This window comes from Drosophila montana, unplaced genomic scaffold, assembly GCF_035044405.1.
Source record: "Drosophila montana isolate Dmon_TW-CO22-7 unplaced genomic scaffold, ASM3504440v1 contig_402_1, whole genome shotgun sequence".
Taxonomy (NCBI): domain Eukaryota; kingdom Metazoa; phylum Arthropoda; class Insecta; order Diptera; family Drosophilidae; genus Drosophila; species Drosophila montana.
The window spans coordinates 6,581,592-7,025,584 of record NW_026998739.1 but is presented as its reverse complement, the minus strand read 5'-3'; the positions used below and the strand labels follow the sequence as shown (position 1 = coordinate 7,025,584).

The 443,993-nt window shown below is 36.4% G+C and overlaps 21 protein-coding genes and 6 long non-coding RNA genes across 42 annotated transcripts; 8 read left to right on the top strand and 19 right to left on the bottom strand.

Moving 5' to 3' along the window:
• Window positions 1-15,379: 15,379 nt before the first annotated feature.
• BicC (protein bicaudal C) lies at window positions 15,380-25,068 on the bottom strand. Its single transcript, XM_064697396.1, has 9 exons — window positions 24,774-25,068; window positions 24,668-24,717; window positions 22,888-22,957; window positions 22,738-22,817; window positions 22,331-22,657; window positions 21,975-22,100; window positions 21,539-21,920; window positions 19,053-20,357; window positions 15,380-15,920 (listed from the first exon to the last, which is right to left on the bottom strand). The coding sequence occupies exons 1-9, from the start codon at window positions 25,066-25,068 to the stop codon at window positions 15,676-15,678; spliced, it is 2,880 nt and encodes a 959-aa protein (XP_064553466.1). The 3' UTR covers window positions 15,380-15,675.
• On the bottom strand, window positions 25,008-26,135 carry LOC135438864 (uncharacterized). Its single transcript, XM_064697397.1, has 2 exons — window positions 25,849-26,135; window positions 25,008-25,358 (listed from the first exon to the last, which is right to left on the bottom strand). The coding sequence occupies exon 1, from the start codon at window positions 25,999-26,001 to the stop codon at window positions 25,867-25,869; it is 135 nt and encodes a 44-aa protein (XP_064553467.1). The 5' UTR covers window positions 26,002-26,135; the 3' UTR covers window positions 25,008-25,358; window positions 25,849-25,866.
• LOC135438865 (uncharacterized) lies at window positions 25,960-26,669 on the top strand. The gene is made up of 2 exons (XR_010437945.1): window positions 25,960-26,102; window positions 26,205-26,669. It is a non-coding gene; the product is annotated as an uncharacterized LOC135438865 (long non-coding RNA).
• Window positions 26,670-30,804: 4,135 nt separating this feature from the next.
• Window positions 30,805-97,152, bottom strand: beat-Ic (beaten path Ic). Of its 3 annotated transcripts, none has more exons than XM_064697882.1 (8): window positions 96,324-97,152; window positions 72,095-72,522; window positions 41,542-41,753; window positions 38,908-39,043; window positions 38,474-38,607; window positions 34,328-34,450; window positions 33,893-34,094; window positions 30,805-31,651 (listed from the first exon to the last, which is right to left on the bottom strand). In XM_064697882.1, exons 2-8 carry the CDS (start codon window positions 72,276-72,278, stop codon window positions 30,966-30,968), a joined length of 1,677 nt encoding a protein of 558 aa, XP_064553952.1. In that variant the 5' UTR covers window positions 72,279-72,522; window positions 96,324-97,152; the 3' UTR covers window positions 30,805-30,965. The 3 variants fall into 3 exon arrangements, with proteins under 3 accessions (XP_064553952.1, XP_064553953.1, XP_064553954.1); XM_064697884.1 differs by lacking the exon at window positions 30,805-31,651 and adding an exon at window positions 33,699-33,832; XM_064697883.1 differs by lacking the exons at window positions 41,542-41,753; window positions 72,095-72,522; window positions 96,324-97,152 and adding an exon at window positions 40,178-40,521.
• LOC135439108 (male-specific sperm protein Mst84Dc) lies at window positions 86,280-86,808 on the top strand. Of its 2 annotated transcripts, none has more exons than XM_064697734.1 (2): window positions 86,280-86,436; window positions 86,504-86,806. In XM_064697734.1, exon 2 carries the CDS (start codon window positions 86,520-86,522, stop codon window positions 86,703-86,705), a length of 186 nt encoding a protein of 61 aa, XP_064553804.1. In that variant the 5' UTR covers window positions 86,280-86,436; window positions 86,504-86,519; the 3' UTR covers window positions 86,706-86,806. The 2 variants fall into 2 exon arrangements, with proteins under 2 accessions (XP_064553804.1, XP_064553805.1); XM_064697735.1 differs by having other exon boundaries at window positions 86,283-86,436; window positions 86,500-86,808.
• Window positions 88,639-89,286, bottom strand: LOC135439407 (uncharacterized). Its single transcript, XM_064698132.1, has 2 exons — window positions 89,145-89,286; window positions 88,639-89,083 (listed from the first exon to the last, which is right to left on the bottom strand). Exon 2 carries the CDS (start codon window positions 89,059-89,061, stop codon window positions 88,732-88,734), a length of 330 nt encoding a protein of 109 aa, XP_064554202.1. The 5' UTR covers window positions 89,062-89,083; window positions 89,145-89,286; the 3' UTR covers window positions 88,639-88,731.
• Window positions 89,145-89,764, bottom strand: LOC135439408 (uncharacterized). Its single transcript, XM_064698133.1, has 2 exons — window positions 89,352-89,764; window positions 89,145-89,286 (listed from the first exon to the last, which is right to left on the bottom strand). The coding sequence occupies exon 1, from the start codon at window positions 89,543-89,545 to the stop codon at window positions 89,384-89,386; it is 162 nt and encodes a 53-aa protein (XP_064554203.1). The 5' UTR covers window positions 89,546-89,764; the 3' UTR covers window positions 89,145-89,286; window positions 89,352-89,383.
• Window positions 97,153-117,002: 19,850 nt separating the features above from the next.
• On the top strand, window positions 117,003-247,053 carry beat-Ib (beaten path Ib). 2 transcript variants are annotated; one of them, XM_064697885.1, is made up of 9 exons: window positions 117,003-117,023; window positions 161,766-162,489; window positions 196,153-196,950; window positions 241,217-241,428; window positions 243,567-243,702; window positions 243,774-243,907; window positions 244,600-244,722; window positions 244,786-244,957; window positions 246,417-247,053. In XM_064697885.1, exons 3-9 carry the CDS (start codon window positions 196,881-196,883, stop codon window positions 246,599-246,601), a joined length of 1,032 nt encoding a protein of 343 aa, XP_064553955.1. In that variant the 5' UTR covers window positions 117,003-117,023; window positions 161,766-162,489; window positions 196,153-196,880; the 3' UTR covers window positions 246,602-247,053. The 2 variants fall into 2 exon arrangements, with proteins under 2 accessions (XP_064553955.1, XP_064553956.1); XM_064697886.1 differs by lacking the exon at window positions 117,003-117,023 and adding an exon at window positions 157,773-157,937.
• On the bottom strand, window positions 132,750-133,444 carry LOC135439095 (dynein axonemal light chain 1). Its single transcript, XM_064697720.1, has one exon. The coding sequence runs from the start codon at window positions 133,353-133,355 to the stop codon at window positions 132,807-132,809; it is 549 nt and encodes a 182-aa protein (XP_064553790.1). The 5' UTR covers window positions 133,356-133,444; the 3' UTR covers window positions 132,750-132,806.
• On the bottom strand, window positions 165,582-166,189 carry LOC135439424 (uncharacterized). The gene is made up of 3 exons (XR_010438053.1): window positions 165,874-166,189; window positions 165,772-165,810; window positions 165,582-165,719 (listed from the first exon to the last, which is right to left on the bottom strand). It is a non-coding gene; the product is annotated as an uncharacterized LOC135439424 (long non-coding RNA).
• Window positions 168,247-169,572, bottom strand: LOC135439069 (uncharacterized). Its single transcript, XM_064697695.1, has 3 exons — window positions 169,151-169,572; window positions 168,664-168,968; window positions 168,247-168,575 (listed from the first exon to the last, which is right to left on the bottom strand). The coding sequence occupies exons 1-3, from the start codon at window positions 169,555-169,557 to the stop codon at window positions 168,328-168,330; spliced, it is 960 nt and encodes a 319-aa protein (XP_064553765.1). The 5' UTR covers window positions 169,558-169,572; the 3' UTR covers window positions 168,247-168,327.
• Window positions 170,608-171,438, bottom strand: LOC135439096 (uncharacterized). The gene is made up of 2 exons (XR_010437989.1): window positions 171,052-171,438; window positions 170,608-170,997 (listed from the first exon to the last, which is right to left on the bottom strand). It is a non-coding gene; the product is annotated as an uncharacterized LOC135439096 (long non-coding RNA).
• Window positions 174,571-175,001, bottom strand: LOC135439303 (uncharacterized). Its single transcript, XR_010438026.1, has 2 exons — window positions 174,767-175,001; window positions 174,571-174,710 (listed from the first exon to the last, which is right to left on the bottom strand). It is a non-coding gene; the product is annotated as an uncharacterized LOC135439303 (long non-coding RNA).
• LOC135439129 (phenoloxidase-activating factor 2-like) lies at window positions 230,140-231,519 on the top strand. Its single transcript, XM_064697759.1, has 2 exons — window positions 230,140-230,510; window positions 230,570-231,519. The coding sequence occupies exons 1-2, from the start codon at window positions 230,253-230,255 to the stop codon at window positions 231,371-231,373; spliced, it is 1,062 nt and encodes a 353-aa protein (XP_064553829.1). The 5' UTR covers window positions 230,140-230,252; the 3' UTR covers window positions 231,374-231,519.
• A 5,225-nt stretch (window positions 247,054-252,278) lies between the features above and the next one.
• Window positions 252,279-254,142, bottom strand: LOC135439049 (retinoid-inducible serine carboxypeptidase-like). Its single transcript, XM_064697660.1, has 3 exons — window positions 254,020-254,142; window positions 253,048-253,956; window positions 252,279-252,630 (listed from the first exon to the last, which is right to left on the bottom strand). The coding sequence occupies exons 1-3, from the start codon at window positions 254,078-254,080 to the stop codon at window positions 252,335-252,337; spliced, it is 1,266 nt and encodes a 421-aa protein (XP_064553730.1). The 5' UTR covers window positions 254,081-254,142; the 3' UTR covers window positions 252,279-252,334.
• A 5,667-nt stretch (window positions 254,143-259,809) lies between these two features.
• Window positions 259,810-262,356, top strand: LOC135439014 (uncharacterized). 2 transcript variants are annotated; one of them, XM_064697597.1, is made up of 5 exons: window positions 259,810-259,966; window positions 260,022-260,084; window positions 260,927-261,325; window positions 261,393-261,700; window positions 261,908-262,356. In XM_064697597.1, the coding sequence occupies exons 1-5, from the start codon at window positions 259,821-259,823 to the stop codon at window positions 262,159-262,161; spliced, it is 1,170 nt and encodes a 389-aa protein (XP_064553667.1). In that variant the 5' UTR covers window positions 259,810-259,820; the 3' UTR covers window positions 262,162-262,356. The 2 variants fall into 2 exon arrangements, with proteins under 2 accessions (XP_064553667.1, XP_064553668.1); XM_064697598.1 differs by having other exon boundaries at window positions 259,827-259,966; window positions 260,027-260,084.
• Window positions 262,357-263,864: 1,508 nt separating this feature from the next.
• On the bottom strand, window positions 263,865-267,279 carry LOC135439143 (inactive CLIP domain-containing serine protease A8-like). 2 transcript variants are annotated; one of them, XM_064697776.1, is made up of 3 exons: window positions 267,209-267,279; window positions 266,448-267,142; window positions 263,865-264,629 (listed from the first exon to the last, which is right to left on the bottom strand). In XM_064697776.1, the coding sequence occupies exons 2-3, from the start codon at window positions 267,108-267,110 to the stop codon at window positions 263,883-263,885; spliced, it is 1,410 nt and encodes a 469-aa protein (XP_064553846.1). In that variant the 5' UTR covers window positions 267,111-267,142; window positions 267,209-267,279; the 3' UTR covers window positions 263,865-263,882. The 2 variants fall into 2 exon arrangements, with proteins under 2 accessions (XP_064553846.1, XP_064553847.1); XM_064697777.1 differs by having other exon boundaries at window positions 266,448-267,260.
• A 160-nt stretch (window positions 267,280-267,439) lies between these two features.
• Window positions 267,440-269,737, bottom strand: LOC135439142 (phenoloxidase-activating factor 2-like). 2 transcript variants are annotated; one of them, XM_064697774.1, is made up of 3 exons: window positions 269,534-269,737; window positions 268,827-269,479; window positions 267,440-268,760 (listed from the first exon to the last, which is right to left on the bottom strand). In XM_064697774.1, the coding sequence occupies exons 1-3, from the start codon at window positions 269,622-269,624 to the stop codon at window positions 267,909-267,911; spliced, it is 1,596 nt and encodes a 531-aa protein (XP_064553844.1). In that variant the 5' UTR covers window positions 269,625-269,737; the 3' UTR covers window positions 267,440-267,908. The 2 variants fall into 2 exon arrangements, with proteins under 2 accessions (XP_064553844.1, XP_064553845.1); XM_064697775.1 differs by having other exon boundaries at window positions 268,827-269,470.
• Window positions 269,738-270,614: 877 nt separating this feature from the next.
• LOC135438969 (phenoloxidase-activating factor 2-like) lies at window positions 270,615-271,885 on the top strand. Its single transcript, XM_064697536.1, has 2 exons — window positions 270,615-270,957; window positions 271,022-271,885. Exons 1-2 carry the CDS (start codon window positions 270,679-270,681, stop codon window positions 271,883-271,885), a joined length of 1,143 nt encoding a protein of 380 aa, XP_064553606.1. The 5' UTR covers window positions 270,615-270,678.
• A 16,745-nt stretch (window positions 271,886-288,630) lies between these two features.
• Window positions 288,631-334,580, top strand: LOC135439306 (uncharacterized). Of its 3 annotated transcripts, none has more exons than XR_010438032.1 (3): window positions 288,631-288,707; window positions 307,164-307,294; window positions 334,557-334,580. It is a non-coding gene; the product is annotated as an uncharacterized LOC135439306 (long non-coding RNA). The 3 variants fall into 3 exon arrangements; XR_010438031.1 differs by lacking the exon at window positions 288,631-288,707 and adding an exon at window positions 299,789-300,061; XR_010438030.1 differs by lacking the exon at window positions 288,631-288,707 and adding an exon at window positions 299,789-300,071.
• Tektin-A (Tektin A) lies at window positions 316,399-318,534 on the bottom strand. The gene is made up of 3 exons (XM_064697903.1): window positions 318,062-318,534; window positions 317,726-318,000; window positions 316,399-317,658 (listed from the first exon to the last, which is right to left on the bottom strand). Exons 1-3 carry the CDS (start codon window positions 318,422-318,424, stop codon window positions 316,536-316,538), a joined length of 1,761 nt encoding a protein of 586 aa, XP_064553973.1. The 5' UTR covers window positions 318,425-318,534; the 3' UTR covers window positions 316,399-316,535.
• On the bottom strand, window positions 319,054-320,558 carry LOC135439379 (uncharacterized). The gene is made up of 2 exons (XM_064698101.1): window positions 320,372-320,558; window positions 319,054-320,311 (listed from the first exon to the last, which is right to left on the bottom strand). Exons 1-2 carry the CDS (start codon window positions 320,373-320,375, stop codon window positions 319,128-319,130), a joined length of 1,188 nt encoding a protein of 395 aa, XP_064554171.1. The 5' UTR covers window positions 320,376-320,558; the 3' UTR covers window positions 319,054-319,127.
• LOC135438979 (phenoloxidase-activating factor 2-like) lies at window positions 322,050-323,470 on the bottom strand. The gene is made up of 2 exons (XM_064697551.1): window positions 323,147-323,470; window positions 322,050-323,082 (listed from the first exon to the last, which is right to left on the bottom strand). The coding sequence occupies exons 1-2, from the start codon at window positions 323,294-323,296 to the stop codon at window positions 322,231-322,233; spliced, it is 1,002 nt and encodes a 333-aa protein (XP_064553621.1). The 5' UTR covers window positions 323,297-323,470; the 3' UTR covers window positions 322,050-322,230.
• An 18-nt stretch (window positions 334,581-334,598) lies between the features above and the next one.
• Window positions 334,599-345,883, top strand: LOC135439304 (phenoloxidase-activating factor 2-like). Of its 7 annotated transcripts, none has more exons than XM_064698010.1 (3): window positions 334,637-334,723; window positions 336,674-336,834; window positions 336,906-337,900. In XM_064698010.1, exons 1-3 carry the CDS (start codon window positions 334,702-334,704, stop codon window positions 337,824-337,826), a joined length of 1,104 nt encoding a protein of 367 aa, XP_064554080.1. In that variant the 5' UTR covers window positions 334,637-334,701; the 3' UTR covers window positions 337,827-337,900. The 7 variants fall into 7 exon arrangements, 5 of the variants coding, with proteins under 5 accessions (XP_064554080.1, XP_064554082.1, XP_064554081.1 ...); XR_010438028.1 differs by lacking the exons at window positions 334,637-334,723; window positions 336,906-337,900 and adding exons at window positions 335,837-335,981; window positions 345,618-345,883 and having other exon boundaries at window positions 336,671-336,834; XM_064698012.1 differs by lacking the exon at window positions 334,637-334,723 and adding an exon at window positions 335,837-335,981.
• Window positions 345,884-354,066: 8,183 nt separating this feature from the next.
• On the bottom strand, window positions 354,067-355,546 carry LOC135439018 (uncharacterized). The gene is made up of 2 exons (XM_064697602.1): window positions 355,367-355,546; window positions 354,067-355,303 (listed from the first exon to the last, which is right to left on the bottom strand). The coding sequence occupies exon 2, from the start codon at window positions 355,288-355,290 to the stop codon at window positions 354,184-354,186; it is 1,107 nt and encodes a 368-aa protein (XP_064553672.1). The 5' UTR covers window positions 355,291-355,303; window positions 355,367-355,546; the 3' UTR covers window positions 354,067-354,183.
• A 64-nt stretch (window positions 355,547-355,610) lies between these two features.
• Window positions 355,611-361,131, bottom strand: LOC135438968 (uncharacterized). The gene is made up of 3 exons (XM_064697535.1): window positions 360,766-361,131; window positions 358,882-358,939; window positions 355,611-356,000 (listed from the first exon to the last, which is right to left on the bottom strand). The coding sequence occupies exons 1-3, from the start codon at window positions 360,897-360,899 to the stop codon at window positions 355,611-355,613; spliced, it is 582 nt and encodes a 193-aa protein (XP_064553605.1). The 5' UTR covers window positions 360,900-361,131.
• A 4,627-nt stretch (window positions 361,132-365,758) lies between these two features.
• Window positions 365,759-381,971, bottom strand: LOC135439224 (uncharacterized). Its single transcript, XR_010438006.1, has 2 exons — window positions 381,934-381,971; window positions 365,759-366,022 (listed from the first exon to the last, which is right to left on the bottom strand). It is a non-coding gene; the product is annotated as an uncharacterized LOC135439224 (long non-coding RNA).
• Window positions 381,972-443,993: the final 62,022 nt, after the last annotated feature.

Genomic DNA, 443,993 nt, shown 5'->3' with positions numbered 1-443,993 from the left:
AGTAGAAACTTCTGCACTTTGGCAATTTTGGGTAAGAATTATTATCTCTTATTGAAAGTAAACGCTTTGGACTTTACATTCGATATTTGGAGCAGGCAAGACGAACATTGCACAAAAGGAATGTACTTAAAATATATAATTAACATAATGGAAAGGCCGCCAAAATCAACACGGCATATACTTTATTTATTTATAATTATATTCATTTAGTTTTGTGATACATTTATTAAAAAATGTGTATTTTCATACCCTGAACCAATGGAAAATGGGTAAAAAGTTCATAATGTATTTGTGCAGATGTAGAAGAAAGCATGTCGACCCCATATAGTATACATATTCTTGATCAATAGCCGAGTTGATCTAGCCATGTCCGTCCGTTTGTCCGTACGTATGTATAAGAGCTACAGACTTTAAATTTCCGATCGTCAATAACTTGTCCCGTTTCGAAACAATCGATATCGAAATCCTGTTTTGTAAGCAAATCTCTTATGTTTTAAGAGCAATGACTCACCAAAGTTGACACATACCTTCTAGAATAGTATATACATATTGATATATATCAGGTATCTTTTAGTTTATTGCTATCGCATAGAAGAGGGTTTCCCCTAGTCAGGAAGTCTCGACTTTTATTAATTATTAAAATACATTTAGCATAATTTAGATGCCTAAGGCATATGGCAACAGAGACTTTCAAAGCCGTTAAATAATTAAATTAATAAAAAGAAAACAATTTTAATTTTCATGAACAAAAAAGTGTATCTAACTAGAGAAATGTGTGAAGAGGGGGAATTTCTTTTAATCATTTTGAGATTTTTACGCTTTCTTCAATATCGTGGCAACTATTATCGAAATGCCGTGAAATAGTTAAGCCTTTAGTTAATGTAACCAACAACTTTTTATGTCTTGTGTACTCTACAACTTTTTGTGCACTTTGGATTCCATCAACTGTCCTCATAAAAATTGCAGCTTTTGCAGTTGCGCTTGAGCTCACATCACTTTATCAGCATTAAATTTCATTTTAATTAAATGCAAATTAATTACGAAACTTTATCAAGCCAAGAAAAAGAGTGAAAAAATATATAAAATAACAGACTGTATGAAGCAATATTATTACGAAAAGGCTTCGCAATATTTCTGCAAAAATTCCCACAATGACGCACCTTAAGCTAATTAACGCAGCTGCCAGGTGAACTGGGCGAGTTTTTTTGCTGGAAAATTTTTGAAAAATCTTGCGCATAAACCACAGCAGAGCGCAGAAAAAAAAATGAGAGAAGAAAATGCTGGCGTCGAGAGAAATGCCTTCAGCCAGCAGAGAAAAGGTAGAAGAAGAATGCGTTGTCCTTGCAGGTGGCAGTAAAAAATTGTTTAAATTCCTGGACTGGACCGGCAGGCGCCTTTTCGCAGCTCACAGCTCATTAAACGCTTGTCACCAGTTGCCCCCTTTGGATGTTTGTTGTTGTTCTTGTTGTTGTTGTTGCCGTTGTTGTTGTTGTGGCTCCTGCTGATGGAGTTTTTGGGTGCCAGGATAATCCGGTACAACTTAATGCGCCCCTTGGCCGTGCTAAATAGCTTTCATTATTTACTTTATTTTTCGCATAAAGCGCACGAAAAAAACTTTTGGCATTTTTATGGCCAAAAGCACAAAATGCAGCGCAAGCGAGAGAGACAGGCAAAGAGAGAGAGTGAGCAGGAGAGTGTGCGAGTGAGTAGGCAAGAGCAAATAAATGTTATTTCACAACGTTGCGCCTGGTTAAACTCTATGTGAAATATTTTTATTTTAGTTTTTATGCTCGGTATCCATTTAAAAGAAATGGTATAATATTTTTGGGGCACAAGAAGAGACAGCGGAAACAGATCTAGCTGCTTACAGGGCATCTTTCAGTCGCGCATACCCGACCAGCTTGCTGTTACTAGCTACAGTTTAAGGGTTTAAAGCCGCCCCAAAGGTCCCTGGCCTTAGCCTGGCTATAATAAATCATGACGCATATCAATCAGTCAATCAAACATGCCCCAGAAACTTGTCTACATATTGATTGTGCGCTAAAAAAAAAACAACAACAACAACAGCAACAATTTATGCCTGACTCAGCATATTTGGCCAAAAAAAAAAGCTCAGCTTTGCATTTGACATTTTCGTCAATGATATCAGCAGAAAAAAGAATGGCAAAGAAATAAGGAACACAGCAAGACATGTGAAAGGACACACGACAAATGCTAAAGCTAAAAAAAAACCAAAATACATTGTTGCATGGCACAGAGAGTCCTGTGCGCCCAGTCCTCATGTTCTCAATTCTCAACTCATGAGCACAACTTTTGTGCATTTGACAAGTTTTGTTTGCCGAGCCATACGAGCGGACAGTCCATGACACGCCCACACATGTGGAAATTGAAATTGGCCACGGAATCGCCTAAATGGCCTGATTGAAATGTATTTAGCGATAAGCACAATCGAGTATGCAGGAAACTATCGAGAAACGCATACATTTTCGAATTCAATAATAGTTCAGTTTTGGGCAAAAGTTGTCGAATTGTAAAAGGATTATTTCAAGAGAAATTGTTTAACTCGAAGCATAAATACAAAATAGTTAAGGCAAAAAGAATAAAAGAAGCTGGTAGAACATTCAATTTTTGAGAAGATCTACCAAAAATAAGAATATGCCTATTTTAATATCTGGGAATTAACTTCCCGGTAAAATTGGTTGAAGTTTTACAGGTCTCCTCCAAATATTATAGGCCTGTTCAAATTGAATTTAATAAAAGCAAAAAAATAATTGTACATAAAAAATTTGGGAAGATTATTCTAGTAAAATATTCTAGTAAATACTTAGTATGATGAGCTCTTATAAGAAAGAATTCTTAAATAAAATGTTTATAAATAAAAAAAAAAGATGTATTAAGTACGAATCAAAATCTTATTTCGGGCTTATAAGACAGTTCAAAAAAAGTTAATAATAATAATAATTTAATAATAATTATAGCAAAACAAATCAAAAAATAATTGTAATTAAAATTTTGAGAAAAGTATTCTAGTAAATGAGTATTTATGAGGAGCTGCGTCAAAAAATTTGTAATAAATATTTAAAAGTAAAGAAATAAATGGTCATCAAAACTTTATGTTAGGTTTATAGAACTGCTCATCTAAAATTAAATAACAGCAAAAAAAAGTCTAACAATTATTGTATTTCAAGAATTTGAGGATAATAAAAAACTTAACACTGAGAGTTTTTTTAAAAATTTTAATAAATAAAGAATTTTATTATAAACTAACGGGTATAACCCGGCCCTGCCCGTGGCACTTGTAAAGTAAATGTTCTCAAAAAGCTTTGAAAATGATTTTGAAACTGATCGGAAAGTCAACAAACAACTTTCATACAAACAATTGTCGCCAATTTACCACTGTTGCGGGTGGAATTTCCCAAATCGCTGAAACACGTATACATTAAATTCTTATGTAGAGCTTTGAAAATAAGTTTGAAGTAAATCGGACAAAACTTAAAACTTCATCAAAAAATCTTTGAATCGCACTTTCCACCGAGGAAGCTTTGATTTTGGAAATGAATTTGAGGGCGAAACGTCATCCACCAAATTTTTGACCCCCATTTCCACCAAGGAGGGATGGATTTTCCAAAAAGTGCGAAACACCCCTCAAATGAATTTGAACAAAGATCTTTGAAAATGAGTTTAAGGCCGATCGAATGGTAAACAAAAAAGTTACATACAAACGTTTTTCGCGATTTTTCCACACTTGCGGGTGGAATTTCCCGAAACCCCGTCTTAACGTGCACCTACATCACATAAGGTAGCTACAGTGAAAATTTCAGCTTCCTAGCTCTTACGACTTGGACTGTGCGTTGATCACCAATCAGTCAGTCAGTCAGGACTGACAGTTTTATGTATAGAGATCAGTCGTTGGAAAATTAAGCGTGTTGGCCATTATGGTTGTTCAAAAAATTATTGTTAAGAAAAAAACAAACAAATATACATTGTAATGCAAATTAAATGCAAATTTTTTATATGGGGCAACATTTTTTTAACGGAAAATCTGCCAAAAAAATCAAGTCAGAATAGTAAGTGTTAAGAATTGTGAGCTAGAAAATCTTCTATATTTTATATTTTCAGAATTCTTTGCTTACCTTTAGAAAGTCCAAATAAATGCAATTTTCAATATGTTTAAGTTAAGTTTTGTGTAAATTTGATTACGTTTTGTAGATTTGCTTAACAAAACTTCAAACGGTTTCACACATTTTGCAGCACTTTAAAACCTTGTTGTTCATTTTTGTGCATTTCTTCTTTACGTCTGCTTTCGCACAGTTTGGCAAACAAATTTAATGCAATTTGCAGTTGTTTTCATTTAGATTCGTTAGAGCGAACCACAGCATGCGAGTGCAAGCGTATAAGAAAGAGTGTGAAAGAGAGGGGGGCAGAGTATTATAACGGTATTGGTATTACTTGCGGGTTTTTTGTTTTAGCGTCGTTTGTCGTTGCTTGTGACTTTTATTCGTTGTTTCTTATCTTATTTCGCGTATCACGGAACTCGTTAAAATCACCTTAGAACACGTGACTGCACGTCATGCACAAGCACACACACACACACACGCACACATGCAGTTGTGAAGCAACAGCGCCGCGAACACACACACACACACAAACGTGGAACACTGCAAATGCTGGCAGCAAAAACAAAATGTGCTGTTAGGTCGATCGCCGGTCCGTTGTTTCTTGGTTCAGCTGTTGGTGCTGGTGTTGCTGCTGCTGCTTGATGCTTCGCCTTCTGCTCCTTCGCCCGCTTCTTTTAGCTGCTCAGGTGCAATGTCAAAAACACAAAAATCTGCACACGACTCGCTGCGGGAAATTGCAAATATGCGCACACACAAACACACGCACATACACACTAATATACTGCGTAGCAACGTGAGTTACAATTCGCGTAATTTTTGGCTGCAGTTTGTTGCTTCGCTTTTGCTGCTTTCATCTGTACGCGCGACAAAAAAACTGCGACGGAGCTGAAACGCAAAACAATCCTCACGCGAGGGCAACGCAATGAAAACTGAGCTAAGAACTCGCGAGCCGTTTTTCGAGTCGTGTCGCTTCGTGTCCTTTGCACAGAATTTGCACAACGATAACGGCGGCCGAGGCGTCGCAGATACTTCGGCCGGCAGCACGAAACACTGTACGAAGCTGCATTCGGCTTGTTGCCTAACAAACGCATCCAACGAGAGCAGCCTGTTGGCGGAAGAGTGGGAGAGCGAGAGAGAGCGCCCTTTTGATTTGGAGCGCTTGGTCGGTTAAGTGTGTCAACAGGGGCAACAAGTGAGGGGGCGTGTTTATGGCTAGTGGTGAGCAAGCAGTAGAACTGCTTGGCGTTAAGCAAGGGGTGCAGTAATTGATGCCTTCGCTACAATTTATCTTATTGGAAATTTATAGCCAATAAGCTAATATTATTATTAAGCTAAAAATGACTTTCAATATTTTAGTTATAAAGCACATAGATAATTACAAAAAAAAAACAAACATACGTATGAATACTTATGTTCATGTATATGTATGTACATTTATAAAAAATGAGTTTCATAGAATGCGGTTTAGTTAACGGTTTTGCTTATTTTGAAAGTTTATAATTATACAAATGATAATCTTAACTATATTTATTATTATGCACGAGTTCCCCTATTCTGCAACTATTTTGAATTCCTTAGGCCACCAATTCCTGTTTTATTAACACAATATCGAACTGCTTGATATATAAAGAGGTTTCAGAACTGCTTGCATTTCCACCACCCTTCTCCTAAGACAAGTAAAGTCACCTCACCATTCCCCTTCTAAATAGCTAATTGTGCACGCTTAATTTTCCCCTACGTATGTACTGCTTCTATCCCTGAATTCTGCTTGATGTTCCATTCAAAGTAACTGCTTGCCCCATGCATATATGTATGCAAGTAACTCGATTATTTATATAAAAATAGTTATAACAATATATAACAATATAACAATATACAACAAAAAATAATAAATAATAAAATTTTAGTAAAATACATAGAATATTAAATCAATTTTTTAAGTATGAAACTATTGTTATATAGAAGCCGAAAAGCTAAGAAAATAATTGTTAAAAAATTAAATTCGTTAAGGTAAATCGATAAATCTAGAGGAAAATGTAATGTTAAATAAGTAAGCCAAGAAAAAAAAACCGAATGGTTTTTAAGAATTAAAAAAAAAACTAATAAATACTAAAAAATGTTATGAAATTTTATTATTAAGTTATAATAAATATATAATTAAATTGAATACAAAAATAAATAAGAATAAATATAAACCCAAATTAATAATAATATTCGAAATTAATAGAATAAAAATGAATTAACAACAAATATTAAATTAAAAAAAAAATAACAAAAATAAAATGATATAATAAATATATAAAATGAGATTAATCAATACAATAAATTATAATAAAATATATATAAATATATTTTTTTTTGCAAACAAATATGCACTAAAAACTTTCCATTATCAAATTATTAAAAAATTAAATGATAAAATAAATAATATAAATATATAAATTAAACTGAAATAAAAACTTACCCTTAATCCTTATATATTTGTATTTATAGCCTAAATAAATAAAAATATGATTTATATAAAGCTCAAAGCAATTTAAATTTAAGTTAAGTTACTTTACATTTTTGTGTGCATCTGGTTCCGGTTCCGGTTAATCTTGATGATCTCATAATTCGTATTTGCGGGCCACATTTTGTGGCATCATGTTTTGTAGTGTTGTAAAGTTTATCGAGTCGCTGAACTCGCCCCGTTCGAGCTGTTATCCTTGGGCTGGCCGTTATCCTAGTTGGCCGATGAGGATGCTAATGACTTTATTGTCTCCAGTTGTCTGCATAATTTGTATTATTTCTAGCACAGACTCCGCGACAAGGCTTGCCAACTGGCAGACACGAACGAGTTGTGAGTTGTGCGTGTGTGTTGGGCGTGGTGGGCGTGGCAGGCTAATGAACTGGAAATGTGTTGTTCCAGTTGCTGCGCACACACACACACACACACACATCAGCATAATCAGCATAATTCCAATTTTTATGATTATGACATTTTGCGCTTCACGTGTTTTGGCCAATGGCAACCAATTTCCGTGTCCACGTTTTTGTTGAGCCAGTTGCTCCTTTTGGCCGTGAATGGCAACTGGTTATGCTGCTGCTTCTTCTTTTTCTTCCTTTTCCTATTTGATTTACAATTATGCAGTTGAGCCTCTTGGCGCAGACAGAAAGTCGCCTGGCAGGACATTTTGGCAGTGCATCAAACTGGGAACTCCCAACAAGGCAGTTCAAATAGCTGCCTAAGTGGAAATATTTATGCACTGATTTATTATTTATATGTGCTACATGTGCTTGAGATGATATATGTTTGTCAATGTAAGAAGAGTTGGGCTCTGAGTTAAGTAGGTTTTGTCTCTAAATATGTTTAAACATTTATCAAATATTTTAGGTTTTTGAAAATAGTTTTAATATATTATCGTTTCAAATTAATAATAACAAGAAATAAATAATAATAAACAAATATCGGACTGAGGAATCAGCTTTTGATGGTGATCAACATATGTATTAATGTTTACTCTGAGCACAGAGAGGCTTACTTTTACCTATTTTTCATCATTTTCATAAAAATGAAGTGTAAATTTTGAAAACTAATCCTTAGGTTACCAACAAAATAAAAATAAATATGATTTTAAGATATAGTAATACTATCGCATTCACGTCTTTAAGTCAACGTCAAGTGCCATCACTAAATAACAGTCTCATAAAATAGGTAACTGTTTAATCTGATTTAATCTTCGAACTCCTATTACTTGCACTTCGTGCACACGGAGAGCGCGAGCTTGAGACGACTTTTGCCCTCACAGCAAAGCTACACACACGTGCACACAGCATAACACAATGCTAACGGCAGTTTATTACTCAATGGGCTCAACTATTGGAACAGCGCTTAATACAGCTTCCACTGCTACGCACTCAACTCTGCCATCAGCCACGATCCAACACACATAACACTCACCTTCATACACACACACACGCTCTTACATAGTGTATTTCCATTGAGTAATGGTGTATTTCTCTGCTCTGAGTGCAAAACTCAATGGTGTATTTCTTTGCTCTGAGTGCAAAAGTTCACTTTATGCCGCTGTTTGCCTTTTCGCGCGTAGGAGGAGAGAAAACAAATACAAAACACAAGGCGTAAACAACAGCTTGGATATTTATTACTCAATGGATCGCAGCTGAGAGCTCAGCTGAGCGCGTAGTTGTGGAAGCTGTACTGAGCGCGGTTCTAATTATTTTGCTGAGAGCAGAATCGAATGCTTATCAGCGTTTGCATTCTTTTCTACTGCATGCACGTGTGTTTCAAAATGCACCTCTCTCAAGTTTACGCTCTCTGTGTGCCTCTGCACATTCTTAGTTGAAGTGATGGGAATTCGAAGATTAAAACAGCAGCTGCTTATTATGTGCGCCTGGTTTTTAGGGATGACACTTTACATTGACTTAAAATCGTGGCGGCGTAGACATCGCCATGAACATGCTCGCACACTCACGCTTAACATTTGTGCTATATAAATTAATTAATTATTTATATATTATTATTTAGATGTAATAATATATTTTTTAATAATATAAGCGCTGTCATAAAAAATTATAAAACAAAATTGAATAAATTAAATTGAACATAATTAAAGCAAAATATAAAATATTAAACAATATTAGTAACCAATATGTTATATAATATAATATAAAAAAAAAATATTAAAAATATAATAATTAAATTAAACATAGAAAATAAAACTATTACAATAACAAATGAACAATTCGTTTATGAATATTAAAACTAAATAGGAACCAAAATTAATATTTACATATATTAAAATAGTTTTTAATAAAAACATTTTATTTAACATAAATTAAAATGATATAATATGATTTGTTATATATTTACATATTGAGGCTGTTTTATAAAATTATAAAAATATGTATGTATATACCCGATTTTCGGATGCTGTGTAATTCCTTTATACATCAAGTTTGCCCACATTTTGAACTAAAGTTTATAAGAAATGCACAAATTATTGTTATTAAATGAAATAAGTGTTTATATGGGTAGCTAACATATATTTTAATTAACAAAATGCCGTTGGTGCCTTTCGCAAACATATGCAGCTGGGCTTTTCTGGTTTTTAGGTAAATACAATAATTCCTGGAAATAACGCGTTACCTTGAAACTCAGGAGCAGCTATCTACAGCCTGCAAAGGACGACCTCTTCTTAATCCGCCAGTTGCCTGTCTGACCGTTAATTGTGCAGATCAGCTGAAGGTCTATTTGTACCTGAGCTAGCCCTATAAAAGGGCTGCTTCAGCTTTGATCTTCAGTTCATTTCAATCTAAACGTTGTCGCGTCGTGACGTGTTGCCAATTCGCGGTGTCGACTCAGCTTTGCTGCTAGTATATTTAAGTTAATTGTATAGAAAGTGTTTCCGAGAAAGTGCCTTTTAAATTTATAACAAAATAGTTCAAAAGTGTAAACAAATTGTTAAAAAAATAGTAGTAAAATATAGCAAAATGCTGAGTCGACTTAGTTCCGCCCGTCCGCAGTAACTTCGGCTGGCCGAAGAAATTTCAAATATTTATTTTTTGCTCTTGCATGTTATTTTTATGATTATTCAATTTGTAAACATACAGCGAGCTTTACTTTGCAATGCAATTTATGAATTACAGTGGTTCAAAATTGTGTTGTTGTGAATATGTCACTATATACATACATATTATTTTCTGAAGCTAGAAAGTTTTTATCATGAGTTTTTTTTTGCATTTTTGATAATCGAGCTTTTATGTAGGGGATTAACTTTTCCTTCGTTTAAGAACTATTTCGATTTGTAAAATGAATATTATTTCTCGTATTATTCTCTTCTGATTTATTCTAAATTCAAATATTATTCTTCTCTATTATATTCTTCTGTTATTAATTACATCAAACAGATAAGACCCAAGTTTTCAGTTCTGTAGCAATGTTTTGAGGAGATGCTAGTTTGCATCGCACTTCGGCCCCTTTTATGTTTTATAAATTTTAATAAAAATCAAAAGAGCCCTTAGACTGCTTGTAATGCGCGATTTACTTCTCGAACTTCCAACAATAACTATCGATAAATTTTTTTTTGTTTTGGTAATATTCCACAGCTGCCTCTGTAGGAACTGCAATGTTTAAACTAAGACTATAATGTTGAGCGCCTACCGCTCTCTGCTTCATTATTTGATAGCGTCCTCCTTTTATTCTAGCTAGAGACTCCTCTTTCATCGTGTTGTACTTCTTGGGTAAGAAGAACACGTGATGTGGGAGCTTTGCATTCCTTGCAATTTGTATGTTAGCTCCTCCCAAATTAACAAAGAATAACAAACATCAAACATAACAAAAAATTTCCTTATTTAAAAAGTGTTCACACAAGTAGTGTATCTGGCCGTCGTTATCCAACCGCCAATGTAACTCCGGAATCAGAACAAGAAAAGTGATATTCACCACACTTACACTAATACATTGTAACATATATTCTGAAAATATAGATAGACGAAAAAATAACCTACTAGTGAACAAACGTGATTTTCTTCGACTTGGAAAAATTTCAAAAATTCTGTAGGAACTGCAATGTTTAAACTAAGACTATAATGTTGAGCGCCTACAGCTCTCTGCTTCATTATTTGATAGCGTCCTCCTTTTATTCTAGCTAGAGACTCCTCTTTCATCGTGTTGTACTTCTTGGGTAAGAAGAACACGTGATGTGGGAGTTAGGGCAATCGTCTCTCGGTTAGATATTTATTTGCATTCCTTGCAATTTGTATGTTAGCTCCTCCCAACTTAACAAAGAATAACAATCATCAAACATATCAAAAAATTTCCTAAATTAAAAAAAAAAACAATTACCAAAGTGTTCACACAAGTAGTGTATCTGGCCGTCGTTATCCAACCGCCAATGTAACTCCGGAATCAGAACAAGAAAAGTGATATTCACCACACTTACACTAATACATTGTAACATATATTCTGAAAATATAGATAGACGAAAAAATAACCTACTAGTGAACAAACGTGATTTTCTTCGACTTGGAAAAATTTCAAAAATTCTGTAGGAACTGCAATGTTTAAACTAAGACTATAATGTTGAGCGCCTACAGCTCTCTGCTTCATTATTTGATAGCGTCCTCCTTTTATTCTAGCTAGAGACTCCTCTTTCATCGTGTTGTACTTCTTGGGTAAGAAGAACACGTGATGTGGGAGTTAGGGCAATCGTCTCTCGGTTAGATATTTATTTGCATTCCTTGCAATTTGTATGTTAGCTCCTCCCAACTTAACAAAGAATAACAATCATCAAACATATCAAAAAATTTCCTAAATTAAAAAAAAATACAATTAACAAAGTGTTCACACAAGTAGTGTATTTGGCCGTCGTTATCCAACCGCCAATGTAACTCCGGAATCAGAACAATAATTTGTAACATATATTCTGAAAATACAGATAGACGAAAAAATAACCTACTAGTGAACAAACGTGTTTTTCTTCGACTTGGAAAAAATTCAGTTTTTCAGAGCAGAATCGCTCCCTCAATTACCAGAAATTCGCCCGCTTTTACCTGGAAGCCCTGCGGACGCCCTACTACAACATTTGGTCCTTCGAGCCGGATTATTTTAACATCTATCATATCCAGTTCGCTTCAGCAAGCATCGGCTGAGGGTTCTCAAGATCATAAGCTCACTCTCTTTTTAGCAATACTCGCATTATTTATTCTCTTAATGAGTTTTCAAGAATATTCTAAGAGCCTGAATAACGATTGTGGCGGATGTTTATATCTAGTGGTCTTTGATTTTATGATCGGTCCCACGCCAGAATTGTTATTGTCACCAAGAATCTATGATTTTGGGCTTCTAAGGTTTATTGTTACAAATTTCGTTGCTAGGGCTTATGTATAAGGGGTCTCTTATTTTAGGTCTGCTGTCGATGCATTATCGACAAACATATCAAAAAATTTCCTAAATTAAAAATTTCTTGGTTTTTACACAATTAACAATGCCAAATTAACAAAATAAAAACCTTTTTCAATTAATTGCATTCCTTGCAATTTGTATGTTAGCTCCTCCCAAATTAACAAAGAATAACAAACATCAAACATGACAAAAAATTTCCTAAATTAATTCATTATGTATAGTAATATTGAGCGTCTACCGCTCTCTGTTTCATTATTTGATAACGCCCTCCGTTTATTCTAGCTAGAGACTCCTCTTTCATCGTGTTGTACTTCTTTGGTAAGAAGAACACGTGATGTTGGAGTTCCAGGGCAATCGTCTCTTGGTTAGATATTTATTTGCATTCCTTGCAATTTGTATGTTAGCTCCTCCCAAATCAACAAAGAATAACAATCATCAAACATATCAAAAAATTTCCTAAATTAAAAAAAAATACAATTACCAAAGTGTTCACACAAGTAGTGTATCTGGCCGTCGTTATCCAACCGCCAATGTAACTCCGGAATCAGAACAAGAAAAGTGATATTCACCACACTTACACTAATACATTGTAACATATCTTCTGAAAATATAGATAGACGAAAAAAAAAACATACTAGTGAACAAACGTGATTTTCTTCGACTTGGAAAAAATTCAAAAATTCTGTAGGAACTGCAATGTTTAAACTAAGACTATAATGTTGAGCGCCTACCGCTCTCTGCTTCATTATTTGATAGCGTCCTCCTTTTATTCTAGCTAGAGACTCCTCTTTCATCGTGTTGTACTTCTTGGGTAAGAAGAACACGTGATGTGGGAGTTAGGGCAATCGTCTCTCGGTTAGATATTTATTTGCATTCCTTGCAATTTGTATGTTAGCTCCTCCCAAATTAACAAAGAATAACAAACATCAAACATAACAAAAAATTTCCAAAATTAATTCATTATGTATAGTAATGTTGAGCGTCTACCGCTCTCTGTTTTATGATTTGGTAACGCCCTCCTTTTATTCTAGCTAGAGACTCCTCTTTCATCGTGTTGTACTTCTTGGGTAAGAAGAACACGTGATGTGGGAGTTCCAACGCGATTGTCTCTCCATATTTGGTTGTGGTTCGTTCAGATATTTATTTAACTCATCTATCTGCCTATCGAACTCATCTAGCCTCTTATCCATTAAATCAGATTTTGTCCTAACTTCTTTTTGGCTATCTGACAGCTTTTCTTTTATTTTTCCCATTACATTCATTATCACATCGTATTTACTTGAATTGAAGTAATTACGATCGACTACTCCAATTTTGCACAATACGCTGCGATTTTCCTGGAACTGCCTTTGCAGTTCTCCTCCTTCTTGTGTTTTTCTTTTTTCAATAAAAATTGTCTACCTTCTACTACATATATACTACATTTTTCTAATTTATAGGATTAAAGCGAACACGACGTGTTTTTTTCTTTCAAAACAAATTGTATCGTTTAAATTGATCGATTTTGGAATGGATTGAATGTAATATCGTGCATTCATTCAGTTCATTGCAATTTTAAAATATAAAACAAAAACATTCAATTAAATGATTCGACTTATTACGATGCCACAATATGCCTTTTTTATATAAATATACCTTTGTATATTTGTACTTTGATGGTTCATTGGAAATAACTTACGTATAAAGATTATGTTTATGTAAAGTATTTTCAAAGCAGTGTGTCAATTTCAAATTGATTATTTTAAATCGTTTCAATTTTCTTTTTTCTAAAACTGCTGCACTTTTCTCTTTTCTCGACTAATCCGTTTCTTCTTTCGTTACTTTGTGTGACCTTCTATTTTTACCTTATATGCCTAATTTTATCGTCTACGTCTTTCGCTATTATATCCATTTATCATTTTGTGCGACTTAACTCGCATATTTTATTCATTAGCAAAAAGGTTTAACTATATTTTATATACGTGATTGTCCAATTCTCATGACTGTCTCCAGAAAGTCGTTTTCAGGAACCAACAGCTGATCAAGTTCCGTACCCGTTCACGACTAAGCTATGATTTATCGATTATTGATATTTTAACAAGGGGATGAGACTGCCACAATTTCGTTTGATCTTGTCACCCAACTGAAATTAAAACTTAAAACTTGATATTCTTAGCCCTTACGATAAGAATCTTCATCTTCTAAGATACTTCTATGCATTGGCATACAATTTATCTAAAACGCCAAGCACATATTGGAGATGAGCTGTCGTAGTTATTAATATTTCCCTTATTAGCTTATTAATTTCGAGTGCAGCGAGTTTCAGAGTGTTGCTTCGTTCTCATGTGTTTTCAAAAGCAGCCTCCTTTTGGCAACCTTCCCAAAACCACGCTCGATAGCTAGCGTTGCCACTATATACTTTAACAGCACTGTCTAAATGCAGACCTATACAACACCATCTACAATCGACACCCAAAGTAATTATCGATACAGCGGTTAATTTAAAAAAAAACATCTATTCCCCGACACACACACATGTTAAGCTCGACATTTGCGTGTTGAACAGACCATTTTAGAGTATAAGTCGATAACTTATGTTATCGGTATCTGATGCAGCTCAGCTTGTTCACTCATGAACTAGCACACCGGATCTAGTAGTTATATAAATATCGTATATAAATATCGTACACAAGCATCGTAAGCAATAACTATCGAATATTTAAAATTCGGTTACAACAATAATCAGAAATCTTAAAGAAAAACTGATTACTACAAATGCAAATTAAGTGCCAAAACTAATTTAACCTTTGCTTATGTTGAATGGAAAAAAATACTATTGATTTATTGCCTTAAGGCAAGGATTTGATAAGCAGGCCAGTCGTAGGGCAGCTCATTAGAGATATAACAATCAACAATGTTTATAAAATAAATGTAAATAATTTAAATCATATGCAAATAGAATCAAATTATTTTTGAAAATATGATATTTACAATAATTATAATGTTAATGCTAAACGTTAAATTAAGCAAAGTATTTTTGGTTAAAGTGTTTATTTAAAATTGAATTTAGTTTCTCATATGTATATATAATTTTCATTGGGCTGCTCGGAATACAAATACGCAAAAAGTGGTTTTATCCAATTAGTTTTTTGTTTATTTTTTCGTTGTTTTTTTTTTTACACTGGGTATATATATGTACGTATTCTTCTAACAATTTGTGTTTTTTTTCCATCAGTTAAATTCATTTCTTTACAATATACATTATAAATACGTTTGTTTATATATTCATAAATAGTTCATATAATAAATTTCGTTTGAGTACAAATGCGATTATTAGTCAAGCCAAACTGGAAATTGTAAATTTTGTTGTACACACTAGTTTATTTTTTTTTTTATTATGTTTATGTTTGTATTTTTTTTTGTTGTTTTTTTTTTTGTGGATCTCGCATTTGTTGTTACAATTTTCAATGCCCCAAGCGACCTTAGGATTACGTTGAATAAATAAATGAGTTGAGTGTAGGCATTATTTTTTAGCTATTATTAAAGTTTTCTTAATTTTTTTTTTTTAGTTTTTTTGGTTTTTTTTGTTTTTTTTTTTTTGGGGTTTTTGTAGTACTTTTTTTATTTTCAGCTACTTCTCATAATCATGGATAAACCAACACCATCCACAGCATATTACCACTGATTCGAGGGGCGACGCTCAGCTCCGGGCGCAGCGCTGCCGGAGAATCGCGGCGAGGAGCTCTGCGAGGAGCTGCTGCTGGGCATACTACTGCAGGCGGCTTCGTTGGCCAGAAGCGTATGAATGGCCGCCAGCAGCTTCTTGCGAGCTCCAAACGCGGTAATGCCCAGCTCCATGAGATTCTCCTCGGTCAGGGTCGAGAACATTTCCAAATCGATTTCGTTCAGCACGAAAATTTCTAGAAAATAAAACAAACAGTTAACCAACAATATATAAATAATACAAAAATTGTATATACTTATGGATTTATAAAGCACGATTTTCGCTATATTTATATAGAACAACTTTAAATGCAATTCAAATGAAGGCATAAATAACATAAATATAATATTTAAACTAATTGCAAAAATACCATAGAATTAACGTTCATTTACACTTAAGATATATAAAAAAAATAATAATATTATCATATTATATTATATTATTATATTATATTATATTATATTATTATATTGTATATATACACACAAAATATATATTATACACAAGCTCAATTGTAATCATAACAAAATATAAATGCTACCAGAAAACAAAAAAAACAAAAAAAATAAAAAAAAAATAAAATTAAAATAAAAAAATAAAAAATAAAAAATAAACCCAAAAAATTGAAATAATGAGAAAGAAATATGTACAAACAAGAGCAAAAAAAAATTTCAATAAACATAAAAAAAATAAAATATGAAATGAGAAAAAAACAAATTACATATAACCAAAAATCCAAAAAAAAAAATCAATACAAATTAAAAAAAAAGGCATTTAAAAAAATGAGCAACAGCACGAGTGCAAAAAGAAACTTAAAATAATACTCCTACCTAAACCTACTTCCCCACAACCTACTTCTCCACACCTTACCAACACTACATCAAATCCACCTGGCATATCTCAAGCAATCCAACAAACGATCCAATGGATATCTCAACAAATACAACATAATTTCAAAGCTAACACAACAAAGCTGCAAATGTCTGATGCCGTTCTACAAATTTTGGAAAATGAAATCATATTTCATACGCTTGCCAACACTGACAATATGTTTTAACTCGTCAGTACGCTCTTGGAAAAGAATTTGAAAGCAAAAGCAGCCGCTCAAGAAGAAACAACTGAGAATCTACGAACTCAGCTTCACAAGTCTTCTACACAAGTCGTCTTCAAATAAGCAATATAAGACGATGATAAGCTTCAGCAGCACCGAATGGAAAAAGAAATTGAACATCTACAAGTCTTCTACAACTCTTCTACATTTGTTTTTTTTAATCTTTAAACGCAAACAAGGAAACTTTTTACATCTTCTACTGAAGTCTTCTACACAAATCTACTACATAAGTCGTCAATACAAGTCATCTACGCAAATCTTCTACACAAATTCTAAATTGGATTATTTCGAAAAAACAATACACGACGCTGATGGCCCATGAATTTGGCTTTAAAATAAGCCAGAATCAAAGAAAAAAACAATGATGGAAGACATCCGTATTCCCATCCTGTTCCCATTTTGCTTCCTTATTCCTTTACAAAACATTACCACATTAAAATAGTTTCTATAAAAATAATGCAAAAAAAAGAGTTCATAATAATAATAATAATAATAATAATAATAATAATAATAATAATAATAATATTAATAATAATAATAATAACAATAATAATAATAATAATAATAATAATACTAATAATAATAATAATAATAATATTAATAATAATAATTTTATTAATAATAATTATATTATAGCTAATAACAATTATAATACACTGTTAGATAATAATAAATTGTTATATTCATAATTAACTAAGAAACTAAATAAATATTTGTATATACATATCAGGCTATTTAGCTCCTATTAAAATTTATAAAAAAAGTCTAACAGCTTTTAAAAATATGACGAAAAATTATTAAATTCCTTACAAAACAAAAATAATAAAATGGTTAGCATATTGTCATAATTATTTTTTGAAAATAATTTCTTAAAAAATCTAGCATATTATATTGCAAAAAAAAATACATGTAAATATGTAAATATTCGCTATATGATACTTAGAGTTTATGTTATTTCTAACTAGTGTTAAGATTTGTTGAAATAAAATTCTAATGAAACAATTTAAAATTTGACTTTTTTTTAATTAAATGTTTGGATCTAAAAACAATCTTCAATTCAAAGATTGAAAACTCTATTGCGAAACCCAAAAGAATTATTAAACTAGTTTATGAGAAAATTATCCAATTTTCTTGCAACAAAAAATATATGTAATTATATATTATATTATTATTTAAAGTTTTTTTTAGTAAACGAATAAGTAACTATTTTTAATTATGTATAGAAGAAAGTTCATATTATTATATTACATAAACAAAATATGTTAATATATTCTCAACTATTACTGCAAATTATTACGAAATAAAAATATAAATATCAATAAATAAATAAATAAAATAAAAAAAAAACTAAAAAAAAATAAATAAATATAAAAATAAAATAAATAAATATAAAAATAAAAGAATGGTATAAAAATAATTTTGTAAACTAACTTATGGGAAATTTGACCATATTGTCTTACAGTAAAAAAAATATTTAAATATATCATATATAAATAAAATATATATAAATATATTTTTGATATTCTCCATAAATATAAAGAAATTGTTAGGAAATAAAATTATAAATATTAAAATAAATCCGTTGGACTAAACTACAGTACAAAATAATTTAAACTAACTTTTATACATATTAAAATGTTTGTTATTTTCTACTAATATAATAGTTATAAAATACAAATTGAATAGAAAAATTTTAATTTTGACTGTTTATTTCAATGTTAGATTATCTGAACTACTATATAAAATAATTTATCTATCTCCAATTTTATCTATTACTTAATTTATAGAAAAATGATCCACATTATATTGAAGTTGATATAAATGTAAATATCAAAATATAATTTTTTTATATAACAAACTCAACTTTTATTAGTTCGAAGTAAAAATTGAATGGAAAAATTTAAAAATTTATAATTTAAATTTTGACTTGTTAATTTCAATAAAAAAAACTGATTGAACCATCTAAACTTCTAGCAAAAGAAAATTTAATTACTAATATTTATTATTGAAAAATTTTATAGCTATGAAAACTAAATTTCCATCGATTGCCAACAATAGAATAGACAGAGCTGAACTTGGCTTTATTTTATAGAGAGATATAAGATATAAGAGACAGACAGACAAGCGGACATTGAGAATTGAATTGATTTTATAATTGATTGCGTTACAATTAAATGGAAGTTACAGAGAATTTGATTTCAGTGCGGATTTACTCACTTATGTAATGCTCCAGGCCGAGGCTTGTCAGTAGGGTGTGTATATCCTTGTGTTGTGAGAGTTGCATGCGCCGACTGACGGGCGTTGCATCCAGCAGGCCCGTTGTCGCGCTCAGTCCGTAGGGCGAGCCCAGGCCCGGCGGTGGGGCCGGCATGCGCCAGCCATTGGCATTGCCAACGCCATCGTCGACCGTCTCGATCGGAGCCGGCGACGTGCGACTTAGGCCCATGCCCAGCCAGGCCGGGGTTGGGGTGCGCAGCTCACCGGCGACCGGAGTCCTCTCCATGGCCTTAAAACCGAGCGCACGTTTCATATCAAAATCGAATGCGCGTTGCTGCTGTTGCTGCTGATGCTGCTGCTGCTGTTGCTGCTGTTGCTGCTGCTGCTGTTGCTGCAGCTGCTGTTTGCCAGCTGCTGCGGCCAGGTCATAGTGCAGATTGCGATAGCTTTCGGCGCTGCCGGGCAACAGATGTGCCCCCCCGCCCGCCGTGGCATTGCCCAGACCCAGCAGCACTCCATCGCTGAGGCGCCGGCCCAGCCGGGCGGCGGCGCCCGCAATGCTGCCCGCCTCGCTGCTGTATGTCGAGTCCGGCGAATAGTGCGCCCGATTGGCGCCCGCTGATGAGGAGGAGGTCGATGATACGGCCGCCTGTACGTGGGCATAGGGCGGATACGATTGCTCCAGTGAGGTGGTGCTGCTGCTGAAGCTCTGATAGCCGCTGGTATTTTGGCTGCAGCTGTTCCGCGGCGACAGATTCACGCCCACTGTGGGCGGTGGGCCAACGTTCGATGCAGGCATCGGAGCGGGCGGCGGCTTCAGCAGACCGCTGCCGGGCACTTGCAGATAGTTGTTGTTGTTGTTGTTGATGTTATTGTTATTGTTGCTGATGTTGTTGTTGTTGTTGTTGCTGCTGCAGTTGTTATTGTTGTTGTTGCTGTTGTTGTTGCTGCAATTGTTCAGATTGTTCATGGTCGACACCTGGCGCGGCTGATAGCTGCTATTGTGCAGCTGCAAATACTTCTGCGTGGGCGCACATATGCCGGTGGGCGTGGCCAGGCCAACGCCCGCAGCGAGCAGCATGTGAGCCTTATTGCCATACGGCGTCAACTGGCCACCCATTGTTGGGGGCAACAACGAGGGCGTCTTCGGACTATCCGGATAACCCGCAAGCAAAGCCGTCAACTGTGAACGATACGCCAGACTCACATCCTTGTCCTTGGGCATATAATAATGATCGGGTATCTCCGGCTTGATGACGGGCGTTGCCAGGTGTAGTATCTCCTGGCGTGCCTCATAGATTTTATCTGCAACATAAATGAGAAGCTGTTTAGTATTTGGCAAGGTTATATTTCAGATATATATATGTAATTTTTTAAAATGTTCTAAGATTATTAATTTTTCAATTTTTTCATATTAACTTTATAGCGCATTTTATGATATATTTTTGTAATCAATATTTGATAAAGTTTAGCTTTTAAAATTTAGAAAGTATCAAATCACAATCCCATGAATAATCAAATGTAATTTCTTTTTATTATTATGTAGTTTTCTCTATATTAAATTTTTTTTAACTTTACATAAGTTTTGAATAAAATATTTTTTAAATCAATTTTTAATAAAGTTTTGCTTTAAAAATTAATGAAACATCAAATCAATATCCCATGAATATGGAATCATAATTTGCGGAAATCCTAATTAATTTGAAGCGTAATGCTTAAAAGAAGTTAAGTTAAGTTAAGTTAAGTTGACGTTAAGAGTTATTGAATTGGTATACAAAATATGTTTAATTAAAGAGTTGTTGAAATTTGTAATTAAATATTTTTTTGTCTATATTTGACGAAGTTTTACGTTGAAAAATTAAGAAAAAGTAAAATATCTTTTTTGAAGTTAAAATTAAATTCAATTATAAGAAATATACTGAAGACTGAAAGCCAGGCAGAAAAGGTGGCGAAACTCCAGTATATTATCCGACTTTAATTTTAATGTTTTATGCACAGATAATTTCAAAAAATAATTTTAAGAGAATTTTCCACAATACAATAATCTATTTGAGCGGGTGTACTATAGGGAATATATAGATCTAGAATGCAAAGATATTTTTAATTTTTTATAGATTATTTTCCTCTTCATAAATGTTAATGCTAAATGTTTAATTTTTTAACATTGAATTTTGTAACATAAAATATGTTAAATCTTATAAATATTGCCTCTTAAGTTTACTTTTTTTGATAAATAAAAAGTTCTGTCTGATAAGTGAAAGAAGACAAACCATGTGGGTTTGAACCGTCAGCTGATATATCGAATCTATCGATATACTTATCGTAAAATCGAAGAAGAAAATAATCCTTTTGACTATCGATATAATGTATATCGCTTATTTGTAATCGTAATCGTATCTGTAAATCGTAGAAATTCCTCGAAATACTAAAACCTACAATTTCAAATTTCTATCGATATTTGAAATTGAATTTTGGTTAAGACTCACCGATAAATTTCTCAATGCCCTTGATGACGATCGCTAAGGTGCTCTGTCGCTGCTTCTGGCGCAGTGTTATATAGACACCATATTTGATATTGAGTCCCATTATTTCGGATGCATCGGTCTGATTGTCCGGAAAGTCAAATATCAATGCGACGGGCATGTTGCCGAGCAACTGTTGTCGCGCCCTATAGACATCGTCGATGCGTCCGCTGATTGTCACCTGTGATTTCTTCAGCGGCTTAACATTCATATCAGTCAGATCAGGAAAAATGATTTTGGTCTGTGTGCGGTCCATGATGCTCAATAGATTTACATTGTTCTTGCCCTTGACAATCTCATGATGTTGCGGCGATATTTCCATTTGCACATTCACAAGAATTTGACTCTAAATTGGCCGAAAGTTAATATCAGTTCCAATGCTGCTCTACTTGAAACTTACCGCAATGCTCTCAAAAGCGAAATTGATCAGCAGCTGCGTGGCATCGCGCACCTGCGCAGATTCCTTCTCGGAGCCCTTGACCAGCACCAGGGATGTGTGCAGCTTGGGTCGCGATGAGAATATGACCTGGCCCATGGAGATGGGGAAAAAAGAAATTCAGATTATTTGAAAAATGAATTTGAATCGAAGCTTAAACCAAACCAAGACGAACCGAACCACATTTCACAATAGGAGACATTTAAAAGATAATTAACTGGAATCTAGCCATATTTTGGTTCAATCAGGCAGAAAGCTGGTTCAAACCTTAAACCGAACCCCGACTCTATACCTACAGTCGTCAACTGTTTTTGATTTACCTGCACATTGAATTTGCTCTCAATCATTTTGATGTACGGCGTCTCGTGATCCGGCTGCGGCTTGCCCGGCCCCATGACGGGCATCTCAAAGGAGATGAGCAGCGGCGTCGATAGTCTCACCAAAGCACGGGCACGCTCCACGCCCTCCAGGCTGCCGCACAGCGACACCTGGTTTGATTTTTCCGTTGGATTCGAACGATTCGAGTCCGGGAAATGTATGTGCGTGTGCGTGTCGTCCATGATGCGTTTAATATTGTTGCCGCCGCGTCCAATGATATACGAGTGATCCGTATAGCTAACATCCATTTTCATAATCACGCGAGTGCCCTGAAAAAAAAGGAGGGAAATACATATATTAATATATATAGCAAATGCAGCTGAAAATTCTAGTTAATTTGCATATGCACCCTGGAGTCAAGACTGCCTAGAATATGATCCTTGGCACGTTGAACCTGCTCCACCTTGCCCACAATCCGCACATGTGGATCTAGATGGAAGATATATAGATAGATATAAATATAAGCTGTATAATTGTGTAGGTACTTGAAGGGACTCACCCTTCTTGCTTTTGGCGCCGATCTTCAGTCTGCAAGGCCAGCTCACATATGTATCCGTGGTGTTCATGATCTAAAAGATAATAAGTATATATGCATATATAGGTTATATATATGCGTCTTTATATAATACACTTGAATTTTGTTTCGATAATTATAATTAGATAAACATTTATGGTTTCTTCACTAAAATTTGTAATGTGTCGGCTAAACGTTTAAATGTGAATTTTGTTGTAACGTTTAAACAATTTATACGAGTGTGAAATATGTTTGATATATACACTAAATCGAATGCCTACTGAGACAACCCTGAATAACTTCCATCTTCAATATACTGATAAGACAATGAAGTTGAATGGAAACGGCATAAAAGGAGGAGAAGGACGCTGGTTCAAGTCTCACTAGCACTGATAGATCGCCAAATACAAAAGATATCTGAGCTTAAGTAGCATATGTGTATTATAATTTTGTTTTTCTTTAATTGAATAGTATAAAATAATTAACATTAATTTGTTGTTCACTAAAAATTAGTAAATATTTTACAGATATATAAATAAATTGAAAAAATATATATATGTTTAAAGGTTATTTAAACAATTTGGGCTTTTAGACATTCTAGAGTTTAAAATCGGATTCCAAAAAAGTAGAATACAAATTGAAGCATTTCATAGAAATATACAAATTGAGGAACGGAAAAAAAATTTATTTAAAAATATTATTAAAAAGTTATAAAAAATATATAAAAAAGAGGAATATCGAAATAAATCGAATTTAATATTCGACAAGGATATTAGAAGGATATTTAACGATTATCTAATGTAAACACATATTTAATAGAATTACAATATATATATAAATAGATGACTAGAGAAAAATAAATTCCAATTTAATATTTGCGTAGGATAAAAGAATAGGATTCTCATTATCGACTGTTCACTGTATTATGTACATAAATATTTAATAGAATAAAACACATATAATAATATATAATATATAATCATATATTTAATTAAAAGGATTTAAAAATGTGATTCTCATTAGCGAGCTTTCACTGTATTATTTACATACCTATATACAAGACTAAAATTATTCTATTAACATTGTTAATTATAAAATAGATAAGTAAAGGGAAATATATTGAAATTTATTATTTGCGAAGGATATTAGGTGGAGATTATTATTATGATAAAATAAAATAAATAAATTAATATTAATAAAAAATGGAAAAGAGAAGTAAGGAAAAATAAATTAGAATAGCATTTGTAGAGATTAGAAGTTGACTTTCATTACCGAGTGTTCACTGTATTATGTTATATATAAAAATATAATAGATAAAGAAGAGTTAATAGGAAAAGAAGAGTTAAATCTATTAGAGTTGAATTAAAAGGATATTAAAATACGATTCTCATTACCGAGTGTTTACTGTAATCTAATAAAATTAATATATTAATAATTATGTTAGAAAAAACAGTTAATGTATATATATTGCAATTTAATATTTGCGAAGGATATTAGAAGGATACTATTAAAATATTGCTTTATGTACGTACATATATAATAATATAAAATTAATAAATTATTGTTACTCAAACGAAGTGAAGTAAAGAAAAAATATAAAAATGTAGCTAAAAAGATATTTGAATACGATTCTTGTTTCTCGATTCTCTTCGTTACCGATATTCTAATTTCTATGTATATAATAAAGTTGGAAAAAGACTTTTCAATATAATGTAGCATGCAAAAAGAATTCTATTTTAATTTATGAATTTAATTCTCAACTTACATCATCAAAGAAATACTCCGCCCCGTTCATGCCCTCAATGGCGCTGTCCGCTGCAATTAAGTTAAATTGTTATTAATAAATAGAATAATTTGGCCATAATTATTACCCTTTATCAACTGTTCCAGTTTCTGTCGATCAACCTTGAAGCGCTCCGTGTGCAGATCGTCCGGATTTTGTACGCCCAATTTTAATGCAATGGCCCGTATGTCGCTCCAGTCGCTGTCCACCGAGGAGATTTCGCTCTGCGTCTCGCTCGGCGCACCGCTGCCCCCCGCCGGGCCCGTGGGCAGGGACAGGGTGGTGAGGCCAACGGCAACGGGGGTCGCTTTGGCGCTGGCCATGGCGGAGACATCCGCGGCCGTTGGGTAAATCAGTTTATTGAATGGGGCACAGGAGAGCATGTCGTTGTTATCGTTTATCGGCTATCGGTTATCGGTTAACGGTTATCAACTAATCGATTAACGGCTGTTGTTTGCAACTTGTTCAATTTGTTTATCGAATGGTCGTTTAGTTTTTAAAACCAAGCAAAAGGTCGTTTAAAGGATGTTCGTCTTGGGTTCTTACTTCAGATGCGAGTCGGTGCGTGTGTGTGTGTGAGTGTGAGTAGGTGTGTGTGTGTGTTTGTGTGTGTGTGTGTGGGTGTGTGGGTGCGTATGTTGAGTCTGAGCAACACTGTAATTGATGAGGTGAGCTGTGTATGAAACATGAAAGCGCAATGTTAACAGAGTACCTGACAAATGGCAGTAAAAGTAAGGGAAAAATGGAAGGGAGAATGCAATGGAATCAACGATATGTGAATTATATCTGAATTTTACATCGTTACATTTCCTTGAAATATCATTCAAAGTTTTCATATAAATAATGTTGCTTAAATTAAATGTGTACACGATTTTTATACGGATAACACTTTCTCCTTTCCTTGAGATTATGGCTATGAATTCATTCCTTTTGCTTTATAAATTCGAATGACTTTTAGATAACTTTCCAATTTCCAGGCACTAACATAACCTCTCTGTGATATTTGCCAGACAGCCATGAGGTTTCCTTTGACACACCCCATTTTCAGAAACGGAAACGCAAAGAACACACAGAAAAGAAAGAAGAAAAAAACTGGGCATACATATATTTACAGTTACACTTTCACTTAACTGAGTCACTTTCCGAACACCGAACCAACTTACCGAACCAGTTCGCCGGCTCTATTTAAGATTGAGTAGGCCTCGAAAGTCCAAGCAAATGGCATGCGTTAGGTCCTGGACAAATTGTAGGGCCTCGACGAGACAAACGTTCATAACAAAATTACGAATTTGTACGAATCTTTCGACGAAAGGCATTTAAATTGTGATCAACGCAATAGATTTGTCTATATTAGTATATAGAGTCTTTTATTATAATAAAGTTAATCCCTTTATTTTAGTTTTTAGATATATTTCAAGTAAGAAATAACTTTAAACTTGGAATTGATATTGCTTCTATTTTTTTTTTTTTTTGCATAAATTGCAAGCAATTTATTTATAATTTTTTTTTTTTTGTTTAGCTAGGAACTTTGCTGCTTTCACTTGGACGACTCGAAGGCAATTGAACGGACTGTCGGCATTTGAGCTGGAGGCCAGGGATCGATCGCATGCTTTCGTCAGCGGCAAAAGCTGCCGAGGCAACAGGAGGCAACTGTAAATTGGGATTAGCCAATGGGAAAAATGTGGCCCGACGCCTGGATAAATGCATTAAAGAGGCCGCCTGGGTCAACGAACCGCTCGCAGAGAGTGCAAAATAATTAGATGCTTGCAAACAAAACAAACTTACAGAGAGTCAGGCTGAGCTGTCAGGCGACGTCAGCTTGTGAGAGCGGCTGTTAATAAAGAGAGCGCTCTCTTTTGTGAGTCGAATTTCCTTTCTACTAAGATCACGCTCAAGGCAGAGCAGCTTAAAAGTATTTGCATCATTTGTGCACTAAAAATCACACGCATTTCGTTAAATATATATTTTTTATTTTTTATTAATATTTTTCAGATTTTTTTTTTTATTTTTTTACACACTTTTCATTTTAATAATTCTTTTGTATTGAGCATAAGATTTAAACATTTCGGTTAAACATTTCTGTTGTTTAGCAGTAACAGCGCACTGTTAACCAGTTAACATGCTGTTAACATTTTGGAAGAACATTGCTCTAAAGCAAATCGGGAAGAGATAAAAAGCTCGCACACAGTTATAAGCACACATTTTTCCCGCCAAAACAAAAATGAAAAAATACTTACCGCAATTTGTAATACGTTTTAGTTTTAAATAGCACAAAGGACACAAATTAGTTATTTATTAACTTTTTGTTTGAATTAACACAATAAATATTTATAAAATCATAAATAGGCACAAGAAATAATTTAGCCAAAAAAAAATTAGACGCTCGTCAGTTGGTCAAATTTCTGTTCAGTCGTTTTACTTTTCGATTTAAGCACAAAAAAGATAATCACTACCGAAGACAGGTGCGCGCGGGAGGGGAGATACAATCAATAGAGCAAGACACGTGCGTAGAAAACACAGAAATAGTTAGAAAAAAAAAAAAGTTGAAAAACGAATTGAAGCTGTTGTCCGAACCGAGTCAAGGTGAAGTGGGTTAAAGCGTAGCTTTATTTGTATTTTATTTTATATTTTCTATTTTTAAATTAAACACTTAACTTAATGGAGTTTTTCTTTGGCTTTATTCGAAATACAACGCGTCGTAGTAAATGCAAATGGACTCGGGCGGTGCTTTCGTCGTCATTGAAGCGCGTTAACTGCACAGCCCGATGCGGGATCTTGTCCCATCTGACCTTCAGGCGGAGCTTTGCTCAACCAATGTGCTGCATGAGGGGTGTGCGGGGCAGCGCAGAAAGCGAAAAGCTTTCAGATCAACGTGTGCAAATAGATAAAATAGCAACTACAACTGCAGCAGCAGTTGCAGCAATAACTGCGCTCGTGCAAAAGCTGTGCCTGTTGAAAGCTTTGCAGTGCGCCGCCTGGTCGCCACAGCCACAAGCTTAACGAAAAGCTGCGTCCACTCGTCGCGCCCATAGATGGCGCTTTGGCGGGATTACAGCGTGAGGCGCAAATTCTTGTAGTTTAAAATATGAAAAACATTGGAAATCATTATTAATAATTTATTATTGTTTATTTATGTTTATATATTTAATTTGCTTCTTATTTAACCCATAGCCATAAATACTAATGCTTGCCAGTTTTTATTTAATTCACTTTTTACATTTATGCATTTATTTTATTTAAATATTTCGCTTATAATTAAGTGATTTTTTTTTAAAGTTTCCTTTTACTTTTTACAACATTTTCCGACTGTTATTCTTATTTTGGCTTTTCTTCTTCCTTTTGCTGATTATTGGTTTAATTTAATTTCGCTTTTATTTTCAGATATGAATATGTATTTTATATTCAATGTAAGCATTTGCGTTTTATATATTAATCGTATAATATATTTATCTAAAGTCTAATTTCGAGCTTAGCTGCTAGACAACATTAATGTTTAAATATCATTTTGTTTATTGTTTACATCGAAAACGTTGAAAAGAATAAATACACGTAGTTCCTCTACGACTTTCTATATACACTAACAATTCACGAATAACATCTATATAATGCCTATTCGTACATATATATATATATGTATATATTTAAGTATATATTCTATGTTTATAAAGCTGAACAAAACTGAAAACGGAAATTATAAACGGATTTATATAGAAAATTGAGCAAACGTAAATCAGGGAAGACAACTTTCACAACACTTTTTGATTAGATAAACCTTAGCATGCACTATATCTGTATATATATATATCTGTTTATATCTGGGTATATATCAGCATATATATCATATTCAACATTTACACATACTAATTTACTAACCATAAATTCACAATTGATTTTGTGCTATTTAGACAACTTCTTAGCTTACTTTACTATATACAATTTAATCCAAGTTTTGATTATTATATTATTTATTATTATATTTTCTTCCATTTTCGTTTGATTATTAATATTATTCCCTGCTTAAGCCTAGTATGCTGCATTGTGTTCTATTGAAATTTCCTTTTTTTTTTTTGGACAATTCCGAAACTTTTTTCTGATGAATTAATTTCCCAAGAGCTTTTATTTCATTTACATTTTGCGTTTTCCATGCTTCCAAATTACAGTTACATCGATTTTATTTATAAGGCAAAGGAACTATTTACCGTTGGATTTTTGTTTGCCAAAAATGTTAAATAATTTGTAGTTATTTTTAGATTGCTGAAATAAAACAGATTCATGTTTAAACATTTCCTTGAATTCGCTATTATGCACCTTTTTTGCGTCTACAAATGAAAAGTTTTTTTTTGTAATTAATTTTGCATGCTTCCAAAACCGTAAAAAGTTCCTTTCTATATAATCTTGTTATTATACCAGCTTACATATACATATACATATATATTTTTTCATTTTATTTGTTTCTTCCATTCTTATGTTGAGCAGAACTTTATTTACAAATTAACTGCGCAAACTACTTGACTCTAACTGCGTAAGAAACTATAAGAGAAGCTTTTTTCGTTTCCTCTTTCTCTTCTTTAAACTGCACTGCGATATATAAAAGCTAAGCTCAAGTGCAAAGTTGAAGATCAGATTAGAGGCTGACCGCAAAAGCTTTTCACAGTTCTCTTTCGTTTGCGTGCGGCTTAAGTTAATGTAATGTAAAAACAAGTGATCTCGCAATTTGTGAATGAAAACTTTCTGCTATACAAATACGTGTATATTTGTTCTCTTTAAATATCTTCAATTAATTTGGTGCGCCGAATAAATCGCATTTAAGTGTGCAGCCTGCAGCCAAAGAAAGTGTTTTTTCTCATAACATCAGTTGAAAAACAATTAAAAATAACTGAAATAAAGTGTGAGTGGGTGTTGGTAATAAAGTACTTTTTTCTTATAATAAAAAAAGTGACATCAGTTAAATAATAAAATAAAAAAACAAAACAGAATAACAGTGTGAGTGGAAGCGGTGTAGGCAATATAATAAGGAAATAACGGAGAGCGAGAGCGCAAATTCCTTATTTGGGTACTTTACTAGTGCAAAGGAATTTTCTAATTGCCAGTTGCTTTTGCGCAGTCGTGCGGAGTGCGTCGGTTTCGTGTGTGTCCACAATAAATGTAAGAATGAAATTGCGAATTACAAGAACGCTTAGGCCCACCTGTGGCACTTTGCTTAGTGTATAGGAATTGTATTTAATGTAATTATTACGCAATCGTGTGTAGTGTGTATCGCGTGAGTGTGTGTACAAAATTACGGAAAGCGCGCGCAAAGCTGGCAGCGCAGTCAGCGTCGGCAATGCAAGAATGAAAAATAATAAGCCCTGGCCTCAGCGAATAGCTAGCTTGGGATTTTTTTTTGGTATGTTTTTTTGTTGTGAGCCTTGCGCAAAGGCAGCACAGTTAGCGTGTGCAGCTAGGAGCATTCATGTGCAGCGCAGTCAGCGTCGGTAATTCAAGAAATTTTGTGTGTAATTTTTTTGTTACTGCTGTGTTATTGTGATCTTTAATATATTGTGAATTTAGACTGCGTAAAAGCAGCGCAGACAACGTCAATTTTGGATCGCCTACCGAAAGTTAGCAGCGCAGTCAACGCAGACAATTTAACAAGGAGCACGCGTTCGTACTCAGAGAGAGAGAGAGAGAGAAAGAAGCGGTGATTAAATTGTATAAAAAAATAGGGAAATGGCTGCAGGGTAAGTTTTGCTCTTACATTTGTCTATTGCTTACTAATTGCTACGGCATTTTATACATACATAATTATATATTTTTGTATACTTATGATTTTTAATTATTATAATAATTAACGATATTTTAATGCGCTTCACCTGTCTTTTGTTTATGCGTACATATGTTGCAAACATATAAATTTTCCTTTTTAATAAGTATTATATTTACTTGAATTACGTTAATTACATTTTTTTGTTGTTAGTTTGCATTTCTCTTTGCCTTATCATATTACAATTTGCCTCTTAAATATTATTTAAGCTTCTCTTTGCTTGCTCTTTCTCTACGTCATCCGGCTTCAAGCCCGAAACTGGCTTTTGCAAGTACACACTTAAGTACGTTTGTGCCAAGCCGAACTGCTGCGCATATATTTATTAATTTTTGTTTATTTCTGCTTCTGGCATTAATTATTGCGCTACTTCTCACATGAAAACAAATAAGAGAACGAAACAAATATCGCGTGTTGGTTAAGAGAAATGTGCAGCACCTTAAGCTACTTTCCGAAATGCATTTCATCATTAATTCAGCATCAGCACGTCGCAGCCGTTGCCGTTGCCGCTGCCGCTGCCGCAGCCAGCGTTGGCCAAGTCATCAATAATCGTTGATCCGGCAGCGCGGTCGCGCCCACTTTGGCAAGTGTCGCTGACAGCTGTTGATGTTGGCGCTTTAGTGCTTCCACTGCTGCTGCAGTTGCAGTTAAATCAACGCCTGACTCGGCAGCACTTGCCATATTCCCAGCATCGTCATCATCGCCATCATCATCATCGACATTATCATCATCATCGTCATTTCGTTGCAGGCAGCCCGAAAGTGTTGCCAATGCCATTTGACAATTATAAAAGCATTTGTCGCTCTCACTCGATGCTGCCTTTGACATTGTCACATTGACAACACGCGCGACGCCGCCGTCGCCGCCGTCGCTATCCGACTGTTGCGTCGCTGCTTTGTCGCTAGCGTATTGACAGTTGTTAATTTGATGGCCCACCCACAGGCAGAGGGGCAGCGCCGTCGCCGTCGCCGTCGCAATGCCGTTCGCTACGCTAAGCCATGTGGCGCATCTAGCAGAGTGCCACGCCCACTTTGAAAGCTGCCTGTTGATGTGTCTGTGAAGCTTTGTTATGTGCTGAAATGGCAGCGCCTCCATAAGCTTGAATGGCCAAACGCGCCAGAAGATTTCGTGAGCAGCGCTCGAAGCGCCCGACGCGGTATTATCCGCTGCAAAAGAGACAGAAAGAGAGAGCGTGAGCGAAGCAGAGCGGATTATTAAGAGAGCTGCCTGTGTGTTGCGTGACATGTGCATTAGCAACAAGATTATCTAAACACAAAAAAATGTATCTTAAAGAGTATGTGCCATGCAGGTGCAAAGATATTTATGGGATTTTAAATAATAATAATAAGCCGATTGCAAGGTCAACTAGCGTGTAGTTGTGAGCTGCTCTTTATGCTAAGAAAAATATCCCTAATTAAATATCCAATGGAATATTGTCTTAATTGATCTGCTCTTTATTGTCCCTAATTAAATGTCCTATGGGACATTTATTTGCTTTAGGATATTAGCATGTTCTCTTAATAAAAGCACACATTTCGGGTTATTTACTCGCTACTGTCTTGCTTAAGCAGAGCTCTCTTAATAAGAGCCCATATTTAGGGTTATTCACTCTCGAATGTCTTGTTTAAGTAGAGCTTAAGTAGTTTCGGCTGAATTCTAGTGGGATATACCGAACTTTGAATACACTAGGAGCTATCAGGCTGTTTTCAACTTATTCTCTATTTATAAAATGAATGAATGTGTGTGAAAGAGAAACTAGTTTTTATTTATTTATTGTACTTTTTGACAGAGTCGTTTAATATTTGCTAGTACGTTATGCTCTTTAAATTCTGATTTCCATATTAGATATATTCTGTATGTTTTTTTTTTGTTACTCTCTTGCACTCCATTGAGTTTAAGTCACTTGCTACCAGCTGAAAAATATCTGATAAGTCTCTGCCACCCAAAAAAAAAGGCCCCACAGCCAGTCAATATACTCTCGTATGCATGTATGTGTGTGGTGTTCATGTCAACATTGCATTTGCATAAAGTTCACAAAAATCGAATTCACTCGAATCGGAACTACAAGCAGTAAACTGCGAAAACCCTCCAAAAATGTTGTGAATTTTGCCGAGCGTGAGCTCTTCTTGCAGCAAAGAATGTTGCATACTTTTATGCGCACGTTGAATATATTTTCTCTATTTTTTCAAGTCGATGTAATTTTAAATACAATTTGCAGCTCAATGCGTTTACAATGTTGTACTTGTTGTTGTTGTTGTATTTGTTGTTGTTGTTGCTGCTGCGTTTTGGCGTTAAGTAAATGTTGCCGCAAATAAGTGGCAGCTCTTGCAAATAGCGAAAGTGTGTGAGAGAGAGAGAGGGAGAAAGAGGAGGGAGAATGAGTTTAACGCATAAGCCACACAGCAATCAGCTTGCTTTTCTCCAGCGAAAATTAGAGAGGCAAGTGCAAGAGTGCTAGCAAAAAAAAGCCCGACTAGGAGATACTCCTCAGTTACTTGTATTATACTCCTTCTGCCCCACACTATGAAAACTTAAATCTGGAATAACTTTCACGCTTATCCGCCTTATATACTCTGCTTAGGCCATTTCCAATGTTTACAGGGTATGTAAATAGACCCCAAAGGTTGAAATTACCTCTGGGCCACAACTACACAAAATCAGCTCTCGCCTGCAACGATTCCGCGACAATCTTTCACTGTCTGAAACGAAGTTTATAGCAATTTGATTCCGCCCAACATTTGATTCGATAAGCGTGTCGGTTATCCTGCTGCCACTTTCCAGGAGCAGCAGCAGCAGCAGCAGCAGCTGCCTCTGCCTGAATGTTTATGCTGGCAAATGTTATTTGCATAATTTACGTTGTATGTTCGAGCGGCAAACGAGTCGTGAGAGAGGGGAGTTGAACGGGGGGTCACAGGACACCAAGTGACTTGATGGGCAACCATTGAAAGTTGACATAGCAGATGCTCAAAAATGTTGCCCCCACCTATCCCCCACTCGCCGCTCAAGTGCAGTTTGCATGCAGCTAGGATCAGGCAGGCAAACACTTGTTAAAAGGTTTTCCAGTTCAGTTTTAAAACTACTTGAGGCGGCATTAGAGCTCGGCTCTCGGTTGAGTAAATTCCATCAGCAAAAAAAGAAAAGAAAAAAAATTGAATTTTTATTCTTTGATCTACACAGCAGCAAATATCGCCGTCCCTACGATATTCATAAATTGTTCAACACTGAGCCAGAGAATAATACAAGATATATAGATATATAGGATATATTCCCAGACTATTTCAATTAGTTTCTTTATAGCAATAAGCTCTGGATGCTTAAGGCTTAGACATTTCCTTATTCTTTGTGACCTACAGAATAACAGTTGAGTTTCTAAACACCATTTTGCTTGTGCATTTTTCAACACTTACGCGCCAAGTGTGTCAAATACGATTCATTGTGATCCTCATAGCCGCCACGTTCTCGATCGCCATGCCCATTGCCATGCTCATCCAGGGGATAATTATTGATATCGTACGATCTGCCGGATGCCATAATTCTGGGTCGATCTTCTTCGATGATGCTTTCGATTTCCTCTTTGAATATATCAAATATGTTGGCCGTGCATTTGAGCTGTGAATTTAAAGAGATCTATAAGTATTTTTGATATTTTTTCCTGGTATATCACAAGTACAGTGGTCGCTCGCGAAGTATAAAAATTGTGTTTTAGCGTAGATTGTAAATTATAAATTAAACAAATATTATAGTTAAACGAAGAACATTTTAAAGATTCCCATGGCTTGGCCAATTTAGAGCAAGTCCTTCTTTGCGTGCGACCACTGTATCGTGTATCCTTTGGGACATACCCTCATTTGACCCTTGAGAAAATGCTGTGTGGTTACCATAAAGTGGATGGCACTTGTCACCGATTCCAGAGTGCTATTCTCTTGTTTCTCAATCTGATAAGTCTTGATATGATGCGGTGGCACCTGCAGAAACAGAAACGGAAACAAAAATGAGAAACGGATATTGTCAATCGAGAGTGTGTCAAGTGGCATATTTTGGGGCACATGAATCGAAACGAAGCCACGCTTCAATACATCAGTTCAAAAGGGGGCGCGGCACTGTTTGCGACTCAAATTTATAAATATATTTATCAAAAGGCGCTGAATCTTACAGATATGCGACATCAGTTGTCTGCACTCATCACGCAACACTCAACCACACACACACACGCACACAGTCACACACACACACAATGCATAATGCACAAGTGGCGACTGTTAAGTGGTAACTGTGCCGTGTCCTGTTCTGAGCTGTGGTCCTCTGGCCGGGCCCTGTGCCTGTGCCTGAGCCTGGGCCTGTGCCACTTCTTACGCCCAAAAAACATGCCACAGCAGGCAAATTTATAACTTATGAATGATGAATAGATTCACGCTTGAGTGATTAAGTGGAGCAAACCCGGTTAGGTGGTGGGAGGGGGGTTGGGGGTTTTGGGCTGGGGTAAGGTTGACGAGGTGAGGACGAAAGCAGTCGAGCCAGGACGAGGCCACTTTGTTTGCGGTGAGTTTAGTTTGAAGTGCCTGCAGATAACGTTGCCAGCCTGACAGCCCCGCCCCGCCCCCATGCTGCCACACATGACTGAGGCGTGGGGCAGGTTCTGTTGAAAAGCGCTCGTTAGCTAAAAGATCAAGTGGCGAACCAACGCACACATACCAAAACACACTCGCACACGCACACACACCAGACCACACTCGAGTGTTGTTTGTGTTAGTTTTTGCTGAATCGCTTGTTTGATAATGATAAAAAATATTTCTATATATATATACATATATATTTGTGCGCTCGCTTCTCCATAACCTCTACTAACTGCAACTTTCTCAGTTGTTCTCTTGGTCCATTCACTGAATGCCAGCAAGGTCCTGCCTTTTATTTTTCGCCCCAAATAGAAAACTTTTATCTGGAATTTATTTATATAGCATGTATATAAAATTGCTTTTATTTATTTATTATTTACTCTTACGTATTTCGATTGATTGCATTTTTTTTTTTCAAATATTTTTGCGGAGAGCTCCTTTTTGTTTTTTTATTTAAGCTTAATTGAATGGCTGCTCGTTTAGCTAGCAATTTTCCAATTACGAAAACTCAAAATTTATTATTTTTGAGCTAAAAAATATTTTTTTAACTTGCTCAAAATTAAAATTTAATTTAGAAAATTACTAAAATAAAGTTGAGTTTTATGAATTGGCTCTGTAAAATACAAAAATGTTTTTCAAATGTTGTATTTTCTAAAAACTGTCATCTTTTAATAGCGTATATGCTCGTCTATGCCTTTTGCAGATGTTGCTAAGAGCAATTTAGATTTAATTTACTTTTCAAGCAAACAACAAAGAAATGTCCCTACATGAATTCTCGCCTTTAAGCTGGCATAAAATATTTAATTTATGGCACAATCTCAGGTTTTGCCCATTTTCTTTCGTACTATTTGCATCAGCAATTCACTGTGAAAATGTCCTCGCCTTTCTACCGGCACCTTAACTAAACTTACAACTTGTAGACGCATAAAAAGAATGCCCACACTAAATGAAATATGACTTGAACCCAACCAAACTGACATTGACAATGCCCCCAACCACGCCTACGCCAACTCTTGCAGTCTGCCCCAGTTTTATACCCTAGCTGAGGGTAGTTCAACTTCTTCTAGTAAATCGTCGTGCGTTTAATAGTTTATTTTAGATTAGTTTTTGATATGTCCTTGGCTGTTTATCAATATGTTTATCTAAATGAAACTAGGCAGAAAGTGAAAACATCGGAGGGCGCTCAAATTTCTGTTGAAAGTTGAGTTTCTATATGAAAAATGCTGTTTTTTCCAGGGTATTTAAGCGTCCATAGTAGTCCCTGTCATTTTCTCGCTCACAAATACTTTAAAGCAGCAATAACATAGCCTGTAGACAAAAATTCATACGTAATGCTCTCGCCCAGTTCAGGGTACGGCGCATATTCTACACACAAAAAACTAGCTGACAACCGAAACGTTTCTTGAAACAAACGCACCAAAACGGCAGCAAACCCAAAAATGCCGGGCCATGTCACTTGCCTCGACCCAAGCCCAGGCCCAGTCACAGAACTGTGTGAAATCATGCGGAACTATGACAGCAGCCAGCCAAGCCAAGCCTACCTGTACCCCTTGCCCCCTCCTCGCCTCCACACAAGCGTCCCACCCACCATCCAAATGGCGCGAGATGTTGAAGCTGCCTGCTGTGGTTGCGGCCATAAAACAGCCAGCCAGAGAGTAAAAGGCATAAAAAGTGACTGCCTATCAAAATATATATAGCTGGGGGTAGCCTAGGCGAAGGTACAGGAGCAAAGGAAACGCAGGTGCCAAAAAGTGTGCAACACACACGGGAAATGAAAAATCACACACTAAACGCTAAAAGATTGCCAAACGATCCAACTGTACAAAGTTTCGTAGCGTCGGGAAAGCAAGTAATCGCCGGCTAAGAGCACTAGAGACTTTTAGAGAATTAAGTGAAAAAAAATAAAATACGGTCAATCAAATGCTTGACAAAGAAGTAGATGAAGTAGAATCTTGAGTCAGACGAAATATATAATTAAAATTAAACAAAAATTAAAATAATATTATGTATGAAATAAATTAAATATATAAATGAAGGGATAGATCTTCTGGAGCCATTTAATCACGCTGTTTTCTCCTAGCTTAATAATCAGATAGCCACGAGATAAGAACTATTCTGTTAATTAACATAAATCTAACTACGATCTATCGATAAACAAGCGATATATACACACAAAGAGATGTCAATTTTTACTCTGCGTCACATCAATTAAATAAACATTACAGTTTTCTTAATTCTAGAGCCGTTCTTACAGTCTAGGAGATTCAGAAGCTCGAACCCAACTCTCTTGCCTGTTATCGTATGGTACTGTTACCATTCCTTCTGTTACATAACAGACGTCTAACATTTTATCGGCTACTAATGGCTCTCAATGATAACTCTATCTAACAGAGTTGTCAGCCCTACATGTATTTTTACATAAAAATATACAACTAAGATGAAACGGGCCGATTCGAGTTAAAAGTTGGTTATTTCTTTTATTATAAAAATAATAACAAACAAGTTAAAAGGTATAAACAAAAAAATAGAAAAAAATCAGGTCGTCTGTATAGCTATTTAAAGAAATTTCCAAAGCCCACGTAGAAATTAAATAAATACGTATTTCAGAGATTTTAGCAATTCCACACGAAACTGTGGAAATTTGACGGAAAATTTGCGACTATTTTTACTATCGGTTTTTGAACTCATTTTTAAAGATCTTTGTGCGAACTTATTTAATGCGTTGAAATCAAATGTTAAATTAACGAAAGAAAACCAAGACTGACATGGGAAACCCTTGATTCCAGCTTATGGTTCTTTATTCGATGGACTCTAAAAATAATTGTTTTTTGAGTTTAAATAGTATGAGAAGGATGGAAAAGTTGTATTTAAAATTTGAAGCACTGAGCTTGCCACGGGCAAAGCCGGAGTATACTCTCCAGTACATTCAAAAAAGCCGCGTTTGACCCCGTTGTCCATGATAAAGCCTGACCTAACATTTTTATTAAAATGTATGCTATTTTTGACAGATGAGACACATGATAATAACTAGACGCTAAAAGTCTAGTCTAAAGAGTAAAGCAAAATAACCATATTAAATATTCATCGCACTGCCTAATAACACTTAACCTAAGAAAAAGAAAAATTGAGAAAAAATATCGAAAAACGTAAAATTGTCGACAACACCTCTTAAATATATTCCTTGCCCACAAATGCGCAATTGAAGTGAAAACTAAGTGCTGAAGGGAAACTTTTATCCGAAATGCTTTTGGGACTAATTGAAAAATTGCGGGGCCATCAATTGAAATTGGCCCGAAGCGCACTCTAATTGAATGGCGGGATCGAAATGGATGCCAAACGGAGAGTAACCGAGCCGTAACCGAAACCAAAACTTACCACAATACCATTAATAGTCCATGTCAAATTAGCAGCCGGTTTCGAGTATTTAATTGAGCAATTGCCGTCGACCAAATCGCCAATGCGATAACGTGCCTGTATCCCGGTAACCACTGTGTGCTCTTCCGGTAACTCTGTGAGAGAGAGAGTGTGAGAGAGAGAGAGAGTGTGAGAGAGATGCAGTGTGCTGTAGGCGCACACGGTGTGCATAATGGAAATGTAAAATTAGGTGAAAAAAATTGGCAAAGGCTGGCGCCCATTTGTCTAATTAATTTGCTTTCGGAAAAGCGGCCCGCCTTTACCAAATTTTTTATTTGCTACCATTTCTCGTTTTGCTAGCTGCTAGCTGATAGTATTTTTATTGCATTGGGTTAATTTTCATTTTCTATCCATCTTCTTCTTCTTCTTCTTCATCTTTTTGTTGTTTTACTTACCCACCACCTCCATTTCGCCGGAGACCATCGCCGTTTGAAATGTGGGCGCCTCCACGGATATTTCGCATGTAAATTTGCCCGAAATATTCAGCGGCACCGACTGCAGCACGACATGACTTTGATTCGAGAGGTTACGCTAAAAGTGTTGCAAGAGAGAGACAGAGAAAGAGAGCGAGAGGGAGAGTGCAATAAAAATTAGTTGAAAAAATTGACAGGATGCGCTGCATAGAAATTGAATATAACGCAATGGCAAAGTTAAAAAAAAAAAGAAGAAAATAAAGAAAAAAAATATTGGGTCCTTCTGCTTTTGGTTTGCAGACGGCTGCCAACAGATGTTGATGAAAGGTGCTCGCCAAATGGAGCTTTCGAGCTATGGAATTATGGAGCTTGCATTTTAAGTCGACCTGTGTCCACCGGCCCCCTTTTGATTGCTTTGAGTCAAAGCCATTTTGCCTTTGGGCTATACGATGATTTGCAATATTAAAAATAAAAAATGTGTTATGAGCTGCATGAAGTGAAGAGGTTGGCAGATATTTTATTTATGAGTTGAGCAGCTCTTACAATGACTTTGAAAAGTTGATATCAAAAATTGCACCCAACAAAGGAGCTATTTGATATATGCAAAAGCAAATTAATTTCAGGTTTAATATAAAATTGGCGTTCCTAACAAATATGTATATATTTTTTAAATAAAAACAGCCGAGGAATTGGAGACCTTGGTGTATTATGCTAAGAATTCATGATAAATTAAACAACTTCTTGAGTTATTTGGAATCATCTAAAGATATTGAAAAAGAGAAATTTTAAAATAAAAAATGAATTGTAACAAATCAATGAAATATTTATTTATGTTAGAAGCTTTATTAGCTTTGAGAAAATTTACAATAAAATATAACTTAAATAAATCTGTGAATCCAATCGATTAAAAGTGCCTTTCCATATGTATACTTAAATATGTTAAGTTTACTTTCAAAATAAACAAGAAAATATGGCTATTTTCGGTACGCCGAAGATTTAATACCCTTGCAGACATTTGGCCTACGGTTTTGCAGATATTCGAGAATAGGGAAGCTCGTAAATGCTGAGTTTAATAAAAATATCAAGGAAAACAGAATATGTTGCCATAGATGACGATATTGAAATGACGAAAAAGGGCTTTTCAAAATTAACAATAAATGATAAATTAAATAGACTAAGTCTACCTTTCTATATATGTATATGTATATTTTAAAAGCTTAATTTAAAAATATTAATTAAATTACAAAAATACCTAATACAATTTTTAACGTCAACCTGTTCTTATTTATTTTATATAGATTTAAAAAGTTGTAACATTTGTTTTATTTGTTTTTATTGCAACGGCTTTTTGTCGAACATTTAAATAATTAATTGAAATTAATTTAGTGGTTCAAACTAAAGGCTCGCTTTAAATTTGAATTACAGTATGACCTCGCTCAACGCAACCCTCGTTACACGCAACTCCTCGATAATTGCAACACCCGATTTCTTAACATTGTAGAAACAGCTGTTCAGAAAAGTATAAATTATTAAAAAGTACAGACCACAATTTCTCAATTTTTCAAAAAATAAATAAAGTAAAATGAAAGCCTTGCTTTGAACACAGAACTATTCGATTTTCTTTAATTTTAATGGTTAGCAAAGGCATCTCTTTTTGGAAATAGGTCTCGTGGCCAACAGAAAATTTTCCCTCGGTTTTTGCAACAAACTCAGTTTTCTCAATTGGCCCAATTTTAATAGGTTGCGTTGAGCGAGGTCGTACTGTATTTGTATTCATCTCAATAGACAGCATTTTTTTTTTAAACAAAAAATATTAGCTGCTCATTTAATTGGGGCGTCAAATGTTTTGCTTTCTGGTCGACTATTCACTTGTGCACTCATCAGGCACTGGAAATTAAGGAAATTGTTAACGCGATATTTAATCTTTGACACGGCGAGTGCAAGTGCTCATGCGGAAATCCACTTAATAAGAATTAAATTGAATAAATTGCATTTAAAGATGGGCTTTAATATGCAAAATTATGGCACTTGCTAGACTCGATCGGCGACACGGTTGAGTGTGAAGTGAATTGAAGTGGATTCGGTTTTACGCCGGACATTTAACCCAATTTGCCCGGTCACCTAATTGGCTTGCATGCATTTCAACGTAATAATTAAAGTTGAAAACTTCGCTGTTCGACTTTTATGGTAGTATTTTTTATGCAATCTACATATATTGTTTTTTAATGAGCCGCAAGTCAATCGCGTTGCCAACTAATTGGGCAATGGAACTCACTGGATTCTGTTCTGTCTGCTGATGTTCTTATTGTTGTTGCTCTTGTTGCTCTTGTTGCTCTTGTTGTTGTGCATAATTACAACATTCAGAGTTTCAGAGATTGTTGTTGGGGAAAAATGCTGGGTAAAACGAATGAGATTTTTCCTGTGACTGGCTTAATGCAATCAGCCATTATGGGCATAATTTACAGTGCGTTTGTTATTTTATGACACGCAACTGCAGCATGTGCTCTTAATGTGAGTCAAACTCTCAGCAAACCAAGAGCCATAATGTATACATATATACATATATATTTATATATTTATATAATATCCATGTATATTCCTCTTCTCTATACTCACCTCGACATTAAGGCCACTTGTCATGGCAAACACTTTCATTGCTGGATTCTCTTTTGGCGTATAGCGATAAAACTCACGTTTGCCTTTATACCATTTCACCGAATATAGCGTATCGTTTTCCATATCATAATTACAGGTGAACAAGGCATTGCTGCCGCGTTTAACAGCCTGTGGTATCCTAACCGAAACATCCTTGAGCGCCACAATAAAATCTGCAAAGCATAACAAACAGAAAGAGAGAGACAGAAATGAGGGTATGAGTATAGAAATATAGTTTTATGTGTTTCACTAAATGAAATTAAGCGCAGCCGACGAGCTGTGACAACGACCCTTACGTGAGAAATCTTTAAGATGGGGGAGAGCATATTTAGTATAATTTGTTAATACGCTGTCAAGAATTTAAAACTGACTTTGTGCGCTAAGCCAAGTTAAAATTTGGCTCATTCATTTTATAAAAGTAACATACATAAAATCCTTGGTATATTATAATACATTAAAACAATATACACTTTTATATTTAGAAGATTATTTTTAATCATTAATGAATTGCATATTCAATGAAAGTAAAATTAGATCGAGGCAGAAGGTAACAAAAAAGGGAGAGGAGGGAGAGAGAAATTGTCTGAGTGAGAGAGATAGAGAGTAATTTAGAGTATACGCGAGAGCGTGAGATGACAACATTTGCAATACCTGTCAATGAGCTTATGAGAATCGCATAGAAGGGCAATCCGCGCTTAATCAGCTAAACATATTAAGGGCTAAGGTAGGGTTTTTGCAATATGCCAATTAAAACTAACAAGGTCTACTTGCGCTGCGTATTTGTCCGTATTTAATACATGAATAAACAGTTTCAAGAGCATGTGAGTTAAACATATTTACAGGGGAAGGCTTTAAGGAAATAAGATAATTAAAATCTATCAAGGTCTATTTGGGATCATGAGTATTGCATAGAAGGGCAATCCGTATTTAATACGCCAAGAATCAGTTTCAAGAGCAACTGAGATAAACATATTAAAAGGGCCAGCCTTTTAAGCAATACGCCAATTAAAATTGACAGCGCAGTAAACAATTGTGTGATACTTAAATTTACGAAAATCGCATAGAAAGGCAGCGATATATTTTAAGAATAACATTTTGATAAGTGCTTGCTGTTAGGTTTTTTTCGTTTACACTTTTGGCCAATAAATGCCAAAGAGAAGTTAGAGCTTATTCATATGGCAAAAATGTAAAGCTCTAAAAACTGCAATAAGGAGGAAGCGCACAACAGCAGAAGGGTAGACAGTCAGACAGACGGACAGACAGTTAGATAGATAGACAGACCGAATGAAAAACGGAAAACCAAACATACAATAGAATTTTACAGCATGCGAGTATGATAAAGCTGGGTTCAGCTACTGCCCGGGCTCTCCACTCTCTCTACACTTGGCAACCAGCTAAATGGAGAACCATTAAAAGTGGACATTTGTAAACATAAACTGACAGATAAACACCCAACGCCCAGGCAGGGCGAAACTTTAGCTGCTGCCAACCCAACTGTTGTTGGTTGGGCTGAGTGTGGGGTTCGACAATGAGTCCTGCCCTTGCAATTTTCATTGGTTTATATTACCTGTAAGCACCGCATGCTGTTCAGCTAGAGAAAGCCGTTAAAATACTTAACAAACGTAGATTGTAAAAGTTTTTAACAACAATATATAAAATGCCGGGGAAAAAGTTGTTGTTGTATACGGGCTGCAACCACAACGACAAATGCAACCTCTGCTGAAGGACAATTTAACTTGCAGGCCCTTGTCCGATAGCAAGAACAATGCAAATGGGGGCGGTCTAGGCAACGGGTGGGAAAGGGGAGGACTGTGGAATACGGCGATACGATATGTGCAGCTAGAGCAAAAACAAAGTGCACGCTCGTTATATGGGTCAATATGAAACAAAAAGCATTGTGAAAATGTATGAGCAAAATAGGAAAAGAAAACAAATGAAAGTGCTCGAGCAGAGCATGCTCAAGTATGTGATACCCTGTACTCAGTTCAGAGCTAGGACCTATAGATAAACACATATACAAGCTTAGTTCGGCTTTAGCCGATGCTAAAGACCTCTTCTTTCGCTTAGCTCTACCCAAATTATATTTGCAAATTGCTTCCTAAATATATATTAAATTTTTCATGATAAATGTCTGATCGCTACAAAAATGTAGGTTCAGTAAGATTGTAATTAACTATATGCATAATCCTTATGGATATTTGACATACTTTTCAAAATGATTCAGCTCGACTCGGCTGTTGAATGTGATCAATAATTCATATAGTTTCGGAGGTCAAATGCAAACAGGGTACAAAAAGAAAACATCGAAGTTGAATGATAGCAAAAGAAAATAGTTGCCAGTTCGTGTAGTGCGTGTGAGCGAGAGCGCACTAAGCGGAAAAGGGCACACCTATTGGTCGTATATGGTGATATTTAGTGCTACATTTGTTGTCACATGAAACGCACTACGGAAAGCAGAAAAACTAGAACTTGGCGGCCAACTGGGGGTCAGGTCAGAAAGTTGTAACTTGCTTATCAAATGCTGTTTTAGAATGGGGAAAATGACAGTGGGTTCGATTGGACCACACAGAGTTCAGTCAGGTGCGAGGGCCGTGTCTTCTGTTTCTATTTTGATTGTTCAGGCTTGTAATTTGCGCATATGCTGTGCCCAATATAGAGTTTGGTTTTTGGTTTGTGTTTTGTTTTTTATTTTTTTCTTCTGATTCTAGGGGAAGGTCAAAGTTGTAAATGTTTGAGCTTTTCAATGCTGCACTAATTGAAATTGCCCAGCGTTCAGAATTGTAGAAAATCTAAGAGCTAAAACTATTTTGGAAAATAATAAAAGCTAGCTTAATTAAATTCATGGCCGCTCTATGCGATTCTCATGAACTCAAGCAAAGCGAACGCTTTATTGCTTATTCTACCCTTCTATAAAATAGCGTCTTTCTGTGCGACTCTCTTTAACTCTTGAAAGGCGCTCACGCCCTTTCTTGGTTATATAAAACTAAAAAAAAAATATAATTGGTATTCTTAATGTAAATGCTTATTGTTTATTAATATAGCCTTATAAAATAGCAAGTTTTGCCTACATCTTAATTCACATAAGAATGTGGAGTCCAGTTCTCCCATGTTACATGCCTATACTCTTTTTTAATTGTTGTAATTAATTTAGTTTATGAGCAATAAGCTTTTTGCGTTTCTATTTTGTCATTTCTTAGTTTTTCTGTTATTTTCACATTTTGATTTAGCTCTAAAACAAAAAGTTTTTCCAGTATTAATGTTACATACGTTGCAAATTTGCAGCAAGTAAAAGTGCCAAACTTTTCACATAATTTGCAGTGCTTTCATACACATAAATACTGTGATTAGTTTTTATTTGCTTGTGCTTGTGCTAGAAATTTGTTAACTGTTCACAAATTTTTTGGCTACATGTTTTTGGCTTGTTTTTTCAAGGTGAGTTTACCATTTACTCAAATTATTTGTGTGTCGGATTTATGGTCTTTTGTTGTATTTATCATGATTATAGATTAGTTTTTTTGTTGTTGTTGTGTGCTCAGTCATTGACTTAAATAAGTCAGTTCATTTTGAAAACTTTGTAGACGAAATGCATTTGGCTTTGACATTAAAAGCTGATCAAAAGTTAAGCAGCCAAACGAAAACTGCGGGACAAACACCTCAAAGTGTTGTTCAAAACTCTGACAAAACAAACAAACGATTTGATACCCGCCGGCTGTTGGTGAGGGGTGCGCGGAGCAGACCAGAGGCGAACGCGAAGGGTAGCTGGTTGTGGTCTGGCAAAGTGCTGCCAAAAACGGGGGTGCCGCCACCGAGTTGCCTTGTAAGTGTTGCCACAGAAGTGACACAGCAACCGACCTCCGGACACACACAAACACAAACACACACACCCAGTCAGATGGTAACCAGTTCCAGAACCACTTCAGAGCGAGACGCGAGCGTTGCGACCGCCGCGAGGACCGCAACAACCTGACCAGAAAAAGTGCTCACCAGCTGATGACTGAGGACGATGTCGACTGTCAACACCGCAGCCAACACCAGCTCGACCGACTCCGTGCCCCGCCAGAACCAAACGCCCGATCACCCGCCCAAACCTTCCGACTGTCTTGCAGCCATTTCAACTTTGGAATTTCAATAAGGCCCTGGACGTAGCAGAGTGAAAATGCCGCAGGTGGTGACGGTGGCGGTGGGCAGGAAAGGGACGCAGTGGGCAACGTCAACGGCAAGGAAAGCAAATAAGCCAAAAAGTAAATACATAAATTAAAAGTGTTAAGGCGCGAAATGTTCAATGCGTGAATTAAATGAAATTGTGTGCTTTACAACTGAATATTTGAGTTAAATATCGTCATGGAGCTGCAGCTTCCTTCCAATAACACAATTGAAAATCAACAATTTTGCGTGTTAATGTTGATACTGAGGGTATACGACATTTGTTATTCACTATCTTAAATTAATTTAATGGCATTCAAATAAATTTGAATAAGCCTTCCGACTTAAGCCTCAACTCTTTAGCGTTTTTTGGCCCATTTCTGAAATCCATTTATGTAAGGCAATTCATAAGACATATTTTCAGGCTAAAACTTTTTCGTTTTGCTCCAACAAAATTTGAGGAAATTTAAATAATTTATTATTTATTTTTTATTAAAGCGTTTTTCTTTATATAAACTATTTTGTACTTGGAAATTTATTCTTTTGCGATCCCTATTTTTATCTATGCGTCATTTAGTGCATCATAAAATGCTTAAAGACTTATAACTGGGGCATATTTTGCCCAGTTTTTTACTTCGTATTCATATTTTATTAACGAAGTTTTTTGTACAGATTTGATTTAATTTTTTGTGTCTTTTCTTTCTTCTCCTGGTTTTTCCAGGCCAAAGCGAACACTATCTTCATTGCAAACGTAACTAACTCGGTTCATATGCCTTTTTTCAACCTATAGCATTGCATCCAAATTTTTTCTTTTCTATTTTCCAAACTATTTTTTATCATCAGCTGTCAATAGTTCATGCAGTTGGTCAGTGGGAAAAAATGGGCAAAGAAAAACAGTGAAAATCATTACATAAAAAGTGTTTTATGTTTTGCTATTGCAACTTTGACCAGGCGGCGTATGAGCAACATACACACAGTCACATCACACACACTCAAACACACACTCTGACGAGTTGTTGTATAGGGCTCGCTCTTGTGTTGGAAGTAGTCCAAACTTTGAAATAGCAACAACAACAACAACTCGCTGTATAAATACGTTTTGTAGCTGAAATTTGGTGTTGTGGCTGCTATTTCTCTTTTTTTCTTCTTCTCATACCATAAACTGAACTGAAAATGGGTAAAAAGGGTATATTGTTTTTGTGAAAATGTATGTAACAAGTGGAAGAAAGCAGTTCCGAACCCATAAAGCATATGTATTCTTGATCAGCATCAATAGCTGAGTCGATTTAGCCATGTCTGTCCGTCCGTCTGTCCGTTGTTGTTCGTGGTGGATGTGGCTTAACACATTATACAGCAAATTGCCGTGATCCATAGATCGGTAAAAGTCTAAGGTAGGCCTCCTGCCAAGCCAAGGTACAAGACACAACCAAACAGTCGTGTCTTTAATTGGTACCTGCGTTCCAAGGGGGCGCTGATTGACGATTAAATAAATCCTATAAAAGTAACCGTGAGATTAAACCATCGAGGCAGGTGCTCACGTTTAGCCCATTGACTTTAATGATCACCTGCCCGTCCGTATGTCTGAACGCGTTAATCTCAAATCTTATAAGAACTAGATAAATCTTAAACGTAGGTCCTACTAGTGCCCGCGCAGTGAGCGTTTGTTACCGATAATCGATAACTTGTCCCGTTTCCAAACAATCGATTGAAATCGTTATCGAAAGTCTGTTTATTGAGCAAATCTCGTAAGTTATAAGAGCTAGAGTCTCCATCTATCAACCATCATTCATTTTATACCATAGCTATAAATCAAATACATAAATCAATTGTGCTGCTGTTGCCTTTTTGTGAATATACAAATAATCTATTGCACAATAAGATCTTCTGCTGAAAATTTCTATCAAGATCGGTTAAGAAACGTAAATTTTAATAAAGAAAACGTGTAGAAAGTTCACGGTATCCCCAAGTCGGACACTCGCGAGTGGAACATTCTAACTTGTTTATTTTGTATTTTGCCATAAAACTCCGAAAATAGAGTAAAAGAAAAAATATAGCAAATCGAAATAAACGCATTTATATATATATATATATCTGTATTTATGAACCCCATAAATATGTCAAATAAATAACAAAACAGTCAAAATATTGTGGCATCTGTGTGTTACACTCCCTGTGTGTTACACTCTCTGTGTGTGAAGTCATTTATGACGATAAGGCTATATATATATATAAATATATATGTATATCTGTTGTTATTGTTTGTGTTGCGAGTACACACTGTATCACTGTCGTGTGTCTACTAAATTTTTATGTAGGCTTGCCAGAAATTTTTCGGTTGAATTGATTGTTATTGCAACGATTTTAAACTAGTCAGTTTTTAACATTTTTTTAAATGTCATTTAAGTGTTCTTGGATTTTATGAATTTAGAGCTTTCAAGAGGTTGTGCTTCCGCTGATGAGCTGCGGCTTAGAATACTATTAAATTTATATAATAATTAAATTTAAATTCCTGAAATCTAGAGTTTTAGGCGCCTTAACTAACTTCTAAGCAAAAGTTAAGTCTGAAAGAGCTTTGACTTTAAGCTGCGTTAACTTATTTCACTTGTAATTAATCTGCTTTCTAGCAGTAAATTTATCATTCATCCCTAGTCTTAAAACGAAGCAATATTTATTTAGATTCCAGTCGTGTGCACACAAATATTCATTAACTTAGTTCGCCTACTTCTGTCTACATTATAATATTTAAATATTTATATATTTATATTTATATTTTTCGATAACAGGCTACAGCAAATCCGGCTAAATTCCCTTTTATAAGTATATTTGGCATTGGTTTTATTGAAACCTCAAAACATTCCGGGATATGAGCCTTTGATAATTTGCTATAAAGGCCCCCTACATTTTGGGGTATCATCAAAATCTGCGGCAAACTTTGCATTTGCCGCAATGGTAAAAATACCCAAAATGCAAAACAAAGTCAGGCGGGGGAGGCAGAGAGAAGGGCGATGTGGACAGATAGCTGGGATCATACGCGAGCGCTGCCCGCAGACAATTTCATTAGAGCATAAAATAAAAAATTAAGAGCACACACAGAGATACGCACACACGCACACACACGCTCACGCATACAGGCACAATAATAAGCATTGTGCGGCTACTGTTGTGTGACGTCAGTGGGTTAATGGTTCGCTGCAGGAGGCAAATAGAAAGGCGTGGTCTGCTAGGTAAGTAACCAAAAATGTCCAAAAACTAAAAACAAATACCAAAACGAACGCAGTTTGCAGTTGGCGCATTCACAAAATGTTTGTCACTGCAATGGAAACGCAATTCACACACACCCATACGCACACACGGGCAGCAAATGTCCTTTTGTGGATTGTTTTGGGCAAGAGCGAGAAGATTGGAGTTTTGGTTCGGGTCGCTCTGCGCTTGACTATTAAATAAACATGCAAATTATTGCGCAATTTTTGATTACGATTTTTCAACAGGCAGCAATGACAACAACAACAACTACAACAACAACTACAACAGCAACAACAACAACAACAGCAACATGCTGCCTGCATATTTGTGTATGTAAATCGCAGCCTGAAGCCCTCACATACCCGTGCACCATTCACCTCACACCACGCCAACCATTCACTGCATGCATTTAACACTCAACGCCTATTTTGCATACAAATTTTATTATTATTGTACATATTTGTATTGAATCGCTGGCAATGCCGCGACAATGCACAAACAATAACAACAACATCAACAACAACAACAACAATGTGTATACAACAACATATTTGTTGTTGTTGTTTTCGATTGTCATTTTTTGTTCTTCATTTTTTGGCATTATGCAAAATGAAAATTTGACATTTTTTTGCATGACACTTGTTTGTTGTCATGTTTTCTACGTTTCGACAATTACGATAAACAGAGTGTCAGCCCCCGATGGTTAATCGGAAATTCTTAGAAGGCTTTAAATATTATTTAAGTGACGGAATTTTTTTTACAGAATTTAATCAAATATTTATATTATATACATATAAGTATATATATTTTTTTGATATACCTAATTAATATTTCATATATTTTTATACCCTTGTAGAGGGTAATATATTTTTTACTGTACAGTTTTATTTCGGAAAATTTTTAGAAAGTTTTTAATATTATTTATGTTAATATAACTGACAAAATAAATTTTGTACTAACAAAATATATAAATGAAATATTTAAATGATAACTATATTATTTATGATATTCCTAATTATTATGTCTAATATATATATTTTTTTAATTTTTATTATACAGTTTTGTATCGGAAATTCTTAGAAGACTTTGAACATTAAAACATTGACGGAATTTATTTTTAGAGATTTTAATAAGGTAATTTTATGGTATGAATATTAATTATAATACACCTTTTTATTATGTTTTATATATCATGTTTGTTATTTTTAATTTGACTGTTTTTTGGAAATTCTTAGTATATATTTTATTTAGGGAGTAGAATCAAATATTTATGTAAGTAAAATATGAAATGTGATATACCTAATAATTTTGTCCTATATAATTTTTATTTACTGTTTTTTTTATACAATAAACACAAACATTTTATGTGGATTTAAAAACTTAAAACTTAAATGACTAAAAATATTTATTTTGAGTGTAAATAATTATTCTTCTTATATATATTTTGCCTCACGATTTTTTCGCCAACTAAATTCAATTATTTAATTAAATAAAATACGTTATATACAAAGTTTTAAATTAAAATTTTGTATTATTTTGGGACTTTAATCAAATATGATCCTAGAATGTATTGTATATAACATTTTTATTTTATTTTGCATAGAATAATAAATTTTTCAGGCACTTAAAATATTATAAGCTAAAAAGAACTAAAAATAATTATGAATTTAATTAATTATTTAAGATATTTTTGGTTGTACTTTAGCCACACGAATTTTTAGCCAACTAAATTTAATTTATAAATTAAAATAAAACATTTAGCATACAGGGATTAAATTCTCCAAAAATTTTTGCTTCGTTTTACGTTCTTTTTAAATTAAATTTAGGTTGATGCACAGCGAAATATGTTCTTATAAATTTTGTTGTTCTCGCACAGAAACCATAACATTATTAACTCATCACATTTTCGACCAACCATAAAGTTCAACTCTCCAAAATGTAACGAACTGCATCTAATGCCATGTAACATGCATAAAATCCAATGAAGTTGAAAGCCTCAAAAAAGCATAAGGAAAACAAATGCTAAGCGTGCATATTGAAAGTTTTTGCAATATTTACATGGAAAATACAATTTTAATTTATGCAACAATCCATTTGCCGCAACCGACGACACACAAATCGACCCATCAAATGCAGCTACCCAACAATTTGAATAGTAGATATACGAGTAGAAGAAGAAAAAACGAAAATCTAGAGAAATTTTATATGGAATATGTTGCAATGCACTTTGTATGCGAGTTTTCAGCAACTGTTGTCATTCAGGTGCACTCACTGCAAACGCAGGATGCAGGACACTGCATGTTGCAATTTTCCTTCTTTTTTTTTCATTTTACATTTTGTTTTGCAACTCCATTTGCCTAGCCGCCGCCCACTTTTCCAGCCGCAACTACCTTCGCCCAAAGGTGAAAAATAGAAGCACAGAACTGTGTAGCGTATTCTGTGAGTTTACCAAATGGGTCTAAAAAAGAAATGTAGTGAGAACTACGCGGCGCCAAGAATTTCCAAAAACAAAATGTTAAACTTTAAAGATATGTGGACTTTGAAATACTCTACAGATGTAAGCAGACTATATTCAATCTGTGATATAAAAATATTTAGTGAATACTTATTTAAATAAATATTTTTTTAATAATGTTTTATATGCACTATATTATAACTATATTATATTTATTAAATTTATTATATTTAAAATTATTAGTCTTATAAGTTTAAATAATTGATTCTGGGTAAATTTAAATATGATTTATCAGTTAGTTGATTTAACTATTAAAAATTAACATGTTTGCTTTTAAATTTTAAGATGTTTTCTGACTTTAATTAATTTAAAGAAATAAAGTTTTTATAAGAGTATCTATCTTTCTGTATTTTCAGATCTTTACTATACTGCTCGGCACAAAGTCCAACACGAACTGATGATGGGTAAGTTCCAAATTACTCTAAAAAAAGAATCTACAAATAGCGAAAAGAAAAACACAAACTGAATAACCATCAACAGGGAATGACCCACGCGTTTTTCATTCGCTTGTTCATTGCATATCGATGGAAATGAGTTTTTACCAAAAGTTCTTCAGACTTTGGTGGATGGGTTTTTATTTGGAGGCGGCGGTGGCATGCGCTGATGATGCTGCTGGCGACGCTTTGGCGGCCGCTGACAAACACTCGCACATCCACACACACACAGCCATACACACACACACACACAAACACACACTCACTCTCATGAATGCCATGCACGCTGAATTACCCTGCCCTGCCACCCACCAACTGCCCTGAGTCAAGTCTGTTCTTTTGTATTCCTCGCTCAATGGAGATGACATGTCAAATGCATGAACAAATAGTCGTTGGCTTTACTTCATCTTCTTCTTCTTCTCATCATCATCGTCGGTTTTTGTTTGATAGATTTTCAATGAATTTTCGCTTATTTTTCAATAATATATATGCAGACATATATATATTTTTTATTTTTGGCTGCCATTAGGAATAGAGAGCGTGAAAAAAAGAAAATTGATTTTTTGTTGTTACAGAAATAAATTTCAATTTTCTGTCGTATTTTGAGCTTGATTTCTTTTATTTGTTTTGGTAAATGTACAACTTATCAAGAGTCTGCACTGGGACACGGCTTAAGGAAAATAGAAAAGAGAAAAGTTTGCAAAGATCTCAACGAGACTCTTAAGAAACAAATTAAATTATAAATACCTAAAATATTAAATGGAAATTTCAAATTATATAAATAACTGGTTATGAAAATTCTATATTAAATAGATAAATCGTATGAGCTTATAAATGGAGAATTGTAAGGTATTTGTACTTTAGAGAAAATGTATTTAATTAATTCAAAGAAGTTTCGTATCAGACTTAAATCAAAACTTTAAATGTATAACAAATCGGAAAAAATAGATGATCCTTTTCTTTACTTATTAATATGAAAGTTACTCCGAACATATGTTTAATGTGAATATTCTATATGAACTATAGAATACTCTATAATCTGCCGTTGTAAGCTGAACAACAATGTTAGACTCGTAGCTGCCATATCAAGACGAGAATTTAATGTTAATGTCAAAACAATCAACTGGGGCAATCAATATGCGAATGTTCTCAAGGGTTCCCCTGCCCCAACACTGCCCCTTGCTCTGCTCGCACATTACAATGCCATTTGAGTGCCATAAACAAAATATAAAATGTTGTGCATACATCTGTCGAGTGTTACGAGTCGTCTCTGCCAATGTGCAATTCACATTTAGATTAAAGTGCTTGGGCTACCCAAAAAGTGCCAGCACGTCAAGACGCCCAATAGCTAGAAGAAAGAGAGAGCAGCATCCGCAACAACAACAACAACAACAACAACAACAACGGCAGCTGCTCTAAGGTAGAACCTTTCGTTCTCTCTCTTTCTCTCTGTGGCCGAAACATTGTTTAGTAATTTATTTTATTTCAGACAGTTTTTCCCATATCTACCAAAAGTGATGCCCCATCTTGTCTTCTTCCTCTTTATTCCTCTGCTGTTTTATTGTTGTTGTTGTTGTTGTATTTATTGTTGCTACTTATGCATCGTCATTGCAGCAGCTACTCGAACTCAAAACTCCAGGCTGAAAAATTGCCGAGCTACGTGCTGCTGAAGCGCAGGACGACGAGAGCATCCTTAACATTTCGTATGCAAAGCAGGAACATTTCTGAGCTGCAGCTGAAGTTTCGGTGGGAGTTGAAAGTTGAAAGATAAATTGATATTTTGAGACTGCAACGGATAGTATTTACTTTATGGCCAATGCGCAAATTGTTAACTGTCCCTGGCCAATGGCATTTAAGCCAGAAAAAAAACATATAAAATAAATAAATAATATCGAAAAAAAACCAAGACAAGTTATATTGTTAGCTAACATTGATAACGAAATTTTAAATTAATTTTAAAATCGATATTTACCGATTTACAGCAAGAGCGGCTGCCTACAAAATTTTTAAGCAGATAGTCTTGTGTTTCAAGCTTATTATGATCTCCCAAATCTTCATGAGTTGCGAATAGACGAGAGTGGAAATCGATATTTATCGCATTAGGGCAAAGGAAATGGGAGTATAAGTAAATATGGTACCCTTGTAATATAATAACTTGACTTGTTCCACCTTTAAGAAAGATTATGTCAATAAATTTTTATCTATTTAAGTCGAAAGATGAACGCGGCATCGATATTAATCGTTTTAGGGCCAATGTGATGAGAGTTAAAGTAAATATGGGAGCTCAACTTCTTTTAATATCCTAGTATATCCTAGTATAATTCTTAAGAATTAAACATCTTAAGAAGAAGTGTACATCGCTAATGCTCGATAGGTATCGATAATTATCGATAGGTATCTGTAGTTATCGATTTAAAGTGAAAGTAAATATTTTTTACTTTAAAAATGTTAAACAAATTTAATATATGTATGGTATAGATATGGAAGAACTACACAGCTCTTCTCAATAATGTAGATTCTTTAAAATGACGCAACTTTTTTGTAATCAATTTTCTGCCCTTTCAATGTCCACAGTGTATCAAAAGAATAAAAAAATTGGCCCATCTGGCAGAGCTGCAATCCTTTTATTGTACATTGGCTATCCGAATGCCTTAATTAAGAACTCTCCGACTTTTCCAGACAGTTCAGTAGACTGTGCAGCTGTCTCATTGCCCTGCCCAAAAACCTTTTCACTCTGTTTACTACCTTGTCTGAGGCACAGTAAAAAAACCTCCGAAAAAAAAACAAAGGAAATGCAAACCGACAATTTGCAGTTTACAGTTAACAGCAGGCAGCTGAATACGTGGCACGTTATTGCAAAAATACCGAAAATTGGTTTGTTTGATGGAACAATGTCTGCACAAATTCGAAACAGAGTCCTACACCACATACCGTATACGTATGTATATGTACAAATATATAAAAAAGAAGTATATTTAACTGCAACTTTCTGATAGCCCAAAAAGAAATTACAAATTTGTATGCCCTCCATTTGGTGTGTTCTCCTGTGCTCCATTGGTTAATATTTTGTGGGAGCGGCCAACTGTCTGCCTCCCCGCTTGCCCGACTGTCAAATGGCACCAAGCCGCAGCGCAGTTAACAACATTCCAATTAACCAGATTCCAATTGCAATATGGCTGCACCCCGAACTACAATGCCAATTGTCAGCTCTATACTTTGTTTCGTAGTCAAAATGTATACAATGACATATATGCTTAATTTAACATGGGAAAAGGTAGAGCGCGACTTGGTTCAGCTAAAGCAAAGTTCCAGCATATCAACTGCCAGAAATATAATGAAAATTGTAAATTAAGGAACAGTGCATAGCTTTGAAATGTTTTCAAATTATTTCAAGTATTTATTTTTCATTGTTTTAATTCATAAATTTGCAATTTTTTCTAATTAAAATGTATTTGCAAAACCAAAATATTTATTTTTGTATTTTCATTTTAATTAAAATAAATTTACATTTATTGAACAAAATGTTACGTTAAGAATGGGGAAAACTGTGATGCAGAGCTAATTTTAAATCACGAAAAAAACAGGGAAAAAATAAATTTAGTTTCGAAAAAGTTTTGGCAGTTGGAACTCGAGAAAGTCGATTGGCCCTTTGGTTGGGAGCTAACTTTTTTTTTAATTTTAAGAAGAAATAAACCAACCTTAAGTTAATTTAAGAAAGAGTTTTATAGGAATACTGACACATACAATACACTAAAAAGTTATTTTCAAAATCGAAAGTTAAAAATAAAAATAAAATATTAATTTATAATTCGAAGTTTGAAGTAATGTAATTTAGACAATGAGCCCAAAATTGTATGTCCAAGTATGCTGCATACTTCTCAAGGACAACGAATGATGATTTATTTGACATTAAGCACTTGAGCTTAAATAATTTTTTGCTTTAAAATCTCTAAAATCTCGTAGTTTTAACCATTTTGTGTGAGTTGAATGCCTACGAGTGCCTATATAATGCATACCTATAGATATGCTTAAACCAGCGCCTAATCTGATCTAGTCTTGTCTGGTTTACTTTTGCCTGCTAATCAGATTTAGCCAAATACGCCTAATGCAGTAATAAAGACCAAAAGCTGGCGAATGCCACGAGCCAGAGCCTGAGACGACGGCAGCACTTGAAGAGCTGCTTATCAAATACAAATTACAAATCCAAAAAAAAACCAAAGAAAAAAAGAAAGAAGCAGCAAACAACAACCCACGGGGGGATAAGACGCTGGCCACAAAACACAAAAGCATGATTGAGGGCCCAAATCTTTTATCAAATGAATGTGCCATAATAAATGGAAAAAACGAGAAAGATATGGGAAAGGGTAGGCAGCTTTGTTGTTGACTTTAAGCTGGCTATAAGCAGCACGCACAACAAGCACACACACACACACATAAACCCACACACATTGTGTGTCTTATACACAAATCTTAAGTCGAGTCACTTCAACATAATCACACGACAAGCCGAAAAACAAAGCTAACGAACTAATAGATGGACACACACAGATTGTTGTAGTTGTTAGTCTTGTTGTTGTTGTTGTTGTTTTTGTTGCTTCTGTTGGTTGTTGCTATTGATAAGCATCGAATTCATTAATTTATATGTTCCATGGATATCTGGCAGCGAACAGCCAGCAGCGATCCGAAAGGAGTTGCTTTTGGCCACGTTTTGTCCAGGATAGCTTTGTAATGTGAAACTAAGTGATTTGCTGTGCGTATGTGTGTGTGTGTGTGTGTGTGCGTCTGTATATATCTTCATTACAAATCCTAGCAGGGATTTGAAATGAAATGACCGCGCCCACACACACGCACACACACAGGCAATCGTCTTGTCTCGGACCTTGTCTTTATGGCCTGACCAATCCAGTTGGCTTTAAGCAGTAAATTCAATCAATTTGGTCAGACAAAGCAGCAGCAGAAGAAATGAATTGTCCCGAGCTGTAACTTGTATCTGACAGCGTACAACAAAATCTTCAACTTAAATAGTATGTCACAGCAATTAATACAAAGGGTAGCAAAACCCAGAAGCTATAAAGCCCCAAACTAAAAACCCAAACGTTTGTCAAAGCGCAAAATGAAAGTGAAATTTGGGCTCGCCTTCCACAGATGTTGTTGTTCATCTTCTTGTTGTTGTTCTTGTTGACAACGAGTCGTATGCGTAATGAAAACCCACTGTGTATGTCCTGTAACCTGATCCCAGTCAGTGCATTTGACAGCTATCATTTTGGGCCTTGCTAGTCGGCTACTCTTTTGGTCAAGCAAAAGTTAAAGCTCAAAGCGACCTGTCAACATTTGTTGTAGGCCAAAGTGGGCTGGAAAATGATATATGGCCAATCGATGATCTTTGCCAAAACAAAGCCAAACATTTACACAATTAGAAAATATACTACAAGCAACCAATAAATCAACACACACACATACTTCTATTTATATCAGGGCGAAGTAAATGCTATAAATCAAATTGAAGCAAATATGTAATTAAAATGCCGACAAGAACAAGCACAAGTTGTGGCTCATAATTTGCATGTATACCAAGTGCAATTGGCCAAGGTATAAAGCAGCAGGCATAATCAAGCGTATCATATATAAACATTTAAATTAAAATATTTAAGGATTTTGGAATGAATTAATGCTTGAATAAAAGGATTTGAAGTGTGGTGTGAGTGTGAGTGAGAAAAAAGTAGAAATTCATGAATTAAAGCTTGGATTTAAAAGCGGGCATAAAACAAATACTCATTTATATGCTTAAGGAGGATTCTTTTTATATATTATATATTTATTTAAAATATCTTTTTATTATATTTATTTCTGCCAATTAAGTTTTCAAATATTTTGAAATTTAACAATCTCAATTCTCCCCAAAATATATTCTCAAATCTTCTCTAAGAACTTTTTTCAAGAATATTTTTTTTTTAAATCTAACAAAGATGTGATAAAATGCCGTTTTTTCAAAACTTAAATCAGTTTCAAGCTTTTTTATTCCCCGCAATCTGACTTAAGGCTAAAATTGTTATTCGTTTGATATTATCCCACTAAAAATTCATAGAGCTTATTCTTAATATAGGATATGTGTACAGACACACAGCCCTTATCATTTCCATGATATTTAATAGGTATATTAGTCACAATACTTGAAAATGTCTATAAATTAATATTATTTTCTTGGAAACTCAACTCACTTAAGAGCTGCTCTTGAGCTTGAGCACAACTTGAAAATTCATTAACAATAAATAAACAATTCAGCTTACATTAAAAATGTGATTTGTACTTAATAGTATTTGCAAATGATTTTCAGAACTATTAAACAGAAATTACTCAACACTGGTGTATGGTACTATGGGGATTGTGGCAACATTTTGCACTCGAATATGAAATAATGACTTTTTTCTGGACCAAATCTCTAAGCCTCTAATTCATTAACACAGTGCTCTATACACATTTACAAGCCTACTTTCTGTGTGTGCAGAAAGAGGAAGCAGCTTATTGACGTTTGGCCAAAATGCAGACCCAAGTGCCTCATTCATAGCAATTAAAAAATGCAGTTATGCATGATTTTGACGCAATGGCTGGGCAAAATCGAAAGGAAACGGATCAGTGCCCAAGGCAAATGGGCTTTACGTGGCGTGTGTCCAGGCCACACTTGTGCCGCCTTTTTGTGGCATCTCTGTGTATGTGCTTGCAACTGGATTGTGATTGCAGTTTTGCAGTTTGCAGCTTACAGCTTGCATTTCGGTTGCGAAACAGCCATAAACCAGAATCGAAACGAAATTTGGCTCAGTAGCCTATCCCTGCACCTCAAAGCTGCCTCAAAGAAAGCTGCCTCATCAAAATGCAATAAGTGCCCCATCGATTTGGCCTGTGTGCCACAGGTATAGGCACTAACACAGGCACAAGCAATGGCAATGGGAAATGAACTGCCGCTGCAACAATGGCCATAACAGGTCATATTTGTTATGGACGAAAGATTGCTGGCTTGGGTAGGTGCTGTAAGATGTGCCAAGTTCGATTGAAAAATATACGAGCTTTATAAGGACAGATATAGTACAAGTTGGCTTGACTAGCGCATTCTCAGTATGTATTTAAGTAGCTGCCTTTAGATCTCTAAAACAGGGTCTAAATAACATGGAAATAGTTTATTGAATATTAAATGATTTTATTTTCAAACGACATGTCTTTCTCTTTTGTGCCGGGCTTTTAATATTCTCGTATACATAATCTCTAGATATAAAACTGTTTGTCCTGACTGACTGACTGACTGACTGACTGATTGGTGATCAACGCACAGCCCAAACCGTAAGAGCTAGGAAGCTGAAATTTTCACTGTAGCTACCTTATGTGATGTAGGTGCACGTTAAGACGGGGTTTCGGGAAATTCCACCCGCAAGTGTGGAAAAATCGCTTGTATGTAACTTTTTTGTTTACCATTCGATCGGCCTTAAACTTATTTTCAAAGATCTTTGTTCAAATTCATTTGAGGGGTGTTTCACACTTTTAGGAAAATCCGTTCCTCCTTGGTGGAAATGGAGGTCAAAGATTTGGTGAGTGACGTTTCGCGCTCAAATTCATTTCCAGAGATCTATAAGAAAAATCATTTGAGACGTGTTTCACACTTTTCGCAAAATCCAAACTTCTTCTTAATGTGTTCGCGAATTTAAATTTAATGATAATGATAATGATGATTATTATAATGATAATAATAATGATAATGATATTGACAGGCATGACGATAATGATAATGATAATGATAATGATAATGATAATGATAATGATAATGATAATGATAATGATAATGATAATGATAATGATAATGATAATGATAATGATAATGATAATAATAATGATAATGATAATGATAATGATAATAATAATAATAATGATAATGATAATGATAATGATAATGATAATGATAATGATAATGATAATGATAACGATAATGATAATGATAATGATAATGATAATGATAATAATAATAATAATAATAATGATAATGATAATGATAATGATAATGATAATGATAATGATAATGATAATGATAATGATAATGATAATGATAATGATAATGATAATGATAATGATAATAATAATAATAATGATAATGATAATGATAATGATAATGATAATGATAATGATAATGATAATGATAATGATAATGATAATGATAATGATAATAATAATAATAATGATAATGATAATGATAATGATAATGATAATGATAATGATAATGATAATGATAATGATAATGATAATGATAATGAGTAGAGGCAAAAAGTTCCAAGTTTGTTCCCTAAGACTTGTCTTTCTCTAACGCACTTAAATTGTTATTTTAAGCGCCTATTTGACAAAACGTTCAGCAAATCCCTTAATACCCTTGACTATAAGCATTAGCTGTGATTTTGCTATCAAATTTTGCATTGGTAATCAAAATACCAATGAAAATTCCAACAGGTGCCAAATTTTCCAGCATTACCAAATTGATTTGATTCCATTTTTTATTTGTTGTTGAAAGTATTTTGAAATTAACAATAAAATAAATTGCAACCCATTCGCGTGTGCATACAAATTGCATTGCATACTATCAGGCTCTGTCGACCAAATTGTTTTTTATTTTCTCTCGCAATGCCTGCTGCAGAGACTGTGTATAGGAATGAAATTCTTTGCTTTTCCATTTGTCCATACAGTCTGCTAATTTTCAAAGGCATCAATTCGTAGTGAAGCTCAAAGTACGTGTGACAATGTGCCCCAGCACCAGTCCCCAGTCCCCCGATCCAGCAGCACAATACTAGACACTCATATTCTAGTAGCTTTCCCTCCCCATAAGCCCGCACCCGATTTTCACCAAACTTTACGCTGATTTTGGCACGCACACATTTTGCATACTGATCAGCAATCAGCGAGGGTTGCTTGGGGCGTGGCTCGGGGTGTTGGGCGTCTGTTGTGGGGTTGGGCGTCTGTTGTGGGGTTGGGCTGGCTGACACTTTGTGGGGTGCAAATTAAAATTCCACTTTGGCGTTTGGGGAATTCAATTATTTCTTTTCGCTTACTTCATGGTCATGCGAGTTGACATTGACAGTTGACTCTTCTCTGGCTGTTGTTGCTGTGGTCAATAACTAGAACTTTGCAGCGATTCGATTTGCTCTCAATAATGAAAAAGGAAGCAAAAATGCCAGCGCATCTATTGCAGCAAATTTAAGTGCCCTGTAGCTTACAAATGAATTAAGCGGGCATGGTAGGTGGAATATATACATATGTTGCTGGGAGTATAAAAAGCTTGTTTAGAATGAATAATAATTACATAAGAAAAATGATTACTTTTATGCATTCAAATATAAATAAGTTAAGCCTGTCTTATGAACAAAATGGTTCGTCAGGCAAGCTTCTACAGGGTATCCTTGAGTCAATCAGCCATGCGCCCAAGCATTACCACTTATTCTTTCTTTTTTTTTTTTGCAGATTTATTGCCTCGAGTGGCATCTGCCAATTGTCGCCCCAATGCAATCAGCGTGTTTATTGATTTGGAAAATTAAATATTTTTCTTTTGGCGCGTGCCAAAAGTCGCGGCCCATAAATTAACGTCGTGATTTGTAGCTCTTCTCTCGCACATCACACATATTTGTATTTGCCTATGAAATTTCCGGCATCTTGGGGGCATTTTAATTAGCTATTGGGCGAGTGTTTGAATAAGTGTGCAAAGTAAAAAGCAATGCACATGCACAGTTGTTATTTTGCACTAAAAGCAAAAACTTGCTGCCAAGAGAAAGCCAGATGCAACAAAGTGTGCGTGTGGCTGTGTGTTGGTGTGTGGTTGTGAAAAAATTATTTCGCTTGCTTAACGGAAATGTATAAATTGCATTTCGTGGCAAGGCAGATGCGAGTGTGGTGCGGGGTGGTGCGGGGTTGTGCAGACGTGCCCTAATGCAGTGGGTTGACAACCAGTAGCTGAGGTAAGTGGAAACTACGGCTAGAGGATGTTGTGCTAAATTTTGCACAAGCATACACGCACAGCCGCAAAACTACCTCAACAAAGCTACACACACCTGCAGCATGTACTGGCTAAGCGCAGGCGACAAAGTTGTCAGAAATGATTTTCCTAGTAATAACTTGTAAAGGTAGGGCATGTTTTGGAATTCGTTAAAAAATTTTTAAAGAAAAACAAAAATGTACTGAAACTGTCAAAATCATTGGAAACTATCTTCCAACAAACCTTTCATAGTCTTGATATTAATAAACTTTTCACTTTCATACTGTATTCTCAAGTTTCCAATAATATGATATTATAATTATATTTTTTAAACAAAAAATTACCCAATTTCCCAACTGTTTTGTTTCAAAATTCCTTTATTTACAATATAAAATTACCCAATGAATTTGCCATTCCAAAAATGTCCCGCTCTATTCTATTTTATTCCTATTAACTTTTTCCCAATTGACAAATCTTTAATAAATTCAAAGTCAATGGAGTTTCTCGAAATTTATATTTTTAATGTCGGGTGATAATCTTAAAACTTACAAACACACACGCACACACACACGCACATACACCTGCACAGTAGACCAAAAATGAAAGTGTTAAGAGCATTTTTGCACTCGTTCTGCACATTTTTCAGCGTCATTCTTTTACATCTTTGGCGAAAAAAGCACTTTACACTAATGCACCTTAAAATTTAAAGATGTCATAACATAAACATTTATCCTGACGCCAATGGTGGCAGCGACAGGACGCCCGGAAGGACAGGTGTAGATGTATCCTTGGCTGCGGTTGGTCAAAACCGCAGTGCACATCTTATGATGTTGGATAAAAGAGAATTATGTTAGAATCTATATGTGTTTGTGCGTTGAAGTGCATAAAGTGCATAATCCGTTTAAGCATTGGCTTAATGCATTTTTTTTTTAGATTGCCTTCTTGGCTGAATGTAATCGGGCAAGCCGGAAAGACATTTATACTAGCCCAAACAGACGTTATTTAAAAAAACTACATTCATAACTTAGAGCTTGAAATACTTTTCATAAAAGTAGATATTACCCATTTGAAAATGCAATTTAATTCAATTATTTTCTGTCTTCAAAAATGTATTCGTTTAATTTCAATCCAAACCCAGGGGCATGGGAAGACATTTACGTTGCGTAAAGCAAAATTCTCCCATAAATATATTTTCAAAATCCAGCCCATAATTTTCGCTGTTAAAAAATGTTTTAGCATTTAATTAGCTACTTATTGCAGAGCCAGGCCCAACCCACATGTCATCATCATAATAAGCGCTCCACTTTGCGCTAATTGATTTTCCATGCCAATAATAAACACTTGTCTTCCTCCGCTCGAGCTGCTGGGCAGAAAGCACCCCAATAGCATGCACATAAATTCCAAATGAAAATAAAAAACAATGTAGAAAAAACACAAAATGAAAACAATGCCTTGGCCTGGAACAAGGCAGAGCTGAGCCTCAGTTTTGCCTCTGGAGTGTGAGCAAATATTTAATTTATTTCAATTTCACTTTTAATTTAGGCACTAATCTAGACAATTTGTACACTTACACGCCATTAAACGAACGACGGCTAAGTTAGCCTTAGAAATAACAAGCTACAGGGACAGCTCGAAGTTGCAATACTCTTTAAAAACAGGGGAATTATTGGAGTTTTAAATATATATTTCCTAACTTAATCAGATACCATGATGTTATTAATTTAAAATATACATCTAATTTTCTGCTACAAACGTTATTTAATTCATTTAAGTAAAATAAATTATTTATTAAAAGGTGCCGAACTTTTTTGAAAGTATTATATTGGTGTAAATATTCCTTGATAAACATAAATATCTTAAAATATATGTTGACATTTACACAGATCTTTTTTTAAAAGATTTTAAAACATATTTTTTTTTGTTCAATGAATATTTATTTATGTGTTCTATAATTATATAAATATTTTTAAAATCTAAAAATTAACGTTCAAGTGTACATTTTTGTCTCAAATACTTTTTTAAATTTTTCTAAGGGAGTTTTTTGGTTTGGAATATAATATTTACTTCAAAGATGATATTCAAATCATATATTGAACATATTTATAAGGAGCTCTTATTAGCTTCCCACGTGCTCCACCTCTTAGCAAACAGCTCGCACACACTTCCCAATATCCTCTTACAATTCCCCCCTCCCTGCAACACAAACGGCAAACACATTCACCCTCAAGTGGTAAGCGGCAAACGCGTCGCTTCGTCACCCCCAAATCAGATGAGGGGGAATTCGTTCTGGCAAAAACAAGAAAAAAAATGCTTCGAGTGTATTTATTTGTTTTCATTTATTTTCAATAATTTAAAATTTCCATTACATTAGTTTTATGCCTCCCCTCCCTCCACCCGCGCTCTGCCCGTTATGATGTGCTTTATGCCTGCGCACGGAAAACAAACAAATTCGTGGAAATTTTGTGAGGCATTTTGCTTTGATTACTAAACTAAATTCTTTGCCTCCACAGTACAAATATAAAATAAGCGCCATTTCTCTTCCCTATCCCCCCACTAAAACCGTGTTACCCCTTGTCAGGCGCTTGCTCTTTTGCTGGCCAAAAACTTTTCTCATTTCTACTTCAACAAACATCAATACAAACAGGCGACCGCTGGCAACTTGAAACATATTCCAGGCGTTTTCTTCTTATTTTTCCCCACTTTTTTTTTGGGGTTTTGTCGCCACAAACCCAAGTGACATTTGGCACTTGCCCTGAACTCAACTGAACTAAGCGAACGCGAACAAATTTACACATCTTTTGGGTTGTATTTATTCTATTTTTCGAATTTGTTTTCGTTTTCTCATTCTAGCTTTTGTCATATAACTTCCGTTTCCTGTTCATTTGTTCATACATTTCGCATGTCAGTTGCGAAGTTTTGGTTTCTTTATTTTTTTTAATAAAACTGTCAACATTTGATGTAGATTAAGAAATTATGGTCTTTGGAAAGTTTCGGTTTTTTTTTTTGTTAGCAATACACAAGAACAGAAGATTGCCAACCAATCAGTCGGGAAAAGTTTGGGTATATGCGGAATATTAAATAATAATTTCCTATTATGTATTTGGTAATCGTAATAGTGGTGGAAACGTAGAATGTGGAAATCAATTTGTAAATTGGAAAAAGCTCTGACCTTTTTGTTATCTGCAGTCCTATAACAAACAAAGTTAATTAACATATAATTTGTTAAATAAATATTTATACTATGCTCAACGATTCTATAATATTATAAACAAAAAAGGAGTTTATAAAAGTTAAGATGGGAAATTGATATATATATATTTTTTATTCCTAAATAATTTAAATTATCTAAAAATAATACAGATAACAATTAATTAATAATTAATTTTTAATAATTAATATAATTATGTTAAGGGCTTATTTTGTGCTATGCTAAGCGACTTTCCTTTATACAGATATGATATCGTTAATATTAATATCTACACTGAAATATGCAAATAAATAATACAAACTATTGCAAAATATATTTTTTTAGTTATATAAAAATATTAAATGAATATGAAAAAAGTAGATGTTTGCAATTTATCATATTCTTTTATATATATTATTATTTTTTAATCTTTTATTGTATTATAATCCAATATTTTCTATAATAGCCATTGATTTTAGTTAAAGTATAAAATTATTTTTCAACCTTCATAACATGTCCAATCCATTTTAGATCTTGTTTCATGGCAACTTTTCACGACATCCAAATTTATTTGAGTTCCAAGTCTTTTATAGCATTTTCATTGCTTAACTCCCAGTGAAGTTTTTTTTTGTTGGCAGTGGTAATGTTTTCTACTTTTGGATGTGTGTGGTGGCTTTTATAAACGCATACATATGCATGAGATCATAAAGTTGCTGTGTGTAAGGGTGTGTAGTGCATTTGTTATAAATGTAAAAAAAAAGCGAAAAGATATACCCAAAACTGCGTAGCAAGGCAAACAAACACACTCACACACACACTCGCAGTTGCATAATGGCCAACATGTGTATGCATGGAGTTCGTCGATTCCTCTTGCCATCTCCTGCTCTCTCGCTCACTCTCACACACACACACACACACACACACACTCACGCACCGCACCCAGTCGTCAACGGTAATGAATGCACCCGGCATGCATTGAAAACTTGACTCATATTTCATAACCAAAATAAAAAACAACAACGCACACAGCCAAAGCAACAACTGCGGGTACATTGACCATCTTGTTGCTGTTGCAATTATTCGTTGCTGTTGTTGTTCTTGTTGGTGCCACAAAAAATAAAACAAAAAATACACACACACACACACACACATACACCCAGAGAAAACGTGGGTCTGATATATGAGATTTTAAGCCAGTTTTTCAACTGTCGCTGTGTGTGTTGCGTGTTGCTATTTCATAAGCTCACACAGTCGGTGGATTTCGTAAAAAAGTAAATAAAAACAACAACATTTTGTATATAAATGCAACTCAAGTTTTTTCAATGTTCCAAATTAAATGCAAATTTTCCAACATTTTTTCACATATATTTTTTTTTGTTTGTTTCTTTGCCAGTATTAAAATATCGTTTTAAGTGCAGCTCAGCACCCAACTGACATCGCTAGGCCTCTTAAAAGTGATACACGTACATTATAGGATTATAAAAAATAAAATAATAAAAACGAAACAGAAATAACAAATTTTTAAATGCTCCAATATTAAAAATTGACTGCAAGATAAACTGCTCAAAATTGTTGTGGGCCTTATGCAAATCGAAGCAAAAAGTCGCCAGATTAAACGGAAATTGAACTTGCTGTGTTTTATGGGAAACATATAGATATAAGCTCAACCTTTATATACGAAATTTATTAAAAAACGAGAAAGAAAGGGTATCTTCGGCACGCCAAAGATGGAAGCTTGTAAATGCTGAGAATATTTTTGACCGATCATTTCTATGGCGTCCATATGATATATAGTCCGATATAGTTCGATCCCGTCGGTTCCGACGGTTTTAAGACGATTGCTTTTAATTAGTTTGCTTAGATTAGTTTATATAGAAACGGACAGTCGGACAGACGGACATGGCTTTACCAACTCGGCTGTTGATGCCGATCTAGAATATATGGAGATGTCTCCTATGTGTAACACATTTGATGACAAAATATAATAATCTCTACAAGTGTATAAAAATCTAAATTTAAACGAACGCAGGCATACTATGGAAGCATAAAATCTATTTATTGTATTTTCATTCCTATATATCTTTAAAATAATCTTAAATTGGGATCCTAATCTTCGGTTGCCATCCTATTCCAGCAGGCTGCTTCTTCTTAACCTTCGGTCGTTAACCAATCGTAGGACAATTCTCGGTGTTGTCTTTCTACATAAGTTGGTTGTTGGCGATATAGATTCTCCTTTTCTGCTAGGGCGTCTTCAATTCTCTGTTCCGGCTAGACCAACCAGAAATTACCGCCCCTTATTCCTATCTACGTGCACAACAGACTACGCTATGCACAATCCTTTTCGCGAGCTATGTAAAAATTACAATAGTTTGCATCAGGTTTTCTCTACCGAACTTTCTCTACCCCTAATAAAATCGTTGCTTTCAGGATACCTTCGGGAAGTCACTGACCATTCCCAGCTATGAGCAGGGGCATAGCTTGCTGGACAGGCTGTAAATTTTCCCCCACCGGGTCGGTGATTTCCCATTACTTTCCCAATACTATCTCTTTATCCTATCTACTTAACACTCTGTATATCTAGCATACAGTTCTTTACTTTATTAACAATCTTTTTACTTTCTTTTCTCCTATTTATGATATATTCTTAAATAATGTAGCAAATTAAGATTATTTTTAATTTTACATAAGAGCACTTTTTCCTACTTACACCCTTCTTCTTAGATGTAGGCTCTAATAGCGTCACTGACAAAATTAGCTGTGAAAAGGGGCACAGCTGGCCGGACTGGCAAATAAAACACCTCCATCGGTCGGTGATGCTATTTGAAATTTGTGTTCTCTATCTAGGCTTTTAGCATCTAAATTTCATAATTGTAAATATAATGTATTGAATAATTAGGAAGACAGTCGTTTTGTCGACCACTAATAAATAAACAAATAAATAAGCGCAAAAAATGAACTTGAAAAGTTATGATTAATGTATATTAAAAATAACATGTTAAAATTTTGTACAAATCTTTTTTATAAAGAATAAGAAGTAGAACATTTTTTTGTTGGATTTAAAATTTATTTTTTTTTAATTAAATATTCTGTTATCATTTTCTGATTTGTTGATACCGTAGTCTAGCAACAACTTAAAACTTAATCTTTAAAAATGATTAATATATTATATTTGGAACTGACATTAAAATTGTCTATTCCTCTTCTAAAATGTATCTAATTTCGTAATTTAATTTAATTTAAATTAATAAATTTAATTAAATGAAGTAATTAGTAATTATTTTTGAACTCTTGAACAATATTTGGCTTTGAAATAAAATATAAAAAAATATTATTTTTAAGTGAAAATATGAAGCAATTCCTTATTGCCATGAAGTATTAATGCATTCACCAGTAACAAAAATTTAGTATAGATCAAATATATCTCTCCATTTGTGTCGCTTTCTGTGTCTCTTTCTGTCTTTCTCTCCCTCTCTCTCTCTCTCTCTCACTGCCTTTGCCTCTTTCTCTCAATCAGTCTCTATCTCTTCCTATTAGCCATCAGTAAATTTACCAAAATGCATCTTGCCAATTTATGCTCAATATAGATTTGATATGGCTCTGTAAATATTTGCACAAGCCCATAAAGATATTTCTAGCACATTCTCTTACATACAAACATGCATTACTTACTCACAATTTGTCATAGCTGTTACCAAGGCAAATCCATTTACAATGCAGTTTAACCCTGGTTACCTATATATGTATATAGTGTTACCTCTTGGAATGCAGCCATTGAATGGGTAACCAGACAGGCTCTGACAGGGCACGCCCACAATAGCTGAAGACGATGACAAAAGAGGCTGTCAGTTGGTTAGTTGTTGGGAGGGGTGTGTGTGGGGGGGCAGGATCCCCATCAGCTGCACCAAGTTGGAATGTCAAAACAGTAAACGGCAAATGTCTGCTAGACAAAACACAAGCACCCCCGCAACCCCATTAGAAAACCACCTAAGGACACGAAGGAAAAAAAATATGGCAGCTGCAAAGTGCAAGTTCGTGTGATATGCAAAGTGGAGCTGTGCTTGTGACTGTGGTCGGCAGGGGGAGGGAAAAGACATTCGGCTGGAGTGCAGCATGGGCAACCGGGCATAGACTTAGGTGCTTGCTAAACAAAGCACTGCACAACAGTGCGTATGTGTGATCTGAGTTTTCTATAGGCCAGCGTTGAGCAGAGACGCTAGCCAAAGTAACAGGCAACACCAAAAGCTGAAGCCAATTTGGTGCATTGTTGTTTGGTCGCCTTCGCCGAAGGGTATTCGCATTTTGTCTCGACTTTTGTGAGAGACAAATCGGTTAAGAGCAGAGAATTAATCAGAAAGTCGAAGAGATCTTCTCTACTATTTTATATATAGTTGGTCTGAATATATGGGATGAAAATGATTGGTTTATGTTTAAGAAAAAGTTGTTGGCTTTACAATATATCATGCTTAAACTCGAAAACTACGATGTTCCATGTGATCCCAACACATCAGCAATAGTTTCTTAATATCGGGCCACAATATCAAAAGGAACAGACACCGAATCGGTTAGTTGTTAGCATTAACAACTTTTTAATAATGTTAAATAATATTACTTGAATGAAGGTTACACTCCTCAATGACTTAAAAACTTAATAATCGCATTACTATATGATAAAGTGCCTATTACAATAAGTCGAAGATTAAGTTCCTGTGTATTCCCTTCTTGTTCTTGTATGGTTTCCAAGATAGTTTTCTCAAGCTCAGCATTTTCGAGCTTCACTATTCATACATATCAGCCAGACCATGGGGCAAATGTTCACAAGGGTATTAAATATTCGTCGATATCCTTAATATCTCGTTTATTTACAAAGATTCAGAAAAGTCAAATTAGATTAGCATCGTATCTTCGTGTCATTAAGATAGGGTATTTGATATTCGACTCATTTATTCCTGTTATTTCTGATCTATCTGTTTGTGCTTGTTGTCTGCTGCATTTATACTGCTGCACAACTCACAACGTGTTGCATGTTTGGCGCATTCAGCAGTTAAACACACAAAAGGTCCCAAAAAAATTGAACTCGTTCTTTGTTTTGGACATAAAATACAAACCATCGATTGAACTGTGGATTCTGTTTCGCATACCCAAGTTGAAATCAATATGAAAGCAAAACTTTTTTCATTCCGCTTTCGCCGCGCCGTTTGAAAACAAAACTGAGTACTAAAAGTTTCTGCACTCGTTGGGTAATTGCAAGAAAATCTTATTTAATCCCAGCAAATGCGACTTTATCACGCAAAAAATTATGAAACATTTTCGAGGCAGCAATTGCTGTTGTTGGTTTTGTACATTTTTGTTGTTGTTATTGTTGCTGTTGTTGTTTTTCAGCTTGTTTACACTTGTGCTGTAGTCTGCCTTTTTCTTGCCGCGTGCCTTTCGGCATTTTCATAGCGCCACACAAAAAACACAACAGAAGCAGCAACAAAATAAAATAGCAAATGGCAGTCAGTGGTTGGATATTAAGTATCTCATAGTTCCTTTTGCAACATCATCATTTTGGGGCTTCTCGAGTGCTCTAAGCAAACGCAATGAACTGCTACTTTGTTCTTATTGTTTATGGAGCGAGGGTTAACCCAAAACAATAGCTGAAAATTGGTCTGTTAATTGTGTCTAAGTTTAATAGACAAGATATTATATGAAGGACTAAAAATTGTATTTAAATTCTTATTACGAGATTTCTATAACTAAATTTTCTTTTGTTTTATTGCCCAACTTCTTCACTGTTTTAAGCAAATGTTTGCTTAAATAAACTTAAAAGTTGAGACTCTGCTCATTTATCTGTGGGGATTTACAAAAGAAAACTCTGGTAGAGGTAAATAATTTAGCTACTGTTTATGTGCACAAGAAAACTGTAGAACTAGAATTAAAAAAATTACATCTTAAATTGGAAAAACAATTTTTACATGTGAAAGTTGCCAGCAATGCCACCAGTATTTAATTATTTATTTATTTTTTAAGACAGCAGACAATTTTGCTAATTTATAGTTTTATTAATAATATATCATTTTTCTATATGTTTTTCAGGATTATTTTTTTGCAGTTAGTTTTCGTCAATTTTTCTTGTTTTTAATATAGCTAATCAACATTAAAAAAGGATAAGTAAAAAAATAGTTTTCATTAAATTAAATAAAAGAAATTAATTTACAAAACAAATAAAAAACTAATTTATTTTTTTTATTTTTTATTTTTAATACAAAATTTTAAAAAAATTTTATCGAAATCGAAGTTAAAAAGCATAAGTATTATTATTTTTAATTTTATATTATAATATAAATATAATTTATTTCTGCTAAAAAATCTCTTTAGCCCCGACATCATTTTGATGTTTTGTTCTGTGGCAACCCTCGTTAATTATTACACTGCATGCCCGCGGCTGTAGCCTTCTCTCTCTCTCTCTCTCTTTGAATCTCTCTCTCACTCTCTGTCTACCCCCCATTCCGCATTCCCCTCGTTTCTCTCATCGTTTTATGCAGATGAATGCTCGCATTTATGAAAAATTTTGTTGTCATCACTCTATTCATTTATTGTTGTTGTTGCTGCTGCTGTTGTTTTTGTCTCCACTTGCCACTGATGAGAAATAATGTTTGCGGAAAAATAAGATTTGTTTATTTAACGAACGATTGATTTTATCACCCTCAGCTGCCTCTGACCCCTGCCACGACCCTGATTGAATGCGTCCGCTGTATCTTTTGCGTGTCACTTGTCCGCGCTTCATTTTGTGTAGCTTAAAAATTAATTATCGCCGGGCTCTGTCGGGTCTGCTGTCAGTTTTGTGTCCTTTATTTGTGTTTGTTGGCTCAGGGCCCGGCAACTTTTGTAAATATTTCGTCAAAAAGTTTTTGCTGGACTTTGCGCAAATCTTCTACAAAATTAGCTTCGATTTGGTTTTTTAGATTTCTTGTCTTTTCTTTGTGACTTTTTTTTGTTGTATAGAATTTACTTACCCGGCACGAACAACAGCAGCAATAGCAATGCCATCCAGCATAGACAGCCAATGCCTGCCGCTGTCTGGGCACGCCCACGTTGTCCACAGGATGACATTGTGCTGTGGCTTGTCCTGTTCGTCGTCCTGCCTAGCATTTGCATGCGCGCAGTATGCTGCCAGTTCTTGTGCAGCATTGACAACATCAAGATATTCTATAAACCTAGTTTTTACTATATATATTTTTTAGTTTCTCTCTCTCTCTCTCTCTCTCTCTCGCTTTCTAACTGTCTCTCGCTCAAGCTTTGTGTTGCTGTCTGGCGTAGCTGGCGCTTCCTTTGGGCGGACGCCTTATAAATATATATTGGCCAATAAATGTCAATTGTATTTGAGCCACTTTTGCTGGCCAATGTCGTCTGGCTGCCTTTTATTTTAAGTCTGCGAAACCAGCTGCAATTATAAAGAAGTTCATTCCAAATGAGTTAGGTCATAAAAAATTATATTTTTTTGTAAGGGAAAGTCAAACGTAATCAAAGAAATGAAGAGAACAGTTTTAGCTTCATTTTAATATAACAAATATAATTCTCTGCATATGCTCATCTGATAACAAACAAAATATATATATATATATGTATATATATCTCGCGATATTTACTATTTATAAATGATATTAACTATATATAAATATAGTTCAGAGTTGAAATATATACTACTAGCGGGTATACCACGGCCTTTCCCGCGGCACGTATAAAATAAATTCTCTCAAAGATCTTTAAAAATTAGTTTTGAGCCGTTAGGATGGTTTTCCGCCAATTTACCATTGTTGCGGACGGAATTTCCCAAATCGATGAAACACATATGCATTAAGTTCTAATGTAGAGCTTTGAAAATAACTTCACCAAAAAATCTTAGAATCTCACTTTTCACCGAGGACGCTGTGATTTTGCGAAAAATTTGAAGCACTTCCTAAATGATTTTTAAACACGCGGGTGGAATTTCATCACATAAGGCAGTTTTAGCTTCTTAGCTCTTAAGTTTTGAGCTGTGCGTTAATCAGCAATCAGTCCGTCAATAAGTCAGACCGAAGGTCTGTCAGTTTTATATCAAGAGATTGATTGTTTAAAAACATTACCTTACTTAATATGATACTATCGGCTGTTTAATTAATTATCTATAGCATTTATCTACCCTCAAATAAAAAAAAAAAAAGGCTGCGCTTAAAGAAAATTGTTTACTTCATTAAATAAATTGGCTGAAATTTAGAGAGCATTATGGGTAACAACAAAAGGCAACAGCTTTCCATTTGTTTCTCATATTTCGTTAGGTTCACGAAAAAACAATCGTCAAATTGATTTTTTTTTCCCACTTTTGTATTCAGTAAAATCGCTTATACATTGATTGCATATACTGAGATTTTCAGGACTTGGGCGATTCTCCTCTGCTCTATCCCTTTCTCTCTCTCTCTCGCTCTCTCTCTCTTTCCCTCTATGTTTCTCTGCAGCTAACGCCCATGCAAACACTGAGATTAATGCAATTAACGCAGCACTTTAATTAAAAATCACTCCAAAGGCAAATGCACACATGCAATCCACTCACTCGTCAACCCTCACCCAACCACCCACCCAGCACACCCACTCACACACACACACACACACACATTTTGCCACCTCAATTCGATTCAATTTCAACGCTAATCCGCGTCTGTTGCTGCAAATGAAAAAATAATAGTATTAACAGCCAACGGCCAACAAAGGTATACAAAAAGTAAAAAAACGAAAAACTAAAAAAAATATAAAATTACTGAAATAACAAAAGCTGCAAATGTCAGTTGGATGGTAGGGGTATTCCGTATGCTGGCATTTAATTGAAATTACGCATATCTGCGGCCCACACATACGGAAAGGGCGTCTCCTGCGCCCGATTGCTGCCTTCTTTAAGAACCATTTCCTAATTGTCTTTTCGTTGCGCCAAAATACATTAAAAAAACAAACAAACAAACTTCAATGCACAGTTTAATTATTTTTGTCAGACTTTATACATTTAAATAAAATTCACACACACACACACACATATGTGCGTGTGTATGTGGCACAACCCCTGGGCGCCTCTTTTCGGCTTGTTTTTGTCGTTAAAAGTTTTTCGGAACGCTTTTGGCAATATCATTTTCATTTCTTCTCATTCCCATTTCCAATTTTCCATTCGCTTTGCTACTTAAGCGCACAATTACAACAAAACGTGACACACACACACACACACATACACACGTGTGAACTCTTTCACTGCCCGCTCTCTATCCCTCACTTTTTCTCTCTGTCTCTCTTGCTGTTAATTCTTTATTTGTTGTTCTTTCTTTGCATTGACTTTTTTATGCATTTAAATGCTGACTTCTTCCTGTATTTGTTATTTTTTTTCTTCCTTCGCTTGGCCTGTAAAAAAAAGTGCTGCCAAGTTTTGCATTAAAATGGCTGCCAATGCTCGAAAGAGACGGCCGTTAAAGCTGTCTGTCTCGCTCTCAATTTAAGGTAATGAGCACATACAAAGTGCAATTAAAAGCTTGTTGCCAAAAATGCAATTTTGCGTATATTTCTATAGTCTCTTACTAAAAGGGTATTGCGACTGCCTCACGCTGTTTGTAACTTATAATTTGGTTAATATTATTAATTGCCTATATATATTATTGATATAAAAAATACATTATCTTAAAAATAAAAAGTCTCACTATTAAAACTATTAAATACATTTTTGCCATTGAGACCTGCTTGAAATAAAACAAATTCTGAATTTTACTTTCAAACCATTAACATGGGATAATTAAATAGTGTAATCCACACGTTTCTGTGAATATGAAGAATGAAAATGAAATATAATAACGAATAATAATAAGAAAATATTAATAATAAAATAATAATAATACATAATAATAATAAGAATAAAAATAATAATACTAATAATAATAATAATAATAAAAATAAAAATAATACAAATAATAATAATAATAGTAATAATTATAATAAAAATAATAATAATAATAATAAAAATAACAATAACAATAATAATAATAATAATAATAATAATAATAATAATAATAATAATAATAATAATAATAATAATAATAATAATAATAATAATAATAATAATAATAATAATAATAATAATAATAATAATAATAATAATAATAATAATAATAATAATAATAATAACAATAAAAAAAATATTATTAATAATAAAATAAATATATAATACCATCTTAATATATAAAACACAAAATTATTAATGAAATGTATAAGCAGATTAAAACATTTTAAATAAGTGTATTTGTTTTTCGTTATGTTTGTCTTCATGCTTGCGCATACGTATAATTATTTTTTCGTAGTTTTCTTTTCACTTGCCTCGCCCGCCCCTCTTAGCCATGCCAGCCGAAAAGTGTGGAGGCGCATTAAGACGCTTTATGGCCAAAGTCGACGGCGCATGCATTTAACGAGCCTCCCAACATGAACTCAGTTGAGTGCCGAGAAAAACTACGTACAAAAGATTGCAACAAAAGCCTTAAATAAGAGTTTAAAACCAGTTCGTTGAATGTAGAAAGAAAAATATTACGGAGTTCGAGAAATACAATTACGAACTTCTTGAGAATTCAAGAAATATAACAAGAAGATTGGATCTCGAAATTAAGCGAAACAAATTGAATGTTTCAGTTTGAAATAAGTTAAATTCCTACTTTGTATCTATACTTTATTTTTCCTTGAATATAAATAGTTATAACAATATTATAAGATTAGTTTAAAATAAAATATAAATAAACTTTAAAACTACTAATATTTGAAGGAATATTTCAAAATTAAAGAGCTTCGAAAATATGTTAATTTGACAAATTTTAAATTAAATAGCTACGAAAAGTAGTTCTTTTAGGAAATTTTAGATTTAGCATTAAATAGCTTAGAATAGTTGTTCATCTAGAAATTAATGGCAGCGCAAAAAGTACAAAGCATTCAGATTACGCATAAGCAGTGTTGAATAGCGTTGAAAGGCGATCAAAAAGAGAGAAGGAATACTGCAACAGTTACAATTTTACAATGAATTAAAATAACATTATATAGTTTTAAAAAATATTTTAAAAATTAAATAGCTTAGAAAAGTTATTCATCTAGAATTTCCTAGAGGAACAACTTTTCTAAGCTTTTTAATTTAGAATTTTCTGGATAATGAATTTTATATTTGTGATTTTTTAGTTGAGCAACTTTTCTAAGCTAATTAAATTTAAAAGTAGAATTTATTAAATTAACAAGTTTACTAAACTTTTTAATTTACAATATTTTTTTTAAATTATATATGTTAATTTTAAACTAAAAACATAATTCAGTTCAATTAGTTGCAGCTTCCCTCCTTCCTTATTTTGCCCACTTAATGCAGTTCAACACTGCGTATGCGTAATCTGTGTCTTGAATGCTTTGCCCTTCTTTCGCAGCTCGCATCGCATGTGCAGTGCATTTCCGCTGTCATATCTCACAAACACACACACACACACACACACATGCACAACAAATCAACGCACGCTGCCGACAAGCTGCAAACAAGGATAACAAATACAAATCTATATATATATATTTTTTTATTTATGCATATAAATAACAAAATAACAACTCAGCCATTGCACATCGAATGCTGAGCAACACTCAAAACGACGTCATCAAAGTCACACACAGAACTTCAGCAGCAGCAGCTCAAAGATACATTTTGTCGTATTTTTTGTTGCTTATTCTATTTTTTTGTATCTCGTATCTGCTGCAGTTCATTGACTTTGCAGTCTCACATTTCAGTTGCTGCTGCTGCTGCAGCTGTGGTTGTTGTTATTGCTGTTTTAGGTTTTGGTTTTTCTATCTATGAGTTTGTATTTATTTCTTTGCCTGGTTGCCACGGCTCACTTATTTCATTTCCCAGTGCCTTGCGGTCTCACAATTGTGTGCATATTTTATTTAAACGATTTCTCTTGGAGACTACGACAGCACGACATGTATGACATGCGTTTTCTCTACGTTTTTTGTGTTTAGCTTTTCTCCTTTTTTTGTGCTGATTTGCTTGCTTGACTTTGTGGGTCAAGCAATGGGGTTCGGAGCGTTGGGCCCAACCGCAATTGAAATGTTTTTGATGTTGCTCTAGAACCCCATTGGGATGACTCAGAGGAAGACTGAAACGCTAACAGCAATTACATGTGTGCATATGTTGTATACAAAACATTGATCGGCAACAAGGTGAAACGTGGGGGATTTGATTTCTTTTAATTGAAAATTTATTGGCACAACACTAAATTAAAGCTTTTACTGTGTTCATTTAATATTTATTGACACAATTGTTGCAGAGGAGGCCTTTAATATACTTCTTGCCGGTTAAATCTTTAGTTGATATTTAGAAAACAGTTTCGATATGCCCAGCTTTTAAGGCGTATCATGAATAAAGAAACGGGGCTTGAAACTCAAGACATTTTTTCTCATTAGTTTAAGTTTTAATTGAACATAAATTGTCGTTTTATTAAAACGTAAAACTTATAGTAGGATAAATACATGCATATTCAGGCATACATACGTGCAGACACATATTTAAGGCCATTTAATCAACAATTTTCCGTTTATCTTAAGTTCGCTCAATTCTGCTATTCATTTTGTATTCTAATTCTTGCAAGAAGAACTCGACAAGTCCAAAATAGACGTATTGAGCCGAATGTCTTCTACAAACTTGATAAAAAAAAATATATTTATTTTTAAATTGTATATTTATTTTCAGACTTTCTATGTAAACAACGCAGTGTACATAAAAAATTATAAAATCGACACAATTTGTGTAATATAATATTTAATGGTGAATGCATCCATATGTTTCGTATTTTATTCATTAGAAAAACACAGGAAAGTAATATTAAATATCTTAATTTTTTTTTTTAACAATTCATCCATATTCCACTTTTGAATTTCAACAGATCTATTTAACAATTGAGGTTTGTTTTTACTGAATGTATTCTTGGTAGTTCTTAAGGCTCCAACTGCTCTTGAAGTCTGTTCTAGGATTTCTTCAAACGATTTTTTAAAAGTTAAAATCAATTTTTGTTTGTTTTAATAACTTTCTATTATGAGTTTTTCCAATTGGTCTGCTGCAATTTTTCCTTATGCGCTTTGCCCAACTAGATGCTTTTCATAGATTTCTCTATCAATCAATCGCCCTTTGTCCCTAAAATACCTTTCAGAAACAATTTAGAGTTCAAAGTGATTTTGTATGTGTGTTTGTGTGTGTGTGTTGCATGTTTCGGTGTTTCCTATGCTTTAGTTGTCGCTGACGTTGTCGTAGCTGTCGGAGCTGCCAACCTTTCTTAGACCACAGAAACTCATTACGGGGCTGCTCTCTGCCTCTCTTTCGGTCTCTTTCGCTCTCTTTCACTCTCTGTATCTGCGTTTTTGCTATTTTGCAATTAAAACTTTCATTAAAGTAATTAAAATTGCAACAAAATCAACAAAAATACAATCAAAATCTACTAGAGAGAGAGCGAGTAGAGCAAGGGTAGAGAGGGTATGTTGTGGTTAGAGGTTCAGGGCCTTGACAAATACACAAAAATGCAGTTAAAATTGTACACGGAATGGCAAGGGGGGAGGTGGGAAAATCATGCGGACAGGGGAAAACAAAGACAAAAGTGTGACAAATATAAACAGGAGTGTAAATAAAATGGCAGAATGTAAATGCAGCAATGAGGGGCGAAGCGCAAATGGCGGTGGGGCAAGTGGGGATAATAAAATGTGGTAATTGTAAATAAGTGGAAAATGAGTGCGAGCAGCAAAGGGGGCGTATTAAGGGCTGCTGGAGGAGAGTGTGGAGGGGGGGGGGAGGGGGGGTGCTAAACAAAAACGTAAAAGTAACATTTAAAATTCAAATTAAACGACTGGCAAAGCCACAAAGGATTGACATGAAGTTAGTGCCACGGCAACCAGCCAGGAGCAACAACAGCAACAACTAAAACAACAATAACAACAACTACAGCAACCACTGTGTCCGTGCAGGAGGTAACCACAGCTGGCAGATGTTTTTGCAAGCACTGTTGCTGCTGCAGTTGACAGTTGCAATGCAGTTTAGCATTTTTGCAATTGTTTGTATTTAAGTTTGACATTTGCAGCATGCACAAAGCAAGGGAAAGAGAGCGAGATAGACAGAGAACGAGAGCGAAACGTTCGTTAATTGTGTTATTTTCAATTAATTTGTAAATAATTTGTAAACACATCAAAAAAAGGAATGGAAAGAAAAAACACACACACAAAAGCCAACATTTAATATATATAAAATGACTTTCAGTGTTGCGAGGCTTTGCAAACTACTATTTAACTATTTTCGTTTTAGTTGCATTTGTTTGCGTTTTAAATGCTTTGGAACCATAAATTGGCAACAATATAATTAGTAAATGACAATATCAAATCATTAAAATATAATATTTGAAAGTATGCATAAAATAAGCCGATTTGTGGGACAGTTAAAGCTAAAATGTTTTTGTGGCACAGCAAATATTTCAAAGGCAACTTCTGGCAAAAATATTGGAGAACAATTTAAAATTGTGCAGAGATGCATAATTATAGCTAAAATCCAATAAATGTGACATTTTTTGATAATGTCTGCATATGAAATATATAAACTGAGATCACTTTTTGTATCGAATCTTAGTTGAAAATGTATCAAGTGGGACATTGTTTGGGCATATTAAATAAATTTACTTGGGTCGCTTTTTATACTGAATTTTTTGTCAAGGGTTTAAATTGATTAAAATTAAATTTATAAAAAACATGTTCCTTAAAGACTTGAATGTTTTGTAAATGTTATTAGCAGCAGGCATTGACACATGATATCGGTATGTATCTGCTTTGCTTAAAGTAATACCCCCATTTTGTGACCGCCTACTTAGAGCCTACTTTTGCTTTTTACTTTTTGTATACAATTTCAATGAGCCATATGAGAATCTCTGAAATTCGCTGTTGTTTACGCTCAAGTACTTTGGATTCATATTGACATGAAAGCAAGAAAACTCGAAACTCAAACAGCAAAAGATGCTGCCTGCCTGCCTGCCTGCCACGTGTGTGTGTGTGTGTATGGGTGGTGGGGCGTGTGCGGAAATAAAAGATTTTACAAAACATTGCACAGTCAATGCCTCGACTAGGAAACGGCAACACAGCAAACAGCTTAGACACGCCCAACGCCCACACACACGCATTTTTAAACGCAACTTGACACGCCAGGCAAATAAGAGTAGCAACAAAAATAAATATAACAAAAAAAAAAAAAAAGAAAACAAAACTTCTTAAAGCGAGCCCAAGCCAAAAGCTGTAAAAAATGATAAACGCTTCAACTGATGACACATTCAGTTTCACACACGAACGACTTTCAATTTACATTTGATGTTTTATGTTTGCCAGCATTTACGAAGCGCACAAGAAAAAAAAAAATGAAAAAAATATCACTCATACGCACCCACGCACAAAAGGCAGCGGGGTCGAGGAGCGAGCGTCTGGCAAACGCACGCAAGAAAGCCCGAAAACCAAAGGAAGGAAAACAAGCCGAACTAGCCGAGCCTAGCGTGGATGGAGCGCGGCGGTTGGGGGCGTGGTATAGACGGTGCCAAGTAGACGACAACAACAACAACAACAAATACAACAACAACCAAACAAACAGCAAAATGAAGGAGGCTCTGCAAATGAACGAATAATATTTGTGTGCCTCAACTTGGGGGAAAAGAATCAAAAGCGAATATAAGTATATATAAGAAGCAGAATTTGAAATTTCTATTTTTCCAGCACGCATAATATGTGAAAAAGAAAAATCCTAGACTGCCTGCCAAATCAAAAGCTCGCCAAAACCGAACTCAATAATTCGCTTGAGTTAATGCGAAGTGGATTTAGTTGGTTCGAGCAAAGGCTTGTGGCTAGACATAATATAATTTTCGATGATTGCGGGGGTGGGGCATGTTAGGGCGCTGGTAAATTATACTCTATAAGCAAGTAAATGAATGTACGAGATTTTCAAAAGAGGAAAATTCGTTATGCAGTTGAAAACTGAAGGGAAGTCAAGTTAATTGAATATTTTATTGCGTTAATATGAAAAGGAATTCAGTCTAATGTTAAGGTATCGCTCTCTATTGTTGACTTAGCTTTAGATTAGATTAGTTCTTATATAAAAACAATTTTTTGTATTGTAAATGTTATAAATATTGCCTTTGCATAAAATTCTATTAAACATTCAATTTTCCGACTATTTGTCCGCCAGGGGATTAAAAATTATATTAAAAAAATTAAAGATACTATCCTCAGGGATTTTGATCCCTGAACCTCGGGCTCAGCATGTTAACTCTTAGGCCTTAAGTTAGTCACCCGAAGTCAGGTGAAAAATAGAACTAAAGACATTTAAATCAAAAAATCAACTGAATTAGTTTTATTTCACACGTTAACTTAGCTTAGCAAAACATTTATTTAACTTTTCTTTGGTAAATAAAATTAGACACCCAAAATATATTAATAAACTATACAAAACAATTTCTTTGCTTAATTTTGTGGTAAACTAAACTTCCCAATAATTTTGCATGAATAGCTCACGCTTGCTTTGTGTGCAAACACTCGAATATTTCAGCTAATAAAGAAGGCATGTGTTTCATTCTTGTGCTACTTTAGTTTTCACAAACTTTTGGCTCTCTAAAATTCCAAATTCTCTGCCCTAACAACTTGCCGCCGCACAATATTGACGACTTGAGTGTCTCGTTTTCAATGGGCACTTGTCAACGTTTCACTTCTTGGCAATAATTTGCTTGGCATGCCACAAGGCTCGACATGCCGCTGGGTAGCTCAAAGAGCACTTGAAGTAAAGCACAGAGCAAGCCACGCTCCTATACACACACACACACACACACACACTGACAAAAGTACACTACTGGTAAACAGCATGCGGTCAGAAAACAAAAGCCAAAAGCTCGAAAGCAGTTGCCAAAAATTGCCCATAACAAGCACTTGAAGACAAATGTGACATGGCAAAAGTTTAGAAGCATTTGCTAGCCGTGCAAGGATACCTTTCAATATCAGGGCAGAGTATTTGATATATATATAGTATATTTGTATATAGATTTAAAGTGCTGTAACATACACGCTCAGAAAAAGTGCACTTAAAGCCCCGGCCAAACTGTCGCGCATTTGTCTCCATGAAGGCCAACGCCACATAATTTTTACCTAATTTATACAGTTGTGTGCGCTCCGGACAGGAGCAGCCCACCATGTCTGGGTCCGGGTCCGACCGCCACTTGAATCCATATAATTGCGCTTATCTCTTGGCGCACACTCAAGTGGCAGCGGCTCAATATGTTTCTGGTATGAAATGAAGTGGCCAAAATGCTGCTGCTGTGTCCTTTACAAGTGGCCACAGCCAAAGGACCAGGGACCAAATATAAGAAAAGAAGCAAAAAAAAAAAAGAACCTGAGCAAAAATTTTTGTACAGCTATTTGATTTAAAAGAAAATACCTTTTTTTAGAAGTTGCTGCTTTTATTTACTTTCATGAGTTGTTGCTTTCTTTGTTTGCTGTGGTGACATTTTTATATTGTGTGCGTGCGTGTGTGTGTGTGTGTGTGTGTGTGTGTGTTTTCACTCGGCGCGCCGCAAACTTTTTGGCATGCCACCAATGAGATTATCTTAAGTGGGCAACCATTTTTCCTAAGTACGCAGCCAGCCCCATCCCTCGAGCAAAGGGGGCGGCACCCACGATTTGCAGTTGAGTTTGATTTGGTTTTCTGCTATTGCTAAATAAGTTTTACAATAGTTTTTAAGTAGTTTGTTTTGTTTTTTTTTTTACATAAAAGGGAAAACTATTTTGCGGTAGAATATTATATGAAGTATACGACCTTTGTGAAATATTAGACTTAAAGATAAACAACATATTGTTTACCTTAAATTTAATACCAATATTTTTAACTAGCAATATTATTGGCAATTTAATAAATATTAATATATTATAAATTAGCATGAATTCTAATTTGGCTCGCAAAATATATAAAGTATCTTTCAAAAACACAAAGTAAGCTGCTCTTTAACGCGAGAATTATTAATTTAATATTTACATTATATATATACATTATATATATATTTTTATTTGCCTACAAATAAATAATTTTTTTTTAATAATATACAAATATTGAATCCATCTTGCAAATTGTTATGAGATTTAAAAATATACGAAATATCAAATCGAAATACCATGAATTAAAATATTTATGAAATATTTATTAAACGTTGAAACAAAATTAAATATTTATTTATTAAATTATATGCAAATACTGCAAATCGTTTATAGGATTCTAATATATAAAATACGGAGTAGCTCACCAAATCGCAAAAACTATAAATAAAATTATAAATTACTATTATTAATATTATTTTTATTACAATTAGATTTGAAAATATTATCATAATTGTTATTATTATTATTAGTATTATCTTTTATTATTATTATTTTTGTTGTAGTATTATTGCTATTATTATATATTTATTTATTTAATGTTGATTAGAAAGGTCATATATTTGTTGAGTTATATAAGAATATTCAACCCAAGTGGCAAATTGTTTATAAGATTGAGAAAAATTAAATACGAAGAAGCTCACCAAATTGCAAAACCTATCAATTGAAGTATTTAAATATTTTATTTAATGATTTTAAGAAAGTCAATATATTGATTTAATTGCATGCAAATATTGAAGCCTTTCTGCAAAGATTGAGAAATATAAAACTTATAAAACACAACAATATATCATAAAACATTATATTATAAATTAATATTATGATTGTTATTAATATTTACATATTTATTAAGTGTTGACTAAATATAACATATATTTATTAAATTATCTAGAATTATTCAATTCAAAGGGTTTATAGGATTAAGAAAAATATAATAAAAATTGCATTTTTGTAATGACATTTTTGTAAATCAGAAATATAAATATATATATGTCACAGTAAATATAGATGGAAGGTACATAAATTAAATTAACAGTTGCCACTTTTTATTGTGTGATATACTTATCATATATTAGGAAAGTTGCCTACTTGAAAATATGTATCTTTTTATTAGCAAATTAACTAATTGTTATAACCCATTAAAAATTATTGTTAAACATAAGTTTGTTCTCGAATCACATTCACAGCCTTTTAGCTTGATTTTGTCACATTTTGCTCACAGCATATTTCCTTTAGAATAAGAAGTCTTCTCTTTGGCCTCACACATGCGTCAGCAATTGATAGAAAAGTAAATCGATTTCTTAAATATATATATGTTCTTTTATCTTGAGTTTATTTTTTTATGTTCATTGTTTGTCATTGTAATTCCAGGAATAACAGCTAGCTTTCACTGCCTACCTAGAGTTTTACACAATAAATATTTCTTCTGGCTTATCTGCGCCTGCAAACATATTGTTCGTTTGATTTAAAGTAGACAGAAAAATAAGGTCTACAATTTTGGCTTAATCTCTAGTCTGCGCTTTTAAGCTCCACTTTCCTCCAACAACCCCACTACCCCCTAAAATTTACCTATGCCCCGCGCTGGTCTTTTGAAAGCTTCAAGTGTGAACACACATTATAATAAACGCCTCAATTGTTGTGCAGTCATCTGTGTAATTTATGTTTAGCTAATGTTCAGGCATCGATGAGCTTGTCAGCTTTTGTGAATCACAACACATACACACGTACACATATATAGACAGTCAAGTTAGGTAGCTTGTCGTGTCCTGTGATGTGCCACACACACACACACATAGACATTAACCCCCATCGAGCTGAAATGACGTTAAGGTTGCTTCGTTGAGTCTAATAGACTTTCATGGCTGCCGTCTGTGGGTTGACTTCGACTTTGCCCCAGTTTTAGAGGAGTCGAGGCGAATCCTGAAGCTCTCTGAGCTGCAGGCGCACGGTAAGCGAAATCCTTTGCCATCCACTTTGCTCCGGCATTTTATGGAGCTCTGCTTTTCCCTTTTCTTTTCTTTTGATTTTATTTATTTTTTTTAGACATGTTTCAATGATTTCTTACTTTTGCCATGGGGCAAAACTGTTGCGCTGTTTTCTCGTTTAGAGAAATTCAATTTCTATACTCAATGCTAAGGGTTTTATAATTTTGTCATTAAATGTGCAACGATTTCAAGCAGACGTCTCGGATGCCACACAGTTCATATTTATATACTCGAAATTATTAACGCAAAGGGTCTCGGTGAAGATTTGTCTTTTTATTGCAGGCCGAATCGCAGCTTTATATCAAAAAGCTGAACGATCAGTTGATTGAGTTTATTTCAGACGTTTTTTTCGAATATCCTAATTCAGCCCAGCAGCCTACAAGCTTTAATGGACTTATATTATAAGGGGAATCTTATAATCATGGGAAATTCATATAGTGTCCTACTATATATTTGCTACTGTTTTTGAGTCTATCTTGACATCATAAGAGAACCTAATATATAGTTGTATTACAATAGAAATAATCGATCGATAACAATCGATATTTTGCATTATTTCTTCTGTTAACATCATAGATAAACTTATTATTAGTATTCTGGTGCTATATCGATATATATCGAGAATAATTATAATCCCTTCTGTTATGTATACTTATTGTGTTTTCATAGTAATAATAGATCGATAATTATCAATAATATTTATAATTAATCTTAATAACCTCATCGATCGACTCATTATATAATTAAAGTTCTATGGAAATAATCTATTGATAATAATCGAGAATAATTTTAATTAACTTTGTTAACTCATCGGATAACCCGTTGATCTTTAATAATCGATAGTAAATATAATTGCTTTTGTTAACATCATTCAGATACTCATTATATAATTTTGTTTCTGTAGAAATAATTGAATGATAATTTATATCAATGCTATATCATAAGGCTGTGAGAGTATTTGATGTGCGGCTTTCCAAAGATAGGTTTTGCTTTTCTGTTTTTCCTATTTTTTTTTATATCTCTCTCTATTTTTTATGTGTCGCTCGTCTCGGTGTTAAATCATTGATGTGTAAAATTTGTGCAAAAACGAAAAAAAGAAGCAAACCCTTCGACATGCGAAACTCTTGATCGATATTTCGTTGCAGTTTGAAAGTGTCTATTTTTTTCGTGAGCACAAATCAAGTTGGCATTGAATTGAAATTCTTTAAAGCAGTCGATGCTTAGGCTTTATACTGCTCCAAGTGCCATTACATTTTCGTCTCTCGCCTAAACAATAACACCGAAAAATAGTAGATATTTTTCGAAACGAAAAAAAATCTTCGCCCGCATTCCAAACGCAAGTAATTGTCTCTTGAAATTTGTTGGTAAGTCCTATTAGTTTCTTTTTAGCTGCGTAATGCGTTAACTTCGGCATGTTCCTGTTTAAGATAGATTTCAATTGAAGAAAATGTGCTGTGGTCCCTGTGGAAGCGTTTCTTATGCCCTGGCATATGGTCCGGTTGGACCCGCTCTGCCCGCGATGAATTATAACAATTGCTGTTGTGGTCCTTGCCCGCCCTGTGGCCCTTGGACCTGTGCACCCAATCGATGCTGCTGCTGTGGTGAATGTGGATGTTTTGGACCCTTCTACTAGGCCCTATCAATTGGACTGTTCACAAGACAAACCAATTTAATAACCATTTTATTCTGTATGCTTGCGTAGGAACACGGCGGACATTTTTTTTCGGTTTTTTTTTTTTGTAAATCTGCAGAAAGTCATTCGTTTTAATTTGTTAATATAATGCAAAGAAAAGTGCAATATGTTGGTATTTTTTTTGGTCTATAGCATGTGAAGTTCCTCCCTAGTGAACAATTCGGGAGATAGATGGAATATATACAGCACTGCTCACCTTTGCAATACCTGGACTAATTATTTGTATTTATATACTGCGGTATGTTGCACGGGATATTTTGATTCTATCTGGAACTGGATTCCATTCTATAATTCGATCTAATTCCATGAATCTATCGAAGGTTATGTTTAATTTTTAAATAAGATGCGGAGTTCATCATTCAAAATATTTCACAATATGCAAAAATGTGTATTTTTATGTTGAATTCCTTGAAATACATTCTCTTAAATAAAATACAGAAAATGAGTTTTTGTTTGTCTTATAGCATTTATAGATCCTCATTTGAAAGGTGAGAAAACAGTGTTTAACAACACATAATTATATTTATATTATTATATATTGGACTATTGAATTCCTTAATACATTCTTCATCTATCGAAAGTAATGTTTAATTTTTATATAAGACTAGCGGGTATAACCCGGCCTTGTCCGTGGCACGTATGTTATTAAATCAAAATTCTCAAAAAAAATTGAAATGATTTTGAAACTGATCGGACGGTAAACAAATAACTTTCATACAAACGTTTTCCGCCAATTTACCACTGTTGCGAGTGGAATTTCCCAAATCGCTGAAATACGTATTCATTACATTCTTATGTAGAGCTTTGAAAATAAGTTTGAAGCAAATCGGACACAACTTAAAACTTCGCCCAAAAAATCTTTAAATCGCATTCCCCCCGAAGAAGTTTGAATTCTGTGAGAAGTGTGAAACACGTATCAAATGATTTTTCTTATAGATCTCTGTAAATGAATTTGAGCGCGAACCGTCACCCACCAAATCTTTGACCTCCATTTCCACCAAGGAGGAACGTATTTTTCGAAAAGTGTGAAACACCCCTCAAATGAATTTAAACAAAGATCTTTGAAAATAAGTTTGAGGCCGATCGGATGGTAAACAAAAAAGTTACATACAAACGTTTTTCGCGATTTTGCCACACTTGCGGGTGGAATTTCCCAAAACCCCGTCTTAACGTGCACCTACATCACATAAGGTAGCTACAGTGAAAATTTCAGCTTCTTAGCTCTTACGGTTTGGGCTGTGCGTTGATCACCAATCAGTCAGTCAGTCAGTCAGTCAGTCAGTCAGTCAGTCAGTCAGTCAGTCAGGACAAACAGTTTTATATATAGAGATACTGAAGTATATTCCCCAAGACAGTATCTTGTTCACCAGGGATAATGTTTTACCAAACTGGAATAGACAAAAATGTATATATTATGTTGAATTCCATGAAATATATTCAACTGTGTGGCGATAACATCCGACAGGATTTTTCTATGGTATTTTAATTCCTTTATATTAATTGGAATTCAATTATTTCTTAAAAATATGCAAGTTTCTCCCGAATCAAAATATTAGAAGCAATATATACAAAACATACTATTCATTTGTTTCTGTCTAGAGTTTCACAACACTACTATATATAATACCTGGAAAAATTAACATATTTATACATTATAAAAACTTGGGGATAACCATTCAAGAACATTGTTGCATTCCATAACTAGGCTTTAAACAATATTGAATTAGATATACATGAGAAATATAAATTACAAATACTGTCAGATATGAAATTGTCGCAGCAAATCTTCGGAGTTAAATGCGGATTTGTATTCGTAATTAGAGTTAGTCAATTGAAATTCTAAACCAAATATTGACTCGATCGAAATGGGAAATTTCGGGCACCAAAGTTTAAAAAATGGTTTCTTTTATTTCAGTATAAAACTTGGCAAATCTATTGCTGGAGCAAGGTGTTGTGTAAAATTGTTTCAATCTCCTTTTTTAGAACCATCTTCTGCTGGAGTGCATTTGACTTTTGCATATGCCAGTTTCCAGTTGTCTTTGGCCTGCTTGGCGACATCTGCTTCAATCTGGTCGGTTTCCTCAGCTTTGGTTAGATCCAAGCACGGATTCATTTCGACTGTTGTACTTTGCGGCCGCATACAATTGCCCCGGTTGCGGCTGGTGTCATTGGCAAAGCATTTGTCGTGTGGTCCACAGGGCGTGGGTATGAACTCGCGTCCCGTGTAACGCAAAGTGGACAAAGGTGGATTATTGCAGGCCAAACTATAGGATGCACAAGCCCAGCCGCCGCACATCTCGCCTATTGATCGATTTTGGCTAATGTGTATATTGACGATGAATATATATATATAGAAATGGCTTTGCATGAGAAACTTACTCTTGAAACTGTAAAATTTTGGTGTGAGATGTTGGCTGGCAACAACTAGACTCGTTTCATGATTTTACAACATTTTCCCCATTTCAATTTTGGATAATGAAGTCAATGCCAACATTGATTAAAAAAAAAACATCAGCAGCTCCTGTTAAATGGCCAACTTTGCTATATAAGCATACATATGTATATGTGTATTTGATCCCATCTTACCAGTCGGTGTACCGCGTTTATTTCACCATTTACTACCAACCGCAACACCCGCCACAACAGCCGCCGCAGGCCGAGCAATTATCAGAGATGCCGCAGGGGGTGGGCGCAAAACAACGGCCTGTGTACCGCATATTGGACAGACGATGATTGCTGCAGGCAATGCCGTACGAAGCACAGGCCCAACCTCCACACATTGTTAGTTACTATTTCTTGATTTTTTCTATCGGTTTTTGAGTTAAAATAACAATGGGAAAATCGGAAGATAATCTGGAATTTGTATTTAAGCCAACTTGGAGCCGAAACCGATATGGAAATATGGGTATGGGTGTGTGTGTGTCTGTGTGTCTATTGGTTGTTGTTGGTGTTTTGCTTTAGGTGTTGCTTGGACCGAAAAAGGAATTCGAATGAAATCCATTTTCATAGACAGAGCTCGTCGTCAGCGTTGTAACTCGTGACAGCTGTTGACATGCCCAGCGACGCCGACTTGTACAATTGAAATCTCAGCGACAGGTCGAAAGCAAGCCAGGCAACCGGGCAGCCCAGTCCAGGCCAGACCAGACCAGGCCAGACCAACCCAGACCAGCCCAGCCCACTCCAGACTAAGCCAGACCATTTCGTAAATCTTGCCAAGCCCTGCTGAAATCCACGAAAATCTCGCACATAGCGCAGAAAAAAAAAATAAAAAAATATGCTAAAAACCGAGGCACGCTAAAGTGAAATTAATCCAACAACCAGGTACAGTGGTTGAAGTTGTGCGAAAGTTGAAAATTTGTTCGATATTTTGTTAGGATGCAATTTTATTTACTTTAGACAGTTATCAAAGTTGTTGTTACCAAAAATAAGTCTTCTAAATTGCATTGTGCATATCTAATAATTTTTGCATAAGTTTACGACAGTGACAAATTTTTATCACTTAGTTGTTCTTTATGAAAACTATGATAGAGAACATTTTTAATCACTTGTAAATAATAGCCTAATTTGATTTTATATTTTTCTAAATTTATTTTAATATCAACATCTTTAGACAATAACCAACTTTTACTCAAATCAATTCTAATTAATAGCGGACATTATTGTATATTGTTGAAATTATTTTTATTTGAGCAACTCGAAGAAACTTCGGACCGTATAAAGACCTAGAAATGATGTACTTTTTCAACGCAATCATTTCTATTCAACAAATAATTTTAGTTTTAGTTAACTTCTTAGCTTCTAGCTGCTCTCTGTTCAGAAATATTACCTGAAGAATTTTGTAGTTGCATTTATATTAATTGGTTTAAGTATAAGTATCATATATATTTTTTATAAAAGTAACTTATCCTAACCAAACCTAATAATACTGATTGAACTTTAATATAATTATTTAATTTGTATGACTTTATTTACTTGAATTAAGTTTATGTTTCTTATTAGTTAAGGAAAACTTCTGAATAATAAAGCCTATGTGTATCTATCGTAAATAAAAGTTCTTGGATAATATAATATCTTATAATATAATATAGTAATATTTGATTTTTATTATTATATTTACGTGCATTAAACATTTGCTTGTTGTTAGTTAACGCATTTCTGCATAATTCCATTTGGCATTAAAGTTCAGCCACGCTTTCAGCTGATAGTTTGATAGTTTAATGACCAATAAAATCATTGATAAATAAAAACTTAACAAATTCTCAAATGCCAACCACTGTGCAGCCTCGCACGCAGTTGGTATGCAAAAATCGCACACACTTGCGCCCAGAAGGACCACTAGACAATCTATGTTACAGCTTTTTTTTCGCACTTGCCGTAGTGCACTTTCAGGTCTTGCTCAGCCAGGCCCAGACAATCAATTACATTAGCCCCACTGACCCAGCCAACCGCAGCGGCATGCCCAAAAACCGAGTACGGCCTTTGAATGCGGGTCGCCCGATTCACTCGTGTGGTTTGGCTGCCATGTAGGCGTGCTGCGGGGAGATAGAGGTGAAAGGTGTTGCAGTTGTCTTGGGAAAAGCCAAATAGACGACCGCAAGGGTAAATACAAATTTAAATGAAATTTAATAGTTGGCAGGCGTGTGCAGTTTTGAGGTAAGCTGCTGCAGTTTTGAGGTTAGATGTTGCAGCTTTGAGGTTAGGGCGCAGTGACAGCTATTAGGGCTGCCTTTGTGGGGCACCTGCAAGAGCAGGTGCGGGCGGGCGGGGGGTGAGGCAGAGGCGACTGTCCAGAGTCAACCGGGCGTCAAGTGTCATTTGTCCCGTGTCAGATAGATAGATTTTGGAAAATAATAAAATAAAACAAAAACTGTGTGAAAAAACCAAAAGTCAAAGTGTTTTGCCAATCGAAGCCAAAGAAGGTGCTAAATATTACCGAGGCAGCTGCCAATTGCCTGCCATATTTAGCACATTTTTTGCGTGGCTTATTTGCAAAAGAGGAAAAACGCAAGAAAAACGCCGGAAAGCACTTCGCGCACAGGTGTCGGCTGAAGCGAGGAACAACGTTTAAATGGGCTGCTCGACTAAATGCGGAAATCGCGGGGGCTGTGGATCCCGCAGGGGCCCCCGCTGCGGACCCTGCAAGAGCTCCCGCTGTGCACCCTGCTGCGGCCCATGCGGTCCGTGCGGTCCTTGCGGTCCTTGCGGCTCGTGCGGCCCGTGCGGTCCCTGCGGCCCGTGCGGACAGTGCAACTCGTGCGGACCGTGCAACTCGTGCGGCCCATGCGGCCCCTGCGGCCCGTGCGGACAGTGCAACTCGTGCGGACCGTGCGGGCCCTGTGGCGGCGGAGGCTGTGCTCCATGCTGTGCTCCATCCTGTGCTCCCTGTGGATCCTGCTGCTGTGGGCAAACGGCCTGCGGTGTTGTCTCCTATAAACTCACGAGCGGGCCTTGCGGCCCGGTCCTGCCCTGCATGGAACGGTGCGGCTGCTGCGATTGCGGCTGCTGTCCGCCCTTTTATTTTGTGCCCAACAGGTGCGCCTGCTGCTGGGAATGGGGCTGCTTTGGGCCATTCTATTAGATCCGGGCGGATCGGCGTTGCGTTTGGCTTTTTCCAAAATTTCAACAAACTTTTTGATATTTTCGAGCTCAATAAATTTGTGTGTGTCATGCAATATTTTACTTCGCTTTTTATTATTTCGTTTTTTCTCCTTTGACAACTCTGGCACAACAAGGTTGCCAATGTTGCCAAAATGAAAGATTATTTAACGTTCGAATTCGTTCGAGGGCAAAAAGTAAAACAACAACAAAACGCAAACATTGGGCTAAAAACAATGGCAAACGCCGTCGAAACCCAATTTGCTTGTTTTCGGGTTAACCCCAAAAATAACAATAACAACAAGTAAGGATAATAGAAAAGAACACAATAAAACAAAAAAGCAAACCGGCAACATGTAAAAACAAAGAATGGATATTCAAAAAATGTAAGCGCATTTTTTTTGTCGAAAGGTCACAAGAATGTATTGTTGATTAAAGTAGGTCAGGGGCTGCAATCGGTGTATTTTTATCCAGTTAAAATTCTTTTTACTAGTAAATGCAAACGGGTTAATTGAACACTGTGTAGCTGAAAAGTGAAAAGTCGGCAAGGCCAACAAATTGAATATTTGAAAATTGGGCAAAGAACTGTGCTCAAAATTGTTTAAGATAGTTCATAAATTCCGCTTTTTGATTTACCTTTGTTGTGGAACATAAATTATTAAAATGGAAGATAAAGTTATAATCATTTATATGAACTGACATTTAGCAATTAGAAGTATAATCTCTGAGCTCAGAAAATGTTCTTCTGTGCACATTCAAAAGTATACCTGAAATGTGTTGGGTTATTTAAAGCTGGCCTGAGCTCTAAACAGTTTCGCAAAATACCAGAAAGAAATCTAAAAAGATATTTGGAAAATCTTAAAACTGCAAATTGTTCTAGTCTGAAACAGTTCTGTGAGAGGATGATTAAGTGTACTTGGGTTCCTTTTTGAAATATATGTATGTCTGTAAGTATTCTCTCCTTATTTTCGCTGTTCTTTATTTGTTGAACACTTGTCACAGACTGACTCCTCTTAACACTACTGCTGAGCATAACTGTAAAGGTTTAGGTTGAAAGAAAATGATAAATATATATAATAGCGATAGGCATATTTCAATTAAATTAGGCACATCAAATAAAACTGGATGGCCACACAGATTAAAAGAAGAAACGGATTGGTCGAGTAAAGAGAACAACGAAATTGAAACGACTTAAAAGACTTAATTTGAAAATGACTCCGCTTTGAAAATAATTGACGTAAACATTATTTTTATACGTTAGTTACATCTAATGAAAGTCAAAGTCATCAAAGTAAAAATTGTGTTTTTGAACGCCGGACTTTATAATAATTATTTAACATACATGTGACTTGCTGCCAGTGTGACCGTGTATACAGTAGTCTGTGTATGCAGTAGTCATTATCTTATTGCTGCTCAGTTGTAAAGTAGTTTCAAGGCATTACTAATCACTAAAAAACAGCTCTAAATAAGCTTTAATACAACTCTATCCCAGCTTTATCATAGTTCTAAAATAACTTTTAGGCATTTACTTTTAAACACTCGTCAAATACCTTCAAAAAGCTTTCCAAATATTTGTTAAACCTTTTTAATGCTAGCTTTAGCGAACTTTCCATTTTATAAATCTTTTTTAAGCTGTCTCGGCTGTCAGGGTTTATTAAAAACAAAAATGAAATACAATTTGATTCTATATTATATTTTCCGATATATTTCGGCCGCATTTTGGCAACCGTCTTCAGGGCAAATATCTATCTCAAGGTCTGCGCTTCTTGGCGTGGAGATTAAGACCAAAAACTATTACACATCTCTTCGTTAGACTTCAGTATTAGACGATCAGTTTTTAAAAAGATTTGAAAATAGCTGAATGTAATTAAATACAAATAAAGCATAATTAAATTATTTATACTTTACAATAATGCAATATTTCATAATAATGAACAGACTTATATATGTCTCCAATTTGTTAGAGAGTTCCATTAACTAACAAGTCCGCCCATTGTAACACAGTTTAAGCATATCCAATTGGAGTGCCTTGTCTAATAGTGTGGCCAATTGGACAAAGTTTCTTATTGGCATTTCACGTAGATATTTTCTTTCTTCTGGAATATGTTTATCACACTGCTGTTGCTCGGTTTGCCCACAGGTAATTAAACTCTTACCAAAAACAAGTTAAGCATTTAAATATAATTTATAAATTTTTAGTTTCTGGCACTTATGCGTGCAACGAATGTTTTTGCTTTAATGAATTGGAAAAATCAACACCTGTCGATTGTCAAAGCTATGATAGAAATGTGAAAAAGTTCTACTATGGAAATGCTGCCTGTGAGGCTCTACAACCTGGCGACAATTGTTATCCGAAGGTGTTTACAAGTCTAACTGCATGCAAAACGGCCTGTAAACGTTTTTTTCAGTATGCGAAGGAATGGAAAAATTTGCCAATTATTGATTGAAATAGAAAAATAAAAACTGACAAACGACAAAATTAGACGATAATAAATTTGGAATAGAAATTTAATTCATGTCATATATTGTAAAAATAGATCATTTTAAGCTAAAAGTTTGCTTTTCATAAATATGATTAAAAAATGGTCACATGCCATATTCAAGAAAATTAACAATTCTAATAAACATATTTAATTAAATAGAACAAATTTTTATTAAAAACATTTTTGTATTATATTCCATTTTTTAAGAAATAAACATAATTAAATGGAACAAAACGTTATTTACATAAACGTTTCCATTTTCTTATAAAACTAATAATTAAATAGAACAAATTTACATAAGAAAACATTTTTTTTGGGTTCTATTTCAAGATAGAAAAGCAAAAATAAAAGTGAGGATCTCTACAATAGAACTCTGAAAATATTATATTTATTTTCAGCTTGATCATAATTCATGTGATATAAATTAATATATTCAATATAAATTCTGCAAATCTTCTCAGTTCTGTAGAAATAGCTGCGTAAAACTTATGCATAAATATACGACATCAAATTGATTTCAAATTGATTTGCGTAAATTGCCAAATGTATGTCTCATTCTCTGTTATTTGGCAAAATTAATTTCTTGCACATTATGCATACGACAAGTTGGTCTCTATTTATGCCAACAAATTAATGCAGCTTAGATTAATCAGAGGCATTGTTTATCACTCATACGCAACGTTGTCGGTCTATAATTTAAATACACACACACGAGCACAGTAAATTTTATGCGAATTTGTAGCCTGCCTTTGACAGAACAATAGAGCTTTTAAGTAATTGTAGATGCTATTCGTGATAAAATTAATAAATTAAATTTAGAATTTGCCATGGCATAAACCAATTGCTTTGTACAAGAGCTCTTTAGCATCGCTTATTAATGATATGTTCTCAACTGCTTGAAAATTTCATCAATTGTTTTTCATATTTGATATAATCTCTGATTTTAATATGCTCATACATTTAATAAAATATTTCAACTTGTAGTTTGTTCTCAGAGATTCTGAGATTAGTTAATTCAATTTCAATTTTCCTCAAATTCTTAAAAATTTCTATCATTTGCTTCATATTTTCTTAAATATTTAAAAATGATTTCGAAGGTTTTTAAGAATGGTTTTAATTTTCTCTTGGGCATAATTTTTTTTTAATTCTTTAGCTCTTATAAATATTTTATTTGTTTTCTTAAGTTCTTAAATGTCTTTAAAATTAGTTTAAAATTAGTTTGAATATGTTGCAAATTCCTTAAATTCTTAATATTCTTTTAATTGTCCCTTAACATTTTGCAAAATTATTTTGTAAGCTCATCGAATCATAACTCGACTCCTATAACATTTTTAATATTAACTTTAGACATAATTAATGATAGAAATTATGTTAAAATGTTTAGGTCTTAAAGTCTCTGAATTTGTGTTATTTTTCTTAAAGCCTTAAGCCAAATAAGATGCCAGATAAAAAGCTAAAACTTATTCTGATAGCCGCTTACCTTTGGGGCCTAACAAATTGTTTGTATTATGTTTGCCGCTGCTTTTGTTGTTGTTGCCTTTGATTATTTGCAGTCTGTGGCCATAAATTAATAAATTTAGCACGTTACAGTGTTACACAACGCTCGCCGGTTGCAGTCTTGTGTAAAAACACACACACATTCCGAACACGCGCTCACAAACGCACACACACGGACATACACGGCGTCGACGTCGACGTGGGATTTGAACTTTGAGACCGACACTGAGACTGAGACTTGAACCGGTATCCAGTGCAGGACCGAGACCGAAACCGTACCGTGCTGTCCTACGTGAGTGCCCAAAAGTTGTTATTGTTGTTCTCCTTGTTGTTGTTGTTGTTGTTGCGCATTTTTCACATATTTTTTATAATTTTACGCGCAACGCCAAAAAAAGGCAAAGCAGAGATAACTGTGTTTGCCCCCTACCCAAAAAACAGAGCATAAAATGTTGTAAAAACCGAACAAAAGTTTTGCGTTGTTTGTTACCAAAACGCACAAATCTCCAGTGAAATATTAATTCTCACAATTTCTGACACATTGCCATGGGCTGCATTTGATGCTGGTTGTTTGTTGTTTTTGTTGAATCGCAAATGCAACTGTATTTTGTATTGTTTATTAATTGTTGTCATCCGCTAATTCTTATTTATTTATGCACCAGACGCGCCCTGTGCAACATATTTCGTTGGCGTTGTTGTTGTTCTCGTGTTATTGTCCTTGCGTGGCAGCGTCGTTGACAGCAGCAGCAGCAGCATCAGCGGCGGCAGCAGCAGCAGCACTGGCAGCAGCAGCAGCACAGCGAACCAAACGTTTTGACATTATCAACGTAACTGAAGCAGCAGCAGCAGGAAGCTGTCGTCCTCTGCCTGTCGCAGTCGCCGGCAGTGGGCCGCTGTCGCCAACGCTGTCGCCCTTTGCTCGTTCGTGCGCCGCTCGCAACTTAACGAATGCAGCCGAAGCGCTTAACCAGTCGGCCGCACATCGCTTCGTGTTTGGGCATTTTGTGAGCGCGACGAACAGCTGACTGTTCGAGAGCATGGACAGCGTGTGATGTAATTGGCAAAAGCTTTTCAGTTCGAATTTGTGCCTTTTAGGGGATATTTTTAACTAAGCAGTCCGCTGTTAAGTTAACAGCTATTCTATCTAATGTTAGCAGTGCTTTGAAATTGAATGATATGTTAAGTTCAATACAAACTGCACTAAAAACTGTATTAAAACAAGGCATTCTTTTTTATAATTTAAGGTTAATTAGAACAAGTCTAATTAATTCATTAATTCTTATTTATTAATTTTTATTCAAATGATATATTTTGCAAAAGTAATATACACATGAATACTAGGCAAGACAAATAAAAATTCCATATTTATTTTAACAGATTAATAAATGTTTCTCTCTATTATTATTTTTTCTTTGTTAGAAGTAAATATTTTATAAATTTGTTTAAACAAAAAATTTAATTTTTATTTATTTATTTGAAAAATCTGTTCTGTTATGCGAATTAGATTTATGCTCTGCTTTTTATTACCATTTCCCTTAATTTATTTTTAACATGATTTTTAATTAGTTTCTCTTAAGAATTTCTGGATTAAATCGAGTGGTCTCAACATAAAAATGTCTTCTCTAGGTTAACAAATATTGAACATTTACAAGTCTTATAACTATTTGAGCGGAAATTTTCATGATATTCTCTCCTTAACCTTAAAACTTACTCCTTAGGTCAATTAGTTTTGATTACGCAGCATACTAATCGGAAATCATACGCAATAGCTTAGCTGCAATATTTTAATTCTAAACCAATTTAAATCCCTTATAAAAAAAACGAACAAAAGTACAATAAACCTGTTTATAAATTCCGACTTAAACTATAATTGTGCCACGCCCATTCAAGCTGTAACAACTATAATGAAAACAAGTTAAAGGATGAAGGATCAACTGACAAAAAGCACGCATAGCTATGGAAAACATATTGACAATCCCTTTAATAGGAATTAAAAGGGGAAGGCGACATATAAAGCAATAAACAAGAAAATGCAAAATGCATGCGACAAGAGAAAGGAAACATGTGTGCTGTAAAAACACACAAAAACACACACACATACACGCACACAGAGTCACATATATATAAAGGATATGTGGCAGGACAATAGCTGGCAAAATGTAAATATTAATATTGTCATAATGGACAACATGTAAGCAGCAAATGTGCTTCGGACAACTTTAAATGCAGCTCGAAGCGTCGTTAAACCAATGCCAGGACAACAGCAGCAACAGCAACAGCAACAACAACACAAACAGCCAGGACAACAGCCAACAGGACACTGGCTGCAAAATGTCAGCTCATTTCCGGTTGCTTAATTTGAAATCGTAGCGCAAAAATTACAAATGAGCTGACAATACGAACACAACCAAGAACCCAAACAACCGAAAAATAACAGGGCTAACAATTTGAAGAGCACCAAGGAAATGTTGGATGATGTTGTGGGCTGTGGGGGCGTGGCATGGGATGTTTCTGTCGGGAAACAATAAGCACAAAATAGCTGCGTCTAATACGCAAAAATAAACGAGAGCTGGCCACAGCATGACAGCAAGGCAGAGCCCGGCATCGGCAGCAGACACCCTACTACCAGCTACACCCTACTGCGCCCCGAAAGCCCTGCTAGCCACATGCCCTGGCCCCAAAGCTTTGTGTTGTTTTACAATTTAACGCACATCCTGACAAGCAAAACGCAGTCGCCCAACAGTTTAATTTTTGTCTCAGTGTGTGTTCCCCCCCTCTCTCTCCCTCTCTCTCTCTCTCCATCTCTCTCTCTCTCTCTCTCTTTCTGTGTGTGCGTCTGCACTCTAATCTAATGATGACAAGCGTCGTCTGGCAAATGTGTGGGCGTGGCTTTTAGCTGGGACGCAGCGGTCGTGCATGCGCTTAGCTATTGCACTCAGCCATGCCAGCTACATTGCGTATACGCCGCGTTGCACTTGTGTCCAAATTGTTGTGCATTCACCTTTCAGCCACGTCTGCTCAGCTGTGATGCGAGGAGAAGCGGTCTGGCTTAACTGCCAGCTGCTTTGTCAAGCTGACAGACAGCTGACAGCCAGATAGACAGACATACAGAAAGCGCACGCTTTAAGCAAAAACTGTGAAAAGGCCTCTCTGAGTGTTGTCTGTAATTTAACAGCAGGTTTGTGTTTTGAACTACGGATTAAGTGTGTGCACAGTTAGTAATTAATATTTATTTTATTTGCAATATTTAAATATGAATTTAAGATTTGTTTGGGCAAAGCAGAAAGTTATCTTAAACGTGAACTAGAAAATTTATTTCTACACAAGTTCCGTGTGTGTCCCTTGATTTTATTAAGTTTAAAGAACAGTCCGTTGGCTTTTACCTTGTGTACAAAGCAATAATCAGAGCTGTGTCCATGTCAGAAAATATGGAAGAGATATCACAGAAATTGCATATTCTATTTTGTGATGCTATACCAGAACTCGTCGATTTATAATATAAATATTTGCTTAACAAATATAATGATTATTTTGCAATATTTATTATTTATCGAATTATCGATTACCCCATATTTATTATTTATACGGATACTCAAAAGCTGTCTGGTAATCTTTTTTATTTAGCCAAGAACATAATTGTCAAATTGTCAAAGCACCTTTTCAAGAATACCTCGTTAAAATGGCTAAAGAGTAGCTCTAGAGAGCTCTAAAGGGATGCTCCTCAAAATCGATATTGATCGATAATTTAAAAAATGATAATGTTAATGTAATATGTTATGCTTGAATTTTTGGAATCTAGTTCTTAAAATCTCGGGGGTACATACAGAATAACGCATTGAGAGTCGCACATGAGTAAATCGACTCAGCTGCTGGTTAAATTTAATCGATATTTATCGATACTCCTATTGTCAATGAATTGATGCATAAGCTCATGCTCAACATTATTTTTGTATGATCGAAGATGTCGTTATCTGCAGAACTTTACTTCTGCAGAGCATAACAGGGCATTTAAATGTTTCTATATTTTAATTGTTTCTTTCAAAAACGATTAATTGCTTTATGGGCTCTGATTTTTACTCACAGCACATTTTCATGTAAGATAATATTTGGTTAGAATGGTTAAGCTATATTAGATAAGTAACTTATTTAGCATCTATAGGACCTGCGACGCGCTGTGCCTCTACTTACGCAAATTGTTCAAAATAAACTTCAAAATGTTCAACTTTCAACGTCCCGACGTCGACGTGTGCGTATAACTTCTGCAAGGGGCAAAGCACACACACATAAACACACACGCACACACACACTTGACTTACACACCTGGCAGCGAGCTAACTTCATTTGCGCCACTCAACTAATTGGCTAATTTATGCAAGTCAAATAAATGTCATGTCAACATATAATTAGTTGGCCAAAATGGCGGGCGGCCCCAAATGTGAAAATGTGGCACAAAAACCTTTGGTGGCAAATATGCATTTAATAAATTATGCATAATTTGCATATGCCAGCCACTAATTAAATTAGAAAATATTTTTTACAAAAATAGCTTAAGTTAGGGAAGGAAAATAAAAGCATATCAGGTGGCAAATGCAGCAGCAGCTGGTATTTTTAGGTTCTTTTTTTTTAGGTTAAGTCGACTGACAGCTTGTCAGCTGCTGCTGCCAGCATAATTTTGTTATTGTTTTGCATTGCATTAGACAGGGCTAAGGGGGTTAGAGAGAGAGAGTGAGAGAGAGAGAGGAGGGGAAGCAGCAACAGCAGCTAAGGGCAACAGTCAACAGGCAACTTGCAACAGGCAGCTCGGCGCTGCCTCAGCTGCGTCTTAATCTATTGGATTAGCGTAATGCAATTAGGCGCAGGCAAACGTTGCCTTAGCCTTAGTTGCCTGACAGCTTTTGGCCAGAACTAAGACAGCGTATACCCAGCCCCGCCCACGTGATCGCCCACCTCCTTTGCCTAACCCAAACCCAAACCCAACTCAATTAAACTGTGTGGACTTTGCGCATTATCAAATTGCCCAGCAACCATTAGCAACAGCAAAGGGGTTCGCTGCAAAGGGGGTGGGGCGGGGTAAGTGTGTGTATGTGTGTGTGTGTTTAGTTGGAGGCCAGCTTGAACCTTTGCATTACAGAATTCGTAAATATACCATATGCATTTCAGTGCAATTACTTTTGAAACGTTTGCAATCGAATAAATAACTTAAAAGAACTACACATATTTTAATTGGTAAAGCGCGACTAGGAAATGCCATGTGAAAATATATCTATATCTATATCTATATCTATATCTATATCTATATCTATATCTATATCTATATCTATATCTATATCTATATCTATATCTATATCTATATCTATATCTATATCTATATCTATATCTATATCTATATCTATATCTATATCTATATCTATATCTATATCTATATCTATATCTATATCTATATCTATATCTATATCTATATCTATATCTATATCTATATCTATATCTATATCTATATCTATATCTATATCTATATCTATATCTATATCTATATCTATATCTATATCTATATCTATATCTATATCTATATCTATATCTATATCTATATCTATATCTATATCTATATCTATATCTATATCTATATCTATATCTATATCTATATCTATATCTATATCTATGTCTATATCTATATCTATATCTATATCTATATCTATATCTATATCTATATCTATATCGATATATAGATACCCCTCGTGGCCTTGTGATATGTTTGGGGCATCTGAAAATAGACAGTTCGAGGCTCATCAAATATTAGTGGGACGGCTAACAAAATAGCTCGCACTAAATCCACGTCAAAATGCAGCCAAAAATAAATAAACATGCCGCCGCCGCCACTGCCCCAGTCCAATAACAGTTCCGAGAGCCATATTCATTTCCCCCTAGCCCTTAAATTCATCCAAAACTTGCAACTAACTCTCAAACGCAATTCCAACGACCGTCAGTTTTGGCGCATAAAAAATGGTTGCAAATTTCACGAAGTGCAAACAACTTTGTAAAACAAATATTTACAACACTTTGAACTATGTGAATGAGTCTGTGTGTTTTGTGTGTGTGCCACGCCCAACGCCTACGTCTGTCCAAGCTCATTCGACCAGAAGCCGGCAATAAAACCACAACGAAAAATCTATCAGTAAATGATTGAAAAAGTGTATTTCGAGGCGCGCAAAATATAAAAACAAGTACAAAAGCAAAAAAAAAAAGACAAGTAAAAATGACAGCGCCAGGATATTACTAAAAATACAAACATGGAGCGTTTAGTTACCAAAGGATTTAGAATAATAAAAAGTGACAAAAAAAGAAAAATAAGCAGTAGAACAGCAGCATAACGTGTGTCACAAATTGTTGTAAAATTCAATATCAAAAATATTTACAAAAATTTCTTTCTCAGCCGCGATAAATGTTGAATTTTATGCATGAAATAGATAAAGCAAAATAATTAGGAACAGAAAACAAATATGCTTCAAAAGATGTTAAAAAACAATTATTTATGAGCAATTGGCAAATATTACCAAAAACAAATGCAATAATGCAAATAGTTCTGCTAGATGATTGATAAAAAACATATTTCATTTAATTAAGCCTGTCTAAAAATTATTTTGTAATATAGAACTTTTAGAAATAAATGATTACTTGATTTATTAACAAACCGAACTGAACAATAAATATATCTATAAATATGTATGTAGCAATATATGTAAAAGGAGTTAATACTATCCTGTTTATAAACATATATCTAACTACGATCTATCGACAAGCTAGCAATATACACACACATAGAGATAGACAGTTGTCGAGATATAATCGGCTTTTATCTGCAACTGTCGTTTAGTTGAAATCACATAGGCTATTATTTTAAACACTCCATACTCTGTGTTTTAATCACATCAAATAAATAATCTGTATATTATTATAAATATTACATATATGCTTGTGGGATCGATTTTCCATTCAGTTCACGCTGTCTTCTTCTGGCTTTATATCGATTTTGATTATGATTTTGATTCACTTGACAAATTTTGCTACTTATTGGTCTAATGACACATTTCCGTTCTTACAGTCAACGAGATCACACGCAGATCTCTTCGTTTCAGAAGCTCGAACCTAGCTCTCTTCTGCCTGTTGTCATATGCTCCTGTTAGTATTCCTTATGTAAGATAACAGACGTCTAACATTTTATCGGCCGTGGCAGGCTCTCATCGATAACTCCATCTGACAGAGTTGCCAGCCCTACTTGTGATAAGTGCACGTAAGAGTAAATTTATGTAAAGTACATTTATTTACTTGGGCATTATAGGAAATTTTCAAAGTTTTACTCCTATGTTTAAATTTAAAAGACATTTTTGGTTACAGTTTTAATTAATTTTTATTAAATTACGTAAAATAAGCCGATGCGTAAAGATTATACTTGGTGTGGACTTAATGACTATATTTATAAACTATTTAGTTTTAAATATATATACTTATAACTTATATTTTTAATGTTAATAAGCTAATTTGTTTATATTTCTTTGTTATCTGTTGCCTTAGAATCTTAGCCCAGCTGTACCTTAAGGTGACTAACATACTTAGCATTAATTGTTAAGTCTTGTACATTTTTTCTATTGTTTCGTTTTTATACTATTCCTAGTTCATAGTTTGGGAGATCTAAGGGGCTAATCCTGTGGAGTCTCCGTCGCTTTCTTCCGCTTCTGCAAAGCCTTTTTGCCAGTTTATTAGGGTGAGCAGAGAAGCAGGCCAAGTAGCTGGTGTACCAACCGAACCTTAAAATCCCTTGCCAGGGCCCGGTAACGGATGTATCAAGCTGATCTAGTACTTAGTCCGGCTTGGAATTTGCCTCCAATGAGTTTCTGCTGCTGTTCCAAAGATTTGGCTTGCATATCACCAAAATGGAGCAAATAGGTTTTTGTTCAGCAGAATCTTTTTTCTCAGGGAAAGTTTGCTGATTTTCTTTAATAGAAACGACTTCTTTTATAATTTTTGACGTAGACTGTGGCATATTGTTATAATGTGTTTGTTTCATGTGTGACCGAGGTTAAGAAGGATGCCAAGGTATTTATTAGTAAAATATTTATTAAGATCTGGCAAAGATAAACACAATTAAATAGTATGAAATAATTAACAATCGTCCTCTGAGATATTCCAATTGTATGCATCATAATTTGGTTTTTATTTAAATATATTTGCTGAATTTAAAACATTTCCTTTTAGATAAAACACAATATGTTTATAACTTTATAGCCTGTACAGTATTATTTTATTTTTTTATTATTAGTCCTTTTTTCTGTGGCTGGTTGACCATCAAGTCCCATACCAATTTGCAGTTCTTAACTCCTTTGCTGGCCATTACTCGACAATAATAAGTCGTAAATATATTTTGCTGCTTCATAATTTCTTGCCACAAGGTTGAAAAAATAATATATATATATATACATATATATATATATAAACATACAGATATACTAAAGGCGGGCAGTTGCGAAACAAACAAACCAACTTACTTAGAAAAGGAAGCCGAAGAATTTGCCGAGCATGGGGCAGTGAATGGGAAGCAAAGAAAAGGAAGTGAAAGGCTTACAATTCGCCAGGACATTTAAGCAGATTTGCCTGTTGTCTTTTTTGCCCCAAGCCGTTCCGCTTTCTCTTTCTCTTTCTCTCTCTTCCTCGGTCTCCCCTCCCTCTCACACGCTCCATGTCCTTTCATATTTTATCATTTTTTCGCATGTTGGCGCTTCCTTTTTGGCGTGCGGCATGCCCCACGACCGACTCTTTTCCTCTTTTGTGCTTATAATTTCTCACGTTTTCCTGCAAATGCAGCACAAAAATTCTCGTAGTAACTTTTAATTTCATGCCATTTAATTCGTTGAAAGCGGAAAGGAAAGAAATACAAAAAAGCACAAAAAAATGCCAAGATGAAGCCATGCAAAAGAAACAAGAAGAAGCACACGCTTGAGTGTGTCTCTCTGTGTCTGTGTATGGGTCAGAGCGAATAAAAAAAAAAGAAGAAGAATTTGCCACAGGACACGCTTTATAACAAAAGTTGTTTCCTTTGTAACTTTCTGTATTTTTTGACTGATTTTTTTGTTAAGAGCTCAGAGAAGAAGGCACAAAAAAAATGAACTCCAAAATACGCATTTCTCACATTTTTTGTTTGCGTATCTTTTGCATTAATTTTTTGTTGTGTTTTTTGAGTTATGTTAAGACTTACCTTTGGGTACTTTTTGTTTAGAAGAGATGTTTTTCAACCAGCGTGTTGTTATTTGGTATTTCTATTTTGCTGATACTCTCAGCAATTGGTTGAGCAATATACAAAAAAAAAATAATTAAAACAAATGGCACAGGCAAAGGAACATGAATATCATAGGCATATATACCCTGTAAAATATATAAAAAAAATATATATAAGTTTGTCTGGCGTTCGTAAAACATCAGTTTAAATGAGGTTCGACTTTTAAATTAGTTTACGATTTTTAAAATGATATCCTCTTAAGTATATATACCACACATTAAAATACGAATAGGAGAGAATAAAGAAATTATTAAAATTATTATATTATTAATAAATATATACATAATTATACATAATTATACATTACCAATATACCCTCTATGTGCAAGTAGTTAAGCGCTAGCTGGCTGGTTGCCTTTTTTAGCGACATAATAAGTTGAGAGTGCCTGACTAGAATATACCCTGCTGGGCTGCTTAAGGTTAAGTATACATTGATTTTAAATGCTTACAAAAGCGGCGCGAGGTATGCCAAAAATATACCACACACAAATACTATGCCAAATATTATTAAAAATATTCCATACACAAAAACCTTGACAAATGTAGTTAAAAAAAAAAGATTTATTTTTACTGCGGTACATAATAGTTACCATATAATATCTACATATCGCAATTTTTTTAATTTAAAATTAAGTAAATATTGGAATTTAAAACAGATGTTGCTTAAGAGGTTTTTGACTGTGAATAGGGAATTACCTATTCGAACGCTCCCAACATGTTAACTTCTCTAAAAACAAGAAAGTAAGAATAAGAAGATTTAATAATATTAAAATCCAGACCACTCCCAAGATTCGTACATATCCTAAAACATAAACGAGATAGTAAATATATTTTAGGCGCGCCAAAGATTTAATACCCTTGTTCCCTATAACAGCTATATGATATAGTGATCCGATCCGGCTGGACTACATATGTAGAGCCTGAAACAGAAAGATGGACCTATGCAAAGTTTTTAAGACGATAGCTGTAAGACTGAGAGACAAGTTCGTATAGAAACAGACGGACAAATGGACAGGTCTATATCAACTCGGCTGTTGATGCCGATCCACAATATATATATACTGTATAGAGTCGGAGATGTCTGCTTCTATGTGTTGCACATTTCATGCCAAATTTTTAATACTCTCTGCAAGTGTATAAAGAGGAAATGATAGTGTCAAAAAGCACAGAACATTCATTTTATTAGCTGGCCAGTCGACTCGCTCCACTTCCGAATAGTTTGACTCGTATTTGTTATTTTTTTTTTTATTATCAGCTCATTAATGAAGTAAAAAACTTTTCGACTTTTCGCTTCTTATGCGTTTTATTACAAATTGCATTCATTAAATTTTCGTCTATGATTTTATTTTCACTTTTATTTCCAGTTTTATTTTTTTTTATTATTTGCTTTTCGGTCGTCTTCTGGGAGAGACCAAAGAATTAAGTGCTTAGTTTTTTTGGCTAATTACGAGTAGTTGAGGAAAAGCTGGAAAGAAAAACTTTGCCAAAGTTCACAACGTGCGGCATTAAATATTTAAATTGCTGGCGAGCGCGGCCATGGCAAGAAAATTGATTACAGTTATGTGCGGAGGGTTTCATAATCAAGGAAAACTCGGAAAACAGAGAAGCTCGGCAACTTGGTGAAACAGTCAGTCCCAGGGCTTTAACCAAAGCCAAAAGGTGGCCAACTAATAAAGTTGCGCACAGAGCAGCTTAGGCCACGCCCACAATTGCACAACTTGCACATTGTTGGCCTCGCATAAGTGTGCGTGTGTGTGTGTGTGTGTGTGACGGCGAGTGCAAGTGCGTGTGTGTGCGTGCAACTTTTCTATATCGCACAGCTTGTTATATGCGTGCCACATTAAGTCTACCTGGTGGCACAGCTGGCTCGACGGCGCGGTTGCCGTGTAGCCGACAAAGTTTTTAACCATTACTTAACTGTTATGTGCACCTTAAGGCTACTCACACACACACACACACACAAACACGCGCGCGCTTTCGCTCTCACACACTCGCATAAAATCACTTGGGCCCGAAAGTGAAACTTAAAACTGGCAACTTCTTCGCTCTGCCACGCCGTCGACGCTGACGTCGGCGTCGCTGCAATTGCAACAAAACTGCAAACATGTTGCATACTTTGATGTGTGCCGCAAGTTTTTAACCAAGTTGAAGTGGCAGGCGCGTGGGCGTGGCAGCTGCGCTGCCGTTACCAGCATCAGTTGCCATGCAGCTCAGCGCGCGGCATTATTTATTAATATTTCGGGTATAATCATTCATATATATGACATTTATTTAATTATGTAATAATATGTCAGTTATGAAGAGCACTTTATACAACTCATAAGAGCATGGCATAAATTGCCACCTCATGTTAACTCTGAAATACAACAACATAATATTTATTTTAATACTGAAGCTTGATTTTGCGTGCATTTTGTTCACTTAGTTCAGAAATATATAATAAATATATAATGCTGGTATTGGTGATCTCTGCATTTTAATCAATTTAATAAGCTTGCTCGAGGTCTGGGGATTAATTAATTAATTTCAAAAATGAAAACAATTTTGCTTTAATATATTTCTTCTTCCATATATCTTGGCTGCACTCCGGCCACTATCTTCACTATCTTCTTTGACGTGGAGATTGAAACCAGTTTCACCGCAAGACTTTTAGCCAGCAAATTAAATATAGAATTAATATATATTTTTGTATATTTAATGATTTTTGGTCTAGCAAAAATTGGTTGCAACAAAATTGTTTTTTTTTAGAAAACATTTTTTGTTTTTAAAGATATGTTGATATGTTAAGCAACATTTTGAATTGCGATTTTTGTTGCCCCTAAAAACTTGTGTAATTCAGCTTAATGTAAGTCTATCAGAGTGTTTAACCTTTGGCAATAGATAACTTTCAATTATTTTATTTTTCTCTGTCTCTTACTTTCTCTCTCTCTCTCTCTCAAAAACTTCGACTTAACCAAGCTTGCTGCCGTACATTTTAGGGAAATCTATATATAAAATCGAATGCAATAAAATTAGATGTAAATTAAAGAAAAATTCTCCTTTTTATAATAAAGCATAATAGAGCATATCCTCAATCAGAATATTTTTCATGCCTGAGTCTCGCAATAGATAAAAATATTATTCATGCATGAACGTCGAAATACCCTTGAACCCAATTTGATATAAAATCGGGAAACCCTATTTATATTTAAACATGCGGAGGCTCGTATCGTCTGAAAAACCTGAAGCTTAACCCAGTAAAATTTTAGTCAAGCATAAAGTTAAATTTCTTACTCAAAAAAAAAACAGTAAAATTTTCTTCAACCATTAATTAAATTTCTTGGTCAAAAATAAGCCCAGTTAAATTATCTTGAAGCATGAAGTTTTATTTCCTGCTGATAAAGCCAGGTTTTTAGACAGAAAATTGAAATGTCATTAAATAAAAACTATATAAAAACCATAGAACTCATTTCCTGAGTCAGTTATGTGTATTATTTCATTATCAATTCAAAAATTCAAATTTCATCAATTTCATTTATTATGAAAATGAAAATGTATTGTCTTCATCTATTTCCTTTATCATCGTCTCTTTGCAAAGTGACAAATTTGTGTGCGCACATATTTACAGCAAAATTGACAAATAGATATCAATAATAACAAAGGGAACTACAACAACAACAACAACAACAACAACAACAGCAACAATGTATCCTGATAACAAAATATCTATAAAAAATAAAAAAATTGATGATGTTGGAAAAATTTGCTGAAAAATTGCGCATCATCAGCATTGACAACGTCATCGAGATCAAAGGCGACTCAACAGCGACTAGTTTAGTGTCAGGCACGCATGTGGCACGCCCACTTGTGCCGCCCCCCGCCCAACTGCCAGTAATATTGTTGCAACGACAATACATTTAATATTGACAGCAGCCGAAGAAGATGAAGACGAAAATATCAAGAAATTGTTTTGCGGCAAACTTTTCTCTCTACACTTTATTTCATTTATTTTCCTTGTCATTTTTTTATTTTTTATTTTGAATGTTTTTCATTTCGTTCGCCTCGTGGCACATTCAATTTATCTTGTGAATCATTCACATATTCATAGATAAAGCGAGCCGCTTGTCCAGGTGGAATCAATTGACGACGCACCTGACAATTGGTAATCAACTTGAAATATCCACAAAAAAAAAAAGAATAGAAGCTGTTGATTATTCCCTAGCCCAGGTTCAGCTATATGTGAATATTTGATTGGTATATAATGAAAAGAATTTTGTAAATTCGGAATGGAATTCAATTGAATATGCTTGAACTGCAAATATTTATACAACTGATAGTTTTGTAACCTAAATAAATTGAGATGTGGTTTGGCCCGAATTGGAATGGAGGTGTGTCATGCCTGAAATTCATATAAGTAAAGATGGCAGAGAAAAGGGTTTATTTTTATACTGGGCTTGCTCTGTTTAGAAGTTATTATACTCTCTATTGACTAAAATTTGAATTAGAGGGTATCATGAGTTCTCATAATGTAGACACATTCATAATTAGCAGCTACAGAAATTTGAAGAGCTGGAATATTTTATGTTGAGTAGGTTTTTATATATTTATTTATTTTTTCAATGGTTCTTTTCGTTTTCCCAAAACCGATACACATTTATACATTTTTGAGCCCTCTAAAAGAAATGTTATAATAAATCATCATAAATCATCAAAATTATTCAAAAATATATAATATGTATTTGGAGCTGGCAACTCTGCCAGTTAGAGTTATCGATGAGAGCCTGTAGCGTCCGATGAAATGTTAGACGTCTGTTTTGTAACAGAAGGAATGATACCAGGAGATGGTTGGGTACGAGGTTCCAAAGCGAAGACACCTCGTTGACTATAAAAACGGAAATGTTTCATTAAACCAATAATTAAACAAATTTATCAAGTAGATAAGAACCAAATGTATTCAGATATTAAACTGGATAATTCTGGAAAATCGATCCATACATATTTAAAATAGATATAATATACATAAATATAAATACATATCTCCCACCAAAAAAAAAGAGGTTGCCTTTCAGCAGGTTACCGCCTTTTCGTTATGCACAAACATTGAAATAGATATTTTTATGCTCTCCAAATTGGCTTCAGCAGGTTGGGATATTCCAATAAGAGTTTTTTCGTTGCCTAAGATCTCGTCTGCGCATTCTTTATCAAAATAATATTCAAATAAATTCCTCAAATATTCCAATATTATTCCAGCTTTGCAATAATTATGTCTAGTTATCTTCTATTGCTTCCTGTTGCAGTTTAAAATTGTATAAATTGTAATTACGCATTTTAAAATTGTGAATTGTGTTTAGTTTTTAATCCACTTTCAATTGATTTGTTAAAGCGCTTTTTTGTTGCATTGTCATTATTTATGCTCTGTTAATTATGTGGCACACGGGCAAACAGATTTCTTGCCCACTCTATTAACACTGCCTACAAAAAATATACACGCACACACACACACCTATCAGACTGTGCATAAATAAAGCCGATTTGATTGCGTTATCTGTTTGAAATTGTTAATTGCTACAGTATTTGCTGTTGTTGTTGTTGTTGACACTCATTTGTATAAAAATGTTGTTGTTTTTATTAATTTTGCATTTATTAAAGTTTAATAGGCTGCCAATTGTTTTTGGCTTTCGACAGCCCATGTGTAATGTCGTGCAGTATATGTGGGAATTTTAGACATATTTATCCCTTATTTGTTACGATTTGGCTGTAAAAAAATAAATCTAATATAAAGAAAAATTATTTAAAATACAAAAAAAATAAACAAATAGTTTCTGTTTGTTGTTTTTATTATATATTAATGCCTAATGCATAGATAAAGACTAAATCACCATAAAATATACATATTCTTAATAATTATTAACAGCCGAGTTGATATACCCAGAACCATCTTTTTTCTTCTGTTTGTCTGTTTGTATGCAAAGCATTTTTCAACACTTTACCTTTTGTCACTAATATAAAAATGTAATAAATAAATAATAGTCAAAACAAAAAACATAATGATTTTATTGCATTTAATCAGTAAAATATATAATGTATACGTAACAAAGTATTCATATTTAATTTTATAACTTTTTACTTAACACTTTTATGGTATAATTAAAATCAATATATAATAAAAAAATATATTAAAAACAGACAAACAAATCATTTTACTGCATTTAAGCATAACAAATTTGGCGGATATATGAATAAATATTCATATAAATATAAACATATGCCATATTAGCATATAAAATATATAATTATTCAAAAACATTTTTGTTGTTGTTATTATACAACACTTTTTATCTAACATAAATATGTATAAAACTATTTTGGTCTACAAAAAGCAGAACAATTTTTATTTTCAGCATATATATGAATTCGAAGGTTTATTTTTAAGAATGTTATATGTTCTCTTCACAATTATTTCGTGTATTTTTTTGCTGAAAATAATACTTCAACTAGAAAAATATTCATGTGTCAATGAGGTACAAAAAATGAATGTATTTTGCTTTGTAAAAAAATGTATATTGCTTTACAAATCAACTTTCTTTACCTTTATGCTTAATTGCAATACAAACATGAGCTGCAATCGCTTAAATTTTTATAAAGTACATCTTTGTAATATTCTTACAATATAACCTCAAACGGCGGGCAACCCAAATCGCAACGCTTCGCATTTCAAAGCGTTTTTTATGGCGCGTTATTCAAATTCAATTTGTTGCCTTTGCTGCTGAGGCTTGCAAACTGTGTCGTTTATGGAGTTGTAAGCGGGGGCCGTTGGCGCGGAGGACACTAAAAAATTGTAAGAAAGTATCGAAGCAGCGAGGTTATGCATATGCCCCATTGAGCACGCATGCAGTAAAGGCAGGGGCGGAGCAAGGGCGCAAAAGTTGTGCACATAAAGCTGCAATAAAAAGGGGGAGAGTGGTGGCAAGCAAATAGAGTGAGCAAGAGAGAGAAAGAGAGAGAGAGAGAGAGAGCTAGGAAGAAGAAATTATATGACAAACATCAATAAACTCAACAATAAAATGCATGGCCTGAAGAAGCAAATGGAGGAGACGCGTGCATAAAACGCAATGTCCTTGGACACATGCACACACACACACACTCGCACACAGTTTGTATCAGAAAGTTGTTAAAGCTGAAAGGAATTGTTGTAAATTTGTGTAGCTGTCAAAGAGAAGCCGCCCGGCTGAGGCAGGGCTGGGCCCGGGTGGCGCACATAATTATGCAAACTAATTAAAATGCTCATACGATGCGTTCGCCTGGCTATCCGTGTGGTGGTGCTGCTTTCTCTTCTTCTATATGGCTTCTTCTTGTTGTTCGCCGTCTTCTTCCCCATTCTTGCCCATTGCGGGCGCCACACCCACTCATTTGCCATTGCCTGCTGGCTGCCCATTTTTAATTAACAGTAAGCGACCAGCGATGGGTGCGAGCAAAATAAAAGACAAAACACGAGTGATAGTTGGGCGAAAGGACATGAGATAGGTAGCTGAGCAAGATATATGCGAACCGGTGCGCTGAAGGGGGCAGGGGGGGGGGGGGGGGGAGCGAGACAGGGCAAACAAAAATGAAAGACACTCACTTCCGCTTGACATGTTGTGGAATGTTGTGCACATGCATTTGACTCTGCTCAACGACTGTGCGTGAGAGTGTGCGAGTGTGTGTGTGTGCTTGTCTGTTCTGTGTGCGTGTGCGTGGTGCACAAATATAAAAGCAAACCGCAGAAACACAAATATAGTTGCATACTTTCGAGCGCCCACACATAAATGTGTTCGCCGTGCGCCCAGCGAAAAATGAGATGAACTCGAGTGGCAGCGTCAGCGTCAGCTTCTGCTAATATTTTTTCTAAAATCACACTGAACAAAAAATATATAACTGCAAACTTAGGGCAATGCGTATATGTTGAAAATGTATAGGCATATACAGCATAAAATAATTGATATAAAATAAATATAACAAAGATCAAAGCAGGTGTCGTAAATTTAACTTCTTTATGATCAATTATAATCCGCCTGAATTTTATTATTTCATGATGATTTTTAATTGAAAATTGTGTATAAAAACATTTAGAAACTCCAAAGCTTGGTTTCTTCCTGATGACGTTTCTGAGGAGAGTCAAAATATATTGAAGAAAAAATAAATAAATTGTGTTTTAGTACAAAGCACAAGCAATAAAATACCCACAGCCAGCCAAATCAAATGTCATATAACAAAACTTTATAAAGAATTAGAATTACAATTAGAATTGGAATCAGAATTACAGTTAGATATATAAAACTAGAGCTTTTGATGAACTCAATAAAAAAAGAAAAAAACTAAAGAAACACCTATGAAATATATTTACTAAAGTAAATTCTTATAAGCAAAACAAAGTTTTATCCATTCTACCTTAATTTGTTGCGTTTAACAATGTTTGATTTCAGCATTATTTAATTCATACAAATATAATAAAATATATTGTGACAGGCTGACGAGTCAGCTGCTAGTCAGCTGTTGTGATCTTGTCTTTTTACTCATCACTAGCTTGAAAGTGTTCAGGAAAAGGGGAAATAGTCACTTGTAAAGCAGAGTTGATTGAACACGAAGACTGAATGGTGAAATTAACAAAGATACATACATAAATATAATAAGACTATCACAAATTTGTATTATTATTAATGATTGATATGAGTGTGAGAGGTTTTAACTATCAACATATTGTTGAAATATCGCTGAATATTATAAAAAGGATATTCGGCTAAAACCATAGCATAAGCTACATAGGAATTCAAATTCTGATCAGTCATTCGAATCAGTATACATAGAAACTCGAATCTTGATTCGCGTGACGGATCAGAATTCGAATTTATATTAATTATTATTTTTATTTAAATAATTAATATATATTAATGATTATTTTTATTTAAAATCTGCCCGCTTTTTGGTCAAAAATAAAATAATTTTCTGTGAACGTTGGCAATTAAGTATCCTTATATTATATTTGTATATCTCTCTGTTTCTGTGGAGTTAGACATCTACTCCTTGGGGGAGGTCGAGTGGGTGTTTCCTTCCGATTCCTGATTCGAGTGACTGATCGAACTTATAATCAGCGTATACATGTCGAATAGTTTTACTGAAGGCAGACAAATCAAATACTGCAGACTTTACCAGAATTATGCACATGGACATATAATTATAATATATCTATATGACTCCGATTTCAAAAAGCTTTTAATATTATGGAACAAGTAGTTGAAATAGAACAAGTAATGTTATGATCTAAATATATAAATAAGCTAGGAAAATATAAGATATTAGTAAGTGTAAAGATGTTCAACGAAAACGTTGGCGACTTTTCCATGCAATAAATATTTTCTTAATTGGCTGGAACTTCGGGTCGTGATATCTTCATAAAATAACTTTGTTTTAACAGATATGAGCAATCTATTTTGACAACCAGCTTCAAGTCGCTAACACGCGAGATATTTAACGATCTCAATAGGAATCGATTAATGTCGCTTTTATTCATTTCTGTAAATAATTATTATTTTACTTGAAAACTCTAGTTGTACCTCTATATTTATGAATGAAGAGACGAACCCTATTGAAACATCGCTCTTCACATTTTCTTTAATTTTTATTGAGTTGACCCTGTTTTTCGAACAGTGCAGCATTTGATTCCCCAGTTGAGCCGTCGAAACCCCAAAAAGTCAGCAACACGTTGCCTCTAATGATATGACTAACGTTGACAGCACGTCATTCGCATTCAGATTGCCTGCTGCTGTGTGTGTGTGTGTGTGCGAGCGTGTGTATGTACACACATTCGCAGTGTGTATTCTGTTTGGGGAATAAATTGTTAATTATTATTTGAAAAGAGTTACAGCGCATTTTCGCAGCGCTGATGAGGGCCCGGACCCGGACCAGGCCCCGGACCCGGACCAGGCTCAGGCTAAAGTCGGCAGCCGCTTTCGCTTTTATGTGCGCCAGGGCTTTTGTGAGATACTGCGGTTGACTGCCAGGCCTCAGTTGCATGCACATTTGAATCTAAATTTCTATGGAGCCAGCGCTGGGCGGCAGTCAGGCGGGTTTGACGGCGGTTTGGTGTGGCGGTCGGTCGGTCGGTCGGTCGGTCGGTCGGTCGGGGCTGTCTAAATTAACATTCGTTCGCGCCCAGGATCTGTGCATTAATGTGCCCTCAATTCTTACCATATGCGTGTGCTCATTTCGAATGCGCATTACAACAACAACAATTGCAACAAGCACAACTTTTGCAGTTTGCTGTGTCAATTGAAATGCAACAGCATCAGCAGGCACGAGCTGCAGCGGGCAGGATTTGTCCCGCTGCTGCTGCTGCTGCTGGTAAATTAAAAAAAAAAAGAAAGACTGTGTAGCATACATGGCGTATGTGTAATATTTTTATTACACTTGCCTTCTAATTAGGCAAGTCAGCTGTCAGCTTGTCAGTTACTCTGAATGTGAACTGTGCCACTGGGCGGCAGCTTAGCTCAGCTCAGTTTGTGCTCTGGTTTTGGAATTTGCATTTGCGTTTGCTTTCAACTAATTTGCCTGGCTTCGTTTCAGCTGTTGATTAATTTGCAGTGTATTTGGGCCAGGCGGGCAATTGCAGTCATGTGGAACAGCATTCATAGTTCATTTCTATCAACATTATCTTGCAAGAAAATACAATATACATATATGTTCAGAATTGCGATAACGATTTTGATTGAAGAATATTGCATATAATGGATAAGGCATTGCCATCTAATAGCATGATTCCACTATGCTAGACATTTGTTGCATGTATAAACTTCACATCCTGCGATTCCATAAGCCAATTGTCGGTAACATCCGAATAGCAAACTTACTGCTTCTTTAAACGGTTTGACTTGATTTACCTTAACGCCGCAAGAGATCAAATAAAGCAGCCTCGAAGTAGGGGCTCTATTAAATGGCCTTTTTAATTAGTAAAATTTAAAATTTTAATTTTTACTTTCATATATAACATAACATCGATACGAAATTCGATAGAGCATCGCAAAAAACACAAATTATGTAAATTATAATTATATTTATTAATAAATTGTATATTAAATTAAAATTAAATAACTTTATTTTAAACATTATATTTCTTTAAGCACAAGCTTGAACCCATCTGAAAGTCGAAGACTTTTTTTTAATAAATTACAAATGTTTAAATATACAAATATATAAATAATAAATAATTATTTAAATAATAATTTATTATTTATTTAATAACTTATATTCCTTTCAATTTCGATATTTTACACATACTTTCATAATAATATTTATTTTCTCTTTTAATATATTTCAGGTTTTTGGCTCGCTGTTATATTTAATGCACCTGTAAGTCACATTTTTTAATTTATTATAATTCTATTTGTACTATTTTCAATGTCATCGGGGTCATTTGATTATATTTAAATTGTTTACAAATCTTATTTGATTTTCTGTTATGTTTCTGTACCTTTCCATATTATTATTTCTTTTTTTCTAATTGCCATTTAATGTTATTTCTTGTAGTTATTTAATAATATTTGTTACTCAGACCATTGTATTTGACATTATTTGCTTTCAATTTTCCTTTCCTATGATCAAATTGAGTATATCCTCTTTTGGCTAAAACCTTCCGTATTTAGGCAGCATCTAATGAGCTGTTGCTCAAGCTCTCAAGGCAAGCAACTTTGAAAGTTAAATCCCCTACATGATTTTGCAATTCCACAACTTAAACATCACCACGAAAATCGATTTCAATTCAATTTGTTTGATTGGCGCCGCGTTTAGATCAAACGAACTAAATGCCAGCCACGTTCGAAACTAACATATACCCGCACACAGTGTGAGATATACGGCCCACACACACACGCACACATACACACACTGTTTTGGTTGCAATCACGAAAATGGCCGGGCAATAATTGCGCGTGTCGTTGGCTGCAAACTGGAACTGTTTCTACCTGTTTCACATGCGAAATTAGCTTAAAATGGCTGACGCTAATGTGCAAACAGCCCCAGACCCTTGACACCCGCCCCCAGCAGCAGCAGCTCGGGCACCCACAGCTTACCCCCAAGCCCCCCTTCACCTATCCACTTGCGCATTAATGCCTTTTGATCTGCACCCAAAATGAGAGCCGGCAAACTTTTCAACGTACGTGTCTGGTGACGCCAAAAAGTATGCAACGCGTCGTTTCGTTACGGAAAGCGCGCACAACCCACGCACACACACACACACACACAGAGAGAGACACACGCGCCACACCCACAAAAAGGCGACAAGTCTCTTCACTCTTCTGGGTCTCTGCTTCTTCTCTGTTCAGCTGACTTCTCGCCAGTCGCAGCAACTTTCAATTAAACGCAATACTCCGGCCAACAAGTGAATTTTAGCCATCAAAGCCGTGAAAAAGATACCGCAAGCAAACTCAGCGTACCATTTTAAATACCGTAAAATTGGGGCATTTTGAATTTGTGCTGCGCTTTGTGACAGGCTTTGTCATATTGTAAAATTTGTGTTATTAATTTTAAAGGGGTAAACCTAATAAAATAGAGCAGAACACAAAATTAAACAGAAATTGTATTAAAAAAATTAGAGTACGGATTGAAAACAGAAGATATAATATGATACGAAAGAAAATAGTACGGAAAAGAGAATCGAAATGAAAAGAATCTAATAAATAAGAGAAAACTGAGGAACAGAAAAGAAAAAAACTGAATCGAAAGATAATGAAAGAAAAGAACAGATCGGAAAGAAAATAAAAGAAAATAAAAGAAAAGAAAATGGCAGAATAGAAATGAGAATAAAGCGAAAGTAAAATAAAACAAGTAATTGGATACATATATACATATACATAAAAAAATTATTAAAAATCTATAAATAATATGTAATACATACAAAACATAATGATAACTAATAAATAATCAATTGTAAATAATAAGTTAATAATTCATAAATAATCAATAATAAATAATAAATAAACATAAATAATAAATGAAAAAATAATAAATAAATAGGAGAATAAATATAAAATATATATAAACAGAACTAAAAAATATATATAAAACAGCCTATGACAACTGTATTAAAATATTAAATTGCAAAAAATGTAATTAAAAATACAGTTGAATTAAGTGCAATAAAATTGAATAAAAATAGCAAGCAATATAACATTTAAAACATAATATTGTTGATAAAGAAATAATAATATAATAAAAGGAAGAAAATTTAAAAGCAAGGTACTTGAAAAAAAAGAAAGAATAGGAAAGGAAAATATACGATATAAATAAATAAAAATATAATAATAATATAATACGAAGATAATGAAAAGAATTCAAGCAAGGAAAAAACTTATACAGAATGAATAGAATAAATAATATTTTGCAAATTTTATAAAATTTAAATTTTTTTAAATGTGAAAGTATATATAAGTATGATATGCATACATATAATTTTATTTATATAAATGCATATCTAAGATTTTTACAACATTTATGTTGATAAATGCAGTCCACGTCAAAGAGCTAACATTAATGTTCCACCAGCTGATCAAAGAGTATTCGTCAGCCCAGCAAATAACTATCTGAATGATGTTTTACTTCAGTTTAATTATGATTGAAGCCCCCATAAACAAGTTCCCAAGTCGAATTATAGCAGAGCCTTCCTTTTTTATGTTATCAGAAATTATTTATCATTTATTATTTCTTTGGAACAGGGTGGACTTTGAGATAATCACAAGCTTTGTTCCTCACCTAAAATCATGTTAGGCATTAAAGCGAAGTAAGTTCTATATAGATTTTAGCAAACGCAGTACCCGAAGCATATTAGTGTATTTTAAATTTCACCTACCATAGATAATATTCATATCGTATTTTTATTGCCATTGCCGGCTTTATTATGGCCGTTTAGCGTTTTTTTATGGCCTGGACTGTGCACTATAGGCTGCCGCCTGCCTGCTGCGCATTTTATTGCACTGCATACCATGCCCGGTTGGCTTGCGGAGGGGTGGGTGAGGGTGAGGTTGAGGGTGAGGTTTTGGAGGTAGGGTAGCATAACGGGGTCATTTGCTCTGTTGGCTTTTTGAAAGCCATAAAAATCGAATGACGGCGGTCGACGCCAAACAAATCGATTTGTTAAATTGCAGTGCAAAGTACAAGTGGATTCTGCGAGCGCGGGTTAGAGGGGAGTGTTACATATCCTGTCATTTATGATGCCCTTCCCCCCACCCAGCAGCAGCGGCTATGCACTTCCATTTGTTCGGGCTGTCTGCTGTATTGTCTAGCCAGAACATTTTATGGCTTACAAAATTTTATATTTAAAATATTTATTTTATTTTATTTAATTCTTAACATATTTAAATAGGTCCATTTTTTGAATTACAATATATTTTGAATGCTGCATAAAGCACAAGCCCTGCCAACCTGCTCGAATATCGGTTACAGTTTTTTCCGAGTTGTGGGCGTGGCAGCCACGTTCTGCGGTTTTGGTGGTTCGACAATTGTGTTCGTTGGTTGCACGCACCAAGAATTGCGACCACCAAATGCGACTCCTTGTTTTGCTTTTCGGTATTCCTTTAATTTATATTATTGCCCGAAAAGCTGAACAGTGCTTCATTTTTTTGCCGACTAACTAATTTTATCATGCGACAAAAAGTTTTAATTGCACTTTGTGCGCCATCGCAAAGAAAATGCAGCATTAAAATAGCTGTTGGGCTTAATTAGGTGCTGTTTAATGATGGACTGAAATGTTTAATAATTTAATAAATTGTTGCTGTTTGAGAGTCAAATGGTTTTAAGAACAGGGTAAATGTTAGATATTGAAGTAGAGGAAGCCAAAAAATGCATGGATATTAAAAGAAAATATTAGTTTGGGAAATTGCGTCAAATAAAAAGGGAAGTGTTTTTCATGCAACTTCTTAGTTTTATTTTTTCTGCCCAACAATTTTTATCGATACTAAGTGTCCCAATTTTTAAGAAAATAAAAATAGAATACGAAATTAAATTACAATAAAACACAGATTGTTTCAATATGAATTTAATTTAATATAACTTTCTCTACACGAAATTTTACTAATTTTTTTTTATTATTATATATTTATTTATTTATTTTATATATTTAAAACACATTCAAGTTATTTAATAATTATTAAAAAAAAAGAAGAAATACATGTATAGGTTAACATTCTAAAAAAAGATGTAAATTATTGAATATTTATTAAAATAATAATGTATGTATTATAATGTGGATGTACATGCTTAACTACGAACATTTGCATAGTATTATTTTTTAAGTAATTAAAAGTTACTTCTGTTTTAAAATATTTTCTTTGACTTACATACACCTTTTTATTATTTGCTATCTATATTTTATATAATATTTATATAGTTCATTTAAAACTTCATTCAGTTTATTTAAATGAGTTGTCAGCTTAGGCAACTGTCTGATTACTTTGCCACTACTCAAGTCCAGTTAAAGGACTTGCACATTTCTTGGGGCGATGTGAATCAACTCTTGAGACATTCGGTTTGAAATTTGAAATTTTTGGTACCAAAATAATAATATTCTAATTTAGCATAGCAGCTGCCAGTTTCATGCCATTTGGTCTCTGGGCACTGAGCCTTGTCTCTGTGTCAGTTTCGCCTTCAGCGCATGACCACAAAAACCATCTCATTTATCCATGAAAATCTTGTGGCAGCACAAAAAGGAACCTGTGCGCCGTATCCTTTTCATTTTCAACCAACCACAAAACACATTTCGCTTTCATTTCATTTCAAAAATCCGTCGGAGAGAAAAGCAGAATTAAAAGCAGCAAAAAAAAAAAAATGAAATCGAGCAAATGAAAATGAAAATGATGAAAATGCAACTAATTCCTGACGGCTTATGGTTATTATACAGGTTCAGGCTCGGGCTCGGGCGCTAGCTATACTCTATAAGCTGTGGGGGCGTGGCTTCCGGTTTTGTGGCTATAATTTTTATTTTATTTTTGCCAAAAGACATTTAATGCAAACAGCTGAACCTGCCGAGCCGAGAGAGTTGAGTCAGAGATTAACCTTCAACGTCGCTCAGCTGTATATCATTTAATTTTGCGGTAAGCTTAAAATCCAAGCAATCTGCCAAGCTCCCCCTCTTTAAAAATGTAAGCGCAAAAGCAGCTCAAAAGGTACGAATATAGTTTGAATAGGATTCGCTCAAGGTTGAAATGCGACCCAAATTCCATGCGCTTGCTGTAATATCCTGTTGCAGCGGAAAATGGGCAATAGAAAATGTTTTCGACGATTTTTTATCCATAAAACGATATAGGAAAGTACACAGATCAAAAAACTTGAAACCTTTTTGAATGCTTGATTCAATATATTCAAAAATTGTCTGCACAAATCGTGTATTTAAGGAAATAAGCTCGGTACTGGATATCTTCCAGTCTGCCAGACCACAAGCAGAGCAATATTTGTTGTTTTTTTCTTTCAGGCTGTGGCCTTTTGTATTGCGCTGTTGAAAGGTCAAAAATGGAGCTACGCTTTTATAGATTGCGTGCTTAGTGTGCTGTATATTAATTAGAAAAAGAATTGCCTTCGCCTTAAATTGAGAGCTGTGAGCGAGTGGCTGAAACACTTGTTGAAGTTTGGCCAATGTTTAAGGCTTGTCTGTGCCTGGTCTTAACTGACAGACAAACCACATTAACAATGCCATTCAAACTGCATAAATCAGCATTCAAATTAGAAATTAGACAAGACACAGACATGCACACCCACACACACACACACACGCACACTGCCAGCCACTGCGTCCAGATTCGAGAGCTATTCAGACTAAACTCATCTAGAGCAGCCACTTGAGGTTAGCTCTCAGCCCCCTTCCGTCTTTGCACAGATCTGGCAGCAGTGCCCGCTTGCACTCTCGCCCTCCCTTTCCCACTCTCTCTCTCTCTCTCTCTTTCTCTGTCTTTCCCCCTCTGTTTTGTATCTGCAACTCATTCGAGGCACACTCGTCAGCGCACTCATTATTAGGCTCAAGTGCAAATTAGTGTGTTTGTTAGTGGGTTATTAGGTTCTCCTGAGCCGCCTTATGCACTGTTTCCCCTCCCACCCCGTTATCCACATAGCACCTCTTCATGCCCCCCTGCACCTAACCACCCGCTTTTGTTATGCCAACTGAATGAGTTTCTGCTGTGCGAAAATGTTCGCTTGTTTGTCTGCACAGTAAAACTTGAGTCTACAAATTTTATTTCATTGTTTTTCGAGTGCGCTCACAGCTTACAAAAACAGCAACAACAACAGCAACAACAACAACAACAGCAGCAGCAGCAGCAGCATAAATAGACGAATCCTGTGCTGTGTGGGCGTTGTTGCTGGCCTCTGTGTGGGCGTGGCATTGGCACTGCTCATTGTACTTGAATAGTTTTTGCCATCATCGTTTGCGTCGTCGAATGGGCAAAGTTTTCGCAATTAACATGAAAATATATGCACACCCAAACAGAAACACACACACAGCTAAACCAGCTAATGCAGAAAAATTGTGCTGCCTACTTTTGGGCGAGGAGCATAAAAAATTAATTTAAATCAATTTGGGCAACAAACCGGAAGTTGGCCCAACAATAATAATGAAAAAGTATGCATAAAATCACCTTAATTATGGTTAACATCCGTTCACACCCGCCACAGGCCGCGCTTACCGCACCGCAAACAATTTGGCAATGCGCGGCATAATAAAAATTCAATCAGTACACAAAAAATAAAGCACATAAAAAATGACAACAAGAACTGACCCAAAACTCTCAACGAGCTGCCCAAAATGACATTAATTTACACATCAACGATGCGCAAAAGGACGAAGAAGTCCAGCCGAGCTCGCTGTGTGCGGGTGTGCGGGTGTGTGGGCGTATATGTGTTGGGGGGAGTGGCCGGTTAAGGCAGTTGCCGGCAACAGGACGTTGACAAGGAAATGTTCGAAACGCGGCCGATCAGATGACAAAACGCGTTAAAAGGCACATAAAAAAAGGGGCACAAGGAAAGAAATGGAAAATAAAAAGAACACAAATTTTAAGCGTTTACCGAAATTGACGAACACACACATTTCACAAAGCTAAAGAGTATTTTTAGTAATATTTTAAATATCTGCTGAAATGGGGAAGAAATGGAACAGAATATTTAATTAAAATTAAAGAGTTGCAGAATAATTTCCGATGCTGCGGCTGACGCTTTGAACCCAGCTTATTGTTCAAGATTTCACATGTTTTATGTTTATTTTAAAGTAAGCAATTTTAATACCCTGAACAGAAAATGAGTAAAAAATGTATAATGTTTTTGCGCAAATGTATGCAACAGGCAGAAGGAAGCATATCCGACCACTTAAAGTATATATATATTTGTGATCAGCATCAATAGCCAGGTCGATCTAGCCATATCCGTCTGTCTGTCCGTCTGTCTGTCCATCGGCCTGTCCGTATGTATGAACGTAAGGATCTCAGAACCTGTAGGAGCTAGAGACTTACAAATGTAGGTCCTGCTATTGCTCGCGCAGTACAAGTTTGTTTCCGATAATCGATAACTTTCCCTGCTTCCAAGCAATCCATAAATATCGATATAAAATTACTGTTTTTGGACAGCACATTTCTGTTTTCAGAGCTAGAGTCCACAAATTTGACATCTAGCTTCTAGAATAGTATATACAGATCAAGTATCTTTCAATGGATAGCTATCGTCGCTCATTCCCCTCCTCCCCACCTTTAGCGCGAGCTGCATTTGGTGTTGGTAGTAGAAGAAGGTTCAGGGTATTCTCCTAGTCGGAATCCTTCCGGACAAGAGCACTCTTTCGTGTTTCAACATAACTCAAAGCGGCTTAGCTTTCGTTATGGCTGTTTGTTAAGCAGTCAACTTGCTAAAAAAAAATTGCTCAAAATTTCGATTTGAAGCATTAGTTACTTTTGCGAACTGTCCGTGTGTGCGTATCAATTTGTGCACCTCATGAGGTTGGGAATTGAAGCTTGGAATATTAAATATTATAATATATCGGACACACTAAGGTGCGGATAATAGAGGTAGATAATAGAGCCGCAAAACAGAGTTAGCTTAGACCTTCAAGTCCAAATAGATAAACCTGGGCCATCTTGGGTATACGATGATATAGGTATTTAAATTGTTTGAAACAAAGCATCTATACCAGGTTTTGACCACATAAACGGACACAAAAAGGCAAGCACATACTTTTCATATACAAGCATTTTAGCACATGGCCAAAGCCTTTATTTTTCCAACAAATATTAGAATGTTACAGGAGGAGCGAGTTACGACAATGCAGCAAGGGCTAAGCTGACTGTGAAAACTACTTAAGTGAATGTCTAAGCAAATCAACTGCAGGATATTCAGGAAGGCATAATAATGGCAGGCAAAGCAGGGTGGCAACCCTGGTCTGTTCGTGCCATAAACGCCAAGACAAGCAAATCAAGCAACTTGCCACTAATCACAAAGGCGAGCCGCAAGGCGAATGAACAAACAAAATGGCGCACAGCTGCCCCAGCAGAAAATGTCTGCGTGCATGTGTGTGAGTCTGTGTGTGTGTTAGTGCGTGTGTGTGTGTGTGTGTGTGTATGGGTGTGTTAGTGTGCAAGCACGCTCGCCCGGGTATATGCATAATTGAATTTGATAGCCCAAAAGATTGTTATTGCTAGAGATTTGTGTGGTAAGCGTGTCGAGAGCTGAGTGAGTTTTCCAACAGCTGCTGCCGCTGCTCTGCCTGTTCTTCTTCTTCTTCTTATTTTTGAGCTCTATTTACTTTGTGGCAGGCGCAGCTAAATACAAATATTGCTTAAGCCTTTGCCCAAAAACCAAATTAATGCCAGGCTACTTTCAAGCAATATGTAACTGCAGCTTCTTCCGATCTCGAAATTTATCAGCTAGACGACAGTTTGTTGTGTCTAAAAATAAATTAACTTTTCTCCAATTATTTTTTTGTTCCGACACAAACACATCCGGCACACACAATTAATCAGAGAGCATTAATTATTGTAGCCAGATTTAAATGTAGAGTGCGTATGTATGTATTTGCCGGGAGGGCCAAGGGGCTGGGTATATGCAATGCCGGAAATTAAACATACGCCATGTAGGCCAACAAAAAGACGGAAGCTTATTGTTATGCAGCAAATGTGCGCAGAGGCTGAGGAGCAAGCGATTTTCGTAAGGCGATGAAAATGTTTTGGAAAAACAAAATTTTAATATTTAAACATAAAAAACTGCTTATGAGGAAGCAACACAACATCGACAGCAGCAACAGCAACACGGGCTTCAGGCTTAAAGTAAATAAGAGTAGAGTGAATATTACATGGACATGTGTAAGCAATTGATGGACTAAAGTATACTCCGTACTGCATGAGTCTGGCCTTTTAATTTTATATTAAATATTGAAATTTAAATATTGGTAATTCGAATTTTTGATTGCATTTGTTGGTATATAGAAATTAAATAAAAGTAACAAGTGGTCGGCGTAATATACCCTGTAAGCAATAAAAGAGCATTTGGTTAGGATACGTTATGTTCGTAATTTTTGTGAACTTATTCCAATAGTTCTCAAAAGACAGCTAGACGATAGATAAATAGATTCTTAGATCTATTTATATAGTTCATTTAATAAAATATTCTGGAATATTCTTAAATTCTTGCAATTAATTGAAGTAAAAATTAATTATGCCATTTATAAGATTATTATATAATATTAATTATTGTACACATGCATACATTCATTATAAAGATTTGTATCTTAATAATTAATTGTTATAAAATAATATACATTATTTTAAACTAATTAATTTATTATTATATTATTTTATTATATATTAGTATTAACTTATTAATCATATATAATATTATTATGAATAGATTTTAACAAATTAATATTGTATATAATACTATATATTATTTTTAACTATTTTATTTTATATAATATTATATATTATTTTCAACTAACTTCAAAATGTTCATATAATATATTGTATGAATTAATTAAAAATTAAGTTCCAGATTTAAGAATATTCCAGAACATTTTATTTTTTTGTATAATAAAAATACGCAATTTTTATTATAATTATATGGATTGCTTTACGCTGGCGGACTAGAATTAGCCTCTGTATTGTGAATAGGTATTTAAATATTCATCCCTTTTCGCAACACTTTAGGAATAACCAATTTTTATTCGATTTTAATGAGAAGCCAGAGAGACCAATGAAGTAAGATCTTAAATATTTAAGAGCAGCCCGTAATGTAGGCATTAGGTATAAATCAACATTTACTTAACGAAATATCTTAACGTTTTTAAATAGTTGAAGTTTTCTATTAACATATCTACCTCAGCTTCTGCAAGCTTTACAGCTCATCTCTTTTTTTCGTTTGCATTATTCTTAGCATAACAAACCGCTCCTAACTACATTCCAGTCAAGCCAAATTCATAATATATGCAAAATTCGTCGCAACGCAGCGAACATTTTAATTTATACAAATTTTTTCTTTTGCTGACTGACTGTGTGACTTCCTGTTGCAAAATGCAGTCCTATAAGCAGATGGAGCAAAGTTTGCGCAACTTGTTTATGATTTCATGTCAAATACGTGTAGAAGTGGCCGACTGCAGGCTGCAGGCTGCAAGCCTTAAATTCTCTCGCTATTTTATGTTTGCGGGAGGCGTGGCACGTTGTCGAAGGGCCAGACACAGAAGCAGCTGAAATATCCTACAAGTGCAACTTGCACAACAGACACGCCCCTATCTGGCACTAGAAAACTTTTTTGATTTACTATGTGTGGATGGGTGAAGCGGCATCGTTTGGTGTTGCCGCGCAGCATGCGAGCCAGCTTCTGTTGTTGTTGCACGCTTTAAGGCAACCGGAAGTGCAAGTTTATGCTGCATTCTATTCGAAGGATGTGCAACTTCTTGTTGATCATTTAAATATTATGCATATTGTTGATATGCAAAACTTGATTTTGTTTGCATGCTGGAAATCTAATTAAACTATTTAAATATTTGTAAAATTTAGCTAAGTAATTTTGATGAACTAAAAAATTATGCAGGCTATTTAAGCATTAAAATTATTTAAAAAAATATTTTTAATATATAATTAAATCAGTTATAATTAATTAAGTTAATTTTGACTGAAATAGAATAAACTACAATCACGTTCAATTTATTTATATATGTATATGTTTTTTAAATATTTTAATATTATCAATTAGTATTATTTATAAATTTGAATTTTATCTTTTAGCACCTTTTCAAAGTATCAAATATTTCAACTTGAAATGCGCAGAATTTACAATTGCATTTAAAGAGCTGTTGTGCTTTTATTTTCAACAGTTGCAGACGAGCAACCAAAACACAAAAACACACACACACACTCGCACAGACACGGACAACTTTATGGCATGCAGCTGCATTAAACCAGCCCCCCCCCCCCCCCCTCAAAGCCTGAACCCGCCCACCAACCTACCAACACTCACAAAACGCAACTTCAAACCAAACACTTTGCATATGTGTATTCTCCACATAAATGCATTTTAAAAATATATATATATATATTTAAAAAAAAAAAGCGAGTGCAAAAATATGAAGAAGAAAAAAACGAATGCGGGAAAAAAATATATGCGAAAAAGAGAAGAGAAATCTTTTATGCGCCTGAAAGCACGCTTCAGTATAATTTGCGGTCATGTTCATTGATCTCCTGGGAAGCATTAAAATTTAATGATTTATATTATGAAAACCGTTGGGGGAAAGCCGGTTGGCAAATAAATTTATGTAATGTCTCTGCTGCGTTGCGCGCTTTAAGGGGTTAACATTGTGAAATTAACAACAATTTGACTTATGCGCGGGCGTAAATGCCAACACACACACACACATACCAAGCACACGCACACAAAGAGGCCACAATAGCTGCGCCCAAAAGTATGCTAAACAGCCCAAACGAAGCCAGCAAAAGTCATAATTCAGCTAGGAATAGAGGGAGCGGTCGCCAGGGGGGCTGAAGTTGGGGCTGGGGTTGGTTTTGGGCAAAACTTGGCGAAAGGTAGCAAGAAATGTGAGTTTTGGGCCCGCCTGCAACTATTAATCAGGCTTTAATTGTTTTGCGTGTGTGTGTGTGTGTGTGTGTGTGTGTGTGTTGTTGGTTACATTTGTGTGGGCCAAACAGTCAGACAGACAGCTAGACAGTCGGACAGACTGAGACAGCAAACCGTAACAGACAGAGAGACACACATGCGCGCTCAGTTGAGGCCCATGCATCATGCGGCCAAAATCTTTTTGTAATCTCTGGCATTTGTCTGGATTTTTCGTAAAGTCTTTGAATAGATTTATGCCCCTCTGACAGGCACAAGATGTGTGCTTCTTGTGTCGCGTGTAGCTATAGCTTAAAGTATCTTAAAGATACGGCTACTGCCAAAAACTTGCAAGTGATATGTCCTAAACTTTTCGATTTCTTTTTTGCTCAGAAGCAACCCGAAGGTATTGGCAGTGTTGCGCATCGAATTGCAAATGCTCTGTAAAATAAAGAAATTTAAGAACTAGAAAAATATCGAAAATAAAAAAAAATGTTTATGTTTATTTCTCTTATAAACTTTCTGTTTTTATTATTAGTATTTAAAAAGTATACCGAAATTCTCTAAGATTCTATGAAAAAATCTTTGAAAAATATATCGATTTCATAATATATCGAACAATAGCCAACCATCGATAACTACTTAAAATATATTTCTACCAAACTATTTCTTTTCCCTATTAAGAACCTGTTATGATATTATAAGGGTAAGCTAGGGATGTGTATACTATTTGAGAATTATCGATAACCGATGGCACCAAATGGTAACATGTTTTGCTCGATTTTTATTTTCCTCTGAGCTGGCTAAAAACAAGTTAAATCAGACTTAAAGCGAACACTTATCGATAACACCTAATCCGCTGCTGTGCCAACCCTAGCAGCTACACCTCCTACCAGAAGCATCTGCAAAAATATTATTGCACAAATCTAAAATGCCAAATGCCAAATTCTATGTAAAGGCTTATAAAAAATGTATGCTTCAAGTTTTAATGCCTCGGTGAAAACTCTTGTATATATGTTGTTGTTATTGTTGCTGGCAACTCTGGCAACTCTCTGGCCGTGACAACGGCAAACACATACAACACTTGCCGAGAGTACACCCAGTGCAAGTTGAAGTGGTTTTTGCGCTGCGGTTGCACAATCGTCTGTGTTTGTGTTCGGTTCTTTTGCAAGTATTTTTTGTTTTTTTCGTTTTTTTTTTTATATATTTTTTTTTTTTTGTTTTTACGTCCATGTCTGCACAGGCTGCGGTCAAGGGTTGTGTTGGTGTTGCCAAAGTGTTGCCATATATTCTAAATATGTTGGTTGCTTGTTCGGTGCGCCGTTGACCAGTTGGCTATGGCCACTTGGCTGGCCAGCTGGCCAGCAGTTGCCGGAGCTGAATCTCTGGGCTGGAGGGCGGCACAATCCACAGGAAAGTGGCCCAAACGACAGTTAAACGCAAAAGCGGCTAAAGCGGGCTCTAAAAACCACTTGGCAACTAAACGCGTGATTTATGCCGCAACTATGATAAGAGCTGGCAGCGAACAAGCCGGCCTTAAAGGTGGAACAAATGCAGAAAAAGAAGGATTTACTAAAAATTACAAAAGAATTTTATTTTTACATAAACTAGACACTTTTGAATTGTGCTCACACAAGCCAGTTAACTTTTTTTACCTATTGCCGAAAACACGAGGCAATATTTATAAAATTCCAAAATAATTAGGCAAGTTTTTTACAAAAGCAAAAAGGAACATGATACATATTAACTTTTACATTAATTTTGAGCTTAATTCATGGAATTAAATAAATTTGTATGTGCTGAAAATAAAGAGAAAAGCTTATTGTATTGTGTAAACAATTATCAACTCAAATACTTTTCTCATATCTATATTTTTCTGTCTGGCCATCTAATAAGTGTAAGTAAGCAAACAGTGTTAGGATTTTTGACATAAGATGTGTCCAAATATATTTGAAATTCATTTTCATTATATAATTTACATTTTTGTTGATGATGACGAGCTGACTCGATCGAATGATCTTACAGAACTTATCTTACATTAAAGCCATGTTTATCAAATTCATATTTCTTCTTTTGATAGTAAATAAAACGAAGCCAGGCGATACAGATGGCTATATCATATTTATGATGGCATAGGCATCAGTATAAAGTCATGTCCTCAATACCCCACAATAGAAATGCCATATAAACTACAAAAAATTGTAACAATATACCTTACTTCATACTTGATAGAGATCAGATCAGGTATGGATCGATTCCAGTGCATAATGAGACAAAACAAAACTGAGAAAAGGAATCATTCCATCAATTGTCAAAGATTAACCTTATAGATACAAATTGAAAATAAGTTTGTCAATATTTTTCATATTTCCTCTTTTGCAAGAGCATTTAATCAGCGTCGACCCGAGTATAATATAATATGTGATCTCACTTATAATTTGCATTAAACCCCAATACATAAACTTCATATATTAGACAGACATACAAGAAGTGAAAACAATTGAAGGCAGCTATATAATAAATAGAATAAAAAAAAAAAACAATAGCTCCATTGGTTTTGGTCTGTGTTTTCGAATTGTTCAGACTGTCTGCCTATGGCCAATAAGGCAACATTTTATTTGTTTTGTGCGCATAAATAATCAGAAACACAGTCGGCCAAAGGGAGGGAGCAGCGTGTTGGTTGGTAAAGGCCAGACAACTTGGCAAACAAACCGAAACCAAAATACTTATATATATGGCTATGTGAATCTGTACAGGAGATAAAAACGTTTAATAAAAACATAAAAACAGTCGGGGAGAAAAAAAAAGAAAACGAGATATAACAGAAATTGGCAGACACCAAAATTTAATGTTTGCTTTATGCGTTTTCATCAATTTTGCTGGTGTTCTTTGACTAATATTAATTTTAATTTAAGCATAGCTGTATTTTATCTGCCATAAAAAGAGACAATTGATTTTGGCTAGGAAATGTAGATAAAGAGAAGTAAAAAGAATAAGATCAGTCTGGAAAATATTTATGGCAAATAAGTCTGCAGAAGATAAACAAAAAGTGCGCACAACTTTTTTGATTCCTCGAACTTTGAGAAGGTAAGATTTGGGGAATAGGAAATCATACTGAAGAATAGTGTATTTAGAGCTACAAATATGTATAAGGGCAACGTTAACAAAAGAAATTAAAGCAATAACAAAAGGTTAATAAGAAAGTATTTCAGAAAAGCCTTTCTGACAAGTTTCTTCTGTTGTTCTTCCCTGTCGGAATACGGATGCATGTTCCACGGAGCCAACAGCTAGACACTCCAGAGTGTTACACAGTGCGTGATAAAATTATAATGCCCGCTTTCAAAGTATATTTGGGATTTTTTAAGAGCTTAGCTCGACTATGAAATCGAACCAGCCCAAGGGTCACCCCATCTTACTTCACCTGTAAGCAAAATACCAGAGAATGACAGGTAGACATATCCAATGTACAAGCACAAACATTTTTTTGTTAACATGCCACGCCTTCTTTGTGTATGCAAAAATTTGTGCTCATTAGATTGGACTAGGTTAAAAATATGCAAACAATGCAAGGCACAAATTGGATCTGTACTTGTGTCTTGTACAAAGTTGGAAGCGGGGCTTAGGCAGGCGGAACTTGGCACAACAACAATAACCTGGTGAGTGGAAAACAAAGGGAAAAACCTTTCACCTGCAATGCTGCTCGGGCTGGGGAGAGGGGCGCCGCACAACAAAACAATGGTGCTCATCAGCAGAAACTCAATGAAAATTGGAAAATTCACCCCCCCCCCAGCTCACCCGTTCTCTCACTCTCCATTATTGCCAATGTTCAGCAAATGCAAAAAAAATAGCAAATAGAATTGAAAAGAAAATGTTCAACACACACACACACACACACACACACCAACAGTGGGCAGAAATCAATGCCAGGCTACAGCAGACAAGTGCCTAATAGCTTACCTGCCAGTAGAGCTCATTGTTGTATTGTGGGCGTGGCTGGGTGGTTGGATGTTGGTCATATGCATGACGATTTGTGGTTGCACCTTTTATTTTTGCACAAACAACGAAAACAACAACTTAACGTATGAGTGGCTCTCCATCCAGTTTCTTGAGATTGGGCAAACGGCGTATGGCCTCGGCGGTAAAGGCAGCCGGATCCATATTCTCGATCAATGGATTCCCAACGAATGTTATATCACCCAGATTCGGTGGCACGCCTATGCGCCCAAACTCTACCCAATCCTTGACCAGATTGTGCGATATATAGAACACCTTGAGCGCTTTCATAGCCTCGATCGGTTTGATTTTCTCTATATTGTTATAGCTAACCCATAGCTCCTCCAAGTTCTCGGCCAGCGACTCGATGCCATTTAGAGTCTTCAGATAGTTGCGCGCCAGGCTGAGCACACGCAAATTTTTCATGCCCGAAATGCCGGTGATCTTCTCAATCATGTTTGAGGACAGGCTCAGCTTCTGACACTCCACAAGTGTGCTCAGTGTGGGATCCATTTTCTCGATCGGCGGATACTGGAATTGCAGGCATATCTCCTGGGCGGTGATCGCCTCCTGTTTGTTGCGGTCCTCCCAGCGTGCCAGCGCATCCTTAATTGATGTCGGCTTGGCCATGCTTGTGTAAGTATTTTATTCTAGATTTCCCCAGATTCTGACTTTGCAAGTGTCAACTGGGCATTCCAGGCTATGTTCCGGAGCTGAATACGCACAGCCAGCTTCAATGTGAATAATCGCATAGCCTTTTTATTTTTTACTCGAAAAATTCGAAAATAGCGTGGTGAGGGGTTAAGTTTATTAAATGAAGAAAATAAAAAAACAATTACCATTAAGATATGGCAACAAAATTTTTTTTTATTTTTGATTTAAAATAAACTAAACCCCAGACCTTAAGCCAACCAAATAGTAAATTAAATGAGCATGACCAGCATTACATATTTTAACTAATGTAAAATAATATTATTTTTAAGAATATATTTATAGAATGAAAATATATAACGCTTCAATTGATATTTATGAATTTGCATAAGCTAATTTATTGGTTTCTTATATATTTTTTAAATTTTTATAATTTTTGTTTTTGTAATAATAATTAAATGTGTTTATTTTTACATTTTCATAAATATATATTTAAACATAGTATTTAAGATATATATTTTAAAGAACTATTCTGAGAATTAGCAAACAATTTTTGCAATTGGGGTTCCTTAAATAAATCATTAATTTAAACTTTAAAATTTTGTTAATTTCACTAAGGAATTTAAACTTGTTAAAAGCAAGGTTAAAAAAAAAATTAGTTAAAAAAATTTACTAAAAATGTATTAAAATAAAATAAACTGAGTAAAACTGCTTTTGGAATATGTTTAATACATTTTTAATTTAGTTTTCGAATTTAATAATATCTGAAATATTGAAAAAGTGGTATATTAAACTTTATAATAAAAATAATATTTAATATAAAAAAGACAATAACCAAAATTAAGTTAAGTTAAAATAAAAAAGTGTTTAAAAAACTTAGTAAATTATGTAACATTTCCTAATTTTTATTTTTAGTTTAAATATTTTATAGACATATGTATATTTTAGATAGAAGATAGAGAGATGAAATATACCCAGCATAAAATACGGAAGTCGACTTCTTCTATCTGCATATTTTTATTTGTTTATATTTAACAAAATTTATTGACAAACTTTAATTTTAAAACTTTTTTGCTTCTTAAAAAAATTATCAAATATAAAACCGAATTCTTTATTTAACACAAATTTCTTTGCAAAGATTTCTTTGCAATCTGTTGACGTCAACAACGAACTTAAAGGCATTACAAAGAATTCATGTTTATATTAAATAGGTTTTTAAACAAGTTCCAGTTAAACGCTAGGGAGTCTAAGGTACAGAACTCTTTCTGGCCCTTATTCCCTTGCCTGCGGCCGACTAAATGTAATTTATTTATTTGTCTCAATGTTTACTTGGCTTTTGGCTGCTCCCCAAGCTCTGTCTGGCGCATGCTGATAACTTCATTGGCGTTGCCTTTTGTTAGAATCTGGTTGGGGCTGGTGTGGGGGTCCTCGGGCTCGGGCTTGGGGTAGCTTGGGGTAGCCACCCAGCTGCCATATGCCACATAACCGTCTGCGTTTTTTAATGTTCTCCTTTTTTTGTGTCATGTATGTCATGTGTATGTGTGCCTTGTGCTTTGTGCCAGAACCCCTGGAGAGTTTATTACACATATTTGAGGTGATAATACAGTTTGCCTTGCCCGTTGTGGATGGGGGCAGACCGGGCTGCTGTGCCGTCTGCCACCGTTTGTCAGACTTTTTTGTTGCAATCAGACAATTATTTAAATTTTTTTTCATTTATTTTCCACTTTAAATTGAGGCGTTTTATTTAAATAATTGTTAGCAGCTGTTATCGCACACAAACTGCAACAAATTTTCGGCCATAAATTATTGAATTTATTGATGCGGCTCCGCAAAAGAAAAAAAAAAAAAACCTGGACAAAAAAAAATAAGTGCCCCACATGCTCATATGGCGCACGTTTTTGATAATCGTCCAGAAATTTGCCAAAACATATTTGACTTATATTTTTTGTAATTCTTCTGGTTGTTTTTTAAATTATTTGAGTGCCAAATGAAATTTGGCCGCTCATAAATTGCGTGCTCAATGCGGCAGAACTGACAAACAGAAAAGGAAAGAAAACATTTTTCGAAATGCATATAAAGTCTAATTTATGAATTCAATGGGCGGTCGGCTAGCAACTGGCGAGATGTAATCATAGCGTATTACATATAAAATATTGAGTTACCTCTTGGATATTTTTGGTCCAAAAGGTATTTGCGGAATGTCCAGAAATAGATTAGAAACAATTTAAATGATAGGATGGTATAAATATTAATTAAATCTGTAAAGTTCTTGCAGAGCTCATCTCTGTATTACTCTATAATAATTGCTGTTATAATTGTTATGGTAATTATTATAATTATTATTATTGTTATATTATTTGCATTACTATCAATATTATTATTTTATTACTATATAATTAGTTTTATTAATACCATCATCATGCTGCTGCACCAGCTCAACAATGGCATCTTTCTCACTCATGGCATATTTCATTAATAATTTGAGTTGCCATCTCTTTGCACGCTCTAGAGCTGCCACTTAGACGCAAAAACATGAAAACATGAAAACATTTGAAGTAACTTTAGGCAATTTGTTTAATTGAAAAACCTCAAGTTTGAGTCCTTCGATGAAAACAACGCCATATTCTTGAGCCTTCGAAATATCCTTTTTGCACGAGCTGTCCTAAATTTCTGTTAACTCGAGTTGGTTATAGGCCAATTCAATGGGCCCGAAAGCCTGCGAAAGCAGCTGGCAGGCCCAACAGTAGCGTATCCAAAATGCATTTCAACAATTAAACAAGGTTGTTACAAGCTGGGCGAGGGGGAAAAGGTGGGATCGGGCAAGGGGGTAGCGAGCCTGCCAACCGACAAGCCCAGCCAGGAATGTTCCATATGGACACATGCATTATCACTCACATGGAACAAACATACGAAACCAAGCATGAGCATCCCCCTCTTTCAGGCTGACTGTGCGTATGTGTGTGTGTGTGTTTGTGTGTGCGCGCGTATGTGTGTGGTAGCCCGAGAAGCCACAACATGTCCTGTCATGCAGCACAGGACGTTGCGCAGCGGTAACATGCGGTAAACGTTACAGTTGTTGACAGTCGTGTTTGTACTGTTTAGTTTCAGTTAACAAGCGAGAGGCGACTTAGCCAGAAAAATACATGCTGGGGCAAAGGGGCGTGTGCTGGCGCGGACTGTGAAGAGGGGAAAGCGAGGAGAAGAGTTGATAGAGAAGTGGGGAACAAGCGAACTGTCATCTTTTTGGTTCGAAATTTGTTAAATGAATAGCCATTAAATTAAATAGCTTTTGTATAGTGTTGTAAAATACAGCGAATGCATCAAGCATCTTGTCTATATATTGCTCTGTCGATTTGCATATCCCTTGCTCTTTCCCCTCCTGTTTTTACTTCTCTTTGAGTGATTTTCATTCCGATAAAAACTGAGCATATAGTGTTGGAAAGCGCGGTTCAAATGAACAGCTTAGCTAGTCGCTCTGTCTACTTTTCATTCACAGTACATGGTTCTTTCTTTTCTAGCAGTCTGCTCTGTCTCTCTCTCTTCTCTCTCTTCCTCCATGAGTTTTCTATAATTCGCCCTATAGCCATGCATTTACTTATACCTAACTTGTCGGCGGTAGTGTTAAAAAATGTTTTATACATTTAAAAATAATAAGCTCTATTAGAGATATTTCGCTAGATACACTTGTTCTATTCTATTCTTAACATTCTTTAAATTGATTTGATTTAAGTGTTGAAAAGCGTTTCTGTCGATGAACTGAAAGGAATTTAAGTGCTGGATCATAGCACAGCTTAATGTCACATTGATCCTTTTTTAGTCTTTGCATTTCTCTGTGTTTAGCAAATCATGCACATATTCACTTAGTAAAATGAATAGCTATGAAATTAAGCGCTCGCCAGTGTTGCAAAATACTTAACATCATGTCCTTTTGTGGAAATTAACTTTGCCCATTTAATGCAGCCAAACTTTGCAACATTGCGTATACTATTACTTTAAGAAACTCGCACATAAGTCACAAAATGCTCCCAAGTACACAATGTAACTATTGATGTTGTTGTTATTGTTTTTGTTGTTGTTGTTGTCGCTGTTGTCGTAAAACTTTTATGTATGAAAATATTTTTCTCTATAAAACACCTGGCCACAGCAAAACAACAGAGAGACTGAGAAAGAGAGAGAGAGAGGGGGAGATAGCGAAAAGCCGTTGCATATTGAAAACTTTACATTAAGCAAACAAACTGAGAGCGAGAGAGAGAGAGAGAGAGAAAAAGCTGATAACCACAGCGAGAACCACACTTATGCATAAAGATTTTAGCTGGCAACTATTTTCAAGGTAGTCTGCCAAACATAAAACCCAAAGCAAAAATCTTTACAAAGTCTGGCAAAATGTTGACAACGAATGCTCACATGATTGGGATTACTTGCATAAAGTTTAGCTTAAAGTTGAGCAGTTGAATTTATGTGATGTGACAAATAAATATATTGCATATATATAAGTACAGTATTTTAATGCATATGAAGCTTTGAGTTTATTATTTATATTTTCCAAAACTTCTTTGAGAAATAGCTGTCAAGGTTATCGAAACCTTGAATAAACAACTAACGTATAACATAGTTGGGCAACCCATATTGATCGATATATATCGATACATGTATACCCTGTATACCCAAAGGCCGATCTTAAAATATGCAACTATTTCGAAAACGCTCAATAATGCTGCCATGTTTGCATTCATATAAATATGCTCAACTCAGACATTTAGTTAATTAAGAGCCTTTGAAGTAACATGCATACGCGCATGTAAGTATATTCAGAAACATTTGTAAACACGATTCGGCTCCTAATTAAAGGCAGAAATGTGCAACGCATAACGATGTGTCAGGGGTATAAGCAATGGGGTTTCCTAAATCAATAATATTGTAAGAGACTGCTTCGAAGAGCTCCTTGGAAGACCGATTGCAAGCGGATGGGCCCCTGTGTGCGTGTGCTGCTTGTGGGAAATGGTAACTAAGGATTGCCCAATTTCATGTGCTTTGCACACAAACATACGCTTTGATTGCAATTGAGTTTGAGTTACATAACCGCAAATAGACAGCAACAACCGGTTGAGTCATCAAGCTGAAAATGCGCCCATCCCATAAAAGCAGCAGGAGTTCGAGCAGATGCTGGAGCAGATGCTGGAGCAGAAGTAGGAGCAGGAGCAGGAGCAGGAGCAGGCTGTGGGTGCAGCAGCCAGGGCCAAAATGGGCCTCAAGTAGCTGAGGAAATTCACAAACTGTCTGACGTTTATGATTGCTGCAAACAAAAGATACGATGACTGCACTTGAAATTGATAATTACGATGCACAATATTTGCCTATTGTCCTTGCACCAACACACACACACACACACACACACACACACACTAACACACACGCACACACATTTGCGATTGATAATATTGTGCATACTGTCTATTGCCTGAGGCTTATTGATTGGCTATTGCTCATTAAACGTGGGTCATGCGTTGGCAGAGGGGTAATTGGTGTATTTTCAATACCAATTTTAAGCTGGGTAACAAAAGTTGCAGCCAGACAAAGTGCAGTTTCTTCAATTAGCGAAGATATAATTATAAAAATTCTCATTGTCTGCGATTCTATTTTGAAAAAGTTTTCAAAATTCGTAAAAATTTATATGTATTTAATTAAATTATACAGAGAATAAGCAGAATACCAAACATACCAACAATTCATTTTAGAAACTTTTGATAGAGGTTGTATGTAGTTCACAGGAGCTGCTGACATTAACAATTGAGTGCACAGCTAGAAGATATCCTGTATTCGGACAAGCATTCGCACAACGAACTCTTGGGTTCATAGTTTTCTAAATTTTAACCCGAAAACCTTCTCTTTATATATGCCGTACATTAGAAAGTTTTCAAGGCTCAACGATACTGTTTAGTGATGTTGGCACAGCATCAAATAAAACATAAATTAAAATCTCTTTAATTTTTAGTTTGTGTGAAGTTGGGAAATGTCATCAAATTGTCAAAATTTCTTCATCTATAAAAACTTACAAAACAAAAGTGGGCCTCTCCAGCTCTTATTCATAACGAGACATGCCTGTAAAGGGAGGTTATCGATAACTAATAAAAAAAACGTATGTGTGCGTATATACACTAGATTTTAAAATAAAGATACGTAGAGTCTTTGAGACAGTCTTAGACAGACAGACAGCCTATTTACGCCTGCCACAAGGTTTGTAGCACAAGCATATATACTTTATGGCCTATTGCACACATTTGACACGAACTACATATATAACTTTAAAACCACATTATCAATTGGTTCATATGGTATAATAAGTCTCTGGATTCTCATTTGAATGCTGCGACAAATTCTCTAAAACTGAAGTATGTGAGAGGCGGGTAAAGTGTCCAATATGGCCTGGCATGTGTGCGGCTTTATGTTGTATAACTTATTACAACCATAATTAACACTAAATTCCCCAAATGGCAACAGACAACTGTCAACTGCAAAATCATTTGCGGTCTGTCCGAGTGTCACAGTTAGGCAGCGTGAGCGAGATAGAGAGAGGAGAGACTTGCTGAGTGACAGGCTGGTCTGATGCGGCTGGCTGTTGTGCCCAGTGCCTGTCATGTTGCAGGACTCGCTTACATGGCAGCTCAAAGTGCTGCCACTTTAGCCCCAATCCCCCTGCTGACCCCCTCCACACTTGCTGCTGCTGTTGCTGCTGCTGTTGCTGCTGCTGACTTATGTGTTGCGCCGTGCACCAAATTATAAAATGTTTGCCCAGGCCGCAATTTCACATATCACAAAGTTGTCGTCCTGGCACCAGGATACAGTCAATGCCGATGGCATTTCCTCGTCCCTTAATGCATTGCGACAAACCGAGTGCTCCTGTGTGTAACTGTGTGTAACTGTGTGTGTGTGTGTGTGTGTGTGTGTGTGTGTAAAACGCATGAGTTTTCTTCATTTCTGTCATAATGAAATTAGTCGAAGGCACATTTGGGTCACATATTGCAGATAGACTTAACGGAGCATTCACCCTTAAAACGAGCTGTGGGTTTGTTCAGGAGGCGAAGTTGATAAAAATTGATTAATTTATTAAATAAACATTAAGTATACTTTAATTAAAGTCTGCAAAGTATAAAGTTAAGGTCCACTTTGAAACTTTTTTCACATTCAATTATGTAATACATTTAATGAATGCTCTAAGAGCTCCAAAACTTTAAAAATAGTTCACAGTTATACTAACAGAAATTCAAAAATAATTTTCCCTTCAAAAGGGATTTCGTATAGTAAAAATATAAAAGAAATAAGCTTTTTAAATAATCCTAGAAATTTTATTTAATTGTATATAAATTGCAGAAGTTCCAAAAGTTTCTTAAAGATGATTTTTGTATACTATAAGTTAAACTATTAAGCTAAAATAACATTAAAAAATTATATTCCATAGGCACTAAGCAAAATAAATAAAATTAAAAGAAATTAATGAGCTTTATGCACGAAAAAAAAAACTATTGGAACACTATGAGAAGTTACAACTCCTTCAACAACTTCTTGTTGTTAAATGTATTATATTATAGTATTATAATTCTTTAAAAAAATGGCTGACATTCGCAAAAAAATTTCGGATAGTATAAGTTGCCATTTTAATATTACATGATATCTTAAAAGAGATAAAAAGTGATATAATTATTATCATAATTATTATAAGTGAGAGTAGGCAGTATTATTTGTTGCGGCTGGCTGGAATGACCTGCGGTTAACAAACTTTCATATCCATAATCTAGCCTGGGATTCGACCCTTGATCCCACCTATTGCAATTGCCCAACTAATTGGGTCACTCAAATAACACATCTACCAAGAACTGCATATATACATGTAAATGCATATGAGATTGTAGCTCTCATTACAAGAATCGCATAAAAAATTAAATTATCCCACAATTTGTCAGAAATTTGTGTGTTCTCAAAAACATTGCAATTGTCACATTTTGCATTATGCGGGCAACTTGCTAATTTCCACTTAACAGTTGAATTTACATGTTTAATTAATTCACAGAGTGGAGCCACAGCCCGCCCAAGTCGAGCTCAAGCCCAAATCCAGCCCTCCCCCGCCCACATGAGAGACTCGAGAGTTGAGAGCACTTAAGTCGTTGCGCAAATCGCTTGATAATTACTTAAAATAATCTACAGCCACACGACGCTTTTTGTGCGCCACGCCCACTGGTAATACCAAAAAACCGAGTAGCAAGTGAAGAACCAGGCCAACCAGGCCAACAAAAGCATGCAAAAGCAAATCCCAAACACCCTTTCAGTGTCCCAGGCACGCGTAGAATTCGTTTGCCAAGTGCAATTTCTCAACTGGCAGCAAAAACAGCAAGGGGATTACAGAGGGGTGAGGGGAGGGGGGTGCAGTGTGCGATATGGAAATGCAACTCAGGCCAACATATTCGCTTAATGTTTTTTATTATTATTTTATTACAAGTTTTATTCCCATTTTATTTTTTTAATTTTTTCTTTTTATTTTGGGTAGCAAAACTCGAAAAACAATTAAGCGACAAGTGTCTCAATTTCAACGTCACTTACAAACATTTTATGCAGCGCTCAGAGACAAGAACGAGAGACAGAGAGAAAGAGAGAGAGAGTGAGAGAGACGGAGCTAGTGAGTGAGTGCAGCGCATGAAATGCAAAAGTTTTTACCCATTGTCAAGTTACGTGATAAGAGTGCGGGCGAGCAGTTGCAGATAGCTAGAGAGAGAGAGAGAGAGAGAGAGAGAGAGAGAGAGAGCGAGCGACTGAGATAGAGAGAGATACCAAAAAATAAAGTTAGAGAAAAAACTTAATTATTTGTGCGGAGTGGATTCTGTACCGAGCTCTATTTATGGGAACATGGGGGCCATGAGCTCTGGATGTAAATGTTGCTGCGCTGAAAAGTATGCAACGCATTTTAATCGAAAAGCTCTGCACTAAATGTGACGATCTTTTTGCTCCGATTTCTGCAGGCTACTGCTGCTGAAGTGTTCAAATTAATATGCAAATAAATAGATCAAGGGACTAAGCTGAAAAAATATGTTTGCAGAGCTGTGCAAAAGTCTAAGCCAAGTGTATTTCTAGACAGAAATAATTAAAGTATAAAGGCTGGTTTTCTTGGATGACCAAAGATTTAATACCCTAGCAGGCAGATGCATCACAGATGTAGTATATTTTTATGACTATCCACAAAAAGGCCTTTTCAGGCTTTATTTCTAGGCGATATTTCTGCTATAATATCTATATATTATATTATATCTATATAGATCAATAACTATGCCCTATAACACAACAAATGAAATCAAAAATTAAAAATTGAGTATGGTATAAGAAAGGATGTATAGTTATTATAGCCGCAATTTGCAGATATTACAAAAACAGTTTTTTTATCATATTCAATTTGTATTTTTTGATTACATAGGTAGTGTTATGTAAACTAGTTTTTATAAGATTTTGCTGATATGTTAAAGGCATTGAAAATTGTAATTATGGAGTTAGACGAGATACTATTGCAACTGAAAGAATAGAAAGTAACTGGCAGACAAAGGAAGCTATGTTCAAAATTCTATAGAAGGATTATAAATACTGTGCTGGCCGGATCGTGGTCAATTTTGATTTTGTTTTATTTATATAAATAAAAGAATTATAAAAATCATGAAATTTGCAGGTTGTCTGTGAAGAGTTTCAAGGAATCTCCTAACCTCAACAGACTTTGCCAGGGACTCTTTGTATTATTATGTATGCCGTTATTATTAAAAAGTCAAAATACTTCTGCTTTAATCGTTTCTTCGCTACAGTCTAACTCCAAGATCTTCTGCCATTGTGCAACACTCTTTGCTTAGTTATCGTACAATTCCTAACACTAGGAGCGACAGCCTTACTGTTGTGTCGTTATCAGCCTGCTGCAACTAGGATTTTAAACGCCTTGTACCTCTTTCGAAGCTTCAACTTGTTGAGAATTTCAAGAGTCAGGCAATGAAAGAGTACAGCGTACATAACAGAATCCAATTTATGTGTATTTAAATTTATAATTTATATGTGCGTGGATGCAAATACAGAAACATAGTCAGTATTTAGTTTTTTTTAACATGTTGGAAATTTTTAAATAGATTCCACAGATTCTCGAACTTTTGTTCTTTAGAACTGAGATGTTAAATTTTTAAACTCAATTTTGTTGTTTCTCGAATCACTTAAAATTTAACATCACATATAATTCCAAGTCTTGTTAAGTCTTCTTCGCTGAAAGCATATTCCATATCCACTTGAATCGAATTTGATGGAAAAGTTTTTGTATTTATAGAAACTGGCACAGCCTGATTCTTGAATTTGTTAGCAACTAAGGCAAATCCCAGTGGATTATGGCATTTTGCCACATTAATCCCAACAACGTCAATAAACTGTCCTGAATGTGTTTGGCCACACCACTGCAAACCAAGCCACACACATACACAACCGCACACACACAGGCACACACATACACAACCGCACACACACAGGCACACACCGTGCCCACCGCTTACATCAAGAGCAGCCAAACGCCCACAGGAGTGGTTCAGTGTTGGCCAGCAACTGCCTTCACCTGTTTGAAGCAGCTACGTGAAAACACACACACACACACACACACACGTACGCACACATGCATACAGCCAATCGTTTCCCATTTCGTGTTAAATTACACATTGAATCGGATTGCGGCGGCCATAACAACTGGCCCCACTGTAACCCAACCCTTCGCCAAAACCCAACCCAAGCCCGTCCCGCCTCTCACTTACACGCCCCCGGCCAGTATGTGGTCAACGGACTGGGCACTCGATAGGTTTTTGCGGTTTTTTAATCAAGTTATTTGCGCAGAGCATCTTATGGGTTGGGGTTTTTTTTCGGGTGCTTGTTTGTTGCCCTGCTGCGAGCCGTTTGCTTAATGGCTTAAGTAGCCCCACGCACAAATAAATGCGCACATATATATTTATATATATATGTATATATACTGAATATGTATATAAATTGCAGGGAGTGTTGGGTGGTCAATTTGTTAAATGTGTGCTCAAATAAATCACAAATGTGTTTCGCAATCAAAGTTTTCTCTGTTTGCCCAACGAATTTCACAGTTTATTGTTGTTACTTCTCCCGCTGCTCTCCCCATTTTGTCGATTTCCCTGCATTTTGGCGAATCTCTGGCATCAAATTTATTGCGTTAATTCGCATGTAAAATATTTCGTACAATTTTCTAAGCATTTATCAAGCGTTTTATTATTGACAGACAGAGGTCAGCCGGGGGCGCTGTTGGACGGGTTTCCATGGCTGATACGAAAATAAACTTCGCTCCAGCCAGTTGGCATATTAAATGTCAAAAGTTTCAGCTTAAAATAAAAATGGCAAATTTGTATTTATGTGTGGCTGTGGTTAGCAATAAATTTTACTCATGTTTCGGTTAATAAGTTAAATATTTTCTGGCATATCGAAATTAAGTTTCAAAACTGGCAGAGGGGCTGTCAATAGAGAGTCATGGCGGCTCAGGGCCGATAAGCTGGCAATTAAATGTATCTATAAACTGGTCGAGAACTAGCTCAGCAGAGATACAGATATTTGTTTTTAAAACTGCTTCAAACTGCTGTGTTTCTCACTTTTTGGAAAATCCAAATGGGGTTCAAAGATTTCGTGGGTGACGTTTCGCGCTCAAATTCACATAGAAATGCGGTTCAAAGATTTTTTGGGCGAAGTTTTAAGTTGTATCCGATTTGGTTCAAACTTGTTTTTCATGCTCTGCATTACGAATACGTGCTTCAGCGAGTTGGGAAATTCCACCCACAACAGTGGTAAATTATGAAACTATTCATTTTCAAAGATATTTGCGAAAATTCATTTGATACGTTCTTCTGTGGCAAATGCGGTTCAACGGTTTATTTTAAGAGAAGTGGATATCAAGATGATACGGCTAGATTTTAAGTTTCCACGAGCGTATACTTAGTGGAAAGGTAATAACTTAAATTTTACCAATTTAGGGCAAGACCTGCCTGTTAAATCTATACATCAATTAAATCAAAAAATTAAAATAATGAAAAATAGACTTGCCGCGCCTCAGCATGAGCGTCAGCTCTTTATCAACAGTTTGAATTTTCTAAAATATATTTTACAAAATTCTTATAAATATTTGTAGAAAATTGTGTTATAATATGAGCTCAAACAGCATAAATAAAATTCCTGCAGCTGCAAGCACACAGGCGCACAGTTGCTTCTGTCTCTTGATCCTGCCTTACTCGGCTGCATGCTGCATCTCTTTCTTTTCGTCGAGAGTCCAAAAATTTCTGAACAAATTGAAAATTCCAAAAATCGCTGAAGCATGCGAGTAGAAAATGATAGAATCCACAATGAAATGCACAAAAAAGGAGAGCAGAGGAAAATGAATAAAGGAAAAACTCACATCATGAGACAGCTTAAAAATTGAGGAGAGTGAGACAGACATACGCACACACACACACACAACTCGCTGCTGACAACGACGACACATTGCCGCAGAATGCAATTGCATAAAGGTCATAAGGCAACATGGCAAAAGTGGGCGTGATGGGGCGCCAGGGCGTGTGTGTGTGTGGCTTTGGCATCAAAGTCAAAAGCAACTTTTCGGCAGGACTCGCTGTGCGCTGTGCGGCACGGTATGTGGCAGGGTTGGAAGCGGTTGGCGGCTCACAAAGACGCCTGGGAAAATATTTTGTCATGTCATCAAGCTCGTGCGCTGGCAACTGTTGCAGTGGCCATGTTGCCGCGACTCCACAGTGAAGCCAAGCCGTCTATCCAGCCAGCCAGCCAGCCATAACTCCCCAATCGCCCCAATCGCCCCTATCGCCGCAGCCAACTTGACGTACATCAAGCAAACGCATCAGAGTCGAAATCGTCGTCATCGTCAATGGAACTGACGCCAGCAAATGTGGTTACAATAATTTATGCACTTGTAATGACAGACAACAAAGCGTTAAAGAACAGAAAGAGAAAACGGGTTCGAAAACCGAAATGGAGACTCGAACCACGTGGAACCCCAAAAACCAGTTGCCCTTTGCTGACAGTTGGGCGACTGACGCGCAATAAAATGCGTGTCATGTGTGTGCCCGTGTGTGTGTGTGCCCGTGTGTGTGTGTACCCGTGTGTGTGTGTGTATGTAGCCGTCCCTCGCCAGCAAATGTCTGGCAGGAGGCGCCGTCAGACGTTGATGTGCAGCCTTCGTCGCTTGTTCCTGTTGTTGTTGTTGTTGTTCGACTCCACTTCAAAATTAATTTAAAATTTATAGTTGGCGCTATTGCGTTAAATGACGCTGCGGGTGCCGACCTTTTGCCAACCACTCCCCGCCTCCACCCCTCGCCCACAGGCGCCATTCCAGCTTGCAACCCTTTTTGTGTGAGAGGCGGCGGCGGTGCGGGTTGGATCATCTATCATTGCGCTGAGTGATTTGCGAGTGTCAAAGGAGTCTTCGTCAGGGTCTTCACGCCATTTCGTCGGCGGCGTCCTTTGCGTCACATTCGATTTATGTTAATATACGTGTGCCACGCGGCAACCACAAAAGCGTTGCGATGCGGTTGCAGTACTTAACCCACAGCAATGCCCACAGTGCGCGCACAGTGGCACAATTTCGTTAAATTGCCGATAAAAAATGCACTTGTCAAGCAACTGCACCAATTCAATAAATGGTATTTAATATTTTGTATTCTTTGTATTTTTTTTAATATGATTGAATTATTTAGAAACAAAAAAACATAGTCCAACAATTCTAATACTTATATTTATAATTTCGAGATTTAGCTTTATCTCTTTTATAATTAAAAAAAAAAAAAAAAACAAAGGAAAAACAAAACAATTTAAAAAACTGATGTATATGAATAACAAGAGTTTCAAAGGACATTTTGCTAGCAGTCGATTTAAAAAATCATTATAAAATGCTTGACTTGTATTTAATATTTTTGACGGCTTCCATTGAACTTTTGAAACAAAATAAATATCATGATAAATAGATAGGTAGAAAGATAAAGGATATATGTATGTATAGATAGATAGAAAGATAGATGGATAGATAGCTAGATATATGTATAGATAGATAGATAGGTAAATAGATAGATCGACATATATATAAATATATCATATAAAATAGGTAGATATATAGATATCTTGCATTAATTCCTTTTATCTAAAATTAATAATATAATCTAGATAAAGAAATGTAATTTATTTTATATTTGCATAATATATGTTTTAATTTTGAATATGCATATAATTATTAATGGATTTTATGATTTTACAGAAATGCATTATAATTAAAATAAAACAAAATGTCTAAAATCAAAATTTTATTATAGTTCTAGTCTGGTTTTTAAATAAAATTGGTCAATATTAATTCTGAAACAAATTTAATTAAATTAATAGGTTTTATATTTTTAATTATTATGTCAATATGCAATATAATGAATACAGAAAATATTTCTAAAAATTAAAATCTGCATTCAAAATGATACATTAATTCTTTTCTGTCTTTTTATCTAGCTCCTAAAATTGGCATTTTATTTCATCATATTTCAATACATTCTTTTGGGAATAAACGAAAATTTCTATAAATAAATATATGCCTTCAAAATTATACGAAAATTCTTTTCTATTTTTCATATATAATATTTTTTTTTACATTTTAAAATTTACAATAACTTTTACTTTATTTATAAATATTTCAATATTATCTTAGGGGAAAAAGGAATTTTCAACAAATAAAATTGTTCCCAAAAGGCCATTTTATACTAATTTAAATATTATTTGATTTAAATTAACAGATTTTATGCCATTCACAAAATATGCCCATAATCTTGCTTCTAAGCATATTTGACAGCTCTGTGCCCATTGTTTCCAAGCAGCTGTGTCCTTAAGACGTTATGCTGCACATTGGCCGTGACTGCTGCACCGCCTGCCACCCCTTTGCACCCCTTTGCACCCCTTTGCACTCCTTGGCATCCTGTCTATTCTCATCCCACCCCCTAAGCGTCGCTCATCAGCTGCTCCGTCAACACTGTAAGTGGGGTAATTTTCAATGTAAACGCAACGCCTACGGCAGCTGTTTGAACAAGACCTGCATCCGTTCACCTACGGCCCCCGTATCCGCCATCCCCCTCCCCCTGCAACCTCGCCGAGCACGGCACCCCTCGCGGCCCATGCAGCTGTGCAGCTAGCAACTTGAGAGTAACTTTGGGGCGTGTGCGTAGGCCTTTCGGGCGTGGCGCCATTCATTTGCATTGTGTGCGCGCAAGGGGCGGCAATTGCATTTTAAATGCAGCTGACACACCCCCCTCCCCCCACCCTCCATGCCAAAGGCCCCCTGCGGCATATCTCAGCGCCGCCAACGACTGTTAAGTAGACAGCGCATTGTGTGTGTGCGTGCGTGCGCGTGTGTGTGTGTGTGTGTCGCTTGTACAACTGAGGCAACGTTTTTATAGAGTGCAACAAATACACAACTCTCTCTCTCTCTCTCGCGCCCTGCTGCCCCTCTTGCGCTCATTGCTGCTAATATGCAAAATACAGTTGGCCCGCAGTCACCACGTTTCAAATATATTTTTTTTGGGTTTCGCCCTCTTCTGTGTGCCCTTGCGTAGGGTATCTTAAATTTGTCACGAAATTGGAAAGATGTATAGAAATAATTATAATACTTTTATATATGCATATAAAAGAGTTCTCATGTTTCTGATGTTTCCTTCTGGGTCAAAAGCTAGCCCTAAGACGGGGTTTCGGTAGATGAGGCTCAAAGTTTGTGTGAAAAACATCAACACATCCATGTAATTGTGCTTTGTAAAAATGTTCTCTTGAACCTGGCCCAAAAATCTGAGCGTCGAACCAAAAAGCGAGTAGTCGCCGGTTCAAATTTGTATATTTCTTTAGTTAATTTGTTATTATTTTAAATAGTAAAATATAAAAAATTTAAATTAATCGGCATGCATAGTGTATAGTGAATATTTTGCGCCTGCCGCTGAAAAATACTCGTAAAATAATAATATATATCTTATCGCATCGGATCACGTTGGTACAACACAATAAAAAAATGTCTAGTCTAGCAACAGTTCACTCTTATGCCAATTGTCAGTCAGGGTATTAAATATGCGACACTCCAAAGACAAACATTTTTTTCTGTTTTTTTTTTTTGCGAATTTTCTGTGCCCCCCAAACTTCAAACTAAGCATAAAGTGTTGCCTAATGGGTTTTGAGTGTTTTCGACGACTACAAGAACAGCAACAACTGCAGCAGCAGCAGCAACAACAACTGCAACTGCAACAGCAGAGAATAGAACGGAGAGCCCTGAAATGTATGCTACAACATTTTTGTTGTTGCTTGGCAAAAGTTGGTCATTAGCGCTGCCTCTGCTGTTGCCGCTGTAGTTGCTGTTGTTGCTGCCTCAGGGCCCTTTGCTGCAAGAACAAAAACAGCAACAACAAGAACAACAGCAACAACAATAGAGTAAATAACAATTAAAAATTGTTATGCAGCGCAAAAATCTCCTAATGACTAGGTTTTGCCTCTGAGGTCAAGGATAAATCGCTTTTGTTTGCCTCGATTTTGATTATTGCATTTGTTTGCATATTTTGAATGTTGGCGAAACCGTTTCCTATTGTTCAATTAATTAAAGGAACATTAGCGTTACAGTATTGGTAAACAACTGCAAAAGAAATCGAGTGTGGGAAAGTGTTTTAAACAATGTTAGATAGCTTTGTTTAGCTTCGTTGAAGCTCATAAATTACAATTGCCAATTAAAAATTGAATGGGATAAATTAGGAAAGATATTAAATATTGATAATGCATTTATAATTATGGGAAATTAAATTATTCCTTATGTAAAAAAAAAATAATGCGAGAACTGGCTGAAATTGCCAAATATATAGTGTTGTAAAATGTTTTAAGAGTGTGGTTAGCGTCAAGACACGCAGAAGAATAAATTATTAATTTAAAAAGGATTTAAAAACATATTGTAGAAAATATTTCAAGCAGAAAACTTAAAAATAAATGCAGAAATTAAAATTAGAATTTTATTAAAAACAGATAAAAAAAACTTCAAAATAAATGATAAAAGTAACATCAAAATCTTTCACGCATGGGACTACTTTAATAAAAATTAAAAAAATAATTTCTTATATTAAGTATTTATATAAAAATAATATAATAAGCTTATTTTGTAATACTTTAACAAATCCCTTCTTAAACTCTCACATAAATTTAAATCTCCGCACAAGTCACAAAAATGAAAACCCAACAAAAATATATAATTTCACCTTACTCTTCGGATACGCATATAAATCTGTTATTATCATTGTGACACCAACAAATTATGATTGAGAATGTCCCCAATCTATGCGCTGGACCTGACCCCAAGGGCAGCGCCAAAATAAAGGCAAATGTTTTGTGGCCCAAGCTCTCGCCCCTGCCCCGGCCAAAAGATGACAAGCGGCGATCCGTGATATGAAAATCAAGTTAAATAAATCATTTAAATGATTACAGCTTAACTTTTGGCGCTTTTAAGCGAAATTAAATGAAGGATCAGGGCAAAGGATGCTGCTGCTGGGACATATTCAAAACATAAAAATTATTTATTGGCAACGTTGTGGCAAGAGTCTTGAGCGGCATAGTGAAGAAAAAGAAAATGTAACCCAAATCTATGTAAGTGAATCAAGAGAAATCACTTAAGTATATTTTTATGCTGGACATGCTGCCAGGAATTACAAATACCAGGCGACACGCAGGCACGCACGCACGCAGGCACCCACGCACCAGCAGGACGAAAAGGACAGACAGACAGACAGACAGAGAGACAGACAGAAATTTGTGGGTCGGGACTCGCTTGGTTGGTTTGTGCCCAGTCATTTGCCCAGGAGGCTTTTCTGGCCGGGGCAAGGCAAGTTGTGCTAAAGAAGTGCCATCAAAAGGACATCAACACGTAGCAAATAAAGGACATGCCACAAGGATATGCGACATGGAGAATGCTGCCGCTGCCGCTGCCGCTGCGGCTGTTCCTTTTGCCATTCGCTACATTGCAAAATTATTATGATTTATATAGCCTTTGGGAATGCGCACAGATCAGAGACTCGGAGGCGCAGACAAACACAAAGGACATGGCCAACATAGAACTGGCCCGTGCGTGTGTGTGTGCGTGTGTATGTGTGTGTGTGTGCCACAATCGTCGTCGTCGTCGCATTGGCCGCAAAACTTTTGCCGCTGCGACAAAATAGAAAACTTTCTTGGCATAATTCCTTCTATTTGCCTCCTGCTGCTGCCTCCTGCTGCTGCCTGCCGCCTGTCGTCGAACTTTGCCTCGGCTCGGTTCGACTACTCGAAATTAGGTTAACACTGACGAATTAAGGACATTAGCGTCATAAAGAAATAAGTAATGAAAGCAGCAGCAGCAGCAGCAGCAGCAGCAGCAACTTGCAACATCTTTTCTTTCTCCTTTTTTTTTTTCTTGCTGAGTGCGTAAAGCGACAGCAACAAGAACAAATTGTAGAAAATATTTTCCTTTTCGTTCTCTTTCAATGCGTTTGCTGCAGGCGTCGCATTTAGAAGGCGCTGCACGCAGTTGCTCTGCCAAGGATATACCATAGACATGATATGAATGTCCTTACTCAGTGGTGGGGATTGGGAGGACTCTGTTCGGTGTTTGAGTCCCATGTTGTCCTATTGACCCGCTCTGCTGTTGCTGCTGCTTGTGTATGGCCGCCAGCTGTAGTCGGACATGTGTTCATTTGCTTTTGATCTCGGCTAGAAAAAAATAACGAAGGCCGAAGAATAGATTAAAGAAAATGGATACAATATTGGCTATTAGCTGCAATTGGCAGTCAAAAGAAAGAAGAATATAAAAATTGAATAAGCTGGAAATAAATGACAGTCATCTTTACAAATAGTTCAAGAGGAAGCTGCGTTAACTTTCAAGCATTAAATGTTTACAAAGTTTTATTCACAATTGTTACAAATTTGTTTAATGATTTGCTAATACCTTTATTATTTTCCGTTAATTTCTAATTATTTTCTAAATATCGATAACTTGCAAGTATCGATTACTACTCCTATGATTTCTGCCTGGTAAACGTACTTTGTGCTCTCTGTGCTTTGAAATTCATTAATCAACCTCTTAAAATATTAAATTCTGAATTTGACGCTGTATTTTGATAGGTTTTTTGCCAGTCGACTTTGATATTGATCATGCTTCGGACTATAAGTTTACGTTTTTGTATCGCTTTGTGAATTTTTCCTCTGAAATAATAAGTTTTATCGTTATTTTGGCTGCTACGTATTATTTCTTTCTGCGTACTGGTTCGTTAATTAGTTAATGAATAAAGATTTTCTAATTTATTTATTCATTTGAATTTAATAACTATTTTCTACGTTTATAAAGTTGTCTCATACTAGCGGTGCGATTCGTCCTAAATGTTAGAAGAGTCTATCGATAACTGCATTCATTTGGTTGGTTCCTTTATGAGCCTTACCTGACGATCTTAACGTGATTAAATAAATTTAAATTTATATATTTAATCATATATATCGAAAGTATATTCCATTCTTAATGTCTTTCGATAAATAAGATCACGTATATCGATAGTTGATGATGATTTAGTACATATTCATGTGTAATCGAGATCCTATAAAAATATTAATGGCTTTGATAGGTATCTTCATATACTGCGATAGCCTCTCTGTATATATGGATTACCGTATAATACTTCGTTAAAACTTGTTTACATATACTATGAATAAATTTGATAGATTTTACCCACTTTCGAGAAGTCGATAAGTCACTTCTCGTATATCTTATATATTATAGTAGCTTAATATACTAACATCTGAGTACATACAAATGCATAAACAATTGATGAAATATGAAATTATATGCCCATCTATAAGTGACTTCACGTCTATCGATAGTTTAGCTGTGTTTGTCGATAAGCGATAAATATTCGGATAAGACCTGACTGCACAAATGTACAAATGTATAAATAAACAATAAAATATGAAATTCCAAACGTCACACTATATATATCGATAGTTATTCTGTATTCACCGATATATCTAGAGTTTTTTGAATATAATCTGAGCGTATACAAACTCGTAAAGAATCGATGAAATATGAAATTTTAAATGCCTTTCGGTAAGATTCTTTCATGTATCGATAGTAAATCACCGATATATGCGGTTTTTTTTTATAAGATCTGATTAAATACAAATGCATAAGTAAGCAAATATGAAATCACTTTCGAAAAGTCACTCCAAATCGATAGTTCCGCATTGCGTTACCCGTCTTAATTGTCTCTGTCGATAATTGTCTAGATGCCAAAAATTGCCTTAACAACTGACTTATTTGTAAGAATCACAAGCTTTCCCGCTTGCTGTCTACCAATCGCAACAGCTGTTTATAAAGTTTGTCACCTACCTGCCACCACGCCCACTGCCGCCCAGCAGGTATTGTCAGGCTGTGCCCACATGGCAGCTAATAAAATATTGATTTAGAAAATAATGCCCGGCAAAGGCGTTCGTTGGGGCTGCCCATTGCCTGTCAATATTTTGCAAATTTTCCAGCAGGCTGGCAAGCTTATACGCAAATGCCGCCCCCCAAACTCACCCCCTGCGCCGCTCAACGCGACCCCATGACCCCCCCTCGCAGTGCCCTGCTGTAGCAGGGCCTAAGCGTAGCGCCCATTCTTGGTAGCTTTGGTAAGTGCTTTTTAAAATCCCGCCCGAGGCGCTTTGTTTGTCTGCAGCGGCAGCTGCTGCGCGGCATTGAACCAAGCGGTCTGCTGGTTGTTGGGCTGCGGGGAGGGGGGTGGATTGGTTGCGAGGGGCTGCTGCTAGGGGTAATAACAGTGAGGCTGGCGCTTAAGTAACCGCACAACTTTAAAATTGTTTGAAACCCGCGCTCCTTCACAAAACCGAACTGCAAAGGGAATTCGGGGTTGTGGGTTGTGGGTGGGGGTAGGGGGTTGTGGGCGTGGGTGGGGGGCAGTGTTTGTTTCACTCAATAAAGCATCTTTGACGTATGTTTTCGTGCCCCTACTCCCATGCAACCCTTCCTCACCCCCTCCCCCTCCTCCATAAACCCGTTAGCTCGATAAAAATATGAAGGAAGAGCAAAGCCTGCCAGTGGCCGGAAGCTTTATGGCCGGCTCTCAAGTCCTGAGTCCGCTGTGTTCTGTGTCCTGTGTCCCATGTCCTCTCCGACGCGGGCGACTGTCTTTTACACTGTTTATTGATGTCCTTTGTTGTTGCTGTTGCTGTTGCTGTTGTTGTTATTGCCGCTGCTGTTGTAGACATTGCTGACGTCTTTGCTGCCTTTTTATAGAATTTTCTTGGTTTTCAACAACAGTCGAGCAGTCGAGTGGGCGACTTAATGGGGCGGTCGCTTGGTTAAGGTGGTGCAGCTGCTGCTTTTCTTAGTTTTCCAACATTGGTCCTGTGGTTAGCAGCATGTAAAATGGTTTTATGCTAAAATTTTACCAGAGAGTTTTTCGGCTGCTTTCTGGGCGAAAACTTTTGCGAGGCGTCTTTCGGCTCACAGCTAAAAACAAACGATGAGTAAAATTGAGTAACTTATTTATTTCAAGATCGAATTGAGCGTGGTGATTAAAATAAGACCAATAAAAATGAAACTATCTTCAGATACTGAGCGGCAATCAAAAGACTTATTACATGAAAATAGTGAAGAAATGAGAAAAGCATTTTTATACCTTGAAAAATAATATTTAAAAATTGTAAATTTATTAAAATAATATATTAAAATTTATTCGATTTGTTATCGATATCTATCGATAGCTATTTACAGCACAGCTTGGATATTAAAGCATTTAAATAGTCCAGTTATGGGCATCAAAATATTTTTTGCACCGATTACCTTTAAAATAAGGGAAATGTTTTTTTTTTTTTGTTTTTGCTAATTATTATTATTGGTAAGATTTAATTTTGAAAATAATTTGATAAAAAATTGAATTAATAATTTCATTAAAAATTAGGCGTTGATAGAGTTTTTATTTATTTAGAATTTTATTTATTTTATTTTTTTTTAAGAATTATTTTAATTCCACATAGTTTTTTAAATTTTAATATTTTTTAACTTTAAATTTTTAATTTTTATTTTTCTTAGAATAAAATTTTTTCATATCGATAATTAAACATTGAGTTCTCAAAAAAAAAAGTAACATTTGAGTTATATAATTGTTATTTTTTTATAGAATCCAATTTCTTTCATTTGAAAATTAAATATCGAGTTTTTAAAATTTTAATATTCTGTAGAAATTAACTTCTTGTTTTGTATTAAACTTATTTTTTTAGATTAAAATTACTACTAATTTTAAAATTGAGTTCTAAAAATTATTTACTCAAGGATAAAATGTCATTTTTTTTTGGAAAAATAGGCATTGAATTCGCAATATGTTATAACAGTTATAATATACGTTGTTTATTTAATATGATATGCTAGATATATGTATTTATATTTACAACTCCACCAGGAAGGCGATTCTTTAACGATTTGGCTCAAAGGCTTGATCTGGAACATCTGAATTTCAAATCAGTTGTTAAAATATCTGAAAGCCCTTGGAATGTAGTATAAAGTTTCAAAATCTTTTGGAATTTCGAATCGACTCCAAGCTTATTTCAATGCAGAACATTTTTTTAATTTATCTACAATTTGTACTTTTACTTATTTTTTTACATTTCTTTTCATTTCTTAGTTTATGCCATCCAGAATATTTAAATTTATTTTATTTTAATATTTATATTTTTTTAAATTTAATATTGCGTTCGCCAAGCCGAGCGACTACTGTACTTACACTGCATTCAGCCGTACCTTTCACATCCGCTCGGACAGGACACACTGGGGCACATTTCCTGCAGCCCGCAACAACCAACTGCTATTATGCCATACGATAAAAAGCCAACTTGAGGGAAAAAAATAAAAAGAAACTAATAAAATATAAGAAAATAGGAAGCCAAAACGAGCGCATAAAAATTGCATTAAAATTGCCGTGCGGATATCCGCAATGGACTCCATTTTCGAGGTTTGCTGGTATTTCCTCTCCTTTTTAGTGTTTTTTTTTCTGTTTGTTGTAACGGAAATGCAAAAGTAGCCGGAAGTGCAAGTCGTGCAAGAAACTGAACTTACCTGGTCCACCGCAGTTGAGGCCCAAAATTAAATGTTTCCGCAAAAATACAACAGTAAAAAGAAATCATCGGAAAATGCCAACAAATTTTCTTGTCATTTGCCGTGTGGCATTTTGACAGTTTATTGCATACTTTTTGGCACATGGCAGCGGCCAAACCCCTCCCCCACCCTCCGTTCCGCCCTAATCTGCCATAGCTCCTGCGCCAGGCCGTGTCCAATTTGGCACATCATTTAGTCAGTCGAGTTCTTGTTGATTACCGTGCTTTGAATCCCCTCGCTGACTTTCTGGCCGCTTGTCACCTCCGCTGACATTGACAGCCATTAATCAATCAAGTGGCATTGTCGAGTGTCCAGTGTTGTGAAGGCTGCGAGTCAAATGGGGAGGCATTTAGCAACACACACGCACACACACACACAGCGCGACAATTAGCGACAAGTTGTTGTTACTTTTCTTGTTGCTGTTGTTGTTGTTGTTGTTGGCCTTGAAGTGTTTCGCTTCTAATGAGATGAACGCCAGAAGTTTTCTGATGACAGTTTATTTTTTGCGGCTGCCCAGTGTTGGTTTACGCTTGCAGTGGCGTATAGTTAATAACAGAAAAGGGATTCTCTTTAATATAAATCTCAGCAAATAACAACGATAAGAAACACGTTCAATTCATGGCAGATTGAATACTCTTCTAAACATACAAAAGTTTTAATTTCGAGCGATTCTTCGTAAATGCTTCATGACGATAGCCCTAAAACTGAGAAATTAGCATACATAGAAATAGAGAGATAGTTCGGCTGTTGCTACTGATAAAGAATATATGTACATATATACTTTGTGAGCTCGAATATAGCTCACATTTCATGACTAAATTATAATACCCTCTGCAAAGGCATAAAATATATATGTATGTTGCAATATGTGCGTTGGCTGCATTAATCACGGATCAGCTTGGCTGCTAGAGAGAGAAAGAGCGAGAGTTTTGTTCTAGAGTGGACTGCAGACTGCGACAGCTTCCACAGAGCGGGCATTGTGGATGGTATGTCGGAGAGCGTGCCTACGTCACTTATCGTTGATGCTTTCGATCCCGTTATCCTAGGTCAGTGTGAATGATGTGAGCGTGCAAGTGTGTGGACTCCATGTTGTTTTTGTTTAGTGTAAATGCACTGGCTTAACACAGCTGCGCGCTGAATGCGACGATTTTTAGTTTGTGCCCGTTCGTTCTTCAGATCGGTCGGTTGTTCACGCGTCGCGTGTGCAAAATCGTTTTATGTGAAGTCTTATTAAATAACGGGTGCTATATGCATTTCATACGTGTCGCGTGTGTTCAAATTAATTGCAAAGATCAGTCTACTAAATTCCTTGTTGGAGTAATATTCAGATAAAGGTAAAATATGCGAATTTCATTTAATGTTGCTGACCTTGAGCTTTTGCACAGGCAGAAAACGAAAGTATTAAGCAATGCATTTTATTTGATTCTCTTTAATAGTTCAAGTTGGTGTTTTTTGTTTTTTTTAATTATTTAATAATTTCTATATGGCCCATACATAAAAGCAATTTTATTAATTGCACTTTTGCATTTAAAATTCTTACGTAAACTGAACGAAAAACAGAGCTAATTTCATTGATTAGCTCTGTAACTCTGAACGAATCTTAAAATTACAAATTTTGTCTAAATTTTTTTGTTGGCTTGCATGACTCACGTGTTTCACATTTCTGCTTGCCACAAAATATCCCAACTCACTTTGCAAAACCTCGAGAGGAGCTGTGCAGGTGAAGTAGATAGAAGCCCACACCCCATTTCAGCCCCCGTTAAGCCACACGCCACTGAACCAAACCCGCACCACGCCCCCTCCGTCGCTTTGGCATCATCAACGTCGCTTCATTAGCTGCGCTCGCTGCGAAAGGCCAATGCCAAAAGGTGTAAAACAAAAAGAGCCAAAAGAAAAGCACAAAAGAGAAGAGAGGCGAAAAAAAGCTGCTGCTCATAGACAAAGTACAAAACAAAAAAAAAAGGCAACAACAAAAGCAGACGCTCGACCAAGTTATACAAAAGAAAAAAGTTGCAAAAAGTAGTAATAACAGCAACAACAACAACAGCAGCAGCTACTGTTACAGCAACAACAACACAAATGGTGGACAGAGCCAAGCTGCTGCTGCTGCTGCTGCTGCTGCTGCCTGTGGCTGATTGATCTCGTGGGAAATTTTGCACAGTTCCAGCCAACAGCCAGCAACAACAACTGAAATAAAACCTCAACTTTTTTTTTTTGCTGCTCACTTTTTCCTTCATCTCTCCCTTTCTTTCTCTCTCTCTGCCTGTTCTATGCTTATTTCTTACGCTGTGTCTTCGTTGGTCTCGTCTTCAGCTTCAGCTCGAAAATTAACTTAATGTCACTTACACTTTAGTGCTTTGGGTTAATTTGGTTAGATTATTGTTAATATCCTTTGGGGTGCTCTCTGTGCGCTGGCAGCCTCTCTATTAGTGTGTGTGCGTGCGTGCGTGCGTGTGTGTGTGTGTGTGTGTGTGACAACTCTGGCTGCGTGCGCTCTTTCTGGCCTCTGAGCACATTAATCGGCTGCGGCTCTTGTAAACTTTTCGGCATAAAAATGATGCATTGCTTTTCTTATGACTTAGAAATTGTTTTTGTGTCGCCTCAGAGACATGTCACACACATACATATATACAGCTCAATATTTCTCGCTTTAAGATATATATTTCCTTAGATAGGATAAAGAAAATCAGAAATAGTTATGAATTCTTAAAAAATGAATAAAAGCTCTGTAGGGGGAATTCTGTCAAGTCCTAATTAAGTCAAAAAATCTTTGAATTTAGAAAATTAGAAATTATATAAGAACTCAATTGTTATTTTATATTATCTCCTCTCCTTGCTCTCCTTTTTAAAAATCGAAATAGATAGCTCGCAGTGACATAATTAAAAAAAGAAAAAAAAAACAGGAATAATTTGAGGGGACTTCATTTTAACTTTTATTTTTTTTAGTAAATGCTTTTGCAGTTTCTATACCTTCTCGAAAATGCAAAATCAACAGGCTACAAATTTCCTTTGAGCTCTTGTCAGAGCACGAAACATTCCTACCTATATTGCTTTCTTTAAACTAACAAATCTCAAGACAAAGCCATTCCTGAAATCTCTATAAAACGCTGCAGTTAAATGTGACAGACATGAGGAAGAGGGCCCAAAAATAAATGTTGCCGTCCATCATAATTGGCCATTCGTCAAAATGGCCAAGAAGTCGGAAAGCAAAGCTAGCGGAATACAAATACTAATGGCAACAAGGGCCATAGATCAAGGACGCGCAGACTTTTTATGTATTTACATAATGCAGACATTGCTACACCCTACCCTTAACCACATCCCCACCCCACCCCCAACCCAACCTCCACGCCCTCAACGCTTTGGCAAACTGACTTTGCGGCTAATGCAGATGGCAGGCGAAGCGAAGCGTAAAATGCTTTGTAAATTATTATAGAGAAGCAAGTACCCAAACCAGGTGAGCTAATGTAGGTATGCGAGGGGTGGGGGTAAGAGTTAGCATAATAGACAGGCATATACAAATACAGATAAACAAGCTGCCAGCATGGGGTGTGCGTATGTGTGTGTGTGTAATAAATTTCAATTGACTTATAGAATATGATGAGCGTGGGAGATGTTTTCCATTTTCCGCCTAACATACTCCCTCGAGTTAACTGAGCCCGTTTAAAGCGTAAAAAGAACTTAAAAATGCACACACGTGTGTTAAACTAATTTCAGAGTATCCCCCCGCCGCCTTATACCCCTCCCTCATTATAGCTTCAATTCCAACCAACAACACAGGCAATTCAAAATGCATATTTCATTTTGAGGTTTTGGCGCCGCGTCGACAATAAAAACATGATTTTTATGACAGTCGTCAGGTTAAACACAGGCAAAGCTAAGTACACACACACACGCACACCTACTTATAAATTATGCTTTAATTTGTATGCAAGCGGTGGAGGTGGAAAATTGCCAAGCACATAGCGCCCCTCTCTGCGCTTCTCATAATTATATTAAGCATATTAAAGCTGATTTCTAACTAAAGACATGTCAGAGAGAGTGTGTGTGTGTGTGTGTGGAAAATGGCCAAACACATAGCGCCTCTCTCTGCGCTTCTCATAATTATATTAAGCATATTAAACCTGATTTCTAACTTAAGTCGTGTTTGTGAGAGTGTGCGTGTGTGTAAATAGGGTTTTGTGGAGCATAACTCTCCACTAATTTTACTATGCTGTTGTTTTAGCTGTGTAGCTACTTATAACTAAGAGCCTCGACTCGTTAAATTAAAATGCATAATTTGCAATTAATGGCAACTAATGGAGGCAACTATTTAATGAAAAAGTTCGGGTGGGTGATGTACGTGCTAATGGGTTAAAGGTGAGCGCTTATAAATGATTACGTAAGTTCCAGCAGCTTAGATAAGTGGTTAATAGCTGGTATGCGTATTTATTTTATATTCTATTTATATATATATATTTATTTTATTTATTTTAACTTTTACCACACATCAGTTAATCTTAGTTAAGGCAGTCTAAATAAATTAACAAATGATTTTCTTTTTTTTAATTCTTTTAAAGGCAATACAAAAATAATAATCAATTATATTTAAAAATAAATATACAATAAAATCAAATTATATTTGTATATGCATTAATTTATAGCTTAATTATACATTGGGTTAAACTTTTGATAACATAACACAAAATAACATTTCAGAAACATGTGAAATCAAAAAAATATAAACGTTAAACTTTTGAAATAATTACCCCTAGGGCCTCATCAAAAAGTCCTAAGAAGTTCCCAGTATTTAGTTTTGGGACAACTTCTGCTTTTGACTGGTCGAAATGTTAACAGTATAAGAAATAATATTCTCAATTATTATTGAATGTATTTATTACGATTGTTCTTTTTGTTGTTTTTATATTATCATAATAAATCTTCATTCATTGTTTCTTATAAATTTTTTAAAGTACTTTTCTCTGTCGTACTCAATTGTAATAATTTTCAAAAATGTGTCTTAACCTGAGAATTTCGGGTAAGAATTTAAGGTTTTTTTTATTAATTATTATATCTAGTTGTAATATTTATAATACAAGAATTACAATGTAACTGTTAACAGTAAAAAATGTTCATGTTAAAATATCCTTTATCTTTAACGCTCTTCCTCTCTCTCTTTACAGCGCCAAAAAAATCCCAACACTTACGCTCAGATGACAGCAATCTTTCGTCAAGTTGACTCGCCCGCCCAAAAAACGACGGCGACACGAAGCCAAGCCGAGCGGCCGAGAGAGTCCCGTCACGAACGAGCAAGACGAGAAAAAAGTACTTACTGAAGCGATGCTAGCGACGATGACGAGAAAAATCAGCAGTTGAGCAGTTCCATTGATAACGCGCTACGAAGTGGATCTCTGCCCCAAGCGGGCAAAAGCAGCGCACACGAAGCCGTCGCCGTGGCAAGCCAACAACAACAAAAAAGCACGCAAAAGCAACAACAACAATTGTGCGAAACTAACGGCAACTGAATACTGAACGTAAGGCACAGGCGCCTGCTGCTGCTGCTTCTTTAGTTGCATTTTACATAAATTTCGGCGGCTGCTCGTTCGACGTTTCGTTAAGCGTCGCCCGTCGTCAGTCATTTTGTAACCTTCTGTTTGTCATTACACGGCGCGTGTGTTTAATTATTGTCGTGTGTGTGTGAGACGTGTGTGTGTGTGTGTGCGGTGCGAGCGTGTGGCTTAAGGCAGCCACAAGGAATGTGCAAGAAGAACGGTAAATTAAATGAATGCCAGCAACGCGGCAATTGCAACTCTGCAGCAAAGTCATTCACAATATTTGACTGCTTAAAACAAATGTGAGAATTCGATTTTAATTGCTACAACTATTTGAGCTTAAGCAAACAGACGGGTAAGTTATATACTATATAAATATGTTTATTTATATTGAATTAAAATTTTTTTAGCTTGAATGTTCTTTGAGCTTAATAATATTTGCATTCTTAGACCGCTTTTAAATTTGTAAGAGTGGTTTAGAAACTTAAATATTAATTTTAAATTTGTTCATTAAAACTTCCTCTGAGTCATTTCTTAAGTACATATATAATTTTATATATAATATATATTTAAATTTATTTCAATTATATCTCTTGGCTTTCGCATCCCTTACATACATTTTACAATTAGCGCACTATTTTGTAGTCAAGTTTTGCTGCTTTGTTATATGAAATTCCTGGAAATAACTTCTAGGGATTTGGGCTTAGGGCTTCTTATTCCTCTCATAAGAATTGGCAAATAAAATCCCTGCAATTGAAACTTCCTGATAAAGGCTACTTATTGCCATCATCTTAACTAAGTTCTCTATTTGAAGCTGTCTGCCTGAGGCGACTATAAAAAATATGTAAAATATTTTTGACGAGTTTCGCCATTTATAATTTTTTATGCTATTGCTATTGAAACATTCCCAAATCTATCAGAATCTATTTTAAGTTCAGTGTGTATTCCTATTTAAAACAAGTTTTGTATTAGATTTTATCCGTCCACAAATTCGTTTGTTAAACAGTTCTCTTTAACAATCCCCTAATTCTTGATCTTAGGCCATGTGCAAAATATCCGCATAACCTGTTATGCCAATTATCAATTTGACTCATGTGCATTTTTTATGCTCTAACTATTTTGTTGGCTCAGCAATCGTCACAATTTCGAGGCCCGTGCTGAATTTCAATTAAAGTCCTATTAAAATTTCATTAAACAGCAACGCCCACAAAATGGCCACTAATTAGTTTGGCCACCCCCAGACCCGAAATGCGACCCATAACAACAAAACTGACCTTCGACCGGGGAGCGAGGCCAACCCAGAATTAAACGAACAATTTTTGAGGCATTTTTCCTATATAGGCCACAAAAGAAGCAGACGGCCTAATTAAACTGGAGGCCAAGGATGCGCACAGGTTTTTGTTTTTTCATTTTTTAATATACCCTACAACTATACAGAAGCGGCATATTGATGTTGGCAACGGGCAAAAGAGCAGCAGCTGTCAAATCGATCTAGATGTAACCCTTTTATAGAGATTTATAGATCTAGAATATGCTAATTCTGTAAAGTTTGCCGATAAAATTGGTAAAGTCGAATAGTTTTTCGTATGTGCCCACATATAGATTCCATCAGAAAATTTCAAAACAAGTGAACGATAAACACAAATTGGCCTTAAAAATGATTTTTTCAGATCTGTGACTTTTGTATGCTCTGGAATTTATGTCGAATACAGCTCGAAGTTCAGTGTAGAGTGTCTCCCAAGTCGACTAGTAAAGCCTTACATCATTTTTTATTAGGCCAAACGCTCAGAAAAAAGAAAAAATTGCTGTTATTTTTCTTAAATGTGTCGACATTTTCGCTTAGCCTTTTTTTGGTGTAAGGAGGGGCGGTGCTGGGCGGGCCAGCGGTAGCATCCCTGATGCTCACCCACAGTTGACCTCTGGCGCGCTTTATATATATATTTCTTTTTTATTTGTATTTTTTTTTATGCTGCTAATTTACGTATTCCCTGCCTTTGGTTTGGGTCTGTTCCGTGGCCCTCATAATTTACATGGGGGCCAAATGTTTTATTTGTTGTGAGAATCGGCGAACTTTCTGCCAGTCTGGCAAGCCTGTGATTTGCAGCTGTGTGTGCGAGTGTGTGTGTGTGCTGTCGTCCAGTTGGCGTCGCATACATTTTTATATACGAGTATTTACAGCAGGCGCCCGCTCTCCTGCTTTCCCTTTCTCCAGAGCTGACAGCGACTTAATGAGCTGCGGAAGTTAATGTGCAGCTTTGTTGCTGTTCGCTTTGCTGGCAAATTTATTTGCATATTTGGGTTAATTCTGTTTCTATTTAATGCTACTGTACAACACTATACACAACACTCTCTCTCTCTCTCTCCCCATATGACTGGCATATTTATGCCCTCAGAGATCTTTAAAAAGGAATTTTTGATCATTTAAAGCTGTCACAAGCCGACTTTATATTAAAAATATTCCTTACATATATTCCTGTTGGATCAAACGCGTTTTTCTGGCATGAGGCTTTAATAAATAAGTTGCTCAGTGACACGAACTGGCTTCAATGATAATGTGTACAGAACTGGTTTATTGACATAGCTGAGACTGAAGGGCCTGAGCAATTATCAGAGTTCGAAAAAGAGCGAAACTTCGTACAAAATTCTATTGAATAAATATCTTACAAAATTTATTTATTCTATATATAAATATTGAATAAATATCTCTTATTTTCCCATCAATTCCATTTCGCATTGATTTTTAAATTAAAAATATTCAAAATGACGCATTTTAGCTAGTATCATATTTTGGCTTTTTCTCAGATTAGAGTTGTCCCATTGTTCGATGTGTGCTATATTTATTTCAAATTAAAACATACATTTTTGCTAGTATCAAAATATATATTCAATTTTTTGGATTTATATTTTTATTTCAGTATCAAAATTTGTCAAGATCAGCATATGCTAAATAGATGCTACATATTCAGCTCTCAGTTGAACAGCGTGTATTTGCGTCTAATAAAGTAAAGTAATATTTTTATTTTTTTTTTATTGTTTGTTTATTTTATTGGATCAAAAATAGCATACATTTTTATTACAACACAGTTGGCTTAGGTAATGTTTCGCCTCAGGCTTTATCGTGGACCAACGTCAAAATCGGCTTTTTTGAATAAGGCTGCATCGTCACTTGGGTAATATTAATTTAAAAATTTTACGAAAAATCCCAAAACTTACATCTTAGAAATACGCAATATGTATGAAGCCTCTCGGCCTTTTCCAGTTGCCCAGCTAAGCACACTTCTTGAAGTTAAACCAATGAGTGCTTTATGTAGGACTGTTCGTATTTGTGTTGTCTGTTGAACAATAGACTAAATATATCAAACAATCTCCTTACATATAATTTCGCCAAGTTCGTAAACGCCCAGGCATGCACAAGATGTGCTAAGTGCCTAAATACGCATTTTTCTAATGTTAGTATTTTAGGGGTTTGTCTCTTCTATAATAGGTTTCTTAAGCTACATTTTGCTCACATATCTACCAAACGTATATAATTTTATGGAACATCCCAGTACATCAATCCTCGCCGAGTTCGCAATTGCTGTTTTTCTAAACCAATATACGTTAAACAGATTACAAATTTATATTTAAGATAACTCACTTGTTCATCCATCTTTGGGGTACCGCCAGCAAGAGCAACCTGAACATTGTTCAACGACTTCAAAATAAAACTCTGCATATGTTATCTAACGCGCATATTTACCATGATAAGGTAATTCACAGCCAGCTTAATATACCTTGGGTAAAGGAGGTTATTGCCAAGCTGAGTGATCGATACTTCGCCAGACTAGGCAACCACCCAAATAATCTTGCCACCAGCCTTTTAAACAACAACTCAACAACAAGACGGCTCAAAAGGAAACACCCACTTGACCTCCCCCAAAGAGTCTAACTCCACACATTCCACTGCTTCCCCTACACTAAGCACACAAAACAGACACATAGATACACGCAATACATAACTGCCAACGGTCAAAGAAAACATTTAATTATTGCTCAAAAAGCGGGCAGATTTTAAATAAAATAAATAATAATTATTTTAAATAAAAAAAAAAAAAACCTTCATTGTCATATATAGAAACTTTTCACTTTTTACTTAACTAATTTTTTTTTTTCGATTTTTAATTTTAACACTATTTACAAAATTATTATTTCTTTTGATTTTTAGGTGTTACGAATTTTTTTTTAATATTTTTCCATATTTTACAATTTTTGTTGTTTAGTTTTTTAGCTTTTAAAATAGGGAACGATTTTTTAGCTTTTACATTTTTTTTAGCTCCTGCATGAGCTATGCACAAATGCAAACTGAATACTTTCAGCTCGAACCATGTACAGCTTTTGCGTTTCGATTGCAAAGCCTGCTAGACTATTTTCTATAGACACACTTCGAGCATAAAAGAGCAGACTGGTTCAGAGATAACTTATCTTCGAATTTCGACAAGTAGCCTACTCAGAGCTTTACTCGACTGTGAATCACTGCAAATAAAATGAAAAAATATCTTTCGAATTGGCGAAGTTTGAATTCCCTCAACTACAGTAAAGGCAATGTGATTAGAAACTCTATTGATAATGATTGATATCATTAGATAATTAATAATATAAAGAACAGGGAAGAAAAGGGTTAGCTAATGTTTTGAAAGTATTCAACCTCTTAACGTTACGGTTGGCCCCTATTCTGACCCCCAGCTGGGACGTTTGGCTCCCCTTCTCACCCCTGGTGGTACGCTGAAAACGGATTGATATATAGAGTAATCTCTTGGCAATGCATTTCATGTCCCATGACAAACTTATAATACCCTCAGCTAGTGTATAAATGGGGAATAAAAATCAAAGAAGTGCTGTTGACTTTTGTGTGCCCACAATGGAAAACTAAACGTGCTTCTTCGGCAATGTCCTAGCATATGTGCAAATACACACACACACACACACACACAAATCGCAATCACACAATCAATAGCGAAAAATTCTTTGTGTAAACGCGTTTCCCTCGTCCATTTCACAGTTCAAGAAAAAAATAGAAGAAAATGAAAGGAAACTACGACATGAGCGAAATCTGTAAGTGAGCAAATTTTTGTGCAAGACTCTTTAATCAAAGAAGCATTTCGACTTGACTTTTCTTTGGAGCAGATTCTGCTATGAACATATTTTGGCTACTGAGAGCAGTAACTGTATTTTTAGTGTTTGCGTGTGTGTGTGTGTGTGTGTTGCCTATTTGTATGCTCAAGTTCATTAGCGTCAGTCGGTAAATATTTACCAGAGTTGCCAATTTCGTAGCTCTTTTATACTTGATTCTACTTGACTTTGGCTGCAAGCAACAAACATCATTAAATTTAATTTGTTGCCAATATTGATTGAGCTCATTTATGCCGTGTGCGTGTGTGTGGGTTGATTAAGTCAAAGATTTTCTAAGTCAAAAGTTGCCCTAGGTTTCGATTTCAAATATATAAACAAATAGAGCTTCAAGCCAAATGAGTTGCTTGAATAAGTGAATCAAGCAAATAACAAGGCTTGTGTTTCGAATCACAGACTTGTTGAGTGATGCTTGTAGAGTTATGTTTAGTTATGTTAAGTATTCTTATATACAATCGAAATTGAGCCCAACATGAGCTTTTATCTACATGCTTGATAGAACGCTGCTGATATTTGGAGGAAGAAGGTAACTAGTTTAACTTTCAAGCTGGAAATAAAAGCAAAATAATTTTGATGCAGTTTTACCTTGGCCCTGAATTTTCAATCATCTGTGTAGCTCGCTGTTATTATTTACTCTGTAATTCATTTGTTGAAAATTCCGATATATATTTCATGCATAACTTTGAAAATTCGTTCGAAATTTACTTCACTCAATTAAATAAATTCTTAAATATTCTTGGGCAACCCATTTTAAAGCGGATCAAATTCAATTTAAGCTACATTCAATTGTTTAGCATTCAGAAAGTTTTTGAAACTTGCCAATGGAATTTTTCAAATATAAACTTCTGTGGATAATTCAGCTTAAGGCAAATGACAATACTTCTTATACGAATCCACATTTTTTTTATATAAGCTCTTATCGATAGTCGATTGATATGCTAAAACATTTTTCATACTTTCATGCCCGCTTTATTTGCAAACAAACAAATAGTAGAAAGTTGTGTAAACATCTTAAATAATTGAGAAATCATTCGCACGGTTGAATGTAACCTTTAGGTATCGTATCCCGCTGGCAATTACAGTTCCCCAATTGGTGTATGGCCTCCAAAGAGGCTTTAACATTATCGAGGAATTCACCTAAGTTGGGTCCCAGTAAAGTATCCGTTACTTTTACCTTGCATGCGTTGCACATGGGCCACGCTGTCATTCTAGTCACAAGATCCTTACAAAAACGTCTTTCATTATCGCAAAGAGCATGCGACTTCCTGCGTATTTCTGGATGATAAATGGCAGGACAAAAAACATAAAATGCATTATATGGCAAGACTCTAGTAGAGATATTCCAGCTTCAAATTGTACTCACTGTCCTCTTTGGCCCTTAGCTTTTTCTTTTTAATCTCGGTCATGCGACCCACTGACGTAAAGATCTGCACGACATCGTATTCACGTACTGTATAGGTCTTGGGCTGCTTTTCCGGTGGCGGTTGATGGCATTCACCAGTGTGATTGAAGCCTGCGTATGGTACCCAATTCCAAAATTTGGAATCTCTGAACTCGCGACGATGTATTTCCAAGGTAGCCCTGTCAGACACAAACCTTGTGCCTACATATCGATTGTAAAATCGATACGACATAGTCTCCATCAAGTCCTCCACTCTTTGAACGTGTCTGGGAGAGTTGAAAAAATACGAAAAAATTAAGGATTATGTAAAATGATGACCGACTATCGAATATCAATTCAAATGTATCGATAATAGTATAATTAAGTGTACGATATTTGAATTGTAGCAACTGATAGATAAATATCGGATATAAGGTATCGATAAGTCAGTTATCGACAAGACACTTACGGATTTTTACATAAGCTCATATATCCTGGCAACTGTTGGGTGCGCATCATATTGTGCAGACTGTGCGCATAGCCGGCCAATAACTCCTCAATGCAATTAAGCTGTATTTCTTTCAAATAGAACATATTATTGATATGCTTGCGTACCCACCAGCCCCGAAATAATGCCTGTATCTTTATTGCGGCCTTGTTAAGCATCTTCAGTATGCTTTCCTGTACGAGCTCCTCGCCGATGCTGATCAGATGCCTCTTGCCAATAAACCGAAGCCAGGTCCTCTGCATAACAGTTGATGCATGCTGCATTCTCTTCATTGATTGACGCACTCGCCAGCCCCGATAATACCTTTGAATGGTGCGTGCCGCCTTGAACTGTTTGTAATCAAGCAACTGTTGCTGGGGGCTACGCATCAGTCATAAGGATATGTGACAAATTATATAAAATTTCAATTAGCGCTTAACTTGCCCGAATAGCTCTTTCTTGGAGTGAACGAAGAGGTCTTCGCTTTCATTGTCTTCTGAATCAGTATCAATGGAAACCGAATGGTGAGAGATAAGCAATCTTGTTTTCGAGCCCATTTTGCACATACAAATAAATATTTTGTGTGGTCTTATTATGTGTAGCAGTGTTACCTTTCTACTTGAGTGTACAATAAGTTTATTTCTGATCATATGTCCAGAGACGTGAAAGTCTTGGGTAAACTGTTGACTCAAATGGGGTATGACAAAATAATATCTATATATCAAAGCCCAAGTGTAGCTATCTTTGGCTCACCGAATATTAAATTCTCTCGCGGACATATGGCTTAAGACATTAGAGGTATATGTGCACAATAGTGAAGCTTGTTATTAAAAGATTTGGGTAATTTTATCTTGTCAAATAGAACATTTTCCATTCTTCCCATGTAGCTATATAATATTGTAATCGGCACGGACCAATGCTTCGGATTTCGCTAAATATATAGTGTATATAATTGGTTCATTTGCGAACAATTTGTATGGTGGATTGACGATACGCCAGAGACTCTTTTTTACATTTTATTTACAACAAGTAATTTTAGTTAGCTATAATAAAAGTTAACAGAAATAGAAAGTTTCCAGTGAAACCTACTATCATACAAGAAAATTGTCGAATGATTATTCGTATTGCAGCTAATTATACGCACAATTCGTTTAATCATTCAGATACACCCGATTTAAACAGATTGCCACACAGTCAGTAGTAGAGGATCCTATCCCTTTTCACTCCCGATTTGTATTCCGAGCAACGAAGAACAATTTTCGAATTAGTTTTATTGCAGTTTTATAATATATCTCTTGTTCCGAACAGATTTCAATTATTCGATATATTATTCGAATATCAGTTGCTGGATTGTATACAAATGCAGATTCCTAGATAAACTCCCTCCCCCAGGAATGCAGCGGTGCATTCTTGAGCGGATACCCTCCCAAAGCCAGCCATTTGTTTTGTATATTTATTGCCAAAGAGAATTACTGTATTGATAACCAGAATTTACAACAACTCCACCATCCGAACAGATAAACAACAAATTTCTCCCAGATAGTCGTACGAAACTATTCCAGTGCAATTTTCGAAAGAAGCCACTGAGCGTGAACAAGTGAATCAGATGACAGTGTACCATATCGTGAAGCCCAGGATTGAAGATATGAGAGAAGACCCCCCAGGCGTTCGTAGGCAAGAACAAGCTCTGTATCACTGTATAAATAAGATCATGGATCATGGATCACTGAAGATAAGCAACCAACTCGCAGTCATCCTAATTAGAATCCAGGTCTATAATAGATTATATATATTTTTTTACATTTATATATATATATATATCTTTGTCACTGCAAATAGAAATGATTTTACCGAGAGGTTTTTCTTTAAGAGGTTCGACTTACAGTCCGAGTTATATCCAGTTATGTTTAGGTAAAGCCAGGTATATCCATGCCGATATCAATATCAACAGTTTCTCCAAATCAAATTGGAGAATATTTTTTTTTTATTTAGTTTCGTTTAATAGTTTTTTTTTTTGTAGTTTTTAGTTCCTGTTATTTATTGGCATTTTTTATGTCCTTTTTTGGGTTTTTATTTTTAGAAAATTGATAATTTTCTTTTTTTTTTTTTTAATTTTATCAACTTTTTTACAAAATTATAAAAAGTTACACTGTTTGCTTAAAATAAGGACCTCTTTGTGTCGACGAGTATGTTTTTTTTGGTATCGGTTTTTCGGTTTTTAGTTTTTTTGATGTTGTTTGTAAGAATCTAAAGAGTGTACTGAGCAAAACACAAAGCTCTGTGATGAGATATCAAACAACAAAATAATTCTAGTCGAATGCGAAGCCTACTCTGATTGCATATTAAGATATATATATGAGTTAACAATAATTAATTTAATTACATTTAATGTGGATGTTTGAAGAAACTTCCTGTAAACTACTTCTTCCCTATAAAAGTCTTTGTATTCATTTCTGATTGTTTTAGTCTACACAATTATGTATCTATGTATATATATTTACATACATATATAGCACACCGAAAACATGGCCCCGACATTTGGGAAGTTGTCTTTGGGGTGGTGTAAATTGAATTGCGTGCTGGCTGGAAACTCTTGTTGAATATCGCAGTCAGCTCCTGGGAAAGGACACAGGAACTGGCAGATGGGAGCTTGAGAAACGCAAGTTTAATTCATTTTTAATGCAGGCGCCCGGCATTCTTCTTCGTCTTGAAGATGTGCTCGAGGACTAGACGAAGTAGCGCTTGCTGCATTTGCTGCCATGCAGCTGACCAGGTTACTGAGCCGAGCGGGACTGGAGGGTTGAGCTAAAGAAAATACTCAGCATACCAAAAAGGCGGAAATCAAAAGTTAAAATAAACTACGTTGTCGTTGTCGTTGGCGGCGGCATCGGCATCGGCGTCGGTCGCTGGTCGCTGGTCGCTGGTGTCTGGTTGTCCTTTGTGGCGGTGCCTGCTGGCTGCTTATAAAGTTGCCGGATATCCGGTTGTTGTCTTCGCTCATTTTTCGCCATCTTTGCAGTGGCGTCCTCCGCATCCGCGTTCGCGTCCTTATGCACGCGCCACACTCCAATACTCCATGTCCTGAAGCACTCGCCCGACAAGGGCTTTGTCCATTGTTGTCGTCGCAGTTTTGTTTAATGTTTCATTTATTTATATTTTCGTAAGGACTGCAGCAGGACACTCGCTGTCCTGGCGCCCACTTGCAAGCCCCGCACACTTACTCTTGTTGCTGCCGTTGTGTTTTTACTATTTGACGCTTGTTTACTCATTTCCGGTTGCAACTCTCACTGCAACAACAACTCTCCTTCCCCCAAACCCCACGCTATTCTCGCAACCCCTAGCACTCTGTTGCGTAATGTCCTCGAGCGAGCTGTCTGCTACTTAATACTGAATTATTTTATAGGTTGCTGCAAATTCCACAAGAAAATAAAACTGTTTAGTTTTAAAGACTGCGAAAGTTGGCCAAAATCGAATTGTCAAATTTTTATGGAGAATATTTAAGGAATAATATGAATGTGAATATAACACGGGAAACCGATTTGCTGTATGTTGATCAAATATTAACAAAAAGAAACAATTGTTATTCGGTTACATTTAATAGAAAATTATTTAAATATTATATATGTATAATGAATATATATATAGAAAGAATAATTATTTGCAAAGTGGCTCCATTTTTGAAAAATATATGTTTCTGTTTCGATTCAGTTTCACCTGGGCAACTTTTTGAACGAAGAGGTTTATTACCGACTTTCTTAATACAACTCAAAAGTCAAAGTTCCTGCATTTATAAACAAATTTAAAAAATTTCCTTTACCAAATAAAACTTTCTTGAATGCTACAAACAACTGTTGATTAACAAATTTTCAGCATTTCTTGCGAAATATATTTGAAATTCAACTGGAACTGCAACTGCAACTGCAATTCGACTATCTCAATTACAAGGCCAAAGTTTTTGGGCAAAGTTTTTCGATTTGCCATAGCGCCAATTGCTTTTAATTTGCCTCGAGGCACAAGCAATCAATCAATATTCATCAAAATGCTATTTAATTTGAATGCAAACCCAAACTACACTCGCCTACCCCCCTCCCACACACTTTCAACCCGCGCCGCAAACAAAACTTGGCGACGTTGCAGAACTTTGAAAAGTCGCCGACAAAGCTGGCGTTGAGGATGTGACAGGACTCGGCGACACTTGAGGATCAGGCCAAAAGTGCCGAAGCAAAACTAACGAGCACCTGCGACAGTTTCAACTGACTGCACAACAACTAAAGCAACTACAAACAACAACAACAACAACAACTAGTTGACTTGGCAACTATAAAGTTGTCAAGGTGTTGCCACGCTGTCTGCCAGTAAAATGAGAAAAAAACGAATTCCACGCTGCATTTCTCAGACATCGCACTAATTGTGAGAGGGTTTCAATTGATTCGCAGCAATCGTTGCATACTCTTAAGCGTCTGGATGTGTGTAACCCACATTCCACGCAGACAGATTTCAATTTCAAACGCATTTCCATAGCTGCCCCTGCAATGTTACTTCGTTAACCCAATTTTCGGGACTTCACTTTTACGCAACCTCAAAAATAAGAGCAAAGGCAGCTGCTATTCAGAGCGGGCTTTCTAGTTTTGTGCTCGACATAGAATACACATTTTATGCAGCTAAACCAAGGCAGGACCTATTGAAAATATATTTCTCATTTTTAGTCGAGTCATTGAACATGTGGGGCCTACAAATTTAAGTTACATATATACATATATTTAAATATATCTATATACTATTTTAGATAGCAAGCTTCCATTCTCCATTCCCCTTTAATGCCTACCAATATAAATTAAGACGAGATCGACAAATAAAATGAAATATAAAAATTGTCACAATTTTGTTCAGGTTAATCCTTATTTTGACGACGTCGATAACATCGGCTTTTTATCTAGTTAAGTTCTAATAAAATAAAACATACTATTTTAGAAATCAAGCGTTCGATTAGCTCCCTTCATTTTTCTACAGAAATGAATCTATGAGCGTAATTGTGGTTTTTCCATTTCTTCAGTACAATATTTCTGCATATCTAAATTATACCCATTTAAACTAAAATAAACAAGAGTGCGCTTTGGCATATCGATGAACCGATATAAATTTATTGAACCCAATTTAGTGCATTTGCAATGAAATGAATCTATAGCAATGGAGAATTTTTTATTGCACGCTCCAAATAAATCATACCGATAAACAGATAATTTACGACGAGACCGATAAATTAAATAAATCAAAAATTTATGTATTTTCGTTTTTGCATATCGATCTATCGATATACATTTATTGAACCCAATTAAGTGCATTTTTCATTCTCATATCAGATGTTGATCGAGAGACACATTTCTTCAACCCGATTGTGTGCGATTTACTGGTCTTCTCCTTGGTGTATTTGATGTATTTACTTGATGTGTTCGAATGAGTTTTATTTTCTTCCTCCCCCAACAATCCGTAGATAATCTTGTAGATAGATGCCGTGTTACCGCTGACGTCAACATTCACAGAACTAACAAAAATGATGAGAATACTCTAATGAATTAGTAGACTCTTTATATTACTTACATTCACAATTTTCGACTGTGTGAATAGCAATTTTCTTCCTTACAAAATAATTTGTTTAATTTTGCTTTTTTATAAAAGTAAAAAATAAAACTTTTCGCTTAATCTTTAAATATATTGAAGGGATTTTTGGTGTGATTTCTAACCAAATAAATGCCTCGAAATTTTATTGAAATTTTTAGAATTTTGGAATTTTATTCAGTACGGATTCGGTCCAGCTGCACAGCTCAACTGGGAATAAGTTGAGGGGTTCTTACCGAGATGGGGCCGAAAATTACAAAAGAAAATCAGAGCCTACTTTTGTTTGTCTTGAATGTATTTTAATATTAAGAGTAATATAATATATTTTATCTATTCCAAACTTTTTTATACCATTTCTTCCACATATTTAACACAATCTGCGCTAATATATATTCTCTTACTTTTTCATAAGTTAAATATTGTATGAAAGCAAATTTCGTGTATGTTAAAGCTGCTTTCTCGGATAATGCTCTCAATTAACTAATGCAGACTTCTTTCTAGTCCCGAAATTATGCTCGCTCGTATTCTGCGTATTTATAAGCTGCTTAGCCACTCACAGAAAAAAACTCGAAACTAAATTTAGGAGTTTTCAGCTTTATTCTATTTTTTGTTTCTGCTTTTAAGACTTGTAGTAACTGCTTTTAATATTAATTTTTTTTTTTTTGCCCTGCAGCCAGACTAATATACATTTTATGCGCCATGCAGACACCTTAAATGTAAAGCACAAAATAGGGGCCACCGGGCAAGGGGGGGGGGGGGGGGGTGCAGGGTGTCGGTAGAGGGGCGCATGTGAAAAAACAAAATAATTTAAAGACCACAAAAAGCATGTCCTTGTGTGGCAGGCTCAGGCCACTTAATGCACGGCAAAAGCAGTTGATGTGGCTGGCAATGTAAGTGTGTGGCACGGCTCATAAATACGCACACGCACACAGATACACACACACATATATACACACACTGCCATCCAGTAGGGACACATGTTTTGGATTTACTGAGCCTGCTTGCAGGCATCTTTTCTGTTATCCTGCGCCCTGTGTGCTGTCGCTGTGTATGTAGTCCTGTTAATAATGCTTTTGATGTGTGCTAAAGACAGCTACAAACTATACCATATACTTCGTACTAGAGCTCCTAAATATATTATGGCTGGCTCTGGAGGGCGATTCTGGCTGCTGCTGCACTCGACTGCTGCTGCTTAAGCCGGGCAAAGCCTTGCCTTGCCCCGACCCCAAAAGAGTGCTCTGCTGCAAATGCAAATGAATTGTTGCTGCACATTTTTGACACAAGCAAATTGCGCAGAAAATGGAGTGGAAAATCAACATTTTGGAAAAATCATTTTTTGGTTATTGCATAGTTTGGCTTGTCTCTTGAAATTGTATTAAAGCTCTCGGCATAAAGCGAATCCACAACAAATTTGTGACAGGTTGCAATTTCATTTATTACGGTCAAATTGGGTTTAAGCTAACTATTGAAGTAATGATTTATTGCTGCTTAATTTATGCTGCATCAGTTAATTTAAATAATTGTTCATTAATTATAAATGGGCCTATGAACTTTTGTCTTTTGGTCCTGAGTGTGTACAGTGTAGCTTTAAGTCGTTATCATTTTATTGCAATAATGCATAATAAACTTATTTGAAAAGAAAAAGTCAAATATATTGTTAACCTATGCTGGCTTAAAGTTTCTTAAAGAATTACCTTCTTCCTCTTTTATCTCTAATTCCCCAAAAAAAAAACACGTCCATTTTTATCAACGCATAAAACAAATAAACAGCCCTCGCCTTGACACATATATTTTTTTTATAGACTTTTGACTAGTCGCAGTCGCAATTTGATTTATGTATTGCGTATACGCAGCGTTGCTCACTTTTTGTTTAATAGCCGCCACTCGCACCTGAGTCTCACACGCAGCTGAGCAATTACAACAACAACAACAATGACGACTTAATGGCGCCAACAACAACAACAACATCAGAATGAAAGCCAAGGCACAAAGAAGTAAAGAAACATTCTATAAAAGTGTAAGAGGAAAAGTAAGTCTATTAACGGCAATGACAAAGCACGCGAAAAGCTAATAGAATGACAGACCTGTAAAGTGCTGCTGTGTGTGTATGTGTGTGTGTGTGTGTGGAGAGCGGAAAGGGAAATAGTAGTTTGGCAAGTCTATAAAAATGTATTAACTGCTCGACTAGGTGGCCAAAATAAAGTCATAAACACCAGGAACAGAGCCTGCAAGTGGCTTGGGGTGTGCGTAATATGATAATCATTGTGTGCGTGCGTGTGTGTGTGTGTGTGTGTGTGTGTGTGTGTGTCTGTGGGCGTGTATGAATTGTGGCTCTTCGAGCCGCTCTCTGAGGAGAGGGCTGAGCTTCTCCTGAGGCCGCAGCAAATCCATTAAACCCTTATGATGCATGAGCGCAAATAAAGTGAGTGAGTGAAAGGCGCCAGACAAAGTGTGAAGAGGGGGCAAAAAGTAAGGGAGTGCTAGAAAAGTGCTAAAAAAAAAAAAAAACTAATAAACAGAAGAAAACAAGGCGAACACAGGGAAAGGGCGTGGAAAACATATGCCAAGCAGACTAAGGTCGACACCAAAAAAAAAGCAAGAAGAGATGAAGAAAAAATGGTGAAAAACACGAAATAGAGGCGCAGGCCAAAACGTTAACTAAGCATAGGCCAAGCAGAGAGCAATGCAAAAGGGATGGCCAAAGAGCGTAGGTGAGTGGGTATTTGCGGGTCTTGGAGGTGGTGCGAAGGTGGGCACGGGGGAGATGTTGCGGGCAGGTTAAGAGGTTGCGGCCCGCAAAGTGAGCAAACACTTGAGCCAAGTGTTTGGCTGGTTAAAGCGATGAATGTGAGTGTATGTGGATTTGTAAGTGTGCGCCTGTGTGTGTGTGAGTGAGTGCATAAGTGAATGTTAATTTTGCGAGTGGGGCAAAGATAGTAAAAGTTCACTCAAGTGTGTGTGGGGCGTGGTAAACAGCAAAGGCACTAAACAATGGGTGTAAAGTAGATAAATAATAATAATCAAGAATAATATAAGTCGATTATAAATGAGCTATGTGCGCGATGAGAGATGTAGAAAAGAAGAGAGATAAATGTGTACAAAGCCAGACCAAGCCTTTCTCTTTTTTTTCTCTCGCTCTCTTTCTCTCCATTACTTGCTATCTACCGAGCCTCTAAGTATCTCTAACTTTTCTATAATTTTCTAGTGAATTAAAATATTTAATAAGTACTCGAAAAGCTCTTCAGATACTTAAAGGATGTTTTTCAGCTGCCCAAGTCAAGGGATAACGTTGCCAGATCTACTTCTAAAAACTGTTTATGATATCGTATTTTTTTTCTCTGGTAAACAACTATATCTCAAAATATCCACCAAGTCAACAAACAAATCCTTAATTTGCTTCGGAACTCATTCAACAACACGTCTTTTTTTACATAAATCAAAATATATTCATTAAAATATTCTCTTAACTAGGTTAGGAAGAATAAGATCGTTTTTAAAAAATTTGTACTGGAGGCTTCTTGTTATCCGTCAAGATGCGTATGGACACATAGAAGAGAGGTAAAATGCATACCAAGCTACACTTAGTATTGATTCCCAAGTTTTTCAATGAATTTCGTTTTTTTTTTTTTTAAATATACAAGAATATCAACCAAATTTCTATATATTTATCAAAATTTTATCATAAATGAGCTAAGCTTAAATATTTTTTTATATTTATTTCGCATTTCCATCGCTTAAATATGTATATACTTATCTGCCTAATGTTCTGTCCATATGCACATGTGATTGCCAATTGACTGTCTTCGCTATCCTATTTTCGGCACAATTGTCCCTAACAATTTCTCAATTGTTGCTGCTCATCTCATCGGATTTTCGCTTTCAATTTCATATATCCGATACGCTGATACAGAGAGCATTACATAAAACATGGTCTTATCGTGTTTTGCTTTGCCCAAACCCAAAACCGTATCCTTTGGCACAGTTGCATAAATAAACCAGCCACACAGCACAGCATTCACACACACACACACACACACTCAATACCTGAGTGCATTTTTAGCATTTCCTGCGGTGGCTTTGCAATACCCCAGACGAATAGTATATATTAGTATATATATGATGCACGTGTGTATAAGAAAAAACACATTTCTGCATGCCAGGCAATGCTCGGAAGAGTCGAGCTGACAGACCCGCTGAGCAGCTCCAGCAACAATAATAACAATTGTGTAAAAAGCAAAACGTATACGCGACGTGGCACCAGCCAAAGGCGAACCGACTCGCCTGAAATTTCTGAAGTGGAAAGTCGGCAAGCAACGATTTTACCATACTCTGTAAACTAAATTTAAAATTTAAATTTACTCAAGAAATTTTAGACAGAACAAATTTAACTACGCAATTTAACGTTTAAATGAAATTTAGTTGCAATTTAAATATTTAATTAATTGAAATAAATACAAAGTTTTTAATTATTTGTTTTTAGTTGGATTTGATAAATTTGTTTTGAGGTAGTTTTTGAAAAATTATATAAAAGTATTTCTCAAAATTAAAATACCTAATAGAATAAATTTTCTATAAAAAGATAAGCTATATAATATTTGCATTCGACCACACTAGTCACAAACATAGCTCCCCATTTTATAAAGCAAGAATTCAAAAATTGTAATTGTAGTATACCCTTATTACTAAGATGGTACAGGGTATACCAGGCAACTAACAAAACAGGGAACAGGCTCAACTTTTGGTGGCGCTTACACAGCGCAGAAGGAAGAAAGTTTAAATCAACTTGTGGGAATTTAGACAATTTTATAAACATGTACAAGACAGAAAAAAAATACATATGAGGGTTTTATTTTTCCTTTCTTTTTATGTTTTTTTTTTTTTTGGTTTGGGGTGTAAGGGAGTGTAAATGCATATAATACAAATTTAAAAGTAAACCAAGTCGCGTTGCGCTATCTGCGGATGCTTTTCGTGTGCTTCCCCTCAGTTATTGTTGTTGATGTTGTTGTTATTATTGTTGTAGTTGGTGTTTATGCAAATTCTCGCCCATCGTCGTGTGTGTTGGGCCAGCGCCAAAAGAAGATACCACGAGTATACGAGTACGTGCATTATATATATTCATGAATGTATGAATATCTCGCCTGTATAAACAGCGCGTAACTGAATAATAATAACAAGAAGCGGCATCAGCAGTAGGTGCCTGAAAATGGAACGGAAAAAAAGGACAGGCACAAAGAAAAAGAAAATATGGAAACAAAAATTGTCGCCAGTTTAAAATGGTTAAAAGTTTTTACCTCAGTTAAGGTAAAAGAAACCCATTTGCGGCTTTCGCTTTAAAAAGAAAACTTTTGCGATGAGTACCGTGTGTTCTTAATATGTTTATGTTGTAGGGCTTCCTCTTTCTCGTTAAGGAAAAGTTGTGACTGTCTGATGAAAGCAAACATATGTTTTATATTTTATTCAAGCACACAGACAAAGAAGCTGCCTTTTCCATCCAGCTTGCGCCTAGAGTTGAAATATACTAAGCAATTTAATGTGCCTTTATTTCACATGGACAGCATCTTCTTTTGTTGAGATCTTAAAGAGCAGTTGCGTTGCTGAATACGTTTCTATGGCAAGTCCTGAGATAATTTTAACAAATATGCATCAAGATTTGTCAACTCGACTTAGTCAAACTTAAATATGAATGGAGTATTTCAATGACATTTACTTAACAATATTCTCATGTATATTCATTTTTACTTCCATAGAAAAGCAGAATTTTTTTCATCTATGCTTGAAAGTCTTGAATCTAGTCTTTGCTTTGAGATCTTGTGCTCAAAGTAAATTTTACCATTCTGCATTCTCATTTCTTCATAAGCCACTTAGCTCAACTACTTCAATTTAGTTGACCTGTTCTATCTGATTTTCTTCTAAAGTTTACTCTGCATCTATCTTGCCTTAGTTTATCAGACGACCCTTGCGTCCATCAAAGTCAAGCTCTGTCCACTTGCAACTCGTTGGCTGCAAAATTATAAAAAATAAAGATGGAGCAAACTGTAGAAAACAAATCCCAAACATATTGTACTTCTCATTTTCTAGTTCTGCTCACAGCTCGCCCACACCCGCACGCCCCACAGGTCAGTCAGCCGTTTTCATTTGCTGTTGACGCTTGCCCCCTGACACAACACAGCTCCCGTAACCCCCAGCGCCCCTCTATCAACCCCCCTGGGCTGTCATTCTGGTGCACATTGAAGCGTGAAACTTGTGCGCTTGTCACAAAAATGCTTCCTGTCAGATTTCGTTCGTTGCGGTCGCTCCATTACAAGGAAGCTGCAGGCAGGATGACGACGACAAGGACGACAGGGACGACATCGACACGCGCATATAAATTACGAAACAGTCCGAGGGGCAACCAGCCATAGAATCGAGTTACTTGACCAACCGACCAACTCAGCCAACTGATTGCACTGCCACTTGCCGCGTTGCTACGCGTTGCATTAGCATTTGCCCCCACATCACCTGCCCCCATTTCCACGCCCCATGTGGCAGCTGCTGCCACTTGTCTCATTTCGTATACGAACTGCGCCGGAAAGTGCGCTGCACCAGCTGCCAGAGTGAAACGGAACCCCACGAATAACGATAACTCACTTTCCTATTGCTCTATTTTTTCGCACTCTTGTTTTTACAATTAAATAAGCGGCACAGTGGAGACAGTTGTGTAATTATATTATATTTCGCTAAATTAAGTTAACGACAACCATATCCAAGGAAATCTACTACGATCTACTTGGACTTATCGGTAGAAAGAAATACCACGAAACAGTTAAAACGTTCAAAAAGCTTAAGGCAAAACTAATAAAGGAATTGTATAAAATATAATAGGAAAATTGTTGCTTGAATTAAAACAAAAATAATTCCTAGAGCCAACCTATCAAAATAAAATTTAATTCATTTTGAGCTTGTTGAAAATTAAATGGCTTTTGTTGGTTTCTGTATTTCTTCAATTTTATATAATTTTTTAATTCATCAGATAATTTTGTTGGGAAGGTAAAAAAAAAGTTTGGAAATCATTTAATTGTCTTTTTAATTATTAGAAAACTTTAATTTGAAATAGGAACTTTAAGATATAGAATTGTCCAGAATTTAATATCCAAAATACTTATATTGGATTAATTTGTTCTGAGTTAGTTTCTTATTTTGTAAACACGAGAAGAGTTTAAAAAATCACAAACTTGCAGATATCTCCATCTTGCTATATCTCCATCTTTTATTTGAATTTATTTCCTTCAATAGGACTCAATAAGGAATGTCATTTCTTTAATAAATTAAAGTTATAAATAATACTTGATAAATGGACAATATGGTAATCTTTAATCTTAGTTGAGAGAGCTTCGGACCCGCTTCAAATATTTTGCTTGGACTAAGACTGGGAGAAAACATGCTTCTTTGATTTCTGGACAAACGATATTGATTTAGAAAAGTTTCGGATGTTTTATATATAACTTTCGCAATTCAGTCTCTTTTTATTTAAGCGTTCTACTGAGCATTGTATCCATAGTTTCCCAGACGACAGTCGCGATTGCACTCGCTGTATTTTGTTTTGCTTTGGCATATGCTATTTTCATAGTTCATTAGCGGACCTTTTCTCTCAGTCTCTCTCTTTCTCGCAGTCGTTTTCTCTTGCAATACCTAACACAGCTGCCATCAGACATTAGAAAAATATATGCAATTTGTTTGTTTTCCTTTAGAAATTTTCGCGTACCGACAGTTCTGCATTCGCCAGTGAAGTTTACCCAACCTGACATCGGCTGCTGCTGCTGCTTCTTCCTTTCTTTGCTCAAGTCCTTTTATTTTAAGGTCTGTTGCATTTCGCGAGCCCAACCAGAGCAGCTCCTTTAAGATCTGCAGCAACTAATGACTTTAAATGTATAAAGATAAGTAGCATCACGGCAGCCAAAACGACAGCGACAAAAGACGATGCCAAAAAAGGGGGGTTAGGCAGGAGGAGCAACAGTGGCTGCCAGGCATATGCGCACAGAAACAAATACAACAACGACAGAGGAAAGGTGCTGCCCCCCTCTATACCCTTGCCATTGCAGACGACGACAAGAGAAATTTTCTGTGCACAAGAACTTTGAAGTAGCGGCAGTTGCTTCAGCTCCAGCTAAACCCATTGTCCTCTCCGCCCCGTTGCCCTGCTGCGCAACTTGTTTAAAATAAACGACAGCTAATAATGCGCACAACAAGGCAGCAGCGCGCAAAAGTTGAATAGTTAGTGAAAGCTGCAGCAGGGAAAGCTACTTGTACTTGCATACCCTATCCTTGGAAGAGCAGTAGAGCTTTGCTTTACTTAAGGTTATAGTACCGTTCAATAATTAAATAAAACTAAATAAGTTACAGCTTTAAAGCTTACAAATATTTCGAGCCAGAACTTGATATATAATTTAAGCTTTTGTAAGCAAATGAAAGCTTAACTGGGATTCAATATAAACGTTCAAGAGCTTTTTAAGCCAATAGAATCTTACTGCTGCAGTACATTGACAGCTTTGCTGGATAAAATTCATGTTTAGGCTTCGACAGAGATGTCAGCTATCAACTTTAAAGCTTTGAAAGTGCATTAACGCTCGCAGTTCGAACAATATGTAAGCTTTTGAACAAACTAGCAATAATGATTGAATTCAGAATATTTTTGTTATAAGGAATATGTTATTAATATTGATTTAAATACATGTCCACTAAAATCAGAAGTTTTGCAGCTTTCAAAGCTTCTTAAAGCGTAAATTACGATTTAGTGTACTGAGGACACGAAAAGGAAAAACTCCTATATGCATTAAATGATTTATTGTACTAAGGAAATACAAGTAGCGTCAAAAGCTATTTCAGCCTGATCAGATATCTAAGAAATATTCTTAAAGCTAGTATAAACGATTAGCTAGGGTAGTCAAAATCGGAATATGTCAGTTAATATTGCACAATCTGAAGACAGAGCATAGCATCTGCCTTGAAAACGTCTTGAAAACGGATTCTTTTGCTTTTGTGTCTTTTGTTTGGTATGCTGTTTTTGGGGCGTGGCATGCCTTTAATTGGCACACATGACTCGAAAGCGCGCGTGACACAGTTGCCGTTGCCGTTGCTTGGCGAAGGCGAAGGCGAGCAGGAGATTGGGTTGGGATGTGGACACAAAGTTTCGCTCATATGCATAGACACATTCACATGTTGTCGGCGCTCCGGGTGTTGGGTACGTACATGTCCCCTGGAATAGCTCCCCGGTTGATCTTTGGCATTGTAGGCGTTTGTGTAGTCGAGCAAACGCCTTATGCAAATCGCTTGATGTGTGCGCGGGCACGCGGCCCAACACGGGACAACAGGGGGCATTAGGGCAGGACCCAAAACAATGCCAAAAGCTCAAGTGTTAAGGGTCGCAGCTTAAGTTTAATTAAACGCGGGCAAGTGATTTATTTGATTGCCATAAAGCTTGCCATGGCCACTTGTATAGTTTTTGTGGGTTCAAAACCTCAGAGCTATAATAAATAATATTAGAATCGTAAATGGAAGTCTTAAAGTCGAGCCTTTAATCAATATTTGAGTATATACAAAAAAATGGTTGACAGAGAACTTTTGGGACAATATGTATTGGGATTTTCAATTGTTTATTGTTTCAATTGTTTCAGTTTAATTTAAATAAATAAATTTAATTTAATTTTACTTTCAATAGTTTTTTCACACGTTCAACTTTTCTCTCTTGAATTTTTCCTAACTATATTTAAATTTTGATTTTTATATATTTAAAAAAGTATTTATATATATTAGCTGGTGTTTCAACTGTAAGGTTATTATGCAATTTTATGCTTACTTCTGCGACTTTACCAACAATGGCAGCTCTAGTTTACTTCAAAAACTTTTGCCTTTTGCCCAAGTTGCACTCGCATGAGTAATGAGCGTTTCCATTTCGCGTTTTTGCACTTAAAAATGCAGTCAGGCATGCAAAGAAAGAGTAAGAGTAAGGGAGAGAGAAAGAGAGCGAGAAAGAGAGACAGAGAGAGAGAGAGAGAGAGGCAAGGTAAGCGCGTGGCGACCCAGAGAGCCGCATAAATAATAATATCTGTCAGCTAAGTTGAAGCTACTTTTCTTTGTCTGCTTTACGCCTGATTCGCTACGCAACTTTGGCTAGGTAATTTCTCAGCGGGCGAGGGGGTAGCGGGGGCAAGTCAGTTGCACGGACTTGAGCCGCAGTCGAGTGCACAAAAGTATGCAACAGTCTGTGGCAGCGGCATGCACAATATGTTCAACGCGAATGAGCCCAAACGAGACGCTGGCATAAAAAGCCAGTCAGCCACTAAAGAGCTAAGCAGAAAAGAAAACTTACGGTTGTCCGACTAGGAGATACCCTGTATACAGCTCCGTTTTCTTATTGCTTTCTTCTTGTGTAAGCGATGGAAGATATACAAAACTCTTATGTTTCCGTGTATACTTAGTGAAAGTCTTTACCTGTCGCTTTTATGAAATTCGGGATTTGCTCAACAAATGAAGCCTACAAATCGTTATTTATCGATCTTTGGGTATAAAGACAGAGTTATCGATAGTTTAACATTAACTTGATGTGCATTTTTTATGCAATAACATAGAAAATTTCTTGGAATAAACGTGCACATAGAGGCAGACACACAGTCAGGCTTATGCCCTAGTACAGGGTATATTAAAAGGTCGGCACACACATATACATTTGCAGCCGTACACACAATTGGGTTTGACCTCCATTGCCTTTAAGACGCATCCGGCTTTCACCCACTTTTTAGAGCTCCTGGCTCTGCTCTTCTCCTGACTTGTCACTTGCACTCGGCGCTGACAGTTGGCCAGCAGCTTTCAGACTTTTAGCTTTCAGCTCGCTGCTCGCTGCTCGTTCTTTTTTTTTTAGCTGGTTTTTTTTTCTGTTTTATTTTTTGTATTTCTGCCTCTGACAGTTGCATTTATTTATGCCGCAGTAGCTAGGCGAGCAACTGCTGACCTCCAGCAGCATCCACTTTAAGTAGCTGCCAGAAAAGTTGAAGCTTTAGTTGAGCTTTTGTGGTTTTCGCCTGCCGCAAACATTTTTCATTAATAACCATGCAGAAATTTTTGACTATCAAAATTATGTTGGCCAACCCCACACACCCGCAGCCCCTCAAGCATAACATGAAATCTCTATAAAAGTGTTAGCTCCAAGGCATGTGTATGTGTGTGTGTGTGTGTGCGCAGTAAAATATGTAATTATCCATAAATTATGTTTGCTCTTCAAATTAGGTTAGCTTTCCACAGAGCAAGCTACGCATCCCCTAATCCAAATCCGAACGACCCCTACACCTCCCCTTCTCTTTACTCCACGCCCACCTCTCACCCTGCTGGCTGGTTAACAAATTTGTACATTTTTGGTTTTTGAAATTTACGTTGCTAATAATTATTTTTCGGTTTTGGTATTTACAGTAATTTGTAAAGGTAGCTGAGTGTTCGGTGAGGGGCCTGAAGGGAGGCCCAGTTAGGGTTGTTGTACATGTGTGTATATGTGTGTGTGTGTGTGTGTGTGTGTGTGTGTGTGTCTAAGTGCTGTTTACATTATTTGTTGGCTATGCGATTTGGTTTAAAGAGTTTACGCCGACGGCATTTGGTATTGAACAATTTCCTTCAGTTCATTCAGCATAATAATTGAGTTGAAATATTCGCCTATTGTAAAATGGGCTTGTAAAAGATAATTACAATAATAATAATAAAAATAGAATTAATGTGCTCAAAACAACACGAAAGTTTTGTTTTTAAGATGCGAAAATTAAATACCCTATCTAAAAGAAAACACATTTATTCAAGACCCAATTCTGTTACTCAGCTTCTACAGCTCATGTATTATATATTATATAGTTGTTCGTACTGTGCTGTATCATAAAAAATCCCACAATTAATCAAATAGTTGTATACAGATCAATATCGATCTAACCATTGTAATCGATCCGAACCGAATATTTACTTAATTTATTATTATACCCTCTTTATCCATTTTCAATGGGTTCAGGGTATGGAAATTGTATGCCAATTTATGAAAATGGATGGAAAATGGATTTTCCATATAATTTTGCATCAGACAGTTCTGAAAATTATTACGAATATTGCGTTGTGCCTGTTATTTCTAATTTAAAAATATTCTACCATTGAAATTATGCTCAAGGTCTAAAATAGTTAGCAGAGAAAATGTGTTTTCTCAGGACTTACTGGAAGCCTAACGAACACTATCAATTGCATATACTCAAAATTAAAAAAAAAATTATAAGAATTGGCCATATCGAGTTATTGAACCGATTCTTGAGACCACTTGAGCCAAGCAGTTTCAGCAGCAGTTGACTTGGGCATTGAGCATTTTCATTGATTGCCACTTTACTAACGATTTCCATTGGCATGGAAAATGGGTTAAGGAAAATCGTACGATAACAATACAAATTATAAATAACGATTTATCATGAGCTGCAGCTGCAATTTACCCCAAGTTGAAGCTGCATTTGCCAATTGCACACGTGTATACCCCGGCGCCAGGCAGTCGACGTATGTGTGCGGCATGTGTGTGCGTGTGTGGGTGTGTGTGTGTGGAAGAGTGCTTCACCTGGGCAATTGCAGTGCCTGGAGTGAAGCTGTGCCTGCAGGTACTTGAGGGGTTCGATAAAAATGCCTGGCAACATAAAGCGAAATAAATTGCCAGTGGCAGCTGAGCTGCCCGATTTGCCTGACTGTCTCTGCCTGACTGACTGTAACTGAGACAATTTTCGCAGACATCAGTTGTAAAAAAAAGTGTATATGTGTACAGTGAACAAGCTCTAGAGCGGACAACAATGGTAACAGGTTTTTTTGGTAAGGGAAATAAAAAATTAACCACCCATAGTTCTAATAAATTGATAATATATTTTTATTCAAATCAAGTAATACATAACTAATTAGACGTTCGAGCATGAAGTCTGTCCTTTAGTGGAGCATTCACTGTATACATTTATTTTGTACTTATTTTAAATGTGTATATACATAAGCATATATGCTACAATTCTTTTAGTTAGCCTTTAATGCACTGCCAATAACCCGAGCCAAGGAAATCTATTTTTTCCGTTTTCGGCTTTTGGGTCAAAACAACCGTCAAGTCTTTGCCGGAAGCTTTGTTGTTGTTGTTTATTTTTTTGACAAGAACTGCACACAAACTGTGTAACTGAATTGTATATTTCTGGTATTTCGGTGCTGGCCACTGGGGGGAAACTAGTGCGAAATAATATTTAAATTGCGCATACGCCGCATTGGACGTTGCCTTACCAAAACTCTCAGACGCCGTCTAAAAACTCGAAATAAACTCGGCACATTTACCGCTAATCGCTTCCCCACAGACGCATTAACAATTTATCTTGTGTTATTTTATGCGAAAAGTTTCGACTAACTGAACGCCCAATGTTGCCCACCCAGAAAAACTCCCGCCCGTCCGCCCGGTCGTCCGCTTGTTGCGGGGGCGCACTTCGAATTGAAAATCGTGCAAATTGTTGGAAAAATATCAACGCATAGCATATTATTAGAGCAGAGGCTTCGCTTCAACTGGGAATTCAACTACGAATGGCAACTGGCTTTGAGATGCTGCATGGCTCTTTCCCTGTGTGTGATGTGTGTGTGCATGGGTGTGTTTGTGCCTAGCTGGATAATTTAGACAGCGCAATACCTGGCAAGGAGCTCGTATTAAAATATATGTAACAGCCCAGAAAAGAATCTTACGGAGTGCGAACTTGTGTGTAAGACAAAATCCTGATATAGATAGATAGATATAGATATAGATATAGATATAGATATAGATATAGATATAGATATAGATATAGATATAGATATAGATATAGATATAGATATAGATATAGATATAGATATAGATATAGATATAGATATAGATATAGATATAGATATAGATATAGATATAGATATAGATATAGATATAGATATAGATATAGATATAGATATAGATATAGATATAGATAAAGATATAGATATATAGATATATAGATATATAGATAAATAGATATATAGATATATAGATATATAGATATATAGATATATAGATATATAGATATATAGATATATAGATATATAGATATATAGATATATAGATATATAGATATATAGATATATAGATATATAGATGTATAGAAATATAGATATATAGATAGATAGATATATAGATATATAGATATATAGATATATAGATATATAGATATATAGATATATGGATATATAGATATAGATATCGATTTTTTAAGTATTTATTGTGTTCTTATTAATTTTTTGTCGGTGCTGTTGTTAAACTGGCGACTTCTCGCTTGTTAGACCGACGCTCATGACGTCACACTTATAGAGCACTCTTTGATATCATTTATTCCCCTACTTATCCCGTGATTTTTTTTTCAAATCTTTTTTTTTTGCTCTCGTATTCTTCGCCTTCCTAAGTTGCCGCAGGTTTTTATCTCATAAGTCACCTTCCACTTTTGAACTTCAATTATCAATTTCAACAATTAACTACTAGTTAAACTAGCTGCCAACTCATTCACCGAAGCTTTTCCACTTGTTGGCAACTATCCAATTCATTTTCATAAGCATTAAATTGATTATAATTATTCAATGGGAAAGCGCCCAAAAATCATTTGCTGCTTTTAGCTAAAAGTTTATCGTAACGTGCTGTTTGACAATTTAAGTTTACTCAAAACCCTTTCACACTAGTTAATTTAAACCAATTTGACATCATTTGGAAAAGTGTGGAAAACTTAAATGTCACCCCCGTTGACCCAACACACAATCCATTCCAATTAAACATGAGAGCACATAAAGTTTAAGCAAAAACCAAAAAACCCCAAAGCCCAAAAGACCATAATCTTTATGTTGACCCCGCCCAAAAAGGCCATGTGCGAAAATTACAAAATTAACCCAAGAGAACTGACCAAGGCCGCTCAAGTAGGAGGGTGAGAAGGAGAAGATGAAGAAAAAGCAGTAGATTTTTGGTCTATAACAAAAGCGGACCCATTGCTGTGGGTCAACAAAATGAGCTGCCCATTTCATGGAGAACTCAAGAGCTGAGCCAAATGCAAATTTCAAAGTTAATCATGGTGAAATTATATGATATGAGTGGGTGGAGCAGTAAGAATAGAGAAATGGCGCCCGCCCAAAAAAAAAAAACCCTTTCACATTGTTCATTTGTCAAACTCAAAGAAGGCAACAACAGCTGTTCGAGCCAGCCTCTTGCCCGGGTTTGTCAAATGAGATTAAAATAAGCTTCGTTCGTCAATCGACTTGGTTATCCCCACAGTTGCACACATGACAATGGAACCATTTCGTCGCCCGACTTGCTCCATCTGAAACTAACCAGCCCTCAATCTCTTCCACCCCCATTCCCCTTGCTATCCACCAATGCTCCATCTAATAGCCGCAGCAAATTTATAGCAATTGTGCACTAAAAGGGTTTTTATCCACGCACAACAGCTTGACCAATAAAGCAACTAAGCGCATTTGTGCCACCGCCCCACAAGCCCAACCCCTAGATCCGAACGCTCAGCTTTGGCAGTGTTGGGCAGCAACAGAGGGAATATGTTAGGGGCCTGTGCAGTAGCTCAGTTTATTGCCAAATTGAGTTCTGTATGTGTATGCGAGTTATCAAAAGAGCGGGAAGGGGCGAGTTAGTGCTAGGGGTTGTGTGTGGTGTAGGGTGTGGTGGGGCCATGGTGCGGGGAGCAGGGCCCTAGCTGCTTTGTTAGCTGCTGGACAGAATGTTGTCAACAACAGCTGCACAATTGAGATAAACTTCAATTTTCGTAAATTGTTTAGTTTATTGAAAAATGCGACAACTTGAAGGCTGCTGTCAGCGTAACCCGCACGCCCTGACACACCACTTCCCACTGCTCTTGCTATTTCCCTCTCTTGCTGCCGCTACATTAAGCGCTTTGAATTTTAATTCAATTTGACTTTAGTTTAGTTTTCAATACGCTGCTTCGACTCCAATTTATTGGCACATTTTATTTTACGAATTTATTGAAACGCTTTTCATTTTGGGTCCTTCGGAATGGAAATTGGATGCAAGCATGTGATGTGTGCCTGATGGCCAGTTAAAAGCTCGGTTTATGTGCCCCCTACATGGTCATACACACACACACACACTCACACACACTCCCCACATTTTAGCGTCTGCTCAAAACAAGTCGAACATTTATTTTTTTATTTTCTTGCAACTCAAGCGTAGTTAATTTCAAGTGGATTGTTACAGCTTTCGACAGTTGTTGCAGTTTTTAAACAATTTTTTATTTGGCATAGTGCTTGTTAAATGCTTTTAACTACGGGCGACATTTCCCAGGTGTGCCCTGATCCATAAGCCTATTTGATAAGCTTAAGGGACGTTGCTGAACGAACGTTGAATTGATTTGAAATGTTGATCGCATGAAAAAAGCTGAATAGTGCGCTTTACTGAAAGTGTCATCCGAGAATACATAATTTCGAATGAAAACAGTTTTAGCTTTAAGCCAAACCGAAAATGTGGCATTGCTACTAGCAATGCTGGTCGGGCTATCGATATTTCTTATTATTAGTAATAGTAATTCATTTCATAGCATAAAGCTGCTGGCTGGCTAGGCATGAAAGTTACTGGCTTAAATCCCACGCTTTAAATTGGGCAAAAAGATAGTTTTACTACAACTCTTAATTAAAAGTAGAATAAATATTAATTAGAATAATAATAAGAATATTAATAAAATTAAACTTAAAAGTAATATTGATAATGATAATGATAATGCTAATGATAATGATAATGATAATGAGAATGATAATGATAATGATAATGATAATGATAATGATAATGATAATGATAATGATAATGATAATGATTATGATTATGATTATGATTATGATAATGATAATGATAATGATAATGATAATGATAATGATAATGATAATGATAATGATAATGATAATGATAATGATAATGATAATGATAATGATAATGATAATGATAATGATAATGATAATGATAATGATAATGATAATGATAATGATAATGATAATGATAATGATAATGATAATGATAATTATAATGATAATGATAATGATAATGATAATGATAATGATAATGATAATGATAATGATAATGATAATAATAATGATAATGATAATGATAATGATAATGATAATGATAATGATAATGATAATGATAGTGGTGATGAAAATGATAATGATAATTAAAATGATAGTTAAAATGATAATTAAAATGATAATTAAAACGATAATTGAAATGATTATTATAATAACTATAACAATAAAACTTATTATAAAAAATAAAAAAATTTTTTGAATAAGAACTATAATAATAATAATACTTATAATGAATTTAAAATTCATGATTAAAATAATTAATAACAAATAATAATAATAATAGATCTTTTATCTCATTCGGACTTTTTCCAATTAAAAACAACAAAAAAATTGACCAGTCGTGTTTTCCGTAAAATTTAAACAATTCCGACATATTGTCCTTTTATTCCAAGTATAATTTATATTATAAAATATCTTTCTCCCTGCAACTGTTTATATTTGGTTTTTAATTAAACCTTTTTAGAAATAGAACATCAAAGTACATCGAAATTTAGTTTTTTGATAAATCTATTCATTTTATTTTTAAACATTTTGTATTAAGCTTGCTTTCAACTCATAGAAAAAAGAGCAGCAATTTGGGCAGCTGATTCAAGTCGAGGCACATTTTGCAGGCACACAAAAAACACATAGACACGTACACACACACACTCTTGCCTGTGAAAAACAGTTTAAGCAGTCGGGCTCATTCAGCTGCATAATAGCCAAGGCAGCTTAATTGCAGACTTGTGTGTATTTGGATGTGTGTGTGTGTGTGTGTGTGAGGCCAGCTAAAATACCTAAAAAGGCGAATAAACAAGTGTACTAGCAAGCCAGAGGCGTGACAAGAGGGGGTAGACTAAGAAAATTCATTATTTATTTTGCGCCTTGGATCAGCCAAAAACGGATTGGTGCCAAATGCTGCACAGCAGCCACTTGCCATGTAACTAAGACTAACACACACACATGCATTGGCTGAAGATGGCAATACCTTAACCACACCCCCCCCCCCTGCCCCAGCAAGCCAAGCGACCCCCCGAGCAGCCACGTCTGTTGCGGTTTGGCGCTTGTTAATTTTACAGTGGAAATTGCTTTGCTATTTACAGTGCACTCGGGCAAAGGCGCATTACAGACACGCCGCTAGCGCGCTCTTGCTCGAACTGCCCCTCTCTATCACACACTCTCTCCCACTCGCTCTCTCTGTCTCTCTCTCGCTCTCGCTCTCTCTGTCTGTCGCACTCTGGGCAAAGTCGCTGGTTGTGTTTGTCTAGTGCTATTTCCGCTGCATTTTCCATCGACAGCTGCTCAACATTTTCACGTAACGTCTGCCGCTTGATTGTATTTGCCCACAGACTACAGCAAGACCCGCTCGCCACCTCAATGCCGCCCCTGCGCCCCTTACACTGCTGAATATAAGAGTGTACCCTCTTTGGGCTAATCAAGAGCGCCACTTTGTTTGATGGCCGCCAGAAAGTATGCTGCTTTGGCATATTTTGTAACTTGCTTATCGCTAAACTAATTTGTTTTCCCCCTAATCGACGGGGTTGGGTGGAAGCCTGCACACCCCATCTCCGACAGACTGTTACATTGCCATTCGTACATTTTTTGTGGTCGTCTTTTTATCAACTTTGCGGTGCGTTTCATTACCCAGACGACAACAACAACAAAATGGCTATAAAACAATGCAGCATAAAAAGTAAAAAACCCCCAATACCCAAACCCCTAGTCGTTGCCCTCCCCACCCAACCACCTCTAGTCGGGGGGCAACCCCACCCAGCTAACAAGCAAAAGTACTCTACGAGCGAATAAAACAAAGTAACTATAATAAATGTTTGCAAATAAATTTTGAGCTCCTATTTTGCTATTTTTTCTCCACTGCTGCTGCTGCTGCTGCTTCTTCTTATTTGCTGGTTTTTATTTTTTGGCATATAAAACAAAAAAGATGGAAAAAAGTTTAAGCACTTTGCCTTACTTCTCATTGGATTTCCACTGGCAGCTGTATAAGAAAATATGTTTTATGTTGTGGAATTTGTAAATTTTGTGACTGATGAATATGGGAGAGATGAAGAGCGAAAGGGGGGGGAGTGAGATGGATAGTAGAGAAAGACATGTTGCAGAGGCATTACTAGCTACTAGTCCTTACCAAAAGTGAACATACATCAGCTCTTTACGATGCTTCGCGATTTGTGCGCAGACTTTGATCTGAGAAAGTAAATTTAGATATATGAATAGACATATTAGAGAGTTTAAATTATATGAAAATTATATTTATTTATGGATCTTTCACTTTTATTAAAAGAATTTGTACAAAAAACCTATTCAAAGTTGCTTGTAGTATAATAAATGAGCTTTAAAGTTTAAATACTTTGGTCTCTTTTACTACATTTCCCCTACATAGATACATTTCTACTTTGATAAAATAAAAAGTATCTCAAGCCTTTAATATTTACTTTTTAGACAGAAAATAACATTTTCGGAAATTAATTAATCCTATTAGCAGAAAAAAATAAAACAAAAATATATATTATTGAAGATACGTTTAGTTCGGAGTTAAATGAAATGAAGAGTTATATATAAATATTTTTCAACAAAAGTAAATTCAAGAAAACTTGTTGCTTAATTTTGCGGCTTATGCAAGCTAGTAAAGGTAGAATTTGAGGTAGTAAATAGAACTATCGTGACGATTATATGCCAACTTGCTTGCTTTCATTCATGCAAAGAGCTTAGCCATTGCCAGCTTGAGAAAAGTCAAATAAGTAAGGAAAAGAACAAGACTCTTAAACTTATCTGCAAGAAACAAGTAAATTCTTATTAAAGATACTATCACTTCAGTATAGATAATAACTCAAGCTGGCATTTCACATTAAATCTAAGAAAACGGAAAATATAAACTCGGAAAACGTTGCATGTCACCACGTGCCACATGGGAGTCTGGCAGCGGGCTCCTCCAGAGTTACTTTTCACTTTCCAATCAGAACCACAGATACAAATTCTGTGTGTGTGTGTGTGGGCGTGTGTCTGTTTGGTGTGCTGAACTCTCAAGCGCATTTTCAGCTTAAAGGATTTACATTGAATACTGAATGTTGATACTTCATATGAGTTTAGTTTTCAGTTCGGTCGCGGACAGTCGCTGCCTGGAAACAAAAGCTGGCAACGAGATTCTTCGATTTCCATAAGTGAATTTTTTGGCCCAGCCACCCAACCGAGTTGCACGAGCAATGCGGCATGTGGCACGCTAAGAAGCCAGCACGGGGAGGCGTGACATCTACACCAGGGCGCCGTCATATGCATGCGAAAAGCCGTTGCCATATCATTGGGCAAAATGGTGTCATGTACGGTATGTGAGAATCGTGTTGTACAATTTCATGGCTTCGATTTTGCCAATTCCAAATGTAGACTCAACCAAGAGGGAAGAGCCCCTAATCCTTCGTGTCTCCCCATCTCAAATGTAGGGGCGGCTTTAAGGCTCGGTTCGTGACTGCGAATGATGGAGTTGAAGTTTTACCATTCGGCAGCAGATTTTCCTTTGTGCGTATTTGGTTTGCTAATGGGCAACATTTGGATTTTCAAATCAGTCGGAAAATGCACTGTGAGGTTTTCACTGTTTTTCTTCTCTTATTGTCTTCTCTTACTTCGCCTGCGTATGCTAAGCCTGTGCAGCTTAAGGACAATACCAATGATTTAGGAGTTGAGTTGAGTTCGGTTGAATAGAGGCTTCTGACTGGCTACGATGAAAAGATTTATTAAACATTGAGCTAAGTAATGGAAATATTGAAATTTTGTAGAAAGATGAAAAATTAACATAATTTTTTTATATTTTCAATTCAGAAATTTAAAATTTTTTTTTACGAACTTACAAATACTTGTTTTTATTACATGCAGCCTTATAGTTTTCATATTAAAAACTATTTGAAATAGTTTATTAATGTTAACCAAAAATATTTGTAATAAAATAATTTTGAAAATTGTTTGCTTATTAAATCGTTCGTTCAAAAATAACTCTAATGTAAGCCAAATAGTTGAATAATTATATTACTTGTAATATTTGAATTTCGTTAAATCGTTAGTCCAAAATTGATTCAAATTTAACAGAATTTAATTTATAAGTAAATTAAATTTAATTTAATTAAAAAAATAAAATAAAAAACTTTAAAATTTATATATAATCAATATTTAATACTTCCATTTAGGTAAACCCAACTAAAACCTAAAAATGACTAATATTTTCTGCTTTATTGGTATGCTTTCAGCTGAGGAGAACTCATGTAAACACAATCTGTTCGCAGCATTTAAGTGAATGACAACTGGAAAAATCGAAATCGTATAAGGGAAAAATCAGACAAGAAAAAAGTAGAGAAAAGAAGACGCAAAAACTTTCCGCTTAACGACATATAGTGGAAGTTAGTGCAAACAGGAAATGAATTTGCAAAAAGGGCAAAAAGGATATGAAAAATGCAAATAGCCAAATCGAGTTGCATGCAGAATTCACAATTCTGCTAACCTCAAACGTATTTACACGAGGCAACCCAATGCGAATACGTATGTGAGACACTGTACAGCGGACGGCTAATTGTGGCTGTGGCAATTGAAGCAAAGCACAAAACGGAATTTGACAAAAGCGATTGCAAAAATCATATATGTATATGCATTAAATGTAACCGCAAAATAGAAAAGCGACCAGCAAAAAAGGAAAATATACAAAGTAAAAAAGGAAATTGCCATTGCGGGTAGCAAAAAAACGAGTAAATTTAAAACAAAACAAACAAAAAATAGTAAACAAAAACAGGAGCTTGCAAATGTAAAAATTGATTTCTGCGGTTTCAACAAACGGATATTGTTCGCATATATGGCTGCAAATCGTTGTGGCTAAAAGCGAGTGTCGCGGCCGAAAAACGTAGAAACAAACTACAGTTAAACAACAAATTCACTTCAAATAAATAAATAATAAACGCTTAATCTGTTAATCGCATTTAAAAGCATGCAGCTGACGGGGATAAAAACGTGCAAGGTTTTCATCATTTGCATTGCCTGCCTCACAACACTGCCAGGTGAGTGAATAGTGTGACCAGCTCTCTATTCAAACAATTAACTACACCCTAAAATCATATTCTGTTATTCTGGTTCTCTGGGTCACGATTTTTTTTTTGTGGTTTCATAATATTGTGGTCAAGCCTTTCAGGCCTCATAACTGCACACAATGGGTTCGTTTTGGCCAAACCAACTGGCCCGCCCTCTGGCAAATTGAAAACAAATTGAACAACCACAGCAAATGTCATAAACAACCTCAAACTTCTGTGTGTGCATAAATGCAACATGACATCAACTACTAAAAACCACAAATTAATCAGTGTTGCAAAATGACAATGGGAATGGAAGAATTCACTTTCATTAAAGTGTATGTAAAAATGTATTTATTACAAAATTAAATAGGCCAGGACAATTGTTATATTTAAAACTATTTGATACAGAGATAAGGTTGCGATATTAGAAACTTCTGAATAATAATTTATTAATTAATTTGGATTTAAGGCTCAATCAGAATATGTTATGCACCTTCAGGGATTTTAATATGAGCATTCCAACTTTTTGGCTAAGAAATCGTGTTGAATAATCTTTCAACAGTTTTTTCTTAAACCCTATTAAATTTGTACGCTAACTTCTTTATTATTCAAATCCTTTTGGCTTGTAACATTTGTAATGCTCAGGTATTTGCCTCACTCGCCATTTGCCCCACATTAGTCAATGCTTTTATAATAATTTTGTTTGATTTCGATTGCTTTTCGTGTCGCTTATGAATTTCCAACACTGAAAGCTCTTTTGTTCAGCTGGGCTCACTTTTTTTTCTGTTCGCCATTCATAAAAATTTTCATTATTATTTTACAGCACTTTCTTTTTTTATTTTATTCTTTTTTTTCGTACTGTAATTTGGTGCTCTGTGCGTGCTGTTTTTCTGCCACGCCCCGCCCCTCTTGTCACCCGCTGCTGCTGCTGCTACGCCTTTCACTTGAGTTCATTTCAGTTCCAGTTTTCAGCTTTTCCGCTATCATCGTCGCCGTCTGACACTTTAGGCAAAATGGCGGCAATGAGTTGTCGCTTTGTCTGCATTTCCGGTAGCTTTAATAACGTTTTATATTTCCGCTGGGCAGCTACGCTTTTTAACGACAGACTTTTGGTTATTATGTGTATAACTATATATAGCCTCAGTTGCCAAGGCGGCTCCTTCACAAGAACCAATTTTATGAGGAGCATTCCTTTTAGCAAATCTTTATTAAAAAACTAAAAAGTCGTTGCATAAGGCATTGAAATTGAATGTCGTCTATTAATGCTTCGCCAACTACAAGAGTACCTGAGGTGGAGGGCTTGGCTATAGGCAATTCACCAAAGCGACTTCCGTTTCCGGTCTAGGCCAATACTATACAACAGCTTGATTTTGACTCTGTTGAGACTTGGCTGACATGCGGCCATATGACGTGCCAGCAAGTTGGTCATATTTTTAGACAGCCTACACACACCCACACACACACTCCCCCATTCACACACCAACACACACACACAGATGGCAAAGCATGGCAACGTTGCTTGTTTAAAAATTTCAATCACGTCGCGCATATCCTTCACTAGACACGCATTTCAATGGCCAACTAAGAGCGGGCACTGGTTAGTGGGTGTGTGATGTGGCATGTTGGTGGGAGTGTGTGTGTGTAAGTGCGCGGGTGTGTGTCACGAGTATGTTGCACACAAAAATTATACGCGAGGTTACATTTACAACTTGTACATATTTGAAAAAAATATATTAATTTAGACGTGCCGCGCCCTAAATACACTTTGTAAAAGGCCTCATACTACACCAATCTATTTTATGCCAATAGTAATATTACGGATTTATTGGTATGGATTTTGTATTTAAAGCTTACATATTTTAAAGTGCGAAATATCACAAGTTACTTGAGGTTCGTGATTCAGGTATTTTTCTTATTAGCTTCTTCTTCAAGAAGAGCGATCTGCAAAACAGGTCCAATATGGAATTCTATAGAATCAAGTTTAACATTTATTTTGAACATCTTCAATGTTTTAAAAGCTGAACGTACTAGGCTGTTATCCATGTTCTTCGTCTGTATTGCTTTGCTTCAAGCTGTTACAGCTCCTTCTTAACAATATTTTAGCTTCTTACCTACCCTTCTGACTGTGTGTGTCCAACTAATATGGTCAAAAAATATTCTGCAATTTAAACTGACTAATATGAGCTTGGCCAAGCTAAAAAAATATGTGAGCTCTTTATGTATTTAACTGATTGTTTATATATTAATTAATGTTTTATATAGAGGCAATACAATTTTTTGTTTAATTTTTACCAATTTATTTATTTATTTATTATTTTTTCCAATAAACTATGAAAGTTATATTATTTATTTCAATTTCTTTTATTTTTTATGTACAACATATATTTAAATATCCTTTTATCTTACTTTTTTTTTAAACTTATTGATGAACTCTTTCAAATACATTTTTTTTTAAAAATGTTTGTTGTATTGAATGAAAAATAGCATACATTTTTATTATTTATTTCGCAAAGCCTGGTTGGGTCCTAAGGCTTTATCTTGGACAAACGCCAAAGGCGGCTTTTTTGAATAAGGCTTGTCAATTTGTCTTACTTTTTCTATACACAATATATGTTTAAATATATTTCTATTTTTTAATTTGATGAAACTTATTTGTTAATCATTTTTATTTTGTTTGTTTTTTTCTTTTATGGTTATTTATTGTATTTTTATAATTTATTAAGTTTAATTTCTTTTATTATTTATGTACAAAATATTTCTAAATATATGTTTATTTTTCAATTTTATTTAACTTATTTATTAACCTCTTTTTTATAATACTACATTCATTTAATAATAATTAAATGATCATATTATTTTAAATTTAATTTTCTTTTGATTTATTTAATGGGGGTCTTAAACTTCTTGTTCGCCCCTCGCCTTAGCTTGGCTTATTATTTTTGATATTTTTGCTTAGCCTTTTGCTGGCTGTGGTAGCTCATGTGATCGCCAGCGCCTTTCACTTGTTGTGCAGCATTACACTTTTGACATACACATACACGCACGCACACACATTTTTGCACACCCATGTAGTTGTTGCGGCAGACACGCAACGTTGCCGGCGACTGCCGGAAATACCAAGCACAACGTCCCAGGGCCAGCAACAAAATGGAGAACAACAAAAATCAACTGTTGGCATGCTGACGATTCCCGCTTCACCCTAACTCTCGCTCTGCCTCTTCCTCTTGCTCTTTGTCGTTGTTGTTTTTTTTTTTTGTTTTTTTTGTTTTTGTTTTTTGTTGTTGCTGTTTTTGGCTGGCTTGTTGGAATTTTTGCCAGCGTAATCACGATTAAACTGTCAACGGCATACTAATTAGATTTTTATTTTTATTGCGCTATGACAGCGCCGCGTGACGGCGTCGCCAGACGTCCTGTGTCCTGTGTCCTGTGTGTACCATGTTCTGTTTGGTCTGGTCTCGTCTGCTCTGGTCGGGAGGGGGCCCGCTGCTTAGCTGGCGTGCCCCTGGCACTCGCAATACCCGCCAGCCGCCACCGCATTATTCTGAGGCGCGCGCGTGCCTCGCATGACCAAGTGACAACCCATATCCTGGGCTGCAGCGCCCAGGCGAGCCGGCGCAGGTCCTGCCCTGGCTTCCGCTCCCGCTTGGCACTTTGTGGCGCCTGCTACTTTGTGATTTATGTCTTATCATATTTATGAAAATTATTGTTATTGATGGTATTCAATATTATGGGCCTTAGATAAAAAAATGCCCTTTTGATTGATTGAAACATTAAGAGCTGAAAACTTTAGCACTTTGGTTTGCAGCTGTATCAATTGATTTCAAAAGTGTATATGAATAAACGAGTGAAGGACTGTAACACTCGCCAGAACCCAATTAAGTGTCCTTTGGCTGCAGTAATTGATTTAAGCAGCTGCTTTTGTTAAAGTCAAGCACACATACATTGTGCTCGAGGCGTTTTTAGTTGCCCACATACAATCAAAAGAGACTTTCAAGTATACCCTTTTGATATGCCAGCAAAGGGTGTGATAACTTTTCACGAAAATATGCGACGCATTGCAAGAAGATGAGAGAGAGATAGCAACCGAATATTTAAATATTTTCATCTGGATTCGATTTAATAATGCAATCGAAAGAGGAAGAAAAATGTCTGTTTTGTACTCAGCCCTGTAACTTACATTTTTGATTAATTATATAATATATAATATTATATAAGATATAGAAAATATAAATATGTTGAAGTGAATGTTATATTCCGTTTTGTGAACAACCGAGTTCGCTTATAGAAATCTGAGTTTGTTTTTATCTAATGTTCACAATTAAAATTATATATTGAAGATTAATTTTCGTTTTAAATAAATTATTTTATAAATAAAGCATAATTATATTAAGCCGTGCCTCTTAAAGACAACTTTATAATCACCTAACAATGATGCTTTTGTTTATGTATTATTTATTTTTTTATTCAAAACCTTCCTTACTCAGAATCAGAAATACAAATTGTCGCATCGTGACTTTCCTTAACTAGGGTATTTTCATCTTCCTCACTTGAATGTTTGTTTTTCGCATTTTCTCATATTTCCTGCGCCCTTTTACTTATTCTGCTGGGCTTTTGTTTGGTTTTTATTTGTTTTTTTTTTTCATTATTTTTTTATTTTTATTTTGGTCAATTGTTGACTGTGTTGGGCTGTGTTTTTGTTCGGGTCTATTACTTCCAAGCTGTTGAATGCGTCACCGTACTCAAGAAAATACCCACAGCCAAATCCCCCAGCTTGAGCTGTAGTCACCTGCGAGCGTTGCCACCTCTCCGCACAGTTCTTTGTCGCTTCGCTTTTGTTAATGTTTTTTTTTTTTTTTTTTTCTTATTTTTTTTCATTTAGTTCTCACCGGCATAGGAAGTGAAATGTTTTGTTGTGCTTGGGCTGTAGATGTTGTTGTTGTTGCCGCTCTAGTAGTTGTTGCTGTTGTTGTTGTTGTTGTTGCTGGCTCGCTGGTCCAAGTGCTAATGCGGCCAGACAATGGCGTCGGCTGTTGACGGCGTTGGGGGGAGTGGCATGCATTTTCGAGTGAAATGGTAGCATACTTTTCGGCGTCTGGCTATAAAAAAATTTAATGAAAATGCGAAAAAGTAGTACAAGACTTCTAGGTTGTAGTTGTTGTTCGTGCTTTTTTAATGCACTCAGTTCGCTGCCTGCTGCCAATTACAAATGCGCAAATATTTTTGCTTGCAATTTAAAATAATTATTGTATTTGCATAGCCAACAGCCCAGCGTAGTAGTTGTTGCTGTTCTTGTTTTGTTTTTTTTTTTATTATTTGGTATTATAGTTGTTTTAGTTGTTGGCCATTATATGCACTGTGTGCTTTAGCCTTTTACACTGAACACCCCACATTGTTTGACTGCCAACGTAGTTATGAAGCTTTGTAAGCCAACATTTTGCGGTTTGCTTTTCAATTTGTACACGTACATGAGCCCACACACGCACACATACACAATTACTCTGCACCCTTTCCAAAAACCTACCGTGCCGCCGTACCCTTGCTTGTGTTTTAGGTATGACTATTGTTTGGTTTTCGCCTGTTGTTTTGCTGTGTTAAAGTTCTTTGGTTTTTTGGTGTAAGCAGCTAAAAGCTTAAAGAAAATAATCCGAATATAAAAAAGTAAAAGAAACACAATTTATTTTTGCAATTTTTATGTTAGATATTCCCTTGAAGCGCTGTGTTGCTTCTCAGAGCAGAGAATAGTGCGCAAAATAAATAAAAACTTAACAAAAACGATAATAATATTTTAAAAGTTTACAATTCGGTTTTTTTAATTTTTTTAGTCAAATAAATAATATAGTTAGTGTACTAAAAACAATTAAATTAAATGCATTAAAGGTTAATATAAAAAAAAATAAATATAAAAAATATTTTAGTAAAATAATAATTATAAACGAGAAAGAAGGGCTATCTTCGGCACGCCGAAGCTTTAGTACCCTTGCAGATTGAACCTTTTCTTTTTGCCAAGTTTGGTCAATATATCTTGAAAAACAAAAAAGTTTTCTATACAATAACTTAATTATCGACCGATCGTTCCTATGGCAGCTTTATGATATAGAGGTACTTCTGTGAAATTTCAGGACGATAGATTATAGACTGAGAGACTAGTTCACACAGAAACAGAGAGACGGACAGACAGACATGGCTATATCGACTCGGATGTTGATACTGATCAAGAATATAAGTAATTTATGGGATCGGAGATGTACCTTCTTTGCATTAATATTTCGAGACAAAAATATTATCGGAGATGTCCCTTCTATGCATTAATATTTCGAGACAAAAATATTATACCCTCTGCAAGGGTATACAAAAAAATATATATATATGGACATATATTTTAATAGTAGGAATACTATTTGATATATTATAAAAATTAAATTGGAATTATCAATTTGGTTGGCCAAATTATCAAAAGAAATCCTCCGAAGAATCGTATTCCCGATTTACTTTAAGATTTTATTGGCTAAATTAGATTCTATATTTCTTTAGCATGCTTAAGCTTTGCCTGTGTTGGCATGTATTTGATATACAGAGATCAAGTTCTCATAAAGTTTATTTTCGCTGAATTGCATTTCGAATTCATCGCATCAAATTAAAATCATGGCTAGCCATAAAAAGCTCAAGTCGTTATATGAAATAAATACAACTTTTAATCTGCAACTCAAATGCGCATATTCGACCACACGAGCTACTCACAAGCGGATAAACTTTTAAGTAGTTCAGAAATAATAAAAAACAAGCGAATGGAATACCTATCCACAACCTCTTGAGTATTATGCGTCATCTGCTCGCTGGCCAAAAAGAAAGCCATAAAAATGTTTATATTAAAATAAAAATATTTATAAACAAAGCAAAAACGAAAAGGATAAGCAAACTACGCTTCTATAAAAAAGGCAAAAATTAAAAAAAAAATAACTGATGAATATGCAGAAAATTGCGTGGCACATAAAAAAGGCAAATTTTAGACCGTTGAAGCGGAGTTGGCGTGAGTTATGCGGCCGCGTCTGCAACAGATTCTCAACAACATCTCCATCTCCATCTCCACCTCCATCATCATCATCATCATCATCATCAGCAGCAGCAGCCGCAGCAGCTCATATGATATTCTTAATCGTCATCAACAGACCGCAGACGTGACGCCTGAAAATTAATATACATATAACATACATATAGTATTTATATGCCTGTGTAAATTGATGGATGTGTGTCTGCGGCGCCAGCGAATTTTTGTGAGTCTTTTGGGCTGACGTGTTTTTGGCAACAGATACATATACATACACACATGCATATATATATATTTATACAGAAAAGTGTGCCGGACATTGCGTATTCATATTCACATTCATCTGAAAAAGCTCTGAATAATGCTAATTTCATATGTTATTTAGTTTAATATATTCCAGGCGTAAATTAACAAATTAATTTTTGGAAGGTCAAATAAAGGAAAAGCGTAGCTAGCATAAGGGTATGCATAATAATTTTACTAACAAGCCTTTGCTTATGAAATGAGGATAAGAAATGCCAAGATTTGAAATCTAAGTTCTCGTTCATTTGCATTTTTTATTTGTCTCTGTCATAAATGATGGCACTTTCAAAGAGTTTTGTTTTCTAACTTTCCCATTTTCAAAATTGTAAATGCTTAGTAAGTACAGTAGTCACTGGAGAAGCAGAACTTTCGAGTCCCTGACTTGACTTTAAACTTTACTTTCAATTACTGAAAGTGTTAATTATTCTTCTCTAATATTTTGTAGTATGTTTATATATTTTTAAAAGAAGAAGCATGTTCTCGTTACTTTATTACTTTTCAAAACGAAAAGTTCTAGACGTCACGTTTAATGAGCAAAACCTGTATTGAAAACTTTGACAATAACTCTCTCTAACCAAAAAGCTGAAGAAAAGCTGCAGCACATTAAAATCACTTTAAAAATTGGCCAAGTTTTACCGCGAGGCATCAAAAGATTCCATTATAAAATATAGCATACTCCCAACAGTTTTTATTTTGTATGTTGTTTTTTTATTTTATATTTTGCTGTTTGTTTGTGGCTCGGGCCTTTGGTTTCTTTTTGGCGCTCAGTTTCTTTTTATTATTATTTCGCACAATGAACGCACTTGGCGCACATTAAATAAACCCCCAAGAAGCATTTATCAAATTTCTCTTTATAAATATTGCCAGCCCAGCAGAGACTAGGACTGTATAAGCCCCACTCTCCATTTCTCTCCCGCACACTCTTGGTCTGTGTGTGTATTTTTCAAACATTTATAAAAACGTCAGGTGCTGCGGCATGTGGCAGTTGGCAGGTGGCAGTTGGCAGTTGGGGCAAGGGCTTGGGCTGGGGCTGGGGCTGGGGTAATGCGCGCTTAATGACAGCAATGAAGATGCCAAAATGATAAACAGCAAAACAGCGGCCCAAAAGTGGCCACAACCAAAGCGTTGGACAACAGAAAAATGGCCGCAAAATAAACTGAAGAAAAATAAAATGGAAAACAAACAAAAGTCGAAAACAGGAAATGTGTTTGGTCATTTTATAGTTGGCAGGTAGCTGGGCATGTAAAATGTTGATGGTAATGCATGGTAAAACAAAAGTAAATGTAAGCATAAGATGGGAGCTATGTAAACGAAAGTTTTTTTTTAATCGAATATCGATTACCTGACCTTGGTGATAAATTAGAATGAGCAAAGCTGCGCTTAGCTCTAGATTTTCGTAACCGCTTTTTTCAATTACTCTATGTGCTGCATACTTAAACGTTGCATTGACTTGCAACTTGGCACTTGACTCCCTCAAAGGCATTTGTGACTTCTGTTCTGCTTTGTCTCAAATGCTTTGCAGCCTTGAAGATATGACATCACCGATTATTGTACTTAAGTACAAGTAGAGCATACGTCATACGTACTCTTTCTTTCTGATTTATATACTCTGTGTTCCGTATTCTTAAATGCTTAAAATCCGTATACATACTTTATTAGAATGTAAATTATTAGCAGACTCTTTCAAGCAAACGTATAAACAAATATAACGCCACATCACAAGCCAACTCTCTTTCTTCTCCATTCCTCTTTCTGTTTCATCCTTGAACGTTTTGTAACTACAGCAGGCTTGTATTAAAGATGTTTGATATATATTCCTTACTTTCAAGCCCATTCTACTCAATATTAGCTAATTGAGATTGATGCTTAATTAATTATTTTTAGCTACATTTTACTGGCTATCAGTCAGCCTTTGCTACACCTCTTTTATTCGGCTGTCAGTATTCAATAAATATCGTACTCTGACTCAAACAAGCTACTCAAATTTGTATAGTTTTACACTTGTATTGAAGTCTTGACTTTACCATTCTTACAAATTCTGAACTATTATGCCGCTGCTTTTTGTTTCCATCACAATCGCCAACATCAGCATCGGCATCATCATCGTCGTCCTCTGATTCTTCCTTGTCTTCTGTTTAATGAGTTGACTTTTGTTTTGGGAGCCCATTCATAGTCTGGCTTGGCCCTCCGACGTTCCTTGGCTTATTGATAACAATAAAAACCAACAACAACAAAAGAGCCCATTCAAATGGTTCAGCTTTGCATTGTGAATTGCAGATCTATCTATCTATCTATTCTGGCATTGTTTGCGCCGACGACAGCCGGGACGAAGAAAAGACGCGCCATTGAAGAGGCTGAAAAAAATCCAGCTATTTTTATACTCATTGAAAATATTCATGCAGGGTATAATCAATGTGCGTTTATGTCGATCCTGCGTCTACCTCTGTCTGTCCATCCTTATTTTATTGATAAATATAGCAAAAAAAACAACCGATAAAAAATAAAATCATAAAATTACAAAAGTACACCGCAATGGCGTAGTTTAGTACAGGGCATCTCCAAGCCGGGCACTCTCGCAAAACGCATATTTACTTGATCTGGTTGGCATTTGTTTGCCTCGACCAACAGAACATGCGCCCTGGGCGCACTTTAAATGTCAATTAGTTGTCAAATGTTTTATGCAGCTGGACTAAGAGAAGAAAGTGAGTAGAAGAAGCACCAACAAAATGGACGAAGATGAAGATGAAGAAGAAGAAGACGAATCTATATCTAAGCAGATGAAAAAGTTTTCAGCGTTTATTTGTGGAAAAAGCACAATGTCGAAATAATAATAATTTATAACTATCAATGTCATAAGTTCATGACATGCTCATCAATCAATGCATTAGACAGCTCAACACTGGCTGCTGCCAGGCGGCAGACGGGCTGAAGGTCTGATGGGGCGTGGGCGTGGCACAATCCAAAGCAAAAGTTTTGCTCCAACAGTTGTCGCTCTTGTTGTTGTGGTTGTTGTTGTCGTACATGGAAAAGTTTTTCGCCTTTGGCTGCCTCGCGGCGCATTCCTCATAATTTAATGTTGCATGCGAATTTCCACGCTACAATTGACAGAAATTGCGTTTTGCGTCCTCACGGCAACGGCGTCGTGTATTTGCCAAAGTTATCGAAATGTATTGGCAACATTCGAAAAGTTCACTGAATTGTTGTGTGTGTGTGTGTGTGTGTGTGTGTGTGTGTGTGTGTAGGGAAGGGGAGGGAGAGTGGGTGGTGTGCCCGACCAAAGGATCCGCCTGGACGGAGCGAATAGTTGATTGAGTTTTATTTTAATTCGATTTGCTTGCGTGTGAGTCGCCAAACGAAGAAATATCAACAGAAGTTGAAACCTGGGAAGTTGTAACAAACATGAATTATTGAAATCGACTTATAGAAATTATTTGGGAAATTGGTATGAAAGCAGAGTTTAATTCCGAAGGCTTTAAATATATTGATTAGTAAGAAGGGAAGAGAAGATAATATTAAAACAGATGGAGGGAAAATATAAAAAAAGTTAGGGAATTAAAACGGAGGAGACATTTGAGAGAAGAGCATGGGGCACATAGATTGGAAAAGGAAATTGGTATCAATTGTAGACCGAGCAAAGGAAATACAAAATTCATACCATAGTAATGGTGTGTGTGTGTGTGAAAGAGAGAGAAAGAGAGCGCTTATATGCAGAAGCGTATGAGCAAGATAGAGAGATAAGAGAAAGATAGTATATTAGAGGTATCGTCTACCCAGCTCAGATAATGGAAGAAACTGTGGAAGATATCTAAACATGTGAGATATTCCTGTTTTGTATAAGTTCATAAGAATATAAAAGTCTCTTAATCTCCCAGATATGCTCCGAAATTTCTCTTTGGGCAAAAGTTGTCTTTAAATTGAGTTAACTTTTATTTGAAATTTGTGGTATAATTTCTTAAACCAGCTCCGAAAATGTGAGGAAGTGTGGAAGGTATTCAAATATGTATATATATTCTTGCTTTGTCTTTAAATTGAGTTAACTTTTATATCGATTTAGAGATATTATTCCTTTACTATATGTTACCAAATTTCCTTAATTTTCACGCAAACAACTGCTTTTTAAAGCTCAGTTCTTCAGGTGTTGTTGCTCTATGAGTTTTTCTTTCCATGAGTTTTTCTTTCATTTATTTCACTTTGTATTTTGCATTTCCCTTTTACTTTATATTTTGCTTTCATTGTTATTATGTGTTGTTGTTGTTGTTATTGTTGTTGCTGCTGCTGCTGCTGCGCGTGTTCCTTATCCTGCTCACGCCCAGGGCTTATTCAAATTGACTCAATTTTTGTTAAATTTCCGCTGGCCTGCAGTACGTTCATATATTTATGCTCGAAATGAATCCTGCTGCCGGAGTTCGACCAGAGTTGCCACGCTCTGCCACTCTGTTTACGTGCTGAGGGGCAATTCCTTTACAGCTCACCCCTCAAGGCGGACGCTGCATTTCTGGAAGCCTGGAACTGGCTGCCCTTAATCCCGACCAGCGGAATGTGTCGGCGCAAAAGCCAATTTAAAAATGCCAACAATGATTTATGTTATGCAGCGCTCACTTTACTCACTTTACCCCTAGCAACCAGCCCCCCCCCCCCCTTCACTCCTTGCTTTGCTTTTTCACACGTAACTGCACGTAGTTTAAATGCCGTACAACATCGCGCTTTAATTTAAACAATTAACCCTAATGATTAACCCTAACAAGGCGGCGGCCCCACACACATTGAGCGCCCGTCGCTATGTAGCCAATAAAACTTAATGACTTAATGCTCCGGTTCAGGTTCCGTTAAGGCTTGCGTGTTTCGACCAAGTGGCAAAAGTCGCATAATTAAAACAACAACAACAACAACTACAACAACAATGGCCTTCATGTTGTGCCCACTAAAAACTAGTGCTAACTGCTCTATTTATATAAACGGCGCAGCGGCTCAAAGCGACAAAGTCATTGACTTCCCGTCCCTATCGCGAAATGTCGTTAGAGCAAGCGGCCATAAGAGCCGAAGGGTTCGCAGGGAGCTAGCAGGGGGGTTGGGTGAATCAGGAAAAGCATATGTGTGCGCTAACAACACTGCAGTAAAGGCGCAATTAAAGTACACGGAGACACGGGACAGAACAATAAAAATGAACAACAACACAATCGAGCAAAGAACAAAAAAAATGTAACCGCAACACGACTATTGAATGCACTGCGATAAGGAAAAATAAAAAATTGTTTATGTTTATTAGGCATTAAAAATGTCATAAAGGAAAAGTACGCAAAAACAACAAAAAGCTTTCGAAGCGCTTTCCTCATATAATGAGGAAGATAAAAAAAAGAAAATTACTGTCAAGAATTTAGAATTGCATTCCATGCTTGAATCTGAAAATTATATTCTTTTCAAATTGGTTTTAATTCAATATTTAAATTTTGGCACGTCTTTCGTTTGTTTTATCGATAAATTATATTGGGATTTAATAGTTACTTGGAAACTCTACTATATAAATAAACATAAAAATAAGACAGCCAGCTTAAAATTTAAAAAAAAAATTTTTTATCTCGTCCTTGATTCTAATTAAATACCTTAATGTATGAACCACAATTTCTCGTGGAAGATAAGTGAGAGTGTAATTCAATACGTGCAATTCAGAATTTAAGATAACATTAAGAATTTGAAGGAAGCTTTAGCTCGGAGCTTCCGAATTTAATTTAATTAATTAAAAAAATAAAACAAAAAAATAATATAATAAACAATTATATATTTATATGTTTAAAGATATATTTATAAATACAAGCAAGTTCCTCATTTTAGTTTTAATTTCAACTCAGGCATTCAGTTTACTGCTAGAATAGGTATAACAAACTTTTACTCCTATACCCTATCATTTTTTTCTATAGTAACAACAAACAGGGCACCACTTGGATGACAATGGTCTCCTGTGTGCGCCTCTCTCCCCGCACCTTTTGGGTGCTCACATGACGCTCTGGGCATAGTTGGTGGCAGTTATAAAAAGCCATTATAAACATATGTGCAAGCCGGATGCCGAGGATCCGTCCCTACCGCTACCCATACCCTTCTTCCTTAATCCCCTTACCCCTTACACATACACTGCCACAGCCGCTGTCCGTTCTTTTGCAGCAGTTCAAGTGCTTCCGCATTGCCGACTGTCAAGTGTGTGTGTGTGTGTGTGTGTGTGTGTGTGTGTGTGTGTGTGTGTGTGTGTGTGTGTGTGTGTGTGTGTAGAGGGAGGCAAGGATTGTTGCCTCTCTGTTTGCCTAGCTAAGCAAATGTGCCGGTGCCAATGCTGGTGTGTGTAGTTGTGCACGTGTGTGTGTGTACACTTGTAAATGTCTGTTGATAAGCGCGTAATTGTCGTGCGACAAGAAATCTTTATACAGCTACACACATACATAGATATAGATATAGATAATGTCAGATTTTAGGGATTAAAGAGATGTTCGAATTTCGCTGAATATTATTGACTATGCTTTTATGGTAATTTCTTTTGTCTTGTCAGCTAAGCTAAGGAGAAGTTGAATAATTGAAAAACTTAGAAACTAGTGAAACATAAAAATTAATCCAGCATGGCTTTATAAACTCTTTTGTGCAAAACTACAAAAAAATAATGTCCTTCACGCCTTTGGTGTAATATAACCTAAACTTAATTTTAAGCCAGTGTTTAAGCCAATAAAACAAGTTAATAAATTAAACAAGCAGCTGACCAAAATGTTTACATTTTAAAGTTTTTGATAGTCCAACTCAAACCTTTAACAGGCAGCTCGTCTCCTTCTCTGCTCTTGGCTTGCTCGCTGCTTTGTTATTAGTGGATTTTGTTGATGTTTTGTTAACATTTTTTGAGCGCTCGTTTGTTTGCTTAAAGTAAAATAGTCGCCACGCGCACAACACACACACACACACAGTCAGACTTAATGTCAAACGGGCCCAAAAATCCAGCGCATTTTGTTTGGTTGACCGAAAAACCGAGGCGCCCAAAAAATGGTCGCTTGTTGTTTGTTTGTTTGTTTATTTAGGTGCCAACGGGATGATTACAAATAATTTGCTTAAAATGTTACATTCGGCTCCACGCAATTGCCGTCAGCTATTTTGCCAGCCTGTTCGCCAGTTTTGTAAATATATAAACAGGCAGCCTACTATATAGTACATGCTATATATACAGATATCTTTATGGGTTGGCATGCTGCTGTTGTTTGGCATTTTAATTGAAACCTGTCGCAAATTTTGACACTCCAGCTGGCAGAGAAAATTGTGTGCACGGTGGGGCAGTGTTAGGTATATTAGGAAGGAACAAATACATATATCTAAACCCATATTTTTAAAGTATTAAAAAAGGTTCCCAAATTCAGTTTAAAAGAATAAAGAAGCATTATAATTCTTAAATATAAAGTATAATGACACCCATCTGAGCTTTCTTTTCTTTATATACCAAACAAATAAGCCTCACACCACTGTGCAACGCACTGGGCCACTGTTAAGCGCCGTCTTCTATTGCCCGTAATCCACATAACACGCAAATTAATTACCCATAATTAATAAATTTAAACACTACTCAAGTCACCAGACAATCGCAAAGGCTTAAGGCATTAATAACCCCCACCCCACCCCTCTTTCCAACTGTCCAACAAAATCCATCAGCATGACGCAAATTATAATTAAACATTCACAGCTAAACACATAATTTGCACTGCGAATTTCCGGCTTTGCCCGACCTAAAGAGTCTCCTCAGGCAGTCATAAATCTCGGCTCTGCACTTGATGCGTGGAAAGGCTATAGAAGCTGCCACCTAATCCCAATTATAACTCACGCCAAACGTGATAAATCAATAAACCGTCCGCTGCAGAGCCAACGCAAGTTATTTTCTATAAAGTCTTGAGTCTTGCGGTGTTTACGCTTTTGGCCATTTAGCTGTCAATTTATATGGAGTTCGATACGGGGGGTGTCAGATTATATACATATATAGGTTAAGATTACAGCATGAAAAAGCGTCAAAAACAATCTTGGAAGGATGCTCACTTTGGGTTAGGTTTTAGTTCTTAGTTCCAATAAGCGCACAAGATATTATTCTTTTATTATTGTTTTTATCATATTTACATTATTATTATTGCTATAATTATTATTTATTATTATTATTACTATAATTATTATTTATTATTATTATTACTATAATTATTATTTATAATTATTATTACTATTTGTTATTATTATTATAATTTTGAACTGGTTCAATGTTGGCGGCTAAATGTATATTCAATTCTGAAATACACCAAAAACTCGTATTATAACTTTGTTATTATTTTTTGAACGAATGCTAAAAAGATGTTATCTTCATTAATGGTGATTGAGAAACTGTAATAATTATTGAATCGGTCCAAAAATATAGGGCATTTCAGCTGAAAAACCGTTTCAAAGTACGCGAACGATCTTTATAGAATAAATTTGTATTTTGAAACGGCTCACAAATATTTGAAACGTGACGAACTTAGGTAAAAAAGACTCTCTAATTGACTTTGTTAGGTAACTGAGCTCCAATATGTAAAAGTTAAGTTTCCATGAAAAAAGTTTAATAAGAAACTGGTTCAAAAATTTCCGTGAAATGGCTTAAGAGCAATCAGATGAATTTAAAAGAACATTACAATCATATGCATACTTATATAAATCTATATGCATACTTAAATATATATACATATGTGAAATTTAAGCCCAAGCTTATTTGTTTTGAGTTGTATCCCGGAAGAAAGTTTACGAAATCAACATGTCTATGCTATGCTTAGCTTTAATCTGATATTTTCTATAATTGCATAGGGTATCATATTTTTGCCTTAATCTAATCCCATTTACATGCTCACTCTCGTTTTTATTCTCGTTTTAGGTAATTGATTGCAAAATAAAATTAATTTATGTGTCTGGGTGCTCTGGAGTTGCTTGAGTAAGTACCCGGCAATATATTACGCATCTGAGTAGTTGTTACGTTGCGAACGAGTCCGAAAAACAACTACTAAATAATTGTTAATGTATTACGAATAATTTATGACACTATTTCATAAAAAGCAATAATTTTTCAATATCAAACCAGGCGGCAAACTGAAACGGTCGAAAGCGCCAGACGAGGTGGGGCGAGGGCAGTTCCAAAATGTTGCTGCAGCACAGTTGCAGTTGAAGGTTTCTCCCTGCCTGCAACTCTGCCACTCTGCCTGGTTGGTTGGCTGGCTGGCTGACTGCCTGCTGCTTGCGTAATAAGCTTGATAAATAATAAAAGAGCGCTAGTAAAGCAAAGGCAGCGCAGTAGGTGGCAAACGAGGGGTTGATGCAGGGGGTTTGCCAGTCAGTTAGTGGGGTTGGGTTTCGAGTTTCGGGTTTTGGGCTTGGGCTTGGGTTTGGGTTACTGTCGCTACAAAGTGAAATTTATCATTTTTCATAGCTGCAAGCTGCAGTTTCTGAAACATTTCACTCAGCGCCAAGTGGCAACCGGCAACCTGCCACGCCCTCCATTTCAGCCCAGCTGGAGTCTCATATTTTTGGCTGCTTAGCTAGCGTCTCTCCCCAAAAAAGGTCTGCTCATGTTTGTTATTGCTGCTGCTCAGGCTGCTGGCAAATGTTTACGGAAAGAGATTAATTGATTCCACTTGGCTGCATACACAGTGTCCCTGCAGAGAAGCTGAGAGTAGCCAAAGGACATCCCAGTCCACTCTACTCCACTCCACTCCACTCCACTCCAGACAGTCCGTTTTTGGCGCTTCGCATGCGGGCTTTGAGGTAGGAAATGTTGGAAATGTTGTTGATTTTGGAATGGTATCTAAAATTTAGAATAGAATTTGTGCAGAAGCCTCAGCCCTTTTTGCACAATAATTACTGCTGCCCATACACAAAGAACCTGTGGACCCTTTCATGATCTTTTCGCCCACCTTCGAGCTCTGAACACAAAAAATGAATTCGATATTTTAACCAAGTTGATTATGCAATTAAAGGTAAAGTTAATCATTCGTTTGGTTTTTAAATAACACGTTATTAATCATAATTATGTCACTTATCATAGTTATTGGCGTTAATGTAAATTGCATTTCGGCACAAGAAAATACTAAATGCTCGACTATTGGTATGCCCTTTATTTATAGGTAATACATCTTAAATCCAGTGTTAGACAATGTAATCCGAATTTTAAGAATTTTCAAGAAAATTTACAATTTGTGGAAGATTATGTTATATAGCGTCCCGTTTAGAACACTGGAATTGAACATAATTTTATTTTATGTAATTATTAAACCTGCAAGAATTTCTGTAGAATTGATAGGCCAAGGTAGACACAGCTCTTGATATACAAATTGAATGCAAGCATGCTAGGTTAGCATTATATTATTATTTATTGTTTTTGTTATTATCATTTAATATTAGGCTATATTTTATAACGTCCAGTGAGAAACTTTGAAATGGAACATAATGTAAATGCTTTTGCGTAATTAAAAAAAACCTTAACTAGAATTTGCTTACAAACAATTTGTATATGCACTAGGTAATATACCAGTTGTGTAGCTTACGTACAGGGTATATAATTAAAGCATTTTTCAAATTTTTTAAAAATTTAATGACAGCTCCAATTATGCAGCACAAAATGTTGCACAGCAACTGCAGTTGCCACATTGTCTGCGCCTGGGCAGAGACGTAGGCCTCAACTCTCATAAAGCTGGCGGCATAACTTGAGCACATATAGCTTATGAATATGTATATACATATAATATATATGTAGTATAGCTTATATATTTAACTATTGGTATGCCTTACATGATTAAAACTTTATAAATGGGGCGCACAAAGGATTCGCCAGCCGTTGCCGCTGCCGTATTGTTGGCGCCAGTGCAGTTAACAAGTCCTCGAAAACAGTGGCAACGCTTTTTATAGTTTGGCAGCGCCGGCAAAACTTTTGCTCAAACTTGTCACAGGCGCCAGTTTTGGCCAAGTTGATGTTGAGGTTGCGGAGAGCTTACCAAGAGTCAGGCCACGCCCACTGCATTTAAGTCTGCAAGATTCGGGCAAAGCAGAAGAAGACAAGCCAAACATTTGCGACATGCCGCACAGTTTAATGTTTGACAAGCAAAACATGCAACGCCCCGGCTCCCCCCTCAAAACACCCGTTGCCAACTGAAGTTGCCCCCTTTTGCGGTCTTTGTCTTTTTTATATATTTTTTGATAACTTTAGCTTCAACTTGTCAGGCATTGCAAAGTGACAAATATATTTAATTGCTTGCAGAAGTTTGCTGCCAAAAAGTTTTGCGCTTCAATACTTTCATTTCGTCTTTATTTTATATATTATTTTATTAAAAAAATTTCAAATTTTTTTCTTGTTTTGTTTTGGCATTCTCTCTCTCTGTTTTTGGCATGTGTGAAATAGACGTTTTTATAATTGCTTGTAATTACGTTTTCATTTGTGGCCTTAATATGAATTCTGCATTTTATTTTCCAAGCATTTGGCTGCCGGGCACTGCTTTGATATGGTTTAAGTGCATATGCATATATATGTATATACATATTCATTTAAATATATATTTATTTCTTTATATATATTCATGCTTCTATATTGTGTGTACTGCATGAAATTCATCATTGCAGCAATGCTGCACAGCTTGCAACATCATTTCAGTTGCATTAACATTTTAATGGTGCCCAAGCAAAATGATTAAAATTTTAATTTCAAGCGTTTTTTGCTGGATTCAAAAAGAAGTAAAGATAGAGCTGAAGCGAAGCGAGAGGCAGTGAGTGGGAAATTTCTCATAGTGAAGTGTTGCAAGTTGCTAAAACTACAACAAAAGTTATAGACATTTTTTTAACTGTTTCTTCAGTTGACATTTTTTTAAGCATAAATTGTCATTAAGTTGCGGTTATTGCACGATTCAAAGTTTTTATAAAAAGACATAATGAAGAGATTTATTTAAGAGATATTTATATGGGATAAATTGAAGAAAATAATCGATTACAAGGAAACAAAAAAAAATTAGTCAAAACTTTAAATTTATAAATTTAGATTATGAAATATTAAAGCCTGCATCATTTGTTTTATTTTATATTTGCTTTATTAAATATAAAAAATGTTGACTAACAAGATAAATATATTTTATTCGTACGAAAACGATTCTATGAAAAAATTGTTAAGCTAAAGCTTTTTATTAAAGCTTAATTATACAGAAAAAACATATTTGAATATGTTTTAATGATTTAAAACGGACATTGAATAGCAAAAAATGAACATATTTTATTATTTTTTATTATTTGAAATTGGCATCAACAAAAGAATAGCAAAGCTAAATTTTATGAAGTAAAAGTAGTTTCATGTCATGTTCAAAAGCTCTGCCGACGCCTTTTTATGGCAAAAAAATTATATTGCAGCTACTTAATGCTTGATGCATAAATCTAAATTTATGACTTTACACAACATAATGGCAAACAAAAGCAAAAAAAATAAAAACATCAATTGTCGAATAATGCTTATTTTATGTAAAATAATAATGTTGTGAAATTTGAATGGCATTCAATTGAATTTGAATGGGACAAACAGTCATTAAAGAAGTGTTATGAACTGTTTATTGGGGCCAATTGCCAAGGAGCGAAAAGATAAAAAGTAAAAAACAAAACAAAAAACAGAAAAAAACATAAAAACAAATAAACTTTAATGCGCTTTGAAGTTCGCTGTTGAACACATAAACAAAAACAAAAGCAAAACTTTGCCTCGTATTACGAATTGACTAACCAAACAAAGGATCAGGCACAGGTTAACTGTGACTGTGTGTGTGTGTGTGTGTGTTGTGAGTAGGTGTTTATTGGATTACCTAACTGTCGCCAGGCTGTATCCTGTTCAGTCTCCGGCTGCCTGTTTGTCAATACTAATCTGCTGCTCCTACACACACACACACACACACACAACTACTACTAGAGCCGCCTGACAGCAAAAGAAGTAGTTTCAAACGAAGAGATGGGCGGCGTGACATGGGAGCATGGCTGACGACCTAGCGCTGCGATAGCGACAACACAATCAATGTGTAGAGATCGAAAGCAGCGGCTACTTTGTGGAAGGCCCGTGAAGGCACTGCCGTTGCGAGTATTTGAACCGGAAATCAAAATAAACAACAGCAAATCAGTCAAACAAACAAACAACAAACAGCAGAGGCTTCAGCTAAAAGCAATAAGGTCAACCACCCACCCACCCACACACCCTTAACATGGGCAATTTTTGTGACAGAGCTACTTCAGGGTGTGCGTGTGTGTGTGTGTGTGTGTGTGTGTGTGAGTGTGTCTACACCGAACATGTGCTCCAATAAAAGCTTATGGCACTCTTCCAATCAGCCAGCCACTTTCAGGCCCACCAGCGAATGGTATTGAGGTTTCAGGAATGTGGCTTGCCGATAGGGGCTGGGGGTAGGTTGAGTTAGGCGCTGGCAGCTCTTACAATTAGCTGGAAATTAATGACAACCGACTGAGTTTTGGTTAAGATACGGATGTGGTTCGCACTGAAATGAAATGTGCATTCACTTTTTTCCAATTTCTAACCATGATCCTATTTGCATACCCATTGTAAGAAAGTGAAAAGGGTATCGTGGTTTTGTGCATATGTAGAAAGATGATGATATATTTGTGCTCAATTAGAATATTGATATTGAAGCATTTATTTTCATATTGCCCTCGCAGATGAATATTATTTTAAATTATCGATAACTCGGGATAAACGGGGTCGTTTGCACAAAGTCGCTAGGTATCGATTTTCAGACAAATCATAGGGTATATAAGAGCTATATACACCAAATTCAATATCTAAATTCTCGCATTCAAAATACAGATTCGGAATATCCTTTTCAAAGGGCTTTCTCTTTGTTACAGCTACTTGACCAGGTTCCAGGGTATCTTATCGTCGTGCATTCCTGATTAGAGCACTCTTATTAGACTGCAAGCGCTTGGCTTTATGTCAAATAGTGTATATTTTCAAGTATAAATTTTAATTTTAATTCATATAATTTTTATATTTAATCAAAGATTCCATTGACTTTTTATCAAGGCTTTAAGCAGATTTAATACCTTAGACCCACAGTTTTTCCCATATATTTTTGATTGAAATATTTGTCTTCTACAAACTGTTGAGTTTTTTAATATTAGACCTAATTAACTTTAGCATGGTTAACTGGCAATGCATAAATCTACCCAACATGGCGCTATTTAATCCCATCCCCCCTCTTGCTGTAATTTTTCAAATGTCCATCAGCCACAGCAAGAAAAAAGGGTCAAGAATTTTTGCTAAGCTACTGGAAATTGCGAAGGTATTTGAAATTTTTATTTTGATTCAATTTACAAGGGACATCAAAAGGCGGACAACTTGGCAAACACTTGAACCGCGCGTGTAATACCATTTACAGCCACGCCTACAAAATGCTACCGTTGGCGCCTCTCAACTCCTTACTCTTCGCCTGTTTTTCTCGTTTTTTTTTTTATGAAAATTACATTTTTACATAATTTAACAAGCTGGGATGAGATGAGAGCAGGCAAAAGGGAAATCCAGCGAAAAGAGGGACTTGAGTTCGTCAGGCTGTCAGTCAGCCATTTTTTATGGGCGCTACTTGAGTTCTCTGTTGTTGGTTTTGCTGTTGTTGTTGCTGCTGCTGCTGCTGCATTGACCACTAAAGTTGCCATAAAGCGGCATAAAATTTGTGTTCTATGGCGGCACTATAAAAAAGAGTGGCACTTGAGTGGCCGCACTTTGAATAGGTTCTTTTAAGCTGCCTCCAATACCAACCCTTACAGCCCACGCCTGCCTGCCTGCCTGCCTGCCTGCCTGCCCCATCGTCAACAATATATTTAAGCGCAAATGATGTTGTAAATACTCAATTTTTTAGCAAGAAAAATGTCTTCATCATCAAGTGGCAGCTCCCCTCAGCCTGTTTCTCCCTAACCACCCGCAATGGCTTAAAAGCTTTACGGCTGCACGTTGCTGTTGTAATCGCCAAAAGTTTGCTTAGTGGCAATGGGTGCTTTGTGGTAAGAGCGGGGCAGGGCAGGGGCTAGTAACTGCGTCAAAGTGTTGTTAATGCGTGGGTTTCCTTCTAGGTAATGCTCGCAATAGAACTAACAAGAATTTGTATTGAAGAGCATCGTATAAAATTACCTCAAAAAATAGAATCGAGTAGAATTATGCATATATTTTTCCCTGTATTTGCTATGGCAATCTTAACTTCTTAGCGGGGCAGGGCAGGGGCTAGTAACTGCGTCAAAGTGTTGTTGATGCGTGGGTTTCCTTCTAGGTAATGCTCGCAATAGAACTAACAAGAATTTGTATTGAAGAGCATCGTATAAATTACCTCAAAAAATAGAATCGAGTAGAATTATGCATATATTTTTCCCTGTATTTGCTATGGCAATCTTAACTTCTTATAGATATACAATAAAACTCTTTTTGCAAATTTTAGTTGACAATATATTCGAGTAATAATGATAAATAAAATTAAATATAATGCTGGCATGGCCGAGCTTAACATTTTTAAAATATTTAATTGGCTGGCTCGAGGTCCAGGGCTTAATTTACTTAAATCAATAATGTAGAAATGAAAACAATTTTGTCTTTAAATCTTTCTTTTTCGATATATTTCGGTTGCACCTAGGCAACCGTCTCCAGGGCAATTGTTTGACACGTCTGCGCTCTTTGACATGGAAGTTGAAATAATTTTAAAAGATATTTTAACAAATCACAAAAATTGATCAAGCAACTCAATATTTTGGAGAGTCAACTAAAATATTTGTGTTTCTTTTATCCCAAGCTAACCTTACTTTAAAGCGCACACGACACGAATTTTAAGGAATTTAATCGACATGCGCTTTCAGTAAATCAGTAAAATGTTAAAAAAACTCTCTTATTCAATTTGAAAATCTTCTTAAATATGTAAATATAACTAAGATAAGTTACTTCACCCAAAGCCAAAACCTCACTCTTGTCTAGAATAGTTACAAAAATATAAAAAAAACAGGTATTATTTATTCGCATTGTCCCTTTAATATGGAGTTCAAAGCTTAGTCATAATACATTTCACTTGGTGCCATAACCTCACTTCAGAAGGTCCGTGCAAATGAAATCTCTGCAAATGACTGCGTGACGCCTTTAACCAATTGCCAGAAATCCCGAAACAAAATCCTTAAGACTCTGCTTAAACTTCAATGCGGCATAATAAGCTGCACACGGACTTAAAGACGGCCAAACGCACAGAAAAAAAAACGAGCGAATGGGCAACGCTTCAGTGGTTGCCACTGGCTGAAGAAAAAAATAGAATCCGCATCATTACCAGAAATGTCCTGCAGCGTCAATTTGCGGACGCCGTTGGCATTGTGCCCTCTGGGCAGCAGTAGTAGACCAGGGAACAGGGCACAGAACCCTCAGTCAGACACTTAACTCTAATGGTTTTGTCAGCCACGCCCCTCGAAAGGAAAACGGGAAGAAGGAGGAGGAAGAGGGAGGGAGGTAACTGGGCACTGCACACGCATACAAATTGACAATTTTATTGGCAACATAAATTAGTAAAAATAATCAATAAGCAATGTGGCAAAAAGCAGTCTGGAATGGCCGCATAAATTCAATTTATATGCCGCAATTGGCTCCAAGTGCGTTCATATTTGTGTGTCAATTAGATCCTCGAATGTCCTCGGGTGAACTCCAACCAAGCTGGCCACCACATTGCTGTTAATCTCATTTGTTTGGCTGCTGCGGCTATCTCCGCCGCCTGCACAAACTTGGGTAATTGCTCAATTTGCGCGCATTTGCGTATTATGTACTTGGAGGTAGCTTTTCCATAGAAATGGCGTGGGCTTGGGCTTGGGATTGCGACCCGGGGGCTCTGTGGTGCTGTGCATCTTGCAACTATTTTGCCGCACCACCAACAAAGTTTGCGTTCAGCTTTTGTTGATCCTTTTCAATTGGTGCACTAATTAGCGCAGTTTTTGGAAAAACAGTTCGTTTAAAACAAAATTAAATTGCGTTTTTATTGACTGTCCAAAAGTTATCAGACATTTGCCGGCCACTTTTCAGCTGTCTATCAAAATATTCAGTCTCCCTACATAAATTGACTGCGCTTCAGAGATGTGCGCGTGTCGAAGTTTTCATAATGCGATCGAACACGCGCACGATTTATTGACATCAAAAAAATAATTACTTAATTTTAATATATATATATAGTATTTGTTTAGTAGTGATAAGCCATGTAGAGTACGCCTGAGGTCGTGACTTATTGTGCTGTTCTGTAAGTTCTCGTTATGCTCAGTAGACACTAGAGATGGACATGGGTCTTGCTTTTATCCGTGACACGACGGGCCTGTGCTATAGAACTTTATTTCATACGTGTTGCGTATCCATGCAAACAATGCAAGCACGAATGGAACGATTTCTTAAGTAAAAAGTATGCTGTCAGATATTGCTTCAGACTCAAAGCCAATCAATAGTTCACATATTTCATCCAAAAATTGTATACAAAATTTTAAAATAAGACAAAGAAACGAGTTTATTATTTTTATTTACAAATTCTAAAATACTTATTCTTAAAGAAAAAGGCAAATAAAAAGGCTGAACATTTCCTGCCCGCTTGAACTCAATTGAAACTGATGCCAACTCAACTACGCACTCATCTTTCGCCCTGTCAACGTCTCTAGTTGGCTTCAATGAATGCAAATTCTTTTTTCTTTTTTTTTTTGCTTGCTCTTTGGCTGTTGGCCAAGTTGAAAGGAACTAAACAGTTCCACACTTAAATGCCGGAAATGAAATACAAGCAAAGCGACAAACAGGGCGGCAAATGGGCCCCTCCTCGTTTCTCTCACTCTCTCGTCTCTCTCTCTCTCTCTTTCAAATTGCTGTCAAACTTAGCTGAAATTAGAACGTGATTAGATTTCATTTAAGCATTAAGCACAACTGACAGCCAGCATGACAGCTTAATTGGGGGTTGGAGAAGTAGGGGATTGGCTATTCGGACTTGAAAATGATATTTTGAACACGCAAATTTATTGACAATTAGCCAAAGATACGGAAAGAGGCCGATATGCATAGAGATAGAGTATAGTGTGTAAGTTGAGCTGGAAACATTAATTATAACGTGCATAATTAACAAATCTCGACTCGAAGTCCAAGAAAGGAAGCGCACACCGAGACACTAATCTATATAAGTAATACGCATAAGCGTTTAATCAGGGGCGGATAGATGGAAGGTGGGCTCTGTGCTCGGTCAGGCGTATTAATTAAAGCTCACATTGGCTCGCTGTCCACGCAACTAGAAGTTATTAGTTGAGCTGTAGATAAAGCTGGCGCTCAATCCAATTTACGGCATTAATGGATGCCAAGGAGTAGCATGAAATTGTCTCATAATTGACCAGGCTACTTAAACGTATATATGTAAACATGTAGCTGGCAACGGTGAGATTATCGAGACAAGTAAACGGACTGTCAGTCACAGACATGCGCAACACCTACGTCAAAGTCCGCAAAGCTAAACAAACACACACAAGGAAAAAAGACAAGAAAATGAAGGGCCAAATGACAACCCGTCACGTAACACGCATTCAAAACACAACACACGACAACAAGTCGACTTAATCGTTGCAAAGTTAAACAAACACAAATAGATTAGTTCAATGTTCGCTCAATACTCGCAGCCAAAAGTCAAATTGTGTCGAAAAAAAAAAAGAAAAAACCAAGTAAAAAAGAAAGCAACTCTGCCCGGAAACTGACTGAAAGCAAAGCGCAGGCTGTGTGTTTGTGTGATGTGTGAGTGAGTGTGTGAGTGAGTGTGTGAGAGGTGTCAGAGGAAACCAGCAGGCGACAAGCAAAGCAAATTGCCTTTGAGCCAAACGATTGACGATTCCTTTTTGGACAGGACAGGAATTGGTTACGGCGCACGAGCACGGACTAAATAAATCATACAAATGTGTGTACACAGTTCCTTTAGTTTCTAAATGTATTCTGGTCCACACTCAACTGAACTTATCTGCTATATAGCACATATTCCGCTGAAGTTTACTTATGGCGCCCGAACTGTAACCTAATAAAAGTGTGTTTCGAGTGAATGGAAGATTTTCCTAATTGATTAACTTTCTTCTTTCTCCTAAATCCAATGAACAATTTTCTAAAATTCTCATAAAGGGAAAAGTAATCCCAAAATATATTTCTTTTTATATTTCCTATATATTTATAGTTTATATTTTATAAATCTTTTCTTAGCTGTCTCGAGGTCGTCTAGCGTTTACTAAAAACAAAAGTAAAAAACAATTATATATTTACATTTTCCCAAATGATAAAAAATACACATGTTTTTCATAAATTTTGGTCATGTTCCACAAGTTTTTTATTTTTATAGAATTTGAACAGTTGCTGCTATATTTATTAGAAAATCTCTGATGCTCTTTGGAAAACAAAATTTATTTTAAAGACATTTTTCAGACCCTATCAAAAATTTATTTTTTAATTTTAAAAAAAATAAAAAATAAATTGAAAAAATTGCTCAAGCTCCTTTTCAAAGCGCATTTCAAAGTTTTGCTATCATTAAGTTCTTTTTTTTTTCATTTTCTAAGTGTACTTTTTTTTTTAAATTTAAGTGATGTATTGCTTTAATAGAGCTGCATTTGTTCGCGCTCTTTTTTCTTGCTCTTCCACTCATATTAAATCCGATTACATAAGTATTTAATATGGCCCTGCCTGACATTTGTGCTCATGTTGAACGCATTTACCGCATATATCCTTTCATGCGGCAAATGAAAAGCTTAACCACCCGCTTTGTCATCATCATCATCATCGTGAACATTATTATCATCGTTAACTATCAGTTGGTGGTAGCTACTCCGCAGCTCGGGGACTGCGTTACTTTGCATAAATACGAACTACTCGACTAGGACAAACTAATTAGCTTACAGACATCGCAACATTTCATTAAACAAATGGTCCCTGGTGTATAATTTTAATACGCAATTACAGCCAACTCAACGCCACTCAATTGCCTGATAGTAAGCCGTACCCCCGCCCCACCAGTAGCTACCACCTCGCACTTGGTCCTGAGATACTTGAGCATAAGCCAAGGCAATAAATTTGATTTGATACTCATTGCGCTGGTTACCTACGCAATCGTTGGGCTGATGGGGCTGGGTGGGCTTTAAATTATTTGATAATTTATGCGAAAATTATGTGACAATTGAGCGAAAAAGCGTAGCGAAACGAGGCAAGGCTCAAGTTGCCTGGCAACACACAATCTCAAGCTAAAGCTTGTCCTTTATTGAAAACTGTGAACGTACCATCAATCAATTAGTTGCCATATCAAGTAGGTAAGAAAAACGAAGGGGAACGCAATGTCAGGCCTCATACCAGACATTCAGCTCCGTATCCAAATTTGACTCCATGTCCTCGATATCATTCAGGATGCGCATGGGGCAGATAAACTTGAAGAATTCATAGAGCACAAAGTAGACGGTCTCCAGCATAACGACAGGAACACAAACTACAATGCGACCAATAGGATATACTAAAATGTGGATGAAAGCCGCTGACCAGGGACAGCTGCTGTGCAGGACACAGTGTGGGTGTGCCCAGATAAAATAATGACTTAACCAGTGCTGCAAAGAGTTTATATATTCATTCGACCAATACCCATTGTGCCCACTCACCAGCAAGCAGATGTCTTGCAATGCTTTTAATTGTTTTACGCGGCTTGTATTTGCTTTGATACTTAAATTTCATTTCAGGAATTGAATTTCAAAAGGCTGAACTATTCAAATGCTTGTTATATTTCAAACACTTAAAACACAGCCTATGCTCGCCTATAGATATTTTAGTTATAAACTTCCACCTCTTAAACTCTTGCCTCTCTCGCATTTCCAATTAGGGCCGCAAAATACGCAAAAATATCAACCACAGCTACTCAATTACATCTCATTTACCTGTTGTTCCACCTCCTACTCGACTATCTCTTTTAAGAGCACAAATTGTGTTGGGTCTGAATAATTTAAATGCCTGAATTTGTGGCTTACTATTATATTAATGCCTGTGCATAGCTAACGCATTTTATCTGGGCTAATCAACACTTTTTGCTGGGCGCTTCTATCTGCCGGGCGCCCTCTAACGTTTTTACCTATTAACAAAGGTTAATTATTGCAAGCACTTACAACACTGTCTTGCAATCGATACCAATAGCTTGTGTCGATAGCTGTTTTTGTGAAAAAGTTTCTATATTCTACAATTTGAAGGACTTTTAGGATGACATTAAAGATTTTGGAGAATTTAACAGAGTTACGAGTAGATAGCTCGTATAGATTCTGAAAGCTTATAGAAATACCTACATTTTATAGGCTACTGCCATTTACAAAATATACAAATATGTACTTTTAATCAAAAATGCATTTACCCTATTTCCTTTCTGAGCAGAGTATCACGCTGTCGGCAACTGCGAAATGTCCCACACGTTCAACTCTTTCCATTTAATACAAGTCTTTAATAGACGTTACATTAAATATTAATTTGTACGCACAAAATCTGTGGCTAAGCCGCGATTTATGCTGTAAAAATAAACCCCAACTCGCCCACCACAGCCAAGGCGCACCCTTTCAAATGGTAATTAAGGGCCGCACGCTGAGCACCTGTTCACACAGGAGCTTAACCTTAAGTGCCACGCCCCCGCCATGTAGGCATTTATGTGCTGCTGTAGGCAAAAAAGGCAAAAAAAAAAAACATTTGTATATTATTTTTATTTGTATAAAAAAGTGCTGCATACTTTTAGGCCGATGCTTAATATTTACCACAGTGCGCCGCGGCAACAACAACAAACACACTTAAAATGCAATCAATCAAGAGCGGATACTATAGTGTGTGTGCGTGTGTGTGTGTGTGGGGTTGTGGCAAACAAAAGCCGCAGCAGCGCAAAATTGAAATTAATTATTATGCATATATCAACATTTAAATATGCATAAGTACACAGCGTACATATATAAATATACATAGGTGCATGCATCTACATTTGTATGCGTTTGTATGTATTTACTTATACACTTTGTATTTTTATTAGCGCTGCTTCAGATCGCCGACGATTTAATTAAATATTAATTTACTTTTTGCTTTATTATTACAACTTATGAAAACACGTGAAAAGCGAGAAAATTAAAGTAAAAAAATCAGTTAACGTCGCTTGCACTTGACTTGCTTCAAAGCCGGAATAATGGCAAAAAATTAAATATATATATTTTGTTGTTGTTACATACATAACATATATAATATACATACATTACATATATATTTATAAATTCAAGTTTTGACAATGGGCTGAAACAAAATGCGTGGCTGACAACAACAAAAGGACCCAAATTTGCTGGTTTGAAATTTAATTAAGCCCGCATTAAATATGTCAAACTTCGTTTTTGTTGCTGTTGTTGTTGTTTTTGTATCCTCGCAACTTGCCGCTGTTTATTCAGTTGTATAGATTTAATGAGCAAATTATGCGGCTTGTAATTGGGTCAGTTTAAGGTATACGCAAAGTGAAAGTGATAAGGGTTTGCCTCTAAGGTGAGAACTTAACTCAATTGCCAAGTGAGTGTCTGAATGTGGCTGTGAGTGTGTGTGCATGTCTAAGGACTCCTTTAATAAAATGAGTTACTTGAAATTGTCTACATTTGAAAGTTGCTTTTTTCTATTACTTGATAGATTTGTGCGCATCGAAGCCCGAGAAATAAGATAAGATCTTATAATCAGTTAGTCTTACAAATTGCTTTTGTCTTTAATTCATAATAGATTTGTGCGTTTAGAACTCTTAGGAATACTTAATAAAATCCTTTAAACCTTGATTTTCTCTCTTATTTATAATAGATGTGTACGCCTAGAACCCCTAGGAATATTTAATAAGATCTTTAAAAACGTCTTTCAATCAGCTAGTCTTACAAATTGCCCTTGTCTTCAATTTGTAATAGATTTGTATGCCTAGAACCCGTTGGAATATTAAATAAGTTCATTTAAACCTTCCAGTTAGTTCTATAGTTTGGCTTTTTAAGCCCTAGGAATATTTACTTAATTCTTTAAATTCTCCCTTCGAACAATTAGTCTCATAAATTGGGATTGTCTTTTATTTATAATAGATTTGTGCACCTAGATCTCCTAGGAATTTATTAATTTCTTGAAAACCCTGCGAACAGCAATGTTACATTATGGAAGCTAAGAGTATTTATTTATTTGATTTAATTTAATTTAACTCCCAATTATACTATACAATACTATTAAACTATAAGCATTTAGATAATATAGTCTATAAAAAAATATTGTTTGGTTCCTAAAGTAGAATCGTATAATTCAAGTAGAGTTATTTAAGTATAGTAAATTAAATAATAATAAATAAATCACATTAATTTTGGTTTTAAGCTTAATGTAGTTTCGCATAACTTTAGTAAAGTTCTTTATTTTGTATTTAAATTTATTAAGTATTTAATATTTTAAACACATTTATCAACTCAACTGTAACTCAGCCTTTTATCGCATTCTTTTAACTATTCCGCAAGCTGTCCAATTGTATTCTGCGAACACATTGTCTGTGTATACTTTCGTGTTGTACAGTTCCGATAGCTGCTTACTGAAAGTGTCATAATTAAAAATTCCATTATCAGCTGTCCAAGTTAAAGAGTTAACTGAAGGCCTCGGTTGTTGCAACATCAACGTCAAGTTTCTCAATGGCCACTCAAAAGCTGTTGTGGCCCGGGCTGAAAGGCTCAACTCTTTGGGCCGGGAGCCATCAGTACATCATTCGCATCGTTCACAGACCGCACACTTTAACAATTATTGCCAACCACACGGACATGAACATGGACACGGACACGGACACGGATACGGGACATGAACAAGGACATTCTCGGCTGCTTGTAATGTGCTCAATTTTTCGCATTTTGCACAGCCAACGCGACGGGCGGAACGAGCGGCTGAGCGATTGCAAGAGGCCTGCCAGTTGCCACATGCCACCTGCTACCTGCTGCCTGCTAGCTGCAAACTGCCAGCCATAATAATATTAAACAATACATATAAATCACTCAGCTGTCTGACAACGAGCCAAACGTCCAACGGCAACTGGAAAACGGGCCAACTGGGCAAACTTGCAAACTGGCAACCCGGGGAAATGGCTCTGACAGGCTGAAGGTTTTCATAAAAATTTACCGCCATAATGCTTATTTTAAAAGTCAATATGTTCGCTGCCTGTTATTTTAACACCCATCGTGTCCAGGTGCCAGCGACCGACAATCGCTTCCTCATATCCTTTGTACGGCTACAGGCTGCAGCACAAAGCGTCAACCCACAACAAGCACAACACAACAGCACAACAAACTGAACATAAAAACCAAACTGAACGCAACTAAAAATGCCGCCGTTTGATGAAATCGACTACGCAATACCCTGTTCATAGTTTGACAACAACTGAAATTGGTTGGTGCAGAGGAATTATTGAATGTCAAACTGAAAGGCACACACGCTATGTCCGACAGAGTGCAAAAACCAAACAACTCTTCTTGGCTTGGCGAGCAGAGTATTGAAAATGCACAAAAAAGGAAACAGGTCCGAGAGGGCCCCGCAGCCATCTAAAGTTAAGCGACACATGTCACCTGGCCAAAGCCTGCTGCTGCTCCTGCTGCTGCTCCTGCTACTGCTCCTGCTGTTTTCTCTGCTCTTGCTTCTGCTGCTGCTGCTGCTTCTGCTTCTTGTTCATATCCTGCCCGCTGTCGTGCGCTTTATGTGACATGATTATGTGCAAAAGTGACCAGGCTACGAATGGCAGTGTCACGCCCCCATACCCCGCCCCTCCATCCCTTAGGCCAACGCTCACACCTGTCGCCGTGTCAACTGGCCCTCAAGCATTGCCGACAAGCTGCACATGAATGGGCGCCGTTTGAGGCAGGAACTGCAGTTCAGCTTCAGCTTGACATCCTGCAAGCGCAGAACTGTTATTTCAGTGTGGCCAGCTCTAAAGAATGATTAAAGATATAAAGCAGAGCAAGCAGAGAAGCCTGTAGAGAGCTAATTAATGCTGTGATAATACTAATAAGTATTGTTGATGAGTGACAAAATGTCCGCTCGACTAATTAAGGCTGTGAACAACCTATCAGTTAATGTTTTTCTAGTACTTGAAAAGAGTATATATGTGTTTAAGGATAGCTTTATTAATATGAACTGTTTGAAAATTAAAGAGAACTGAAATGCTATAAAACTATAATATTCATTATTATTCATTACCTTTTCTAAATTAAAAGGAATATAGATTTGTAGCGATTTATTTTTCTATAATTATTTTCGCGTTATATAGTAGTATACATAAATGAGGAAAGGCTTCTGCAGACTTCATGACAAATAAGTAAAAAATAAATAGAGAGCTTTCAGTTTCAGTTATGAATAATCCAAGCTATATTTACTGCGATAATATATAGTATTTAGTACGAAGTGCTCGACTGACTGATAAACTGTACTAAAGAAATGTTAAAATTTTTTCATATGGAGTCGTCCTAAAAATATGTAGATATACTTTTATGCTTGAAGTTATGCATGATTCAGGGAAAACCATTTAACAAAGCCAAAGACCAAAAAAGTGTGGCTGAGTTAAGTTAATAATAATAATAATAAAACTAACAAAGAGAATTGTTAAAATAATAATACAGGGTATAAGACGTACTATACTGAAATCTAAATCATACTTATGAGCTTTCGGATAAATCGTACATACATATAAATCGCATACATATTGCTTTAAAGGGCGTATAACTTCCATGTTTAAACGACATTAGAGAAACGGTGCGTACTTCGTATTCAGACTCTTGGTGCACCGTATCGTCTTCGGATAATGTGAGAGGGTGAAGAATGTGAAAAGTGTTTAAATAAATAATAAAAAATAATAAACTTACAAACATGCTAAGATTATACTACAATGGAGCGCTGAGCGTTTTCTTTGCCAGCTGCTTGTTAGCTGGAGTAAATTGCGATGCCGATCTCGACGACAGCTTCAATATCGATTACGTTGATGGAATAGTGAATTCAAACGCAACCAGTTCAACAGCTGAAAATGGCGATGACATAATTCCAAAAGAATTACCTGTAACTAAGAAAACGTCAATTGAAACAAGTCAAACGAATGTCGATAACAGTACGCCCAACTATTTTCCGCAGGTATAAGGGAGAATAGCTAATAACTCAGATCCTATAACTGAATTATAATATTTGAATAGTTTAAAGATACAATGGAGGAAACGGGCTGCGGTTTTGGTTATCCCAGTGGATTATCTATGTATGCCGAAGTAATCAACGCATCTGACGTACAGTTTGGCGAATTCTCTTGGACTGTGAAAATACACTATGACGAAGGGTTTATCGGGACTGGAACTCTGATTGCGCCAGATATTGTGCTTACAGCCGCCAGTTTATTGCGGGGCTTAAAACGGGAAAATCTGATGATACGGGCTGGAGAATGGGATATTGGGAGCGTTACGGAAGCCTTTCCGCATCAAGACCGTTCGGTGAAATTAATTATAAGTCATGAAAAATTCTATGGTGTGGTCAATAATATTGCCCTACTCGTTGTGCAAATGAAGTTTCTTTTCCAACCAAACATTAGAACCCTCTGCCTGCCCAGTCCGGGCACCATATTCGACTACAGTACCTGCAAAACAACTGCCTGGCGACCTGCCACAAACGGCAGGCCGCAACAAACGCTTTTCCAAATTCAGCCCAGCCACAAGTGCGATCAACGTCTGCCCAGACCATATTTGAGGCAAAATTACACTCTGGATGAGAGTGTAATGTGTGCCATAGATGCGAATCTTCAAAATTCCGCCATTCTGAACAGTGGTGCCTCGCTTTTCTGCCCCATGCTGGGGACTATGAATCGATACACCCAAGCGGGCATCGTTATCGGCAATGTTAACCGCAGCGAATCTAAAACTGGACTCTTTGTTAATTTGACTCATTTAATGCCCTGGATATTCAAACAGCTTGGACCGCGTCAAACAGATTTAAAATACTATTTGCCTTAGAAAAAACTTAGCTTTGCAAATGTATAAATGTGGGATTGCTTGGTAATGTTTATTCCACATGATATGATAAGAACATTTACCTATTATAATAATTAATCCATAATCTACTATGACTATGCAATTAAATATCATTGGGTGTTATTATTGAAAAGATGACATTTTAATTTTAAAAAATTAAAAAACTTTAAAAGTTATAAGGTTAAAACCATTTTTATTTACCTAAAAAAAAAATTAAAATACAATATAAATAAATTTCGAAGACTCCTTTTTGCAGCACTTTTTTATATTAAGGAAATTATAATAATAATAAACTAATAACCAAACATTAATCAATTAAAATACCTGTTAATTAATTATATATGACATAATTTATAATTATTACAATATATATATATATAGATATAAATGTAATTTAAATACATATAATATGATATAAAAAATATAATAATAAAATAATGCTAATAAAATAATAAGGATTTTTTAATTTTAATCTTAAGATCTTAGATTTAAGATTTTGAACTTTCTTTAATTTATGCAGTTGACAATTTTTCAATTTGTTTCTTTATGGAATGAAGCTACAAAATATTATAACTTATGGGTTAGGTTTTGGGTATTGAAATTTTTCTTATTTTTAATATAGATTTTAAATACAACTAAAATTAACAAGTGAGAGGTTCCAGTCGGAAGCTCCCGACTAGGGGATACCCTCTCCCTGAACCCTCTTCTTCCAGCACCAATGCAACACCCTGTTTACCCATTTTTAATGGGTTCAGGGTATAAAAATAACTTATATTGTAGTATGTACGAGTCTTAGGTTAAAGTTAATTCGCAATTTAGTTCGATATACTGCTGACTAACTTTATTCAGATAAGCTGTTCTAGGGAATGAATCGTCAAGCATTTATATATATAAACATTTGCGTAGTATGTAATTAGTCGAACATATAGATCTTCAAATACGATACAATCAGTTCAGTGACGCGTATCGCTGACGTTTTTCCGGGCTCGTGACGCACTCACATCTTTAATTGCCGCTCTTCATCCGCATGTGACCCACTTTCACTTCTGATTTCACTTTGTGAATCAGAGAACGCTACGATTGTTGTTGCTGCCTTTGCCTCTGCCTCTGCCGCCGTCGTCGTCATCGTCGACGTTGCGAGCGCTTAACATTTACCCAAAAAAAAAAAAAAGAAGAAGAATCCAAAACAATCGTAAGAAAACAAAAACGAAACTGAATTTGAGGTGCGTATCGTCTGCGCTTGCTGCTCGCCTGTTCAATTAGCAAACTATTTAAAATGTTTTAAACTTTTTTACGCTCTCTGCTGCTAAATTTTATAAACAAAATAAAAATATTTATTAAGAGCGCCGTCACGGCAAACAAGGCGAAAAGAAAACAATACGTTTATTGGCTGCGAAGGCAGATCGTTTGGTTATAATAGCTGCTGCGTCTTCTTGTTTGCCATAAATCGAGGCCCGGCACACAGAAATGAAGGCTGTACTAAAAGCGGGCGATCATCACTGCCTGCCCTCTCTCCCTCCCTCTCTCTCTCTCTCCCTCTCTCTCTCTCTCTCTCTCACTCAGTCTGTCACTCTTTGGCTTTGCCCTCAGCATAGCGTTGCTTCTATGCTCCTACGGCGTAACGGTAAATCCGTAAAACTCTAGGAAATACGGTATTATTTTGTACTAATTCGAATAGGCGTACAGCTTTCAAGAAGCAACGCGTCACGCGCACAGCGACCATTCACTGATAATGCCGTAGTTGGCCCAATCATTTTAATACATGCACATTGTATATACGTTTGTGTGCGCATGTGTGTGTGTATTCGCCTCTCAGCGCACACACATACACACCCACACACACGCACACATATATATATTTATCGCTTTTGTTATGCGGGTTTAATTTGTTTATTCGTTGATTTGAAATTCTCTGCTTAGCTTTGGACACATTTGTTTAAATAATGAAAAATGCACTGAACGAAAAAAGTGTAAGAAAGTTAAAAAATGTACAAAATATGATTATGTCATTATTGTATTAGGGGTTTTTTGCCCAATAAGGGAGTTCACTGAATTCAAGAGAATTTTTACCAAACAATTTTTTAACAAATCGGTTTTTAGTATTGTTCTATTTTATATATATGTATATATATAAACTTCTCCTAGTGAACGCAAGAGGGGTGGAATCAGACACAATCTCTCGCAATCCATTCATTCTCTATTAAGCAGACACTCCTCTTGAATGGACAAGAGATTATTTCTCTGAAATTTAAAGTTTAAATGAATGTTTTATCTAAAAATTTAAGCATATAAGTTGCTTTGATTATTCTTTAAGTGTACTAACACATACAAGTTACAAATGTATATAGAGCTCAGAGAAATCACGTTTTATCCACAACAACGAACGAGAAATACTTTATGACTGAACCGAAGCAGATACAAACACGTCCACTTTAAAACTGTACGCCTGTGATTTTGGATAAATGCTCCGCATAGAATTCGCCACAGAAACTCGTTGAAATCGAAAGTGTTTCAAATGGAAGCAGAGTCAACTCATCAATATGCAAATTTTGTATGTAGATTGCGCACAAGATCGTCTTATTGGGCATATTATATGGGTTAATATGCGTGTAGGCGTTTTTTAGCTGCTCTGGAGTCTTCCCAACGCTCTCTTCACACGCACAACAATACATTACACACATACACACACACACACACCCGCGTTACATAATTTCATTTGATGTTTTGCTTCCAGCTGCGTGCTATTGCCTGCGCTTATCAGACAACCTTGTGCGGGCTTAACGCTCGCCCGTTTCAGTATCCCCCACCCCACCCGCCATTTCCACTTACACTTCCATTTCCATTTGGAACCACACGAGTTGTGGGGCGTGTGAAATGCATTGAATAAATGACTTTCAAGCGTTTGCTGCGCGCTTGTTCCAAAAAGTTTATGATTTCTTATTAAACAAAAAAATTATTGTTTTATAGCGGGCAGGAAAAGCAAAAATATACTAAGTTGGATGGTTGTTTGTTGTTTAGTCGCCTCTATAAGGCGGACCGCTTAGCGATTGTTAAATTAACCCTAGAAATGCGGCGGTTTTGGTAATAATGTCAAATTCGCTTTGAAAAACTTATTAGATTAGCTTGTTGATACGCTCGAAGGAGGTATTAAATAATTATGGCTTATATTCGTATAGTAGGTTAGGGTATACATTGGTGGATATCTGATTTTATTAATAGAAGCATGATTTAAAAATAATTATTTGAATTATCATTATAATAATAATAATATTTTTAAGATCAATTTGAATAATAAAACTTTTGATAGGTGTATATTCCAGCGAATATTATATAGTAGAATACATGAATTCATATAATATACAAACCAAGCTGTTTTTTTTTAATAAATCAATTTTCATAGTTCGATCCAGCTAATTTGGATACTTATTCGAACTAGACGTATGAGAAAGTTGTATTTAACTGATAAGCTAGCCGACATAATTATGGGTACAGCTGGTAGTACTAGCAAAGAAAACTATCTTTCTATACACATATAATTCATGAAAATAATCGAATATATATCTGTCCATTAAACAATTTATATATATACCGAATATTATTCTATATCAAGCTAAATGCAGTTTCACATGCGCTTCATTAAAATTGTCAAATAAACCCCAACGGCTTTCTAGCCTTAAAGAGTCAACCAATCGTCAATACTCACGCCACCCTCTCCCTCTCACGCTCTCGCTCAAGCTTTCTCGCAACAAGTGTACGCGATCGCGTTGACGTCAGCGCTGTAATGCTGACGCGCTGCGCGCTCTCCGCACGTTGCGCTCTCTTTCTGCTGGCGTTCTCTTTGCCAGTCAACGAACTTCGAAAATTTCGAGCGTGTGCGCGGTTCGTTGAACTGCCGAAAAAAAGCAACTGTAAATGCTGTTGGCAGCTGGTCGTTGCGACTGCGCGCCTGCTATACGCAAAAGGCGTCTGATTTTTCTTTCAATCGTCGCCGATCGCTGGCCCTGTCGCTGTCGCTGGGTCATGGGCGGTCCCTGAACGTGACACTGTTGAGGGGCGTTTACCTTCGTTTCGACTGCCAGCGCATTGAACCTTGCGACCGGGGTCAATGTAAGGCGTTTGCCCTTGCCCAAAACTGGGTTAAATGATGTTGTATGCCAGGGCCCCGGCCACGGCACGATTGCACCAGGGCCAACCATGTATGTGTATGTCGTCGCGGCCATCACTTTCGTTTTTTATGTAGAAATCGATAGCTTGCTTTGTTTATGGCACAGGCGCGCAGATGACAACAACAGCAGCAGCAGAAGTAGACGCAACACAAACAGTCGCATGAAAAACATGAAGCTTTTATATCAACATCAACAAGAAATTGAGGGCCACTGTTGCGTACAATTATCATACACACACACTCGCACACACACATTTATACATATATATTTGCCCGTTGCCATGCCGCTAGCTCTGAATCAGCTACCGCGACACCCGCCCGTTGCTGCCTTTACTGCTGTGCATAGCGGGGGGAGCTGGGCATTTCGTGGTGGTTGTCCGCCGTCTTCACTTTCGCTTTTAAATCATGATCGATAATATACAGGCACAAAGTAACAGGCAAACATAATGCCCTGCTGAACGGCACTCGACTCCATATTTTTCGTTATGCGTATCGCCCTCCCTCTCTCTGTCCCACTGTCTCTATCTCTCTCTCTCTCTCTCTCTCTCTCTCTCTCTCTCGCTGTTGACCTCGTTTGTTGTTGCTGCTTTTGGGTTGGGCTGATATTGAAAACTTTAACAATTGATGGGAAAGAGAAGCAACAGCATAAAATAAAATACCCGCAGGCAAAATGGGTCTTTTAAGTGGGTTTGTAAAATGTTTTGTTTTGTGTGCGTATTTGGGAATGCTCTAAATATGACAGGGAATCATAGGGGGATAGGGGAATAATCAGAATTTTGGAAATACTAGATTTTTTTTAATATGTAATTTTTGTTAGTATTAAATTAATACTTTTAGAACCTGAACATAATCTCGAAGCTACCAGCATTGGTAAATAAATAAATACTAGATATTTGCAATGTCATCTATCATTTGATTATTTACATATATTTATCATTTTGGTTATACTATAGATATGATTGAGATGTTTTTTTTTATTAAAATTATCATTATTTATATAAATATAATTTTAAAAATTCCAAGATATGATAGGATATAATTACTGTATTGTAAATAAATTATTATTGAAAATGTTTATTAATATTAATATAAATATACTTTTAGAAATACAACTATCATAATAATTATATACACATATATAAATAACTTCTTATTGAATATAAAATATTGGACTATGTATACAAATATGATAGAAAATATTAAATTAATTTTTAAGTGTATTTATTAACACATATTAATATTAATATTTTTTTTATATATCTATTATAACTCTTTTTTAATTAATATAATTTGTATTATAATCACTAACACATAAATATAAATATTAAAATTGTATTTATATTTTTAATTGATTTTATTCATACATATTATTATATCTTTCATGCTATTAAGATATATTATAATTAAAGTGAAAATTAAAATTTTTATTTATATATATTGTACATTTTGTATTGTATATATTATAACATTATTAAAATAAATATAAAAAAAATTTATTTAAATTAACATAACTTTTAATTGTATTTATTAATACATATTATTACTATAGGTAACATTTTTATATTTATAATAATTTATAATATGCTTCTTAATATATTATTATTATTTTTTTTTTTTAATTAATTAACAACGTAATATATGTACATATACATATACCTTTATATACATATAGGTATATATGTACATATATATTTAAACATTAGCTTTTTTTTGGAAAATTCTGCGTGTTCTAATAATTGAATTATATATATTCGGCGCACATATATACAATATAAATAAATCCTTAAAAATTCCTAGAGATCTTTCTATATTGATTTAGCTTGAATTTGTTTCTGTTTTCTTTCATTCTCATAAAAGCTGCTCTTCCGCATTTATTTGATTGCCATTCTGCTTCTGTAGCTTCTAGTATATTTGTATGTTTAGTTGATTTACATATATATACTTATAAATACACTCACACTCATACTCATACTCATGCTCATACTCATGCTCTTGCTCACATTATGAGTATTCGGTAGTATGAACATTATTGTTGCTCGCATTGTTGTTTTTTCGGTTTTCCAAGGTTTTCCAGTCCGATCACTGTGCGCTTCAAGGCTTCCTTTATGTTATTTATTTATTTTTTTTTTGTTTAGCTTTAAACTTGGCCGCGCGTCGAGCACTTGGTAACCCTTCTGTTGGCCTGGCCAAAATAGAACAGCAACGGTTTCTAAATAGTTGTAGATGCTCTAGACAAACTACCACAAAGTGTGCTCGCTTTTAGCCGGCTCCTCTCTGGGCTTGTGTGTTTTTGTTGTCTTTTTCGGCAAAACAAATAGTTTTTGTTTACGCAAATTTACGCAAAGTGCGGCCCATTGGGCGCAGCTGCCCGGCTAGATGAGCGCCGGCATACGACACGGCGTATGTGATTAGTTTTTTCGTACTATTTGGAACCGGCGCACAGCAACTGTGTGGAGGCACCCCCGGTCTGGGGGCAGCATGAAATTTTTATGTTGATATGTGTACAACAACAACAACAACAACAGCAACGAACCGTGTACAGAGCTCGCGAGTGCCATAAAAATCAACGTGAAACAACAATTAGCATTCAAGGTTAACCAGAAATAAGCTGACAGACGCGTCGCGTCGCGTGGCGATCCGAAACAACGGTCGACAGCAGTTCCCCACTTGGGGACAATCCAACAACACGCAACAAGCTAAGCAATTGTTTTACCAGTCCGGATCCAAGCAACAACCGGTTCTTGTGCCGCCTCGAATCCATACCCACATCCATATTATGTAGCTAAATCTTAAGATGCATGTTGACTTTGCGCCTAGACCACCTAGAAATACTTGCTTACATACATAACTATACAAACTTGTGGTATAATATTGTCTTGAGTCCTTTATTTACTTAGAACTACTTTTTGAATACAGTCTTACATATACATGTGCCTTACATTGAAATACAAGTTTATGGTGTGGTTTTGTTTATATATATGTACATACATACATACATAATATTAAGATTTGTATTATGGCTGTATTATGGCTATCCCTTATTCTTTAGTAATATCTTATGTGGTTCACTATTACTTATAAAACAATATTGGTGTTGTTATCTTTATTTCCTAGGAAAACTTTATGATTATTCTTACAATTCTTTGAATACTGAAAATATTTTTCCTTTTAACTCGAAATCATCATAAGATCTAGATTAAGGAAACTTTTAAGCTACACAAACTCTGAAAGCGGGTCAAATTGTTTTAGGAAATCGAACTAGTTTTATTATTTATTTATTTATTATTATTTACTTATTAACTAGGGATATATAAGTAAAATATAATATTGAGTTTGTTCTTATTCTCCGGGGAACTGCTTTATAGATAAACTGGAATTTTCATTTTATCATCCATTTTAGGTGAAGCCTTATTTCTCTTTATAACTTATATATTTTAAAAAGATCTTAAAATCTGAAAATATGGTCATAGTTCAAGACAACTGAAAATGGGATAATTACTAAACATTATTTAAAATATACATATGTATATATACAAATTAATAGCCAGTCCGGTTCCGGTCCTGTCTAGGTTCTAATCATGAATGAACAGTTATTACCTTTTATAACGCTTTAGGTATCATATAGTATTTTATATATGTATGTACATAATGCACATTGACATAATAAACATACATAAACTAATAATTTAAATATATTTTATTTATTTCATTATTTATAAATAAATTAATAAATAGTTAAAATTAAATAAATATACAAAAACATAAATAAAAAAAAGTTGAAAATAAAACACAACAAACAACATAAATAAATAAATAGTTTAAAATAAAAAAAAAATGCAAATAAAAATAAAGAAATACTTAAGCATAAATGAATGAATCTGATTCTGGTACCGGCATTTATGATAGTTCGTTCAACGCAACACATTCTACAACAAGACTGTCATCACTTTTTTGCATACCCTGTAAACATTAAATGAGAAAATAAGATTTACCAACTCGACTGACTCAGACGAACTCAGAGATACCAAATTTGGTATACATGTGTATGAATAGTACATACGGCTATACATATCTGTAAATATAGATGCTGTCGATTATTAACAGACGTAATTCATATTCATATTCAAATTAGATTAACAATAAAGCAGAAGCCCAGAACTTGGCTGCACGTCGTATCTATGCGTCGTGCAGACTTGCCCAGAGCCCTCTCGACTTTCAGTTTCTTTCATATGCGCAAGTTCAATAACCCGATTTTACTACTAATCTACCGATTACATATGTATTTAGCACTTGACAAGGTTTCCTGCAGCCCTGATAATCGGTGGCAGCGCAATTTCCTATGTGGATGGTCGGCTTTATGATTTATGATAGTCCGCATGCGACCTGTTGTGTCGCATGACTCGAAAACACAAAATTCACTCTCGATTTTTAATTTTACTAGGAAGTTTTTTATAAAAACGGCCAGGCGCGCAGGGACGCAAGGGCAGCACCCGGCGATCTGGCCAAAAGCAACCTACAAGAGCGCTGAAGGGAAAAACAAAAACAAAATGTTTTATCAGCTTTACGTGTATAAACGGGGCTACCTATGTTCTTGCTGTCTCGCTTCCACTCATCACATGCAGACGGGCATGTGTATGCGTGTGTTTATATGCTCTGTTATATATGTATGTATAAGAGGTAGTTTTTTTTTCGGCTGTACGTTTTATTTAGTTTGTCTTTTTTTTTGTGCTCGTGACGATCTCTGACCCACTTTTTACCTTTTGGACTCGGTGTGTTTTCTTTTTGGGTCTTCATGAAATTTTAGCGTTTTCTCGAGAGAGGTTTTTGAGATTTATTATAAAGAGACTATATTTAGGTATACATATTTGAAATGAGAGAAGATTTGGGTAAATAATCAGAAAATAAAACTATTTTTCATGTAAGAATATATTAGTTGGTGGTGAATATAATGAACGTACAGGGTTCTCTCGAACTAAAGAATGGATTGGCGTCAGATGATTATTATGACTTAGCATACATAAGTAGTTGAGGTTATTTTTCCATGAAAAAAGTATTATTTGTACACAATTCTGTATCAAAAAGTGATGAATGACAACAAAAAATCAGAAACAAAGATATTGTAAATTTATAAAGGTTTTTAAATTCAAGGCGCATTATGCTATCGAATAAAAAAGAATGAAAGTGGTTAAAATTAATAATTTCAATCTTATTTATAATAATTTCCTTTATTAATTATTCTTATCATTAAGCTTAGCTATAACTTTCAAGAGTCTTTATACTGTATCAGAAAATAACAACTTATAAAATTAGCACTTTTCATTCAAATTGAATCGGTCTTTGAAGCTAATTTGGCTGCTTTGTAACTAAAGGGATGATTATCAAAAGTCTATATCCACATCTCTATAAACGTGTACACAGTTTACAGCTTAAAGCGAGCGTTTGTCGTGAAGCTCTCAAAAGTTTTCCCATGCACAAAAATCCAATGTAAGCCGCCTGGTATCATAATTAAGCTACAATAACTTGTCATATTTAAGCCCTTGTGACAATGCTCACGGGTTGCTTAACTTGCAGGGCATACTCTATGTACATACATATACACACCTCTCTCAGTCTGGCCACCCACTCAATCCCACTACTCCTCTCTCTTCTTCTCTTTACAGAGCTGGCTGCTGGGCTGCGCAATGTTAACGTTCACATTCCGGCGGCCGTTAAACGCGGCGATAATGCCCTCTTAATCTGCAATTATGACATCGAGAACGACACGCTCTATGCGGTTAAATGGTATAGGGGTCGCAGGGAGTTCTATCGGTATACGCCCAAGGAGAATCCCGCCTGGAAGATATTCACCAAAACCAACGAAATTGATGTCGAGGTGAGTCTCTGTTGTCTCTTAGCTCAAAAGCTCGTAATCATGTTCATTGATGATGATTCAAAAGTGTGTGCGTGGGAGAGGGAGAGAGAGAAAGAGAGGGAGAAGGAGAGCTGAAAGAGCTGCCAATGTAAATTGCTGTAAATAACTGCAAAATGTTTTTCTCATACCCTAGCGAAGGGTATTTTGATTTTATGAAGCTTTAAGCGACGTATTGAAAGAGACGCTTGATATAATTGGCATAGTTTCATCTCTTTACTGCGGCCAGGCCAGTTATTTTGTAGACAAGAACTTGTTCGATTTTCAAGATAATCCCAAACTAAAATAAAACTCAACTTTTAGTGGCTTCACTCAGTTTCTTAATGTCAGCAAAACGTCATCAATATCAATCTATATATCCCATAGCGCCCACGGAAACTAGCAGTCAAAAGTTCCTCGCCTTATTTTACTTCTATAGGAAACTTTTTGTTTTCCAGGAAATTTTAGTTAAATGAGCCAACAGTATGTTTTCCCGATACTTAAACATTATATTTATTTTATTTTAATTTATCTTATTTAACAATTTTTCACTACTATACCATTTAGATATATCATATATAAAATATCAGATGGACAGTAAAAAAGTATCAAAAACTTGTGATTTTTTAAAGATATTTGAACAAAACTCAGTAATTATGTGATTTGTTATGTTCCTAAAAAATGTATCATAATACAAACAAAGTCTATTGAATATCGGCCTTTCTATAGCATGTAGTTCCTATAGGGTCAATCAGCTTGAGCTGAATATATGCATTAATAAACCTCTGTGTGGCTAGGTAGAGTCATATAATGCACAACTATTCGCTAGGGTATTTATTCGTCACCAGCTCGAAGAAACTTTTTGTTTTTGTTGTTGTTGTTGCTGGTGGTTGTATTAACAACAACAGCAACAACAAAGATCACAAGCTGCGCTGTAAACAGTTTGCCTCCGCCTCAGTTCCATCTCTCGCGTGTGCATGTGTGCATGTGTGTGTGTATCGATGTTTGTTTTATGCATGTTAAAAAGTTTTAATTAACATTTTTGACTTTTCACTTGCTGCTGCTGCAGTTGTTACACCCACACACACACACATACGCACACACATGTCCTCCGACTGGCATTTTATCCGGTGCATTTTATTGTTGACTTTTGCTGACATTGCGAAAATTAAAAGCGAACTGCCGCAAAATTGTGTCCAAGCTGTTGCATTCAGCATGTTTGCGGCCCAGCAGAAAATATCTTTCATAAACGTGCATTATGCATATATATTTATATTTAAGTACAATAACTCTTTGTGCGACCAGTGGAGAATTTTGTTGTTTAAAAACTGCACATTAATCAGTCCAAATAAAGGTAACTAATTATTTATGCGTTAATTCTACATTCAAGATATATTTATATTTATTTACACTTTGTTCATATTGCCTTAATGTTTTTTCAATCTGAATTCTAGCTGTTCATTTATTAAGTTCTCTTTTCTAAATGGATTTTCTTATAGTTTCTTTTTTTATTTTGTACTGATTTTTCCGCTTTAACAAATATAGGTATATACATTTGAGAAGCTGATTTCCTTTATAAATATCGTTTATTATTGTTTCTGTAACGAATTTTTAATTTTTACTTAAATATTCACAGCCAGTCATTTTTCTTTTGAAAGGAAAGATATCATTATTTTATAAATGCAGACTAAAAGTAGGCAACATAATATTGTACTCCCATAAGCATCGATAGTTAACATTTTATTAAAGCATACTATTAGGCAGTACATAAATCTATTGCTGCCTATATTTGGACAAAAATTAAGATTTAAAAATCTTTAGGTTTTAAGAAGAATCTATTTTTAAATGTATTTACTTATTTGTGTTTATAGTTATATGTCGTATAAAACACAAATGCAAAAATATAAAAAGATATTAAATTCAAATAATCATAAAAAGTCTGATGCTCCACAACCATTTTCTTATAATACTGAAATTTTTCAGCGTTCGTAATTCATTTTTATTGGCATATATATATGAAAAATTGTTTAACACCGATTCAACATTTACATTTATCAATTCCACATTAACCCCCATAACCAAATATGAAGCACTTTAATTAAAACACAACTATCTCTTCACAGACCACACAATCGAATGCCAGCCACGTGCTGTTACGCAATGTGCCCACCTCCATATCTGGCAAATTTGCCTGCGAAGTATCCGCAGATGCGCCCACATTCGATACCTCCATTGTGGCTGCGGATATGGAAGTTGTGGGTATGTAGTTACTCAATCTGCCTGCTGTGTATTATTTAATAATAATATTCATGTTTGCTTTTAATATACAGAGCTGCCCACTCAGCGGCCCATTATAACGGGCATTCACTCACGTTATCGGCTAGGCGATATTATCAATGGCAACTGCTCGTCGGATTACTCAAAGCCAGCAGCTAATCTCACCTGGTGGATCAATGACATACAGGTATATTTGTATTTATTTATATACTATCGGGTATGCCCGTGGCACGTGTAAAGTAAATGTTCTCAAAAAGCTTTGAAAATGATTTTGAAACTAATCGGATGGATACAAACGATTTCCGCTAATTTACCACTGTTTCGGGTGGAATTTCCCAAATCGCTGAAACACGTTTTCATTAAATGCTTATGCTTTGAAAATAAGTTTGAAGCAAATCGAAAAAAAATTTAAAACTTCACCAAAAAAATCTTTGATTTGCATTTCTGCCGAAGAAGTTTAGATTCTTCTTCTGAAAAGTGAAAAACACGTCTCAAATGAATTTTCATGTAGATCTTTGGAAATGAATTTGAGGGCGAAACGTCACCCACCAAATTTTTGACACCCATTTCCACTAAGGGGGGATGGATTTTCCAAACAGTGCGTAACACCCCTCAAATGAATTTGAACAAAGATCTTTGAAAATGAGTTTGAGGCCGATCGAATGGTAAACAAAAAAGTTGCATACAAACGTTTTTCGCGATTTTCCCACACTTGCGGGTGGAATTTCCCAAAACCCCGTCTTAAGTCAGTCAGTCAGGACAAACAGTTTTATATATAGATGTTTTCTCAAGATATTTATACATTTTTACTGCATATAAATAATTTTTTTTTTGTATATAGCTTTTCAATAATATTTTTATTAATTTATTTGCTTGCAGGTGCCACCAAATTATTTGCGTACCTATGACATTCAACGACATCTGGCCGAGCACCTGGAGTCAGCCGTTCTGGAGCTCAATTTTGTCGTGACAACGCATCATTTTATCAAAGGTCGCCTTAAGGTGAGTTTCTTTGCTTCATCCAAATAATGCATAAAGTCTTAAATATTCATATTATTATCGCAGTTAAAGTGTTCAGCCCGCATTCATAATATCTATGCACAGGAGAGCGAAAAACTTATCGAGGAGGATCGTCCGCGTATTTTGGCCTCAGGCCGCTCGCCGGATATGAATATGTATCCCTTCGACCAGCCGGGCGATGCGGATGAGCATAATGATCTCCGTTTACAGTACAAAAGTGAGTACAAAATTGAACAAATATCTTAAATGGAAGGTAGATTGGTAGTCAATGACTCCACATCTTACTTACCATATATATATATATATGTATATAGATAGAACAGAACATAAATCCATACACAAATAATCACGTACACACACACACAACAAATGGCTTTGCTGGTTCTTGCCTCAGACCCTCACCTTAAATGTTATTCTTTATCAACTTCTGTGCTTTTTGTCTGATGCTTGGAGTGATAAAATATATATTACCACAAATCACAGATATTATGTATTAGTATATACATATATAAAAGTAGACATCGACTAGTCCATCGATACTGATAAAAAATTATGTTTGACCCTCAGAATCCATACCTTCCTTATTTCCACATTTTAGAAATTGATCAAAAATTATTGCCTGAAACTGATATGTTCAAAAATAGTTGTTTTTATTATCGTAATTAATAAATTTATAATTATCATTATCATTATCATTATCATTATCATTATCATTATCATTGTCATTGTCATTGTCATTGTCATTGTCATTGTCATTGTCATTGTCATTGTCATTGTCATTGTCATTGTCATTGTCATTGTCATTGTCATTGTCATTGTCATTGTCATTGTCATTATATATATACATATATATATATATATATATGTTTATGTATAACTCAATTCGTTTTTAATGTTTGCGATATGTTGTGAATTGCGGTTTCAAGTTTAAACAATTTCACACATTTTGAATGATAAAAGAGTTCAAGTCCAAACCTCGGCTGTTGGATGCTATTGTGTTAAACAATTTCCAAAGGATTTGAACGCTTAAAGGACCCTTTGGCCTTTTCCCGTTTCGCCAATGTGCGTAATCAATAACTCATTTGATTAAGAGCCGCACATTAGTTGGGCGCAACATTGCAAAAGTGCTGAACGTTTGTTTAAAAATTAGCCCAAAGCCCAGGCTAAAGATAAGCATTGGTCAACCAACAGACCGCACACACCACGCACTCACACATACACACACACACACACAGCCTGATGGAGTAGGTATACAAATCTTAGCCTGATTGTTTTGCAACTAAAACAAATGCGAAGGAGACCGCTGGGGATTGGGATACATTACACGCACGCTATTAGAATGATAAACGGTGGAGCATTAAATCAAAGTTAGTGGAAAAAGGACGCAGGACGCTGGAGACTGAAGGCAGGAGGCAGCAGCTCACCTTATTAGCTATTGTTGTTGTTTGCTTTGTGCTGCGCCACGATTTATTAATGCTCTGCGCTAAGCTACAAGCAATTAATTCAAAGATTAATTTCACCAGCGGGTGCCACAGACACAACCCACACCATACACCCACACACATACACACATACATGCATGCACACACACTTGGATTCAACGTAACACAAACTTAAGCCGCTTTCAATATGTTTCGCTCTCTACTTTCTTTCTGCCTTGCCACACACACGCACAGATGCTGCCCCCAGACGTTGCGCACTCGATTGGCAACAGCAACTAACTGGGCTCCTGTTAATGGGTCTATTGCACTTGGCCTGGACTGCCGCTCATCTGAGCAGGACGCACAGGAGGAGCCGAGACCCGAGCTGCTGCAGCAGCTCGCAGTCGCAGCTAGCCACGCTGGGTAAGGAGCTACGGTGATGAGCTGGCCCGAGGATCAGCAGCTGCCTGGAGAAATGGAGACTTCAAAACGCAAGCTAAGGCTACCTAGGCAGAAGCCGAGGCAAAAGCCTATATGCATAATTAGATATATACATGGAGCTCTCAAAACATTTATAGAAATCATATAGTATACAGTGAATGTTAAAGGATCCTTGAAACTTCAGTTTTCATGCTATCACCTAATTTTTCTGTTCAAGATTCTTACAATTTAATTGTAAGACTTTTTATTCGCTCAAGGAATGGGGTTGGATAACCACCAAGGACAGCCAATTTTTTCGAAAACCAGGAAATAGAATTAACTAGAAATTGGCTGACTATAAAAAAAGTTTACCTACGAACCTGCATGTTAGAAGAGTCCTCGCACTGCATGCAGTGCGAAACTTTCTATTCTTTTTTTTTACAAAAATTAAAATCAACATTTTTTAACCATTAAACATATGCAAAAATTCCGAAAGAAAAATATATGAGAAATGATGAATTTATTATTTTGCTGTAAGTTTTTCTGCGATTTTCTTATTACTTTGAAATATCTTCGCACATCTCAAAGAAGAAACTGACCCATGGTTGTCCGCTCCAATGAGCTTTCACTGTATATATATATGTATATATATATATAGCAAATCGACTAGTAACATTTGTCACTAACTTTAACATTTAGCGGATGTTTGTTGTGCGTCATAGACAGAGAGCTGCCTTTCCTCGCGCCCTCAAATCCCATAAATCAAATATATATATACATGGTATACATAGTACATATACCAAAATTTAAAAAAAATAAGTAAAAGGATAAATAAAAATACCAAACATATGCTGTATAAATTCAATATTTCAATTGTCTCACTTAAACCTAAGTCAAATGTACATAATTCATTAGACATGCAAAAAAAAATCTAAAAATGTAAGCAAGAAATTTCTGAATTTATTATCTGGAATTTTCCTTTTGTGTTTCTTCTGCGTGTGTAAAAGTTTAAACGTTGTTGTTTTTAGGCGTCTTTTTGTTGGTATATATTTGTGAGTATTTAAAAAATACTGCTTGTTTAAGAAACTATAAAACCTAACTAAGTATTTAGCCATTGTTAAGCAAGTGTGAGTTTACTTTTAGTTGAAACTGTGAATAAAATGACAGCCAAATTAAATGTATTTTATTTGAATCGGGGGATGTGAGTACTATGTGTAAAGGTAAGTATGTTTGGAAATGGAGGAACTTATATTAAAATGAAAAACTAGCAAAAGGTTTTGAAATATATAAATAATAAACAGATTTAAATCTAAATTTGGGAGAAGGAAAGGAAAATAAGTAATATAAGGAATTTTCTGCAAAAGAAGTGGACTTATTGTAAGTGTAAAAGAAAACTGAGTGGATTTCTGCAAATGGGAAATACATTTTGAATATATAAGGGAATTAGCTAAATAGTATAATGCTCATCAGAAGAAAGAACTCAGATTCACGTGCAGTATAAAAAAAAGTACTCGCAATTAGAAGCGGGATTTCTTGATTTAAGGAATACTTTAAATATAAAAAGTACGCTTCAATAATTTAACTTTTGCATATATAATAAAAATATTATAAAGTGACTAATTGGGTTATTTTTAAAGAAAGTAAACAGTATAATGACACAGAGAACTAGGTTAAAAAAGATATGCACCAAAAAAGTAGCGTAATTTTTGACATAATTTCACAATTTCCTTCGCTTAACTCCTAACACTTTAGTAAAACAATTTGCGTCGCGTGCAGCTTGTTAAAACATTTAAAGCCATTTGCTCATCATTTGCAAATTACTATTGTTAAGCAATTTCAGGGTTTTTCAGTGTTTTTTTTTTGCGGTTTGCCAGGTCGTCCCCGGCAAAGTGTAAAATATTATGGCGTCAACTGAAAAAGCCACAAATGAAAAACTTGTAATTTAGGTGGCAAAAACAACAAGACAGGGCGCAAAACGGGCCAAACAGTGCGACAAAGTGTGCCAAAGACATTGAATGACACAAAAAACAGCGTCAAATGGGTTGGCAGCACTGCAAAAACCGACTAAAAACCATTTGGCAGCACCCCACTTAAAACCTGCTTGTTGCTACAGTGCGCGTCAGTTGAATAGGTATGGTTAGGGATTTTAAGATTTATAGAAGATTTTCGTTTGAGCGAAATATATATTAATAAAGTTGCAACTATAGGTTTATTCTAGTTTAAAATAAAACTAATTAACTAATTTAAACTGGTGATAAATTATAATAAATTCCTAATTTTAATTTGTTAGGTAACAAACAATTTCGCATTAGACAAAAAAGAATGAATTTTAAAATGATATTATTATTTGTGTGAATTATTATCTAAAAAAAGAGTTGGGTTGACTCAAACGTTGATTTGACAAGGTCTTTAAAAATATAAGTTGTTTCAAGTGTTAGTTTAATAGTAATATATTCTACCAATATAAATATTTATAATAATAAAATAAATATTATTTGAATAGATTACAAAATATTGATAATAATAATTATGTTATTAATAATAATAATAATAAAAACAAAATTGATAATAATATTAATAGCTATAATAATATTAGTATATTCATATGCATTTTGAAGATCATAAATATTATTTTTTCCACTTAATATATGTATGATATATCATACAAATATATCAATTTATTCGAAACTTATATAAAACAAGAATAGACCAGCCTAATATTTATATTGCAAGTATGTCTACAGCCAAGATTTGTACTTCGATTTTTGTCTATCGCAAACTGTCATTTTCTCAAATTTTATTTCCAACTTGTCCTATTTAGGTGTCCCTTGGTGTATATAATGTCTGTGTGGGGGTTGTCGCTGTGTCATTGCATACTTTTCAGCGCGTCGCTTTGTTGTTGCTGTTTGCAATTTCGCACTCGACTGCATTGCTGCCGATCTGAATGTGAATCAGATGTGTGTGTGGGTGTGTGCGGGGGCGTATGGGCCTCGTCTTGCTAAGCATCTGCAAGCGGGGCGTGGTCGCTGCCCATTGCACTGTTGCAAATTTATTGTGCATGTGAATGCACAGCACCCCCCGCCCTCCAGCTACGTCCAGCATACACACACGCCCACTTTCCCTGCCTCTCTGACGCTTTATCTCTTGGCTTTGCTTTGGCAGTCAGCGAACCCAGCCAATTGCTCGAAAATGACTTTTGGCACGAGGCAGCCACAAAAAATGGGGATGAGATGATGCCATGATACTCAGAAAGCGGCAGCTGTAGCTGGAACTGGCGCTGGAGTCGGAAGAGGAGCAGGAGCAGCAGCTGAATCTGGAGCTGCAGTTGGATGCTGCTAATGGACAATCGAAAACGCATTCAACTGGCAATTTCGGTTTTGTCCAACGGTGCCAGCGTCAGCTGTGTGTGTGTGCGTGCAAATTGATTTTCCTGCCCTGCCCCTCCCTTGCGGGGTTGCGGTTGCTTGGCAGCAGCCACTGTCAACAGGCGTCAATGTTGCCGCCGCCAGGTGGCGCCCTCATTAAAACTGCACTGGCAACTCCTTCGCGTTGTCAAAAACATTCAAATACGAGTCGACCAAAACTTGTGGGGTTGGCGGTGTGTAGAAGGGGTAGGGGAGGGCAGTGAGAAACCAGAAAAGTCAGCTTGGCTTCTTGATTTTACCTTGCTTGAAAAACATTTGTTAATTGCTTTTCAAGAAAATATGAACAAAATAAGAAAACACATTCAAACAAGGGTTACAAAATAACCAAAGTTTTTTTCGGCTTTTATGCTATTGCGTTGGCTTGGAGAAAGTTCTGAAAAACGTCTATACTTTCCAGCTGCAATGAAGAAATTTAACTTGAACAATCAGCATTCAGTAGCCTACAGCTTAAAGGCTTCCCTTCTGCTGGCTTTTCACAAGACAAAAGGTTTAAAAAGTTCTTTGCTCGTAGTAGGGCGTCCACAAAAGGTTTTAGAAAAGACTCTTGCTGCTCGTAAATATGGCCGATCGTCACTTAATATGAAAATCTCTTTGTTGCCTTCTCTTCTCTGTTGCCTTAAGCGTACATTACATGTCTTGGTAAAAAATAAATTTGGTTCAGCTTCCGGTTCAGGTTCTTCAACTTCAGAACATCATTGTTGACAGCACTTAACACTTCTTGAGTAAACTTTGTCTGACCCTAAATAACCTTTACTAACATGTAAATAAATTTTATAAATTTTGGCATGATAAAGCTCTTGTTTAATTCCTTAACGTGAGATATTCTTTTATACTGCTTAAAGAAACTATGACCTATAGACTTAACTTTTAAAAGAAAAAAGCGTGCTTAATAACCTGAACCTTTTTTTCAAAAAAAGTAGCAGAAAATAAACAGATGTCCCATATATTTAAATACCTAACATATACAAATATATAGAAACACATGAATAATATACTTAATACATATTTTCCATTTGGCTGCGACTTACCTTTGGATAATTCGTGAATTCTCATTTGTTTTACAAATTCTTCAAATTCCTTATGCTGTCAATGAATTAATTTTCACATAACTAGACATTTTCACTCTCTAACAACTATATCCAACTATTACAAATTATAGATTTAATAAAACATTTGAAATTAATTTAAGAAACTCTTTTTCAGTTTTTAGCCCAATTTAAAACCATATTAGGGGAACATCAACCATTTTTTCCCATCATAATCAATTGTCACTTCAAATTTTGACGAATCAAAATTGACAAACAATAAGAATTTACGAATTACTCTTTCTCTACCTCTCTGCACTCCATTCATTCCCCCAACCGATTCGCACTCATTTCTTGCTCGGCTGCAGAAAAACTTCTAAGTTTTTAATTAATTTGTTTTGCTGCGGTTCGAGACACAACGCAGCAGCAGCTTTTCCACTCAACCACAACTTTTTCCCATTTTTCTCACAGCAGAAAAAAAGGGAAAAGCAAAAGAAGAAGAAGAAGCTGAAGCTGAAAAAAGGTTAAGTGTTTCCATTTGGCAAACATTTAGTTAGCCCCCCGAGCTGCCTCCCACTGCCAGCCCATCAAAAGTGCCCCAGTGTGTGTCTGTGTGTGCGTGCGACTTTTAATAGGCTTTTGTGTGGAAAATAAATTGATGCGGTGCACCTGTAAAACGTTACAGCAATAGGCATGGGTTGCGGAAAGGAAGTCGTCAGGGGTTTTACCCCAACGTCTGTCTGTGGGCTCTGAGGTAGACCGCATTGTAAGCAGCCAGCACAAGCACAGAACATGAATTTGAGTTAATTTCGAGTAAATTGTTAAAAGATTGTTTGCTACATTTTGGTCTAGACGCTAGCTACTGGACCCTTCGCCATTGATTCAAGTTGCTAGCCAGAATAAAATCATTTAAGAACTGTTTTCGCACACGAAGATAAAACCAAGAATTTTGTACTCAAATTAAGTACAAATATTGTCAGCCTAGAGTGGAATTTCTTTATCTGCGAGTAAAATTCTTCCTTAAAGAACATTTTCCAAACATTTCAAGACTTCAAACACAAAACTCACACTGGGAAATCTTGTACTTTCACAGAGAACATTTCACGCTTATTTTACACTCAAATCAAGCTCTGTGTCTTACCTTTTGGTATATTACGCACAATTCTCAAGTCAGGCACAGCTGAATTTAAGAATTTTCCCCTAGGACCAAAAATACACTAGACCTTGTAACAGCCTTTTTTTCTCTGAGTGTAGCTTAATCTTTATTGCCAAGAGATACACAGACGGACACAGATGCAAAACATTATCCAAAGCCGGTAAATTCACGCAGAATATGAGACATGGCCGCCGGATTATCCACCTGGACCAGATGCCCCGCTCGATAGACCCAGAACATGCTAAATCCGCCGCCCTGCTTCTCATAGCCCTCCAGCATGCCGTTGATGCGCACAGGCCGACGTGATGCACCCACATATTGATCCTTGCGCCTCCACTGCATCCGATTGATCCAGTTGACGGTGCCGGGCGTGGCACACAGCAGATCCAGCATGCCCGAGTAGACGCCCACGCGCAGCGGCGTCTCATTCAGCAGGCGGGTAACTGTAAAGCATTTGAGATTAGTTCAAGAAGCAGCAGATTATTTAGGTTCCAAATATATATATATATATATTCTTGATCGACATGTATCAACAGGTTCAGTCCTCTGCTTTCCCGTTTACTTGCAAACTTAACTCTCAGCTTGAAATCTGTCTCAGGTCCGTTTTTCTGTTGTAGTCTGTGCATCTGTCAAAATCGGTCACTATATCATATATCTGTCATAGGAATAATCGGTCAAATATTATAGTTTGCATTTCTGTCTATATCTATATCGGTCTAAAAGAGAGATTTTGTATGAAAAGATTTTTGTTTGACAACAGTTCCAGTTCCACAATTACGAGCTTCACTTTCTATCTGTTACATGTCTGCAAGGGTATTGAATGTTCGGCGCCCCTCATGAATTTTGCTCCCTTCTATTACCTATGTGCACGGCTGGCTTAAAGATGTCGCGGCCCAGCTTGATAAAGACCGTCGCATTCTGTACCATCCACTCGGGCATGTGGGTCAGATTTAGCGCCTGTGTCACATTATTGACCATAAATTCACGCAGCTTGGGATCCTCGCCATAGCGATAGACATCATTTACATGAACGCGCCGCTGCGTATTGTAGAGAAACACGCCGCCGGTGTGCGTCTCGATGACCTCTTGAATGCTCTGATCCATGGCCTGCAACCACTTGCCCGCATACACAAGCTGCGCTATCTCGGCGGCCACCCTGGATATATTCCGATAGCCGTCGTGATCCACAATGCCCAGCTGCAGCAAGTAGGGTGCATAGGAAAGGGTGCTGTCCAGCGGCGAGGTCCATGGATTGCCCACGACCACCGATTGCAGCTGGCACTCCAAATCGCCGCGCTGCTTGGCCAGCTGCAGCTCGAGTGCAAATTCTGGCGCCATTTTGCCGCCATAGCTCTCCGAGAAGATGTGCAGCGGCACGCGCTCAAATTCCGCATGACGGCGCAAGAATGTGCGCATAAGTGTGACCAGATCGCGTGCTATTTGATTGTTATGCTCCGCATAGCGACCGTGCGGCGGCTCCACATAGCTAAAGCCGGTGCCCACGGGACTGTCTATGAACAGGACATTCATATGCTGCACCCAGTTGCTGGGCCGCGGCTTACCCTCGATATCGATGGGGCCCAGCTGCTCGAAGCAGCCGCAGCCTGTGGAGGCGATACCAGGCCCGCCCTGCAGCCAAATGATCAGCGGCCGGGCCGTATATGCGCTTACATTAGCCGTCGTATAGTGCAGCCAGTAGAACAGGTGGGCGCCCTTGCGCACCTCCACATAGCCCCAGTCCTGTTCGCCGGCGCCGAGCCCACGACGCGCTGTCGTCAAAGAAACTTGTTTTATGTATGCTCAGCAAACAGTGCCTCAAAATGATCAAGTACCTTGCAGCCAGCCAAAAGATTGCAGCAGCAACAGCAGTTGCAATAGTTGCAGTAGTTGCATTGCCACGCCCACAAGAAAATTAATTAACCTTTGGCTATCCCAATCACAGACGAACTGCTTCGTTCTATACACAAATGCGCACTGAATTTACACGCCGATTTTGTACAATTTCCAATAGCTATTTATAAATTGGAAAACTGTTTTCAATCACATAAACAAATAGACAAACAGTTCTTTCCTCCAGTTGGTGAGCATTAAAATTCTTTGTTTCTCACAAGTACATACCCTGTTTCTATTCAAAATGCTCAAAAGTGCGCATATTGATCGTCGATTTATATAGCAAATCGGTTCATTTGTTAGGCTAGCACTTAATAAGTATACAGATCCAATAATTGTTTTGTATGTTGCCGCACAATCGAATTTTAAGCACAAGATAAATATTAGGAATCAAATTATACATATACCAATTTTGGTTATATGCCTAAAATTTGAGCCCCTTTTAAATGTGTTAACAATGGGATAATCAAAGTACTTAAGAATAACATATAAATAAATATATATCTCTGATTTTTGGTTTATGCACAGACTAAGAACTACACGACAATCAAATTATAAATACAAAAAATAATAATAAAGTTATTTTATATTATGTTCGCTTGATGCACATATTTTAAAGATCATTTTGGGCGCTGAGAAAAATTATATAAAAATTAAGTAATAAACACAAGTGTCATTAAAATATTAATGTTAAAATATATGCCCCCGATTGTTGGTATATGCACATATTTTAATGCCATTTTAAAAGGCAAAAAGCCATATGAAAATCGATTGAGAAAAACAAATGTTATTTTAGAATCAATTTTTTGAAATCATGAAGCTTGAGGTAGAAGAAGTAGAGCTGTTGCCTTGAATGGCGCACTTTTGAGCCGAACTGGTTCAAAGTCGGAATTCCAACTATTTTTTTTAAGACCCGAGGCGACCCGTTTATTTTCTTTAAAACTGGCTCCCAGCAATTGATTGTTTGCTTTTCAGCCTTTGTTTGCTTCTTATATGCATTTAAAGTTTCGTTTGTGCTTCAGATCTGTGAACAGAGCATCTACAAATCGGTTAGTCCCGAGTTTTGTACTCTTGCCTGGATTTTGTTAGGTGCGTTCTGTACTCAATGCCTTTGTGGCATAAATATTTATATGAAGTGTGCGCCGTTTGTCACTTTTCATATAAACTGAATTCTTCGCGTGGCGCACACTGTTCGCATGTGTACTAACTCAATTGTAGATCTATTTAACTAGGTCAATGATCTTATGATTTCTTGTATACCCTGTACTTGGTGAGCGATCCGGCGTTCTACTAGCTGGAGTGCTGCGAAATATTGTAGGGGGTACTTATAAATGTTGCGAGAGGAGGGAAAAGAAAATGATAACTTTCCAATTTATATTGATTAAACTACAATTTTCTTTGGGCTTTCCGGGTTACATTTTTAGAAGAAGAACTCGTTAAGAACTTTTTAAATTATTTTCAGAATTTTATATATCTGTTGACTAACAAATAGAACAGCCAAGCTCTGCTTAATTAAACAATTGATTTTAATAGCTCAATTATTTATTATCCGAAGCTTAATATACATATATCATGCTGATTAATTTGTCTAACTTGAACGCCTGCTCTGATGATCAACAACTAATTACTGAATACTTAGATAAAATTCGTAATCGAATAACAATTATCCAGCGACAAGAAGAGGAGATGGGCTGCGAACTGGGCTGGCAAATGGCTTGCCGTGGTTTTTCCAAGAGCTGCGCAGCGTCACGTCAACGCACAAGTAATTTTCACACAACTTAACGCCACATATCGTGCATATTAATTATGGTCGGGTGTAGGCATGGGCCTGGCTTCGGCTTGCCAGTGGGAGGGCGTTTGGGTGCAGGAGGCTAAATCTAATTTGGTAAGACGACCCACGCAGTAGTCACGTAGATTGGCAACGGGGAGTTCTCCTTTGGTCCAAAAACAGCCACATGCTAAATGTCATTTGCTCCGAGAGCTCAAGAGCTCGAGGCATGCGGGCGATGCGCCTGCACGTATGCTACGCAGGGCAACCAAAATAGAGGCACTCAGAGAAAAGCCAGGTACGAAATTACAATATACATTTTAAGTACATTTTCTTATGGAATATTTTTTCTAACAATCTGAAATGCATAGTTAATTTCGAAATTCACCGAATTAGGTACAAAATACTTATAAAGAAAATTTAACGCACGAAACAGGAGTAAAAAGTAAAAAATGTTGAGAAAGTGTGTAGACTTATTTTAAGTAAAAAATACTTCTAGTAAGAATTTAAAGACTCAAAATAAGCGCACAAGTTTCATTTACTTTGTTTGCTTTTGCATTTGATTTTTGTGCTTACCAATTCTTTTGACTTCAAAATCATAAAAAAATAACTGTAATTGTCTTTAAGAATATTTGTACTTGATTTAAGTATAAAGTACTTAAAACAAGAAATTGCTTCCATGAAATAATAGGCCTAAAAATTGTAGTTTTATTTTCGATTTGTTTTGCATTTTTCTACGCTTTAACCATCTTCTGGAAGAAAAAGTTCAGGTTGATTAAAAGAACATTTGTACTTGATTGAAGTACAAAATACTAGATGCTTGAAATTTGAATTTGAGCACGAAACACTTGAAATAAGTTGAAGAAGTTCTCATACGTTTTTATTTACGTTTTGTTCAGCATTTGAGTCTTGTGCTTATGAATTTTTGGGCGAAAAAAGTATGCTTGAAGAAAGTAGATTATGACGGTATTTGTACTTGGCGTGAGCATACTCTGCGCTCAGTGTGTGCTTACCTTTCTGTTGTTGTTTGGTTGCCACGTGCAGAGACGGTAGCTACTGTAGCCATGTCAAGTATTTATAGGTAGGATGCCAGGATTTGGCGCGTCGAGGCCAAAATTTCGGCTCAAAAATTACTCATGTGCGATGTCGTTGGGTTCGGCTGTTTTCTTGGCCAGGGCCAAAAATAAATTAAATGCCAGCGCAAAACAAAGGGAAAATTCCTCAGAAGAAAAATGCGCCTTGCCAGCCAGAAAGACAGGTGCGACTGATGCGGCTCGAGCAGCAAACGGTAGCAGGAACAAAGCTTCTGGCAAACAAAGGCAAAAATAAATGAGCGTTAATTAGCAATCAGTCAAATGCACATGTTGCCAACTCTTATTTATAACGCATACTCCAGGCGTAGCTGGCCGACTATGCAACGCCGGGTAGCGTTATATACAAGTAAGCGACTTATTGGTTTTATTTGGCTTTAAATTTTAAATCAGTTTTCCATCCATTTTCCGCCTGTGCGCTTCATTTGACGAAATTCGTGAAACATGTACACGTTAATATTTTATTTCGAGCTTTGGAAATGAATTTAGGGCCACCTTCTGCATCTGTAACCTGTAACCTTTGCCAATCAGGATGTTGGTAAGTGAAGGAAATATGTCGCAAAGAACATTTCTTTCTAGATTTTCAAAAAAATTTCCTATAACCTTAATAACCAATTTACAAGTGTGGGATTTTGAGGATTTAAAAAAATTGTTCTGGGTCTAGATTTTAATTTCTTTTCTTTCTGGATTTTTTGTAAACCAAATTTCTTTGTGCAAAAGTAATAAAACCAATTAATATATAAAAATAAATAATATTTATTTGAATCCCACTTTTAGTAGTTGATGCTATGCAAATCAAGTTAAATGCCTAGAAATATCCGACTTTTGCTTAAAGCTATTTATTTATGCCGATTTATACACACATACATACATATCTATTGACTCCTTATATCTTCGTATTTTGAAGATTAGATTATGGATATTCTGTGCAACATATTTGCAGTTAAGCCAGCCACAACGTTGCAGGCTGAAAGTATGCAAACAGCTTTGGCAAAAATAGATTAAATGGCATGTCAAATGGGGGGAAGGAAAACAATAAAAAAAAAATATAAATAATTCTAACGACAGTCGACTTGAGGGCCAAATTGTTTAAAGGTGAAAAATTGTCTGATCAAAATGCACGCCAACAAACAGAGGGGACGCCAGCAGTTACTCAAGGTGCTTGGCCGTATGACAAGCGTTAACTTTTCAATGTTGACATCCAGCCTCCCTTGCCCCTGGCCATGCCCCGCCTACCTTGCTGCCAACGTGTGCTGTTTCGTGCGCTCAATCAATTTTGTCAATTTCTTTTCGCTGTTTTTTTTCTCAGTCGTTTTTTGCTTTCAGCAATGCTACTTCTTATACCCTGTACCGATTGGAAGTGGAGAGAGAGTCTTGGGCATAATAATTCTCGATGCCGTCAGAGCGAATCAAGCTTATTTCTACAATATCGATAAATATCGATTTGTAGCGTATGTTTATAAGCAAATATCTTGGCAAGACTTCGGTAGACTAAACTGGCAGTTTGGGTTCTCGCATAGCACACAAGATCAAGAATATTTAATTTTCTCAATATCTCAATATTAGGGTATCTCCAAGATTGGAACTTGTTTTCTTTCACCAATTCTACTTCTTATACCCCGCAGCCATTGAAAATAGAGAAAAAAGCAGGGGTAGAATAGTTCTTGATTCCGTCTATCTGTAAGAATCTGTCGATATCCGATATCAGAGCGGAGCAACTTTATTTCTGCAATATCGATAAATATCGAGTTGGAGCGCAAATATCATGGTATATTAGAGCTGGGCACACTAAACTGTTAGTTTGGATTCACACATTATTGAATATGACATTTTCTTGATACCTCACCCTCTTTCCACCAAAAATATTTAACGATAATGTTACAGATCGGATATTTTATTTAAGAATCATTTTTTAATAGGGTATCTCCTAGCTGTGCACTCTCACCTAGAGCGTTCTTATTTTATTTTTATTTGGGTACAGTGCACGTTTGGTTTATTTATTCCTGCTGCTTGTCGCAGTTGAAGCTGTCTTCATAGCCATTACCCCGCAACCCGCACACTGTTAGCTTTGACTGCCCCCTCTAGCCCCCTCTATCCTCACCCGACCCCGGCACCAGTCCATTTCGCTGATGCTGATGCTGCTGCTGCTGCTGCTGCTGCTGCTGATGATGATGCTGCACGTCGCGCAATGCTCTGATGTGTGTTGATATTTGACACTTTATTATGTGCACATCATCAATTTTGAAATTATTGTCAATGTACCGAAAGAGCACAACAATATGCACGATAAGGCAGCTTGGTGGAACAGTACGGCCCCTAAATACTGATCGGAAATTTGCTATGATTATTTTCCAATTATGCACTTTGAGCAGCCTGGCAAAACGTTGTTAACATTGCTTATCAATATAACATTCGGTGACTCTGTTAAGTTCACATAAGAGATTAAATAACAGCTTTACAAATGTAACTAACAGTGCAGAGAACAGATGTGATCTCCTGCACAGCGAGAGCTTTAAGGCATATAAGGGACTGGTTTTAGTTCCGAGCTCTTTCAATTGAAATTTAAATTGTTAACATTTATATTTTTTATATTATTAATACCCAAGGTTACACAATATATGCTTATGTTCTATGCTTGCTTTGTAAACTCATTACCATTTTTTTTATATGCTTCGAATACGGTATTTTTCTTTAGATTTAAATTATATTGGAACTCTGATTAGCATTGGTTCCGTACAAATATGCTCTTCAGCCTTGCGCTCATCTCTAATAAAAACTGTACCATAAAAGCACAAACAGTGTGACCAAACTTAATATTAATAATATCTACGCATCAGAAGGCTGCGCATTTTAGTTTCAATTTAATTGTTGCTTCATTGAAAATATGTTCACACACAGTTACACAAACAAACATAAAAAAACGCATTCTAAGAACAAAAAAAATAAAAAATCTAAAGAAAACGTACAGAAAATGATAAACTTTAACTTTTCCAATGTTTTGACATCATCGGTCTTAGACTACGCTATTGAGTAAGTGCTTAACAATATATCGATAACAAAAGCGATAACAATTCATCAACAAAAGTTCAGACGGCGAGGAACACATTGTCTCCACTCCCAGCGACTCGCTGCATCAAAGTTTCTCGCGGTGCGTAGTTCCCAAAAATCAAATAATTAACTAATTAACAAAAGTAAATATTATTTATAAACATCAAAATAACAAAATATAACAATTAAAAATAAAAATATAAAATAAAAAAAATTAATATATGTAACTATAATAGTTTTGATGCACAAACAAAAAAGTATATAAAATATTAAATATAATATACATTTATAAAAAGAATATATAAATAAAAAACATAAAATATACAATTAACATAGTTCTCAATAATAATAAGTAATTAAATGAAAAAAATATATAAATAAAGTGTTAAATATTAAAGTAAAAATAATAATAAATGAAATAAAAAATAATAAATTAAAAATTTAAAATTTGAAAATATAATATAAAATATTAAAATAAAATATGAAAATACTTAAAATAATTGTGATCTACATACAACATTAAAAATATAAAAGATGAAATACATACTAATATAAAATATTTTAAATATAAAATAAAAACAAAATAATATGATTAAAAAAAAAACATGAAATATATAAATACAATAAATATAATAAATAAAGCTAGAAAGAAAACAAATATTATAAAATAATAAAAAAAGGTTCGTTTATGATATAATAATTGTGATAATATATATATATATATAAATAAAAATAAAAAATATGAAAATGTTTAAATATTATTTTAAAAAAAATACATAACAGTCTTAGACTATAAATATACTTGTGATGTACATACAAAAATAAAAATATTATATATGAAGTATGTAAATAAAATAAAATGAAATATAAAATATGCAAATATTAATAATAATATTAATAATATTAAGAAAAATATTAAATCTGATTTACGTACACCGGTAGCACCTCGCTGCTGTTGCTTGATTACAAACAATTTCTGGCCGCACGGCGCATACAGACTCTCTGGCGGGGCTTTGCCGTACGCAAAATGGCCAATAGGCGCGAGCAGGCGGCGATCACTATTCAGCGCTGGTGGCGCGGCTTTAGCGTGCGTCGCAATTTCAAGTCGTCGATCGAGGCGCGGCTGCAGCAGATACTGGTCGACAGATATAATGAGGCGGCGACCAAAATCCAGTCCCTGTTCCGCGGCTGGCATGTACGCCAGACGGTGCACGATATGAACAGTCTACGGCGCATGCAACACTGTGCCGCCGAGGAGCTGCTCAGCTGTCTGGCCTACAAGCTGCATCATCTGCTGCGCACCTATTCCATACCGGGCGTCTACTCGCTGCGCAATTCACAGTGAGTTCTATTGGAGAGAGTCTAGAGTGTTGCATGCTCCTTCACATGCATCCCTTCACATCCACAGCTGCCTGTCGAAGGTGGAGAAGCTGCTGACCAGCATGACCTATCGCTTTCACAACGATCACGTTGCCTACCATCATGCGCGTAAGGCCTCTTCGAGCAGATTCTATCGGGAACAGTTTATACAAAACAAATACCACACGAAGGTGCCCTATTCGGGTCCCAATTTCAATAGCTTGTGCAAACCGGCCTGCGAGGAGGCCGTCTTTACAACCAAGGACATGGATCGTCGCATGTACCAGATAATTGCTGAATATGAAAAAGGTCAAGTTGATCCAAATTTGAATAAGTTGCAAAGAAGTGTCGCTGACCGTGAGTAGTTTAACAGCTCTAACTAGAGATGGGCGCGCCTCGGACACCACACGTTACACAATTGAAACACAACGGAAACGGACACAATTGAAACGGACACGAAAAGCGCCCAACTCTGTTTGCAATAAGTCCAAGTCTCTTACCTCTCTCTTTCTTCTTCCCCTTATTATCCACTTTTTCTGTCTCGCTCGTACTCGCACTCTGTAGGTAAATTTCGCAAGCGAGTGGAGAAAATCTTGGCGGCCAGAGACAAAGTGCAGTCTGACTTTTGCGGCGATGTTATCGAGAGCATGCGCAAATGGAACATTTGGGATGGTCAATTGCTAACGATAAACAATGATGTTTTCCGCAATCCCGAGAATCTGGAAAGTTTTCTTGCCAATGCCGCAAAATTAATCGAACAGTATCAAGTTACATGCCATTGTCAAATAACTAAATTTGATGAGCTTCATTGTTTTTGATTAGCATTCCCCGTTTGGCTTATTTGTGACACTGTAAGAGTTAGGCATGTGTCGTGTCACGAACACGCACGACTCGACACGTTTCGCTTCACGTCGGAGAGTGCTGCTCGTGCGTGTTCGTGTATAGTTGAGCAAGACGGGAGCACGACCCAATCAACCTTTACTGTTGCCACAATAAAAATCTGTAGAATTGAATACTTGCTTCAGCGATTTGGGAAATTTCACCCGCAACAGTGGTTAATTAGGAAAAAATGGTTGTATGAAAGTTTTTTACCCTTCCGATCGGTTTCAAGCTCATTTTCCACGGGCAAAGACGGGGTATACTCGCTAGTATATATGTATATATTATATATATGGTCGATATGGCCACGTTTCGTGTCTCGAGTTTCAAAGATATCCTCGTAAAATAGCATTATTGCATTTTTTTTTGAAAAGCTTATGTCTGGATCATAACATCCTGGTTTTGAATTTCAAGAAAAGTCCGTCAAGTATTCGCTTCCAATAAATGAAATTAATTCATGTTACAACAATTCTTTTCAGCAATGAAAACCCTCCAGAAAAACGACTGATTTGGATCCAAAAAAAAGATTGACCTAGCGCAGATCGCAAGTTGCTTTCTGCTACTGTCCACATGCCACAGACGAGAGGCACATTTGGCGCGCCGCAAAGTATGCAATCAATTTTAATGGCACACATGCAGTGCATGGGCGTGGCATCGCCTGGGCGTAGCATTGCAATGTTTTACCAATAATTTGCAAAATAATCAGCACCTGCGACGCCGTCGACTGCGACTACGATGAGCGTAAAGGAAGCCGACAAATGTTGCTAATGTATAAACATTTGAGGCTGCCGGCAATGTTAAAAGGAATAAAAATTGAAGTGCCCGAGCTCGCCCAGCGAGGCCGCTCAGGCGCGTCAGCGGGCGGGCGAGTGTGCCACACTTGCCACATTTATGTGGCAGCCAGCCGTTCTCAACTGGCGCTGAGTATCAGTGCGGCAGGCGGAACCCGTAATGCGTTACGGTTGCGGCGTTAATTTCACCACATGCGGTTGTTGATAAAAACGGGCAGCCGAATAGGAAGCAACAACTGCTTATGGCCAAGTCCTTAAAGTTTCTGTAAACGAACTAATGTGATGCGTGAAAAATGTTGGGTAAGTTCTATTTTCTGTACTCTTGAACTTTAAGAATGTCGAGCGAATATAACTTAATAAATTATAAGAATATTAAAAAATATATCAGGTAGCTTCAAATTTGTCCGGCTCATAAAAACAAGGTATTATCGATGAGTATCAATGCCCAAGTTTTATATGTGGGTAACAAATATTCAGCGAACTTTGCAGCTTGTTAGGTTTGTTTTTATCGTTGCACTAAACTTATTTTATATCCTGTAGTCATTGGCAATGTTTAAAAAGGGTTTTACGGATTTATTCAAGTCACATTTGACTGTATAAAATAAACACATTTCACATTTAATACTATTATTAAGTCTACCCGTTTATTCAAATTAAAACAGGAAAGATTTTCAGCCTAGTTTTTCTATTTTGGAAAATTCTTTACATAAAATACCTGTGGCTATTTATTTGGTCTATGGTTTATCGTATATTCTTCATGTTCGTATAATTTGAAAACTATTTCAATTTTTTTAATTTCTACGCCAAAAGCAAGGGGAAATGAAGCCAGATCATATATATATTATATTTTGAACATATTTTGAAGCAATTTAATTGACTTTATCAATTTCATTATGAATCCAAGCCGAAAATTTCTCCACATTGGTAAACTTGCTATCGGTTGTCCGTCCATGGCTCCAGGTGCCTATTTGATAGAAACGATTGGGACTCTCATTTACTTTGGGACAAGCCAGCGCCGAACCGATTGAGTATTTGAGATGGCGCGAGTTACCCGTCACGCATAGGAAACTATCGTGTGTGCCATCGGCGCATTTGGTCACACTAAATCTCATGCTGGCCACAATCGAACGTCCATTACTTGAATATCGATTCCAGCCGGCGACAATGCAATTCTTGTAATCAAAGATTCCGCCTTCGGGCAAACAGATGGGCCTGATGTGTACCACAGGACTGAAGGTGGCATTCAGTATAAGCAGAGCGATATTATTAATGAATGCCTCCAAAGAGTAGTTCGGATTGGGTACGATTGCTGCCGAGCGCTCCTGATACGGCAGTATCTCATTCTCCGTTGCCATATCCCATTCACCAGCTCTGACCTTAAAGCCTTCGACATTGTTCAACAAGTTGGCGGTGCTCAGCACCACTCGTGGAGCAATTAGTGAGCCACCAACACGATACTTACTCAAATTGGTGAATATGCCCACTATCCAGGGATATTCTCCAAAGTTCGCCTCACCCCGAACGTTGCCCTCGATGGTGAAGTAGACGCCTTTTGGGTTAGTTAAGCCGCAACGCGGATCTTTTTCGACTGAATGGCTCGGAAGTGTTACATTTCGCTTTTATGAGAGAGATAAGGGGAGAGCAAAAGAGAGAGAGAGAGAGAGAGAGAGAGAGAGAGATACAATACAACATGTATAAAATTTTATATCTATGCATTAAATCAAAATATTATAGCACAAAATGATTAAATTAAATAAAATAGTATATTGATTTTTATTAAATTTGTGCTCGCAACGCAAATATAATTATTTTTAATTAATTCATTTTCAACGTTCAGTGCTGAAGAAATTTAATCTGATTCGAATCAGTGCTTATGTGTGTGTGAGGAAGAGAGAGAAAGAGTAACAGTCGGAAAGAGAGGGCGAGAGAGCATTGAAACTTGTGATTAAAGCGCTCAAATCATTCATTTTTAATTTTAAACTAAAAATGTTGAGTTCATATGGAAAATTTAATATGATTTATAGCATTAAGTGCGTTTATAAGTAACTAGCGGGTATAACCCGGCCTTGCCCGTGGCACGTATGTTATAAAATCAAAAAAGCAACTTTTATGCAAATCGGAACACTCTTAAAATTCACCAAAAAAATCTTTGAAATGCATTTTCCACCGAAGGAGTTTAGATTTTGCAAAAAGTGTGAAACACGTCTCAAATGATTTTTCGTATAGATCTTTGGAAATAAATTTGAACACAAAACGTCATCCACCAAATCTTCGACCCCCATTTGCACCAAGGAGGACCGGATTTTTCGAAAAGTGTGAAACACCCCTTAAATGAATTTGAACAAAGATCTTTGAAAATAAGTTTGGGGGCCGATCGGATGGTAAACAAAAAACTTTCATACACCCGTTTTCCGCCAATTTACCACTGTTGCGGGTGGAATTTCCCAAATCGCTGAAATACGTATTTATTAAGTTCTTATGTAGAGCTTTGAAAATAAGTTTGAAGCAAATCGGACACAACTTAAAACTTCGCCCAAAAAATATTTAAATCGCATTCCCCCCGAAGAAGATTGAATTCTGCGAAAAGTGTGAAACACGTATCAAATGATTTTTCTAATACATTTTTGGAAATGAATTTGAGTGCGAAACGTCACCCACCAAATCTTTGACCTCTATTTCCACCAAGGAGGAATGCATTTTTCAAAAAGTGTGAAACACCCCTTTAATGAATTTAAAAATAGATCTTTAAATATGAACTTGGGGCCGATCGGATGGTAAACAAAAAACTTTCATACAACCGTTTTCCGCCAATTTACCACTGTTGCGGGTGGAATTTTCCAAATCGCTGAAATACGTACTTATTAAGTTCTTATAAAGAGCTTTAAAAATAAGTTTGAAGCAAATCGGACACAACTTAAAACTTCGCCCAATAAATCTTTAAATCGCATTCCCCCCGAAGAAGTTTGAATTCTGCGAAAAGTGAGAAACACGTCTCAAATGATTTTTCATATAGATCACTGGAAATGAATTTGAGCGCGAAACGTCACCCATCAAATCTTTGACCTCCATTTCCACCAAGGAGGAATGTATTTTCCTAAAAGTGTGAAACACCCCTCAAATGAATTTGAACAAAGATCTTTGAAAATAAGTTTGAGGCCAATCCGATGGTAAACAAAAAAGTTACATACAAACGTTTTTCGCGATTTTTCCACACTTGCGAGTGGAATTTCCCGAAACCCCGTCTTAACGTGCACCTACATCACATAAGGTAGCTACAGTGAAAATTTCAGCTTCCTAGCTCTTACGGTTTGATCACCAATCAGTCAGTCAGTCAGTCAGTCAGTCAGTCAGTCAGTCAGTCAGTCAGGACAAACAGTTTTATATATAGAGATTAAAAAAAGGCTTAAATGTAAGCCTAGAATTTCAGAACTTACAATGTCCGAATCGCTACAGCAGATCTCCAGATAATGTAACTTGTTGTCTTCTTCTTCATTTAGATTTATGATATATTTCTCTTCCTGTTTTGATTGAGTTATGCAATTCCAACGCTTGACGCTCCGAATTGTCATATTTTCACCACATTTAGGTATTGGTCTTGGAGTTGTTGTTGTAGTTGTAGTTGTTGCAGGTGTTGTTGTTTTCGCTTGAGCCAACAAAGTTCTTTCGATTAGCTCAAAAGTTTCGTCGATTTTTGTATTGACTTTCTTGCTAATTGAAATATTGATATATTTGTGTGTTATATTGAAGATTTCCCCTTTCAAGGCTTCTTTATATAATTGTAATGGCGTCGTAATATTATTATTATCTTGTCTCTTCATATTATCTTCAGTTGTAACTTCTGCTTTCGATTTCGTCGAACTATTAATATTATCTATTGCATTATTATTATTAACAAGATTTTCAAAGGAATCTTCTTGTCTCTTCATATCATCTTCATTTACTTCAGTTGTCGTTTCCGTCGAACTAATCATATTTCCTGTTGCATCATTAACACCATTGCCCTGCATTTGGTTAAAATGTTCATCTTCTTGTCCGTGGGCTTCCAGCAGGCAGATGCACGACAAAAAACAACATAACCAAGCTCTTGAAAGCAGCATGTCGAGTATAATGACTAACTGATCAGTTGTTGCTGATTCAGCATTCAATTAAATATTATTAATAAATTATAATACACAATTCTTATTTATCATCATACCACTTGAATGAAAAGACACTGAAATATTACGCAGAATTTCTATGTTATTGACTATTTCTCAGTTCAAGTTATACTGAAGACAGCTTCCAATTGTACTCAACATATATTTACACACACTTATGCATACTGAAAATCAAATATCAGCAATGACGTCGACGCTTGCAGATAAGAAAACAAATATATATATATATAAGTATATTTGTTGAAAACATTTTGAAAAAAGCATATATATATATTTATTTTTATATTTAATTTATTTTTGATATACATATACAACGATTTCATCTTAATAACTAACTGACTGATTGATTGACTGACTGATTGACGCACAGATTACATCGTAAGAGCTAGTCAGCTGCATTTTTCTCAGTTCAGGCCGCACTCATTTCAGAGGATCTGTGTGTACATTTTCACACTTAAACTATTGCGGAAAATATGTTAATTCATTTAATTTAATCGTCTTTAAATTTGTTATAAGAAATCTATATGCAACATTTATGTGTAGGTGAAACTAAACTCATAAAATGGAAGTTCTATGCATAATATTTTAGCTGGGCTAAGTCTGCAATGGGAGATCTAGACAATTATTTGAATTTTTAATATCTCGAGGCCATGCACTGAGCAGAGCAATATAATACAATCCATTAATTAACAATATTTATATGTATATATATATTTATATAGATGAGAACTCGTCTGCCTAGGGTGTATAGTATTTTCTATCGATGTTCAGCTTGTCCAGCTCCCGACTAACCCAGGGCATGAGGTATGGCACATTGGTATAGCCAGCGGGCACATTCTCCAAACCGCAACCTATTCCCCATGCCACAATGCCAGCCTGATAGTAGCGATTGGGGCTGCCTGGAATGGGGCAGGCTAGCGGGGCACCACCATCGCCAAGGCAGGCGTCGATGCCTTTCTCGCCGCCAGCGCAAATGTAGCTCGGATCGAAAATTAAGCTTGTATCAGATACTTTAGTCAGCTTGGTAATGCACTCGGCTCGTGGCAGGACGGGCACGGTTACTTCCTTGAGAATATGTTGATAGGCATTGGTATCGCCGGTGCTCTTGCCCCAGCCGGTGACAATGCACCGAGTGTGGTCGAATCGGTCGCTGGCTGTGGGCAGGCAAATGGGCGAAATGTGTGGACTCGGATCGAAGGGAGCCTGCAGCAGAAGCAATGCAATGTTATTGAAGCTACCATCAAAATGCGGATGCATAATAATTAGCCGAAGAGTGCGATCCTGATGATTAAAGATTTCCCGTGTTGTCCGCTGATCCCATTCGCCAGCTCGCACGATAAAGTTGGCCAATGTCCTGTTGGTTAACTTATGGGCAGCTGTTAGCACCACATTGGGTGCTAGTAAGGAGCCGCCGCCTATGTAGATTAATAGTGGATCCTCCATCACCAATATGGCCACCATCCAGGGAAATTCTCCGAAATTGGCCTCAATATGCCTTGGATCCTCTATGGTCAGCTGTACGCCATTCTCATGCCGTAGACCGCAATCCGCCATCTTGCTCGGCTGTACGGCTTGGGGGCGACTCAGTATCTGTAATGAGACACCTTTTCCGTTGTTTGTTGTTTTCCGTATAAATACTTTAACCTACGAACTTACCTTATCAGCTATGTGACAGCAGACTTGATTGTAACTGCACTGTGGCTCATTGTGCGCAGGTCGAAGATGTATGCTATAGGCTCCATTATTATTGATTGTACTATTTTTGCACATCCAGAGCTCTACGCATTCGCTTTGCTGGCCGCAGGATTTGGCATTGGGGTCGGCTACAGGGTGTGTCGTTTGCTCTGTGTTATTGTGCTTGGAAAATCGATTTATAATGCTTTGAAATGTGTTATCGATAGCACTTAGCAGTTGATTTCTTTGCTGTGCAGTTGGTCGAAATATATTTTCCACATTTGCCATCAACTGATTTTTCTCTGCAGTTAGATCGAGTGCTGGCAATTTCCCATCCTTAATTTGTTTATCTGCCTGTGACTCTGGCAATGCTTCGTACACATTTGGATCCGCTGCCGCAACATCAACAAACTCTGGATCAGTCTCATTTGACGGTCCGCCAAAAAATGTATCAAGAAAATCGTAATCTATCTCATTCCCATCAAGCTGTTTTCCTGGCAATGGTTTGTCCACACTCGGATGAGTCTGCTCACGTTCGTTCAAAAGTGCATCGAGAAAATCGTAATCTACGCTGCCAGCCTCAGTAGAAGTTGCGGTTGTGATTCCCACATTCCCACCAAGCTGAGCTGTTGAATCTGTTATTAATTTGAGCAACGGAAAGTCTGGTTTCAGTTTATCACTGGGCTTACCTGAGTCTGTCTGGGGAGCAGCCGAGATTTGATTTAATGTGGCAGCACAACAGATGATCAGCAGCAGGGCCAACTCTATTTTGTTGCGCATTTTCAATAATCTGATTAATTTTAAACCAAACGCCAACGAATCTGTGAGTCAGAATTTTAATTTTATATTCTTTTATTACAAACGCGTCGACCTAAACAATCCAACTGCCTCTGACTGACTAATCACGAAAGTAGCTTATTCGTATTTTTTTATGTGTTATTTCTTTGTACTAAGTTGTATAAGCGGGGATTTATTTTTTCAAAGGGAGTGTCGCAATTTATTTCTTATTAAATTAGGAATAGTACCTATAAAACAATATTAATTGACATAATAATTTATAGAAAAATATTGATGGTAGAAAATATTTCACAAGATTTTTCAAAATAATAATTATAATAATAATAATAACAATAATATTATTTAAATCATTTGTAAAAAGGCTTTCGTAACCAATTTATTAATAAACAAGGAATCATAATAATTACAAATATAATATTATTTACTTAAAAATAATAATTATAATAATAAAAACAATAATAATAGCAAAAAGTATCATATTTATTATTATCACAAATAATATATAGTTGTGGAAATATTGCCAGCTCTACGTTGAAATATTATAAATTAAATATAAAGTATATATTTTTTTCTTTTATAAATATTTATATTAAAATGTATATAAAAACGATTATTAATATATTTTAAAGAGATAAATGAAATAAATATATACATATAGTCCATGTATATATTTATTCGGATTTTTTGGAATAAATTCATTTTTATTATAATCATCTACTTAACCTTAAAAAAATATGAAATTACAAACATAAACTGTTCAGACGATACAAAAAATAAAAAAATTAAAATTCTCATTATGTGATGTTTTGATAAACGGAATATTGTTAATGATGATTCCCCCTTATTAATTCATTTTTGCCACGACTCTGTCATTTGTTATCAGCCACTCGCATACGCACACATATGTATATGCATATAATTATATACGTATATTTAGTTATATATATTTATATATGGTACTGATTTTGAAAGCTCTGCTCAGTGCTGGATTTCCATTCACAAACGTCGGATCATTTCGTTAGCTCTCTGCTTAGAAATGGGAAATCCTTTTGTTGCCTTTCGGTTTTCCCTATATTTTTTTCTACCCGCTGCTCTTCTGTGTACCACAAATAATTGTGGCGACAAGCCAGCGACTGTTTCCAAAGCAAAATCATGTGGATATAATATGGAATGTACGCCCCGATACTTGTGTGATGATACTAATGCCGTAATCAAAGATGGAAGAGCTCTAATTGATTTTCGCGCAGCCGTATTCTCAAGAAAAGACAGTCAGGTCTGTAACTGGTCTGAAGTATGCTGTTCGCTGGCTGATAAGGTGAGAGCTGCAGTAGCTAAGGCAATGGTTAAGTAACGCTCATCATGATAATAATAATTCCCAGAGATCGATCCGGGAGAAGGAATACACGACGAGAGGCTGTGGCTATAGCAATCCGAAGGGCGTCCGAATAACCATAGAAAATGCTGACAACAATGAATCGCAATTTGGCCAATTCCCGTGGATGGTGGCCATTCTGAACAAGAATTGCTCCAGCAGCCAATGTGCATATGAAGTTCTGGGCGGTGGCAGCCTCGTGGCGCCAAATGTAGTTGTGACCGTTGCTCACATCTTCAACAGGGCTTCCTCGGCTTCTAATCTCTTGGTGCGGGCTGGCGAATGGGATATAAAAAGCATGGCTGAAGCTTTGCCTCACGAGGACCGCAAAGTGAAGACGAAACTCATTCACGAGAGCTTTAATGTGGAAACCGGCTACAATGACATAGCTCTACTTCTGCTGAGTACACCCTTTAAACTGAACGAGCACATTGACATCATCTGCTTGCCGGGACGGCAGCTCTTCGTCGATTCGAGCCGCTGTCTCGTCACAGGCTGGGGCAAACGTAATCTCGATGATCCAGGCTATCCACACATATTGAAGAAGATCGAAATGCCATTGGTGAGTGATGCCGAGTGCCAGGCACAGCTGCGCAATACCCGCCTTGGCCCCTATTATGAGCTGCACAGCAGTTTCGTCTGTGCCGGCGGCGAGAAGGACAAGGACGCCTGTTTTGGTGATGGCGGCGCCCCCCTTGTCTGTCCCACTAGCACCCAGTCTACTCGCTATAACCTGGTCGGCATCGTTGTCGGAGGCGTGGACTGTGGCAATGAGAATGTTCCCGGACTCTATGCGAATATTCATATGCTGCAACCCTGGATCGAAGCTAAGCTTAATCAGTCTTCAATAACATATATTGACATAAAGTGAATTAAAAATAAATATGCATATATAAATTAAATTATTAACAGCCACGTTCGGCACGTCGAATTTTGAGAATTTGTGAAAGGAGCTATCTCCAACCGTATCAAGTATATAATCGTCGCTGCATAGTCCTTGGTTTCTTTTGATGAATTTGGTACCGTTAATCACGCAGTGCTGGCCCCTGAGGCTTTTAGTTGACTATTTCTCCTTAGACAACTGCCGATCAAGGTCGCATTTAGCAAGGTTATCGCTCTTATGAAGTCTTCTCTAGCATATATTCGCATTTATGACTTGTTTTTTGTATTTTTTTTAAACTCTGGCCTTTGATTGTAGCCGTGCAGATGTTGATGAATGCATGTTCGGTGGAGTAAGCGCTTGATGCGGCTCATCTCCGTCGAAAATATGGGCTGTGGGTCAAGGGGAGATGAAACAATGCTTCTTGCACGTTCTTTTAATTATTAAAAATAGTAAGTCGCCTAATATTTTGATGTTTGAATTATTTTTGAATGCCGGACGACCAACCTCGAGTCGGGGCAGGGGAAGGGTAAGAAAAGAAAAAAGATATATCGAAAGAGATAAAAAAAACGAGATGGAAGGGCCATCTTCGGCATTTTGAAGATTTAATACCCTTGCAGACCCAACCTTTTCATAATGGTCATAGTGCGTTGTAGTTAGTAGTTAATGCCGAGTTTGGTCAAGATATCGTGAAAAACAAAAAAGTTTTCCATACAAGAACTTAATTCCGACCGATCGTTCCTATGGCAGCTATATGATATAGTGGTCCGATCTTAATAAGATTTTGCATATATATGAGGAGCATAGTAAAACAAATTAATGCCGAGTTTGGTCAAGATATCGTGAAAAACAAACAAATTTTCCATACAACTTAATTTTCGACCGATCGTTCCTATGGCAGCTATATGATATAGTGGTCCGATCTTAATAGGATTTTGCATATATATGAGGAGCATAGTAAAACTACTAAATGCTGAGTTTGAATATACTTTTCGACCGATCGTTCCTATGGCAGCTATGTGATATAGTAGTCCGATCCAGCTGGTTTCGACATATGTACTGCGTGCAAAAGAAAGAGGGACTTCTGCAAAGTTTCATAAAGATAGCTTTAAAACTGAGAGACTAGTTCGCATAGAAACAGACAGACGGACTGACAGACAGACGGACATGGCTATATCGACTCGGCTATGGAGTCGAAGATGTCTCCTTCTATTACACATTTCACGACAAAATTATAATACCTTCTGCAAGGGTATTATAACAATAGGGAAGTTCAAAAGATACAGTAATTGAAATAACGAATAGTATTATACTTATTATTATATTAATTATATGCGAATATATGTTTTTTTCTATAATTGATTTAACGTGTACTTAATACTGGTGGCCATTACTGTAAGCCCGTTAGTAGTTAATTCTCATTTCGGGGGTGTCTAATATAATGGGCTTAGAACAAAGTTGTTTTAGGGAGTTATTGTACTGTATTTTTATTCTTTTTTATACCCTTGTTCTTATTCTTACCCTTACCCTTATTCTTTTTATAACGCATAGAAGGAAACATCTCTGACCCAATAATGTATATATAGTTTTAAAGCTATCGTCATGAAACTTTGCAAAAGTGCATGTTTCGGAACCGGATGAATCACTATATCATATAGCTGCCATAGGAACGATCGTCTTTAAAGTAGGCTCGGCATGTATTACTTTTACTCTGCGTCTCATGTATATGCGAAATCCTATCAACATCGTTCCTCATATATATGCGATATTCTAGTCACTTTTCTGTTTTTAAAAATAATTTGACCAAACTCGGCATTTAGTAGATTTGACTATGCTACCTACATTTATGCAAGATCCTTATTAACATCGGAATAACTATATCTTATAGCAGCCATTGGAACGATCGGTCGAAAAGTAAGTTCTTGTAGTGAAAAACTTTTTATGTGTTATCAAGATATCTTGACCAAACTCGGTATTTATTAGTTTTACTATACTCTTCATACATACATATATGCAAAATCCTATTAAGATCGGACAACTATATCATATAGCTGCCATAGGAACGATCGGTCGAAAATTATGCTGTTGTATGGAATTTTTTTTGTTTTTCAAGATATCTTGACCAAACTCGGCATTTATTAGTTTTACTATGATCCCTCCACTTATGCAAAAACTTATCCACATCGGGCTACTATATCATATAGCTGCCATAGGAACGATCGGTCGAAAATTAAGTTGTTGTATGGAAACCTGTTTTGTTTTTCACGATATCTTAACCATACTCGGCATTAACTATTTTCCATGTGCTTCTTAGATACGGGCAAAGCACTATGAGCATTTTAAAAAGGTTGGGTCTGCAAGGGTATTAAATCTTCGGTGTGCCGAAGATAGCACTTCTTCCTCGTTTTCAATATTTAATTTTTTTTTATATATATACGTACTATTAATTTATATTTTATCGTTATTTTAATTTTTTATATCTATGTATATCTACTGTAGGTATTACAGCTAGATAAATTTTGCAAACATATCTTTCTCTTTATAAGTAGAGTCTCTAACACTTACCATCTATACATATATATTTGTAGTTTTTATGAAGCGAAAGATACACTTAATAACTTTCATAACTACACTAAACAGAAGCCCGTGATAATTAGCCTGCTTCACATTAGTTAAATATTTTGTAGTAAATACAGAGGGAACAGTGTCAGACCCAGGAACAAATGCTCTATTAATAAATGTAAACGTAATATATTTAATAATAATAATTTTTTATCAGGTAATTACGAATTAGTTTAATAAATAAAAGTCTCCGAGCCTATATTAAAGTGCTATCGATTTAAAAAAAAGCCAAAAAATTGGGAAAAATATCAAACAAAATTTATTAATAGAGCATTTTTAAGTTAATATCAAATTACAAAATAACTAAAAAGTATCTATAAGTTATATATATTTTATTAATTTATATACACAAAGGTAAAATATTATATAACTAGGATAAAATTTTCAAATCTGATCATATTTAAAATATTTATATTAGGCCAATACATCCAAAAATGTGTATATAAGTATATTTGTTTGTAGTATACATTTAATATTATATATAGATTTATATTTTACTAGTGGGTATTGCCTGGTCTTTCCCGTGGATCGTTTTGTGCGAAGATATTACCTCTTCACGGTCGTGGATAATTGAAATTTACCCATCTTGATCTCCACTTCTACCTAAAAATTTGTTTTGACCCAGATTTGCCACCAAAGAACGTATCAAATAGAGATATGCATATATATGAGTATGTAGAAAATTAAGGTGAATTGAAGTTAAAGTAAGGCCAATCCGGCTTACCTTATATGCGAATCAGTCTATCCTAAAGCAAAATTCAGAGCTCACCAGCAGAACAATTAGCAGCAAGTGTTTTCATGTTCGTAATATTGACAATTAAGTTAACAAATTGGAGTTTCTACTGTCACCTGTGTGCCGACAACTCCTGCGAGCGTCCCTAGCAATGATAATGCGAATCACTTGGGTAGCATTTGGAAGGATCTGAAATTAAAAAAAAAAAACTGCTGCAAATTGAAATTGACTGAGGTTTGCATGAAGCACGATACTTTATGAAGTATGGGAACCGTGTCTGGTTTGTGCTTAGAGTCGTGGTCGGGGTCGGGGTCGAGGTCGTCTGATGCAGGAGCGGGGCCTGGGCTAGGGGGTGCCTGATGTGGCCTGTGTCCTGTCCAGTGCAATTTGAGCAGACGTTTTCTAATAAACATTAAGTTGACATGAGAAACACGCCAAACAAATGAAGCAAATGCATTTCATGCTTTGGCCATATCCTCGCTCCGGGGCTGCTGGTGTTTGGCGGCGGGGGCGTGGCATCTGTTTACTAATGCTGCGCTGTCTGCTATATATATTTTTTTGTTCCTTCTTCATTGCCGGCTTTCAGCGCTTGCACCGCAGGATATGTTTACAAATTGAAAAATATAGCATGCGACGACCGCCAGAACGTGCTAAAAAGAGCAGTGCACAGTGGTTCGCAATCAATGGAAAAATGTAAGGGAAATTAATATGCATGAAGAAATGAAAAGAAGAAACATTTTGTTTGGTAATTTAAGCAAGGTTTGCTTGCTGTCAACTATCGATTACTATCGATAACAGTTAGTTATGTAGACTTAAGCGCACAGTGTTCTGGAATGTATGTGTTGAAAGAAATGTATACTTATTACATTTAGTAATTCACGTTAATAATAAAATCTATATATATCATCGATAACTATCCATATAAATCGAGATCTATTATCGATAACTATCGATAGCAGATAATTATGTGGACTACAGCGCACAGTGGTTTGCAAGTAATGCAAAATAGATGTATGGGTTAAGAGAAATGTATGTTAATGACATTTAGTTATGAACTTTATTAATAAAATTAACTTAAAAATAAATTTTCGGAATTTTCGTAATAGCTTTTGAAATTTTACTTAAAAACATTTTTTTTTTTCATAATTAACAAAATATATACATTTTGGACACACCGAGTTGTGTGTATTTATGAAATTCGTACATTTCCTACTTGCTTCACTGTGCCGCCTGGCTGCTTAAAAAAATATTAGTTGCATGGGTCAGTTTGGCGAAGAGAGGGTGGGCAGTTCCAGGAGCGGAGTGGACAGGCCGGCAGGCGACGTACCGCGCTTTGTTGCACGAACGTGGCCACAGATACTGCGAAACATATACTGACTATACATATACATATACATATATAGTAGTGTAGCAGTATACTTAAAAAATATATATTTTATATATTAGTATATATACATACACATGGTATATAGTATATGCAAGTGGCTGGAGCAGCGTAAATCTGACATGAAACATTTGCGTGACAAGCAAAATGCTGGCGCCCGGTATCCCAAGTCCAGGTTCCAGTTGCCTGTGGGCCACCCAGGACCTGCACTAGATGCAGAGAAAAATAATTATGGCGCAAATCATAATAATGCAGCCTCCAACGCAACAATAGCAACAAACATAAACAAGAATCGTGCAACAAAGTTCAAATACACTTATAATATAAATAATGATAGGAACCGAAATGAAGGATTAACGAATAATTAATTGGAACTTTATCATTAATTTATATAAATTGATGTACAATAAAATCTAGCTAATATAGCTTCACCTGACAAACGGGTACATAAACGCAGTATAAAACTAATTGTTCTGACTAACTACCAATGTATTTATTTAATTTTATATTAAATGTCTGGCTGCATTTTGCATTTTGTTTCTTTCAACAACGCTGATTAATTAAAACTAAATAAATACATAAATAAAAATATATTTATTAAGCTAAGCCGAGCTGATTTCGAGCATAAATGTTGCTTTGTTAAATATTTTTTATCTATAATACATTTATAGAAAAAGACTTTACTGGATAAGCTGAACAAATATTATTTTATATTTATTTAATTAATATTAAAACGTCCCCATATAATATTATTCCCAAATCTTAAGTAGAGGTTAGATTGTTAAAATACCTCTACAAGCTATGACTTAGGTTTGCATATTATAACGTAGATATAGCTAATAACTTGCTGGTTATACCCATTTATTGTAAGCGTATAAGCATGCCTTTAATTTAAAACGGAACACAGACTCCGGCGTCTACAAAGGGGGACAATGTCAGCTGCATGAATATTAGCCCGAGGGCAACAAGGAGTTGCATGCTGGGCTGTCCGAGAAGGGGCGGGGCGGACATTGAGAATGGGCGGCGATGCTCAAAGAAATTGCGAATGCGCCTATTTTCTTCTGCTTTTCATATATTTGCGCTGACAATGGCCTTAGTTTTGACAGCGGCTGTCAAAATGCGGACAAATTAACAGACGGTCTGCCCCGAAAAACCTAACCTGACCAAATGATTTGCACGGTCAAATTGACAATTAGATTTGTCTCTCTCTCTCTCTCTCTCTCTCTCTTCTCTCTCTCTATATTCCCGACTCAAATGATCTGCACTAGCCTCCCTCCCCCCCCCCTTTCCGCCACCCGCCACTCCCCTCATCTGTTCTCTGCAGCCTGTCAGCCTGTTGCGAAAATGTTGACAGCATTCAAATCAAAATGTTGACAAGAACCGAGAAAAGCGACAGCGCAGACGAATGCCGTTGGCAATCAAGTCCTGACTGCTGCCTGATGAGCAGATAACGACCTAACGGTGGTTTGCCGATGGTTGGTGAGGGGGGGGGGGGGAGGGGTGGTACAGTGGGGCCACGTTGTCAGCATGTACATAAATGTCAACTTTGAGTCATTTGACAGTTGCACTGACTTCGATTAGGGCGTGATTTGAATGGGAAATTAGCGAAATGTCGTTAGTCGCTGCTCGCGGTTGGCGTTGCCACATTTTTCATTTGATGGCTTGTGGCAAATTTAATTATGCCACACCCACACTGCCTGCCACAGCAAATGAGATGCAAATGGGAGCACGTTCAGCAAAATATTAATATGAAAATATTAGAAGAAAATTCTGCTCTTGGTCACAGCAAATATAATTTACAATCTAATAACATATATGTAAAAGCCGATGTTCCCTCTTATTAATTAATTATTATTATAAATATTATTTTATTGATTAATATTATTAATTTTATCATTATTATAATTACTATTATTATTATTACTATTATTTCTATTAAATATAATATTAATTATTATTTAAAAATCGATTGATCCTTTTTGTTAAGGTTTTTTATTTTTATTATTATAATTACTGTGTTGATTATTTATATTATAATTATTTATTATTATTTTTCTTATTATTATTAATATTAATATTATTTTCATAGATTAATAATTATTATTATACCTATAGCATATTAAATGTTTGAACTTTTTTCATTAAAGTGCAAAAAGTCTTATTTTTCTGGAAGTCCAATTTAAGTATTTCAAAATATTATTTATTTCAATCAATTGTGTATTTATTTTAAATAATAAATGAGTTTTTTTTTTGAGGTTTTCTATTTGAAAATGATTAAATCGAGAGAAATATTTATCATATATTATATGATATCCATCAGCAAATTTAAGTATATTAAAAGATATTTATTTTAAAGAATTTTCTATAAATATTTGGGAACTCCTTTTCTCTGCTTTCTGGCTAAAAACAAGATATCATATATCTTCTATAATTAATCTAATATTTTAAAATTTATACACTTGACCCTTTTGACATTTTACGCTAATGCAAAATTAGCTGCTCCTTGCCACGCTATTATCACCATCCATTCGTGGATTCATTGATAACAAGCAACGAGCACTTGAACTTTACACCGAATCGCACTTAAAAATTGTGCAAAACAAGTGAAAAAAAAAGAAAAGTAAAATAATAAAAAAGAAATCAAGTATTATTATCACTCGATGCTATAAATTGTATGCAATGCGAGAGAGCCAAAGCAAATTCAAGTGTCGAATGCTTCGGTTTTCATTGGCGCCGGCGCCTGAATGGAACTGCCCCTCCTCCCAGCCTCCACGGCCCCGTCCCGTCCCTCACAGGCCCCATGCAACACAGCCAGCCACCTTGCAGCCCGTTGTCTGTCCCGGCAATGAGTGCTTCCTGTTTCCGGCGTCTCGACTGTCTGGCAGTAACAACTGTAAGCAACTATAACTGTCGGCAAGTTGGCTTTATTATTTCCACACTGTTGAATATGCATATATATACATGCTAAAGACAGGGGCAGGGGGGGGGGGTTACGGGGGATAGTGTGGACTTTGTTTTGCTTTGACGAGACTAGCATTGCCCTTTGGCTCTTTGTGGCTGCCAATAGCCGGCAAAGGGTTCTGTGGCTCAGTTCTAGCCGGGTGCATTATCACCAGACGGGCAAGTAAAATATTGTGGGTGCATTAAATATTCGACTCCTGCCAGCCGCAGCAGCAGCAGCAGCAGCAGTAACTATCCAAAATGCTGGCACAAGGATGTGCTGGCTCCTTGTTCTACCGAGGCAGCCAAGCAACAAACTATGTGGGCCTGAGTTGAGGCTGCGGCTGGAAGTGATCCTTTTGTCTGCATTTTATATTAAACTATTTGCTGCTGCTGGTGCCGCCTCTGCTGGTAGCTGCCTTCGAAATTTACCTAAAGCAACACTTTTTTCTTTTCTTGCAACAATTTGTGGCAACAATTTGTGAAAAATTTTAAGCAATTATGTGGCTGCAGCCGCAGCGTGCACCACAAATATGAACAGGTGGAGGAGGGCAACAGGCAAGGGCAGGCATAGCACAAGAGCTGCAAGAGCTGGTAAAAATATCGACAATTGGGTTAGAAAATAATCAATTAAATCGAAACCTAAAACCGTAAAAATGTGGAAAAGTGCTTAAATGAGAATCACATAGAAGGGAATTCTTTAAGCAAGAGATAAGCTAAGAGAAAATGATTTATAAAAAAAAATTAATGGCAAGCAGTAAGTGAACATGTTTTCAAAAAGATACCAATTCAAACGTATTATCACTGCTAATTAGCAAATTGTTGCAGTTGCATATTCTGCGATTTCTGAATACTCTAACCCTGCCTCATGTTGCAACAATTTGCAGCATAGGCAATTTGAGCATTGGCCTCAAAACTCAATTACTTGCCGCTGGCCCAAATCAAGTGGCCAAAATGTTGAACGAACCGGTTGCAAGCACAAAACCAACGCATTTGCCACTGTGTGTGTTGCATGCATCATTTATGTTGTCTAAAAATCAAGAGTTTACTAAAATTAAATGGGCTTGTGTATATGTATATATGTATGTGTACGTATTTTCCTGCTGATGCTCTTCTTATTCAATTTTTGTGTGCGTGCGTGTGTATGTCTTGGGTTGGCAAACAATATTGTGAAGCAGAGATTAGTTGCTTATTTTGACAGTAGCTGTCAGTGTTGCATTTAGCCGAGCAGCTGCCTGTGTAAACAAACAAAAATATTTTCAGCAGCAGCGGCAGCATCAGCAGCAAGGACAAGGCGCTGTTAATGCTGCTGCATGGAGTCTAAGGCTTTGGCCCTGATGACTATGATGATTCTCATATCTCTGGCGCAACGAGTGCATGCTCTTCTGCTCGAGTGCTCCGCTCAGAGTGCACCCACCCATGCCCCCCCCCTCCAATTCGCAACGTCTGCTTGCCCCTTTGTTGGCCAAACTCATCTCTGGCATAGTTTTTCGCATTTTCTTGCCTTTTCGTTTCTTCATTTTTCATGTGCAGCAGCGGCGGCATCAGGCTAAGCTTTTAATTAAATGCAAGGAAAATGCAATTTTAATTAAAATTTCTCAAAAAGTCTGGCCTGGCATGCATACGGATATATACCGATTGAGATTGTTGGTGGTATCTGTATTCTAAGAGGGGCGGCGGGCGAAGGAGGTGGGATCTGCATTGACTGCTCTCGAGTGTTTGCCAAACGTGTAAAATTGAAAATTAGGAAATCGAATTGTAACGCCAGATACGCTATAAAGACAAGGAGTGCAAGGAAGCGAGGAGGGCGAGAGTTAGAGCAAAGAGATGCCAGCACTAAGAGTTACCCCCAAGCCCTGCCGAGACAAGGCATTTGAGGCATCACACAAAAGCAAAATTGTAAAGTAATTGGAAATGAAAACTCATTTTGCCCAAAATCATCATGCACTTGGCCAAGGGGTTGTGATAAAGGCTATGCTGGCGGGGTGGGGAGCGGGCCTTAAGTACAAGCAAACTGCAGAAATGCGTGGGCATTGCTTCAGTTACGAGTGAAAATCGCATTTACACAAGCCAAAAAAGCGTAATTTGATGCAGCTTAAAGCCGCTCGAATGAAGATTAATAAATGCAAGTCAGCTAAGCATTAAGGTTTTTTTTTTGGAAAGTTGATGCGAGCTTTAAGTAGAACAAAGCTTTCGAATTGCTAATAAAAACTTTTGAGAAAAGATTTCTTTATGTTCTGTGGTGTTATAATGGAAACTATTTTCAATATTGTTTATAGTAAAATTATTTATTATTAGTAGCCAATTTGTTGATGTGGCTGTCTTCTTGAGCTTTGAGCTTTGGGCAATTAGGATATTAAAGCGAACATACAGTTGATCTTAAAGCTGTAAACAAATTGGGCTTTATGAAAACAACAAATAAAGCTGGGAAACATTTAAAGTCATGCATTTTAGAAAGCACATTAAAGCTTTTTATTTTTATTAATTAAAAATAGGTTTTTTTTAAATCATTAAAATTGGATAATATTAGCTTTAGTATGGTTTTTCTTATTCTTTTTAAAATGCTAAAAATCAAAAATGACAGCTCATTCGACTAACAAGTTCACAGAAGCTCTTTTTCGATAGAATATCTGAATAAGAGCAGACCTGTTGCAATCGGAATTTATATCACTAAACTCCTGCCGCAGCTCTAGTTTCTAAAATATATCGCTGCTCGCATTATGCATAGAATCAAACGTGACTATCAGACGATTTGTGACACCCGAATGGAATATATGTATGTTATGTTTGGCTAGCAATTCGGTTCGGTATGTTTGGTAAACTTGAGGCAAAAAGTTTTTTAGCCCCAAAAGCTGGGGCTGGCTTTTGGTAGCATTTTGCACATAATTTAAACGCACACATCCTGTCAGTCATAAATTACACATATTACACGCACGTATAAATCGGAGACCAGATACGATTGGCCCGGAAAACTCGGAGAAAACTGCTAGCAAAGTGCTTAACATACTTTTTTGGCGCACGGCCCAAGGAAAACACACACGCACACACATCGACTAGAGACCGCGACATCGACATTCGCATAGGCAAATCGTCGAATGCACGTACCGCACAATAAGTTGTGAAACTTTCCCGTTCACACACACACACACACACACACACACACACACAGCAAGTGAAAGGTTGAAAGTAAGTCAAGACGCTGGCGAACAACTTTTACTTTTTCTCAAAGCCAAAGATTACGGCCGCCTGACGTGTGCCAAAGTCCTGGGCGCAGCTCTCTATTTAAAATGCGCCGTCTCGTAAAGCCAGCTATACTAATTTAGATGCCTAGAGATAGGCAGGTGGGCCCCAACCCATAGGTGGCACATGCTATGCTTTATGAGCACGTGACCAAAGGCTTATCGACAAGATTTATAATTTGTATTACTTAAATGGAGAAAGTGTTATATGGCTTGACTAGATATTGCCAATCGATAGCTGCCTTAAAGGGAACGTATGTTAACCAGGGCTGCGAACCCCAAAGAAAATGGTCGGAGGTTCGGTTTATGGGTCGCACCATGATGAAAGCATTAAATTTCGTACAATATTTTCATGTGGAACTAAGTGAAGTTGGCTTAAATGAAGTTCCGTGAGCGAACCAGTTTAGTGCGTACCTAATATAGAATTGCTTGAGCTCCCTTACAGACTTCACATATGTATATATATATATATATAGAAATACATATGTACTGACAGTGTGTTTTAAACAGTTTCACGAACTGAGAAGTTGCTAAAACAAGCCGAGAAAAACAAAGCGGGAAGTTAGGCATTTAAATTAAGTGCGAATTGTTTTATGGGATGAGTTTTAAGTGATATCCTCGCCAGTGTTGGTAACGCACTGAAGTCGCTTGTCTGCTGTCATTTGCTGTCTGCTATGCGACTTCACCTTAACGCGGCAGCATCAACAACCACAAAATAATGGGCAACCAGAGTTGTCGGTGGTGTTTGCGGTCTCCGTTGGGGCGACTGGCAAAATGAAACCGCCATCAATGAACCGCAATTGTATTTGTTTGCAAATAACTGAACGTTATCTGAGACTATTTATCTTTATCTACAACAAGAGCGAAACGGCGCTCAGCCAACGATGCTCCATTCAAGCAACGCACCAGGACTCAAAACAATGCAAAAGGACACCGCCGCGACACAAATGGAGTGTGCTGCTCGATGGGGCAGGGGCAGGGCGGAGAGGAGAGGAGAGGAGAGGTTACAGTGCTTGCCTTGCCAGCGCTTGAGCCAAGGCGCCAACTGAAATAATGATGCAAGCGCCATAACAATAAAAGTGGAGAAAATAGTAGCTGAGCATCGGAGGTCTTGGCTCGTTTCCGGCAGGGGCAGGCGAACTCCGAGTCCATCCAAAGACAATATCCTTGTCCTTGCTGCTGCCGTCGTAACACTAGCCGACTACTTGGCCTCTGGTGCAATAGCAATGCGAGTGTCCTCTGGCATTACCATGACAATGCGAATGCAATAATAATATGCCGCTCAGTTCTTTGAGTTGGCCAACTTCGAATGCAGCCAGCTTAAAGAAATTTGCCGGCAACTAAATATTAAACCTGCTTCTAGCTTGATTTAAGCCTTCGCAAAACATTTTCACCAGCGATTTTTCATTAAGCAGCGGTTTTTGTTTTTGTGTCTGCCGCCAATTATATACCCTTGCGGATACTTAAATCTTTTCAAAGCACGCCACAATTTTATTTGTTGAAATTTTTCAGCTTTTTTAATATTAATAGAAATGAAACTCTAGTTCTTAGCTTTTCAGATAGTAAACAAAAATTTCTTTTAAATATACGCTTTAAGTTGCACATGTTAAACTAAAAATTCGTTTAATTTTTTTTTCAGTCTGTTTTATCAAGCATATATATAAACTTTTTTGGATTGTCACCTTTTGAGCGTTACACATTTCATTACAATGTTATATAACCCTCCGTCGAAACATGCACAAAAAAAAAGGAAGAGGCGAAACAGTATTTCACGCATAATGAAATTTAACCCAAAGCGATTATTGTTGCGCGCTTGAACTTTAGTGCCTAAAACCATGCAAATTAAATCTAATGGAAAATTTATTTTTCCACATTTTTCCCATTTCGTGCGGCCCAACGTTTTGATTTTGTTTTCCTTTATTTTGTTTTGGCTGCCCTCAGGGCTGGCTGTGTAATTTTTTTATTATTTTTTCTTTATTCCAATTGGGCCTTTATGGCGTGCATTAATATACATGTATATCAATTTATGCAACAAGTAAACGTATACCAGAAATTATTTGACACAGATTTAATTTGACTCAATTTTCTTTAAACTTATATAATATGGCCAATATTAATGGGATTTTCTTGGTACTTACAGCTTTCAGTTTGATTGATGCTCTCGAATAATACAACATAATTTATGCATTTTTTATAAATAAAATATTTTAGATATTTATAGAACTTAATTATAGTTTTTTATGTATATATATTTTATTTATATAATATATATATCTATCTTTAACAGTTGCCCAATTCAAAAAATTATCCATAAATAATATCTAGATTTATTTTTATGGGGAAAACAATTGCCCTTTTTTCGTATTTTTATTATATATAAGAATAATATGATATTTTTACAAAAAAAGAAATTGAGCAACTTTTTTCGTCCATCCAAATAAATCCATCTATTATTTAAGGATAATTTATTTAATTGTACGTCAGATAAAGAATATATTTATTTATATTAAATACATAATTAATATAAATATTTATAAGAATAATATATTATTAATCTTGATTTTATACAATTTGGTAAAAAGATGTTATACAGTTTTAATTACAATCCTTAATGAGCGTCCAATTTTATACAAATTTTGTAATCTTTATAAAAGCTGCATTTTTTTGAGGGGTATTTATATAAAAATTGTTTAAGTTTTATTTTATTTAAAAGAGTTGAATATAATTGGAAATTGATTCCAATTATAATGGCAGCTAAAGCGACAAAGGGCTTAAGCTTGATATAAATATTTATAAAATATATTTATTACGTATACATATGAGAACAATTAATGCGGGAATTGCTATTCATTTTGTTTGTATTATTTATTAAGGTGTATAAAAAATATGAATAATAAGTTTGAAATTGGGAGCGTGATTTAAGAGAATGTGAATAATTTTTGTTGAGAATGTGATTTAAGTGAATGAGTTTTTATTTCCTTTTTAAAATAATCGAGAGTGTGGATTCTTTGAAAATAATTTAGATATTTGTTGTTTTTTGGCTTGTGCTTAGTGTTAACATAATTTTTTATCTATAAATTTCTTGATATAGATTGTTTGGTTTTGGGAAGAATGTTATCTGGAGTAGATTTTTCTATGAGAATATTTACTGTGGGGGAAAGTTAACATATCTGAGTTTTTCTGGTTGGAATATGATGCAGTCTTATATAAGTAAAGCCTAATTAGAATGCAAATATTTCTAATATCATCCCCGGCAAGATGAATTCGAACGTCTGCTCCTTTTTATAGCTAAATTTGTGAAATTATCTTAAATAACTATATTATTTTAGAATGTGAATAAGTTGGAAAAGTGGCAGGAAAATAGGATTGAAAAAGTATGGAAATTTGAAATAGGCTATAGAATATTAAGTTGATAGCGTGCGGAGATAATGGAGCCCTAATAGAGTTCACTTAAATTCTCTTCTGTTTGTTTTCTTGGGGTTAATTCTGATTTCTCTTATCAAATTTGGTTTTTGTAGTCATGATTCTTGTGATTTGTCCCTTAAAGAAAGTTTGAGAATGAGTTCAAATATATATTAGCCAGTTTTTTAAATTTCGTTGATTTAAAAAAAAAAAAGGCTATTTTGTTGAGGCAAATAAACTTGTTTAAATATTCTTTCGCTTTACCTTAAATAATTTTCGGTTGAAGGATGTTTCAGCTGAAATTCGTTTGAAGCGTCTCCTTTCATATTACAGCTATTGTGCAGAGCATATCTCGAGCTCTGAACATAATATTTATACTGCACACATACATGCGAGGTCCTAACACCCTGCATATATGTAATCAACACTTAAAGCACATGCTGATTCGAATGCTGTCTGCGCATTTCCACACACAAGATGCTCCAAAGAGATAAAACGAGGTGGCCAGGGGGAAAGCGGGGAGGGGGGGGCATATATGGAGAAGAGGAAGCAGCGTGATGGAGTTTTTGCATGAATTATGCAAAAGAGTTTGTTGAACTGTGGCGGTGCGTTGCGGTCCCATAAAGGGAATACTTAAATGGGATTTGGGAAATCACAAGCACAGTAAAACTTGGCAATTGCGAATGCCAAAAGCCCCCGAAATCAAAAAGAGACGGCAATTGCAAGTTGTGTCTGCTCCGCTCCGCTCCGCTCCGCTCCGCTCCGATGGCATATCAAATTGCATTCGCTCGCTAACTAATATAATAAGCGAGTCATCCAATAAACTCGCACATATATATACATATACATACTATATATATGCATATGTATTCGCACTTTGCCTACAAAATGCGGACGCATAAACTTGTTAAGGCAGCGCGTGTTTTCCAATAAATTTCCCAGGCGTTAACTGCGAAATCCCATTGCCCATTTACTTACTGTAAATGCAACGTGCGCACCTGCAAAATTGCAACTTAACAATGCTTGAGAGTCGCCCCATGTTTGGCCTCCAAGTGGATGCCCCATGTGGCAACGCATGTGGCGTATAAATCAATATTGGCAATTTAAAATTGGCTGGCGGTGTATGAAGCCAATATCCGGCGCTTGCTGCAAGTCTGTGTTACGCCCACTTTTCCAAAAAAAAAAAAAGAAAAACAAAACTCTAAAAAAATTCAAAGATTGAATTGAAGCTCAGATATACCCTGTATACAGCTGTGGCACACATATTTTAGTATTTTTATATAGACTTGAGCTCGCTCGTTTCTCGTTTCCTTCTCCTTGTTTCAGTTTTGGGGAAGTTTAAATATTTATTCTATTTTATAAGAGTTTTCTAAAGACAACATTGTCATCTCCAGCTATTATAATCGAGCTGATTTTTATCAACTTATATATACTTTATGGTCGTTGCAGCCGTTTTCTGCTTGTTTCCTCTGCTATGATATGCCCTTTTCAGCGCAATGGGTAAAGGGTATGGTAAAAAAAACTCCAGTGTTGGAAAGGGTAGTTTGAAGGCATTTCTAGCTAGAGTCTGGACGGCAGCAGGGGGAGAGCTAGATGCGCGCTTTGGGGCAAACGTGAATCTTAGACAAACAATGTGTGGCAAGCAGCAAAAACGTACAATGGCTGCCCAAGTACGCGTGTGTGTGTGTGTGTGTGTGTGTGTGTGTGTGTGTGTGTGTGTGTGTGCGTTTCTATAGAATATTGGGTTTTAGGTATAGCCAACTGGTCGCGTAGTCTATTAAAATGCGCGTGTGTACAGTTGCGACCCTTTGCCGCTGTGGCCAGCGGCTAAACGAGTCAAAAAAAAAAAAAGAAGTCCAAAAGCGGAACAGGTACAAAACGGACAACGGGATAAAAGCGTAGCTGAATGGAGCATAAATGCTGACAAGGCGACGCTTAGCGGGGCAGCCATTATATCGATATGGGGGATATAACTCTTTGAAAGCGCGATGCATTGATTCCTGATTAAGGACACAAAACAATTTGAGCAGCGAGGATAGATAAAATATCTAAGTATGAAATGTAGCATTAAGAGATTATGCTTAAATACTCTGTGGAGCTGTGTCAATTCATATAAAAGATATAGCAATAAGTTTTGGAATATTTAACAGACATTGCAACTTGATGACATTTTTGATGCTTTTGAATATTTAACAAAAATCCGAATTTCAGTTTATAGTTGTTTAAAGTACTTTTTATTCTTATTCGACATTCTTATTTGAAATTATATTGCAATTTATATTTTCTACATAATCTATATAATCTTATAATAATAATCGAATCTGTATAATCTATGTTATATTGTATAATCTAAATGATCTACATAGTCTTAATGCTTATTTTATTATATTATTAATCTTACTATATATGTATTCTTTTAGATACCTGATATAAATCATCTCCATCTGTTCAATATGATCTAAGTGACAGTAAGAGTTACGGACAACAGAATTGGTATGTAAACAATACATAAATAATATTTAAAAATGTTTTAAAGGAACATTGCAATTCGTTCAAAAATTCAGCGAAAATGAAAACTGAGCGTAAATAACTTAATTTTATAAAGGTTTCTCCAGTCTCTCCCTTAGAAATTTGATGTCTATTTAATAATAAGCCCAATGATTATTTGTATAAGTCTAATGGCAGGGCATTTAAGACTAGAATTTGGGAGAGATACTTAGAACCTATGATTTGGGGAGGGAAGAAAAAGTCCAGTAATATGTAAAATTATTATTATTAATATTAATTGTATTATTATTAGATTTTATTAGTTATTAGCTATTAGTTATTATTGGTTATAATAATTAGTATTATTTTTATTTTATTATTATTATTACTATTCATTTTATTGTTATTGTCACTATTGTTATTATTATTATTATTATTATTATTATTATTATTTTATTATTATTATTACTATTCATTTTATTGTTATTGTCACTATTGTTATTATTATTATTATTATTATTATTATTATTATTATTATTATTATTATTATTATTATTATTATTATTATTATTATTATTATTATTATTATTCTTATTTTTATTATTATTATTATTATTATTATTATTAATATCATTATTATTATAAGTATTATTATTGTTATTATTATTATTATTATTATTATTATCAATATTATTTTTATTGTTATAAATTTACCTACTCATTTAAAAAAGAGTAAAAATTTCAAATCAGATCGTTCGAACTGCACTATTAAAGAACTTACCTTAAAAGTTTAGAGTAAATATAGCATATATTACTCTATAATACTCTAGGGCAAGCAAATGCTGTTTACAGTGTATTCTCCTAGACCCGCACTTTCAACTCCAACATTCTCACATTTCACTCAAGACTTTCGAAAGGACTTTTAACGCGAAACGCTTTAAATAAACAATTTGGGCGAAAACAAAATTGCAATTAAAATCTTTTGGTTGGCCACAACGACGAAACACAACAAATCGCTTTTGCACTTGACACCCCGCGTGAAATTGCCTAATTATGCGCCAATAAGTATGCAAAATTTAAATATTATGCAAATGATACACTGAGAGAAACGACGGCGAACGCCCGGCACGAGTGAAATTTTAATGGTTTTTGTTTTGATTTGATGACATCATCGGACCGAAGCGCGTCAAAAACGAATTATCGGAGAGCAGAAGGCCCCCAAAAATGATGGCCCCAGCCGAAATTTGTTTACGCGCTCGAAACACATAAAGCCAGCGGGCGCCAGAGCGAGACGGAGCGAAAGAGTTGGAAAGAGAGCGCAGACGAGAGCATAAAACAGTTTTGCGGCCATGCAAAATGTCGAAAATAAGAGAAATTGCGTGCAAAAAACCATAAAAAAAAATCAAAAGAAAATGTCCTGTAGTTGTTATTGCTTTAGAGATGTTATTGTTGCTGCTGTTGTTGTTGTTGCTGCTGTTGTTGTTGTTGCTTATTGTTGATACAGTACAATAATAAAAATTCCAAGAAACAGGAAATGAAAAATCATTCAAGCATAAAGTATGAAAACACACAGATAAATACCAAATTGCTTTTTCCCTCAAAATTTATTGTTTATGTCTGTCTGTCTGTGTGCGTGTGTGTGTGTGTATCTGGGTGTGTGTGTGTAAACTATAGGCTAAAACTTGTAAGAATTGTAAATGCATGAATGGAGCTTCTGAAGGGAAGCTTTGGACAATATTCGCCATACATTTCGTATCGGCTTTTCAAAATCAATTGGCCATTATTATTTTAAAATTTTATATCGTCAAATAAACCATCCAAATTTTTGACCCGCATTTCAATTTAATTCTCTCTGGCCTTAATTTAAATGTGTTTGGTCAGCCAATATAAAACAGATTGGAAAATTAATCAGCTCCGCATTTCAAATAAATATCATAAATAATGCTCACTGTTTTAAAAACCGCGCGTGTGTAAAACAATGCCCAATAGAATGAACATTTAAACATTATTCTTGTTTTCTTTATCGAACCTGAAAACAGAAGTGCAGAAATTTCACATGCATAAATGTAACCATTTTCGTAAGTTTAATGTTTTTATATAACACCAATACAACTAATTAATAAGTTGTAAAGCTCTTTGCATTAATTTTTTTTTTTTTAAATTTTAATTTTTGTAAGCTACATGTTTTTGTTAATTAATTAATAATAATAAAAAATAACAGTTATATGAAAACTTAAAGCGAACTTTGTATTAATTCTCATTAAATATTTCAGCAAGGTGCAATGTAAAAAGAAATAAATTTACATAAATGCGCTTAAATATATGATGCAGAAATAATTTATGATACGCTTAAATTACTACCTCAAAGAAAAATAATATTTAAAACACTTTAAATAAGTATGTATACACCTAATTCTCTTTTTACACGTTCCTTTTTTACACGGTTTTGATTTAACACGGTTTGAAAATAAAAAAAAAGTGTTACATATTTTTACACGGTTTTAAACCGTTAAGCACGATTTCAAATCTTTTGGGCTTAAATTTTGTTGTTAAATTTAATTTTTGTGAAATATGTTCTTATCACAAATTTGATGAATTCCCTTCTTGTGCATTCGAGCAAATTTACTTGTCAGAGCAATTGAAATTTGTGAATATTTTGTGAACTATCAATGCAATCAGACGTTTTGTTTTTTCCAACATTACATTACATTTAATTTTAACGTATTAAGATAAAAGGTCAGCCAACAAATATTTTATATTCATTCACTTATTTATTTTTTTTTTAATTTTGTTAAATATTTTATGTGTCCTTAAAAAAAATGTCCAGGACTACAAATACAAATCTCAAACGTAAGGCATTTCTTTGGAAACCCAAATGGAGAAGGCTCAACATATATTGGCAAAATGTTCGATTTAAACGAAGCCACAGAGAGAACTATAAACTATAACTAATTTTAATAGGTTTAAGAAATATGGAACCAATCACCTATTTATATATATTATTATATTCAAAGCATATTTATATATATTTCTATATTCATTAACATTTATAATAATTTATTTTTAAACCCTGAACCCATTGAAAATGGGTAAAAAGGGTATTCTGTATTTGTGCAAATGTATATAACAGGCAGAAGGAAGCATCTGCGACCCCATAAAGTATTTATATTCTTGATCAGCATCAATAGCCGAGTCGATCTAGCCATGTCAGTCTGTCTGTCCGTCTGTCCGTCCGTCCGTCCGTCCGTCCGTCCGTCTATCCGTCTGTCCGTATGTATGAACGCAAGGATCTTACAACCTATAAGAGCTAGAGACTTGAAATTTTAGCTGTAGGTCCTCCTAGTCCCCGCGCAGATCGAGATATTCGATAACTTGTCCCGTTTCCAAGTAATCGATAAAAATCGATATTGAAATCCTGTTTTTTGAGCAAATTGGGTAAATAATAAGAGCTAGAGTTCCCAAACTTGACAAGTAGCTTCTAGAATAGTAAATCGCCTGTCGGAAGAAGAGTGTTTAGGGTATCCCCTAGTCGGGAGCTCCCGACTAGAACCTCTTACTTGTTTTTTTATTGTTCATTAACACAAAATTTATATTAAATTAATTATTTAAATTCTGTATATTTTCTTGCTTAAGATTTGTTGTATATTTAAATTTGTTTCTAAAATAAGTACTAAGGTTAAAGTTGTTAAAAGTAAATGTATTGTTTGTAAACAATATGAATTAATGAAGAACTAATGAAAGACGCAAAAGCAGCTTATTTCAGCTTGAATTTGTTGTAAATAATTATTTAACTTTCTTGACTACTTAAACAAATCTTGTTATGCGTTCCACTTCCGAATCGCTGTTTATTGCCATTCAATCTGCAGATAAAGATACTTTTGCTAATTAAAAGCAATCTACCCGTTTTGGGCAGTGAGCGTCTGTTGCACTCTTAACAGTCGCTGTCAAATGTCCAACAGGAGCTTAACATTAATTGCTGTATTCCATTTTAGTGTTGGCCTTTTTGGCACCTGCGCAAGCAGCAGAAGAACTGGCCGAATAAATGCGCGGGTTAAGCGGAAAAACTGTGCAAAAGAGCTGATAAAAAGAAACTTACGGAAATAGAAAAGCTAATGGAAAAGTTTTTGGGCCCTAAAGCGAATTACGCGAATTACTTCTACTTAGTTGGAAATTGAGCACTTTTTTGTTGCCAAATGTTCGTTTGATCTGTCTTTAAGAAATGTTTAAAGCTGACAGCTAAAATTGCCGTAAATATAATTGATGGCTATATTAAGTATATTCCATGTCTTTAAAGAATAGATTATTTTTGAAAATTATCATGTTTGAGAAATAAACGAATATTCTTACAAATTAATTAGTCTAATATAAGTATAATAAATATTAATAATTATTATGTTAAGCATACGCCCTGTGGCATAAATATTATTAATATATGCAAGTAATATTTTATATTTGGTTTTAGACATATAAATTTAATTAATTGATCAAATATGTATAAGCAGTAGTAGCTAATTAATCTCTTAATTAAAATTAATGTTAAAATCCTATAAAATTAGAATCGAGTATTTAACATTTAAATTACGTAAACTATTATAGGGCCAAATCGAAGGGCCTTTATCGATTGGCCAGAATTGTGTCTGCTGCTTGCATATGTGCATTTAATTTGCAACTTACACACTTCCAACCATACACACACACACACACACCCGCACCATCTGGTGCACTACATGCTGCCTAAAGTTGTGCTATTAATTAATTAAATTTTGGACTATGGCAGCGTGCTGGCAAGTTCTGGTACACAATTAATCCTTATTAATTATATGCTGCCTGTGGATTTATGGCATGTTTTGTGTGTTGGCATGCGCCCAAGACACACACACACGCACACACACACACACACACACACACACACACACGCACACGCACACACATACACGACTGCATCGTTGGCCCAAGTCAATTGCAAGTTGTTGTTGCTGGCTTGAGGACATTGATAGGCCTTTGCATACAGCGGGACAGCACCAGCCCCGTGCCCCCCCTTTGACTGCTCCTGACAGCTGAGACAGCGACTACAACTCAATATATACCCCCTAGCCTCACAAACCCCCCCTAGAACAGCCAACAGCTCTGCTGCCTGCACTCAAAGGCTTTTAATTGCTCGATGCCCAAATGTACGAGACATGAAATTGATAAGCCCCATTAGAGTATTGTCTTCGTACAGGGCATGAACAGGCTCGTTAAATTTATAAACTTTTACAGCTCTAAGCGTTATTTATGCCTTGTAGAGGGTATTCTAATTTGGTCATGAAATGTGTAACGCATAGAAGAAGACATCTCCGACTCCATAAAGTGTATATACTAGATCCGCATCAACAGCCGGGCTGACATAGCCACGCCCCTCTATGCGAACTAGTCTCTCAGTTTTAAAGGTATCGTCTTGAAACTGCATAACTCCGTCTTTATAATGCAGTACATATGTCGAAGCTGAACGAATCGGACCACTATTTCATATAACTGCCATAGGAACGATACGTCGATCTGTAAACCTTTCTTTATATTAAGATAACTTGACCACACTCGGGATTTATTAGTTTCAGTTTAGTTTAGTTTTTAGGATCTTATAAGGCAAACATATTTCAACAATTGCAGCATTTTCGAGCTGCACTTTTCTAACAAATCTACCTAAGGCAAATGTCTACAAGGGTATTAAATCTTCGGCGTGCCGAAGATATCCTTACCTACTCGTTTTTTATTTTTGTCCCTGTGGGGACAACGCCCAAAAATTTGTTTCTACACAACTTTCTGTGCGAGTCGTTAAACTAATGCGCATAGAGATTTGAAGTGGAAAATAAATGAAAAAAAAATAAATAAATAAAGAAAAACGGAAAAAAACTCAAATATCAACGTTCATTATCTGGCGAGAATCTGTAGAGAAATTCTCCAAGGAGCTGCCAACTTGCTGAAACTTCGATTAACTTCGTTTTTTTATATTGTTTAAGCTTTGCTATCAATAGCCCGAGCACAGGGCCAATAAACAATGTGAAAATGAAGGAAAATGTAGTTGAAAATAAACTGTTAATCAATTTGCATGCTGCAGGTAAAGCGTGATAATTACGTGTCGATTATATAAGTGTAGAATGTAAACCGAGAGAACCAATTACAGCAGAAGAGCAGCATATTGTACAGATTGTTGTGTATAGAGTTAATTAGGGGGCATTTAATTGAGCTGTGGCTCATAAAAAGCAGTACGCCGGATAGCTGGCTTAAATGCTAAAACAAGTTGGGAATTATAAAGGTAAACCTAAAACAGGAGAACAAGAAATAATGACACTTAAATTGAGTATAGAAAAAACTGGTTATACAGTGTGTTTTGTTTTAAATATTATTTTTTGCTTATTTATAAATTCATATATTACTAATTATTACATGATTATTAATTATACATGAATAGTTAAAAAGGTATGTCGGTTTTTTAGTAAAAATATAATAATTGCAGGTCTTGAACTACTGGACATACAAATTAAATTATTTAACTGTTTGTGATATTCAATACATTTATTTGCCAATGATAATGATTGCAACGGTAATGATTGCTTTTTGCAGGAAACTTATAGAAATATTTAATAAATATTTAATAAAACGAGAAAGAGATATCTTTGGAAACCGCAGTAGATCTTACATCAGATATATGAGAAAAGTAAATGCTGCGTTTTGTGCAAAAATATCTTAGGAAAAAGTATATTACCCATATAGAACCTACATTTCGACGGATCGTTCCTATGGCAACTATATGATATAGTATTCCGAAGTTGATAAAATGTTGCCTATATGCGACGAGCATTGTGAAGCTAACAAGTGCAGAGTTTGGTTAAGATATCTTGATAGACAGTAAGTTTTCCATTCAAGCACTTAATTCTCAGCATATCGGAACGATATGTGATATAGTTTTAAGACGATAGCTTTAAGACTGCGAGACTAGTTCACAACTCGCCTGTTGACGCTGATCTGGAATATATATACTCCTTCTATGCGTTACACATTTCATGCTAAAATCATAATACCCTCTACAAGGGTATGCAAAATTAAACAGAATGAGGACATTTCGTGGCTTTCGTCAAAAGAATAATTCAGTTTATTTTATTGAAGACAAACATTCTCTTAAAACCCTGTTCATATGTGATATTACCAGATAATATGCTTGTTCTTATTAATCATTAAGCAGATTGTTGAGTTAATCTTATTAAACATTAAGCTGATTGTCGGCTTATATGACATCTGCTTTCTACTACAAATTCTATAAACAGGACATATATAATGGCTGAACGAAAAGGGTTTTAATAAATATATTGATTATGGGATTGATTTGGGATATTCTATAAAATTAAAGTAGATAGTTAGACGCCAGCTGATCTGTGCCAGACTTCAATCAACAGGTGCCTCAAGCCTTTAACTATATTATAGTCACAGTAGTAAATATAATAGTACACAAAAAATATGCGGACAGATGAACATGTTTTAACTCATGACTGTCAAAAGTCACAGTTGACAATTACTTGATGAAACTGGCAATTAGTAAAAGCGCCCACTGTGCACAGTGGTCACAGTTTTTCACTTCCCACTAACATCTCTTTTCATCTTGTTTATCTATCGATTTGCCTTCCGATGGTTGACGTCAATCTGTGGGTCAAATAGATAGTCATTAACGAGACGTGTTTACCGATTTGCAGTCAACTTAATATTTTTTATTGCGTCTTTTTGTATTTGCATTTGATTTGAAATCAATTTAGCAATCAACGAGGCGCATTTTGTTTAACAGTAATTAACATAAATCAATTGCAATTGCAATTGGTTATGCTAAATTGTTTATCCAAACGCTTGATGCGACATTAATTAGGGCCAACTCATTGAATAACTAGCTCTTGGCTATGCACACAGTTATTTCGCGGATTTTCAGTTACATTCTCTATTGAAATGTATAAAATGTATATATACATTATTCATGCATATTATTTAATATCATTTTTGTACAAAAAATGACGGGTATTAGCAACAAATTGAAAGGTTTTGCATTCCAAAACTTTCGCTTTGTTTGCTTTACCAAATTTTTTTTGCTTTGCCAATAAAAAATGAATTTCTTTTGTTATCCATGAATTATTTATGCTTTTATCGCATGAAAATTAATTAAACTGCAGCACAAAGTAATATATTTTATTAGAATATATTATTAAAAAAAAACATTATTCTAATTATTTTATTGCTGCTTTTGTTTTGTGCTTAAAGTGCGTCGATTACTGAAAACATTTTTAATAAACGGTGGAAATCTCTATCAAGAATTGTTTTGTCGTTAGAAAATATATAAACAATTTTTTATGCACATAAAAAAAAACTCAAATTGCAATTTTGTATTATTTTTTCAATTCTCAAAAATGCATTACAAATAAATTCATTTTTTAATATAATTAAATTTTAAAGAAAATAAGATAAATATAAATAATAGGTACATATATGATATAATATTTATAATATGGAAATCTGGATATCCTTAAATACATTGACTTAACAAATTAACGAATTAATTATGTAATATTATATACTAACTAAATATAATGAATAGAACAATAATTATTTATTCAAATATAATAAACTAAAGAATATTTAAATACATTATAATATCAAATTCTTTACATAACAAATAACTTAATTATTTATTAGAAACAATTACTATTTATATCATATATTGAAATACATTTAAATAAAATATTCAAATTTAATATTGAAAAAAATTTTAATTAAGGCTTAATTAATTACATTTCTATAAAATAAATAACAAAGATTTTAAATAGGCTTTTTAAAGCATAAACATAATTCAATTTGACATCTTAATAAATATTGAAGTCAGGACAGGATAAATTTAGGAACTATATGGAACATATTTAAATAGGTGCAATTGTGTTATTAAATTGCGGAAACAAAATCTAAGCTTTTAACACTTCCGGCCACACATGCAGAGAGAGACACACACACACACAGGTCGAAGAGCTTTGCCCCCAACAAATGAAAACTTAAAACAATTGCATTTAAAACAATATGTGACCCAATGCTGAGCGGGCAAAATCCCGTTGCCTGCTGCTGCTGCTGCCGGGCCACATAAATTGCTGGCCAAAACAACAACCACAAGGCCATATATTTTGCAGCCAAGGCAGCCCAAAGGACAACAAATATTTTGTGCCCAGAGCAGCAGCAGCAGCAGCAGGCGCTTTGTCCTGGCAACGCCTTCGTTGCATTTGCAGTTGTCCTTTTTTTTATTTTCTTACGCACACCCGAAGGCAATTTACTTTCAACACATTCACACACTGACTCACACACACACACACATGTTGTTTGGTATTGGATTTTTGTGCATTACAATTGCTTAGAGACACAAACTGGCGAGAAAAACCATTAGAGCAACAGCTTACAACTAAAACAAAAGTGTGAAAATATTGAAAGCTTGCTAACAACTGGCCAAATCTAACGGCAACTGCACAACTACAGTAATAATAACAACAACAGCAGCTTTCTGCCTGCCCAGCCAGCTGACTTATTGCAGTCGCAGTTGCCGAAGAATATTCGCAGCCTGGCGTTGCTTTCAGCATGAAATTCTTTTTGTAAATTATGTGTGTGTAACACACATGCACACACACACACACACACATAGGCACACACACGCACATGCCTACGCATTCTGCCTGGGGACGTACCCAGTGCTAATGGCGCTGACTGTTGCTTATTGCTGTTAATTTGTTTGTTGTTCTTGCTTATACCCTGTTATAAATTACATAGGTGGTATTGTTGTTGCATATACCCTACCAAATAAAATATACAAAAGAGCTGAAATTGATTTGTAATCATAAAGCAAGCATTAAGGAACCCATCATCATATAGAACACCATTTTCTGTTTATTTCTTAGACTATAGAATACAGGATATCTTCTAGTTGAGCCATTGAAGCCATACAACTTTAACTAGTTCTTTGGCTTGTTATTATTTTAGTTGCTTCCATTTAACGCCCAGCCGTATAATTTTTATACGCACGAAGCTAGCACAAAAGAAAGAAAGAAAGAGCGCTTTTGAAGTGTTTTCGTTTGGCCGCGCTATAAATTCTCTTAAAGCTTTTAAGCCACAGCCGTAGGAGAAACGTGGAGGAAGCAGCTGCGAAGAGAGCCTTTAAAATTGCTGAAAATGTGTATTTAAGGGTTAAGCTGGGGAGTTGCTTGGATAGCATAGGTAGCCAACCACCCCCCGCCGTTGCATTCATCATGAGTGCTTTGCTGCTAAGCACTGAGGTTAGCCCCTGAGGATACTGGCCTAATGCTGGGCCAGCCTCTGTGACCCGTCTTGGAACTTGTCCTGGTCATAAAGACATCAATGCGGCGTGTTGATGGTTTTATAAGCTCCCAAAAGGCAGTTTGAGTGGTTTCTAATTGCGGCTTGTGTGGCCCATGTGGTCGGTGTATTATGAAGAAAGCAAGAGAGAGAGAGAGAGAGCCATGTAAATAAAGTGTTTTCAATTGATTAACTGAAAATAAGAGTGCATTAATTATGCAGATAAAGTGCGGCTTACAGTTTTAATGCACGATTTAGTTCAAAAATTGACTGAGCCACACAAACAAAACAAAATAACTAAAACGACGAAAATAAATTAAATGTCCACACATGTCAATGGGTGTGCGTGTGTGTGTGTATACGTCGGTGGCATTAGACGTTGATCAGCGCCTGAGCAGAGGGGCAGAGGGCTGTCACACGGGCAATGAACACACTCAATTATTGCAATTGAAGAGAGCGAGAATTGTTGTCGGTAAGGGCGGAGGGGGAATTCATATATTTATTTCGTCTATGCTTTATCGCAGTGTTCCTTTTGGTTCGCATTACTTTGTTACTCATGCCAGTGGAGAGCCATTATTTAAAGTGCGAGCAGTGTGGATAGTGTGAGCGTGGGAATTATCTCAGTTATCTGTTCTTTATTTTTATTGTATTGGTGCGGACGTAGGCACGAGCTCTATGCGACGATTTAGTCTGTCGGCGTCTGTTCCGTCAATTGCTCGTTTTCATTTTTGTGTTAGTGAATAAAATAATTTTATAAAAATAATAAACAAAACGCGATGAGCTCGTGCCGTGTGTGTGTTAATAGCTTTTAATATACGTACTTGCAACCAGGCGAGGCTTATACTAAAAAAATTATGTATGTGACATACCCTCACAGAAATATTTACATTTTAATGTGCACCAAGTTTTTTTACCGGTATTACTTATGTTAAAGTTATAGTTTAATTCATTTAAATTATAATATCAAACAGAAAAAATGGCCTAAGCAGCACCAGGTAAATCCAGGTAAAATATTATAATAACATTAGGAATAGCAAAGGCGCAGCAAAAAAAATGTGACTGTATATATGTATGCATGTATGTACACATGTGCGCAAGCTCACAGATTAGCGCGCTGACAGAGAGCTTTAATAAAAGAGTGGACACTTAATTGTGTGATGTGTGAGAAGTGCAGGCAGAAACCTATTCAGGAGAGCGCGCATTGTTAGTTGATTTTAATTTGATTTTAATTTTTTTTGAGTCGCTTTACTTTTTGTGTTTGCAGCGCTTGGTTATGTGATCTTTGTCGTCTTGCCTTGTTGAGCATACTGGCTGGGCCTAGAAATATGTATAAAAGAAATATATGTTTATAACAATATGTGTGTGTGTATGTGTCGGCTGCATTGCGCGCTGATATATGTAGGTGATGCGTGGGGACCGAATGGTGGAGTTACTTACAGAGAGCGTGGCTATTAGAGTGTTTGAGCGGGAGGGGTTATTCATATAGTTATTTTGCTTTTGCCAATTTGCAGTGTGAGAGCGGCTATGCTGGGTGCGAGCAGTGCGGAATGTGTGAGCGATGAAATTATTTTAGTTATCTGAGCTTATGATCTATATGTATTTAACAATATGTGTGCGTATGTGTGTATATGTGTCAGCTGGACGCACAGATCAGTGCGTTGACACTTACAGTGAGCGTGCCTATTAGAGTGTCTGAGCGGGAGGGGATAAAGTTATTTTGCTTTTGCCATTTTGCAGTTATTTCTTTCTTTTCTTTTATTTTCTTTGTTGTGTGCGCGTGTGAGAGCGGCGATGCTGGGTGCGAGCAGTGCGGATAGTGTGAGCGTGCGAATTATCTTAGTTATCTTCTCTTAGTTATTATTGTACTTGTGGGTCAACGAGCCTCTCTGCGACAATTTAGTCTGTGCTTGTGTGCCTTTGTTCGTTTGCATTCTATGTACGTATTTATAATTCAAAAATCGTTTTAACTGACTGGAGCTCGTGCCGTTATACTTTGTTTAATTTGTATATTTTATTCAGTCGTTGGCCTTCTTTATTGTTTGCCGCCCGTGAAGTTATATATAAAATACATATATAAGATTCGAAATAATTAGTTTTGAGCATATCACAAGATAAAAGTTATTGCTGCATAAATGAACCTGTTTCACATGATATTCAAGAGGAAGAGAGAGATATATATAGAGAGAGAGACAGAGAGAGAGAGTATAAATTAGACTTTGATCTGTTCTTAACAAGTTATTATCCTCAAAGAAAGAGCGTTGTTTCATTTGAAATTCAATTCTGGATTTAAGTAAACAAAGAATAAATATGTGTATAGCTTATAATTAATATAAGCATTGTGATTTACCTTGGTCACCCATCTTTCTACACTAATTAAGACGCATACACGTGCCAAACAATTCGAAATTCTCGAATTCTCCGCTGCCTCTGGACAAATTGAACCATTTTGGCCTTTGATGGTAACGAGCTTTGCACAAAAATCACTGAGCAAATAAATTTGATGTAATTAAAATCAAATAGCGTATGACTTACCTGAGATGGCTCAATTTTCAATTCACACACGCACAATGCACAGCAGCACGAACAATGCTGCGTACTTGCCTGAAATGTAGGCAAATATGCAGCTCAGGCCTGGGGTTGCCTCAAGGAGCAAACGTTTGCAGCGATTGCAAATGCAGCTCTTTGCAAGTAGCTATTGTGTTTAATTGTAAATATTTTCACACACACCTGACACGCCGCACACGCAAACAAACAAACAACCGAGAGAGAGAGAGAGAGAGAGAGAAGGAGAGAGCAAGTGCGTGCACGAATGAGAGGCAACGACTTGGCGTGCATTGATTTTAATACCCTGCAAGCCATAAAAATGTATATGAAGTATATATGTCACTAATCGCTAAACGTCAATTTTAGATCAAAGCTTTTAGTGCAAAACAAGTTTATTTCAAAATATTTTTAGTAGTATATATTTCTTGAATATGACATATTTTACTTTTTGTTTAACTCACGAATTCTTTTAGCTATTTTTCTGCTTCATGCACACATTTATCAAAAAATTAAAATAAATTAAACAATAAATATGGCTAATTAAACAGAAATATGTTTAATATTGAGGAGTTGGGAGCTAGGCGCACAGGGTATTTACTAGTCGGGCAGCCTTGATTGGCGCAGTCTTGTTTTCGCCTCAAGGTGTTGGAATTACGCAAATTGCAATTTATTTGTTTTCCAGACCAAAATCCAAATCTAAAATTGAAACCCCCCCGCCCCCCTGTTTTACACCTCTGACTGATTAATATGTCCTGCATTTTGTGTGCATTTGTGTTTGCATTTAACTTGGGAAAAGGGGTGTGGAATTGGGAGGGGGGGGGGGGGGTGTCAGTGATATGCATGACCTAGACAAATATTGTGCGTTTGCAAGCACTTTGTCATCGGAGAAGTTGCCGTCGAAGCTGCTCCTCTGTGGAGCAGAGGACACATTTGTTATTTTGAAATATTTTGTTTGATTTTGATTTTGGCCAAGGAGGACTTTGCCATTGGCCAAAGCGCAAGGCATTTGAGGTTTTCATTTGGCTAAAAGCTGCACACACAGACACACACACACGCAAACACACTCATGACTCATAACTCGAACTGCCACACTAATTGTTGGCCAAAAAATCCATTTCGGGTGCTGCTGCAATTGGTTTAACCTGGCGTATGAGTGATTTAATATTGAATTATGGCTTTTGATTTCCGTTTTGCGTTTCCGTTACGCTTTTTGCACAATCCGTAATAGATTTATGTGCGCCAACGATTGACAACCAGACTAATCCAATATGCCAAACTCTTTGGCCTCCCATTACGGTTTTTCTCAGTGTACAGTACACACCCGCACACTCTCTAACCCCCTCGCCTGCAGCTACCCTTTCTTCGACTCTTACATCTGGTTCGACAAGCAATTGCCATGTCCGCAAAAAAATAGGGAACCGCCCGTTCTGCTGCACGGGGCGTCCTTTCAGCTTTTTCCGGTCTTTTTTTTTGCGGCACTTTGCCAAGAAAAATCAAATCGTTGCCCAGTTTTTTGGCCCTACGAAGTGCACAAATTAGTGTTAAGCGTGTGAACGAAATGCAAATATTACACAGCTCATTAAGCTTGAATTGGATTTTAACGTTTCGCGAAAGTTGGCAAACGAATTGCCGAGAAATAGCCAGCCATATAAAAGGGAAGAGCTGTAGAGAGTGGGGAGGGGGAGGAGGAGAGAGAGAAAGACGACACACCTTTGTATGCCAAATGAATAAAATAACTCTGCGTTGTCTTTATATTAATTTATTTACCATGATGTTATACGATACCCACGGGTAGATCAGTTCTGAATATTCACTTTCCCAGCTCACTTTTTATGTAGACTTTTTCTTATAAGAATACCCTGTAATTTATATTTATTTATTGTTTGCCTTTTTTTTTATCATTTATGAATATATGTATATTCAATATTCTTAAGGTTTTTCCCATTGTTTTGTGGAAAGAACTAAATCGAAAGTCGTAGCTATTATCTCTTTATATACAACCGTGTGTCCTGACTGACTGACTGACTGACTGACTGATTAACTTACTGTCTGACTGACTGACTGACTGACAGAATAACGTTTGTATGAAACTTGTTTGTTTACCATCCGATCGGCCTCAAACTCATTTTCAAAGATCTTTGTGAAAATTTATTTGATACGTTGTTGGGAGGGAAATGAACGAAAGTTTGTACTTCAGCTTCAAGATTCTCACCGCACGACTAACATGGGCGGAAAACTTTAATTCCAACACTTGATTCTTTATTATTATTATTTTTAAATAGAATTGTACATCAACAGGGCGTGTACTTAGTGGAAATGTAATATCTAAAATAAACGTTCAACGGGCAAGGCCGGGCAATACCCGCTAGTATACTCCATAAAAATCAAGTTTTTCTGAATTTTCTATTTACTTTTTATAGGCTTCCAGCAGTTGCTTTTCGAGTCTAGTTTTCTAATATTTCCGTTATAGTTTCAAAACTTTTAACTCGTTAACTTCTTTATTCAAAAGTTCTAGTACCTTTTTATTCGTACATTTCGATAGAATTCTCTCTCTGTCCCTATCTCTATAAGTCTTGTATCGCAGCTGTCCAAAATAAAGGCAAACCGACTGTCAAAACAATTTTTAGCCAATTTCAAATTCTGTTTGCCTGCAACTCGCTGCGCTTCATTGCTGTGTTCCGTGCTGCTCCACCTAATTTATAATGCGTTCCGACTTCCATGTTAATTTACGTTTAATGAATTTTAATTGGTCCACAAACATTAACAACAACAACAACAGCAATAAGAACAACAACAAGCGCTCACGTACACCACAAAGCGATCACCCAAAAATGACCCGAGCAAAATTGACAAATGACATTGCGTGCCCCCCTGCTCCCCCAAAAAGAGGGTAAAGAGTCCTGTGTGTCCTGGGCCAGCGCAAAATTCAAGCTAAAAACATTTTTTTGCAGGCATTTGGTTGGGCTTTTTGAGTTTAGGGGGGGGGGTTGCAGGGGGGTTGCAGGGCTCGTCTACCACGCGCTGGCTTGTTGACTAATCAAAAATTGCAGACACGTTTTATATTGGCAACACAAAAGTCATTTATTCAATTTGCAAACCAGTTTTACGTTGCGTAATCTAATCAAAAAGGTCGACGAGTCGCTTTTAGGGCTCCAACAAATAGATATATAGAAAGACTAGTTGTATAAGAACCTCTCTCTGGCCTGCTGCCAAAAACTGCCAAAAACTGTGCAGTTCAAAGCTGAAGCTAAACAAAAAAACTAAAGTCAACAAAACATTTTTTAGTCCAAACTAAAAATAATAAACGAGTGACGTCAGCGAGCAACTTAAATTTATGAGTGCTTGCTACTGAGGAAATGGGAAAGCGCCTCAAAATAATACTGCAAAATAAAAGCATTTAGTTGTTAGGCTTAAAGCGAACATTCATGTTTGTTAGGAAAGCGAATGACGAAAAGAAAGGCTTTAAATGCTACTCAGAGCAGATACTGCAGACTGGCTTGTGGTTAATTCAAATTTTAGTTAGTTAGTTGTCTGCTTTAAAGTCGCGCAATGCCCAAAAATGGAAAGCGACCTTTCCAAAATTTCCTCAATATCAGACACAGGCTGGACACTGAGTCGAACAGACGCAAACGATTAGCGATTGTGAACATGAAAAACAGATATGCAAACGTGGCAAACAGCCGCAGCGCTGGGCCATTGTGGCATGTTGCAAGTCTGCTAATGGTGTAGAGAAGGGTAGGCGGGGGCAGGAGAAGGGGAGGGGTGGGGAGGTGGTTGGGCGTTACGAAAAACCAATAAAGTGCTTAAATTTGCGCCTGTACATTTTAATGGGCAAATGAAACAATTTCGTGGCAGTCAGCAGCATAGCCAAACACGGCCACGCCCCACTAGGCGTACAGCCTATATCTCAACCTATCTACTCCCTCCGCCGCCCCCTTCCCCACCCCTTATCCGAGTCACATGCAGATTAAGCGCGCATTTAACAATTTACGCTGCATACATTTAGGCGCCACCGCCGTGCAGCGCCCCATAAAAAGCCTCAACAAAACTTTCGTTGTTGCCTGTCAACGTTTTTGTTGCTGCTGTTATACCCTGTAACCACTGCAAGTGGCCAAAAGCGAGTATATTGGTTGACAGCAGAGGTCCTACTCTCAAGTTTATGTAGTTTACTTTGAGATCGATTTAGAATTTACGCTATTTGAGCATATCTCATTCAGTTTAAGAGCTAGAGCTTAGCTTCTCGAATATCACCCAATCAATACCCTATCCGTCAGAGAAAGTTCGAATTTCCATTGAAGGCAACTCTTGGCTGTGCACAGGGTATCTGCTAGTCGTGCTTTACAATGGCCCTCTCACTGATTTTTGTTGCTGTTGTTGTATCAATAAATTAAATGCAGATTTTCATTTTGGCGCTCTGCACACGCGATGCCTCATCAGCGTTTCGCCAGAGTGAGAGTCAGATCCAGAGCCCGAACCGGAGCCCCAGTCCAGGCCAGAGCAGAGCCCGTGCCGAGCCTCGTCTGTCACTCTCGATTGGCAGTTGGCAGAGTTGCCGCAGTTGCTAGTTAGGCGTGGCATGCAAATTGTTGCATGCAGTTAATTATTTTGCACAGGTTGCTTGCAACGCCCATTTACCGCCGCCCGACACCTCCTCGCCCACATTTTGGCCATTGTATGGCTTCACTTAGTGGCAGCTTCTTTTCCGACCAACTAATTGAAATATAACATGCCGCTCTCACACCTGCCGCCTACCCCCCTTTGCCTCTTCGCGGCCATTGCTTAATTAAATGAGGTAAAAATGGCCCGCAGAAGCGACTTCGTTACGTTAAATTGCATGTGAAATTTCATTTTGTTTAAACTTAAAACGAGCGAAAAGTTGAAGGGCCTCCAGCCAGGTGCCAGCCAGTTGCCAGCCAGGTGCCAGCTGCAAGAAAACCTAACAATGAAATATAGTTGCTGGTATATATATCAAAATAAGTTGGAGCGGCAATCTTCAAAGTGACTGATTAGGTGCTTTGGCTAGAAGAAGCAGAAGCTCAATTCTGAGGAGAAGAGCAAATATAAAAGTTTCGAATTGCACGAAAATGTTCATATTTACGTTAAAAGTTAGATTGCAAGATGAGCTTCAGGCTCAAAGGGTGAATCTAAGCCTTTTCTATGTATGTATTGCACATGTATCAAAACTTTTAAGTGGTCTTTTGTTATTGCAGCTGCTGAGGTAAGCAAAAGTAAGAAGAGCTTAATCATATATAATTTGCACGTTACGATAAGCAACTGACTGTTTGGACAGTTTTTTAATGGCTTAAGGATGCAATTTTCGATTAAATTGTTTTTTGATCACATTCAGCAGTCTCTGCTACAATACATATTTAGTAGACCTAACGTAATCCACTGTCAATTGTGGAAAATAAGTGTAAAAATTATGCAGTAGAAAAACATTAAGAATTGTTGCCTGCATTATTATTTGACCTGACTCGTCGAATGCGATTTGGATAAAAAAATTACATATTTTATAATTATCTTATTCATTATATTCCTACTATATATTTTCAGATCCCAAAACACGAATTTAAACGAGGAATTTAAGAAATGGAACTCGTCAAAATAAATGAACATTGGATGGAATAAGTTTTACAATAATTAGGAAATCACGACACCAGTCGGAAAATATGTCAGAGTACTGAGTGAGTAATAATTTATTTCCATTTGTTATATTGCTGAAAATATTTTTGTGCCTTCTAAAAATTGAACTAAAATGTTTCAAATTGTAAGCATCCAAAGCTCAAATATGCAAAGTCGCTGATCTCACAGTCAAATAGAGGCACAACTTTACACTGGTAAAAATCAAGTGACCACAGAAAAAAGCAACTTCCCTTCGTCTCGGACTCAACTGAAAATTAGAAACCACGAAAAACCAAAAAAAAAATAATCAAACCAAATCAAAGTCCAAAAACGAAATTTGAGTCCAAAGTCGGTCCAAATTTGCGCAAAATTGTGCGAGTTGTATTTGCCAGTTTTCACGCTCTTAACATCTCGAGCAAAGCAGCGGGAGGGAGGGTGGCGGCATGCGGGAAAGTAACCAAAAACCAAATGTTAGAGCCAGGTGCAAGTGGATGCAGGCAGCAGCTGTTGGCCAGGTGCTCGACAGGGCAGGACACGGGCTAACCAAATCCAATTGGGCAGCATTCGTATGCGATTTCCTAAAACCGAAAATGGGTTCGAAAAATTGCCAGGCGAGGGGGATAGAGAGCAGCGAGGGGGCGGAGGTCGGAGGTGGCGTTACGTGTGATAAATAAGGTTTTGTTGGTCGAGAACTTTGCTTTGCCCAAAACGTTGCACACTTTGCGGCACTTTTGCTCCTGCTGCTCCTTTTTTTTTCCACCCTTTTCCACGTTCCTTTTATCGTTTTACCTGGCAGCCATTTGAGCTGCACAACGATTTTCTTTCAGCTTTCTGTGTTTTCTCTGTTTGTCGGTTGCGCCCTGTTTTTCTCACATTTTTTTTTTTTATTTCTCTCCAGTTCTCTTTGTGGTCGAACGTTACATTTTTATTTACCCTCGCGAAGGGTATTCAAATTTGAGCACGACATTTGTAAGCCAAGCAGACTTCCCCGAACCCATCCATATAAATATATAAAAGGGATCGACTGGCCGACTGATTGGCAACAGACCAAAACTATGGGAACTAAGAATCTGAAATTTGAACCTAAGCCTTCTTTTGGGTCGAATAGAACAGTGAAGGAAAATCTTGACAACTTGTACATGTGCTGCTAACGCGTCTGAGCATTAGACTAACTAGTAAAAGGTCGCCGGTTCAAATTCAGCAGCATGTTTTTCGATTTTGCTGTGCCTAAAAGGGTATTTAATCTTCGGCAATTCACAGATATCTTCTGTTATTTTGCGTGCTCTTTTGCTTTTAGTAAAATTTGCATTTTGCTTGATTTACGCAAAGATTTGCGGCTATTGCAACGAAACGTTGCAAGCAACGTTGATGTGTGTATCAATTTACCAAAGACTACGCCAACGATCCGATTGCATTTTCGGTTCGATTCGATTCGGTTTAGTTTGGTTTTTGGATTGGCATTGGGATTGAGATTCGGAGCGTTGCAGATTGTAATGTTTGTCGGGGCAAACATTTTGCCATTGCCTGACCGCACAGATAAGTCAATTGCCATCCCATTTGATTGCTGCTCCATTCAGATATGTGCGCAGGTGTGTGTGCACGTGTGTGTGTGTGTGTGGGGCATGTCTTTCAACAGTCTCTAAAGAGACTCATGTGTGTGTGTGTGTGCCACATCTTCAATCGTTTAGTAATTATTTTTATGGATTCAAAGAACTTTATATTCAAATACATTTGAGAGCAACTTAATCAATAAAGTATCAATATTAAAGCAACTTTATACAGATTGATGCAAAGAATTTATAAACTAATTATAATATATGTGAAAATAAATCAAGTTTGATTTTCAATTAAAAAATATAATAATCATATTAAAGAAAAACCAACGTATATATAAACCTCATTTAGTCTAGCGTAATATTTCTTTAATTAAGCATAATCATAATTAATTATATTATTTGTACTGCAACTGCAATTAGCTCAGGCATTTATTTTGTCTACAGCAAAATGTAAACAATCATCAAAGAATTTCTTTTCGGGGTATTTAAATGCTGTCATTTTTCTTTTATATCGCACATTCACATAATCTTCGCATTCATTTGCATCTCATACCTTTCCTTCCAAACATATCATACTTTGTAGCTGTAATTTCTTTGAGCGCTCTCTTAACGACTTTTCGCAAAAGTCATAACCCCCAAGCAAGCACACACACACAGACAGAAACACACACAGTCGCAGAGACAGACGCAGACAAACATACAAAAGATGGCAAATTCTACTTAAGTGCAAACAATTAAAAAACAAACAGCTCAATGCCAGCACACACTTACTCGCACACACACTCCCACACACACACACACACACACACACACACATAGACTCTCACACACACACTTTCACAGCAGGCGTGGGAACATTTGGCGACAGCACCAAAAGTTTTTGACAGCTCAAAAGTCACGACGACATCTCAGGCGCAGTTTTCTTTTCTCATCCCACTTTTCTCTTCTGTCGCGCAGTTTCCTTTTCTTTTCTCACTTTTCACATCTCTTTTTCTGATACCCTCGCCAAATGTGCAAATGAGCATTTGGTTTGTTGTTGGGGCAACTAACCAGGGGGAGAGGCCAATTGTTTGTCTTTCTTCTTCTTCAGCTTTATGTGTTGTGAACCGGTTCAAAAGTGTTCCAGTGTTATATAAAGAAAAAATTTGCGTTTGGTGTCATTGTTATTTAAGCCAAGCTTCATATTTAACTGCAATTAAATAAATTAATGTTTATTTGCCACAAGTAATCGGAACTTGTTTCTGAGAGTGTATCTGAGAGTGTATAGATGAATGAATCTAAAATGTTGCAAATGAAAGGGCTTAAGTTTAATCTCTCTGTTTAATATTTGTAAACGGTTGCACAAGCTGCTCAAAGTTGTTAATATCGTAGGTTTTAAAGTATTTCGAAATCATGTAATTATTTTCATTTTTATTTATTTTCTTTTGATATAATACTTTAGTATCAGACACTATCTTTAGAATTAACTTCTATTAACTATTCTATCTGTTTTTACTGTGTATGGAGAGAGAGCGAGGCAGGGTGAGAACAGTCACATTGAGGGTATTCCCAGTTCTGTATAAATATCAAAATGATATGCTAGTGCCTAGCAGGCATTGCCATATGTTGGGCCCTGGGTAGCTTACGCATGTCAGCTTGATTATTTACAGGTGCCTTGTTCAAGTTTCACTTGCCGCTTGCCACTTGCCACCTGCCACTTGCCGCAGTCGCTTTTAACACGTTTTCAAGTCATTTCGGTTGCCAAAAATATGCTTTGCATTTAAATGGCATTTGCTTTTTAACCTTTTTTTTTGGCGCAGCGCTGCTTTTCTGCATATTTTAGAGGTTGTGTGTGTGTGTGTAAGGGTGTGTGTGCGTGTGTAAAGGCATGTCTCTGTCTCTGGCTTGTCATCAGCGCTGGCATGTCATTCAATCTCAATCATTTCTACAGCTTCAGCGTCAACATTCCAGGTAATAAAATGCCAGACAATCTGCGCGTGCCGCAATTTTGATTTTTCAGCCCCAAAACACACGCTACACACACACACGCACACACACACACACGCGCACACACGCGCACAGCAAGCAAAGGGCGCAGAGCTGAAGCCTTGGCTAATCTTTCGACGACCAACAGACCGCACATTAGCTGGGCTGGGCTGGGGGCGGGGAGTGGGTTTTAGCTGGGTGGTGCACAAATATTTTGACCTGGCCTCGTGCATTGATGATGATAACGTGGACCGCTGATGTTGCTGCTGTTGTTGTTGTTGTTGTTGCCGCAGAGGTTGCCGTTGTCCACGTTGCATATTCACGCCGCATTAGCCGCGCTGACCAGGCACGGCTTAGCGGGTGGCGGGGCAGGTGCGGTGGCTGCAGCAGGCTGGCAAAAACCAAAATGCGTTGCATTGCATTGCATTGCGTATATGCCGCGTTGTTTGTTGGCTAGTCGGCATCGGTTGATGCTTTTGACACGAGCTGCTGATTTTCCAGCGCTTTTCCCCCTTGCCAGTTGTTGCTCTCGGCTTGGGTTACGGCTTGTGGCTTGTGCGCTTGCCGCGTTAAACGTATGCTAATCTGATTATTTTTTAGACAGTGCATGAGAATGACATTCGACGGAGAGAGTGAGAGAGACAGAGAGAACTAGAGTGAGAGAGAGAGTGGTGGAGAGGGAGGAACTTCAAAGGGATTTTCTTTTTGTTAGAGGCCCTCGAGGTAACACAAAGGTATTCTTATGCATAAAAGAGGAGGAAACGTTTGAGAATTTTTAAAAAGTACGCGGGATAGAGTGTGCATTGTTTTGTGGGGGTTTGAACCAGCACCTTCGAAAACTCCTCTAAGAAGTGCATGAGCTCATCAGGGAAGGCATCCATAATGTGGACATTACTATAAGTAGGACGTTGAGCTGAGTTCATGTGGCCACATCTGTCTGTATTTCTGGCTGTTTTATAAGAAAAGTATGCAAAAGTCTGCCCTAGGCAAGTAATCCTTGCAATTATTGGAATCAAAGTTGTGATTGAATAAACGAGAGTGGAGTGTTTCCGAACTATGCCCAATATATCAACAAAGGTATTTCAGGTACGAAATTAAAAATTATTCTTATAGGTTATGGCCACTATAAAACAAGCAAGGAAACATAGCTTGATCCTTAAGTGTTTTCCAGAGAGAGCGAGAGAGAGAGTGAAAGAGAAGAAAGAACAAGCAGCAAAGTAACAATTTTTTTGATAGCTCTACAAATCACATACTCTAAATTCCAAGCATTTTTATGCAGTTCATAAAAAAAGCGAAAAGCTCTTCATTTTCACCTGCCACTCATGCACGTGCCTTAGACTGCCCCTCCCTCTCTCTCTCTCTCTCTCTCTCTCTCTCTCTCTCTCTCTCTCTGTCTTTCTCGCTCTCTCTCTCTATATCTCGCACTGACTCAACCACCTGCCGCACAATGAAAATGATATCTTTTATTAGCACAATGAAGTCATAAACATTTCAACAGTTAACCCCGGCAAAGTCAACAAGTCAGCAACAAAGATGAAATCAACAGTCACCCCACATTATGCCAGGCAACTCTCTTCACCCTCACACACGCACCCCCCACACACACACACACACATACACACACAAAGATGCACACTGTGATAAGCGATCAAAAAACTACATTTACATGCAACGCTGCAACTCGCTGGCGCAAACGGAAACGGAAGTGCAGCAGTAGCAGCAGCAGCAGCGGCAACTGAAATAATATCAAAAATGGCTGCCAGGGGCGTCGGCAAAAAGTTGGTCACAAATCATCTTAGAGCAGAGGGCGGGCGGGCGGGCGGACGGGTGGACGGTCGGTCGTTCGGTTATGTGGGCTGTACACGTGATGCGCCGACTGCGCCAGTGTTGTAAAATGCTAACGAGCCCAGGCGAAATGACAACCTTTGTTGTCCTCAACGTCCGCGCTGCTTTGACTAACTTTCGGTCCAGATACCCCCCCCCCCCCCCTCATTCCTCTCCCCCGCCATTCCTCTCTTTTACTGTTTTGTGGCCTGCAACTAATTTAGCCGCATTCGCCGACGGCGGCGGCATCTTCATTTGCCTGTGCTTAGCGGGATGTTTCCGTAAATGTTTTCGCCAAAAAACAAAGCAACTTTTTTAGAGTTTTATTGCAGTTATATTAGTTTCTGTAGGTTGAAGTTAGAGGGGTATGAAACGACTTTCTGCTGATCAAAAGTTGGGCTGTTCTCGAAAACAGACAAACTTTCTATTTACCTAAAAACTTTCTATTACCTAAACAGTGAACATCTTATCGTTAACCAAAAGTAAATAGCTCTTAAAATATTTAAAATATAGTATTATAATACATTTATGTTCTAGAAAACTTCAGCATTTCCTTTTCCCAAATTGGCGAATTCTTGGCGAAATCATTTTCTGGCAATCTTGATTAAGGCTGGCAGCATAACTGGGCTTTGAGCTGCAACTTGCACCTTTGCCAGCCTCTGCAGAAGTTGCAACTATAAAATTCCAATTTACTCTGCATGCGCGACGACTTTTCTTGGCAGCCAGACACGCCTCCTTCCGCCCTTCGCCCCCCGCCCCCCGCCCTCCTTCTCCAGACAGTACCCAACTGCAGGCTGTTGCCGCTGCTGCCTTTTGGCTGATGTTTCTCATTCTCGTTTTGGGTTGCTTTTTCGTCTGCTTTTCCTCTTTGCCACCTCTCACTCTTTTATTTCTGGCGCAATTTTATGTATTTTTATGGTAGGTTGCTGGCGCTGCCGCTGCCGCTTGGCCCGGAAAACGGAAACCGAAAATTGCTACTTATTATGTTACTAACTTTGTGTTGCAGCTACGTTGCGCTGCAGCACAACCTCTTTTTGCTTCTTCTTCTTTCCCGCCCCTCAACCTCACAACAGCAGCAGCAGCCCCAACTGTATGTTGGCCCGTTTGGCTCGTGTGATAATGTCAGGTTTTGTTAAAATTAAATTGCATGTCTTGCTGCGTTGAAGTTAAATTATTGCCTCCAGCTTCCAGAGGTGTAGACACACCTCTCTCTCCAGCTGCAGCTACAGCCGCCTGTGTGTGTGTGTGTGTGTGTGTGTGTGCGTGTGTTTGTGTGTATTGTGTCAGAGATCTGCAACGAGTAGACGCAGTCTGGCAGTCTGAGTATGCGTTATACTCATACACCAAACTCTGATGAAGCGAAAGTAAGCTTAATTTTTGGCTAAGCAGCCGAGTGACATCTTCGAGGCCATAACGTACAAGCATGCAAGACATCTCTGGTGACATGTCATCGATTGTGTCTTGTCTAGACCATGTCGAACATCGTCTAATCAAAATGCCCAATTAGCTCAAGCTGCAAGACAGCCAGCAAGACACTTCCTCAAGCGTGTCATGCATGGCTCTCATGGCGGGCCTTCTTCATAGGTAGGCGTATTCTATGCAAATTATCACGTTTTACGTACTACTCAGTTCTCTAGTTTTTTTCACGTTTGTGCCATTTAACTCTGTGCACGCTGCCTTATTCAATAAATTTACCAAAAACAAAAACTTTTTTAAAAGCGTCATTTTACGCACTTCCATTATTTTATGTACAATTTTTTTCTGGCATTGCGGGATGCCTGAATATACATATAAAGATTTTTGTTAGCTCCACAAAGTATGCAACAGATTTTTTCTTAGCACAAACGCCGCATGGTGCCAAAAAAAAACGTGCAACACAATGGGCCTCGGCAACGGGAACAAGCGCCGATTTTTGCATGCGCCGTCAGCGCCGCGCACATTGTATGCTAGGGTATTTTTTTCTATTTTCATTTATTTATATATTTTTTTTTGTGCTTCGGCCACATGCTGTGATTTTTACCGGCATTACGAAATATTAACAACGCAAATGCGAAAAACGACACCGCATGTGGCATGCATGAAAAATGGCAATGGAGTTAAAAATATCAGTGCCGTAGGCGAGGGGGTGTGTGTTCCTAGGGGGCAGTGTGTGTGTGCGTGTAAGTTTTTGCGTCACGAATTGCCACCTTTAAGCACAATTTGCATAATAACTCAAAACCTCAAATGCCAGACTGCAGATACATTTGTCCCTCTGAAATCCTATAAAATATCCCATATTGGCATCGAAAATTCCTAAAAGTGTAGAAGAAAAATGAAGGAAATCTTTAGGAATAAGAGTTTAAGAAATTTTAAATTTCTTCTTAATTAATTTATTGAAAACGAATCCGAATTAAATAGTTTAAGAAAGTATAGAGAAAAAGTAGCTATGAATAATGAAAGTTAAGAACCATTTACTTATGAATTTACTTCTCCAGTAATTTCTTATTATTGCCTAATATTTTGGTAATTTTATTTTAAAAATATTTGCATATGAGAAAAGCTGTTCCATGTACAACTCCCAAGCCGTATTATGGTCTTGAAACCTGCTCTCTACCTGCACAATCTTTCGTTTGAATTGAAACTTCAAAATTACATACAAAACAGATCTGCGAAATAAGTGCAATAAAATGAAAACAACTAAGTGACATTAGATGGCAATCAGACACGTTTGAAAATCCATAAAAGTGGAAATATGTTGCCAACTTCGGGACAACAACAGGCTGAATTTGCCCAACACACACAACACACACACACACACACACACACATACGCACATGTGCACTTATTATTTACCAAACACGTCCAAATGCTAGAACAACACGTACTCAATTTAGAGCAAGACGTAAGTAGAGTTCAAGGGGAAGTTAGCTCAGCAGTAAGCATTTTGGGTAGGGCCACACTTTTGACAGTCCGAAAGGATATTGGATTTGGAAGAGGCAGACTCTGCGGCCCGGCACAATAAATTAAACGCAAATCAAATAACAAGAACAAGAAAGAAGTAAATATCACAATTTAAAATTGCTGCAAAAAAGTTTCAGACAACACTTGACAACACATATATATATTGAGCTTATTTTGTGTTGGGTTTCAAAATATTTGTCTTATTTATTTGTACAACAAGAATTTGAGGCCTGCAAAGGTCATGTGACACTCACACACGTTGCTCATACGCCACGTGCTGCGGCCGGCGACAGACGGCCAGCAAAACCCAAGTCAAAACACACGTCACATACTTGTCTCCAGGTCCTGTATGTCCTGTCGACTTTTGTCTATTTATTTCTTTTTTTTTCGTCCTCTTGTGTCTGTTTGTAGGTTACATCCGCATACGTGCAAAACATTTGCTGGGCAAGATTTATTATAGTGCCACGTGTTGTTGCAAGCTGCAGCAGGAGTCGCCTGCTCCACACAAATTGTTAGGCAAATCCATAGATTTGGGTTACTGCGTGGGCAAGGTCAGGGAATTACAAACTGTGCACATGTTTGGGACAGAAAAGGAAATGCTCCAAAGTCTCTGGGGTATTGAAAATGGGAAAATGAGGTCATGAGGCAGAAAGTCTAAGCGTTACCATTGAACGCCATTGGCTCACAGTTTCAATAACAAACTTTTATAGGAATTGATATTCGCCTTGAAAAAGAACTGATTATATTGCAGCTTACCCTGAAGAATATCTCTATAAATGACCAAATCAGCTTCAAACATTCAAATCTTTAACACTTTGAGAATTGCAACAGGCCATGCAACGAAAAAGAGGAAAGCGCGCAAAATCAGTCTCCATTCAACATTCTCACTTTCGCTCACTATTTTATTTAACTGAATATATTGATGCGACACACAAGGGTTAAGACTTTAAATTTCGGACATTGAATTTGTAGATATATAGATATACAGCGATAGAGATACATAAATATATAAAGACACTTAGAAAGCGCCCGTACCGGTGAGGGCATTGGCCGATGGGTAATGCGAGCGCAGGACCATGCAGCGATCCCTGTCCACGAACAGGGTGCGTCGCTTGAGCATAATCTCGCGCTCCAAGGCGCTGCGGACGCCGACGAGCGCCTCCTTTGTCTCCTCGGCGGACTTGAGCTCGTGCAGCATGGCCGTGACGCTGCTCTGGATGGTGTGCACCTCGTCGATGAGGCGCTGTTGGGCGACGTCGCGGCAGCTCTCCACGTTCGGCCGGAAGCTGCGATTGTGCATGCGCGTCTGGGCGACCTTCATGGCGGCATCGAAGCTGCGAATGCGTCCATGGAGCTGCTCGATGCGCATCTCCGTATCCGCCAGATCCTGCAGCACGCGATGCAGATCATTCTCGAAGCGCTGCACCGCCTCCTGTGTGCAGTTGATGCGCGATGTGAGAGCCTTCTCCACGACATCGGCCTGAGTGCGTATATCCCGGGCGCCATTCAACAGAATCGCGTTGAGTATGCTGCGCAGCGCGGCGGATCTCTGGCGGCATTTCTCGCACTCCTCGAGAGTCTCGAGGCTGAAGTGTTCCCAGTACTTTTCCGACGACTGCTCCGGCGGCTGGCGCGTTGCGCCCACATGGAACATAATTGTGCGCGAGGTATTGTTTAAGCCCACATTCACGGTGTCTATCTCGTAGGCCTCCTGCTTGTCGCTCCAGTCGAACTCCAGACGCTGCTTGGCCGCGCGATTCTCCATTTGCTGCGCCTCAAAGTCATCCATGGTCTTGCTCAGCTGCCGCCTGATCTCGGCTATCAGCGCCAGCTCGTTGACCAGCTCCTCCTCGGCATTGTCGCGCACCAGCTCAGTGTCCGGCCGGCCGCAGCGCTTCTCGATGCACTCTTTCACAATGGACTCGGGCACTCCGAGCACTACGAGCGCCTTGCGCAGCCTGTTCCGCTCCTCGTCAACCATGAAGATCTCATCCGTCATCGCCCTGATGGCGTTCTCCAGTGTGCTCTTCCACTTGCAGATCACCTGCGAGCGTTGCCTCAGCTTCTCCGTCGTCTCGTTCTGGGTCTTGGTCACCATTGCCGTGAGCCGCTGATACTCGGTCGTTGAGCTAAACCGATTTCTGTGCAGGTTGAAGAGTGAGTGAAGGAGTGAGTTGAAGAGAAGATCTGTTGGCTTGAATGACTTACTTATCGGCCTTGTCCAACACTGAATTGACATATTGGACCGTCTGTTGATTCTTAGCGCGCCATTCGTTCGAGCTAAAACGTGTTATCGAATACCTATCGACAACGGGTCGTGTGCCCGTCAGACCCGCCATCGGGCTCCAGTCCACTTTGCCCGTGGCCCAGTGGCCAATGGGTCCCATGGGCGTCATCCCATCCTTGGGCGGCAAATCGTCGCCTGGTTGCGGCAGATAGCACGGCGGATTGTGCAGATTATCCGCATCGGGATTAATGGAACGCTATGGGGAGAGGGAGAGAGAGAGAGAGAGAGGGATGGGGAATTGTCATCATGCTACTCACTGCGAACTGCATTTCCTCCGTCTTGATGGGCGCCTTTCGGGCCTGCTCCTGCTGTATGTCAAGCAGCTGCTGCTGCTGGTCATCGATGCCCGCCTGCAGATCCGCCTGCACCTGATGGTGCTCCTGTGCCGGCTCCACGGCCACTTTCTTCAGATACTCTTGTATCTCACGCTGCTCTTCCTCTGTGGGCGGCACAATGCCCACGGGCGACGGTTCCCATTTGCGTCGGCGAATGGGTCCCATCTCCGGTGGCGGGGGACAGATCAATGGCGCCGGACAAGCCGAGGTTGGATGCAATTCGATAGGTTGGTTGTCGCAATCGCCACCACCGGCATAGAGGTCCTTCTCCTTGCAACACGCCATCTTTAAATGGCTTCAGTACAGAAAACAAAACAAATATAAAAAAATATTTTTAACTAATTTCCACTTTTTTTCAACGTATGTTAAATGCTACCAACAAAGTTCGGAGTGTAACTGACAATTCCAAAGCATTTTGTTTGAGGGTTGTAAATAATGCGATAGGTTGCTTTGGTTATTCAATTTGGTTGCTGGGTTGACCTATGGATGTGGGATAACCATTAAAATGCAAATACAAAGAAACTTTATAAATGTCGGGAAGAAACCAATTAAGCAATTATCCTCACAGGACAACGAAATATAGTCAATTTGGCAAAAAATGGGTTTTACATTCCTGCTTCCATCTGGAGTCAATAATGTAGTACAAAAACTTTCTGATCACAAATTTCCGATTTATTGATCACAGCCCAAACCATACGTAATGCTGAAGCTGCCTTTCACTAAGCGTGGAATTGGTTTCACAGAACTTTTTCGTTTTCAGCTCAAGCGTCTTTCACCTTTTTCAGATAAATCCACCACTTTAAGTGGAAAAATAGTTATATGTTTAATTTTTGCTTTAAATTAATGTGTAATTTTCTACATTGAATCGGGGAAATTGAAACATATTTTCTTTTCTAAAGAAAAGACCGCTAAAGTTGGTTTTCGTTAAAAGTTGTTTGTATTGTTTCTGATTCTGTTAAAGTTCATGTGATTAGCAAAGTCGCCTTCATCATGGGTCAACCATGTTTTGGAAGAACATAATCGAAAATTCGAGGACATTGCTGGGCTTATAGCGCAGCACATTCAACACATAATCCTGCATAAAGTCGGCCAATTCAGAGTTCGACTCTAGATATTTGGTGGTGTTTTCATAATTGAGAGCCTTCAGTTCCCGAAACTTGCGTGCAAGGACGACATTCTGACGCCACATCAACTCCAGCTTGGGTATGATGCGCTCCTTTTTCTTGGGCGGGGCGCAGACGGCGTGCATCAAATAGTTGTAGCCGCGCCAGAAGTGGAGCACAATGCGACCCTCGGGCGTCATGAAGGTCTCGGCCACATCCTGCAGCTCATCGTTGAAGCACTGCTGTGTGATGATGTGGATGGCATTCTTGTAGGTGCGATAGAAGATGCGCACCAGCTTGCGATCCTTGTGCACGACCAGATTGCAGCGCAACACCCGGCCGTACAGATTCATCGTGTAGTACTCGAAGGTGCCAACAAAATTGTGACAGACCAGATGCCGCATGAGCACCTGTATGCCACCGTCCAGGACGAAGGTATGATCACGGTCCTTGATATCAATGGTGGCCTTGAACCTTTGGGTCTCCTCGTTGATTTTCGTCTCGCGTATGGCCGTGAGATACATATCCGCATGGTTGCGCACTTCCAGCGTTTTCTCGACAACCGCATGATCGATGCGATCCGTTTCCGAACGCTTCTCGCAGATCAACAGAAACTGATCATCGTATTTACCCTTCAGCTGGTGTCCGCACTCGGTAATGCCCTTGCCCTTCTTCATTTTGCTGCTGCTGTAGATGACGTAGCCATCGTAGGCCTCCTCCACGTTCAGACAGAACTTGCCGATCTGCTTCAGTTCGCGCTCAAAGAAGACCTTTAGGTTCTCGCTCAGCTTGCAGTTGGTGTTGCGCAACTTGGAGATGAACAGCTGCTCCTTGAAAATAACAGCCTGCTTGACAGGCAGAAATTTCTTGGGATCGATTTCCCAATCGCATTGCTTATACTGATCATCGGACGGTTCGATGGGTCTTATCAGAGCGGATATAATACTCGACACACTGATCTCATCCTGGGCGCTAAGCTTGTCCAATTCCTCGCAGGCAGCTGCTTTGACGAGTTTCTTGTTTGGATCGCGAAATTGTTCAAGATCGCATGGCACAAACAGCGGCGGGTCTGAAGAATAAGTTCCGTTAACACACTTCTCAGCACATATCAAATATCATTTTAACTTACCCATTCTTAAATCTTTAGATTATGTACCTAAATATACTTTTTGGCCAATTCAAAAACAAATAATTTTGTGACAATTAGCTGGTTATGCAAAGAGTTAAGTTTCAGCAGTGAATAATTTTGAATTTAATATAAACAATTCTTTCAAACACTGAGAGGAAATTCTAGGTGCCTGATTTTATTCAAAAAAGGATTTTTATATAAATCTTGCCCCAATTTTGGTAACTTTTTCATACACTCACTTTATTACACCTAGCAGCAAATGATAAGTGTAATCTACATATGTTTTTCTTTATTTCTCATTTGAAAATTGAACGAGCTATATTTTGATTTTTATACCCTGTACCCATTGAAAATGGGTAAAAAGGGTATAATGAATTTGTGCAAATGTATGTAACAGGCAGAAGGAAGCATCTCCAACCCCATAAAGTACATATATATATTCTTGATCAGCATCAACAGCCGAGTCGATCTAGCCATGTCCGTCTGTCCGTCCGTCCGTATGTATGAACGCAACGATCTCAGAACCCAAAATAGCTGTAAGTCCTCCTAGTGCCCGCGCAGATCGAGTTTGTTTCCGATATTCGATAATTTGCCCCGTTTCCATGTAATCGATAAAAATCAATATCGAAATCCTGTTGTTTGAGCAATTTCGGTAAATAATAAGAGCTAGAGTCAGCAAACTTGACATTTGGCTTCTAGAATAGTATACATATATCAAGTATCTATAATATGTATGTGTGTGCGTATGCGAGTAGCTGATAACAAATGACAGAGCCGTGGCAAAAATGAATTAATGAGGTGGAATCATCATTAACAATATTCCGTTTATCAAAACATCACATAATGCGAATAAGAAAATTTCGCTTTTATCGTCTAACCCGCATGTATGTATATAAAAATCGCAAAATACGTTTGTGTGAAACTTTTTTGTTAACCATCCGATCGGCCTCGAACTAATCTTTGTGATAAATTATTTGGTAGGTTCTTTAGTGGCACATGCGGGTCAAAACATATCTTTAAATAGAAGTGGAGATCAAGATGGGTAGTAGCTGGTATAATATAAATTTATATATAATATCCAATTTATAATATAAGCAAGTAAGAGGTTCTAGTCGGGAGCTTGCGACTAGGAATATCGGAATCCTGTTATTTGAGCAATTTTGGTATACAATAAGAGCTAGAGTCAGCAAACTTGACATGTAGCTTCTAAATAGTATATATATATCAAGTATCTTTCATATTATAGCTACCACCACCTCTCCGCTACTACCTCATAGCTATAAATCAAGTAAAAACACCAATTTATTCTGCCCACAAATATAAGCCACAATTTAAATGCAATTGACTTTTTGATAATACACGAATATTCTAAAGTTCAATAAGATGCACTGTAGGTAATTTCATCAGGATCGGCTAAGAAGCACAGAATTGATTAAAGAAAACATGTTTTGACCTTTCTCCTATCAGCGGCAACAAGCGCCAATTCCAAGAATTTCTGTATACATGTACATACACACACACATTCATGCGCGTCTGCCTTGAAATCTATCAACAGCATTGTATTGTTTTCTGTGCTGCTATTTTAATTTCGTTTTTTTATCATCAATACTCATTTTTTTTTGTAATTTAAATATGTTTTATTTTGCGCTGGAATCGATCAGTGCCGTCTGATCTCTACCAAGCGAATATATAAGCGATGAATGAGTTGCAAGTAGTTCGGTATATTACGAGCTCGAGACCTATCGAGGAGACACTTTGTTTTCTTTTTGAATTAATTTTGATTACTGCTGAAGCATTTGGTGTTGGAAGAAGAGGGTTCAGGGTTTTCTCCCGACTAGAGCCTCCTACTTGCTTTTAATTCAATTTGTTATTGAAAACTGATTAAGCTTAGCTTCGATCCAGGGTTGCAGCATATGAATATTTGCATAGAGTCCGGGCACATTCTCATTGCCACAGTCCACGCCTCCGACAACGATGCCGACCAGGTTATAGCGAGTAGACTGGGTGCTAGTGGGACAGATAAGGGGGGCGCCGCCATCACCAAAACAGGCGTCCTTGTCCTTCTCGCCGCCGGCACAGACGAAACTGCTGTGCAGCTCATAATAGGGGCCAAGGCGGGTATTGCGCAGCTGTGCCTGGCACTTGGCATCACTCACCAATGGCATTTCGATCTTCTTCAATATGTGTGGATAGCCTGGATCATCGAGATTACGTTTGCCCCAGCCTGTGACGAGACAGCGGCTCGAATCGACGAAGAGCTGCCGTCCCGGCAAGCAGATGATGTCAATGTGCTCGTTCAGTTTAAAGGGTGTACTCAGCAGAAGTAGAGCTATGTCATTGTAGCCGGTTTCCACATTAAAGCTCTCGTGAATGAGTTTCGTCTTCACTTTGCGGTCCTCGTGAGGCAAAGCTTCAGCCATGCTTTGTATATCCCATTCGCCAGCCCGCACCAAGAGATTAGAAGCCGAGGAAGCCCTGTTGAAGATGTGAGCAACGGTCACAACTACATTTGGCGCCACGAGGCTGCCACCGCCCAGAACTTCATATGCACATTGGCTGCTGGAGCAATTCTTGTTCAGAATGGCCACCATCCACGGGAATTGGCCAAATTGCGAATTATTGTCGTCAGCATTTTCTATGGTTATTCGGACGCCCTTCGGATTGCTATAGCCACAGCCTCTCGTCGTGTATTCCTTCTCCCGAATCGATCTCTGGGAATTATTATTATCATGATGAGCGTTACTTAACCATTGCCTTAGCTACTGCAGCTCTCACCTTATCAGCCAGCGAACAGCATACTTCAGACCAGTCACAGACCTGACTGTCTTTTCTTGAGAATACGGCTGCGCGAAAATCAATTAGAGCTCTTCCATCTTTGATTACGGCATTAGTATCATCACACAAGTATCGGGGCGTACATTCCATATTATATCCACATGATTTTGCTTTGGAAACAGTCGCTGGCTTGTCGCCACAATTATTTGAAAATAATTTACAGAAAATGTTCCCAATAGAATTCTTTACCTCCGCTTCAGGACACAGAAGAGCAGCGGGTAGAAAAAAACATAGGGAAAAACGAAAGGAAACAAGAGGATTTCCCATTTCTAAGCAGAGCGCTAACGAAATGATCCGACGTTTGTGAATGGAAATCCAGCACTGAGCAGAGCTTTCAAAATCAGTACCATATAATTATATTTTTGCATAAATTATATAACTAAATATACGTATATAATATGCATAATGCATAATATGCATTTATGTGTGCGTATGCGAGTGGCTGATAACAAATGACAGAGCCGTGGCAAAAATGAATTAATAAGGGGGAATCATCATTAACAATATTCCGTTTATCAAAACATCACATAATACGAATAAGAAAAATTCGCTTTTATCTTCTTATCTGTTAATGGTTGTAATTTCATATAATTTTAAGGTTTAGAAGAGGTCACAAGAGGCCCGCACGTGTGGAAAAATGGCGAAAAACGTTTATAAGATACTTTTTTGTTGACTATCCAATCGGCCTCAAACACATTTTCAGAGATCTTTGTTTACATTCATTTGAGGGGTGTTTCACACCGAAATCAAAGATTTGGTGGGTGACGATTCGCTCTCAAATTCAATCCCAGTCAGTCAGTCAGTCAGTCAGTCAGTCAGTCAGTCAGTCAGTCAGTCAATCAGTCAGTCAGTCAGTCGGTCAGTCAGTATGGACAAACAGTTTTATATATAGAGATATATATATATATGTGAAAGACATACAGTTTATAGCCAGAGTTTCAAAATATACAAAAAAAAAACAAGCAATAAATGCGAATATATGCTAAATATTATATGTTGATTACATAATGAGAAGACTTTATAATTGTGTATTTAATTGTGTAGAGGTTTTCGTAGTGTCAATATCGCGGAGTTGTTAAGGTCTTGAATGTTCCTTTTATTTTTGAAGATTTCATTTCGAATTTCCCTCAACATTATTGGCATATAATTTTCGGTCGGACTTGAGATAAATAAAGCTGTTCTTCCCTTAAAAATTGAATAACATATTTCGATTATCAATTTATTTAATTTTTCCCATAAATCAAGTAATACTCATATACTGTATTCTCCCAAAACTTTATCAAATATCCGTTAAATGTCTTGCAGATTTCCCTTCTTATTCCCCTTAACCATCCAATTATATGTTTTATTCGGTAAAAAGCTTGTCTTTTAGCTACTTTTATTTATGGGGTCGAGAAGTTTTCTTAGTGTCAATTTTGCAATGTTGCCAAGGTCTTGATTGTTCCATTTATTTTGCAGGTTTCCCATCGAATTTTCCTTATTTCGATAAGATTATTTCTCTTAGTTGAAATCTTGAAGGCCTTTTTAGGAATTTCAGAGAATTTGCTCGAGCACTTGTACGCAATTAGCTGGAGCAACATTTGAAATTCTCACATTTCAAGAGTTGTTAAGCAATTCTGAAGGGCTTGCACACACGGCAACTGCAGCCAGATAGAAAACAACTGACAAAGGATACATCAGATGGAAATGGAAATTTTTGTAGAGAGCAACAACTAATTGCAAGGCCAACAGCTCTTCAGACAACTTAAAGCTGCAAACAAGGCAGGTCAAAGGGTGTTAGCGTGTGTGTGTGTTTAAGAGTGTGTGTGTGTGGGGTGGGGGATGAACAACAAATGAAAGGGTCAGTGCATAAGGCATAAAGATGCGGCAGGGCCAGGACATGCCCATTGTTATTGAAGCGCAGAAGAACAGACTCATTAAAACGCATAAAACGTATGAGCAGAAAATCAACAGTTAAGAGGGGGGCGGTTAAGAGCAGAGCCAGCCTTCATTCAAGGGGTTAAAAAATAAATATAAAAATAAAAATAAACAAATAAAACACAGAGGCCTAGCGTCGCGTCCTTGGCCCGAACAATATTAAATTTGTTATTAAGCCCTGTAATTATTTGCTCAGGCGGAATTGCTGGCATTTTCTTCGCTATTAACTGCCGCTGTATGGCTAGAGTGGAGTTGGGGGCGGGGTTGGGGGCGGGTGCTCGTATCTGAAGATGAAAACATAAATAAATTATGCAGACGGGACAAAGACAATGCGTTGGCTGTTTGCTCAGCTTATTTCACAGTCAAGTTAACTTTAAAAGATACGCGCTGAGGCCTGCGGCCCGAGCAAAAAAATCATGTTTTACAATTCTTTACCTATTTTTTGTTGTTTTTTTTTTTTAATTTTTCCTCCCTTTGTTTCTTTTCGTTTTCATTAATTTCTTATGCGTAAATTAACTACAATTGTTTTCTGTGTCGTCCACTTACATTTAATCTTCATCTTTGCATTCATTCACATTCACATTCACATTCATATTCATTCGCGTGCCTCCTCCTGCTTATTGTTCGCACAGTTTTTTTTCTCTGCTGCCTGCCACGCCCTCAAATAGGCAGCCCAGCCCCCATTGAGTGCTAAAATAAATCAAAATGCGAGGCCAAAGAAACAATGAGAAAAAACACAAAGCGGGCAAAGCAAATCTGAAATGAAAATTGTAACCAAACGACGCAGCCGCATGCAGATCCTGCCAGATCCTGTGGGCTATGTGCGGCATAATCTGCTTGGCCACACACACACACACACACACACACATACAAACACACACTTGGGAATGTATTGGTGTGGGCCTTGTTGTGGGCTGCCAAGCTTAAGGGTCAGTAATAAATGTCATGATACGAAATTTATTTACGCGCCACGAAAACCAATGAAAATCAAAGCAAAGCGAAAGGAATGCAACAAAAACAACAACCATCAAAAACAACAATAAAAATTCCACAATACAAAGACAATTAAAAGCGAATAGACAGCAAATGCGAAGACAGTAAAAAGGCGCAAAAGCAATTCAAGGCAAAAGGCCCAAAACAAATAAATCTATGCGCCAAATTGATAACCATTGAAGGTACGAACCAAAGTTAAGAATTGAAAAACCTAGACAAACAAATTAAAGATTAAAAAATCTATGATTATTAATTGTCTATTAATAGATAGTTAAACAAGCAAGGGAAACATGGAAATTGATATTTCTGGAGAACTTAAACTAAAATCTGTAGTTTGTCAATTTCTCGAGAATACATAATATAAAAAAAATTAACAATTATTATAAAGCAGTCTGTTTCGCACAAGAAACTTTGCATAATAAAGGAAGCAAAAAATTATTTCAAATAAAATGCTAGAAATATATATTTCTGATATGGGATACTGAAAGGAACCAAAGATATATAAGGACATAAAATAATACAAAACACTACTACACTGCACAAAAATGCTGTTATAAACTCAAGCATTAAAAGACATAAAATTGCATGCTGTTTTGTTCTTAAAATATCCAACTTCTTTGGGTTTTTATATATTTTTTTAAGCTGAGCCCAACCATTGTTAATTTCAATATGTTCAGTAAATGCTATAAATACAAAAGTGACTCGCATTAAATGTAACGAACTCAAAACAAGAGTTTACATGCTTTAAATAAGTTTAAGGCATTCTCTCAGAAAGTGTACAATTTCTTAGCCCCGAGTACTGTGTGGAAGTCTACATAAAGAATATTAATTCGTAATATTCTTAGTTTAAGTCTGAACTGTTTAAGACTTTAGAACTGACAGTAACTTAAATAAAGTTTTATAATCCCTTAAATTAAGTACAAAACACTTGAAGCAAGGTTTGCACCATTCTAATAAACATAACACATTCTCTTGTGAACTTTTATTACAACTTCTTAGTCTGATCATTTTATTTCATTTCAATTAAAGGAAGTTTTCAATAAAAAAAACATTTCATTGCAATTAAATTAAAGTTTTCTTTAATGAAATTTCACATAAGTTCCTTTCACTTTAAACTTGAGAAACTTATTAAAATATAATTGTCAAATTTTTGAATTTTTCTGCCAGTGTATATGCTCATCCAAGCTAATGGCTCCTGGCCCATAAATTAACTGTTAGTTTCTGTGTATTTAAGGGCGTGGCCGCTTCCTTTGTTTTTGTTACAGAGAAGATAAACAAATGTCGTTGTCATTTTTATAGCAATTAATTTATGGAACTTAACGCATGAATGCAGACATGAAAAACATGAATAAATGTCACAAATGTTGAACGCATTCATCAATCAATATTCAATTTATTCAATGAAATTATTATAATAAATAATGCTGCTGTTGTTATATTTTTATCATTGTTCCGTCTGCATTTGTTGTCCGATTTTTGGCCTCAATTGATTTCACATGCAAAATGTTGCAATAATGGGCGAAGAGCTGCTGTCAAAGTGGGGCGGGGCCGGGCTGCATGTGGGCGCTCGTGTTGGTCTTGCTTTTAATTGCTTTTTACATGATTAACACGCTGCCTTATGCTGTGCTTTTTTCACACTTGTCCGCCTGACAAATTGCAAACACTAAACACACAACAAAAGACAGTGCAAGTGACGTGCCAATTTGCCATTTGAGGGTGTAGATAACGAGAGAGAGAGAGATAGAGAGAGAGAGAGCGCGCGGGCGGGGCGGGTCGGTAGTGAGCGGAGACAAGCGCCGCTGAGAGACGCCACTTAAACTTGACATGAGCTCATAAACAAACACAGGTTGCATGTCCTCTCACACACACACACACACACGCACACACACACAGGCGCGTCCTCGCGTTCACACACCTCATAAAAATGCGAGCTGACAACACTTTTGTGTATGAGCTGTAAATGCGAGCGCGCTGCTGGCAACCCTCCACAAGCAGCTCCCAAACAGGCTTCTCGTTTCATGCCTGCAGCACGCAATCCTGTCAGGCTTTCACTCAACACTAATACACGCTCAAGTGCGCGTCTGCCTGTGTGTGTGTTTGTGTGTGTGTGTGTCTGCCTTTTGCCAGCTGTTTTGTTGGGGGATGTGTTAATTACAGGAAAATTGCGAGAATTTGTATTATTTACTTTGTTATCAAGATTTCAGCTTAGAGCTTAGCTTCATTGTGTTGCGTGTCTTGCCTATAATTGCATGTGTCTACGTGTACGTGAGTGTGTGATAGTGTGTGTGTGTGTGTGTGTTGTTGGCATCATATTGTTAAGTGTTGCCTTTGTGCTGCGCCCTTCAAGGTTATCTTTTAGTTGTTTCCCAAGCATGCCAAGAATTCGCTGTACTTTTCGTTAGAGATTTTCAAAAACTTTGATTTTAGAAATTTGGAGCTTCAGTTTGAGGAATTAACACAAAAAAAAAACTTCATATTTTTTAATAGTAAATATTTAAATGAAAATAAACGACAAATTCTTGGCTTATTTATAAATTTTGTTTAAAAATTCTCAATCGAACTTGGACAGCTTTAAAAATTTCAACGACTTGAGGATAAAGTTTTCATTTATATAAAACTTGTTCATTTTCAAACGATCTCACGGCGCTTCAAGTTGTTTTCTTAGAGTCATGTGTACCTTTTTCTAAGTATGGGAAAATGGTTGGCAAATAGTTGGAGAGAAATGGTTAAGATTGTTAGAAGTACCAAGACATGTCAATATTTCTAAAATTTAATATTTTAGGGACTAATTTTAGCTTAGGAACTCGAAGTATACGAAGTTAGCACTAAAAATTTGATTTATTTGGAAAATGTTTAGAGCCCTATTCATAATAAAGTCGTATTCAGTTAACTGTGAATTTAAAGCTTTCTTATTCAAACTGGGCTGAAATATGCCTGTTTCTAGGCCTGTATATATCAGTCCGTTCATGTTCCCACTACAGTCACACGAAGTTTGTTCCTAAATTTGAAAAACTTACAATTTAATACAAAGTTACTTAATAAACGAAAATGTTCTCTTTAAAATAAAATATTTTTCTTATTTTAGAAATATTTTTTTAAATAAGAGCACAATCACACCTTAATTTTTTTTTTTTTTTTACTAATTTACCAACAGGGCAAACATTTTTTTGAGTGTATACTGAAAATGCTGATAACTTGGCAGGACATGTTTACTTGCCTGCTTTCCCACTACACAACAGCAGCTGGCATTTCCCCCTGAGCGCTCAACTAGAATTTCTTCTCTCACTTGAACAGAAAAACAAAAACTTTATTTTATAAAATGCAAATTGTTTTGCAATTTGATTTCATTATGCAATGCCAGCCAGTATTATCAGCTGCTCGAGTTCGCCAGAACCTACAGCTCCCTTCCCCCCCCTTCTTAAATATTTTGTTGTTATCGCTGCTGCCTCTGTTGTTGCTGTTGTTGCTGCTGCTGCTGCTGCTGCTGCTGCTGCTGCTGTTTTGCATTGACAAGCAAACAAAACTCAACACCAACTGCAGGCACAACAACAATAAAAATGGCCACAAAAAAACAAAAAACTTTCGCCAAGGTGTTGTATTATTCCGTGTTATTGTTGCTGTTGTTGTAACAGGTGTGCCTGGAAAGCCAAAAACACTGCGCACAGTCGCTGTCAAAAGTTTATTGTTTAGCTCATGTTTTCTGTTGCCTTTTTTTTTTTTTAATTTATATATATTTCATTTTACAATAATTTGCATTGCATGTAAATTGCAAAAATTAACATTTCCACTGCGAGTCAGCTATTGATTTGGGTAACAGGTAAAAAGTTGTATCATATTTGCCAGCAGATAAATCAAAATATTTGCGGAAAACTTCTTTGGCACAATTTAATTGCCAGCTGGTGTTTTTTTATGCCAAATGTGAAATTAAAGCCACGACTCGATCAAATAAAAGTATGTTTACTTACTGATTGACTGAATGATAATTAAAAAAATATATATATTGAATTAATATAAAAGGCAATAAATTTTAAAAAATATAAATCACTATCAAATTCCTTCCGTGAAAAACATTCTTTTAAGGTTTTCTTTTTGAAGTATAAGAGATCAAATCATTGGCCGGGCAACACCGGGTAATACTTGCTAATCATATATATACATTTATATTCCATAGGCCATATGTATTATCTAAGGGACTCAAATTTCTGACCCACTTTTCATTCACTCGGCTCATTAGCCAGTGACCAACGTTAAATAAACTTGCGCTCAAAATGGGATAAAAGAAAAATAGAAAAAATAGATGAACCAAAAAAAATGCGCTAATTAATTAACGCCTGGTACGTAGTCTGGACGCCTTTCACTTTGTGGTAACTTCATTAGCAGGCTGCCGGCAGCCGGCAAAAATTTCAGCGTCAACTAACTTCAGCCCCCCGCCTGACCCGGCCGAGCGACACCCTTTCCATTAGCCGGGCATCTTTTCAGCGCGCTTAATTAACTGACGCCTGCCAGGTGCCAGATTATTTTTTAAGGTTATGTTAGCCATGCCATAGAAGAAGCACACAAAAAAAAAGAGCCACTGCAGAAAAGTGAAAGGATTGCAGCCAAGTTTAAAGCTGCCTTAAAAATGTGTCTAATTAGCGAGAAATGTTGGCAAAAGTGCAACACATAAATCTGACAGCATAAACTAATTGTAGGCCAGAGAGTGCAAAGTGAAGGAAAATCAGGAGAATTTTATTTAAAAACTGAACACGTAATTGAACGCCAGGAAGAACATCTACGCATATCGATATTTATCGATTTTTTTGGCGAGGAGAAAAACGTCCGATCATTTGTTATTTATTTACTTGTCTGAAAGTCGATAATAATTGATTTCAGGGGCAAATAAGAAAGTTATCAAAAATTTTATCTGCCCGTGGTGATCGATTTTAATCGATTTAAGGTGCAAGCAGGCAAGCTATCGATAATTTATTTGCTTAAACCTTTTAAAAGTGCCTAGCTTCTATTTAAAACATTTGCACAACTTCAATATATCCTAAATTTTTTTCATACAATTCTCAATGTGTATGTATTTCCATGGCAAAAGAAAATATATGTTTTATGGGCGGGGCAACCGCAGGGAAGCGCCTCTCGGACTACGTGTTGTAAAGCGCTCAAAAGCGTAAATAAATACGCCGCCCGCAAAGGTAGGCAACGCTTTTTGTTTGCTTTACCTGTGTATATGTTTATATAGGACTCATGGATGTGTCTATAAATGTGTGTGTATATGAGTGTCAATTTGTGTGTGTGTGTGTGTTAATTTGCCAACAAAGACACGTACAAACATGCAAACAGCATTCAAGAGATTTTGCTAGAACTGAAAGGCATTTCCCCAATGTGTGAATGTGTGTGTGTGTGTGTGTATGTGAGTGTGTGTGAGTGTGTGCGAATGAATGTGAGTGTTTTCATGTGCGTTTTGCACGTGCACGTGTGTGAGTGTTGTTTACCCAGCTATTGCTATTAATTTGTACAAGCTGCATAATAGCTCTGTCAATATTTAGTAAACATTTGCCAAAAAGTGCGACCCAAAAGTGTTGTAAACTGACGCCTAGTTGTGAAGGTCGCACGAGAGGGAGGGACAAATAGAATAGAGGGGCAAATATAATAGAGGGGCAAATAGAATAGAGGGACAAATAGAATAGAGGGGCAAATGTAGAGTCAAAAGCGAAAGTGAAGGAAATATGATGTTACATTGTTGAAACTGAAAAAAAAAACTGTGTTGGAAAACAATATAAAATATAGCAATAAATATTGACGAGCAGGCATTCATGTATGTAGTAAATGTTTAATCATATTAACAAGACTTCTTACCTTACACGGCAAGTGTGAAAAAAGTTGAATATATGAAAGATTAGCTTGGAGGAATATTTAACTGTGATAATATAAGGAGTTATATGAGCTGAGTTTCCTGGATAACTTGTTGCTTTGGGAGATAGATAAAGTATATTTCTTTTTTTTAATTCAGTTATATTTTTTACCAGCCATTATTAGAGGTAGTCCAACAGAGGAAGGAGCAAAGCCAACCTATTAATTTCCTTAAATAGAAAAAGTAGTGTTGCAAATGTCTTTAAAAATATCTTAAAATTATGTAACTTACTTTGTTTTCCATATTATCAAGAGCTGAATTGAATCCACTCATTTGCGAAATTGGTTTCGAGTATTCGAACTAGAGGCAACAGCACAGGCCTTATTCCTGGCCCATCTATAAGCTGTCCCAAAGCTGCAAACATCCTTTCAATGTCCTTGCTGGTGCATCAATCAGTGTTGTAAAAGACTCCATTGTGCGTTAACAAGTGGCACGTTGCCGGTTTGATCCGAAGGGCTGGCCACGTCAGGCCACGTCAGGCCACGGTATATCTATCTATACATATCTTTTGCGCCTGGACATCGCCTTTCTCTCATTTTCTGCCTTCCCCTCCCTCGCTCTCTCTCTCTCTCTCACTCTCTCTCGTTCTCTCTCTCTGGCTTTCTCTTTCGCTGCTGTCAGCTGGTGCGGCAAGTTGTACGTTGATGTTGCCATTCGGCGGAGTATGCCAATGACAACGTGTACGGGTCTACAAGACAATGGATTGAAGCGCTGCAGCAGGCAGGCAGGCAGATAGGCAGATAGGCAGGCACATACAAGTCATCTGGCCATGTTCAGGAAGTCAGCTAGGCGTTCCCGGCGACCCGCAAGTATCCGAGTCTCTGTCATAATGTCAGGCCAGCGACAAGTTGTTCCAGAAGGCGTCGCCTGCTCCCCGCTCTTAAAGCTAAGCCAAACTAAACTGGCGCACACAAATTCATGTTTGATATACACTCGAGGCACTCCCCATACGAATATATTTTTTCGTTTTTAAACAGCCTTTTGCTCTCCTGATGATAATACCCAGGTGTACGGCGCAGGGCCAAGGAGGGGGGCGAGGAGAAGACTCCAGTGTTACTTTTGGGCTTGTTGAGGCACAAAAGTGCACTCGTCTTTTGAAATCCAACAACTGATAGCAGACGCTGCATACAAAGCAGGTTGTAGACAACTACAACAAAATAACTATATGTTGGAATGTTTCTATTGCAATACGAATTCTCCATACTCTAGGAAAACTCTTGATAGATTTTTAGCTAGAGCTGACATATATTCGAGACGCTTTTGATTTTAATATTATATCGATAACATTTTCAATGATTTTTCATTGCTCGAGTGACACAAAAACTATAGATAGCGCTAACGTTTGTATCGATAATAATACAAAAAAATATATTTATTCTAATAATCAATTTTGAATCTGGCGTTTTCTGCCGGAATTTTAGAGGTAAGAATTTATCGACTGTGGCTATAATCGATTATATATTAGCTATCGATAGCGTGATATCGTACTATTGCATTTCATATGTAAAATTGCTCTTTATATAAATATTTCTTTATACATACCAGCTATCGATAACAATCGATAGTCGCTATCGATTTGTCGCTCTTTTACATATTGCACAAGTTCCCTTCCATAGTCCATAATGCCCATTGTGAGCGCATTGAAAGCAAGAAATTGTTTTGCTGTTGAGCATAAAAGAAGTAGAGAATAGAAAATGGAAAAGCGCGATAGGCAGCAAAGTTAACAACAGCTTTGTTCTGGGACAATTTCCCGGCACTCACTCACATAGAGCGAGCTCTTTAAAGGCCGTGCTTAAAAGTTTTCATTATTTACGCCCATTTATCATCATTTGGCAATTGAATTGATAATTTTTGCTGCGCAACGCGCTCATTAGTTGCTTTTCCCAGATGTAAACAAATTTTCTATACATTTTGCGGCATTATTTTCCAGAGCTGTGCTAATGCGTACAAAGTTGTGGCATATAAATAGAGGCAAAAGTTTCCGGGGCTGCAAACTATAGAAAACAGCGCACAAATTCACATATGTATATAAAGGGATTTTAAATTTGCGGCGCACAACAATAATACCCTAGGCTTTGTTTGCGAGAGCGCAAGGGATTTAAGCTGAAAACGATTTGGTATTCATTTATTATAATTATTGCTTATTATTCAGCTGAGACGCCAAAACAATTCTAATCAGACGTCTTAACAGCATTAATATAAATTATAAAATTCCCAGAAAATAACATATGTACAGTTCAGACATGTATAGAATTTTGCACTTTAAACTTAGATTGCTCAGCTACTCAGCTTATTTGATACTACAGAATATAAGAACAAGTTCCAAAATGGAGGATACAGGGTACAGGGTATCACTCTGAATCGAACTATAGTATTTCATCAAATTTATTGAGGACAGTTCAAGACTAGATTGGCTGATCCAGAATATATAAATTTGTTGGAATCAAAATACAAATACGAAAGAAGTATCCCGTTTATCCTTATGCAATGGGTACAAATGCTTTCAATACTAATTTCTTCTAATTTCTATTCTATTCTCAGGATGTTCTAAATGCAGATCTGGCATTTGTTTGATTACTCACACACATACATACATTTCCATTTGGCATAAAAATAATGAAAGATATGGCGAGGGAATCATTATGTGTAGGAGATCAAAAACTCACTGTGCACATTATCTACAAAAATGCTGCAGGAACGAGTATATAGTAAGTACCAAGAACTTTCTTAAATATATGTATATAAATATAAAAATAAAACACAAAATCAATGTGTGTGCCAAAGTGATCGAAGTAGTTGATGTACTCAAGCTGTGTCGTATTTCCCGGGATGGTGGCTCTATATTCGTATTTTGCGATGGGAAATACAACTACTAGAGGGATTTATCACAGATGGTTCCATACTGGCGCCCCATGTGGTGCTCACAGCTGCCCACGGCGTTGGCGACTGCCGGACTCAGGAATTGTTGGTGCGCGCCGGCGAATGGGTTATGCAGACGCTGCAGGAACCCTATGCTCATATGGACACCTATGTAAATGAGACGCTTTGCCATGAGCACTTTGATAGGGGCAATGGCAGATACAAAGTCGCGCTACTGATACTGAAATATCCCCCAACATTTACCCATCATATAATACCCATCAGTGTGCCCCAGGAGCGTGAACTCTTTCAACTGCAACGCTGCTTTCCCGCTAGGGCCAGACTAGCTCTGAGAACACCTAAAGAATAACAAACTGTTGCTAAAAGTAGATTTGGCCATTGTGAATCATGCGAAGTCAAATTGTGAGCTGCACGATTCTCTAATGTGCAGGATAGGGAGTCCAGCACTGTTAATGATGACGGATCTCCGCTCTTCTGCTCAAAGAGATATTTCATATTATTCTTTCTCTCTTTAATTATCAGTATTTTTAAAATACATATGTGTCATTTATGCATCCACAAGCAATCAAGTTTTGTTTAGCAAATTAATAATTTATGTTTTCTTTGAAATTCCCGAAGGGCAAAGCATGAGCACTTAAATAATTCCCGGAATTTTTAGCTTAATCTTGTGTTTTTATTTATATTTGTTTTCAGAATAATGAAGGCACAACAAAGCGATGAGATAAGCTTAACTGATAAATATTGCATGGAAATAAAAGCTTAAAGTTCGCCAAAAAAGTATTTAAACCGCTCAGCCCAGCTGCCCTGTTATGCTCTTTTATGCTAAGCACGAACAACATAGAAAGAAGCGAATTGATTGCAATCAAAAATTTGAGAGTAAATAGATGCAGCTCAGCTCTCTGCTTTTATGCATTGCACACACACACACACATACTCGATCGGATATTCGATTTTGTGTGACGCATTAACCAAACTGAGACAACAACAACAAAGAAAGCGAAATATTACTGCGGCTTGGAAGTATTTGAAGCAGAAGTTGGAACCTTATACTTAGTGGCATTTGCGGCAGCAACAATTAAAATGCAGGTAGAAAACATTAATAAACACATACATAAATAAGCATATTTGTAGGCTGCTACTAAACCATTTTTGCTTGAATCCTCCTCAATTAAATAGCAATTAAAAGGAGTGCAACTTTATAATTGCTATTTAATTGCGGCGACAGAAGCAAAGCTCTTTCAATATGGCACAAATAGCTGAGCTGAGCAGGCTTTGGCTTGCCTAGCCTAGTGGTGCTCTTCACTCTTATATTCTTTAAGTTTACGCTCTCTGCTTTCACACTCTCTTAATAAAATTATGCTGCTGTTGTTGTTGTTGGCGCGACATAAACTGAACAAATTTCGGCAATGAGCTAGCTGTGTGTTAGCTGAGCTTTAACGGACACCAGTCCATTGCAGGCTTGCCGTACTTTTATTTAGCCTACACTCAAACAACGCACATCAAGCGAGCGGCAGTCCACCTTCAGCTGAATTTGCGAACGCATGTGCTGTTAGCTGTAGTGCGTTATCGCTAGTTGTGAACTCGAACACAAGAAAGCGAGAGAGAAAGAGAGAGGATTAGACAGATAAAAACCGAAATGTGGAGAGTGTGGAGCTTAATATTTCTTTTGTTTTTGCAAACGAACGAAAATGCGGGTACACATACATACAAACACAAATACATATTAATTGCTTTTTATTTATAGCTACAAATATATAAATTTATTATCGTTTTAGCAGCTCAGCGGTCATCCTGTGGCCCTGAGAGTAGATGCATTTTCCGATCGTACTGCATTAAGGAAACCGTTAATATATACGCCAGGGCCCAAATCGATTTTCGAGCGAGCGTAGTTAATCCTTGTCCAAATAATCTTCAAGTATGCTGCAAGCTGGAGAATATTGTAAGTAAAAGTTGCAACTTTCTTTTTTTAGTATTTTTGTTGTTGTTATTTGCAAATAAAACCTGCCACAGCAAGTGCCAGCCCCAGCGCCAAATTCCAAATTTGCATGCGGCGTACACAATATCGAGGGTATGCCCATACCCATGCCAATGGCCAAGGGCAAGGATCAGGAAACGGATATTTCCGAATTTCCCTGGGTGGTAGCCATATTTGTAAATGCCAGCACAGAGCAAAAGTTTATTGGAGGCGGTTCGATTTTGGCACCAAATGTGGTCCTGACCGCCGCCCACATCGTCTACACTCGCCGCACTCAGGATCTGCTGGTACGAGCAGGCGAATGGGACATTCACTCTGAGATTGAGCCGCTCCAGCATAAGAATTGCTTGGTTCGGGAAACGATTTGCCACGAGCAGTTCAACGGGGCCACCGCGATATACGACATTGCGCTGCTGATCTTGGGAACACCTCTGGAGCTGACACATCACATAATGCCCATTTGCTTGCCTCGATCGCATGAGTTTCTCAACTTCCAACGCTGCTTCGTGGCGGGCTGGGGCCAGCCCAGCTTTGACCCAGATGACCCAAATATCCGCAATGTGCTGCGAAAGGTGGATCTGCCCATTGTTAACCGTACCGAGTGCCAGCAGAGGCTACGCTCGACGCGTCTGGGCAGACACTTTGAGCTGCACGAGACCTTCATCTGTGCCGGCGGGGAGAGGGACCTGGATGCGTGCACCGGAGATGGCGGCTCGCCGCTCTTCTGTCCCCTGCACGATCATCCCAATCATTACTTCCAACTGGGCATTGTGTCCTGGGGCTTGGGCTGTCACACGGAAGATGTGCCTGGCGTCTATGCGAATGTGCTTCAAATGCAAAAATGGGTACGCAATAGCCTCAAGGATCTTGACGTGAATCCCAACTACTTTACGCCCTCCTTTACAACTGAATACTACGCTAGGGAAATGCATTCGAAATGCACAACGAAGCTGTAAATTTGACATGCAGTCGAAAATTGGACTTATTTCCTTTTAAATTCTTTGATTTTCAGCAATATCCATCTGATATGAGTAGAACTTTCGAAAATTCAAAATAAAAGATTATTAATAATTCTATAAAATTAGAATCATCATATTCTGTTTGATTTTAACAGTATGAACATTTCTCTTTTACACTTCCAATATTAAATCTATTGATCATTCGATGTCAAGACAATTCTATAATAATTCTAATTTGTTAAAACTTGCTCTTATGTTATATTTAGTCCCAAAAGAATAATCAATTAGTTTTCTTCAGGCACTTTCTTGCATTATTTTACAAAATTGAAGTGCAATTTTTATTTCTATTTGTTATTGCAAATATCTTTATACATATTCGTTGCAACTTACAACAAATAGTCCACGTATAAAAAATTAGCTTCTCCCACACTCAAAAGGCTCCGATATTTCCTCTCACAATTCCAAACATTCAACTGGAAATCGCCAATACAAAGCCCTTATCACAGGCTTGTCCTGCATATATATAACATATATACACATATAAAATTGTATTTAAATTTTATTTACGTAAAATTTAAAAATATTGTATTGTATTTATTACAACAATTGCGTCAAGCACTTTCGATAAGCATCGGAAAAAGGGAAGAAAAAAAAAGAAGGCGAAACAAAAACAAATTGGCTACAAAATTTTTGACAGGCAATTTGCCTAGACATTCCGCCCCCGGAAAAGCGCACCAACCCCGTATATTGCTCTGGTCACATTTCAAATGAGCAATTTTCACATATTTAGATGGCAATATTCACATGAAGTAGACAGAGGGGGGGCCTGCAGAGGGACTGACAGCGGGGCAGAGGCAATCGCAACTATGTCATAAAAATAAATAGTTGGACACACACAAATACACACTCACACACACACCGCTCGGGCCCTGGCAGTTAGAGTCGAGACATAGTCATGGCAACGCCCCCTCCGCCCCCTCGTCGCCACGTCCCTGGCCCACATTGCGACACAAAACGGAAATGAAATGAATGCGCACGTATGTATTTCCTTTCAACAAACACAAGAGCAGACCAGCCCAAAGAGAAGTGAGAGAGAAAGAAGAGAGGCAGGGCGAGGGACAGAGAGAGCGAGAGAGAGCAACACCCGAAAATTCATAATGATGATGAGGGCCACTCGCCCGCTCCTCCCCGCACCACCCACTCCTTCTAGTCACTGCCTACAGCATGCGTACTTTTGCATACGGTGCGTATGTGGAATATTATAAGAGCTGTATATGGGTTTTGTGCCTTTTTGTTGGGAGTAATTTAACTCGCCTCGTCAAGAGTGTTTTTAGATGTGAAGTAGATGTGAATTTGTGAGAAATACCTTTTAAATTTATATAGATAGCCAGTGAGCATTCTAGACTTGCAGATACTCTGCTATTTTTCCATGCAGGTCATCTGCATTTGAATTATATTTGCTAATTATTGTCCGATTGTTGTGTATCTGTGTGAAATTTCAATTCAATTTATATAGACAGCCAGGGAGCATGCCATACTAACAGATACTCTGCTATATAGCCATGCAGAGAATCAGAAATTGAATTACATTTGGCAATTATTGTCTGCGAGCTGCATTTGGTGTTGGTAGAAGAGATTTCTGGGTAATCCCTAGTAATGAACTTTCGACTAGAGCCTCTTGTTTAATTATATATGCTTATGCATGTTTTATTAAATTTATTAACAAGAGTTTTCCTGAAAAGAATCTCTATATATAAAACTGTTTGTCCTGACTGACTGACTGACTGACTGACTGACTGACTGACTGACTGATTGGTGATCAACGCACAGCCCAAACCGTAAGAGCTAGGAAGCTGAAATTTTCACTGTAGCTACCTTATGTGATGTAGGTGCACGTTAAGACGGGGTTTCGGGAAAATTCCACCCGCAAGTGTGGAAAAATCGCGAAAAACGTTTGTATGTAACTTTTTTGTTTACCATCCGATCGGGCTCAAACTTATTTTCAAAGATCTTTGTTCAAATTCATTTGAGGGGTGTTTCACACTTTTAGGAAAATGCATCCCTCCTTGGTGCAAATGGAGGTCAAAAATTTGGTGGGTGACGTTTCGCGCTCAAATTCATTTCTAGAGATCTATAAGAAAAATCATTTGATACGTGTTTCACACTTTTCGCAGAATTCAAACTTCTTCGGGGGGAATGCGATTTAAAGATTTTTTGGGCGAAGTTTTAAGTCGTGTCCGATTTGCTTCAAACTTATTTTCAAAGCTCTACATAAGAACTTAATAAATACGTATTTCAGCGATTTGGGAAATTCCACTCGCAACAGTGGTAAATTGGCGGAAAACGTTTATATGAAAGTTATTTGTTTACCGTCCGATCGGCCCCAAACTTATTTTAAAAGATGTTTGTTCAAATTCATTTGAAGGGGTGTTTCACACTTTACGAAAAATCCGTTCCTCCTTGGTGGAAATGGAGGTCAAAGATTTGGTGGGTGACGTTTCGCGCTCAAATTCGTTTCCAAAGATCTATAAGAAAAATCATTTGAGACGTGTTTTACACTTTTCGCAGAATTCAAACTTCTTCGGGGGGAATGCGATTTAAAGATTTTTTGGGCGAAGTTTTAAGTTGTGTCCGATTTGCTTCAAACTTATTTTCAAAGCTCTACATAAGAACTTAATAAATACGTATTTCAGCGATTTGGGAAATTCCACTCGCAACAGTGGTAAATTGGCGGAAAACGTTTGTATGAAAGTTATTTGTTTACCGTCCGATCAGTTTCAAAATCATTTCAAATTTGTTTGGGAACATTGATTTTATAACATACGTGCCACGGGCAAGGCCGGGTTATACCCGCTAGTTATTAATAAACGAATAGCACATAACTATCGGAGCAGATTTTCAAACTCAATAATTACATATATTTTTGATCAATATCTTTTGTTGGGTTATAATTCAAAAGATTTATTTATAAAACTTGTCAACTTGTCGAATTAGATAGAATCGGTTAATAAATGGAGAAATTAATTAGTTAGGGGCTCGATTTGTTTTGTCCTCTCGACCTCGACCTAAGCAAGAAACTACTTGTATATAGAAAAGTTCCAATAGCAACAATCAACTAAAAATTGAGTCTAGGTATGAATGCATCGCTGTCAAGTATGGAAATAAGCTGCATATTTTCTATCAACTGAAACTTTTGCAGCCCGCAACAAATTCATTCTTATTCCATTATTATTTTTGTACTTTTTTATAATGTGGTATTAATAAAAAGGGGAATTTAAGGAATGCTGCGCTTAACCCCATGAAAAAAAGTTATCCGTGAAAAAAAAACTCACAGCCATATAATTTTATATATTCGTATTCTCATAAAATTAGAGAAAATACTTGCCCGGCAGACAGAAATTAATAGACATTCCCTGGCGAAAACTGGCAAGTTTTCAGCGCATCATCAAAAATCGCAGACAGAAAAAAAAAAAAAAAATTGAAATAAAAAATAAAAATCATAAAACAAACTTTAGATATTTGCAGACCAATTAAAAGTGCAACAAAGTTAAGCAACAAAATAAAACAAGCTGAATGGAAAAAAACACAGTTTGATTAAAACAGGAAAACCAGTTGCAAAAGAAAACTTTATGGCAAGTGGAAAGCCAGGCAGAGGGGAAAATAATACCGTTAGCTGCAACATTAAACGGCAACGCGCGACCGTCAACTGCAACTTAGACAATTAATAATGGTCAGAGAAAAATTAATGGAAATGTTTGCCACGCCGTTAAGTATAGATATTTATATATATATACATGATATATACAATATAAATGGACAGGTCACGTCAAAGTTCCAGAGCAGTCACGCCCTCAGCCAGTCTGTTTTTTCTCTTAATCCCTGGCAAACAATGCAGCCACTGCGAGCTTAGAGACAAAAAGAGAGAGAGAAGGGGAGAGAGAGAAGAGTAGCAGCTGAAGCTGAAGCTGGAGCAAGAGCTGGTGCAGCCTTGTCAGCAGCATAGCTGGATAACTGTCGAATGAATTGATATTGTTTACTTTTAATTAAAAACAATTTGCTTCGCTGGCTTTCTTGGCCAAAGCGACTGAACAACTTGCCAGCCACCGAATACCCATTGATGATGATGCTGCCTGCCTCCAGCGCGTCCATGATGATGATAATGATGCTGATGCTGATGTTGATGTTTGGTGCTGATGATGACGAGTCGCAACTGAACCAGCGCCAGCGCCAGCTCTCAGCTTGACTCACAGTTGCCCAAGTGTGTGCTCTAGGGCTATTCTCTAGACTAACCTCTCACTGGACTAACCTCTTATTGGACACAAAAAATAACCCATCACTGCATTTTGTCCTGTGCTGTGTCCTGTCTACTGTCTCCTGTCGCCTGTCCTAAGCTTTGTGTTTGCTGCTGCTCTTGTTCTGCCTCTGCTGATGCAGTTCATCGATGTGAAGTCGTCGTTTTGGGTAATGAAAATCAAACTGTCCATGAACTAGCCGAGTTAACATTATACTGCAGGTTGTGCTCCTTGTTCTTATTGTTGTTGTTGTTTTTCCTGCTGCTCGCATTACGTGCAAGTCGTTGGGGCTCGTTCAGGCCAAACAATAAATTAAATAAATCTTATCTGGGCATAAGTTGAGCACAAGCTTAAGTAAAATTCTTGTAAGTTGCTGTAGGTTATTTTTCAAAATTGATTAAATTTCGAAGGATTTTCGTTGCATTTATTAACGAATTTAGTTCAAGAAAAATAAGCTGAAAATTGATAAACAAAAAATAAAGCGAAATCAAATATTTTCAGCTAAAACTATACATTTCTGAAATTTAAATTTAATTGAATAAATCGATAAAATTACAATGATAACATATCGATTTAAATTAAAGAAGCTGAGCAAAATTACATTTTAGCTTCAATATATCCCAAAGGAGTTCAAGAGTCCCATTAAAATTGTATAAATTATTATGTTTAGTTTTAAAAATAAGTTTACTTCAGTCTTTGAGGTGATTTAGTTTAATGTGCGGCAGATATGCAGCACTGCGATTTAAACCAAAAGATTAAATACTAGCGACAGGAAAAAAACGAGTACAAACTGCAAATATTTCAAATGAAAAATATCGATCAAGAAATTGTGATCGAATCGTTTCGATAAACTTCGATTGAAATGTTAATGTCAGAGCAAAGTTCATAGTTTAATTTAGACCTTGATTTCCCAGTATTATTCGTCCCATTTGCGTCTCTTTAATTTTCGATAAGTTCTTTTTATAGCTATCGATACTTTTTAAAAATATCGCTTCAACTGCAAGCACTATCGCTAAAAATATCGATAGTTGTGCAGCGCTGACATTGAGGCCCAATCAAACAACTTGTTTACTTGTCTGCTGAAACAGTTAGTAATTTATAAGCCCAGTTCAATTTTGATTAAATCTTAACAATGCTTCAGTTGTTCAATAACAGAGTTCAGCATGAAGCGCACACGCACATATATACACACACACATACACACGCACGCGTACAAAGACTTTAAGCCGCTTAAAGTAATACGGCAGACCCGGCACACAAAAGAAAAATCGGTTGGCAGCGACAGGATCTCGGGGTAAAGGACACTCAAAATGAACGAAAACGGAAGAAACTAACTGGCATTAGCGACTCCCCAAGTCCGTCTGGCCATAACTTTCGATAAGTTATTCGGGGAAAGCCGCAGCCAGACAAAAGACAATAAAAACAACTAGTTGGACTGAAGGCATGTGTGTCCAACTACGAGATACCCTGTAGCCAGCACCTCTCTTCATTTTATTATTTTTGTGCCTATTCAATTGTCAGGCACTCAAAACTAGCCTTGACTCCCTCTATCACATGTAGAGGGGCATACAATTCGAGTTTATTATTTATTATTGCCTATTAAAGTGTACTCCCTTAGAGATTTGAAATGCCCGGCTTGCTCAATAGTTACAGGGTGTAGTAAGAAATATTTCTGCGAAATTTTTACACTGTGCACAAGCAGTACTTACCGAAGGCTTAAGATCCTGCACCTGGAGAGCGGTTTATGTTTGTCGTGTGCAGCCAAATCCGCTTTGGCCAATTATTATTGGCTGCCGCAATTAAATTGCCGGCTTTGTGTCCATTCTGGCCGAATCGCCGAGGCGATGTGAAGTCAACTCGAGTCGAGACACCATTCCAGATATGCGCGCATTTAATTAATTTCGAAATGAATGCCAAACTTTCACGCGCCTTATCTTGGCCAAAAGCTAAAACTTTAAAGGGTTCCCGCAAGTCAAAGGGCGAGGCGGGCCGGGGGCTTACCTTGAGCCTAAAAACTTTGCCGTACAAAGTTAAGGTGCATAAATTTGAGAACACGCTTTTTTCTCACAACTAAACACCCGAATGGATGACACTGTAAAGTTCTGTGTGTGAGGGCCATTCAAATGCTTTAGCGAGTTGGCCACGGGTGGACTTTAATTAAATATCCCGAAAATGCGCCAAAAATATGTGCGACAAATGCGCAAGGCACAGACAGGTAAAGGGAAGCGAACGGATAAAATAACAGAAATTTTAATTGAATAATATTAGAAAGAAGACAAAAAATGGCTAAAACTCTATGGGAATTAAGGGCAAATCTTTAAATACAGGTAGATGGGAATACCAACATTTTTCAAATTTAATTTAAAGCTATAATTAGAAAAACAAAACGATGTCAAGGGATTAAATATTCAAATTTAAATAAGATAATATTGGGAACATCAAAGACATAAAGGAAAAATATTAGTAACTCTTTGGGAATTACAAGAGAATTTTTAAATATACATAGATGCGAATTTAGGTCTAAACAAAATCGAAAACGATCAAGCAATTTAATATTGACATTTAAATAAGATAATATTGGGAGCAAGAAATATATAGAGGAAAAGAGCTTGAACTCTTTGGGAATTATAATATAATTTTTAAATATGCATACATTTTATCGGAATATCCATCTTTTAGCGCCTCTCGAACATTACAAAATCCACAAACCAAACTATATTTTATTAAATAAATTTTCGCGTAAAGAAATCCCTTGCCAAAACAAATTGCAAACTCAACAAATCCAATTCATGCATTTTGCATTTGGGTTATTGGCAGCGGGTTGATTCATTTTGATTGATTGGCAGGGATTCGAGGGGAGTACATCGAATAGTTATAGTTATACGACTATATAATGAAGTGCGGCCGGTGAATAAACTCTGCATGCAATTTGCAGAAAATCAAACACACACACACACCCTGGCAAGAGTGTGTGTAAATAGTTTGCACAGATTTTGGCAACAAAATAAATTGGAATAATTATGCTGGAAACGGTTGAGTCGAGCAGTTGCCACACTTGCCACATGCTGCCCTGCGGCACGGCGGCAGCGACTATCGAAAACAGCACAAATAAATACAATGTAATTATTGAGGTATAGAATGAACTGTTCCACACACGCACACACACGCACACACGCACACACACGCACACACGCACACACACACGCACTCGCACGCACAGCATATTGAAAATCTATTTGCAATGCCGTGAATCACAAAATACGCGACCTATGCAAATATCAAACGGTTCCAGCTTCAAGCTACAATCCACAACGAAAACTATAATCACATTGGGGGTATATTGACTACGTGCTGCAGTTTGTAACACACAAACGAATTTACAGACAGAATGTTATTATATAAAGCATTTATAGACTGATCAATGTAATTATATATAGCTGATGACTATTGCATGTGTTGTATATGACGCTTGAATATTTTTCTCTCTCTTTAATAGCACAGCAAAAATATCGTATGTAGTCTTCAAAAGTGACCTTAATTATGTCCAGAGAAGAATTATGCTGGCAATATATCAAATATCAAACAGTTACGGATAATTAGGAGAATTCTGGTATTGTACATGTAATTCGAAAAGAGAAAGTAGAAAACTCCTTGTACATTATGAACTTATATAATTGATAATATTATTTCAGGTCTATGAAAAGTGCTCTTATTTGGATATATCATGTATTTATGAAAACCAAGAGATGCTCCGGCACGAAGACCAGGTATGTAGAAATAAGTTAATAATTAAATATGTAAATAATTAAAATTATTTAGCAGCATAAAAGAGAGTAAAGACTTTGGCTTTTGAGGGTCGCTAAGACGGCGCCATACTCTGTACACAGTATGGAATTTAGGCTGAAGGAGCGACCTCTGGATTGTGAGGTAAGTGACTTTAAAACTGTAATTAGAGGCAGTTACTGTCTAACTGTAACGGCTTCTATTTGGGTTTCTTGCGAACTTTATTATGCAAAATCTATTTTGTAATATAATATTTCATATAGAAGTATAGAATTTAGCCGAAAAAATGTGGTCGCTAAAGCTCTAAGTCCTTGGAAGATATCTGTCCCACTGGGTCAAGTCCAAAGGTATTAATAGGTATTCGATGCAGGCATCTCGTGTATGCCTGTATATATCTCTGCCTGTATATACATGTAAAGTTTGAAAATCTAATTTCAACTTATGGTATAATTTTGTGAAAGAGCTTTTGTAGCATCCTAATATTCCGGATAGTTGAATTTCAACAACATCAAAATCAAAATGTTTTCATTCTATATTAACTTTTTTAATTTCCCATCACCCTAATTTTTCAAATAATTCAACTGGAGAAAAACTGCAAGTGAAAGTTAATTTAAATTCGTTATTTTCCATGTTAATTTGTGAATAGTTTGACTTCAAAGGGTATTTGGTATTCGCGTTTTAATTACAGCACCCGAGGCCAGTTCTCATGCACACCAATTAGTGTTTGTGTACACTTTTCCTGTAGCTGTAGCTGTAGCTGGGCCAATTTGCAATGCGAAATTTGCATATTGACAACGCTGGGAAAAGCCTATTTGGAAATTAACCAAATATGTTGCAGATTTTCGCCGAATTGCGTTAATTTATTTGTTTAACGCATTTGCGACGACGTCAAACTGAATGCTGGCATATTGTTTATCGTTCCGTTTGCTCCGCCGTTTGCCCCGCCGTTTCCCCTGCCGCGCTTCCGATTCCCCGCCATTTTGTTGTGCACCTGAAACTATGCAAATTATGTTGCCGCCTTTCAGGCGTGCTGTAAATATTATTATTACCGTTTTTTCACGCTTTTCACGCGTTTCCTTTATGTTTTGCTTTCGTTTTGTTTTTCATGTGCGCAGCAGCTGAAAGCTGTCAGCCGCATGACAAAATTTATTGCCAAAAATTGTAATTAGAAAATCGCAAAATTTTCCACTGCAGCAGCACGGAAAAAAGTAAACATGCAAAATGCGTGTGCGTGTGCATGTGTGTGTGTGTGTGTGTGGGTGTGTGTGCTTACATGCGTATTCAGCTGTTGGCCAAATTATGAAATTGTTTGTTGATTTTTGGCCAAAAAGTCACATCATGTCAGCCGCGCTGTCAGCCCAACACCAATCTATTTAAAATATATGCACAATATTCGAATTATGCTTCTGCTTTTTTGCCGTGTTGAATTGTTAATGGCAAGCGACACATGAAATTCCCAATTAAATGAAACAAATTATTTGTTAAAAAAATAAATATGACGACAAATTAGCTGTCAGGCGGAATTTAAATCATTTCATATAAAATAAAATTTTTGATATGGAAAATCTGATCCTTAATGTGAGCTCATTCGTGATATCAATAGAAAAAGCCAACAGCTTTTTGTCAATGTAATGTAATATTATTTATCTATATATATAAAACTAGCGGGTATAACCCGGCCTTGCCCGTGGTACGTATGTTATAAAATCAATGTTCTCAAACAAATTTTAAATGATTTTGAAACTGATCGGACGGTAAGCAAATAACTTTCATACAAACGTTTTCCGCCAATTTACCACTGTTGCGAGTGGAATTTCCCAAATCGCTGAAAGACGTATTCATTACATTCTTATGTAGAGCTTTGAAAATAGGTTTGAAGCAAATCGGACACAATTTAAAACTTCGCACAACAAATCTTTGAGTCGCATTCCACCCGAAAAAGTTTGAATTCGCGAAAAGTGTGAAACACGTATCAAATGATTTTTCTTATAGATCTCTGGAAATGAAATTGAGCGCGAAACGTCACCCACCAAATCTTTGACCTCCATTTCCACCAAGGAGGAACGTATTTTTCGAAAAGTGTGAATTTGAACAAAGATCCTTGAAAATAAGTTTGGGGCCGATCGGATGGTAAACAAAAAACTTTCATACAACCGTTTTCCGCCAATTTACCACTGTTGCGGGTGGAATTTCCCAAATCGCTGAAATACGTATTTATTAAGTTCTTATGTAGAGCTTTGAAAATAAGTTTGAAGCAAATCGGACACAACTAAAAACTTCGCCCAAAAAATCTTTAAATCGCATTCCCCCCGAAGAAGTTTGAATTCTGCGAAAAGTGTGAAACACGTATCAAATGATTTTTCTTATAGATCTCTGGAAATGAATTTGAGCGCGAAACGTCACCCACCAAATCTTTGACCTCCATTTCCACCAAGGAAGAACGTATTTTTCGAAAAGTGTGAAACACCCCTCAAATGAATTTGAACAAAGATCTTTGAAAATAAGTTTGAGGCCGATCCGATGGTAAACAAAAAAGTTACATACAAACGTTTTTCGCGATTTTGCCACACTTGCGGGTGGAATTTCCCGAAACCCCGTCTTAACGTGCACCTACATCACATAAGGTAGCTACAGTGAAAATTTCAGCTTCCTAGCTCTTACGGTTTGGGCTGTGCGTTGATCACCAATCAGTCAGTCAGTCAGTCAGTCAGTCAGTCAGTCAGTCAGTCAGTCAGTCAGTCAGTCAGGCAGTCAGTCAGTCAGTCAGTCAGGACAAACAGTTTTATATATAGAGATATATAAATTTTATTAGTTATTTTTTTTTATTAAAAAAAAAAGTCGGCGGACTTCTGCTTGATGTTAACTGCTTAAACTAGTTGCTAATGCGCCCTGCACTCATGTGTTTTTTATAGATATTAAAATTATAAAAGGCTAATCAATTAATCACATTAATTATCTAGGCTACAACAGCTGTAATATTATATCTTTTTATACCCTTGCAGAGAGTATTATAATTTTGTCATGAAATGTGTAACGCATAGAAGGAGACATCTCTGACCCCGTAAAGTATATATATTCTTGATCAGTATCAACAGCCGAGTTGATATACCCATTTCTGTCTATACATCTAACTGTATGTCTGTTTCTAGGCGAACTAGTCTCTCAGATTTAAAGCTATCCTCGTCTTGAAATCTTGCATTGGTCTGGCTTGCATAGGAACAGGCCAGATTAGACCGCTATATCATACAACTGCCATTCGAACGATATTAAATAACTTGACCAAAATTTGGGATTTATTAGGTCCACTATGCATATTCCTCATATGCAAGATCTTATCAACATCGGAGGACTATATCATAAAGCTCCTATAAGCAAGATCGATGGAATGGAAAAATCAGTTATCAAAGATAATTTCATCGAACTCAGCATTTACGAGCTTCACTATTCTCGCATATGTCTACAAGGGTATTAAATCTTCGGCATACCGAAGATTTCCGTACTTTCTTATTTTTTATTATAAACCGAACTCTAAACGAAAATCATATAAAATCGAAATATTTTTGTTCAATAGAATTGCCCACAATATCTGCGATTCTTTTTAAACAATTCTGATCAATATTTTGTATATGTATATTTATGTATTTATTACATTCTAATACTTAATTAGATGAAACCTAAACCTTGAGCGTAGAAAATCATCTCCACAAACCTGACCTTAAGGTTCAAGCCTTGGTTCGAACCAAGGCCCTCTCTTGCGTAGGTTCAATTAGTCATGTAAATTATCGATATTTACTAGAGATGAAAGTCTGAGCGATTATCCAAGAGCTGCAGCTCGCATGCAAATCCAACCCGTTCTCAGTCCAATAAGAGTTGTTTGCATTTGTTAAACACAATTAAATTAATGCTTCTGATTGGACCAATTTATGCACTCACCATTTTCTATTTTCGTTTTGGCATAAATATAACTAATTTGTTTAACGAGCTAAATCACGTTTAACGGCTAATTAGAAAACTTAATTAGTTGAACGTTTGCGGCTGTCAGCATTTAATAAATAACTATCCGCAGACCAAAAATGTTAAAAGCTGATTTAATGTCTAAAACTAAGAGAGTTAAACAAAAACTCGACTAAAACAAGTGCACAAAATAAATACAAAATTGTTTAATAAATGCGTAAAAATGCTTAGCAAACATTTTGCCGAATGCGCGGAATTAATTAAATTGTTGCTTTTGCGACTTTGTGAAATACGATTTTCGCATCAAATATGCAAAATTTATACATTGATTTTTTTTTTGTAATATTTTTTCTCTCTATTTAAATATTTTAGAGGAATAATAAAAAAGCGTTTGAACACATTTTTGACTATCAAAATGTTACAAAATAACAAATTCCATAAAATACGTTTTTGTTGCATATTTAACGAAACACAATTGAAAAATGTTGGGCAAACAATTTCAAAATTAAATGAACTTTATTGGAAGGCCCAACACAAACGGAGCTAAGCTTTAAGTGAAGTCGGACAGAAGGAAAGAAAATACAAGGGCTACTCTTAAGTTCTCCTCGCATTCAAACAAGTCTGTCTGAATACTGCCAATGCTTAAAGAAATCCCTCAAGAAATCCCTCCCTTAAAGATCTGCACTGGATTGCATATTAGTGCAAAATAATCCTCATATACCTCTCCATATTGCCTAAATAGTAGTTGCACTAAGCAGCAAAAATAGCGACGCGTTTTAGATTTAAAAAATTTGTGGAATTTATATACAACTAATTTTCACGGCCTTAAGCACATGTGTATGTACGTGGAGAGCTCTTATAACAAAAGTAAAATGCCATCCAACAACAACAACAACAACAAGGGGAGCAAAGAAAATGCCTGCAACTTTTCATGCACAGAGGCGGGCGTGGAACACAAACAGAAAACCAAGTAACAACAACAAGAACAACAACAACAAGAGCAACAACGAGGAGATGGCACAAAACTTCAACTGACAACAAGACAACAAGGACAAGGCTAACAACAGACAGCAGCAGCAGCAGCAGCAGCCTGCAAGGCGGGAGGGGGGGTTGAAGCGGGGCTCAAGGAGCCAACTGCTCAGCAGACAGCGGACAGGAAGAGCAGCAATCGTTGGGGGCAACCATGCTGCCATGTTCGGAGCACGCAGCGAGACGGTTACAGCATGGCAAACAAGATGAGAATGACTTGCAAGAGGGCGGGCGGCACTAGGAGGCACATGTGTGGTGCAGGGAGGGATGGGAGGGGGGGGGGGGGTAGAAACGGGGTCTAGTCGCACTGGTAAACTTCAACAACTAATCCTGACTGATGTTGCGACAATATATAGAAAAGCACAACATATGCTACAGCCGTTTCGCAGCTACGCTTTGCTGCCTCCTGCCAGCAAAGCCACCTCTCGCTCGCACACACACACTTACTCACGCTCTCTCTGTCCCTCTCGTGCCCCCTCGTTTCCTCCAGCAGCCTCTATCTGTCGCCTCATCTACTGCCACATTGGCCGCTGTTTGCCATTTGTGCCAAAGATTTATGCGTTGGCGCAAAAGTTGCATTTCAAATAGGTTTCAACTAGAAAAAAAGAGAAAGAGCGAAAAAAAAACAGCTAAAAGAAAAATTCAATGAGGAACAAATTCTGTGTAATATATGAAAATTATACGAATTATATTGTAATATATGTAACATACAATTTATTATTATTATAATTATTTATGTTGTTGTATACATTGTGAATACAAAATCATAATGATTATAATTAATGTTATTATTATATTCTTTATTAATGTTATTTTTAGTACTATTAGTATATTAATTATTATTATAAGTATTTATTTTATTATTTAGATTTGTAATAATTCTTATAAATATACTTATTATTATTATTGTTTCTATTTTGGTTTTTATTTATTAATGGTCCACAAAAACGAGCGTCTTCATAATTAATTAATACATTATGAACATTAATTTATTATTATTATTATTATTGTATATATTATTATTATTATGCTTACTAATATAATTATTAATATTATAGGTATTATCATTATCATTATTAATTTAAATATTATTATTATTAATATAATTAGTGTTATTAGTATTATTAATATCTAAATTTTTATAATATCGATATTAATATTTATATTTTAACTATAATTAATATTATTATTGTTATGACTATTATTATTGTAATTAAGTTTAAGTATATAAGTATTGCTTAAAATTGTATTTTAGAAACTATATCAAGAGGGCGAAAATTGTGCTTATAAGACTAGAGTCGACAATATCGATGGGTTTGATCAAGTTGGTTTTATACTTTACTCATAGTTTTTCAATGTGACAGATAACATTTTAAAATTTATTTCGCCAAATCCCGCATTGAATAAAAAACTCCAAATTCCATGTCTAAATTTTTTAAAATATCTAAGACTTCCATATTAAAAATCGTGCTATAAAATTATATTGCACTTTAATGCGAAGCAATGAAGATCTTAGCCAATGCTTTAAACAAAGATGTTCAATTCAATTCAAATACCAAATTATTTTATTGCATTTAGTTTTTCTAAGCTAACCTCCTTCGTTTGTACTTCGCTTATAGACTATGATCCCAGGCTCCAGCATGTCATATTGAACCCTGGCAATTAATATTTACTGGGCAAGACTCAAGACTTCTGGTAGCTATCTCCTGAGGAGTTACTTCTCTGCCTAAGCTCCAGTTATTCATACGTTTCCCTCAGCAAATATTCTTAAACAATTCTTTACGTTTAGTTTCAATAGTTATCGAAAAAATAATCAAAACAAATTCAAACGTTTGCTATTCTTCCTATATTTGCATAAATCTCCCGCTATATATATTTATATGTAGGAGGCATCTAGTATTCTTAAAAATTGAGGCTACTAAATCTAACACCTAACTCTGATATTTACCTCAATATTCATCCCTCCGTTAATAAGTAGTTATGTTTCTTAATATCAGCTTGTTAATGCCAAGTGAAAACTCTGTCGCGCCAAACGTGTGAAATGCTTGTTGCTTGAATCAGCTAGTGCCACGCCCACCTGCTGTGCCCATTTGGCAGTGCATGGCGGGGTGCCTCGGTGGCGTATACGAAATATATGCGTGCGTGTGTGTGCGTGCGTGTGTGTGTGTGTGTGTGTGCGGCACGTCATTTCGCAGTTGCCACAAAATTCAATCAATATAATTGCAACACTTTAGCTAAGAACTTTACTAAAAGCTAGCAACAAGGCATACACACGCACACACATGCACTCGCACACACATTCGCTCGCACACACATGTACACGCATACATGTAACTATGACAAAGTACGTAAACAATGTAAAGCGTTTCAAATTTATACGTGAACCTCAAAAAAGTTGCCCCATGGGGTTTGAAGTAGGTGGAACGAATCAACTGATGACGTGCTGCAGGAGGCAATGTGAGAGAGAGTGAGAGAGGGAGAGAGTGAGAGAGTGAGAGGGGGGAATGGCAACTGTATTTATGCTTAGAAGTTTATGCATTTAATTAAGCCTCTAAAAACTTACGTGCGTTGGGACAACAACAACAACAACAACAACTGGAACAACTACAACAATGTTGATCGGCTGTAGACGCGGGCGGAGGCGGAGGCGGGGCGGGGCACAAAACATAGTTTGTCATTGCCAGCGAGTGGGCGTGTGTTTCCCTTTTCGGGCACTTTGCTCAGTTTTACGTGCGTCAGTAAATATTTTTGTTTCCTTTTTTTTTTTTTGGTTAACTCAAGTTTTTCCCTTTACCAGCGACATTTCCCAAAAGTTTTTACCGTCGCAGCTGCGACTTTCAAATACATTCAATCACTTTTCTTTTTGAAAAGCTCATGTGTTTTCCGTTTTCCGTATAGAACCTAGAATCAGTTAATTGTAGAGCGTTGGGTAAGGCTCGAGTGTTTGTCAAAACTATCAATCTTAACAAGAAAAGTCAGCTACAGTAAACGCATTTTTCATTTGGGTTTCTCAAAAAGAAATAACGTGATCTATTAATAAATCCGATGTTAACCAATACTGGATACAGATACAGTGTGACCAGATCACTGTTCAGCGCTTCCTTTGTAATAATTATGTTCTGGATCTTGATCAGGCCAAGAAACTGAGTATCAATATAAATTCAAAAGCCACAAATTGGTTATTCTTTAAATAAACTTTTATTTAATATATTTCACATAATTATTCACAATAGTTGCTTATTATCACATATCTCGGTTACAACTAATCCACATTTTATATAATAACTTATAGTCTCTCACATGAGAAAACAGCCTCTCTCGTCGCGGCTTGTGCGTTTCTTTTCTCTGGATTGCCTGGCACTGATCAGCTGCAGCTCTTGCTCTTTCATTTCGGACTCAGGTAAATCTTCCACAAATTCCTGGGAATTACTAGTTGCTGCCATCTGCTCTCCGTGCTCACTGTCATCCAGCGACCCCTCGCTATCTGCTGCTAGGATTTGAACACCACAATCGAAGCTCTGTTCCTCGGGCTTGAGTGTGCTCTCGTCTAGGTCAGTCTCAAGTGGAGTTCGAGTTTCGATAGCTGAGTTCTCGTTCTCTGTGGATGCATCTACCCGAGAATTCGGCTGCTGCTCAGTTGGATTCTTCTTCTTCAGAGTTTCGATAGCTGAGTTCTCACTAGCTGTGGATGCATCTACCCGAGAATTCGGCTGCTGCTCAGTTGGATTCTTCTTCTTCAGAGTCTCGATATCTGAGCTCTCGCTAGCTGTGGATGCATCTACTCGAGGATTCGGCTGCCCAGTTGGACTCTTCTTCGCCAGAGTCCGGATGGCTGAGTTTTCTCTAGCTGTGGATGCATCTAGTCGAGGATTCGGCTTCTGCTCAGTTGGACTCTTCTTCTTCAGAGTTTCGATAGCTGAGTTCTCACTAGCTGTGGATGCATCTACCCGAGAATTCGGCTGCTGCTCAGTTGGATTCTTCTTCTTCAGAGTCTCGATATCTGAGCTCTCGCTAGCTGTGGATGCATCTACTCGAGGATTCGGCTGCCCAGTTGGACTCTTCTTCGCCAGAGTCTGGATGGCTGAGTTTTCTCTAGCTGTGGATGCAGCTACTCGAGGATTCGGCTGGTGCTCAGTTGGACTCTTCTTCACCTCCAGCTTCAAAGTTTTGTCTATTTTTGGTGTCTCCAACACGGAGACAGTCACGGCACATTCTTCTCTTTGTTGCTCTGCTGGAGCCGAAGAGCTGCTTACATAATGTCGCTGCCGGCTGGTGGAGGCCAATGTGGATATGTCCACGCACTCTTCTGCTTTTGGTGGCCCCAGTTGAGGCACAGCCACGCTCGATCCCCCCTCGCAACGTCTGCGCTTGTACGGCGATTCTATGGTATTACCCAGACCCATGGCTTGCTCCTCCCTGTAATGGATATACAATAGTTAATGTAATTGGTTTATTATAAAATATATATTGTTTACTCACGCCCTTCTCTTCTCCGCTATTCTAGGACTCCGGCGTGCGTATAGAGGACGTCTGCGCGAAACTGGACCCAGCTGTATGCTCAATAATTCCTTTCTTCTGCGCGCGGTGAGCGGGGAATACTTTTTGGGGGCAGCTATTTGGGGCGTGGACTGCGTGGACTGCACGGGCGCCAAATCGCGCAGCTCGCTGTGATACAAGGTATAGACGCAAAATTCCAATAACTTTCAGTTCAAATTACATTAGCTTACATTTTCAGGCGACTTTTGGACAACCGCTTTGCCGTCTTCGGTGTGCCGGGCGTGCCGGATATCTTTGGAGTTTTAGCAGGTCGCGTTGCTCGGACAGATTTCGGTGTCTTTTGGCCTGATCTGTATGCATGTATGCCACGTCTTCCAAGGATCTCGGTGTATTTGCGTGAACGCAATTCCATTGTGCAGCCGGAAGAGGGCTGTTTGCTTTTCCTCTGCCCCCTGCCGCGGTCTGCGTCCGGCGTGGATGACGCCACGGGCCGAGGACTACTTGGGGCGACCTTTGCCGACGACTCTGCTGCTGCTGCTGCCACGCCCTCCAGTTTGCAGGTATTTGCAGCTAGGGATGCCATGTCCGAGTCACTATTTTTCCTAATATTCGTTGTCTGGAATCAAACAAACGCATAAGTTAAATTTAAGCAGTCAAACGAAATGTACTGCAAAGGCTGTTTGATAGGGATATTTTAGCTCTGGTTTCTATCTATGTAAAACTAAGCTAGGGTTTTATTCTCAGTATCCTCTTAAATAACAGGTCCATGCAGTAACAGTTCCCACAGTAACAGTCACAGCATAGACAACAAATCTGCTATTGAGTTGAGAAATATTGTCTACATATTAATAATTAATTTAAAATGCATTTGATAATGCTACTAGTTATTCCATGTGAATCCTGACAAACCGGTGTCAAACAAATTGTATGGACGAGTTCGTTCGTTGTAATTTCCTCCATTTTTCTTGCGCCTTACGGCTGAAATGTTACCAAGTCCATGACTCCGAAATTAATTTTCAATGCGCTAGGTCCTCACGATTAAATTTGTAAACCGAAAATAGTTTATAGCTCGGCTATATCCTGACGTATCCTGCCGAGTCCTGTGTCAAAAAAATTGTACTGACAAGGACCACCATTTGGCCAAATGTCATCAAGATCGTTCTTGTAGTTTCAGAAATAGCTCGATTTTACTGTAATTGCGTGATTTCAGCCAATTTTCCTTGCGTCCCGCGCCTGAAAAATTACCAAGTCCATTATTCTTAGATGACCCCCTAATATTTTGATGCAGTTCCATGCAGTTGGTCCCTACGATCAAAACGCACCATGTCCTTTAAAAATCTGCAAGGCTGTCGCCGAGCTATGGCTATTTTCCTAAAAAGGATATTAATACAAAACTGGCCATAGCTTGGGCATTTCAAAAACTTTCGGCATGTCCTTTGGCTATTAAACTGTCCTTGTCTTTCCCAATCAGAAAATATAATTGAAAGGACGAAAGTCCTTTCAACAGCCAAGATATAAGGACATAGGTTTTTGACATTGAAATAGCTATATCTCAACCGTATCTTTGCGTATCCTGACAAGTCCTGTGTCAAACAACTTGTATGGACTAGGACTACAAACTGACCAAAGGACATCAAAATCGTCTTTCTGGTTGCAGAAATATGGCTACTTTTCTAAAAAGGACATTCTTTTTATAGCCATAGCTCGGCCATATCCTTAAGGATATCAAAAGGATATACCTTTCTGAACTCGTGAGGAGCAGGACTATCGATTGGCATTCAAAGATTTCCAGGATTTCCTAAATTTCACTAAAATTTTTCCAAGGGGTTTAGTCAGAAAATGGCCAAAAATCGAAAAATTCGGGACTAACTTCGCCATTTGAAGGACTATCGGGATGTCCTTTGGACAGCAGATAGTCCCCACCCTCCCATTTAAGAATATACAACCCGAAGGACGAAAATCCTTCAAACAACGAAGTTTTATGGGCAAATTTTAAAAGAGAAAATAGGCCATAACTTTGCTGTATCCTGCGTATCCTGGCAGGACATGTGTCAAAAAAATTGTTCTGACCAGGCCTACCAACTGGCCAAAGGACATCAAGATCGTCCTTGTAGTTTCAGAAATATCGCGATTTTACTGAAATTTGATGATTTCACGCAATTTTCCTTGCGGCCCGCGACTGAAAAATTACCAAGTCCAGGATTCTTAGATGACCCCCTAATATTTTGATGCAGTTCGATGGGGTTGGGCCCTATGATCCCAACGCACCATGTCCTTCGAAAATCTGCAAGGATATGGCCGAGTTATGGCTATTTCTTTCCTCAAAATACCTTTCTATCTCTCTTATGACATTTTTGATTCCAATATGTTTTTATCTTTTCAGATTGAAGGATTTACTCTAATCGATTCTAAGGACTTTTACGAATCTAACGAGGCTAATCCTTTCAGGATCGGACGTATATTAAGCCTGATATAGCCATTTTAAGTGTAAAAACGAAAATATGTGCATAAAACAACAAATTTGTTAATATTAACAAAAATAAATAATTATCAAACAATTTCCCGTTTTTTTACTTCCAAGGGATATGGAATTGCAATCTGTTGTATACCCGTAAGGGGCGTCCGTTGGCGGCCGCTGGCTACCGAGATTTTTCTTAAATTCTGCTAAAATACCAGGCGAACAGAAATTACCAGCAGGTCGACAAAAATTTTCAGCTCCGAAAAATTTCTGTTGCATGCCCAAAAGGGGCGCGCTTGTCGGCCGCTGGCTACCGAGATTTTTCTTAAATTCTGCTAAAATACCAGGCGAACAGAAATGACCAGCAGGTCGACAAAAATTTTCAGCCGCCGAAAAATTTATGTTGCATACCCAAAAGGGGCGCGCTTGTTGGCGGCTGGGTCCCAAATTTTGACTAAAATTTCGCTCAAGCACCAGGCGAACAGAAATGCTTAGAAGGTCGACGAGTATTTTCGAATAAACATTTTCGTTGCATACGCGTGAGGGCCAAAAATGTTACTCATTTAAAATGAGTTATGTTAAACAGCAGTTAATGTAAAACGAGTGCTGTAAGGTCAGCTGTTAATTAGCAGCTGCAGCTGCTGCTTATTTACAGGGGCTGCTGAAAGAAAAAGCATACATGTTTTTGGACCATTTCGAAGCAAATTTTGCAGGGATCTGATCCTTTAGGTTGCCAAGGACTATATCGATGGTATGGTATAACCAAAGATATGACAGTCAACTAGGAACCATCAAGGGGGGGGGGCAGCTGAAAGAGAATGCATACATATTTGTGGACTATATTCTTGCGCATTTGCTAGAAGTCGGTCCTCTAGGTTCACTAGGACTATATCCATGGTATGAAATAACCAAGGATACATGGGTCAACTAGGTGCCAATATCTTTTGATTTTGTTCTAATGCGCTGCAGATTTTGCTGAATCTAAAAATAAACAAATTTATTAATTAACTACTATATCTGGTTTAAATATAGTCCGAACCTGGTAAGGAAAGCATCGTGGAAGTCCTTCAAATCGATTAGTCATTGTGTTCTTCAATCTGAAAAGTTGAAAACATATTTAAATACAATAAGCCATAAATGAAATTAAGCAAACGACTAAGTTAATGGTCATTTAATTAAGCAATTACATACAAACAATTTTAAGCAGGTGCACAATATGTACATATGCGCCAATGTACATCTATGCATACAACTCGCACTCACGAATGTTTTTCACAAAAATAAAAAAAAATTATTTACTTGTAAGCCTTGTATCGCTTTTTATCGGTTGAATCAAGTCGATTTGGGAAATAAATACCTTTAAGTATAGCAAAATTCGTTAAAAACCACACAACATTAAAACTCTAATTATAGAACCGATTCCAAACTTTTAAATGCCTATTAATGCTCACGATTCGTACGAGTTAAATAACGTATACAATTAAATTAACGGACACGATTTATCCGAGAAATTAAAGTTAAAATATTTTTTTTAACAACTTTGCTTGCTTGCTGATGTTAAATTCAAACAGAATTATATTAATAAAAGCGCTCAAAGATGGGCGTACAGGAGATTGAGCAGGCAACCAAAAATTCGACTGAGCGCATTCAAAGCCAGATAACGTACAAGCTACACACCTGCATAAATAGATATCGCACAAGAAGCACACAACCGAATAAGTGTAGGCAGAGGGAATTGCAAAATATGTTTATATGTATGTGTAAATGGCTGCTCGTGCATTATCTATTGCGCTCTCCCGAATTTCTGATCGCTCTCAACAAGATTTGCTTTAGTGTTCACTCGCGCAAGTTCTTCTTCTGATGGCAATTACACACATGCATACACACAAACAAGTGTATGCAAAGGCAATCGTCAAATATGTACGGTTGAATGTGTATATGTATACCCGCTTGAACATTGTCTAGTTTTGCAGCACACACTCATTCATTTTTTACTAAATGAAAAATAAATTACTCTTTAATAAAGGCGTTGTAAAAGTTTTTAGAGTCCAAGGGACATTTAAAATATGTATTTTAGAACTGACTCCGATTTGGGTAGAGTTTTAATGTAAAAATTGCCATGTTTTATCAACTTAAGAACGTGATTTATTTAATGTTACTCCGTATTTGTACGCGTCTAATAATGTTTACAATTAGAGCAACGGACGCTATTTACCCGAGAAATTGCACTTAATTATTTCTAGACAGCTTCACACGACTGCTGTCGTTTAACTAAAACAGAATTATGTTGCGCAAAGCGCTCAACAACGGACACACAGAAATCAAGCAAGCAAGTGATCATAAGATAATTGAGTGTACAGCCAACTCTTGCTTTGACCAATCAGCGATAAGCACCTTCAAAAACTCATGAGAGTGCCATGCATAGAGAGTATGCAGATAACACAACAGCGAACACACACCCAAACAAGTCTATGCAGTGGGTATGTGTGTATATGCCTGCTCGTGCATTATCTGCGTATGCATTGCGCTCTCTTGATGTTTGATGCTGCTTATCGCTCTTAGTAAGACTTGCTCTATTTTCTGTGCGCGCATAAGACTTGATATATTTTCTGAGCACCGTTTTGTTTTTGTCGTGCGTCTTGCACTCGCTTAGCTTAATTGCGATTTTGTTTTATTTTTTTCCAGGCTAAAAATTCTGCACAGCTGAAAGTTTTACTGTTGTTCGCTGTGGGGAATTATGAGGAATGCTTTAGGTGATTGGCTGCCCTCTATTTCGGTAAAATTGGATCAAATTCAAGTAATGAATATATCGATGCTAATTAACAGTGCTGGGCCGTACGATTCCCAAGAGGTATAACATTTAAAAATCGGACCACATTCAGCCGAGATAATATTAATAAATAAACTGATATTTAAAGCTTACATTACCAAGATGTAAATGGAGGGAGATGTAAAGTTGGTGGAGCGGGGCGGGCGGCACTCCGAGCAGCAGCCAGCCATGGAAATAACCGTTGTGAAAACTTTGCCAGCTGTATTACATTTCGCCTTTAATTTCATTAGATGCCAACGAGCTGGGCGTGTGGTAGAAGGGTTTACGACGCGGGCAAGCGGTGCCCGACGGGGAGCGCGGGGTGTGGGGGAGGGGCACACGCAGCGTCAGTAGCTCATAAAATAGAACAAAACACTTGTAAAGTCAGAAGGCGTGCAGGGGGGGAGGCGGCAGAAGAAGAGGCGTGTAGCTCATATTCCAAGGCGACGTCGTTGACGGCAGGGGGGCTGGCGACCAGGAGGCGGGCGGGCGGGCGTGTCTGCCGTGCAGATACATAGAGCAGCTCTGGCGGGATCAGGATGCCTTTTTCGTGGCAGGACGTCGCGTTAGAGTTTATTATTTAATACTTTTAACGTCGTGCGTGGAAATTAGCAGCCATAAATCAATGAAACGACTCGCACAAGTCCACAATTAGCCGCCCGCCTCGGACGGCGCCCGCCTCGTGGATGGACAGTCTGAAATTATAAGAACCAGTTGGGTAATTAATTTTAATGTTATGTCCATGAGAAGTGCGCGCGCGCATGTGTGTGTGTTTGTGTGTGTCTGTAGCGGGCATTAACAGTTGCCAAAGCTCGCTGAACAAGCGGCAAAATAACGCGAGTAGTTATTATTATATACATACATACACACATACATACATACATGTATATAATTGGATTTCGGGCAGTAAACAAATTTTGCATATAAACAAGGGTTTCCACTTGCGCCCGTATGTCCATAATTAGGCGTGTGCTTAACAAGCTGACAGAGTGCTCTTTGGATTCTCTTAAACACATATTTAAATTCTTAGATAGTCTATTAATATATTTACGTAACCTGCATATACCTATAACAATTTAAGAGTTTAAAAAACTGTCACTAGTTCCTATTGCAGAGGGATGCATTAATAATTTGCATAACTCTCAAAAAAATGTATACAAAATTAAAAGAATATTTATAATAACTAAAATAATATTTATTCTAATTTGAATACTTTTTTTTATAATTATAATTATGTTAATTCTTATATTTTGTTAATTAATTCGTCTAATCGTTTAAATTATTAAACCAATTCTAACAATAAAAATGACATTGAAAAATAAATGAAGCAATAAAATCGCCTCCCACATTTACAGGCCTATGTTAAGTTGCGGCTGTTAATAACAGGCACTCATCTTAATTGGCAGCTGTTGATTGATTTAAATTCAAATTCGTATTACTTTGACTAAGCGCACGCAAGCATATGAGAGCCTCAACTTGAGAGAGAGAGAGATAAAGCGAGCAGAGCAACACACACACACAGACGCACGGGTACACCAAACAGCACCATGCAATTATAATCTTTCGAGCTCAATTATAATAATATATGTATGTATGTAAGCATTAAATACTCGATGGCTTTTGGCGTCAAGCTGAATTGAGTGAACTCTTGCGCAAAGAAGAGCAAAGAATTATAGATGTGCGTGTGTGTATACACAGCTTTCACAGCTGTTATTATCTCTTATGCATACATATATGGGCTTTGTTCTTTAACATATCTATATATATATGTATATAAATATGTATGTATGTAAAGCAGTAAGACTTTTCAGCCTTGCTAATTGCGATGTGTCCAATTTTACAAGTAAGAGATTTTTTACATGCCATAAATAAAATGCGTTTACATTTACAAATACTGTCTATACTTTTATAATTAACTGTAATATTTTATAGAATACATACATATACAATATTTTTGTCAAATGCTCTCAGCCGATGATTTTAGATTATTTTTTTTGTTTTTTGCTTTGTTTCCCCTTCAAAACTTTAGTTTTTCTTAACACTGTAACTCCATTTGATTCCATTTGCCATTTTGCCAAATGTATTATTTATGTTATTCATTTTATATATGACAATGCAGGGCTTTAAATGCAATTCCCTGGAATGTCACTGGAATTTAAAGCACTCGGCTTCCAAAGCTCGAAGCAACCACACAAATTGCTCGAAACTTTTAAAATATCTATGCAATTTTTAAATTGAAAAACTTAAACTTTGCGTTTTACATTTTTATACCCTGTGCCCGTAAAATGGTTCAAATGGGGTATCATGAAAGCAAGGGCAAATATATTTGCACAAGTTTAAAAATATTTTAATATTTATAACACTTTAAGTACTTGATTTAAACACAAGGCAATAAGTAATTTGCAGAATATAGCATTACACTTATATAAGATACAGGGTATCTGCTGGTCGAGCACGCAGCGGTGATCTATTTTATCACTCGTTGTGTATAGAATATGGAGTAGCTGAAGCATCGAATGCTTTTGTAGTTTTCCCTTCGTTTTTTTAATTGAGTGAAAATTGCAATTTGTTCAGCAAATTTTCCGGCCGTTAACAAAAGTTTTCCATGCTCGCAAGAAAAGTCCGACCTTAGACAAAAGCCAAACTGTTTTTATTTATTGAAAGCTGCATTTCGTATTTGTTGCTCTGTAATTGTTGTCGAGTTGGGAAACATATGCAAACGCTTTGCTAATTGCATTTGTTTCATTCTTTTTTTTTTTTGGGAAAAACCTTGACATTAGCTTGGGAGTTGGAAAATGAAATACGAGCGTGTAAAAAGGAAACTGGGGAAATACAAATGGGAATTGTGCAAAACGTTTCGAATTACATTTATCATAATTATTGTTTGCACAATTTTGAAGCATGTTTTTCGCCTTGATTCAATTTAATATTTACCAATAACATTTAGCTTAACAACTTTGGCCAGCTGGCAATAAATTTTTACCAACACTTTTATTTGCTCTGCTGCAAGTTTATTGTTTGTCTAAGAGCTGGAATTTCGTATAGCCCGGCATTAACCTGTCTGGCGTAAAGTGCGCTACTTGCACGAGCTTATCAAGCATGATTATATAATCTGGCCAATTGCAGACAATAAACTTATTTTGCGCAAAAATTGCACAAAAAAAATTATATTATCACATTGCCACACAGCTAATTTGCAACAAACAGACAGAGACGGAGCGAGCGATAGAGAGAGAGAGGGAGAGAGGGAGATGTGGCAAATGGGTGAGAGAGAAGAGAAAAAGTGCAGTGAATTATATTTTCGCAATAACTTGGCAGCCGGCAGACGCCGCTTTTTGTATATTTTGTAGCTAAGTGTATGTGTCTGTGTGTGTGTGTGCGCGCATTTGTATTTGCAGCTCTATGGCAATAATAATAATAAGATGCAAACAAAATGCCGCTGCTGCGCTACGTGCAGCTGCAACACGAATACCGCACAAAAGTATGCTACGAAAATGGAGCCAGATAGCGTGCAGCAGCCGAGGGAGAGGGAGAGGGACAGGGAGAGTGGCCTATGGGAGGGGTGGGTGGAGGGGGCTCAGGAGCCGCCTCCCTCGTGGGCATATAAAGAAATTTACATAGATTTTTTTACTTCTTTAACGCAATAAGCGAAATGTGACTGCAAAATCCAATTTGTAATGAGAAAAGTAGCGTGTGCGACTCGACTCTCTCTCTCTCTCTCTCTTCTCGGTAGGCAGAGCCTGCACAAGTGCTATATATTGTATTGCCGCATATTTCCGGGCGTATTTATGGCATGCACTTTACATCGGAGCGTGCTAAAATTATGCAATACAATTATGGCAGCAGAAGAAGAAGCAGCAGCGCAGCCCAAGAACTGCGCATCGCCTGTTTTTTTTTTTCGTTTGTTTGTTAGCGAGTGGCTAAAAACGTGCCTTGTTCTGTGCGGCTTAGTTGGCGGCTTTTTCGGGAATGGAGCAGGGCGGAGAAACTCATGTTTTGTGATTTTGCAAATTGTAAGCGAACGCTTACAAAGTTCTGGCAGCTTAGGCTTGAAATTCGGCTAGTTTTTTTTTGCTTGCTTTAAATTAAAGTTGAGCCAAGGCTGCAAAGATATATGAAATTTGAATTAACTAAGCTTTCGGAAGACTTTATAGCTTACTCAACCAATAACATAACCTAGTTCCAGTCACTGTTTAAAAAAACTTTCCAACACCCGTCTAAGAGCGCCTTTTACAACACAGCTGGCTTGTGTGAAGCCTAAGATCCTCATTTAATTTGCTGGGCAATCAATTTCGACCTTATAACATTTGAGAAGTAAGTTGTATAGTAAAAACAAACTAACCGTTAACAGAGAAAAACTGTTGTGCGTTTTACAACACAGGCTGACCGGACTGAGGGCAATATGTTATTCACATTTTTAAATGTCAAAAATAGGCTAAATTTATATAAAAGTAAAATCTTAAACCAAAAATTTCAATTAATTGTGAACTGTAAGCAGCAAATAAATAATTACCTGAATATAAAATTTGCCGTTAGTTCTTAGCTCAATTAATATACACGCGTGCATGCCTCATTGTCTTGCACACTGTGAAAGCTGGCTATCTCGCTCTGTCTCACACATTCTGGCTGCTTTGCATTGTCCCAGTCGAAACTTCAGCTGTAAATCTTTCCTGTTGTTTGTGCACAGCCTGTAAGCAAAAACAAAAACTGATTTTGCTGGCGAACTTCTGCTATTGGCATCTCACTTACGCTCGTTTATTCATACATTCATATACTCTTGCCCACTCGCTCGCACCGCTGCGCCAGCTTAAACTCCGCTTCTGTGCGCTGCTCCAAATCTCGTTTGTGTAATTGCAAAACGTGATTTCTTTTTCTCTCTCTCTACTTCTTTTGTTTCTTTTCCGTTTTATGTTAATTTTGTACGCTGTACATTTTTGTTTGTTTATTTTTTGTTTTGTGTTGGTTTAAATTATGTAAGAGCCGCTGACCAGCGTCCAGTCACAACGACAATTTTTGGCATTGTGTATGTGTGTGTGTGTGTGTGTGTGTGTGTGTGTATTTTTTACAGCTGCTTTCGAAGGTGTCGTAAAATGAAAATTCATAAATATTTAGCGCACGTTTTATTAGTTGCCAGCCGTTGGCATTTGATAGCCTTGGGAAATATTGTTGTTCCTCTTATTGTTGATTTTTCATAAATTTACTCAACCTTTTGCAAATAGCGCTTGACATTCAACGTAAACTGGCAGCTGTTAACAACTTTAATCTCCTACCATATGTAATCCTGCTCCAAGTTCAGCGCAGTTAAATAGTTGGCTTAGACATTAAATCAAGAGCTTTCAGAGGTTGCAAATAATTAATGCTGGAATTGCGCCTGCAAGGGAATAGAAATACATACATACATATAAAGATATTAGTTTTAAAATGTTGCTAATGTTGTAGCATTTTAAACTGTGATTTAGGAAATGCAAGCACAAAGCTAGCAAAAGTTATTCTATATACAACAATATGCATACATATGTATATGAAATATGAATTGAAATGAAATTTGTAATTGTTAATTACTTAAGCACATAAACAAATTTTCAACTTTAAAATAAGCTTACGTTATTGTTGTATTTAAATTTATATTATAATATATATATACATATGTGTATATATGTTTTCATCTCCCAAGCTACATATATGTATTGACGCGTGTGCACTGGAACCAAAACAAAGCGAAAATAACTGTTTGGTGTGAGGTGCCGTTGAGCGTGTTTGTATGTGTTTTCGCTTTGCCTAATTCAAGCATATACATATGTACATACATATGTACATATGCGCACGGCGCCTCGCGTAAGTAGATAACGCACAAGTAAACACGCACACAAACAAGTCTGTGCAAAGGCAATCGTCAAATATGTACGTATGTATGTATGGATGTTTATATGACTACTTGTACATTGTCTACAAAAGCAGTGAACACTCACAATTATTTTATACAAAACGAAAAATAATTTGATTTGTTGGCTTTGTAACGATTTAGTTGATTTTAAATATAAATACTTTTGTACCTTTAACATTGTGAAAGTTTATTTGTCAATAATTTTGATGTAAGCACTGCAATTTTGTTATTAGTATTGTTATTTTCCTAATGCCAATTGATACAAAACATTAAATTTATGTGCGCACACAGAGTGCGTAAAAGTTTGATAAAGCGCGATGCAAAGGTAGATAATGCTTTATATCCATGAAAACACACACACAAACATATGTATGCAGACAGAATCGTCAAATACATATGTTTATTTTCGAATTTTCGACAAGATTTGCGCTACATTCAATCAAGCATATGTACATTCATCACACACCAAAATGTCTTTGCAAAGGAAATCGTCAAATGTGTACAGATGAATGTGTAAATGCCCGTTTGAACATTGTCTATGGCTGCAGCGCACACTTTTGCACTTTTTTTTGCCAAAATTTGCTGAACCCAATTTGGTTAGAGTTTTGATGTAGGCATTGTCCCTTTTATCGAACTTAAATATGTGATTTATTTAATGCCAACTAATACTCTTGATGCTCACGAGCCTAATAACGTAAACCATTAAAAAAACGGGCATTATTTACCGCAGAAATCGCACTTAATGTATTTTAAAACAGCTTCACACGGCTTCAGCTGTTTAACTAAAACAGAATTATGTTGAGCAAAGCGCTCAATAGCGGGCATACAGAAATCGAGCAAGCAAACGATCATAAGATAATTCCGTGCACAGCCAACTCTTGCTTTGACCAATCAGCGATAAGCACCCTCAAACACTCATGAGAGCGCCATGCATAGAGAATCTGCAGATAACACAACAGCGAACACACACCCAAACAAGTCTATGCAGTGGGTATGTGTGTATATGCCTGCTCGTGCATTATCTGCGTGTGCATTGGCGCTCTCTTGATTTCTGATGCTGCTTATCGCTCTAAGCAAGACTTGCTATATTTTCTGTGCGCCAATTTATTCTCAGTCCGCTTAGCGCTAGCGCAGCTTAGTTCTGTGTAATAAGCCACTCACTCTCATACATAGATAATATTTAAGCGAACGCACACACAAACAAGTCTACGCTGAGGAGTTCGTTAAATACGTACGTGTGTCAAGTTTCGGTGTGCCGTCTTTTTTATTCCAGAGTAAATTTGACCCCAGTGCTCAATTGGACATTAACTATGGCTGCTTATTGCGAGACATTGTGACTGTGTGCAGGGCTAGCGTTTTGCTTTTTTACTTAAATTTGTCAAGTGTTGGACATTACATTTTTTAATGTTAATTTACAATTCTGGTGGTTAGAAATTCAAAAATATATAAAATATTCTACACTTTGATATTTTTAATTTTATTTGTCGTAAATTCTTTCAAGGACTTAACTTCAATAAGTAAAGGCCGATATTGTAATAATGTTCCTTTTAGAAATCTATAGTATCAAATAAATTGTACAACTTTTATTGGACGCTTTAATTTGCTACTGGGGTCAAACACAGAATAAAGTGCTGAGTGCGTGAAGCGGACGACAAAAACCGGCGCTCAGAAATTAACAAAGCCAACGATCATAAGATAATATCGTGCACAGCCAACTCTTGCTTTGACCAATCAGCGATAAGCACCTTCACAAACTCATGAGAGCGCCATGCATAGAGAGTATGCAGATAACACAACAGCGAACACCCATCCAAACAGGTGTATGCAAGGGGAATCGCAAGGTACGTGCATGTGTGTATATGCCTGCCCGTGCATTGTCTGCGTGTGCATTGCGCTCTCTCAAATTTTTGCCGCTGCTTATCGCTCTAAGCAAGACTTGCTTGTTTTGCTGTGCGCCCATTTATTGAGCGCTTGACGTCTGCTTAAATCTGAGTTACTTTGAACCCAGCAATTGCACATAAACACGCAGGCTGAATATTCTGCACATCTGCAAAACTTTATAATTGATTGTGTTGTGAAATGTAATGCATTATCACTAAAAGCATGCGTATGTCAGATCTATGCAAACTCGTCTCTCCGTTTAAAAGCTATCGTTATAAAAGTTAGCATGTGTAGGTTCGACTGTTGCAGGCATATCCGGCTGGAGCAGACCATTATATCATATACAGAATCTATAAATTTGATGACATGAGAAAAAAGGCACGATCAACCAGAAATGAAGTAAAAATAAATGGGTTAATTTTATGTTTATCAATAAATCTCTACCAAACTTAGCAACACGAGCTTAACTATTCTCCTGACATATCTAATATAGGCACAACAATGCACACACGTACGCACAACAGAGCACAATGCAAATGAAGATAAGCTTTCGCTACTGAGCAATATTTTAAATAAAATCATAAGCACGAAGCCCAAAAACAAAAAGGAACGGTAACAATTGCTTGCTTTCGTCTGTTTTATCGTTTGTTTTGATTATTGCCTCTTGTTGTTGTTGTTGTTAATGGCAAATATGCTTAAGCTGCTGCGGCTGGACTGCGGGCGGGCTAGCGGAATGCACTTCAATTGTACAGTGGTCGGCATAATTCATTTGACGAGTCAAATTTATATGTACGCACAAATATTGTTTATATATGATTCTTATATTAGATATGTAGATTAAAGAATATGATTACACAATTTAATGATATTTTCTGTGTTTCAGGCTTAATAAGTAAGCCGTTATGCTATGCAAATGAAAAAGAAAGAAGTGCTTGACAAAATATTTATGCCGACCACTGTTTGTGCGCATAAAGTATTTTGAAAACTGCGAAACGCAACCGTTATATTCTTATATTACACAATGGACCGCAACAAAGCGCTGTCAAATGCAAATAAATCCGATAGGCAGGACATGTATGCAGCTCACAGAGCTGAAACTGGCCTGTCTGCATATTGCATGACAACTGGCTGGCCGTATCAATGGATCGACGGGGACTCAATGAACCGCAATGGCCATGTCAAGCGATTCGATGCTGCGCAAATCTTTCAAAGTTAATTTTCAACACTCGAGCACACAGCGTACAAGCCTCGAGGGATGGAGTGGGGGGTGGGGGGAGAAACAGTTAGCTAGCTGGCTGGGCCACTCAGCTGGGGCGACAAAATTGTACAAATTCCTGCGACTTCAAAGCGTCAATAAGCACACAAATCGTAGCAGAAGGCGGCCAAGATGGGCGTGGCCGGCCTGTGTATATGTGAATATATGTGTCTGTGCGTCTGTATGTGTCTGTCTGGCTTCCTGCGTTGGCTGCGCTGGCTGCAGCCCTGCAGCCTGTTCGACAGTCTGGCAAACAAGCTGCCTGATAACGGAAGCAGGCAATGCACGTGTTTACCTTTGGATATTTGCTGCAGTCAACCAGCCTCTGCCAGCCTGATGATTACGATGATGATGATGATGATGGTGATGATAATGTAGCATTGCTGATGTCACACATTCATGGTCATTTTGCTGAGTCAATCGTTTGAAAAATTTATGTTGCCTTCAAAAGCAAAATTTGCCAACGACGTCGACGTCGACTTGGACATGGGCATTGCCATGGCGAGATAGTCAATAGATGCGGTTCATTTAACCTGACTAAATGTGCAGCGCTTGCTGCTTGCCATGAGCCAGGTGCAGTTCTCTCCTCCTCCTCTTCGTTATCCTCTTCCTGTTCCCCTTTGTCAATCGTACGCCCGCCCGCCCGCTGACCCGTCTGCAGCTGCTTTGGCATGCGACTGTTGAATCTCTGCCTCGTCGTGTGCTTATGAAGTGTTGATCTGTGTCTGATTTAATTGAAATTTGATGCCGTTTTCCACGGCCGCCATGTGTGAAGGCATTCGAGTCAGCAGTTTTTGACTTGTGCATGACACTAGTCAACAAGATTTATACACATATTTCATAGATTCAATAATACTTAGTTGATTTTTACCGGCGTTGCACGGCCGCAGTTTTTTGCCAACAATTTTAGACTTCAATTTTAATTAGATAGATAATTTAAATCTACTTGTAACATATTGAGTAACAGTTTGATCTCATAGTGTAAAGTTTTCAGCAGATCAGACAACCTTTGACACGCACACTCTATATTCAGGAAGGCTGGATTGTGCGAAAAGACGGACAGACCAACGGACATGGCTAGATCGACTCGGATATTGATGCTGATCAAGAATATTTAAACTTGATGGGGTAGGACAGGCTTCCTTCTGCCTGTTACATACATTTGCACAAATACATTATACCCTTTTTACCCATTTTTAATAGGTTGAGGGTATAAAATGAAAGATACTTGATATATATATACTTTTCTAGAAGCTACACGTCAAGTTTGGTTCATTCCTTGCGTTCATACATACGGACAGACGGACATACGGACGGACGGACAAACGGACAGACAGACAGACGGCTAAATCGATTCGGCTATTAATGCTAATCAAGAATATATAATAACCCATTTTCAATAGTTTCAGGGTATAATAAGGCTTTATGCAAAGCTTTGATCCAACCTTTCAGAGGTAGATACATAGTGTACTGTGCGTGGATCAGTCAACTAGTTATATGCATGCATATATATTTATAGAATGAGATTATTTATGAGTATGTCAAAAGTTGTTCACACATAATATAATATCGCGCAAATGCCAAAATATAATTTGTCAATTATACTTTGTGGTGTGTTCGTAAACGTTTCATTGACGCTCCGTTATTTTTGCTTTACTAAAAATTCTTTTTGTGTCGCATTCATAAATAGTTGTCCAAAATCCCGATGATTTAGCCAATATTTCTTTTTATCGCCACTTAGTTTAAAAAAACAATAGTTTCTCTTTTGACCGCATTCGTAATCGTTTGATTGGCAAGCAAAACTGAAGCTGGAATTATCCGTTCTCTTTTATAGCTCAATTGTAAACGTTTTACTGCCCAGAGCAGCATTGTTTAGAAAATGTTGCGAACTTTTTATTTCTGTTTGCGTGTCGCATTCGTAAACGTTTAACTGCAAATAAGCAATATTGCTATGCAAATAAACGTCGTTAGATACGAACATGTGTTCTTTTTGTGTTCAGTTCTTTTGAGTGATTTATGAGCCAGTTACTAGCTGCATTTAAAAGTAGTTTTTTTATGTTGACATATGCACTGTTATTATGCTCAGACTTCAAAATAGCATAATTTTGCAAGTGCCTCATTAAGTTCGCCCGACTTTGTAGCGCAGTGCAGCAGCACAATTATTTTCAAGGTTTTTAGTGCCGTCATTTTAAATTCCATTTACAGAGTTGTCGCCTTTCGTTGCAGTCGCATTTAATGCGCTTAAAGCAGCGTCAGGACATCGCGTGGCAAGATGTACTTGCAACAACAACAACAACAACAACAACAACAATGATGGAAACGTGGCCACCAAAGTGTCAAAGGCAGCCGCAGGCATACTCTGCACTAAGCACGACGCCTTGCTCAGTACAATCACACCCCTGCCCCCTCACCCCTCACCCCTCCCCGTGCTTGGAGTCATAATAAAAGCGGCGGCAAATGACAACAACAAAAAGCGCAAAAACTTAACAAGTTCACTTAGCAGAAATTAAGTTTTCAGCATTTATGTAACGAAAACTATAAAGAAAAACTTTCTTAATGAAGCGACGACAATGTGGTGAGCATTTTGAAGAAAATCTAGAAAAAAAAAAGACTCGGAAAATTGTAGTTAAGCATAGCGAACAGAAATCAAGAAACGAGCGAGTTGACAATGCAATGACAAAGCATAGGTGCATGGGAGAAAGAGAGAGAAGGAGAGGAAGAGATGGAGGGAAAGGGAGAGAAAAAGAAAGTAAGAGAAAGAGCGAGATGGACAAAGAGAAAGAGAAAAGGGAGAGACTAAGAGACTGAGAGACTTAGAGAAATAGAGAGATAGAGAGAGAGAGAGAGAGAGAGAGAGAGAGGGAGAGAGAGAGAGAGGGAAATACTGAGGAAAGAGAAAAACGTGTAGAGTGAGAGTGTTGGGGGGGGGGGGGGGGGAGGCAAGAGAAAGAGAGAACGCAACCGAAATACAAGCTAGAGGTAGCAAATTTAACGTATAGCTTTTAGAATAGTCTAAACAGATCAGGTATCCTTAATATTTTGCTACCGCCGCGCCCTTTCCCTTCTAGCACGAGTTGCACTTGGCGTTGGTAAAAGAAGGGTATTCCATTGCGGACACTCCCGAGCCTCCAACTTGCTTTGTTATTATAACTTGCAAAATATTTAGTTAATTGATATTTTAGGTAGTAGTTGCAGTCGAGTTCTGCAACAACAGTTAGTCGGGGATTTGAACCAGTGTCCTATAACTGACCGACTCAGTTTAACAGCAATCTTTTGTATTTTTGAAATATTAATTCTCTAACGATTTCATAATTGTAACTTGCATTGTCTTTAGTATATTATGTATTAGTTAGCTGGGAATTTGAGCCTGTGTCCTTCAACTGATTGTTTTAAAAACAAACAAGTATATATGAAAAGTTCTCTTTCTTGTTATCGCATGCATTCTGTCTTTCACATTCTCTAATATTTATCATTTAACATTAAAAATTTGAATACACCTCAGTTAAAGTTCGCAGCTTAATAGACTTCCGCTTGTAATTTTGTGCCTAAATAAAAAATTTGATAAGCCCACCTGACCGACGGACTGTCTGTCCGAACACCTGAGCCATTTGCAGCCTTAAATCTTGCCACGTACGAACCTTAAAAATGTTGTATTATTAATTATTCGCCAAGTGTTTTTGGATGGCAGCTCATCAATCGCTTCCACTTCAAATTAACCTAATTTTTTTTTAAGCCCAACAAACTGTGGAGCCTGATTGAGAGTAAGTGCAGGCCCTACACACACGCACACGCACACACACACACGCACACTTATGTACGGCATGTTTTTAAATGCCACGCCATTTTTTACACACACACACACACACACAGAGAGAGACTCGCCGTTTGCTAGCACCCCAGAGTATTTTTGTGGCAGAGTCGGAAAACTTTTAGCACGCACGCTGTAAAAGCGAAGCTCGGCGCGGCATCTTCTTCTTCTTCATTTTAACTTATTCCAGGCGCGCGCTTTTGAAAATGTACTTGCCTGTAGATAAATTATATGAGCATTTCCCAAAGGTTAACGTGATAAATTTCCGGCAGCGTAAGCAAAAATATTCACTAAAAAAAAAAATATATATATATATAAGTGTAGGAGGGGAAAAATAAAGGAAATGCAAGTTGCCGCCGACGAAAAACTTTTGACTTCGATCTTGCGGCCAAGTTACAACAAGGACACACACGTGTCTCTCTGTGTGTGTGTGTGTGTGGCAGATAAATTGTTTATGTGTCTGTGGGGAAGCGATTAGTGTTAATGGGTTTTTCTCTCTGTGTAAGAATGTGTGTGATTTCTGCCTTTGGTATTTGGTATTTGATTCAACTTTTGTGCACATTTTCATTGCTTTTCCATTCTATTTTCCTGTTTGTTGTCTTCTTTTTTTCTGCTGCTTTTGCTGCCTTTCGACACTTTGGGACAACGCGACGTATGAGCAATCGATAAGTGCACACAGACAGACGTGGAGGCAGCGCGTCCCCGGGCATATAGCATAGACAGTTTAGATAGACAGTCAGATGGGGAATACCTAGCATGGCGTACATAGATAGATATGTGCTTATGTACAGGGAATTGCATAGTGCTGTCGGCGGGAGGGGAGTGGCGAGGGGTGAGGGGGCGTGTCACAATTTTCAATTTCTTTTTGCCAAACTGCAGCCATATAAAGTTTTTGGTCAAAATGCTTACAATGCTGAGATTGCAGTCGTGCAGGGATTGCGACCAGTGAGGAGGGAGGGACGGGAGGGTTAGCTTCAGGGACAGGGGACAGGAGCAGGAGCAGGGCTATATGCTTTTGCCGAAAAGTGGCCGGAGCCATTGTTGTTGCCTTGCGTTTGGCTGGAATTTCATGTTTAAATGTCAATTTCTCAACGAGCAAAAGTGACCAACGATGCCAGAGATGCGACTTGTTGTTGTTGTTGTTGTTTTTCCATTTGTTGTTGTTGTTGTAGTTGCTGGACAGTTGACTAGAGTCTGAGCTCTCTGCGCATTTTGCAGTCGCAGCTGTAATATATGCTACGTATATTTTTTTTCTTTACCACAGAAAGGGGTCTATTGAGGGGCGGTTAAGGGCGTGGGGCAGCTGCAGCTATGGAGCGCACAGTTCCAGCTGCATATGGAAGTTATTTTTTCAATTACTTCATTGTTGAGAGTCGTGTGTGTGTATTGTGTGTGTGTGTGTGTGTTTGGGCCCAGATTGTTTTGTTTGCCCAGCTCGATTAGGCGAGAAGGCGTTGTGATTTGTCGTGCGAGTTGTTTGGATTGCCTTCCAGATATATTGTATATAGATTTTGGTTTAAGTTTCTCATATATTGCATTGATTATTGAGCGTTAGTTTTCGACTGGTTTTAGTTTTTGTGACGGGAATTTCTATTGCAAAATCTTGTTTTGCCAAATAGAGAATATAGAAAGTTTGCTTAGTGAAAGTTAAAGTTAAAGGTAAAGTAGGACAAACGTTTAGCCTAGGGCTGTAAACGTGTTGCCTTTAAATTAAATGTGCGATTAATTATTGTTATTATTTTTCAATATATTTTCAGAATCTACGCTCTTCTATTCACAAGTTCCACATAACTCTTTTCTTGCATGGCCTAGGCTTTTTTTAAATTACACATAATTCGTTTTATCACCAAATTCGCACTTAGAAGATAGAAAAGCAATACCTTAAATTGGCTGATTGGCTCCACTTTATATCTGTTTACCAGTTAATGAGTCTGTAAATACTTGTGAGTGCACATGGACCGAAGACTCACATGGCAGCTCCATATCAAATCGAAGCAAATGCAGCTCGAAGCGATAAATAGAACAATGTACTGGCTATTGGGACCACGGTCAAAATTAAGTCTTGAGAACAAAGTTCTTCTTTTCAAGGCGTTTCTTAAACCAGTATGGACATACGCTATGAAGCTAGCAATTCTAACAAGGTGCCAGTCTATGAACTAAGAAGAAAAACTTTTAAGATAATGGAATCGCAGAATGTGAAGTTTGTAAATATAAGAAATGTTGAGCATAGTGAAATCAGGCTATTACTTTATTTTCTAACCAATTTGTTTATTGCCCTAAGACAGTTTACAAATAAAAGCCGATCAAATAAATAAAAAATAATAATAACAAATTGTATAATTATTAGATAAAGCTATTGCTGGCTTTGAGCACGCGCTTTAATATATAGCAAACCGATTCCAATTGATTTAATTGCATACATTTTCTTTTTTGACTAATTCAATTACATTTTTGAGACTGAAAGTTTTCGAAGGGCTGAAACTGCTTTAAAGCCTCGTTTACAAGCTCACGCTCACAATAACACGTTATAGTTGACAAATTGGGACAAATCTAACGACAACTCAATAAATCAAATGTCTGCTCATTGCATAGTTTCCCAGCGAGAACGCAAAAATAAAAATGAAAAAAACAAAAACAGAAAATAGAAATTTACTCAGGCTGAAACATTTGCGAGCAGCTACTCTGAAAACCCCTTGACATGACAATGGAGCGCATTGTGAAGCTGGAACTGGGCTTCGAGCTGGCTGGGGCTGGGGATTGGGAGTCGCTCCAATTAGCGGCAGTCGGGACCACAACTAGAACCCTTTCCCCGGGCTTCCGGCTGTTGCTAATTTTCAATTTTCATGGCACGCTGCCTGCAATTGATAGGCAGTTGATGTTGATCCCCATGACGGCATTTAAATTGAGCCAGCCTTCATGACAAAAACGAGACAAAAATGTGCGCTAGGCGGAGGCGGCAGTTGTTGCCGGGCGGGGGGGGGGTTGCATGGGATTTTCGGCTGAACATTGTCGAACCCATTTCGACATAAGTCGGCATTTTAATTGAAATGTTGCTGGCCAACTCGCGCAGCTCGCAAAGCCCACGGAAATGACTATTTTGAATAAATTAAATGCCCCGGCGAAAATCTTTATTTATAACAGCTGCCGCTGCTGCTGCTGCTGATGCTGCGTGAGCTGTTGATTTAAGTTACAAATATTAAATGAAACGCAACAAATCCCATTGTCACCGGGGCCAATGAAATTGCCAAATAATTGACAAGCTATTTGGGGCGTGCTGATTGGCAAAAACTAATGCCAAGAGCAGGGCGCCAAGCACACGCACAGAAATCGATATACATTTGACTGATGGACAGTGCGCCTAAAGAGGGGAGGGAGGAGGGGGCGTAGTTGGGGTCAGCCTTGGAACAGTGGCACCAAATCAGAAAAAAAATAAGCAACACTGAACGCCAAAAAAGCGCAGACAGACGTGACAAGACCGCATGAAATAAAGTGACATTAAGCCATTTCAACGCAAAGGGGATTTTCACGTGCCAGAAATCCAAACATACACACAGATATATCTATATCTATATATATATATATATATATATATGTATATGGTGAGTCGCATAGCTCATGTAGCTGAAGCAAATGGCTGACACATTGTATAAATTTACTACCAAATCTAGCCAGAGCCGCCAGCCCCCACCGACAAGAGCCCGACATGGTCCATGAGCCTTCGTGAGCTCCATTGATGCGTTTTGTCTTGTTAAAATAATTGACAGGTGACCAGCGAGACAGGCTGGCAGGCGGGGTTGGGGCAGCTTGGTCCAGTCTAGAGGCTTTAGGCATTAGTGCAATTTATGACAATGAACCCGACAAATTGAGGCGCCATTTAAATTGATTGGCCGACTGAGCAAAGGCTGAGCGACAAGTTGAACACCAATTTTGGGTGTGGGCAGAATTCAAAATGTAATAATAATAAATTTGGAGAAAAACTCTTTGCGCTTACTATGCATAGCACGAACTGACGAGTGAAATAAAATGGAAGAAGCTAAAACAAACAAATATCATAATTAATTAAATAATATTAAAATAAAATGAATGAATATAAATCAAGTTTTTGGCACAGAAAGAGAGTAACAGTTGTTTAGCACAAAAGAGGAAAACGATCAACCAAAAAAAAAAGTAAATAAATTAAAATACAATAAAAAAACAAAAATAAAGAATTATTAACAATAAAATATATAAAGAATTATTAAAAATAAAATAAAAAAAATATAAATAAATTCAAGTTCTTTGGCATAGAAAAGTATTTAGAAATTTCAAAATTATTGCAGTTACGTAAACATTTGCAAATTAAATAAAGAACATTACTTTAAATAACATCAATAAAGTTTTAGGCAGAGCATAGCTCAGTTGAGCTTTTGCTGGTTACTTAAGTGTACTTAAAATTAGGTAAATTAGTAAAATTAGAATGATTTTAAGAAATATGTAATAATCTATAAGCACACCTACATACATATACATATACATTTATAAATGTTCATCATTATAGATGGGAATTTTATAGACCAAGCAGAATTGACAAATTGCTGAGACAATTTCTGATTGTTAAAGCTGAAGATGCGGGAAAAATAAAATATTAATAATATCATTGCGAACGTCATTTGTAGATAAATAGTAATAAATGTATGTGTATGCTTATAAATTGTTAAATACATTTATAAATTGTTTTCTTCAATTACAGCTTTTGCCATCCTAAATTGTCTAGACATTATATTGATATACAAAAAACAATTAGCCTGTTATGGGTTTCCTACTTTTTTCAGTTACAAAAAAATACAAAAAACACAAAAATAATGCATAAATTAAGGCCATAAGAATGAGTATAATATAATTTGATAAATAAATATATAGTTTATGATACAAATGATACCCTTGCGAGCATAGTGGAAATCCACGTTATATATCCATAAGTAACTATAAGAAAAAGAAATAAGCGGAGATATTCCTAGAAAAAAACACAATCATGTGTACCTATTCTATTCTTGGGTAGATTTATAAAAAATGAATACTTAACAATAATAATAATAATAATAAATATATGTATTATTTTTTTACGTATAAAAAATAATCTAGAGATTCGATAAAAGGCAGCTCATTTGCTTAATAATTAAGTCTTTTTTTTTAAATAGTAAAAACAATTAAGTTTTTAGTACGAAAACTCAATTTCAAACAGTTTGTTTGTATTAGAAAGCCATACTAGTTCGATCCATCCGACTCCAATTCACACATAAGTATTGTTGCATGTGTCGAACCAAAATAAAAATATCCTGTGCATAAAACAAAAATAAAAAAATTAAGTTAAATTCAGTGCTAGGCCATAATTTAGTTAGGGACTCAATTAGAAATGAGTAAATTGTTGGCATATGCAGCTTCAAATGGAAAGGACTATTCACATTGCGATTAGTCGAAGTAACATTCACTCAGGATTTACAATGCGAAATTAAAGTTATTGCATTAGGGCAACAAGGAAAGTTCCAAATTCAAAATCTTAAACACTTTGAATATAATAAACTTTGGCTTTTCAAACTGTGCCGGCAAGTGTTCAGCTTTCATTTAGTTACGACTTCGCCCATCAAACACTCAACGTAACGAACTTAATTTCAAATAAAGAAGAAGAAGAAGAAGTAGAATGAAAAGAAGGGAATTTTCCTTACATGAAAATGAAAATTCAGTCAGCATGGCAAACGGCAGCCAATTGGAAATAGAAAGTAAATATTTATATAAATGAAATTAAAAGATCATGTCGCCGGCATCTTAATGAAATGAAAGCTTACAGGACATGGACAGGCCACACACACACACACACACACACACACCACAGCCTAGTGGGCTAGGCGGCTAGAAAATTTGAAATCAAATGTTTTCATTAAATTTCATTCGAGACGTGTTCATGCAATTTTAATTAGTTGCCCGGCAATAAATTATTCAATGCCACGTCCAGCTAGTCCTGGCTAGTCCTGACAATCCTGCTTTAATTTCAGTGCCGTTTTTTCTATGCGAAAGTTAAAAAATAAAAATTGGGGTGCGTCAAAACATTTGATGGCATGACGTATATAAATGATTATTAAAGGCAAAGCTCAAAAAACGTTCCAAAAATAAAAAAAAAAAATTAAATAAATCAGTTGAAGGTTTTATTTAAGTTTCCTAAGTTTTAAATTCTTACAAATATTTATTTTGAGTTTTTCAACGGTTAAATGAAGGAATATCTGAATGTATCTTAAAATTTTATAATATATCGACTAGTGTTGGCAAAGGCTTGAAATTTTCTCCAAAATTAATACGTTTAATAAATATTTATGTGTTAAATTATTATTGAATTATTATATTTAAACTTAAATAAATTTAAGTTTTAGCATCTTAAACTTCTTTTAGTTTATATAATAATAGTTCAATATATAATTCAGGAGCATTTAAAATATGCATAAATTAAGAAGTCGTGCAAAATGTTTAAGACTATTTCCTAAATCAGTCACAATCGATATGACCTTACATTTCTTCCTTAATTTATTCTATTATATTAAGACCCCACTACGGTAGTTTTAAGAAAAACTCTTAAGGAAACTTCGCTGGATAATGCACAATATATGTAAACATACTCATAATGAGATAAGGTTATACAACACTAAAGTGCCTTAAGCAAATTTCTAGCATATTAATTATGCATGCTGTGTGTTTTGAAAGTGTTGTTAAGCTACATTAACAGCAATATTTAAGCTAGTGCTGTAAAACTAAAGTTCATACATATAAATATATTAATAATAAGATAGTTTTACAACACTGGAGGGCCTTAAGCAAATTTCTGGCATTGTAAATATGCATGCTGTGTGTTTTGAAAGTGTTGTGAAACTTTATTATGTAAAACTATATTAAATTGCACATATGTATACAGCATTATACATGTATGTATTCTAAAACACAATCGATAAAAAATCGAGAATACATATTAATATATTTATAATAAGATAGTTTCACTACACTCTAGTATAAGGCAAATTTATAGTAATGCAATCTCCTTATATTGAATTGCTCCCTTAAAGCGTTATGTATGTTAGTGTTGTAAAGCAAGATTTAACTCTCGATGATTTTCATTATTTACTTTTCTTAAATTTGTTCTTTGAGCTTTACTTTTATTTTATCTACAATATTAAATACCCTGTTACAACTACAAGTTCTCTAGTTCTCCATTAGCTTAACTTTCAAAATTTTCTCCGAACTAAAAATATTATTCATTCAGCTACATACACAAAAAAAAAGCTAGAAACGAGTAAAATATAAGTTTTAATTGACTTGCAACACGCTGAAATTTCCTTAGTATGACCCATACCTGTTTCTGGTATATCCCCGGTATAACCCCCTCCTGCTGCCCTCTCTCCCCCTGCCTTAAGAACAGACGACGTTAGGCTTCCGGCATTCAAATAGCCAAGTAAATTTCTTATCTTGAACACAGCGGAAGTGGATCGCCAAAGTGTGTGTAAAGCTGGCAAAGGGGAAAGAGAGCGAGAGGCAGTGTGTGTGTGAGTGTGATACAGACAGAGAGTGGTTGCGGTTTCATGTGTGTGTGTGTATGTGTGTTTGTGTGTGTGTGTGTGAGTGTGTGTTTGCTGGCATGTGGTGTGTTGTTGTGCGTGTTTTATGCTTTTGCGCCCTGCGCCAACTTAAATGCTAACTTATGTTTAGATTTTGGCCAAGCGCACAAAAAAGGCCAAAACCAGCAACTGAGGCTGACGCCACATTGTTTGCATGTGTGTGCGCGTGTGTGTCTGTGTGTGTGTGTGTGTGTGTAGCCCTGAGATTTGCCAGCTTTTTGGCTGCTGCAACTGCAACAGCAGCAAACGGCAGCAACTGGCAGCAGTCAAATTGCAAAAGTTTTTTACTTTAAGCATAAAATATTTATGTCTGCATTTAGTTTTAGTTTTAGCCACGTTTTGTTGAAGATTTCTACAAATTGTTGTTGTTGTTTTTGTTTTTGTTGCTGCTGTTGCTGCCACTTAATATTGCTGCAAGTTTGTCTTGGCAATTTTATTAAAACGATATTTACTTGAGCAGAGCCCCAACACGTTTGTGACTCTCTTACTAAATGGTAAATGTTTTCAAGACTCGAGAGCTCTTTAAAACGAAATTGAATACAAAAATTGATCAACTCGACTTGACTTGATATTAATACAAATTCCCAATCAAAGTAAAATCCAAGTGCAGCAAATGGGAAATGAAAATTTTGTCTCCGTTCAAGTTGCAAATCAATAAAAATAATGAAAATGGTTAAGAAATTGAGACTAATTGAAAATGTTTGCCACAACTTATTTAGCTAGATCGATGGCAAAGCTAAAGCTTTTGATTGAATGAATGAATGAATGAAAAGAGATATATATATATGTATATATTTATGTAAATTATTATATGACATACCAAGCATGGGAAATGAACATTGGACATTGGCGCATTCTGTAATAAAGAAAAAATGTAAATAATAAGCATATTATCACATTTCAATAAGAATAATTTGTGTACATTTAATTGTCATGTGTTATTTGATTTTGCTGCATTTTCTCTAACCCAATTCCCACACAGTTCCACAACAGAAAACAATTTTTATTCTGATTCACATTATTAATGAATAAGTGTCTCGCGCAGCGTGCATATGAAATTTCTAGTAATAATATCAAATTGGAATTAATACACAACTACGCTGGCAGCATATTAAATAAGTATTTTGATTTTGTGCGTATAACAAATTAATTAATACAAATGCGGTCTGTTAATTAACAACTAAATGGCCATGATATGTCAACTGCAGAGTAAAGTTCGATTGCGATTAAAAAAATATTTTTATATAAATAGGGGGCAACATATTCATTGACAGTTCGCTATGGGACGTTGGTTCGGCATTAGTCAATTCTTTTTACAAATTATGCAATTTTAAGCATGAAGTATCGGCTAGCAAACAAATTAATCAATATGTCACAAGATTAAAAAAAAAAAGTAGGAACATTTTCGGCTAGCCGAAGACTTAATACCCTTCCAAACATTTCACTTTTGCAGATATGAGAGAATAGTGAAGCTCGAAAATGCTGAGAAAATATCTTTGAAAACAGAATATTTTTCTACTATTCGACAGATCTTCCCTATATTATATAGTGATCCGATCCGATTTTGCATATACATATATTAGAATCATAATGGAACTAATAACTTCCCAGTTGGGTCAAGTTAACTTATCGTTACTTTGGCCGGTTTTGACATATGTACTGATTGCAACAGAAAGACAGACCTAGGTGAAGTTTTAAGACGATGGATTTAAAACTGAGAGACTAGTTCGCATAGAAACAGACAGACGGAGTTATGGAGTCAGAGATGTCTTCTACGCGTTACACATTTCACGATAAAATTATAATACCCTCTACAAGGGTAAAATAATAATAATAACAATAAGCAGCTATTCAGCTGCGTGAGGACATCAAAAATAAATTAAACTGTTTTTTTTTCATTGGTAAACAAAGATGGATTATGTTAATCAATGGATATGTTGGATATTTGTCAATCGAACGGCTCAAAGTTGATTTTTTAATTAGCGATTATAAAGCTAAAAATCTGTTATAAAACCCGCCAAACACTGTACAAAATGATATTTGTTTATAAGCTGCTTTGAAGGCTTTGGATTTAACTAAAAGCAAATGGGCAATAAATATAATTTTACTTAACAATTTATGGATTATAAATTAAAAGTGCCTAACGAACAAATTTCATTTCTTTTCTTGATCAACAAATAGTATTTTCATAGTCAAATCAAATACTTACCTATTCCATATTTTTCTAAGGCTTAAAATTCCGCACTCGACTTTATTGCTGAAAGGAAAAACTATATTATAATTAAATTTATTTATTAAAAAAATATATAAATAGATATATTCACTTAAGACAATTTATAATAAAAAAGGCATATATATTATTTTAAAACAATTAATACATCTTTTTGTGTTGATCTCATTATCCCCGGTTTTAAATATTATTTTAAAAAATATATGTATATCCGAAGAGAAGTATAAAAAGAAGTATAATAAACTAAAAATCTGACTCGAGCCAGCTTATTAAATAATTTTAAATTTACTTTAGAATTTGATTTTAAAATGAAGCATATTGCATTTTTCAAAATGTTACCATCCACAACAAAAAGCTTGCGTATCTACACACATATTATTTTCATAATAAAAAAAATCAGTTTATTTTCTCAACCTAATAAATTTATTTACTGCAGAATAATTTCCAATGCCAAAAAGCAACTAAACTAAACCTAAACTAGTTTTAAATAACATTTATTAGAATAGTACTCCATCTACTCCGCTTTTATCAAGCTATTAAAAAAAACTCACAAAGAAAGAAAACTGAAACATTTTTCACTTTCCATTTGTCATTGTTATTTTTCAACAGGGCCGTAAACAAATGATTTCCTTTTATACACTCATTTCTCAGCATGTTACCTATTAAACTTTTGTGGACAGGAAAATTTAATTAAAACCAAAGCACAGCTGCTCCTTCAAGTGGCACCCACACAACAGCCACAACAGCAACAACAACAATATTTTCAATTATAACTCAAGTTTATAACACAAAACTTGCTAAACCGAGTGGGAGGACAATAGCCAAAGTGAAAGGGATGCCAGACTTAAACGCTTTTGGCTTAGACAAAGCAGCGACAGGAGAAACAACAAACGCAACAATTGCGAGGCTCGAGGAACACGAAAGTGCGTTGCCAGATATTGGAAAAAATAAAAATTACTTCAATTTCAGTTAATACCGAATTCGAATTTTATCTGATTTTTCTTCTTCTTCTTTTATTGAAGCTAAAAATATCTTTGTAAAATAAATGTACTAAACAAATCAAAACTTTTCACATAACTTGCACATCAATGGGCGCGGCTGAGGGGGCTGGCAAGTGTATCAAAATGTGTGTGTTTGTGTGGGAGTGGGGGAGGGGGGGGGGGGTGTGGTCGTCGCTCTACAAAGTGGAGATTTATTGTGGGGCGCTTATAATGGCAAATAGTTAAGCAGGAAATGCTTACAAAATGGCAACAGAGAAAGCGAAAAGCAAAAGCAAATTTCAAGCTCAAGTTTAAGTTTAAGAAGAATCCTGGACGCATTGTCCTGTTTATTGTGATTTGTTGTTGTAGTTGTTGTTGTTTATCATGTGACTTGCGTTACATTCAACAATGAAACATTTTTGGTAGCTTTGTCCTGATGACGTGTCAACTCTGCCAGCGCAAAACTTAGCACAAAATGAAGCGCCAAAGCGAAACACAGCGTAGGAAAAAAACTGAAAGTAAAAATAAAAAAAACCAACTGCACGACAAAGTTTCTTCTTTTCCTTTTTTTTTTGCTTGCTTTAAATTGAATTAACTTGAGAGCAAGTCCGGGCTACAAACTGGCCAGGCGAAGGGGGGTTCGGTAAAGGGGTGGCGCTGCCCTTTGCACCGGCTAAAAACTTACGATGATTTATTTGCTTCACATGGCAAAGTTGAGTGTCACTTTTTGAGTTGAATGTCGGCTATAAAAGTCGAGTAAAAAAAATTGCCATAGATTGTAAGAGGGAAAAGAGATCAGATATGTTCGTGCAAGATGGCTGAAAGGAAATGGCAAATGGTAAATTTTAATCTAAGCTCGGACAAGACCTTAAGCTGCAAGTTGGCTGGTAGGTAATCCAATGAGAAGCTTGAATTTGATCATTAGTATTGATAAGGTAGAGCTCTATTTGGGTAATTGATAATGTACTGCTTATATCCTCTCTCTCTCTCTTTCTGTCATTCTCTCGCACACCTATTACCTGCAATTTCACTTAAGGCAAGATGTGAAAATACATTATAGGTACTTGCATTAATGAAAATCGCATAGAAAGGCAACATAAAAGGGATATTTTTAAAGAGTTATTTCCTTCAAATATAGCTTTAGCTCTCTGTCTCTCTCTATCACTCTCTCTCTCTCTCTTCCTCCCTCTCTCTTTACAGTACAATACAATTACTGCCCACGAGTCACCTGCAATTTCACTTTATAAACTGACATGAAAATACTTTACTTTGCACTTGAACTAATGAGAATCGCATAGAAAGGCGATACAGAAGCAATATTTTTAAGGAGTAGTGTCCTTCTAAATCAGCTTGAATTTGTTATTAGTGTCACTCTTACCTTTTCTTTCTCTGTCACTTCCTCTCCCCCTACCACTGCTTCACTCTCCCTCCCTCCCTCTCTTTCTATCTCTTTCTCTTACCTTATACTAGTTAACAATTTTGAGCATAATGGCTGTTCTCTATATTGTGTGTTGCTTTTTTATTTATGTACCTCAAAATGCAGTGACTGCAACATGGCAACTAACTAAATCATGGCGACACCTCATTGAGCTTTAACCACCGTGTCCTAACGGTAACTGTTACTGTGTGTGTGTGCGTTTGTATGTGTGTGCGCCTTGTGCAATGCTCCGTGAGCCATTAAAGAGGCAATCAGGCTGTTGCTGGTTGGTATGGAAAACGGGACTTGTTGGCTGTCTGGTTGGTTGGCTCCAAAAAGCGGCAGCCACTTAAAATTTAATATGTAACGGGCCGATTGCTTTGGCATTAAAATTTGAAGCGACATCGTTTGGCTGAAGAGACGGGCAAATAAGCCGCGGCTACAAAGCGGCACAAGAAAGCTTAACGAGCACACAAAGCCAAAGGAGCTGGTTTGGTCGAAGTTGGGTGTAGCAAAAAGTCGCACAAAGCATTTTACTTGCAGTTTACTTGAATTCAGAGTCAAGTGTACTAAAAAATAAAAAATAAAATGTACATTCTATATAAGGGCCAGGCCAAAAAGACGAAAATTCGCTGGTACATGAATTTATTTCTCCTCGCTTATTTTTCATCGGAGAATGTCATTCAGGCGGCGAGAGGACATTGCCAAAAGTCACAGTTGCCATTCCTGCAGACGTCGCCCACAGCGGCCCATCGGGCGTATGATGGATGCTTTAGATTTTGTTCAGCGCATTTCCTGCTGCTGCTGCTGCACATCATTCGCATCATCATCATCAACAAATGCTGCTCTGGTCGCTATGCTCGTCCTTGATGACAAATAAGCCAGGCAACATTTTAACAAATTAGTTTTCACTGATAAGCCAAAAACTGACAGAGAAAGAGAGAGAGAGAGAGAACTTAAATTGAAACTGGAAGTGCCGCTAAGAACTAAAGCCAAGCCTTAAATAAAAATTATTGTTTGTCCCAAATTTTTAAATAACTGCACAAACCTGGCGTTATTTAACATGGATACTTAGCGCACTCTGAGCCCAATAAAATAGTAAGTAAATTACATAAAAAACAAGGAGACATAAAAAATAAAATATTCTTCAAGATGATAAACAGATTAAAAAAACACGATAGGGTTGATTTTTATCTAATCCTTTTTTAAATCATATTTTTTATTTAACACTAACCAATTTCTAAGCCGAATTAGCTAATTAAGAAAAAGTTGAACCTGAAAGAGCCGAACTAAATGTTTTGAAAATATAATTTGGATCGGAAATATTTTTTTAACAAGTAATTGCAATTATAGGCAAACTATATTCGGAAAAAAGGGATAAATTATTTTTTAAATTAATATACTAAAAATTAGACCTAAAGAAGGCCAAAAGCCAAAAATATTTTAAAAGTAATTGAAAAATATTTTTTAACAACTTTTTTAATTAGTTAAAATGTGAAACAAACTTTTTAATTTGAACTTTGAAATTATAACCAAATTCTGTAAAAAATAATACAATAATATATTTAATTATTATTAAATAGTATTGTATGAAACAGAACTTTGTTTTTATAAAGGTTTATAAATGCGAAAAGCTGGGCTCATGAACCTAACATTATGGCAAGGGCGTAATTCGAGCCCAGAACCGAATCACCGAATATTTTGTATTGTGTTTGCAGGCAAATGGCAAACAAATGAAGAACTTATAATATTTTCTATATACATTTCATAAACAAGGTCAATATAGAAGGCTAATTCCATTCCGCTTAAAAATTAGTTTCACTTACAGAAAGCTAACTATCGTAAGTAAAATATTTGAGCTACAAAGATGCATACTACTATTATTATTACATACCTCTTAACTTATTTTTATTTAAATTTAATTTAATTTGAATTTTTTACGACTTGACAATAAAGCTTTTGTATATTGAATAACATATGTTGGCCGTTTCTTATTAGCCAAAGACAAAAGCTTATAAAATATTAATGAACAGAATACGAATTGTATGCATGTTGGAAAATCTAACATAAAAGTTAGCCATGGCTTGAACAAATCTAGAACAGCATATCAACATTTTTAACTACTTTGACCTTCGGACCGCAGCTGGACAAATGACCCCCCCCCCCCCTTCACCGCGAACAGCAACCCATGGGGTCATAATAAATTTTACTCGCAACAGAAAGTTTACGCTTGTCAGCGAGTTTACAAAATGTGTAGAATTTTGTTGGCCGTTGAAAATTGGCAAACGAAAAACTCGAGCAAAACTTTTGCCATGCATGTGCAGACATATCACTCTCTCTCTCTCAATGGGTGTGTATTGGTGTGTGTGTGTGTGTAATATATTATGGTCAGTGGCAAGTGAAGCAGCTCAGCAGCAGCTCAGCAGCTCAGCAGCAGCAGCTCAGCCACATCTCCCCGCAAAAGTTTGCAAACAATGCCACATTAACACATTTGTTGAACGTATAATCAATTTGTAATTTGTAGCCGCAGCAAATTCGTGGGATATAAGTCCACTATAAAAGAAAAACCATGAGATGCTGCAACAAACGGAAAACTTGCACCCTGCCCCACCTACCTGCCACCCCCAGCAGCAAAGCGGAAACTTTTATGTCAACAAGAAAAACTCACACAGTCATGAGCTGCTTGAGCTGTGGGCTGTGGGCGGCGGGGTTGGGCGGATAAAATTAGGGTAGAAGCATCCCACATATGCGGCTTGGACCAAGCAAAATAACAACCAAAATGCGAAACCAATGAAAAAGTTAAAACTTTATGCTACACTTTTGTCCCGTCGAAGGGGCGAAGGGGCGAAGGGGGCGGAAGGGGGCGGACGGCGGGCTCGGGGCTGAGCCTTGTGTAATTGTAAGGGTCGTTTATGTGTGTGAGTGTGTGCAAAAAGATTGACAGTAAGTTACGAATTTTAAGCAACAACAAAATGTACACTTTTTTTTTATATTTAGCATAAATTTAGCGGTAAGCTTTAAACTTAAGATTTTAAAATGCAGCACAGGAAAAAAATAAATAAACAAAAGTTGAGAAAGTGCGGAAAAACTTTAAGTAAAAGCTTAAATTGGCCAAAGAGAGTTTGAAATGTAAAGCAAAAACGCTTCAAATTAATTTAAGCTAGTTTTTAAATGTAATATAAGTATTATACATTATTTTGTCTAATTTTTTATAGTTAGGCAAAAAATGTTTACTATTTATGCAATAAACAAAATTTAAAGCAAGAACTTTAGAAACCAATAGCTATAAAATAAAATATACTGTATCGTATATAGGACTTGTATATCGATATTTATCGATTGCTTGAAAACCATCGATATCGTTATCGATTATCGGAAACCAACTCGTACAGAGCGGGCACTTGATAGACTGACCTTCAAAGTCTCTAGATCTTATAGGTTCTGTGATACGGACAGGCGGACGGACAGACTGACAGACGGAATAGATACTTTATGGAGTCGGAGATGCTTCCTTCTGCCTGTTACATGCGTTTCCTGTCAAACTAATCTAGAAACCGTGGCAGGTGCTCACTTTAAGCCCATTAACTCTAATACCCTTTTTCAGTGGGTTCAGGGTATACAATGAGACTTTTAAGTCTTAGGAAATGTTATTACTTTTTATATTTATCTGTACTCAAATTAATACAAACAATAAAAATAATTTACTTATAGATCTATACAAACTATACAAATTTTTATTCATTTTTTCCTCTTGATTATTTGCATATTAAGGAATCAAGTCTATAACAAAAAGGCAAAAAATGAAGAATGAAAGCATCATCAAATTTTGTTTTTCGATTATTTTCAATTTTGTTCGCAGTATGACAAAGTATTGACAGGTTTATTGGGACAAACATGTCGCCAATATGCGACCAAACTCAGATAAGAAAACTTTTATAATTTATATGATTTGCATGCAAAGTATTATATGGTAGGTGGGTATATGAATATCGGGTCTGGGGCCGAGACGATAACAAAAACATTTCGCACATGCAAATGAAGTGCAGCTGTTATCAGGACGAAGAGTGGAAAGGCAAATAAAGTGGAGAAGCGTAAACAGATAATGTGTGATAAATGTGATACAATGTGTGGGCAACACACACAGAAGGACATCAGGACTTGGGCGGCATCAAGAGTTTACAACATAAAGCGCCTTTTAACAACTCGACAAGCGGCTCGTAACCTTCCCGCCCTTCCCCATCCCCCCGCACCTATTCACACTCTGTCCGCCTCAAGCGGCTTTTTATATGCAAATTTGTTAAGGGTTAACATTTGGCTGAAGGTCAGTTGGCATTTTGTATTGCCACAATATATTGTATATCATTTTTTTTAAGCGACAAAATTGATTGACATTTTGCACCCTTGAGGCCGTGTTTCTTTTTCAATATGAAACGCTTCACAATCGAGATGATTTTGTGCTGATAAAAACCCTTTAAGCCATTTTTAGTTTATTGTTGTGCAGAAAAAAAAAATAAAATATAAATAAAAAAATAATAATAAAAAGAGAAAAGTAAAGTAAATAAATTTTCATATAAATTGAATGTGAACAGTGGATGAAATGTGTGCGTGCCCTTGCCCCGAGGCCATTTGAACAAGTTGAACTGTGAGGAGTAGACAGATAGCGGGGGGAGGAGGGCAGAGCACATATGATAGCTGTTTGTATTGGATTTGCTTTGAAAGCGGTTTTATATGAGATTCTGTTCAAAATGAATGTAGTATTTCAACTGATTTTTTTTGAATTTAAATGCTGAAAATTGATTTAAAGTACTTTTTACAAGCCGAAATGAATTATGAAATTAGAAAATGGTTGAAACTAGCTTTGGCAGATGTGAGCCTGCTGTTAGCTCTCTGTTAAGAGACGTTCCCACCTAGCTCTCTGTTAACAGGCGTTATCTCTATACTCTGTTACATAAGTCGGGCTACCTAATGCGTGAGCTTGCTGTTAGCTCTCTGTTAAAAGGCGTTATCTTTATACTCTCTTACATGAGTCGGGCTACTTAATGCGTGAGCTTGCTGTTAGCTCTCTGTTAAGAGACGTTGCCACTTAGCTCTCTGTTAAGAGGCGTTATCTACATACTCTATTACATAAATCGTGCTACAGTATGTGTGGAAAACACTTTTTAATTAAGTAATAATTAAAGACACTCTAGCAACCGTACGTTGTTGTTTATAAGCCATATGTTACTCAGATTTTTCATAACTTTCCCGAGTTGTTGTCAATTTCCAGCTGCTTGTGAATTGTTTAAATAACATGCCTGTCTTTCAAATTCATCAACTTCCCAGTCGAGTCTGACTTGTTTAGAACTTTTTGGTTATTTCTTTCAAGAAAGAAACCCCTAAGCAAAACTTTTTAAACTTCAACTGACGCGTCGCAATATGGCAGCTCTTTTAACTTTATTAAATTGCTTCGCTTTTGTTTTATATTCATTATCTAACATATGTTGCCTTTGATTAAATATTTAATTTTTTTGTTGTTGCTCACTTAGAAATATTTGAATTCTTATTGGCAAATGTCTGAAAAGTTCAGATGTTGCAGAAAAAGTGTAAAAATATATTTTCAGTCCAGCAATCAAATTGCTCATTAATTGAACGAAGCGAAATGAAACGAAACGAAACGAAATGAAATGAAACGAAGGGCAAAACAGCATAGCAAAGCGAGGCATACTCGCACACACAGACGCACACACACACACACACACTCGGACAGAGGGAAAATCGAATGCTGTGCAAAATGTTATGGAAATGCAATTCCATAAAACCAATTCAAAGTTCTGCACTGCACGATAATTCATTAGAAAGTTCAACGGCGCGTAAAATTGAATTATGCATTTTGTAGATGATTTCGTTTTCGATATTCTGGTTTTTTTTTCAGCTCAGCGCAAACGCAAGCTGCGACTATGTAATTAAAAATAGATGTGTGCGCGCGTGTGTGTGTGTGTGTCTGTGCAACTGTAATGGCATGAAACCCGATAAGCCTGATAAAAAGACAACAATCGGTTGTGTACATTAATTGCTAGAAATTGCTAGCAAGACGCAAGTGACCGACTGGGCAATACCCTGGACTGTGCTTGCAATAACTAATATTTTTCGCTTTGTCTTCAGTCTGCTTTCATGTTTTGAAATATTCGATCTTGAATAGCATCCTGCTTTATTATTTTAAGAAATAATTGAAGAAGCGATGTATTCAAGAAGTTACATTTTCTTTAAAGAAAATTTTTGTGTATGGAGCTCTAAGAATTATTAGAGTTATTTTGTTTACAATTATCGATAAATGCTTATTAATCCGATGCTGATATCGATATTTATCTTTTTTAGGTAAACTTGAAGGGATATGAAAAAAAAAACCTGCTTTATAAGTTATATTATTAGATATTAATATGCCACACGGAATGGCGGACAGACAGACGCTCGACAAAATGCGATGGTCCCGTCTATTCGACTTTTGGTACAAATCATAAATATACATATATACTTAATGCGGTGGGAGATGATCTTCTCAGTCTTTCGCGTACATCAACACAGCTTTATAAAACCATTTTAAAACATTATAGCTATAAGCTGCAATCTATAGGGCCATTACGAAGCTTCGTCTTCAACTTTAGACAAAATCTTTGACATCAACTTTTCAGTTTTCTTGATTTTGCGAATAGATTATAATCGAGAATATACTAAAAGTCAGTAAAGTATTTAAAGTATTTATCCGTCTTTTATATGATAGGCCCCGCAAAAAGCTGGCCTAATAATAATGCGCCCAATCAGCTATTCATTTGCTGTGTTTTCCACAAAGTTTTACCTTTGGTAAGTTTTCTTATTTTATTTATTCTTTAATGCAATAAAATGCAGTTAGATATCTGTTAGATAGATTGGCAAAACAGTTGCCCCCTTGCGCAGCGTTCATTTAGCGAGAGTCATTTGCTGCTTAAGCCCATAAAACTGGTAGCCACCTGTAAGCCGCATGCCAAACGCTGACAGGCAACGCTTAACGTGAAAATCCTTTAAATCGCTGCCCACGTCCGGCTCCTGCTGCTGCTCCTGCTCCTGGTGCTGGTCAGTGGCTTCGCCGTTGGGGCAGCTGTGGGTTCCCCCCCCCCCCCCCACGCAGATAAACAAAAATGTTTCTTCTATGGCCTTTCTAGGGGTTTCCGTGTTGCCAGCTTAGAGCTAAATCAAGCTAGAGGCCAAAAAAGTGAAATGTAGAACTTGTTTCGCCTGACTTTCACAGGGCGAGTTTTTGAGGGATATTTAATTAGCGTTTGTTGCCGGGCAGAGCGATATTTATCGCATAATATATATATTTAAGGCACAGCCCAAGAAGAAAGACTCAATCAACGTTCAGAAAATGAATGCCAACTAGCTTATTTGAAAGAACAACTTAACCCATGGTATCTTTCTCTTCCAGCTGCAGAGAATTTGTCTTTATTTTTTGGAAGACAAGAGCTTTTTGTTGCTTGATAGAAATATATATTGCCAAGTATCTCAAAGAAGTGTTTAATTCTGCTAAAGAGATATTCATGTCCTGAAACGCTTTTGATGCTGAAACCAAAGAACTTTGCTTTAAACTCTGCAGTAGAAATATATCGCCCGATATCTCCATAAAGCAGCGCCTCAACCCATATGCTTCAATCACCTTCTGTGGCACTGAAATGAAATTCTTTTGTATACCCTTCGCTTCCCCCCACTCACCTCCCCAATGCAGTTGCTAATCGACACGCCCAATTCGCCCAGCCCATGCCATGTGCGTAGCTGAAAGACTTTTTAGATTGCTGCCTGGCAGCTCTCTGGGGCAACCAGCAAAGCGAAAGCGTCCAACTCCAATATTCGCTCGGAAAATGTGCAAAACTGAAAAGCAGAGTGAGAAAACACAACAAAAAAATTGGTGTATTGGAAAAGCGAACGGAGTCTCTAGCTTCAACAGCAGTTGCGTTTATTATTTCAGCTGAATTTTCAGTGCATATCTACATAAATATATATGTAAATGCCGTGCTGGGATGTGCGTAAAAATTAAATTATTTCAAATACGCATCAAAAAAGGGTTGAGAATCAGAAAAACGCGATGCTAAACGTGGCGTATGAGCAATTAAATGTGCGGGTACTAAAGGCTTTCGCCGCGAAATTTTGGCCAAAGCGGTTTTTAACTTTTAAAGTAAAGCAGAAGCAAGCCAAATATTTCTTTTGCAGATGGAATAAATATATCTTAAAATTACCAACTAACAGGGAAGTTAAATAATTATATTTACAATTATAAATGACTCAAAAGTTTAAAAAAATAAATAAAAATATTAAATTAAATCCATTTCTGTTTATAATTAAAACATACAATAAAACGAGAAAGTAAAGATATATTCGATACGCCGAAGATTAGTAGTAGAAATGGTAGACATTTCCCATTTGCAGAAATGCGAGAATAGTGCAGCTCGAAAATGCTGCGAAAATCAATGCAACGTTTCAAGACGAATAGCCTTAAAACTGAGAGACTAGTTCGCATATAAACAGACAGACGGACATGGTTATATCAACTCAGCTGTTGATGCTGATATGGAATATAAAACTCAGAGATGTCTGCTTCTATGCGTTACACGTTTCATGGCAAAATTATAAAAATAATAAAAAATTAAAAATATTAATACATTTGTAAAACATTTAGACGCTTTAATCATTTTTATATAAAATAATACTCTATGGTTTTTAATATTAAAAAGTTGATATACGTGTAATTAATAAACAAAAACTATTAAATTAAACTATATTAAATTTGTAAAAAATTTTATGAAATGTAACTAAGTGTAGCTAACATTTTTTTACAATAAATAAACTTATTATTATGAAATTTAGCTAATATAAATATTTTGAAGTTATAATATATGAAAAAATATTAAAAATAATATTTTAGTGACTTAACACGGGTAAATGAAATTCAAATTTAATAAAAAACTTAAATATATATGTATTAAATTATAAATAAATTATTAAAAATTTCAAATTTTTATATAATTATTTAAACATATATTTTTTAATTTGAAAGTAATATTAAATTAATTGCAGAATTGGCACATTAAACTAAAATAAAATATAACTTAGCTACTAAAATTAAAGCGGAAACATTTTCAAGGTTTTTTAAGCAAACAAAAAAAAGAAAGTGAAAACCCGGCACAAAATGATTTTCTACGCAACATTTAACAGATGCGCACACGAACACACGCCCATATTTCCGGCCCCCGCTCCCAAACACACAGAGAAAAAGGCCAATTGGCTGGGCAAAAGGCAAAGTGGAAGAGAACAAAAAATTGCAGAATAAAAAAGGGTAGCAAAAAAGGCCAAAATCGGCTTTGATGTTATTGCCGCAAATTAGCTAAAAAATCTTTTGGCTCTTTTCGCTTGCACCTTTACCATTTACCTTTTGCCAGCTTATATTTCCCTCCCCCATCTCTATATCCAACCCTCTTCCACAGTCCCGGCCACTCCGCGCTTCGTTAGCTACAGCTGTGCGTAGAAATCTATAAATTGATGAAAAATAATTTAACTTAAATTGAGTGCGAGCATGTGCAGAATTTTAAATATATTTTTTGCTCAACTCTTGCAGCAAACTGTAAAATTTCGTTTTATACTCTGTATGCTGTGTGAAGGAGGCTATATTCATTTTGTGCAGCTTACGTATCCTTACGTTGTTAGAGACTTGAAAAAACTAGTAGTGTATATGTACATCTACATTTATTATTCTCTCGCGATTAAGCAAAAATCTATATTTTCCACATCACAGTTTGCAAGCAATTGTTCTGTGGTTCAAGGCTGCAAAGCAAACAAAGGTTTCTGGAGATTCCGAACAAGCTTTAATTCTATCCTCAATAAAACTCTTCAATCTATCATAAGTTTTATTTTATATATTCTTATACCCTGCACAACGGGGGAAACGGGGTACAATGTATTTGTGCAAATGTATGTAACAGGCAGAAGGAAGCATCTCCGTCGCCATAAAGTATATATATTCTTGATCAGCATCAATAGCCTCTCCGTATCTATGAACGCAAGGATCTTTGAAACGATAAGAGCTAGAAACTTGAAAGAAGGTAGGTCCTCCAAGTGTCCTCCAGTACGAGTTTGTTTCCGATAACAGATAACATGCCCTGTTTCCAAGCAATCGATACAAATCGATATCGAAATCCTGTGTTTTGGACAAATCTCATAGGTTTTAAAGCAATATTCACCAAATTTGACATTAAGCTTTTAGAATAGTATATTCTGATCAAGTATCTTTCATTTCATGTTGGTAAAAGAAGGTTCAGAGTATCACCTAGTCGAGTACTCCCGTCTAGAGCATTCTTATTAGTTTCTTATTGAAATTAGTTAATTTGTATTGTCAAAAGGCTTAACGCTGTGCAATAATAATTTCAAAATATAAAAATATTAATAATTAATATACAAAACCAAATTAAAAAAAATGTGTCTTGGATCTGTTTTGGGCTCAACTATTCCTTCAGTCTAATCTGAAAGACTCTGTTGATTTGCTTGGATCTCGTTTTGCACTGTAAACAGCGTATTTCGCAGTCATTTGCCGCCGACTGCAAAATGCTGGCTTGTTTTATTTTTGGTCTACTTCCTTTGCCCTTATTTCTTGCAGCATACTTTTGGGCAACTTACCAAGTGCAAGTACAATGTGTAAGCGGATTTTTTCGCTTCCAATATATATATATATATGTTTTTAATGTTTTTTGTTTTTTCTCCTGCTGCTGCTGCCTTTTGCCAACTGCATCAACAGCAGCAGCAGCAACAAATTTTTGCTGCTTCAATAGCTCAAATACTATTTTATGCTTAGTTGATTATTGACTGCAACTGGAAATTTACTTTTGCCTGCCATTTCTAGCAATTCGCAACTCGCATCTCCGAGCCCGAGCCCGAACTCGATCTCTATTCTCGATTCTCAATTCTCGTTTCTCAACTCAACTAGCACTCAATTGCATTCAGCTCCTACTCATTGTTGTTGTTGTTGTTGTTGTTGTTGTTGTTGTTGTTGTTATTGCTGGGTTAAGTCTGGCAGAACGTTAAAAATTGGCAGTCAGTTTGTTTGTTTTTCAACTTAACACGGAAATTGTATTTTTGCTTCAATAAAAAAAAAAAAGGAGTAGAAGAACTTGTAAACAAATTGCTAAAAACTATGCACACTATTTGCAGAGCTTGCCAGCTTTTTTATACTTTCTCATTTCTCTTTACTCGTTTGCCTTTTACTTAACTCTGATTCATTAATATGTTCGAGTACTTAGCTAAAGTCACAATCAACTTAGTCGATGGATATTTGTATTAAAATAAGCTTTTAAAACAATTTAAATAAATTTATGAATTCAGAAATATATGAAACAATTTTGATTCAACAGGTTAATTTTGTATATATTAAATATATATAAATATTTGTATTTCAAGCATTTCAAATATCTTAGAATAAATGGGTTTTGGACTAAAAGACTAATTCCACTATCTACATTATTTAAATTTCTGTTAAATTTCTTGTTAATGTGAAGTATGTTTCCTGTAACTTTTTCCATAAGATACCCCATTTTCACCTTTGCATACAAATTTATAATAAAATGGTACATTTGCAAAATATGTTGCCATTCGCCCCGACTTATTCGTGTTTTTTTTTTGATGATTTATCGAATTTCGTATTGTTAATCACAAACTGCTCATATTACAACGAAAAACCTTTGGAGGAAGACCTTGCGGCATTTTAAATCAAGCCGATCAGCTGTTTATTTTAATTTTGCCAACCGTATGTTACCGACAACTGACACTTGGTAATGGAATCGCAGAATGTTAAGTTTGTAAATGTAACAAATGTTGAGCATAATGGAATCAGGCTATAAGATATCACATTGTAGCCCAAAAAGAAAGAACTTAGAGAGTTGTTTAATTGTTAGGTTATTGGTACAAATTGTATGTCTATGATAATGGGAAGATTTGAATTTTTATAGATCCAGTATGATCTTTTAAGTTTCCCTAATAAAAACCTAATATGATTTAAAGGGATCTTTAGATAAAGTTCTCTTCAAATAAGCTTCTATCGCAAAACTTTAAGACTGCGCTTTAAGATAGAAGCTTTAAGAGTGAGCTTTAAGCTTGCATCTTTATGATTGAAACTTTGTGGTTCAGCTTTAAGATTGAAGCTTTAAGGTTAAGCTTTAAGATTGAAGCTTATTAAAATAATATAAATATATATCCCTTTAGCTGCCTCTGCCCTTGATTCTCGCTCTTTATATTGAATCTTTACTTTATTATCGTAAGCTTTTCTACTACCTCATTTTGTAAGCGCTTCAATTGCTTGTCTTACCATTCACAATTAGCCATAATTTTATGAACAATAAAAAATGCACTTAAAAATATATATTTAATTATCTTTTTACCGAAATACACAAAAGGAAATGAAATCAACATTTCTGAAATGTTAACAGGAACAACAAACAATTTGCCAAATCAGCGCTTGCAGAGAAGACGCAAAGAACGAAAGCGAAAAAAAGCTAAAAAGTAACAACAAAACAACAAAAAAGGTAACAAAATAGAAATGAAGGAACAAAAATATATCCGGTAAATGAAAAAGAGAAAATGCCAAACAAACAGCAAAAAAAAAAAGAAACGAGACCGCAGAAACACATGCAAACAAGATGGAAAACTGTCTGACGGGCGAATGGCGAATGAGAAAATGGGAAAACGGGAAAACGAGCCAAATCGGGCGAAAGTTGAACAGCTGGAAAACGCACTCGGAAGGTCCTTGGGTGCTACACTTGTTGTTTCTTATATTAAAATTTTCCTTCGCTTTTTTCATTTCTTTTCTAGTGGTTGTTGTTGTTGTTGTTGCTTTTTTGCTGTTGAGCAGCTGCTGCCACGTGGGCGGCAAAAAATATTTTAGTTGGCTGTGGAAATCAAATTCTCAGTTGGACTTCAATTTCGTTGGTGTCCCTTTTTTTATAATACCCTTGCAGAGGGTATTACAATTTTGTCATGAAAAGTGTAACAAGCCCAATATGTCTCCGAGCTCAACAAGTTTATATATATTTTTAATCTGGATTAACAGGCGGCTTGACATAGCCATGTCCGTGTGTCTGTCTTTCTGTTTTTATTTAAACTAGTCTCTCAGTCTTGAGGCTATCGTCTTGAAACTTTGCATAGGTCCGTCGTTCTGGTTCATATCTGTACATATCTTGGAACCGGCTAGATCAGAGCACTATATCATATAGTTGCCATAGTAAAGATCGTTGGCAAAATATTATTTCTATAAAGAATTTAAATTTAAAGCATTCTATGAGCTGCTCTATGTTACAAGGGCATTAATTCTTCAGTGTGCCTAATATATCCTTACTTTCTCGTTTGTTTTTGTTTTCCTTTGTTTGTTTTTTTTTTGTTTCCTTTGGTCGATTGTCATTGCGGTGGCTGCCGCTGTCAGCTTCAGTTTCCGTTGGCTGCCAACTTTTGACTTCCTGTCAATGGCGACAGCTGCAAGCGGTCTGTGTGTGTGTGTGCGTGTATTTGTGTGTGTGTATGTAAATATGTCTCGGCCAAAAATCAAATGCCATTCAAAATTGAACTTAAAGATATTGGCGCGCTCGCACTTCAAAATTGATTAAATTTCATGTTCTTTTAGGTTTTCAGCCTTTTTCAAGTCAAAGTTCAAGCCTGACCTTCCGAAATGAGCACGCCATCAATGCGTTCTTTTTTTGTGACTTTCATAACGAACAAAACGCTGCTAAGGAACGCGTTGTGCGCCTTCGTTAACCCAGTTTTTCGTACCATATAAGAGTTCCATATGTGAAGAACCCGCAATCCCCCCCCCCCCCCCCCCCCCATCCACCCAAAATACCTAAATGTGGGTTTTAGTTTCTATGAGAGCGCATTGAAAGCGCAAGTTTCAAGTGGCAGCAAGCTAAGGATAACTGCGTGCATTGCGGGCTTAGGGGCTGCGACCGTGTAACGGTAACTAGACGCACAAATGTGCATGCGAGCACAAAAGTGTTGCATACTTTTGCGGGCTTTGTGCCATTTGCTGGGTTTATGCGTGCGCAAAGCGATATTGTGATGTCACCGAAATAGGTTCAAGTGATGCAAATTGGGCAACAGATGGCCGAGAAGTATAATAATAAAAAAATAATGAAACTCAAATAATAAATGGGTTAGTCGCTAAAACTAATTGATTAGAAAGATATTTAACGACAATTTAAATATGCGAGAGACTTTTAATACCATAAAAAAGTGATTTAGTGATATATAATTATAATAATTATTAGATTTTAATAAAAAAATGATTATTATGAATAAATCAAATTTAATGCATTATTTTGACTCTAACCTTTAGTATAGGCATTAATGTGAAGAGCATGACTTTTAAAATAAACAATATGTATAGAATAATATAAATATAAAATATATATATAATATAATGAAAAATATTTGTATAACATAATATAAATATACGTTTTCATATTATATATTATATTTTGTTTATTATACATTATTCTTAATAAATATAAATAGTTTATAAATATATTATTTTATACTGTATACTATATTTTGTTATATTATATATTATTATTAAAATATATAAATAATGTAAATGAATCCGCAAGTGTAAAAAAAATATGAAATATAAGAATAATTATATTTACATATTTAAAAAAATAAATGCATAAAAATGAAAGTTAATATAATTAATATTTTAGAATTGTAAATTTAAAACATGTGAAAGATGCTCTTATAATATTTTTTTTAATAAAGTTATGTTTTCTCTCTCTCTCTCTGTCTCTCTATTATATATATTTGCCTCTCTTACTGTCGCTTTCTTTATTTTATACTCCTTAAAGTGAATCTTTACTTAAGTATCACAAGTTTTTCTTCTAGTTCATTTCGTAAATTGTTAAAAAATAAAAAGCAACTATTTTAGAGTTTTAAATTCAAAGCATGTGAATACTTTAAGGAATGCTCTAATAATTATCGAAATATTTGATATATTCATAAAGTACATTCATTAAACGCAATTTAACAACGCATAAACATGCGTAATGCTGCCTGAATTCCAGTCCAAGTTCTGGTGTTCCATTGTTAGGCTTGAAAAAAAGAGAAAAAACCGACCACAAAAAACATAACAAACAAAGCAAAGCAAACAAATTGTTCGAGTCTCTACGCAAAGCGGGCAAAAATAAATTTAACGTAGCCAAATTTAATAGGACAAACTACGAATGAAAATATATATATAAATGTGTATATATGTATATATGCATATATAGAAATAAAAAACCATATAATACGGGCTGTTCTCCAATGCAATTCACACTTTTTTGTGCGCAACTTTGTTGCACAATATTTTTCACAGTCAACAAAAAAGTTTTTTGTGTTCTATATGTGTTGTTTTTTATAATAAATTTTTTGCATCCCAGTAAAATGTATTGCTCCATATTTGCATACAAAGAGCGAAAGGGGAGACAGAGAGAGAGAGAGAAAGAGAGAGAGAGATAAAGTTTTTAAATTGTAATATTTATATGGCTCATGGTCAATCGCGAAAAGTTTACGCTTTCTATACCCTGGAAGAGGATATTATAATTTTGTCCTGAAATGTGTAACGCATAAAAGGATAGAAGGACATCTCCGACCCCATAAAGTATATGTATATATACTCGATCTGTCCGAATGTGAACTAATCTCTCAGTTTTAAAGCTATTGCATAGATCCGTCATCCTGTTGCAGGCAGTACATATGTCGGAACTGGCCGATCGGACCTCTATATCATATAGCTGCCATAGGAACGATCGGTGGAGTAGTAGAATCTTATTCTATATTCAAAGATCTTTTCAACAAACTCATAATTTTCGAGCTTCACTATTCTCAGATATCTATCTATATATAAGGAAAATTTTTAAAAGGGTATTTATTCTTCGGCTTGCCGAAGATATCGTTACTTCCTCGTTTTTGTTTTGTTTTTGGAACTGTGGAACAGGCGACATGTAATTTATTTTCTAAATGTGTTCAAAGTTTACGTGTTGTTTTCTGTTTGTGTTTTGCTGTTGGAAATTAGTCAACGACAGACGAAAATATATTTTAATATAGTATACACTTATTTAATAAATGATAACTGCATTTGGCATAAATAAAAAATAAAGTAAAGATATGATTTTGCGATGCTATTAAACTGGCTACGATTTATATCAAGCTCTTCGACATTAGAGTATTAGTTGGCAAAGACTAGGACAGAAAGATAAATGTTTATATTGCTCGGAAGTTTTTTAAAGCTTTAGACAGTTTGTACATCAAATGTTTATAATTAATAATTTTGGCATTAAATAAGAAGTTAAATGGAAACGGATGGGGACGAAAGTTCTTACTCTAAAGCTTTAAAAAGTTTTTGGCAATTAAAAAGTACATAATATATATAGATATAAGAAATAAACTAAGTTAAAGCCCACCGAAAATAAGCTTGATTTGTGTACATAGAAGGTTCATAATTAATCATTTTGGCATTTGAAGGTTCAACTCTTTTTATACCCTGAAAAGGGGTAAAAGGGGTATCATGGTTTTGTGCTAATGGATGTAACAGGCAGAAGGAAACATCTCCGACCCCATAAAGTATATAAATTCTTGATCAGCATCAATATCCGTCAATCAAGAGCAAGAGCCATCAAATTGACCAAATGGATAGCAGAAGTTCTAGGGTATCCCCTAGTCGGGCACTTTCTACTAAAGAACTTTTACTTGTTTAAAAGCCTAGTCTCAGTTTCAAACAATAAATTGGCCCCGCACATATTCAACCCCAGCATTAAATCAGTTCTTACTTTTACTCACGTTAATTCTCTTTTTTTTTTTTGCATTTTCTTTAAAATGTTTACCCTCTTGAAGAAGAAGAAGAAGCGCTCGTTCCTTTGGCCTACTGCCAGGTACACAAATTACGCGTAATAATTTTATTTGCATGTTTTATTTAATTTTTCATGCCACTCTGATTACCAAATTGAATTGGCAGCTTAGTTTTGTGCGCGTCAGCTACTTGTTGGGGCGGCAGCGGCAGCATGCCGGCGGGGGCGGGGACAGGGGCAACCACCCCCTCGCAGACTCTCTCTCTCTCTCTCTCTCTCCCTCTCCCCCGCTCTCTCTCTCGCAATTCCCAGTTGCCATACAATTAGCGTGGTCGGTGTAGCTGACCCTGCCCAGCCTCGCCCCCTTTCGGGCCACGAGCCCCTAATGATGTTCCTCCAACTTTAGCCTTGTCTCGACATTTTCATTTGGTTCGACGTCCACGTCGCCGTCGTCGTTTTTGCCATCCAATCATTGGATTGTTGTTTTTCCTTTTGGCCATCTCCCGGCTCTGCTTCAATCTCTTACACTGTCACACGAAAATTTTCGGCAGAATCATTACCCAGCCGCCCCAGCCCCTCTCTAGAGGGGGTTGGGGGCGCAACTTAAATGCGCTTAAAATTAAATCTGATTTCATGAATATTGATTGATTGCTTTCACCTTGAATGAAAATCCGCTTTCGTGCTACTTTTTGTGCACTTCTTGCTCGCTTCTCGCTGTTGTGTATCCCTTACCTACCTGGTAGGCATCCACATCCTGCGAGTGAAGCTCCATTTCTCCCGGTTTGCTGCCTCCCGTCTTTTTTCTGCCCAGAACTCTTAAGTTAAATTAATGAGCTTCAGCGTTCGTTTTTGGTATTATGTAAAATTATTTGACCAAAAATAAGTTGATTTAATTGAGTGTGAGTTAAGGTCCTATCGGCTTATGTAAAGACCATTATATCAGCCATAGGCAGGAAGTTGACTGACTTAACGATGAGCGCACATTTTATTGCCGAACATTGTAAATCATGTCGATGCCAAAGACCTTGAAAAGCATTCGTGAATGTTAAAAGTAATATATTGGGTACAGGTTCAAAGTTTGCCAATGCAGTATGATTTCTTCTAATGAAATCTCATTATTTATTCACAGTATTTATGCATATCACCCATTTTCCACCTTTCCGAGTGGATTATTCTTAGCATTTAATTACCAACTGTTTTTCATCTCTTCTGTTGTTAATATATTGGGTAAAGGAAAATCGCATTATATATTCGAAACTTTTACAGAATTTCACTTATTTCCCACCTTCAAGCATGGATTAATCTGAACATTTGCAAAGCATTTGCGAAAGAAAGGTCTTTTACGAACTTGGTTTTATCTCTGCTGTTGATAATATATTAAGTAAGGGTTCAAAGTTATCATTGCAATATAATTGCTTCTAAGCATTTATCCATGTAGATCCGCAGGTTTTACAGAATTTCACCCATTTTCCACCTTCAAGTATGGATGCGTCCAATTCGATAGAATACTTCCTGCACGTTTTGCCCATAAATTTAATATATAAAGTTATTCGTATTCTTTTCTTTTCAAGCCTAAAACTGAAACAGCCTCTCCTGGTGAATTATACTTTTAATCGCGCCTATTCCGCATTTTTCACTTTCCTTACACATTACCTTTCTTGCTTGTGGCATTTCATTTTTGTTTATTTTTATTATTATTATTTATTTTCATTATGCCGTTATTTTAAAGCTTAATTAAAAGGTAATGAAACGAAAATAATTCATAATACGAAAATAAATGCTGGCCCCTGGCCTGACCCGTGGATATATACATATATATACATAAATACGTATCTTTAGTCCGTGGTCTACGCCATAACAAAAGCAAAGTTAATGAAGTCTTTAATTAAGTTTTTATCTTTGTGTGTGTGTGTGTATTTACGCTATGGGTTTTTCTTTTTTTTGTCTCTCGCTCTCTTTTCGAGTGGCCACAACTATGAAAAGCGTGTAGTTAATGCAGCTGGCCATGGCTATAAAGATGTGTGCCGAAAAATAAATCCCCAAAAACAAAAATCAGACAGCGCTTAACCCCAAACCAGGCGCCAGAAGCTACCCCAAAAAAACGGCTAATTTAATATGTGTGTGGCAGCACCCCAGGCATCATCCCGCCCCGCGCCCCATTCACACAGACACTCGATTGCGCGCTGCCATATTCAAAGTGGTAGCTCATTTTTCACATGCTGACCCTTTTTGGCCATCCTGTTGACCTTTTTTGTGGCAATCCTGCAGCGCCCTAACCCACTCTTGATACCCTGTAGGTATGTCAATGGGCAACAATGGTATGTGTCGATATGATTAAGCATATATATTCTTGATTAGAATCGAAAAAGGGCTTGACAAATAGGTTTTCTTTTAGTTGTTGATCTCGGAGACAATCGACCGCGTTTTCCGCAAATCGATAAATATCAAGTCTTAATTGTGTTTTTTATAGCTTGTATCACTAACCATACAATGCATAGACTTGTCAAATGTCAAAATAATCGGATACCGATAAATCGTCAACGACTGAGCCCCATGGGTGACCGCGACCATTTTAGTGTGCCCAGACAAAGTAAGACTGCTGAGAGTGGCAGCCGAACGCCGGCCTCGACAGCCGAACGTTCAGTATGAAGCCGCATCCCGCTCAGCGCACAACGTTGCTGCGGCTGATGCTGTTTTGTAATATATGTATCTTTTCAGCCCAAATACATACATATGTGTATATGCGTGTGCAGAGTGCCCCTTGCTCACACTTATTGCTTTGCGCACTTGTGTGCATCTCCTTCTCCCTGCATAGCTTCTCAAAAACCCCGAGATCTACAAACATACATACATATGTTTGTGTTGTGTGGGTGTGCTCACAAGTAGATCGCGGCGTTTGTCGCGAGCCAGAGATTTTTTCTTCAATTGTGTGCCCTTTGTGCCTGTGGTGGCAAAAGGCACACACATTCAAATGCTCTATCATGTATTTCTTCGTCCAGTCAGGCATAATGAGAAGAATCTGATATATTTATATTCATTAAAAACTTAAATGACCTAAATGATATATTTATATATTATATTTTAATTTTTTTGTTTACTGTGGGGACCAATTTTGCTTAAAATTAAAAAAAAAATAAGTCGTATTTCTGCAAGGGTAATGCTTCGTCGGCTTGTCGAATAATTTAAGAAAAGACCAAACATTGAAAATGTTCAATTTTTTCGACTTGCTACTTGTGCACACGCACACTCTTTCGAGTAAGCAGTTGTGTGACATTATTAAAGGGTTTGGCCTGTTCATGTGCAAATCTCCTATTTTCCATGCATGGTGTAAGGGTAAGGGTACCTGAACGTTGGCATGTGTGCATAATAACTTTTTGGGCCTGCCAAGCACACATACTTACACACTTTTCTATATGGATGGAAGCATTTATGCGTTTGTGTGCGTGTTGGTTGCCTGCCTGCCTGCCCGATGCAAATTTGACCAAATTTGAAGTTTTTGGCATTTCTGAATTTCGAGCTCTACACACAGACACACACACACACACAAATGTGTGCGAATGAGCCGATCAAGGGTTTGTCGTGAGACAGAGATATTTTCATCAATGGGTGCGTAAATTTGGGCGACGGTGGGCTTGCGGCTTGCGTAAGGCACAAATGTGTGAACAAATGGACAAATGGATGCAGACGCATGCTGGACATTCTGATCGTTTATTGCCTGCCATAACACCCTTTAACCCAAAATGTTTACTATGTCAAAAAATAAATAAAAAGATCACTTGCATTTTTTCCATATCAAAGTGCAAACGAGCGGCAAGTGCGGTTCACCTGTTTTCGTTGCCTGTTCACACATGTGTGCCTTACGCGGCCGCAAGCCCACCGTCGCCCAAATTTACGCACCCATTGATGAAAATATCTCTGTCTCACGACAAACCCTTGATCGGCTCATTCGCACACATTTGTGTGTGTGTGTGTGTCTGTGTGTAGAGCTCGAAATTCAGAAATGCCAAAAACTTCAAATTTGGTCAAATTTGCATCGGGCAGGCAGGCAGGCAACCAACACGCACACAAACGCATAAATGCTTCCATCCATATAGAAAAGTGTGTAAGTATGTGTGCTTGGCAGGCCCAAAAAGTTATTATGCACACATGCCAACGTTCAGGTACCCTTACCCTTACACCATGCATGGAAAATAGGAGATTTGCACATGAACAGGCCAAACCCTTTAATAATGTCACACAACTGCTTACTCGAAAGAGTGTGCGTGTGCACAAGTAGCAAGTCGAAAAAATTGAACATTTTCAATGTTTGGTCTTTTCTTAAATTATTCGACAAGCCGACGAAGCATTACCCTTGCAGAAATACGACTTATTTTTTTTTTAATTTTAAGCAAAATTGGTCCCCACAGTAAACAAAAAAATTAAAATATAATATATAAATATATCATTTAGGTCATTTAAGTTTTTAATGAATATAAATATATCAGATTCTTCTCATTATGCCTGACTGGACGAAGAAATACATGATAGAGCATTTGAATGTGTGTGCCTTTTGCCACCACAGGCACAAAGGGCACACAATTGAAGAAAAAATCTCTGGCTCGCGACAAACGCCGCGATCTACTTGTGAGCACACCCACACAACACAAACATATGTATGTATGTTTGTAGATCTGGGGTTTTTGAGAAGCTATGCAGGGAGAAGGAGATGCACACAAGTGCGCAAAGCAATAAGTGTGAGGCAAGGGGCACTCTGCACACGCATATACACATATGTATGTATTTGGGCTGAAAAGATACATATATTACAAAACAGCATCAGCCGCAGCAACGTTGTGCGCTGAGCGGGATGCGGCTTCATACTGAACGTTCGGCTGTCGAGGCCGGCGTTCGGCTGCCACTCTCAGCAGTCTTACTTTGTCTGGGCACACTAAAATGGTCGCGGTCACCCATGGGGCTCAGTCGTTGACGATTTATCGGTATCCGATTATTTTGACATTTGACAAGTCTATGCATTGTATGGTTAGTGCTTGTATATTATAAGAGCTATAGATAAGTTCGTAATTTGTGTAGAGCTGGCAACTCTGCCAAACAGAGATATCGATTAAAGCCTGTAACGGCCGATAAAATGTAAGACGTCTGTTATGTAACAGAAGGGATGGTAACAGGAGCATACGATAAAAGAGAATAGAGTCGAGTTCAAGCTTTTGAAGTAAGATAACGCATATCATTGTATCAATAAGAAATGAAGGTTTGAAGTGAATAAAAACCAATGTATTAATATTAAACTAAAGAAGATCCCTACATTTGTATTCTCATTTAGCTAATACAGTTTAGATTGACTATCTCCCACTTGCTGCTGTTGTTGCTGTTGTATTTGTTATACAGTGCAGTACAGGGCATCTGACAGTCGGTCATTTGCTTATGCAGCACTTTAACTTGTTTTTTATGGCTATCGCTACGGAGATTTGTAAATTTGTGAAGCATTTTTTAATGTGCTTAATTTTATTTCAGTTTTGTGCTTTTGTTTTGGGCCATGCGGCGGACATGTGTTGCTGGCGAAAAACTTTGTCGTTGTCCTTGTGTATCACACAAGCGGCTTTATTGGTCAGCAGGGGTTAACGCAAGCAGAGCAACTAACAACAACAACAACAACAACAACAACAACAACAACAACAGCGGCAGTGATAGGGCACACAGCACAGTTAGTTTTGTGAGTGACCCAGCATTTAATACGCTCTCCCATTTCCCATTTCCCATTTCCATTCCCCATTACCCATTCTATCCCCCCACCCTCCCCTCCCCGCCCCTCACCATACCACCACCTCGTATTGTATCGTTGAGCGTTTCGCTAGCCGCGGGTTATTTTTGTTGGGGTTTTGTTTTTTGGCCTCATGCAGTGTATCCGACTTTTTGGTTGGGCTTTTGGCTTGGGATTCAGTTTCGGGTTTTAGTCTGGGGCGTGGCCATTATCCCCATTTTGCGCTTATTTAGTGCGCTAATGGGGCGTAAGTGTGATTTGGCAAGTGTTAAATGAGCTTTGCACCTTCGTTTCTGTCTAGTTTTTTTTTTAGTTGTTGTTTTATTTCTCATTACAGCTGAATTATGCGCTGGCCACACAGCAGGCTTAGATAACCAAAAGAGGATGTTTAGCAACAAAACATACAGCTAAAACTCGGTTCAAGAGCTTTAGATAAACGAGTCAAATGATGGTATTTGAAATAATGTGGGATAACATTTAGTATATGTGTCAATCATTAGATAGAAAGAAAAACATAGGCAGCTATCGATTCCTAACTTCTCTAATCCGCTTCCAAGAGCTCGATGTAGAGCTAACCCTTTCATTGATTATGCACTTAAACCTTTTGGGCATTACAAGCGTAAGTAATTTTATTTGTCCTTTGCTCAGTACACTATCGTTTTTGATCTCGGCTCCATTTAATACAAGTATATTTCGGAGTCAGTTAACAGTTACTTAAAAGCCGACACTAACTAGCTTTAAAGAGCTTTGTAAGTGCAAAAGCTAATTATTTTTCACCTGCTGCCATCTTAGCCTAAAACTCGAACAAAGACAGCATAACAAAAATGTACAAAAAAAAAAAAGGGGGATCTGCTTTGGCTTTAAGAAAAGCCGATTAGCCGCATTGATATATAAGAAGTGACTGATGAAAAGGAAAGCCCAGCAAAGTCAAGAGCCAATCTAACACACACTTTCCCACACACGCACACACTAGTTTTTACACACTCGATAACAATGAGTTTTAGTTAGTCGGGACAGAACTATATTCTAGCTGCCCCAAAGTGTGGCACGAGTGGCACAGAATGGCCCGCAACCTATCACAACATTCGCAAAGTAACTCCGTGCATGACCTGACAGTTACAAACTGTTGTAGGTCAGTAGATAAAAGCCGAAGTTGCGACTCAAATGGGATATTTTCTAAAGGACACAAAAGAGAGCAACTGTAAACGAAGGAGTGAGGGCAATTCAGAGAGCGCATTGAGCAAAAGAGCTTTTTCGAACTCATTGTTGGGCCTGTGTAGGGTTAGGGTATTTGTCCCAAAGGGAAAATGTTAGTTGGGAAATTTTAACAGCGTAACATGAAAGGTATTTAATTTAACATAATTGTGAGTTCTTGCTGCTAGTATTAAAAATTGTTTGCTCGAAAGAAAAATATTTTTAAATTGAATTGAACAACAAATAAATTAAGTTTTGTTCCACAATTTAATTCTGAATCAAGCGATATTCTTCGTAAAAATGACTTTGCAGTGTATATGTTGCTGAAAAAAGGGTAAAAGTTATTTACTGGAAAATACAATAAATTATTATTTAATGCTAAAACTTATCAATCTGAAAAAAGGGCTTCAAGGAAAATAATAAAAAAAAATATCCATAAAATAATAACCAATGAATAATAAAAAAAATTATATTAAGAAACAATAAAAGTTAACAATTGGGTTGAAATCAAAATAAATATTGAAATAGAACAATTTATAAAAATAAGTATAAATAATAAAAAAAAAATTATAAATAACGAGAAAGAAGTGCTATCTTCGGCACACCGAAGATTTAATACCCTTGCAGACCCAACCTTTTCAAAATGCTCATAGTGCTTTGCCCGTATCTAAGAAGCACAGGGAAAATAGTTAATGCCGAGTATGGTTAAGATATCTTGAAAAACAAAACAGGTTTCCATACAACAACTTAATTTTCGACCGATCGTTCCTATGGCAGCTATATGATATAGTTGCCCGATGTGAATAAGATTTTGCATAAGTGGAGGGAGCATAGTAAAACTAATAAATGCCGAGTTTGGTCAAGATATCTTGAAAAACAAAAAAATTCCATACAACAGCATAATTTTCGACTGATCGTTCCTATGGCAGCTATATGATATAGTTGTCCGATCTTAATAGAATTTTGCATATATATTGGGGACCGTAGTAAAACTAATAAATACCGAGTTTGGTTAAGATATCTTGAAACACATAACAATTTTCTATACAAAAACTTAATTTTCGACCGATCTTTCCTATGGCAGCTATATGATATAGTGGTCCGATCTTAATAGGATTTTGCATATATATGGGGAGCCTAGTAAAACTAATAAATACCGAGTTTGGTCAAGATATCTTGAAAAACATAAAAATGTTCCATACAAAAACTTAATTTTCGACCGATCGTTCCTATGGCAGCTATATGATATAGTTGCCCGATCTTAATAGGATTTTGCATATATATGGGGAGCGTAGTAAAACTAATAAATACAAAGTTTAGTCAAGATAACTTTATAAACAAAAATGTTTTTCATACAAGAACCTACTTTTCGACCGATCGTTCCTATGGCAGCTATATGATATAGTGGTCCGATCCAGCTGGTTTTGACATATGAGCTGCGTGCAACAGAAAGAGGGAATTCTGCAAAGTTTCATAAAGATAGCTTTAAAACTGAGAGACTAGTTCGCATAGAAACAGACAGACGGACAGACGGACAGACGGACATGGCTATATCAACTCGGCTGTTGATACTGATCAAGAATATATATACTTTATGGGGTCGGAGATGTCTCCTTCTATGCGTTACACATTTCACGACAAAATTATAATACCCTCTGCAAGGGTATAAAAAAGAATATATAATAAAAATAAATAAAATTCATATTAAATGTACATAAATATAAGAGAAATAAAAACAAATGAATAAATTAAATAAATATAAACCAAAAACCATATACTTATTGTATAATTTAAAAAAAACTAAATAATTAACAAATAAATAAATTTAATAATTAAACTCTAAATAAATTGATATATTTAAAAAACAAATTAAAAAAAAAAAACAAATAAATAAATTAAATTAACAAATTAAAGAATATATAAATATGCTTAAAAAAATATTTTAATAAATTAAATCCTAAATAAATAAGTATAATTAAGAAAAGTATAATCAATGTTATTTGTATTTGAATTGGTTGGAAAGAGGAAAAATATTGTGTATATAAAAAGAATTATATATGAGTTAAATTAAAATAAATAAAAAAGATAAATTCAAATAAATAATAAAAAATAATAAGTATAATCAGCAACAATATGTATAAAGGCAAATAAATCAATGAAATAAAGATTAACAATAAATAAATAACTATAATTTATTTATAAATAAAATAAATAATAAAGTAAATAAGGTATATATTGAATAAATTAAATTTTATATAAAAATTATGTTTTAATTAATATAAAATAACATAAATAAATAAATAAAATGAGGATTAAAAATTTGTAGATGAAAATCACAGTAAAAATTTGCTAATAAATTGTATTGACAACTTTCTTTATTGGCGCACAGTCTTCATCCCCAATTCATTTTCTCTAGCCCCAAGCAAATTAGATTGTTGACTTTAATTTAATGTCGAAAGATTTGACTGGCCCTCCTCGACAACCTGCAATATATATATATATATGAATGACGCTAATATTTACATTAATTTGATTAAAAGCCTTTGAATGTCTCAAGGTGAAATGCGCTTCGGTCCTGCCCCGCGGCAGATGAGCCTGCAAAGCGGAAGTGCACATTGGCCCAAAATGGCGGCCCATTAAGCGCATGTGTTTGTATGCAACGAGGGGTTGCGACAACGAGGAGTTTGTTGCTGGCTGTCTTTTCTTCTACGTTTCCAGCAATTTCAGCAGAAAAATCGCTTTGCGAAAAGGCGAAAAGTTCAACAGCAGCCGCTCAGCCATTTTTACCTGACTGCAAGAAAGTTTTCATTTGATTTTTGGCTGCCACTGTGAATGTGTATGTGTGTGCGTGTGTGTGTGTGTGTGTATGGGTTTGAGTTGCCATAGCACAAAACATTTTTCTGGTCTTTGGATTTGGATCTGGTCTGCTGCAGGTTTGTGCGAGCTCTTTTGGGTAGCTGCGGGCGCTTTTCACTCTGCTTATCGCTGGCCAACTCGCAGGGTTCGAACGTTTTCATGGATTACTTGCGGATTTGTCCTTGTCGCTGGCCACAGTTAAGAATTTAAGCTTTCTGGCTGGCTAACATTACAACTCAGCTAACCATTCGCCAACCACCCCCTCCCTTTAGTTGCGTCCACTTTATTTGTTTTTCACGCTAAGCGGCCAAGTTGGGGCCATCAAGAAAACTTCAACTGCAGTGCAAGTCAAATTTTTGACCAGAACCAGCGTCAAAGTTTTCCCACTGACGTTTTGCACTTTTGCATATTTCACCACTGAACAGCTGCGAAAGAAAACTGACAAAAAGAAAATCGCAAAACGCCCAAGCAGGCATCTAAATACTCTACACAAATCAACTAGCAACAATTTTCGCTTTATATTCAAAAGGAACTTTTATGGATTTACAAGCTACGTTTTAGTTAAACTTACAAAACAAATGAGTAAAATAAAGCAGACTATAGTATACTCTTTTAACAAATTTCGAAAGTATAAAGCAGCTGATTTTTCGAGTCCTACCCAAGTCAATTTATACAACGTTTCTTACTCTTACAAGAAAATCTGTCAGAAATCAAGCAGAAATAAACAATGTTGTTTTTCTTTTTTTTACATGTTACAAGCTTCACAATCTAAGTGTTACGATCTCGGTTAGGGCATAGCTATTGTGTTGTACCTTGGCTGCTAACCGGCATCGTTTATCAGAGGGTTTTTACCCTCCTCCTCCTCCTTCTCCACCCTCGACCGCCTCTCGTTCCGCTGCATCTTTCTTTTAAACACTTACTTAAGTAGAAATTTATGTTGTTTTTGTGCCTCAGTCGGTTGCCCTTTGCCCCCGTCCAACATCACGCTCTCTCGGTTTCTTGTTCTCTCTCTCTCTCTCTCTCTCGCTCCCTCTCTCTCTCTCTCTCACACTCGTCTTTGGCTGCCTGCTTTGGGAATAAGTTTGCTACCGATTGGCGCAAAATGTTGCGTTTGATATGTTCTAGACAAGCGCCAAGCATCGAGCACGGCCAAGACATTTGTTGATGCATCCGCTGTAACGCACACACACACACACACACACACACACATACAGCTACAGCTGCAGCCACATATATATGCTGGCAAAAGTTGAACTTTTGCTTTAACAAGATAACACGCACCAGCATGAAAAACTGTGGCCAAAACTTTATTTTTTTCTTGACGGCAGCTGAGAATGGGATAGAGAGATCGAGAGAGAAAGAGAAGGAGAAAGAAACGAGAACTAAAACAACGCATGAAAATGCCAGCAATTGTAGCTAAAACAGAAGCTTAAGAGAAGAACCCTTTCTTCTTCGTCTCATCGAATACATTTACTTTTGTATATATAAAACGAGTTATTTATAAAAAGCTTTTTCTGCTTTTTAGAAAATTTTGTATATCATTTTATTACTAATTTTAACCCAAATTACGATTAAGCGCTTACCACAGGAATTTAGGAGGCATATTGTATATCTAATCTCTAATTTTCCTCCTGTTTTACCAAAATCAAAATTGAATTAAAAAATTGTTACACATTTTCGCAAAAATCCTTGAAAATTTACGTGTTAATATGTTATCAGTAATAATCAAAGTATAAAACAAGTAAGAGGGCTCTAGTCGGGAGTGCCCGACTAGGAAATACTATGAATATTCTTCTGGAAACACCAAAACTTTGGCGATAGCTATAAAACGAAATATACGTGATCTGTTTATACTATACTACATGTCAAGCCCTTAAAACCTAAGACGCTTGCTCAAATCGATATCGATTTTTATCGATTGCTTCAAAACGATTGCTTGGAAACTTGTACTACGCCGGCAGAAAGAGGACCAACCTTCAAAGGGACCTACCTTCTGAAACTGATGCGGACAGACAGACGGACATGGCTGGATCGACTCGGCTATTGATGCTGATCAAGAATATATATCCTTTTCGGAGTCGAAGATAATTCCTGCTGCTTGTTACGTACATTTGCACAAAAAACATCGTACCATTTTTACCCATTTTCAATGAGTTCAGGGTATAAATAATATTAAAATATTGATCAGTTCGTATAAAATCAAAGGCCTTAATCTTCGTAACATTGGACGAACTTTGACCGTCCAAATTGACTTCCATGCAGCGCTCTTGAATAAACTGTTCCTTATGTTAGCCTGCCCTCTTATAATATTTCTAATGATTCACAAAAATAAAAAAGCGGCTCGAGAGCGTGCTTCAAAAATTAACAAAACTCGATCCGCAAGTCATTGAAGAACATCCCATTTTACCAGACTACAACAACCAAAACTCTAGAGAAATAACAACAACAACAACAATAGAAACCATTTAAAAACGCGACCAAAAAAAATCAGAGAAGTTTACACAAAAAGCACTCAAAATATTGTTGATTATGCCGGCGCCTACACACAAACACACACACATACACACACACATACACACACCCACACACACATAGAGAGAGAGAAGTCCGCCTGGGACAACGCTCCACCGACTCGTCCTTCTGCTCCACAAATGCCGCTCCGTCATATGGCCCTCAGCGAAAGCCTGTGCCACGTCCATAGACAAGAGTGCGAAGGGGCTGCGGTGGGAAAAGCCAAAAAATAAAAGACTCAAAACATGGAAAACTGTTTTTTGGCCGCGAGTTTTTTGTGAAGGTTTCCTCGTTCAGCGTTCAGTGTTTAGTTTTGGGTCATTGCGCATTGTTATTGTTTCGCAGGCATACCCTGCATATTTGCTGTGCAGTCCGCCTGCCACGCCCCCCGCCACGCAACGCGCTGTAGAGCTCGTTACGCAAAAGTTTGTGAGTCGAATTTTTCAAGTCTTTGTCTTTAAAAAGGGTCACATATGTGATATTAAATTATATATACTATATATGTAGGGATCGATCTTTTGTTTAGTTTAATTTTAATAAATTAGTTTTGATTCACTTCATTCCTTTGTTTCTTAGTGATGCGTTTTTCCTTATTATACTCAACGATGTATCTGTCTAGCAGAGTTGCCAGCCCTACATATATTTCTCTATATATAAAAGGGTTTGTCCTGACTGACTGACTGACTGACTGAATGATCAACGTGATCAACGCACAGCCCAAACCATAAAAGGAGATGAAATAGTGTGTAAAAATCGCGAAAAACTTTTGTATGAATCTTTTTTGTTTGCCATCCGATCGGCCTCATGTGGAACTGTGGAAATTTGGAGAAAAGACTCAACTTACATTTTTGGTTTTTTATTGGTTTTAAACTGATTTTCAAAGATCATATCAGAACTTATTTGGCGCGCCTTCGCAAAGTTCACAGCTATTGGATGGGAAATGCGGATCTGTAAAGGAAGTTTTTTCAAGATTCTTAACACAAGACTAACAAGAGCGGAAACCTTTGATACCAACATTTGGTTCTTTACTCAATGCACTTTAAACATATTTTTAGATAGAAGTGAAGATGAAGATGGTACGGGTAGATTTCATATTTCCACAGGTGTGTAGGCAATACCCGCTAGTATATATATTAAAACACTTATATTATATATACGCTTTTCGCGATGTCCATCGTCCATGAACAAAGGGGTACTTTTCGGTTTCAAGCTTCTCACCTCAATCACTTATATTACCTGTTGCGAATTAGAATTTCAGATTTTACAATTCATAAACATCGCATAAGGATATTACAAATTATTTTACTACAGTTAAATAACTTTTTGTCCATGGCCCTAATATTTTTTTGTATATATTAAATTTATATATATTTATTTTAAATTATATTTCCTCAAACATTTTTTAAGTATGCTCAAAGGCCATTAAATCTTTTTCTACTGTAGATAGTCGATGTTTTTTTTCCCCCGGTAATTGTCATTTAGTTTGGGAATCTTTTCTGTATTGCTGTTTAGTGTGATTTAAAAATTGCTATTGAATTTGTTTTGCGCTGTTAACGTAGTTAAAGCTAAATAGCTGCCAAACATTTTCAAGGCTTTCCATTTTGGGCGTCTAATTAAAGAGAAAGAAGCAGAAGTTGAAAAGCTTTTTAGTAGCTGCTCTATGTCAACTTTGGGTACAACAAACTTGCATTTTAATGACTTTTGAGTTTTAATTCAATTTAGCGCTCACCTGAAAGTAATCCCCAGCATTTTAGCTATTCACAGTTTGCCCAACTCTCCACCCGCTCCTCCACAACTAATTTCTGTACTAGTCCGATATTTTGGGGGCAAAAAAAAAAAACTGCATTTGCATTAAAAAAAAAAAAAAAAGCAGCCAAAGTTGTGCGAAAGTTTTATGCGCAGTTAAAAATAACATTACTTAAGCTCTCGGCCGGCTCAGTCCGGAGAAATTAAATCAAGCAACATGTCAAGCTGCCAAAAACTCTATAACTCCAAAACTCGAAGGTTCATTTTTGTTTTTTATTTTGGTAAATCAGTTTTTGTTAACGAAACTTTGGCTAATGCCTCGAGACTTGCAATTAAATGGCGCCAATCAGTTAAGCAGAAAGCTTTTTGTAACACAACACGAGAAAACTTAATTATTTGCCAGCTAAAATTTGAGATAGAATTAAATTGCTTTTAAGCTATGCATTTAGTATCTATATTGCGAACTCTGAAATTTTGTTGGCTTTTAGCAAGGTTTAGAGCAGAATCGAATCAAATGCGGGAATGAATTTTTTATCTACTTGAATCCAAAAGCAAATTGAACACAAAAAGGCCAAAGCTGTAAAAAAAATCAAAAGATTCGGGAACGGAAACTTTCGAACTGTGAACCAAATCAATTTGTTGGCAGCTCTGATTTAAAAAAATATCCAATTTGGTGACTCTTACTAAGAGCAAGACTCTTAAAACCTATTTTCGATATCGTTTTGCATCGATTGCTTGAAAACGGGTCAAGTTATCGGTTATCGGAAACAAACTCGTGCTACTCGGGCACTATGAAGACCTACCTTCATTTCAATTTCAGACATCTAGCTCTTATAGGTTCTGAGATCCTTGTGTTTATACAAACGGACGGACGGACAGACGGACAGACGGACATGGCTTGATCGACTCGGCTGTTGATGCTGATCAAGAATATATATACTTTATGAGGTCAGAGATGCTTCCTTATGCCTGTTACATACATTTGCACAAATACATCATACCCTTTCTACACATTTTCAATGGGTTTGGGGTATAAAAACTATTTAATTTTATCAACTTCCCGAACATTGACTTATTTATACAATTAAAATGAAAGTTTAAGTTAATGAGTAACAAATATTAACTATGTATATGTGTTTTCTTTAAATATCTTAAATGCGCTTCATTTACTTCATTTATATTAAAGCATTTTCTACTCAAACTCTGGAAAAATGACAAATGCTAATTAAGTGCAGCTAATTTTAATTAGACGCATAATTTTTGCATAGCTTGAACTTTCGAGTTTTGTCTGTGTGTTAGTCTAATTAAATGGGCACACACAATTTCCAACACACACACACACACACACTCACAGGCACACACACACCCACACTTAAACACACTCCAGTTCAGACATTCATATGAAAGGGCATCATGTTTCTCATTCTTTACCTCCCTCTCATCTCCCTCTTACCGGCTTCCCCTCGCTCCTTCTCTCTCTCTTTATTTCTTCCCTGCTTTGACGCATAATCACTTTTGCTTAATCAGCCAGCTTGCCAGGCAGGTTGCCAGGCAGCTTACCAGGCAGCTTACCAGGCAGGTGCCGTACGCAGTACGAGTACAAACAATCAACTCATCCCGCTGCCTAGCTGCCAGCCCTTGGACGCGTAATAAAAATGCCAACAGCAGAGGGCGAACAGAAAATTTGAAACCACAGCGGTGCAGACGGGCAAACAGAAGTTGATTGCTTAATAATATTTTGTGATGATGTGAATTTACTTTTATTTCTCATTTGGGAGAAGAGTCTACCTACCTACACACCTACACACACACAAACACACACACACACACGCTACACGGCGCCAGCACGCACAGGCACTCATTCATTGGCTTTTTGGCCAAAGTCAGCTCAGTGAACCCAAAAAGCAGGTGACACTTTTTTGTATACCCTATGCTACATATAGTCAATTGGGTATATTGATTTATGCGTTTTCCAAAATACATTAATTTATGAGTATCTGCTTAATTGTATTTCAGAGTAAGTGCAGGAGTCTAAAGACTAAAGTCTGAAGACTAAAGCCTAAGGCCTCTAGGCTGAAGACTCTAGTCTCTAGCCTCTAGACTTTAGGTTTAGTCGTTAGTCTTTAGAGAGACTAGTCTCTAGAGACTAGAGACTAGCGACTAGCGACTAGCGACTAGCGACTAGAGAATAGAGACTAGAGACTAGAGACTAGAGACTAGAGACTAGAGACTAGAGACTAGAGACTAGAGACTAGAGACTAGAGACTAGAGACTAGAGACTAGAGACTAGAGACTAGAGACTAGAGACTAGAGACTAGAGACTAGAGACTAGAGACTAGAGACTAGAGACTAGAGACTAGAGACTAGAGACTAGAGACTAGAGACTAGAGACTAGAGACTAGAGACTAGAGACTAGAGACTAGAGACTAGAGACTAGAGACTAGAGACTAGAGACTAGAGACTAGAGACTAGAGACTAGAGACTAGAGACTAGAGACTAGAGACTAGAGACTAGAGACTAGAGACTAGAGACTAGAGACTAGAGACTAGAGACTAGAGACTAGAGACTAGAGACTAGAGACTAGAGACTAGAGACTAGAGACTAGAGACTAGAGACTAGAGACTAGAGACTAGAGACTAGAGACTAGAGACTAGAGACTAGAGACTAGAGACTAGAGACTAGAGACTAGAGACTAGAGACTAGAGACTAGAGACTAGAGACTAGAGACTAGAGACTAGAGACTAGAGACTAGAGACTAGAGACTAGAGACTAGAGACTAGAGACTAGAGACTAGAGACTAGAGACTAGAGACTAGAGACTAGAGACTAGAGACTAGAGACTAGAGACTAGAGACTAGAGACTAGGGACTAGAGAGTATTTATATCAAAGTTCACATCACGAGTATTAAATGACAACAAATTTCTAAGATTTTCTTTAAAAATTGTGCAAACTGAAGCAATAGTTGTCTGACTCTACAACATCTTCCCATTTAAAGCAGAGGGTATCTTAGAGTCGTTTAATTTAAACAAAATTAAAATTAAAATCGCTGAGTACACTCGCTTAGCTGCCTATAAATGTAAAAATTCTTTATCTAGACTGGAGAGTGTTGTACCAGATACTATATGTATGTAGCACAGGGTATCTAAATGTCTAGAGTTGCCTAGCAAGGCCTTAGCATCTAAGTGCACCTAGTACGTGGTATCTCACAGTCTATCACTTGTTCAGTTCTTAACTGTCGCATATTTAGCTTAGCTGCCTTTAAAGAGATGCCTAGCCAACTTTTAGCTGCTCTTACTTTCACACCTAATGCGAGGTATTTCACAGTCTATCTCTTGCCTTAATTCTTAACTTTCCTTTCATTCTCTTTTTGCATGTTTGCATTATCAGCAAGGCTCGATGAAGAGAAACAAATTTGAATTGTGCGAAACTGCGTATGTGTGGGCATAAATGTGTGGGCTAAGGTGTGGGCTAAGGTGTGTGTATGTGTGGGTGCGTGTGTGTGTGTGTGTGTGTTCGCGTCGCTTTGTTTACTTGCAGCTTGCTTTGCATTTGTATTTGCTGCTGTTGTTGTTGTTGTTGCTGTTGTTGTTGTTTCCTCTGTTTTGGGCTTTTCGTTTTGTTTTGTTCGCCCCTTTTGGCATTTGTTTGTCCCAGCGATAAAAATGTAAATTTATGAAGTTTTAATCAATTTGGGGAATTCGCTCTACACAATTTTATTTTGCTTTATTCACCACCATCTCCCCCCCCCCCCCGTTCCCACCATCCCCTCTACCGCCAAGATTTGTTTAGCTGTTTGCTGCCTAAAGGCAAATACACAAAACATGCATAGAAATAAATGCGAATTTTTATGTTGTTTTTTTTTGTTGTTGCTCTTTTTCCCTCTTGTGCTTTGAGTGCGAAACATTTAAAACATATTCGATTTTTTTTTTCATTTTTGTCTTTTTTTTATTTTGCTTCTCTCTTTTGTTTTGCGTTCGCATTTTTCATTTGGCTTTGTCAAACGGCGCCCAATAAAGACCCTAATAAAATTTTAATTTAGTGTTATTTGTCACCAGAGGCCACAATCGCAGAGGGGAACGTATGTATGTATGCATATATATAAATATATTTATGTATACATGGATTAATGTATTTGCATTATGTCTTATTTAGTTTGTTGCGTGCAAATTGGCTTTTATATGGGCCCCTTTTGCCCTCTGTTTAGTTGGGAAAAAGTTGTTCTTAAAATTTGTTCAGCCAGGAAAAATGTCTACTCTGTTTTTTGTAGCTATTAAAATGTACGCACTCCTGAGGACTATTTGGAATACTTTTGCTTTACTTAGGCGTACTTTGTATTAAGAATTTAATTTAAATGTATTTCGAGCACCAAATATTAATAATTAATTAATTATTTAATTTTTAATTAGTACAAAAATAATACCCTATCTAAGACTCTTCTTTGAACTGTGCAGAATTGAATCTAAATTCAATACGACATATCAAATTATATTTGAGCTACTGAGGCTACTCCCACATATATATCTCACGTATTATATGTCTAATAATATTTCGGTTACTTCATTTAAAGTTTAAAATAACATTAAAAAAAGCATATGACCTCAACATCCCATCTGTCCTCGAAGAAGTAAAAGGAATAGGCCTGAAGCCCACAGACAGACTGAACTGCCACTGCAACCGCTTTGCAATAAACCTCCACGACAACAGCCTGCACCCCCCCCCCCCCCCCCCCCCGCCATTAAAGACACCACCCACTTGACCTGCCTTTTAGCCCGCCTAAAGAGTGGTGGACCGCTCGCTGTAGATATCATAGCCAAGAAGCATATATAAACCCCATGCAAGGAGTTATATTACATAGTTTACTTATTATCTCAAGATTAATTGTAAATTAAACTGGAAATTAAAAAAAAAAATATAAATAAAATGTACTATAAACATAACTAATTCAATAAATAGTTTAAAAATACATTCGATTTTTTTAATATTTTTAACTTATCCATTTTACTTGGACATATTTTATTGAAGTAGAATATTACATATTCATCGTTTTTCGAATTCAAAACTTCAAACTTTTTCATTAATTTTACCTCATTTTTTACATCTACTTATAACATTCAGTTTAATTCGTTAAGTTCATTTAGCCTTACTAATTTATTATTTTGAATTTTAGAATCCTACCTCCATTTAAACTTTAAGTATTCCCATCGACCCTCTTAATTAACACCTTGGACCCCAGCATTTACCTTGATTTATTCGAGCCTCTATAATGTTTAATTGAACTAATTGACACATCACATCAGGCACATAAACATCTGCAACATGCGTTTTATTTATCATTTAATTAACATAAACCAAAAAGAAAGCAAATACAAAAGAAAAAAACAGAAATACATGCGACAGGCCTCTAACAAATTGATTGTTTATTGTGCGCACATTAACACGCACACACACACACACACACAAGCACTCACACACCTAAGCACAAGCACTCACACACAGCTTCACAGATTTACGACTGTTCTACAGCAGCTTGCGGCACATGCGGCGTATGGGCAATGCGACACAAGCAACACACATACACATACACAAACACACACACACACGGACAGCAGCCACAAAGGTTATGAAACATGACCGCAGGCCGAGGCAAATTATGGCCGCACAAACTGTGACAACTGCGTAACGGTAATTTCCCAATGTCCAGTTGCAGATTCCCAAACAAAGCGAACATCGCGTAGTCGTTGTTGTTGTTGTTGCTGTTTTTTTTTATATTTATGTGCACGAGCAGCGGTTAAGGGGAGGGGTAGGTTGAGGGTGGGGGTGGGGGGCACCGTCCAAAGCACGGCATAAAACTACATTACTCAGAGCATAATTTTAATGCGCGCCGCAGGCAACGGCCAACAAAACAAGAGGCATAAAACAACAAAGAAAATGTAGCGCAAACAGATGAATACTCTACGCTTTTAAAAAGTGCTTAGGTTAATAATATGAAATTTAACTATAAAATTGCGATTTCTAACCTTATTTATAATATTTAGATATATCTTCTCAAAAATAATTATGTAAATGATTATAAAAAGCTATATATCTATAAATACAAATGCTTTACCAAAATTCTGTTATCAAAAAAAATTGTATAATTCCTGAGTTTTAATAATAAAAGAATTTTATTTAAAGCCTTAAATATTGGATTTCAGTTGAAATAAAAATATTCGTAAAAATGCCATAAAACAAATAAAACAAAAATTTTTTAAAAATTAATTACTTTGAGATATATTAAGCATATTAATTTAATTATAACTTTAAATACCTTTTAAAATATCAAAATGTGAGACAAGGGTTCGCAGTTAGTAGCTCAGCTTAATGTATGAATCCAATCTGAAGGACATTTAGTTTGTAATAATAATGATAATAATTATAATAATAATAATAATAATAATAATAATAATAATAATAACATTAACAACAATAATAATAAAAATAAAAATGATAATAATAAGATCAATAATATAAAAAATAAGTTATAACAAAAATAATAGTAATAAAAATAATAATAATAAAATTAATTATAATAATAAAAAAAAGAATAATAAAATTAATAATATATAAATAATAATAATCAAATTAATAATAATAATAATACTATAATTAAATAATGAATAACAAAACTAAAACTAATAATAGTTTAAAAAAAAAACGAAATAAAAATACTAATATTAGAAATAATAATATTGCATGTAAGCATTTTATTTATTTTATTAAGATCAATATTATTTTTTTCACCGCGAATCCCACTTCTTCTCCAACCGATCAAGAAACGCAGTCGCGTACATAAACGAATACAAACTAAGACTTGGACTAAAACTATCTACATGGTAAATAATTTAGAATAGAAGACTTTACACGAGGAAAAGAAGAGTCCGAGCAGGAAACACCGTAAAATCTTGTGGTAATTATCACAGAAGAGCCGGAACGGTTTATGCAATGCAGAGTTAGTTGAACAAAATTGAAGCGATATAGGATAATAAGATAATTCGAAACAGAGACAAAAACTTTGTGAGTTGGCTAGTCAACCCAGAAGAGTCGAATTCACCCGTAATTGACTTATGAATTAATATTACATCGTAGTTCTACGCTTAGCTAAAGCAGATAGAAAGCAAATATTCACATTTTTAAGTACCCTTACATATAGGAAAAAATATTGTTATATATATAGACAAATAATTTGACGCGAAACGCGCCTCTCGACTGTGCAAGTGAGAGAGCTAGAGTATTTGTTGGGCGAGCGAGTTGCTGTGACTGTTTAGTTAGGAACTGTTAGTTAGTAGCCGTAATTTATGTTGCCATTAGCGAGAGCCAAACGCACTTAGCACGACAAACAGACCAGCCAAAAGAGGGGGGAGAAGGGTTTACAAAAAAGACAAAGAGCCGAGGGGTGGGCCGCCCACTCGGCGGCAGAGCAACGCGTGCTGTGCGTCGATTTATGCCAGCAAACTAAAACACAAAAGCAACATAAATAACGCACAGGAGCGCCAAAAAGTATGCAACTGGTTTTCATATATATTCAAGATCTGCGCCCCGCTCCCTTCTTTAGCCTCCTCCCGCTTCAAACGGGCTGCTCAGCTCAGCTCGGCTCGGCTCACATCTCATTATCAGCCATCGTTTAAGCCCTCAGACAGCACTCGACTAAGACTCCGGCTAAGCTCTGTAACTGGGGGGGCGGCCTATTTTATCGGCGTTTGTTTTACTTCCGACAGCGGAACCAGAAACGGAAATTTCTCATTTCACTACATTTCCGTTCGCGCGCACACACACACACACACACACACAGAAAGAGAGTGAGCGAGAGAGCGAGAGAGAGAAGGGAAGCATGCAGCTCATATGCATAACAAGTGGGCCTGGAGCTGGGGGCGAGCTGGAGGACCTCGCTTTGAAATGAAAAATAAACAAAGAATTGTGTGGCCTGAAATCAAAAGGCAATGGCAACATTCGTTCCAACAAATATGTGAATAATGGGGCGATAAAACAGACAAACTGACAAACACTGCACAGGACACAATAAATACTACAATGCGAAGGAGTAGATTTTAGCAAGAAGAAGGAGAAGAAGAAGCACCAACTCGCACAAATGTTAAAAAATGCCGCCAGGCATCATTTTGGCCAATTTTTTATTTGTACTCAAGCGTTTTACTGGACTCAACAGGAACTGTGTCCTTTCGTTGCTTCCACCTCCTCCTGTCATGTATAGATATATATATTTTGTGCAGAGCATTTGAAATTCCTAGTGAACAAATCAGCTTTGAGACTGAGCAGCGTTGAGTATTTTACAAGAGATAATTGCCATTTCACATGCATGCGAATTGGTGATGTAAATCTTACATCATCATCTATGAATATGTGCGATATTACGCCTTTAAAGAATTTCCACTTGAAAACAATTTTATATTTTTAAGTTCCCTCAAATCTTTCGGCAAAATTAATAACATTTGCACTTTAATTTCAGCAGAATTTCCCAAACATCACTACGAATTTCCCTCAAATTTTATTATACTATAAATATCCCTTTTATCTAGAAAGGTTTATTAAAATTTCATCTTAAAGCCCATAACACATCTAATATAATTTTTCTTAGAATTTTTCTATATATTTTCCACTAAAAGCACTTGTGTGAAGCATTCTCGTATCCAGAGTTAATGGATCGAATTTCCTCACGTTGCTTGCGAATTTCCCCTTATGTTTCCCCTACTAAGAACAGAGCAAAATATATCAAATTTCTGTTACAGTTTCCATATACATTTTGTTTAAATTCCGCTTTTACGAAAACCCCATAGATGATATAATTGATGCAAATTTCCTTAAAACTCTAACTAAATTCGTAAATTTCGCTCAAAGCCAAATGAATTAAATTCCCTACAATTGAGGGAAATACACTTCGCCTTTAAGATTCCAGAACTTGTGAGACTCGGCTTAGAAACGATTATTATTTAAATTAATTAAAATAAAATCTAAAAGCAAAGAAAAGGCTTTTGCGCTTTAATTCTCTCATATAAAAAAAGATTAAATTTTGTGGACATCGCTCACCTGTTCAACTCTTTTCCATTTCTTATGCTCCAATTTGTTAGGGAGATTGCCACTTGAGTAAATTTGTCACGAAAACAAATTCAATTTGCATTTTCTGACAGCTGTGAAAGAAAACAAAAACAACGAAACGAAAAAAAAAAACGAAATCAGAAAAACTCGAACGAAATTCAAAAGAAAAATGCGCCTGTCGCTAATTACGAAAATTTATTGAAATCAAAAGTGTCGCCCCAAGGGTAAAGGATGTGAGGGGCCGAGGGAAGTGGGTTGAAAAATCGGCTTTGCCGCTTCAGCTGCCCGCGGGTCTCTACTTATTGACACTTGACCAAACGACCAGCGGCCAAAATGGTAATTTCTATTAAAACTTTACGGCGAGTTTTGTTAAAAAGAATTTTTTTTTGCTTTTGTTAAATTTCAATTTCAATACCCTTGCAGAAGGTATTATATGTTTGTCATGAGGTGTGTAACTCATAAGAGGAGATATTTTCGACCTCTTAAAGTATATATAATCTAGATAAGCATCAACAGCCGAGTTGATATAGCTATGTCTGTCTGTCCGTCTGTCCGCCCGTCTGTCTATTTCTATGCGAACTAGTCTCAGTTTTAAAGCTATCGTCTTTAAACTTAGCTTAGCTCCGTCTTTCTGTTGCAGGCTGTGCATATGTCGGATTCGGCCAGATCGGACCACTATATCTGATATGGAAACCATTTTTTATATTACGATAACTTGATCAATCTCGGGATTTTCATTATAATCCTCAAATAAATGTAATAGCTTATCAAGATCGGACCACTATATCATATAGCTGCCATAGGAAAGATCTGTGGAATAATTGGATCTTATATGGCAAATTATATTCTGTTTACAAAGATATTTTAACCAAACTTAGAATTTACGAACTTCTCTATTCTCACATATCTGCAAAATGTCTACAATGGAAATGGGAAATGTCTACAAGGGTATTGAAAATTCGTCGTGCGAAGATATCCTTGGTTTTTGGTTTTTTTTTGTAGTTGCTGCAGCATTTTGTTAATTTCGTTTGAACCCGTAATGAAAGTGCTGGGCAAGGAAAAGTTTTCGATTTCAGCGCTTACAAATTGGCATTAATTAATTTTCAATGTTATTTTTTTCGCCAAAGCTTTGGAGTAATGCCTGGAAATGGGTTGTAATTTTTTTTTGTTGTGCATTTTGTTTTTGGTTAAAGAAAAATGTTTGCCAATTTGCTGTCATCAAATATTTTTTTAATGCCACATAATGTTATTAAATACTACTTTTTAGTGTAGGCCCAAGCCTTTGCTTAAAGTTTCTCGCTGGGCTCCATTTATGATTCAATTAAAAGCAAAATAAAACTCAATTAGGCCAATGCGGTTCAAATTTGGCTGGCCTTATGCCAAGAGAAAAATAATAAAGAATTAACTGGAGTTAAAAACAAGATATCTCTTGCCAAATATTAAACACTCGCCCGCACTTTGCATACTTTTTCAATTAAACCCGGCTATAAGCTGCCCATGCTACATAAAAAAAAGATGAGTTAAAAGCAGAGTCAAAATTATATACACATAATTCTCTTTTCATATTCCAAGCGTTCCGTATATAAACTTTCATTTCGCCCGAAACCCAAAACCTACCTGAGCCATGTAAATAATTCCTTTTCATTACAATTTCTATTTTTTTATAAAATTTTATTTTTTTTAGACTCGTTTTTTTTTGTTGTATCTTTTCATATAATGAACGAAGGCGCGCGGCTTTGTGCCTAATATGAATGTTATGCGAAGGGCTTGAGCTGAGCGCAGGGTTCGGAATTTGCGCACAGCCGCGGTCATAATACTTAAATACTGCCGTATTTTTTTATTTATTTTATATTTTTTGCTTTTTGCGGGGTATTAAAACCAGGTAACGTGCTTATGAGGTGAGCTGAAGAACGCGTGGAAGCGCGCCATGAAAAGCGCTTTAAATTGAGTTTAAATTTGGTTGAAACTCTCTGGACATAACAAATGGCAAATATTATCTGAGCAGCGCTCTATTTCTAATTTTCTAACTGGCTGAAGAGCATTTCTTAAAAATTTCAACAAGCATTTTCATGCAGTTTAAGGTTTTTTCTGCAAAGTTTTCTTATGATGCCAAACATTAGCAAATTTACAAACAATAAAAAAACTTTAATACCACGCAGCCATTAAATGGATAAGGGGTATAGTAGAGTTAAGAATTAAGTATATTATGAAGAAGGTATATTATTTTAAATAAAATATAACGATAGCTACTTTCAAAGTGAAAGATACTTGATATAAGTGTATTATTCAAGAAGCTACATGTAAAGTTTTGGTTACTCTAGCTCTTAAAACCTAAAAGATTTGTTCGAAAAACAGGATTTCGATATCGATTTTTATCGTTTGCTTGGAAATGATCGATTATCGGAAACAAACTCGTACTAGAAGGAACTACTTTCAAAATTGCAAGTCTCTAGCTCCTATATGTTCAGAGCTTCTTGTGTTTCTATATATGGACGGACAGACGGACGGACGGCCAGACAAACATGTCTAGATCAAAAATATAGATATATACTTTATGGGGGGGAGATGCACAAGACAATCAGAACTTTTTTACTCATTTTCAATGGGCTCAGGGTATAAAAAGAAAGATTATCCAAATTTAGATACAGAATCCAACTAAAGAGCAGGCTTCTTATGGAGATATGGAAATCGGCCTAGTTTTGCACGATCGTAGATCATGTTTGACATGGTCTTCTCCTTAGCAAGTTTCCCATTATTTTATTTTCATCTACAGGATATTTTCCGTCAAGCGCTCTTAAGCAGAAAAGTTTTGTTTATTTTTTTTTTTATTACTTGGACAAAACATAAAAACTTTTCAATATATTTGTGAGAAAAGAACAACAACAAAAATGTCCAGTCGCAAAGACGTGTGTGAAAAAGTTTTGGTAAAGTTAAAGCTATAAACTTGCGTTACGGAGTGGTTTTTCGCATTCCCCTTGTCGCTAAGGAAAACAAATGTGGAAGTGGCAAAGCGCGAAAAGAGTTGCGAAGCGTGCAAAACTAAGACAAATGAGACGATAATAGAATGAGTATTACTTCTGCTTAAAGCCAAAAACTAAAACGAGTAGAGCGTAATAACATAAAGTAGCTGGTTTTAGTAGTACTTGTTGCGCTCGTCTAATTGCTATTAGTGGCATTTTCTAAGACTTTTCAGGCAGGCAACGTCATAAATCACAGTCAACACTGAGGCCTACACGGGCCAACAGAAGAAATGGGTATCGAATTTGAACAAAGGCAACGGCAAACTGATAAGTAGCAATCATTTCGAGGCATGCGGAATTTTCCAACAAAACACAACTATAAATAATAAGCGCTCGTATTGTATTTCATTTGAAAAGACGACCCAGTTTCCACTTGAAGTCAACACCAGAATCGACGTCAATAAGCAAAAAAAAAAATGCTAACAGTCTTTTGTTTAGTCTCTGCTGCTGCTTCGGCTTACTTTGAACAAAGGATTTGAGGCTCTTCACAGATTGTTGGCTTGTTTAAGCACGTGTAGTGTCCAAATTTATTGATTGACGACAATGCGAAAATGACTAAATGACCTTTCCGTACTTAAAGATGTGCTTTAACATTATAATATCTTATATTAAAAAGGGATTAGAAAGTATCTAACATATAGTATATATATCAGATATGTGAGTTATTGGTCGGCCATATTATGTTATTATTTCCTAATGCCCTTCTAATATAACAGACTTTCAGAATATGGCCGATCAATTAATTAGCCCGATAAACATCAACATTTTATATGAAATTAGCTTTAATGGCTTTCAGCCAATTGATTTTATTTTTAGACTAGGCCAATTGATTTAATGTCGCTTAAATAAATGTTATATTTGATTTGAGGTTCAAGTTTTTTATCCCTTATATTAACTTTTGTCTATAGCTCATTTTTATACACAATTACTTAAATTCGTGAAGCATGTAACAAAATTATAAGAAGATCATAGTGCTCAGCCCATGTACGTTCGGATAAAACCAATGTCAAGAGGCAAATAAAAAAAAAATTGTTAGATTAATTTATTCATATTATTTTATAGATAACTATGCAAATTAACTGAGTGTTTTCTCATATTTCAGGCTCTTGCCTATATATTTGCTTTGCCATATTTAAAATATAATTGCATTTTATTTTTATATACAAATTTTTTGATCGTTTTTCTCCCAAAATTTAAGTATGCTCAAATTTGGTCAGCTAAATCATAAAAATACTTTTTTATTTCCATAAAGTCTCGACTTTCCAACTTCATACGCATAAAGTTACCTTAAAGTTGACTTTTTCTTAACCCCTTACAAGTAATTGAATTTTTCTGTAATCCCAGCCATGCCGTGCTATAACTTATGCCACGGCCTACATATATTTCTATTCCATTTTTTAGCTATGTCGCCACAAGCTCGGCAGAAAAAACAGCCACATATTTTGCGCACATAAATTTTCGGCCACCAAAAGCTAAAAACACACAATTTTTACCATATTTTATTTTATTTTTCAATGCAATGCGCAACGTTTGTTTTTTTATTTTTATTTTTTTATGGCGCTTCATAACGCTGCCTGGGCATTATGTATTTCCAACATGCTAATGCCAAGCCACTAAAACACACATTTCACACCGCAACAACAACAATGAGAACGCCCAAAAAGCCAAAGAGGCAAAAATCGCCAGCAAATTGAAAAGCGCGCTAAGGGCTCGCAAGTTTTTCATATAAATCTGAAACAGCTGGCGCTAAGAATGGCAGCTCTTTCACACACACACAAAAAAAGAGTCCAAGAAATTGAAAGTATGCGCGAAAAGGTACAAAATTCTTTGGCCCCAAAGCTAGGTGCAAGCAAACGACCACAAAAATATATTTAAGCCCATTCCCGAAATTATAGCATATCATAAAATCCCAACTATGAAAATTTACGAGCTTCTGCTGAGATGCCGAGGGTTAAAAATCAAGGGAAAACCCTATTTGAGCCATTTATTACACTAATCCCTCTAATCCTTGCCGATTATACATATTAGATTGTAAAAAAGTACTCTTATTTCCCCACACCTCAAATAGGTAACTATTAAATTTCCCCTGCATCTTGGTAATTTCACATCGAATTTCCCTGTCAAAAAAAATCCCTGAAATTTCATAAAATGTATTATTTAAATTTTCGAATATCTTTTACGAATATCCACTTTTGCGAATTTCCCTTCGAATTTCCATACGAGAAGAATAACATAAGAACAATAAATATTATATTGTATTTTATAGCAACTTCTTAAAATAGCCTTGCGTATATATATTTGCACCCCACTCAAACCTTTCATCTTTTAACACCTTGAAGCTCATCAGTTTCGAGTGGCAGCCATCCCAAAGGACTTTGCACCTAGCTGAGTTTTCAAGGATTTTTGCCTCGTAGCAGAAATCCCTTCAATTATGCGCACATTACAAGCTAATAATATAAACTAAAGGATTACCCCCTGGCGCTATGAGCAAATAATACATATGAAATAGACGCCCGCCACTTGAACCAAATGCCATCAAATTGCTGCCAAGGCTAAAGCCCCCTCTATATATATATATATATATATAGAGAGAGAGTGTCCTCCAAACTGAGCTGTAGTGAGGCTTTAAGCCGAAAGCTCACACATGTGTATGTTTAAGCGGGTGTGGCTGTGTGTGTGTATGTAGGTGTGTGTGTATGTAGGTGTGTGTGTGTGGGTGCTCAGGATTTTGCTTGTAATTCAATGCCTGTCATGACAGCCAAAAAAAAAGGGAGAATAAAATACAGTTATCTTCGCAATAAAGAACTTCAAATACCCTTACGTATATAGAACAAAATTTAATTCTATTTCTCAAGAAGAAATATTCCTAAGTGATTCCTAAGATTAAAAGGACTGGCTGCTGCTGGTCGAAACGTGGACAGCGAACTGGAACAACGATAAAAAAAAGCACAAAGTTCGCTTGTGCCCAAATAGTTGCCAGGGGTTCCGTTTTGAAGGTGGGACCATCAAAAACACCAGCTCATTCCGTTAACTGGACGTCTACCTGAACCGTAGGCTCATCCGGGTTGCCCACATCACAGCAACCATATGAAAATGCTTGAGAAGACACCAATAGCCCGATTGGCTATTGAAACCACAAGCCAAGCTGCAAGTTTCAAGGAATGCGCTGCTCATAAAAACGATGCTGAAGCCCAGCTGGACCAAGGTCTTCCAATTCTTGGGCCCCGCTTCTGCACACCAGCTGCATCGAATAAGCGCAGACCGAGCCAAGGCAACAGGCAATGTAACCGGACTCCCATTGTATATCACAAACGATGCCATCGAACGCGATCTCCAACTAACAAAGGTCGGAGATCAGATCAACCTCTTCAACAGCCCCTACGCCGCATCCGAATGCGCTTGCCAGGGTCTTGGCTGACTCCATCACAGAGAGGCGCATCCAAAGGTCACACCCCTGCGACCTACCTTCGAGATAAATCATCTAAACACCCCAGGCCATGTCTTTAAACTCCTTCATTGTAAATACCCCATAATTGAATGTACCCCTCAAAGTAAATACAATTGAAGCTAACAAACATTGTTACTCTACTTTAGTGTCTTTCGCGTGGTAGAGATCAGAAGATTCTGATCGATGCCAGCGCTGAACGAAACATATTAAAAAAGAATTAATGGGTGATATGTTAAGAGCATGGGAATCTATCTATATCTATGAGATATACCATACCGATTGCAACATCCATTTTTCTGTCTGCAGTGGAAAGATAAATCTACGCAAAGTGGTTATATCGAATCTCTTGAGACCGATTAAATATATATACATAGATATCTGCACATTTATTGACAAAATTGAAGTGGCCTTTTGTGAAGAGAGTATAAAAGCGAAATGAATTTAAGCGCATTTCAAATACGCCTAAAAGCGCGCGGGTCTCGCACGTTGTGCTTAACGCATTTATGTTGGAAACGTGATATAATAAAGAAACACAAAAAAAAAAAACTGTGTAAAAAAAATAAAGAACTACCACCAAGATGTTTTTTTTTTTTTTGGGGGGGGTAATACAAAACCCAGCAGACAGCGGCCTTCTTTTGATATCAATATCAGCGCATCTTATGGCGCGCAACCCTTTGCACCAAAAAAATATTACTCATACGCCGCATTGAGCCGGCCAAATCAAGTCAAAAAAATATGCTATAGGAATTTTCATTTTATTTTTTGCACCCTCGACACGAGTCGGCTGTAAATTGAATTGAAATTCGATGGCACTTAGCCCCCAGGGGGTGGCATGTCTGTCTGCCGTCTATATTAAGGTCGTCCTCAGCTCGGCTGGCATCATCATCCCGGCGCATTAGGCGCACATTTTCGAGTGCCTTTGCCACGGATAAACGTAAATTTTATTAGTTTTTTTTGGCGCTTCGGCAGCTTCCTCTTCTTTGCATTAGCGAAAATTAGCCAGGCAACGGCAACGGCAACAACAACAAAAACAACTTGAAAGTTATTTGACGAACCAATCGACTTCGAATTCAGTTTTCGACATACGAACACGTGAGTTTCCATGGGTAGAAGCTAACCAAAGCCTTTTTCACGAGTTTTCTATTTAAGCTTTAAAGTTTTGCATAGGGTACAGGAAAATATAACGCATGCAATACAGGGAAGATAGAAAAGCGATAAGAAGGCGATAAATAGGATGCATTTACATTAAGAATTTATTCTTCTTATACTTCAAAAAGTCCTTCTAAATATGTTTCAAATTAATTTTCATAATTTTGAGAAGATAGAAAAGCAATAAAAAAGGCGATAAATAGGCTGCATTTACATTAAGAATTTATTCTTCTTATGCTTCAAAAAGTCCTTCTAAATATGTTTCAAATTAATTTTCATAATTTTGAGAAGATAGAAAAGCAATAAAAAAGGCGATAAATAGGCTGCATTTACATTAAGAATTTATCCTTCTTATGCTTCAAATATTCCTCAGAAATATGTTTCAAATTAATATTCATACTTTTGTAGTAATTACCCATTCCCATTTTTTCAAATTGTGTTTTTTTTTATTTTACAAATCAATATCTATATTTTTGACAAGAATTTTAATATTCTAATAATTTTCATTTAAGCATTTTCGAATTTTGCGCCGCCAGCAAAAGTGTTGACAGCTTGGCGTACAAAAATGGTAGAAGAGAAAAGCAGAGAAAAAATGACGCGACATTTAAAAGAATCTAAATTAACGTAATATAATTTGACATTTGCGCCTTGTCAAATGAATGTGAAACTTTTTCTTTGTTCCATCGGAGCAGGCGTCCGGAGTGTGGGCAAATATGCTCTGGGTATTCATTTACTGAACTGCAATCAAGCATTTCTTTGCCCCCGATTTCTAATGAATTTGCCTAGAGACAGGCAACGCGTCGCTTTTATATCGGTCGGTGGCACTCGAGATTGGATTTCAAAATAAACGAGTAATAGATCTGACATTTATTGGACAGGCTCGAGGCACAGGCAAGGGGTGCCATGAAATTGAATAGCAAATGAATGCTTAAGCTGAACCCGGTTCAACCATGTGGAAAATTAATAAAAAAAAAACGGTCATACATTGAATTAAATACTTTTAAATTCGTTTGTCTACATTTAAAACTGAATAAAAAATAGAAAATGTAACAAATATTTACATTTCTGTTATCGATAAATGTGGCAGGTATAAATTCATAAAAATGTTCCACAAAAAGTATTATATATGAAATAATATTGAAATCATTTTGAAATTTCTTTCTATTTCTTCTTTTAATAATTGTTAATATTCATATGAGCAAACAAGTTCAAAATAAAAGAATTGCAAATGTCTTCACTTTTACTATCGATAACTGCAGTGTATCGATAATCATACAAATTTATCGATATTAAATAAGATTATAGATGAAATGATTTTGGCATCATTAAGATTGGAATTAGTATCACACATATTTATATTTGTGTTATCGATAAGTACAGCATGTATGTAATCATAGAATTATCGATAAATAAAATTATTTATGATATCATATTAAAATCATTATGAATAATATATAAATAAATAATAATAAATTAAATATATATTAAAAAAAAAGTTTTATGTATATATGTTTATTTGCAATTAGTTGTACTTAAACATATAATAATATATATAAAATTAACTCTAAATTAAATGAAAATAATATGAAAACAGCAAGTGTCTACATTTTAATTATTGATAATTGCAGTGAGATATATAAGTATAAACCACAATATCGAAACCACAATATATAAGTGTGAAATCACTAGATTTAGGCTTGTCGAAATAAATCCTCATTTCATCAATTGTTCTGACGAAGATTTTCCTTTCTCTAATGGTTTGCGGAATAAAGCAGTCGTATTCGGATAAAATATAAAATACATCTCATATTTTATTTATTATCATATTTATTACTGCCGTATTTGATTGATGGTATTAATTTCATTTAAGCTCAACTTTCCCTGACTTGATTTTGGTTTTGATTTAATTTGTGTGATATTAATTTAAATATCATTCAATTAATAACTGTTCGAGCAGAACTTGAGCTAGTTTTGCACTTGGCTACCAGCTCTTAGGTTTCTTATTAACAAATTTATTTAACCATGGCTACCTGAGCTTAAGAGTAGAGAGCAAAACTTTAACTGAACCACAAAATGTTGCTAGGCAGCCAAATGAAGTAGCTCACATTTGGTACAAGTTTAATTCGACGTGCAGCAGCACATCTTGCCACAATGTTACATATGTGGCACAATAAATTTCAATTGAAACTGCGCAAAAGTAAGTCAAAAGCGCGTTTACCAAATGAGCTGAGACTTTGATTATTATTGTGAGGGGGAATTTATATATGTAATCCGAAATCCACTCAATACAATCTAGAGCTTGGGAAAATTTCATTTCACAATCCGACCAAGTGTCAGCTAGAAAATGGTTTTGCTCTGTATTTGCTTTTCGACTCCCCCATCTTTATGCATTTGGTCAGGTAAGCAACTGACTGCAGGATTTGCGCCACGTTGCACGCTGCGTACACGCAATAAATTTGCACATTTTCCAACTGGCAAAAGTGTCCGCCAAGTGTAATTGTAATATTTGCCGAATGCGTGCGCTTAGTTTTTGGACAGCACTTTGGTATTTGCCAAACTCTCAGCACGAAATACGAAGACACTTCAACCCCAAATCTAAACTATAATTTTTGCCATTTAAATAGGTGTGTGCGTGCTTGTGTGTGTGTGTATGTGTGTTGCGTTTGAAATGCTTATCCAATTGGCAGTTAAATTTTCTGGCTTGCAAGTTGATGGGGTGCAAAGTGCTGGCTTATCGTGGGGGATCAGTTTAATGGCAAAGATTTACTATACGGACGCTTAAAGTGAAAGTACCTCCATTAACACTATCACAAAACAAGATTTCTTATTTTGTCATCAAAGAAAATAAACTTAAAATAATTGCATCTTCCCACAGCGCAATAAAGTGAAATATCAGAGTTTGCTCCTCGACCAGTGGCTAACTTTGAGACTTCACATCACTTCAGTGGTTAATAGTCTATATCGGCACTTGAACAAGAAGAGCAAGACTTCTCTCAGCAATAGACGGAGAGTGTAAGCGCAGCTCAGGCATTTCGATCTGGGGAATAACTGCCAAGTCCCAACGTAATAGAGTGCATCACGGATTGTCCATTATGGGTCAGGAGCTCAACTCTGCATAGAGACCTCAATCTGGCAGTTTTCGAGGACCAGATCGCCTTCTACTCCAGCCGATACAAAGATTGATTGTTGGTTCACAGTAATCGCTTGGTTGGACCCCTGGCTTCAGCTACACCTATCCGGGGTTCAAGAGGCGCCACTTTGGCCATCTCCCACGAGGGAATCCACGGCACACGAGGCGATTACACGATCCAGGCGATATTTAACAAGCGCATTATAGAACATTCTGAGACCTGATTGGGAAACAAAAGCAACAAGATTTCATCTCAACATTTTGCTAATACAAATTTGAATTGCCAATGTAAATGACTGGCAATAAATTAACTCCAATTTTTTAATGACGAAATCTAATTTATAAACATATTAAATTTGATAGCTAATTAAATGCCTCGCCTAATACTTATTTTGCACATAAACACATCAAATCTCCATGGTGTTCCGACTTATGTTGCTCGGAGACTCTCATTATAGTTATCCGCACATTAATGAAATCTCTGAAGGCATATGCCACAGTATGTGTGTGTGGGTGTGTGTGTGTGTGGTGTCTTAAGCAAAATAGCAGCTCGTATTTATATGCCACAAGATGCAAAGACGCATGTAGCACATGCGATAAGCAAATAGTTAAAGAGTGAGAGGCAAATCCTCTCAGAGCAGAGATTTAGAGAGAGAGGGAGGCAGAGAGGGGGGAAAAGCCGCAGCCCTCCGCAACACAGCCACTTCGACTGACGCTGATTGATTTGAATAAACGCGCGCATATTTATCAAATTAGCCACAAGACCCGCAGAGAGTTAGAGCAACCGACATACTTACACATCTAGTTAATTTTGCCAGTGGCGTAGTTGGAAAATACAAAGTATTTTGGGTTTTTTAAGAAATTTATCAACATGCTAAATTAGTAGAATATTATTATATTTAAGCTTTAATTATAGTTAAAATAAGTCTTTAAATGATGCTCTAATAAATATGTATATACTGTACTATACATACAAAAGTAAATTTTTTTTTTTGCATTAGAGAACAGATCATTTTAACGACTTACTTTTTTATACCCCTGTAGAGGGTTTAATAAGTTTGTCATGATTTGTGTAACGTATGGAAGGAGACATCTCCAACCTCATAAAGCATATATATATTCTAGATCAGCATCAACCGCCGGCCGTCTGTCTGTTTCTATGCGAACTAGTCTCTCAATTTTAAGGCTATTCGTCTTCAAGCCTGACTGTGTCCCTCTTTCTGTTGCATGTTGTAAATATGCTCGAACCGGCCGAATCCGATCACTATATCATATAGCTGCCATAGAAACAATCGGTCGAAAAGTAGGTTCTGGTAAGGAAACCTTTTCTTATATTAAGATACCTTGATTAATCTCGTGGCTTATTAGTTCCAATATAATCGTCATATTTACAAATAAATCTTATCAACATTGGACCACTTTATAATATAGCTGCTATAAAAATGATCGTTGGCAAGTTTACAATTCCACATTTCTGCACATGTCTACAAGGGTATTACATCTTCGACTGTATCCTCACTTTCTCCTTTCAGTTGGATAATTTTCAAGACGTTTAACTCTTAAGAAGTTTGGAAAGTAAGAAGAAGAGCGTGAAGTTGGAAAGAATGGAAAATGAATTTAAGCTAATTATAAGACTAAAAATTCGAGTTAAATGTACTCTATTGGACAAGCTCTCGGTCTGTTTGTTATTCCCCTTCAGGCTACGTCACTGTGCTTTGAGCCTGTGGTATTCGTATACATATATACGTCTCTCTGTGTATGTATTTGTGTGTTGTGTGCGAATGTATTTGTGCTCTTACAAAGTGTCATCAACTAATCAAGTGGCATTTGTTAAGAGAAAGAGAAGAGCTAAACGGGGCCAAAGGAACGGGGCAGAAATGAGAATGAATCTCTTGTGGTCAGTGGAAACATAAATTTGGGACGCGCACAGCAAAGGGAATGAAATGAAAATAAATAATAATAAATAGGCGCATCAAATTGATAAAATGCGAATATTTATGTTAAGACATTGGCGTTGATTTTGATTTAAATGCTGAACGCTCATAAATCAATGAACCAAATGAATAAATATTACAATGGAGCTAGCAAAAAACAACAACAACAAAAAAAAAAGAAAAAAAAAACGAAACAATAAATAATATCGCGTGGCAAGTTTGCAGTTTTTCAACACTGTCCATTAGCGGCACATAAATAAAAGGTTGGCAGGCAGGCAGGCATCCAGGCGAACAAAAGCCTTTCGCCGTGCGGCCATTAACATACTTTGTTTTGCCAAGAAAATAATCACAATAATAATAAGAAAAGGAATATAATAATAATAATCATAATAATGCTCATCATCGTAAAATGGGTTAAGCTGAGCTGCTCCGAACTGACACAATTTTAATATGTATTTATTTAGCGGCTTTTTATGCATTTTCTTAGATTTAACAGCCGTCAGCTGCGCTCAAAGCTTGGCGCTTTTTATTAAAATCTTGGCCAAATATTAAACGCACCATCAAGGGTTAAAATGCCGCCCACTGAAAGATGGTTCATAATTCTGAATAATTTCGTTATTTATATTTCCTTTTTCTTTCATTTTTTTCTACTTCTCTTTTTTTTCGCTGGGGTTAACCAGCCACAAAGGCCGAGCGCACAATAAAATTAGAGGCCAAAAGGCCGTCTGGGCAGCTCGTAATATATTTTCATTAAATTACATGCAATTTTATGGCCTTTTTTTTGGCGGGGGGCGGATGAGGCGGCATACTTAAAATTATATGCATATAATTAAATGAGTGTGCAAATAATTTTCAAACTGTTTATTACCAGTAAAAGGTTTCTCAAAGGTATTTATGACCTTTGACAGGGGAGTGCAGCTCGAACGGGCAGTTCAATAATAATCTATTAAGCGGAAGAGAGACTTTCTAAGCTAATTTTAAAAAAGGAATAATCGGTTAAACGTAAAGCCTTTCTATTAGATCAGTACAGCGCAGTCAGATAAACGTTTACGAATGAAGAAAAGAGGCATAGAAAAAATATGAATATAAAAGCAATGCTCGAAAAGAGAGATGTAATAAGAACTATACCAAACTTAAAAACGTTTAAGAATACAGCGAAAAGAGAGAAATGAAAATTAATATGAGCTTTAGAGAAGAAATATATTTTCCAAAAGTAGAGCCTATAAGTAAAAGACATAAAAAAATGTTTATTAAAAACCAACAAAATGAAAAAAATATCGGAAAAATAAATTAGATTTAAAGCAAGTATATGTAAGTGTTCGGGATTCCAATTAAGATAATAATAATGGCAAAAATAGATAGAAAATCCAACTTCTTAATAGAAAAGTTACAACTTATATAAATAACATATCCCTTTCCAGCCAGTGGAAAGCCACTTCATACGTTTATGTTATTTTGGCAAATCTAAGCAAAAAAAAAACTTATTAAATTTATGGCAAGAGCAAAGTTTTTTTGGCTCGTCAGTGCTGTGCCATTAGCCAGCACTGGACACGTCAACAGCTTTTTGCACTTTTGCAGCAATAACAATAACAATGTGAATTAAATAAAATAATAGCAAATGCCAAAACAGAGCACAATAAAGGCATAAAGTTAGTTCAAGAGAGAGAGAGAGAGAGAGAAAGGGGACGACAGAGGGAAAGCGAGTGAGAACAACAAGAAGATGCTCATCCGAACAGGGTCATGCGGCGTATACGCAATGCCAATAAAAGCCAAACACACACAGAAACACACACAGAAGCAAGAAGCCAAACCAAATACCAAAAATGCCTTTTATTGAAATTTATGACACACAAGCTCCACACGCAACCAGTTATGAAATCAGTGAAAAAGTCAGCTGCCCCTACCCCAACCCGCTCCTCCTCTGGCTCCAGAGGGGCATTTCAATTAGTTGCAATTTGCTAAAAGTCCAAATAATGCAATTGGATTCCAGCATTGATTTTGATTGCGGCACATAAACTGTGTGCGTAATGTGCAATTGTTTAGGCGCTGCCAAAAATATATATGTATATATGCGATATAATAACAATTGAATATTACGCATACGCCCCGTGGGGCGTGCAAATATGTTGCACCCCGCCAAACAGCTGCCCACTAAGCTGCAGCAACTGTTAACCCTTTTTTTTTTACTCTGTTCACAAAGTATAAAGGGGTATGCTGGTTCCGTGCAATGTCTGTCTTGCTGGGCGTCTGTTCAAAGGACTATAATATGGCAACAAGGCTGCTGACAAATCGAAAGAGTTTGTACCTTTCTAAAGGTTAGACCCATGGGGCATCAAATTTGGAAGAATTTAAAGAACTAATCTTAAGATCGATCCAACAATAGTTTACTTCGGCAAATTTTATTATTATATGTGCTTTAACTTGTTCTGGAACTGAGCGCCAGGGCTGCAAGTCCGAGAAATAAACTATTGGTGGTTCGGTTCACGGCTCGAACCAATTATTAACGGTTCGTTAGCCTGGATTCTCTCATTCATAAGCCCAAGTTTTGTTTCAATTCTCGGTTTTTCATGTATTTGCAACATTTAAATATAACAATTCATAGTTGAATTTATGAATTTTTTAATAATTTTAGCTGTTAGCATTTTATTGAATTGTGGACGGGCATTACACAGTGACTGCAACACACATTTGTTGTTGTTTTTTTTCTTTCTGGTGTTGTCCAACATTGTTTATGGTGTAGCCGATGCTGGCCAGTGCTAACGGTATCTATGTCTGTGGCAACATCCGTCGCACATATTCGTCGCCAGCTGCGCTGCCCATTGAAACGGAAATGAGAACTCAACGCAGCGGAAATTTAATAACGACCAGCAATTTAGCGACAAGTGGACGCGGGGCCATGGTCGAACGACATATTTATGCGGCCATTTTGACAGACCGCAGTAACCAGAGAGTCAGCCAGCCACGCCCCCCTATCAATTGTTGTGCTTCTGTGTGCGTGTGTGTGTGTTTGTTCATTGACAAATGACCATTTCATATGTGAAATGGCAATTCAATTGATTTTCTGCGCGCCCTGCGTTTGCAATTGTAATGAAAATAGTTCAAATATGTTTGCCCAGGCTGCTTCACGGCAATAATGAGAAGTATTTCATAAAGACCGGCCCCCACATAAATTGTATCCTTCTGCAAGAGAGAGAGAGAGAGACAGAAAAAAGAAGGGAAATACTGACAACAAATTGTCAATAACAATGGCAAAATGTTAAACGGCCAGCGCGCAACTGCAACTGAAATTTATGGCTCGAACAGATCAAGTACTCATATGTCACGGTCATAATAATAAATTTTATTGTTTAATTTGGAATTGACGCACAATTGCTGTGTGCTCTACGGCATAGACTACATAGTAAGCGTATGAAGAGCAACAAACAACAATTAAACAATATTTAATTAGAGAGAAATTATATAGTTTTATGCAGATGCAGGGTGGAAAAAAAAAATTAAGCTAGTAAAGTGACTTTTATTAGTTTATTTAATTAGGCTCAAGCTGGCAAATAGCACATTTGACATTTAGCAACTTGACTGTAAACTTCATGTCAATTTTTGTGTTCCGTAATTTGCATATTTGTCAAAACTATAAAGTTACATTTAAAAACATTAACTCTTTATTTTCTGCTATAAGTCCATGTTAACTTTTAGCAGAAAAAACTCTTGTTTTGCACATAACCTATTTATGAGGCACATGCTCAGCAACTTTGCCCAGATTAGATATATGTTGACTTTGACCATTTTCATGAACATGAAAACACTTTTGATGCCTTATAGTAAAAACGGGAAGCAAAGGCCGTACAATATCAATATCAATAAAAGTCCATGTTAAATTTACGATGAGCTTGAAAAAACTGAAAGGGAATGAGAGAAATGGTTTCAACTCATTATTTACTTGCAAAATAATTAATGATTAAATACTTTTAAATTTAGGCAACACAAATAGCCAATATTATAACTTGTAAAAGTTCATTAATTGTTCGCAAATGCGATAAAAACAAAATATATTTTTTTAAATTTTCCACAAAGTAGGGCAAGATTTAAGTTAAGCTCCATTTTTATGACCTTCACTGGGTCAGTTAATAAAATTCCTGGCCAACAATGCTCCAAACTGAAATCTTTTGTCTGTTTATTAAATTAGGCATTTTTTATCAGCTCACAAAATTATGACTTTCCACACACACAGACATAAACACACACGCACAGACGCAATTTTCTATGAAATTAATTTTCCTAATCAGTGGCAAGTGAAAAGTCACTCACTTGTCTTTTGTTTGCCTTTTGCCGTCCAAAGCACACATGACAAAATAAAGGCAACTCCCACCCTTTGGCCCAGCCAAGGAAGGTTATATTAAATGCCTGGCTCAATTATCTTCCTCTTGACATTCTTTCTGAAAGGCAGCCGCTTTATAATTTTACCAGCCTGATATATGTGACGCAGTCAGAAAACGTCTCAGCAGCTGCGCCTGTCAAGATAACAAAGAGTTTTCGTCTTATGTACGCTTCCAGCATTGTGCATTGCTTTTGGCCAGATTTTACAATTAGATATGTATGTAATTTTAGCATGTGAAAATTTTACAAAATTAAATTATGCATTCACGCAAGTATTGGGACAAAGTTATGAACAAAAAAAGGAGAAGGAAAAAGTATTCAACTTGATTTAATTGAAATTTGTTGAAATAATTAAATTTGACACGAACTTCTGAAGAGAAATACGAAAGCAGGACTTGGAATTAATTTGCCAACGCTTAAGCCAAAAAGTAATTATCCATTATTTACTTTATTTTACACAAGGCTCACACGACGACGACGATGACGACGACTGCCTGCATCTATTCATTCGTTATTCAGTTGTATTCACAGCAGAAATTAGCATAACAAAAGGCAGCTGCACAATTCAAACATTGCTAAGTCGATTCTTAATTTTCAATTAAAATCCAATTTGTGCACACAAAAACGCCAAAGAGACGACGTTTTTCAAATGAAAATATTTTTTTGCTTAAATCCATTGTCAATCCTTAAAACGGACACGCAGCATGTGCATGAATTGGTTCAGTTACGAATTACTTGGACTGAATGTGGAAGGCTTTGTATTTGCTCATGGGAAGGACATTAAAGAGGAATACGGTGAGAATGAAGGAAATGTTGGCATACGATTACCGAGTCGGGATTCAATTTTAATTCGAGAATCATATTTGCTTTCTATAAGTAAATCTAAAGTGTGGCCAGTTGAAAAAGAAATATTTGATATATATTAAATACTTGCAAAATACTGAAAGTTAACTTAGAACTTTCGACAAATTGTTGAATAAAAATATTTTAAAGTTACATTATTTATAAAATTTACATAATTCTCAAATGAGAAGATATTTAGTATATCTTCTAAACTAATATATTTAAATATATATATCTTTAAATACCTTAAAATGGGGTCTGGATAAACATACATATTTTAAATACTAACAAAATACTGATAAATACACTTAAAAATAAAAACTAATTTAAAGTATTTTTCTTAATAA

Coding starts and splice junctions, on each gene's coding strand:
- LOC135438969 (XM_064697536.1), top strand. CDS start 270,679: ATGGGAAATCCTTTTGTTGCCTTTCGGTTTTCCCTATATTTTTTTCTA. Junction 270,958..271,021: donor GCTGTTCGCTGGCTGATAAG/GTGAGAGCTGCA, acceptor AATAATTCCCAG/AGATCGATCCGGGAGAAGGA.
- LOC135439408 (XM_064698133.1), bottom strand. CDS start 89,545: ATGTGTGGAGGTTGGGCCTGTGCTTCGTACGGCATTGCCTGCAGCAAT.
- LOC135439129 (XM_064697759.1), top strand. CDS start 230,253: ATGCTAAGATTATACTACAATGGAGCGCTGAGCGTTTTCTTTGCCAGC. Junction 230,511..230,569: donor CGCCCAACTATTTTCCGCAG/GTATAAGGGAGA, acceptor ATATTTGAATAG/TTTAAAGATACAATGGAGGA.
- LOC135438979 (XM_064697551.1), bottom strand. CDS start 323,296: ATGGAATGTACGCCCCGATACTTGTGTGATGATACTAATGCCGTAATC. Junction 323,083..323,146: donor GCTGTTCGCTGGCTGATAAG/GTGAGAGCTGCA, acceptor AATAATTCCCAG/AGATCGATTCGGGAGAAGGA.
- LOC135439049 (XM_064697660.1), bottom strand. CDS start 254,080: ATGCAACTACTGCAACTATTGCAACTGCTGTTGCTGCTGCAATCTTTT. Junction 253,957..254,019: donor ATCTTTTGGCTGGCTGCAAG/GTACTTGATCAT, acceptor CTTTGACGACAG/CGCGTCGTGGGCTCGGCGCC. Junction 252,631..253,047: donor TAAGCCAGCCGTGCACATAG/GTAATAGAAGGG, acceptor AATGCTTTACAG/TTACCCGCCTGCTGAATGAG.
- LOC135439108 (XM_064697735.1), top strand. CDS start 86,520: ATGTGCTGTGGTCCCTGTGGAAGCGTTTCTTATGCCCTGGCATATGGT.
- LOC135439014 (XM_064697597.1), top strand. CDS start 259,821: ATGTTCACACACAGTTACACAAACAAACATAAAAAAACGCATTCTAAG. Junction 261,326..261,392: donor TACTCGCTGCGCAATTCACA/GTGAGTTCTATT, acceptor TCACATCCACAG/CTGCCTGTCGAAGGTGGAGA. Junction 261,701..261,907: donor GCAAAGAAGTGTCGCTGACC/GTGAGTAGTTTA, acceptor CGCACTCTGTAG/GTAAATTTCGCAAGCGAGTG.
- LOC135439069 (XM_064697695.1), bottom strand. CDS start 169,557: ATGCGTAGCCCCCAGCAACAGTTGCTTGATTACAAACAGTTCAAGGCG. Junction 168,969..169,150: donor ATGAGCTTATGTAAAAATCC/GTAAGTGTCTTG, acceptor CAACTCTCCCAG/ACACGTTCAAAGAGTGGAGG. Junction 168,576..168,663: donor GCTAAGGGCCAAAGAGGACA/GTGAGTACAATT, acceptor TTTATCATCCAG/AAATACGCAGGAAGTCGCAT.
- LOC135439142 (XM_064697774.1), bottom strand. CDS start 269,624: ATGCGCAACAAAATAGAGTTGGCCCTGCTGCTGATCATCTGTTGTGCT. Junction 269,480..269,533: donor TGCTCCCCAGACAGACTCAG/GTAAGCCCAGTG, acceptor AATTAATAACAG/ATTCAACAGCTCAGCTTGGT. Junction 268,761..268,826: donor GCTGTCACATAGCTGATAAG/GTAAGTTCGTAG, acceptor GTCTCATTACAG/ATACTGAGTCGCCCCCAAGC.
- LOC135438968 (XM_064697535.1), bottom strand. CDS start 360,899: ATGAAATTAAAGGCGAAATGTAATACAGCTGGCAAAGTTTTCACAACG. Junction 358,940..360,765: donor TCCATTTACATCTTGGTAAT/GTAAGCTTTAAA, acceptor TCAACTTTTCAG/ATTGAAGAACACAATGACTA. Junction 356,001..358,881: donor CACGATGCTTTCCTTACCAG/GTTCGGACTATA, acceptor GTTTGATTCCAG/ACAACGAATATTAGGAAAAA.
- LOC135439407 (XM_064698132.1), bottom strand. CDS start 89,061: ATGTGCGGCGGCTGGGCTTGTGCATCCTATAGTTTGGCCTGCAATAAT.
- beat-Ib (XM_064697885.1), top strand. CDS start 196,881: ATGCAGCTGACGGGGATAAAAACGTGCAAGGTTTTCATCATTTGCATT. Junction 196,951..241,216: donor CTGCCTCACAACACTGCCAG/GTGAGTGAATAG, acceptor TTCTCTTTACAG/AGCTGGCTGCTGGGCTGCGC. Junction 241,429..243,566: donor CCAACGAAATTGATGTCGAG/GTGAGTCTCTGT, acceptor ATCTCTTCACAG/ACCACACAATCGAATGCCAG.
- LOC135438864 (XM_064697397.1), bottom strand. CDS start 26,001: ATGCCTTTCGTCGAAAGATTCGTACAAATTCGTAATTTTGTTATGAAC.
- LOC135439095 (XM_064697720.1), bottom strand. CDS start 133,355: ATGGCCAAGCCGACATCAATTAAGGATGCGCTGGCACGCTGGGAGGAC.
- Tektin-A (XM_064697903.1), bottom strand. CDS start 318,424: ATGGCGTGTTGCAAGGAGAAGGACCTCTATGCCGGTGGTGGCGATTGC. Junction 318,001..318,061: donor CGGAGGAAATGCAGTTCGCA/GTGAGTAGCATG, acceptor CTCTCCCCATAG/CGTTCCATTAATCCCGATGC. Junction 317,659..317,725: donor GTGTTGGACAAGGCCGATAA/GTAAGTCATTCA, acceptor CAACCTGCACAG/AAATCGGTTTAGCTCAACGA.
- LOC135439143 (XM_064697776.1), bottom strand. CDS start 267,110: ATGCTGCTTTCAAGAGCTTGGTTATGTTGTTTTTTGTCGTGCATCTGC. Junction 264,630..266,447: donor GCTGTAGCGATTCGGACATT/GTAAGTTCTGAA, acceptor CTCTCATAAAAG/CGAAATGTAACACTTCCGAG.
- beat-Ic (XM_064697882.1), bottom strand. CDS start 72,278: ATGTTGTCAATGCTGCACAAGAACTGGCAGCATACTGCGCGCATGCAA. Junction 38,608..38,907: donor CGGCGAAATGGAGGTGGTGG/GTAAGTAAAACA, acceptor TCTCTCTCACAG/AGTTACCGGAAGAGCACACA. Junction 31,652..33,892: donor GTATTTGACACACTTGGCGC/GTAAGTGTTGAA, acceptor TCTCTTTTGCAG/CGGATAATACCGCGTCGGGC.
- BicC (XM_064697396.1), bottom strand. CDS start 25,068: ATGCTCTCCTGTGCCCCATTCAATAAACTGATTTACCCAACGGCCGCG. Junction 21,921..21,974: donor TCGCTTTTGAGAGCATTGCG/GTAAGTTTCAAG, acceptor CGGCCAATTTAG/AGTCAAATTCTTGTGAATGT. Junction 15,921..19,052: donor CGGCCTGGAGCATTACATAA/GTGAGTAAATCC, acceptor TTTATTTTCTAG/AAATTTTCGTGCTGAACGAA.
- LOC135439018 (XM_064697602.1), bottom strand. CDS start 355,290: ATGGGTCTGGGTAATACCATAGAATCGCCGTACAAGCGCAGACGTTGC.
- LOC135439304 (XM_064698008.1), top strand. CDS start 336,532: ATGTGGAGAGTGTGGAGCTTAATATTTCTTTTGTTTTTGCAAACGAAC. Junction 336,590..336,670: donor GCAAACGAACGAAAATGCGG/GTACACATACAT, acceptor TTATCGTTTTAG/CAGCTCAGCGGTCATCCTGT. Junction 336,835..336,905: donor GCTGCAAGCTGGAGAATATT/GTAAGTAAAAGT, acceptor AACCTGCCACAG/CAAGTGCCAGCCCCAGCGCC.